Source organism: Lissotriton vulgaris, chromosome 1_1, assembly GCF_964263255.1.
Source record: "Lissotriton vulgaris chromosome 1_1, aLisVul1.2, whole genome shotgun sequence".
Classification (NCBI taxonomy): domain Eukaryota; kingdom Metazoa; phylum Chordata; class Amphibia; order Caudata; family Salamandridae; genus Lissotriton; species Lissotriton vulgaris.
In genome coordinates, this window is record NC_141685.1 from 475,914,411 (window position 1) to 476,337,059 (window position 422,649).

The 422,649-nt window shown below is 45.2% G+C and overlaps 1 protein-coding gene across 1 annotated transcript; it reads left to right on the plus strand.

Moving 5' to 3' along the window:
• Positions 1-63,510: 63,510 nt before the first annotated feature.
• LOC147747372 (methylcrotonoyl-CoA carboxylase beta chain, mitochondrial-like) lies at positions 63,511-363,439 on the plus strand. Its single transcript, XM_086953849.1, has 12 exons — positions 63,511-64,182; positions 118,719-118,918; positions 165,131-165,309; positions 179,537-179,617; positions 182,209-182,387; positions 229,539-229,731; positions 255,684-255,775; positions 267,862-268,018; positions 291,190-291,312; positions 305,459-305,610; positions 313,427-313,508; positions 358,414-363,439. The coding sequence occupies exons 1-12, from the start codon at positions 63,884-63,886 to the stop codon at positions 358,492-358,494; spliced, it is 1,818 nt and encodes a 605-aa protein (XP_086809975.1). The 5' UTR covers positions 63,511-63,883; the 3' UTR covers positions 358,495-363,439.
• The last annotated feature ends 59,210 nt before the right edge of the window (positions 363,440-422,649 follow it).

Here is a 422,649-nt window from a genome sequence, read left to right on the forward strand (position 1 = left end):
ATGCTGTTGAGAATGATACTGTACTTAAGGATGTTGTCTCTTTCATACAGAAAGGTTGGCCCAAGGAAAAATCCCTTTCCTCTGAGCTTCAAATTTATTGGAAAATCAATTCCGAACTTTCCTTGGAAAGTGGCAAAATTGTTAGGGGCAATAAATTCATTCCTCCCTCTGTTTACCGGGAAAAAATTATTGCTGATGCTCATTCTGGTCATCTGGGTGCCACTATCACCAAAAGAAATGTCAGGTCAAATTTCTGGTGGCCAAGAATGGATAATCAAATTGTAGATGCTATCAAACTTTGCACACGCTGTAACACCAGCGATAAAGTCCTTGTTTTAGAAGGTGTTTGTGATTCTGTTGTTCCTCCACCCAGCAGAGCTTGGCAAAAAATTGGCCTGGACTTTCTGGGTCCATTCCATGTTCTTCCCAACACTTCCAAGTATTTCTTGGTCCTCGTCGATCATCTCTCCAGGTGGGTTGAGGTTGAACCTATCAATATCCCCAATTCAAAGAGTGTTATTGATTGCCTGACTAAAATTTTTCTGAGGGAAGGTTGTCCAGAAGAAATCCTTACCGACAATGGAGTTCAGTTTATTTCCATGGAAATGAGTGTTTTTTTGAACAATTGTTGCATCAAACACACTAGAACTCCCTTGTATCACCCTCAGAGCAATGGCAAAACCGAGAGGTTCAATAGAGTTATTGTTGAATGTGTGCAGGCCGCCTTCAATTCCAATAACTGTATTTTCCAAGCTGTAAAAGATCTTGTATGGTCTTATAGAATTTCCCCACATGTTGCTACAGGCTTCTCCCCATTTGAGTTGATGAGAGGAAGGAAAGCTTCTTCCCAAGCTTTTCCCTTTTGGATGGTCAAAAGTCTCCACAAAGGTTGTGACTTGGAACTGGCATGGGATCGTGCCAACAAGAAATCTTCCAGTTCTCTGCCTTGTGACATGGAACATGTTAAGAGGTCTTTTCATAGTATTCATGCTGGTGACTGGGTTAAGATTAAGAACCCTGTCACTGTTAAAAAAGGCCTTTCAAAGTTCCTTGATTCTCAACAAGTTGTGGAAGTTCGCAAAAATGCTGTCAAATTGTCAAATGGAAATTGGTGGAGCACCTCCCGCGTTGCTAGAGATCCCTCTCGTGCTTCTCGTGCAACTGTTCCTACCCCCAATATCCATGTTGATAATGGTTTAAGGAAAAGCTCTAGGTTGATTGTTAAACCCAACAGATTTTGTGACTATGTATGATTTTCCATTCATTGTAGTTTTATCTTGTTTTTTTTTTAGAAAGGGGGGAGGTGTGTGGTGATCTGTATTATGCAATACTTGTTATTATGTAATACTTGTTGGAACTCCATGATGTCACCAGTGGGTTCTTCTTGTACTGTACATTCTCCTCCTGTGTTCCCTGTTTGGCAGTTGCAGCTGCCCTTCCTGTCCTTCATGCTGGACGGCTCTCTTCTCTCCTGAATAAACATCCTAACTGCAGCTCCTGTCTCAGTGCCATCTTTACACTTCCCCAGTGCTCAATCCACGGCCGTGCACATCTCAAAAGTTACAAATTAGCTTGAGCTACACTGACGTCAAACAGTGCTTTTTCCATGTGGATAGTGAGCAGCTATGCTTGGCCTAACTATAATAGCATATTGTCATGTAGTTCCTATAAATAATAAACAGGATCTGCACATTTAGACAACATACACTGTAGGATTGGTGTCAGACGAACTCTGATCAACCCCACCGGGTATGTTGGCCTTCTTGCACCAACTAGCTTACAGTGCTACTATACTTTCCTCTTACCAAGGAAGGAATAGTTCTTGGCAACCATCTAACTTGACAACCCTGATCCTTCAAGATTGTGGAAACAATATACTACCTTTCGCTCAGTCACTCGTGCTTACTTAGTCTGCCTCAGAGAGATACATCGAATAAAACATGCTGAGCGTCTTCAATAATCATTTTGTTGAGCAGTTGTTATTTTGGTGTAGAATAGATGTGCTGCAACAACCGTTAGACAGTATAAGATATAAATGATTAACAGTACAGGTAAAAGGATGGTATAGTTCTACCATCTTACTAAAATCATGAATACATTCAAGTATATATAACACACGACAAAAGATGCGTACTCCTACGATGCCTCCCTATCTAGATGTACCTAAGTGTACCTAGCATGGGTGTAGGTGTTAAGCCAAGAATTCCTCTAGGATTCAGTCAACCTCATTACCTGAAGTGAGACTATGAGACCCAGTCCTGGTCTCGAGCGGGACACCCTGCGGGGGATTTTATACCACTGCAAGCTGGAGTGTCTGCATGCAGGAACCTCAGCTTCTGTGGTCAGTGTGTCGGCCAGGACGTCTCGATCTCCTCTAACTATCTTAGCAAGATGTGATGTATATATAACCATAGGTCTCCCCAGGGGTCCTACCTTGCTGTATTACTGTGTCGGCCTAAGGATGGTGTTGGGCATGAACTTTGTACATTGATTTTACACAGGAGATGGCAGTCCTGCTATGCTTCCAAGAACCCTCATGCATAACGTATGAGATTTCGAACTAGGGAAAACCTGCGTTCTGAATGTAGTGTAATATCTAGGTAAAAGGTCAGTCCCTGTAAACCGTGACAATTGTAATGTAGGGAGAGAATATAGGTGAAGGGTAACATGTTTACAGAGGCCTATATTTCAGTGCCTATATGGAATATAACAATATATGTAGATATAATGTCAATGCTATATCTGCGGATACACGGAATGTTGAACTCATCCTGATTTGTGGTGCACTCTGCGTCACTTCCCTTCGCTCAGTACACCACCTCTCCACTGTCACTGTATCAACCTCTGTAAATTTGCATGTGCCCCACTCAGTGCTATAGATACCCGCTGTGCAAGCAGTGATCATTATCCATCATGGGCTTGTGTCCCCTTTGCCCCCCATTGAGCTACACAGCTGTACAAGAATGCCCAAAGATGCTCTCATCGCTCTTTCTGCCTCCTTGAAAAGATAGCCATTTATTACACAATGTTTGCCTTGTTAGCAGCAGCACAATTTCACAATTGTTGCCATGCCATCTTGCACCAAACGCCCATGTAATAACAGTGCAGTAGATGGCATTACCAGTACCAACCTGCAGTTATAGGGATCAGTGAGCGATTAATGCTCACAGATTTGGTTTTCCAGTGAATGCTACTCAGTCCAAGCACAGGCAAGCCTGCTGAACCAGAAATCACAAACACGTGGCCCTTCCTCCTTTTAAAAGAAGGTGATTTTTTTAATTTCAGGGATAAATGTTGAAAGGTTACTAAACCACTACTTCCACATCTACCCCTGTATAAACTACCATGGATCATTTCCCTACTTCCATGCAGTCTAAAAAGGAAGTTGTACTCTCTGCTCTGAAGGGTAAATGTGAGTCAACACGTCAGAAGCCACCTTTTTGGGATTCAGTGAAAGAAGTACAGAGCTTTTTGGAATTTGACAATTTTTATAGGCGTTACATTGATAACTGCACAGCCTTGTCATCACCCATCACAAAACTGTTAAAAAGGTGGTTACCTCTTGTTGGACTTCTGCTGCTGAAGAACCATTTACGAAATTGAAAGACGCTTTTGTCACTACAACCCCTATTGAAGCTTCCTGACTCATCCCAACCCTTCATAGTTGAGGCTGACGCATCCTAGGTAGCTATTAGGGGAGTTTTGTCCTAAAGTCATAAGGAAACAGGATATTTGCATCGTGTTGCCTTTTATTCTCATAAATTGAATTGAATCCTGCAGAACAAAAACTACTCTGTAGGAGATAGAGAGCTCCTTGCAATAAAACGTGCCTTTGGAGAATGGCGCCAATATCTGTTGATTTTGTGTTACAATTCCAAGCAGGTAAAAAACTTGGGAAAGCAGATGCCTTGTCCCGATTATGAAGAGGTGGAAACTACTTTTTGACCATCATCCTATTAAAGCCAGAGAACGTATCTTGGGGGCCTTATGTCCTGAAGAGAATTTTATTAATGAGGTGTTACAAGCATAGAAATGTAAGGACACTGAAGATCTACAACAGAAACATAATGGCGTGGGAGTTGAAAACCTTCTTTATATTCAAGGGGTTAGTCATTCCCACAACACCTTTACAACAACAAGCTTTAAAATGGTGCCAAACACACATGCTATCTGGGCATCAGGGTTAGAAGAAATCCCTAGAAATACTTAAAAGGTCCTTTTGGTGGCCCACCATGGCTGATGATATGAAACAGTACATTCAATGATATCATACATGTGCTCAATATAAGAGCTCCCACCAAGCTCCAACTGGTCTATTAACTCCAATGCCAACACCCCCTAGCCCATGGCATTCTATTTCCATGGACTTTATCGTTGAACTACCAAAGACCACCCAAGGTTTTTACAGTAACTCTGTTTGTAGTAGACATGTTAACTAAGAATTCTCACTTCATTACAATGAAAGCTCTGCCTACATTTTGTCACGTGGTTACTAGAGACATTATCGACATCTTTAAGTTAGCATGAGCCCGGTAGCCATTCTCACTTCATTACATTGAAAGCTCTGCCTACATCTTGTCACGTGGAGAAGTGTGGCTAAAGTGGTTGGAGCGGCAGACCCTGATGCAGAGATATGGCCCGGACCAGGGTTCAATTCCCCGCCTCGGCGGGTCTTGGGCTCAAATTTCCCCGGACCTGATCATTCTCGCCTCTGTGCCTATTCCAATCATGGAGTCCCACTCTGTAACTCTGGGCAATAGCTTGCTTAATCTCCACAATGGCCCCTCGAAGCGGGATGCCTGGCTTTCACCTTGGGGATGCCCAGTAATGGATTATCTCGCAGGGGAATAACAGGACGGGTTCCCTAAGCAAGCGCTGGGACGCTTTCGGGCAGCCATGCGCTCTACAAATCAAATTTCATTTCATTCCATTATCGACATCTTTAAGTTAGCATGAGCCCGGTAGCCATGAGGCTGCTTTTGCGCACGACACTGCGGTGCTGGTTCTCTTCATGTTCCTGGAGTTTAGTCTGAACATGGTGAGCAAGGTCGATAAACACTGACTCTTGTTATTCTGTTCTGGTTAGGTCCTAGCACTTAGACAAAACATACCAATGCAGCTGTTTCTGCTGGAGGATCGTACTTTGATATTATGAGGGTGCATGTTTGGAGAGGGACCTTTCCAGGGAGAAGAGCAACCCGCACCTGTGATGTAGAAATACGATCTATGGCCTGAAGTACGGGGTCTGGTGACAAAGCCTAGAGATCTTCTTTTATATAATAATGCTTCTGCTTACCAAGGGGAGGGTGATTAGGCCTTATAGTCCTTTACCCACTGTCTTTATAAAATGATGTCTCCCTTTATGATATATGGCCTTGCTGCAATGCTAACTGTACTGATATTATGTATTTTGCTGGTGGTGGTGGTTCGTATACTGCATTTTAGAGCACGATCGTGTATGCAGATGGGGCAAAGCAAACCCAGCATAAATACGGCTGGCACGGGCGGAAGAGCACTTCGCGCTCTAGTTGACATGCGCATGTCTTCGGCACTGCCCTTTCACTTACCTCTTGCTTCCGGGTCACCATACGTCGCAGTCAGCATTCCCTCGTCGTGCTGAAGTGCGGGGGCTCATCTTCCCTCTTTGATCCCATTTAGTTTCTCCTGTCTTGGCAGTAACACCTGGCTAAGTCTCTGAAAACCTGTGGAAAAAGAATGATAACAAAACTTCCAAGAATCAACGCTTACTAGCAAGTTGGTAACGTGCTCTGCGCAATAAACACTGTATGCTTTACTTATCTGATGTAATGCTCCACGGCGCTTGGGGATTCCATTATCTTATGCGCAATTCTAGAAAGCTATATAAAAAAAGAAACCAAAGGATTAGTTAATCCCGAAGTTTAGGAACAAATCCCTATTTTTTTAGCCCTGCACAGTTTTTGTGTATATTCCAGGTTTAACTTCTAGGAACATTTCCCTTTGGGCATACATTGTTTTTTGGTTTTGCTTTTGGTATGGATATTTGTTTTGAGCTTTTACTGATTCCATACTATGTCAACATTATAGCCTAGTTCATCTGATAGTTTCACTTCATATACACGTACTCTGCTCTAATTACATAAACACATAATTCTTCTCTCTTATTTACATAGATGGTAATCTGACCCTGCTTCTACCACCACCACTATAGAGAAGATTTTTAACAGATAGTTACTCACTGACTGTGAATACTTTTATAACAGGAGTACATGGTATATCAAAACCATATACATACACTAACACGTATACTCTTTTCTTTACATGCAGGAATCACATAGAAAGATCCTGAAGCTTACAATTCATCCGTTGGTGCGCTGTGGATGCGCGTCTTTACTCTTACTTGTTTTCCCCTCTGCCCCCATCTCACCATTTCTGGCTTTAACATTGTTCGGCAATCTTGGTGGGTGAGGGAAGTTGGGACCTTGCTTTGGAACTTGCATCTTGCCCCTGCAGAAACCTCAGGTGAGAATTACATTGAACTCTTACTAGCAGAACGAGCCATGCATTCACAAAAGCTGGTCTAGAGTTTGCTTCTTCTCATCCATTGCACCTAAAGCTTGGAACAACCTCTCACTTCATATCAGAACATCCTCATATCTTCTTGAATTCTGCAATAAGCTGAAGACTTAGCTCTTCAACTAAGTCCCTCCCGCCTTTGGGCTAGCCTCACACAACTGTGAAGTGTCTGTATACCCACAGGTGCTATACAAACACATACAACGTAACGCAGCTAGGCAGCTCTAAATGCACACATATGTAGGGTGTCCCAGAGTAAAATAGTGTGACACAGTGGGCCAAAAAAGAGTCCAGGAGAGGCTAAGGTTACAACGAGGAGGCCACAAGCACTGCCACATATGGCAAACAGCAGTCATAATCAGTACAAAATTACCTGAACATAACTTTGTAAAGAGAGAGGACCAAGCTGTGTCCCTTCTCTTCCTCTAGGGTGAGGGATGGAGGGCAAGTCCCAGGAAAAGGAAGAAACTCCTTGCCCAAAAAGAGAGTCAGGGAACAAAAGCAAGAAGCCAAACAAGAATTTACCATGCAATGGTTTCGCCTTTGGAAATGTTAGAGCTATTGGCATTGTAAATGACAAAATTTGTATTTATGTGTTGGTTTTGAAAACAGATAAATAAATGGCATTGTCATTTACAGTGCCATTAACTTAATCTATCGCAAATGTGAGACCTATTGTACCCTACGGACGAGCTCAGCAGACAGCAAATACTACCTCACACACACATCAAGAGCCACACACACACACCCAGAGCCACACACACACACACACAGAGCCATACACACACCCAGAGCCACACACACACACAGAGCCACACACACACCCAGAGCCCCCCACACACACACACACACACCCAGAGCCATATATATATATGTAAAGTAATTATCCAAATGTGGGCAATACAAGCACCTACGCTCAACAAGAGCTTTATCAAAGGGCTGGTTGGTGGTTGACCGTTTTGCATGAAGCACAAGAAATGTGCTTTATGGCTCACAGGCACTCATAAATGTCCTCTAAAGGGTCGACAGGCGCAAAGTTTCCTGGGAAGTAATGGAAGAGGAAAGGAAGAGAGGAAATGGCAGGATGAAGATTGAAGCGAGGGAAGGAAGAAAGGGTCAGGGAAGAATAAAAAGAGGAGACGTGAATAGAGAAAGAATGAGGGTGAACACAGTGGTATAAACTTGGAACACAGCTAAGTCTGGTGGCCAGATTTTGAGAAGCAAAAACTGGGACGCAAATACAATACCATATTCAGAACAACAACAGCTGCACTTTGTCCAAGGTAAAATTGCATGCATTGTCATTACTCTGCCATAAATATTTACTTGTGTTTATTGAACATGCATACATGAGCACAAACACAATCATAACTGTATAAATGTGTTCCCATCAATATAAATAAAGTGGTAGTACCATATCATATACTACGTCCTTTAATCACGTTACCGGTTTGCTTTTTCGTATCCTATCAGGCGGCGTTAGGACAGAAGGGCGCAAAGTTTTCAGAAGCTCTGTGCCTGGTTCGTTTACTGCCGCCGCATCAAAATACACAAGAAAGAAACAATCCTTGAATTCACAGTAGCAGGGCTGCTGCTAAACAGCAACAAAACAGAAGCGCAAGCTACAAGTTTTGGTGTTACAACCTGTTGCAGCGGGTATTGTGGGGCGAGGTGCTGACCGATGCCACAGTATTTTACTTTGGAATTATTGTGCATTACACAGCGGTGTTGATTCTTCTCCAGGCGGCTTTGTTCTAGACTGGTAACAAAGGGTGAGCAGTTAAGAAGATATGCGGCACAAACTTTCCTGTGAAATAATGGCCATGAGAGGGAATCAGGAGTGTGAAAGAGGGTGAGTGAAAGAGAGGGCGGGGGAAAAGAAGCAGAACATAACGAGTGAGACTTGGGAGACAGGAGGAAAGACAGGAAGAGAAGGCTAAAACGAAAATGACCCACATCATTAAAGGGGGAGAAAAGACACACGGCGAGAGCAGGATGTGAAGCAGTGAGGAGGACTGGTGGATTAGAAGTAGGGGTGAGAAGCAGTGATGAGGACTGGTGGATTAGAAGTAGGGATGAGAAGCAGTGGTGAGGACTGGTGGATTAGAAGTAGGGATGAGAAGCAGTGGTGAGGACTGGTGGATTAGAAGTAGGGATGAGAAGCAGCTGATGGCACGCTGCTCCTGAGGCGAAAAGCCGGGAGAGCGCTTCTTTTTAAAATTGTTTATCTGTGTGAAATTTGTGCTTTTAAATCTCACTCCACTTACTCTAAGCCTCCGTTAGTCAGAAGCGGACCCTCCGCTGACCAGAAACAGGCGCGCAAACGCTTGCCAGCGCCTCGGCCGATCGACAGGCCACGCCCCCTTTGGAGGCCATGCCCACTGCCCACAGCATAAAAAAGACGCTGAACACTAGTGGCTCCAGCTGATGACACGCTGCTCCTGAGGCGAAAAGCCGGGAGAGCGCTTCTTTTTAAAATTGTTTATCTGTGTGAAATTTGTGCTTTTAAATCTCACTCCACTTACTCTAAGCCTCTGTTAGTCAGAAGCGGACCCTCCGCTGACCAGAAACAGGCGCGCAAACGCTTGCCAGCGCCTCGGCCGATCGACAGGCCACGCCCCCTTTGGAGGCCACGCCCACCGCCCACAGCATAAAAGAGACGCTGAACACTAGCGGCTCCAGCTGATGACACGCTGCTCCTGAGGCGAAGAGCCGGGAGAGCGCTTCTTTTTAAAATTGTTTATCTGTGTGAAATTTGTGCTTTTAAATCTCACTCCACTTACTCTAAGCCTCTGTTAGTCAGAAGCGGACCCTCCGCTGACCAGAAACAGGCGCGCAAACGCTTGCCAGCGCCTCGGCCGATCGACAGGCCACGCCCCCTTTGGAGGCCACGCCCACCGCCCACAGCATAAAAAAGACGCTGAACACTAGTGGCTCCAGCTGATGACACGCTGCTCCTGAGGCGAAAAGCCGGGAGAGCGCTTCTTTTTAAAATTGTTTATCTGTGTGAAATTTGTGCTTTTAAATCTCACTCCACTTACTCTAAGCCTCTGTTAGTCAGAAGCGGACCCTCCGCTGACCAGAAACAGGCGCGCAAACGCTTGCCAGCGCCTCGGCCGATCGACAGGCCACGCCCCCTTTGGAGGCCACGCCCACCGCCCACAGCATAAAAGAGACGCTGAACACTAGCGGCTCCAGCTGATGACACGCTGCTCCTGAGGCGAAGAGCCGGGAGAGCGCTTCTTTTTAAAATTGTTTATCTGTGTGAAATTTGTGCTTTTAAATCTCACTCCACTTACTCTAAGCCTCTGTTAGTCAGAAGCGGACCCTCCGCTGACCAGAAACAGGCGCGCAAACGCTTGCCAGCGCCTCGGCCGATCGACAGGCCACGCCCCCTTTGGAGGCCACGCCCACCGCCCACAGCATAAAAGAGACGCTGAACACTAGCGGCTCCAGCTGATGACACGCTGCTCCTGAGGCGAAAAGCCGGGAGAGCGCTTCTTTTTAAAATTGTTTATCTGTGTGAAATTTGTGCTTTTAAATCTCACTCCACTTACTCTAAGCCTCTGTTAGTCAGAAGCGGACCCTCCGCTGACCAGAAACAGGCGCGCAAACGCTTGCCAACGCCTCGGCCGATCGACAGGCCATGCCCCCTTTGGAGGCCACGCCCACCGCCCATCAACGTACTATCCCATAAGTATGTGCCTCCCCAGGAAGCGCAGCGGACGAGCGCAGCGGGCGCGCCTAAGGAAAGCCCGTCTGCGCCCGTCCGCGACCGACCGAGGCCCGAGGCCACGCACCCTGCTCCTCGCACTCAATATTCCCACTCGCAACTCACTGCTCATCAAGGCAAGTGGTCTCTACCTGCCGCTGTCTTAGCTCGCATTTCTGATCTTGGACTACTAACTTCACATGATTCAGTCCACACCAACATCTTGTCCTCGCCCCTAAAGTCCAGTCCCTCTAATCCGCTCCAAGACGCCCGCCCCCCCACAGCAATAACTGCTATGTACTTAAATACGAGATCGGCAGTAAAACACCAGCTCGATCTTTTCACCCTACTGGAATCCCACAAACCTGATTTATTATTTCTCACCGAGACCTGGTTCTCGGACAGTTCTCTTCCCTCCCTGCTGGCGATACTCCCCCCGACCTACTATGCCATTCGAGCCGACCGCCCCTCGGGCAGGCCTGGTGGAGGGGTAGCCCTGATCGCCCGTAAGGAATTCACCTTCCACCCTCTAGTCTCCCCCTCCATGGGAATCTCAGACTGTTTAGTGGTTCGATCCCTTTCCTTTACTCCCCCTCTTACCTGTGTCCTTGTGTACCGACCCCCGTCTTCCCCTCAAACGTTCCTCCCCTGTTTTCAAGACCTAATGGCGACTTTGGCTGTTAATCACTCCTCCATTATTGTTCTGGGAGATTTTAACTTCTGGCCCTCCGACCTTGCGGAATGCGCCATGTCCAAGGAATTCTCAGACTCTCTTCAGTCGCTCAACTTTACATCAGTCGTCAATGTTCCCACACACAGGTTGGGACATATCCTGGACCAAATCTGGCAACGCGATTGCCCGGTCAGTTCTCTCTCCATCTCTCCATGTCCATGGTCAGATCACTCACTGATCACCTTATCCCTATCCCTCGTCCCACCAGCCAAGCCCGCTCCTGCGAGGAATGTCTGGGCGCGCTCATGGAATCGTGTCGACATTAAAGCCCTATCGACCCTCCTCTCTTCTTCCAGCCCCGACCTGACCGCGCTGCCCTCCTCTGGTCAGGCGGACGCTATTACCAACTGGCTGCGAGCCGGGTGCGATACCATCGCCCCTCTAAAACGCATTGCAACCAAACGCCCTAAAGATGCAAACCGTTGGTTCTCAGACGATCTAAAGATCCAAAAACTCACTCTCCGCCAAGCTGAACGACAATGGAGACAAAACTACTGCCCCATTGCCAAAACCCGGTACTCTGAACTCCTCACTCAGTATAAGAAAGCCATATTAGATACAAAGAAAAACTATTTCACCTCAAAAATCCAACTCGCGGAGAACCGGCCAAGAGAAATCTTTTCTATCGTCCAGGACCTCGCCTTTTCTGATAGAGCTTCGCTCAAACCATTACCCTCTCAAACACTATGCGACTCCCTTAATCACTTTTTCCTAGACAAAATCAGCAAAATTAAAATTAAAATTCCTCCTCCATCCCCGACCTTCACTGACCCCCGACGTCCTCCAGTCACCGCACAGCTAGATTCAATTCCCCCCCTATCGACCGACTCATTTCTCTCCATTCTTCCGTTGGTCAAGTCCGGCTCCCTGCTGGACCCCTGCCCTGCCTACATCTTAAAGCAGATCTACACCTTCTGCCCCTCATCACCTTTAGTGCTCCTCAATAGCTCACTGGCTCAGGGCATCGTTACCCCTGCACTCAAATCGGCAGTGATCGTACCGATCCTAAAAAAACCTGGAGCTGATCCTTCCGACCCAGCCAACTTCCGCCCAATCTCCCTCCTGCCTTTCCTGGCAAAGGTATCGGAACGACATGTGGTTAAAACATTGAGTGAGTTCGTGGAAAGCCATGGTGTTTTGGCCCCAAGACAGGCCGGCTTCCGCCCAGCCCACTCAACTGAGTCCGTCATAACATTGGTTCTGGATAACCTCCGACAAGGAATGGACACCAATCAACATCAGGCCCTGATCCTCTTAGATCTTTCCGCCGCATTCGACACCGTGGACCATACCATCTTACTTTCACGTGTCGAGGCGGCGGGAATCCGAGGAACAGCCCTACTATGGCTATCCTCCTTCTTGAGCGGCCGGACTCAGGCGGTTCGTCTGGGAGAGTTCTCTGCGGAATTTTTACCCATCCAGTGCGGTGTCCCCCAGGGTTCCTCTTTATCTCCCCTTTTATTTAATCTTTACATCGCCCCCCTTATTTTTGCTTTACAGCAGCTGGAGGTCTCTGTGTACAACTATGCAGATGACCTCCAACTCATTTTCCACCTTTCCTCTGCCCCTGAGTCTATGTCTAAGGTCCAGTCCATCATGACCTTCATCCAGGACTGGATGAATTTCAACCACCTGAAACTCAACCCCGATAAAACGGAGTTGGTGTTAACAGGTGGTTGCTCCAGTCCCTGGTCCTCCTCCTTCTGGCCCCCCTCATTAGGTCCCCCACCCACTCCCGTATCCTCTGTCAAAACTCTTGGTTTCAAAATCAATAACCAACTTTCCCTACACTCCCAAGTCTCTGCTGTGGTTTCCTCGGCCTTTCTCTCACTCAGGACTATCCGCAGAGTCTCACCATTTTTCGCCCCAGACGCGCTCAAACTAATTCTTCTGGCCATGGTGACATCTCGCCTAGATTATGGCAATGTCCTCTACCATGGCATGCCCGACTACCTGATGAGGCGTCTCCAGCTGGTTCAAAATCAGGCCGCTCTGCTGGTTTTTAACTTTCTAAATCACACCATGTAACTCCTCTCCTCTTTTCCCTCCACTGGCTCCCCGTCCGACAGCGCGTCTTATTCAAGCTCGGCTGCACCATTTTTAAAGCCAGGACAGACTCTGCCCCTTCCTTCATCAACTCGGCTATTCAAACCTACACTCCCGCACGAGACCTCCGATCCTCCTCCCACCACCTTCTCTTGGTTCCCCGCTTCAAACGTAAGAAGTGGGGTGGTTCCAAATTTGCAACCACGGGCCCAGCTTTTTGGAACTCTCTCCCATTGTCCTTCAGAACCTGCACCCAATACCCCCTCTTCCACAGAGACCTTAAGACCTTTCTCTTCACCCAAGCCTTTCCATCCTAAAGGCTCTCTTTTCTCCCTTTTTCGACTCGCCGAGTAGCTGTTGCCAGTGAGCGCCAAGAAACCGCCAGGTGTACGAGCGCTATACAAATCCCTTCAAATTCAAATTCAATTCAAATTCAGTGGTGAGGACTGGTGGATTAGAAGTAGGGATGAGGACTGGTGGATTAGAAGTAGGGGTGAGGACTGGTGGATTAGAAGTAGGGATGAGAAGCAGTGATGAGGACTGGTGGATTAGAAGTAGGGATGAGAAGCAGTGATGAGGACTGGTGGATTAGAAGTAGGGATGATAAGCAGTGGTGAGGACTGGTGGATTAGAAGTAGGGATGAGAAGCAGTGGTGAGGACTGGTGAATTCGAAGTAGGGATGTGAAGCAGTGTTGAGGACTGGTGAATTCGAAGTATGGATGTGAAGCAGTGTTGAGGACTGGTGGATTAGAAGTAGGGATGAGAAGCAGTGGTGAGGATAGGTTGATTAGAAGTAGGGATGAGGAGCAGCGGTGAGGACTGGTGGATTTGAAGTAGGGATGAAAAGCAGTGATGAGGACTGCTGGATTAGAAGTAGGGATGAGAAGCAGTGGTGAGGACTTATGGATTGGAAGTTGGGATGAGAACCGGTGGTGAAGGTTGATAGATGAGAAATAGGGATTAAAAGCAAAGATGATGCATGAGAACTAGGCATGAGAAGTAGGGATGAAAGATGAGTAGCAAGGATGAGAAGTAGGGGTGATGAGGAGAAGTAGCGATGAGAAGCAGGGGTTGATAGATAAGGAATAGGGATTAAAAGTAAAGATGATGCATGAGAAATAGGCATGAGAACTAAGGAAGAAGGATGTGACGTAGGGGAGATGAGGAGAAGTAGTGATGAGAAGCAGGGATGAGGGATGTTACATGAGAGGTAAGACTGAGAAGTCAGGATGCTGTCTGAGAAGTTCAAGAGCTATCCACACAGTGCAGGCCACAGTTCGAACACTTGTTTAAACATACCTAAGGCGACAAACAGCAGAGCTATCCAAAAGTTACGTAATTCCCAAAAAGCACAGCTACCCCTCCAGTTACACAAGTTCCAAGGCTCTTGATAGCAGTGTTCCTGCACTGCCTCAGATGCTCTACATTGTTCAAAGAAGATGTAGGTCACAGGCAGAGCCATGGCATCTCCCCAGGGCACCCCATTTGTCCTGCAGCACTTTATAGCAGGCACACCCCATCTCCGCACCGGACCCTTGGGGTGTTGAAGTAGCAAAACTAGAATTTGCTACTATAATTTAGCATAAACTGCGTCCACCAGTCACACATTTCAAGAGAAAAATTTGAGCAAAAAAACACAAGCACTGCAAACAGCAGCTGTTCACGTTCTGCTTGTGCGTATTCCCATGCCTTGCGCTTAATGTTTGCCACAAACAGCGTATCTGACGCAGGCATAATAGAGTAATTTATGGAATTTTACATAGCAAGCATAACACCAATTCATCCAAATTTATGCCGGCATAACATAAATGTTGCCTAGTATTAAATCGGGCAGAGAAATGAACAGGCCGAATTGGCCCTGGTGACTGATGTGCAGGGCTCAACCAAACAAGACAATTGAAATAGAGGGTTCCAGTATTTCAAGCCTCCCCACATCATCAGACAGGTTCGCCTCTGCTGCCTGTGGGGTACTTTATATGGTATAATCCTGTGCACCAGCTGCAAAGATCACACAGCATAACTTCTTTTTGCAGACTCAATTGAGCAATGAAGCTCAAGCAAACTCACTTTCATGCGATGAGAGTTGAGCTGTCCCTCTCACCTACACCTCAAGTCTCTGTTCACCTAGCCCTCTTTTAAAAAATGTTTATTTCACCAACACTTCGATACATAAACTGTAAACTGTGTGGTGGCTATTTTAAAGATAAGGTGGAGGGCGCCCCCTTCAAATTTAGCACTCACGAGTTATACAATTTCTTTAGGTATATGTACGATATTTGAGAGTAATATCTTATTGCGTGTATGCAAACTAAACTTCCATTCAGTGTGTTTTCTGCACCATAAAAATATGAACGAATGTTATCATTAAATTGTGAAGTAAAGTAATCGGGTTGCCGACGACTTCCATAATTTCTCGCCATGGCCTCGGGGTTTAGAACCAGGCACGATGCCGGGGGAGGGAATTCTCTGGTATGTGTCGAGGGGGGTGGCGAGCTGGCTATCCAACATTACGCAGCGCGTGAATCACTCTGGCATTGAATATACTTAGAAATGCTACCGATGCCCGCGCAAGGCTGAATACTTGTATTCATGAGAGAGCAAGAAGGGACTTCAGCCGAGAGGTTTTAAAAGGTCCAACCATTAAAAAAAAAATTATGACGGTTAAAAGACATGCATGCTCTTGTACGGCGCATATGACTCTTCGGATCGATGTACACAGTTTATACACGATTGGAAACAGAATTCTATTGTTAAGCATTAAAAAACTTGATTCACATTTTATAAACAACTGGCTATACTGATGTTTGCAACAAGTGCATTAATCCTCCAGTGACGAGAAAGGAAGAGTTCTCGATACCCTACATGTTACTAGACCCGCTGCCCGCGGGAGACTCGCGATTTTTAAAGGAAACAAGAGAGAGGTTCCGAAGCGATCCTCGCACCCGTGTCCCACTCGATGAGCACGGACTGCTTCTTTCGACGCGGTGGCAGGATCGGAGCTTGCTTTTTCGCCGGGGGGGTCGCTGCGGGGGGGGGGTGGGAAAGGCACGGACAGCGGGAGGGGGGGCGGGAAAGGCACGGACAGCGGGAGGGGGGGCGGAAACGGCAAGAAAGGCAAGAAAAAGCACTCACCTGGACTTCTTCCGGCGGCGGTCGGCCTCCAATGACAAAAAAAAAACCTTTCCCCCAAAAAAATAGGAACCGCCCACCGCCGCAATGACGGCAACAAAGGGTCTGGATGAGAAGAAATATCAGAAACGCCCACAAGTCGCCTCGCAGAATGACGGACGCCTCGGTCTTCCAATGGCTAGCCTCCATTTATGGAGCTAGCCAATGGAAGACTGAGGCGGGACTTTTGTCCATACTGGTAAACAAAAGTTTTCACCTGCGCGAAACCTAAAAAGGCACTCCCAGAGAAAAAGAGGAATCCCAGAGAGGAGGTCAGGCAGGGAAATAGAGAATCCTACCATCCCTATCAAAACACACATGTCACTATGGCAGGGACAAAGACAAAACTGTCTATATCCACCCTAAACACCCCTAAACGCAACCAAGCAGTTATGCGCAGGGGAAGCCAAATATGAGAGCTATTAAGGCAGACCTCAAAGCCCAGGCCCATAGCAAACAGAAACCATCCCCAGCATCAACGAGAAGAGCGAACGATTCCATAGAGCCCAGAGAGAGTGAGCAAACATCCATCCAGGTGTGCTCAAAAAGAGAAGTTCACTAGAAACCCAAAAAGAAAGGGGTGGATATTTTACCCACTGGAGCAGGACCACACTAAATACAGGTGATCCCCCTTGTATAGCCGTACATGACAAAACTCCCAATTTAGGCAAGAGACTCCTGATTTTTGTAGCAGAAAATGGAGGCTTTCTCTTACTTAAAACTTTGTGCATTTAAATGTAAGTCAATAGGGAACTTAATGTTACCTGATTTTGTTTTCTAAATCTCCTTCATTTCGGTCCCCATATGTTGGCTTCATATATGGCACAGCTGGTGACCTCTGCACCAACTAAAACCAAGCCACCCGGCTAGGCTGGGGGGAACCTAAGGTGCAACATGCCAGCCTGCTGAAGGAGAGTAATAATGGGATACACCTAAGAAACACACAGCTAACAAGCAGCTTAGAAAGAAGCATCCCGCTTCTGGCTGGCGACAGAAAGAACAGGGTGAAAAGGGACCGAGTGTCCTTGTGCAACCATGGGGGCAAACTAAAATACACAGTTGTTTTCTGGGGTGTTAAAGCAATTAAGTGGCTCCAGGTTGAAACTCAACCTTAGAATAAAGACTGGGATGAGGCATGTAGACTGGAGGCAATGAAGAGATGATTTTGTGAGTATAAGGCTGGAGAGAGGGCGAAAAAGTCACTTGTTTATGACTGTGTGTATTTTCATGATATCATCTGAGTCAGTTGCCACAGGATAATTTCCTCTGATTTGGGTATGTGATGTGATTTTCTGTCATGTTTAAACTCTCTGCCTTCCACTTTGACTGCTCCCATTCATGCATGCCCACTGCCCTACTCTCCAAGCCTATACCCGGCCTCCCAAAACTCAGTCATCTTGCTGGCTATCAGCTCTTTCTGTCCTCTTTTTAGTCATTCTGCTGTTGATTTACTCTGCCTTTCATGTCCTCTTTCCTTCCTGAACATTACACTTTTTCCGCTCTACCATATAAACCATCTACCTTGCCTTCCCTTTACAACTGCTGATCACTAATGCGAGATAGCCAACTGTCCTCTGTTTTTCCTTACACTTCTGGCATCTTCTCTACCCACCTCTTCCCGGTCTGCCCTCTACCATTCCTCTCCATTAACTTTTCTTCCATTCTTTTCCCTATCCCGCTGACTTCTTCTAGTTCATAGCAGAGGCTCCGGTTGACTTAACCCAATTTCTTTAATTATTTATTGGTAATTTTCACGACTCTGATTCTTTCTTCCTTGACCCAATGTATACTATTTGTGATTTGTCTGCACTTCCTGGCAGTCACCTTCCTTTCTCTCTAGTTAATAAAAACACACACTATGAGGACCTTCTCAGTATGTTACCCTTGATGGTAGCCATAAAACTGGGTCCAAGGTATCTAATGCAGCTCCTCCAAAGATTATTCAGTAAATCGGGCCAAGCAACATGTTTTTTCAAAGTGTCATAGCAAGGGTTACATGGGCCCTACCGCAAGCAAGGAAATTGCCCTCCCTTACCATTTGCTAGTGATAAAATACATGACTAATATTGATTGGTTCAATGAGCCCCTCAAGCTTTCGCGACTCGTGCTGAGGCACCACTCATATCTACGTCCCTGTAATATCATTTCCACTGACCTTATCAGCATACAACACATGAAGCTCATAAAATGTTTGCATGTTATGTGCATGCATTGAAACAGAAAAGTAGAACCTCTGAATCCACTGCAGGGCAGCACCAAAAGCATAGTCAACTGTAGTGGAGTAAGCGACATGACGCACACACACATGCATGCATCCTGACAACTGCCACCCTTCTACCCTCGCCCCAGGCATTGTGTCCTTGAGCCCTGTTTCAAATTAGTGACAAGGGGATAGGATTGTCAAGTTAACCTCAGTGTTTCAAATGAAAAGTGGAGAAGTTAAATTACTGTTGCTTGCGAGCAACAAGCCCAAGCAACGCATAGCAACCAGAAACAACTGGGTCCCCTCAGCAAATTGAAAAGTGTTAAACCCATCTTTACCTGACACTTCTGCATCACAATATCAGGCGGCCCAGTCAATGGCCAAAGGCACTGCACGAAAGCACCAAAGCAGTGCCACATTCAAGACACTGCAAGAGTGGCACCACAAGCAGCGAGGTGCTGCTCTTCACCATGTGTGCTGTCAGTTTTCCTTCAGACCATCTGCACAGGAACTGACATCACTGGATGTCCATTCATCCAAATACACATGAAGTCCCACCACTGGATTTCCTGTCATCCATCTGTACAGGAAGTGACATCACAGGATCACTCATCATCCATCTGCAAGGGAAGTGACATCACTGGATTTTCCCATCATCCATCTGCATAGTGAGGTTCCGTGAATTCTGAACCTGGGTCATCAAGGTCGTGGTTCTGTTACGATTTTGGTAACAGCGAACCGTAAACAGTGAGCTCAACAAGTATGAGTGTTTTCATCATGTTACACCGATGGATTCACTGTGTATTTGAAGATTTCGTTCTGAACCCTTGGGTTCTATTTTGTGCATGGCAGCCATCTTGTGGTTGCCCTCACATAGGCCGATGACTTTAGCTGACTTCTGTATGACCTGAGTGAACTGACCCTGTTGCCTGAAGCTGACCTTGTTAGACCAGTTCCTTGCCCAGTAGCTGATCAAGATTAAGGATCAGAGCACAGGAGATTGTAAAGTTTGGTATGCACATACACACCCCTTATCCTACTTCTCATCTGTTTCTGTTCCTTCTTTTTATGACCTGTTTACGATATGGGTTGTGGTCTTTTATTATGTGTTTGTCCAGCTTGTGTAAGAAGGAATGTTGTTTTTTCTTGCATGCTTGCAAAAGCTAGGACTGCCCCTTACTTTTGTGCTGAGTTTTGTAACCCTAAAGCATATAAAAGGCCTCACTTCTCTGTATTCCTCAGACTGCCTCATTCAGTTGCTAAGGCAGCTGGGTGACATAGCCTCACTTATTGAAAGTTTAATAAAGATGTCTTTTCATATTTCAGCTTCTGTGCCAAGTTCTTTATTGATATTAGTAAGACCCCTGAGAACGAAGATTTTTCAAGTTCTACAATAGGAAGTGACATCACTTGATTTCCCATCATCCAGCTGCACAGGAAGTGATGTCACTGGTTCCCTCACCCCCCAACTGTCTTTAAAAGAAGAAGACAAGCAAGAGCACTCATTTTCCATTGTCCATCTGCAGAAAAAGGGACATCACTGGATTTCCTATCATATATCTGTACAGGAAATGCCATCACTGGTTCCCTGCCAAAACTTTCTATATAGGAATCCAAGAAAGTGGACTAATTTCCCTTCATCCATCTGCAGAGGAAGTAACACTACTGGATTTCCCACCAGACATCTGTACAGGAGCCGACATCAATGTATTTCACAGTACAATTATCAAATGCCTCTTGAACCATGGATATTCGTTTTTATTTTACTTCACGGGTCTTTTATTAGTACCTATGAGTGTGTTCACTTTTATTGAACTTTGTTTACTTCATTTCATTTTTTATAAAAAAAGAGAAATTAAATGAAATGAAAAATTGCACTTATATAGCGCGTAACTACCCGGAGGCCTCGCAGCGCTTTAGACTGATTGCTTGTGGTGGGCTCAGGGTGGATCAACACGCTTTTGCGAACAAGTGCGTTTTTAAGGCCTTTCTGAAGGACATACGTTATTGTTCTCTCGGAGGGTGAGGGGGAGGGAGTTCCAAAGTTTGGCCGCGGTATGAGAAAAGGAGCGACCGCCCCAGCGAGCATTGTTAATTTTGGTTGTAGTTACAAGCTGTAGAGAACTAGAGCGCAAGGCTCTGGACGGTGCGTAAGGCGTAGCTATAGGGTGCCGAATTGCCGGGCCAGTGCGATGGAATGATTTATGCACAATGCACATGGCCTTAAACTGTACTCTGGCCGCTACTGGGAGCCAGTGAAGTTCTTTCAGAGCTTTCTTGGCTGACTGCCAGCGGGGAATGTTATACAGTAGTCGGGCGGCACAGTTTTGTATGACTTGGAGCCTGTGGGTCACTGCTGCCGGGGCTCCTATGTAAAGGGCATTCCCATAATTCAGGCGGGAGAGAATTAGGGCCTGGACCATGATCCTCCTAGCCTGGAATGGGAGCAAAGGGAGCACCTTGCGGAGCATTTTCATCAGCCCGATGCAAGTAGAGGCAGTTTTGGTGGCTTGGGCTGAAAAATCAAGCGCTTTGTCCAGCCAAATACTGAGGCTCTTAATCTGGGATTTGGGAGGGGGAGGCGGGCCAAGACATGGGGGCCAGATGGATGCTAGGGCAGACGGAGGAGGGTTGCCCAACAGCATGATGTCTGTTTTCTCCCCGTTGAGTTTAAGACAGGAAGATTGCATCCATCTGGCAACAGCCTCTAGACAGGGACCTAAGGTGGAAGACGATCCCTCGGAGTGGTCAAGAGAGACCACCAGTTGGGTATCGTCTGTGTAGGTAACAATACGCACACCAAAGGGATGGACTATCCTTTCTAGAGGTTCCATATAGGCGTTAAAAAGAGTGGGGCTCAGGGAGGAGCCCTGGGGCACCCCACAGCTAAGTGGATGCTTGGGGGAGACTGTCTCGCCCTCAAACACCTGGAAGAATCTATCATCCAGGAAGGAGGGTAGCCATTCCAGGGCCGCACCTGACACGCCCAAACCACTCAGTCGTTGTAATAGTGTGGCATGGTTAACCGTGTCGAACGCGGCGCTGAGGTCAAGTAATATGATGGCGGCCTTTCCTCCCTGGTCCAGCACAGCTCTGGCTTCTTCCGTCACCGCCAAAAGAGCAGTTTCAGTTCCGTGCTGAGGGCGGAACCCTGTCTGAAAGGCACGGAGCAGACTATTGGACTCTAAATAGTCCACTAAGATGTTATTAACGTGCCTCTCAAGCAGTTTACTCATCCATGGAAGTAAGGAGATGGGGCGATAGTTGGCCAAGTTGTTCTGGTCCAGTGTAGGCTTTTTCAATAAAGCTTTGACCATCGCACACTTCCAAGGAGGTGGAACGGATTTGGAAGTGATGGAAGCATTAAGGACATCCAGAATGACCGGACGAATGACGTCAATGACCTTAATGAGAGTCTGAGGGGGTGCTTGGTCATTAGGGGATCCCGAGGTGATCTTAGGGATCAACCTGTCTAATGTGGAGAGGTCGAGGAGTGGAAATTTGTTGAGCAGACAGGGGATAGGATGGTCGGAAGCTGTAGGGGAGATGAGTTCTATGCCATCATTACCAATGGTAAATGAGGGGTACACAGACAAAATATTGAGTTTTAAATTTCGATATACAATTATATCGAAGTTTAAATATCGATGGGACATAATATGGAAGGTAAGTAATATCGACAGTCTTAATATCGATATTCGTAATATCGAAGTTTTAAATATCGATGTCAATAATATCGAAGTAAATAATTTCGATGTTACTAATATCGATTTTTAAATAAATTTTGTGTATATTATATTGTATTTATTATGTTTTATTATTTATTTTTAATGTAATTTAATTAAATATTGCCTTTTAGTACTGTCGCGGGTTGTGGGTTTATAGGGGAATAGGGTGGGAAGTAATTTAATTATGTTAAAATAAATATTAATTAGTAGGAATTATTAATTAATTAATTGAGAATTTATTTTTAATTAATTTTAATTAATTGATTAATTGATAAATATGTTCTGTAGGGAGTTGTGGTTTTATAGGGGAATAGGGTGGGAAGTAATTTAATTATGTTTAATTAATTATTAATTAGTAGGAATTATTAATTAATTAATTGAGAATTATTTGTAAATAATTTTATTTAATTGATTAATTGATAAATATGTTCTGTAGCGGGTTATGGGTTTATAGGGGAATAGGGTGGGAAGTAATGTAATAATGTTTAAATAATTATTAATTAGTAGGAATCATACATTAATTAAAAATAATTGGTAATTATATTAAATTATTTTGGTAATTATTTTTAATTAATTGATAAATATGTTCTGTAGCGGGTTATGGGTTTATAGGGGAATAGGGTGGGAAGTAATTTCATTATGTAGAATTAATTATTAATTAGTAGGAAGCATACATTTATTTTTATTAATTGGTAAATAAATTTAATGAATTGGTAATTAATTTTACATAATTCATTAATTGATAGATGTAATTTATAAGTATGTAATTTAAGCCCCTACGCTATCCAACACTTTCCCTACTGTTGCACTCTCTGGAGTTGGAATAGTAATTGTTACCCCTACGATATCCAACACTTTCCCTACTGTTGCACTCTCTGGAGTTGGAATAGTAATTTTTAATCCTACGCTATCCAACACTTTCCCTACTGTTGCACTCTCTGGAGTTGGAATAGTAATTGTTACCCCACGCTATCCAACACTTTCCCTACTGTTGCACTCTCTGGAGTGGGAATAGTAATTTTTACCCCTATGCTATCCAACACTTTCCCTACTGTTGCACTCTCTGGAGTTGGAATAGTAATTGTTACCCCTACGCTATCCAACACTTTCCCTACTGTTGCACTCTCTGGAGTGGGAATAGTAATTTTTACCCCTACGCTATCCAACACTTTCCCTACTGTTGCACTCTCTGGAGTGGGAATAGTAATTTTTACCCCTACGCTATCCAACACTTTCCCTACTGTTGCACTCTCTGGAGTTGGAATAGTAATTGTTACCCCTACGCTATCCAACACTTTCCCTACTGTTGCCCTCTCTGGAGTTGGAATAGTAATTTTTAATCCTACGCTATCCAACACTTTCCCGACTGTTGCACTCTCTGGAGTTGGAATAGTAATTGTTACCCCTACGCTATCCAACACTTTCCCTACTGTTGCACTCTCTGGAGTGGGAATAGTAATTTTTACCCCTACGCTATCCAACACTTTCCCTACTGTTGCACCCTCTGGAGTTGGAATAGTAATTGTTACCCCTACGCTATCCAACACTTTCCCTACTGTTGCACTCTCTGGAGTTGGAATAGTAATTTTTAACCCTACGCTATCCAACACTTTCCCTACTGTTGCACTCTCTGGAGTGGGAATAGTAATTGTTACCGCTACGCTATCCAACACTTTCCCTACTGTCGCACTCTTGAGTGGGAATAGTAATTTTTACTCATACGCTATCTAAAATGTATTTTGCTTTTTTATTAGTATTATGTTGTTATTAATTGGTATTTATGTGAATATTTTATGTAAATAAATGTATTAGTAATTTATTACATTTTTATTTGTTTTTAAGTTATGACAATAATTAATTTAGTGTTAATATTAATGAAAAATATATTATGTATTATATATTTATTAATATTAATTTGTATTACATTATGTATTAATTTGAAATAATATTGTAAATTTTTAAATATGTTTATTAAATTTATAAGTATTATTTTGTTAGTATTACATTTTTATTATATTAAAAAAAACGATATTTTACAAAAAACAATATTTTTGTCATTCTATATTTTATTTTCGATATATTTGTACTTACCTTGTTAGGGATAGGATTCCTATATTTTTGACTTCGATATTTTTGTTCCGATATTTTTGTATATCGATATTTGTGTTATCGATATTTTGTCAGACATTCAAATGAGGAGTAGATGGCCTGGATTTTCTGGGAAAAAAAAGTGGCAAGATCGTTACAGCGGGTTTGTGCGCCATCTGATGATGGACTCTCGGGGGAGGGAGAGATTAAAGACTTAACTATTTTAAAAATTTCCTTAGGGGCGTTAGCGGCCAGATTAATTTTCGAATCATAAAAGTGGGATTGTGTAGCTTTTATTTCGTTTTTGTAGAGCTTTACGGCGGCTCTGTATTCAGCCTTCCTCTGTTGTGAGCGGTCCTGCCTCCAAGCTCTCTCCAGTTTGCGGCAGGTTTGCTTCATTATTCTAAGGGCAGGCGTGTACCACGGAGCGACTTTGGATCTTAGTATTGATTTCAAGGGGATCATGGGGAAGACTTGATCGAGAGTGCTGGAGATCCAATTATCAAAATTAATCGTGGCGGTATTGGGATTAGTGGACCTCTGGGGAGAAAGCCATCATACATTCATTTCTTCAAAGGACAGTACATTGTGACGCGTTGTTCATCATATCAGAACATGTATTTTTTACTTTTCTTTTGCGTTTGTTTCTCTTTAGACAAAACAATCATACATGCACAAAAAATATTTTTGGTTCAGCTGTTGCTGTGCCTAAAACTCAATATACAATGATAAATCAAAACATTTGCATATAATACACAAGACTTCCTCATGTGAAATTTGATAACCCTACTCTATTTTAAATTTATCGGGACCTATTGACTCGTACTTCCTCGATACTAAATTATTAAAGGGTCCAAAGGGTTGAGGTCAGAGAACACCTGTGAAAGTCCATGGCTAAGCCGCCTGGGTCCAGCTTAGACTAGGTGTCTTTAGTGACTTAGTTGTTCAGAACGGAGAAACTCTGCATCAGGGTGGGGAAGGGGGGGATGCATTTCGACCTTCGTGTAGGGACCGTGAGGATTTTCAGAAGGTCTTCCTCAGGGCAGTGGGGTTCTGTGTAGGACATTCTGCCTTCCTTTCGAGATGCAACCATGGACAGTCCCAAGCAGACATGGCGCCTTGGTAACAGGCAAAAGGGAAGAGGAGTGTGTCACTACAAACATTTTGAGTTTTAAGATGTGGTGCTATAGTGGAGGAGAAGGATGGCCTACAATGGGCAGATAACGAGAGCATGGACAGCCAGGCGATCTGGGGAACAGCTGCACTCCAGGTTCACCTTCACCAGAAGACTCCTCCAAGTCATGAGGCCACTTTTCATCAGCTAAAGCCTGGGATTTTTTTTTGGGGGGGGGGGGCAAATAAAAATATGGACTGGCCCAGCCCCCTGAGAATCCTCTCCCCATGGCTACAGCCATGGGACAGTGTATCCAATGGTGAATAACCGAAGAAAACTCCATCCTCGACCCCTCCCAATCCGGATTCCGCAGCAACCACAGCACCGAGACCGCTTTACTTGCTGCCACAGATGACATCCGCACCCTCTACGACCAAGGGCACGACACAGCCCTCATCCTACTCAACCTCTTGGCAGTGTTCGAGACCGTCTTCCACCGCACACTCACAGCCAGACTCCACGGCACCAGCATACAAGGTACAACCCTCGATTGGATCCGCTTGTTCCTCACCGGTAGACCCCAAAGAATCAGACTGCCACCCTTCCTCTCCAAACCCACGGAAATCAACTGTGGAGTACCCCAAGGATCATTGCTCAGCCTCACGCTCTTCAACATCTACAAGGTCCCTTTCACCGCTATCGTAAGACAGCACTGACCAAGCATAGTATCCTACTCCAACAACACCCAGCTCATCCTCTCCCTCACCAAGGACCAAGTCACCACCAGACTAAATTTCTAGGATGGAATGAAGGACGTCGCATACTGGATGAGCAGCAGCTGCCTGAAGCTCAACTCGGAGAAGACAGAGGTCCTCATCGTCGGACACACCCCCTCTGCATGGGACAACACCTGGGGCCATCCTCCCTCGGCAGCCCCCCCACCACCACGGACCACGCCCGAAACCTATGCATCATACTCGACTCCTCCCTCTCCATGACCCGTCAGGTCAAACGGCATCACCTTCAGCTTCTTCAACGCCCTCCGCAGCCTCCGAAAGACTTTCAAATGGATCTCCACGAATCAAGGAAGGCAGTTACCCACGCACTCATAACCAGCAGACTAGATTACGGAAACGCACTGTATGCCGGAATCAACAAGTCTCTACTCTGCAAACTCCAGACCATACAGAACACCGCAGCAAGACTCGTCCTCGACATCCCTAAACACCAACACATCACCCAACATCTGCGGAACCTACACTGGCTCCCCGTCGAGAAGAAAATCATTTTCAAGAAACTCACCCACACCTACAAATGCCTCCACAACACTGGCCCCCAATACCTCAATGAGAGAATCTCATTCCATGTACCCAAGAGAAACCTCTGATCACCGACCTCGCCCTCGCCGAAACCCCCTGCATTCGTAGAGCCAAGACAGGCGGAAGAACCTCACATACATTGCTGCAAGACCTGGAACGAGCTCCCGATTGACATCAGGTGCTCCAGAAGACACTTGAAGCCTGGCTCTTCGACTGGACGGAGCTGCAACCACCCCCTCCCCTCCTCCCCCCCAGCACCTTGGGACCCTCACTGGTGAGTGAGCGCTTACAATCCCCTGATTGATTAGACATAGATGCCATGTTTCCCAGGTCAAGGCCTGACTAGTTAGGCCTGTCCCAGTTTTTTCTTATAATTCTGGGACTTTTGAAGTCTTTTTTATGCCAGTATAAAACCAGAACTACAAATCACTGAATTCTAAGCAAACACCAGGACCGTACTAACTAGTCACCTAGGGACCTGGGAAACATGGCAGCTACGCCCTTGTACAGTCACGTCACGTTTGTGTGCCCTCCTTGGCTGCTACGTAATAATACCAGGCATGGGGTGCTGCTTGTGCGAGTGCCCATTTGTCAGGCAGGCCCCTTACTGTGTGAGCCCTTATGTCTACAGCACGCACTTAGGGACACATAGGTGGGAGAGAGTTTCAGGCACAAAATTGCCCAACAGCTAATGAAATTGAATGCGCCATAAAATGATGTGCACTCTATATCAATATCAAATGTCCAGAGCTAATCAAGTCCAGGTTGTTTATTTGCATCCTGCTGTTTGTAGTTCTAATTACAAAATGTGACTTTCAGAACCCAAGACCCAGAATGCCAACATTAAAATTGGTCTCCTTGGTTCATTCCTTTCTAGTTTCCTTTCTATTATTTTTGGAATTCAGAATGTGTTCTTTCAAATGTGATGAGCAGTTGTAGAAGAGTGCTGCAAGGTCTGGAGTCCAAGGTGTTTCTACTTTAAATAACCCTCTTACCTTATATTACAATGTACCCCGCATCTTCATTAATCCATGGACATCTACAGTGGCATCTCTAAGAGTTTTTAAAGGAGGCACACTGGGCCACAGATTAAACTGGTGGGGCAACACATACAAAGGATGATTGTGGAAACTGTGTGTCAGATGTCCCCGGCCTCAACTACTGTGTGCTCTGAGTAATATGGCCATGTACTCCTTCAACACTTGACTCACAGTGATAGAGTGGGTCAAGCCGTCCAAGGCTTCTAGGGGGTGTGGTAGACACAGGCGGCTGAATACAAAACTCCAAATACGTTCCGCAGCAGCAGTGCATGATTGTCCAGTTAAATACTTGCTTTTATGAAAGAAGGAGAATTTATATACCATACCAATACCAAGGAAAATAAGGCATTTGCAAACAGTATTCAAAGTCCCCTGAGGTTAGCGCTCTAATGTTTTAACAGGTGGGTTCCTGATTCCCATTCCCCCTCTAGCTAGAAGTAGTGGTTATTCCCCATTCACTTAGGCATTCAGGGTAAGCCCCACTAGTATTCGTTGTCTCAGGTCTCCTTCTCTGACTCATATTAACGTCAAAAGTGTTCTAGCGCCTAAGCCACTAGCCCATAAATCAGTCTTACTGACACCTGATTGGGCCTGCATGACTGGAGTTTCCGAGTGCACCCCCTTCGCAGGAGTGGAAGCTGCAGCGGATGTCTCCGGTGAGTGCTTCACAGGTGCCCTTAGATAGGCAGTGGTCGGCTGTCCTCAAGTTCATCACATAAGGTTCTGCAGAGACAGAGGCCAGGAGGTCCTACGTTTTCCTCCGAGGCTGGCACGTTTCTGGGGTTCCATCCCACAGGTGGAGGGTTGAAGGGTGGAGGGGTAGTCCAATGCTCCTGGATCTGGTCCTCAGTCGGGGCTTGGTGTTGCACAGGTCACCATGGCGGCCACCTTCTCTCGCCGATGGTCTTGACCAGACCACTCTCCTTACCCTTTTCAATTGCCCCACCCAGCATATTGGATCACCATCTTCCTCTCTTCATGGGCTACAGCCTGTTAGGCACAGCAGCAATCTTCTCCGTGGCCGCACCTGGCATACAGGATCACCAAACCTCATTTCGCACATGGGCTATGGGCCGACTGGCACAACAACAATCTTAACCTCTCTACAGGAATCCAATTGACAGAATCCCCACAGTACCTTGCTCCTTCCAAAGCACTCCTCTTCCTTACAGGGCACGCTTGTCTTGGGAAGCAAAAACAACAGTTAATGGACAGAATGCAGAACCATGTCATACATTCACCCCAGTACAGAGATCTGGGCCTACATCTATTGTTTGTTTGCTCACCATGCCATTCCAGTTTGAACCCAGCCATATGTAAATCAGTCTTGACCCTGTGCCCCATGGGAACAGTCTAGCCCGAACTGCCAAGCCAGGTCCTCCCTGGACTGGAAACAAGCATCCAAGGACTGGTTCTGGGCTTTCAGCCCTCATCAGCCTGGATAGCTTGAATCCATTGGCATGGAGAGCACGGGACTCTCGTCTGAGCATACCCGTCCCACTCGGGGTGACAAATGCAAAAACAATAGTTGATGGACATATTGCAGAACAATGTCATACATTCACCCCAGTACAGAGATCTGGGCCTAAATCCATCGTTTTTTTGCTCACCATGCCATTCCAGTTTGAACCCGGCCATATGCAAATCAGTCTTGACCCTATGCCCCATGGGAACAGTCCAGCCCGAACTTGGAAAGCAGACAGGAATTGGTGCTCCAGGCTGGTAGTGTTGCATTCCCTGTGTGATGCCCCCCTCACCTAGCTGAGAGACGCACAGGCCGTGGCCCCTGTCTGGTCTCAGGCATGGTCTTGCAGAGCATCTCCCCCTCACACAGTCCGACTGACTGCTTGACAGTCGACAATTTTTGGGGCCTCAAGTTCCCCTTCTACTTCTCCTCCTCGCACAGCTCAACTGGCTATTTACAAACAACAATTTTGGGGGCCTAAAGCTCTCCTTCTTCCAGTCGATTTCCTGACATCAAATGTGATGTAGAATCTGAGAGCCTGATTATGCCTTTGGCGATTCTACAACAAGAGTGAATCTATCGGATTTAACCATTAATTAATTATTTTGCCATAATATTGGCTCATACATAGCATAATAATGTAATGTTATGTTATTTTATTTATGTGTATTACGATTTTTTCTATAAAATGAAAATAACGAATGATGTACCACTTACGGAAGAGATATCCATTTTAAGATGGGGCTCATGAATTGCAATGTAATTTTCACGTTTGTCCGATGTCAATACATATAAATTGTTAGAGGACACGGAAATGGGCAATCAATTGCATGTTCCAAGATGGCGCGTCAGAACTGCAAAGTGGTCTGTGATTCCCAATATTGTCCCCTTTCTATGTCAATGAATTTCCTGATCACACAGGAAGTTGTAATGGTTTAGTATACTTAAATATATGGAAATGTTGCTAACGTACTGAATGTTGATGAAGGCGTAAGCCAGAACGCGTCTGTTGTACCGGTAACTCGCCTGATAAACCAGGTTACTTTCTTCCCACGCGAGTGCTACCTCTTTTTTTGAAGAAATTTGAGCCATATATATATATATATATATATATATATATATATATATATATATATATATATATATATATATATATATATATATATATATTTTCAATCGCGCTCGCTCCACCCGCAACTTCCAGCCGGATTCGCACAAGAAGACGAGGCAGACCCAACTTGGTGCTATTAGGTTTATTTTCTTAAAACGCCACCAAAATCCTCACGACGCGTTTCGGAAGATCCCTGCCTTGATCACATGACAACATAGTCGTGAAGCACACACCCTTTTAAAGTGCCAGTGCAGTTATAGACATAAAAGAAATATTTACATGTGCTGGGGTCTGTTTTTCTTTTTCAAATTGCATCAACATTTTAGTTTCTTAATAGCTGTAAAATACAATATGTAGCTTCTGTGTTATAAAGGTAGATAATACTTGTAAAATACATTGACAGCAACTAATTGTAAAATACAATTTGGTAGTTGTGCAGCATTTGAATAAAAAAAACGATTATATATATATATATATATATATATATATATATATATATATATATATATATATATATATATTACCTACTGGCGGTCGCCAGTAGGTATATATAGTTAGGATTTTTTCTCTATGGGATTTTTGAAAATTCTATGTCTAATAACTTTGGCGTTTGTGGACGGAATTGGCTGAAATTTTCAGGAAAATGGAACATTTTGTTTCTGAGCAGCCCCTGACAATTTGGGGGGGTTTCATCAAGGGGGGCCGAGAAAAAAGGGGGTCCCAAAACGCGTTTTTCCCATGTTAATTTCCATAGGGCGGTTGGCCTCACTTTTAGCTCGAACGGCTGAATGGATTTGCACGAAACTTGGCAAAATTGTAGGGACTGTTAGCCCGATGTGCCTTTGCTAGGTCTCAATATATGTGCTCCAGTGGATTTTGAGTAATTTAGGTTCAAAAAAAGATATATATCTGGGCGGAGCCTAACCACACATCTGATCTGATTGGCTGTCAGCACTTCATCCAAGAAGTGTTGGCAGCCATCTTGGGACCAATATACATGATAGCACCTCATTAAAAAGCATTGTAGTTAATAGAGGGTTTTAGGACTTTAGTTACATTATAAATCATTTGTTGATGGTACCATACTCGTTTTAGGAATTGTGGTGGGTTCTAAGGTGATTTTACCATGTGAAAAAACCTTCTGCTGTGATATCATGAATATTGTTTGAAAGAAAACTAATATCTCATGATTTTCCCACAGTGGTTTGGAAGGGGATCTATAAGCTAAACTGAAAGCATATTTTCTGTAAATTCACATTATCTTTCTCAGTCATGTGAAAATGAAGTCTGACATTCTCAGTAAAACATGTACATCCAACAAGGACAGAGACTGTCGGTTCCTTTGTGTTCTACTGCAGCCTCCTAGAGTGTTCTAAAGAACAACTAGAGCTCTTACAGTCCTACTTATTACAAAGGTATGGCACACCTGAAGCCATCTTGATTGGAATAAAGTGGTAACTCTTAAAACATTTAATTTAAAAAGAAACAACATGAGGGGGTATATTTTGCCATAGAAAGTATGATTAGTGCTGCAGAATGAAAAATTAGGGCACATTTTGAGTGACTTCTCAAATCCTTTTCTATTTCATTAAAACATTCTGACATGCAGTCTCCCAAAATGGCCACCAGAGACAAAAGAGCCCAATTGTAGCCCAAATATCACCCAGATGTAGCCTAAGTATAGCCCAATGACAGAATGTCCCAGAGTGTTCTAAAGAACAACTAGAGCGCTAACAGTCCTACTTATTACAAAGGTATAGCACACCTGGAGCCATCGTGATGGGAATAAAGTGGTAACTCTTAAAACATTTAATTTAAAAAGGAACAAAATGAGGGGGTATATTATGCAATAGAAGGTATTATTAGTGCTGCAGAAAGAAAAATTAGGGCACATTTTGAGTGACTTTTCAAATCCTCTTCTATTTCATTAAAAAATTCTGACATGCAGTCTCCAAAATGGCCACCAGAGACAAAAGAGCCCAAATGTAGCCCAAATATCACCCAGATGTAGCCCAAGTATAGCCCAATGACAGAATGTCCCAGAGTGTTCTAAAGAACAACTAGAGCGCTAACAGTCCTACTTATTACAAAGGTATGGCACACCTGAAGCCATCTTGATTGGAATAAAGTGGTAACTCTTAAAACATTTAATTTAAAAAGGAACAAAATGAGGGGGTATATTTTGCCATATGAATTATGATTAGTGCTGCAGAAAGAAAAATTAGGGCACATTTTGAGTGACTTCTCAAACCCTCTTCAATTTCATTAAAAAATTCTGACATACAGTCTCCCAAGATGGCCACCAGAGACAAAAGAGCCTAAATGTAGCCCAAATATCACCCAGATGTACCCCAAGTATAGCCCAATGACAGAATGTCCCAGAGTGTTCTAAAGAACAACTAGAGCGCTAACAGTCTTACTTATGACAAAAGTATGGCACACCAGAAGCCATCTTGATTGGAATGAAGTGGTAAGTCTAAAAACACTCAATTTAAAAAGGAACAACATGAGGGGGTTAATTTTGCCATAGAAAGTATGATTAGTGCTTCAGAAAGAAAAATTAGGGATCATTTTGAGTGACTTCTCAAATCCTCTTCTATTTCATTAAAAAAATTCTGACATGCAGACTGAAACATGCACTTTGAATACCAGCAGCAGACGTCCCTGGTGAGCAGTAGCTTTACTACAGTGATCTAATGTGCAACTAGAGTGCTAACATTCAGAATTTATGGCAAATGTGTGACACATCTGAATGCCTTCTTGATGGAACCAAAGTAAACAAGCATTGAAAATGCAATAGATCTCGCCCTCGTTTAAGTTAAAGCCATTCTGTTTGTAATGAGGTGGCTTTTTAGCTTTGCTTTTATTAATGTTTTTTCAACTTTCATGTAAATAACATGCATCTGTATGCATATAAGTATATGTATGCATGCATTTATGTTTGTATTTATATAGATATACAGATGATATATGTTTATATATGTATGTATATATATATATTCACTGAAAAAACCATAGGCTATAGACCATATATAGTTAGGAATTAGCATTTACAAAACCTTGAAAATTCACTGAAAAAACCATAGGTTATAGACCATATATAGTTAGGAATTAGCATTTACAAAACCTTGAAAATTCACTGAAAAAACCATAGGTTATAGACCATATATAGTTAGGAATTCGCATTTACAAAACCTTATTTTACTCACACAAAACCATTGAAATTCCATATATAGTTAGTTGCACTAACTATATATCGCGCACCCGCAATCCACTGCTGATGATGTCACATATTACATCATTCATGACATGGTCAGTGACATCACTGATGACATCACTGATGACATCTCAAATGACATCACTGATGACATCACTGATGACAAGATCCAGTGACTGTATGTTTCTGTAAAGTTAAAATATGTCTTACATATTGAAGAATGAGTGGATGTATAAGTGTCTGGATGAAGGATTTAGTAGGTGCATGACTGACTGTATGAGTGAGTGATTAAATGTGTCTCACTGAGTGCATGGGTTAGTGACTAAACTGTCTTAATTTGTGCATCATTATGTCTGTTGTTCTGAATACTGTTGCATGTGTTGATAAGTAGCTATATGAGTAACTATATGGGTTATTGATTGGTTGCCCAAGTATTTGTATGGGAGACTGAGTGTGTGTGTGGGTGGCTGGGAGGTGTATGACTCTGTGCATAGATGTGTGAGCAGTTGATTCACTAGATGTATGGTTTCAAAAGTGCATGTGGAAACAGCTGTATGGGCGGTTGACTGTGTGCTTGAGTGTATTGGTGAGTGAATGGATATCTCAGTGCTACATGTCAAAGTAAGTACATATGTAAAACACAGTACATGTGAGAGTTGACATATATAAATAACTGTGCATAGGAGCCAGTGAATGTGTGAGTGGCTGTATGGATCATTGTGAACTTGTATCAGGGATTGTATAAGAGAGTAAATATGTGTTAGTATATGTTTGAATAAGTAAAGTTTGTATAACTGTATAGTTGAGGAAATGGAGGTGTGATTGATTCTTTGCATGACTGACTAGGTGTGTGAGTAACTCCATGGATGAGTGACAGTCTGTGAGTGTCTGTTTACACTGATTGTATCTAAGGTTATATTAGAGTCTGAAGAGGTTCATCGTATTATCACATGAATGATATCATCAGTGATGTGATCAGTAATGTCAAATGAGATGTCATCAGTGATGTCATTTGAGATGTCATCAGTGATGTCATTTGAGATGTCATCAGTGATGTCATCAGTGATGTCACTGACCATGTCATGAATGATGTAATATGTGACATCATCAGCAGTGGATTGCGGGTGCGCGATATATAGTTAGTGCAACTAACTATATATGGAATTTCAATGGTTTTGTGTGAGTAAAATAAGGTTTTGTAAATGCGAATTCCTAACTATATATGGTCTATAACCTATGGTTTTTTCAGTGAATTTTCAAGGTTTTGTAAATGCTAATTCCTAACTATATATGGTCTATAACCTAAGGTTTTTTCAGTGAATATATATATATATATATATATATATATATATATATATATATATATATATATATATATATATATATATATATATATATATACACACACACCCACACATATATATTAAGCAAATATATGTGTGTGTGTATATATATATATATGAGAACACTGGATCCCTTCACTTTAGCTCTGCGTATGCGGACACTGCCTCCACGCCAACCACAGGAAGGAAGAGACGAACCACCGATCTGGCAGGCAAATAGTATTTTATTTTTTGCAGTTCACACAGCCATATTTCAGCGACGCGTTTCGGGCACGGATGCCCTTGCTCACGCTGCTATGCAAAGAATAAAGCAATCACAAGCCGTTTTTAAATGCATGTCACCTGTGTAGGTTACCACCCCCTGGTGGTAACTTCCTATACCACGTGATAAACATAAGTGTAGAGAGACTATCGCTGCTTGGGGATTATTACTCTCTAAGCACACTTAAAACAAATGTCAGGTTAAATCCATGATAAATAAATAAACAATGTTAGCGAATTGCACAAAATAACTGGTTAAATCCACATATATACAGAGTAATTCATTATTGTATCAGCATACATAGCGTGTAATATGCGAAAAAACCGTTATAAATATTGGGAATGGAAATCCAATAAGTGCAAACAGGCGTCAGGACCATAGTATAAGTGTGCAAAATATAGCAAAGTAGTTTTTAGCAGCAAATAGACCATAATAAAGTGCATATGTGACAAAAAAGTGCAAAAATAGTGATTGCGACGGAAGATGGACAACGTCTTATGGAAGTATATGTTAAGCCTCAAATACCACCAGGACAACGGAAGCCTAAGCAATAGATATAACTGTATTCAGAGCCCTGAATTAAAAAAAGGTCATAAATATATAAAGGCAATCGATGTCACAGAAGCTAAAAGAAGTATCAAAAGTGTAGAAAAAGTGTTAAAATAGTGTTAAAAAGCTGGTATCAAAATTTCTTATAAATATAGCAATATCTACAATCAATTAAGACAGAGCAAATAAACAATGTGCAACAAGCAATTATATAAAGTGCTATACACAGTGCAAGACTCAACACACCAATATCAAAGTAAGGAAAAATAGAATTGCATGAATGAGACATGGTGGGGAAATACACTCAAATTGCAGGGTACATAAATAGGGAACCTAACTTATGTACCGATAGTTAACCGGAGGACAAAGGTATGAGTGGCTGGGTAAGAGATGGATGTACCTAAATGATGGACATCACAAATAGGGAACCTAACTTGAGATATATATATATATTTTCTCCAAATGCTCTGCCCTTCAGTGACGCACTCCGCAGCAGGTAATTCAAATATTTATTGCTTTTAAAGGTCACATATTCATCCTCATTTATCACCTTTCGCCGACGCGTTTCAAAGCTGTCCGCTTCTTCCTCTGGGCGTGATGACTGGTGTGGAGTAGTGCTCCCCACGTGTGTTCAATCCCATTTATGCTTTGTAGCAGTTCCAGTGTGTTGGAATTGGGGGTTGCCCAAGTCTCAAAGGGGGTAGCATGGCATCAAGCGGGCAGGCCAAACTTCGAGGACATGTGAAGCATTCACGCAGTACCCTCAGTCAACACACCAGGCACACTACAAAAGAGGCAGGACACCAATTTGAGTTGGAAAATTAAGCAGTTTAGTATCTCCAACCTGCAAGGCAAAAAGGAAAAATACACTGGTAATCACAACAAGGCGCCAACTGGCGCCAGAGCCAAGTACATCCTGGGGAATTATTTACATGGGACAAAAAGGGTTGAGTCCAAAGTCCATGCTGTAATAAAAATGGTTGGTTAAGTGAACAGTAGACCTGGGGCCAATCTGGCGGGGCCAACTCAGGGTCTCATCCTTAGGGGTAGGCTGTAATTGCAAACTCTAATATTATGCATTAATACACTTTATGCGTTATTACGCCAAACCCCACCTCTGTAAGGGAAAACAGAACATCACAGAACCTTTAGTATTAGACAGGAGTACCTGTAATAAAACATCAGGTTTCTTCCCCCCTCCACCTAGGGAATTACACATCAGGCAGGGCCTACTCAGGCCTTCATCCTTGAGAGGTTGGCTGAAATTGTAAGTTGCATATTAGCATAACTACACCTCATGCGTGACAACGCCAACCCCACCCCTGTAAGGGAAAAACAACAACAAAGCATTACAGCACATACTAATCAGGAGCACCTGTAAGAAATCAGTACGGCAGGCTCATTAACCAGGGGCATAACAGGGGCCTGGAATAACTCTTCAGGCCAGCATAGGGGCACCACGGCACTAACAGGGCGCAAAAGCATACGATCACCCATCAGGTGTAAAACCACAGTATACCTAGGCCTCAATAACCTTAGTGTAGGCATAACATTTGCATAACCACCTTAGCAGGGTAATCAGTAGACCATAACACTAGGCGCAGTGGCGCATCACACCTGGACAGGTAACATGAAACGCTGCGTTACCCTAGGCAACCAGCATCCTGATCAGAAATGAACATGGCAAATAATCATTGCAGGGCACAGGGGTCAACAAGCCATTAACAACCAGGCTGAGTTACCCAGCCCTTCACTCTGCAGGGCCTGACACCTAGCTAGGGGTTAACTTGTCCCTCTACCAACCCCGGGGAGGTTTCAGTAATGTCCCAGCCCAGTCTAGAGGCTTAAAGAGGAGATCAATAGGGCCAATGAAGATCAGTACCGTTTCCAGGGGCGAGCACCGACCCTGTGCCCCGACCTCCACACAGTTTAATCCAAGCCCCACTCACCAGGCTCAATAGGTTCTGCGGGGCGTCCTTTGGGGTCTCCTCAGCAGGGGGGGACCAGGCACCGACAATATGCCTCGAGGCCCCCCTTTCCGCGGCGTCACTCGGGGCCCAGGGGTTCCAAAACGGCCTCTGGACGGCCACTCTCTCCTCACCCGGGCCTCCTTCTCTCAGAGGGGCCTGGGGCTTCAACACGATGTCTGGGCACCCGTGGGGGAAGCCTGCCTGGCTTTCCTCCCACGTTCCAAGGCTCCTTCAGACGGCTTCGTTGGAGGGGGCGGGGCTGGCACCGACAATGTGCCCCGGCCCCTCACTGAGGACCACAGACCGGCGGGGTGGCCTCCCGCTTCGGTCGCTCCAATTCGGGCTCCCTCCTCGGCACGGGGGCCCCGCACCAACACTTCACCTGGGTCCCCTTGCCTCACGGGGACCTAGGGCTTGGCGTCGCTCTCCTCGCTCTGGCGGGCCGGCACCGACAGCGTGCCCCGGCCCCGCCTTCTCCACCGGCCCCTCGCGTGGGGCACAGACCAGCGGGGTAGCCTCCCGCGACGGTCGCTTCTCTCGGGGCTCCCTCGTTGGCACGGGGGCCCTGCAACCAAACTTCACCCGGGTCCCCCTCCTACCTCACGGGGACCCGGGGCTTCGTATCTCCTTCTCCTGCCTTCCCAGCCGTCAGCCAATCCCTGCGCGGCCTCCGGGGTCACGGCCGCGCAGGCCAATCCGTGCGCGGCGGGGGCGGGCCGATGACGCGGCCGGGCCCCCGTCACGTGATAGGGGATCTGCCGGCCTCAGGGCCTAGCGCGGCCCTTTCTTCACCTCGGCGGCCCTCTCCTCACACCGGGGGCCGCCGCAACGATATTCACAACGGTGGGGGTCCCTGAAAGGCGGTGCCGGGCTGCGGTGGTGATTTTCACCAATTTACAACGGGCGCAAGGCAGCGCCAACACTCCTCGGGCTGCGGCGGTGAAATCGGCGGCAATAAGGGGTAGGCTCCCTTTTAATTAATTATTTTCAGGTAACAAGCGCGCCTCCTCAATCGGCGCTATTCACAGGATGCCAGTCTCCTCACGCAGAGCGCACGCCACAACGAGGGGTAAGCTCCCTCAGCGCTATCACTGGAAGGGGGCGCTTTTCTCGGAGGACAGCTCCTCCCTCAGCCCACACAGTCCTCAGAGCCAACAGCACTTCGGGGGCACAATCCTCCCCAGGCAGCTCCACAGGCAGCAACAGTCTTTAGACATCCAGCGCTTATGGGGTGATACGGCAGTTTACGCCTGTCAGCTGTCCACAGCCCTTCACCATAGGCACCTCACAGCCCAGCGCTTCCAAATTATAGCGCTTCTCACGGAGGGGGGGGGCGAACAGCTCCACAGCTAGCCCCAGGGGCACACTCCTCACCTCCTGGGGGGTTCAAGCCCACAGCATTCCTCCTCTTCTGGGCACCTCTTTCCCTCAGCGCTGGCGTAGTTCAAGGTCCCACGGCGTCAGGGACCTATGAAGAGTCCTCCCTTGTCAGGGGCCCATGGGGACAGCAGTGGGGGGGGTTTATAGGGGTGCAGGGCCCAGCTCACAGGCCCCTGTGGCGGTCGCACCTCACAGCAGGTCCCCCTCCCTTCCTTGTCCCAGCGCTGACTAAACCTCTGGTGACACTTTCCCCTATTTATACCCTCCTCCCAGGCAGTGCCAGGACCTTCTAGAATGTTGGCACATCTAGCCTAAACTGGTTCTAGGGGAGGGGGTGAGCACCCTGGGTGCCAGGCTTTCCCTCCAAAACTAGGGGTAGCTGGGTAATGTTATCTAGACAGCTGACCTATGTCAGTCCAGTGGCAAAACCCATGGCCATGGCATCCATTTTAAAAACAATACATTTCAGTCAGGTACATTTCCAAAATGGGGGTGCAGTTTTAAAATGGGGGATTTTACAAGTGCTCACATTATGTCAGGTAATTACATGTTTCAAAAGGGGTCTCACACCACTCATGGCCTATACAGGTTTAATCCCATGGGGGAGACATCCTAGGTAAGGGGGTCAAAAGCGAAAAATTTTGGGGGAAAAAGGCCAAGTCCAACACGACTCCCCCCCAGCCAAAAGCCAGGGTAGACCGATCAATGCCTTGATGGGCTTCCCTGCTTGGGGCGGAAAAAGGTGGACGCAGGCCTGCAACTACAGGAGCACCTGCAGTCTCTCCTCCACTCTGGAACCCAATGGTTCTCTTTCGCAACCCTCCCTTCACCAACAGAACCACCCCACTGGTGTTCCCTAGTGGGATGTCTCTCTTTCCTAGAGTGGGAGGCTCTAGCCTCAGGCTTGTGATACTCTGGAACCACTCTCTTCTCTCCAAATTTCCACTGGTCCACCCACCTGGGGTCTACACCCTCAGAATGACCAGCCCTTAGGGGCGAGGCTCCCCTCCCCCTACTTCTCCTCCTTGGGTTCCTCCATCTCCTACGCCTGGGGACACCCTCACACAACTCTCTCCCCAACCTGGAGTCGAAACTCACAGGCTGAACCGGTGACAGGGGCGAGTCCTCCCTCTCCCTGCACCCCCTCCCAGAATTCTGCACCCTCCTACCCGGAGAAGTACCCCTGGGAGTCACTTCCGGGGGGACTCTGGTTTCAGATGTCCCTCCCACCAGGGCAGGCAACTCCTGTCCCTGGCCACCCAACCCGGGATCTATGCCCTGTGGCTGAGCCGGTGACAGAGAAGAGACCTTCCTCCCTCTGCACCCCCTCCCAGAGTTCTGCACCCTCCCACTGGAAGTGGTACCCCTGGGAGTCAATTTGGTAGGGACCTGCTTTACAGGAACCCCACCCTCCAGGCCAGGCAACTCCTGAACCCGGAACCCCAGTCCAAGATCTAGACCCTGTGACTGGTCAGTCCCCCGAACCACTGGAGCTCTGATTAATGATGCTCCGGGTTCTCCTGACATAAGGGGATCCCTCCCTCGGGATGACACATCGGGGCAGCCTAGCCTCCCAAGCTGGGGTTCTCTTAAAGAACACTCCAGGCCTGGTGGCCGCAGCTGGGGCACCTTGGGACACCTCCCCGTCTCACTCCCTTCAGGATCACTCCCCCAGCCTTCCCAGACGCTCTGGCACTTACCCAGAGGTCTGCCTCCCGTGCAAGTTCCCTGGGGTCTGAGAACCCGCACTGCAACAGATGGTGACGCAGTCTTGGGAAACAACTCCTCAGCATGTGCTCCCGGATAACGGCATGGCACAGCCCTTCCCAATCCTCCACTGCTCTCCTCACCACCCAATCCTCCAGTACAGTCCAACACTCCTCCTCAAACTCTCCCCAGGACTGATGGGACAGCTTTCCCCTGCCCCTCAACACTAACCCGTCCTCCTCCTCCGGGGAATCAGGCACAGTCTCCTGGGCTTCGGGAGTGGGACACCTTGCACTGGACCTACACTCGCTGCCACCACTGGATCCCACCCACCTCGGTGAATCCAGACTCCTGAAACCACTCTCAGGGGACAAACTACCCACCTGAGCTGATCTCTCCCTGGCGAAAGCCCTCTCCGCCTCCGCCATCCTCTCCAGCGCTAGGACCCTTTCAGTCTCTAGTCGCTGCTCTTCTACCCTCAGCTGCGCTAAGCCCTCGGCATGCCTGAGCTTCGCCAGCGCCAGCTGATACTCCCTCTCTTCCCTCCTATCTACCCATTCTTCTGGGGACAGGGAAAGGGATGGGGCAGTGCCCCCGGGACTGGACCCAGTGCGAGACTCCCTATCTTCGGTGTCCTCCACAGCTACTGGCATCTCCGCCCTGTTAAACTCTTCCTCCTCCTCGGAATAACTACCTCCCAGGGTTCTGGATGGGGAGCCCTCTCTCTGGTCTCTAACCCACTGACCCTTCAACACCTCGGGGGGGTAGTCAGATAAGTCCCCATCAATCTCTAAGGGCTCTCCCCTCTTGAGGGCCTCATAGAGAAACAGGTTCCTCCTAATGTTCCCTACTGGGGGTATCCCTCTCTCCAGGAGGAAGTCTATCACCTCCTGTTCGGTGTATTCCATCAGTTCCACTTCCTGGTAAACCAACCCCATCGTGGCGAGGTACACCCGGGACACACCCTCCCAGTGGAACAAGGGGACACAATTCTGCTACAACACTTTTCAGGAGGAGGCAATCAAAAAAAACACAATAATCCCCACAACAAGGCTCAGATTACCTCCAAGCTCTATTTGCAGTGTAACCCGTGGCCGCTGTGGTACTGCGCAAACACAAGTCCTATCCCACCGCTCTGCCACCAAATGTTGGAATTGGGGGTTGCCCAAGTCTCAAAGGGGGTAGCATGGCATCAAGCGGGCAGGCCAAACTTCGAGGACATGTGAAGCATTCACGCAGTACCCTCAGTCAACACACCAGGCACACTACAAAAGAGGCAGGACACCAATTTGAGTTGGAAAATTAAGCAGTTTAGTATCTCCAACCTGCAAGGCAAAAAGGAAAAATACACTGGTAATCACAACAAGGCGCCAACTGGCGCCAGAGCCAAGTACATCCTGGGGAATTATTTACATGGGACAAAAAGGGTTGAGTCCAAAGTCCATGCTGTAATAAAAATGGTTGGTTAAGTGAACAGTAGACCTGGGGCCAATCTGGCGGGGCCAACTCAGGGTCTCATCCTTAGGGGTAGGCTGTAATTGCAAACTCTAATATTATGCATTAATACACTTTATGCGTTATTACGCCAAACCCCACCTCTGTAAGGGAAAACAGAACATCACAGAACCTTTAGTATTAGACAGGAGTACCTGTAATAAAACATCAGGTTTCTTCCCCCCTCCACCTAGGGAATTACACATCAGGCAGGGCCTACTCAGGCCTTCATCCTTGAGAGGTTGGCTGAAATTGTAAGTTGCATATTAGCATAACTACACCTCATGCGTGACAACGCCAACCCCACCCCTGTAAGGGAAAAACAACAACAAAGCATTACAGCACATACTAATCAGGAGCACCTGTAAGAAATCAGTACGGCAGGCTCATTAACCAGGGGCATAACAGGGGCCTGGAATAACTCTTCAGGCCAGCATAGGGGCACCACGGCACTAACAGGGCGCAAAAGCATACGATCACCCATCAGGTGTAAAACCACAGTATACCTAGGCCTCAATAACCTTAGTGTAGGCATAACATTTGCATAACCACCTTAGCAGGGTAATCAGTAGACCATAACACTAGGCGCAGTGGCGCATCACACCTGGACAGGTAACATGAAACGCTGCGTTACCCTAGGCAACCAGCATCCTGATCAGAAATGAACATGGCAAATAATCATTGCAGGGCACAGGGGTCAACAAGCCATTAACAACCAGGCTGAGTTACCCAGCCCTTCACTCTGCAGGGCCTGACACCTAGCTAGGGGTTAACTTGTCCCTCTACCAACCCCGGGGAGGTTTCAGTAATGTCCCAGCCCAGTCTAGAGGCTTAAAGAGGAGATCAATAGGGCCAATGAAGATCAGTACCGTTTCCAGGGGCGAGCACCGACCCTGTGCCCCGACCTCCACACAGTTTAATCCAAGCCCCACTCACCAGGCTCAATAGGTTCTGCGGGGCGTCCTTTGGGGTCTCCTCAGCAGGGGGGGACCAGGCACCGACAATATGCCTCGAGGCCCCCCTTTCCGCGGCGTCACTCGGGGCCCAGGGGTTCCAAAACGGCCTCTGGACGGCCACTCTCTCCTCACCCGGGCCTCCTTCTCTCAGAGGGGCCTGGGGCTTCAACACGATGTCTGGGCACCCGTGGGGGAAGCCTGCCTGGCTTTCCTCCCACGTTCCAAGGCTCCTTCAGACGGCTTCGTTGGAGGGGGCGGGGCTGGCACCGACAATGTGCCCCGGCCCCTCACTGAGGACCACAGACCGGCGGGGTGGCCTCCCGCTTCGGTCGCTCCAATTCGGGCTCCCTCCTCGGCACGGGGGCCCCGCACCAACACTTCACCTGGGTCCCCTTGCCTCACGGGGACCTAGGGCTTGGCGTCGCTCTCCTCGCTCTGGCGGGCCGGCACCGACAGCGTGCCCCGGCCCCGCCTTCTCCACCGGCCCCTCGCGTGGGGCACAGACCAGCGGGGTAGCCTCCCGCGACGGTCGCTTCTCTCGGGGCTCCCTCGTTGGCACGGGGGCCCTGCAACCAAACTTCACCCGGGTCCCCCTCCTACCTCACGGGGACCCGGGGCTTCGTATCTCCTTCTCCTGCCTTCCCAGCCGTCAGCCAATCCCTGCGCGGCCTCCGGGGTCACGGCCGCGCAGGTCAATCCGTGCGCGGCGGGGGCGGGCCGATGACGCGGCCGGGCCCCCGTCACGTGATAGGGGATCTGCCGGCCTCAGGGCCTAGCGCGGCCCTTTCTTCACCTCGGCGGCCCTCTCCTCACACCGGGGGCCGCCGCAACGATATTCACAACGGTGGGGGTCCCTGAAAGGCGGTGCCGGGCTGCGGTGGTGATTTTCACCAATTTACAACGGGCGCAAGGCAGCGCCAACACTCCTCGGGCTGCGGCGGTGAAATCGGCGGCAATAAGGGGTAGGCTCCCTTTTAATTAATTATTTTCAGGTAACAAGCGCGCCTCCTCAATCGGCGCTATTCACAGGATGCCAGTCTCCTCACGCAGAGCGCACGCCACAACGAGGGGTAAGCTCCCTCAGCGCTATCACTGGAAGGGGGCGCTTTTCTCGGAGGACAGCTCCTCCCTCAGCCCACACAGTCCTCAGAGCCAACAGCACTTCGGGGGCACAATCCTCCCCAGGCAGCTCCACAGGCAGCAACAGTCTTTAGACATCCAGCGCTTATGGGGTGATACGGCAGTTTACGCCTGTCAGCTGTCCACAGCCCTTCACCATAGGCACCTCACAGCCCAGCGCTTCCAAATTATAGCGCTTCTCACGGAGGGGGGGGGCGAACAGCTCCACAGCTAGCCCCAGGGGCACACTCCTCACCTCCTGGGGGGTTCAAGCCCACAGCATTCCTCCTCTTCTGGGCACCTCTTTCCCTCAGCGCTGGCGTAGTTCAAGGTCCCACGGCGTCAGGGACCTATGAAGAGTCCTCCCTTGTCAGGGGCCCATGGGGACAGCAGTGGGGGGGGTTTATAGGGGTGCAGGGCCCAGCTCACAGGCCCCTGTGGCGGTCGCACCTCACAGCAGGTCCCCCTCCCTTCCTTGTCCCAGCGCTGACTAAACCTCTGGTGACACTTTCCCCTATTTATACCCTCCTCCCAGGCAGTGCCAGGACCTTCTAGAATGTTGGCACATCTAGCCTAAACTGGTTCTAGGGGAGGGGGTGAGCACCCTGGGTGCCAGGCTTTCCCTCCAAAACTAGGGGTAGCTGGGTAATGTTATCTAGACAGCTGACCTATGTCAGTCCAGTGGCAAAACCCATGGCCATGGCATCCATTTTAAAAACAATACATTTCAGTCAGGTACATTTCCAAAATGGGGGTGCAGTTTTAAAATGGGGGATTTTACAAGTGCTCACATTATGTCAGGTAATTACATGTTTCAAAAGGGGTCTCACACCACTCATGGCCTATACAGGTTTAATCCCATGGGGGAGACATCCTAGGTAAGGGGGTCAAAAGCGAAAAATTTTGGGGGAAAAAGGCCAAGTCCAACACAGTGTCTCTTGGATTCGTAGTTGCTTCAGTAGCACAACCATCCAACGTGGAGTAACACAATGTATTTACCCACAGTAGGTCTCACAGTTCGTCATGAACATTCGTACTGAAGCAACTACGAATCCCAAGAGACACTGGAACTGCGGTGATAAATGAGGATGAATATGTGACCTTTAAAAGCAATAAATATTTGAATTACCTGCTGCGGAGTGCGTCAGTGAAGGGCAGAGCATTTGGAGAATATATATATATTTATATATATTCTCTCCTCCAGTGCCGGTTTGTGCACCTTGGGCTGTCGTGGAGCGGTCCTGGATAGGCCACCGACCGGCCTTCAACATGTACCAAAATTACCTCTTTTGTTCTGAAGTAAGCCAGGACACCCGGAATTTGTTTGCAGAAATGTATTCAGCAAGTGAAAAAGTGCGACGCGTTTCGCCAATAAGGCTTGCTCACGCTCGTCAAACAAACAATGACTGCCATTTTTAAAGTGCTCAAAACACACCCCCAATGTGCGCATATAGTCACCATGGTAATGCGGGCTGCCATCTTATACAAGTACTAAATATACATTCATTACGTACATAAAGCATAAATGTCATAATTGAACCTTGTGTCATATTTACAACCCATGTTAAAACGTCAAAATATAAAACGACGCAGATATAAGCAAAAAGTTTGCATGTTGTGCCTCATGTTACTAGATGTAAAAAACATGAAAATTAATTGTAAAACAAGCACATTTAGAGTATTGAATTCATTGATCAGATTCTCGTTATACCCAATGCTGAGGAGTTGTCTAAATGTCACAAATTAGATGTATATCGTGAATCGCGATCACGTGATCACAGTGTGCATAACATTTAGATCGTCATTGGATGTTCAGCTGTACGCCTATCATACGCATGTTTCCATTGGCTCTCGCTATTGGGATACAAAATGTAAACATGGTGACAGCTATGTTTGTATTGTGCACAAGTGAAGCCTGAGTGGGCTAAAAAGCTGTCATCGAGTCCCAATAATTCAGGTGAATCATGAACCATATAGTTCGGATCATAGCCCCAGTGGGCATGTATTATATCAAAATTGTTGCCAAAAGAGAATCGGCGCATAATTCCCAAAATATGTTTCCAATGTGTCCAAACATTATGCAACAAGTCCATGCCCAAGTGGGCAATTACAACTCCATACTGCAAAGGGCATTGACAAGGTAAGTATGTAAGGTTCAACAAGGTCACTTTTTAGCTGATTCATTGTATCCAGCAGATCCCCACATTGCCTGTGAAAAAATGATAATTAAACTGTTACAAATTAATTAAAACCATTTAAAAATACAGACAGCAAATGTGCCAGTAAATCAGATACATATAATTATTCTTCATACAAATGAACTGACAGTAGCTCACTGGTGTTAAGCCCTAATGGAGTCAAGCATTGGAATTCGATTATGTATTTGGACTCCAGCTTCCTCATAGAAAGTTCATAGTTTCCACCTCTTATACCTAGTTCAACACAATCAATGACCACCATACGTAATTTGGTCTCATCCTGCATGTGGTATTCAAAGAAATGTCTGGCGACCGGATATTGTCTGTTGAGATTCCGTATCGCTCAAAGATGTTACAATACCCTCTTTTTTGCCTCATGCTTCGTGCTGCCCACATACCACTTGTTGCATGGGCATATCAGTAAGTAGACGCTATATGGGGTATTGCAGGATAATCTCTTTCTGATGGTAAATTCCCTGGAAGTACCTGGTATCAATAGGTTCTTACAATCTGTGCTGTGTTTGCAAGCTTTACATTTCTTGCAGCACCTAAAGCCAGCATTAGTGGCATGTTCAGGTGGATCATTCTCTGTCACATAATTGTGACTGAGTTCATCCCGAAGGGATTTACCCTTCCTGAATGTAATTTGAGGGTTGTCACCTACATACTTCTTGAGATGTTCATCAGTGTTTAAAACATGCCAAGGTTTTTTAAACACCTTCCTTACATCCTGAGAATGTCCAGAGAAATTGGTAATAAATCTAATGATTTCAGATTGTGTCTGAGGTGGTTTAGGAGCTAGTAGTTCATCCCTAGATTTCTTGTGACTCCGTTCTACAGCTTTGGCAATTACTTTGTTACCATACCCTCTCTGCCTGAACCTCTGGCACATCACAGCTTCTTCTTTTTTATATCCATCTTGGGTACTGCAATTGCGCCTGGCGCGCAATAGTTCCCCATATGGGATACTGTAGACCAAACTTTTAGGATGGCAACTCGAAGCCCTCAAAAGACTATTCCCAGAGGTGGTTTTTCTGAAGAGTTTAGTGGTCAAAATGTTGTTTACCACTTCTACCTCCACATCTAGAAACTCCATCTTGGTCTTACTGATATGTTCTGTTAGAATTAGATTCAAGGTGTTAACATTCAGTTTGTCAATAAATCGTTTGGCCGAGTTCTCCTCGCCATTCCAAATGAAAAAAATATCGTCTATGTATCTCAGCCACAGGGACACATTGTTGAAGTCAGCCATCTCCCGGACAACCTGCTCCTCCCACCAGCCCATGAATAAATTTGCGTAGCTGGGGGCGAAGCAGGTTCCCATAGCTGTGCCCTGTGACTGATGATACATGGCGTCATTAAAGAAAAAGAAATTGTTAGTTAAACAGAAGTCAATCATAGACAGAAGCATTTGTGAGTGTAGTAACAATGAGATAGACCTGGTGTTCAGAAAGTGCCTCACTGCTTTCAAACCTTGTTCGTGTTGAATACTGGTGTAGAGGCTACTAACGTCTAAAGTAACCAGTGCGAAACTGTTCTCCCAGTGGATGCCATTGATGATACTCAGAAATTGGGTGGTATCCTTGACATATGATGGTAATGCCATGACAAAATTTCTCAAGTAGTGGTCAATATATTTGGAGGTGTGCTCGAGGAGGGAACCTATGGAGGACACAATGGGGCAGCCCGGAGGGTTACATTGGTCTTTGTGGAGTTTGGGGAGGAGGTACATTATTGGAATCTTGGGATGGGCACAGTATAGATATTGATATTCCTCCGTCTCTATCAACCCTTTGTCTTTCCATTCCAAAAGTAAATCTCTGAAAATGCCGGTGGACCTTAAAACATCATCTCTGTCACACCTACGGTAACAGGTTGTGTCCTGAAGTTGTCTCAGGCCTTCCTGAAGGTACTTGCATTTGTCTAGAACCACAACATTGCCTCCCTTATCGGATTGACGTATTACAATGTCTTTATCCGCTCTAAGGGATTCAATAGATAATTGTTGGGAATGAGATAGATTTTTGTTATTCTGTGATATTTTCTTATACCTCAATTTCAAAAGATCTTTCAATACACCCCTCTCAAACACATCAATTGCGTCACATTGGACTGCAGGTAAGAACACATTCTTAGGTTTAAATTTAGAACCAGGATTGTTATCTAGGTCAAAACCCCAGCTCTCCCACTCAGGTTCCTCTCTCATATTGACACCATCTTCATAAATTTCCTCCAATAGAAAAATGTCATCTACATCAAGGTTACTTAGTGTGTTAGTGACCACAGCAGCTGGTCTATCTTTGACTTTAGTACAAAACCATTTTTTCAGTTTCAGTTTATGTGACAGAGAATGATCCACCTGAACATGCCACTAATGCTGGCTTTAGGTGCTGCAAGAAATGTAAAGCTTGCAAACACAGCACAGATTGTAAGAACCTATTGATACCAGGTACTTCCAGGGAATTTACCATCAGAAAGAGATTATCCTGCAATACCCCATATAGCGTCTACTTACTGATATGCCCATGCAACAAGTGGTATGTGGGCAGCACGAAGCATGAGGCAAAAAAGAGGGTATTGGAACATCTTAGAGCGATACGGAATCTCAACAGACAATATCCGGTCGCCAGACATTTCTTTGAATACCACATGCAGGATGAGACCAAATTACGTATGGTGGCCATTGATTGTGTTGAACTAGGTATAAGAGGTGGAAACTATGAACTTTCTATGAGGAAGCTGGAGTCCAAATACATAATCGAATTCCAATGCTTGACTCCATTAGGGCTTAACACCAGTGAGGAACTGTCAGTTCATTTGTATGAAGAATAATTATATGTATCTGATTTACTAGCACATTTGCTGTCTGTATTTTTAAATGGTTTTAATTAATTTGTAACAGTTTAATTATCATTTTTTCACAGGCAATGTGGGGATCTGCTGGATACAATGAATCAGCTAAAAAGTGACCTTGTTGAACCTTACATACTTACCCTGTCAATGCCCTTTGCAGTATGGAGTTGTAATTGCCCACTTGGGCATGGACTTGTTGCATAATGTTTGGACACATTGGAAACATATTTTGGGAATTATGCGCCGATTCTCTTTTGGCAACTATTTTGATATAATATATGCCCACTGGGGCTATGATCCGAACTATATGGTTCATGATTTACCTGAATTATTGGGACTCGATGACAGCTTTTTAGCCCACTCGGGCTTCACTTGTATGTATGTATGTATGTATAAATTATTTTATAGCGCGCTCCGTTACTGGAGAGTATCCTGGCGCAGGTAAAGGAGAGGCAGACAATGAGACATACAAGAAAAACTTAACTTACACTCTTGAACAGATGTGTTTTCAAATGCTTTTTAAAAACAGCCACTGAGGACATAGATCGTAGCTGGAGGGGGAGAGCATTCCAGGCCCGGGCCCCGATCACTGAGATCGATTGGCCGCCAAGTCTTGCTCGTTTGAAGCGGGGAAGATACAATTTGTACAGGGTGGAGGATCTGAGGGTACGTGCAGGAGCATAGCTGGTAAATCTCTTCCTCAGATACAAGGGGCCTTGATCATGGGAAGCACGAAACGCAAGCACCAGTGATTTGAATAGAATGCGTTGAGCAACCGGAAGCCAGTGGAGCGTACGCATCTCAGAACGGACGCTCTTCCATCTCGGGATGTTAAGTAAGAGTCGGACTACCGCATTCTGGATAATTTGAAGGCGTTTTACCAAATAGGCCGGGATGCCACTGAACAATGCATTCGCATAATCCAGCCTAGCCAGTATAAGTGCTCTAGCAACCGTCTCCTTAGCATCCCTAGGGAGCAGAGGGAAAAATTTGCGGAGCATTTTTAGGGTAGCACAATACAAACATAGCTGTCACCATGTTTACATTTTGTATCCCAATAGCGAGAGCCAATGGAAACATGCGTATGATAGGCGTACAGCTGAACATCCAATGACGATCTAAATGTTATTCACACTGTGATCACGTGATCGCGATTCACGATATGCATCTAATTTGTGACATTTAGACAACTCCTCAGCATTGGGTATAACGAGAATCTGATCAATGAATTCAATACTCTAAATGTGCTTGTTTTACAATTAATTTTCATGTTTTTTACATCTAGTAACATGAGGCACAACATGCAAACTTTTTGCTTATATCTGCGTCGTTTTATATTTTGACGTTTTAACATGGGTTGTAAATATGACACAAGGTTCAATTATGACATTTATGCTTTATGTACGTAATGAATGTATAATTAGTACTTGTATAAGATGGCAGCCCGCATTACCATGGTGACTATATGCGCACATTGGGGATGTGTTTTGAGCACTTTAAAAATGGCCGTTGTTGTTTGTTTGACGAGCGTGAGCAAGCCTTATCGGCGAAACGCGTCGCACTTTTTCACTTGCTGAATAAATTTCTGCAAACAAATTCCGGGTGTCCTGGCTTACTTCAGAACAAAAGAGGTAATTTTGGTACATATTTTTATATATATATATATATATATATATATATATATATATATATATATATATATATATATATATATATATATATATATATATATATATATATATATATGAATATATGATTAATATAACTTTGCATTTGTGTTTGTCTATTCATACTATGCAACTATAACTATACACGCACATCAAGAAGAACCATCAGAAAGACTCTTTTGAAAACATGGCTCTATACACAATAGATAGAAAATGAGGTCGTGAGAGGTACGGATTCCCAGAGTTGCAGGAAGCTCTGATAGCGCGGGGACACACCAGTGGGTGTAACCAGGCGCTCTATAAATGTATACATAACATAACATATATAGGCCCATTTAGCGCCCAGTAGAGTAGCTAGTGTGCCGCGGACCCTAGTGCATAGTAGGAAATAAAATCCCTGGCTGCTATTTAAATTATATGAATACACCAAGACTCATGGTTTAATGGGCTCTGTAATGTAGTCCTGTTGGGCAGCCCCACAGTAGACGATGGGTAAGGGGTGGTTCCCCTAGACGTAATGTAATGGACTGGCCCGGCATACGTCCGGCCAGCATGAGTAAGGGTAAATAAATAGCCCGGAGACACTGGGCGTGGTTAAGTCTTGCACTGGCCACTAAACTATACGTGTCGTCAGGCTCGTGTGTTCGCACAACTAGACCTGAGCTGAGACACTACACTGGCGACAAGGCCGCCTCACATCTGCTGTGCCAGCCCCCTCCATCGTCACCCAGGAGCGATCCAGCCGTGTCTCCTGTGACCCTCACCTAACCACCCTGCCACGTGCCTGAGACCCATGCGGTGAGATACCTGCATCGGCTCCTGACGCCGCTCCCTGTGGCCACTCCTTGTGCTGCACTCACTCACTGGCACGTGCATGTACAAGATCTCCCAGGGCCCACCAGCACCGAGCCTGCCTCACCGCTGACTTCCAGCAGCCCCCGGCGTCTGGTAAGATCTATTCTGCCTGCTCCCAGCTGCCTTCCTCCCTGTGCCCTCGTCACCACGCGCCTCCTGCCGGGTGCCTGTCAGAGTGCCTACAGGCGTTTGAGGCCTGCCTTGCCGCATCCACCACGCCCCATGTGCCTCCACACGGTGCACATTTTCCTGCTGCCCAAACGATCAGCGCTGTGCTGTGGTTGCCTGAAGTTGTACTTGGATGCCCTCCTGTGGCAGTGTGCACCCATCTGTTGTACCTCCCCCACCTCAGCCACACGAACAGTGTTAAGGGCTCACCGCCTGCCCCACCTAACAGGGCCGCTCCTAGTCATGTGCCCTGCCTGCTGGTGTCCCACAGCTAGTGATCCACCACCCCGGCCGTGCCCGCTGGCTCGCCCACATGACGTCTCTGCTACATTTGGAGCCATTCACCGTCACAGGCCCTACACCCTCTCGGGCAGTACGCTGGAAGGCATGGGTCGAGAGCCTAGAAACATATTTCGACGCTGCAGACATTCCTGCTCCACGAAGAAGACCTATACTCCTTCATCTCGGAGGGACCGACATTCATAAAATATCTAAAACTGTACGTCAGACTCGGCCCCCAAGAAACCACACTACAATGGGCAAAGTCAACACGGTCTATTTCGAGCCTTTTGCTAACCCCGACTACGAGCGTTTCCTACTTCACCAGGTGCGACAACTGCAAGAGGAGTTGTAGATGTTTTCTAAGCGAGGCTGAAAGAGCTAGCGAGCACCTGCACCCTCCCAGACGACGAAGTCCGGGCCCAGTTCCTCCAGGGCTGCTTGTCCTCCGAGCTGCGCAAGCGTGTCCTGCAGGAGCATGTCGATGAGAGACATCTTAACACTTGGCCACTCCAAAGAATTGTGCAAGGCCCGGGCGGCACACATGGACGCAAAACCTGCCACCATTGTCAAGGAAGAACCGATGTGTGCTCTCCATACCGACAATTGAGAGCCGCAACAGAAAATCACCAGGCCGAAGACTCAAGTATCCCAACAGAGCTCACAAAATTGCCCCGGTGGGTGGTTTGGGGTTCCGTTACCCCACAAAGGGACCTGTCTCGCCCACGGCAAGACCTGCAGCGCGTGTGGGAAAGTGAACCATTTCTCCAGGGTATGCCAGTAGACCTAGAGGAGGAGGCAAAATGGCCCGCCACGGCGAGTTCGTGCAATTGAACCGCCCCCGATGGTCCCCCCGACAATGACATGGACGACGATGAGGCCGACGCTGCTACCGTCCACGTAGTCAGAATGCTGAATGCTCTATCAACCACTCTATCAACCACTCAACATGCCATGCCCATGTGTAAAGTCAATGTGCAGGAGCATGCTGTAGCTGCACTCATTGACACAGGAGCCACCATCAATCTTATGGCCGCCAGCGTCTACAGGAGGCTGCCCAACCCTCCAGCATTACGCACTACCAGAGTACAAATCTATGCTTTCGGTACCCCTCTCCACTCAAGCTGTGTGGCGTATTCCAAGCCAATCTGTCACATGAGGCTGCACACCAATAGGCCAAGGTCTACGTGTCGCAGGAAGAATCGGGATTTTTACTCAGCTGCTGCACTGTGCAGGATCTCAACCGATTCCACTTTGCATTCACCGTGCACACCAATGATCTGGACCACCTACTGCATGGTTTCGAAGCGCTATTTGAAGGAATTGGATGCCTGAAGGGCCCAGCGGTCCGACTGCATATCAACAAGTCTGTTGCCCCGATCGCCCTCCGCCATAGGAAGATTGCCTTCCACCTCCGCCCCAAAGTGGAAGCAGAGCTACGATTTCTGGAGATCATTAAATGGGTGAGGGGCCCCACCCCACGGTTGTCACCCATCGTCGTCGTGAAGAAACCGAAGCACCCGAAAGCGGTCCGCATCTGTGTGGATATGAGGGTCCTGAGCCTTGCCATGAAACGGGTGCGCCACCTGACTCCGACAGTAGACAACATAAACGGGAAGTTAGCTGGCTCCAAATGATTCTCGAAGATGGACCTTTGCTCAGGTTACCACCAGATCCCGCTCCACCCAGACTCTTGCCCCATCACCACCTTCTCCACCCATGCAGGGCTCTGCTGCTACACTCGCCTCAACTTTGGAATCTCCAGCGCAGTCGAAGTGTTCCAAAACATCGTCAAGAATGTCCTCCAGGGGCTGGAAGGAGTGATCAATGTGAGCGATGACATTCTGGTGCACGCACCCACACTGGAAGAACATCTCCTGTGTCTCCAAGTTGTATTCTCCCGCCTCTGAGACAGCGGACTCACCCTCCAAGGTGAAAAATGCTCTCTCAGCTGACACTACGCTGGTGTATTTCGGCCCCCGACATGAGTCCCAGTCGGTTGTGGATGCCAGTCCCATGGGCTTAGGAGCGGTCTTGGCGCAGCAGCAGACCTGTGGAGAATGGGCCCCATTTGCATACGCTAGCCGACCACAAGCCTCTCATCCCGCTGTTTCAAGGGTCATCATCGCGGCCTCCCCTGTGGATAGAAAAATGGGTGTTGCAGCTACAAGAATTCCAGTTCACCGTGGAATACAAACTTTGAACCAGGAATCCGGAGGACTTCCTATCCAGGCATGCCAGGCCTGTCACTGAGCCTGAAGCTGCTGAAGCCGCAGCTACAGAAGACTATGTGCGAATGATCACCGAACGGTCCAGAACACTCCCAATCTCGCTGGATTAAGTGATACAAGCCTCAAGAGAGGATGACTGCTTCCAGATTGCCATCCAGGCAATCACCTCAGGAGAATGGAAGCCGTTACAGAACCCGACACCATTCCACACAGAGGAGGCCCAAACCACCTTGAAGGCTCTGCATCAAGTGCACCAAGAGTGGTCCGTGTCCACAGATGGCTGACTCCTGAAAGGCCCACGCCTTGTCCTGCCAGAATGCCTGACTCACAAGGCAGCCCTCCTCGCACATGGAGCACACCAGGGAATTGTCAAGTCAAAGAACCGCCTCAGGAGCAAAGTCTGGTTCCCCGGCCTAGATAAACAGATCCGCAGACCGCGCCAGTGATCACCGAAGCAGACACCAGTGCCCCGCGGGAAAGAGCCAGTGCAGACTTTGGCAGCCTACCAGGAGAGAAGTACATGCTAGTAGTCGTGGATGACTTCTCACAATACCCTAAATTCGAAATCGTCTCCTCCACGTCAGTTGGAGAAGTCATTCCCAAGCTGGAGAAGATCATGGCCACCCATGGCCTGGTCGGAGAACTCCCGACGGACATCGGTACGCCATTCACCAGTGTTGAGCTACTCGAGTACCTGGCTTCCCACCGGATCAAGCACCGCCGCATAACCCCAAGGTGGCCCAAAACAAATAGAGAGGTAGAACGTCTGATGCGGACTTTGAACAAGACGATCCAAAAAGCCCTAGCCGATGACCACATCCTGGAACATACCAACGCGCCTTAGCTAGAACTAATTTTCTCTGAATATTTTTACCGGTACTTTTAACTTGCCCTTTGAGACTCTGACCTGGAAGGGCGACAACTGCCACACCTCTGACATGATCGTGAGACCGGCCATCTCACCCGGTTAAGCATGGCGATGACTCGTCATTTGATAATGTTGCAGATGAACCTAATACTGAGTGCATACTGACACTCTAGCCCTTATCTATGAGCTCGGCTACATTCGTGCTCCTTAATGGTATTGTCTTAACATACTGCACAAGTACTGACAGTCTATATTATTTCTGTCAGTATCTGATGCTGTATATGACCCCTGGGGACAACTGGTGAGATGGCTTCAGTTCTTACTATACTCAGTTACTCATGTTACTGCTTTTGCCGATGGTGGACGTAGCCCTTGTCGGGAAACACACTTCTCTACCTCTCCCCCGGCTAAGCTACATTGGCTTCAACCCTGATGTCTGACCCGCCGGGCACTGTTGACACGTATAAATTCTGACTGTGAGGTGAGTTTAATCACACTTTGATCTTGCTGGATGATCTAGGATTTTGTCCTGTATGAATGGTGCTGCGCACTATTGGTTTTAATACATTGATTTTAATTGCCCTTTAGATACTCATGCAAGGAGTATCCACTATTGGTCTTAGTCACATACTAGCTGCACATTCACTAGTATGTTACCTTGTCACTATGTACCCACGGTCACTTTGAGTTATGCATTCTGTCACTTACCTGTAGTAACGGCCTCTTTTGTCTCCCATTCCAGGCAGGAGCGGTTGTTCAACAGGTAGTACAATGTCTGTGCTTTTGGTAAACTGACACTTATATAGGTCACGTTTTTGTAGACAGTAGTACTGTTTCTTTTTAGGTCCTGAAGAATCGCTTGCCAATGAGCGTCTAGCGAGAAACATGTTGACCATATCTTTCACATCTTAGTACTGTTCCGTATGTGGAAACCTAAGTTCCAGCGAGAACAGACTATTCTTGTTTTTAACTGGGGCTAAGGACCACCTGAATAAAGTCGTTTTCTGGTACCTTCTGCTTCATTTTATCTTCACTTACACCGTCTACATTTTACTGGCCCCATACCCCCACTTCACCCATAGGCAGTTGGATTAAAAGATCTCTGCTAAAGAGCCACTCTTTGAGGTGTTGCCCATTGAGAATTGCACCGCCTACCCAACGAGGAGCATTGCCTATGATGAAGCATGACACCAGCAAGGGTGTGTGAAGCTTCTATATCCAGATAAACAAATTGAGGAGTACCATCATGGGAAGGTCAAACAATGAGATTCCTAATGTGGTGGTAGGTTGACAAAAGGAAAGAATTTATCCTTTTGTTAAAAACCCCTCACTCACCAGCCTAGTGGTGACATGCTTCATCATCGGGGTCCACCCTAGTGGCCTAGCGTCACTAGGGTGTGCTACGACACCTGAGTTACAGTGGAGCAGGTTGTGAATGTAAGTGCAGAAAAAATGTTAAAAATTGTCCTGATTTAACTTAAGATAAATTTTATTAACAAGTAACTGGACAATGTTAAAAAAGGTGGGGCGAGATACTGTGAGGGTATATTAAGGCCAAGAGTATCTCTTATATGTGTGGTGGTCTACATGTTTCAACCGTGATTGGGATATACCAGGTTTTCATCAGGCCCGGTTAGTCAGGGAACTGGACGGTCTATGCCCCCTAAAAGGCACACCCTATCCTCGTTCTCCGTGACCCAAAACAGCAAAAATTCGCTGTCTGGTGTATAAAGGAAGACTCTAACCGCAGTGGGTGAGTTCAAAAAAATCAAAAAGACCTGTGGAAAGGAAGAATAAAACAGACATCAGTCAGACGTGAACAGTGTTACATGCCTGTTACGTAGTGCAGTGTCGTGTCATTCGACTCTTCAGGCTTACTACCACTCTCATTAGAAGGAATGTTGTGAATTTGTTGGGTGAAATTATCACCATGTGACATGACCCGATGTGTGCTGTTTGTCTAGGTGATGCACGCATACATATCAAGCGGCAGCGTGATTGCTGCCGTTTTCTTTATATTTATTCAGGCTTACGTCCTGATCATGTCATTATGGTGTTGTGGTATCACAATCTCGCCATTCATTTATGGTGGTCGCGAATCAGAATTAAAATTGCGTAATTTATCTGTGGCAATACACTCGACACACTTGGGCTTACTTTACATACAACATAGACATATACAGACACATAGTGGTTGTAATTGCTTGGCTTACTACTATTCTGGAGTCTTATATCATCGGAGGGCGGGAGGGGGTATCCCCACTACTCAACCGATTTCTGTAAAAATATGGGTAGATTCGTTAGATGGCGAGTATTCTTTTAGGAACCGCCGAATTGCGCGGTAAAAGAAATTGGGTAGTTTTCAGTCTTTGTTCCTGTTAAGGGAAGCGTTTCTACTTACAGTTACTTCGTGGTGGAAATGCCGGTTACCTATGCTTGTCCTCCGCTGCCTTGCTACCCTACTACAAAGCCGGTCTGCCTCGTGTGTGACTAAGTAACAGCTAGGCTTCCGGGTTGGGCGGGGACTGCCATAGGTCACGCGGTTGTTGCTACAGCAACACGTGAGCGTCTCTATTCTACGGAAGCTGTTGATTGTCAAAAACAGGTTTGCTCGTTGCATACAGATTCCGCAGGTACTCATTTCAGAACAGTGGCCAAAGGAACATTGTCATTTAATCCCGTTTTATTTGTGGAAAGTCTGTAAATCCATCTTTGTTCCTTTTCAAAAAGCCGGTTTTACAAGTTTGGGCCTGGTTGAACCTGCTCAATGACTGTCCACCTCATGTCATTTGGGATATGATTTGCTGTCAGAAAGAGGTCTGTGATTTTGATGATATTCTTTTTGCAACGTATTGTGCTCCTGTGTTCACTTATTCGTTGTTTCACTTTTCGCGTTGTCATACCTATGTAAGGTTTTCCGCATACACATTTGATCAGATATACCACATTGGCACTGTTGCAATTGGTGTGAGCCCTTTGTTCCCAGATTTTGCCTTGCTCAAGGTTTAGGGTCTTGGTGTTCTCTGTGAGGTGGCATACGCTGCAGTCCCCACATTTTGAGTGTCCTGTCACCGGAGGTAGCCCCCATATTTGTGTTATGGTGGGATTTGTGTTGGTGGTTGTTGTTTTTGGTCTGGTGTAGACCAGGCTGTCTTTCAAGCTCTGTCCTTTTTTGTATGAGAATAGGGGTTTGTCCCACTTGAAGTTGCCTGTGTTAAGTATCGACCAGTTTTTGTTGATGCTTTTGCTCACTTGATTAGATAGTGCATTATAGGTGGTAACACAAGTTAGTGGTGTTTCTCCGGGTTCACTTGTTTTGTCTTCCAGCAGAGCGTCTCTGGGTTGATTTCTCGCTCTCTTCTGACATTTGTTTACAATTTTCGTAGGATAGCCTCGCTGCCTCAATTTTCTTGTGAGGTCCTCTGCTTGGTTCTTGTAGTCTGCGAGTTCACTGCAGTTTCTCCGAAGGCGGAGGTATTGTCCATAGGGAAGGTTTTCCCTGAGTGGACGCGGATGGAAACTCTCATATCTCAAGAGGTTATTTTTAGCTGTGGGCTTGAAGTGGGTTCTGGTTGTTAGGTGCTCATCTTCCCTACTGATCTCAATGTCCAAAAATACAATTTTGCCCTTGTTATGGCAATGTGTGAACCGTAGGTGTGGGTCACGTGTGTTTATCCATGTTATGAACTCAGCAAGTATTTCTGGTGGTCCTTCCCAGATTGCTAGGACATCATCGATATATCTGCGCCAAAACTTAATGTGAGTGGCGTAAGGGTTGTTGGCTGATAGGATATGTTTTTTCTCAAAGTCATAGACGTATAGCCCTGCTGCACTGTGGGCAAAAACACTCCCCATGGAAGTGCCCCCTTTTTGTAGGAATAATGATCCTTCATACTCAAAAAAGTTCCTTTTCAGCACGAGCATGGCACATTCCAGTATGAATTTCTTAGGTGTTTTGTGTTCCCATTCGGCTTCCTCCAATGTTGTTTTCAGTACTGTGATGGTGGCATCTTGAGGAATGCTCGTATAGAGACTCTCTATGTCAAAGGTTACAAGGATGGTATCTGTCTCCATCTTGATTTCTTTCAAAAGAATGAGGAGGCTTTTTGTATCCTTCAGGTATGTTGGGGTGCCTTGTACTATTGTTTTCAGGAAGAAATCACAGAACCTGGATAATGGTTCCAGTAGCGAGCCTATCCCTGAGACAATCGGTCTACCGGGGGGGCAATTTTGCCTTTGTGCATCTTGGGCACGATATAGAAATACGGGATTTTACCTTCCGCTTCGGTTTGGTCAGATAGGAGAGGTTGGTAGTTCCTGGTATCTCCTAGCAGTCTTCTGCATTCTATATCGTAGTTGACCTTGTCCATTATTACAAGGCCTTCGCCTTTGTTCGCCGGTTTTATTATGACGGTGCCGTCTGATCTGAGATTCGCTATGGCTTTGTTTTCTGCTCTGCTATTGTTATGGTATTGTTTGGTGACCGTCATTGATTCAATCTCGTTGAACACCGCTTGCTCGAAGGTGTTGATTTCGACAGGGATAGTATGAGGCGGTGGTACAAACGTGGACGCTAGGCCACTAGGGTGGACCCCGATGATGAAGCATGTCACCACTAGGCTGGTGAGTGAGGGGTTTTTAACAAAAGGATAAATTCTTTCCTTTTGTCAACCTACCAGCACATTAGGAATCTTGTTTTTTGACCTTCCCATGATGGTACTCCTCAATTTGTTTATCTAGTACTTCCACAGGGGAACAGGAGTATACACTCCGTTCACCTCCAGTGAACACGATCCCTTGCTCTCTCTCTTGTTAGCATATAGGCTCCTATATCCAACAAAATGGATACCCTGGGGTAGTTCTCCATTGAGCACTTTCCCCCCCTTGCACCCTAGTGACCTTTTGCCTTTCTGGGAACAGCCTAGTCTCCTCTTGTTTTGTCACATCCTGGAACAAGCACTGTACCAGTTTCTCCGAGTATACTGCCTCACCCCCACTGCACTACCGGCATCTCCCCGACCCGCCTGTGTTTCGGTCGGGTGGTGACAGACATCATCCGCACCATCCCTTGTGGGCAGAGTCCCCGAACCCTCCGAATCAATCACTGGCAAGGCGGACGAAGACCAACCATGAAGTGTCCCAGAGGACACATGCAAAGGAGATCCCAATCGCCGTCGGTGACTGAGTGCTTGTGCGGGACCGCCAACCCGGGGGAAAGTTCAGGTTGCCCTTTGAACTAAACCCATGGACGGTGACCGAAGTTAAAGGTACGATGGTGACCGCCTCCAGGGGACACGAAGGCGTAACCCGCAATGTATCCTTTTTCAAGAAAGTCCCAGAGGACGAAGCTGAAGAGTTTCTGTCAATCGACGAGCCAAGGACGGCTGAACCGGCCAGTCCTCACGATTCCCAGGAAGGAAACGGCCACCCCACAGCCGCGGGAGTTGACCAAAGCACCCCAGCTCCAGAGAAGGCCCAAGACAAGGAACTCAGAGGCGACCAGCCATCCCGAGACAGCGACAGCCCTCCAAAGCCTTCGCCGACACCCTCTGCTAGAAGCAGCCAGAGTGGATACTGCCTGCAGCCCTATCCCAAGCCGTCCCAGAAGTATCATGACTTTGTAGCCGGAAGCTTGTTTCCTTCCCAGTGTAAGAATTGGCTGTTGTAGTCTGGTCTGCCCTGTTCCCATGATGCACTGGGCCAGGGACAGACTAATTTGCATACAGCCAGGTTCTGAAACTGGGATGGTGCAATGAGCTAAAAAACGGTGTTGGATCTAGCCCTGATCTCTTGACTGGGTGAGAGTACTCTGCTTAATTCAGAGACTCTGTCCATCACCACCCCTTGTTGTAAATAATTTTGTCCACCCTAAGCGTGGAAGGGTATACTCAGATGTGAGTCCCTTGCTCATTGCACCATCAGGATTCAAGCAAGCCGGGCCGAAGACAGCTGTAATGCCAGAAACCGGTCCCCGGAAGCTTGTTTCCTTCCCAGTGTAAGAATTGGCTGTTGTAGTCTGGTCTGCCCTGTTCCCATGATGCACTGGGCCAGGGACAGACTAATTTGCATACAGCCAGGTTCTGAAACTGGGATGGTGCAATGAGCTAAAAACGGTGTTGGATCTAGCCCTGATCTCTTGACTGGGTGAGAGTACTCTGCTTAATTCAGAGACTCTGTCCATCACCACCCCTTGTTGTAAATTATTTTGTCCACCCTAAGCGTGGAAGGGTATACTCAGATGTGAGTCCCTTGCTCATTGCACCATCAGGATTCAAGCAAGCCGGGCCGAAGACGGCTGTAATGCCAGAAACCGGTCCCCGGAAGCTTGTTTCCTTCCCAGTGTAAGAATTGGCTGTTGTAGTCTGGTCTGCCCTGTTCCCATGATGCACTGGGCCAGGGACAGACTAATTTGCATACAGCCAGGTTCTGAAACTGGGATGGTGCAATGAGCTAAAAAACGGTGTTGGATCTAGCCCTGATCTCTTGACTGGGTGAGAGTACTCTGCCTAATTCAGAGACTCTGTCCATCACCACCCCTTGTTGTAAATAATTTTGTCCACCCTAAGCGTGGAAGGGTATACTCAGATGTGAGTCCCTTGCTCATTGCACCATCAGGATTCAAGCAAGCCGGGCCGAAGACGGCTGTAATGCCAGAAACCGGTCCCCGGAAGCTTGTTTCCTTCCCAGTGTAAGAATTGGCTGTTGTAGTCTGGTCTGCCCTGTTCCCATGATGCACTGGGCCAGGGACAGACTAATTTGCATACAGCCAGGTTCTGAAACTGGGATGGTGCAATGAGCTAAAAAACGGTGTTGGATCTAGCCCTGATCTCTTGACTGGGTGAGAGTACTCTGCTTAATTCAGAGACTCTGTCCATCACCACCCCTTGTTGTAAATAATGCTGTCGGCCTTCAGGCAGAAGATACGGTGGTGTCTGCAGACCAAGTTAGACTGTTCCATAAGTATCCAGTTTGTCATGGACTGATGTTTATAACTGTTCTGGTGCTCTCATTAGTTTGTCATTGTTTTGCTCTCCTGGTAAAGGAGGAATGTAATGTTGTCCTGTTGGGCAGCCCCACAGTACACAATGAGTAAGGGGTGGTTCCACAGCTAGACACCTAGACGTAATGTATTGGACTGGCCCGGCGTACGCCCAGCCAGCGTGTGTAAGCGTAAATAAATAGCCCGGAGACCCTAGGCGTGGTTAAGTTACGCACTGGCCACTAAACTATGCGTGTCTTCAGGTTCATTGTGTTCGCGCCACTAGGCCTGAGCTGCGACACTACAGGCTCCTTAGGAACTTTGAGCTCCAGTGCTGCTGCAACTGCTGTACTGATGGAAGCAACGGCTCTGGAGGGTCGGATGGGCTAGGTCACCCAGACCTCAACTCATTTACCTACCTGTAATGTGTCGGGAACTAAAGTGCTCCCTATAGTAGCAGAACAGTTGAGTCCTACTGAAACACTTCAAATAATTATCATTGAATAAATAAATGCAAACATTTCAAAAACTTTTCCCTGGCCCCATAGTAGGCACCACATTCATGTCAACATGTTTTACATGGTAAGAGCATAAATGCCAACATTTTAATAGAAGAAAGTGAATGAATGAATGAATGAAATGTAATTTATAACCGCGCAACTTAGCCCAATGGGCGTCAAGGCGGAAGATTTTAAAACAATAATCGGGAGATTGCATTTCCCCCATTGACTTCTATTGAAGGAGAGGGAATTTACATAGAAGAAAGAGCAAGAGACGCCAATATCCAAACCATTTTCGGCTGGAAAAAAATCGGGAGTCTTCGGGCTGAATCGGTTTTGTTGGCACTATAGTCAGCGTCTCCGGGATCCCGGGGCAATGATCAGTGGGCGGAGGCGTAGATGTAAACTCAACAGTTGTGGCATTCTGTAATAATCACCACAGGCACACAACTCTAGTTAGCTCAGCCTAGCCAGCTCACTGGGGGCGGGCCAACTAAAGGTCTATTACCACAAAGGGGCAAGGGCATGTCACGCCTGCAAAAAACAGATTTAATCGATTATGCCCGCCTGCAAAAAACAGATTTAATCGATTTAGTACTCGCGATTGTTATTCATCGCCGGGAAACTTCGACACTACAAGATGGCTGCCATCTGAGAGCTATTGGCCCTTTTCTCTGTCTATGAATCGCTTAGTTGCACTTTGACTAAAGGCTGGGTTTTTTTCCGTTTCACTTAGGAGTTGGGACGCTATCTTTACTTATGCTCAGTACCTTCATGGGCTTGGACTAAAGCGTTCCAAAAACGACTTAGCCACAGCGTTACAGTTTTTTGGCAGCCGCCCTTATCTTAATGGACAATCTAAGTCTGGCTGTATTATACAGTGTAACTGCCCATAAAGAAACGAATAAGTAAAGTGACCGATTTCTGTCCGTGCCACACAGCGATTGCATTTCCAGCTCCCTTGCAGACTACTACTGACCTTCCAGGGGAGAGTCACCAAGCTCCATGTTTCTCCAGCTGTGCAGAATACGAATAGCCGGTCCGTTGTGCAACAGTAAATCGAAATGCCTCGCCAGAGGAAGGGAGTCTGTAGGGGCTTTACATGAGCAAGAAACACACGTGAAAGAAGCAACCCTTGGCAGGTGTTGTTACAGCAGCAGCACTCTTCATGGGAGCACGTCAAGACCCAATACGAGGCACAAACACCACTCGAGCACTTTCCCTGTCTTAGATGGAAAACTCCAACCCATACACAGACATGTCTATGAAGCAAATATCAGGAACAGTGAACGATGCCAGCAAAGGTAAAATGACAATACTTGATTTTTATTATGTATAAGCACCCTAATGATCATTCCTTCAGGAACCCCAGAGACTCATTGTATCTGGGTCCAACTTCAGCGGACAATCGGGTATTTTCCTCTTGCTAGCTAACGTTTCATTCAAACGTACCAGAACATGTAAATCCAGCTTTGGCTAGCCTTTGTTAACGTGGTACTGAGTGTTTAATGACATTTATATTATCTCTGTTCTGCATTGTGTGAAGTAAGATCACAGCTGCAAAGAGTCTCCACGTCATTTGTGAAATCTTCATGCAGGTTCTCTCTTAATTTTTTTTAAAGTCACCATTACTGTATTCTGGGACTTGCAGGTTCACTTGTAACATACACACCATTGGGTGGGAGCATTTTGGCTACCTAAAATGTGAAAGTAAACCAGTTTACAATTACCCCCACCTTGCTGTTATGGTTGGAAAGAACCATTTAACTAAACTCACTATGGTGTGCAGAACATTTCATTAAACCGTTTCTGGTATACAAAATGTGCTTGTTATATTGGCCATATACAGGCCTAACCAGCTGGGAAAACAGTAATTGCCAATTAAGTCTCATCAAGACGTTATAACTTGTGCACTGCAGTCTATATTGTGGCATTTAACCCCTAATGAGGTGCTGAAGCGCTTTCTGCCAGGCAGCAGCCTGCTGTGGAACCCACTGTTTGTGATTAATCCAGTGTTATTGGTTGTTGTTCAGTTGCAGGGATTTGACTTTCAAATAATGAGAGGCTCTTTGATGTCAGCTTTGGGCAATTTTTAGAACTGTTACATAAACAAAAGGAATCCTACGTCGACGCACACCAGAGGTACTGGCCATAGTCAAGACAGCTAAGTACCTCACACTGCACTTCTTTTAACAGAACCAGCCCGGGGTTGTGAATACATTTTTTTTTCCTGTATACCCACGAGCCAGGTACTTTTTAAACCTTCACTATATCCCACCACTCACATTTAAATACCCCTATCACTTGCATCACACACACCACACATAGTCCAACTTTCAGTGCTCCCACGTAGCCGCAGGTCGCAGCACGCCGCATCCCGTTACAGGGGTGCGAAGACCCCAACGATGAAGCATGACACCAAGGGGCCTGTTGGTGTGTGAGGGTTATTTTACAACACACTGTGTGTCCCCACACCTGTGGTAGACACCCCTCCCTTTCTACTGTGAGTAGGATTCCTTTTGTTTATGTAACAGTGCCCGTGGAGTAAGAATCCTACCCCTGTACTCTACCTCCCTCCTATTGTTTTTTTGCAATTTTTAGAACTACTTTCTAGAGATTAAGGCAGACATGCAAGTGATTTTGATAAGTTTGTGCTCGGAGAGAGGAGGCACACAAAGGATGGAAGTGAACTAGAGGGCTATTTGAAAGAAAAAGGAGATGTGATAATCAGAAGTTTTAAGTAAAGATCAATATGTCTGCCAGATTTTGAAATTTAGAGGTTGCTTTTTGAGATAGCATGCAATCTGAAGACACAGAACTATAGAAAGAAACCGCATACTTTGTATGTAAAAGGTAGTGCTATATTAAGTACTGTTCATGGACACTAGAAACATACAAAACTCCATCCATTACTTGGCTTCCATCAATCCACTGCACCAGCAAAGACAGAGGACCAACTCAGGGGGTGGAAGCATAAAGTAATGCATAAGGAAATACGGAGAGCTTTAGGCTGTGTTCAAAGGTTGCAGTAACCTCAAGATCATGGCAGTGTGAAAAAATATATGGGTAAATAATGGAAATATTGAGAAGGGAATTTTCTAAATGCTGGAGTGGATGTCTGGTGCTGTTCATTCTCAAGTATAGCTCACAATATTAATTATAAAAGCAAGAGGGGTCCATTTTCATGTCCCTGGTTGTGGCACTGCTCAAGAGGAGGGCAAAAATGGGTTCCTCATCCAGCGGAAGTGTATTGCCTTCATTCCTGTGGCTGGAGGGCAGAGTTCCAGACACCAGGTGGAGGAGGATGATGACAAGGCTCTGTTTAGAAATTAAATGAAGGCTTGTTTAGTAAGGAGCTGCTGAATAAACATCCCGAAGTGCTGCTCGTTGGTAAATGATAATGTTGCAGAGAAGGAAAGAGACGGCACAACGTCTGTTGGCAATATAGTATAGAGTTTATCAAACACGTGCTGTAGGTCAGCGAGCTCAGTGGAACTGGAAACTGAACTCAACTACAACGTAACAAGCAATGTCTTAAATAGTGTGAAAAGCTCGATACATCACAACTTTCATTAGCATATCAAATCAGTGCTTGCTCAAGCACATCATTATCTCTGATAATTTCAGCAAAAAACAATAGTTTCTGCAAAAATAATCTAGCCACACATTTATGAAATGCGACTCAAGTGTACATGTTACTGATACAGTTTCAAGCTCCCTGCACTACCGGTGTGCCTGTGACTGTCTCGTACTTTGATCCCAAGCAATGCCCTACTCGTCTACTGTTCTGTAATGCCTAGCCTATCTACATATTTTCTCGTAGATGTCTTTGCACTGTGTGCCTTTGCATATTGTAACTTTCCATTTCTGCTGTGTTTACTAATTATATTTATCTATCCTACTAAACTTGTGTCTGCTTCAGCCACAGTCCCCCACTCGATTCTGGCTCTCTATTCTGCATTTGTAAACAACTTGGGACTATGCTTTTCCTTTGCCATGTACATTTCTAAACTTCTTTCTGCTTATGCTTGCATTGACATGAGTGGGCCTTCTTCTTTTTCTACTCCCCCTTTAGTTAAAATTTCAACTGTTTCCTCACTTCCCTTTTATTTGTAGACATTAGTGTGTATGTGTTCTCCTCAATGTCCTGCATTATCTTGAACTATCTAGTGGTGAACATTCCTCCCAACTTCTAACTAACCCTCTTACAGCATCCTATCGCTATCTGGAAAACACAGTACACCAATAGCACTATGGGAAGGAGAAGCAACAAGGCCTTAATTAGTTATGACATCCAGTATGGTACCCAACCAAACCACCCTGAGAACCATTCCTCGCCCCCCCCCCCTCCATGCACCACATCTTCTTTTGCAAGGTATGCAGAGTTTGTAAGGCCTCTGTTAACGTTCTATTGTCTGTGTCATTAGCTGGGATGTAAGTACAACAGGCACATACTCCCCCCTCCTTGGCCGTCCTTAAGTCCAGCACATACCCATGCTGCATGAACATCATTCTCTCATAACTCACAACTCTTCTTTGACTACATGAAACCATCTTCAGTGGCATTGATCGCTTTCATTAGTTCCAGTTGTTTATCTGCAGCTACCGTGCAATCTCTCTTGCTTGAACGAACAGAGGGATGCTCCTGAAAAACAGTTCAGCATCATTAAACAGCCTCTGCTCCTGCGGGACTTCTTCCGAGGCTGTAGTACCAAAATACTCTGTAGCTCTCTTCCTCCAATGATGGTTTAGCAAGGTCATTGGACGGCTCATGGGATGATCATGTAGTTTGGATATGTCCACTCCTGGGTGTGTGCACTGCAGTCAAAGAACAAAAACCACTCCAATCTAAAGGAAGTTGCATATACAGCCACTCTCCACAGTTCCATTAGTAGTTAATCAGGCTGGGGGTGCCCCATTGCATGTCAGGACTGTACAAAGTAGTGTTGCAATTGATGTTGTTCCCCACCGGCACCGTTATTTCTTTTGCAGAGCAGTACATAGTTAACTTATTTTATTCTTGAGGAGTCCATTCAGGCGCTCCACAATACCAAAACGTTGGGTGTGATAAACAGGTGACAGTTTGTTTTATTCCTAGGGCGGTGCAGATGTGTTGAAATACTGCATTAACAAAGTGGGGGCCCCTTATCAAAGCAAATCGCTGCTGGCACACCCCACCTAGGTATTACCTCTCTCATCGTAAAGTTGGCTGCTTCAATCCATCATGAGAATGGGCAATTAATTACTACATGATATCTGTAATTGTTACATCTTTCTATCATGTTGACAAAATCTAAGTGTAGATTTTTAAATGGACCTGTTGGGTGTGGTATTGTTGAGGTGATCACTTTTAATGTAGGGTTAGGGCTTTACTGTTGACATACTGTATATTCTGCTATGTACATAGTGATTATTTCAGATAGTTGTGAAATAAACCTATCTACCTGTGATGTTGCAAGTAGATACTCCTTTGCGTTGTGTGCTGGGAGATGTAGTTGGTCTAGAACCATGTACAACAAGGCTTGTGGCACTACTGGATTGCCTATGCTCTCTTGCCTGTAAAGGAAATCTGTTGGTGACTGTGTGCAGCCTCGCTGTTCCCACAGCTCCCTTTCATGAGGTAGTGCTTGTTCTTGCAATTCACACAAATGTAACTTTGCTGTCTCTGTATATGGGGGTGGTAATTCCATAGCATCCTGTTGCCTGCTTGTCATCATATCAAAAATGTGTTCATCATATGCATTTTAATTTGGGAATGCTTCTTTTGCAGCCCAGTCTGTCAGAGCATTACCCCTGGAGATACGGTCTTGCTGATTGGTGTGCGCTGCACACTTTATCACTGCAACTTTAGATTGAAGAGTTAGAGCTTTTATTAATTGTGCCAATAAATCTTTGTGCATCACAGAAGACCCATCAGATTTAAGAAATCCTCTCCTTTCCCATCTGCAAATGCTAGAATGTACAGTGGTGGTGACGTATCCTGAATCTGAGCAAATGGTGACCTCTACTCCCTCGGCTTGCTACAATGCTTCAATAATGACCACCAATTCTGCCGCCTGTGCTGAAAAATGAGAAGATAGTGACATCTGGCTAATAATTTGTCTGCTGATCCCTGATGTTCGGCTCTTAAAACTGCTGCTACTAAACATTTAATCCCAGTTTCCGGATCTATGAAAGAGGACCCATCATCAAAGAACACCATGCTCCTTAGGTTGGGATCTTCTCCCACCTTAATTCCTTCATCTGTTATGTAATTTGCACAGTCATGTACTTGTTCATCTTCAGTAAATGGGTATGCAGAGAATGTTGCTGAATTAACTGTGCGACAGCGGACCACTTGCAACAATGGTACTGAATGTATTACTTCGCACCCAGATGCCCTCTGAGTTTTGAAGTTGCTCTTGCTTCTTTGCAAGATAGCAAATAGCGCATGCTGTACATACACCGTTAAAGGTGATCCCATCACCATGGTGGTGCATTTCTGGACAGCAAATGCTGCTGTAACAAGCACTTGCTCACATGGGTTTCATGAAGGGATCTAGCAGCCCACTGTAGTAGACAATTGGTTTGTATCACACGGATGTCTTTTGAGTCAGTGATTCCATCATTGTCATTCCATGACAATGACTGAAGAAGTAGAATATTTTGCTGTAGTCAGGTATACCTAACACTGGAGCATTTGATATTGCTTTTTTAGCTCTTGACATGTTGTCTCTTTCATCAGTCCAATTCATTTTATTCTCATTGGTCTGGGACTCTTTTAGAGCAGTCAGAAGTGGTGCAGTCAAGGTGACATAATCAAGTAACCACTGTCTTACCAAATTGCAAAGTCCTAGGAACTTCTGTGTTTGTTTTGTGGTGGTGGGCTTGGGCATGTTTCTGATACTCTTTGCTCTGTCAGGTGTCACCCTCCTCCTGTCTTTGGATAGCATCTGTCCAAAATAATGAACCTTTGTCTGCACATATTGTAATTTGTCTTTGTCTGCTTTGTATCCTTTTTCTGCAAGCATACAAACTAGACCAATATTATCATATCTGCATATTTTTTCAGTTGGGCTACATACCAGAATGTCATCCACATACTGGAAAGGGTGCTTTTGCATTTTATGTTTGCTAAATCCTTTTTTTACAGTCCTGTTGAAGATATTTGGGTACTCACAATAGCCTTAAGGAAGCCTTTTATAGCAATACTGAGTTTGTATGTTTGTAAATCTTGTTAAATACTGACTATTTGTGTGTAATTGAATGCTAAAAAAACTGCATTATTCAAATCAATCACTGAAAAGTGGGTGGCATCCGTAGGAATGTTTGTCAATATGACTGATGGGCCTGGTACCACAGGAAATTCTGGTATTGCTATATCGTTCACGGGGCGGAAATCTTGAATCATCCTCCATGTTCCCTCCTTAGCTTTCTTGATCGAAAAAATCAGGGTGTTACAGGGTGATGTTCTCTCATATATTACTCCCTGCTTAATGAACATGTATTGTGGGAAAGATGCCTTCTTCCGCTTCTTTGAATAGGAGATACTGATGACCCTGGGCGGTATCGGCCCCAGGTTTCAGTGTTATTTTCACAGGCTCAACTCCTTTAATCAGTCCCTCGTCTTGTGGCTTCTTTGTTCACAGACTATCTGGTACCATTGCCAAATCCTTTTCTCTTATTGTACTATCTTGTCTCTCTTTTGGCACAGTCCTGCATTGCAGTTGCACTCTAATGGGAATATCCATTTCAAATACCACTGTTTCAGTTGATGGGCTGTCATCAAACATTTCTTCAACTTATAAGTCTTTCAATTTGACCCTTGGATCCGCAAATACTTCAAGGGCTGCTATTCCGAGCACCAAGTTAGGTTCTTCTATTGCATCCACAGGCCTTTCGGGAACAATTGTTCTTTTGGTAACCGCACTGTCTTCCCCAGTAGCGTTGGTGTATGCGCTATCAAAACATATTTGTCTCCCAAAAAGTCTCTGTGTTCACATGAATTGCTCTGACCTGTTGTCCCAAGTCCTCATGAGCTAAGAGTGACAACATCCTAACTGGTGTGATACCAGGTGTGTGGAATACCATTGACTCATGAGAGATGGTCATTTTGAGCTTACTCATTAGGTCTCTTCCGATAAGGTTGACCGGCGCCACTGGAGAGTATAACAAAGGTCCTTCACTTTGTTCATCTTCTAAAATCGTGCTCACTGATTCAGTAAAAGGAACCCTCATGACAGCCCCAGAAAACCCTTGTGTGTCCATTGACTTGTGAGAAAGTGGTAGTGTTCCTTCTCTAATGCACTATTTGGTGGTCCCAGTGTCGATTAGAAAACTATAGGAGGCGACCATCTATTGCTACCATCACATTGGGATCCTCCTCTGACCTGTGGATTACCGATAATATTGGACACATTATGGTTGTCTGTGGGCTCTTTCATTGAGTATAACTGTTGGTCGGTTTCCCTCTGGACATTTTGGGTTGCGCATAAAGGGATTGCCTCCTTGCACAGTTACTCCTCCCATCTGGACCTGGGTTGGTCCTCCTGTAGTAGTTATGACAACCTGGGTATGTTCTGTGGCATTTGCCCCTTTTGTGCAGTCTGACAGATGCAATCGCGCCCAGCTTTCACGCGCAGCGGTCGCGCCCCATGCGCGCCGAAGGTGCGCCAAAGGTAAGCCCGTCTACGCCCGTCCGCGCCTGGACCGCGCCCAGCGCCAGACCCCCTGGTCCCCGCAAACCGCACTCCTCCCGCACAACGTATGACGCCGCCACCCTCTTAGCCCTTAACCCCGGACGCACACCACAGTGCTACGAAGCTGCCCCAGGACGTACCCATGGTCCCTTTGCCTGCCACTCCTGCAAGTTCGCCTGCATCAAGACCCACACCAAATCCATGACCTCCAAACACAGCTCCGACTCTAACCACCTGAAGTGCATCCTGCTGAACACCCGCTCGGTTCACAGACACGCCACTGAACTCTGGGACCTACTCGACACTGCGTCACCGGACATTGCCTTCCTTATAGAAACCTGGATGAACGCATCATCGGCACCCGACATCACCATAGCCATCCCGGATGCTTACAAGATCATCCGAAATGACCGCACCAACCAAACAGGAGGAGGCATTGCCATCGTCCATAAGAACACCATCAGAATCACGACCAGCACCGACGATAACCTTGCAACCGCCGAACACCTCCACTTCCAGATCCACACCGACCCCAGGACCACACTTAGAGGCACCCTCATCTACAGACCACCAGGAACCCGTAAACAATTCAGCGAAGACTTCACTGATTTCATCAGCCCACATGCCCTCCCCTCCGAGAACTACATTCTACTGGGTGACCTCAACTTCCTCCTGGAAAAGAAAAAGAACTGCAACACCACCACCCTTCTGGACAACCTGGCCAATCTCGAACTCAAACAACTCGTTGACACCGCCACCCATGTAGCCGGACATACGCTCGACTCTATCTTCACCTCCTGCAAACACATCTCCTTCGATCACACCACAGCTCTCCATTGGACGGACCACAGCTGTGTTCACTCAGCTTCAAAACTACCACGATCCACAACCTATTCCTCGAAGAAACTGGAACAAAATCACCACCGACCAACTCCTCACATCGCTCAACCAAAACCCTCCCACCCTCTCATCGGACCCAAACGAAGCTGCCACCAAACTCAAACAATGGATCACTCACAACATTGACGAATGAGCACCCTTGAAAAACCACCAAACCAAACAGGGTAGCAAAAAGGCCCCCTGGTTTCAACGATGACCTTAAGAAATCCAAGAAACTATGCCGTACTCTCGAGAAAACATGGAGAAAAAACCCAACCACTGACAACCTGACCACCTTCAAGACAGCCACCCGCAAACACAACCAATTGATCCGATCCACCAAGAAATCAGCATTTAAGGATCGACTCGACAACAACGGCCATAACAGCAAGGAACTTTTCAACATCGTCAAAGAATTTACCAACCCCACTGCAGCCTCAAATGACATTACTCCCTCCCAAGACCTCTGCAATTCGTTATCCTCTTTCTTCTACAACAAAATCGCTGACATACATAACAGCTTTAAGAACATTTCGAAAGAACAGTCCACTCCACCCACCTCCGAACCTAAACCGCTCTCTAGCAACCTTAGCGCCTGGAACCCAATCACCACTGAAGACACCATCCGCCTAATGAACTCCATCCATTCAGGTTTGCCAACCGACCCCTGTCCCCACCACATCTTCAACAAAGCAGACTCCATCATCGCACCCCATCTCCGTGATGTCATCAACTGCTCCTTCAACTCTGCTACCTTCCCAGAAAGCTGGAAACACGCCGAACTCTGCGCTCTCCTGTAGAAACCCACAGCAGACCCCTCTGAACTTAAGAACTACCGCCCCATTTCCCTCCTCCCATTCCCTGCCAAAGTCATTGAGAAAGCCGTCAATAGCCAGCTCGCCCCCTTCCTTGAATCCAACAACTCCCTCGACTCCTCACAGTCCGGCTTTCGAGCCAAACACAGCACCGAAACCGCCCTCATTGCAGCGACAGACGACATCCGATCGCTACTGGACAACGGAGAAATAGTTGCCCTCATCCTACTCGACCTCTCCGCCGCCTTTGACACAGTCTGTCATAGCACCCTCATACAATGCCTCAGCAACGTCGGAATACAAGGAAAAGCCTTGGACTGGATCATCTCATTCCTCGCCGGGAGAACCCAGAGAGTCCGACTCCCCCCATTCAAATCAGAGGCCACCAAAGTCATCTGCGGAGTACCACAAGGATCATCACTCAGTCCCACCCTCTTCAACGTTTAGATGAGCCCCCTCGCATCCATCGCGCAACAACACAACCTCAACATCATCTCCTACGCTGACGACACCCAGCTGATCCTTTCCCTCACCAAAGACCCTAACACCGCCAAAACCAATCTTCATGAAGGCATGAAAGAAGTAGCCGAATGGATGAAAAAGAGCCGCCTAAAACTTAACTCAGACAAAACGGAAGTCCTCATCCTAGGGTCATCCCCCTCTGCCAGGGACGACTCATGGTGGCCATCGGCCCTGGGCACAGCATCGATACCCACAGACCACGCACGTAACCTAGGCTTCATCCTAGACTCCTCCCTCTCGATGACCAGACAAGTCAACGCCGTCTCATCCTCTTGCTTCAACGTACTTCGTATGCTCAAAAAAATCTTCCGTTGGATCCCCACAGAAACAAGAAAGACTGTCACCCACGCACTGGTCACTAGCCGACTGGACTATGGTAACACCCTCTACGCCGTAACCACAGCCAAATTACAGAAAAAACTCCAACGCATCCAAACTGCATCAGCCAGACTCATATTAGACATCCCTCGCCAAGCTCACATCACCGGCCACCTGAAAGACCTCCACTGGCTTCCCGTCAACAAGAGAATAACGTTCTGTCTCCTCACTCACGCACACAAGGCCCTCTACAAACTAGGACCCGATTGCCTCAACACACGACTGTCCTTCTACACACCCACCCGCCAACTAAGATCCTCCAATCAAGCCCTCGCCGCAGTTCCGCGCATCCACAGATCCACCATGGGAGGAAGATCTTTCTTCTACCTGGCGGCCAAGACCTGGAATTCTCTCCCCACTCACCTCCGCCTCACACAGAACCACATTTCCTTCAGAAAGGAACTTAAAACCTGGCTATTCGATAAATAATGCACCCCATCCCACAAGCGCCTTGAGACCCTCTGGGTGAGTAGTGCGCTATACAAATTCCTGAACTTGAACTTGAACTTGTGTTACTTGTTATTAGGTAGCCCATTGCATCTGTTGCAGCCTTTTCTTTCTCTGCGGATTCTGTCCTCTTATTATCCTTTTCTTGTTTTTGCTTGAAATAATTTATCATATGTGCTTGTATTTTTAGCCTTGGTTCTGCCTCCATTCCCACTACTCTGTCTAGTTTTAGTTGTAAATCTGTGAGTTGGTCCCTCTTCAATACGTTACAAAATAATGCATTCCGTCCAGTGTTTTCCCAGTTACATCCTAATTCCTGTAACAATTGTTTTGTCATTCTGATGAGGAATCCTGCAAAGTCTTCAGTTGGTTTTATGCTCTCTGCCATAAGGGATCCAATGTTTGGTCTGTCTGAGTATGTCCACCGTAGCGCATCCCAGACATATTAAAGGATGATCCCTCAAACTGTGTATTTATCAATGTTATTTGAGGGAACCCTGCTCTGATAAAAATGATATTTTCTTTGTCTTTGTTGGACTTGGCCCTTTTTGCAGGGTCATCCCTGAACTTTTTAGCACTGCTGTCCAGTGTAAAGTGTGTGTGCTCTCTGTGGTAAACATGGTAAGATTAGTCTACACCTGTTTGGCGTATTTAATTTACCTGTCAGTCCCTTGTAAAGTGGTATCTCAGATACCCAGGGCCAGTAAATTAAATGCTACTGGTGAGCTTGCAGCACTGCGTGTATCACCCACCAAGTAGCCTTTCAAACCTGTCTCAGGCCTCTGCCATTGCACGGCCTGTCCGCGCAGTTTACTGCCGCTGTAACATGGCACATAAAGTGGGTGCCACGTCTGTGACTCCCCTTTTACTACATGTCAGTCACCCCTAAGGTAGGCCTATGGGCAGGGTGCATTGTAAGTAAAAGTCAGGACATGTAAATTAATTGTATGTCCTGTCCTGGTAGTGACAAACATCCATTGGTTTCTCACTGCTATGAGGCTGCCCTCTCATAGGAATGCATTGGGGATTCCCTGGTAAGTGTTTCAGTGGTAATTTCTGATATGAGAGGAGCAGCGTGGTCAAGTTTGGTATGTTTGGAATAGTGATAATAAATGCTGCACAATGGTGGGCACATGGTGTGGTGCTGGGTGAGTCAGCGCAGGGGTGTGGAATTTAATAAAATATCTACTTGTCCATGAGGCAGGTTGCTTCATAAATCTACTTGTCATGTAACCAAATCCACTTGCCCCTTTGATGCCATGTAGTGCCGCGACAAATTATGTCAGCAATTCCATTATATAACATTCTCTGATATAGCCTATCTGATTATAACAGGTCTCCTACCATAGTAGTGTTTGAATACTTATGTTGCCACATTTCCGCACATCTACATACTGGGACTGAATGTAATGGTAAGCAATAGTTCCAGGGCTTTTTGAGTCTGTGCAAACCTACTAACTTGCATGTTTTAAGGTTTTCAACAACTCTTCTCAAATCTTTTCTCATAAGGAGAAATGTTGGAAACTTACTCCTGACGATGGCAGATGTAACATTCTTCCAGAATTGTGAAAAAAGTGGTTGGAGGCAAAGAGAACTTGCAAATACTCGGAAGTTGGCATGAGCAAATCTACATATGCATATTTGCTCATGCTATAATGCAGTTCTCAAATATTTTCTGAGAGTACTATTTCTTGTCCTACGTCTGTAAGTTCTTGGGAGTTCTCGAAAGCCGTATAGCATCACTCAATGCAAGGACAAATAACATGGGTGCACTTTTGAGACTTTCTTTAATAATAGGGCCCCTTATTTTATCTGGCTTTGATCGTGACCTTTTGTGTTTATTAAAATTCTGTCTCTCTCGCTGTATTGGCTGGCCTCACTGTGAGTGACCGCATTCTGCTCTTTCACAAGGAGTATATCGGCACACAAAGAAGTTTTGTTCAATGCCAGTAACCACTGTGGCTATGTGTGCTTTTTGAGACCAACACCAATTTTAGCTTTTTCCAATGTTTGTTATAATGGTGAGGGCTCGGCAGCTCCCAAACCAAAAAGGTTTTACAAAAATCATACCAAAATAAGTCACATTTTGACAAAACTAAAAAGCTGACCACCAATTACGGACCTAAAATAGCTTTTCCAATGCTTGTTTATTTTTGTTTTCCATAATCTTATTGAAACTGGTTTCACTGATTTTCCATTATGAATATTTTTGGGAAATATTAGCATGCATCATCACATGTTACTAAATGATGCTGCAAAGAAATGATACCTGAAATTTTACAGTAGTTTAGCAAAATGTATTTTTTTCTGCTTTCATTTTTTTAATGAACATTTTATTTTGAAAGCAAAGCATCGTCAATCTTGCTTTCAAGCTTCTGCAAATATATTTTTAATATATTTATTTTCTTTCTGTGTGCATCATCCATAGCCTCATATTGCTAAACTTTAAAAACGTGTATACACATTTGTATACTGGAACCACTGTCAGTAGTGCAGTCAAAGCTTACAAATTTACTTAGACCACTCACCCTAATAATAAAGGCTTTCAATTAATGAACCATAAATACAAGTTTGAAAAGCATTAATATAGAAAAAAATACTACCTTAACTGCAGAGAGTGCCCTTCCCTGATCCATAATGTGGTCCAACAAACTGGCAGCCAACGAGTTTGTGCTGCAGGGGTTTGGACCTACTTGTCCTAAGGACAAAATACACATGAAAACGTGTTGCCCTTGACCCCAAACAATATGTCCTGGGCGTCTGGCTATAGGAATTCCACATCCCTAGGCTGAATGGACCTGATCTGTATTCAATGTAGTGGGAGGAGTAGCCCCTGACCTTGAATAGGTCTATGCCTGGCTGGTACAATTCTGGCTCAGCCGCCCTGTGGTGTGTCTGGGGCTAAAGCTTAACCTGACAAAAGAGGGTGTGAGCACTGTATAGAAATTGCTTCAGTACCCCCCAGAACCAGTTGCGACTGGATCCCCAAGTCCTGTGGTAAAACAAAGACCTGGCTGATATAAATATTGGGGCAGTGACCCTCATGTCGGTGTGCTTACTTGTACCCGTTTTGAAGCCGAAGGACTGCTGGGTGTCAGGAGGAACCGCCGTGGGGCCCAGCTGCTAACCCCTGGGGGTCCCTACGTGCTGGCCTGCCTGTGCCCTCCTTTGCTCCAGGGAGCTTGGGACTTGGCACCTCTTCAGCGCTACATCTTTTTTGCCTGATCCCAAAGAGTGGGGTTCCAACTCTGCCTGGTGCCAAGGATGGGAGGAGCGCTTATGCCCTGCAGCGTGGGCTGTGCATACCTCCCTAAAGTGACCGGAGCCTCAGAGGGGGCCCACACCACCCGGGGCATGAGGAGTGCCCATGGGGTCTTTGTGCTCGACAGCGCTGTGCCGCAAAGTGTTCCGAGGAATCCTGGCGTGGGGATTCCCCTGTGCTGACTGGAGGTGGAGCGGGAGCCCAGTCCGCATTTTTGTTGCACTTGAGAGCCACCGCACCACGAACGGCGTCCAGGAAGCCAGGCAAGCTACCTGGTTGTGGCTGAGCCACGCACGACCGATCTATCAGGGTGAAGGTAGCTGCCGGAAGTCAGGCACGATTGTGCCTGGCGGTGGGAGGGCCCCCCACATCCTGGTGGGAGCCCACATCCCACTTGGAATGAAAAAGTGGCTTGACGTAGAGACTGCCCCGTGCTGAGGGACCCCTGTGAGCCTGCATTTAGAGGCGGAGCCCCGAGGGCTCTCCGGACCCCAGGAAAAGAGGACCGGAGCCTCGCAGGCTCCCGGCCGAAGTTCTGCTCATTGCCAGAGGAGAAGAAAGCCCCGGTGAGTTGGGCCTGTCCGAAGCACTGTGGGTACAGGGCCATACTTGCACCTACGCCGCCAGACCGCAGGTAGCTGCAACAAAAGGGGCCTTCCTTTGTGGCCCACAATAGAAGTCCCGGTGAGTGGGGCTCCCAAGGCACTGTTGGTGCCTAGAGTTTTTCACACAGCTCTACCTCCCGATCGCGGCAGCTGCAACGTTGGGGGAATTTTGGGTCTCAAGAGAGACCAGAGTGTGTTACACCCCTGCACCCCTATTTTTGGTACCGGCCTGTGGGGCCTGTACCCTGCTGCCTTGGCAGCTTAGAGCCCTGACTATTTGGACATAGGGCATGGCGGGGAAGTCCAAGACGGGCCAGAGGAAGGCCAGTTGGCCTGTGAGCACCTGGTGTGCTGGTAGGGCGCAAGGCCCTAATGTGATGATGTATAATGTTGTTGCTGCCTAATGTGATTACTCATAGTGTGTTTATGCCTTATGCCTAATGCTAATACCAGTAGTGACTTATTGTGTTATTTTCACTACTTGTGATTCAAATGGTTATGACAGTGGCAGATTGGACCTGCCCTGTATATAAGTCCCCTGTAAAGTATTGCCTAGTGCCAGGTGGCACAGTGTATATTTGTGATTATGATCTAATGTGTTTATGAGTAATACAAAGGCTATTTTCTATTTAACCTTGAGTGGAGTTTCTTTTGTGGTGTGCCTAGTGTGTCGCTGCTGTGTGTGTGTGTTGCGCAAACGCTTTACACATTGCCTCTGGGATAAGCCTGACTGCTCGTGCCAAGCTACTAAGGGGGTGAGCAGGGGTTATCTTCAGCGTGTAACTCCCTTGCCCTGACTAGAGTGGTGGTTTCTGCCTGGCTTAAGCGCATGCCCTAGCCAACCAGAAATCCCATTTCTAACTCCCCCACCAGAGAACTTAACAAGCTTTTAACCTCACCCAAGGTGAGGTTCACTCCAATAGTGTTTTTTTCAAAGCATCCTATCCATTTTCCCACTCCCTCAGACAGCGGAGGTAGTGCCCTCTTTATCCATTTGTGGCCAAGGTAAGTATGTGGGCACTTGCCTAACCTTGAAAATGAGGGGTAACTGAGTTATTGGTTGAGGATTTACTGGACTTGGGCCTAACGTTGGATCTGGTCTATTGCTTCCAATCACTTCAGTTGGTTTTTCTACAGCATACTCCTCCCAGACCAGGAGGCATTCTTGCATATAGGGGTAATTGAACTCTAGATTGCGTTGTCCCTGCCGTATACAATCTTTAGTAGTTACTAAGTCGACGGGTTGAAAAGACCCTTGTCAGGCCATAGCTATCCCCTTTATTTTTAGTTCAACTTGCCAATTAATCCAAGAACGGTTGGCAATAGTATGGTCTACGGTTAGTGTCCTGCTCATCTGCACCCATGTTAGGCCTTTCTTCCCACTCCCCTTCTGCCTCTGCAGCTTCCACTCTCAGAGTCTCTGCAGAAGTATCTCCCAGCCTAACAACATGTCCGATTGTCCATTGTCCTTGGAGGGTGGAAGGGCTGCTAGAGTATTCCGCCTGTCTGGCAGTGTGCTGCAATTCAATTTAGTCTGACTCTTTGGTCTGGTTCTGGACCAGCCCGAGGAGTTGTAGGGGTCGGGTCCGAAGTTGCCTTTTTTCCCCATGATTCTTGTTTCTCCTCTTTAGGTTCTCTCCCAGCATATGGAACTCTCTCCTGAGTAACCTACGATGCAACTCCTCCTTCACTTGCTTCAAAAGAGACCTGAAACGCCACCTCCTCAACAAATACTGGAACACATGAGCAATTCTTGAACTTGGTTCTATTAGTCTCTCTTTGACCCTGTTTAACAGTTGGCTGTCTACTTCTGTTTGCCTCTTGTGCCTAGAAGGTCGCTCTCTCGATTTGAGACTTGACCACAATCCGTATCTGCCCTCAGGGCTGAACGTTTGTTTTGTGTACACATTGTATTCCACCCGTATTGCCTAATATTTTTTATGTGTATTTATTGTTGTTCGGTTCTGGTTCTTGTTCTTGAACCTAATATTGTTGCACGTCATATACGTAGTGCCTGAATTATTGCCCTGCTCTTGATTCTGTAAAGGATACCTTCGGGTCTAGCCAACGCTATATAAAACTTATAAATAATAAATAAATAGGTACAATTCTGACGGCATCCTGGTACCCTACATTTTGCATATTGGGGTAAAGACCTTAAGACGGGGTTTCTCTGGGGACTGTGTTGTTGCTTCTTAGGGTGCTGTTGGTTTCACTTTCGTTTTTTGTATCACGGAATACCCGCCATATTAACAGGGTAGCTTCCCTTTACTTATTTTCTTTATTTTATACTTAGAGAGAATATAAGTCAATGTATTTTCAGTTATGTCTTCTTCTTACTTATTAACCTGCACTTGAAGTTTTTATTTTCATTTCAGTTGTTTTACTCAGGAGACTAGGGGGAACGCTGTGGGGTAGGACATTTGTGCAGGCACGGTGATTCCACACAAAAGTATGTGGAAAATGAGTTTTTTTTCCAGCTAAATTTGAGGTTTGCAGGTGATTCCGGGTAGGAAAAGGTTGGGGGATCCACGCAAGCTATACCTTGCTGGACTCCCCCCCGGGTATCATTTTAATCAGAAGAGCTTGGGGAATGCTGGGTGGTAGGAAATTTGTGTCAGCCGTTGATCCCACAACTTTCCCACACAGAAATTTGGTAAGAACTTGATTTTTTTCCCGTTAAATATGAGGTTCGCAGAGGATTCTGTGTAGGAAAACATTGGAGGATCTACGCAAGCCATACCTCCCTGTACTCCCCCGGGTGTCTAGTTTTAAAAATAAATGTGTGGGTTTCGTAGGTTTCCCTAGATGATCGCCGAGCCTGGAGCCAAAACCCCAGGTGACCCCCCTTGCATAACCATGTTGTTTTGTGATAGGTAATTTTGATGTCTCCGCAATACGTTTTGGGCCCTTGCCTGTCGCGGGTACTTGGGTCACCCACACAAGTTAGGTATCATTTTTATCTGGAGACCTGGGGGAACGCTAGGTAGTAGGAAATTTGTGTCAGCCGGTTATCTCACAACATTCCCACACAGAAATTTGAGAAAAAGTAATTTTTTACCAGCTAAGTTTGAGGTTTGCATGGGATTCTGGGTTGGAAAACGTTGGGGGATCCACACAAGCCATTCCTCCCTGGACTCTCCCAGGTGTCTAGTTTAAAAAAAATGTGTGGGTTTGGTAGGTTTCCCTAGTTGGCTGCCGAGCCCGGAGCCAAAACCCCAGGTGACCCCCCCACAACTTGCAAAAACCAGGTTGTTTTGTGATAGGTAATTTTGATGTCTCCTCAATATGTTTTGGGCCCTTGCCTGTCGCAGGTACTCTACCCACCCAAGCAAGTGAGGTACAATTTTTATCGGAAGGCCTGGGGGAATGTGGGGAGGGTTGAATTTTGTGGATCCACACAGATTCCAGAACTTTCCATCACAGAAATGTGAGGAAAATGTGTTTGTTTTGACAAAGATTGAGGTTTGCAGGGGATTCTGGGTAACAGAACCTGGTGAAAGCAACACAAGTCACCCACTCCTGGATTCCCCTGGGTGTCTAGCTTTCAAAAATGTATAGGTTTGCTAGGTTTCCTTAGGTGCCGGCAGAGCTAGGGTTCAAAATCTACAGCTAGGGACTTTTTCAAAAAAGGGTCAGTTTTCACTCAAAAATGTGGTGTGTCCACGTTGCGTTTTGGGCAGTTTACTTTCGCAGGCCCTAGGCCTACCCATATAAGTGAGGTACCTCCAGAATTGCCCTACCCCAGATCTGAGAGTTTTTTAAGTTATATTGAGGTGAAACTAGATTTGGCCTCATGGGGCTGAAAGTAGTGCTGGGGCCAAATGACGTACAGGACCGAGTTTTGACGGAGCATTGTTGTTGTTGTATCATGTTAGAGGTGCTGATCTATTTTCCCCCCAGAGGGGTGGGGATTTGGGGGGAACGGTTTGGTCTTATGGAGGTGTCCTTGCAATCTATACAACATATTGTTGAGATCAGATGATAATTGTCACCCTCTGGTGGTTATCTTCGATGTTCTTTATTTTTGTACCGAATAATGTATTGAAACATAGTAAAAAGATTTGGATAAAGAAAGTTTCTTTTATTTCGATTGTTGTGTTATTACCTCTGGGCTGACCAGTAAATGCATGTTAACCTTTATTAAGGTCAATTATGTGTTGACGGAAACAAAGAGGAGTGAGAGACAGATACATTTCAACTTTATAGTCCAAGAAGAATAGAAAATCAAAAAGGTGACATGCTTGAAGTAATTTAAGTCTTATATGTTACAATAATCATTTATTTGTTCATTGTTTGTTATTAAATATATTGTCATACACCCAAATACATTTTGTAGAGCGTTTGCTCCTATATCTGAACATTCACATCCATGTGTGGGTGGTGGAGGCTGTCTCTGTATATTGCTCAGTTCAGCACCTAGTAGCCTGATTTTGTAGTGGCATTATGCTTTGTTTAGGGATTTTGAGAAGCAATCTGAATTTTCGAAATGAAATATACTCCTGCATATCAATTCGATTTGTCTTTCAGTAATCTACGAGAATGAATGAATGCGATTCTTATATAGCGCAGACTGTCACCCTACGGGTATCCTGGCGCTTTAACCTGAAAAACAATGACCAGAGTGTAGATAGTCAGTTTAACACCATCTCCTGTTAAACCATAAAGCAAATGAAAACTGCTACCATGGTATACCATATAGAATACAGTAAAATAGTTAAGGAGTAGGGGAGGTGCTCAATGTGAATAAATTGCCCTTTCGCCCTCAGTAAGACCTTGCAAGAGTCCCTGTAGGAACTGGTGTGGAAACAGTGAAGTGATAATTGCCTATCACAGAGATGATGGAATGAGAAATTAACACATTCCTGCAGTGTTGTTGGAGAATTAGGTTCAGTATTAAGGCGGAAGTTTCCAAGAGTAAGTACTGGTATATCTTTGAGTGCTTCTGGTAGAGACAGTGGGGAAAAACTGCTTTTATCCAGTGTCAATTGTTAGTTTTTAAACAGTCATAAAAGCTCCTTGGAGCTTTGTCATAGGCGCTTAAGACTGTGACCCGTAAACGGGAGGAAAACTGGTGCTGTCACCCATTATTGGGACCAGGAATCTCCAGCTTACAGCATTCTAATTTGTGAACATGGTATTTACTTTTAATAGCAGGATGACCACTGTCTTTTAGTCTTGCACTGTGATTCCCGAGGCAGGTTGAGGCAATGATTTTCTACCAGTGTCTTGGTAAGTATAGTAACAAGCATTGAAAATGCAATAGGTCTCGCCTTTGATTAAATTAAAGCCATTTGCTTGGCTATAGAATACCATTAGCAAAGCAAATGGCTTTAACTTAATCAAAGGCGAGACCTATTGCATTTTTAATGCTTGTTTTGCAGGGCAGTGTGGAATACATTTTTCAGCTATCAGTATCAGTGCACGCTCCAGGACTGTGTGTTACATAAAGAGCGCTCTGCACGAACTGGGTATGCCAATTTTCAGGTGACTCCACTTTTTCACAATTGCTTCTTTAAAAAAATAAAACATCTTAAACATTCTGATGGCTAAAAAAGGTGAGAGGCTTTTAGTGATAATGGTTTCCATTTTCTGTAATCACAACTTCAAAAACATACCCCAAAGCTTTTCACATAACCTTTCGTCTGTGGTCATAACAGATGGCTCAACTTTACTGTGGAAAATAACAATATGGGACTGCAAATGTAAGCAGCGTACAGTGGGAGTGTTATGTTGTCAGAAAATATAGTTGCAAAAATGAATACTGATCATCTAAATAAAATAAATAGGTGAATACTGCGGTGCATCTGAGGCCAGTAAATATAGTTGTCCAAAGTAAACCAAAAACCTAAGGCTAAGGGCTAGCATGTGTCCAGAAACACATGACAAGGATAAAGCATGAACAGGCATATGTTACACCATAACAAAAGAGAGAAACTAAGAAGATAAAAAGCGCAGTGTGCAAACGGCATGGAAATTAGAACATGCATTCCACAAAGGATAGCTACTAACCGAACATACCTGAACATGAGACATGCAAGCAAACTGCGAATCATACGTGTAGGTCAGGCATCAGTATAGTGAGGTCACCAGATTCCTATCAAGGGTAGACATTGCAGACAGCTTCATGAGTAACAACAGCAATGCGGAAATCGAAAACAACTCCAAGAGTAACGCTGAAGTTTGCACATGTGACAAAAAGTACTGAGACATGGATCTTGTCATCTGGGAGTAGTTTTGTGTGCTGCTACAGCCGTTAGGAGCGTTGGGGGACTCCTGTTGTTTTGCCGTTATTTTTTAGAAGTGTATATAGTGCGGACTCGACCCAAAGGCATTCAAGAGTTTTACATGAAGGACACATTCATTGTGGGCAAGGGGAGATTAAGTAATCGCGTAGGACTACAGAGCCCGGCAAGCCGTTCGCATCTGTGACATGGTTACGTCATCCAGACTGTAACTGCGTAGTCAATAAGAGACGGCAATGGGAACTAAACAAACTGAATGTCCGTCACTCGAAAAAATCGGATACGCTTCTGTAGCATGATGGAAGAAGCTGTCATAAAGGCCATCTCGAAATGTTTATTGTAACGCTATTTTTAAAAACCGATACACAGAAAAAATTACAACAAGCAAGGTGATTTTTATCCAATACATTAAATGTCGATACATTTTTAGTATTTTTTTTTTTTAAAAGAGGATTCTGTCCATACAAGATTAGAAAAAGAAACAAAGAAAGTAATTATGACAAGCATGCCGACAGGCGCCCCATGCCACTAAATGATAGCAAGTCTCCCAGAGAGGACCACTTAACTGTAATTCACGAGCAGCACGTCTTCCGGAGACGAGCACTCAAATCGAATTAACGCGCACAAGCAGTTCATGAGAAGCGCGTTTGTAGTGTAGTTCCTAGTTTCCCACTACGCCCTGCGCATTGGAATAACATAAACAGTAGTATCGACGTAGAAGTGTGGATCTTCCAGGCCTCTACTGACTATGCTAAACTTAATTGGGTGTGTTACCAACTAGCTCAGAGGTCACTGGAAACTTTCTTCTCTGCATAGGAAGTGATCAGCTTCCCTGGCACAGACAAGAAGGGATTCAGTTTTCCAACAACCGTGCAACATGACAACTTTGCTCCTCAGATCAAGAGTCAATCTCTAGGGTCGTGTGAACAATAGACAGGTATTTCACTCAGTCAGGTTAGTGCAGTTTACTTTCACAATATGTAGAGAATAGAGAGACGGGCGTTTGTCAATAAAGGGTTAACATTTATTGAACAGTCTTTCTTCTCGTACAAGAGAAATGTATTGCCACAATTGCAAGACTTGTTATGATAAAAAGTACGTACAGTAAGATAAGTATTGCGAAATAATACTGTAAAAGCATTGATATGGTTTCTTAGCCATACAATGGTTTAAAAGTAATAAAACATATATACATTCATATATACATTAGGCTAAAATACTCAACTGGTGCTTCTAACTACGCCTACCCCAGTGTACCTGACCTAAGCCTAACACGTGGAAGGGGAGTAAGTAAGTAGCTTTAAGTTAAGTTGGTTTTGCCAAGGTTTGCTTCAAGAATTCTCACTAAAGCTTTAGTCAACACCATACCTCTGAATAGAATGATGGAGGTCTGGTATCTCCTTCAGGAGGCACTCGGTATCCCAGTCACCCGCGAGGGCAGACTAGAAACGCTGGAGCTGGATTTCTCAGCAGAAGAAAGACAGCGTCTCTCTTCAGCGCGTCGAGGAGGAGGAGGGGGGACAGCGTCCGCGGGCAGCTTGGCATCTGCTGGGCTCTTCGCAGAGGGACGGCTGTTCAGCTCCTAAGCTCACCACACCATCGTTCGCGCTTTAGCAGCGATAATGGTATCAGTAGCTTCACCAACAGCAGCGGGGCAGCAGCAGCATCAGCGTATTGCATACAGCATACAACAGCAATGGGACACCAGCTGCAGCAACAGGCTATTGCTTAAGGCAACGTTGGTAGTATTTATACCTGACAGGTGCCTGGTTTGAGGCAAGTTTGCTGGACATAAGACGTCAATTAAAGATGTCACTAGGAAGTGATAGCTATCAGTTGCTCATTAGAGTTCCATTACTAATCAAAACACAGCAAGCGGGGATTTCCAGGTTTGCTGAGTTTTTATCTTGTTGAAGAACTCGGAGTGTTAATCTAGGAATATCAGATAGTGACTTCTGCTCTGCCATTGCACTAATTGGTTGCAAAGGAAGTGGCAGAGAACTATTCTGGAATGTGGCTCTGTTCGTGCAGGGGTGGGGAAATCATATCGCCCGCCGCCCGAACCATGTTGATTTTTAACATGGGCAAGAAGATGTAATGTTTATTTTGCCCGACGGACATGCAGACTATAAATCGCGTACATGATACAGGCTGTGGACACTCTGAGGCTCACAGCCAATCGGAAAGGCTGGCGGGGAGCTGCAGACGTTTTTGAGGCCTCTGATTGGTTAGCAGCCCAAGACTGGGCTCTAGCCAGTGATTGGCTGGGGGACTGAAACTTCAGTCTCAATAAGCGGAGGTCGCAGCAATCGGGTGTCTTGCTTCCTCAAGATCAATGGGGTGGACGTGCAGAACCCTGCAGAAGCTGTCTCCATTTTAACAGAAGAGGATTGCACAAATATCTTGCCGATGGTGGTGTGACCTGGAACTGGGGTGAGGAGGCAGGGGGGCATTCATGTTGCAAGGCTAATGCCAAGTGAGCTCGCGGCATCAGGGGCGTAGGAATACAGTTAACTTTATCCTTGTTGCTCGCGAAGGAAAGAGGCAATGCAAACATCCTGCTGAGAGCTCAGTGGATTGCAGTCAAAATAACAGCATGACGGGACCGCCCAGTTAAGATTCCACAAGAGAAAACCGAGCGCTAACTTGGGGTTTGGTGCGGACTGATTTTTAAGTGGAGCTCACCAATGCAGCAATGCATATTATACTACATGTGGCGTTAAAGAATTGTACTGGGGGTTAATTACATTTAAAATTCCCGCCCTCAGTATAACCAAAGGATAGCATTAGAGCAAACGAGCAAAATGTTTGTTTTACCCTGCATTGCCTTTGAAAGCTGGTGGATTTTAAAAGTGGCGGGCGGATATATGATTTGTTTTAATTTTCTTTATAAGAGTGCGGCAGAAGCTGCTATCCGTTCCTGCAAAGTGCCTGATCGAAGTCGTCTACTTTTTGCCGGTGAACAGTGAGCTGCTGTGTGCTGTTATGTAAAGACAAAGAGATGTTGAAATTCCAGTGTCCCGAATCCGTCATTACCGCAGACACTCATTCATTGGTGGTCTAGAGTTTGCGCCTCACATTGCACACAATGTGACATGAGTTAACAGTATTAGTCTGATGCTCTCTCTTTAGTCTTATTTTTCTCTAATGCGCCCATGTTTCACGCTCTCTTTCCTGCTATTTTTCGGGAGCGTGTGCCCGTGTAACAACATAGTTAAATAACTGCTTGGTTTGTGAGTGCTTCATGCAGCCATATGCTGCAAGCGCCTCGGCCCGGTCTCTTTCCCCCCAAAGCCCCTCCTAAGATGTTTCTCGCACCTCATTACTTGCACTTTAACTGTATGGGTCAAACCACATCAGTTCAATCAGAGGACGCCTGGCACCCTCCCTCTTTGGCACATGACATGTTGCGAGTTCGGGGCACACATTGTCTGCTTTCTTCCAGGAAGCCACAAATAAAAGCATTTCCCACTAGTGCTCTAACGTCAGATGCAACTATTGTGTGTATTTACAAGCCACGACGGAACTGGTGGAATTTATAGAATTGAAAATCGGCCAATTACCCCCAACACTCACCTGGCACATAATTTCCTGCATGTTGGCTGCACAGGAGGCATGCAGAGTTTGGAAGAGACACCCCAGCACTCTGTAGTAGCGTGTCCATGAGCTCCCAGTCACGAATCGTATCGCAGCTGCCGAATTCCGGTACTTTATCATGTTGATATTTACTCCTTTCACTCTTGTAACCTGCGCTCCTTAGTTCTATACTGCTCTAAAACGACCCCTCTCTCGCTCCCTACTGCTCAGACTGTTTATGTCATAAACTAACTGAAAAATATCAACAAGAACTGCACATGAGTTCACAATCCACTAATGCCCGACTAACTACTAGTCCTTGCATTCTCTTCACAGACTCCACGCACACAATTCGGTTTTTGCTTAAGTACCTCCAGTTAGGGTGTTCCTGCTGTTATAAAAATGTTCTCTGTAATCCTTCCTGTTGCTCCAGGGAGTTAAGTTAGACTATATCAACTACTGAACATGCAATAAAGATACCAACAACTCCACACTTCCTTGCAATAATACACGCTCACATGTAGTAAGTCTCTCTGTGTCTCACTCTCGCTCTCTCTGTCTCTCTCTCTCTGTGTCTCTCTACATCAAACCTTCAAACTAGCATACTGGCTGTAGAGCCTTACGCAGGCACTTTGCAAACAGATCACCAAAGAAAAACTCAGCCTGCTGATCTAACCCACTGGGATCGAAGCAGAGGTGATGCAGGTGTCTCTTTACCTTGTATGTGGTAGCAGGTTCAAAAGCCAACCAAACTACCATACTCGTATCTATCTATGGCACGTAGGTTACAAACATATCACTGCAGCAAACTTTTGACCTCCTTGACAGTTCTTCTATCGGTAATGGAGGCTGTATTCAGAAAGTGTCACAGTTTGCCTGTGATATGATCAGATTTTCTCAAGATCTATTTAGGCAAAGAGCTCACAATTCTTGGTTATGTTAGAGGTACATGAAGAATGTGTAGACTGTTCTACCCCCTATTAACGCCTCTGACCACATGCACGGGCCAAAATCCCTCTCGATGTCTGAACTTGCCCTCCACATTCTTTTTTATTTGGACTGCAGAAATTTTTAGCGTTTCTCAGGGTCAAAACCCAGATTGATACTGGTTCAGTGTCACTACTAGGTGGCATTAAATCCTACAAGACAGGCCCCACGGATACAGAGCTGTTTCATTGAATGTGAGCAGAACTTGCCCCTTCCACCTCCGGTGACCAGAACCTCTTTCAGCAGAGACCCAGTGTGCAGGCATCTCACAGCTCAGCCTCTACCCCAGATAGTCAAGGGCTGACCCAGCTCTTTGATAGTTTCATGTTTTCTCTGGTAGAGTTCAGTGGCCTCCAAGACGGCTGCAGCGAACCTTGCACAGCCACCAGTGCATAGGGATGCATGTGTAGTCTGCACATGTGGGTGCCTGTGTCTAGGATGGTCTGTCAGAGATTCTTGCCTGTTGTACTAAATGTTCATGGTCAGGTCGGTGCATAAACTAATCGAGGTTTCATAATGTCTCATACTGCATTTCTCACTGATCAACATAGTTTTCATTTCAATTAAAGCTATCCAGTATTATACACGTAGTTACCTGGAGGTGAAAGACCACAAAAGGTAAAAAAATATTTCGTTTTTTTAGCCACTGCTTTGACCCTGCCCCCAGACTCACTCCAGCCTTGCACACTGTGCCTGCTACCACCACTGCACTCACACTGCCCTCTGAATACAGTATTCAGGTCTTGCTGCATGGGTGTGACATGAAATGTTGAGTGATTGCAGTTACTCACTAGTCCCTGTCACAGTGATGCTCAGCTCTCCACTTCTAGATTTACTGTCTTTTCTTAACACTCCTTCCCTGTGAAACTAATGCTTGCTTTTCAGCTGCGTGACTGCTACATGTCCTATACATCTGAAGGAGACAAACTCGAACATCCATTGCTGACCTGCAGCTCTTCAGGTTAGGGAAGCTTACTCTGCTGAAGCCATTACTAATTGCAATAGACAACCCTGTACAGCTACTGCCAGTGCTGCATATGGTCTTTGTGTGGGAGAAGAATGTGGAGATGTAGCAGTGAGTGCACAATAATATAATCACATCACACCTGCCTCTTGTGTATTGGATACTGTCTCAGTGAACCAGAGCGCATCTGCTACCTGATTTTGCTGCCCCATGAACCATTCGTAGCCTCTGCCAAGAAGTGCAGTTATTCTCATCCACACGTTTATCAGCGCATCACATCTGAGGATTTTTTTTAAGTTGGACAGCTATGAGATAGCTCTATAATGGAGAACACCCTTCTGTCCTACAGGTTCATTTTTCGACAGTCTGGACTGTACCAAAAACACTTCAAGAAATGCAGTCTGCCCTCTGCCTTTAGGTACTATTTCTCTACATATGAAAATGGGTTACGTGCAAAATAGTTGATAATTGGGTGCAGCGCACACTGACATATCTGTACACATGCTGTACAGTCAGCCAGAACAACAGTTGCATTTAAGAGTGCATGACCATGCACTGCATAATTGGACTTTCCCTTGAAATATATATTGCACAGTATGTTGCACGGATTGCAGTGCGGGGTCTCTCTGTGCAGACCTACCATAGTGATTTATGGAGTAGGTGGGACAAGCAGCTACCTTCCCAGGACAAGTAGATTTTTGTAACGTTTTGTCCTCTGGCCAAGTAGATTTTTGAAAAATTTCCACACCCCTGGTTCGTGTGAGGCCAGAGATGACTTTCTGAATATCGCACTTGAACGGTTATGCCAATATAGGGAATAAATGGATTTATAGCCGAATAGGGGCATAAGGTCGCAGTATCGATCAGGAACCTAGATAAACACTCAACACCCACTCCACGTTTTCATGTCCATCAAATTACTAAAACTAGAGCAATTAGATGCATGTGTAACATTGCCCACCCTAAAATACATAAATGCATTCGAAATAGGCGTATATTGTAATATGTGAAATTTAGGTACTGTACGTTTTTGAAGCATAGAAATCATTCAAAAATTATTGCATATGAAATCAATGAACGATTATGCAAAAAGAATTACACATGAAGCATCTCTGAAACAGAAGAAGGGCGAGATAAATCATCACATATAAATGCATTGCAATAAATGTGCTAGAAGTTGATGTAAGTTTGTTATGTCTCTAGATGTGGTTAGAAATAGAAGTTTGAAGCTTCTGTTCTCTAAGAATAGTTTTTACCTTAAGCAAAGAATTGTTCGTGCCAAAAAAGGTCAATATTAAAAAATTGTCCAATTCAAAAGAATTAATGTTTTAACGGGGAAATAGAGTTCCAACGCTTTTAGCAGTTTTTGTTGATCAAAACTGAAGGCCGAATTCAGAGTTCATGGGAACGCTGTGTGTCGGAAAGCTTCTCAAAAGTTATTGTTTCTGTACGGGTGAGAACATCGTATCAGACAGGCTCTCAAAGAATTGGTCTACAAAATCAGGTGACAGTTCAACCAAATTCGATAGTGCTGTATAGGTCTGAATGAAAGGAACCAGGTCATGTTTAGATCTCTCAGCCTGGCCAATCCGAGGACGTTAGTTATCCTATCCCGGTAGCGCATTGCTAGGATTGTCTCTTCCATTCCCATGGGAGCTATGTCTGAGCTTTGGCTTGCCATAACGAAGCAGGACGGACAACAATAATATCCCTGCTACAAGTCCCAAAAATAAGGGTATGCCGCCAAAAACAGAGTGTACAAAATTAGGAACGATTCCCAAAATTGCCTGAAAAGGTGTTAGTAGTCCCGTAAAAATAGTCTTAAATATGCCTGGGATGCCTCTGGCACTAGACATGTTAAGGAGTTGGCTAAGCATTCCTACGAAATGCACGGGGCAATTTGTTGATAAAAGTTCATGAACTTCAGTAGCTGTCCTTGCAACTAGAAGATCATACGTCTCTTTTGATGACGTTATGGGCACTGTTGTCTGCAAAAGCACAGACTTCATTTTGCTTAAAGTATCAATTCGTATAGAATAGAGATTCAGACGAGGCCAGATGGGAGTCACTGTGTCTGCAGGCCCACTCGGAAACAATGCTTGCATACAGCATTTGACCATGGATGTTACGCTTACTAGATAACTTTTCCCTGGCACAAGGCCACAACATCTGTGATCCGTTCTAAGAATGTAACTCCCGTTTGCAAGTTGCATAAAGACGGGCTCTATCTGAGTTGTAGGTGTGACTAGCTGGTGGCATGAAAGGTTGTTAGAATTTCCATCACATGCTCCGTGTAAATTAATACCCTGACACAAAAGTATACCGCTTAGTGTATGTTTACAATTTTCACCACTAAGAAATACATTTTTGTCGCTGTCACTATAGCAAGAATGTGTGTATGGTAATTTCCATTCTGATTTTACATATCCTTTACCCAATTGTTCATACTGGCCAGTAGGTATGCATTCAAGGCACTTTTTAAATCGGAAAGTTGTTATCGGAATAGTGATAATTCCGTGTATTATCCATTCAATGACAGGACTCTCTGACATTGTCAATGGTAATCTCTCAAGATTTTTCCAAATTAATACGATCAATTTCTCGTATTTTTTCTGCTGTTTCAATTTGTTTGACTTTCCAAGCCTCGTTGTAAGCAGCATAGATACTGGTCGCTATGAAACGCTTTTGACGCTGTTTGCGTGGTCCAAGAATGAAATCGCGCAAATCAGCACCATCTTTTAGTAAAGACAAGTGTTGCTTAATTTCAGCCAGTGTGGATGATGTTAGCCATTCGAGGCAGAGTTTCCCTACACTGTATGTCGTTATTATCCCTGGATGTTGTCTCTGGGAGTATCTCGGGTCTAGTCTGGTCATTTTTAACCCCTGTGTTTTATTCAGGAATCTATCTTGACAGCTGTTTGTGTCAGTAGGCCAGATTAACCACTTTTTCCAATCGGGATGTGTTCTGTTAAAATGTAAAATTTGTGATACGTCTATCTGCAGTTATATTTTCAGGTATTGGCTTTGGTATAGACGGTGTTTTAAGGTCTTTGATCTTAGCTAGGCCAAGACAGGATGTTTGGTGTATTGTGTCATTTAAAAACAACATTTGTTCTGGTATCATGCAGGTTCTAAATAGTGCTTCAAGGCCTTGTACCTGCCAATCTTTTGTACCCCAAATTGTTTTCGTTTCAATGTTATTTTTCCAATAATCAAAACCAAATGTCATCATTTTTTCATAAAATGCTTCTGAATATATCAATTTAGAATTTGTCAGCATTGTTTTCATTCCTGTTTTATCTAACAGTTTGTAATAAAACGTTTCTGCATTACTGGTGTTAAACCCTGAGAAGTATTTGAATTTCTCAAAAAATGCTTTAGAACTGCTTTTAGGTGGTGTAGCACAATGTTCCCATTGATTATACATAAAAACATTTCTAGGCTGTGCAGATTTATGCAAGTAATGATCACCATAATGTGTGTAGCAAAATAACTGCTCATAACTAGATGAACCTTGTAAATAATCATGATCTGTGAATCTAGCTGACATTACTAAATCAGACATCATGTCATTAATACTGTTAAAGTCCCAATCATCAGAGAATGTACTCGGTTTTACAAAGTCACTTAAGGAAACCTTCAGTTGATGAGGATACTTCAGGATTTCGACCGGACCATATATCTCATAATCAGTTTTCTCCCATACTACCCCACCAGGTATTGGAATTGCTGTGACATTTACTGTTGACAGTTCTCTTTTCTTCACGTGGGATGATCTGTGTGGTTTCAGGACTAGGTTGATGTTCTGACTTGCTGTGTCCATTGTACTGTATTTTCCCTCAATGAATTTTCCCAAACAAAGTACCATGATGAGCCAAAGCAGGAGGAAAAATACACCTAGACCGAACCAGAACTCTAACCATGGTGAAATAAGGTAGATTTCCTTCAGTTGATGAAAGAGTTCCGTTGCTTTTTCTTTAAAAGTCTTTTTTGTTTCTGGCATCACTTCGGGGTCGTTTTGATCTTCAGAGAAGTTGTCGAAGTTGATGAAATAACCAGAGGCAGTTCTGTCAATTGATGGGATTGTAGTTTCAATCTGTCTTTCGGTAGCATTTTCTGATGCCACATTAGTGTAGACTGGTGTTGTTTCTTGACGAACTGTTTCAATCTGTGTTTCAAGAGGCACGAGTTCCATGGCATTATTGCTTAGTCCTTCACCGTTCACTGCAGGCTGATCGAATGTGATTAGTCTTTCAGTTTGAACCTCTTGGATTGTTGCAAGTTTGGGTATTCTGTTGTTTCTTGGGAGTCCACTGGGCCTACTGTTGATTATAGGCCACATGCTTGTGGTTTTACCAGGTCGATGGACACGACTCTGTTCTCCTTTTTACCAGCAAGGGGCGGTAGTACTACTGATCTTGTTCCGGTGACTGCCAAGACAGGTACTGCTTTTCTGTAAGAAGGCCCAAATTCCTTCTTCACCGCGATCTTTTCTCTGACTAGATCCCCAATCTTTGGAATCCAGACAGGCCTTGCTGGGGCTGTTGCTTGTGGTGCCTCGTCAGTGGTAGATGGCTGTTGTTTTAACTTTATGTTGCTTAAGGATTTTCTTGTTTCATTCAGTTCCTGTAAAACAGCCAAACGATCTTTGATGTCAAAGTCTGTTGTTTTTTCTTGTACCACTGATATCTGACTATCGAGGTCCTGAATGTTCATTCTAATTCCGAACAATAGTTCGTATGGGCTGAAACCTTTTAGAGAATTTCTTGGCAAGTTATTAAGACTAGTCTGGACACTTATTAAATGTTTGACCCACCCAGCGCCTGAACCTAATACCTTTGCTGTTATAGATCGCTTTATGTCCCGGTTTTTTCTTTCAACCACACTATTCCCTTCGGGGTGCGACGGACAAGAATACCGCAACCCAATTCCCATGCTGGCCATGGCCTCCTTATAAGCTCGAGAGCTAAAAGCAGGACCCTGGTCAGAATGGAACGTGGTAATTGCGTATGTGCCGATAAAGACTTCCAAATCTTTTATAACCGTTCTAGCGTCAGCCGAGCGCTGGGGCCACATCCATATGAACCTCGTACAGGAATCCACTGCTACCATGATATATCTATAGTTGCCGTCCCTTTGTAGGGGACCACAGTGGTCCAGGTAAACACATGCAAATGGTTTATCCGAGATAAGAAGGGGTGTCTGCGCTGGTCGTTTTACTGTTGATACTTTTATCCTTTGGCATATGTCGCATTCTAATACATACTTTTTAGTTTGTATTCTCAAGCAAGGCCACCAATATCTCTGTTTTAATAGTGATATTGTTGCGGAAACGCCAGCGTGTGCAGAAGCAAGCCCTTCGTGTGCCGCTTTGATTAGTCCTAACCTGTGTTCCCTGTTTGGAATTACTCTATCCCCCACTCCAGGGATTCGAGCAAAATGAACATTATTCGTATCTGTTAAGTACAAGTACTTTTCAGGAAAGCCTTTTGGGAGTGTTTTCTTATCATTCTTTACTGACGCACTGACAGCTTGTAGAATATCGCTATCTATTTTTGTTTGTGACTGAGTAATCGCAGCTACGGAAGCCGTTTGCACAGCTGCCTTCGCGGCTTCATCAGCCAATGAATTCCCTGCAACGTGAACGCCATCACGTTGATGACTCAGAGTGTGTATCACGTGAGTCTTTTGTAGTTCTTTTTGCAAAAGAACTACCTGTTCCCAAAGTATTTTATGCTTTATTGTGCCACCTTTTGCATCTTTGAAACCGTTTTCCACCCAATTCTGCAAGTATTCATTATAAGATTGTACGCAATAAAAAGAATCGCACACTATTAGTGTGGGGAATTCGCGATCGGTATTTTCTAGCGCCATCTTAAATGCTACTAATTCAGCTCGTTGAGCCGAGCAATCTCCTAGAGATTGTGTTTTGGTGACCATTGGTCTAAATTTACCTTTGTGCCAGCGACCTTTAACAATCGCGCACGCAGCACTGTAAGCTTGCTTACCCCGACTGCGGGTTGTGCTGATCCGTCAGTATATATAATACTTCCGTATTCTTCGAGAGGCAGGATTTCAATTGGCAGAGGACATTCATATTCATATTGTAAAAATTCCTGTGTTTTTAAATTAGGATCAAATTCGTAAACTACGTCTGTTGGAGCAAGAGAATTAACCCACTGGATCCATCTCGGATGCAAAGACTTAGCATTAGGAATGCTTGCTTTAGTTACCGCTTCTAAAGCCGGTATAGGTGTTACGATTATTATTCGTTTACCTTGTGCTAGGGTCCTTTCTTTTGCTACAGCAGTCTGAACCGCAGTTAGAATTTTCTCCGTTGAACTGAATTTTATTTCAGCCTTTGTGTACAAATGTGATTTGTAAGCTATTGGTACCTTTTTCTCCCTCATTAGAGATTAGGTATGTGAATCCGCATCTTCCTGGGATGACTCGGATTACAAGATCACGTGTGTTGTCACGTGTATCTAATTTTGTTTTTGCTAACATGTCTGTTTGCAGTGATCTCAAAATTTCTGTGTGTTTTTGAGTCCAATTGATTTGTTTAAAATCAGGTTTAATTAGTTCGTAAAGAGGTTTAACCCTCTCTGCGTAATTTAGAATGTATGTTCTTCCGAAATTCAGAAAACCTAGAATGGATTGTAAATTCTTCAGGGTTTTTGGAGCTTGGAGTACAGCGCACTTCTCTAAGAAGTTGTCCGCTAGGCTTTTCCCTTCACTTGATAATTCGTACCCTAAAAATAGTACTGTCAGATGGGCAATTCGAGACTTTTTAAAGTTGAATTTGTAACCCTCTGCTGCGAACCCAAGTATAATGGTGTTCACTCTTTTCAAGTGAGTATCCAAGTCGTCGTCTGTGAGATAGATATCATCTACGTAAGATAATGCCTCATCATCATATATTTGTAGTAACTCTGTTACCCTAGCTGAGAATAGTCCTGGGCTGTTCTTGAACCCCTGTGGGAGTCGACAGAATTTTTTCTGCGACCCAAATGCAGAGAAAGTGGTCAAATATCTGCTTTCCGGTGCAATGTTTTGACAAAAGAAACCATTAGATATGTCTAATGTCGTTTTATATTTTTTCCTAACTATGTTATTCATTAGGGCTGCACTATGCAAGTTTTTTGTACTGCAAAAGTTTTGCAAGATGTATTAAGGTGTCTGTAGTCCAAAACTAGACGATATGAATTGTCTGGCTTGGAGACAGGAAACAAAGGATTGTTCATTTGAGAGATGCATGTTTCAATCACCCCTTGGTACTCAAGTTGATCTAAAATCTCCCTGACTTGTTTTTTAGCTTCTTGCTTAATGGGATACTGCCGTTGGGCAGTTGGTTCACTTTTTAATTGGATTTTGTGAGGAGTTGAGTCCTCATCCCATCCTACATGATTTTTATATAATGCAGGTGCCTGGGCTACTGCCCATTTCCTTGCATATGTATATTTTTTGTGAATCGGAATGTGATTCGAGAAGGCAGGCATAATCACTTCTTCGCCACGAGGGCACTCCCTGACAAACTCTGGGGGCCAATCTTTTTCAGCTAACAGAATATCATAGCCTTTTGAGAGCTTATCCCAAAATAGACCCTTTATTTTCCTAGTCTTATCACCCTCTATACGCAATGTTATTTCGTATATTTTATGGGGCTCGCTAAGTCTGGTGTCGGCAGTTTCAACCTGAATGTATTCATTCGTGTCCACTGTCTCCAGATGACTCATCAAGATCTTGCGCGCTATACTGATTTCTGCTGCACTGTCCAACATTGTCAATGCCCATTCCCCGTTTTTCAACTGTGTCCTCAGTATTCTCGGCATGGTTGATTACTCTAATACTGGCTACCTTCTTTTTCGGAAATTGAGATTTTTTACTCTGAGCAGGTTCCTTGTCTTTGGACTTGGTGTGCTCTCCTGGGTCTGACCGTCCTCTTCTTTCCGAATTCTGTGGAAAAGATCGAGAGGGTCGTGTATCAATACTTTGATATCTATCAGGTTTTTTCAGATTATCCCTATTTCTAAGGTTATATCTTTTCTCAGAGTGCTCCCTCTGGGGAGACTGGCGTTCTCGAGTCGGAGTTCTTTCCCTCCGTCGAGGAGACCTTCCTCTGGACTGGAAAACTTTTTCCTTGGGAGTGGATTGTTTATTTCCATCCCAGCTCTTTTTAGGAGTGTTTAAATTATTTTTAATAAATAATTTTACTAACTCTCTATATGCTTTTGTTAACTCTCCTATGTTAACTAAGAGTTCTTCTTTTGACATTTTTGCAATGTCAGGATGTCGTGTGTAGCCGGCTAGAACCGGCCAGGTTGCTCCTTGTCTACCTAGTGGACCGAGCCTGGTAATATGATCATTATGTTTTAGGGCGCCATTAAACCAGAGCAGGTGCTCTTGAAATTTAAGTGGAATTTCAATCTCCTCGAAAGGAGCGTACTCTTCCGGAGGTTCCTCTATTTTGTAATAGTGAAACTCTTTTGTTGTAGCGTTTGCCGCTGGAAAATTTATCCATGAATAGAATACCTCTGTCTGCCGATATTCGTGAGCCTCTATCACGAAAATTACTGTACCACCTTGAGGTGTCAGTCCGTTCTCTATAAGTTTTAAAGTTATAGATTTTCTTAAGTGGACCGGGATGATAATAGCATCCGGGTCTGTGTGTTCGGGACCCTGCTGAGTCGCATCTGCTGCGGCCCCAGTGCTTCCGTTTTCTCCTGGCATTGTATAAATGCAAGGTTTGCAGAGTTGGTCTCCAAGGAGACAAAGATTAGGTGCACAATATTTTGGAACACTGTATCCTTCAACGTTGAATAAACCAGAGCTTTACATAGGAATCTCTTCCTACTGAGTTCGGGCGGATTTTAACCTTTCACCCACTCCAGACGTCTATTGGAGTATTTACGGGAGAAAGGGGTCTGTGTGAAATATGCACGACTGAGTTACTCTAACGTCTTGCGTTAGTTTATCGCCTTACCAAACGTTGGGCGCCATGTAGTGTAGTTCCTAGTTTCCCACTAGGCCCTGCGCATTGGAATAACATAAACAGTAGTATCGACGTAGAAGTTCGGATCTTCCAGGCCTCTACTGACTATGCTAAACTTAATTGGGTGTGTTACCAACTAGCTCAGAGGTCACTGGAAACTTTCTTCTCTGCATAGGAAGTGATCAGCTTCACTGGCACAGACAAGAAGGGATTCAGTTTTCCAACTACCGTGCAACATGACAACTTTGCTCCTCAGATCAAGAGTCAATCTCTAGGGTCGTGTGAACAATAGATAGGTATTTCACTCAGTCAGGTTAGTGCAGTTTACTTTCACAATATGTAGAGAATAGAGAGACGGGCGTTTGTCAATAAAGGGTTAACATTTATTGAACAGTCTTTCTTCTCGTACAAGAGAAATGTATTGCCACAATTGCAAGACTTGTTATGATAAAAAGTACGTACAGTAAGATAAGTATTGCGAAATAATAATGTAAAAGCATTGATATGGTTTCTTAGCCATACAATGGTTTAAAAGTAATGCAACATATATACATTCATATATACATTAGGCTAAAATACTCAACTGGTGCTTCTAACTACGCCTACCCCAGTGTGCCTGACCTAAGCCTAACACGTGGAAGGGGAGTAAGTAAGTAGCTTTAAGTTAAGTTGGTTTTGCCAAGGTTTGCTTCAAGAATTCTCTTCTAAGGGTTTAGTCAACACCATACCTCTGAATAGAATGATGGAGGTCTGGTATCTCCTTCAGGAGGCACTCGGTATCCCAGTCACCCGCGAGGGCAGACTAGAAACGCTGGAGCTGGATTTCTCAGCAGAAGAAAGGCAGCGTCTCTCTTCAGCGCGTCGAGGAGGAGGAGGGGGGACAGCGTCCGCGGGCAGCTTGGCATCTGCTGGGCTCTTCGCAGAGGGACGGCTGTTCAGCTCCTAAGCTCACCACACCATCGTTCGCGCTTTAGCAGCGATAATGGTATCAGTAGCTTCACCAACAGCAGCGGGGCAGCAGCAGCATCAGCGTACTGCATACAGCATACAACAGCAATGGGACACCAGCTGCAGCAACAGGCTATTGCTTAAGGCAACGTTGGTAGTATTTATACCTGACCGGTGCCTGGTTTGACGCAAGTTTGCTGGACATAAGATGTCAATTAAAGATGTCACTAGGAAGTGATAGCTATCAGTTGCTCATTAGAGTTCCATTACTAATCAAAACACAGCAAGCGGGGATTTCCAGGTTTGCTGAGTTTTTATCTTGTTGAAGAACTCGGAGTGTTAATCTAGGAATATCAGATAGTGACTTCTGCTCTGTCATTGCACTAATTGGTTGCAAAGGAAGTGGCAGAGAACTATTCTGGAATGTGGCTCTGTTCGTGTGAGGCCAGAGATGACTTTCCAATCCAATCCAATCCAAAAATCTTTATTTCGGCCATTTAGACCATAAAAGATACATGCAAATACATACAACAATATTAAAATCCCCATTGGATGTAAACAAATACAAGTAACATTAAAAAAATCGAATAGATAAAATACATAAACAGGGAACAGCACAGTTCATGTCATGGAAATAGAATAGACAATATAATAAAAGGCATTTACCAACGGAAGCCATAGGTTACAGTGGGGCAATGGCAAGGACATTCATTCTATGTTGGTTTATCCTTAATCAACTTGGACCTAATACGCCACATGGCAAGGAGAAATTTTGAAACTGCAAAAACAATGTGGGGGGAGGGGTCAGATTTCAATATTCTGTAGGATGTCAAACAGTTCCTTATAGCCATGTTCCTGCATAAGGGCACCAACCAATATTTCCTTGGGGATTTATAGCTGGGGCAAAAAACCAGAACATGGATTTCCTCCTCATCGCACAGGTTGCAGCCGGGGCATAATTTATCCCCTCCATTGGTCCATTTACTAGTGAAGGATTTAATAGGTAGGGAGCCAAACCGCCACTGTATAAACAGCTTCCTTGCCATAATTGGATAAATAAAATCCAAAAAAGTTTCAAATTTGTAAGAGTTTTTGGATTGAGTAAAACAGTGAGTTAGGGTGCCGATGTTAAGTGCAGTCATGTGGGATGCAAGATTTTGTTCCTTGTATACTTCCACTAGTCTTTTCCTGGGGACCTTGTTACAACCAATTTCTGGAGTCACCCACAGCTCGTTAAAACCAAGCCTAAACAATTCTTTTTTAACAAAGGCTAGCCAGGGGATCTTGTCATTGTGGTTTAGGTTCATAACATGTACAAGATCTTGCCTATAGTGACTAAGCTCCTTTGTTGACCAGAGTCTATGCCAGAATCTTATGGGTTTGGATTTGAGATCCTCCCTGATGGAAGGTAAACCCAGGTCAAGACGTAAGGGAAGCAGGGGAGTTGCAGTTGGGAGGGCCAAAAGACGCCTCATAAAGCTATTTTCGGCACTTACCAACTCAGTTGCCGCTTGGTAGGTGGGACAAGCAGCTACCTTCCCAGGACAAGTAGATTTTTGTAACGTTTTGTCCTCTGGCCAAGTAGATTTTTGAAAAATGTCCACACCCCTGGTTCGTGTGAGGCCAGAGATGACTTTCTGAATATCGCACTTGAACGGTTATGCCAATATAGGGAATAAATGGATTTATAGCCGAATAGGGGCATAAGGTCGCAGTATCGATCAGGAACCTAGATAAACACGCAACAAGCAGTTCATGAGAAGCGCGTTCACACACCAGAATCTACGCGTGCCCCGGTCTGTCTCCCTTGGGAGGCATCACGCTGACAATAAGTCTCGCTGGCGAGACCTAAAAAGAAATGCATGAAAACACTATAGAAATAAATTAATCTTCGGAAAAACTGGCCATGCTGACTAATAAAAGCCTTGTGCTGAGCATGTAGCAGCTTTGTTGGATACCTACACCACAAGTGACCACCTAAAGGACACTTTATCTGATAACAAGTAGAACTGACCGCAAACTTTTAATGAGCCAGTCTGTGGACATTGGACCCTCCTTTAAACTCCATCCATGGCCCTGAACTTTACTCTGCAAATAACACTAAGTGCAAAAGAGTCATTTCTCTTGCAGCCCAGATCCCTTTAATATACTGGCTTGTCTTATTCAAAGATGGCTGGAGAACCAGAAATGTGTTGCCCGATATATTTCTAGCAACAATTTCTATTTATTTCTATTTAAACCATTTGTAAAGCGCACGCAGACCAAGGTTTCATGGCACTGATCAGAGTAGGGTGTGGACGGAGACTGAGTCATTTTGTTCATTCATGTGCCTGTGTAAACAACCAGGTCTTAAGATGTCTTCTGAACTGAAGTAACTCAGAACAGGACCGGATATAGAATGGCAGCGTATTCCAAAGTTGTGGCGCCAAAAATCCAAAGCGGCGGCCTCCGTAACGCTTTTTCTTAAACCTGGCACTCACTAGGAGGTTCTGATGTTTAGAGCGAAGCTCACTAGTGGGGTTGTGCTTAGTTATCAAGTCATTGATGAAAATAGGACTATAGCAGTTCAGGGACTTAAAAGTTAAGCAGGCAGTTTTAAAGGTTGATCGTTGAAGCAATGGGAGCCAATGCAGTTGTTTCAGTAAGGGTTTGGCCGATTGCCATTTAGGTAATTGGTGAATCAGTCTCGCAGCCTGGTTCTGAACCAGCTGGAGCCTTTTTACCTGGTACAGGGGGAGACCCAGGTAGATGGAATTAGCATAGTCCAGGTGCGACAGGACAAGTCCAATCACAACCTGGATCAATGCTGCCTGGGTAAGTAGATGATGGATCTTCTGGATCTTGCGTAACTGAAAAAAAACCACTTCGAGACCACTGATCCCACTTGAGTGTTTAGCGAAAGGTCGCGATCGATTTTAACTCCCAAACGTTTTACGGCTGCGGCCGGTTTAGGCAGAGGGCCAAGTTCTGTGGGCCAATAATAAGGGCCCCAGTGAATGTTGCTATCTCCTATCAACGGCACCTCCGTTTTCTCAGGATTTAATTTCAACAATGATATATTATTGTGTCAAGTGTGTGCATCACAACACTTGTTTTTCAGTTAAGTGAGGTGTTCATGTGTCAGTCAGCCATACTGCTGGGATGAAGGAGAATCAAATATGAAATGCACGTCTGATTGGCAGTTTGGATACATGTACGTGATGTGGTCCTATGGATTGCTAGGCCACTCTGGATTAGGGGTCATCTTCATAGCCATCTTGAAAGAGGGCATATGTGAGGCCCTCTGGCATATACCAGAGCCTTGCAATCTCTCCTTATTGCACCTTATTCTCAGTTGGTTGATCTTGGTGGCATTGCACAATCTGAGGTTTTCGATCTAAGGTGAAATGAATCTTTCTAGACTGTACTCAAATATAATTTGTTGTGGCTCATGAGTCACTAAAATTCATTCAAAGCAGCTCAGATGTTTCATGGGTTCAGGCATGTTATCTAGTTCTGAATCTTCTTTCAGTAGCCCATACTGTAGCAGCGCCCTTCCGATTTCACTCTGAGGTTTCAAGTGTAGTAACACGTACAGGCTTCTTAGTTTCATAAAATGGACGTTGGTTCTTTTTACTACAACTGTATTCTGATCTGTGAAGATACGATCACAGATTAACTAGATGTCAAACTTCATAAGTTTCCACTTTGGAGTTACGGCTACTCCCAGCTGTTGAGGCTATCTAAGCTGTTTGATGTTCAGCTTTGTTGCTTTGTCACAAGGTGTTTGACCTGGGTTCCTAGCAGGTAAGAAAGTTTGCTATCATTCAGTAGTAGGAATACACTAGAAAGTCTGATTTCCCCCTGAATTACAGGACCATCCATGTTTAGGTGGATGCATACATCATTTGGAACTACAGCCAAAATTTCATGATCAACTTCCCCAGGTACAGGTTGTTGATATTGAAAAACTGGAGTGACCTCAAAAATCCTTAGACTAAACTGCAGATTATATTCTTCACTGAAGAGGTTGTAGGACTTAGTCTCACCTGATGACTGTTTAAAATCCATGACCAAAGAGAATGCGTGAATCCTACGAGGTGTGCGAGATCTACTAATCTTGGGCTCAGAGTTCTATACTTTGCTACGTACATAATCACCTTCTGCTAAGTGAACTGATCCCACCACTAAAGCTGTTTTGGAGTAATAGTTCTCCAATTAAGTTCCTGTTAAATTGATAAGGCCATTGAGTTCAACCCGACGAAACCTCTGGCCATTTTCACACCCATTCCAAGAGGATGTCATTATTCACTGTCCCTTAAACTGTTGCCAAGTTGGGCTGTATCAGGGCTTTGTGCTGGCAATGCATTTTGTGAGGAGATTTTGCCCTATATCAACTGATTGATGCCCAGTTGAGAAAAGAAACTGGATTGTTGATCCTGAAAGAGTTTGTGTTATTCCGGAAAACTTCAAGTTGTTACTTGACCTCACATTTCATTCTCTTTCTTTAGTATATGCGGGTAGAAATGGGCAGCGGCCGGCCCTCTTGTTTCTATCAGGTTATATTATAAGCGAGTTTAAAAAAAAATTTGGAATAAATGGAGGCTAGCCATTGGAACAGAGATCTGTCCGTCGTGGCCGGACCAGATTCGTGGGCGTTCCCGAGATTTTTTCCATTTCCGCCTCTGCGATGTCGTCATTGCGGCCGTGGGCGGGGTTTATTTTTTTTTGTAGTCCGTTTGTTTTCTTCCCATTCCGCTGCCGACATCCGCTGGAAGAAGTCCAGGTGAGTGCCCGTTCCCGCCCCTCCCGCTGACCGTGCGCCGTTCCAGCCCCCGCCCTCCCGCTGTCCGTTCGCTAGCCGGGAAATAGTTATCGTGCGGTGGAGTCAGGCCTGGCGGCTTTGGAGTGCAAACGGGTTAGAGGCCATAGCGTAGCGTTTGGAGCACATGTTTATGGTGCCGGGAGCCTCGGGTTCGGGCCCCGGTGAAGCGATTTAATTGTAGAGATATTTTCCTATTTTCAGCAAGAATCAAAATATATGCTGAAAAAGGCAAGGTTAATTATCCAGAGTAAGAAGATGATAGGCGCTTGCTGTTTTTAAGTCATGGGTGAGAACATAAGCGGCGATATCGCGGGCAGAGCGAGGGTAGCGTTATTCGGTAGGTGGAGGGAGGGGCTTTTCGTTCCGACCCGCGTGGCGGGACGGGGTGCGAGTTGGCCTACGGGCTATAAGAGAGCGGTGTTCGAGTATTTAGCGATGAATGATTAAAAAAAAAAAAAAAAGAGGAAGCGCGGTCGCGGGAAGCCCGGGGTATGATACCGCCAGACTTGGGGAACAAGGATCGATCCTCGGCAACATCTCGTGATTCTGGGCAAATACCTTAATCTCCCTACCAAAATTATTGTGTTCGGGTGTAATGTAACTGGTACTCTGTAAAGCGTTATGGGACACCGGGTCCAGTTTGCACTATATGAATCAGCGTAGTTGGTAGAGCGGTTGACTGTGGTCTGGAAGACCTGGGTTTGCGCCAAAGGGCAGCGCAACAAGCGTATATATTTCCCCAGAGTCCGAAAGGATTATTGCTTTAAATTAGACTTTTAGTAAATGAAAGAAAGTACTACTATAATTTTATTCTAAAACGGGTAAACTATGTTAATTGTGTAATATTAGCAACAGAGGATATTAAGCGTGCTAAACTGCCGGTGCCAGCTCCTAGAGGTCGCGAGGTTCACTTCGGCCTTGCAGGTTTTACATTAGCGACCCGGGGCTCCTACTTGCTAAAACTGAAAGGACATAACGTATAGAGCCTCAGACACCCCGTGATCTGGGCCGAATAGCGGGGTAAATTCACGAGCAAGTCCTACCGATGTTTTAAAAAAAAAAGAAAAAAAAATATATTGTAATTGGATTTATGTAGCGCTTGCTGCCGCTGGCCAGGCGTCAAAGCGCTTTCTTTACGGCGAGTGGCACGTTATCAGGAACACAGCTCTGCTAATAGCACTAGTTCTTGTAACACTAGCCCAAGCAGAGGAAGGCATGTCAGAAGCACTTGGGGGCAGAGAGTCACGGAGCCCGGCCTGAATGCTCAGGAGCTACTGGTCTGGGGATATTTTTCGTTTTAGACTTTGTCTGCAATGGGGCAGTGTCGATCACAACAAGTCCGGTAATAGGGCATATTTTGGCACGTCAGGCGCTCGCCAGGATGGTGCGCCTGACAGATGGATCTGTGGTTGGTTGTAAAGGTTTAGAATGGATTAGGAGCTGTGTGCAGAGGTGTACAGCGGGGGTGTTGTGATGCATTACAGACTGTATCAGATACAGGTATAGCCACGTCAGCGCATGTTCTTCATTAAACTCATATGCACACTTCAACCAGGATAATTTAATGCAGTGCATCAGATACAGTGCCTATACTGATAGTAATTTGGAAAGGTTTGGCCACCAGAACAAAGAAGGTTTTTCAAAGGTGGGGTGTGCTTATAAATTGCTTTTTTATTTATAATGTCTAGGTCAAAGAAAAAGGGTATATTTGTATTCATCATATACAGTTGAACAGAAACAACATTTTTTGTAAACACAGGAGAAATTATGGACAAAAACCAGTGAAGCGTTAAAATCCAACATGCATACCAAATTCAGTCATATCACAATCATACCTTGCCATTCGTACACAAAACACATACAAATACACAACACAGCCAGATAAGAATATATAATCGTGTTGGGTATTAGGTCTGCTGCAATATGTACAGTTATATATACAATTTATACAGTGATTTTTACAGGTATAAATCAAATGGATCAACAGAATCAAATGCGAAATCAAAAAACAATATATACGACAGTTTATAACCGGTAATGTGACGGTATGTTCACACTACGGGAAGAACCAAAAAGGGAACAGACACTGGACATGAAGGGGCCTACGCGTTTCAAATCCCTATGGGTTGGGAGGGATTCTCATCAGGGCCAGGTAGCTCTAAAGAAAAAGAAGAAGAGAATTCTATTGTATACATCTGAAAAAACTTTATAAAATACCAAGAAACTCGAGTGCATGACCACCCAAGGTTCCTTCTGCTTACCACTATGGAGAATATCCGAGAGAGGGATAACACCTGTGTGACAACGAAAGACAAAGAAGACTACATAAGTATGGAAAAGTGTTTAGAGAAGACTTTTCGTGGCCGTCATCAGAAAAAACATTTACCTTAGATGTATGTGGTAGCCACGTTGTTGTAAGTTCAAGTTGAAAAAAATGGTGGCTAGATGAAGCTGGATGGCCTGAAAAAGAACGACGTCCATTTAGTGTGGTAAAGAGACGAGGTGTGGTGCTTATAGTCGGGCACTGGGTCAAGGTTCTTACCGGGGGATCGTGAATGTTCACGTCCAAGCACAGGATCGTGGATTGAAAGAGTCAGACCTCGTTGGTTTTCAGCCTCTAACGGGGAAGAAAAGTAAAGGCTTCTTAGGTCAGCGTTCAGGGTGTATATGAACAAGATTCTTTAGGTTGAACTGGTCAAGCTCTGGCTTACCGGTATAGAGCAATGGATGTTTCGAAAAATCACCGGCGTCTCCAACAGCACTAGTCTCTCGCACATGCGTGGAGTGTAGTACGGCTTGCAAGGCTTCTCTATATATAGTGCTTAATTGCGCATGCGTGAAGTCTTTTGGAAACGGTGACTTCTGTGTTACCTAAAGAAAAGCTTAATGATTGGCACAGGCAGAAAAGAAATGTCCCTCTTAGAGTTTGTATATCTCTGATATCTCGTTGAGTCCTCTAACTGCTGTGTCGAATTTAACAATTAAATAGGCTTCTCTTTTTGACAGTTTTTGATCCATGTCTCCTCCCCGTGGATCCTTTTCAACGCGAGAGATCACAGTCCATTTGATATCACTCATCAGATGTTTGCAACGTTTCCAGTGGTTAACCAATGGAGCAGTTTCAATCCCATTCTTTATCCTGGATTTGTGTTGAGTGATTCGAGTGCGGATTTCCTGATTGGTCTTCCCAATATAAAGAAGTCCACATGGACAGATGATGCCGTAGACTACATACTTGGTTCTGCAGTTGCTGAAACTATCAGGTTTCCATGAGATCCCATGATGTTGAAACAGGGATCCTTCGATGGTCAATTCGCAACAAAGGCACGTCCCACATTTGTGATGGCCTGTAATAGGTGACAATCCCATCATCTGTCTCAAGGACGGCTGTTTGTCTTTTTTTATTCCTGCTCTTATTACATGGTTGGCCACGCTGTTCTCTTTTTTGAAGGCGAACAGCGGGGGAACTTGCAGGCTAGCGTCCAAGTTTTTTACGAGATGCCAATTTTGAATGATGATTTTTTTAAGATTATTGGCGTTTGGGCAGTAGGTAGTTACACACACTTGCCTGTTGGAAATGGGTTTATTTTTCCTTTCGAGGAGACTGTCCCTCGTGGTCCATCTGGCCCTTTTCATGGAATTTCGGACTCGTTTTTTAGGGTAACCCCTGTTGCACAATTTGGAAACTAGATTTTCAGCATGAAATTTGTAGTCCTCGTTCAAGGAGCAATTTCTACGAATTCTAATTCGAACTAAAAAACGAGTCCGAAATTCCATGAAAAGGGCCAGATGGACCCCGAGGGACAGTCTCCTCGAAAGGAAAAATAAACCCATTTCCAACAGGCAAGTGTGTGTAACTACCTACTGCCCAAACGCCAATAATCTTAAAAAAATCATCATTCAAAATTGGCATCTCGTAAAAAACTTGGACGCTAGCCTGCAAGTTCCCCCGCTGTTCGCCTTCAAAAAAGAGAACAGCGTGGCCAACCATGTAATAAGAGCAGGAATAAAAAAAGACAAACAGCCATCCTTGAGACAGATGATGGGATTGTCACCTATTACAGGCCATCACAAATGTGGGACGTGCCTTTGTTGCGAATTGACCATCGAAGGATCCCTGTTTCAACATCATGGGATCTCATGGAAACCTGATAGTTTCAGCAACTGCAGAACCAAGTATGTAGTCTACGGCATCATCTGTCCGTGTAGACTTCTTTATATTGGGAAGACCAATCAGGAAATCCGCACTCGAATCACTCAACACAAATCCAGGATAAAGAATGGGATTGAAACTGCTCCATTGGTTAACCACTGGAAACGTTGCAAACATCTGATGAGTGATATCAAATGGACTGTGATCTCTCGCGTTGAAAAGGATCCACGGGGAGGAGACATGGATCAAAAACTGTCAAAAAGAGAAGCCTATTTAATCGTTAAATTCGACACAGCAGTTAGAGGACTCAACGAGATATCAGAGATATACAAACTCTAAGAGGGACATTTCTTTTCTGCCTGTGCCAATCATTAAGATTTCTTTAGGGAACACAGAAGTCACCGTTTCCAAAAGACTTCACGCATGCGCAATTAAGCACTATATATAGAGAAGCCTTGCAAGCCGTACTACACTCCACGCATGTGCGAGAGACTAGTGCTGTTGGAGACGCCGGTGATTTTTCGAAACATCCATTGCTCTATACCGGTAAGCCAGAGCTTGACCAGCTCAACCTAAAGAATCTTGTTCATATACACCCTGAACGCTGACCTAAGAAGCCTTTACTTTTCTTCCCTGTTAGAGGCTGAAAACCAAGAGGTCTGACTCTTTCAATCCACGATCCTGTGCTTGGACGTGAACATTCACGATCCCCCGGTAAGAACCTTGACCCAGTGCCCGACTATAAGCACCACACCTCGTCTCTTTACCACACTAAATGGACGTCGTTCTTTTTCAGGCCATCCAGCTTCATCTAGCCGCCATTTTTTTCAACTTGAACTTACAACAACGTGGCTACCACATACATCTAAGGTAAATGTTTTTTCTGATGACGGCCACGAAAAGTCTTCTCTAAACACTTTTCCATACTTATGTAGTCTTCTTTGTCTTTCGTTGTCACACAGGTGTTATCCCTCTCTCGGATATTCTCCATAGTGGTAAGCAGAAGGAACCTTGGGTGGTCATGCAATCGAGTTTCTTGGTATTTTATAAAGTTTTTTCAGATGTATACAATAGAATTCTCTTCTTCTTTTTCTTTAGAGCTACCTGGCCCTGATGAGAATCCCTCCCAACCCATAGGGATTTGAAACGCGTAGGCCCCTTCATGCCCAGTGTCTGCTCCCTTTTTGGTTCCTCCCGTAGTGTGAACATACCGTCACATTACCGGTTATAAACTGTCGTATACATTGTTTTTTGATTTAGCATTTGATTCTGTTGTTCCATTTGATTTATACCTGTAAAAATCACTGTATAAATTGTATATATAACTGTACATATTGCAGCAGACCTAATACCCAACACGATGATATAGTCTTATCTGGTCGTGTTGTGTATTTGTATGTGTTTTGTGTATGAATGGCAAGGTATGATTGTGATATGACTGAATTTGGTATGCATGTTGGATTTTAACGCTTCACTGGTTTTTGTCCATAATTTCTCCTGTGTTTACAAAAAATGTTGTTTCTGTTCAACTGTATATGATTAATACAAATATACCCTTTTTCTTTGACCTAGACATTATAAATAAAAAAGCAATTTATAAACACACCCCAGCTTTGAAAAACCTTCTTTGTTCTGGTGGCCAAACCTTTCCAAATTACTATCAGTATAGGCACTGGTTCTTTGTTGATTATAGATTGTGGCTCAGCCTTGCTGATTACGAGCCAATCCCAGTTGTTTTCAGGTGCATCAGATACAACAGAACTCCCCAGGGTTGGATTTACTGTTAATAATGTAAGCATTTATGTCATGTTAGAAAGAAGTAAACAGTTCTAAACATGCATTGAAATATTTTCCAGGAAGGCAAATGGTACAGCGATTATTTATGCTGGTTTATTCACTTACGTGTATACAAAGACATTTGAATACATTTCTTATACACAGGGGGGCACATAAAAATAGCTGTACAATGTGCTGGTAAAATGCTCTGTTATTTACACACAACAATTAAGTGACACATGTAATAGCCTATCTTTCTGTCGTCTTGGGCAAGATTCGATATTAAAGGTGCGTGTTTTATATACATGAAAAAGTCGGCAGCAGAAACTCGCTTTGGTGATGCTCTGCCGATTACCCGAAGTAACGACATCTTATGTGGGGCCAAGGGGTAACATCCATTTGGTCTTCTCTGCAGTTATGCAGCTGGGAAATGTTATCCAAACCCGTCTAACATTGTAACAATACAATTAACTATTGAGGTCGTCTGTCCTGGCCCTCTATTTACACAAAGCAGTTTTCCACAGTTAAATTGAATAAATGAAATGAAATTTCTACTGTCTAAGGAAATGTCCCTAGTCCCTGAGAATTAAATCTTTAAAAAAAACTCTAGACTCAGAGGGTCAGATATACTAATCGTTTTTATGGTCATAAGTCCGATTCTGTTAACTGTGGCAAATGTATTTCTGCTTTGAGTAAATTGCTAAAAATCTGTACATTTTTGCCATCTTCTAAAATGAGTTTACAACTCCATACTGAATTGCTTTTTGGGAGGGGTATGTTAAGGGTGTCCCTTGCAAATAGTGATTTGGTATGACCGGTATCAATGGTTTTCGGTCATAATTCCTTTGAAATGTCACTGACCCCCACTCAAGTTAGGATGGTAATTGATTTGCAAATAAGAAGGGGTCCTCTATGTGAATGTTGAAAAAAAATTCAGCTAGAGTAGGCTATGGTCCACTGGGCCACTTTCAGCTCTTAGTGAAACTTTAAAATATGCATAATACAGTTGTGTTTCCTTAAAGGAAAATTGTGTGCATTTAGTTTCTAAAAAAAAAAAAGTTTTTCCTTATATACAGTCACAGACATAGTAGTCTTCTGACCCTTGATCCTTGCAAGTTACCATCCCTTTGATGGTGGCCAGTCAGTGGGAGTCTCATTGTGCGATGTGCCTCATCAGTGTCAGAGTGCAACCCACTTTATTTTGGAATTTTGGGACCCGGCCTATGGGAAAAACATAGGTTGGATCGCAAAATTCAACATTGGCTGCCAATTGCGGCTAGTGAATGCGCAACCAGTGTTATAGTACATCTGGCCCTAAAACCATTTTGGGTGGGTTATTCTAGTTTTTTTTTCTCCTTATTTGGATTAATGGTGTTTTTTGCTTCCTAATATTTTGGAATTTCTTTTTTAGCGTATGAATTGTTTTGTATTATGTAATTGCCTGAGCCAAAGTAACGCTGAGTGTGAATCTGAAATTGATATGTCTTAAAAGCTTCTTTTGCTAGGTACTATTTGTAGGATGTAGGCGCTCTAATCTCATATGAGGGCTTTTTGTTTTGACATTTAAACTGCTGGTGTACGAATTAAGCCAGCAGCACCATATACGGAACACAACATGTGCTGAGACCAAAAGAAGATAACATTTTAGTCTTCAGGAAGTTATTATTGAACCTAAATGACTTGTCTGTAGTGTTGTGGTTACTAGAAGCCTCTAGTCATATCAACCTCCTGTTGGGCTACACTGTTTAGTGCACCTTAACACTCCAGAAAGTACAGTTTGATCTATCAGAAACTCCCCTTCAGCTTACCAGTCAAAGGAAGAATGCCCCTGCCACCTTCCAGCGGCTGGTGATCAGGGCACTGTCTGGACTGAATACTTTTAGTGCAGTATATCTTGATAATACTGTGGTCTTTAGCTCTACCTGACAGGAACACCTGGCCCATCTCAGAGAAGTACTCCCCGCAATAGGCAGATCTATCAAGGCCAGCAAGTGCCAGGTAGGGCAGGGGTCTGTAGTGTTCACAAAGTTGGTGGAGGACATGCACAGCATCCCCAGCCTACGATCCAAACAGTCATGGCTCCAGAAACCCTGACTCAGGTTAGAGCTTTCCTGGATCTGACTGGGTATTCCAGGTTTATTCATCAAGGGGTATGGTATTGTAGCCTTCACTAACTTCAAAGAAGCAGCCAAAGAAGATCGTAGGGACAGAGGAGTATCAGAGGGCATTTAACACCCTGAAAGATGCACTGTGTACAGTTCCTGAAATCAAGGCTTCTGATTTCAGCAAGGAGTTTGTTTTTCCAAACGGATAGTTCAGAACATGCTATTGCGGCTGAATTATCGGAGATAAATAAATGATGAGGGGCAGAATCAACCAGGTGCTTTATCAGCAGGCGACAACTCCTGAGAGAGCAGCATTGGAGTGCCATAGAGAGGGAAGCCTTTGCTGTGATTTATTCACTGAAGAAGCTGAGACCCTACTTGTTTGAGACTCACTTTAAGGTTCAAACTGGCCACAGGTATCTTAGATGGCTCATGTAAATGAGAGGGAAACCCCCCAAAGTGTTGAAGTGGCCCAACTCCCTTCAGGGTATGGATTTTACAGGAGCCAACCGACCTGGGACAGCCCATGCTAATGAAGATGGCCTTTCCAGGTTCTTCCACTTAAATGTTGAGAACTGCTATGGGAATAGCGGAGTTGCTCCTCACCTTTCATCATGTAACAAAATTACTCTTTTAGCATTATCACACCCCTTTTTGTTTTGGACTGATGCTGCTGTTTATTTGGCTTTGCACTGAGTTTCAGCTAACTAGGCCCCAGTGCAGAAGCACTAACACCTAAAACATGTCGAAATTTCCTATACTCCTAAGTGGCACATTTAACTTACCCATAAGTCCCTAATATATAGTACAAAGTTTACCCAGGGCCCGTAAGATAAATAACACATGTGGGCTGCATCACAAAAGCAACAGTGCAAATCATGACTGCCAGCCTGCCACCAGGAACCTGTATGTGCAGGTTTAAACTGCAAATTCGACCTGCCAAAATAGCCCTGTTTGACAAGACAAAACCATCCTTTTAAGTGTTAGTAAGTCATCCTAAGTAAGCCTTAATGCCTAATATGGCAGGTGGTTGTTATTTAAAAGTAGGACATGTATAAATGTAATGTAAAACATACCCTTACAGTGGCAAGGCCCCAAAAGGTAGTTTTAATGTAGCAGGGTTAGCTGTTCGATAGGAAAGCATACAGAGTTAATATTAAACTTAAATTAGGTTATCTCTGCCTAGGAACCAGAATATTTTTGAATATTATACAAATCCAATTCATTTGTAAAGTCAGATTTTAACTACATATTTGATAAAAGTTACATTTAAAATGCTTTTTTTGCCTGCCTAAAGCCTCTAGAAGCATATTTGCATGATCTTCCAGCTGTCACTCAGGAGCTGAATAGCTCCTAGATGATTGATTAGGCGTGACCTAGCTCCCAGAGCTGAGACAAAGGCCTTGGTTGTGAGGAGGTTATCTGTTCCCTTGACAAGATGACTAATAGAGCACTGCCAAGGAACCTAATTATCTTGATCGAGGCCTACCTCTGGGGCCGCTCCTTGCCTTTGTCCCCCCAGCTAGTCAGGCACCGGACCCAGTGGGAGCAGAGCTGCATTAAAAAATGGATTTGAGAGACCAATGAGGAGGGATTGCTTATTTCCCTGGCCATACCTTTAGGGTGGGCACAGGAACTCTCACAAGAAAAGAAAGGTCTGCCATCTTGAGTTTAGGTAGAGCGGGTCACTGAGGGATTATTTGCAACAGGGCACACAGAAACTGCTGCAAAGGCGGGGAGGGAGTGTTTTCCTTATTGGATAGGGAGGGTCCAAGAGTCATCCCCACCCACGGGCTAATGCCAGGCAGCAATTTGGCTTCCTCTTCAGAACACTACTGGACCCGTGGAAGACAGAAGAAGGACTGCACCTGCTATTGAGATTCGTGGGGGAACCTTATTGGTTGGATCTACTCCTACTAGTACTCAGGGCATAGTAGTGACCGTCAAGAGTCAGTTGGCTGACTTCCTGTTAAGCTACAGGAATACAAAAGGTGCAAGAAGCCCAGTTTCTTGGAAGAGCCCAGCTGACCGGTTTCAACTGGTCCTCTCCGGACCCACATCGTCGCTGCTGTTGGAGTGAGTCTTGGCTCCCAAGTGCTTTTCCTGAGGTCCTAGTGTCAGTGTACTCCTCCTGCCTAAACCTAAATCCTGGACTTAGAAACTATTTGCATGGAAAACGGAAGGTGCATTTCCGGTGTTCCTAACTTTGCTGCAGCTCCCGCTATATTCTCTCCACAGCAGAAAGTCTGATTCAGCAGTCACCCGATTATGTCAAACCGTCTTCGGCTACAGTCTTGTCCCACTGAGGAAATCTGACTTCTAGAAAAGAGTGTAAGCCCAAAGGTAGAACGCTTCACAGGGTCCGGTGCTGAGCAGCATCCAATCACGTCGACAACTTCCTGGGAGCAAAATTTAGATTTTCCTTCTCTGAGTTTCCCATCTTCATTATCTCCTTTATCAAGACCTTGTCCTTTGTCAACCCGTTGTCGTCGATGAGCCTGTCTTCGGATTCAGCCTCCAGCCTTGCCCTGTTGAGAAGTCTACCTCTTGGAAATTTTCTAAGAGTAAAGGTAACTTTCAGACCGGGGCAGATCCGACCTGTGTTTTCGACTAGCTCTCCATTGTGGTGGCCCCTTGTTCCGGTCAAGTAGAAATAGTTCCTTGTGGATGGCACTATGTGCTTTTTGGCACTGTTATTATTCCAAACTTAAAAGATTCATATCTCCAGGTCCCCTTATTGAATTCTTGTCGTTTTGGTGTCATTTTGTTCATGAAAATATGTTCTATTTATATACATTGGAGTGGAATTTTTATGTTGTATTTTTAGCATTTTAATTGCTTTGGTACTTTTAAATGCTCAGAGGTATGGTATATATATTGCTTGACCCCAGGACATATTTTCTGGCGTCCAGTACAACAGGTTTTAATGTTTATTTTGTCCTTGGGACAAGTCAACCCCCTACAGCACAAAGCCTTTGGTTGCCAGTTTACAGTAACACACTATATATCAGGGAAGGGGATTGTCTTCTGATAAGATAATATTTGTGTCCCTGTGTTAATAATGCCATTGTAACTTTTATTTATGGTTCATTAGTACAATGCCTTTATTATTGGTGGGCACTCAGAGGAAATGTAAGCTCTGACTGCCCTACTGACAGTGATTCCAGTATAAAAATGTGTTCACATGTTTGTAAAGTTTTATGCTCCCAGAATGCTCTCTGATCAGACACAAATATTCGCAGGAGTTTGAAAGCAAGATTGATGATTCTTTGCTGTCAAAATAAACTATTTACAAACAAAAGCAACCTGGAAAAAAATGTTTTGCTAAACTACTGTGACCATTTCTTTGAAGCATCAGTTAGTGAATGTGTTGCATAATAGTATTTTTAATAAATATTTATAATGGAAAATCAGTGTAACCAGTTTCAAGAACATTATGGAAATATGAAAATAAACCCGCATTGGCAAAGACAAAAGGTCTGACATTGGTTGTCAGCCTTTTGTTTTTGTCAATGCGTGTCTTGTTATGACATGGTGTTTGTAAAACATTATTGTTGTTGTATGAGCTGCCGGGCCCTTGCCATTATAACAAACATTGGCAAAATAAAAAAACATTGAGACGACAGTTCCTGACATTGAACAAAACTTTGTGTGCTGATATGCTTCTTGGGAAAGAGCATATCACTGTCACAGTGAAGCCAGCTGATAGAGAAAGGGATACACTTTCAATAAAAACAAAAGATCGTGGTTAGCACCAGACCGGATCAGATGCCTAATTCTTAATAAAAGTCACAAAGGTGCATAAATGGTATATGCCCTTGCGTTAGCGTAGATTTACAGCTTTCATTAATTCACACACATTTACTGAAGTAGGCTTGGAAATCATGTTCCCAGTAAATATTTGTGGAGAATATTTGTGAACTCCATTTTAGCATGAGCAAATATGCAAGTGTAGATTTGCGCATGCGAAAATCTGTTGAGCGTTTACACGTTTTCTTTCCCTCCAACTACTTTTTTACCAACCCTGGAAGAAGTTTTACTTCTGCCCTTGTCAAGGAGTAAATGTCCAGCCTTTCTCAGTATTGATCGAAGATTATAGAAGAGCTGGTGAAAACCACTAAAACATGCAAGGTAGTAGGTTTGTATAGACTCAATATGACATTCCAACCCTGTAACTATTGCTTACCGCTACCTCCAATCCACGTATACAGATCTGCGGAAAGGTGGCAAAATAAGGGCATTGATGGTATTCAGACTTTACTATAGTGTGAGCCCTGGCATAATCAGAGAAGCTATTATCAGAGCTCTTATGTAATGAAATTGTTGCCATGAGTTGTCACTGACTACATGACACCAAAGGGACAAGTGGATTTTGTTACAGGACAAGTAGATTTAAGAAGCAACCTGTCCCATGGACAAGTAGATATTTTATTAAGTTCCACACCTCTGATGCTTTACCCATTTTCTCAAGTTTCTGTCTAATTGTGCCATAGCTACTAGGGATTGAGCTCAGATTTAAACTACTGGACCTAACCAGAATAGTTACGTTATTACTTACGGGAGACTTCCATCCACCCCCAACTAATAATCCACTTTCTCAAATTACCTATGGCTTTCTTTCATAGCAAAAGCAATAAAGTGGCTGGAGGCATTCAAAAAAGTGTATTTATTTTAGAGTGGTACTGTACATCTTCTATGGCTACTGTTTTTACATGGAAGGCCAGTAGTACATTTGTCGGCATTCAAAGTGGGGAATTTAGATTCAGATACTTGCTATTAAGGAGTGTGTTTATAAAGTTGTGATCTGCATTACTTAGTTGATGAATCAAAGGTTCAAGTGGGACGACAAAGACTGGTAAACTACAAATGGGGAAAACTAAACAAAAAGCTCTTTAAAAAATATTTAAACCTTGCCACAGCCATGTACAAAGTATATGGATTTTTGTTTCCCAGTTGAATATGGTTCCTCTGTAAAAGAAATATAGTGATATCTGGAAATGTTGTCCTTAATCTGTTGGCAATGTAGTCCCAAAAGTAATAAAAGACAGCGTTCATTTTGCTTTGTGTGCACCTTGTTGCTCTGCTACTTTTCATCAACTGTGGCATCAGGATTCAGGGTAAATTTTATAGGGAGAAAATACCAATGAGGGTAAGCGATGTCACACCTTCTCTTTTACTGGCTGGGGAGCTGGTACCCCAAGATTTAGTGATGTACTTTTCTCTTCATTTTAAAGTTATTATAACTCCTATGGGCTTGCTAATTCATGAAATTATTGCGTATTCAAAATATATGGTCTTTAGAGTACAATAAAATAATTTGGTTCTATTGTACCTTGTCTACTAAGCTCATGCAACCTTTTATGGTCTGTATAGAAAGCATTGCAAATATTGCTGGTGTAAGCTGCCCATTGTGCCTCTTCATGGGCTGTGGGACCTAAATATTGGAATTGGAATCTTCTGACATAAATGTTGTGTCCTAAATACCATGTACAAAAATACCTCTCCATTTGATTTAATATTTGAAAATGTACACTCCATGGCACTTTATTTTTGTAAACAATATTTAGGACATGGTATTTGTCAGATATTTTTGTGTATGATAACATGCATTGATATTTGCACTCTGGCTGTCCTATATATGTGCTAACAAGCTACTTCCCAATAAATCTTAGCAAGTAAATGACTCCTTTCTGTCCTCTGACAGGTATTCAGAATTATATGAGACGGTCCTCAAAGGAGGAGGAGAACATGCGATTGCGCGTCACACACAGAGAAACAAAAAGCTGCTTGTTCGTGAGCGCTTGCGGATGATTCTGGATGACGACGAGCCTTTTCTTGAGCTGTCTCCTTTGGCTGGTCTAAGCTTACCGTATGGTGATATACCTTCGGCGGGATGTGTCACTGGTGAGTGTTTACTCGTTTTTTTTTCTAGTGTTTTACTACCTAATGTACACACGAGTCTCATTGAAAAATGTGTTCCAGCTTAAAATGTTTTTTTATTTTGTAAGTTTATGCTGCTTTTTTTTGCGCTTTTTTTTTACAGTGTAAAGATATGTTTTGCATTGTTTCTTTATTTCTTTATTTAATTTCTTGTATAGCGCGAGAATCGACCCCAGTCGGGGTATCTCCGCGCTTTGCTCGCCAGGATGGTGAGAGGTGGACTTTGCAGATGAGCTAGGGTTTTGGTAGTTGAACTAAGGCTAGTTATTCCTGTAGGAACAGGTTGGTTTTAAGGATTTTTCTAAAGGATAGATGGTTGGAGATTTGTCTGAGGCTGAAGGGAAGGTTATTCCACAGGGTCGGCCCCACAAGGGAGAGAGCGCGTCCGCCTTGTCTGGTCTTTTTAATGAGAGGGGGTTTTAATAGCAGTTGATTGCTTGAACGCAGAGAACGATCTGGTTTGTAAAGTTGTAACTTTTGGGTCAAATAACTGGGGCCATTTCCAAACAGACACTTATGGACGGTACAACAGATTTTAAATTTGACACGTTGCCGTATTGGGAGCCAATGAAGTTCTCTCAGTAAGGGCCTGGAAGGGGTTCTTGTGGGAGCGTTCAGAATCAATCTTGCCGCTGTATTCTGGACCACCTGTAGCCGATTTATGGCATCTTCGTTAGCTAATATCAGGAGCCCGTTACAATAGTCTAATTGACTTATCACCAGGGCCTGTACAAGGGTCTTTCTGTAGGTGTCAGGCAAGAGAGGAAAAACTCGCCTCAGCAGGCCAATGGTGCGGAAGCAAGCTCCAGCGATCACATTTGCGTGCTCCTTTAAGGTTAGATTTTGGTCTAGCTTCACACCCAGATTTTTAACAGTCAGTTTTGGGGAGGGCACTGGTCCTAGGTCCAGAGGCCACCAGTCGGGGGACCAGAGTATAGTAGCTTTCCCAAAGAGCATTACCTCCGTCTTCCCGACATTACATTGGAGGCAGTTGGAAGCCATCCAATTAGAAACAGCCCTCATACCTTCAGCAAAGTTTTCCCTAACAATAGAGTTAAGGGAGTGGAAGGGGTAGAGAAGTTGGGTGTCATCGGCGTAGGACACCGGTGTGAATCCATACTTCCTCACAATTTCAGCAAGGGGGGCCACGTACACATTGAACAACGTGGGGCTTAGGCATGAGCCCTGTGTCACCCCCTTCGTGAGCGCCCTTGAGATGGAACAGTAGGGCCCCAAGCTGACAGATTGTGGGCCAGCAAGGAGTCACCTTCATGCCTTTGTGCGTATTTCATCAGTGCCAAAGCTGCCATAACTGTTCTGGCAAGTTGAATGCCTGTCCTGGACATATGCCAGGCTGTGACATTGGCATTGATGCATACTTTCACAAAGCCACTACTGCCTTGTCAGCCAAATCTGTACAGAGAACCATTTTGCCTGCTTGGTCTTGCAAGACTTTCTGGTCTTGTTAAGACCCACAACCTTTTAATGATACTGCTATGGTATCCGTTTTAAAGGTGAGGAATCTGTAGGTAGAAGTATGCATCAGAAGAACAAGTTTGGTTTCTGATAGATACTCTGATCTAATCACAGATTCCTCACTACTCTTCCCTCCTCCCAGTTCCCTGGAGAGGATAACTGCAGAATGTAATAAGGTCCAAAGTTAGATTTTGGCACTCTGTAACCCACAGTTTGTTTACATTTATTTACACTCAAGGGCACGGAAGGAGAGCAATTAATAAACTGAAGTCAACATGTAGCGGTGGTGCCTATATGAAACCCCACACAGTCACTTCGGGGTATCAGATCGCCATAGAGCCACACTTTGCCTCGTTTTGCCGTGCAGGAGTCTTTGCTGGGTGAATTTTCCGGATTCACTCCGGAACCTGTGATTAGAATATCCACCAGCAAGAGCATTACCAAAGGTATGTAACTAGTTCTTCAGTACTGCAACCCAAAGAAATGATATCAAAGTAAAGTTGCAGAAAAGGCTTTCGCTGGCAGGATGTAGGCACAAGGAATCAATTGAGAGGTACCAGGTGCAGAACTGTCTATAAAAGCTTGTTTATGAATGAATGAATACTTCTAGAGCGCAACTGCTGCTTCAGAAGAAGCGTCCTAGCGCTTGTGTGAGTCAGGTAAGATCAGAAGGTTACGGCTCGCCAAACAGGACCGTTTTTAACTGTGCATTAAACAATCTTTTACTGGAAATGGTACGAAGGAAGGGTGGGAGAACATTGCAGAGAGCGGGAGACAGATCTCCAAAAGACCTTCCTCCTAATCTGACATTGCAGAATCTGGGTATACACATAAGGTTGTGGCTGGAAGAGCGAAGAGCCCTTAAGTGAGAATAGTGTTTACGCTTGTCTTGGATGAATGTGGTGGAGTTCTCTATCAGTGATCATAACCTTCTTGAATCCTAGATTTGATCGGTAGCCGGTGTAGTTCTTTAAGTCCCAATCTTACAGACTGATGCTTGGGGATATTCAGAATGAGCTTAGCTGCAGCATTTTATACTTGCTGCAGTCGAGACAGAAGGTTCTGGAGAAATACCAAGATCGAGTATTTTAGCATAATCCAACCTGGAAGTGATAAGTGCATGCATGTACAATCCCTTTGCAAGTGTCAAGGGGCAGGTAATTTAGTAGCTTTCTCAAGTATTTTAATAAAACAAACAAGGTGGCTGTAGTGTCCTTGACGTGGAGTTTGAAGGAAAGGGAAGTGTCCATCATAACTCCTATATTCCTGGCAGCCTTGGGGGGAGGGGGAAGGCTCTAAGTTATAAGGCCTGAGGTACAGTGTGTCAAGTGGGGAGGATGACCCAAACATAAAATTTCTTTTTTTTGGAATTGAGTTGTAAGCTTGTTATTCAGTCACTGCGTGATGGATGCAAGACAGCCCTGAAAGTTCCCAATTACATTGTCATTGAGCTGATGAAAAGTTAGCATAATTTGTGTATCGTCTGCATACAAGATTATGTGAATACCCCAACTTTGAGTAACTAAGGCTAATGGTGCCGGATAGATGCTGAAAATAGTTGGGCTTAGTGATGAACCCTGAGGAACACCGCAGCAAAAGCCCTAGACACTAAGGTAAAGGTAGAGAGGAAGACCACCTGTTGCCTGTATGCTTAGTAGGCATGAAGCCATTTCAGAGCGAGGCCTGTGAATATTGCCTGCTTTAACCTTTGTCTTGTGTGACACAGTGTCTAAGGCTGTGGAGTCATCAAATAGGATGACCACCGCCTTCTGCCCTGCTTCGAGGTTACGTCTGATGTATTCGGTGACTCCAAGAAGTGCTAGTTCCGTGCTGAAATCGCCACAGAAGCCTGACTGGGTAGGATGTAGAATTTCTTTCTTTTCTACATGTATTCCACATATCTTTTTCACCAAAACATACGGTAGAGCATAGGAGAGTTTCCTCTTCTGGTCCTCAAAACTCTTGTATTGTGTACCTCAAAAGATCAAGGGACAACTTAGTGGGATCAGCTTGTGCCCTTGGACTTCAGCTCTAAAACAAACATTGAGAATGATAGAATAGCATGCATAACAGGACTGGCTTCCTTTTTATAGGAGCATACCTCGCCTAAATGTTAAATATTAAATGTACCGGCATTTATAGAGCGCACAGCTACTTCCCTGAGGTAGTGTCCCGGCGCTGTACGTATACCGCTTAGGAACCCTTCCTGGTTTTCCCTGTGAGTGTCCACTCCTGGGCACCCCCTGGGTGAAACCAGGCATCCCAGCGCTTTTGGGGCCGTTGTGGAGATTAAGCAAGCTATTGCCCAGAGTTGCAGCGTGAGACCCATGATTAGAATAGGCACCATGGCGAGAATTATCAGGTCCGAGGAAATTGAGCCCAAGACCCGCCGAGGCGGGTATTGAACCCTGGCCCCGGGCCAGACCTCTACATCAGGGTCTGCCACTCTAACCATTTGAGCCACACTTCTCCACAAAGGCCTCCCGGTCCGTCCTCACTTTTTGCTCCTCGCCTATTTTTTAGGAATTAATCTCTCCTTTTTCTTACTAACTACATCCCAGTGAGTGACCAGAAGCTTCTTGAATTAATCTCATCATTGGAAATTACTTCAGGGTAAATTCCTTTCCATTATTTTTTGCTTACAGTGCATAATACAATGCAACCAACCATATGCAAATCAATTCGATTAAGATATCCAAATACACCAACCGGGAAATAACAGAGCTAAAAATGCTGACTCCTCAACCTCAGAATTAAGTTTAGCAATCGAAAGTGAATCCTAAAAGGACACTAGAAACAGGGGAGGTACACACGTCCCAGCAACCATCTCACTAGAAGAAGAGCTGATTTTTTTTGTGGAGGAGAGAAAACAAACACTCAGACCACGAGGACAACATAATCCACAAGGAAAAGCAATACCATCAAACGCCGCGAAAGGAGGATTTCAAATAACTGTTTTTCATCCAATTTTACATGCACAACTAAAACATATTAGCACAAGCAACTTTTTTAACCGGTGCGAGGGCATGGCCGCCGTTTTTTTTTTTTAAAATTTTTTTTTTAATTTTTTCCCTTTCCCCCTCTTTTTTTTCCTTTTTTTATTTCTTTCCCAACACCATTTTATTCTGTTCTATGAATCTCCTAGTTTTTCTTTTCTATTTCCTTATATAAGCGTCAATGGAGGGTCTATACCTTTTAACAGATTTTTAACAGAATCTTAAGTTAGCTATTAGTGAGCTTGTCAAAACTTGAAGGAGAAGGAAGCAAATAACTGCTAAAGACCAGGAAAATAGAATATGAAAAAGGCCCAGACTACTTAGCTGGCTCCGGCCCCCTACCCATGCTCAGCAGGAACTCATCTGCAGCCTGCACTGATCTTATGTTATGCATGGTGTTCTTGTACATAACTCTTAAGGCTGCCGGAAATACCAACTGAGCAACGGCCCCCTGGCTTCTGAAGACTTCCAACCTCTTGCCAAGCTCCCATTGTGTATCGAGTGTAATTCTGGATAAGTCCGATCTAATCTGAAAATTGAACCCCTTAGCGTTTACCACCTTCTGTTTCAGCGCAATGTTCAAAATAGTTTCTTTAACAGAGTAGGTGAGAAAATTAACCAAAACCTTTCTAGGTTTTACTCTCTGGGGATTCCTTCGGAAAGGCTCTCTGTGAATGCGCTGAATATCCGAGGCTATTTCCTGTTCGGTCAGTTCTAATCGCAGTGCATCCTTTAGCAGAGAGACCACAAATTGCTTGATGTCTGAACCCTCTTTCTCCTCTGGTATATTCAAAATACGCAGGTTATTCCTCCGGGCATGATTTTCTAAGATCTCTATCCTGTCAGACAGGCTCTGATTCTCTTGTCTAAGATTCACTAGTTCTGCTTTTGTAGCGCCCAAATTGATGTTCACTTCTCTAACAGAATCTTCCAGAGTTTCTGTCCTGGTGGTGAGGGCGCCAAGCTTACTATCCAGAGATTGACAAAAGCATCGGATATCAGCTTGATTTGATGCAGAGGTCTCAAAGCCCTTTTTAATGTCTGCGGCCAAAGTTGAAAACATTGCCTGAAAGGAAGCCTACAATGTGGTGACCAAATGAGTATTCGAGACATGAGTAGCGTCATTGGCAATGCCAGGGTCTCCCCAAGCCCTTGTATATGCCGTTGAACCTGCATCTTGAAAGACCGACTGCAAACTCAATCCAGGTGCAACACTAGGAGGGGCAAAAGGTAGAGGGGGGGCCAGTGGAGGAACCAGAACCAAGGAAGAAGGCACTGGCAACACCAAATCACTTGGCATATGACTATCCACTAGATCAACTTGACCTGTCTCTCCAGACATTGGGGAGAACCCTTGATCCAAGTTGCTGCCATTATCATTCTTACCCTTGTCATTGTTGGCAGTGTTGCTAACGTTATTACTTTTGACAGTGGCAGAGATGCTATTACCATTGGGCCCCTCCACACCTTCTAGTGTAAGATCAAAAATGGGAACGTCCGTGCTCACCGTGTCCTCCATGGGTATTCTTTCAACTTCGTTAGTGGCCATCTGTATTTCCGTGATAAGATCACCTACCTCCTGACTCTGTGAAGGGGGGGAGAGTTATTGCCCAACAGTACCAATTGAGGGACCACTTTAAAATAGGAACGCAGTGAGGGAGTTATTTTTGATGCGGTAGCAAAATTCTTCGATTTATCTTTTTTTGCTAACTTAGGAGTATACGCACGCTTCGCTTTAACCTGACCTGTTAAATACGTCGACAATTTTTTATTGTCAGTACCAGCACCAGTGTTAGTGTTAGCGCATGCAGGAGCCTTTGAGCACAAACCCCCCTCCTCAATATTAACACTAGTTGGATCCTTCACATCACTTGTATTTATGCTTGTACCAGCTTTAAAAGTGGAAGGTTTGACTTTAAATTCAGAGTTTTGGGAAAAAGACCCTTTTAGAGGCTCAATGACTTAGTTGTTGCTTTTTTTTTATCAGTAATTACACATTTCCCTTTTCCTCTCGTGCACCCTCTCCCCCTTCCTCTGCCTCTCCAGGTGGCCTCCCCGGTAGATACTGATACTGGTGTGCCTACAGATTTCGAACTTTCCACTTCACCCCCACTACTCCCCTCACCCCTGTTACCACCGGTATGTTTCTCGTTATTCTCGTTCTGGTGCCTGCGTTGACATCGCTGCTGGGCTTGAGGCTGCTCCTCCTCCAGAATCTCTCCCTCCTCACGCTGCTCCGCCTGTGCCGTTGCAGTAGCAGAACCACGCCGCCCGAGTAGAGCTCCTCGAATGCGGCGACCCCTCCTGAGCTCCAGGGCGGCCAGCGACCAGATCCACCCCGCTGAAAAAAGCGGGGATTTCTGCACCAGCCGATTTGCTGCTGCGGGACACACAGGCTCCTGTTCACACTCGCCCACTGCCACTGTCAACGCCGCTGCAGACGCTGTAGTCTTCAGAGTCTCCTCCCCAAATGTAAACACATAGGAATCGGCGGTATGGCGGGGAGTCGCCGCCGCCGTTCGACAAAAGAAGAAGAAGAAAAACTGCAACTTGTTTAAACCGCAGTCTCGCTGAGCGGAATAGTGGAATAGCGGAGCGCCATACCGTGACAGAGATACGCTGGTTAATCTCCAAAGAGGTATGCAATTAAGTCCCCGATATCAGAACATGCAGGAGCCCATACGCGGAGTACTGCCGCGGCTCAACCAGCCGCCGCCGCGAAAGGAGGATTTCAAATAACTATTTTTCATCCAACTAAAACATATTAGCACAAGCACCTTTTTTATGTATTGCACTATTACTCACCTATTGGTCATATGTTTACACTGATTGATATAATTGTTTACAATCAGGGGATTGTTAGAGTTCAAGATCAAACTGGTACTGTACATCATGCGAACTTTGCACAAGAAATAGGAATGTTTATGCAATTAGAATTTTGGTTTTATGAATTTTAAACCAATAGGAATTGTCATAACTTTAATACATCGTAGAATCCACAATTTGTATCTTTATGGGTACAGGGAAGGTTAGTATTAAACTAAGGTGTTTAAACCTGTATTTAAACCTGTATTTAAACCTGTATGACGAAGCACTCTTTCCTGTTTGATTAGAGAATAGCACTATTTCCAAACAGTAGTGTAAATACGCAAATTTTGCACATAACTTTCTTAAGAGTCTTAAAAAATATATAAATATCACTTTTAATGAGTTAAGCAGACTGTGTGGCGAATTTTTATATTGGTACGATTTACTTTCTAATATCAATATGCATTTCACCTACGATTGTGAATGAGAAAAATTGTGTTGACATACTCAAAATGACCAGCACGCTACGTTATGTGTGTTCATAAATGCACTGTCACTTTAATCACAGGGAGAAAGAGAAAAAAAGGTATAAAAAAGATCAGCTGACTATACAGCGCGTCATGTGATCAAGGCTCTGGGGAGCCAAAACACGTAATGGCCGGCATGCTGATGCGACAATAAAAAGACATTTGTGTGCACCTTATATGTGGTCTGTGCTCCATTCTTCAGGACTGAAGTGCCAATTCGAGTCTCCAACACCATAATTGATATACTAATGTTGCAGCGATACAACTCTGGTGTCTTTACAACGGAGCAAGAATATACAACTTGTATTCAACGATTTTAAGTTGTACCTGTTCTGTCTGTTCTCAATTGTGCTGGTCACTATTGAGTGTACTGTTTTATTGTGTTTTAGACTAGGGAACTAGATCAGTCAGCCCTATTATTGTGTTTTTAACTTATTCAAAATAAATGAATTTTTAATTTCCAATTTTTTTCTGGTGTATGTACATGTGACATTGTAAGGCTTGGTATTCCAAACCTATGCTCAGTTTGTCTCAAGGGAACTTTCTCACTTAGGTTAAATAACCCCAATTCACTTGGCTGACTCAAGGGGTACCTCTCTACTTTACCCACCACGAATATATATACAGCTCAAACCCCACTCGTAGACCAAGTGAAGAGACCGCACTCCATTGAGGGTGAAAAACTCAGTACTTTATTTACCAGGTTAAGTGAGCAGGACACGTTTCGGCTTTGCGCCCTTATCCAACTGAGAACAGCGACGGAGACTACGCTATACTTTTACATAGTAATGAGAAAAGTGCTTCCGGTGCAAAATTAATAATCAACGTCAAAAAATGGACTTTGAGCACAATATATCTCCGCCATCTTTGAATGGTAAAAAATATACTTTCAGTTTCTTTTTTACCACAATAATTGATTTAACGATATGCAATCAAATCAAATACTGAGAAATGCAATTCAAAATTAAAAGTTAGCTATCACGCTCTGGGTGATCCAAGGTTCACATATGTTAAAACAGTGTAACTCATTCTGCTTCATATGTAAAGACTAATATCATTGTTACACTTTAAACATTTGAGGTTATTGGAAACAGTAATTCATCATTCGTTACATTTTGTTCACCATTGGTGTTACCATTATCTCGCCCTGGATGGGCACTCAATTCATGATTCATGTATGCAGATCTAAATGATTTAACCTTCACTACGTCTAACTTCTAATGTTCAGTTGGCTGATGAATTGCCGTAGTTCTTGCCTGTACGGCTGTCAAACTACATTATTACTACCACAAAGTTACCGGGCCACAATTCATATTCACAGTTTGACTGATCAAAAAAATAAAAATAATACCATGTTAACAAGGCAACAGGGATAAATGTACATTACCTCTTAATAAATAGTTACACCACACATCAGTTACAGTACCAAGTGGCTCTAGCTCAGATGTATAACTTGCTCTTCTTCAGTATTGAGGCCTAACGGAGCCATTATTGCCGAAACGCGTTTGTCAAGCCATGGGACAAGAATAAAGTAATTTGATATGAAAAACTTGTGTGCGCCACAGTTTGTCGTTAGAGTGTTTTGGAGAGAATATATGTGTGTGTGTTTGTGTATATATATATATATATATATATATGTGTGTGTGTGTGTGTGTGTGTGTGTGTGTGTGTGTGTGTGTGTGTGTGTGTGCGTGTGTACGTGTGTGTGTATATACGTGTGTGTGTGTATATATATATATATATATATGTGTTTGTGTGTGTGTGTGTGTATATGGGTATATATATATATGTGTGTGTGTGTGGATATATAGATATATGTGTGTGTGTATATATGTCCTGAATTTTTTGCTCGCGCTGCAAAGATTGCCCGCACTCCAGCTAAATCCCAGCTTTTTAGGTCTCGGCTTGCGAAAGACTGCGCACATGACCAGCCGAGCAGGCGAGATTTAATGACATAGAGTATTTTCCACTAGCGAGGTTAAGCCCCACCCCTCTTTTCCATTGGCTGGTGTCACCGTTCATGCTAAACGGTGGCCAGCCATTGGAGAAGAGGTGCTAGTGATGTTCTTATTCTCTCTAAGCCCCGTCCTTTTCAGACTGGGCTGCTTCTTGACTCACTGCTGGCGTAAAAGGTTTCTTATCTTGTTTATGGGTCCAGATAGCCCCATAAAGAAGATAAGGAACCTTTTATGCCAGCAGCAAGTCAGGCTGAGTCCGTCCAAATGGGACGGCTCCGAAAGAGAAAAGTCGGCGTCGTGGCGAGCACGTTTCCTCACTCCTGCTTGTTGCATCTCTCTTAAAGTGAAGCATTTGTTTATTTACAGGTTTCCAGTTAATGAAACGCGTATCCCACGCGTGCTCCTGCAAAGACAGACATTCGCTCAAGGTGGGCACCTTGTGCGATTCCAAGCACTTCCCTCAGATGTCAAGGCCCCCCTCCGAAGCGGGGGCTTCGTCTTCAGCCTTTCTTACATTCAGAAAACGAGAGACCAAGACTAGGAATAGAGGGTTAGGACTGACCCCCGACTGAAGTGCCATGCTCCGTGTGTGACTGGACGTGGTCCAGAGAGGCTCAGGTCACATATCCAAGTGATATGTGACTCCGAGGCTGCCGTGTAAGTGTCCTTTGGCGTCCCTTGCACTCATTCTGACCCGCTGGTCACTGCACGAGGAGCTCTGGGCTGCACCCCACCCGCTCCCTTGGCCCTTCATGTACTTAAGGTGTAATTTATATCTGCGGAATTCAGCCGTCTCAGTCCTCCTCGCAACATTGCGCAGGGGTGTTGTCCCCCACCAATGTACGTGATCCATGAGCTGTGAGGCGGTACTTCCGTGTGCCGTAAACAACGCGCCTGTCAGAGCAGGCCAAGGCGAGAGAGCCTTGTGTGTTGACTACAAAGGCGCTGTGCACAAGCCCTGACCATGGCGGAAGGAGAAGCAGGTCCTAGAGTGAGAGGTCCTCACAGATGCCAGGATCTTCCCCCCTCTCACGCTCTTTGCTCAGACTGGATATCCTGTTTGGTAGATGTTTGTGTTTGGGAGACAAGCTCTCTTTCAGTCCAATCTCATCGGGGGCTGGGCCAGTAGCCAAATGGAGCTGGCGAGCGGGGCTCAGTAGAAGGCTTCTTGGCACCCAGGACTCGAGGGTTGTTTAGAGAGGGTCCCTCTGCTCCGACTCTTGGCTCTGACTGACCCCGGGCTCTGACTGGACTCGAACCCTGCACTCGGACACACAGTTTTTTTTGGTGTTTTTTTTAAGTTTCAAAAACCTTTATTAGTTGTATATAACATTAGGTACAGCTCGTTGCCCAAAACCGTATAACGGCTGGCATTGCTTTTGTGCAGTAGATAAGTAAGAAAGCAACAAAGGCAATATATGCAGACACAGCAAGTCGCCTACAACCACTTCGGGCCGGCCGCGTTTCATGAAACAATAGTCCAACAAATATCTGTGCTGGTTGGTAGGAACCATACATAAAAGAGTAGTAACGATGGAGATTCACATTTTGAGTCACATTGGTGCATTCAATATCCGCTCAAAGTTCAGCGCCACATAGTATACATTGCATCATAACATAGTACATACAACATTGTCGATCCTTGCGGTATCAAAGAAAAAGAAAAACATCAGAGAGCGTGCTTTGACCCATCCAATTCTCTCTCCTCTTTACATTCTCAATACAGTGCTAACTAGACAGTTTCAGCAGTGATATAAGCTCATGTGTGCGTCATTGGACGTCACCAACTTATAGTACTCTACATACAGGTCTTCATGAATGGCCATTCTCCTGGGGTCTCTGAAATGACTTGATGTACAGTGGATAGTAGTAGAATAAGTAGTTTATTCAAAGTAACAACCCCAGGGAAATCCAAGGACCAACTCTCTCAGTAACTGTGCATCTGTGGACTGCCCCCTGGATTCCACACTCTGGAATCCAGTGAGCACAGCGACCATAGAACATTACATCATTACTAAGATACAACATATCTCCCTTTCTATAAAAACAACAAAACAAACTACAAAACAAGAAACTAAAAAAACTAAAAGAAAACAAATATAGTATGATACAAACTTACATCCCGTATTGGGATGCCCAAATCATGAACCAATGTAATCCTTCATCCACACTGGTTTACACTTAGGCCTAGTAGATAAAGACACAGAAATGGGTACATCATCTCTTTTCTCAACAGATGTTTTTGGAGAATTGTCTACCTGACTACCAATTTGTTTGCATTCAAGATCATTACATCTTGTAATGCTTCTTACATTCCATTGTTTACCATCATCTAAATTCACTATATTACCAGTCACTTGAATAATTTTTTTTGGTTTAGACCATTTAGAGGAACCAGGTTTCCGATTTCCCATTAATTGTGAGCGTACCCAATCACCAACCTTAAATGCTCTAACACTACAATTGATTTTAGAATTATGACTTTGAACATATTTATTTTGATATTGTCGAACTTTAATTGCTAGGTTCTTACCATCAGTTACTTTTGGAATATTTCTAGACATCCATATGGGTTTGACTTTAGATCCAGCCACACGCCCCGTTAATAAGGAAAAAGGAGATATTCCCGTAGCTGTATGGGGAGTATTTCTATAACACCATAACATCTCCTTAACAGCATCTTTACAGTCATCATTATTGTTGCTGGCAAGTTGGATGCATTCCTTCAACACTCGGTTGAATCTTTCTATCAAACCATTTTCTCTTGGATTATATACAGAGGTAGTAATGTGTTTTACACCAACTTTGTTAAGATAAACAGAAAATTCCTCCGCTATAAATTGCGGACCATTATCTGATAGGATAGCACTTGGATAGCCCTCTCTACGAAAAATTCCTTCGCAAAATTCAATAATATTGGAGGCCTTGATATCCCTTACAAAAGCTACTTCAGGCCATTTAGAGTTAAAATCCATCAAGACAATTGCAAAAATATTTTCAATACCCTTAACATGAAATGGACCACAAATATCAATAGCAACTTTGTCCCAAGGCTTGTCAGGAAAAGGAGTTGCAGAAATAGTAGTTTCTTGGGATTTGTGAGATTTGTCACTAGACATACATGCTAGGCAATTCCTAACGCATCTGTCTATGTCTTTGTCCATTCCAACCCACCAAAAATCATTCCTAGCTCTCCTTTTCATGCTAGTCATTCCACTGTGTCCTTCATGTAATAAATTCAATAATTTGTCACGCAAAACTGCAGGTACAACTAATCTGTCACCTCTCCTAAGTATGCCATCATAAAAAGATAATTCCGGCCAAACCATCTTATAATCGGCCAAAATAGACTTGTCCAAAGATGATAGATCTACACCAACATGTAAGTTATTAATAATTTGTTGTAGCAAGGTGTCATCGGTCACAGCTTGAACCCATTCTTGTTCACTGAATGCATTGTTACAGGATTCCTCGATGCTGGCAATTAACCACTCATCATTATCCTCAGTAGTATCATCCTTGTCATAAGGCAAAGGAAGGCGTGATAAACAGTCTGCATTTATATTTTTATGACCGGGAACATAGTTTATTTGAAAATTATATCCCTGTAGTCTATATAACCATTTTGCTATTCTAGGCGTGGCTCTTGAAGCACCTTTGGTGGTAAAAATATCAATGAGAGGTCGGTGATCTGTTCTTAATTCAAATGAAGTTCCCCAAATGAAAGTTTTGAAATGGTCTACACCCCACCAACATGCTAAAGCCTCCTTTTCAATTACGGAATACGAAGGTTCAGCACCCTTAAGTGTGCGAGACGCAAACGCTATAATTCGTTCAACTCCATTGTGCTTTTGCATAAGAACAGCACCTAAACCATATGCACTAGAGTCCACAACAATTATAGAAGCATGATCAGGATCATAAGGTTTGAGAGCTACAGCTTTTGTGATATCACTTTTGATGTTTTCAAAAGCCTGTTGACACAAAGTTGACCATACAAAAGAAGTACCCTTTTTCATTAGCAATCTTAAATTATGCACTTTGTCAGCAAAGTTTGGGACAAATTTAGAGTAGTATTCTGCAAGTCCCAAAAATGATCATAACTGATCTTTATTAATGGGGTGAGGTGCTTTTTCAATGGCATCCAATAATTTCATCTTAGGTTTAACACCTTCATTGGAAATGGTATGTCCAAGATAACCAATTTGTTTCACCCCAAACTTGCATTTTTCACCACATACAGTCAGACCAGCATCTTGTAATTTCTGCAGCACACTGTGTACTGCTTTGTCGTGAGAAAATAGATCTTTCCCCCAAATAAGAACATCGTCTTGAAATATTCTCACATTCAATTCATCCTTCAAAATACTGCACATGACTCTCTGAAAAACTGAGGATGCAGATGCCAATCCAAATGGCATTCTGAGATACTGAAAAGCACCCTCAGGCGTAATGAAAGATGTTAAATGCCTAGAGTCAGCATGTAATTTGATTTGGTAGTATGCATTAGACAAATCAATTGATGAGAAATACATGGCATCCTTAATACTTGAAATCATTTCATTGATGTGTGGCAGAGGATATCTATCAACCCAAATATTTTTATCCAGATCTCTCAGGTCCACACACATCCTAATTTTTCCATTGGGTTTGCGAGCCAAAACGATGGGACTAAGCCAATCTGAGGCTTCAATAGGTTCTATTACTTTGGCATCTATTTAATTCTTCCTTCAAAGGATTTCGTAGGGCAAATGGTACATTCCTTACCTTATGAACAGATGGAATGTTGTCTGCTTTTAAAATGATCTTATGTTCAAATGTGACTAAACATCCTAGATCCTTGCTAAATAATTTGGGAAAGACAGATTCCCATCTTGAAGATGAATCTTCATTAGTTAATAATACTTGGTCAAGATAATCATTAGCCAACACTACCTGATCAGGATGATTTGGATTTAATACTAACCCCATCTTTTTAAGATCTTTCCAACTTAATAAAGCACGTCCCTGTTCAACAACATATACTTTAGTTGAACAAGACCTACCTTTGAAAGTTACTTTGGCATTAAAATAACCCAAGACAGGTAACTTAATGCCACAGTAACCTTTAGGTCGTGCATCAGAGGTTATTAAGGTGTCTTTGTTTCCATTTTCCCACATATTTTTATCAATAATAGTGTACGGCGAACATGAATCCGCCCAAAGCATCATGTACACTTCATTTATTAGCACTTCACATTTAGGCGGACAATAATCTTCAGAAATATCATTAACAAAATCATCCTGCAGCATCATTACTTCAATATCATTATCATTGCTGTCAATTTCATCATCATCACTGTCAACATGAGATTCCACAAGATTGACTGAACGTTTCCAATTGCTATTATCACCAGTTCTACACCATTTGGCAAAGTGACCAATTTTTTTGCATTTAATGCACGTAACCTTACTAGCAGGACATTTATTGAAGTCCGCAGTGTGTTTTTGACTACCACACCTAAAACACACTCTTTTGGTAAAACCAGATTTATTTTTAGAAAAATTAGGTTTAATCTCCTTGTTGTCACTTTTAGAGTCTGACTTTTTATAACCCGTAGTTAAAGCATTAACATTACCAGATTCATCTTTAGAACTTAACTCTTTAACATAATGGGAAGTATTCTCCATTTTTCTAGCAGTATCAAGTGTTTTCTGTAAAGATGGATTCTTGAGCTCAAGTAAACGTTCTTGAATTTTGATGTTTTTAATCCTATTTATAAATTGATCTCTAATAATTTCTTCATGTAAATCTTTGAATTTACATGTGATGGCTAGGGTTCTTAAACATGCCACATATTGTTGCACATTTTCACCAGCCAATTGTGCTCTAGAGAAAAATTTGTGTCTTTCAACTACAATGCTAGTTTTTACCCCATAATTTTCTTCTAAAGCTTTTAATGCATCAGAATATACATCTATGGATGTATCATTGGCGCTTGTTTCACTAGTTTCACTGCTTTCATCATTGTCAACAACAGTTGAAACAACACGATTTATTACAGGTAGAGTTTTTAAAACTTTTCTGCCCTCAACTCCCAAATTATGTTTTAATAATGCTAATTTCCTAGATGGCAAAAATACATCACCGCCAATTGCTTCTAAATAGGTCTCAAAAGATTCTGACCAATCCTCCCAATTCATTGACGGAGGACCAGGAGATTGCAAAAATTTGGGAGGAGCAATTACAGAAGATGAAACATCCATAATAATTACAAATGTAATATCAAACACACTTAATAAACAAGAGGAATAAATAAATTAACTAAAATAAATAATGTAGTCACCGTTGTCAAATTGGAATACAAAGTAATGAACTAAAATAAATAATGTAGTCACCGTTGTCAGAGTAGAATATATGCAGATAGATTGTAGACTGTTGTTGAGTTCTGCTAAACTGTTTTCGTTTTGTAATGTGCGTTGAATTCCCACAACTTCACCAAGGGAATGAAGAAATCTTTAACGTGTTTACAGTAACATCGTAAACGCGGCGCGTTTATAAGGAAATTGAAGCAGACGGGAGCAATGGCATTGAGTTGCCGTGGAGATCGGTGGCATCCGGTTGCTATGGAGATCTAAGATGGCCGCCGCCGTGTGTATTCAGCGTGGCGTAATGACGCGTGATGACACAGGTGTGCGTTGACGCGTGATGACGCTGGTGTGCGTTGGGAAACACTGCAATAATAGAGGAATAGAGTGCACGCGAAGAGGTTGAAAATCAACACTGCATCTTTCAAGTAGGTAGCAATGGCAGTTTGTTGAAGTCTTTAACGAGGCATCACGATTTAACGAACATAAATTAGATTCCAATTACGATGTTGCGCAAAAAAAATTATCATCATGCACACAATGCTTCTCAAAATCTGACAACGAAGGATTTCTCGAATGAGCTCCGAATTTAAACGCAAGATTAACAGTTTTTTTAAGTTAAGTTTTAAGAAGATGTATATAGAGAAAAAAAAAACGGTTTAAATATACATCAGATACCTTGAAAATCCATCAAAATGTTCAGCTTTAATCTGGGGTTGTTAGAAATCTTCAGTTGTAGGAAAATCTTCACTTCATCAATCGATGTTCTTCATAAATTCTTCATCAAGTCAGATTTCAATTCTTCAAATTCTTCAAATTGATCCCATCCTCGTGGCCACTGAAATGACTTGATGTACAGTGGATAGTAGTAGAATAAGTAGTTTATTCAAAGTAACAACCCCAGGGAAATCCAAGGACCAACTCTCTCAGTAACTGTGCATCTGTGGACTGCCCCCTGGATTCCACACTCTGGAATCCAGTGAGCACAGCGACCATAGAACATTACATCATTACTAAGATACAACAGTCTCGTCAGTAAATAGGACGTTAGTGGCAACCAAATGTCTCTAGGTCTGGAAGCGCTAGGCAGTAACTCGGCATAAATGGCAGATTGCTCCTGGCAATAAGCTACATTATTTAGCCAATCCTTACATTTGGGCGCTCTCCCCCTGCCCCATCTACAGGCTATCCGTCTCTTGGCCATCAAAAGTGCAAGGGCTATGTATCGACGATGTGCCAGGGGTACGTTTTTAACATAACTCAGTAATGCCAGCAGTGGTGTGGCCTCTATATACGTGTTAATCATTTGGTTCAAGGCTTCAAAAACATGTCCCCAATACTCTAGTATTCCCGGACAATTCCAGGCCAAATGCGCGACATCTATCACACCTATCCGAGTCGCAAAGGTGGTGTCTATGCATTCTAACCAGTGTATGGTACAGCCTGTGTAAATATTTGTAGTGTATAATTCGCAGCCTGCTGCTGTCCGATATTCGCTCAGTCTGCGAGCAGCAGTACTCCCATTGGTCCTCCATCAACTCAAATCCTAATTCTTCCCCCCATCGTGCACAGGATGCCGGAGGATCCTCCTCTCGCTGTGTGTGGACTGCTCGATATATTAAGGAAACTAAGCGCTTGGGTGCTGTTTGTTGTAGGAGCATCTGCAATGGTGCAAGCATCTGAGGTTCATTTGGAAAGTCAGAATTTAAAGACCGGATCCCTTGCCTGAGCCTTATGTACAGAAAGGTATCTAACGGAGTGCGCTGTACACCCTGCAAAACATTCTCCGAGTCTCGGAATTGTCCATTCTCATATAAGTCGCCCCAGGTTCTGAGTGACGTGCGTTCCTGAAATTTATGAAAAAGTGATTCTTGCATGAGGGGCATGTTTGGATGATATGCTAGTGGTAGTAGCGGGGAATAAAGCATAGGGGCCTCCAGAAGTTGCCCTATGCGTCTCCATGCCGTAATCATGGCATATACAGTGTTCTGCGTGCGCTCCCGGGCATTCAGAGCTGTATATAAGGCTCCCTCTATCGGAGTTGGTTGCACGAGCCAGTGTTCAGCTGCCAGTTGTGGCATATATTTGGGCTGTCGGATCCAGAAATATAAATAATGGGCCTGAGCACTTATGTAATAGAGTTCAAAGTCTGGAATGCCGAATCCGCCTGATGAGTAAGGCCTAGTCAGGACAGTCCACTTTAATCTAGCTTCTTTACCTCCCCATACCAGTCTAATCATTTCTGTTCTAAGAGATTGAAAAAAATGTCGGCCTGGATAGTACAGGATGTTTAAAAACAAATAAAGCAATTGGGGCAGTATCACCATTTTGATCAGCGACGCTCTACCTGCCATTGAGAGTGGAAGTGTTATCCACCGGCTCACCTTGTCTGTTACGCGAGTCAGCGCCACCTGATTATTGAGCCTCATGAGTTCCTCCTTATTTCTAGTAACGCCAATACCCAAATATCGTAGCTTGTCTTTGCACCATTCCAATGGGTAGGTTAGAGGAAAACGCACAACCGAATCTGTCAACGGAAAAAGGCAGGACTACCCCCAATTTATCTGGACATCCGACAGGTGACCAAATACAATGAACTCTCAAAGTAGTGCATTTAAGGTTGTTTTGGGGGTCTCTCGCATATAAAGTAATATCATCGGCATACATGGAAACCAATATATGTCTCGTGTTACATCGCAAGGCCATGTCATTGTGGTGCTGTCGCAGCCGTGCTGCTAGTGGTTCTGTCGCCAAAGCAAATAGCAATGGGGACAGAGGGCACCCCTGCCGAGTGCTCCTAGTAATCGAAAATCTTTGAGACATGTGCCCATTAATAAGTACCCTGGCTCCCGGCTGATGATACAATAAGCGGATCCAAGATAGGATCAGTGGCGGGAACACCATCCGGAGCATTATCCCAAAGACGTAATTCCATTCAATAGAGCCGAAAGCTTTAGTGGCTTCTAGAAAATTGCTGTCAAGGGCAATTCTGGGGAGACGTTAATCAAGATTTTAAAAAGAGTCCTCAGATTATGTGAAGTGGCCCTTCCGGGTAGAAACCCGGACTGATCCGGGAGAATCAAGTGCTCTAACAACAAGCTTAGTCGGGTGGCAATGAGCTTTGCCAAAATCTTGGCATCACAGTTGAGAAGAGAGAGCGGTCGATAAAACCCGCACAGGTGAGCTGGCTTGTCAGGCTTCAAAAGTGAAATAATGAGGGCTTCCCTCATAGACGGGGGTAGGGAACCTACCTCTAAAGATTCCTCATAGACTTCGCGCAGTATTGGGGCCGTCAGATCTACATAGGTCTTATAAAATTCTATTGGAATGCCATCCATTCCAGTGGCTTTCCCGGACTGCATGCTCATTATGGCCTCACGAACTTCGTCTAGCTCAAACTTAGCGCACAGGAACTTGCGGTGCACGTCACTCAGCCAGCCTAAAGTAACATCACCAAGGTAGGCACCTAATTTTAAGTCATGCCCCGGCAGTGGTATATAGAGCGGTGTAGTGCTTAGTAAAATCATTAAGTATGTTTGCTGTGTCCCAACAACGCGTCCCATCCGGCCTCTCCAATCCGTCCACGTAGTTAGAGTAGCGTGGCTTCCTTATCGTATCTGCCAAAGTTTTGTCCGGTCACTCCCCCTCTCCATACCGGCGGGCCTTCCAATGTTTGCCCCTAAATCGCGTCTCCCTATGCGCCTCTTCCGTGTACTTTGTAAGCTTGGTCCTAAATTCTCGCTGTGTATCACGATCTGGTGTGAGCATCAATTTTTTCTCCAGTGCCTTGAGCTCCCGTTCCAATCTACAGAGCATGTTAATGATATCTTGGAGCACGCCTATCCCTTTGGAAATGCAAAACCCCCTCAGCGTGACCTTAAATGCCTCCCAAATGATCTCAACGCTCTGTACCGTTCCTTTGTTTCGTGCAAAAAAATCTTGAACCTCTTCGTGCAATTACTCGTAAAAAACTGTGTCTAAGAGCATACTTGTGTTAAGTCGCCAAGCACTGCGCAGGGGATTAAAATCTGCTGAGGAGAGTGTGAGTTTAACTGGTGCGTGGTCGGAGTATGTCCTGGCTAAATGCTGTAATGTACAAATCGCAGGCCCTAGTCCCCGGGATATAATCCAGTAGTCAAGACTCGCCCATGATGCGGCATGCGCTGTAAAATGTGTGCACTCCCGTGTCTGGGGATGAATGTGTCTCCACGCATCTAGCAAGTGGTGGTCTACAATGATATCTTTTAGGACGGTGCTAGCCTTAGTGCGATAAAGTGGGGCAGGGTGTGACCTATCCAGATTCGGCGTCTGAGCAAACCGGTCCTTGGAAGCTTGATTCTGGTCTGGGAAAGACATGGCTTGGTAGTTCAGACTGGACTGTTCCCATGAGGCACAGGGTCAGAGCTGATTTGCATATAGCCAGTGTCTAACCCAGGGTGGTGTGGAGTGCAAAAAATGATGGATTTAGGCCCAGATCCTTGTACTGGGGTGAATGTATGACATTGTTCTACATTCTGTCCATCAACTGTGTTTTCTGCAATTTTCACCCCGAGTGTGCTGGGTATACTCAGACGTGAGTCCCAGGCTCTCCACACCACTGGAGTCAAGCTATCCAGGCTGATAAAGGCTGATAGCCAGAAACCGGTCCTTGGATGCTTGATTCCGGTCTGGGAAAGACATGGCTTGGTAGTTCGGACTGGACTGTTCCCATGAGACACAGGGTCAGAGCTGATTTGCATATAGCCAGTGTCTAACCCAGGGTGGTGTGGAGTGCAAAAAAATGATGGATTTAGGCCCGGATACTTGTACTGGGGTGAATGTATGACATTGTTCGACATTCTGTCCATCAACTGTGTTTTTTGCAATTTTCTATCCAGATTCGGGGCATAAGTAACATTAAAGTCTCCGCCCCATATGATGTGAATCGAGCCTATGTCTCTTATCGCACCCCACAAGGTGGTAAAAAAAGTCTGGGGCATCTACGTTTGGTCCATAGCAACATACCAAAGTGACTGACTCTAATCCGAGGCGTCCCCAAGCTAAGCAGTACCTCCCCTGATCATCCTGAGACGTCCCAGCCAGATGGAAGGGTACCTGTCTGTTAACCAGTATGGCAGTCCCTCTGGCGTAATTTGAATATGAGGAGAAAATTCTGTGTGCAGCCCATCGAGATGCAAATGCAGCGGCCCTCTGGGGCGTGAAGTGGGTTTCTTGCAACATTGCTATATGTACTTGGTGTCTGTCTAGATAAACCAGTACCTGCCGCTTCTTCCTTGGGTCACCTAGCACCCTGACGTTACACGTAATGACATTCAGTCGCGTCCCTACGTTGCTAGCCATATGCATCCATTACAAAATAGCCTATCCATGTCCTGTAGCGCTGTCGTCCTTGACATCATGTGAGCAACAATGTCTAGCGCGGTTTTACCTCTGCACCTACTGCGTGCATGTTTGCTGTGTATACAGTGATCTCAATGTCGTGTACCCCAACCACCCCTACAACATCCAACTCCTGTTGGATCCCTTCTCCTCCCAGTCCCTCTCACTGAAGCAACCCAAACATGCCAGTATCATACTCCCACCCACCCCACCTCCGTCCTTCTCCCAGCAAAAAACACAGCGCTGCCCCATCCAAACATATACGGCAAAATAGCCTGCAGGAACTCTCTTTAGGGGCCATCTCTAGGTGGCTACACAACAACCCTATGCCTTCAGAGCAGAACGTAGCCAGAGCTACAGCTCTGTCAGGCAAGAGGGTTCCCGGCGAGCTATTGTTAGACACCTCATGGTGCATTATTCAATAAGAACACATAACTGTTATTAGAGCTGCCTCCCAGCAAACCTAAGACAAATCACATGCACAGCAGTTCGTTACCAGGTCCGCGTTTGACAGGATTCTCATCCCCGTGCCCCATTGTCCGCTACTTCCATTGGGGACCTCCGTGGGTCCTCTGCTCCCGCTTAAGCTCTTCCCGCTTTCTTAAGTTGCTTGAGGAAATCTTCTACCTGCTGTGGCTTTGTGAAGAATCTCTGCTTGCCTTGATGCGTAACCCTCAACCGAGCCGGCTACAGGAGGGCGTAGTCAATCTGGCCCTTTCGCAATTTGGTCTTGACATCAATACATTTGCGTCTCTCCCCTTGAACCATAGGTGTGAAGTCAGGATAAATAGAGAAGGAGTTGCCATCATACGACAGAGTTTGTTTACTACGCGCAGCTCTCAGTGCCACATCTCGGTCTCTGTAATTTAGAAGCCTAGCCATTATGGGCCTCGGAGTGTCCCCAGGCTTGGGCCGGAGGCCCAGCGATCTGTGAGCTCTTTCCACAATAAATTGATTAGAAAAGGCTTCCGAGCCAATCGCTGTTAGAAGGAGCTTCTCCACGTAGTCTTCTATTCGTCCAGTGTTGGTCGTTTCAGGTATGCCTAAAATGCGAATGTTATTGCACCTACTGCATGCTTCCTTGTCTTCATTTTTTGCTGCGATGACCCTCAGCAAATTATCCATGCGGGAGAGCTGCGACGTATGTCTGGCAGTCGTGTCTTCTGAGTCCGAAATGCACTGTTCCGATTCCTTGAGCCTTTCGTCATGTCCATCCAATTTGTGAGCGATTGCATCCATCCGTGATAACATCCTGTCGACTTTGTCAACTATTGTAGCAAACCCTTCGCGGACATCGCGAAGGATGTCCTGTACCTCAGTAGATTGTCCAGCAATATCTTCTTGGGACCCACTACTTATAGCCTGTTCCTGACTGTCCTGCCCTGTGCGAGTGTTCCTTTTAACGGTATCAAAGGTAAGCTTTGGCTGCCTCGCGTCGGTTTTGCCCATTTTTGCCCCTGGATCTGTAATACACGCTTCACCGTGGGCTACTGGATTTTCACCGAGACCCCTGGTCCGACCTCCACAGCAGTGGGAGCAATGGCGTTTCGGTATGACACTGTCCTACAGTGCCCCAATATTACTGCACAAGCCCTTATCTCTGTGTTCGTAACTAGGGCCGGTATGACTCCACACTTTCTGCCACTTTTCAGGACTCCGCGCTTACCTCTCCCTCAGCGCGAGAGCGGGGGCTGCAGGTGTCGTGTCCTCTAAGATGGGTTTCCCCGACGGAGCTCTCTGCCTGGTGGGAGTTGGGGAAGATTCCGTCCTGTGCTCGGAGACTAGCAGCCCACGCGGCCGAGGCACCGCGTGTGCGGCCGCGGACTGCCGCAGATTCTCAGGCCTGCGCTCGGCTGCAGATTCTGAGGCCGGCGCTCGGCTGCATGCAGCTCCACAGGGTACCCTGGTCGATTTTTGACAGCTCTATCGTTTGAATGCCGTAAACATCACAGAGGAGGTCAATAAGAAGGATATATGCAGGATAAAAACCGCCGGGCGGCAAGAGCCTCACTTAAATGCGGCCATTTGCAAGTGCGCCACCAAGTGCCCCCCCCCCCCTCGGACACACAGTTCTACGGGGTCTGTGGCTGGTATCGACCTGACTACGATAAAGCTCTCACTGGTCCTTGCGGTGCTGCTGATGGCTTGTATATGCCTCAGCTGGGCGCACCAAGGTAAGCCCCCCTCCCCCTCCGACTGCGGTGAAGAGGTAGAGTTCGTAGCGCTGCATACCCGTGTGCGGAGTCACAGCGCTGTACACTGATCGCATGGCAGCGCTGTGATGAAGGAAGCGCTCCGTGTTTGGGGTGGGTGTAAATTGTGCGGAACACTTTAGGAGAGTGAGTGTTATTTTGTTATGTTACTGAGGCGGTCATTGTGGCTGTTATGGACACCCTGAGGAAGGGCGCCGACAATAACATCTCTCAAGCTCTTGTCCTATTGGACTTGTCGGCGGCCTTTGACACGGTTGATCTTGCAATATTGATCGACCGTGTCAACAGTGCCGGCATCCAGGGCGTAGCTCTCGATTGGGTCAGATCCTTCCTGGACAAGCGATCCCAGGCCGTACACTTGTCTACCTTCTCTGCTTCCTACTCCACCCTCACCTGCGGAGTCCCTCAGGGCTCTGCCCTATCCCCTTTGTTATTTAATTTGTACATGCAACCCCTAATAGCTTCCCTCCGCAAATCCTCTGCCACAATCTTTAATTATGCGGACGATTTGCAGTTAATATTCCCCATTGATACTTCCCTATCCTCCCGTACCAGCTTCCAAACCACCATGCTAGACATATCGGAATGGATGTATCACAGCCAGCTCAAATTAGAGCTTGTGCTGGTGGACTGGTCAGCCAACTCATGGAATGACAGCTTCTGGCCTTCATCACTAGGGCTTCCTCCTCGCCCCGTCAATTCTGTGAAGTCTTGGCGTAGTCATCTCTGGTGATCTATCCATGAGGCCTCAGATTAGTGCAGTGACATCATCCTGCTTCTTCCATCTGCGCAGGATACGTAAAATCAGTAGATTCCTCACCAGAGACGCACTTATCCTTGTCATCATGGCTCTTATATGTCTAGAATTGACTTTGCCAACACTCTATACGTAGGAATCCCCGCATACCATCTCCAAAGGTTGCAGCTGGTGCAAAATCAGGCAGCTCGCCTAGTATACCATCAGCCTAAACATCAGCACGTCTCGCCGCTGTTGCGGAGCCTGCATTGGCTCCCGGTGGCTAAACGTTGCACCTTCAAACTTGGCTGTATGATATTCAAAGCACTCTCCGACCAGGCGCCTGTCTTCATCTCCTCTAGTTTGAAGCGATACGTACCCACGAGAGACCTCCGCTCCACCTCACACAACCTTTTACTTACCCCGAAAATCAAACGTAAAAAACACGGTGGTCTCTGTTTTTTCTTTTCTGGCCCCCAAATTCTGGAACTCCCTCCCGCCCTCTTTCTGACACTGTCCTACCTACGACTTCTTCCGTAGGACGCTGAAGACGTTCCTCTTCCAGTCAGCATTCAAGTAACTCCTGCCCTTGCCCTCCGCATTTGTTATGAGCGCCATGAAACCCTCCGGTGACCGAGCGCGGTATAAATAATTTTAACATAACATAACATAACGTTATTTGTAGCGCTGCATGCCTGTGTGCGGAGTCACAGCGCTGTACACTGATCATATGGCAGCGCTGTGATGAGGGAAGCGCTCCGTGTTTGGGGTGGGTGTAAATTGTGCAGAACACTTCAGGAGAGTGAGTGTTATTTGCAGCGCTGCATGCCCGTGTGCGGAGTCACAGCGTTGTACACTAGTCGCATGGCAGCGCTGTGATGAGGGAAGCGCTCCGTGTTTAGGGTGGGTGTAAATTGTGAGTTGTGGGGACAACACGTCAGGAGAGTTTGTGTTATTTGTAGCGCTGCATGCCCGTGTGCGTAGTCACAGCGCTGTACACTGATCGCATGGCAGCACTGTGATGGAGAGAAGCGCTCTGTTTGGGGTAGGTGTGTATTGTTATTTGTACGGAACACTCATCTGGGTGATCAATGGCTCATTTGACCGAAGTGGGATCTGGGGCCCGAAGACCCGGCTCTGTGACCCCCAAAATCTTATATATATATATTTTTTTTTAAAAGACCTTTATTAACAGTAAAGCCAATGTTGCTACTTAAGCACATACGTACACACATTTCACGGTATACGCGAACCGCTGAGGCAGGATAACCAGATGATTTACACAGCCTTTTAGCCGGCATCCCGGAGGCCCGGCGGCGAGGTGGATTTGCACCAGTCCAGGAGTACAAACAGTAATATCAGCTTGAGGGCATTGTGATGTGCGTCGTGACAGCTAGCAATCCTCTGATGAGCGCTTGTGACTAAGGTCTTAGGAATAGGAAAAAGTCAAAAAACTTCAGAAACCCCCTACCCCAACTCCCCCCACCCTCCCATGAGTGTGCCTGTGGAATTACCTATGTACACTAGTGTGTGGAAGAGAAGTAGCGTGCCTAAAGTGTGCTCTACCGAATCCCCAACCCTGGAATGACTGTCCTCCCCGATGACTATCTAATCCCGTCTCCAACGATACCGTGAGCTACATGCCAACCCTGTCCAGCCTCCCTGCCCCCACCCTACCGCTCCCAAAGAAGTTACCCCGCGGCTACCCAGCCCCCTACTCCGATACATGGTCCTGAAGTTCCACCACCTCCGAGGTATCTGAGCTGTCTTCCTCCCCCTTCTGTAGGTATTCCTAATAGAGGCCCCAAAAGTTTTTCGGTCTGCTCCTGGGAGGGAGTAGGTCACTATATAGTTCAGTTTGAGTACTGCAGTAAAGTAAATCCCCGGCCCACCTTTTCTTGGTGGGGAGAGGCCCCCTCATCCAACAACTCGCCACCACTCTCCTGGCTATCAGCAATGCCATGTCGGCCAGATGACGCTGAGAAGGGGGGAGTAACTTAGAGTAGCCTAGTAGTGCTAATTCTGGCCTGCGAGGCAGTTCCTCTCCCAGTATCTGATCGAGCTCAGAGAAAACCTCCCCCCAAAAAGCCTGTATACCAGGGCAGTGCCATGCCATATGGAGAAAGTCGGCCACAGGTGCACGGCAGCGTTCACACTCCGCCGTGGGCCGGAGGCCATATCGGTGCAGTCGTTCAGGGGTGTAATACACCCGCTGTAGGAACTTAAAATGCACTAATCTGTGCCTGCCATTGAGGGAGATCTTGCGCGTACTGGAACAGCAGTATCGCCACATGCTGTCGTCGATGGGCGACTGTATATCTTCCTGCCATGCTTCCCTGGCTTTAGAATTGAGCAATTGTTGGTGCGCCACTCCCAACTTGTTGACGTGCGAGATTAGTTTAGCGGATGTCTTATTTTTAATGACATAGGTCAATTCAGGGACCTCCACCGGCTCCTCCACAGCCGGACCCAATGCCTCCCGGAATGCCGAGCGCAGCCTATGGAACTGAAATTTCTGGAGTAATGTGGGGCCCGATGATGTGGGGGTGAGTTGATCCCAAGTTTTCAGGGTGCCCTCAATAAACAGGTCCTCCATCCTCGTGATTCCCAGAGAACGAAGCGCCTCAATGACACCCTTCTCCCCTAGAGGGTCCAGCCAGAGTGCCCAGTCGATCGGCATCAGGGGGGAATATAAGATGGTACAGCCACGGGCGCGAGCCAGGGCATGCCAGGCATGGTTAGTCGACTTAAGGGAGTCCAATTGACCGACAGAGCGATCCACCGGGAGGCAGATCGTAGCCGGCAGGGGGAGCGGGTCCGCAAACAACCTCTCCAGGATCACGTGCGGCGTGCGTGCGTCTCCGTGAATCCATGAATGAAGGTGGGCTGCCTGCGCTATCCGGTAATAGCGTTCCATATCGGGAGCACCCAGACCCCCCATCTCACAGGGGAGAATCAGCGTCGCCCACTGTATCCTGGGCTGCCTGCCACCCCAAGCCAGTCGAATTAGAACTTGTGTGAGCCGCGTAAAAAAGGCCTTCGATAGGACCACCGGGATGTTTGTGAACAGAAACAGAAACCGTGGTAGCACAATCATTTTCATAATGGCAATCCTGCCTAGGAGAGATAGCGGGAGTTTGCTCCATGTGTCTACATCGTCGACTAGCTTATTGAAGGCCACACCGTAATTATCCCGGACCAGGACCTCCGGGTCAGTGTGCAGTCGTATGCCTAAGTACCTGACCGAGTCTGTGGACCACTTCAGGGGGTATTCCATTTCGAAGGGGTGTGTCACTGGGGTGAGAGGGAAGGCAATAGATTTATCCCAATTCACCCGAAGCCCTGAGAGTGCGCCAAAGCGGACCACTTCCCTCAGAACCGCAGACAAGTTCGACTCCGGGTTGCGGACGTACAGCAAAGTATCGTCGGCATACGTAGAGATGCCTATTTTGTAGGTGGGGAAGCTGATCCCCTCCAGGCTGTGGTACTCCCTGATAGCGCAGGCCAAAGGTTCCGCCACTAACGCGTACAGTAGAGGTGAGAGGGGGCAGCCCTGCCTGGTGCCCCTGCCGATATGAACCGGTTCCGACACTCTGTCTCCTAACTTCAGCCTGGCCTACGGCCGGTGGTACAAGGCGCCGATCATCTGTAGGAACGGTTCACCCAGGCCAAGTTTCCGGAGCACCCTGATCATATAAGGCCATTCCACCGAATCAAATGCCTTCTCCATATCTAGGAAAATCGCTAGTGCAGTATTTTCCTGTCGGACATGTTGCATCGTCCCCAGCACAGTACGTATATTGTACGTAAGGTTTCTGCTGGGGACAAACCCGGACTGTTCAGGCGCAACTAACTCGGGGACCAAGAGGGCCAGCCGGTTAGCCAGCACCTTAGCGTATATCTTGGCGTCCACGTTCAGTAAACTGAGAGGCCTGTATGAGCTGCAGAGTTCCGGAGGCTTCCCCGGTTTCAAAATAGTGACAAGCAAGGCCTCCCGCATAGTAAGGGGCATCTCACCGTCCTCGCAAATCGCGTCAAAGAGGGAGATCAGATGCGGGAGCAAGATATCTTTGAAGGCTTTGTAAAACCCCACAGTGAGTCCGTCTGAGCCCGGTGCGCTGCCCGCTCTCATGCCGGAGAGGGCTTCCAGGATCTCGTCCTCCTGTATGGGGGACATCAAAAATTCTCTGTCCGAGCTCGGCAGGTAGGGCATGGCGATGTGGCCGAGGTAATCGTCCATTTCGTCCTCAGCGCCCAGTGACCTGGACTTATAAAGTTCGGCGTAATAACGCCTGAAAGCGAGGAGGATTTGCTCCTCATCGGTGACCACTTCACCCTCCGGGGTGCGTAGTTCGTCAATCACTGGTGGGCGCCTAGAGCCTCTCACCATTCGGGCCAGAAGGGCGCCCGGTCTTTCCCCCTCCCCGTAGACCCGAGCGGTTGCGTATTTTCCCATGTAGAGAATCTCCCTGTCTGCCAGTGTCTGGTACTCCGACAGCAGGGGTTTGAGTCTCGAGTGGGTGTCGGGCCCAGGGTCCTGCAACTGCCGGTTCTCAAGATCCGCCAGCTGAGTCTCCAGTGCCGCCAACTCCCGTCTAATGGAGCGCAGTACACTTGAATGTTTGGACGTAGCCATGCCTCTTATGTAAACCTTGAACGTCTCCCATATTGTGAAAAAGTTGTCTACCGTGCCCAAATTAGTAGTGAAAAACTTGTCAATGTCTTCAGTCAAATCGCCCCGAAAGGCGTCGTCCAGCAGGGCAAAGGGAAGGAACCTCCAGGTGAAGGAGGGGATACCCTTCCTAGCGGTGGAGAGATGCAGCAGAATGGGGGAGTGGTCTGAGAGGGTACGCAGGAGTACTTCAAAGACACGAATGCTGCCCAGTACAGATGGCGATGCCAACCAATAGTCTATTCTGGTGTGGATATTATGATATGCCGAATAGTGTGTGAAGCCACCTTTCGTGGGGTGTATATACCTCCATACATCAATCAGGTCTAGCTTGATCAATTCCGCTTTCATGTAGGTGGCAGAGGCCACCGGTCTACGAGCTGGGCCAGCGGAGCGGTCCACAACGGGGTCAAAGACAAAGTTAAAATCACCTCCCCATAACATCCCAGGTTGTGCATGTGTCCTACAGTGTGCCGACAGGGCTGCATAGAAGTCTGGGTTATCGTAATTAGGGCCGTATACATTGACAGTCAACAAGTCAATCCCTTTACCCACGCACCTAGCGAGGACAAACCGACCCTCTGTGTCCGCCACTACTGGGACCAGTCTTAGTTGTGAGGTTGGGCTGACCCAGGTTAGCACCCCCGTGAGTGTGTTGTGAATCCCGCCGCCACTGTGTTTCCCACCAACCCACGGGACTTCAACATCCTACTATTGACGGGCAAGTGAGTTTCCTGAAGGAGGGCTAGGTCGACATGGTGTCTATGTAGGTAGCTAAGGACCTTCCTCAATTTGCGGTGATCGTTCAGGCCCCGGACATTCTAAGACATCATTTTCAGTGTGTGAGGGGCATGTGTAGCGTCACTCATTGCAGTATTAGACATAACAAGGACAGTAGATCGATCGTGCTGTCGGGGGTAGCAGCAGTGCCATACCCAGAGTCGGGGGCAACCACCTGCAGCACTTTATATCGAGTAAACTTCAGTAAATCGCACTGACGGCATGGTGCCGCTTCCACAAAAAGTCATTTCAGACCAAGCACAACTCCAATCAGCATCTCGCGCAATGCAACACAGAACTCCCCGCAACCAAGGAAACGAAAACCCCCTTCAGCAGCCCCCCTCAGATCAGCCTCCCACCCCCCTACCCACCCACAGCCGACCACCCCCAACCAGGTCAGACAGGCCCCTATTCCACCCCCCATCAACCCGAAATTAACAAATTCTAGAACGTTCTAAAACAGACTCCCAGGGGAGCCAAACAGCCAAAAGCACCGGGGCAGAGTACGCCTGCTGGGAACAGTACCTTCTACTGTTCTGTCGCACAAATCAAGTTCGTCCCGCAGGCCTGCCCCCGCTGGGTGCTCAGTGTCCTTGACAAATCACCCCAAAATGCCCCTCCATCCCACCGACCTCCCGAAAGGCATACCGCTGGCCAGCACAGCTCCACGTGTGACAATGCCCCCCTCCCCCCCGATAGTACGCAGCAACACAGGAACAGTCTGTCGGCCAGCACCGACTGAGAGTCCGCTGGTCTCATTCACTGTTTCGTCCCATTAGGACTGGCAATAACATGTCAACCCTCCCTTACCGCCCCCCGGGGGGGTGGTTCAGCGCCTCCGATTGAGGGACAGTCCCCTCCCCGTAGTGAAGAAAACAGCTTACACAACAGGTTCCCACTCAGTCCTGTTCCTCCATGTGAGATGCGGAGCCGGAGTCATCCTCATTGTTCTTCTGGGCTTCCTTGCGTTCCCTGGTCCATTCCTTCAGGGACTTCTGAAGGTCCCTTGGGTCCGTGAAGAAGTGGGAATGCCCCCCTTTGTTGATACGGAGCTTGGCGGGATATAGCATAGCGTAATCTAGGCCCAGGGTACGCAGCTGCTTCTTGTACGGTGCAAATTGTCGCCGTTCTTCCAGGACCTTAGCCGTGAAATCCGGGTAGAGGGAGATGTCCATGCCCTCGTGCTGCAGCTTGCCTTTGTCTCTCGCCAGGCGCAATGCAGTGTCCCTATCTCGATAATTGAAAAGCTTCGCGATGATGGGGCGAGGGGGCGTGCCTGGCTTCGGTTGCGGGCCTAATGTGCGGTGCGCTCTTTCAACAATGAACATAGGGGAAAAGGCCTCCTCTCCGAGCAAAACCTTCAAAAGTTTCTCGACATAAAGTTCCATTTTGCCGGTCTGGGTGGTTTCCACCACCCCCGTGATGCGGATATTAGATCTGCGCGACCGCGCCTCTAAATCCTCCGACTTGTCCTGAATGACCTGGAGGAGCCTGCCGAATTGTTTCCTGTCTTTGTCCCATTCGGTTTGCGCCTCCTCCGCCTCCGTGAGTCGCCGTTCCGCCATGTCCAGGCGCTCCGCATGTTTGTCAACCCGTTCCGCCATGCGGTCCATACGGTACGATAGAGCGTCTATTTTGGAACCCACAGATGCAATACTGTCCTGGATCCCTTTCTCCATGGCGGCGAGCATTTCACGCAGTTCTGTGCCCGCTGGGCTATTCGCCGTGGCCCCCTTCGGGGACGCCTCGGTAACCGGCGTCTCCGACCCTTTCGGCCGACGCCGATCGAAGGAGAGTTTGGCCTGCGCGGCGTCGTTCTTTCCCATGGCCGTCTTGATGTGAGGACAGACAAGAGAGCGGTGAAAACCTCGCACCACTCCACAGGGGGTCGAAGTGTTCAGGGAGGCGTACAGCTACCTCCGGCCGCCGGGACCGTTAGGCCTGGGTCGCCGACGTGATGGTCCCAAGTGGCGCCCGCAGGGGAGTATCTTCAGTGTTTCACAACTCCAGTGAAATCTCTACTCACCCCGACTGACTCCGCCACGGAAGCACCTTTCTTTAACTCATAGCACATATGAGGAGAGGGCCGTAAGTCCACCGGTATACACTATTCCTGCTGTGTGCTCGTTATTACTCCGCAGTTGTGGAGCCACCATGCAGTAGCACAAGATGTAGCTTCTGCGCCGCCGAGGGACCGCTTCCTGTGAGGGCAAATATCCGAAAAGGAGGGCGGCGTCCAGGGGGGAGAGGGCGCACCTGCGCCGGTCGTTCAAGTGTCGGGTCTCGACCCAGCAGGCCAATACTCCGGTCTCTGGTTTTCGCCGCAGCCGCACGTCAGGTGACGTCGCTCGGCCCGCCCTTCAGGATAGTCCGCGGCATCAGGCCCAGTCCGCGGCCGCTGAGGCGACGAAGCTCTCAGTTTCTCTCCACGCGGAGGTCGTAGCCCACCAGGGCCACCGAGCCTCTCACAGGTGACCAGAGGTCGCAGTAGGTGAAATAGGGCCAAATGTAGGAGTCTGGACACTTTGCAGGATAAGTTATCAGGATTTTGCAGGGGCTAAGGCGAGGAGCCGAAGGCTCACGCGTCCGCCATCCCCCCAAAATCTTATATTTATCAGTTTTCGCCAACTGCTAAGACCCCCATCGGGTCGCTGTCCGGAGTGCCCACCCAGTGGACTTGGCAATGGAAGAGGGGGGTCTTGTCGATTGGTCAATTCTCCCCCCACCCCCAAGCACACACCCACCCTCATGCCGCTGGCAGCCCCCGCCACGGCCGGGACAGTAGCAAGAGCTAAACTCGCTGTGCTATCTTTCCAAGATCTTGCATTGCAGAAATGTGCCCGGAGTGGCTGAGGTTGGTTGCGCAGTGTGGGGTTGTTTTGTGATACGTTCTAGGTTTGTCAGAGCTTGTGGTTGGTGCTGTCTGCGGTGGTTGTTTAGTGGAGTGTGGTTAATTGTGGCTGGTTCTTGTGATGTCTTGTGGGGTGTGAAGATTCTGGACATTGGTTGGTGCTTGGCAGGGTCTGTTGTGGTAACACGTCACATGGGACTATGTGGCAACGGGTCCTAAAACACGTGAGGAAACTATGCCCATCTACCCCTCCCCTTATTTTCACAGTAAAACACAAATACAATTTGGGTGAAGTGGGCAGCTCTGAGCCTCGGCTCTGTGTGTGTGGCTCTGTGTGTGTGTGTGCGTATGGCTCCGTGTGTGTGGCACTGTGTGTGTGGCTCTGTGTGTGTGTGTATGGCTCTGTGTGTGTGTGTGTGTGTGTGTGTGTGGGGGGGGCTCTGTGTGTGTGTGGCTGTGTGTGTGTGGCTCTGTGTGTGTGTGTGGCTCTGTGTGTGTGTAGGGGGTTCTGTGTATGTGTGTGTGTGTGGCTGTATGTGTGGCTCTGTGTGTGTATGTGTCTCTGTGTGTGTGTCTCTGTGTGTGTGTGTGTGTGTGTGTGTGTGTGCAAATGCAATAGGTCTCGCATTTGCAAGAGCTAAAGCTATTGGCATTGTAAATGACAATGCCATTATTTATCTGTTTTGTAAACCAACCTATTAATAAAAAGCTTGTAATTTACAATGCCAATGGCTCTAACGTTTGCAAAGGTGAGACTGTTGCATTGTATATGCTTGTTTATTTGTGCTGAAGCGTTTCAACCAAACGGTCTTTGTCAAAGCAATAGAAATAATATAGCAGTGTTGCCTATTTACTCTAGAGAGACACTGTTACAGCATACGTCAACACAGAAACAAGACTTGGGCAAGACAAATAATGCATACTTCTTAGTCAAAGGAAAAATGACTCCACTGGTCAAAATAAATCTTGTGCACATAGAAAAATACAACATAAGGTATGTGACCAAAATAAAAAGAAATATCTCTGAAGAACAAATTATAAAGAAAGATCATCATTGTAGCCATTGGTTATTCTACACTTCTTATGGTGCCCTGTGGATGATGGTGATGTCCTGGATGTAAGTCAAGTGACCAAAATAGGCACACACCTGTGATGTGGGCCTGACATAACCTTGTAACAACAAAGGAGCAAGCTTAGGGGTATAGAGGTTCAGTGACCAACGGAAGCAAGAATGCAACAGAGAGTGTAACACGTCATGCAATGACGTGTCCCAACAACCCAACACTCACTGATCCCTTAAAAATTCATCAGGTTCAAAGAAGCCAGACCTCAAGCCTGTGCAGGCACGTCCAGGGTTATATTGTCATAGAACTGCTTGGAAAACTAAGAAAATGGTGCAGTGAGTGTGAAAAACGCAACAAATGGGTTGGGATAAAGAGAGTGCCTGCTTTGCGGGCCTAGCAAAGAAGAGAACTAAAAATCATTCTCAAAATGGTAAAGGAAGTCCAAAGACTACAGACTATGAGGAGGAAAACAAAGAACAGGGTAAAAACAAAGAGAGGAAAGAAAGCGTCTACTACGAAGAATACTAAGAAACAGTAAGGGAAAGTGTGAAGAGACAAAAAAAGATGTGGGGATCAAGGATAAGGGCTGTGCCTCTCAAGGGAACCAGGGAAAGAGACAGAGCGAGAGGATCAGAGTTCTATCCAAAATGTACATTGAGCTCTGAATCCTGGTTGAGGCCACCCGTGTGTTTGCTCTTGAGACTAATGATGTATCGGGATTCAAGTCTTCTTAGTGCTCGTTCTCTATCGCCACCTCTTCTTTTGGCAGGAACCCTGTTAATTCCAAACAAGAACATTTTGAGACTCTCAGTGTCAGTAGGCCCATGCAAGGTGTTACAATATCTGGCCATAGGATATGTTATATTGTTGTTCCTGATGGCCCTGAGATGTTCCAGAACTCTCTTTTTGACAGGAAAAATCATACTCCCCACTTACCACAAACAGTATATATAAAATAAAAAATAAAAAATAAAAAAATATATATATATATATATATATATCTATCTATATCTATATCTATATCTATATCTATATCTATATATATATATATATATATATTACCTACTGGCGATAGCCAGTAGGTATATATAGTTAGGATTTTTTTCCTATGGGACTTTTGAAAATTCTATGTCTAATAACTTTGGCGTTTGTGGACGGAATCGGCTGAAATTTTCAGGAAAATGGCACATTTTGTTTCTGAGCAGCTCCTGAAAATTTGAGGGGGGTTCGTCAAGGGGGGGCCGAGAAAAAAGGGGGGTCCCAAAACGCGTTTTTCCCATGTTAATTTCCATAGGGCGGTTGGACTCACTTTTAGCCCGAACGGCTGAATGGATTTCCACGAAACTTGGCAAAATTGTAGGGACTGTTAGCCCGATGTGCCTTTGCTAGGTCTCAATATATGTGCTTCAGTGGATTTTGAGAAATTAACGTTTAAATCAAGATATATATCTGTAACAGCGCTCCGGGCAGCGCTCCGGTTCGCGAACTTTTCGCGTATCGGAACTTTGCGAAGCGAAGCTGATTGGCTCTCCGGTGTCTGTCAACATTCTAAACAGTCCGGTGCGGCCGCCATCTTGTCTCTCGGTAGGATCGAGAGACAAGAGGAGGCCAAAACAAAGGGGGAAATGAAGGAAAGGGGGCAAGGTAGACCCCTTCTGACCCCCTAGGATTGATGAGGGGGATATTATAGAGCCACGCCGGGCCCAAAAAAAAAAAAGAAAAAATCCGATTTTTTCGCCGTAGAGACGCGTCTTGGTTCGCGAACCGGGCAGCTAACCGGGCAGCTAACCGGGAAGCTAACCGTCAGTGTAACCCAAAAAAAAAAAAGAAAAAATCCGATTTTTTCGCCGTAGAGACGCGTCTTGGTTCGCGAACCGGGCAGCTAACCGGGAAGCTAACCGTCAGTGTAACCCAAAAAAAATCCGATTTTTTCGCCGTAGAGACGCGTCTTGGTTCGCGAACCGGGCAGCTAACCGGGCAGCTAACCGGGAAGCTAACCGGCAGTGTAACCCAAAAAAAAAAAAAAATCCGATTTTTTCGCCGTAGAGACGCGTCTTGGTACGCGAACCGGGCAGCTAACCGGGAAGCTAACCGGGAAGCTAACCGGCAGTGTAACGGGAGTCTGAGGAGTAGCTGATTGGCTGTCAATATTGTAAACAGTCCGGAGCGGCCGCCATCTTGTCTCTCGGTAGGATCGAGAGACAAGAGGAGGCCAAAACAAAGGGGGAAATGAAGGAAAGAGGGCAAGGTAGACCCCTTCTGACCCCCTAGGATTTATGAGGGGGATATTATAAAGCCACGTGGGGCCAAAAAAAAACAAACAAAAAAATCCGATTTTTTCGCCGTAGAGACGCGTCTTGGTACGCGAACTGGGCAGCTAACCGGGCAGCTACCGGGAAGCTAATCGGCAGTGTAACGGGAGTCTGAGGAGAAGCTGATTGGCTGTTATCATTGTAAACAGTCTGGAGCGGCCGCCATCTTGTCTCTCTGTGGGATTGAGAGACAAGAGGTGGAAAAAAAAAGGTGTAAATGAATGAAAGGGGTAAGGCAGACCCCTCCTGAACCCCTAGGATTGATGAGGGGGCTATTAAAGTTCCCTGGGGGGTGAAAAAAAAAAAATTGCGATTTTTCGCGGTAAAGGTGCTTCCTGGTACGTTAACCGGGCAGCTAACCGGCAGCGTAACGGGAGTCCGACATATTGTGTTTTTTGAACGTTTGTGATATGTGCACGTGTGGATTTTGTCTAATTAAGGTTAAAAAAATATATATATATCTTTAAGCGTGTTCTGGCGCGCTTACGTTTTGGGTTTGGTTTGCGCTGCAGAGACGATACGTCACGGTTATGCGATGCATCATGAGGCGTCTCACGGGCTACGTGATACGTCACTTAATAAAGAATATATTTTACAGCTATAGATATTAGCTTTTAAAAAACCAATGAAATTCACAGAAAAAACCATAGGTTATAGACCATATATAGTTAGGAATTTGCATTTACAAAACCTTGAAAATTCACTGAAAAAACCATAGGTTATAGACCATATATAGTTAGGGATTAGCATTTAAAAAACCTTATTTTATTTGCACAAAACCATTGAAATTCCATATATAGTTAGTTGCACTAACTATATATCGCGGACCCGCAATCCACTGCTAATGATGTCACATATTACATCATTCATGACATGGTCAGTGACATCACTGATGACATCACTGATGACATCTCAAATGACATCACTGATGACATCACTGATGACAACACCCAGTGACTGTATGTTTCTGTAAAGTTAAAATATGTCTTACATATTGAAGAATGAGTGGATGTATAAGTGTCTGGATGAAGGATTTAGTAGGTGCATGACTGACTGTATGAGAGAATGATTAAATGTGTCTCACTGAGTGCATGGGTTAGTGATTAAAGTGTCTTAATTTGGCAATCAATATTTATGTTCTTCTGTAAACTGCTGCATGTTTAAATCAGTAGCTATATCAGTAACTATATGGGTTATTGAATGGTTGCCCAAGTATTTGTATGGGAGACTGAGTGTGTGTGTGGGTGGCTGGGAGGTGTATAACTCTGTGCATAGATGTGTGAGCGGTTGATTCCCTAGGTGTATGGGTTCAAAAGTGCATGTAGAAACAGCTGTATGGACAGTTGACTGTGTGCATGAGTATATTGGTGAGTGAATGGATATCTCAGTTCTACGTGTCAAAGTAAGTACATATGTAAAACACACTCCATGTGAGAGTTGACATATATAAATAACTGAACATAAGAGTCAGTGAATGTGAGAGTGGCTGTATGAATCATTGTGAACTTGTATCAAGGATTGTATAAGAGAGTAAATATGTGTTAGTATATGTTTGAATAAGTAAGGTGTGTATAACTGTATAGTTAAGGAAATGGAGATGTGATTGATTCTTTGCATGACTGAATAGGTGTGTGAGTAACTCCATGGATGTGTGACAGTCTGTGAGTGCCTGTTTACACTGAGTGTATCAAAGGTTATATTAGAGTCTGAAGATGTATTATCACATAAATGATATCATCAGTGATGTAATCAGTAATGTCAAATGAGATGTCAGTGATGTCATCAGTGATGTCATTTGAGATGTCATCAGTGATGTCATCAGTGATGTCATTTGAGATGTCATCAGTGATGTCATCAGTGATGTCACTGACCATGTCATGAATGATGTAATATGTGACATCATTAGCAGTGGATTGCGGGTCCGCGATATATAGTTAGTGCAACTAACTATATATGGAATTTCAATGGTTTTGTGCAAATAAAATAAGGTTTTTTAAATGCTAATCCCTAACTATATATGGTCTATAACCTATGGTTTTTTCAGTGAATTTTCAAGGTTTTGTAAATGCAAATTCCTAACTATATATGGTCTATAACCTATGGTTTTTTCTGTGAATATATATATATATATATATATATATATATATATATATATATATATATATATATATATATCCTACCGCAACATTCTATTGGAGATAACTTTGGCGTCGATTGATGAATCTTCTTGAAATTTTCCAAACATTTGGCTAGCTCAGCTCCTTCCCTGAAAGTCTGGGGGTGATTGCTGAGGCTGAGAAAAAAAGGGGGTCCCAAAACGTGTTTTCCCCATGCAATTTCCCATAGGACCTTTAGCCACGGCTACAGCTCGAACTGCTGAACGGAATTGCACCAAATTTGGCAGAGAGGTAGTCCTCAGTTCTGACTTGTGCCATTCGCATATCTGGTGTCAATCTGTTCAGTAGTTTCTTTGAAAATTACTGTTAAAGTTATTTATATATCTATGGGCGCGAAGGATCTGCGGATTGTGCGAGGATTGGCCTTGTAGGATAAGCGCACCGTCCTGATCAAGCGCTCAATTCTAATTAGCTGTCAAGCGATTGTAAACATTCGAAATCAGAAACTGTTGACAGCCATTTTGTGCCTCTGTAGAAGCGAGGCTGAGGAAGTCATTGAAATATGTGTGGAGCGTGTGAAAAGGGGGCAGGGTAGACACACCCTGACCCCTAGGCCTGCTCAGGGGGTCACATAAGGACCCGTAGGGCCAGAAAAGTAAGATAGTATTTTTCTTTTTAAAAAAAAAAGTCGCGGGATGTGCGTAGGATCCACGCATTTCACCACCGAAAAAAAAGAAGCACGTATTTTTGAGATATACATCACGCTTATGTGTTTAGATGTTGGGTGGCTCTAAAAAGAGCCCTTGTGTTTGAGAGATTTTAGTACTTACAAGTAAGTACCGATGCAGAGTCTAAAGTTCATGAGAAAGACTATGTTCCCTTCATCTGTAAAATGTACAGCATCTCTCCTATAGATGCCATGCATATTGAAACACAGATTTTTGTGGTATATGAACACCATTCTATAATCTCAGAGAAAAGTAGAAACAGATTTATTCAAATTTTTTCCTAGGTTTCTCAATCTGTGGACAAAATAGAGTAGTTCAATTTCTGCCTTCGGCATATGTTAGAATAGACAAAGGGAGTTTGGGGGAAAAGTTAAATTGAAACAGAAAAGAAATGATTTGTTGTTTGACAACATTCTACACAGAAAACTAGGGTGCATGTTTCTGATTTTTAGAAGCATAATTCTTATTGGTTATCAGAACGTGATTGAAAATAACATTACGTAGGATAAGGTAGTATATTGAGTAGTTAAGCACACTTGCTGTTTTTTTTTTAGCAACATTGTGTGATGAACTTTTGCGTTCTTCGGGAACCAGTATTGCTTTTTTGCATGGGTAGATGCTAATTTGTATATGGAAATGCAATCTGCTTTGAATTTTGGAAGTGAGAATAGATTTCACTGCTCAATCTTTCAAAATGCAAACTATGTTTGCTATGGGAGGGCGGGAGTCATGAGAGTCCCGCTCTGTCAAAGCATACAGCAGTAAGTATAGCGGGGGTAGGCACCCTGGGACACTGCAGGAGCCAGTCGTAATAGTTTGCAGGGCCCTCGAGGGCACCAGGCGGAAGGCCACGCAGTCTGCCTCCCATAATACACAAATTCCCAGGGGTGGTGATTCCCGAAGCTTGAGGGGGGGTTATTGAGGCTCACAGACTTGTAATTTTGTAGGGGGGGTTGGATGCAAAAGTGGTGAAAGGGGTTGTAAATCTGGTGCACAGTGTTTTGTCTTACTTTGCTTTACTTTCTGTCATGTAGAGGATCCAGGGTAAATATAACTGTTTCTGTACAGCCAGTAACCCTACCCCCAAACGGCTTTCTGCCTGTTACTATAGTAACAGTTCATGGAACACTTACGTGAGCACAGAGGTCATAAGTTCACCACACTATGTTGCTAATGGCGTTGTACTTTTTATTCTTTTGAATTGGAACCGTAAGTTGTAGCTATACACTCTGGTAAAGATCTGGTAAACAACTAGCCTCAGAATTCTACTTCAAATTTTAAATATAATTTCTATTGTGGACTGCTACCCCCACAAAAAAAAGACGTATGTACTTTTTTAATTAACTTTTATTAAAAACAATAAATAGCTGGATGTATAACTAAATGATAAGAATACAATAAATAACTGGAACCATAACTTTAAAAAAACAATATAACAAACAGCATATAATATGGACTCCAATAGAAGTAATGTAGTTGATCCGCAAAACAGAAAAGAAAATTAGTGTTTAAACTTAGATCGATGCGACTAAATGAGGTCACACATTACAAGTCAAAGTATCACTTGACGATATTTTCTATTTTTTTAATATGTGCAGTGTACCTGATAGATTTCACTTATCTTATAGGCTTGCATTCAAACGGTGTCTATATGAAAGTGCCTAGTGTGTCATATTTATATCACAGATGAACAGGTCTTTAAAATTATTCACAGATGAGACGGAATTAGGTGAGAGATGAAGTCATTATGCAGGAAAATATTTTTTAGGGCTTATTTACAAAACTCTTCTGCCACTTTTGTGTTACTTTTCTCATGTTGAAAGTGATGCAAAAGTGGTGCAAGGAGTTTGTAATTAAGCTCTATTATTTCTAATGCATTTAATTGGAAGTATTGAATATTTAGGCCGCTCTGCTTTCCCTGTGTAAACACTGTGGCCAACAGAGTTCACAACTTGAACTCTGCTTTGGTTTGTTACTTGCCGGATATGCAAGACTGCTTTCAAGAGGAGACCCCAAAAAAGAGCACTGGTGTATGCGGAAGGACTTGGAGACTAAGAATCCGGTCAACTTTGGAAGGGAAGAGTTAAGGATATTGAGAGGGGCTCCTTCTGCTTCTTGAGAAGGCCCAAGTACCAGTGGAGCAACACCGTCAACCTCTACTGCACAGCCTAATATTCGTCTCCAATTTGGAACCCTTTAAGAGAAAAAGTAAGAAGGTTGGGAGCTCTGTATGCCATCCTAATACTTAATCATCCATTAGTTATACAGAGATCCACCCTGTATCAGACTTATCCAAACAAGTGTGAATTGGACATTATCTGATACCAAAACCCCTCAAGTACTTATATCTGTTACTTTTTAACTTCATCGACTACTCATATTGAGAGTATTCACCTTACCGTTATCCGTTAAAAATTTGTGAATCTCCATGGTTCAGACAACTAGTAAATGCCATATTTGAGACATCAGTGTAATCAGCTGGAAGAGGAAGATATACTTTTTCTCAACCTCGGCAATTTGCTGCTGATTTATGAAACATTCTGCAAACTGAAAAAAAGAGTTAAAAATGTATATGTTGTACATATGTCCAAGATTAATTTTATTGTACATAAAACATTTTTCTCAATAGGATTGGGGTTGAAAAGCAATCATCAGAGGTTATATTTGGCAAGCAAAATTGGAAATAGCATTGCATTATACAAATGTTATGTTATGGAGAGCAGTCAGTGGATCTGGTATGTCGAGTGGTTGACCACCATCTGGTATAGTGCATGGGCAGGAATAAACAGCCTGTGGCGACCAGTACGTCTCATGGTTGAGATATCTGTATACTGAGATAGAACAGGGGACAAATCAAGTTTAAGGTTATTAAAAAACTTGGAGAGCGTTATAAAATACAACATTGGTCAATCGATTACAAGTGAACTGCAAGGGGAGGAAGCAGCACGTGGCGCACTACTTACAAAATTAAAGGCGGCAGGATTAAGTGATTTGCCTAGAAATATCACCTACCAAGGTAAGATATTGGAGGTATAAGAGCTGGAAACCATGCTAAAATACACTATTGCCGAAAAGCATTATGGGGCACGTGACGCACTACTTACACGAGAAAAACTACATCGCATTAAGTTGAAGAGCACATGGCACACTGCCACGGGAACAACCACGTGGCGCTTGCCAAATTAAAGATACTTGGCAGGATGAAGTGATTTGCACAGAACTAAGGATAGCAAATCAAGTTTAACGTTATTAAAAAACATGGAGAGCGTGCTAAAATACAACATTGGCCAATCGATTACATGTGCACTGCATGGGGAGGAAGCAGCACGTGGCGCACTAGTTACAAAATTGAAGGCTGCAAGATTAAGTGATTTGCTCAGAAACAAAAGTTACGAAGTCAACTGTAACAATATAAAAAAGTAAAATAAAATGAAATACGTTGGGGGTACATAGCCAGACGGTGGGAGGTATTGTGCGCATACTTAATATTAACACGGATGCGCTACCACAAACGTGCATGCGCAAAGTGAAGGCAACTCCTAGGTGGTACATACACAGATGGACTTCGGATGTCAATAGAATACCGTCTCCTGCAGGAGGCGGGGAGCCGGTATGACAGTGAGGGAATTGAAGACCCTTGCACGGTCCCCAATGGTGACGGCCATAATACATTTTTAAAAAAGGCTGTCCCCAGGGAATGGGGTCCCCGGTACCTTGAAGTGGCTTCAGTAGGGGGGCTATGCTGCCCTTTTCCATAAAATAATAATATATAATTAGCCATGCCCCGGGGGGTGGGGACCTCCGTGCCCGGAATTGACCACAGGAGGCAGGCCACGTGGCCCCATTCCCATTTAAAAAAAAAATGAATACGGATACTCCGCTTATTGTCATCGTACCATAAGCGCAGCCTTCCGATCAGGCGCTGAATACTAATTGGCTGTCAAGTGCTTGTCAACATTCGAAACTTGAAACTCTTGGCAGCCATTTTATGCCTCGGTAGAAGGGAGGCTGAAGAAGCGTGTCAAATGTGAGTTTATAACGTGAAAATGGGGAGGGTAGACACACCCTGACCCTTTAGGTCTGCTCAGGTGGTTCCACAAGGACCCCTTTGGTCCCAAATTATTATTTTTTGGGGGTAAATTAGCGGTGTGCGCGTATGAGCCGCGCATTCTAGCAATATTTAAAAAAAAAAAAGAGACTTGGGCTTCCGCGCGTCTTTGGTAATTTGCATTCTTTCAACTGTTTAGAGGTGATGCAGCATCCATCCCTGAGTAAGAAAAAGTAATAATAACACTATTTACCTGCTAAGTGAATTTCCTTTCATAGGCTTACATTGATTGGTTTCAGTTGCAAATTCTTTTTTAATTAAGTGTGCAGTTTTCGAACTTTAAAATATTCACCTTAAGTCATCCGAAGAACGAATTCCGATTTATTCATTTGTTATCAGGAGAGAAACTAGTGCTTCATCTTTTAGCCCAGCACTGACCCTGAAAAGTAGTTCCAAGCATACTTATAAGTAACTTGTATTTCCTTCCATAGCAATCCCATTCCTATAAAAGAAAAATGAATACATTTAGTTTTGCGGTTCAGGCTCTAGGGGATTAGGTCCAGGGCCCAAAAAAAATAAAAAGAAGGGGGGCCACATAATGTAATGTAATTTAAAAAAAATAAAATATCTTAAAATAAATAGTTTAAAAAAAATAAGTAAATCAGTATCAATAAAATAAATATAAGAATAAATATATTTAAAAATTGTCATTTACAAAACCTTTAAAAGTCACTGAAAAAAACATAGGTTTCAGACATGTTATAGTTAGGAATTCGTATTTAAAAAACTTTTGAAATTCACTGAAAAAACCATAGGTTTCAGACATGTTATAGTTAGGAATTAGCATTTTTTAAAAACTCAGAAATTCACTGAAAAAACCCACAGATTTCAGGGGTGTTATAGTTAGTTCGACATTTCACTCTTACAAAACCATTGAAATTCCCCCGTTATAGTTAGTTGTACTAACTATAACTCACGCACACGCAATCCACTGCTGATGATGTCACATATTACATCATTCATGACATGGTCAGTGACATCACTGATGACATCTCAAATGACATCACTGATGACATCATCCATGTGACAAACTGATACACCTCATCATACAGTAGCATAAATTTTCAACACTCATTATTAAATATGAAGTACCATATTTGAAACCATTGACACACCAGTACACTTTTCTAAAAACCCACTCAGTGATTCCTAAATCTACACACACATCTAAACACTTACCTATAGATTCACTCATAAATGCTAACAAAGATCAATAGAACACTATTAAATATACTTATACACCTACATCAACATTACAAACCAGCACATATCCTATTCACTTATGCAGACATCCTACTCACTTATGCAAATAATTGATTATACTTATATTTACTAAGCTACTCACTTACACAAACACCACTTTTTTTTATTCATATATATAGTAACTCATACTTAGTGTGTTATACAAATCACTATTACAACTATACAGTTATCCATATCTCACACATACAATCACTGAGTCTTATTTATATACTTATTTATATACAACAATTGTCACATACACTGCCTTTTGTATTTTTAGTTTGTTGGACATACATCATTGAGAAATATATTTTACTCATCACCACACCCATAAAGAGATTCACTCACCCAAACAACTGTTTCCACATTCAGTCTTAACCTCTTACACCTACTAAATCAACTATTTACACATCTTTCGACAGTCACACACGTCCCACCCAACCACACACACATTCATTCACGATCCCATACAAATACTCACTTAACTAATTAATAACTAATGTAGACTTTCACATACCTAGTAACCAACTTATGTAGTAATTTACACAACAAGAGATAGTGATACAGGTATTCACAAAGTTATTCACTATCCCATATATTTAGTAAGACACTTTAAATTTGTCACTTAGACACTCAATCACTTTGCTACTAAATCCTCCCTTCAGACACATCTACATCCACTCAGTGTTCAAGGCAGATTTATATATATATATATAAAATACTTATTTAAATATCGAAGCAAACCACATTCACTGGATCGTGTGATCAGTGATGTCATCATTGATGTCATTTGAAATGTCATCAGTGATGTCACTGACCATGTCATGAATGATGTAATATGTGACCTCATCAGCAGTGGATAGCGTGCGCGTGAGTTATAGTTAGTACAAGTAACTATAACAGAGGAATTTCAATGGTTTTGTAAGAGTGAAATGTCCAACTAACTATAAAACCCCTGAAACCTGTGTTTTTTCAGTGAATATATATATATACATACATTACTCAACATGAAAATTTTGTAATAAAGTCCCTAATTACGATGCCGGTCGGACAAGCATCCGACCGGCATTGCATCGGAATGGAAACCGACCGACAAGCAGTCTGCGGTTCCATCCGACGAATTTGGATGCAACTACCTATAAGCCAGTAGTAAACATCCATTTACCTAATGCGGTTTGTGCAGCAGGCAAAAAAGGGTCGCTGCACAACCCGCATTCGGAAAATGGATGTTTGCAAACATCCATGCATCATATGGCAGCCACCACGTGGTGCATGCCACAAGGTGCATGGATGTTTTGGGGTGGGGGGGCACCAGTGGTGCCCCCCAGGCCTCTTAGCGGAGGCCACGGAGGGACGGGGCCCTGCTAGGGGCACCCAAAGCCTGTTTCCGTCCGCTGGGCCGACGGGCTCCTTGAGCCCATCGCACATCAGCAGTTGGTCTCTCCACGTGCTGCCTCTGACCGCCGCATCATAATGGGGCAGGCGGAAAGCAAGGGCAGATGTCGGTCGGATCGCAACCAACAGGCAAGTCGTTTGCGATCCGACCGAGATCGTAAGCAGTCCCGATGTTGTTAACAGCAAATTGTACATTAATTTGTTGTGCACCACATACATTCAGAGAAATGCAACATACTGATGGACAGAAAGAGAAACAGCGATAGGAGAGGTCCTCCATTTTCCCAGTTAATGCTGAGGTAAATTTAATAATTTAAAGCAGTGATCCAGTGTGTTCTTGTGACCACCTGAAGAAAACTCCCATGCTGCCATACTAAAATCAACCAAACTGCAGAATATCCTCGGATGATTTGTTTATCTGTGATGCTGTCAATTTGTAATCTTCTGCGCTTATCTTCCTTCTTAGGAGTTGGAAAAATATGTGGAGTGTGGTGTCTGTTAACTGCTAATGACGCAACGGTAAAAGGAGGAACCTTGTATCCAATTTCAGTGAAGAAATTTCTTAGAGCTCAAGATATAGCCATGCAGAATTGCCTTCCTTCAGTATACTTGGTTGACAGCGCAGGAGCATTTCTTCCTCTTCAGGTAACATGCACAGCACATACTATGTTGGAAAAATGCTTAGTGTGATCTTGTTTTAATCTGGTTGTATACTCTGAAGAGCACACCTTTTTCCATACAGCAGAAATGTACTGAGTACGTTGCCATACTGATGTCATACCTGCATGACATCAAAAGCATTTTAGTAGCATACAGTAATATGTTGTCAATACATGGGCCATTTAGTTAATGTACTAAGATGGTAAATGTGGGTTCCCTCAGTAAAGACACATTTTTAATATTTCTCATTAGAGTGTACATTCTCACCTACAGTATCACTTTACCTAGGTAAATAAAGTTCGACTGTTCAAAGATGTGAAACACTTCATGAGTGCTTTTTTTTTTAGCAAAGTCTAAAATAGTGTTTCTCTTACATGCATGCAAAAAATAAATTCAGCTCAGCTTCTTAACTGGAGGGAGACCTGGATTTGCCCACCATTCCCATTATATAGTGACCTCCTTGGGCTTTTGTGGCAAACATTCATCACCATCCAGTATGCAGTTTACTACCTCAATGTGTCTTAGAATATTATTTGTCTGTCTGGATAGATAAACCGTGAGAAGAAAAGTCTGAGGTACAGTGATCTCTGTTATAGGAAATCCAGTGGGTCAAAGATTGTCTCTTTCGCTGAGATTGGAGTTTTTGGGGGGTGGGCAGAATGCCCCACCCTGCTCGGATCTTCAGGCGGGTGTTAGGGTCAGATAGCAATAGGGCTAAGTGATTGGCCGGTGGGCAGGGTTTTAGGACATACAGTGGCATTGCATGTGGTCCTGGGTGTGCCATTTCAGTTACCAGACACGCCGGCTGGTTAGGGACACTTTGTCTTTTACATTCCGTCAGTTTCATTAATTCAGACAGTTAAAATGTCCTTGAGTGAAAGCATAAGGCAGGCCTTCCTCATGCTGGAGCAAGGAGGCTGGCTGGTTGCTGGTACCGGGGGGCCCTGCAGCAAGCGGGGTGCCCCGTGCTACGAGGCTGCGGAGGAGGTTGACTGGGTTTGCAGCGGCTGTGCTGGCCTGCTCCCGCATGAAACCCAAGCAAAAGCACTTAGGGTAAGCGGTAAGCGTGAAGTGGAAAATGGCCACATCAAGCACGGCAGGCCTGCCATCACGGGCCAAACTGCTTACCAAGTAGAGCAGCTGCCCGGGCAGGTCATGCCTTCGGCGTACAATTGAGGCTGGTGGGGTGGCGGGAAGCTTAAGTGTGCCCTCACGAAGCCTGGTTGCCCCCACGCTCCCCGCCTGCTGCCTGCCTCCTACCTGCTGCCTGCCTGCTAACGCCGCTCCGATCCGGCGCCCCAGCCGCCGCAGGGCCGCTCGAACTCGGCTCCCCGGCGCCCCAGCCGCCGCAGGGCCGCCCGCCTAGATTTTCGCGCCGGTTCTTGCCGCGACCCCGCCCCCCCGCCTGCCGATTGGCCCACGCGCTCCCCGCCTCCCAGCGGACCCTCCCTCCCGGCTCCCTTCTTATGACGCCCCCGGAGCGACCGCGCGCAGCGGGAGCACCGACTGAGCGCCGAAGGTGCGCCAAAGGTAAGCCCGTCTGCGCCCGTCCGCGCCTGGACCGCGCCCGAACCCCCACCGACGGAAGACGACCCGACTGTCCTACAACGCCACCGAACTTATCGCACTCAACACCGGCGGGATCCCTGGATGCTACCGAGCCACTCCGAGGCGCACCCACGGACCCTTCAGCTACCACGCCTGCAAGTTCACCTGCATCCGGACCTGCCCCGCACCAGCACCCGCCAAGCCGAACACCAGCAGCAACCACCTCAAGTGCATCCTGCTCAACACCCGCTCCGTCCACAGGCACGCCATCGAACTCTGGAACCTCCTCGACACCACAGCTCCTGACGTCGCCTTCCTCACGGAAACCTGGATGAACGACTCCTCAGCACCCGACATCGCAATCGCCATCCCAGAGGGATACAAGATCACCCGAAGAGACCGCGTCAAACAGACGGGAGGAGGCATCGCCATCATCCACAGGGACACCATCCACATCACGACCAACACCGACGACACCCTGAAAACCGCCGAACACCTACACTTCCAGATCCGCACCGACCCGAAGACCACCCTCAGAGGCACCCTGATCTACTGACCCCCGGGACCACGCACACAATTCAGCGAGGACATCGCCGACTTCGTCAGCCCGCATGCTCTCCCCTCCGCTGACTACATCCTCCTGGGGGACCTCAACTTAAACCTGGAGAACAACAACGACCGCAACACCATCACCCTGCTCGACAACCTCGCCAACCTCGGACTCAAGCAGCTGGTGTCCACCCCCACCCACCTCGCCGGACACACACTCGACGCCGTCTTCTCATCCAGCAAAGACATCGCCTTCAGCCACGCCACTGGACTCCACTGGACGGACCACAGCTGCGTCCACTTCACCTTCAGAAAAACGACGCTCCACCACCACCAGCAACCGGTTGCTCGAAGAAGCTGGAACAAGATCACAGCCGACCAGCTCGCCGCTTCCCTGAGCCAGCACCCCCCCCGCCAGCTCAGCGAACCCCAGCCAGGCCACCGACAACCTGATCCCGCCTCCCAGCTGACCCTCCCACACACGAAGAACAGACTCTCCCCAGCCCGTACCTAGCTGTGACCACCGGGATTCCTTCCTGAACGGTCGCTCCCCCCACGCTCTCCTGCTAGATTCACTGATTGACTACACCTGCATCGCAGCTGAAGCCCTGTGCACCCGAGCATTCCTGACCGCGCCTGGTATCGTTGACATTGAAAGATTAATCGCGCTTTTAAGCTCTTGCTCGCGCTGCGCTGTGAGAACGTAATTTCACTTAATTGATTTGTGCTTTGTTGCACTTTGAATTGCCTGCTTCACGCTTTGTGCCTCACTGTCTGCGAAGCTAACCGCGTTTATCAAAGCTTCTGCATTAGCGCTTGGAAGCTGATTGTCGCTTGGCGCTTTCTGAAACCTGATTGTAAAATTTTGGTTGGCGCTCTGTGTATTTATAACTTACACTTCATTGCTGTAGTGTGCAACGTTAGTACTTTTGTTAGTGGCGCTTTGGCAGAGGTATTCAGCAGGAGTTGAGAGCCTTTGGCTGCCTGTTGACGAGCATTGTGCTGTGCCCTGCTTTTACTTTCATTTTTGCCCTCCATTTTGTGTTTTCCTCTCCCCTGACCTGCCTCTCTGATCCCGCCTCCCAGCTGACCCTCCAACGCTCCGCCCCCTCCACCATCCTTTTAAGCCAGATGGTACCACGCGCAGCGTCCACGCGCTACGGCCGCGCCGAAGGTGCGCCAAAGGTAAGCCCGTCTACGCCCGTCCGCGCCTGGACCGCGCCCAGCTCCATACCCCCTGGCCCCTGTCACGCCCACCCCTCCCACATTACCTACGATGCCACCACCCTCCTAGCCCTTAACCCCGACCACTCCCCCAACTGCGTCCAAGTCGCTCCTGGACAAACCCACGGACCTTTCTCATGCAACTCCTGCAAATTCAACGGCACCGACAACAACTCCGCTACGATCACACCACAGATATCCGACCCCAACCACCTACAATGCATCCTGCTCAACACCCGATCGGTCCACAGGCACGCCATTGACCTCTGGAATCTACTAGACACCATCTCTCCGGACGTCGCCTTCCTAACAGAAACATGGATGAACGCCTCTTCTGCCCCAGTCATCACCATTGCCATCCCAGAAGATTACAAGATCATACGCAAGGACCGTACCGGCCACACAGGAGGAGGTATCGCTATCATCCATAAGAAATCCATCCGCATCTCAACCAGCTCAGACGTCAATCTCGCCAACTCTGAACACCTTCACTTCCAGATCCACATCGACCCCAAGACCACACTCAGAGGCACCCTCCTTTACCTCCAGGACCCCGCGCACAATTTAGTGAGGACATCACGGACTTCATCACTCCACACGCGCTCCCCTCCAAAGATTACATCCTTCTGGGAGACCTCAACTTTCACCTTGAAAAGAACAACGACCGCAACTCCACCACCCTTTTGGACAACCTCGCCAACCTCGGACTTAAACAACTGGTCACTTCCCCCACCCACATCGCAGGTCACACACTCGACCCTATCTTCACCTCCAGCAAACATGTCTCCTTCAGCCACACCACGGCTCTCCTTTGGACTGACCACAGCTGCGTTCACTTCACCTACAACAAGCCCAAACCCGACAACCACCCCCAACCAACTCTGCAAAGAAACTGGAACAAAATCACCACCGACCAGATCTCCTCATCGCTTCTTCTAAACCCCCCAGCCCACTCCTCTAATCCCGACCAAGCCGCCACCAACCTCACCCTATGGTTATCCAACAGCGCCAACATCCTAGCACCACTGAAAAAACGACAAAACAAACTCGGCAGCAAGAAGGCCTCCTGGTTCAACGATGATCTTAAGAAATCCAAGAAACTCTGCCGCTCCCTTGAGAAGGCCTGGAAAAAAGATCCAACCACCAGCACCAAGGAAGCCTTCAAAAACGCCACCCGCTTACACCACCAACTGATCCGAAAAGCCAAGAAAGCCGCTTTCAAGGACCGACTAGATAACAACGCCCACAACAGCAAAGAACTATTCAATATCGTCAAGGAATTCACCAATCCCACGGCCAACTCCAACGACATCACCCCCTCCCAAGCCCTCTGCAACTCCCTAGCCTCATTCTTCCACAACAAAATCGCAGACATCCACAACAGCTTCGACAACCAACCCGAAGACCAACCCACCCAACCCCTAGCAGGACCCCCACCTCCCTTGAACACCCTCAACGACTGGAACCCAATCTCCACTGAGGACACCATCCGCCTGATGAACTCCATCCACTCAGGATCCCCAACCGACCCATGCCCTCACCACATCTTCAACAAAGCAGACTCCATCATAGCACCACACCTCCGAGATGTCATCAACTGCTCCTTCAACTCCGCCACCTTCCCGGAAAGCTGGAAACATGCCGAACTCAGCGCCCTCCTGAAGAAACCCACAGCTGACCCCACCGAACTCAAAAACTACCGCCCCATCTCGCTCCTTCCATTCCCGGCCAAAGTCATCGAGAAAGCGGTCAACAACCAGCTCGCCGCCTTCCTTGAAACTAACAAATCCCTCGACTCCTCACAATCCGGCTTCCGAGCCAAACGCAGCACTGAAACCGCCCTCATCGCAGCAATAGACGACATTCGAACTCTCCTGGACAATGGAGACACAGTCGCCCTCATCCTCCTTGACCTCTCCGCAGCCTTCGACACAGTCTGCCATAGTACCCTTCTACAGCGCCTCAAAAACATCGGAATACAAGGAAAAGCATTGGAATGGATCACCTCATTCCTCACCGGAAGAACCCAGAGAGTCTGCCTCCCACCATTCATCTCAGAGGCCACTGAAGTCATCTGCGGCGTACCCCAAGGATCCTCACTCAGTCCCACCCTCTTCAACGTATACATGAGCCCCCTCGCGGCCATCGCACGCCAACACAACCTCAACATCATCTCCTACGCGGATGACACTCAACTGATCCTTTCACTCACCAATGACCCTAGCACCGCCAAAACTAACCTACACGAAGGAATGAAAGAAGTAGCCGAATGGATGAAACACAGCCGTCTGAAACTGAACTCAGATAAAACAGAAGTCCTTATCTTAGGCACCTCCCCCTCTGCCTGGGACGACTCTTGGTGGCCAGAAGCCCTTGGAAAAGCACCCATCCCGACGGACCACGCACGGAACCTGGGCGTCATCCTGGATTCCTCACTTTCAATGGATAGACAAGTCAACGCCGTCTCTTCATCCTGCTTCAACATTCTTCGCATGCTCAAAAAAACATTTCGTTGGATCCCCACCGAAACTAGGAAAACGGTCACCCACGCTCTGGTCACGAGCCGACTGGACTACGGAAACACCCTCTACGCCGGTACTACCGCTAAACTCCAGAAAAAACTCCAACGAATCCAGAACGCTTCAGCCAGGCTCATATTAGACATCCCGCGCAAAGAACACATCTCTGGTCACCTGAAAAACCTCCACTGGCTCCCCGTCAATAAGAGGATCAATTTCCGGCTCCTAAACCACGCACACAAAGCACTCTACGAAATCGGACCAGAATGCCTCAACACACGACTGTCCTTCTACACCCTCTCACGCCAGCTACGATCATCCAATCAAGCCCTGGCCACTGTACCTCGCATCAACAAAACCACCATGGGAGGTAGATCCTTCTCCTACCTGGCAGCTAACACCTGGAACTCACTTCCCACTCACCTTCGCCTTACTCAGAACCACCTAGCATTCAGAAAGCAACTTAAAACGTGGATATTTGACCAGTAATTCCCCACCCCTCTTCAAGCGCCTTGAGACCCTCTGGGTATGTAGCGCGCTATATAAATTTTCTGACTTGACTTGACAACCTCACGAAGTGGATCAACAACTGCGCGGACGAACTCGCCCCACTGAGGACCCCGCCCAGCAGACCCGGCAGCAAGAAGGCCCCATGGTTCACCGACGAACTCAAGAGCTCCAAGAAGAACTGCCGAGCCCTCGAGAAAGCCTGGAGAAGGGAACCAACACCGGACAACATGACCGCCCTCAAGCTTGCCACCCAGAAGCACCACCAACTGATCCGCGCCACCAAGAAAACTGCATTCAAGGACCGGCTGGACAACAACGCACACAATTGCAAGGAACTCTTCAACATCGTCAAAGAGCTCTCCAACCCCAACGCCGGAAACAACGACATCACCCCATCGCAAGACCTCTGCAATTCCCTCGCCTCCTATTTCCACAACAAGATCGCAGACATACACAACAGCTTCAGCACTCAACCGACGCACGCCACAACCGAACCACCACCCCCCACCACCACCCTCCGCGCCTGGACTCCGATCAGCACCGAAGACACCATCCGCATGATGAACTCCATCCACTCCGGATCTCCGACCGGCCCCTGCCCTCACCACGTCTTCAACAAGGCCGACGCTGTCATCGCACCCCACCTGCGGGACATCATCAACACCTCCTTCGACACCGCCACCTTCCCGGAGAGCTGGAAGCACGCCGAACTCAGCGCCCTACTAAAGAAACCTACAGCGGACCCCACCGAACTCAAGAATTACCGCCCCATCTCGCTCCTCCCGTTCCCAGCCAAAGTCATCGAGAAGACCGTCATCAAACAGCTGGCCGCCTTCCTCGAGACTAATGGATTCCTCGACCCCTCACAGTCTGGCTTCCGAGCCAACCACAGCACCGAGACCGCCCTCATCGCTGCCACCGATGACATCCGAGCCCTGATGGACAACGGAGAAACAGCGGCCCTCATCCTCCTAGACCTCTCCGCGGCATTCGACACTGTCTGCCACTGCACCCTAGTGCAGCGCCTCAGCAACGTCGGAATCCAGGAGAAGGCACTGGAATGGATCATCTCCTTCCTCGACGGAAGAACACAGAGAGTCCGTCTACCACCGTACAAGTCAGAGGCCACCGAAGTCATCTGCGGCGTCCCTCAAGGATCCTCACTGAGCCCCACCCTCTTCAACGTCTACATGAGCCCCCTCGCGGCCATCGCACGCCAACACAACCTCAACATCATCTCCTACGCTGACAACACCCAGCGGATCCTCTCCCTGACCAACGACGCCGCCAGAGCCAACCTTCACGAAGGGATGAAAGACGTAGCCGAGTGGATGACGACCAGCCGCCGGAAACTGAACTCAGACAAGACGGAAGTCCTCATCCTGGGTTCCTCGCCCTCCGCCTGGGTCGACTCCTGGTGGCCCCCTGCCCTGGGCAGCGCACCCAAACCGACAGACCACGCACGCAACCTGGGCTTCATCTTGGACTCCTCCCTCACCATGACCAGACAAGTCAACGCCGTCTCCTCGTCATGCTTCAACATCCTGCGCATGCTACGGAAGATCTTCCGGTGGATCCCCACCGAGACCAGGAAGACGGTCACCCAGGCCCTCATCACCAGCCGACTGGACTACGGCAACGCCCTCTACGCCGGAACCACCGCCAAGCTCCAGATGAGACTCCAGCGGATCCAGAACGCCTCAGCCAGACTCATCCTCGACATCCCACGACACAGCCACATCTCCGGACATCTGAGAGACCAGCATTGGCTCCCCGTCAACAAAAGAATCACCTTCCGCCTCCTCACCCACGCACACAAAGCCCTACCCGATCAAGGCCCGAGCTACCTCAACAAACGCATCAACTTCTACGCTCCCAAACGACATCTCCGATCAGCCAGCCACGCCCTCGCCGCCGTCCCCCGCATCCGAAGAACGACAACAGGAGGAAGGTCCTTCTCCTACCTGGCCGCCAAGACCTGGAACTCCCTCCCTCCCGACCTGCGCCTGACCCAAGACCACCTCTCCTTCAGGAAGAAGCTCAAGACCTGGCTATTCGAGCAGTAGCAGCACTCCCCTCCCCCCCCCCCCCCCCCCCCCCCCCCCTCCCCAAGCGCCTTGAGACCCTCCGGGTAAGTAGTGCGCTCTATAAATGTCTGTGATTGATTGATTGATCGAAGCGCGTTAATGAGGCCCGGAGGCTGGAGCCATAAGGTGTCGGCGCTTTAGCGCTGATGTGTTGGTGAGACAGGGAGCATCATAGATTGGCCAGAGGCCATACGAGGAGCCAGTACGTGTGGAGCACTTACCTGCTGCATGTTGTGGCTGGCAGGCCAGAGAGTGCGGTGACGCCTCTCTGCCACGAAAGGGCAGTGCTCATGATGTCAGGAGGTAGGGTTTTTGATTCACAAGGCCGGGCGTTGGACTGGTCTAGTCAGCGCTGGCAGGCCTGACTGAGTAGAGAATGTAGGTGTCCAATGAGAGGCAGTGTGAGGAGCCCAAGCAGGGCTCGGGCAGAGGAGTGTGTGGCTGGCCTGGCTCGCCTTAAGGGAAGCGAATCTGCTTTGCTAGCACCTGCTTGGCAGGACATGGAGGGAGTCTATGTGCCTGGGAATAGGCCTGGGGATGCCGTTGAGCAGAAACTGTTTATTACCGCAGCAGGGGTGGGAACCCTTTTGTTGGCCCGGAGAAGGATTTGATGGTAGCTCCTGAAAGCAGGCAGGGGGGGGGGGATTGAGCGCATCCTACCTGTGGGTTGGGGAGAGGGGGACCAGTTGGGGGAGTGCTGTGAGGTGGGTATGGTTGCCTGAGACACCTCCTAGCGAGCCAGAGCAGGTAGGTCAGGGCCAGTTTTGTGCTAACCATGTGAGTGAGGTAGGGTCGGTGAAGATGTCACTACAGCCGGGAACATCTGGTGCGACCTGGCAGCCCTAGCCCGAAGACAGAGCTTGTGTCTTAGTGGCGTCTCTGGGACCACATTGTACCGCATATAAGAGCGGCAAGAATGCGGATCTGCATCCGCGTTGCCTGAACAGAATTCCTTTCAATAACTTTATAATGACCAATTTGGAGATGGTGTTGCGGATGAAGGTGTAGTGCCTGGTACAAGTGGCGTTACATCGGAAAAAAACAAGGGAGACCCTACTCTCAGGAAACCAGAGCATACAATAGATTTTGAAAACAGCGATTCTTGTGGACAATGTGAAAATATTCTATAATATGTAGGCACAATGGCAAAATAAAACTGAAGTAGAATGCCGAAGAAGAAACTTTATACAGAACACAATACCTTTTGAGCCATACTGAGCTCTGTTGCTCTACGTAAGGCTGTGGCCTCCTTATCCTGTGTGAGTCTGAGGACATTCTCCCTGTATCCCGGTGGAGCAAACTGTTGAAGGAGGTAAGAGAAGGGCGGATGGGAGGGTCTGTTTGAGGACTGATCATTGGTCAGCCTTACGGTATAGCTGATTGAGGTGTTCCTCAAGAAGGAGCCAGGTTTGTTTCGGTTGATTCAACATTTGTCATGGCAGGAGGCCTGTCATTCAATGATTTCATCCCGGAGGCATGCACTATAGTGCACTATGCCTCCGTAGACACAGCCATACAGCTGGTGAACTGGTATGGCCTAGGCACATTGATGGCAAAATGCGATGTTAAATCAGCTTTTCATTTGCTTCCAGTTCACTCGGATGATTATAAGTTGTTGAGCATGCTGTTTGTGGGCCACTTTATTGTGGTCAAAGCATTGCCAATTGGCGATTTAATTTTCCATTCATTGCTTGAGATTTTTAGTTCCTGTTTGCACAAGTTTGTTTACTTGTGGGGAAGGAGGTCGTGACGCAATAGCTGGATGCTTTTGTTTATGGGTGCCCTAGCGTCACCTGATGTCTGAAAGGTTTGTTGTTGTTTCAAGAGTTGATGCAAGATGTTTGGGACCCCTTGGCACAGGAGAAGACTGTAGGGCCGATGCAGGTGATTACTTTTTTGGGCACTCAACTGGAATCCACAAACATGGAGATTAGATTGCCTCAGGACAAGAAGTGGAAGTGTTTGGACAGGATGTTGGTGAAGCCGAAGGTTCATGTGAAAGATATTAAGGTACTCCTAGGCCATCTAAAATTTGCTTGCAGGGCAGTGAGGGCAGGCAGAACTTTGCACTTGGGGCTGTCGCTGGCAGGGACATCACTTCCAAACCACAGGGTTCTTCTCGAGGATGGGCTGAAGGAGCAGTTGCGAGTTTGTAGAGTGTTTTTGAAATAATGCAATGGGATCCCATGGCTGGAATAGGGGAGCAGGTGGAGTGGCCGGTCAAACTTTTCTCGGAGGCAGCTGATGGTCACAGTTTTTGCATTTTCTGGTAAGGTCGGTGGTGTGCAGAGAAGTGGCAGAAAAGTGAAATCACGGGGGACGGTGCATAGCTTTTCTGGAGGAAGATCTGTGGGCTTGTACCATGGGCCGACTAGAGGAATCAGCGATGGCAGTTCATTTGTGGTCCGTAGGCAAGATCACCCGCAGAGCGTACAGGTTCTCATGGGAGGAATTCTTGCAGTCTGGGGTGGTGAGACGGAGTGGCGTCGAGTGAGTAGTGCCCAGACGAAATAAGGTGATACATTTCATTATGTCTTTAAATGAGAAGGGTTTGTCGGCTATCACCATAGCGGGTAAGTTAGCTGGGGTAGCTTTCTATGGGAAGCTGTTAGGGTGGTATGAGCAATCGGCAGGGGCAGATTTTGAAGGGATGGGCAAGTTAGCGGGACAATGGGGAAAGATGCAGCACCCTGTAACACTTGGCATTTTGAAGGAGATTACATTTATGCTACAGCACATTTGCATGGATGATTTTGAGACGCTGCGTTTTTCGATGTTCATGGTGTGATTGTTCTTTGGGGTTTTTCGGGTCATGGGGGTAGTCTGTTCAAAGGCTAAGATGTGAGGGCCCAAAAGGAGGATGTGAGATGGATTGGATCCCGCTGTGGTGCAAATGTGGCTTCCCAGGTTTAAGACCGACTGGTCAGGCAGGGGCACGTGTATTACATTTAGGGCTTACCCAGAAGTGTGAGTCTGCCCATGTGCATTGTGGATGGTGTTGCTGAGACAAGGTGCAGTGAAATTTTTAGGCACCCGGATGGGCCAAGTTTACAGCATCACAGGTGTTGGTGGTATTGAGAGAGGCTGTGAGTATGTTGGGATACTAGGCTCAGGGGTTTGGTGCGCATTCATTCCGGATTGGGATGGCGAAGGAAGCAGAACGCAAGGGGTGGAGGGCTGCAGAGATCTAGGTGGAGTGGGGAGATGGAGGTCAGATTGTTACCAGCACTATTTGAGATTGGGTTAGGTTTTTTAGGATATACATTAATATTGCTGTTTTACATCCTAGGTTGCATTGCAGGCCCAGGGCGAGGACTATAGAGGTGTGGATATATGGGCATTCCTTTGTCAAATGGGCGGCCTGGAATGTGGAAACCAGGAGAGGTGGAAAACAGCTTGGATGTCTCAACACAGTGGTTCAGCTGAAGTGATTTGGCTAGGGGGCATGCACTGGTATAAGTTATTGCCTAAGTTAATTTTGATGACGAAGGGATGCCCCTACCCAGACATTTTGCTCCTGTATTTGGGCGAGAATGGCTTACTGCAGATGAAAGGACTAGCACTCTTAAAGAGTATCAAGGCTGACTTGCAGGAGATCAAAAGTTTATGGGATGGTATCACCATATTGTGGACTGAGTTCTTACTGAGGAGGGCTTGGAGAGGGGCGATCAAACCAGGTGCCATTGACAGGACAAGACGGAAAGGGAACAGGGAGCTCAAACAGTTTTGCAAATCTGGAAATGTGGACATAGAATATAAAACAGTAGAGTTTTTTCCTTGCGATGGGATGATTGGTTTTTGGGGTTGAGTTATTCCTGATGCTGGTGAGAAATGTATTGGCAGGGCTGTTGCACGTTAGTGGGGATGTGGCAAATTTTCAGCAGGCGAGGGGGGAACAGAAATATTCTGGAGGTTTTTCTGCAGGCAGTTGGTTACACAAGTTGAAGGTTATTGCAAGAAATGTTGGTCATGTTGAGACCCACTTAAGGGGAAGGGTGAGGGGGTTCTGAATGCAATATGAAGGCAACAGTGGTGTATGCCTGATAGTTGGATGCAGGGAGTTTGAGTGAGGAGAGTTGGGATTGGGCTTTTGGTTTTGTTTAAAGGGTTACTTAGGGAAGGAGGATGGATAGGTATTAAGATGTGTAGTGAGGCCAGGTTTTGATGGTTAGTATGTAAGGCATAGCGCAGTTGAATGTACTTGGGAATTGTGCATCTGTTTCATTAAAGCTGTCTTTTTTCACACTATTTTGTTGTCTGTTCTTGCGGGTGCCCTTCCAAGTTGTTTTTTTTGGTGGGGGGGGGGGGGGGGGGAGGGGGGGGGGGGGGGGGTTGGTCAGAATACAGTACCTCCCCAGAATATTTGGGCGGGTTGCAGGGACCGAGGGCAAAGGGACTAAGCGGTTGGCCGGTGGGTACTTGGGTGGAATTTTGGACAAATAGTGCATTACATATGGCCCTGGGTGCCATTTTAGTTAACAGGCACAATTACAGGTTGGAGACGTTTTTTTTATTTTTATTATTATGTTTCTTATATAGCGCCTGAATCGACCCCCGAAGGGGTATCTCCGCGCTTGCCTTGGGAACCCGTCCTGGCTTTTCCCTGTGAGATAGCCCCTACAGGGCATCCCCAAGGTGAAAGCCAGGCATCCCGCCGCGGGGGGCCGTTGTGGAGATTAAGCAAGCTTAATGCCCAGAGTTGCAGAGTGTGAACCCATGATTAGGTCAGGCACCGAAGCGAGAATTATCGAGTCCATGGACATTTGAGCTCAAGACCCTGCCGCGTCGGGAATTGAACCCTGGTCCCGGGTCTGACCTCTGCTTCAGGGTCTGCCTGCTCTAACCAGTGAGCCACGCTTCTTTGTCTTTTCATCACACATGCAACCACCCACCCTCCCTCCCTAGTTTCAGATGTTTGGGGGTTTTGGTGGTTGAATTGTTTTTAAAAAAATCTTTTGGGGTGGTTTTTAGTCGGTTAATGATGGATTTTGCAGGCTTTTAAATGAACCAGATGCCCAAGGATAGGTTGAATTGTTGGTTGTTGCTGATGCTGAGCGGGTGATTTGGCTGTTGGTTACACAGGTTAAAAGTTATTGAAAGAAACGTTGGTCATGCTGAGACCCAGTCGGGGATATGTGGGGTTGGGGGGGATCTAAATGCAATAAGAAGGCAATAGTGGTGTATATTACGATGGTTGGACATGGGAAGTTTGAGCGAGAAGAGTTGTGATTGGGCTTTTGATTTTGTGCTGGGTTACTTAAGGGAGGGAGCGCAGGATAGATAGGTATTAAGATGTATAGTGAGGACTGGTTTTGATGGTTAGTATGTATGGCGTAGCGCCAAGGTTTCTGTATTGCCAGGCTTGTGCACCTGTTTCATTAAAGCAGCCTTTTCCACACTACCTCATTGTCTGTTCTTGGATGCGTCTTCCCGCTCAAATTACAGAGGATCAGGTATTTCCGGGTAGACGTCAATCAGGACATTTGCAGGTCCTCGGTTATGGCACCCCCTCAAGTAGCACGATCCAAGCAAAGTTTACCTTGTGGTACCTCACTGTAGGTGAAGTTTATCATTCAATTCTTTAATTCTATTGTTCAAATGCGTTGCTGTGTTGTCACATTGATTGATTGGTGTATTCATTTGTTTTGGGAGTTTTGCACCACGCTCCGTGCCCTCGCTCTTGATCCCTTACAGCAACTGTCTTTCTTTACTCGAACGTTCTTCTAGGAAACAGCTTTTAAATATATGTATTTTCTTGTCTCTTACTTTTTTCAGTCTGAGCTGTTTCCAGACCAGTTCCACGGCGGAAGAACATTCTACAACGAGGCAATAATGTCTTCTAAGAAAATACCTCAGGTATTCTTAATCAGTGGATGTGTGCAGTGAGAAATGTTTGTGTTTAAATTTGGTTTAATACAGTTGGAAAAATCTGTTTCCTTTTCAAAGAAAATTAAAGTTTGTTTTTTCCAAAATGTATTGACTTTTTAAATATTTTTTTTATTATTTTCGAGCATTATTTGCAAGCCCTTTGCTCCGTTCTTGTTCTATAGCCGCGAGCTTTCAGCCACCTTATTTCAGGTTCTTATTTTGATTTATTTTTTCTGTAGCGATGCGCTACCTTTGCAGGCGTTAGTAAGATTTACCAGTAACATTTGTTTTTTATGATGCAACAATTACCCGATCTTTCATTTTTTGAAATTGGCATTGTCCTCTCAAAATATCATTAAATGTGTACATTTATGTTCTTAACCTAGAATGGGACAAATAATGACCTCTTCTTTTCAAATGTTGATGCGGTTCAGTATGGGTGATCCAGCAGGCTCACTCCTTCCCTGAATGGGTCAGTAAGGTCAGAGACCTGTGCATCACGCGCTTTCAACTGGAAGATTGTGGTTTCGCGGCTAGTGCAGAGAAGGGCTTGTTATCCGCACTTTTCTTTGAAGTGGGTTGTATTTGAGCGCATCAAGACCCAAAGGTGTCCGCTTATACTGTACTCTCCGCATAGATTGAGAAAAGTGGGCTCATCATGGACTGTGCCGATTGTTATTGGAGCTCAGAGTCGGTTATTTGTGAGTTGTTTTGCCTACATTAACCGATACAGAAGGTATAAGGTACTACCCCTGACCGTTACATCGCCTCCACTAACCCATTTGGGAGACATTGTATTGTTTTAGGTGAGTTAGCAGCGTGTAAGGGATGTTTAATTTAAATACAGTTAGTGAAAGTTTATGAACTGCATTAAAGAAGAGAAAGCTGTTGGCAAAGCCAGTAGATCTGGCATTAATGTGTTAACACATGCTGTGCAAGCCAGACCGCAAACAAAAGTCAGTGTTTCTTGAAGGATCCACTAACTTTAATTGTATAGTTTAAAAGGCTCGCTTGCCTTTTTATATAAACCTGCTTTTGTTTCTATTTTAAATGGTTGGACAGCAAAGGAGCCTTCATTACAGTCCTCCTTGAGCTTCTTTGTCATGGATGGAAGGTAAGGACTTCAGTGATGACTCCCTTCCTACTTTATCTTGTTTTTTCATTGAAACAAAAAGAGGAAAGTAATGAAGGCAAGCAAGTCTTCAGTGTAGCTCTTCTCTCCTTCCTATGAATCAAAAAATAATAAAATCCCCTGTCCTGGCTACACATATGAGAAGCATCCCGGAGGTAAGAGAGGGTGGTGTTGGGTAAGGCACACATAGGGGAATCTAAGGATGAAAGGCAGGTACGAGAGGGTGACCGGGCAAAGGAACAATGAATGCGCACAGAGAAGACAGATTTTTTAGGAAATGATATAAGAGAGGTGCAAGAAGGAGAGACGTGAGGGAATACGGGCTAACAGTCCAATGAAGGAGGGTTAGGAGGGTACAGAATAGGAACCAGGACGAAGCCAGCAAAAACAGACCAAGAGCTATAGTTGTCAAATAGTACCTCCTGCAGTTCAATCAAGCACTGATGCAGAAGTGAAAGAATGCACTCAAACAGGCAATAACTTTAGATTAGGGATGAATACTCCACTGGGTGGAGTGAAGAATGATAACAAAGTCTCAACCCCATGGCTGAAAGGAGCTGTTTGAAGAGAGCCTGTGGTTTCATGGGTCGTATCCAAAGCCCACTTTATAGTAAGCAGTGAATCTGTTGGCACTTTCACTTTCAAAATCCAGACCTATGTTGAGGAGGCGATGCCGTGCTCCGGTGACGAAATAGCTGTCAATAATGTAACTGTCCCTGCATAGTGGTCAATATACATTCATATACAAAATACATTTGTATCTTAGCTCTTCCTCCTTTTGCATTCCAAAGAGACATTGATCTTGGCTGTTCATGGTGTGGACGTTTCACTTAAATATCTTCTAAAACAGATCACTCAACTGCATACTTTCTGGTATTTGGGCACTCCTTTGTGCTTTCAGAAAAAAAGCTGCAAAAAAACAGAACCTCTATGGCTGTTATGTTGTGTTTCAAATTAAATGTTGTAGAGGGGTAGTGCCAGACTTCTACGATGCACTGCATCGTACAAGCGGTATTCGTACAAGCGCCTTGAGACCCTTGCGGGTGAGTAGTGCGCCATACAAGTATCAATTTACTGCAGTTAAAATATTTTGATTGAAACAATAATGTATATATCGCCCGATAGAGGTATTGAATTGCATAGGCACAGTTCCAGGCCTTATTACTTTCAGGCAGAGCATGTCAGTTGTAATACTAGTTAGATCTTAAAAGTTGGTAAAATCCTCACACTCCACTTCATACAAGATCATATTGAGTTGGATATCATTGGCATTTATATGCTAGGTGATCTCCTGCCCAGCTAGATCACACAGTGATCTCCATTAAACATCAGTAAACATTGAATCTGACCAGGGCACATCATCACTGTGAGGACATAAGCAAATCATTTGTTGTTTCTAGCAGTTACTTCAGTGGTTACTCTTATTAATTCTTCTTATCATCCCAAGGTGGCAGTGGTTTGTGGCTCTTGTACAGCTGGTGGTGCGTATTTGCCAACCATGGCAGAAGAGACTGTCATCGTAGACAAAATTGGAACAATATTTCTGGCTGGACCCCCTTTGGTTAAGGCTGCCACTGGAGAAGAAGTATCTGCTGAAAACCTGGGAGGTGCAGCGCTTCATGCTAGGTATGTATTCAGTTTTTTTTTAACTTTCTCGGTTCATTAAATCGTTGTAATCTGATAATGCATCCTATACGATGCTCCTCCTTGTTACTCTGGCATATATATTGTGTTGTTTGTTTTGAAGGCAGGGAACAGTGCAGTTCAAAATATTTTCCAATTGGAAATCCATTTTACTTTATTACAGGGGTTTGTACACAAAACTGTGCAATACTGTTCATAATTCAATTTTGAACCGCAGCAGATATATAAACGTAATGTGTTATGCTGATACCAGAATTAACTTAAATACATTTTTTATTTGACACTCGCACTTTCCTTCTGTGCTCAGGTTTTTGGTTTCCATCGTGGATAAGAATTGTCTTGTATTGTTCTTGGGCCCTCTTTCAAGTGACCCCTAATTTCCGATTTGATTTGTAACGGGAATTACTTACTAAACTGGAATTATCCTCCAAACAGGTAATCATGTGTGTCAGCCAAAAAAATTACTTTTTTGCCACCCAGAAGTTTCCCTAAATATTGAACATTTGTAGGAAAAAACGGCCATTTGCGGCAACATTTTCATCTGTAACTTTTTGTCACGATGGCCGATTAACAAAAGCAATGTACTATTACGTCCGCTTGAACCTACTGGTTACGGAGATATATAGGGTTTGTAGGTTCTCCAAAAACCCAAGGTACCCAGTGATAAGATGTGTGGCCAAGCACTCACCTGAAATCCAGGACCGTCTGCAGGGGCGATGAGTAATTCTCCAACCCTCCCATAACACCTCTCAACGCTACTGAGGACAACAGGAGACCTGGCAGGTGTCCCAGGGAGGAAGGGGATTAGACCAAGAAGAAAGAGAAGACACAGCTCCGCTCCGCCGACTTGGACCAGCCAAGATCCTTGATCTGACTTGCAGATCCATCTTTTATCTTCTTTACCTTTTAAAAAGGGATTAATGTTATAAACCAGTCTTATAAGAAAAGTATGACCTTTAGTTTCAGATTTAAGTCTATCTCATTACCTCTATTTTGGATTGGTAATTCTCTGTTTTTTTGGGAACAGTATAAATTATTGTTTCTTCCATTGAAATCCCTTTAGCTTACACAAATAGTCACAATAAAGTTGATAATTGGTGCAGAAAATAAGGAAACAAATATCTATGAAGATATGCACACTTCCTGCTTAAACCTAAATATATGTTTTTATGTTGAACTATCTCACCTGTATTTCACATGTGATATTATCAGGATAAAACCAATGCACTGATACTTCTCAAGCACATACAAAAATATGTAGAGCCAGCACCTGCTTTCAATTTCTTCATTTTTAAACTTGCATTCTCAATATGTACAATAAGTAAGAAACAGAATTATGGGCTTTAAACGTAAGAAAACACAAAGGCAAAGCTTAAAGTGTTCACTTAGCTGACTTGACTATTTCAATGTCCTGCACTTGACTGTAACGTTGGAGCCGGCTTGACAACTTGATTGTAGTCTTGACAAGCGTAGATGAAGTTCCGTCCAAGAAACTCGTTCTCCAAGCGAAGGACTTCTGATGACGTGAAGAATTCAGGAATCTCCTTCAAACGACACGGTGCGGCTGGGAAGGTAAACTAAGCCAATCGCTATGTCATGGGGGTGTGGCTATTTATAGCCAAGGAGCAGAGTGTTGTCCAGGGCTTTGTTCCAGCATCATAAGCAACGTTTACTATGACACATGGACACGTGCTCGGTTTACGGAACTGCTTTGAACCGTGAACAGAAATTGAGCGTTTCCTTGATGACCAGGAAGCCTAGTCAATGCGAGTGATTCAAGAACGCATCGGCTTGGTTTTCAATTATATAAAAATAGAAATAAAACACAAGGATATCATTAAAGGTATGATCAGTCCTGAAACCATACATAGGTGAAAAAGCATTGGTAAAATAAAAACGTTGCAGCATGATTTAAGGGGTAGTCATGGGAGGTAACAGTGTAACATAATTTAATAAGGAACCATGGGGATGTTGGCAAATCAAGCAGACCATTACACCAGCTGAGGAATTCCTGACACCCAGAGCCAACAACTGAGCTACACCATAGAATGCTTTTTTTATTGAGCATCGAGTATAGACCAATTCATATGGTGAAATATGTAGAGTGATACAAAAGGGGATGATGGACGAAGCGCTTGAGCAAATCAAACACTCACCCCTAGTCAACTGATCTGGGTTTAATCCATCACCATTCTTTAGCTCACTCAGCCACCCCAGTTCAGACATGGCCATATGCAAATCAGTCTGACCCTGTGCCTCATGGGAACAGTCCAGCCCGAACTGCCAAGCCATGTCTTCCCTGGACCGGAAACCAGCATCCTGGGACCGGTTTCGGATTCATAATCCTCATCAGCCAGGCTATCTTGAATCCAGTGGCCAAGTGAGCAAGGGACTCACGTCTGAGCATACCCTGCCAACTTAGGGCGAACAAAGCGATACAAAGGGGATTATGGACGGAGCGCTTGAGCAAATCAAACACTCACCCCCAGTCAACTGATCTGGGTATAAACCATCACCATTCTTTAGCTTATATGTAGAGTGAAAAGAGTATATCCAGGAAACCTATGTAGTTCTGAAATGTACAGAAGATATGGTGTTTAGGAGCAGTGCCTATTTTTACATCTCGGAACTTGTGGGTAGCCATACTACTGTATGATTTAGAGGGTTTGTTTCAAAATGTCTTCTTTCTTATACACTGGTTTACATATGAAAGACCTAAATCCAGCAAAATCTAATTTGTAATAATACATTTTCTACTATTCTATGCTCGGACAAGTCTTGCAATGAAAATGCTGCTTCACTTTTGTGGTTAAGCCAAGTTCCCGCGGCAGGAAACCGCCCAAAATTTAACATGTATAGATCACATTTTTACACTCAAAACTAACCCTTTATTTACAAAGTGTGGTATCTGTAGATTTTGGACCCTAGCTGTATTCGACGTCGAGAGCAGTGCAATACTTCTATGATCCAGCCCATAATTTGAACCTGAGTGCCAGGAGATGGAGGGCGAGGCATATTGGGAGGGGTCTGAGGACCCTCTGGCACAGGAGTGCCAGTCTTTTCAGGACTGGGCAGGTGAACTAGGGGATTGCAGTGGTTTGGACACTTCGCCTGACACTGGATTTGTCTCCCCTCCTACCGTGGCTACGGAGGAGGGGGCTGCCTATAGTGTGGTGTTGACAAGGGCATCCAAGGCCTTGTCTCTTGAGCTCCCCGTCGAGGCTGTGAGGACTAACCTCCTCACTGAGGTCCTCAAACCGCAGGCAAGCTCTTCGGGGCCTCTACTGCCGTTCAATGAGGCCTTAACTGATGCTCTGTTTGGCACTTGGTCCAGGCCCGCTACAGGTCCCCATGTAGGGAGGAACATGACCAGACGCCACCGCCCGGCCCCGGGCGACCCTTGTTTTCTGTCCACCCACCCCACCCCCGAGAGCCTGGTTATCCAGGCCTCTAATTCCCAGACCGCATTCCCGACAGCTCCCCCTGATCGGAAATCGAAAAGGTATGAACAGTACGGAAAAAAGATGTTCTCCTCACTTAGTTTGGGGTTGCGGTCGGTCAACACCATTTGCCTTTTGGGCCGTTATACCCACTCTCTGTGGGACACGGTCGCAGACGTGCTGCAACAATGCCCGGAGGAGGCCTGGGTTAAACTCGCCCAAGCCCTTGCGGAGGGTCGAGATGCGGCACGGTATTCTATTCGATGTGAGCTGGATACCACGGACTTGCTAGGCAGGGCGATTGCAACGACGGTGGCGGTTCGCCGCCACGCCTGGCTGAGGTCCGCAAATTTTTCGGCCGATGTCCAGAACACCCTTATGGACATGCCGTTTGTTTGCCGTCGCCTCTTTGGCGACAAGGCAGACAGTGAGCTTGAGCGCTTTAAGGACTCCAGGGCTACGGCCAAGTCATTGGGCCTGTCGGCCCGCGCCAGCAAACTGCTGCCTTTCGGGGCCAAGGAAGGGGCACCCCCAAACGTCCTGCCAGCCACGGGCCGCATACTAGCATCCAGCGTGGGGCTGGACGTGGTAACCGCCGTGGCGGTGCCAGGGGACAACGGCGAGGCCAGTCCACATCCACCCCCGCAGCATCCGCCTCAAAGCCTTCCTAGTCTGAGCTTTCAGGCCCATTTAACGCCGGTGGGGGGCAGGGTTCGCCATCACTTCATCCACTGGCGGGACATCACATCGGACAGGTGAGTGCTGCAAATCGTCCAAAGGGGCTACTCCCTCCCCTTCGAGGCAACACCTCCAGCCATGCCACCGCAATACAACCGCGTGTCGGGGGATCACTTGAAACTTCTGCACGAGGAAGTTGCGGCCCTCTCGGCCAAGGGGACCATCGACCGTGTTCCTGGGCCAGAAGTAGGGTGTGATTGTTACTCCCACTACTACTCATGGTTCCCAAGAAGGGCAAAGGGGGCCTACGCCCTATCTTGGACCTGCGGAACGCCAACGGCTTCCTCCGGAAAGGAGAAGTTCACGATGCTGACCCTGGCTCAGGTCTTTGCTGCCCTGGACCCGGGAGACCGGATGGTAGCTTTGGACTTGCAGGACGCTTATTTTCACATCCCCGTCCTGCCGGCCCACCGGCGCTACCTGCGGTTCACGGTAGGCCTCGAGCACTTTCAGTTTACCGTACTCTCCTTCGGACATACCAGCGCCCCTCGGGTGTTCACGAAAGTGATGGCGGTGGTCACAGCTTATCTGCGCAGATTAGGGGTGTCAGTCTTCCCCTATCTCGACGACTAGTTGTTGAAGGCGGGCTCACCCCAGACTGTGGTCAGCCATCTCCAGACTACGGCTGACCTCCTGCACCTGCTGGGGTTCTCCATCAATGTGCCGAAGTCACACCTTTGCCCCTCTCAGAAGCTCCTCTTCATCGGAGCGGTTCTAGACTCAGCGCAGTTTCGGGTTTATCCCCCCGAACAGCGGGTTCGGGATATTCATCTCTGATTCCGATCTTTCAGCCTTTATCCCGAGTCTCAGTCAGGTTGACACTGCGGCTTCTGGGGCTGATTGCCTCCTGCATCCTCTGGTGCATCCCTCCAGGTGGTGGATGCGGGCTCTGCAGTGGGACCTGAGGTTTCAGTGGGCCCAGCATCAGAGCAATTTGTCCGACCATTTCTTGATCTTGGAGGGCACTGCAAGGCAGTTGCAGTGGTGGCCCACGGACCGCGATTGGGTCAGCGTCAGATCCCTCTCCCTACCCAAACTAGCATACGTAGTTGTGATGGACGCGTCCCGCCTGGGCTGGGGGGGCCACATGGGAGAGGCGGAGATCAGAAGCCTCTGTTCTTTGGCGGAGTCCCATCTCCACATCAACCTTCTGGAGCTGCGGGCGATCCGGCTTGCACTAAAAGCATTCCTCCCCTCTGTCCGGGGGAGTGTAGTGCAGGTGTCGGTGCATGATGGATCACGAATGGCGTCTGAAATCCGGAAACATGGCGCAAGGTCTCTTTCAGTAGTGGGGAGAGCCTTTGTTAGATCTGTTCGCCACAGAAGAGAACGCGCAATGTCAGTTCTGCGCGTTGGATTTTCCAAGGCGGCACTCGCTCGGAGATGCTTTTCGTCTCGAGCGGAGCTGCGGTCTGTTGTACGCCTTTCCGCCTATACCACTTCTGCACAGAGTGCTGAAGAAGATCAGGCGCGACCGGGCCCAAGTCAACCTTGGGGCTCCGGACTGGGCACGAAGATACTGGTATCCCGAGCCACTCAGCATGTCAGTCGATCCCCCAATTCGTCTGCCTCTTCAGGAGGACCTTCTGTCGCAGCAGCAGGGGACGGTCCTCCACCCAAACCTGTCCAGCCTCCACCGCCATGCGTGGAGATTTAGCGGAGACAGTTGAAGCCATTTGACTTGCCTTCTGAAGTCTGCGATGTGATTCTGGCAGCCAGGCATCCCTCCACAAAATCGGTATAGGCCTGCAGGTGGAACAAATTTGTTGCATTGTGCACAGCAAAGGCTGTGGATCCACTCTCTGCCCCCCTTTCTGAGGTTCTCCTCTTTCTTCTTTCTCTTGCCATGGGCACTCTTAAGGGCTACCTCTCTGCCATTTCCGCCTTCTTAAGGTTCCCTGATCAGCCTTCTCTTTTCAAGTCCCCAGTTGTAAATAGGTTCTTGAAGGGCATCACTCATATGTTTCCCCCTGTGCCTTTCGTGATGCCTCAGTGGGATTTGAATCTTGTTCTGACGTATCTGATGTGCGCTCCCTTTGAGCCACTTCATAACTGTCCTCTTCATCTCCTTACTCTTAAGACTGCATTCCTGGTTGCCATCACTTCTGCCAGGAGAGTGAGTGAGCTCCAGGCTCTTTCTTCACAACCTCCTTTCCTTTCTGTCCATCCGGACAAAGTTGTGTTGCGGACGCGACCCTCTTTCCTGCCCAAGGTAGTCACACTCTTCCACATCGGGCAGTCCATCACCTTGCCCACCTTCTTTCCGCCTCCGCATCCCTCGAAAGAGGAAGAGAGGCTCCACCGTCTGGACCCAAAACGTGCGCTCTCATTCTATCTGGATTGCACACTCCAGTTCCGGGTGGATGACCAACTCTTTGTTGGTTACGTGGGCGCTAAGAAGGGATGGGCGGTGCACAAACAGACCATTTCTTGATGGGTCATTTTGTGCATCAAGGCTTGTTATTCACTGGCTAAAAAGAAGCCTCCTGTGGGGCTGCGTGCCCATTCCACTCGGGCCACAGCGGCTACTACTGCCCTGGGTCAGGGAGTCCCCTCGCAGGACATCTGTCCGGCAGCTATGTGGGCCTCGCTGCACACGTTCGCAAGACACTACTGCCTGGACGGCCAAGTCTGGAGAGATGGCTTTTTCAGCCGTTCCGTTCTCCAGGACTTTCTGGCGTGATTATTGGTTCGCAAACCCACCATTGGGGTTGGTATTGCTGGGGTATCTTTTCTAAGGTAAGGAATCTAATACTAACCTGTTTTTTTCGGATGCACAAGTTACTTACCTTCGGTAACGATATATCTGTAAGAAACAGTAGTTAGTATTAGATTCCTTACCGCCCCACCCATCCTCCCCGTTCTGCGAACCGATATCTAGGGTTAAGGTCATCCCTTTTCAGGGCCCTAGTTTCATGGCACCAGTGTTGGTTTTTATCATGACTCTGCATTTCTGGCACGGAAAAGCTGTGTATAAGAACTGACGTCAGCGCGCGAGAGTGACGTCTAAGTACTCCGGCGACGTCAACCCGGCGCCGACGATGGACGCGGAGCCACAGACGACGCCTAGCGGCTCGCAGGGGTACTGCTACGCAAAAGTTTCCGGATCCAGACTGACGCCTGGGGATATTCTAAGGTAAGGAATCTAATACTAACTACTATTTCTTACAGATATATCGTTACCGATGGTAAGTAACTTGTGCGATACTGCACCACATCATAACACAGAGCTGTCATCGATATAAAGCGAAACGCTAAAGGCAGTGACCACATAGTACGATGCAAAAAGCTGAACGTAACAATGACCAAGTGTGAGAAACTGATCAATTACTCTCTGGCAGGAAGGAGAATGATGATCTTCAACCTCAGACCAGGAAGGATGACCCAATTGCGAGCACACGGGTGGTGCTTGCAGAAGTTACAGGTCCGAAAGAACAGCAGCTGTTGTGCAGCTGTGTTGCTAAAACCTCCACTGGCATTTGACACCGCTAGAATGCAGAATATTGGCACCACATGGACTGCATGGATCGACTAGTTCGATGATTTTATAGATGCCTTAGAAGAAATAGATAAGAAAATCATTAAGTATTTAAAGAACCTTGCCTTTGACAGAGTAAATGAAGAGTTCAATCCGATGACGAATTTTGATTATGAAAGGTACATTTTCAGTCAAGTGAGACTGCAATCTGGTGAAACGATGGATGCGTTTGTTGATAGACTTTACATGCTTATCAAATACTGTAAGTTTAATGAAGAAGAAGACATACATCTCAGAGTCATCGATTGGTGTCTTTCAGGGTCTTTCAAAAGACGCATGTTGAGAGAGAGACGCTCCGTTTAGAGACAATACTAATGGCTGCAAGGGCCGATGAAAGAGCAGGTCGACATGCTGCAGATATGGAAGCTGAAATAACGACAAATGAATCTGCATTGGTCATGAAAAACCGAGCACAAGGTTGTTGCGCGCAAGTGGACGTCTTCAAAGAAGACAAGGTTGTGTTTCTGATATGGGTTTTCATTTCTCGATAATGGCAAATGTTCAGCCATAGTAGAGACATGCAAAGGTTGCGAAAAAAAACCACTTCATAATGGTTTGCGAAAGAGAAACCAAATACTTCACAGCCAGAGGAGAAAATTGACACAAGAAGGTTACAGAAGTATTCTCGCCATGCCCACAAGGCCAAAAGGCAACATATGTTATGGCAAGTAGAAAGTAGACAAAGTTGATCGTTGCCAAGTTCCTTGTACAAAGACTCGTCAACTTCATTATCAAACACCTGTGAAGAAGATGGAGGTGCGATGATAATATCGACCAAGGAACCACAGGCACACGTAGGCAGGCTGCTTGGAAGGAGGAACAAAAGGTGTAGGCAGACCACCAAATAAAACATCCAAATCCAAATTCATTTGGACATTGCCCCAAGATTAAAATAAAGGTTAAAGGTTGCCCCATAATCTTTTTCATAGACAGTGGTGCATCGATTAACATTATGGCAGTCGAAAAGTTCAACAGCATGTCTACTGTGCCATGCCTAAATCCTTCAAACAGAAAGTTATATGTGTGGGCTGCTTCTAAACCATTGAAGAGCCAAGGGTCATTCACAGCGGCAATGTGCCATAAAGCTGTATCGGTGCAAGGGCCAATTCACTTTCTTTGAGGAACTTCACTGTGCGTGCCTATTCAGTTTTGCCACTGCTGCTGACATGGGACTTTTATCTCTCCATTGCAGCCTCCACACTCAGTCTGAAGTTGCGAGTCAGTTTCTGTTGTTGTTTCATGTCCCAGGCAGACTCTAAACAATTAAAGTGCGACTTCACATTAAAGAGAACTTTCGCCCTGTTGTCCAGCGTCACCGTAGAGTTTTTCACTGCAGAGAAATAACTAGAAATGCTGTTGAATCATGACATCATTGAGTGCTCCACCGGTCCTACGCCAAGGGTTTAGTCCATAGTGGTGGTGCCAAAAAGGGACAGTGGAGGTGCAGTGTCCTTCTTTGTTGATATTCACTAGGCCAGCAAAGTAATCGAGAGAGAAAGAAATCCTGGTCCACACATAGCGGACATGATCATGCAACTGAACGGTGCCAAAGTCTTCTCCTGTCTTGACCTAAACAAGGGATACCATCAACTCGAGTAAGAAGAGAAGTGCATGTACATTACTACTTTTTCAACTCCTGTTTGTTTGTTTAGATACAAAAGATTGAGTTTTGGAGTGTTGTCAGCTGCAGAAATATTTCAGGATGTTATACTGCGAATAATTCAACCCGTCACACATGCTTTTAATTAGTAATGACATACTGGTATTCGGAGAAATGCAAAAGGAGCATGACAAGGCCCTTTTACAGATGTGCCAGTTACTTGATGATGCAGGTCTCACTCTGAATGCATCAAAGTGTGAGTTTCACAAAACCAAGCTTAAATTATTTGGACACATATTCTTTGATGGGAGAATGACTACTGAGCCAGATAAAGTGAAAGCACTGTCAGCTACATGCCCCCCACAAGAGTTCACCTTTCTGCTATCCGTCCTAGGCATGGCCATTTATTGCTGAAGATACATTTGTGACATAGCTACTGTGAGTGCCCCATTGAGAGACTTGACAAAATAAAACTTCCTGTTCCAATGGTCTGCTGAATGTGATCAAAGCTTAAAAAGAATAAAACATGCAATTGAGAATGCAACCAAGATGGCCTACTTTTGACCCCAAGTCACAGGCTGAGATCATAGTAGATCCGAGCCCGGTGGGTTTGGGGGGCAATCCTTACTCAACATAATGGTCATCCAAATGCTCAGAGACACATTGTGGCCCATGCCAGTTGCAGACGATTTGACACAGGATGTGCGTATTCTCAGCTGAAGAAGGAGAGTCTGGCTGTAGTGTGGGCCTGCAAACATTTTCATGGGTTTCTATACAGGAAATGTTTCACTATCATTACAGACCAACAAGTGCTACTCACTATTTTTGGAAACTTGAAAGCCAAGATGCTCATCACATTGAGAGGTAGGGATTGCGACTGTCCGAGTAAGACTATTCAATTTTACCCAAGCTGTGTAAAGATCAGAACGCTTCTGATGGCTTCTCATGAGTATCGCTACATTGTCGCAGTTCGGTATCCAAAACAGCGGAGGAGTACATTAACTTATTTGTGAGGTCTAATACACTATGAGCCCTATCAGTTGGAAGATTATTGCTGCTACTAATGCTAAAAAGAACATACTTATCCCCAAATACATCATTAAACTCAATCGTGGGAGAAAAACGCTCATCCATTTGCTGATGATGTTGAGTTTCAAAAATTCAAAAATGTATGGGATAAACTGTCCTTGACCAGAGAAGACATTCTCTTGAGAGATTTGAGAATCGTCATACTTAAGAGCCTAAGACAGCAGGTCTTTGATCTAGCCCATGAACAACATTGTGGCATTGTAGCCACCAAGAGAGCCCTAAGAGACTGAGTGTGGTTCCCGTGCTTAGAAGAGCGAGTCGAGAGGGAACTAAAAGAGTCCCTTCTTTGCAATTTGTCTTACCATCAAAGTGACGCAGCATCCGTTGACCATGTTTGAACTTCCTGCACAGGCACTTTGGGCCCTTAGGAAACGGACATAATCTCATTGTAGTCATTGATGAGTATTCACGCTTTCCTTTAGTAGATGAGTCATGATCAACAGCCCATGACAAGGTCTTCGAGCGGCTGGATGACAGCTTTGCAGCATTGGGTATCCCGCCATTCTCAAATCTGACAATGGTCTGTTGTTCAGTAGCAAAGAATTAAAGGAGTGTCTAGTCAGACTATATGTCAAGCATCCAAAGTGTACACCTCAGTGGCCCCAAGCTAATGCTTTTGTGGAATGATTCGTGGGTACTCTCAAATGGGTAATTCAGTGAGCTTCGATGGAGGGGGATAGAGTTCAACAAAGCCCAGTGCCAGGCCCCCATGCTTATCATGCAACCCCTCACTCCACAACTGGTGGGAGTCCTGCCAATTTGCTATTTGGGAAAGCCATCTGACCCAAACTGCCACAGTGCACAGTAGACAGATCATTGAATGCTGATAAGGTTCGTGTCACAGATACTTCTTGAAAGTGCAAAATTAAAACATATGCCAATCGGTGTCCTGGTCAAGCAGAAATGAAAGCGGAAAACAGACACTCTATTTGCTGAGAGTTGTGAGATGTAAAGGACACATTGTGACTGTGCTTCGTCAGGGAAAGTCCATCACATGGAATTCGTCACACTTTAAGCACCTACCTTGATGATCGTCCGCTCCTGCAATTCTAAACCAAGCAATCCCACCTAACAGTTCAGATAAAGCATCAGAACCTGTGCCATTGGTGCTTGGTCAGAGTGCCCCTCAACCACCTCATACCACTCGATCTGGCCGACTACTGTGAGGGCCTTGACAAGTTAACGAAGAAATATAATGTGTCTGTTGCTTATACTTTTTATTTAATAATGGGGGTGTTGTGCAACTATGTGTGCTAGGACCCTTGCGGTTGTGGGCGGACTCAACAGAGGAATTATGCAACTTGCTGAGAGGTGTTCAGGTGTGGTTATTAACGGTTATGCAGTAATTAGAGTGCAGTGTGTGACTGTGGGCTGAGGAATTAAGATGTCTGTTACAGACCTCAGTGTGTGGCGTTTTCATTTGCATGCTCCCGGGCTTGGAGGACCATACACCCACCAGAACTATAACACTAACTGAGCGCCTTCATATGTATTATAGACTGCCCCAGGCCTGGACGTATCCTCAGGATCGAACAAATGCTCTATGGGGTCCACCTCTCAACCGCCCCAAGTCTGGATACAATATATACGCAGACTAAAGGGTGGTTAAGCGGGGGAAGGAAAGGATGGGGACAGCAGGGAGGGAGTCCTGTAACGAGATACAAAAGAAGAGGTCAGACCTAACCATCAAAACTACAAATGACTATCTCTTACTATCCCTCTGTACCCATTCTCCTACTGACCTGTAAAGGAAAATACACAATCCGATGCACAGTGGGGTTGAGCTTGTCTCTCCTAATTTCACATAGATGTCTGTGAAAATGCACCTGTGATGATGGGGAGCACTCATAAGGCTCAATCACGACATTCTGTCGTAGACCCCCACTGTAATAATGAAATAGAAAACAAGTGCAAAATTGTGAGCAGCAGCAGTGATCCAATTAAAGTCATCCAATAGTGTCGCAAGCCAGATATTCCTTGAGGCATTCAGATCACCAGAACATCCAGCACACATACCACAAACGAGGGTAGTTACGTCACTCACCCTACTACACAGCAATGTTTATAAATGGTTCCCAATACAGTCAATATCAAAAGAGAGTGCTATCAGGACTTCCTTCACATGAACTCTCGAATTAGAGAAGTTCTCCAACGCAAGGAAATCGTAGCACCTTCCTGTTAATGTAAAAATGAGCAAGTAACCACCAGTACCCTTAGAACAGCAGGGAACACTGGCGTGATTTTAGAAATGCTGAGTAAAGCCAGTAGTTCAAGAGAACACCCAAAAAACGTCCGTGTTCACTGAGGATTCAATAATGCATCCAAAAGAAAGGGAATGGAAAGCGGTGCCCAGGGCACCCTTAACCGACCAGGAATCAAGGCAGGAACGTCAGCAACAGAGATTCTGCGAGGCGGAATAATCGGCATCGTCTTCCTCCCGCTTGCCCGATTTCATTCTGTTCCTCATCACGTGGGACGCGTCAGCGATGTGACGTCCGACGCGAGGCGTCACCACGAGGCTGCTGGGAATTGTAGTTTCCGATCAGCGCGGACCTGTGCGAGCACCATCGCCGTGTACCCTGACATAGACTGACTTGAAGTATTTTTGCATGTATTAGTTCCAGAGTGCCTTATTGAAGGTCCCAAGATTCCACTGTTTCAAGGGAACTTTCCTCAGGCGACTTTTGTCCTGATGAGACCCAAAGACAAACTACAGGTCAAATAGTCGACATCCCCTCCCTAAGTTGCTTTCAAAAGATGTATGGTTCGCCAGGAGATCCCATTTATGAACAGAGAGGCTCTCCTCATATGTTTGCTTGATATAAAATCATATTCAATCTTGGAACATGTTCACTGTCTTGTTCTAGATTGTTGTTTACTTATTAGTAGCTCGCTGTCTGAGCACTGTGTTGTCTGCTCTAATTTTGATACATACTTAAATGTATATTGTCATGATACTAAAAATGTGAAAATCATTATCATGCAAGAAACTGTTTCCTATATCCTTTTTCAATAACATTGATTTTGGTACAAGTTACTAATTGAGTTTGCACACTTTCAAAGCAAGTTGATGTTTTGGTGAAGGAGTCCCACGGGACATTTGTTTGACTTATTACAATTACTCTGTTTCTCGTGGTCAGTCAGGGTGGTTCTTGTGTTTTATACAAAAGTTCAACACATAAGTTCCCTAAAAAGCACTTCAAATCTAGTCAAGACTTTACATTTTTGCCACTCAGGCTTACTCCTTGACAACGTGGCTTATGATCCATCCATCATTACGTGCAGTGTGGGGACTATAATGTACTTGTTAATCAGTGAACATAATACCTACCACGTTCTGACAGCAGATAAAGATTCTGAGCAGACCATAATCTAGTCAATTATTTCCTCAAGTAGAGGAGCAACATTTATACAACTGCTTGCCTAGTGAAGTAGTGGCCCATGGAAGGGTAGGTATCCATGTGCAGCCATTGAAAGGTTTACCTTATGGCAGCTCCACCTCAGTCAATTTCCCAATGCTTCACTTTTGTATGTTACAATATAAAGCAGGAGAAAAACATAGGGCTGGTTGAGATAGGCATGAGGAACAGTAAACATGACTCTCCTTTCTCTCCTTACTTAGAGTAGGCTCTACAATAATGACATGGTCCAGTTTTTTTTAGCTGTTTCACAAATTCAATCTGCAAAGTGTTGATCCTGCAGCCTTCCCATTTCCTCTAGAGCATATGAAGTGGAGGCTGCTGCGTCTGTAGCAGTAAGACTTTTAATGGCGGTCATCTGAAAGTCAAGGAAAGACATGACTCTTCCTGTGCTGGTATGGCGATAAACAACATACTCATTGTATGTTGCCATCTGGATTAGGTAGGTAAACAGTTTCTTATATCATGTGCACGTTTTACTACTCGCATAATATTCATTTTATTTATTTATTTATTTTTATTTATTTATGTCATTTATAGAGCGCTTGAATCACCCCGGTTGGGGTATCTCCGCGCTGTGGACGTGTAGAGGTAATGATTTGGACATTAGAAGAGCGAGGGTTTGAGTTTTTTTCCTAAAGGACAAGTAGTTAGTACATTTGACGGATGTCCAAAGGTAGTTGGTTCCAGAGTTGCGGGGCTAAGAAGGAGAACGCTTTGCCTCCTAATCTTTATAACAAAATGGGGTTGCCAGGGCTCGAATTTCATACAAAGCTGCTCTTTATTTAGCAGTTCTGGGCCTCCGTTTCGTGGATTCCGGAGGCTCTTGTATTAATTCATACAATACTATACATTTCAACTCATTTGCATTTTTCACAACCGTCAGAGGTTTTCACCGACCTTGACAATTAAAATAGTTGATACAAACAACAGTCTTGTAAATGATACTCAATGCAGACATAAATGATAACATTCAATAACAGTTAAACAAGTGGCAATTATAGTGATAAAACAACTCAATATGGTACACCTGTACTTATTTCTGTGCAAATCATAATGTACCAAGTGAAGGAAACATAACACAAATGGGCCTTTAGGTTTTCTCAGTTCCCGAGTTATTTTTAACTTATGTCACTTGTTTAACTGTTATTGAATGTTATCATTTATGTCACTTGTTTAACTGTTATTGAATGTTATCATTTATGTCTACATTGAGTATCATTTACAAGACTGTTGTTTGTATCAACTATTTTAATTGTCACGGTCGGTGAAAACCTCTGACGTTTGTGAAAAATGCAAATGAGTTGAAATGTATAGTATTGTATGAATTAATACAAGAGCCTTCGGAATCCACGAAACGGAGGCCCAGAACTGCTAAATAAAGAGCAGCTTTGTATGAAATTCGAGCCCTGACAACCCCATTTTGTTATAATGATTAATTGTCCAGCCAGGACCCGTAGGACAAACCCCCCCCCAGTGTTAAAAATTGCCTCCTAATCTGGCATGTTTTATGCATGGGACAGTGAGAAGGCCTTTGCCTTTTGAGCGGAGGGTACGCGAAGGTGTGTCTGTGATCAGTTTGTCCGTCAGATATTTTAATCCCATATGGTTTAGGCTTTTGAGCAGCATACCGCAAATGTTGAATTTAATTATTTTGCGTATGGGCAGGGTAACCAGTGTAGTTTGCGGAGAAGGGGGAGTGAAGGGAGTTTGGTGAGGTGCATTGGTTACTAGGCGGGCTGCTGTATTCTGGACCACTAGGACACAGGCTGCTCAGGAAAGTTTCCTTGGCAGAGATCAGTAGGGCATTACTGAAATCTAGTTGGCTGAGTACCAAAGCGTGTACCAGGGTTTTACGTGTGAAAGGGGGTAGGAAATTAAATACCTTGCGGTGCAGGCCGAGTGCATGAAAGCATGCCTGTTTCGTTGGGATTATATGCTCATCCAGGTTGAGTTTGCTATCTATTGGGACCCACACGTTCTTGACCACTGACTTGGGGGATGGTGCAGGGCCCAGTTCCACTGACCACCAACTAGGTGACCAGCTAGTAACTGCAACTTTAAATAGCATTATTTCTGTTTTTCCTGCGTTTAACTGCAGGAAGTTGTTCCTCATCCAGGATGTTATGGTTTTCATCCACTCTGCGAAGATGCTTTTGATGTTAGGGGTGTCTCTGTCGAAAGACAGGAGGAGCGGAGTGTCATCCGCATAGGAAATGGGGGTAATCCCGATGTTTCTTAGGTGTGCTGCAAGCGGGGCGACATATACGTTGAATAGTAAGGGGCTGAAGAACCTTGTCATTCTTCTCCACTCCGCCCATGTAATCAAGTATACTGGTGGGCTTGTGATCTTGGCCATCTGACCCCAAACCGTGACGGGGGAAGTGCTCTCATCATGAATTGTAGTGAGCACTTACACATCACACTTATCATAGAACTTGTGTGAGTAGTTGGTTGGAACACAATGCAGTGCTCTGGGATTTCTGGGCCTTCTTACAAACAAGCTCCTGCGGGAATCCTTTGTGGCGGCAACAAACTGTACCCATGCCACAGTGCTAGCTTTTTAACCCATTCACTGCGGCGGCTATTCCGCCGCAGTGCTAAGGGGGCGGGGCGGAAGAGCGGCGGGCGCATGCTGGTGACGGAACCGCTCCGTCACCAGCGTCGGTTACACTGTGCTTATGACGGAGCGGTTCCGTCATGGCCCCTCCCGCTCAATAGAACGCCCAGCGTTGGCGCGGAATTCGCGCAGGCGCGTCGGGCGGGCCATGACGGAATCGCTCCGTCATCAGCACAGAGCCATCGCGGCTGATGGCGGAGCGGTTCCGTCATCAGCAGGGGAGGGGTTAAAGCTTGCTGAACAGCTCTACTCCTGTGTAGAAATTGTTCATATGAGGTTATAATCTTTGTGAAGGCCTGGCTGGACAACCTCCTATACAGTCTTTCCTGTGACTCTTAGCGTAGGAGAGCAGTCTACATGGTTTAGAGTGGAGTCGTTCCCTGTACACCAGGGGTCTCCAACCGGTCGATCGCGAGCTACCTGTAGCTCGCCGACCCTTTGGGAGTAGCTCACGCTGCTATCTAATTATTGAGACGTCATTTAGGTATTTTATTTTGTAACCCTTCATTCTCTTTGAAAGCTATCAGCCCTTGCCCGCCCTCACACAAACCAGCTGCTCTGATTGGCTGAAGTCAGCTTAGCTGGGGTGGGGCGGGCTGAAGAATGTGATGTTCTTCCTCTTAGTCTGCGCCACCTTTCTTTTCAAGCTGGCACCGCGCTTCGCATTTACTTTCCGTTTGGGCCTCCCGGAGCAGATGTGAGGTAAGTGGGCCCCTGACTGAGCATTTGCAGGATCAGTAAAAGCGACTCACTGCATGCAACGCCCTTTCATTTTAATGTTGGCTGCCACTGCGCTTTAGATCTACCTTCGGTAATAAAGCGCAGTGGCAGGCAATGTTAAAATTAAAACTCCTTTCAGGAACTGGGCCGATACCGCTGTGGCAGCCTGTGTTAAAATGCAATGTTCTTGTTTGCACTAATCCGCTTTCACTGACTTTACCACGCTTTCATTTCCCTTGCATAGTATTCAGTGAAAGCGGCTCAGTGCATGCAAGTAACTTTGATTTTAACATCGGCTGCCACTGTGCTTTACATCTGTATTAAGGAATAAAGTGCGTGGCAACCAACGTTAACATCAAAGTTCCTTGCAGGCACTGACTGTTACCACGGTGCCAGACAATGTTAAGTCCTAAGTGTTTGCCTGCACTGAACAGCTTTCATAGTCCTGTAAAGGCATATGTATAGCGCTGCGTAGTAATAGCGAAGGATTAACAATACAGTAGGGACAAGGTTAATGTTTAAAGATAAAGAAGGATATCACCTAAGGAGTGTGAGGTCTTGCTCTAGCTGTCATCTGGGCTCCTCTCTCGTCTGTGCCTTAGCTCGTCTTAGATCCTCTCCTGCACTCTTGGACACACATCTGCGCTGATCACTCTGCACTGGATTCCTCTGCCCCACGAACTCTCTCCACCCTCCAGCTTCAGCCTAATTGTTTTTGCCGCTCTGATAACCGTTCGCTCCACTAGCTTCTTCACTCTGTCTGATTATCTCTGTTCCAATGTCCAATTCACTCCAGCTGCTCACAACTCCTTCTGATAAGTAACTGCTTCTGACTGCTTCCTTCAGTTCCAAACATTATCTCACTTCTCTCTCTTCAAAACACCATCTGCTCACAACTGCTTCTGGTTTCTCTCTCTGGTTCCAGCTCACTGACTGTCTGTCTGTCTTCTCTCTGCTCCAAGCATCCACTGTATCTTCTTCTCTGCTCCAACTCAACTCCAACTGCTACTAACTCTCTCTGTTCCAATCATCGACTGAACTCCTTCCAACTCAAACTCTTTCTGACTGACTCCGCCTCTGCACTTCACTAATATGGAATGCTGTCTCCTCATGGAAAGTTCCAGCCAGCAGCCTCCTCCCACCGATTCCATGTACCAGGCTCCTTGAGCTAGACGCAGCCACAGTGACCAGCTGCTTGTTTCGTCTAGAGACGTGAGCCCAGTGACACTTCCTGATTAGATTCAGCTCTGGCCGGTTCTCTCTAGTTCGCTTAGGGCGAACAACACCTTATAACTAAAACATCACCTTTACCCTGAAAGCATCTCAGTTCTGCAGGGACAGAAAGCAAAATGGAGTCTCTCTAGTTCTGGGTCTTGTAGGCCTGAGAAGGATGAAATAACACTTAGCTCTGTCAGAGTACCTACACAAACCATACCAATATGTAATATAACGTCAGGACTACAGGATCCACCCTCTACTATAGGCAGGATGATGAAAGGACACATAATTATGCCAGAGCCAATAGGCAATAGATGGATTAGAGTCAAGAATAAGGGATCTATCATCATATAAAGCAGCTATCCTCTAGTTTATGCTGCTAGGTCTGGAAAAAGGCCTTAAAAGGACCAACACAAAGCAAGAATAGAGATTCAAGATGTTAGCAAGCTTAAAGTCACCAGCACTCAGAAATAGAGCCAAAAACCATGTCAGTACAGGTACCAGACCACGGAGGAGGCGCAGCCGGAGACGGCGCGCAGGTGCCCGGGAGGATGAGAGTGTGGAGAGTAACCGAGTCACAGTAAGAGAAGATGGATCCCTACATATGGACGAACCGGCGGAGTTGCACCCTGCGTCTCCTGAGGAGATCCTGGTACCTGATACATTACTGCCGTCTGAGGAGGAGATATCTCCGACCGGTGCAACGGTCCCGGAGACGATTGGAGCGCAGGGGCAGCAGCAGCCGGATGGCTTGTCCTGAAGTGCAGCCTGGCTCCTGACTCTTTTCTAAAAACCCTGGACAAGAGGCTGGACACTGCCTGGACAGTAAGAGGGCTCTGATGGGAGAGGGGTCACTGCCTAAATGCTGAGACCTGGAATTGCGTGACGCAGGGGGGGAGGGCGGGGGAAGGGTTCAGGGTCGGGGAACAGTACTAACATTGAGGTGGAGTTTTTTTTTTGTTGGTCCTGGAGGGCGGCCTGGGGGGGGGAGTCGGGTTGGGGGGGGTGTTTTTTGGGAGGGATTTCACTGTTTGGGGATTTGGGAATGCTGTGTACGTCCTGGCACCGGCAGGGGAAGGGCATATTAGCGTCTTTATTTGTTGCAGTAATATTGCTCGTGGGTGGGGGGTGGAGGGGGATTCTAGACCCTGTCATGGGCACTTTCCTGTCTCCAGCAACCATCAAAGCGGTGCCGGCTCGCATCCAAAAGAAATACAAGCCGGCTACCTCGGACCCGGTCTTTGTTAAGACTGATCCTCCTGCAGACTCTGTGATAGTAGCCGCGACCCGAAAGACACCTGCGGTCCTACCTCTTCGGTTCCCCCGGATAAGGACAGCAGATCCCAGGACTCATGGGGTCGTAAGGTCTGCAGTTCAGCGGCTTCTGCTTTAAAGGTCTCCAGCGTGGCGGTGCTTTTAGGCCGGTATGACAGAGCTTTGTGGGATTCTTTGGAGTGCTTTAAGACCAATCTACCAAAGGAAGATCAAAAGGACTTTGGCGAAATAGTGACTGAATGATCTCTGGTGGCAAACCAGATGATTAGCACAGCAGCGGACGGCGCAGTGTTATTAGTGCATTCTTACGCGCATGGAATATTCGCTAGGAGATCATCCTGGTTGAAATTGACAGGACTCAAACTGGATGCGCAGCACAGAATCTTGAACCTCCCTTTTTCTGGTTCCTCGCTCTTTGGCACACATGCTGATGAAGAGATGAGTAGAATGAAAACCAAGCTGGACACAGTCAAGGCAGTCTGTTTGGAGAAGAAGGAGTTCAAACGCCGGTACAGACCCAACCAGCGCAAGGGGCCCCAACAGAGGGTTCAAACCCCTCAGTGGTCCCAGAATAAGACCCAGGGCAAGACCCAGTATCAGGGGAGAAAGTCCAACAGAGGTAGAGGTGGTCACCAGCAGCAATCCGCTACCACAGCGAGAGGAGGGAAGTCATGAACGATGGCTTCCTCTGGCACCGTTGTCCACTCCAGTGGGATGAAGTGCTTCAAAACATCTGGCAGAGTGGTGCAGCATCACAAAAGATCGTTTGGTGCTGAATATAATGCGTAATGTATACGCACTACGTTTCCGTGCGCTCCCAAAAGACATACCTCCGAAAAAATATCGACCACACCAGCTGCAGCTGCTTCGAAAGGAGGTGAAGGCTCTTCTTCAAAAACAAGCTATAGAAGAAGTTCCTCCCTCTCAAAGAGGAAGAGGTGTTTACTCCAGGTATTTTCTTGTCCCCAAAAAAAGATCAGGAGCACAAGTTTCGTCCCATCCTAGACCTTCGTCTCCTGAACAAGGTCATAGTCAAGGAGAAGTTTTGCATGCTGGCCCTTCACCAAATATGTCCACACCTAAAAGAAGGAGATTGGATGTGTTCAGTGGACCTCCAAGAAGCTTACTTCCATATTCCGATTGCGCAACGTCATCGCAAATACCTGCGGTTTGTGGTCGGCCACAAACACTACCAGTACAAAGACCTCCCCTTCGGACTCAAGTCGGCTCCACGAGTCTTCACCAAGTGCATGGCAGTGGTGTCAGCCTTCCTGCACAGAGAAGGTCTCTTCGTCTATCCATACTTGGAAGACTGGCTTCTGAAGGGACCATCCCCGCTGCAAGTGCGAAAAGACTTCCAAGTCTGTCTACGGCACTTACACAATCTCGGCCTCCATGTCAACATGGAGAAGTCAGTGCAACAACCCACTCAGACCATCCACTACCTGGGCTCCGTTCTGGACACAAGCTTGGGAAGAGCGTTTCCTTCAGAGGAGAGACTTTCTTCGATGCAACAGAAGTGCAAGTCTCTTCTCCAAGCACGCAATCCAAAGGTCCGACAGGTGGAGTCCCTGCTGGGATCGATGGCGTCCTGCATTTTTCTCATCCCCAATGCCAGGTTGAGAATGCGCCCGTTACAACAAGCGTTGGAGGACCTGTGGGATCCATCGACAGGTCGCTGGGAAGATCGGCCTCTCCCAGGCAGCGAGAAACTCCATCAGGTGGTGGACTCCACTTCAGAATCTGTTGGTGGGAGTTCCTTTTCACCAGCCCATTCCAGTGCAGTCGGTGGTGACCGACACCTCTCTGCAAGGCTAGGGAGCACACATGGGGTGCCTCCAAATACACGGGCAGTGGTCAGTAAAAGAACAATCCTACCACATCAACATGCTGGAGCTACGAGCAGTCCACCTGGCTCTGAAGGCTTTCCTTCTTGCAACCGTATCCAGCTCGGCCTTGGTCCAGACCGAAAACACGACCACCATGTTCTATCTCAACAAACAGGGTGGTACACGGTTGCACCATCTCTCCTTGGAAGCCCAAGCGATTTGGCACTGGCTGTTTGCCCGGAACCTCTTGTGGTGGCAGTGCACCTTCCAGGAGAGAAAAACATCAAGGCAGACGCACTCAGCAGGCACTTCGAAGATCAAACAGACTGGGTGCTACACGACGAGGTAGTGGCAGACATTTTCCATCGTTGGGGTCGTCCAACAATAGATTTGTTCGCAGACGACGAAAACAAAAAATGCCACTTTCGCGTCCAGATTCCACCTTCCAGTGACAAGGGGGAATGCGATTTTGATGGATTGGTCAGGGACATTTGCCTACGCCTTTCCTCCCCTGCCTCTGATCCCGAAGGTTGTATCCAAGCTCATCAGATCCAACATGCAGAAGATCCTGATAGCTCCAGACTTGGCATGTCAGTGTGTGGGCGTGGGAGGAGATGGGCGCGGTAACAGTAACAGTCTGCAGACCAGAGGATTTCTTCAAACTGGGTTTTATTTTTAAAGTTCGCCGGGTTCGAAAGGTGAGCCTCTCTCTTGCAAAGTTTATACTGTCCGTGGTGGCGGTTCTGTCTGGCCGATGCAGCTCCTGGTGGATTTCTTCTCCTCCCGCTCGGGTACGCTGTCTCCGGACCGTAAGGAAAAAGAGACCAAGAGAGGGAAGCCGTTAGTACGCCGTCTGATACCGGCTAGCCCGATTTGGGACCTAGTGGTTGTGAGGGAGCACCTGTGTTTATACAAGAAGAACGTGCTCGTGTTCGGGAAAGAGGATTGGCGTGAGGAACGAGGGATGGGTAAGGTAGGGTGAAGGGTATGGGAAAGAACACGGGAAAGTCAGACACAGGGGTATTTACAATAATTACAAAGGGGCGCTCTTTTTCCCCACCCAGGCTGCCCAACGCCGCCGTACCTGAGAAAGCCACACTCCTCCCTCGGGAGTGTGGCACGGCGGTTCACAGGGTCGTTGGCCTCCTGGCTCTCCTCCGTTCTCGTTTCTCCCGTCTTCTCCTCGCTTTTCCTTCGGTTCCTTTTCTCCGCTTCCTTCTCCAACCTCCGGGGTGATGTCACACCTTGCATACAGGACTTCCTGCCCTTTCACCAATCTTGAGCCTCTGGCGTCAACAGGGGGCGGAGTCTCGTCTTGGTCGTCACACGCCCAGTTAAAGGCGCCGGAGTCATATTCATCGTCCTGTTCAAGAAGGCTTTCCCATTCTGCCCTCGGAGAGTCAGTCTGTAGGGAAGGAGGGGAGTTAGGGTCAGGGGTCCACCAGTCCTCAAGTCCTCCCGCCCGACCCTGTTACACTCCACCCCCCCCTGGATTCTCCCGATCGGGGAGAACCGGTACCCTCGACAAATAGTCTGCATTGCTATGGTCTGACCCCTTCTTGTGCACTATTTTAAAGGAAAACGGTTGGAGGAAAAGAAACAATCTAAGAACTTTGGAGTTCTGGGACATATTTGTCTGCATCCATTGCAGGGGCGCATGATCCGAGTGTAGTGTGAAGGTTCTCCCCTCCAGGTAGTATCGTAATTTGTCCAGCGGATAGCCAAGCACTCTTTTTCGACCGTTGGGTATTTGCGTTCCCTAGGGTGGAGTTTTCGACTTATGTAGAGGATGGTGCGTTCTAACCCGTCCTACCCCTCCTGGGATAGTACAGCCCCCACCCCTGTATCTGAGGTGTCTGTTGCTAGAGTGAATGGTTTCTCGAAATTTGGGGGTATCAGCACCGTACTGGATGTGATGGCTCTCTTTAGGTCATCAAAACCCTTCTGGCTTCTTCAGGTGGGGGTTTTGCTAGGTCGAGTTTAACGTTCTTCTTGAGGAGGTCTGTCAAGGGAGCGGCTACGTTTGCGAAGTTCATAATGAACCGCCTGTAATAGCCGATAAGACCTAAGAAGGCCCTTAGTTCTTTCTTGTTAGAGGGAAAGGGGGAGTTAGTTATGGCTCTTATTTTCTCCTCCTGGGGGGCAATCACCCCCTCCCCCAACATAAACCCCAGGTATTTTACTTTGGGATATGCGACCCTTGACTTTTTGGAGTTAACATGGAGACCTGCTTTTTGTAAGGCAGTGAGGATTTTGTCTAGGTGTTCCAGGTGTTCCTCCCAGGTCAGGCTGAAGATGACTATGTCATCGAGGTACACTGAACTGTACTCGGTGTGGGAGGCTAACACTGTGTTCATCAATCGCTGAAATGTTGCCGGGGCTCCGTGTAGCCCAAATGGTAGCACGTTGAACTCGAACAAGCCATCGTCAGTGGCGAATGCTGTTTTGTGCCTGTCTTTTTCCCGCAGTGGCACCTGCCAGTAACCTTTGATCAGGTCTAGGGTCGTGATGAATCTGGCTTCTCCTATTCTCTCTATAAGCTCGTCCACTCGGGGTATAGGGAAGGCATCGAAGGAGGATATTGCGTTTAAATCTCGAAAGTCCATACAAAACCGGGTGGACCCATCCGGCTTTGGGACCATCACTATGGGCGAAGCCCAGTTACTTTGTGATGGTCGTATGACTCCGAGCTTAAGCATGTCCCTGACTTCTCTCTTAACATCTGCTCTCTTAGCAGCTGGAATACGGTAGGCCCTCTGCTTGACCACCTTGCCCTTTTCTGTCTCTATGCAGTGTTCTGCTAAGTGGGTGCAACCTGGAGTATCCGAGAACATAGGGGAAAACCGTTGCAGCCATTGTATGAGGTACCTTTGCTCGGTCGCCGTCAGCTCTGGGTTAATGGGAAGTTGATATAAAGTAGTGCCTTCGTCTCGGGAAGGCAACACTAGGTGGGCAGTTTTAGGAGGGGGACCTATCCATTTTTTTAATAGATTGATGTGGAAGGTCTGCTACCGGGTGGGAGCGACCTGTACTCGGTAGGTCGTTTTGCCTATGGTCTCCACGATCTTGTAAGGCCCCTTCCACTCACTCCTGAACTTTTGTGTGGAAGAGGGTAGAAGTACCAAGGCCCAGTCACCCTTGTTCAACGCCCTCCATTTCTTACCCTTGGCATAGTATTGTTTCTGTTTGTCCTGGGTCCTCTCCAGGTAGGAGTAGGCTAGATCTCTCAGCTTACCTAACCTGGATTTTAATTGTTTGGTATACTCCAATAGGGATCTTTGATCGCCCGCCTCTTCCCTTTCCCAAGCTTCCTTGGGGATTTCCAGGAGTGATCTGGGCTGTCGCCCATATAGGAGTTCAAAAGGAGAGAACCCTAGGCTGCTCTGTACTTGCACCCGTAGAACATAAAGGGCTAAGGGCAACAACTTGTTCCAGTCTTTGTTTTCGGCGGTTAACATCTTCTTGAGTGTGGTTTTAAGTGTACGGTTATATCTTTCAACCAGTCCATCTGTCTGGGGATGATAGGCCGATGTACGGATGTGCCGGAGATCTAGCATTTCACATACTTCTGCCATCATTTTGGAGACAAAGGGTCCCCTGATCCGTGAGGATCTCCCTTGGGAATCCCACCCTAGAGAACAACTCGATCAGTTTTTCTGCCACATTCTTGGTAGTCGGGGTACTGAGGGCAAAAGCTTCAGGGAATCTGGTGTTATAGTCTACTATGACTAAGGCGTAGGTATGTCCCCTGGTTGTACGGGGAAGAAGACCAATAAGGTTCATTCCTACCCTTTCAAAGGGGTTGCCTATGATGGGTAAAGGCTGGAGGGGTACCGCTGGTGGTCTGCTCATATTCTTTTTTTTGCAGACCTCACATTGTTTACAGTAGGTTTCCGCTGCCTTTTATATACCGGGACAAAAGAAGAGTCTTACAATGTTTTGAAGGGTCTTCTCGGCACCGCTGTGCTCTGCTGTCAGATGAGTGTGGGCATAGAAAAGTATTTGGTCCCTGAAGTCTTTTGGAACGACAAGTTGTGGGCGTTTGCCTGCCTCACCTTCCCTATACAACAGGTCATTTTCGATCTTGAACCTGGGATATCCTTGGGTTGGTGTTGTCTGTGCAATATGGGCTACCTCCCAGGCGTTCATAAGGGTTGGGTCATTGGCCTGCTCAAACTTGAATCCCCAATCTAACTCCCAGGGTTCTGATGTTAAATAGGCTCCCAGGGGCTGTCCTTTCATCTCTCTCCTGAAAAGGGTAAGGAAATCAGGGTTGTCTACCCCTATTATCAGGTCCTCGGGTAGGGATTCCACTACTCCCACTTTTACTGAACATGGTTCCCTGCCTAGAGGCCGTATGGTGAGGTGGGCTACTGGGTAGGGTTTCACGTCTCCGTGTACACATCTGATGTACACCAAGACGTTGGGACCTAACTGGGAAGGAAGGACAAGTCTTTTCTGTATCACCGACTGTCTACATCCAGAGTCCAAAAGGGCTTTCACACATTTACTGTTGACATAAACTCTTACGTAAAAGTATGGTCCATCTCCGCCGTATATATCACGGCTTTTGGAATATAGCCAACCTCCATACGTTCTTCTGTTGTTCTTTTTCGGGGGCACAGTCGGGCGATGTGGCCCCACTCCCCACACTCAAAACACTGTGGTCCCCTTGTGGCGGGTATCTCGTATCTAGTCGGTCGAGTCCTCATGGTTTCAGGGACTGGCTTGCTCTTCTTTTCCTGTTTCGCTACCCCTGGGGAGGCTTTGGTTCCCTTGTCGGTTTCCCATGGGAATGTTCGTGGCATTGCTCGGTTGTAATTGGAGGCCATTTCAATGGCTTGTTCGGCTGTTATGCCTGAATGCTGCTTTAGCCATCGCTGGGTGCCGTAGGGTAGGGCCTCCATGAATTGTTCCAGGTAGATGCTGGACATTATTTCGTCTTTACTTCGGTTCTCTGGCCTCAACCATTTGTCGGCGGCCATTTTCAGTCTCAGTTACAGAGTCTTAGGATTTTCCCCAGCAATCCCCTTTTCCTTCCTGAACCTGATTCTATAGGCTTCGGCGTCTAGCCCCAAATGGTCTAGTATCACAGCCTTGATTGTCAGATAGGGGGTCGTTCCTACATGGTTGGCAACTTGGTATGCCGCTTGGGCTTCTCCTGACAAGAGGGGGGCTAGAAAGAAGGGCCACTTCTCTTCCGGCCACCAGCAGGCCCTGGCCGCCCTTTCAAAATTGGTGAGGAAGGCATCGGGGTCTTCACCAGGAACGTATTTTTGCAGTGGTGTACCAGAGGGATGTGGTCCAATACTTCTTCTTTCTGTTGGCATCGGAGCACCGGGGCTCTGCATTACTTTTTGTAAGCCCTCCATCTGGGCGGCGATAGTGTTCTTGAACATGTCCCGGTCAGCATCGGCGATCAAGATCTGCTGGCTGATGGCCCACTCCAGCTTCTGTTGCCCCTCTATCAGTTGCTGTATCACCTGCTCCATTGCTGTGTCCTGCAGGGAAGGGGCGGATCCCACTTCTGACACCAATGTGGGCGTGGGAGGGAAGGAGATGGGCGCGGTAACAGTAACAGTCTGCAGACCAGAGGATTTCTTCAAACTGGGTTTTATTTTTGAAGTTCGCCGGGTTCGAAAGGTGAGTCTCTCTCTTGCAAAGTTTATATTGTCCGTGGTGGTGGTTCTGTCTGGCCGATGCAGCTCCTGGCAGATTTCTTCTCCTCCCGCTCGGGTACGCTGTCTCCGGACCGTAAGGAAAAAGAGACCAACAGAGGGAAGCCGTTAGTACGCCGTCTGATACCGGCTAGCCCGATTTGGGACCTAGTGGTTGAGAGGGAGCACCCGTGTTTATACAAGAAGAACGTGCTCGTGTTCAGGGAGGAGGATTGGTGTGAGGAACGAGGGAAGGGTAAGGTAGGGTGAAGGGTATGAGAAAGAACACGGGAAAGTCACACACAGGGGTATTTACAATAATTACAAAGGGGCGCTCTTTTTCTCCACCCAGGCTGCCCAACACCGCCATACCTGAGAAAGCCACACTCCTCCCTCGGGAGTGTGGCACGGCTGTTCATGGAGTCGTTGGCCTCCTGGCTCTCCTCCGTTCTCGTTTCTCCCGTCCTCTCCTCGCTTTTCCTTCGGTTCCTCTTCTCCGCTTCCTTCTCCAACCTCCGGGGTGATGTCACACCTCGCATACAGGACTTCCTGCCCTTTCACCAATCTGGAGCCTCCGACGTCAACAGGGGGCGGAGTCTCGTCTTGGTCGTCACACGTCCAGTTAAAGGCGCCGGAGTCATATTCATCGTCCTGTTCAAGAAGGCTTTCCCATTCTGCCCTCGGAGAGTCAGTCTGTAGGGAAGGAGGGGAGTTAGGGTCAGGGGTCCACCAGTCCTCAAGTCCTCCCGCCCCGACCCTGTTACACTGTGGTGGTACCCGGACCTTCTTCATCTCTTGGTACTTCCACACAGGAGACTGCCTTGCAGGCCTCTCCTGCTGACCAAGATGGGCGGGAGGATTCTCCATCCCAACCTTCCCTCGCTGAACTTAACAGCATGGCTCCTGAGGTCCTGCAATACAGACATTTGAAATTGCCTCCTGATTGCATGCTCATTTTAAAAGAGGCTAAGCGACCCTCCACAAGAGCGTCATATGCGTTTAAGTGGAAGAGGTTTTTTCTCTGGTGTAGAGAGCATCACCATGACCCTACGAAGGGGCAGGAAGATGTTATTCTTCCATATCTTCTTTATTTAGCAAGATCTGGGTTGAAATATGCTTCTTTCAGGGTGCATTTCTCTGCCATTACAGCGTATAGGAAGTCGCCTACCCAGCCCTCATTTTTTCAAATGCAGATGGTCAAGGAAAGTCTATCCCCCTTTGCGGAACCCTTTACCTCCATGAGAATTAAACCTAGTGTTATCTAAGTTGATGGGCCCTCCATTTGAGCCCATCCAAAGAGCCTCCTTGCAGCATCTGTCATGGAAAGACGCTTTTCTGGTAGCAATAACATCCGCGCGCAGAGTAAGCGAGATCCAAGCGCTGTGTACAAAAGAGCCTTACACCACAACAGAGTAGTCTTGAGGGCGCATCCGTCTTTCCTCCCGAAGGTGGTGTCCGATTTTCACATTAATCAGTCCATCTCCCTTCCATATTTTTCCCCAAACCCTACGACCCCGGCTGAGCGGTTGTTGCATTCCTTGGACCTCAAAATGGTGCTTAAATTTTACTTAGAGAGTACCAAGGGTATAAGGAAAACAAACCAGTTATTTGTCAATTATGGTGTCATGAGAACAGGCTTCCCAGCAGCTAAGAGATCCATTTCTAGATGGATATTATCCTGCATTAACTTAGCTTATCAACTGGCGAAAAGGCCCTTACTGGTGTCGCCTAAAGCGCATTCCACTAAGGGGACGGCGGCCACAGTGGCATTCTTACATGATGTTCCCATGTCAGAGATTTGCAAGGCTGCAACCTGGAGATCGGTTCATACCTTTACAAGGCACTACTGTCTAGAATCCGATTCTTACTCCTTTGCCACAGGGGGATGAGGTGAGGCTCGCTACTCTATTCTAATGCTTATGACTATTGATGAGGATCCCCTGGAAGAGAAGGATTAGTTACTTACCTGTAATCCTAGTTCTCTTCCAGGGGTATCCTCGTCAAATTAAGGGTGTCTCCTCCACAGTGGGGAACACCTTTATGTTTTTAGGTCCCCTCACACACCAACAGGCCCCTTGGTGTCATGCTTCATCATCGGGGTCATCGTACCCCTCTACGGGGTACGGCGTGCTGCGACCTACGGAGACGGGGGAGCACTTGTTAGACTATGTGTGGTGTTGGTGAGGGGGTATTGTGAATAAATGTGAGTGTATTGTGGGGTTTGGGAAATAGTGATAGTTAAAAAGAACCTGGCTCGTGAGGTGACTAAAAATTATTTAATAAGCCCCCGGGCTGGTGCTGTTAAAAATGAGGGTGGGAGGTCACTACGCTGACAATGTGCGTTACCTCCTTTTTGTGTGCGTCGACATGTTTCGGTGCCAGAAGCACCTTCTTCAGGATGGGGTGCACAAATCCCCACCTTACTCGCGTTTCTAACTAATACCAGAATTTTCTAATAAAAGTGAGGAAAAATTACAGTGCAGGTAAAAGTAATGTACCTAGCAAAAAAAGACGTTGTCTATTGATCAACCTGTAAAGGAAAGAAGACAAAACATTTTTTTCTGGTGGTCTCTCTCTCCATATCCATAGGTACAATGTCCAGTGGTTACAGGTGACATACTATAGCTATATTCCAGTGCTTATAGTGGGAAAAAATATTTTACAAAAAACACACTAGACTCACTGACACACAACATAGAGCACACACACTTAATGAGGACATTTTTGATCAGATGTTTTCAAATCATTTCCTGATTGTAACACTATTGTTGGTAAAGAGGGAAAGGACAAAGTTTGTGTTATATCCCTGTAAAGTGAGGAGGAAAAATGTCAATTTCATGCCATTACATATTTACAACATACTGTTTTGGAGTTGTAGATAAACCTCATGAGCCAAAACGTCAGGATCTGGTGTGCTAACTAGCACCTGTTTGAGAAAGAAAGGCATATTCAGGCCTTGGTTTAACTTACATTCATGTAGTGGTGGCAGTGCTCACAATCATCAGACCTTTCTACTCACGATTTCTACGAGGAAATACCTCCCAATCGATCCCTACGTGGCTCCGGTGATAATGCCAGAAGGAATTTTGAAACCGGGGTTTTATACCTTTTCCCGGGTTGGAGTTAATTGCATGACTAAGGTTTCCTTATGGCCATATATGGTCATTGTCGGTTTTAGTTAATTAATTGCATGATTGTGGTTTCCTTATGGCCATATATGGTCATTGTCAGTTTTAGTTAGTTAATTGCATGATTGTGGTTTCCTTATGGCCATATATGGTCATTGTTGGTTCTTTGCTCGTGGTCATTGTTTTCTCGCGTCTTTCCTTCGCGCATGCGTCCATGTGGTGTGTTTTGTCATGCTGCGCATGCGCTGTTATGGGTGTCTTTGTTACCCATTATGCGCATGCGCTATCCTGCGCTTGTCTCATATCTCATGATGGTTAGTTATGGCAATACGAATGATGTTTTTCCTCCTAACGGACACAATGTGCATGGCGTTTCGTTGGAAAAAGCGCCCACTTTTTTCATAATACTGCGTTTCATTGTTTGCTTGTTTTCTTTTGCCAAGGGGCAGAGAATACATATTACCAGGATGAGTGGATATATATTCTAAGGATGAATGAAAGATGCAGACCCCCGGGCATATTATGGTTCGTCTGGTAGATGCTCATGTGGGGAAAGTCTGGAAATTTTCATGAGACACTCTGTTTACATAAATTGTATTTACGCCGCGTTGAAGAGGACATTCATCAGGGCATCATCTAAGTTAACTGACCCCAGGGGATATTGTCATTTAGACCTGTAGTGTTAGTCCCCAGTCTAAAAACCCATCTCTACTCTTTCTCAAAGAGTCCTTGTTCAGATGGGAGTTGTTCAACTACTGTCCACCTGATGTCATTCACACAATGTCCATTCTCAATGAAATGTGTGGCCATTTTTGTTGTCGTCTTCTTACAACGGATATTGCTCTTATGTTCCCCGATTCGTGTTTTCACTGGTCTTTTTCTCATGCCAATATACTCCAAATTGCAAGGGCAGGTTATCATATAAATGACATTTTTGCTGTTGCAGTTGGTTAGTTTCCGTTGTGCCCACCTCGTTCCGTTAGTAAAAGTTAGATTCTTACTTTTCTGAGTCAGGTGACAGCTCGCACAGTTACCACATGGGTAGTGGCCTCCCAGTCCTTGTGGATGGAGTTGTGGCATTTGTTGCAGTTTTGGGCGTGTGTGCAGTAGCATGTCCATGAGATTTTTGCCTCGTTTGTGGGCAAATAAGGGTTTCTCAATGTTTAGTTTGCCACTTGTCAGGATGCCCCAGTGTTTATTCAGAAGTTTGGAAACCTCATTGGTTTGGGGGCTGTAGGTAGTTACGCAGATGGGTCTGGCTGGTGCCTGATTGCTCTGGGGTTTGTTTTCCAGTAGTGCCTCCCGATGGTTATTTCTCACCCTTTTCATCGCGTTGTTGATGACCTTCTCTGGGTACTGTCTTCTCTGCAATTTGATTTTTAAATCCTTTGCTTGTGCCTTGTAGTCCTGGATTTGTGTGCAATTACGTCTCAGGCGTAGGAACTGACCATACGGCAAATTGATGCGTAAGTGCCGTGGATGAAAGCTGTCATAGCGAAGGAGACAGTTCTTTGCCGTTGGTTTAAAGTGGGTATTGGTATGTAGTTTCCCGTCTTTTGGGAAGATGTTAAGATCCAGGAACACCAATGTTTCTCTTGACACTGTATGAGTGAACTTTAAGAAATGGTTCTGCTGGTTTAACCAAACCATAAACTCAGATGCAGATTCTTGGTCCCCATGCCATATCACAAGCACATCATCGATGTACCTTCTCCATGTGTGTATGTGATGTCTGTATGGGTTGTCGGTATGTAGGATTTTTGTGCTCTCCATGTGGCGGACATACAGGCCCGCCAGGCTCGGCGCGAAAGTGGCGTTGGAGGTAGAGGGTCCCTTCATACTCAAAAAAGTTTCTCGTTAATGCAAGTGTGATGTACTCCATTACCACACCTCTCGGTGTTTGGTATTTCCAGTCGGTACTGTATAAAACTTCTTCTATGATAGCCAAGGTTTCACCGTGAGGGAGGCTCATGTAGAGGCTCTCCACGTCCAGGCTAAGAAGTAGTTGTTTTTCTGGATCAAAAGTCAGTTCTTGTAAAAGCTGGAGGACTGCTTTTATGTCCTTCAGGTATGTGTTCGTCCCCTGGACTAAGGGGCGCAAGAAGGCATCAGAAAATTTTGACAGGGGCTCAAGGATGGAGCCTATCCCCGAGACGATGGGTCTGCCTGGTGGATTTTCCAGTCTCTTGTGAATTTTCGGGATGCAGTAGAAATACGGTGTTTTTGGTGTCTTCTGGGCTAGAAATTCAGCTTCTTTCTTTGACAACCAATTATGAGCCGGGGCTTCCTCCACCATAGCTCCAATGGTAATTCTAATGTATTCTGTCGGGTCTTCGTTTAGGATGGTATAATTCCGTTGATCCGACAGTAGCCTAAGGCATTCCTTTCTATAGGCTGTTGTTGTCTGGATTATCACAGCTCCCCCTTTGTCCGCTGGCTTGATTGTTATGTCTTGGTTGTTAGCCAGGTCACGAATGGCTTCGTGTTCATAATAATCGTCTCGGGGATAGGCTCCATCCTTGAGCCCCTATTTTGGGACTACTGGTAGGGCTAGGGCCTTTTATGGACGTAGATATCAGGGTTTTAGAACTGATTGGGTGCTAGGACTAGGGCTAAGATTGGCTGTAAGTTCCTGGTCTCCTATTCGTTCTAGATTTTAGGGCTAATGTTGTGATTGGATAGTGTTAGGGCTAGGGTTCCTATTGGCTGAAGGGGTCATCTGATTACTAGGGCTATAAAAAAGGTCTGGGTTAGGGCGTCTCAGCCCGGGCGTCGAGGTTAAGGGCAGAGAGGACAAGTGCAGTTGCCTGTTTTAGCCTGTTCAGGGCAGAGAGGACAAGGGAAGTTGCCTGTTTGAGCCTGTTCGAGACTGGTTGGGACTAGGGCCAGAAATGCTGCCCTTTTCTCATTTGCAAAACCAACAGTTGATGGCCAGAATGCAGAACAATGCCATACATTCACCCCAGTACAGAGATCTGGGCCTAAATCCATCGTTTTTTTGCACTCCACACCACCCCAGTTCAGACATGGCCATATGCAAATCGGCCTTGACCTTGTGCCTCATGGGAACAGTCCAGCCCGAACTGCCAAGCCATGTCTTCCCGGGACCGGAATCAAGCATCCTAGGACCGGTTTCTGGCTATCAGCCGTCTTCAGCCAGGATAGCTTGACTCCAGTTTCTCATTTAGCAATACCCAGACCACACCATCCACATCCACAAACAGAGCAACACGCTCACACCAAATGTACACCACTCACAACACTATGCACAGATTAATGTACCAGCATGCACAACAAATCACATCTACACACCCTACTATCCTAACTACCACACATATCCACCATCACCTACAAACAGTACACAACTCTATCCTATACCACTAACCAATACACTCATCACTAACACAACGCCAATCAACACCATATATAACTTCATCCCATTCAGACACACTCTCCCTGCTGTAATTTCACCTAACAGACCACCTTTTATCACTAACAAACAAATAATCATCCTTCCATCAGTTGTCCAACAAACACCCTCCTCTCCCTTCTACCATAATAACACTAACGAACAACACACACACTGCACACCACCACACTCTGTAACTCTTGCAACAAACCAGTCTAAGATAAAAACTCTCACCTCTACTTCATTCTCTCCTACACACATCATACGCTCTACTCATAAACACATCACCACCCCCTCTACGTCACAACCTCCTCTCACAAACAATACTACACAACCAAATCCATTGCATAAAACATATACATCAGCACCCTTTTTCACTACTCCTCAAAAGCAAAACATATCACACAAACCAGCACAACAAGATCTTCAAAGCCCAACACCTCATAATACTTACCATCACAAAATACAAACATATACCCACCTTTCAAACCACACAAAGGAACAAACTCCATTGCCAAGCTTTCACTCTTCCACCACACCTAACACAGATACAGCAATACAGCACCTCTCTTCTAACCGCCTCTCATCCATTGGACAATTAGAACATTACTACATGACCCACATGCTGCACCACCTCCCCTAACTCATACACCTTCCACCTTAAACATACGCAAAGAATATAAGCAACATGCCACAACTCACAACTTTGCTTCCCCATGTCTACTTCACAACAATGGTACACCACAAAAGCAATACAGCACTCCAACTCACTCTCAAACACCATCTCAAACACATACACATGCAGACCCATCAAGATGCCTTCTTAGCATGCTGGATGAGGAACACGATACAGAACAGCTACACGATTGCTATCCTAATACAGCTAATACTAGCTCTAAAAACACACCTGCTACAAACCCACACAGTACTGATCACTCTTCTACCTCTTCAGAAAACTACTCAAGATTTGGCTCTTCCCCACATTAGCACCATACATAAACAGAAATTTACAGGATACCCCTCTGCATACAACCATTTTTTTCACTATAGATATGTACCTATCTTGGTGTATTACTTTGTATAAACATGTAAAATAATGATGCTGTTGAGAGAAAAAAAAATAATAATAAATAATAATAAATAAATAAAAATCATCTTTGGTCTGCCATGTACATACTTCCAATGTGCATCTATGTACCTTCCTTGTACCTGGATATGTGTCTGTTACTTTTCTCCTGAAAAAGCATATCCAATGCACTACCCTATTCTCATCCTGTGCCACTATCAATATCTTTAATCTACATATACTTACATCCTTTATGTATCTATATACTTTCAATGTAATTATGGATCTATATATTTATCACTTTCTTCTAATTTAGCATTTCCAATGCACTAACCTATTTCTCAGCCTATACTTCACTCAATATATTTTCTAGTCCAACCTTCTGACTCATCTCAAACTTCTACTACTCCTTCCAACCCTATTTCTTATCCTATACATCTATCAATATATCCTCTACATCCACACACTCATTTATCCCAAACCCCATACCTCTACTATGATTGCCAAAATAACGCTTTCTAGACTCTCTCCTACTCTACCCCTCCTTGCATCATCTGACAACTCTTTTACTATACCGATCTCCTAAAACAAACCTTTCTAAACTCTTCCCTCTGAGTCCTCCCCTCCAAAACTCCTTTTTACTCATCCAAAAGTCTCCTTCTACTGCTAAGACGTAAAAGAAAAGAAAAAAAAATCCTTCACTCTTTTATCCCTCCACTTTCAATCGGCTGACCTCTCCGTATTTGTGAGCCTTTTATCTCGAATCAGGCCTCCCTGCTGCCGCCGTGTCCGGGTTTCCAGTCGTACGACTCGAGGTCGGCCCTCCATGACTCCAAGGAAGCAAGAAGCAGCTTTTCTGAATTCATCAAAACTACTGCCAACCCGCGATTTGAAATTGAAGGGGCATTAATTTACTATTGCCTGCCAATGGGATAAAAACAGCCAAACAAACAGCATTAAGGTGGCTCCCCGTGTCCATTGTGAATGACCCTGAGTCAAAGTAAGAAACAACAGACCAATTTGTAAAGCAGCATTGAAACCTGCATGACATCTTGAGGATTGTTATTCAAGGTGCCTAAAGACTCCATCAAGATTTGAAACAATTGCACAAAGTCAATTTGTCCTGAAGAAGGTGACTCCATTTCAAATCACCGAAACGCCGCGTCAACTGTTTTTGACTTCTTTGTATTATCACTTGATTGATTTTTATGTTTATATACATTAGAGTATTATGATACTTTTTAACATATTTTAGATTGTAACCCTAAAGGGAGGTACCTAATAAATTTTGTTATATATATTTTTAACATATTTCTAATTTTTATTCATGAGTTTCCCTGTCCTGTATATTAATCGATGATCTTTTTCTGAGTTAGATTCTGCACACACAAAGCCATGTATTTATGTGGTCTATCCCTCTTGTATACCTTGTTTTATTAATCATCTTGGGATTTTTCCCACACAAAAGCACAGGGTTTAACTTTATGCACTGTCCACTCCCCTCCCTGTGGAAAATACCAGGGGAACCTTCCAAACACTTTTTGAAGTTGAATTGCGACAGTACTGAGGCTGTGTGTTTTTTTCGGTGACAGTGGAGAGCTTTGAGGTGTCATCTTTCCAGGCGACAGAGATTGTCCAAGACCATTGAATAGCCAAAAAAAATAAAACCTAGAGGTTGTAAGGTTCATGTTACTCTGTAGCTGGTGTCCCAAGTGGAAATGCTTCCCATGTGCTCCTTAGGGATTGGTATTGGTGATTTTTCTCATTTCTTCATGCTTTGTATTATGCCAGCTTTCTCCACTTGGGACTCTTATCATGTTTGTCCCATCATCTACAAGATGTCCATAATGTATTGGATTGCGTCCTATCAGACATTAATTAAGTTAATTCCTGCGACTTTATTACACATAAGTGCCCCGGGCAGTGCATTCTATGCAATAGGGCACACTTTCCCTTTGTGCGCCCCCTGTACCTGTTTTAAAGTGAGCCCGGCACAAAACAGAGAAAGTGTGCCCTATACATATTAGTATTTAACAACGAGGGGTGGTGATGGACAAAGTCTCTGAATTAAGCAGAATACTCTCACCCAGTCAAGAGATCAGGGCTAGATCCAACACCGTTTTTTAGCTCACTGCACCATCCCAGCTCAGAACCTGGCTATATGCAAATTAGTCTGTTCCTGTCCCAGTGCATGATGGGAACAGGGCAAACCAAACTACCAAGCCAATTCTTACACTGGGAAGGAAACAAGCTTCCGGGGACCGGTTTCTGGCATTTCAGCTGTCGTCGGCCCGGCTTGCTTGAATCCTGATGGTGCAATGAGCAAGGGACTCACATCTGAGTATACCCTTCCACGCTTATGGTGGACAAAATATTTAACAACAAGGGGTGGTGATGGACAGAGTCTCTGAATTAAGCAGAATACTCTCACCCAGTCAAGAGATCAGGGCTAGATCCAACACATTTTTTTAGCTCACTGCACCATCCCAGCTCAGAACCTGGCTATATGCAAATTAGTCTGTTCCTGTCCCAGTGCATGATGGGAACAGGGCAAACCAAACTACCAAGCCAATTCTTACACTGGGAAGGAAACAAGCTTCCGGGGACCGGTTTCTGGCATTTCAGCCGTCGTCGGCCCGGCTTGCTTGAATCCTGATGGTGCAATGAGCAAGGGACTCACATCTGAGTAAACTATACATATTAGGGCCCCTGCACTGTCTGCCTCGGGTTCAATTTACTTAGTACAAGGTGCTTTGTGTAGCTCAATAGGCTTTGCACAACATTTTTTTTGCAGTTCCTTTAGGACATCCTGAAAGAATGTGTTCCTTCACTTTCGCTCAATTCACCATTCCTCTTCTTGTTTTCAAAGAAAGCAAAGAGTATTTCAGTATCTCTTCTTAGTAACATACGCCTGCTTCGCCTGCTTTGTTGTGTACTGCTGTGTAATAACCTATTTTCCTAGTAATTGTTCCCGTTCACCTTTTCTGTTGCTCACCATGATTTTGTTACTTACAAAACTTGGGGTAATCCACACCTTTCAGAGTGGCCATTCTGAACACTGACTTCTGTCTGGTGCGATGTACTATGTCACTCACCTTCTTAGTTGCTCTGGGATTTCATTGGCAACATGAGTGTACTTTCTAAATGATTGCTGTTATTTTCAGTTTTATTTGGATGATGTTATGTAACTTCAGTCCCAAAACATAATGTGAAAATATGTATCCAATTTGTCAGTCGTATTATGTAACCTGTGGAAATTCTTAGTCTTCCTTCCATATAGAGAGAATAGCCTTCCTCTGTGAAAGAGCAGCCATAGGAGGCAGGCATCTGCTGGACTTGAAAGAAGTTCAGTTCAGGATTCTGTGGCCAACAATAATCAACTGTGTGTACTTGGAGCTGAGGAGACTTTGGAATCTCCTTACCACAATAGTGGGGTGGGAAATGTGAACCTGGACTGCTACATATTCCAAACTCAACTGATTCACACCAATAATTTGCAAGGGTACCAGAATGGAGAAACCACCCCAAGTATTGCAGATACACCCTTCTCCCCAAGAACAAATCCCTGACACTCATTATCAGGCAGCGCCTTCACAGAATGTATTGTGAATATTTTTACTATTATTTGTCATTCTATATAAGCAAAGAACAGGTCTTTGAGCTGCATTTATCTGGGGGCTGAGCCTGTTTTGCAAATACTTAAATGACTAGATCCGTTTATGATCTAGGTGTTCTTGTGTCCTTAGAATTGAACAGTTTCAAAAGCATTAGTAGAGTCTCATCCAAAAACATTAATATACCTCAGCCAGAATACTACTATCTCTGGATGCTCTGCATCTTTGTCTCTGTGTAACGGTCTTTTTGTTGAGTCTACAGGTCTTGTGATTTGTCGGGACTCTTTCCCCCATAATATATTCTGTATTCACCTGTTCGTTGCTTTTATCCTATTTGCGTATTGTCTGGTATATATGAGTCTTATACACCTTGTCTCATATCCTCAAACATTTCTCTGAAATTACATTACATTACATACAGATACAGGAAGTATAATGTTTGTGTTCTTGTGATAACAGTTGTGTCAAAAATTATGTTGGCTCTTCTGTTGGCAAGACGATAGTGCTTGCACAATTTAAGATGGCACTCTTTGTTTGCACAATATGTTTTATCAAATAATGAAGTTCCCTTATTACTCGAATCCTACTATCTGCATCTTTCTAGACAGAGTTGGGATGACTTCCTCATAAGGAAAAGCCTTCAAGGTATCCTGAAGAGCACATTTACTGATAAAGAACTCATTAAATAGGTAACATTCTAGAAGTTCTTGTCTTTAAACTATTCTCAAAAGCCACATCCTCAAAAATGTCATGTCAGTTTGGTCTTCAGTCTTGATTGCTTGGGTTCTCATGACCTAGTTAGTTGAATGTGCATTGACTTAATCTCTGCTTCCTCAATACTGGTATCTTTTTTTAATAAACTCACAATGAGTCCTTGAATAGGCACAGAATGTATTTTAATAACTAGGTGTTTCATGGCCACTATTAGCCTTCTATTTATTTGAATCTTGTTAACATTGAATCTTTATTTGTAAATGTCTAAGGCAGGGTTTTTTATTTTTTTTATTTTTATACCTCATATCGCGAAAGAGTAGATAAAAGGGAGTTTGAGAGAATTGACGGTTCTTCCAAAATGTTGCCTTCACTGTCCCATCGCTTTCCAGCTGTAACTTGAAACCAGTCAATGTACTCCGATTTACCTTTATCCTGCACAATAATTCCAACGTTCCTGAGATGAGCTAGCTATATAGCTACTCGGCAAAGTTCCGATCTTGCCTGGAAATTATTGTCTCCGCTTTAATCATTGGTAAACAAAAAGAAAAAGAAAAAAGAACAAGAACAAGAAAGGAAAGGAAAAGGAAACAGAAAAAGGAAAAATAGAAAAAAACACTTAAGCGGGAGAAGAAAAGAACTGGAAAGAAAAGAGAAGAGAGACAGAGGAATCTATGTTATTAATTAGGGGTGGTAAAGTTTTCCCATATCGCCCAGAACAACGACCTTTCGGTGCGTTTCCCTTTTCTGTCTAGTCTACACATTTTAATAGCAGAATTCAGCCAATCCTCATGTGTCGGTGCTACTGATTTCACCCAATTTATGCAAATCTCTCTTCTTGCTAGCAATATCAGAACATATATTAGGCTTTCTTGAAGTTTACTTAGCCTTAAGACATCTGTTTGAATCCCGAAAATAATGAAAGGCGTACTTACAGTTATTGGTGTTTCCACTACAGCCGATAATGTCTTACCAATCTCTTGCCAATAACCCATAAGGGCCGGTCATCGATGAAACATATGAATGTCATCCGCCTTATCTTCACCACATTTACTGAATGCTTTTACTGTTGCACCTTTAAACTTCGATAATCTTTTTGGTGTCCAATACGCTCTATGAATTGAAAGCAGATGATTTCTTTTTAAAGCTGCCGATTTCACACAAGCCCAACATTTTTCCGAAGATTTTATCCAAATCACTTCCAAATCAATCTCTTCATTGGGAAACTCTTTTCTCCATATTTTGTCTGATATTGTTAAGTCTTCATCTCCAGCCTCGATTAACGCCCAATACCATTTCGATACCTCTTTTTTTATTATGGCTTCTTTTAGCATTTCTTCTTCAAGGTTACCCTTATCTGTTGCTTCTTTTGGTATGGTATTAGCCCAGCTATTCAATTGGTAGTATTTAAACTTCGAAACCTTCCCTTCCATTATTGTGTGTAGATGTTCCCAAGATATTAAGGAGTTTTCAAACAGAAATTGTCTGAGTGGTCTAGATAATGCGTCATTTAAGCACTCCGGTGTTCCAGGTGAGTCCCATATTGGGGCCATATTACTATAATATGGGATCTTCACTACGTTTCTAATTTGAGTCCACAATTTGACCGCATTATTTAGAATCTTCAGTTTTACTTTCTTAAAAAATTTCGGATGGCCGAATTTGAAAATAAAATGATCTTCTCCATTTGTAAGATGTTGTAGGAAATTTGGGTATACACAGTGTTTTCTTAGCAGGGTTCTGAAGTTTTTAAACTGAAAGGCTCTAAAATATTCAAACACGTCTGGGCTTGCTATGCCGCCTTGTTCTTTTCTTCTCCTGAGTTTATTCCAGGCTATCCTTGTGCTTTTCTCCGACCAAATAAAGCTGGATATTTCTCCTTGTATTTTTTTTTAGAGCTACTTTTTTAAACTCCCAACGGAATGGCATTGAAAAGATACGTAAATTTAGGGATGATTGTCATTTTGACTGCGTTTGATTTACCCAAAAAGTTTAATGGTAAGCCGGACCAGATTTTAAAAAGTCTTCTCATTTCTCTTACTACTATATTTAAATTTAGTTGTGGTATTTTCTTCTGGTCTTTGGTTAGTGTGATTCCCAGATATTTTATTTTATTCTTTGAGAAAGCTGGCATTAGGTTGCTATTCCAACTCATTGCTTCTGTTTTGCTATTATTTATCAAGTATCCTGAGACCTTACCGAAATTGGTCATTGTTTCCTTAATTGCCTTTTCTGAAAGGTTATAGTTATCCGTGAACACCTTGAGGTCGTCTGCATATAGTGCCACTTTCTTTGACCAGTTCCGGTATTTGAATGGTGTTATTTGTCTATGATTTCTGATAGCACAAGCCAGTGGTTCAATGTATAAATTGAAAAGCAGTGGAGACAAGGGGCAACCTTGCCTTGTGCCCCTCTGAATAGTAATATTGCCTGTCTGATTTCCATTCACTATTATTTTTGCTCTGGGGCTCATATAGATTTCCTTCACCATGTGACTAAACTTACTTCCTAGATTGTTTTTTTTTATGATGTTATTTAGAAAAGCCCAATTCACACGATCAAAGGCTTTCGCCGCATCGTACGTAATAACTGTAAGAGGTAATTGTTCTAAAATAGCTACATCAATCGCAGCTAATAATTCGTGTGTAATTTCTTGGATTTGTCTGCCTTTTATGAAACCCTTCTGATCCCGATCAATTAGTTTAGGCATTACTTTTGATAGTCTTTTTGCTAATACGTTCATGAACAATTTATAATCACAGTTAAGTAGTGATATTGGTCTATAGGACTCACACAACTTTGGATTTTTCCCTGGTTTTAATATTAGGCTTATAGTTGCGTCATTCCATGAATCGAGGATCTTTTCACAAATCCATGTAGATCTTGTTCATGATCTCTGTCAAGTAGGCAATTAACGGTTCTTTTAAAGCTATGTAAAATTCGTTAGGAAGTGCGTCGGGACCAGCAGCTTTCCCCCTTTTTAAACTATTTATAGCAGTTCTCACTTCCTCTGTTGTTATTTCGCTATTCAAAAAATCCACTTCCTCTTCAGTCAATTTTAGCAAAGGTATACCCTCTAGATAGTTCTCGATGTTTTCTTCCGTGGGGTTTGTGTCTTTTTTATATATCGTTGAGAAAAAATCTAGAAACTCTTGTCTTATAGAGACATCCTCCACACATAATGCTGATTGATCTTTAGTATATACACTTAAAATGGTATTTCTTGTCTGGTACGTTTTCAGTTTCCATGCTAACATCTTTCCGCAGCCTTCCCCATACTCATAATTAGCCAATTTACTGTTCTCCCATTTCTCTTGAACAATATTCTCTAGATAGTCTGTCAGGTCTTCTTTTAACTTACGATTCTTCTCTCTTAGCCTTTCTCTTAACTCCGAAGATATCCCATCACTTAGCTGTACTTCTGTTTCTTTGATTTCTACTTCTAATTTTTTAATATCTAACTTTCTTCACTTATTTTTGTGGGCTCCCAAACTGAGTAGATTGCCTCTAATTACCGCTTTGTATGCGTCCCATATTACTCTTTTAGGGGTTCCCATATCATTATCTGCAAAGTAATTAACGGTGGTTGTTAAAAGTTCATTCATCATATCTTCCACCATTAATATCGAGCGGTCCAATGTCCATCTAGTCGGAGTTGGAATTTGTGGTATTAGGAGCTTTAGTAGTACTGCTGAATGATCCGATAAATGTGCCGGTTGGTGCTCAATGCTTTTAACCTTATCCCGAAGTAAGTTATTTATTAGGAAGAAGTCTATTCTGGATTTATGCCCAAGCTTCTTATTGTGGAAAGTAAAGGGGTAGATTTTCTCTCCCTTTTGCTTCCACATGTCATCCAGATTCAAGTCTTTTTTTGTATATTCCCAGCCACTCCCTCATCTTTGGTGAGTTCATTTGTTTAGAGGGAGGCAATCTATTTACTTTCGGGTCTAGAATGACATTATAATCCCCTCCTACGATTATCGGGGCTGGAGATGTCAGCAGTTCTGAATATAGTTTCTTGAGATTAACAGAATCATCAATATTTGGGCCATAATATCCTGCAATCGTAAATGTGGATCCCTCGATCCTGATTTTGGCCACTGCTCATCTACCCTTACTATCCACTGCCTCAGACTCCAGTTTTGCATTCAGGGATTTTTTTATGATGATAGCAACCCCTTTTATGTTACAGTCTTGTGTTGTATGGATACTTGAGCCTACCATTTGAGACCATTCCGATTTCACCAAATGGGTTTCTTGGAGAATAATAATCTCGCTTTCAGCTTCTTTCAGATATTCCAGAATTCTTCTTCTTCTTTTGGGAGTTCTAAGTCCATTGACATTCCATGAGAGTATTTTTACCATCTTTTCTCCTGCCATTCCGTATTAAGTACCATCTTATTTTGAAAATAAAATCGAAAGAACCATCTGGTCCCCATCAAATACCTATTGTTTACCAATTTTGAGGTTATTTTTTGATTTTTTCCCCCTATTTTGCTCCCCACCCTCGTGCTAATATATCTTACATAATTAGTGTACAGTATGAAACTAGAGTCCCACCCTGAGGAAGCCTCCCTTTTCTTCTTTCAGGTGGTTTTCCACCCGTTTTCGGACTCCATTTCACCAGTTATCTCTCTTCTTGAACATTTGTTGTACCTGCGTTTCCCCTTCTTTTTACGCTCTTTGTTCGTAGGGATTTAATCCTTTCTTTGTAATGCTGACGGATATCCATAAACTTTACTCCTTATTAATCTTATCTATTTCGATTTGATCTTTTATTTGTTGAATAAGGTTTTCTACCTCTTTTGGTTCCCTTAGGTTATACATTTTGTTTCTTCACATTATTCGCAAAGCTGCTGGAAATTTTAATTGAACATTTGCTCCCAAACTTTTTAATTCCTGCATATATTGGCCCAGTTCCCATTGCCTGTCCTGTGTGGCTTTGCATATATCCGATCTGACTCGGAACGACCAATTATCCTTATTGATGATTCCGATTTTTAATCCTTCATTTAGATTTTTTTCTTTCAAAGCATATGACCTAAAGTTCACCAAGAATTTTCTCGGGGCTTTTCTCTCCTTACTTTTCCTGAACGGATCCCTGTGGACTCGCTGAATGTCTGCTGCCAAGTCACGATCTTTTGCCCAGGGGAAGAATTCCTCTAATAAGGATATAACATACGTCTTGATATCCGACCCCTCCAAATTTTCAGGAATGTTCAGCAGTCTAAGGTTGTTTCTCCTTCCCTGATTCTCTAGGGGTTCCAGGGGTTCCAGTTTCTCTTTAATCGCCCTCTCACTGTCTTTTAGCTGTCGTATTTCCTTTTGGTTTGTGACCACTTTTTTAGATAAGGAGCCAAGTTCATTTTCTACAGCCGTTACTCTTACTCCTAATTCGTTTAATTTCTGGTCTAAATTTTCAACTACCTCTTGAATCTTTGTTTGATTTCCTTCAGATATCGAGAATTTTTCTCATTTCCCCCAGAATTTTGTCCATCAGTTTGTCCATACAGATCTCCATTACCCGCTCCATTTTGCTTGTATCTCTCTGGTCTTTATCCTGCTGTAAATGTCTAAGGCAGGGTTGTAGAACAACAGGTTTAAATGGCTCTGGGGAGAAATACAGCCGAGTCAGCTGAGCTTTCTTCTCTTTCTTGCTTAATATCTTCTCTTGCAGGCATGTCTAATTTGTTGAATATTTTTTATGTTAGAATGCCTATTTAAGATATTCTTCTTTAAATTGCACACTTATATTGTTAAAAGCTAAAGTGTGTTTGCTGGGCCATTCATTATATTGTTTTTGTTACAAAGATGAATGGGAGCTGAATTCTAAGTGTGGCCCCGGTCCAGTGCTATTTTAGCTGGGTAGATTTCAGGTGTGGCAGAAGGTGCCTCTTGAATGAAACCACAAGGGTTCTCATCTCAGTTAATCATTGCCAAGAGGTAAATATCCTCGCTTGAGAAAGAACAGATTTAAAACAAGGAAGGTATTTGATGGAAAAGCCTTAAGTGTATCATTTGATATTATGTTTCCACTGTGAAGTGGCAATAATGAGTAAAAATAAACTACATACCCCTCTGTAGAAACAATGAACTGTAGTGAAAAGAAAAGGCTTTCATTTTCCCTCCTTGGAATATGCATGTGAGTGCTCATATCTTTAAGAGATTGTTGAGCTGCTTGGTGTGCTCACCTGTGTTGGAAGTAATGGTATAAATATGTACAACAGGCAGATGTAATTAACACAGCCTAACCATGGCAGAGGAGATAGTTTGAGCTGGAGTTGTGGGGGGGTGGGGGGGTGTTTGGGGAGTGCAGATTGCAGAGAATTTTGGCCTCTGCCCTGACATAGCCCCACCCATATGACTAGGTAGGTCCCAGCTGGACCTTGCACAACCTGAGACTGAGCGGAGCCAGTTGAGGCATTCATGTATAGCTGTGACAAAGCGGAAGGAGGACCATTGGTGTAAGCCAGTAGTGATCTCCTGCAGCCTGCTAATGGTGGTGTGAGGGCCCTTGCAAAGACTTGGTTATGGGATGGGAGGGCAGTAGAACAGGACAGATGCTGTGAGAATCTTAGCAGGGGTTTAGACTATGACTCACTATGGCTTACATCTATATTGAACAGAGCCAAATAACCACAAAATATGTGCCAGAACAATCCCGATGATAGGTCGACCTCAAGCTTCTTACTGTCCCCCTTACCAAGTACAAATCTTAGAGTGACAGGATGTTTTCCATCATTTGACCCAAACTTTGGCTCAAAATTTAATTTCATACCAGCAAGGAGCAAAGTCAAAACTTTTCCTAAAGCATTAAAAGCATGGGTTTCTGGTAAATTTATTCTTCATGATAAGTGATTGCTCTTTGTGGCAGCAAGATACAGTTTAGTAATTTCTCATGTGCGTGTAAGTAATTAAATAAGTGAATTAAATCTTGGATGACTCTTTCAAAATCTTGCCCAGTGGGTTTTCAGTGAAGCATCAGCGTGCTGTGAGACATACTTGGGGAGCTTGCACTGAGCAGGGTCAATTCAGTCATGATTTTCTTTCTTCAATGGAAAACGTATGGCCGACTTTGAAGTTATTGAACCAGGTTTGAGTCGGCTGGAGGCCCAAGCATCCTGTGATCTGGGCAAATCACTTAATCTCACTGTGTCTACAAATGAATGTGTCCATCTGTAATGTAACTGTTGCTCATGTAAAGCGCTCTGATCCCTTCAGGTAGAGTTCACACTATATAAAACTGCAAACAAAAACAGCATAATGTCACCTGAAAGACCTTGAGGAAGAGCGACATCTTAGGGATTGGTTGGAGATAAAGTTGATAAAATGAGTAATTGAGAAGCAATACATTTAGTTTGAAAGGCTTAGAGGAGGCAGACAGTAGTGTGGGTTCTGCACAGAAATTTTGTAAGATGTACCACAACCTCTCTAACTGCTATGTCTTCAAAAGTATTAAATTTGCAGATAGTTAGTAAGGGATAATTTTCCAGCTACCAACGCTTTGAACACACTCAGAAAGATAAGAGGTAGGATACACTTGAGCAATCAAAAGAGGAGATATAACCTTTAGTACGAAAAGGGACATGGAACTTCAGGTTCTCTTTTTCTTAGGACAGCGAGAGAGCTACAAATCCAAAATTTATCTAGATTTGTTTGGTCTGTGTGAGGATAACTTTGTGTTTGCAAGCTAAATTCTATCAACCAGCTAAACCAAATTATCAAGTACTATGAAGAGATTCATTATTCTGTCTTTGTCCTGGTCCATAAAAAGAGACCCATAAAACTTTGCTTTCAGCAGAGTTGAAAGTCTTGTATATTAAAGTATGACGGCATACCTAGCATAGTTAGGGAAGGGCAACACTAGTTTGCTTGATTGGTTGGAAACCTACGTTACTGCAACGCAAGGTTTCAGAAGTCTGAAAGCTTTCTCTGTTCTCTTCTATCACTTATATTTAACATGAGTGAAACAGTTTAATTATTCTTGTATTAAAGTTCCATTTTGTGTTTACTGAAAGAGAGGCTTGAATTCTAGTAATTGATTTTTTTTTCTTTTCTTTAGAGTGAGTGGCTGTGTTGATCACTTTATGCCATCTGAGAAGGAAGCATACAGTTGTCTTCGAAACATTATTTCAACATTAAATATTGAAGCAACTCCTGAAGAAACGAGGGACTACGACAATCCGCTGTATGATGCACAAGAACTGTTAGGGCTTGCACCACGGAACTTTAATTATACTTTAAACATTAAGCTGGTAAGTACTAATGTTGAGCTTTGTTGCTTTTTATCCCTCAAATGATGTATATATCCTAAATGCTCTATGTGATGTCTGTTATTTGCATTCTCTGAAAATTTTATTGTATTGTAATTGCATTTATATAGCGCTTACTACCCCTGACGAGGCGTCAAAGCACTTTTTCGGCAAGTAGCTCGCTACTCTGGGACCCATAGAGGATTAGTGTTGAATTAGTATAGAGAAACATGCAAGTACATTTTAAGTGGTGGATAGGTTAGTCAGTTATTTGGATTTGGAATGATAGCTGAAGGATAGAGGAGGACAAAGGTTTGTATTAATATAGCGCTTGTTGACGTACGCTTTTCTAGAAGCCTACAAAGGGTTAGTGGTGAATTAATACGGAGAAATATGAAGTAATTTCAGTGGTGGATATTAGTCAGTTACTTGAAGTGAGAAGGATAGCGGAGGGAAAAAAGGGGAAGAAAGATTTTCATTCATATAGCACTTCTTACCCCTGATGGGTGTTGAAGGATTAATGTTGAAAATTAGTATAGTAAAAAATATGAAGTAATTTGAGTAGTGGATATGTTATTCAGTTATTTGGGTAGTATATTAGTGTAGTTTAATATGGAATTTGAGAAGTGAACATGTTAGTCTGTAAATTATGATTGAAAAGAATAGTGGAGGGATAAAAGAGTGAAGGATTTATTTATTTATGATTATTATTATTTTTAGGTCTTAGCAGTAGGAGGAGACTTTTGGATGAGTAAAAAGGAGTTTTGGACGGGAGGTCTCAGAGGGAAGAGTTTAGAAAGGTTTGTTTTAGGGGATCTGAATAGTAAAAGAGGTGTCAGATGAAGCAAGGAGGGCTAGAGTAAGAGAGAGTCTAGAAAGGGTTACCTTGGCAATCATAGTAGAGGTATGGGGTTTGGGATAAATGAGAGTGGATGTAGAAGATATATTGATAGATGTATAGATATGAAATAGGGTAGTGCATTGGAAGGAGTAGTAGAAGAAGTTTGAGATGAGTCAGAAGGTTGGGCTAGAAGATATATTGAGCGAAGTATAGGCTGAGAAATAGGGTAGTGCATTGGAAATGCTAAATTAGAAGAAAGTGATAAATAAATAGATCCATAATTACATTGAAAGTATATAGATATATAAAGGAGGTGAGTATATGTAGATTAAAGATATTGATAGAGGCACAGGATGGGAAATAGGGTAGTGCATTGGATATGTTTTTTCAGGAGAAAAGTAACAGACACACAGATCCAAGTACATGGAAGGTACACTGATGCACAAATGAAGTATGTACATGTAGACCAAAGATGATTTTTATTTATTTATTAATATTATTTTTTCTATCAACAACATAATTATTTTACATGTTTATACAAAGTAATACACAAAGATAGGTACTATCTATAGTAAAAACAAATGCTTGTATACAGAGGGATATGCTGTAAATTTCTGTTTGCGTATGGTGCTTATTTGGGGAAGTTTTCTGAAGATAAGGTGGTTGTCGGTGGACCTTATGTTGGGGGGTAAAGAGTTCCTTAGTTTGGCTGCTTGAACAGAGAAGGATGTGCCACCCATAGTTTTGTTTTTGAAAGGCATGGGCGAGATGATAGAACCTTGAGTGAAACCTGCTTTTCTGGAGTACGGTTTGGCGAGAAAGGTGGGGTATAGATGACATTAGGTCTGTTTCGAAGGTAGGACCCGATCAAGTCTAGAGCAGTTCCCTCTATGCCGGCTTCATAGAGTCTTTGTTTCAGAGTGTCATGGTCAACCGTGTCAAAGGCAGCTGAGAGGTCCAAGAGGTGTAGCGCAGCAACCCCGTTGCGGTCAACTGTATTCTTCAGGTCATCCCAGATGGCAAGGAGGGCAGATTCAGTGCCTCTTCCTGGACAGAATCCTGTTTGCTTCATGCTTCTGTGTGGTCTTAGGAAGCTTTTCCCACTGCTGTCAGCTCAAGTAAAATCTGAAATGCAGCATTATTCTAAGCAGGCTAATTGGCATTAAACAGACCTCTTAGATCATCTGCAACTGATGCAATTAAAGGAACTACACTGACTACCTCTGAAACAGAGAATAGACTTTAAGTATATGTGAATCATCTTCAAGGCCCTTCAGGCATGTGCCGTATGCCCTTACAATGGAGCCTAAAGAGATCTACTCCAAGGAGATGCCTCGGTTCACCACCAACGAACCTCCTATGTGAAACTCGATGCCGTAAGACCAGAGAAGCAAAATACACACAATTGATGGACAGAATACAGAACAAATCAAAAGATTCACCCCAGTTAAGAGATCTGGGTTAAATACATTATTCTTTTGCTCACCATGCCACCCCAGTTTAGACCTGGCCATATGTAAATCAGTCTTAACCCTGTGCCTCATGGGAACAGTCCAGCCAGAACTGCCAAGCCAGGTCCTCCGTGGCGTGGACCAGAAACCAGCATCCTAGCAGTTCGGGCTGGACTGTTCCCATTGGGCGCAGGTTAAAGAATGATTTGCATTTGGCTGGGACCAAACTGGAATGGCATGGTGAGCAAAAACAATGGATTTAGGCCCAGGTCTCTGTACTGGGGTGAATATAGGACTTTGTTCTGCATTTTGTTAATCAATTGTTCTTTTTGCATTTGTCACCCCGAGTGGGGCAGGTATGCCCAGACGTGGGTCCTGTGCTTTCCATGCCACTGAAGTGAAGCTATCCTGGCTGATGAGGGCTGAAAGCCCGAAACCGGTCCTAGGATCCTTGTTTCCAGTCCAGGGAGGACCTGGCCTGGCAGTTCTGGCTGGACTGTTCACATTGGGCGCAGGGCCAAGACTGATTTGCATTTGGCTGGGTCCAAACTGGAATCGCATGGTGAGCAAAAAAACGATGGATTTAGGCCCAGATCTCTGTACTGGGGTGAACGTAGGACATTGATCCAGTGGGACACCAACCTGCGGACAAGTATAATTAAATCACACACATTCGGGCCCATAAACCACTCTCACTTAGAGTATCCGGGTGATGGAAAAACCTGCTGGGAATCAATTTAGGGCTTCTCTGTATGTTCGTTTACCTAAAGAATTTGAACCTATTTATTTACTAAGCCCTTCCTTACTCCTGGATCTATTAGTTGAGTTACTGTTGGTAATTAACAACATTAAAGCATTTACCTATTTTATTTCATTGAATAACCACAGACTCCGTTTAAGTTTAAATTTTTATCTAAAATATTTTAGTGAATTGAGTAAAAATTACAGTGTTAACTCCATTATTCTCAAAAGGTAAGATCCAGTTGCTTAAATTAGTCTATAGATTTTAATGACGAGAGAAAAGGCCCATTGACACGATACAATTCTATTTACCTAGGATGGTGTGAGATCAGACCCCTCTGGCCAAGAGTTTGGACCCCACAAATTAACAGGTAACAAGTTCAGGACAGGACAGGTCACCTCTTCTGGATTCAACACCAACATCAAACCCCTCTCAGATACTAGTTTCCCTGCTCGATTATCTTCCGCACCTCGTTTGAAGTTCCCTCGCCTCCTCGGTTCTCTTCCGCACTCTTGTTCCTAAATTTTATTTGTAAAATTCTAAGTCTGCCTTTGAGTAAATCGATAAGCAATCGGACCACATCTCTATCTCTCAGCGTTCTGGCAACGATTAGCTTATTTCATTTAGCTAACTATCCCAATTATACCTTCTGGTGGCATGTTCCACCCCCAAATGTTTCAAACTTGTGTAAGATGTGTATTCTTATTGGAGAATCCACGGGAATGATCCTCACACTATACTAAATTCACTACTTTTCTAAAGAGCATTGTCTTATGTTCCCGTCCATTTAATTTGTTTCACCCAAGCTTTATTCCCACCCGTTTTTCAAATTAAAATTAAACATTGTATAACATTTATACATTTGTAAATTGAGTCTTTAGGATGTTCCATCATTTTCTGCCAATGAGAAAAGATCGTCGTTGACTTGAGATCACGACTCCAGGTTTGCTGTCTACTGCGACTGCCCGTGTTACCCACGTGGGTTTTAAGTCTTGTCTCTCAATTTAGGCCCAATTACGAACTAACCGAGAAGTCAAAAAGACAAGATGTTAGATTCAAATAAAATGGTTTCACTGTATTTCACCTATGTCTGTTCTAATCCCATTTAATCAAAATAATTATTTATACATTAGCACACATAAAACACAGTTTAGTTTTAAGCAGAGCAGATGCTTAGCATGTGAGTTCTGAAGCGGCCATTTTGTACGTTAGTGCGCAGAAGCAAAGCTTTCCCTCCAAGCGTTATGACATCATGCAATTGGCGCATGCAAAATTAGCTTCAGGCATTTTTAGCAGCCATTTTAGTCTCATTCAGTTACTTGTTAGCACATAGGCAAGCTTCCCCTGCTTCTAGATTGTGTACGAAATTTGTGTAAATTAGTATAACAAACATTTATTAATACTTTATTATGATTATATGATAGGATTCATCCAGCAAGTTGCTTATATGCACATCCTTGCTCCATCAACATTGTTCTGCATTCTGTTCATTAATTGTTCTTTTTCCGTAATACCAGACAAGGCACTGGAGCCTTTACAGTTAAAGCAGCCCAATTCTGGAACAAGTTACCAGTCACTCTCGGATCATCAACTGATCTACTTCATTTTGGGAAGGTCTTGAAGACCTGGCTCTTTCCCAAGTGCCCATGTGGCCTTCTTGTGCTCAATTTTACAGCTGGTATGTTCAGATGAAGGCTCTCAGTGCCAGGATACCTGTACGGTGACATTTTGCACGTTATAAATGCTATAAATAAAATAAACCTGCTGATTATTTTGAGGCGGCATTACGTGGTCAGTTGTTCCTGTTCCTCTTCCAGCAGCGCACAGGCCTGCATGTCTATTTAACTTGCTTCTGACTGCGGCTAGACCATGCGAAAATTGGTAAGCACATTGGATTTACTTTAAGGACTTGAGGTAGTTCATTATGAAGCCTGGCTTCCTCACACGTAGTTTTTGAACTTTGGGAGTACCACATCCACGAGCCATCTCACAAGTGCCAACAGACGTTCTGCCCCCAGCTTCACAGTCAAATGCATTTGTTCTTTCGCGAACGTAGTCTTGAAGAAAAAGACGCCAGTCTATGGGCTTTTCTATCGTACAAATTGTCGTTCGACCCATTTAGACAACATTGACTACTTTTGCTATGTAAACTTGTGTTGTTGAAAAAAATTAGGAGCCTTTAACTTTCTGCAGAGAAACTTTATATGTTGGTTATTTATTGAATTTTATATTCATTCATTAATGCAGTCAGTTGCACCTCATCTACATTTGTGCTACTTTGGGGGCATGTATCATGCCATGGGAAGATAGGCAAGAAGCTTTTGAGACCTTTTTAGAGGCCTCAGGTGGGGATGTAATTGTTGCAAAAAAGAAAATTGGCTATGTTAAAGCACAGATTCGGTGTGGAGAGTAGAAACGTATTAAAAACCTTGCCAGGTTTTGCAATGCTTAGTGAAGGAGGGGACAGTGAGCTAGATATGGATGAAGAACAGTGAGTGTTGCTGCAGAATGACAAATTGATTTCTCTAGCACAATTACTAGGTGAGACAATTGAACAATATGTGGCGGTATTTCGAACGTTAGCTGCAACATGCAAATTTAAGGATTTACATGAAGAAATATTTGTGATCAAATACTTAACCACACCTCAAATATGAGAATATCAGAGAAGTTATTGGGTTTGAAAGAACTATCTTTTGAAAAATCTATAATGGTATCTAAACACATTGAAAAGTCCTCATGTCATATGTGGAAGATTTGAAGGTGGGGGAAGGGGTGTGTAGAAAAAAAGCAGAACCCATGCAAACTACGTTACAGTTGGTGGACAAGTCCTAATGTAACAGGATTGGTAAATTGAGAAATGTTCCAGAATGTAACAAAAGATATTCGGTATGGGGCACAAAGTATGTTGCCACTTCTGGCAATTGTACTGCTGCAAAAGCGAAACGTTGCAGATGTAAAAAATTATCGAACATTTTTCAAGGGTGTGAGTAGGAAACTTTGGATTTTAAAAGTTGTGTGAATATGTTACGAGAGAGCGAGAATTAGGAAGAGGGATGCCAAGATTCACTAGAATCAGAGGATAGCTTGGAAGTATTGGTAGTGTGTGATATATCAGGAGAAAAATAAATGTTGGAGTTGAGCCATATCGTCCTACAAAATGTTGGAAGTGAGTGGTATGGAAATTGACAAGTTGCGGACTCTTTTTTTCACTGTATAAAGGGACTTGGAGTGGTTTGGGAAAGAGAAAGTTATTAGAAATGGATGTTAAACTGTATGGATGCTGTAGAGTGAAATTACTGATTATTGGGTGCATCAAAACAGTATTACGTTTTAAAGGAATGTGTACCCTCGGTCGGGTTTACTTGCTAGAGAAATGAAGAATTATTTTGGGATAGCGTGAACAAGCATTAGGAATTGTGTTGAATCACAATAGGTGTGAGCAAGTTTTGATGTTATGTCATGAAGAATCTCAAAGTGGGTGTGAGAGTTTCCAAGATAATTTGGACGAGATCTCTGGTGTCTTCAAAAGTTTATGCATAAAATAATCTTGAGAAAGAGGCCACTGCGATAGTGCACAAAGTGTATAATGTACCGCTTGCCTTAAAGGGAGAGAGAATTAAACAGGTTGTTAAAGAATAATATTATTGAACTGATAGAATCTTTGGAATGGCTGAGACGTGTGGGCATTGCCCACAAACCTTCCTCTTTATGCAAATACTCAATGAATACAAGAATCAACACAAATGGAACTCCCTTCGCATTGAACCCACTCCCGTCGCTGCCGTTCCAGCAATCTACATGTGCTACATCAGCAGTGAATCTAATGACGGGCACCATTGCCATTCTTATGTGTATCAGCCCATATAGGTTAGAGCTTCTTCGTCTAAATGATGCTGTATAGGGCGGGTGGGTTCCAGCACAATTCCACTGAAATCTACCCATGTCTGTCACACTTTTGCATGCTTCTGCAGGCAGCCTCTGTTACTATACACTGTTATTTCCAAATCCATGCAGTAGTCCATCCCCTTCCTCCACTCTGGCGGAGAAGAAGGAGTTGTGTCCTTCCACCCCTTCTCTATGTCTTGTTTGGTGAGGGTCAACACCCCAAAAAGCAGTGTCAGTTTGTATCGATTACCAACCCACACACCGTTGATATGTAGCAGGATAGGTTTGGTGTCAATTGGGATGGTCCAACCCAAAATTCGACCCAAGCAACATTTCACTCCCTGTTAAAATGGTACCAATACATGACACTCGCACAATGTGTGCAGGAATGTCTCCTCCATGTTCGCATAGCAGAGGCAAGCAGAGGAGGCAATGAACCCAATCTTCCATAAGCAATGAGGTGTACCCTGTGAAGGTATTTAAGTTGTATCAGTCTAAGCCTGGCTGAAGCTCTAAGTGCTCCACTATCTTCTGTCCAGTCCTCGTCCCCAATGTCTCCCAAGATCTCCTCCCACAGATAAGGGAATGTGGCTGATTGGTTGAAGAGGAGAGTCTGATAGATCTTAATGACCTTATGGAACTCCTGGCCTCCTAAAAGTCGTTTCTCTTTCAGAGGGTTACATTTTGGGAGATTGATCAGAGCTGTTGCATGCAAGGCCAATGCATTGCGAAACTGCAGATATCGACTGTGATGGAGCTCATATTCAATTTTCAGAGTCTAGCACTGCTCAGAACAACACCTAGAGTGGATATCCCTATCAAGTCCCACTTCCGAAATCCATCACTGGATCAAGGTTGCGCTCCGAAGCCACCTCTGCATTTGGAGACACGAACATGCTCAGGTAATCAAAACTCACTGTGTCAATTCACAGCATAGCTGCCCAATCAAAGTTCTGGGGGTATGCATTTGCCAGAAAAAAAATTATTTGGATATGTTTATGGAGAGACCCAAAGTATCTTCAAAGAAATGTAGAATTTGGAAGATGCTGATCCCGTATGTTCGGGGTCTGTTAAGAAGCAAAGAATATCATCAGCGTACAACGCTATTCTGTCCGAAGCCCTATCTCCCCACTCAAACCTATGTACTTGAGCATCCATTCCTGCTCATACAGCCAGTGGCTCCATGGTGATAGCAAACAGCAGAGGAGATGGGGGGGGGGAATCCTTGCCTCGCCACCCCTGTATTGGAAATTAGTCTGATCGGGCTACATTCACACGTACCATCGATACTACGTCCGTGTATAATAATTTGACAAATGAGAGAAACTTCGGGTCAAAATATAGGCAGCGGAGGAGGTCAAACAAATAGTTCCAACTCACTGAGTCAAACTCTTTGTCGATGTCAGCGAGGAGAACCAAAGCTGACCACCCCTTCACCCCGAGCTGCCTGCCAAATCTTTCATAGACATTTGATATTGTGCCAGGTGACCCTAAGAGATATGAACCCAGCTTGTTCAGGCTGTACTAAGATATAGATTGACTGCAATAAATGGTCTGCCAGTTCTTTCGCCAGTATTTTCACTTCTAAGTTCAAGAGAGAGATCGCGCGATATGAGGAATTGTACCTCTGTTGGCCGACTAGGCTTAAGATTCACCACTATCTCCGCATGCCGCCAATCCGAGGGCAGAGATGAGTGATCAGCAGTCGAGTGGATAACCAACATGTGTTCTGGGAGTTTAGGCATTCATGATATAAAAAATTCACCTGGAAAGTCATTAGGCCACAGAGATTTCCCTGAGCTCAGCCGCATCGAGGCTGATGATAGCTCTTCCAACCTGTGGTCATCATCTAATGATGCACCGTCCGCAGGGGTAAGAGTCCTGAGGGGAAGATCGGCTACAAATGCCTGTATCTGCTCCTGTGATAGAGCATCCATCTGGGCGTATAGCCCTCAATGTAGGTTGCAATGCTACAAACCACCTCTCTAGGATCCGTATATAAAGAACTGGTTAGGCCGCAGTAGGGGGATTGACGTGGACTGTCTGGAATTTTGACACAGTCTATGCAACATTTTACTGAACTTGTACTCCATTGGTATATGCGTCTTTCTGCCGCTTGCCATGACTTTTTGGCCTCCTGCAGCATAGTTTACTGATATATTTGCTGCAGGTCCATCTGTCCAGTACTCTGTTTATTCTGTCCGTCTAAGTTATGATGTGAGATTCCAAGTTGGCAAGGGTCCGCGTTCTACGCAGTCTCTCCCCAGCGGTGTAGCTAATATCCACGCTCACAGGGTACCTTTATTGGCTTTCCAAAGTGTTACTGGGGATTCCACAGAGCCTGCATTATGGGTGAAGTAGATTTCCCTCGACTGCTTTATGTGTTTTTTTAATAATTTGCATCTTGTAGGGTTCGAAGGGCAATAAGCGTCCCCGGAAGTCAGTGACATCCCGCTGAATTCAGAGAACGATCGGAGAATGGTCTGAGAACCCCATGCTAGTATGTTGGTGTCAACAATCCTATGTGCATTTGTACTTGGTATAAGGAAATAGTCTAGGCATGAGAACGAGCCGTGTGCTTGGGAAAGAAAAGAGTAGTCTCTCTTAGAGAGATGGTAGATTCTCCAGACTTCCACTAAGCCCAGTGCAGTGACAAAGGGTAACATGCAGGTGCTCCCAGTGCCTGGGGCGTTCAATGCGGTCGCCATCGATCAATAGAGCTATCCATGATGCCATTCTAATTTCCCCCATCACTGTGAGTCCCTCCGGAAATTCCCCCCAGATCCCAGTGATTAAATCCTGGAAGGACTTGCTTTGAGGAGAAAGGGCGTAGACATTGGGGGGAGAGAGGGGTTCCCCATAAAAACATCTAGTCGCAGCTATGTATCTGTCCTTCGATCTACCTACATCTTAGCAAGTTGGAAGGGAGCACAACCTGGAGTGTAATACTTGTATGTAGCCAAACCAAGTCAGACCCGGGACCTTGGTAAATATGAAATGAGTCTCCTGCAGAAACAATCCATCAACTTTTAGTCTCTAGGCATACTCGTAGAACCGCACCTCATTTAATTTTATCTAATAATCCGTTCATGTTCCAGGACACCAGGTGCAGCTGTTCGACTATGTTTACTGCAGGGTTACTACTCAAGGTATATTTGGGTGGAAAAGGGGAACTATCAGCAGCAGGGCTGTGAGTGATACGCGGTGGGTCAACAGATTATGAACATCATCTTCCCAACTCCCCCACGTCATATTTCTAAAACATGAAGAGTCCGTTGCGGGGCCACAACGGGGAACCCCACAGGGCCTGCCCCAATAATAACCCATAACACCAGTGGTCTATTACCACTCTTTAAGCCACAGTGGAGACCCCCCCAACCCTCAGGTTCAATACAGTCCCCTCAACAGGAAGGTATACAGCATGAAAGTTTAAATGCTCCTCTCCCATGGCTGCACACTCTTTAGAATCTTGCTTCGTAACAGGGCCCGTAGTAGTGCTACAGGGTCTCATTCAGCCCTGTCATGTGACTTGGTTAGGCCCTGGAAGAAACACTGATATTTTACATGTACACTTTTCTTAAGTTGCCTTCTTTTCAACAGTTACTTTTGACACATTTACTTGCATGATAGTGCAGGATTTGTTTCTCTGAAAATACATTGCTTAAAATCGCACTGCTCCACAAGAGGAAGATCCTTCTCTTGCCTCTCCACCTCAGGCAATCCCCGGCGCTAAACCAATTCAGGAAGGATCTCAAGACCTGGCTCTTCTACTAAACCCCAGCGCCCAGACAGATCAGCAGCCCCCGCGCCTTGAGACCCTCACAGGTGAGTTGCTGCCCTATACAAACCCTGACTGATTGAAAATTCCACTTCATAAGTACTCCATCACGACACCTTGAATATTTAGTACAAGGCCTGAACACAAACTGTGCAAGTGTTGTTGTTTGTTATTTGTCCATGAGGCGACATGGCTATCCCAAAGACAATAAACAATGTCAGCACAGCTGGAGCATCGACACAGAAGCATTGATAATGGTATTAGAAATACACACATATTTCCGTGCTCAAATTAGAGGAGCACTCTGCTGTCATTGCGAGGTCGGAGTCCCATCCCAGCTGATTCCTGTTTGCCATCTGTCAGGAGGGATGTCCAACTTGGGACCAAACCAGGAACCTACATACCTTGCCTTCAGGTAATGGGGAGTTCGATCATCCAGTAGGGGAATTTTGGCAGAACATCCACCCTAGTTAACTAGGTAAGGGAGTGCATAGTAGGATTACAGCATACCCACTACTTGTATGCCAGCATATATACACCATATTAGCACGATTGTGAAATTGTTCATTCTTTTCACTGTCCTTATGTTGCTAATCACTTTTATCTTCTTCTGTCTATTGATCATTGTAGCGCATATACTTTATGCAAGAATCACAATGGTTCAATAAATATTGAAAAACGCCCCTTTATGTATTTCTTGTGTAGCTGTCTAAGTGAGCACGATTGACTGAGCAAAACGTTTCTAGATCTGTTCCACGATTCCTTGGGGAGTCAAGGTTGTCATGTTCTGAGGTTGCCCAAAGCATTTGTTACCTTAATAGTTTTAGGGGTACATATGGTGGCACTTTGAGCTAGCTGGTATATAGGCCAAGATATCCTGAGGGGGTGCATAGAATCAGTCTGGCGACATCCCAACGTTATTGTTGTCCAACAAAGAAACAGTTCCTACAAAGAAAGAGGAATTCTGTGACCACTCTGGCAAGGATCAGCTGATCGCTCGCAGCATCAAGCAAGAAACATAATTGCGGATAGGGGGCAGTCGCCTGGTCCGCCTCAACCGCAGTCAGCCTAGTCGGGGCACAGGGTTGGGGGTTGATCTCATAGAGTATTTCTCCAGGGCTAACGTGATCTATTGCTTCTCTTAGCCGGGGTTCTTGAGGATCGGTCGGGCCCCTCCCCTTGAGTCTATTCTCAGAGGAGTATGCGGTTTGAGGTGAACTCTTTCATCTGCTTAATGGAAAAACTCTTCCAGTGTCTCAAAAAAGAGAGTTTGGCAGCAAAGGATCACCTTCTGCTTGGTAGGGAAAAGCAACATGTATTGAATATTTAGGTTTCAAAGTTGTTTTTTAGCTGGTATAAAGGATTGCGGCTGTTGCTGCACCAACCTTATGAAATCAGGAAACATCACTATAGCTTGGGATTTAAGCATGACTTTATCATGCACCTGGGCGTGCTTAAGGATCCTATCTCTGTCTGTGTATTTCAAGAGATTTGTAATGACAGGATGAGGCTTGGCTCCAGGTGTAGGGTGTTACACCAGGTCCCTGTGGGCGCATTGAATGACAAAGCAGGAGGACAGACCGTCTGGGGGCATAAAAGATCTGAGCCACTGGTCCAAGAAGCGCTCCGGGAAAGTACCCTCACATTCCTCTGGAAATCCCACGAATCGTAGATTGTTTTGACGGGCTCGGCCTTCAGCATCTTAGACTCTTCTTATCATATCGGTGGTTGCGGTAGTGAGCTGCGTCACTGTCAGCTGGAGAGTGAACAGAGTCTTCCACCCAACACTTGGGTTTCCGCCTCTGTGATCCATTTGACGGCCTTCCGTAGGTCCTGATGAGGCAGTGTGACATTGCTCCCCCAGGCCAATCTTGGCATCCAGCACTCTTGATTTGGGGGATGGCTGCCACAAGGACAGAATTATCCGGGAATTGTCCTCCCTGCCCATCCTCCCCCGGAGCCTGGGCCACACCACCACAGTGAGCAAATGTATCTAGGGTGCTCTTCTTACCTCCCGAGGAGCCTTATCTTTAGCCATATTCAGAGCATCAGTGCAAGTCTTCCAACCTGGGCCATTTCAGAGATGCGTCGCCACCTCCAACCCTCCTGCCCCTCACTAGAGTCCAACAAGTGAGGCAGCATGAGCAGTCAGCCCGCCAATTCTGGCCTCCGAATGAAATAGTGTTCACCAGGAACGAGGTTGGGGGAGGAGGAAGAGAGGACACCAGAGCCAGCCAGTACATTGCCAAAATGCCCTCCAGTCTCACCTCAGTCACACATTCCCTGTCAGAGGCTCCAGAGGTTCAAGCAGTCCGATAAAGGCAACTCCCTCCAATATTCCTCCACCCTCAGGGGAATCGCGGGCGGCAGGAAGAGGGTCCTCAACATTCAGGCAAAATGCAGAGAGGGCTCTCAAGACCTTGTTCCTCCAAGCCTGGGACTGTTGCTCTATCAAGCTTCTCGCCCCTCCTCTAGCAGCCCTTGCCCCCATAGGGGCTGATTCACGGTTGATAGTAGTGGCAAAGGGGTGTTGGGGGCACAGCCTGTCTCCTTGGGGTGTGGATTGGTCATCTTCGCTGCGGCCCATGAGCAGCTCCCTCGCCGGCCAGACTACATCGACGAAGAAAGCCCGGCAAAAGCCGCCACAGCACTTGGCGCCATGGCTGACACCGCTGTCCAGGGACGGGCTATGTCATGCCCCCTCCACTCTTCTGCCATGTGGCACTCCCGAAAGAGTCCTAGCAGGGCTCCGTTAGCACGGACCCAGGGCCCCCCCGCACAGCTGCATTGCTCCAGCGGCCGTGGCTCCTTCCTCCTGAGTCCCGGGCTTGGAAGCACTCGCTTATATAATCTTATTTTATCTGTCAGATGATTTCAGATGTTCTGCATATTAATATATTCTTGTGGCAACTTTATGTATTATCTTATAATGTTATGCCATATTAAGGAAAGGGATGTTTTGTGTTTTATAATGTAGCTTGCTAGATGGCTAAGAATAGAATGCAGAGTGTGAGAGATAGACTGAAAAGAGCTATCCCAAGACAGTTGGAGTACAGTGCTTGCTCGGTTTGGTCACAATGTTTTTACTTGAAATAGACACCTTTATGCCTCAATAAACCTGGTGTTTTATTGGAGAAATTTCCTTTTCTGTGGCTTTTTAACAGTTTTTTAAAAAATTATTTTTTATTGATTTTTTACACTTACATGCCACAACAATCAATTGACATGTACTTACTGAGATACAAAGTGTAGTACCACATTTGGTATCAACTTATTCATGTGAAACTAGCAAGGTTCAGCTTGTGTCATACAAGGTTACTTTGCACAACCGCATTAAAATTCATTACATTATGTGACAAATGCCGAGACATTACATCAAGGTGTTAAAATTCCTTCCTCCCAGATATGTGATATGCTCAACGGGGAAAAAGTTTCTACTAATCAATGTTTAGTGACATCTTGGTAGGGCAGTCGCGACTCTAACAAAGAAATGCAATTCTTTTTGTGGATTCAGGAGAGCCTATTTACAGTGTGAATATCTGAGTGAGTGTCTGCCTTGGGGAGCCGGAATTTTGTTGACAGAGCCAGGTGGTGAATGAGGCCGATATATCTTTTGAATCGGAATCCAAATGGCAATGGTTCCCAGAAAGTGGATAACTGTTCTTGGCAAAATGTGACGTCTCTCAGCCAAGTTTTAGTGCCTGGTGCAGGCCGCCTGCCCCATTGTATATCCACTCGGCGCTTAGCTAGTAGGACCAGCATGGCAGTTAGCTGCCAAATAGCAGGTGGGTCATCCTTTACATAGCCCCAAAGGACTACTAGTGGAGCAACTCGCGGGTAGATCCAGGCCACATGCAGGAATGAGGCCTGAGATGCCCTGGGAGAAATGTCTTTTTAAAACGTACGTTGTATCATTTAACTACATTAAAAGTTTGAAAGAACAAAGTGTTTATACAGAAACAGCATCCGCGTATAAAAACATTTGACAATAAATACATGTCAGAAGGTGGTTTATTAGTAGGTGCAATTAGGTACCCACACTTAGAAATAACATTCCAATCACAAATAAGGTCCAGTCAGGTAAATTTATCCTTGCTCAACTCTTCGTAGCTGTGCTGCGAGCAGACAGGTTTAGCTATGGAGACAGGCATGTAAAGCATTTAAAAACACCGATTTATTAAATAAGTAAGACACAACACACAATAAAAATACAATGTCAATTTATACAAATAGGTAATATTTTTATGATTAAAATGAAATTAATGTAACAAAAATTCAATATAGCGAACCAGAGATATGAATTTTAAAGATTAAATACTTTCTAGTGCCTAAAAGCCATAAGCGCCTACTTGGGGCATCTGGTCGCGATTAACAGGGACAAAGTCAAAGTTTCAGGTAAGATACAATGAGCGGTAGGGCCCAGTCAAGTTTTTAACTTCTGGCATAGTCACTTTTTTGGAGCTTTTTCACTTGACGTCGAGAGGGTCTCCTTGCCAGGCTTGCCGTTGGACAACAGCAGCTTGGCTCGGCACGTTGCCACGGTCATCTCTTGGAAGTCTTGTTGACAATGAAAAGCTCTGGAGCTTCAGTGGGGCAACCCTGGGACTCGGGCCGTATCACGGTTTGGCGTCGCCAGCTTGACTCAACGACTGGTTGGTCAAATTATGGCGCTTTACGGCAAAAATTCTTCCAAATTATTCCACAATTCTGGATTGTCTTCCAGCTCTTCCATATTTATCCAGGCTTCTGGACTGTACGCAGGGGGCGCACCCCTGACCAATGGGGTGCAGGGTGCCACCCTCAATAGTGGCCACTTCCCCTTTAGTGTGGCAGATTATTACCCCAGAAAGTGCTGTTCCTTGTAATCCAAAATGGATAAAATCTCTCCTGGAGTTTAAGGTTTGGCTACCTCAACCTACAGATGTGGCTAACATTCTCATTCCGGCCCTGCTCCTAATTCAGTTATTGATGCTCCCATCTGGCTTTGGGTACAGGAAGTGGTGGTGGGCCTGGTTCCTGCCTAACTGTCATTTACTCTTTGATGATCAGTTTGTCTATCCAGTCCCCTTCCTGCCTTTTGCGTCACAGCAAAAACAAAAGATACCAGATGAGAATCTAGTGGTCCCGGTGCACTGCTGCCGGTCACTCAAATTGAGTGTACTAAATTAAACATTGACGTCAATCAAATTTCAAAACATTATCATTATCATTCCAATTTAAACAAGGAAACAATTTCAAGCATTGAAACAGAAGTAATCCTTTTGAAAAAAGTCTTTTATGCAAGTTCAAATGGTTCAAATTGCAGATCCAAAGCGTGCAATCCAAGAAAGTTCATGTTGAGTTTCAAATAATAAATCCCAATGCATTTCGGGCAAAAACAACACGCCCTTCGTCTGGGGAATCTGTACAAAATGACATGTACGTGTCAGGCAATCATTTTTATAATCGTATTTACAAAGGCAACAGATAAAGTGACAATAGACCCGCGTTTAGAGAACGGAAAAACTGAGAAATGAGGGAAAGGTACTTGGAGGTGATCAAGTCGTGGTTCCAGAACTTAAAGTGAAGAAAAGTGATTAGGTCATAGACAAAATGGAAAGAAAGAGGAACGTAGACGGTACCAGTTGGATTATAATATAATGGTGAAGTGGGACATGCATGAAAGGTTCAGACAATGCCAATGAGCCCCAGACGGGAGATTAGAAAACAAACATGCGTGTTGTGACGACGTGAAAGTGAGAGTTGTGATAAAAGATTGAAAAATGCCTGAATTCTTACCAGGATACTCAGCGTGATGTGAAATCACATGGTGGACTGCTAAATCAGTGTAAACCATGGAACTAAGAGAGAAACGGTGTTTTAGAACGCTAAATAGCGAGATGAGTCTAAAAGAAAATGCATGAAGAGAGACTGCTTACCGGGTAAATAGTTATAGCCACGAATAGTGAAGGAGGGATCAGGTCGATCTATAAGAAAAAATACGGGCTAAAGTGTCCGGTGGTATGTGAAAGGGCTAAGAAATATTGAAAAGAATCTCAGGTTGAAACTCACCACCAAAGTCGATAAGCGGTGCTTCAGGGTTCCGAGCGCCAAAAGTCAGCGTGTGAGATGCGGGAAACGCGGAAGTATAGCGTTCATAGATTCAATAGAAATAGAAAGGGGACTACGTAAACGTGAGAAGGGAAAAGCGATAGCGGCCATATTGAGTTAGTATCGTGAACGATGTGAAGAGATAAAGGGGTATACATTTGATGCCACTGGAGGATGTTGCCAGCAATGTGATTACAGAAGTACAAACATAAACATACAAAATGCAATATGAATTCTCAGTAAAACAGATTGAGCTTCCATAATGAACAAAATGTAAAACAACACAGGAAGCTGATAAACAGTAATCAGAAAAGGTTACAACAGGTACAGTGTAACTGAATTCATCATGAGTACAATGAATGGATAATAATGTAGATGATCAAATATATAGTTACAGAAAGCAAGCCAGTACAAATTTGTCATTGAGACCTTTTGGTGTAAGGGTTTGCATAAACCAGATCCAATGGCTTTCACGTTGTGATAAAAATGTACTGTTATCACGATCTGGACGCTGTTCAATTATCTCAAGAACACCACATTTGAGTTGTAAAATGTTATGTCTGAGTGTACACCAATGTTGAGCTAAAGGGGAACTGATGGTGTTGGTTCGAATACGACTCTTGTGTTCGGTAATACGAGTGCGTAAAGCTCTATCAGTCTTTCCTATATAAAAAAGGTCACATGGACATTTTATAAAGTAGACTAAATGTTGACTAGTGCAGGTGGCATTGAAATTAAGGTGAATGGGTTTTCCAGATCTTGGGTGGTGAATCATTTTACCTGTGATAATGTTGTTACAGTTGGAACAATTCATACAGGTCATCATGCCTCTGTAGGATTTGGTGGGTGAGGCCGATGGTACGTTGAGAATCTCTTTTAAGTTGCGTGCTCGTTTGTAGGCAATCTCACACGCTGACTTTTGGCGCTCGGAACCCTGAAGCACCACTTTCGACTTTGGTGGTGAGTTTCAACCTGAGGTTCTTTTCAATATTTCTTAGCCCTTTCACATACCACCCGACACTTTAGCCCGTATTTTTTCTTATAGATCGACCTGATCCCTCCTTCACTATTCGTGGCTATAACTATTTACCCGGTAAGCAGTCTCTCTTCATGCATTTTCTTTTAGACTCATCTCGCTATTTAGCGTTCTAAAACACCTTTTCTCTCTTAGTTCCACGATTTACACTGATTTAGCAGTCCACCATGTGATTTCACATCACGCTGAGTATCCTGGTAAGAATTCAGGCATTTTTCAATCTTTTATCACAACTCTCACTTTCACGTCGTCACAACACGCATGTTTGTTTTCTAATCTCACATCTGGGGCTCATTGGCATTTTCTGAACCTTTCATGCATGTCCCACTTCACCATTATATTATAATCCAACTGGTACCGTCTACGTTCCTCTTTCTTTCCATTTTGTCTATGACCTAATCACTTTTCTTTACTTTAAGTTCTGGAACCACGACTTGATCACCTCCAAGTACCTTTCCCTCATTTCTCCGTTTTTCCGTTCTCTAAACGCGGGGCTATTGTCACTTTGTCTGTTGCCTTTGCAAATACGATTATAAAAATGATTGCCTGACACGTACATGTCATTTTGTACAGATTCCCCTGACGAAGGGCGTGTTGTTTTTGCCCGAAATGCATAGGGATTTATTATTTGAAACTCAACATGAACTTTCTTGGATTGCACGCTTTGGATCTGCAATTTGAACCATTTGAACTTGCATAAAATACTTTTTTCAAAAGGATTACTTCTGCTTCAATGCTTGAAATTGTTTCCTTGTTTAAATTGGAATGATAATGATAATGTTTTGAAATTTGATTGACGTCAATGTTTAATTTAGTACACTCAATTTGAGTGACCGGCAGCAGTGCACCGGGACCACTAGATTCTCATCTGGTATCTTTTGTTTTGACTCACAATAGGCCTGCAGAGCCTAATATCCTGCTGCACGCATAGTTTACTTCTTGTATCAACATAGTTGAATTGTTAACTATTTAGAATTGTGTTTACCGAGTGCAAGACGGTTGCCACTTCGCTTCTTTTGCGTCACAGCAGCAGATCTCCTCCCACCAGATATCTCCTTTGTCTCAGCTCAGGCTGCGTCACACCTAATCAAGAGTGCTTGGCTCAGCCTGTCAAGGGTTGGCCAATCAGAAGAGGCAGCTACTGGGCTGATTTCACGCATATCAGAAAAACAAGTTCTACAGCTTATTTGCTGTAATAGTTATAATAAATCTGACCTTGGAAAGTTGCTGGATTTATTGCAACTACCGTTTCCATACTTTGAAATATTATTTTAGCTCACTCCTGTCAATAGTTAGACTTTGTTAATGTAAACGAGGTCTTCCAATGTTAGCATGTGGAGCTAATTTACTGCAATGGGGAAAAACGAACATAGTAGTTTTTACCTCACCAGGGCTTCTAAAACATATTTTGTAATGTCTTTGCTTATTTTATCAAGGCATCCTTCCATTGGAGCACCTAGGGTAGACCTTAGGGGTGACTTATATGTAAAAATAGGTTGTTTAAGACTTTTGATGTACCTTTTATTCCAAAGTCGAATTTGGACATAGTTTTGTTTTTAAAATCGCATGCAAGGCAGGACTGGCTTTTAAAAAGACAGCGGGCACCACAGCGGTGCACACATAGGTGCATTAAATCTGCTGGGCCCCCAAACCTACATGCCTTACCATATATCCAAAAAAATTGCAGGTAGGTTGTCTATACCAGTTGTAATTATACCTAAGTGCCATGTGCCTTTTACACAGAGCACAGGCCTTGGGTCCGTTTAGCAAAGTCCAGGGCACAATCTGTGTCAGAAAACAAGCATCTAGTAGTCATAATTGGGGCAAAAAGTCCTGGTCTCTCAGAATTCAAAACACCGATTGTAAGATCGTGACAGTGCTGGCATAAAGCTTCTGTTTAATCACACTGACCAGTGTTTTTCTGATGGGGAAGAAGCACAAGAGGGACACAGGGACAAGGAATGCGTGTGGGAAGAGAAGTGTACTCGTGGGGGAACTAGCTGCCATAAGGGAGAGAGCAAGCACAGTGTAGTGTGTAAGGGGTTGGACATAAGAGGGAGAAAGCATACAAACACATGCATTCTAATGAATACCTAGCCTAAAAGGAAAAAATAGTTCCTTAAAATTGAGCCATGGAAGAACCCAAGTCAGCCAGTCAAGAAGATGGTAAAGCCACTATGCTAAATGGGAGGGAAAAACACACGATGGAGAAGACAAGCCATTAAATAAAAACCACCAAATCAGAGTGACAATAAAGCCTACCAGTGGTAAGCAACTGGCGGGCCGTACGCCCACTGTAAGTTCACAATTGGTCTTTTGCAAGCTGTCTTGTAGTCTTGACATAAATGAAACCTTAAAATCTCACATTTGTCCCAACATACAGCTCCAGGAAGAGTGTTTAAAAAAAAGTTTGGACCATCTTGAATTCCTTCGATAATACACTGCCCAGACCTTAAGAAGAAGCAAAAACACTTTGAGGTCATGTGGTTAGGGAAAATTGGGAAACAAATCGTTCACTATAGTTTGCAAAATAGTGGGGGATCCCGGACAATCAAAGGCACTTCATTTGTGATTCCTGTAGGACTCGTGCCTGTATCATGGATATTTTTTTATTGTTTTTATGGTAGTGCATCTCATTTAGAGAACGTAAAACATTGTAACATTATTTATGTTAAGTATCATGTATGTTATACCTGTTTGCATCTAGGCTAGCAGTCTGTAGTGACGTGGAAGAGTTGGCAGCAATCTTGAACCAAGTCACTCACCACTGTGCACTATTCCTGGATTTCTGTATACTTGTTTTATTGATAGATTACTGTACCCTTGGGGGTTGTATTACACAAAGGTCACACTGTCCTAGTCTGTAATTGTGTATGCTAGGCGCAGACCTGAATAGTGTGCCCTATTAGCACAAATTCCAAAGTGCACTGAGGTGCTTAAAAAAGGGTGCAAACGCCCATTGTGCCCCGGCCCCTAGTGTTAGTTGTGTTATCTAACATATCTTCTCCAGTTAGTAATAAGTAATATAGAGTCCATTCTTATATCATATACAGTTACACATGCTTGTGCTAGTATTGTGTCTGTTGGGTATGACCGTTCCCTGTTAATGTTCTCCATTCCAATAAAAATATATTTATTAATCTGAACAGGTCAATCTAATGCACATTTCCTCTATGAATGCCTACTCTCCTATACCTTAATTACATTCTGCTACCGAGGATGGGTCGGTTTTCATCCAGCATACAAGTGACAATGTTTTGCTTCCAATAGTGTACATGTGGCAGCTTTTTTCCCCTTAATCTGGTGGAGTGACATACCCAGCAGGCATCTATTGGGTTCCATCTTAAAACCTTTTGTGTAGTGTTTATCTTTTTGTAATAGCCCTCCAATATTGGATGATTTATTTACATGTGCATGAGCTTTGTCCCAGTCTACATTCAGTGTTTCTTGTCCAAAATCATGTCCCATTTATCCTTCGCAAATAGAGTTCTTTGGGTGCATCTTCACTAACCAATAATAAATAGTGTGGTTGCGGCCTTTCTTGATGATTGCAGACTTAGATGTGCAGTCGGTGTATTAGATTTATCTGTTGCTGATGGAACGAGGTGCCATCTATAAGAATCTACCAGATTGTAAATAATGGCCGCAGCCCACATTTTTTAAAGTATTGCTACCCTCCTGAAAAGTCATAAATCTATTGTCTCTCTACTCTTCGTAGCTCTCCATCCCCCATATAGACATATAGATGTCCCTTTCTTCTTGTGTACATTTTTGAAAAGACCAAATGGGACCTGTGTGTTGTACAGTGTTATTGTAACAGATGTCCTCATCGTCCTTTTCTATACTTGTCAACTGTAACAGGATCTGGGAGGAGTCATGCCTATGTTCTGTGCCAGACAGCTGCTTATGAAGATCTCTTGTTAGTCCTGACTCAAAGAAGAGAGCCCTATCTAGAGCAGAATCCTTGGTTAGCCAACCAGCAATAATGCTTACGGATGCATAATCATGGTGCTTTTTAGCACTTCTCTTTATCTTCGTTCCACCGTTGCTTTGCCACTTTCAGCCAGCTGCACCTTCAAACTCATAGTAGAGTGTTCATTAGTCTGTCCAGTTTCTTCCTCATCAATCTGAGATTTCGATTATTGAAGCACTGACACAAATTAAAGTACCAGTAGTACAGCCATTTTCAGTGGTGCTGCTCTGCGAGCCAGCAACGGTGGCTCATTATTCCAAATTCACCCATTTCCAAAGGTCCGTCACAAGTTTGGACTTGCTAAACTCCTGCTCTTTTTTCTGTACATGCTGCCTGAATGCCCGGGTACTGGAAACTTCACCTCCCCATCTCAGTGCCACATTCCATTGTAATGTATTCAGTAGTCAATGGCTTGTACCCAGCAAGATCAGTAGTGATTTCTCAGGATTGATCTTCAACCCAGATAAGTGCTTAATCTTTCCAGAGTTTCCGTCGCCATCTCATATATAATTGCATGTTGTTACTGTTTTATACCTCACCACATAAGTCCTTCTGAGCAGACAACCTCATGGTTCAGTGGCTAGCTCAAAAAGCAGTAGTTACAACGGGCATCCTTGATTTGGTTCTCCTCTCCAAGTGCACTGCTCTAAAATGATTGTGTTTATCCTCAACCTGGCTGTTGTCCGTCCCCGTCCAGTAAATGTATCCAACATATAAATGCGTGGCTGAAGTTCATCTGTCTAAATGCCTTAAAGTAATATCCCACAAAAACTGTCAGATGCCTTCTCAGCATCTAAAGAGGCCTGAGGAAACAGAAATTTTTAGGTAGTCAGTGTGTCCCCCCCCTCGCACCCTATCCATGTACCTATGCCCCATGTATGTCCCTGTTATCATGTTATTCCCTTCCCGTGCTTGTTCTCATAATGCCCCTGCATTCCCGTCTAATATCAGCATGTCAGTTATTAGGCCTTCCGTGTATGTAATGTTAATTCCGCACTGAGGCCTACGTTTCCAATGCATTTACATGGTACACTTTTAAATATCGCGAAGCACACGTTTTTGTGGCTCAGCCGAGCAAGGCCCTGAATTCAGGCTCCGAGCCTCTTCTGTCTCTGAAAGCTGCAGTTTAGGTATGCATACCTGACCTCTACCTTACTCCCTGCCCAGCCGAGCGGTGCCCGGCCTGGCCTGCCTGCCAAGACGGTATTTTGCCTACAGTTATCTGCTCAGCCTCCGCAAAAACACATTCCAGTCTAGTGAAATAGGTAAACATATTTCCGCCTGCAGAGCATAGGGCCTAGCCTTCCTGTCTCCATGCAAGTGATTTACTGAACCCGTTGCCATAGTATGCCCATGGCCCCGCGCAATGCACGAAGAAATATATGCACCCACTAGCATTTAATGATGAACGGCCTCTGCTCGAGAGACCTTTACTTCAGACAATACATCCTCCAAACACAAGATATTAGATATGCCAAAGGTGCAGGTCGTTCTGACATCCCAGACTCCCGGCTCCTCTACTAGTGCTAAAGTAAACCCCCCAGCTCTCCCCAGTTACACGTCAATCTCACGTCATGTTCAGTTGCGCGCACATGTAGGGCAAAGGTTTCTGCTGACCCTGCAGACTTTCTCTATGCATCCACCCACCTATGACACTTCTATGACTCATCAAGTGCACACCTACGTGTACGCCTCCTTACACGCCTTCTTTTACGCCCATATGTTCTTATCTCTCTCTCTTCTCACTTGTTACGCCTACTGTATTCGTTGCAATTGTATGGTTTCACTATATATAATGTGTGATGTTAATAAAACGATAGATATCCCTTCCTGAACCTTAGTGGTGATGGAACCCGATTCTCAGTGACTCGAGTCATCTTAATTAAAGCCCGTATGACTCAGATACCACGGACTCTGCCTCTCGTTTTATGAGCTATTCTTATTGTTATTAATGTATGGAAAAATAGTCCCGGTAATTTTATTTACCACAGGCCACCACTGGGTCTTCTTTGACATCAACACTTCCACCCATTAAATGAACACGTCCGTCTATTATGCCTGGTAAGCTCTCTCTGATTTTGTGTATTCGTTTTGGCCATTATTTTCCCCAATATTTTAGCTTCTGTCTTATCCATGCATGATGGATGGTACCCTTTATATTCTAACGGGTCTTTATGTGGCTTAGGTGCTTTAAATAATATGGGATTCCCATTGAAAGCGGTTGCAGATACATTTAATATGAAAGCATTGCAACATGAGGAAAAAGACTTATCACTTTGAATATTACACTAGTTGTTACCCTGATTGTAGTCTGTGCTTGATGGTGTTTTCCAGAAATATCTATGTTTTAGCAGGCAGTATAGCAAAAGAATGTCCGCTATCTTCAGCACAAGAATCAAACCCATTGCTTAACAGAAAATGCCCCCTTTGTACATCATTTCTTGGTGTCTGCATGTTCATCAGAGGAACATGTATTATAGTATTGTCAATAATTAAATTCAATAATTGATAAAAAGAAGTGTTATTTTCTAACATTAAGGGTTGGGTTCCTTTAAGGCTGGGATCCATATGTAAAGTAAGGGTTTTGAAATTGGTTTTCCAACACTTTCAGTGATTGGGAGCCACATTCTGGGATTCTTTCCACTTCGGTTAAGCTATGGGTTTCATCTGTAATTTGATCATGGTGATCATTGAGTCTTGTTTTGTCCAGTCTCCTTCCTTTAGGGTTGTCAATTTCGTTTAGCATTTTCTTTGTTTTCCTTTGAATCGATAGTGTATTTTGGCACGCTGGATTGTTCCCATTCACTTGTTCTTAAATGTTTCCATAGCAATAGTTACATTTGAGTGTAATTATTGACATATACACAAAATGTAATATATGCCATGTATGCTGTTTGTACCTAAAAATTCAATAGTAAAAAGGAAAATTAAATGTGGTGTGCTTGGTGTTTCCCTTCAAGGTTGACCATACATATGATATTGAGTTATTAGTTCATAAAACATATAGAACTATAGATGGGTAGCTATCATTAACAGTTGTTTTTCACCAAAGGGTTCCATGTGACATCAGACATCATAAGAGCAAATCTCAGATTCTCTATACCATTTGAAATCTTGAGGTTGAAAGTTTCTGTTGATAACTAATAATAATAATAATAATAATAATCCAATCTACATTTGTAAAGCGCACAATCACCCGTAAGGGTCTCTAGGCACTGGTGGCCATTGGGAAAATTAAGCAAGCTATTGCCCAGAGTCACATGGTGGTGGGCTAATCTGCCGTGGGTGCCGGGGATCGAGCCGTGATCCCCAGATTCCGGAGTCAGTCGCCCTAGCCGCGGCGCCACGCCTCTCTCTCTACACCCTCTACAACTTTGTTTTGCCGGCCCTGCATAGGCACCCCTCAGAGGGGAGCCTCACAGTAAGTGCTGCTCTGCTCTCTCTCCTGACAGTCTTGAACTTCCCATTCTATCACACATTGTTAAGAAGTATCTTAGCATTTTTATATTTTCACCACTCTTTACCTTCCCTTTCAATACAGTTAAATTGGCAGCTCCCTCATCCTCCCTTGGCCGCCTCTCCTACGTCCACTTCCCCCGATTATGATTAATTTTAATGCCTTACGGTTCGCCATTACACCTCAGTTTGACCTTTCCTCCTTGAGGGCTTGGCTTCCAGTTACTTAGAAAGAAATAGCTGAGAACATAGTGCATGATCTCAGCCGCTCTGTCAGAGCATGGAAGAGCACACTTTCCTGTGAGGCATCACCGGGGTGGAAAAGGAATCTACTCTGCTGTTGCATTAATGCAGTGAATAATTGGATTTGAATATCTGGCATTAACAATATTAGCTTCTTAAGGAAGCCCATCACAAGAGTTCTTCTATAAATTGCTTCACAAGAATGGTAAACAATGTCTCTGCTTCCGTAGACTTGTGTCTATCTAAGGAGAACATAATCCAGACAAGTTTAGAAGATCATGAGAGCAATGGAATGCACCTTATCATGAGTCTGGGTCTTTAATGGTATTTTCAAACAATAGCATGCATAATTGTATTGCATCACTTTGATCACTGTTGGAAGACAGCAAAATAAAACAAATTATTCTAAATGCTTACGGTTTTTCGGAAAATTCTGAAAGTAATCTATGTTTTGTAGATTCTGAGTCGTCTGGTAGATGGCAGCAAATTCCAGGAGTTCAAAGCGGAATATGGAACATCATTGGTAACAGGATTTTCACATTTAGAAGGGTAAGATTAAAGTAAGTTTGCCTTCCACAATTTTGTGACTCAGGAAAACTGTTTGGTACATATTTTAGAGAGTCTTTGTAGCAAAGCAGAGGCTGTACTGGAGTGCACATGAGCCATGCGCTACCGACTAGTTAGTATGCGTAAGTTAAGTATGTGCCTCATTTTGCAACATCGTCAAAGTTCATGTTTCTTGGGCCATTAAAGTTGCTTTTCCCAGAGCCTGTGAGCAAAGGTTATCTGTTTAGTTGTTGGTCTATTACTTTTGAATGACCTGCCAAACATCCATGTTGGGTGTCTTAGGTGCTTAAAGCTGCTTCACAACTTCCAGTGTTATTACGCAGCAGACCCCGGAGCTGTTGCTTTTATTTTTATTGTTTTCACAGGTTTTTCAATTAGAAATCCTGTACTAAAGCAGTATAACCCTGGCTGTAGTTCCTTCCTCATGAGGATGTTTCCTCCAACTGCAACCCCTCTTTCCACCTTTTACTGTGTTCTTCATCCAAATCAACAAAGGGCCGTACACACAAGATACATTTGGATCGCCTAACCATATTTCTTTCAGATGTGAGTTTAGTCTCATCCTTCCCATGTGGAGTTGTTTTCACTTCTGTTAGATGTTTGTGATTCTTCAGTCAAATAAATGCAAAGCCCTCAGGCTAGTCGGACAATTTACATCTCTGTTACCTTTGCCCATGTAGAGGAACAGAGGATGCCAAACAGTCAGGTGCCAGGTGGCTTTGTAAGACTCTCTAGGACTCCCAAACCTTCACAAATGCATAGGGCTAGAGCCCGGTTTCCATTGCCTTTCTAGGTCAATTTGGGCAATAAGTAACTGAAAAAATTAGCTTGCATTCCCTAAAGTTATATCCTCCCACTTGTCTGGGCGAAGGCCCGAATGGAACAATTTGTTCACCGGTGATTCAAAAACCTCAGTTAATTTTCCGGCTTCCAGTAGGTTTGAATTATGGGGCAGATGTAGAACAGTGTCCCTGTCTAAATGGCACATCCTTTATCAAGCATACCTCATTCCTGGGAACAGTTGCTTGAACTTTTCGGGCGTCAAGTACCATTCTGTCTTTATTTTCAATGTGCATTCTAAAAAGCAGCGAAGATGAACGGGAACGAAGAAAAACGGCCATGGTTTTCGAGTGCTTCGTGGCGGTTGTTGAAACAGCTGCCTGCCAAAGGTGTCGCAACAAAAGTTTGGGATAACCAATATTTGGACAATTTTTGATCTCCTGCCCCGTTTTAGTTCATATCTAGATATGTTCTGAGAAAGAGGAAAGCGTCTTATGCGATAAATAGCAAGTTTTGAAAATAATTCTCTCTTTTACTGGCAGCCGGTGCAGTACCAATAAGTCTGGAGTGGCCTGACCAAATCGTCTCGGACAAGATGTGTGAGTACTCAAGTGATGGAGCCAGAAACAAATGCTTGGGTACCTCCTTTTGCCCACACGTTTTGGATAAGTTCTCACCACAAGCTTTCGGAGTACAGATTGTGATGATTTACAGCATTTTGTGTAGTTTTTACTTTTTACAGTAGTTTTTTTCAGTAGGAAGTCTGTCTCTGGGATTGCGGTTAATGAGCAGCTGGTGGGGCACTGCAGGAGAGTGCACAAACAGCACTGAAATCCCTCCCTGTTCCTGTGGGATGCTGCAAGGGGAAGGGCTACAAGTGCAAACAGTCGAACGCAGAATAGACTAAAAACAATGTGCTAATGTAATGTAAACCGATGAAGGATAAATCCCTTTCTATTGTGTTGGGAATCCCTACATGTAAGATGGAGACCAAGTACATGTGATCACGTGGCTGCCATCTTAAAAGAGGCGATACCATCACAATATAGCTCATCAGTCAAGCTGTTTCATTTTGTATGCTGGCTTCTGCTGTTTTTTTCTCAAAGGTGACTGCTTTGAGGTGGAACCACTACATGTAAGCTTTTCTTAGAACTGTGCGGAGCTGTATACTCTGAGCCATAGCCTCATGGGAGATCTTTCATCTGCCCTCAGTAGACCAAATACAGCAGCTTTTTCCCATGTTGGCAGGGAGAGGAGGTGAACTCCATAATAGATTGAGATTGAGGGGTCTCTCCATTGGTGCAGGAGCATGCATGTTCTGAGATAGAACCACCATCCGAAGACTTTGGCTGCCCCTGTGTGAGCTGCTGTCTCCTCCTGGGGATGGGGCATTGCTGCAACTCTGTTAAAATTATACAGGGAGGGACAGAGACCGAGAGGGTGGGGACGTAAATTTGCGCAGACTCAAAGGTCACAAATACTCTCAGCAGCCAGGCACATGCATGGGGTTTAGTGCAGAATGTGGTCAACGGAAGGAGCAAGATAACCGATTTGGGGAATTTAAATCATGCCGCTCATTGTGTTTTATAGACATGGATATGCATCAAACAGAACACTTGCGGGGAAGCTCAAACTTATAGAATTATGATGTGTTCTAGTAAAATATGATTAAGCCTAGTGATCTGAGCTGAGATTTTTTAATCCCTAATTTTGCACTTTTCTTGAAGGCGATTAGAAACTTATTTTCCCTTCATTTTCACAGTGTCTGTCTTCTTTTGATGCACCCTAGATTCTTATGATACCATGTGATTATTTACCGAAAACTGAACTAGATACAATGCAAAGGATCTAAAATAGACAAATTCATCCCCGCTGTAGCTCAATTGGATTTTGCACATTGTTGGCGGTTTTTATACCAGATGGACCAATTGATGGATCAGGGCTATTTGAGTCTTTTAAGATGAGTGTCCTAAACACAAATGACAGAAAACCCCAGAGGATCCCACACTGGAAAATCTACTCAAGAAATTCGAAATGAATAAGGTTTCAAGGTGCGAACCTGGTTCCTATAGCCTGCCTGCACTCCTTCACGGTTGGCCTGAATTTGGGACCTTTTCCCAGTCTAGCCCAACCAGACACTCACAGTTGGTGCTTTCTGCTTCTTGGCACTACTTTTACGTTAACCTTTGAAATTGCACATCTCCAGTTCTACAGATTGGGTGTTTGTCATTTTGGTATCCTTTTATTTATTACATTCTACCCAGTTTTTTTAATTTGTGTGGAATATCTCATGTGTTTTTGATTACACTGTATTGCTGTTTGTGTGCTGCATAAATACTTTATACAATGTCTCTAAGTTAAGCCTGACTGCTTTGATGCCATGCTACCAGAGGGTTAAGATAAGGTTAATTTAGTGGCTTTTGATGTTCACTCTGACATGGGCTATGGTTGTTGCTTGTAAAGGATCATCACTCCTCGCCCCTTAACCAAACACTCATTTTCCTGCAATCACCTTCAGCTCCCACCTCAGTTCTGTTTTTCGGCTTGCTGGTTTCGGCTTGGAAACGACTTATAAAAGCATTTTGTTCCTCTGAGAAATGTCACATTCTTTTTGTCAGTGACATTGGCTTTGTTTCTTAGTTCTCGTTTTCTCTCTACAGTGAGTGGTTCTTGCCATTGTTTCATCACATCCAGCTGTCTTTTTTGTGCCAAATGTTTTGAAGCCTTCATCTGCTGCATTAGACAGTTGCGTGTGGCATCTCCCCTCTGGTTTTGCCACTTGCCTAGAAAGCATCTATGGAGTAAACTGTTGTAATTTCTTTGAGGAATTCACCTAAGGCCTGTCCATGCTGTTCTCAATCATTTACTGCAGATTTGAAAGGGTTCATTACCACAGAACAACCTGTCCTTGTTAAGAACAGGAAGAAGGCAGATAGCTGTCAAAGGGGCCTGGTCCCAGACCTGGATAGTTGTTGATACAATAATGTGGCACTAGTCTGCATTTTGCACCCTAATTTCAGGAAATTCCACTATCCTTTCAGAAGGGGCTTACTTATTCTTCAGTACTTTCAGGATCAGAAGTCAGCTACTTTTGTTTGCCTAGAACCCCATTGTCACGTGTGCCTTGGGCATCAAATTGCTGAATAAGTGCGTTCAAGGCATGAGCACCACATGATTTTCAGTAGTTTGCAACTGTAGTTGAGGTCACAAGCCTTAGATACATTTCTTTGCGACTCACAAAGAGGAAGCGAGTCTCTTATATGGCTGCTATATAACCCTATATAACAGTTCCATATCCACCTCTTCATCCGCTCATGCTGCACTGGTATAGTAATCTCTCATATATGCTTAACAATAGGCTACATTTTCACGTTATTAATCCTAGCACGCTCATCAAGAGGGAATGGTATTATGCGACAGTGCATACAATTGTGCTAATATAGCATTAAAGCAATATTATGTTGAGTGGGCATGGCTTCTTCTAGAGTGTATTGGTGGACCATGATATTGGAAGAGGTGTGGCGCCACGGCTAGGGCGAACGACTCCGGAATCTGGGGATCACAGTTCGATCCCCGGCACCGGCGGCAGATTAGCCCAGCACTATGTGACTCAGGGCAATAGCTTGCTTAATCTTCCCGACGACCCCCAGCGCCTAGAGACCCTTACGGGTGATTGTGCGCTTTACAAATGTGGATTATTAGTACTAATAGAAAGGCTATGATCTGGAAAAGTGCATTCTTGTAAGAAAGTATTGGGAGAGATGGACTCTTCATATCAGACCATTAAAGAAAGTGGCAGGTGACTTAGTGTTGGTAAATGTTTGCAACAGAGTTTTCCTTGGTTATTCACTCAGTTGCCCTATGAAGAATTCTTAATATGTTTCTAATGCTATTTTGATTGTCTCCTGTGTCTTTGTGTCACAGGTTGTAATATAAGGATGTGATGGTGATGCGTTTCCAAAAAATGTATGTAGCAGGAGGGATTTTTCAATTCAAATGTGGTGGATCACCTGTCTCTGAACCAGGTCTGATGTCTTCAAAATTTTAATTCAGAAAATCTTGTGGGTTTTCAGGTTCCCAGCATTCTCATTAGGCTATATTACAATTCCTGCTTTACAGTATCAGATCCAGAAATAGTCTTTTTTTACATTGCTTCTATACAATTGTCAAAATCACCTGTTAAGAGAAGATGGTCAATCTAAAATTGCTGGAACACAATGGAGGCAATCAGAATTCAGCATTATTTAAAAAAATATGTTTGGCTTAAAATGTTTTACAGAGCAGTAGACCAAGCCATGTGTTATGACATTTTCAAGCTAATGTAATAAAAAGTGTGGCAATTCTCATTAAGACTCAAAGGTGCCAGACAGTCTGTAGCCTCGATGGCAAGTTAAGGGAAATGGAACACTTGGCATGGAAGTGGCATGCACTGATGTATACGAATGGAACTGAATCGACTGTGTGGTTGTTTCTTTGGTATATAGAAAGGATTTAATGGAAGCAACCAGTCTCCTTGAAAAATGGATTCAGACACTTCTGATGTCTCCTTCTAACCACACCTAGAATTGCAGAAAGTTCACAAAACCGACGTGAAGACTCTAAGGAATGGGCATTTTCGAAGACCCTTAATCATTAGCCTCAACTACGGATTTCTTGATGGTTGTCTTTAAATATAGTTGAGGTGGATTTGTATGTGGGGGGTTATTGTTGTTTATGGCACCTGTTAATATGCTGAAATGTCATGCTTCTGAGGCTGTATGTGTAAGATACTTTTGCAGCAAGCTGTTCTTGATGATACAGCACCAAAATGGTCAGCACTTAAATTACTTTTGACCTGTATATTCAGAAACTGGCGCTTCCATCATCTATCTGTTTGTCATGAGCCATTTCCACATGGGGTGTTATGATGCACATGGTGTTGTTATTGTTTTCTTTATTGTCGCATTATATTCTACAACTTTCCCCTTAGGGGTACTTAAGTGTGAGACAGCCCAGTTCTCAGGTTGTTAACCATTTCAGACAGTTTTCATGAATCAAATTTTAAATGTGAGTCTACATTTATTTCCATTGATATAATGAGTATCTCTTTGTCTGAGGGCCTCAGTATAGGACATTAGTTAGAGGAACGAATCGGATAAGCTTTGGAAACGGATTGTTAAAAGGGGGAATCCAGGTTACCACGGGGTACAGTGCAATTTCAATTTAAGGAAAGAGCAGGTGGATCAGGAGTGAAATTGTGTGTTTGTGTACCCAGTATAGACCCTACCAGTTGACGACTGGATCCACAGCAACATGAGCTGTGCGAGCCAAACCGAGTTGTGAGCAAAGATTTATCACATGCAAGGAGACCAGTGAAACGTGTCTTTTCTACAGATGCGAATGGATACTTTCTGGTACTCTCTCAATAAGACTACATATTCTCTTTTGCCTGATGTAGAATGCCCATCCTCCCTCTCCAGCATGATTAGTTGTTGGTTGACAGGCAGCTTACTTCCATTGATGTTAAGCCAGGTTAAAATAGGGATTAAAACTGTAATACTTTGATGGTTCCAAATAAGGGAACACCCACAGCTTTAAGTATTTAGGTATTTAAATGCTTGGCCAATAACATTGTAAGTGACAAGCACTTTTCTGTGAAAGGTACCTTCAACATGTTTGAAATTGCTCATTTTATGCAGAAATTAGAGAATTCTAAAACCAAAGTTTCCTCTGACCGATAGAATGCATTCCTAAATTGTTGCGTGGAAGGTTTTAGACTCCGACAATAATCTCAAACAAGTAACCTTAGAGTCTAAGGAAAAGCTAAAATAGTAGGCTATTAGCATGAAAAATTAGGCTAGATTTAGAACCCTTATTGCCCGGTCTTTTCACCCAGGTTGCTGTTGATGAGACCCAGGAAGATATTAATGAGGATCTCATATACCTGTTAACCTTAGCTCCCCAACCAAATAAAGATGGTGCACTAGTGGATGCACAGGTGGATTAGTGCAGGCAGGACCAGGGCAGTTAATTGCGTAGGCTGCATAGTGAGCAATATCACAACAAGAAGCTGACACTGCAACACCTTATTTACTATCTCTTTCTATAGTGTGCGTCCCACCTCCTTGGCCTGAAACTAGTGATCAGCACGAACATTCACATTGTCTTTCTATTACACATGACACTCTCAGACAAACGATACCAGAGCACAAAGGGAGAGAGAGCTAGTAGAAGGGATCCCTTTGTAAGCTCAATTGAAGAGGACAGTTACCCCGTACTAGATGATATCACAACTTTGTTTCTCTTGTGTCAGTACCTGGGTAGAGGGTAAGGTTCAAAGGTGATGGTCTTCGTCCCTAGCTTTGTCACCCACTAGCCTCCAACTGGCAGTGTGAAAGGGACATGAGTGTATCTGGGAAAAGGGAGGTGGAAGGGCCAAGGAACATAAGGGGATAGGTTTACTATGCCTAAAACACCTCCTGTTTCAGCTGTGACCAGTTGGTTCACTGGGGGAGAGGCTGTCCTAACTGTCCTTCGGCATTAGGTGGAAACCCTGAACAGACTATTTTCCTTCCCTCCGCAGCAGTTCCCTCAATACTAGGACAACCTGAGAGGAAATGATTGATCCATTAACACCTTAGTCCCCATAAATTAGAAATTGTAGTGTAGCCAGTGAGTTTCTAATGGACAGCCTACCCTTGTGTTATTAATACTAGTGTCAGCTGATCAGCTTTCAAACTTTGATTTCTCCTTTCCTCTTTTAGGCTTGAAAATTGATGCAGTTGGCCTTTCAAAGCAAAGAGTAGCTCAAGTGTTTCCTGCCCCATTACAGTATCCTTGGTTTTAATTTCTGATCAACATGCCTTTCTGTACTGCCCCTTATCACGTGTTAATCTCTTAGGTTGTTGTCTCCTATGAAGGTTAAAACTATACTGTGTATTGTACGCCTGATGGTGTTTACTTAGATGTGCCTAAAAAAATGGTTTCGAGATCTTGCTTGATTAAACTTCCTCCTTTGCAACTACTAAAACCTCAACTTTTTCCCAAAATGTACTTCAAATTTAAAACATGCTTTCGCTCCCTTTTAATCCAGTCATGTAAGTGAAATAGTCTGTATCCTCCCTGCATAGCCTGTCAAGATTCCCCCAAACCCACAGCGTAAATACCAGTAGCGGCTACTCTGCTAAGGTGGAGGAGCATCGCCCTTACTGCTTTTTTGCAGTGAAACACAGAGAATATAAAATAATGATAACTTGTGTTATGATCATATTATTTTCTCCTACTTCCACCCCCACCCACAGCTTTGCGTGAGGGGGCAGGAGCAGGGGGGAGTGGTAGCACCCGCCTAAAGTGCTCAATGACTGCTTGGACGGCCCTCTTGGGCCGCCCAAAACAAATTTATGCACTTTGCATGTTCTCCATGCAGGCTGCATTACAGCCTATGTGGAAAACATGCTTAGGCCTCCAGTCAGCATCTGAGCGCCGAAACATGGTGCTCAGACCAATCACAATGCTGCTAAGGCAGCGTTGTGATTGACTGACTGGGAGCCTGGGTGTGCTTCATGTGGCCAAGCGAGGGAGGACTACGAAGGAGAGACGCAGCGAGAAAGTAAGTTTAAAAAATGTTATGTCATTTTTTTATAGTTGCGTACCTCCACCTCACCCATCGTCCTGCCCCCGTCCTCCTACCTCCGATCCGTGCCGGCTGCCGCTGGTAAATACCCTTGTATTCCCTACTATCCCCTCTGAGCTGAAACTATGCAAGTAATTTGCCATGTTATTCTGCTTATTCGACCTAGATATTCTCTTTCCCACTTGCAGGATAAGGATCCTTTCCTGCTGAACAAGAAACCCAGTGTGGAGGGGTAGTTATGTGTATGTGCAGTGTGATGTGGAAGGTTAAGGGTGGAATTTGGAGTATGATGTGGGAGAATAGAATGTGGAGAGGGGAGTTGACGGTTGGAATCCAGTATGATTGCATTTCCGGGGCTGCTACTGGTGTTATCATCTTTATTTGAGATAAATGCTGGGGAAACCTATCCCCTCTTCCTGTGCTTTTGTATAAGAACTCTGTCTTAATACACAGGAAATAAATATACCTCTTAAACAAAGAAGTGTTTGCTAGTTTTTCAGTTCTGAATCTTGCAACCATTTTGTCCTGTGTACTGCCTACCACCACACATTTCACTGTGGTCGATTTGTGTTCTGTTTTGTCTTCTGTTCAAATATTCCCTAACATCCAAATTGTGTTTATGTTGAAACTGAAGCACCTAGATTGTATTAGAATTCCAGAGGGGTGCACAAAGTCACCCTGCATTGCTTCGCCCACCCAGCTCCCCTGGCATGCCCTGCTCGCCGTTGCTCCCTGTCACATAGTGACTCTAAGTTGCTACCTCAATCTGCATCCCTTCTTCTTCCCAGCCAGACCCGAGTTAGACCTGTCATCCTTACTGTGGTCTTCCCCCAAACATTTTGTCTGCTAACCTCCTCTTTTTGCTGTATCTTTCTGTTGGCCTTAGGACCCTGAGAGCACTTTACCACTGCTTACCAGTGCTAAAGTGCATGTGCTTATCCCCTATCATGGTAACATTGGTGTATATACAGTTTACATATTTATTTTGCTTGCAAGTCCCTTGTACAGTGGTATACAATATACCCAGGGTCTGTATCTAAATGCTACTAGTAGGCCTTCATCACTGATTGTGCCAACCATTCAAGTAGCCTTTGAAACCTGTCTCAGGCCTCCCATAGTACGGCCTGTGTATGCAGTGTACTGCCACTTCGACGTGGCATTTAAAACCACTGATCAAGCCTTAAACTCCCCTTTTATCACACATAAGTCACCCCTAAGGTAGACCCTAGGTAAGGGCAGGGTGCTGTGTAAGTAAAAGGTAGGACATGTACTGGTAAGTTTTGCCTGCCCTGGTAGTAACAAACACCCCAATTAATTTTCCACTAGTGTGAGGCCTATTCCTCTCAAATTCAAGCATTGTGAGGCAAGCATTGGGAATTCCTTGATGCACTTTTAAGATGTAATTCCTGATTAGGATGGAGTAGCTGCATTTGTTTCATATCTTTGGAATGGTAACGATAAATCCCCTTTACTAGTAAAGTTGGATTTAACATTACTATTCTAGAAATGACACTTTTAGAAGTGGACATTTCTCTGCTCTTACTGCTCTATGTGCCTTCCAGCCTTTCTCCAAAACACGCCTGGGGTGGGTGACAGCTACACTTTGTGCATTTTCTCTAGACTGTGACAATCACAGGAAGGGTGGGTGTGACAGAGGACTCATCTGCATTCTGATTGCTCTTTCTGTGCAGGAAGAGCGAGGAGCAACTGACACACCTGAGTAGGCAGTGTCCTGTGTCCCATGCAATGGGCTGATTACCCCCTACTGATCAACTTGAGCCAGGGCTGAGAAGAGTCTTCAAGGGTCTGCTTTGAAGTCACCCCCCACTTCAAAGGCACAACTGGGTACAAGTACTGGGGCTCTGACCGTACCAAGACAGTACACTACAGGACCTGTGAAGAACTCTGCTAAGAGTAAAGACTGCTTTGCTACAAGGATTGCCACTCTGCTTGACTGCTGCTCTGGAAGAACTGCTTTTCTGCTTTGCTGTGCTGCCCTGCTCTGTCTGCTGAGGACAAGGACATAACCCATCTCACTTGAACCCAGAGTGACTCCACAGGCTTGCTGACTTGCACCCTGTTCTGCAGTCTTGGGGCCGTCAAAGATTTCCTTTAACCCTGCAACAGCCCCTGGACTCTGCTGTCTGTGAGTCCTGCCCTGCCAAGTGGTGTCCATCAAGTCCTATGCCCTTCAAATGTGATTTCTGCTGTATAGAGGCATGAAAATCGACGCAGTGACGACTGTGCACCGATTCGGACCGACACATTGCCCTTCGACACAGGAGCCGACTGACGACATTGTTTCGATGGACTGCATAGCTTGGTGACGACGGACAGAGCTGCTCAACTATGACCCAGCATCTGCATCATAAAGGGTTCGTTGACGAAGCCTTCATCGCCTGCGTTGATCGGAACAGACGCATCTTCGAAGTCATCAAAGGTACTGTTTCAGGGGGACCTGCATGAGTCCTGTAGCTGGCCTGCCTCCCATCTGTCGGCCTGAACTTTGGATTTACCCCAAATCCAGCACAACCAAATAACCCCTAAGCACTATTTGCTTCTAAGCATTACTTTTTTATTTAATCTGTAAAAAATTGGAACTCAGGTTATACTTATTGGAATTTAGTCATGTTTTACTCATAAAAATATCTATTTTTCTAACCCTGTGTGGAGTATTTTTGTGATGTTTTCATTGTGTTACTGTGTGTGTGTTGCACAAATACTTTACACGTTGCCTCTTTAGATACGCCTGACTGCTCTGTGCCAAGCTACGAGAGGGTGAGCACAGCTTACCATTTAGTGTGGGTTAGCTCACCATGACTGGAGTCGTGGTTCCTGCTTGGACAGGGTGCATACCTCTGCCAACTAGAAATCTCAGTTCTACCAGCCTGGAAGCTGCAGTTTCCTCTTTTGTATACCCCACTCCAACATGGGCATCCTCAATCATGGAGTGAAATGGCCACTGCAGCATCATGACTCGTGCCTTCTGTTGTGCGTGCATATCCGTCATCATGCTTTAGATGGACATTTTGGCTTTTTTGTGCTTTTCTTGCCAATGCTCTTCAACATCTGCAATACTTTTTTTTTTTTGGTCTGTTTTGATGATACTGTTCTGCATTGGCAACATGCAGTGGTAAAACTAAAAGATCAGCTAATGTCTTTCAAAGGTGAGACCTATTGTCTTTGCCAATATATGTTACCTTAGTGATGAACAAGGTGCAGTGGCCCTAAGGCTATTACCGTCCGGCTCAAAGGTGACTCTGTCTATGAAGGAACGCAGGGCAGGAGCAGTGTGTTCATCCTAGGCAAAAATAAAATGGCAGCCTGCCTTATATGCATGTTATGTTGGTGTGAGTTCTGGATTTATTTTTATTTGCCCCTGACTGTCTCTTCCAAGGAGATGGTGGCATAGTGGGCTTTGGCGGATCAGCAGGATGCTCCTAATCATCGTCATGACTATAACACCATTTATCAAAAAAACAGACTTTCATATTTGCTATCGGGAAGCTTAAAGGTGTGCATCATTTATATGAGCTTTTGATATAAAAATCAAACATTATTCAGTTGATTTGCAAGTACTAACATGCAGTTCACCAGATGTCATAAATTGCTTTTTTAAGTGGTGAACCGTTTGCACGTGATCATTTAAGTCGGTTCTTTATATTTTCTTTCTTAGTCAGCTTGTTGGGATAGTAGCTAACAATGGAGAACTCACACATGATGCATCTTTGAAAGGAAGCCATTTTGTACAGCTATGCAACCAGAGAAACATTCCCATTTTGTTTCTTCAGAACACTTCTTCTCATCCATCACTCATGTCCCATCTTTCACAGGTATAGTGACAAAAGACCACATGTAAGCTTGAAAAATATATTTTTTTGTTCAATGCTAATTTAAAAATATTTGCAATGTTCTGTTCCCTGCAAAATCAATTTGATAGGCAATAGATGTTTGGTACTAGCTGTCATACCACCTTATACTTGAATGGGTCTAAAATAGGACAGTGTTTGTTCAGAAACAGAGGTTTCTAAAGAAATATTATACATCTACATAAACGAGGCACTGTAAATTTGTTCTACTGTCCAAGCAAGTGTTTATGCTCTCCTTCTATGTAGTATAGGTGGGCAAAATATTCCACCTCTAGCTTAGACTCTGCTAATCATCTAGCTACCAGAGTTAAGGTGGATGCAACAATAGGCATGTACACCAGAAAAACTTGTACTGTGTATCAGAAATGTTCTTAAACATCACGAAGAGAAGAGGGCCCAGCAGCAGAAAATCTAGCAATATTTAGAGTGAGGGGTATTTAAAAGAATGAATGAAAACCATGATTAAAAGATACTTTAAGCAACTGCAGACCAGTTAAGACCAGACATAGCACCAAACGAGCCATTTAGAGTCAAAGGTGACCTCAGCCCGAGATCCCTTCAGCCTATAAATACTGAATTTTTCAATCAATCAATCATAGACATTTATAGAGCGCACTACCTACCCGTAGGGTCTCGAGGCGCTGGGGGGGGGGGGGGGGGGGGCCGTTACTGCTCGAACAGCCAGGTCTTGAGCTTCTTCCTGAAGGAGAGGTGGTCTTGGGTCAGGCGCAGGTCGGCAGGGAGGGAGTTCCAGGTCTTGGCGGCCAGGTAGGAGAAGGACCTTCCTCCTGTGGTGGCTCTGCGGATGCGTGGGACGGCGGCGAGGGCGCGGCTGGCAGATCGGAGGTGGCGTTTGGGAGCGTAGAAGTTGATTCGGTTGTTGAGGTAGCTCGGGCCTTGATCGTGTAGGGCTTTGTGTGCGTGGGTGAGGAGCCGGAAGGTGATTCTTTTGTTGACGGGGAGCCAGTGCAGGTCTCTCAGGTGTCCGGAGATGTGGCTGTTCCGTGGGATGTCTGAATTTTTAAGGCTTTAGTCTACAAATCTTGCTTTAGGAAATATTTTCAAACTATTATAATTTAATGCCCGGCTACGGTATGATTGCTAGCATTTAGAGAGTAAAACCAATAGGTATGGAGGAGCTCTGAATGGATCTAAGAAGTCAGAGCACCCATAGGCTCCTGTAAAGCTCTTTAGTCGCCTGTGTGTCCTGGAGCTAGCAGGCAAATAGGACTTGGCCACCTTGGTAGAAAAAGTCAGAAGTAGAACCCATGAATGGGTGGAGCCTTCCCCAGTTTGACTGTGATCCTCCTTCCAGAAAGCTGCCGCAGTCTAAAGAACTGTATTTGTGAGGAGTAGCAACCATGCAGTACCATTCCAGAAAGAAGCAAGATGAACTTCTAACCTTTTTTTAAGTGAGACGTCTTCCACTACTACCTGGCTATGGGGAAGAGTTACAGTTGGCAGGCAGGCCGTAGGTGTTGTGAAATCCCCAGCTCCATTGACTCCACCTCACATCATAGAGTCGACTTGGTGGAATTCCTCAGATATGTGGCAAAAGGAGTATGTGGGAGGCTGACACCTCTAAGTGATATTGATTGTTTCAACCATTGTGTAAGGGGCTATTCCAGACTAAAATGCTACTAATCATACTAAACGAGACCTGAGATGAACCCCCAAATCTGATAAAGCTTTTCAGCATATAACAAGGTTTCCCTAAATGACTATGGGTTGAAGCCGGTCAGAGAATGTTAAAACCTTTGGTGCTGAATGTGGGGTTTTGTACTAGAGATCATGCCACATCTCTGCTGCATCTGGCAATCCACCTATCTGACAAGCAGAGACATTTAGCCTTTTGCGGAACTTCTTTGTGTTGCACTGTTTGTCATAACTCATGGAAAGGGGCAGAGGATTTGTGCCATTAAGGTGCATCACCACCTGGGCTGAAGAAGGAACAAGTGGAAACAATTAATTGAGGCCAAAGCTCCTTTAGCTATAAGTATTTGGCCAGTGGGTTTCCAGTCTTCAACTGCTCCTCTTCCAGTGATCACTGTAGGGGATGTGGAGACCATCTGACGGGACTTCCAGGTGAATGGACCTTAAGAGAGGTTTGTTTGAACTACATAGGTAAGTTCATTTCATGCCATGTCCTTGGAGAATGCTAGGGTTTTGGTGGCGGGCGACTTCAACTACTGGCCCTCAGACCCCCAGGAATCCTCCCTCTCCTGTGAGTTCACTGACTCACTGCTTGGTTTAAATTTCTCCAAACACATCTTCGCAGCCACACACAATAAAGGCCACACATTAGATCAGATCTGGTCCACTAACCTTGACATCCCCTCTCCCTTGGTCTATCCTTGCCCCTGGTCTGATCACTTCTTTATTTCCTTCCCCTTGCATTTACTCTTGCCTACCCGTCCTCCGATCCCCCATAACCTTCAGGTTCGAAATTGGAAACAGGCTGACATTCCCCATTTCCACTCTATTCTTGCCTCATCATCTCTCCCTGACTATTCTGATTTGGACTCCCAAGCCACCTCTCTTGATCAATGGCTGTCCTCTGCCTGTGATGTCGTTGCCCCCATCAAAACTGTTAAGTCCAAACGCCCCCACGACGCTCAGCGCTGGTTTACCTCCACTCTTAAGGCGGACAAACTCCGCCTTAGACAGGCCGAGCGCCGTTGGCGGCGGAATTATGACCCTTTACTCCAAGTCACGTATTCTGATTTATTAAAGGCTTACAAACGGTCGATCATTTCGGCCAAATTATCTTATTTTTCTCAGAAGGTCTTGACCTCGGCATCTAAGACCAAAGAAATTTTTTCTATTGTAGCTGAGCTCTCCCTTCCTGATCGGGTCACCCCTCAGCCCCTTCCCTCACAAGCCCTGTGTAACTCTCTCAACTCTTTTTTTTTCCGACAAAATCTCCGCGATTAAAAATAACATTCCCCTCACTACTCTGTCTCATGATTCTGTTCTCCCCCCCGAATCCCCACTCGTTATCTAAATTTCCCCCCATCTCCCTGGATACTTTTCTCTCATTGCTTCAGACTGTGAGCTACGGCTCGCCTAACGATTGCTGCCCTACGTCCATCTTAAGAGCTGCCTTCGCGGCTTGCCCCGGCCCCCCTCTTGATCTCTTAAACCAATCTCTTCTATCAGGCTCTGTCCCTAATGCTTTTAAAAGCGCTGTGGTGGTTCCCATTTTAAAAAAACCGGGCCTTGACCCCTCCACGTTGGCCAACTACCGCCCCATCTCCCTCCTCCCTTACTTAGGAAAGGTCTTAGAGACATATGTCACCCGCTGCCTCAGTGCCTTTATCGAGGAAACTCATTTCCTCGACGACCGACAGGCTGGGTTTAGACACGCCCATTCCACTGAGGCAGTTGTGGTGGCAGTTATGGACACACTGAAACAGGGAGCTGACAGGAATTTGTCCCAGGCCCTTGTACTCTTAGACCTCTCAGCCGCTTTCGACACGGTCGACCATGGTATCTTGGTCGACCGTGTCAGAAATGCTGGCATTTCTGGCTTGGCCCTGTCATGGGTGGTATCTTTTCTTCATTTTCGTTTTCAATCTGTCCGGCTTTCTTCCTTCTCTGCCCCTCTATCCTCTCTTTCCTGTGGTGTCCTCCAGGGCTCTGCTTTGTCCCCGCTTCTGTTCAATCTTTATATGCAGCCCCTTCTTGTCTCCCTTCGTCAGTTTTCACTTATTGCTTTTAACTATGCAGATGATCTGCAGCTTATTTTTCCTCTTAATTCTTCTCCCTCCTCCTGTTCTAATTTTCAAAACGCCATGCTCTTCATCTATGAGTGGATGAACCTTAGTCAACTTAAGCTCAACCCCAGTAAAACGGAGCTGGTGGTGACCGGTGGTTCTCTTACTCCCTGGTCTCCCAACTTCTGGCCTGTAGCTTTGGGTTCCCCTCCCTGTTAAGTGAACACAGTGAAGAGCTTGGGGGTCACTATTTCTAGTGACCTCTCAATGCGGCCTCACATCAACACCGTCACTTCGGCTTGTTTTTTCCATCTCCACCGAATCGGGAAGATTCGCAGGTTTCTATCTCAAGAGGCCCTTATTCTTGTTATCCTTGCCCTCATCACCTCACGTCTAGATTATGCCAACTGTCTATACGTGGGGGTCCCTGCCTGCCATCTTTCCCGACTCCAACTGGTCCAGAATCAGGCTGCCAGACTAATTTTTCGGCAGCCTAAACATCAGCATGTCACCCCTTTGCTGAAAACTTTACACTGGCTCCCAGTTGCACAGCGGTGTGTTTTTAAAATGGCCTGCACCATTTTCAAATCCCTGTTTTCATGCGCTCCTGCCTTTATTTCTTCCTGCTTACTCGCCTATGTCCCCTCCCGTCACCTCAGATCCTCGGCTCATAACCTTCTGATCACCCCTAGGTTTAACCGCAAGAAACATGGAGGAGCTTGCTTCTCCTTCCTTGCTCTGGCTACCTGGAATTCCCTCCCTCTTGCCATTCGTTTGTCTACCGATTATCGTTGCTTTCGAAATTCTCTAAAAACTTACCTGTTCCGTCTGGCGCATGGCTAGCGGCCCTGCCCCTGAATATTCTCCTCCCACCCGGTCTCGAGCGCCAAGAAACTAATTGGTGTATGTGCGCGGTACCAAATCCTTTTTAATAATAATAATAATAATAGAATAAGCTCTAAAGAGGCGTAACCAACAACTAGTGGAACAGCAATAAAGGGCATAAAATAGATCAAAGAGAAATAATGTTCATGTTCATGTTATTTCCTGGTTGCAGGGCACACAGAATAGTGTCAGTTTGTAATTGACAATCTGGGCAAAGCTTCTCTTGAAACAGATTCAACACAGATTTTTTTTACCTAGCTGCACAATGATCTTCCTCAGTATGTTCTAGCTTGCATCCATTACTGGACTGTCAACTAAAACATAATTTGTAAGTAAAGAGGGGAGCTTCTGTTAATTATTATCAAGTATGGAGTTTTCAAGACTTTTGCTTGGCTTCACTACATCTGAGCCATGATCTGAAAACTCTGGATCCATTTCTAATAGGCGTGGACACCTCTCCCGATTAATTTTTAGATTGAAGAATAAAACGCAATTTGTAAAACCTTACAGCAGTGAAAAACATCCAAGCTGTATCAAAAGTTTAGATCTTGACTTAACCCTTTCGATGCTAATGACGGAACGGTTCCGTCATGAGCATCGGTTGAGCTGTGCTCATGACGGAACCGTTCCGTCATGACCACACCCATTAACATTAGGGGTCAGCACCAGGTGGTAAATCGTACCGCACTGATGTGGTTAAGTTGCATGCCAATGAAAACTACACATCATTGGTGTCAGAAAGTGGGCCTTTAATTCAGGGAAGGGGTACCCTCACCAACCTAATAATCATACCCTGTTTATGTTAAAAGACAGTTGTTATAGCATCTCTGCTCAAGTTCATGTAGCTGTGGTACAAGCATTAGGCAGTTCCTCAGAGAGAAGTGTATTAAGTTTAAGCAGTACCAACAATACTGAGGTCAAGATAACACAATAAAATTCCCAAACCAGTTTAGAAAAAATAGAGAAAAACATTAATAATATTAGTCTGATAGGGCAAACTGGAGATGAGAATTTTAAGTTTTTTAGGCAAAAGCGTCCAGAAAAAGTAAAGCATGAATTGAAATGATCAGTTTGTGGTTTATCAGTGGTCAGTTATGTCAAGCAGATCACGCCACTTACGTTGTTTACCTTTGGACTTAATATGCAATTAGGTTTCCATAGTTTTTGAGAGGGGCAAGGTCCAAGACTGAAGCAAGAAGGGTCCCTCTAAGGCAGATACGTCATTGAGCTTGCACTAAAGCCAATGGTTGTGGTGCCAAAAGCTCAAAATGAGACAAAGCTGGGGTCACTATGTGCTGGGATAAATTTGTCTCCTCACATCTATCCAGGATTTTATCTACAGCCTTAGGCATGAATTTGATTCTCACACACAAGTAACCGTTTACATGAGGTTCCATTGATCCAGAATGCATTGCGGAAAAATGTTCAGAAAGAGACAAACCTGGTATTCTTGCCCTTATATGGGGCACCTCCCCTGGGAAGCATCAGCACTTTGTCCTGGTTCTTGGAAGGTGGAAATAAGGGCTAAAGACCTCTTCTCCATCATGCGAGAATTTTTCAAACCTGACAGCGAAACAACAGACGCCCCACCATCTCAAGGCCTCTGCAACAGATTCAGCTTCTTCTTTCACCTCAAGATCAAGACACTTTATGACAACTTCGATGATCAAGACCTCTGCACCGTCTCAACTCCCACCCCCAACGACGCCATCCAACAGACCCTACTCACCTGGACCCTGCTCACAATAGACCATGTAAAGCATCCACTTTGGAGCACCCTCAGACCCCTATCCGCCCCACATCTTCCACAAGGCCGTCATAGCCTTTGCACCCGAACTATGTCAAACAATCAACTGCTCTGCTCCATCGAGACTGCCTCATACCCTGACGACTGGAAGCACACCGAAGTCAACCCCCTCCTCAAGAAACCCACCACAGATCCGACTGACCTCAAGAACTTCAGGCCCATCTCGCAGCCCATTCGCAGCCATGTCATAAAAAAGGCCCTCAACACCCAGCTATTATACTTCATCGAAGCCAACAATGTCCTAGACATCTCCCAATCCGGATTCCACAGCACTCAGACCACCCTCCTCGCAGCCACTGATGACATCCGTGCCCTCAGCGGCCCTCATCCACCTGCACCTATCAGCATCCCTCAACACCATCTCCCACCTCACATTAGCCAGCAGACTCCACGACGCCGGCATCCGAGGAAAGCCCTAGACTAGATACGATCATTACTCACATGCAGATCCCAGAGTCAGACTCCCACCCTACTTCTCAGAACCGACAAAGACCAGATGCAGAGTACCTCAAAGATCCTCCCTCAGCCCCACCCTCTTCAACAACAACATGGCCTCCCTCGCTACCATCATCATAAATCACGGGCTCAACATCATCTCCTATGCCGATGACACCCATCTCATCCTCTCCCTCACCAATGAACCTTACACCACCAGGCACAACTTCCAAGAAGGGATAAAAGCTGTTGCATCCTGGATGAAGAACCGCTGCCCGAAACTCAACTCTGGAAAAACAGAAGTTCTCATACTCGGCTCCACCCCCTCAGCTTGGGACGACACCTGGTGGCCCCTGCCCTTGGAAACTTACCCACCCCGACTGACCATGCACTTAACCTATGCATCATACTGGACTCATCGCTCACTATGAACCTCCAGATCAACGCCGTCTCCTCAGCCTGCTTAAACACACTCTGCAAAGCATTCAAATAGATCCCCCACAAATCCAGAAAAACAGTCATGCATGCCCTCATCAACAGCAGACTAGACTACGGCAACCCCGTCTATGCCAGAATCAGCAAACAAAATCCTCTCTGAAAACTCCAGACCATCCAGAACGCCGCAGCCAGACTAACCCTAAACTACCCCAGGCACAACCACATCACCCAACACCTCCGGGATCTACATTGGCTCCCTGTCGAAAGAAGGATCACTTTCAAGCTGCTTACTCACGCGTACAAGGCCCTCCACAACATCGGAACACAATACCTCAACAACAAGCTCTCCTTCTATGCCCCCAAGACAAACCTCCATTCAGCCAACCTCTCCCTGGCCACCATCCCACCCTACCTCAGGAACAGAGCGGGTGGAAAGTCCATCCCCTACCTCGCAGCCAAGCCCTGGAAAGCCCTCCCTCTCCACCTCTGGCAAAGCCCTACACTTCTCTAGTTCAGGAAGGACCTCAAGACCTGGGTCTTCAGATTACCCCAACGGAACTGCATATCCCCCATCCCCGTCCCCGAGCGCCTTGAGACCCTAATGGGTGAGTAGTGCCGGAGCCCTGGGGAGCTGCCTGGCTGTCTTGATTCTGGACTCCTGTTGCTCTCCTCGGCGATCGCGTTTCGGACAACCTGGTGATTAAGTGGCAAAGTGCCGGAGAGCTGGAGCACTAAGGGAGTTTTTCCTCTGCTTCACCCCCATTTTGGCCACACGTATTGAGACTGCAGACACACCCGGTGTTAAGAACAGTGAGAAGAAAACAAGTTCTTTATTTCATTAACACCAGCACAGGGACACAAGTAATGAACACAACACCCGGCTCTTCAAAGCCGATCCCCCGGGGAGCTGCTGACTGCCTCGCCCCTCTGATTTTGCATTTGTTGAGCTGTGGCAAAATTGCTCTATTGCCTCCAGCCATTTTGGACCTTCTCCCCCCAAAATGGCAGCTCCTGATAGTCTCCACACAAAGAGGACTGCTGCCTGAAAACAAACAAAGACCCTTAACTGGACCCTAACCAGGCTTGTTCCTCAAACAGTTGCAACAGAAAGAGGACTGCACCACCACTACAAACTAGGGCCTTTCTCTCTCGCTCAGGTGTCGGCCATCTTGCAGTGGCACTGACCGACTGTATCTACCTTCAAAAAACCTGAAAGATCCTCAAAATAAATAAATAAAGCTGGTTCTCAATCCAGCCAAGCTGCCATCTCCGTAAAAGTTTCACAGTCCTAATGACCATGGTCATAATGACTGCTGCTTACTGATCCAGGTCTCCCGGAGTGTGCCCAACCCTAGCCAACATGGTTGGTCCTGGTCTGACCGCCTCCGAGTCAAACCCATACACCCTGGTTTACCCCCCCCCCCCAAACTCTCAAAAGCCGCTACAAAAGCCTTCAAACCCCTCAGATTGAAAAACCATCTTGAGTCACTGATCTCGGACCTAAGCTTCTCTGCGGACAAAGGCACTATCATTAACAACCTCATTTTCTATTCCAGAAGAATCCACTCTTGGCGCAATACCATCTCGCTACTCCTCAATGTACTCTCAATTAGCAACCATTCCCTACGGACTAAGCTCACAATAGTGCCCTCAGCAACCCTGCGAGCCGACCTCACTATCACCCTCTACAAAAGCGGCATTGTATTGATCCAAGCCTCAACCAAAAACCTTAATAAATTTGCAGATCTCTTCACCACCCTTCGTAACCATGTACACGACACTGGGAAGATGACCAACACCCAGCCTGACGTTAATCTGACCCCCCTGCCCAACACGACTAACTTCCCCCAAGGCACATCTCTAAGAGTCTCCAACGCTGTTACTCCCAGCTGTCCCAACTCATCTACCGGCCTGGTTGTAGGGAAGACGACCAACTCCCGTCCTGGTGATCCTCCGACCCTCTTGTCCAACATGACTAACTTCCCACAAGGCACCTCTCTAAGAGACTCCAACTCTGTTCCTCCTAACCCCCCCAGCACACCTACCGGCCTTGCTAAGACGTCCACCACGAGACCTCGGGTCTCCTCACCGCTCTCTTCCCCCTTGGTCCCTACTGTTTCCAACACAGCACACCCTGATCCCTGCAGTCTTCCTACCAGCCTCCCCAACGCAATTGACCCGAGACCCTTGATCCCCTCCCCTCACGCTCCCCACTCTGACTCCACGGTCTCCAACACAGCACACCCTAACCCCCTCAGCCCTCCTACCACCCTCCCAAACGAAATCGACCCGGGACCCTTGGTCTCCTCCATTCATGCTCCCCACTCTGACTCTAAGACCAGTACGCCTCCAATTACTCTTGCGGATGCAGGTCTAGCTAGCCCCGCTAACACTCAATCCACCCCTTCTAAGAACCCTAACACAGTCCACCCTAACCCTCCCACCCCCCCTCCACAGATATCCACACTCTGCACTCCAGAGCCACTTAAATAATTCAGAGCATTCACTTCTCCATCCTGGATCTAACGAACCTCCTTCACCTCGCCGAACTCTCCCTCATCAGCCTCAAGCCTCAGCTGAATTCCTCTTCCCCTCCTATCCCAGAGCACCCCAAACACCCACTACCGACATCCTTGCGGCACTTTTGCCCTCATAAGCACCCTAACTGCCTATTGGAGGAGGAAACCCTTGACCTCGCCCTCTCCTACAACCTTTTCCTCATCATTACAAAGCCGCTAGACCTCACTGAAAAGGAAATCCATGACATTCTCCAGGACCATAATGCAGCCTCAATAACTCCTTGTCTATCAGACGTGAGTGCTGCACACCCCATCTGCACGGTCGCTATCAACCCCTGCAGATCAGCTCCCCTCTGCAACAGAAGGGTGATCAGAAGCAATCTAGTGCCTGTACACCTGTCTGCCCCGACTCCCGACACCACCTCCCTCCCCTCCCTGACTGGTCTCTTAATTAACTGGCGATCGACAGTAAAGCATGCCACCGATATCGCTGCCCTCATTCTGAACAACAACTCCGACTTAGCTATTCTAATAGAATCATGGCTCAATGATTCCTCATCCCCATGCCTTGACCTCTTAGTCCCACCCAACTTTAACATTACTAGGCTAGACCAACCACATAACAAGAAAGGTGGCGGCATCGCCTGCATCTATCGCTCTAACCTCTTGTCACTGAGCTTCTGGCGGACACTACCGATGCCTGTGAATATATTGCCCTCTCAATCTGCAGTAACACCACCCATCTATGCAACCTGCACATCTTTTACCACCCCCTAGACATGAAAGACCCCTTCACTGACCACCTCAAGGAAATTATCACAGCTAAGAGCTCCCTCAACACCAAATACATTTTCCTCAGAGATGTCAACCTGCACTGGAATGATCTCAAGGATCCTCATGTCAACGCCATTAAAGACCTCCTGGCCGACGAAGCCCTGACCCAAGCTTGCTCACTCCCAACACTCTCAAAAGGGGCCACTCTTGACTGGATCATCTCTAAGGAGGCAACCGTCAAGCTTATCTCTATAGACCCCTGTGACTGGTCTGACCACCACGCCATCACCTTCCTTCTACCTGGCACCCACAAGATAAGAACACCACAACCGGTGCATCCTAAACGCTGGGTAAGAGACACCACGAACCTGGACCACAAGGACTTGAGATCCGCTGCAAATCCGACCTCCCCCCTCCCCCCACATATCACATTGGTCAGTGACCTCAATAATCTCTACTCTACAACAATGTCAAACATTCTGAATGACCTAGCCCCTCTTAAACTAAAAAGAACTCAGGTCAAAGATAGAAACCCTTGGTTCACGGGGTCCCTCAATAACGAGAGGAGATCCCTCCGACAAGCCGAAAGAATCTGGAAACAGCACCCCTCAGCCGCTCACCTAAAACTTCTCCGACAGGACAGAAATACATACAACAAGAACATCCTCAACTCAGAGCGGAACTAGGAAATACCCAGAACAGACCACTCAAACTCTTTGAGCTGGTCAATCATCAATCGAACAAACTGACCAAAACAGTGAAAGAAAACCCCAAGTCTCTCATCTCATCTGAGGAATTCTCCTCGTTTTTCGCAAACAAAATCAAAACCCTAGGTAACAAACTTAGTGCTGCCTCACTATCTCTACCGACCCGTGACCTTCCCCCTCCTCCCCCCCTGCCTCCACAGTCCTCACCTAAGAATCTAGCACATGGGACCAACTTCTCACTCTACGACGAAGAGTCTGTCGCCAAAATCCTTTCCACTGTAAATCCAAACAACCATTTCAACGACCCGCTCCCTTCTAACTGTCTTGCGACCGCTGCCCAATCCATTATTCCTACCTGGACTGCGATAATCATCGCCTCTCTCCGGTAGTGATCAATCCCGGACTCTCTGAAAACGGGTCAAGTCCTCCCCATTCTGAAAAAGCTGTCGCTGGATCCAGCCTCCCCAGACCATTTCAGACCAATATCCAACATTCCTCTCTTAGCTAAAGTGTTGGAGAAGTGTGTGCAACTGCAGCTAAGTCACCACATCAACAACTTCCATCTACTCAATGACTGCCAATCTGGTTTCCGACCTGGACACAGCACTGAAACCACCATGCTCCACATCGTCGATGATGCCCTACAAGCCCTTGACCAAGACAAAACCTGTCTCTTAATCCTCCTAGATCTATCCTCGGCCTTCGACACGGTCAACCATGAGATGCTACTCGAATGCCTCAAACTTAGGAAGGGATTAGATTGCACTGTCCTCGACTAGTTTAGTTCCTACCTCCAAAACAGATCTCAGAGATTCCTTATCAACGGCAAACTGTCCGCTCTCTCCTTGGTCATGGTGGCAGTCCCTCAAGGATCAACTTTGTCCCCCACCCTTTTCAACCTCTATTTAGAACCCCTTGCCGAGGTCCTTCGCACTGCAAATATCTCCTACCATATGTACGCAGACGACACTCAGATCTACATAAAAATCTCATCTCTTGAGGAGATCCTCACCTTGAATGAGGCCCTGATGTTGACCGTCCAATGGCTCTCCTCCAACCAACTCAAACTCAATGCAAAAAAAACTGAGTTCCTCTTAATTTCCCCACCTAAAAGCAACTCTGAGATCCAGACATGGATTAATGCTATCACAGCCTTAAACTGCCCCCCAACCATTGTGGACCCGGCCAAATCTCTGTGTATCACCTTGGACTATAACCTAAACATGCGATACCACATCAACTCAATGGCCAAATCTGCCAGATTCCACCTGAGCTACCTATGGAAATTGAAACCATTTCTTGACGCTCCCGATCTAAAACTTGCAGTTCAATCACTAATTATTTCTAGGCTGGAATATGGCTGCTCCACCCTTTCTGGTTTACCCAAGATCTCCCTAGCACCCTTAAAAGCCTGCTGCAGTGCAGCTGCCAGACTACTTACCGGCACAAGGAATTTTGATCACATCACCCCTCATCTGAAATCGTTGAACTGGCTTCCTCTCGAGGCTAGGATTCATCTCAAGCTGGCATGCATCATGCACAAGGCCCTACACTCAAATTCCCCTGCGTATCTTGCACAGAAACTTGTGATATCCGGAGGAAGCAGAAACTCACGATTGGCCAGTGCCCTCCTACTCCAGCCTGCACGCTTTCGGGGAAAAAAAACTTTTAATCGGGCGTTCGCTGGGGCTGCACCAAGAATATGGAACTCCTTCCCACCCGCCATCAGAAGAATCCCCTCTCTGGCACGCTTCAAAAAAGAGGCCAAATCCTTCCCCATGGATAAATTCCTTGACTAAACCCATTTCACAACCACCCCATAGACTACTGCCTCCATCCTGCGACCTCGCCCCACCAGGAAACCGGAGTCCATCATCAACAATCGTAATATTGACTATCCTTGTATCCTCCCATCCCTCTTGTATCCAGCAACCCCTCCCCCCTAATTTACACTTCTCTTGTGTTATCCTCCCTATTGTTTGACTCTGTGACTCTGTAAAGCGCTCTGATACCCTAACAGGTCAAGTTCGCGCTCTATAAAACACTAAAATAAACAAATAAATAAAATAAACCCCTGATTAATTGATTGCCTCAAAATTCAGGGCTTATTTCTGATCTCTGTACAACCAGGAGCTGGTGTGAGGATCGGAATTACGAGTTGTTTGAAATCTGTCACAGCCTCACAGTTTTTTCGTGATACTTTCAGCAGGGCAATCCTAGCAACATTTGTCATGGGAAAATGTCTGGAATGTTTTCTTAAAACATACAGAATTCAATGTGCTAAATACCAATTCTGCATTTTATGCCTCATTTTCAAGTTGATAATGCAGAATAGGAGGTATTGACCACATACAATAACTCAACCAGGTTTGGCAAATACCTCACCCTATTCTGCCCATACTTGTAATGAGGGCTATAGTCTTTCTTTTTTCTAATTGCTGGGAACGTTCTTGTTTGTCACTCCTGCAGCTCTCTTGTCCTCAGGAAAAGGTTCCTTCTAGGCAGCAGGTCTCTCTCTCTCGCTAGATCTCTCTCTCGAATCCTTGAGGCCTTTTCTTCCAACAGAGTTGTCTGTACTCTAAATGTTGTCTTCCCAAGTCCAGTATCATCCTGTGCACTCAAAATTGACTGAAGAATTTCAAACACCCTGTCCTGACTATTCTCTTGCACTGTGCCCCCCTCCTTTTTAGCACCTTCTCTTTGTTTTATTGTGCAAAATTCACAGACTTCAGAGGTTCTCCCCCTTCCTCCATCTTGAGGGGCACGGGTTCTCCCCTGTCACTCGTCTGGGATGTTCAAAAGCTAGATTTGAATCATGCTGTGCTTGGAGCCAGATATTCTAGGTTGGAGCAGTTCCTGACCGTTTCATTTGGCAACACTAAGTCAAATACATTGTTACCAACTGTTCCTGTCCTCCTCCCAGATAGCCATTCTCTGATAAGTGGCCACTTGTTGATAACACCATTTGCTACTTGCAGAAGAGTCATTAACTCCCAGCTATAAATGATTATTGTGCATCTGGAATAGGTCTAAGAGTAGGGTGACCACATTTTAAGAACCAAAACCTGGTTGGCGTCCGATATACAAGTAGTACAAAATGCTGACACTGACCTTAGACATTGACAAACTGCAAATGACTACCTACAGATACAGAGGAAAGACTTTCCTGGCTCCCCTCACCAAACCTATACGGAAAACGAGACTTTCAGAGGTTGTGCACTTTACTCCAGTTTAAAAAGTGTACACTATTCAAGAAAAGAGAACGAGGATCTCAAGTTGTTATATGCCGCACATATCATCTCATTGAGTCCACTTTACTTTGCGTTTTGGAACTCATAGTCCTGTATTTATCTTGGCATAGCAAGACTAGAAGTTACAGTAAGACAATCCAAAAGACACAACCAAATAAGCTTTACTTATGTTTCTACAAGGGGAGGAGAAGATTGGGAAATTAGGCATGCCCCTTTTCCAATTTAGTATATAGAATTGCACAACGTGTCAAACTCCCTCCCCTATGCTGAGTCTTAACTTCATGCTGGTGAGCTGGGGCTTTGGCAGCTGTGCTACTTCAGTGCTGATTTTCCCCTCATTAAAACCTTCTGTGCTGCACATAGGATGCAAGGAAGTGCAGCAGGCGACACATTATGGCGCTGAACAGTTGCTATTGATATGATGAGAGAGGAAGGAAATTTGAGCATCCAAATATTTTTTAAGGAATGTACACTTTTACCCAACCCTCTCTCAAAAACCAAGACATGTTATCAAATCATCAACAAGTGTTGGATGCTGTGACAGTAATTAAAAAACTGGGACTCTCTGGGATACACCTGGGATGTCCGCTCATCCTAGCGAGAGGCAAACTGGTTTCTCTCAGATAGCACAGAGAACACTTGCCTCTACTTCAACCACTGCATTCGACTTTTGTCAACTAAGTGAAAAATGGCCTCGAATAATTTCTCTAGCAATTTTGCCAAGTCGAAGGTATTAAAGAAGTATTTTATTCCAATCTAGACATATTCCTAGTAAATATAGGTTTACTGAAGGTAACACTACCTTGAAGGCTGCCTTTGGACAAGTGTTCACTGTTGGGCATTTTACTCCAAGCATGCAGTATGCCAAATGCCTAAATATAACATTGTTTGAAAAGGGCCTTCTCTGAAGGGTCACCCCAAACTTTTTGCCTTCCTCTTCCTCTTTTTATGACCTACTTTTTGCTCGTTTTAGAACAGTGCGCTTTTTACCACTGCTAGCCTGTGCTAATGTGCTTGTGCTGTCTTCCCTAAACATGGTAATATTGGTTTAACTCCAAATGGCATGTTTCATTTAGTTTTAGGACTCTAGTAAAGTGCACAACATGTGCCCTGGGCCTGTAAATTAAATGTTACCCGTGAGACTGCAGCACTGAGTGTGCCACCCACATGAGTAGCCCTTAACCATGTCTCAGGCCTGCCACAGCAGAGCCTGTGTGTGCAGTTTACTGCCACTTCAACATGGCATTTACAAAATACTTGTCAAGCGTTAAACTCCCCTTTTCTTACACGTAAGTCACCCCTAAGGTTGGTTCTAGCTAGCCCATAGGGTAGGGTGCTGTATAAGTAAAAGATAGAACATGTACTTTTAAGTTTTACATGTTCTGGTAGTGACAAAAACTACATTTATTTGTCACTACTGAGAGACCTGCTTCTTTCATAGGCCAACATTAAAAATTCCTTCAAATACCTTTAAGCTAGAATTCCTGATTAGAAAGGAGTAGCTGCATCATGTTGCATATCTTTGAAATGGTAAAGATAAATCCTTTTTACTGGTAAAGTTGGATTTAACATGGCTAATTTAGAAATGCTGCTTTTAGAAAGTGGACATTTCTCTGCCCTTACTTCTCTGTGTGCTTTGCAGCCTTTCTTCAATTCACATCAGGGCTGGGTGACAGCTACAGCTTGTGTATTCCCTCCAGACAGCCACAAACACAGGAAGGCTAGGTGTGGCTGAATACACATCTGCATTCTGATTTCCCATTCTGGGCAGAAAGAAAAGAAGTAGGTAACATTTGCACTTTAATAGATAGTGGCCTGACCCCACACAAAAGACTGATTACACCCCATAGATAGCCTAGGGACATGACTGGGGTGATTGGGATACGTGTGCTCTTCAAAGACACTTGTTGAAGTCTCCCCCACTTCAAAGGCACATTTGGGTATATGTTCTGGGTCTCTGACTCCACCAAATCAGACACTTCTGGATCTGCAACTGATTCTCTATCAGAAGAACTGCTGTGCTGCTCTTAGGACTCCTTACTGGACTGCTGACCTGAAAGGCCTACTTTTTTCTTGTTCTTCCCTTCTGCCTGCTGCTCTCTATCTCTGCTGAAGGAGAGCTGAACTCTGTTTCTACATCCTAGTGTGCTCCAAGGGCTTGTTGGCTTGCTTCCTGAGACTCTGGTATATCAAAGTCTTGAGCCTGGTTCACTGGAAGTGGATCCAGATTCTTGCATCATGGAAATAGATGTACCTCCTGTCTACGTGTAGCAGAACCGGCACATCAAACCAATTGAGGGAGTAGTATCTGTGCATCACTCGCGGAACCAGCCCATCAACTCGATAGCCCCAACACAGCAGAACCCCGCATTTCCACCTCAGCAGCTTAGAGGGATCTACGCATCCCCTTGACTGTGTGGAGAAACCCGGTGCGGCTCGGCGGCTGAACTGACACATTGCCACCACTGTGAATTTGGCATCTACACATCACTCTACTGCACCCCGCATCTTGCTAAGGTACTTAACTCAACAGGGCCTGCGTTTGTCCTGTAGCCAGCTTGCGCTCCATCGCAGACAGCCCGAGCCTTTGATTTTGCCATGGTCCAGCGAGACCTCAAGTGACCCTTAAAGCGGTATTTGCTTCTAAGCGCTACAACTCGTTTTATTCTTCAAATCACATCTCAACCTGTGCATATTGGATTTTTGTCGTTTTGGTCTTGTTTTATTTATAATACTTTATTTTTCTAACCTGTTGTGGAGTCTTTTGTGCTGTTTTCACTGTTACTGTACGAGGTATTGCACACCTATTTCACACATTGCCTTCCAATTTAAGCCTGCCTGCTCTGTGCCAAGCTACCAGATGGTGAGCACAGGATAATTTAGGTTGTGTTGTGACTTACCCTGACTCAGATTGTGGCCCCTACTTGGACAGTGCGTATTGTCTGCCTACAAGAGACCCAGTTTCTACCAAATATATTATATTACAAATCACCCAGCATATATTAAAAGCACCCAGTAATGGTGCAGTAGGCCACAATACTTTTGTGGAGAGTCTGACTACCAACAAAATAAAATAAAGTCCAGACAGAGTTGAAAAATCTGGAGTAACCATGCAGAAAAGTCGCACACATGAAATGTTGCTTTTAATTGACTCTGAGATTAGGCCATCCCCAATATTTTACTGAACCATCTACCTTGCGAGAGGTATGTAGGAAAGATCTAAAAAAAGGCCTAAGGATGTTGGACTAGTCGCGGCTGACTGCTGAAAATTGTGAAACCCACAGTACAAGATAATCAACTTATAATAAGTGTTTTTACCCTTAAACCATATTTAACATTTGTACAAGGAGGTTATGATAGATTTTTATTAACAAGATTCAGGTTGGGAACACTGCCCAGAATCGGTTATGATAGATTTTTATTAACAAGATTAAGGTTGGGAACACTGCCCAGAATCGTTAGTTTTCCCACCATGAATGATTGGTCACGAACAATGGTTTTATGTCCCTGTGACAATTCCTCTAAACAATCTACCATCCATGTTGTCTTTTTCTGCAGATTTTATTGTCAGATTAGGAAAGTGTGGATTATCCCTATTCTGAAATCTATGGGAATCAGACAGTGCTGCCCAGCGTTCATTGCCCTGCAGTCTTTGGATAACGTGCATGTGATATGGAGAGTTGCTATGTTTTAAAACAAAGTGGTTAGTCTCAGGAAATCTATTGTTAATTAACTTATTTTCTTAGCGTTCTCTTGTCATATTTTAAATGTCTTACGTGCTATGATTTTATCTTGCTTTTTTTGTCAAACCTCTTTTTATTGGCATTTCGTAAAAAGTCACAGTTTGATGTTGCAAGATGCTCAGCGCAGTGAGCGGCCACAATAACACAATAATGAAAGAACTGGGCTATGGGAAAAGGCAAGGCATATGTCCACGTCAACTTCTCGCATGATATTGCTAACAGATAAGTACAGATTCTAGCAATGGAAGACCTGGATCAAATCGCATAGCTTAGTATTTTTAAAAGGACACCAGCCCAATCCACCTTTCTTTTGTGACGGTATGCGTTTGTGTCCGGCTAACGGGAAGGAATGCAGCAAAAAGATCAAACTCCCTAACTAACAAGAACAAGAAACTAAAATAGAGAAAAAAGAAAAACGAACCCCACTCCTCCCCCCTCAGGGCGGTGGTGGCGGCATGGTTCTCAACATGTATAGAGTCGGAGTCGGTGAGTCATTGGTGGGCTAAAATTGGAAGAGGTGCATTTCTCTAATAGACAGAGGGCAGACAGCCAGGGGCAGACCACGTGATAGAAATGTGACCAGGGGGCCCCACTTGTACTCCAAGTTTTTATAGTCCTTTCTAAAAATGTCAGACAGTCGTTCGAGGCTGAGAAGTCTCTTAAGTCGGGAGTTCCACAGGGATATTGCAGGGGGCTCCCTTCTCTTCCAGGCCACCGCTATAGCCAACTTGGCTGCTCTAATACTCATCCACATGATAGCTTTATCAGCCCTATTTTGGTGTTCTAGCGTCGGATCTCTAAGGCCCAGTAGACATTCTGCAATAGTGTCCGGGATGGGATAGCCTAACATTTCTTTGATGTGTGCTAAAATTTCTTCCCAGAATGGGGGTATGGTAGGGCAATCCCACCATATGTGTCGGAAGTCGCCTAAGAGTCCGCAGCCCCTCCAGCACCTGTCAGAAGTGTGGGGGAAGATCGTCTTAAGCTTGGCTGGATGTAGGTACCAGTCCATCATGGTCTTGAAGTGGGCTTCTCCCAATCCTATGGAATGGTTAAAAGACTTAATATCATACCATAGCTCTGTCCATTCCTTATCTGATACATCCCATAGGGCAGGGGTCTCCAAACCGGTCCTGGAGGGCCGGATCAATGCCAAATTTTTAAAATAACTACATGTATCTCAATGGGGATATCCAAAAAATCTGGCATGGATCCGGCCCTCCAGGACCGGTTTGGAGACCCCTGCCATAGGGGATTGTGCTGTGGAAAGTAAGCGGTTGTACAGAAAAGATATCACTCCCTTCATGGAGTCTGTGTTTAGGACAAAGGACTCGAACTTCGTTAGGGGACACGTGGCAGCTTCGTGTATGAGGGGGGTGAGGGCCCAATGTCACAATTTACCTTGCTTTTTATCCAACTTTTACATTTGATGGGCATTAATAATTAATTAAATCTGTGTGTATATATATATATATATATATATATGATTTCTATTCTAATACTGTCTTCTTGGAACGCTTTTATGATTGTATTGTGCAACAATCGAATAAAGCTGGTCTTTGACTTTGAGATTATCTTTGTTTGAGTAAGTTGAGACGCTTTGCACGCAATACTTCAATACATGGATGTGGCACTGCCGCTGCAATCATGGATCGCAGCAGGCACAATCCCATAGCAAAATCTTACATGTATGTACTTCTTACATATTTCTTCCCTTTCCATAGAAGAATCAAGCAGTAATACTCCGTGTTCCTCTCATATTTGCTCTTTTGTATTTAGAAGATAGCAGCTCGAACCATCATTTACACTACATATCTCATAAATCATTTGTTTTAGAACTACACACAAACTCGTGAAAATCTATCCATTCAAATGTAGACTCGTCAATTGCACCACACCAGCATTTTATCCCTGGCTTTTTCTTTGGGCTGTAGTTGCTTGTTTCTATTTTAAGACTTTCCCATGCATCTGACGTATGAAACAGTCCATACCAGAAGCAGAGAATAATCAACATTTATAACATTGTTTTTTACCCTTATGTATTAGAATGTACAGGAAGTCATTATTATATATGCATTCACAATATATATAGAGTTCAAACAATACTATAAACTCCAGTTTGTATGCCGAGTGTGATACTCCTTGCCTCCCTCTTCTTATTGGAACTGAAAAGATTCTGGGAGGAAGGATTATGGTTGCCTACAGCTATGGACCACTAAAGATGCAATATCAATCTAATGCTTAAATTAGAAAACCATGTGGGTTTGAATACTTTTGTCTGTTCAAAATGCTTAAATCTATCTGACACAAACCTGGACATTCACCAGAAGACCTCCCCTTTTTTGTGACCTGATTCTCCCTGCATTCTGCACAAGTTTAACGTTTATAGTCCTTTTGGCTGCCAATATTTCTTGTCGAAAGCAATAGGAGAGTGAAAATATTAAAGCTACAATTGAACTGGCAACCCTAATGCTGTTCTTTGTAATATAACATACCATGGCATGCCATACCATACATATTTACATAATAATAAAACCCTTGAGACTCGAAATTGCGTTCATGTCCCTCCTAATAATTAAGCCACTGGATATAGGTTGGTCTTTAGACAGAATTTAAATTGGATGAAGCTGTGAATCAATGAACACGAATTAAAAAGTTTCATAATTGGGCTGCATAGTTTTCTAACCCATCTTTTGAAGTAGACAGTGCCTTCTTCGGGGCAACTTTCTTCCTAATCTGAAATGTTAGGTAGGACAATACCAACAAATGTTAGCTGTTAGCATTGTTCAGTCCTAACACCATGTAAGAATCAGTGAATGAGGATTATGGTATGGAATGCAATCCTAGACTGGGCATGCAGCCAGTATAGGCGTGGAATGGGATGTGGGGTGGCTGGATGTTATTAAACCTCTGTAACAACATGACGGGTGCTTCCGCGTTTAAGGCATCTCCGTAGTTACACTTGGAACAGACAGTGACTCTCGAGCTGTTCCATGTAAAAAAAAAACACACATGGTGCAGCTTGCCTAAGGTCCGAATCTGATGATAGCAACTTGATGATATGGTGTTCACTTAGTCTATCATGGAGTGTTGTGGATCAAACGTGAAGCCCAAACATTTTGTCTTCATAGTTGCCTGGATTACTTATCTTTTATTGAGAAAGATTTCAATCTGAGGTCAGGATTATGGACAATGTGATCTGAGATACTAAATAATTTTTCATTCACTAAAGAAACTCACTATTAACTCTTAACCCTAAAAATCATATGGGTGATAATGATTTGTGGCAACATAAGGGCCCACTGTCGCCTATATTTGAACATTAGGAATCTGAAAACCAAGCCGAACCATAAATGGAAACACAAATTCAGCTGGATACTAGGTAAATTTACACATGTATCATGATTCATATGGTTAAATGCATTTCATTAGCGTCAAATATATCAGTACCCGGATAAAGAGACAGAAAGTCTTCTCCTTCATGAATATATTCAAAGCTGCTATCGAAGAAATTCATTTGTGAAATAAAGAATTGATGGCTATAAAATGCAGGTGGGTTGATGAAGGTGTTAAGGACAGGACTTCTGTAGAGAGAGGTCTATGTACTGATAATGGTAGTCAGTGGTTCAAAATGCAGTCATTACGATGACAGCAATAGTAACATTAATGGCATAATTAAAAAAATAATTCAATGACAAACATATCATTAGGTAATTGACGTGATCCAAATACATTTTAGAAAGCAATTATGGATTAAAATCTCATTGAGATTCGGTGAATCCCTATGCTCTTAATTTACCTCCTACTCCAAGCTTTGCAAGTAACATGAGAATTGACTACCTGGGTGTCATGAAAAACATAATCACTCGCATGACTAATGCAGAAATCAGTGCTGTACCCATTGTCTGTATGTGCTTCCGTAGCCATTACATTCAACCATTCCCTTTACAAAGTTACAGACATTCAATAAAGAATAAAGACTTATATTGGTGGCTGTCTTATCGGCAGCTGTGATGGTGTGGTGGTGGTGGTAGTGGTAGTGACAGGGTATTGGTGTTCGTGGTTCCAAAGTATTGATGATGGTTTGGTATGCTGGTTCCGCTCAACTACCAACGTATTATAATTTATTACTTGCTATCACATCAGGACAGCCTGACGATGTGGCAAATGAAAATCAATTCGGAGGACATGTTAGGATCAGTCTGTCACTTGAGTCTTGACAAAAGCATTACAAATGTGTGCTGTGGTAAAAAAAACAAAATTATTTTCGTATTCGTGGCATATAAGAGATAGGGAATTGAATGTGACAAAAAGTGTGATGGTGGAACGCACTTTTCAGATGTAAAATAGTCCCTCGTATGTTGCAGTAATGCCAGTGTCGCCACGGTGCAGATGGCAGAATGATGCACCAGACAGTGAATAGCATAACAATGAGACCAAAATACTCATCTAGGCTGATAAAACATATGGTTGACATTGTCTCAAGCAAATGGTTTAAAGAGGTTGATGCAAACAAGCCAATGGTTTCAATGTCTGAATTGAAGGCCGCTCTATGTATATTGGAAGCATAGGTCTTGCAGATTGCTGGACTGCCATACCAGAGCTATAAAAGGGATAAGAGGCAATACTTCCTGTTTCACGTCCTGGATAGAGATCTGGCTACCTCAGAATGGTTCCTGATTGGTCCGGTACTGGTAGTTATTGCCCGCTAAGGAAGCATTCAGTTTGGTTGTCCATATCTGAACATTTGAATCCAAGTTCTAATACCTGCTACTATATTAGGGATTCTCAATGAATTATGAGAATATTTAGCTAAGGTTAGAAAAGATGCTAAAAATGTACCTGTTATTGTCATTTCAGGCTGAAGAACAAAGTAACAGATTAAAGGCGCAGGCCTCCATGATGGCAGCTGTTGCCTGTGCTTCTGTACCAAAGATAACGCTGGTTATTGGTGGTTGCTTTGGAGGCGAAAGCTACGCTATGGTAAGTTTTGCATGTCATTATCTGCCAGTAAAAATGCATGAATTACTACATGCACCATGTGTCGGATGTTCTCTGAAACAGAATGTATGTGAACTGCCTTTATGTTGAAATATTTGAATGAACAGGTTCTTTCTGTAATGCACATGATACAAATTATATGACGTTGGATTAAAATTGATCTTTTTTTAAATTCCCCCACAGTGGATGCACTGAAATCTATTGCTCAGTGCACCTCATTGTGTAGAAGAGTGATTTACTGCAGGTAAACAAAAAGCCAATGGTTACCAAATAAAGTAGGAGGCACAATAAAACACAAAAACGCCAGAGACACATGAAAGACACCAGTGAGGAGGGATCAATAGCATCAAAGAACAGTGAACTCCAAGAAGGACCGCGACTGTATGCATCCGAAGTTGGAAGCAAATGTAAACATATAACGTAGATGTCCCTACTCCTCCTGTGGTGGCTCAGAGAGGATTCACATTCAAGCGTTCTTCTTGAAATATATGTTGAGATTTTCATGTTTTTGACTTTGTGACTAGAGGCATGATTGTAGGTATCAACGTTTAATCCAACCAGGCCTTGTACATTGTTCGCTCAATGTCTTCAGCAGTTGGAAGTAAATAATAAGTGTCTGGTTAGAAAAGATGATTTTGGACTAGTTATAGTCAGTGGTTGGGGTATTTCCTGAAAAGGACAGTTGTACGATTTTTATGGAACATCGTATGGAGCAGAACTAACCTTACCCTAATTTAGATGATATTGAGTTCCAGATTGTTGGAACTCCCGAACCACCTCACCAGAAAGATTTTCTTAAAGTTCGTTCTATTCAGAAGCACGGGATATCCAGGTGGAGTTATATGTAGTGGCACGTGCCTCCAGACTAAACAAGATAGTTTGCGAAGTGTTTGAGAGTTGGTGGTGGATGTATGAATGGATAGATGGGTGGGTGGAGGGATGAGTTAGGCAAGAGAAACATCCTGCATCATTGAGCAAGCAGTTCAGCGGGGTACAAACATGGATGATGAGATAATGGCATTGAATACCAGTTAGCAAATGTGTGTTAAGCTTTAAATTGTATTGTATTTAGGCTTTTATCATCCACAGCTACTGCTAGGGGAGTTTGAGTTGGGATTACAGTTTGCATTTTGGGTGGCTAGTCAACAATGTTCGTCCATAGTCCACTACTGATAATGAGTCTGTTTCAGGTTATGTTTACCAGGAGATTAACTTCACATTGTGCTCCATGCTCTGTATTTTTGGTGTAATATGAGATGCAAATTGCTGTAAACTAGAAATACTAAGTGAAATTATGGTGTGCTTGTTTGTTACTTCAAAGCATAGTTGCTTTTTCGATGCATGTTGGTGATCTCTTACCAACGTCTTTCTGTTCCGTGCTTCCAGTTGTCATATAGATGCTGGTAAGCACAGAGAACGTATTGAGCCTTTAGATATACCATATGGCAGCAGCATGAGGAGGTCCTCTATTTTTCCATTTTACAAGCCAGATGTGGTTATGAAGCAATGATGATGTTTCATTCAGTACTTGGGTGTAAATTCTTTTTAGGTAAAACTCTCAAGAAAACTGGGATAATAAGTAACCACTCTGGATCTTTGACTGGTAGGTGCAAGCGGAACTGGTTTTTCATTAACTTGAGGGGTGTCTATGAGTAGTTTACTCTTTGGCTATCTGACTGTGATTGTGTTAATCAAAAATGAGAGAACAGTAATATGATAGTAATTGGTAAGTCCTTAAGGGTGTGTGGGAAGTTTTCCCAGGTAGATGGTACTACTTCTTTGCTGATTTGGATTTCCCTTTCTTGCAGTGCTGCATTGATTAATCAATAAGAGGAAACATTGTTATGCCTGTGTGTTATTTAGTAACCAGGGTCCAGGTGTTTCCTCATTGTAGCCATGATGTGCGATGCATTGGGATACAATATCTGCTCTGTAGACAAGGACATTTTAAATGCCCCTTGTTCTGCTATGATTAAGCCAGAATAATACTGCTAATGTATTTGACCACGAGGACAGGTGCCCTAGCAATGCAGAGTGCATCAGACTTTTATTTTACCACCGACAATACCAGAAACTCCATCAGCTGTATTATCAACAGTAATATCAACGCCACTAATGCCATTCCCACAATTGTTTTCGACACTGTCATCAGTACCACACAGTGCAAATGCTGCTTCCACACGCAATACCAATAATACCACCAATACCACTAATACCACCACCATCAGCAATTTCTCACTACCAATACCACCCCCAGTACCACATTATTATCACCAATAATATCACCAATACACCCACAAATAACACCACCAGTACCACCAATAACAATTCAAAAACCGCTCCAAAGTTTTCCACCAATACCACACCACCAGCAGTTCTACCACCACCTCTACCAAGAATTGGCCAAACCTTTACATCTGGCTTTAAACTATTGCTGGATAGAAATATTATTTCAGCCTGCTTTCGTCTGCATGCATTGCCACATTAAAACCAGACATACAGGCTCCCCCAATAGTTGTTTTTTGTGCTTTTAGGCGAATAGGCACGTTATTCTCTCAAGAATGTGGTCTCAAGCAGCTGCTCAAAGATCCAAAAGCTGGCCACACTCTCGACTTTTGACCCAATTTAGAGTTAGTTTTGTGCAAATAATATTTTGCTTGTGGCAGATTTAGTACCTCTGCCACGATTATGGTGGAAAGTAGTCTGCCCCAACAGCTTAGCATGGATATATCCCATTGGTTAACCAGCGACAATGTCAATTTTCTTGTCAGAATTACAGTAAGTGAGCAAATCTCCTAGGTGTTCCTCTTATAGGGCTCTCGTTTGTTACTTTCCTCTGCTCTTTTTCCATATCTGAGATTTGGGGATTTTACTATATCAATGTCTTCACGCCGTCACATTTTTAGGTCGAGCAGACCTAACCCTCAATGCGTGAGCATTGAGGTGTCTGCTTCAGACCTATTGTGGCCCGTTAGTGAGAATGCTGGAAAAAGGTACACCAATCTGTTACGAGCTCGCAGTTTTCACCGCGGGAGCGCGCGTCTGATCCGCGCATGCGCAGAGTCCCCGCGCATGCGCAGAGTAACTCACAGCCCTTGCACAGACGCAGGCAGGCAGCCCCCACCCCTCTGCATGCATGCACACACAGGCGAGCGCATGCACACGCAGGCACACAGACACTCGCTCACACACACACACACACACCCCCCTCCCCCACAGTCACACGCACGCACACAAAGCCCGCCCGCACTCGCGCGCGCACATGCTTTCCCCCGCCTCCCCCCTCCCCCGCTCAGCAACCCACTCACCGGCTTCCTTCGTGCGGCGGCTCTCCTCAGCTGCAGGGCCCGGCAGCAGGACTCTTCTTCCCTCCTTCGGCACCGGGGCGCAGGGTAGGCTCCTGCCTGCTCCGGTGCTCCAAACACGGCGGCTCCGTCCAATCGCGGCTCTTCCGTGGGAGGCGGGGTAGGCTCCCGCCCTCCTACTTCCTGTTTCCTGTTGTCGCGCCGGCCTGCCTGACTTCCTGGTCGCAGGCCGGCAGAGTGACGGAAGGCGGTGACTTGCGGTATTTATTTACCGTACTGGATGCAGGGTTGTCTGAGAAATGTTGCCTCAAAGCACGTCTTGTTTAATCTATAGGAGTGTATATATAGTAAAATGACGGCCACAGTGGACATGTATGGGTTTGATTTTAAGCGAAGTACGTGAAGGGGAATTTACGTTGACCATGTCAATGCCTTAGTGCTAAAATAAATTGCGGCGGGAATGTTCAAATGTGCTTTATTTTTTCCTGCCTGTAATGTTTTACATCTCAGCTATGCAAACAGATAATCTTTCCATCTTTTCTCTATACTTCTCCCTTCTAGTCTTTTCTCTCCGATGTTTACCTATGCCCTCTTCACCATCCTTTGTCTACCGTGTCTCCTCACTCCTTTTTGCTGCATTTTGTGATGTTACTTGCTGGTTTGCTGCTGTTCTCCTGTTACGTGCATTTCTTGAGGCGCTGTTTTTCCCTTGTTAAATGTGTTTCTCCAGACTAGGGTTTCTCGGTTTGCTTATTTAGTGCTCTGATGTTTTGCGGCCACAGTGGACATGTATGGGGTTTGATTTTAAGCGAAGTACGTGAAGGGGAATTTACGTTGACCATGTCAATGCCTTAGTGCTAAAATAAATTGCGGCGGGAATGTTCAAATGTGCTTTATTTTTTCCTGCCTGTAATGTTTTACATCTCAGCTATGCAAACAGATAATCTTTCCATCTTTTCTCTATACTTCTCCCTTCTAGTCTTTTCTCTCCGATGTTTACCTATGCCCTCTTCACCATCCTTTGTCTACCGTGTCTCCTCACTCCTTTTTGCTGCATTTTGTGATGTTACTTGCTGGTTTGCTGCTGTTCTCCTGTTACGTGCATTTCTTGAGGCGCTGTTTTTCCCTTGTTAAATGTGTTTCTCCAGACTAGGGTTTCTCGGTTTGCTTATTTAGTGCTCTGACATCCCCTTGGGTAGAGTAGCACTATAAAAATGTTTAAAAAACGTAGAAATCTAGCCACAATGTGTAGTTGGAGCGAGATGTAGTCTTTACATGGTTGTTTATGGAACCAGCAGGTGTGTTTGTGTGAACAGCATGGCTAGAGTGACAGTGAGTGCAGAGTGACAGTGAGTGCAGAGTGACAGTGAGTGCAGAGTGCGTGCAGAAACAGTGAGTGCAGAGTGACAGTGAGTGCAGAGTGAGTGCAGTGACAGTGAGTGCAGAGTGACAGTGAGTGCAGAGTGACAGTGCGTGCAGAGTGACAGTGCGTGCAGAGTGACAGTGCGTGCAGAGTGCGTGCAGAGTGACAGTAAGTGCAGAGTGACAGTGAGTGCACAGTGAGTGCAGAGTGACAGTGAGTGCAGAGTGAGTGCAGTGACAGTGAGTGCAGAGTGACAGTGAGTGCAGAGTGACAGTGAGTGCAGAGTGACAGTGAGTGCCGAGTGACAGTGCGTGCAGAGTGACAGTGCGTGCAGAGTGACAGTGCGTGCAGAGTGACAGTGAGTGCAGAGTGCGTGCAGAGTGACAGTAAGTGCAGAGTGCGTGCAGAGTGACAGTAAGTGCAGAGTGCGTGCAGAGTGACAGTGCGTGCAGAGTGACAGTGCGTGCAGAGTGACAGTGCGTGCAGAGTGACAGTGCGTGCAGAGTGACAGTGCGTGCAGAGTGACAGTGCGTGCAGAGTGACAGTGAGTGCAGAGTGACAGTGAGTGCAGAGTGACAGTGAGTGCAGAGTGCGTGCAGAAACAGTGAGTGCAGAGTCAGAGTGAGTGCAGAGTGACAGTGAGTACAGAGTGAGTGCAGTGACAGTGCGTGCAGAGTGACAGTGCGTGCAGAGTGACAGTAAGTGCAGAGTGACAGTAAGTGCAGAGTGACAGTGAGTGCAGAGTGACAGTGCGTGCAGAGTGACAGTGCGTGCAGAGTGACAGTGCGTGCAGAGTGACAGTGCGTGCAGAGTGACAGTGCGTGCAGAGTGACAGTGCGTGCAGAGTGACAGTGCGTGCAGAGTGACAGTGAGTGCAGAGTGACAGTGCGTGCAAAGTGACAGTGAGTGCAGAGTGCGTGCAGAGTGACAGTGAGTGCAGAGTGCGTGCATAGTGACAGTGAGTGCAGAGTGAATGCAGAGTGACAGTGAGTGCAGAATGACAGTGAGTGCAGAGTGACAGTGAGTGCAGAGTGCGTGCAGAAACAGTGAGTGCAGAGTGCGTGCAGAGTGACAGTGAGTGCAGGGTGAGTGCAGAGTGAGTGCAGAGTGACAGTGAGTGCAGAGTGACAGTGAGTGCAGAGTGACAGTGAGTGCAGAGTGACAGTGAGTGCAGAGTGACAGTGAGTGCAGAGTGACAGTGAGTGCAGAGTGCGTGCAGAGTGACAGTGCGTGCAGAGTGACAGTGCGTGCAGAGTGACAGTGCGTGCAGAGTGACAGTGAGTGCAGAGTGACAGTGAGTGCAGAGTGCGTGCAGAGTGACAGTGCGTGCAGAGTGACAGTGCGTGCAGAGTGACAGTGCGTGCAGAGTGACAGTGCGTGCAGAGTGCGTGCAGAGTGACAGTGAGTGCAGAGTGACAGTGAGTGCAGAGTGACAGTGAGTGCAGAGTGACAGTGCGTGCAGAGTGACAGTGCGTGCAGAGTGACAGTGCGTGCAGAGTGACAGTGCGTGCAGAGTGCGTGCAGAGTGACAGTGCGTGCAGAGTGACAGTGCGTGCAGAGTGACAGTGCGTGCAGAGTGACAGTGCGTGCAGAGTGACAGTGCGTGCAGAGTGACAGTGAGTGCAGAGTGACAGTGAGTACAGTCACTCAGCACCACCACATTATCACTCAGAACCACCACAGCACAAATATGTTCTCTCAATGTTTCAAGCTTTATTACAAATGTCACAAAAAGATGTTCATATTTCACTTCTGTTCTTGGATTTCGTTACAATAAAATACACTGAACATAATCTTCACAAAAGTTATTTACAAAAGTTTAAGCTATTGCCATTATAAATTACAATCACTTTTATTAAGTATTAAAAAAAATTAAAAGCCATTGTTATTTGTAATATCAATACATCTAAGTCACGTAAATACAAATGTTGCATTACAAATGCTATAGGTGTCACATTTGCGAAAGTTATAACTATTGGCATTGTAAATGACAAAGCTATTAATTTAGCTATTTTCAAAACCAACACATAAATGAACATTTGGTGAATTTCCATTAAAATATTTGACTTTTTTACTAAGATATTATTATACTTTTTTTATGCAAAGAAAATTTAGATACTGCATAAATAACTTTAATAAAAGATATTTTATATGTAGCTTTTTATGTAAAAACATAACTATAGCATAAAGCAAAAAACAATTGCCATTTACAATGCTAATAGCTCAAACTTAAATAATGCGAGACCTATTGCATTGCAAATGCTTGTTCTGTGATGTTGTCACTACTTTTCAGTCAAAGCTGTTGTATATCCGGTAGAGATAGAATGGCAGAATTCCAACTGATTGTAACTCCATTGTGGCTTTTCCATTTCTGTTGTCCTTTATCGAGCCTTTTGTTTCCTCTACCAGTATCGAAATAACAAACTTAACACAGTGTACCCGCAGTGTACACTCCCAATTGTGGTTACATCACTTGCTAATCACAACACATTTGATCTGTTTGAGACATCACTCACCAAGCAAAAGCAGCAGCCTATGTTACACTGTTTAGGCTGCTAAAGAATGAACACAAGGCACCTCACAATATCTGTGTATCCATTTAAACAAGTGTCAGCAAGATGGCTCCATGAGTTAAACAGCTTCCGCAAACAACTGCAGTGCATTGTTTAGCATAGTGCCATGGTCAGATCTTACTTTCATCGGTCCTCTATTGTGAGACCTATTATTTTCACTCTTAAGAGACAACAGTACATAGGAAACTGACTGTAATGTATAATAAATCAAAATGTTTTGCAGGAAACTCCATCTCAACAGCCAGCACCAATATCTGTCTGTTCTGGTTTTCTAGAGGGCGCGATTGCACAAAAAGCGTACTCTGGCGCTTTGTTAGACTGACAGTAAGCAGTATTGAATAGAGAGTGGATGCTACGACAGATGTTCAAAAGTCAAGTTTTAATTTTGTTTCTGAAATCTAAATGGTAAGATATGCTCCGGAGATGAGGTTGGAAGGAATTTTAGTGTTTTTCTGTTTGAAAAAAAAGGAGCGTCAGGCGCTTTGAACTATTATTAGAGAGGCCTGTTGGGTCAGGTTTTGTGAAAGAGAGATTGGTGAAGAGATCTTTATCTCATGGGAAGAGTTCTGAGATGAGATGAAACAGATTGATGACTGGGAAGCTTACGAAAGGGCAAGTTGCTGTAGCATTTTGAACAACCTGGAGCCGGGAAATCAAGTAAGAGCTACCTTCAGTGCAATGCAGACAAAACTGAGATTCTATTGGTTGCAAACGCCAAAAGCATTTGGACCAACTTTAGCTGACCGCAGGACATTCTTCCTCTTCATCCCCCAGTGACAAGTAGCAAAGAATCTAGGACTAAATTATATGATAAGCTATCTATGGACACCCAGATTAGGTCAGTACCTGGACCTGTTTTGGTTTGCTGTGATCAATAAGGACATTTTTGGACCTCTTACCAGCTGATGATCGTAGAACAGTAGCCCATGCTTTGATAACATCTAGGCTGGACCACTCAAACTACCTTTATATTGGTGTGCCCGATTATAAGATCAGGAAACTGCAGATAGGCCCAAAATAAGCCGCTTTGCTGTGTTTTGGACTATCGAGGAGAAATGTAGTTTTGACTCAGTTTAGGGAACTGCATCGGTTACCCATCAAGAAGATACTTTTGTTCAAATCTTTAACTATCATCCATTGTAGCTGGCTTCTAGAACCGTGGCCCTAGGCACCTGATTGGAAAATCCTCCTAGAAATCTTTGCTCTGCTACAATCTGCAGGTCATGAGCGTGTTGTCCTGTCTGGTTGGGCGGGCACTCTTTTTCGGTACTGGCAGGCAGGCGTTGGAGCGAACGTCCAAACTCTTTTTAATCTCTCCAGGATGAGGCCCGTTTTAGGCAAGAAATAAACCCACTTATTTTTGTTGGACTGATTGTGAGCCGCATATGGACTCTAGTGGGACAATGCCAGGTCACTCCATTGGAGTAGCTGCACTCTTTATAAATTTGCTCCATTCAATAATTTAGGGAGATCAAAATAAAGAGAGTTTTCATGGTCGAGGTGAAAAATAATCTGTCCTTGGACGACGGTCTTACATGGTGTATGTGGTAGAAGAGGGTGGATTTTCAGTTTTTAGGTCTCGCATCTCCGAGGCATCAAGAAATCTATATGTTGGCTGAAAGTCCACCTATTGCCCTGTTCTTTCTCCTGCCGCTTGCCATTTGTTGAATGTTAGCACAGCTCCTGTTTGCTGGCTTTTTACTGGTTCTCGATCTGTAACTGACTTCCGTTTAGTCCGGAAGCAGCGGGCCTAACTACTGTTTTTGTTCGCCAAATCGCACTCTTTTTTTGTCTCTGCATTCTTGCCTGATGTAAACAAGGCAGCGCCTCAAGGCGCATGCGCAAGGCTGCATCAGGTGCCGGTGTGCGCGAGGGGCGGGCAGTGCATGCTGCTTGTTAAAGTTACCAGACAACTACCTTTTGCAACATGGCTGCCTCATCCTCGTTTTAAGACTTGTGGCCTGCCTAAAAGTAACTATAACAGGAACAAAAGAATGAAATAGAAATGCATACTTCGATAAATACAACACATGTTAGTCTAATGCCCAATGGTATTAAACATATATATTAGAATGTTTATTTCCGAACGCCTGACATAAAAGCCTTATTTTTTCCACTGCATGTGGTTTTTTTTTCCCATGTGACTGTTAGTGTTTGCACTACCTGAACTAAAACTTCATTTAAACTGTGTTTTTTCAGTGGACATTTGTTAGTATTGGTGTCTAAATTTGGTACTTTAGGATTCCAGATATTGTGTATGGTGCAGCATGTTGGGTATTATCTAAAATCTGATCATGCTCTTAATCCATGACTTTCACACGAATTTGCAAGACAAAGAAAATAACTCATTATTCCACCTGGGCTACATTACATTTCATCTTTTTCAGTTTGTTGTTTCCTGCTGCATGCAGACAAAACCCCTTCCATGTAATTAATTTGGAATGTTTAAGGAAGCCAGAACCAAATTGGCATTTGTTTAAATTCCTACAAGCAACACAGAGCATGCTTGTGTCAGTAGTACATCCAGTACATGCACTTCAAGTCTCACTCATTCTTCTATACAGTGTCCACATCCTGTGAACACACATCATTTCTGCCTAGTACTGCGTGCTTGAAGCGCACACTTTCTGTTCCCTCAGGATTATTTATAGCATGTTGTGTTATTTTGCCTTTCTAAAAGGTTTATAAGGAAGTGTGATAGAGGTGTTTATAGAAAGTCTGAAATCATTTCCTGTTCTTATTTATTGTGGTCACTCTCAGCATGAGTTATGACTTGTGTACGTACCTAAACTGTCGTTCATTGTATTATATTGGAACTATAATAACATTTTCACAGTTTTTTTTAAAACATATGAATAATAGGTTATAAGCTATGTTAGCAGTAACTTTATCAAACTTCTTAAAGTAAATTGTGTTTTTTAAATATTAAATACTTACCTCTCCGATATTTTTGTATTCCACTACGCCCAGCACTGCACACAGTGAAAAGCCCTGTAAACTGCTTTCACCCATGTTCAGACGAGGTTGCCTTCAGTGCCTGGCAAGCAGCCATGGCCTGAAATACACCTAGGTCCTCATGCCTTCAACTAAGCTGTGTGCAGCTTGCATTGTAGTCTCAGAGTGCAAGCCAGTCTGGCACCAGCCTCCATGCCACTTGCCCCATTCTTGCCTCCAAACCTGCTTCGCTCAGTATGCGGGTTCACCTTCACCAGCCCTCATTGTAAGTCCTCTAGAGAGTGCTGCAGCTCTGGTCAATGAGGTAATTCCTCATTATAAGTCCTCTAGGCAGTGCTGCAGCTGTGTCTCTGTTCATACATCCACTACTCCCCAAACCAAAACACATGGGTAAAAGACATTGCCATTTACAGTGCCAATAGCTTTAACTCTACCAAGCATTTGCAGTGCAATAGGTCTCGCATTTGCGAGAGTTTGAGCTATTATCATTGAAAATGACAATGCTTTTTATTTATGTGCTTCTCATAAGCAGAGACTATAAGTTCAAAGTGGGTGTTTACGCACCGCTTGCAAGTTTTCAAAACACATAAATAAAAAGCATTGTCATTTAAAATGCCAATAGCTCAAACTCTTGCAAATGCGAGACCAATTGCATTACAAATGCTTGTTACCAGATATAAGTTTGGTTGCAAATTTCATGTCCTCTTTCTTGTCATTATTTAGCTTGAGACAGTTGGGTTTTATCCACCCTGCTACTGGGGTCATGCAGAATGATTGAACGAGCAAAGCAAGAGGAGTGATTTAGATATTGATTAGGGTGACATTGAGTAGAGGAAAGAGGGGAGAGGTAAAAGGAGAAAGAAAGAATGAATGTGTTTCCTCTGTAAAAAGGAGAAAAGCCAGTTGTGGGCAACTTGATCTGTGAAAGCGACAAGTGAGTGAGAATCCTCCTGCAGCAGAACATTTTGGTGACATATTCTATTTCGAGTGGCAGTTAGTTCAGGCAATGGAAAAAGCCTAGATGATGGTGTACTGTTTGCCCAGTGTCTAGGTGTTGATGTAGCGACGGTACAAGGACGACATGATGGAAGAGGCCATCTTCAGCATTGGGAGACACCCGACGTAGGCTGCAATCCCCACCAAAGCCTGCCTTGTGTGGAAGCTAGTGCCTTCATTTACTAGGGATTCCTTCCTTCTCATTAGTATTCAGTGCATTGTATGACTGCTCAATTTTATCATAACATTAATTGAATTAAATTAAAAGGAAATACAAATGACGTTATATAAAATACTGTAATATAAAATACTGTAAACACCATCATTTAATTAAAACGTTTACAAACTATTCTGAGTTAGTAATAAAGTACTGAAGAACAATCAAAGTTTGAAACCAACTTCCCAGACCTATTCTTTTTTAGAAAATTGTTTTACAGCAGCGCTTCATCTATTATTTGTATGAAGTTGAACAAAGTTATAGATATTGATCATGCACCTTTGCGAGTAACCTGAATTTCTCGGGCGTGTTCTCAGCCTTGGACATTAAGTTACAAATAACAGCAAAGTTAGTAAACTGCTACAAGAGCATTATAGACAGAGCATCACATAAGTTAATGACAAAAACATCAAGCAATACAGTGCAAATAATTGCTGTGCAGGGACCTTCCTTGTGAATGGAAGTCCCCTCCAGTCTACAGTGGTGACACACCAGCACAAAGAATGTGTGCCCTTCTTGTAAACTAGCAAACCTAGCTAACCATGTGGGTGGTCCGTGCTTTGTAAGAATCTATAAATTGCCATTGGTGAAAGTCTTCAGTTATATAAACTTCAGAAGATTGCGTTGGGCTTATTCTCTTTTTGCATACTTCATTGCCTTTTATATTAAATTATTTATAAGACTTTTGTATATCTGTGTGCAGCCACAAATACAACATGAAATATTTTTGTCAGCAATGTTTTAAACATGTGCATAGAAATTTGAAGAAATTGGCTAGTAAAATGATAGTGTTGCCTAGGGTATTATACGTGCTGCAACACATGCCTATGCATGCACCGCACTCTTGTTTCCATAGGCGGGACGAGTTGTTATGGTTGCTATATTGGGGAAAGGGAAAGCAAATATACACCTAGATACTCGTAACCTCCTGTGGGAAGGAGGGGCATGCCGGCTTCGAACTTTAGAACCTACTATCAAGCCACACAAGTACAGTATGTGGTTCCATGGTTCGATATTACAGAGAGTGATCTGGTATGTCACATTATGCCGAAGATTGTGCAACCGACTCAATTGTTGGCACTTCCGCCCCGAGAGGGTACATGGGGTTACCGGCTCATCTCAGAACTGGTCTCAAGGTGTGGAGTACTGTCAACAAAGTTCAAGGGAATGATTACATATATCTGTCACAGTTGATCCTATGGAGTACAGCACCGGAATTCGTGCAGACTGATGATGGGGCTGGGGCGGTGTACTCCCAGAATAGGTGTACTTTGTGAGGATGGAAGGTTTCATGGATTTACTCCCTTATGCAGCAAATGGAAGCTTGAAAATAAATATGTTTTGTTTTAAACCGAATTTGCAGCGGCCACACAGATAGTGTGGCCATCCTTTCCCCGCTAGCCTGGTGTACATGCTGTCAATCAATCAGCCATGCAGGATGAGGGAAAATTGATTTCAACGCTATGTTTTGCTCCTGCCTCGCAGAAATCAGAAACTGGACATGCTCGAGTCACACTTGAAAGAGATCTAAGAGAGAACTGGGGAAACGAATATAGGGGGACATTTTCAGCAGTTGTGAAAAAAAGACATTTGTAACATTAAATTCAAACTTGTGAATTATGTGAATTCACGGGGTATATGTTACACCGCAAATGTTATGTCAAATAATCCTAGTGTAAAAAGGAGCCAGTTAACTTCATGCAAAAGTGGTGGGAACAGTGAGTTTCTGGATGAAAGTGGTTGAAAACTTTTGTAGATTTCTGGGTATAAAATTACAAACATCAGCACAAAATGTGCCTACTGAGACTTGTACCTAGCTCTAAACACACCAAGGTGGTTTAATAGGTTGTGGTCAAAACATACATGACGAGTATCATACGGATACGCCGGGTGGAAATGAGTCGAAGAGTTATAAAAATGTAATTGATGGATTATTGTTATTAGTCATGACTGTAATACATGTAAAATATGCTACACACCATATGTGACTTGCAATGTTATGATGATGCATCAATGGTGTTGGTTCTTCTGGGAGGGTATGGAAGGGCAAAAGGGGATCAGTTGAGTGTGGCTAATAATTAAAAAACCAATTAAGAAATGGGAAAAAATTATTAGGAATTAGGTTTCTCTGGTTGGGCAAAATCAGAAACGCCAGTTAATTCTGTTGTGTTCGGCTGCAGTCCTGGTGATCACCTATGCCAGTAACAGAGGGTTGTGTCTTACAAGTTTGTGTGAACATTTTGAGCACAGGTTCTTCTACCTGTGGACACCATAAGCACAGGAAAGCCTGCTTGTGTTTGAGACTGCAGCAATGGTACATGATACAATCCTCGGGTCATTTTGAGTGTTTTCCTGTGTCTGTGTCAATAATAACCCAAAACATTACAAAAGAAATGAAATATCATTGCAGTTTATTATCTTGGATTTGCAGCCAGATATGCATGCAGTGTTTTTTACACTATTGGATAGTTCTGCTTGTGCTGCATAATCGAAAATCAGCTTCACTTTCAAATATAAGGCAAAATAATTAACATTTTAGAAATGTATTTTCGGTGTAAATGCTACTGAATGTATTTCTTTGAAATGCACAAAATCTTTGAAGCGGAAAAAGTTAATCTAATTCAGTAAAGCGTAAGATAAGCAGCAAATGCCAACTGCGTGTAAATTAACTCTACTAAACGTAAAAAATGATATAACACGATTTCTTCACTTTCTTTAGTGTGGTAGATCCTTTGAGCCAAACTTTTTGTTCTTGTGGCCAAACGCAAGAACCGCCATTATGGATTCGAGAGTTGTAGTAGATGTGCAAGTACAGACAGAAGAAGATGGCAGCTTCGCAGATGACTCACAGCTAAAGCGTTTGAAGAAAATGTAAGTTTTTAAAGAATGTGCTGTCTAATATTTGAGAATATGTTTCTGCTTTCTCCGTAGATTTTTGAGCTGCATTTCAAACGGCGAAACCTGCTGATGACATGCATTCTTCATAAGCAACTTTCCACTCACATACTTTGTATGAAATATGTGTTTGAATGAATTAGTAAATCACAGGAAAGGTATCAAATGGCGCAGATACTGCACGGTCCCGAAAGTTATCGCATAAGAGGACAGGGAGGAAGGAATAGAAATCTTACGCAGATTACAAAGTGGCTCATTACTTGTGAATAACGACATTTTGAATTGATAATCTTTGCTTGGATGGATTTGCTGCGATTACAGTGATCAAAGCCAAGTTCGCACCATTGCCGTTGTTTTATGGACACTAAAGTCGTTTTTTCGGGCTTAGCAAAGTCTGAACTGAACACGAGAGCAATTGCTGCTGCACCAGGACAGTTGTACAAGTTACTGAGCAGACTTGAAAAATGTGCTTTAAACGGATAGAATGCTCTATAGTATCAAATACTTCTGAAGGCGGCAGAACCCCACCCCTACGAGGGGGTGACTGATTCTTATACCTCTGGGGCTGCTGCTGAACCGATGTTATATTGAAATGACACCAGTCTGCAGGCTCAGATGTAGAATTGTAGTCCAGGACAGAGCTCAGTAAGGATTTGAGTAACCCTGGGCGTAGTACTACCCTACGCTCGCGGGGCGTGCGTAGTTTGCGTTACTATACATTACGTGAATTGGACGAATTGCTGTGAAAGATGCACAAGCGGCCATGCTGTTCTCCAGTGGCTTGCGCAGTTGTCCACTAGAAGTTCGGATGATGTACTTAACGTCTCTTCCAGTCTGCTGTACATGTGACGTTCACTTCCTGCTGTGCAGAGGAGAAAGCCTAGGGTGCTCATTAGCACATTGCAGGCTGTGCCAAAAGCCATCCACCACAGGCAGGCTTATCCATTTAACTCCCATAACAACGAGACTCCTGCTTAAGATTTCCCCAGCACCCAAAATGAACAAGGCCTTCTTAAATAATATTCTCCAAAGTAGATGATATATGTACATAACTCTGTAAATATAGTGTTATCTTGCTACATTTTCTGCTCTCGTATTCCCATCTGAAATTTTGATTTATCTAGTTATCAGCATACATATTCAATGGGCACATGTGCCTCTGGTACTAAATGCTGACTTCTCATTGTAATGCTACCTCGGTTTTTAATAGGGCTGTAAATAACATTGTTTGTGTGTACTCCGCCCACGCCTGCCAAACCTTGGCATTCTTCTGTGGACAACCTCGTGCGCTACACACCACTATCTCTAAGGCCATGCAGTGATCCATCCCCACTCCGCCAAGAAGGGGTATTTGTGGCTTTCCATTCCCTCACTATGTCTTGTGTGGCAAGGACCAGTCACAGAAAGAACAGCATTAGTTTATACCAATTACCACCTAGTATACCTTTAATATGTACGAGGGTAGGTTTGTGGTTTATTGTGACAGTTCAGCCCAGGGCCTCTCCCAGGCAGGATGTCACCCCATGCCAGAACGAATCCAAGGCAGGACAGCCTCCCACAGTATGTAGGAATGTCTCCTCTGTGTTACCACGGCGCGGAGGCAAATGGAGGCGGTAATAACCCCCATCTTCCACTGGCAATGACGCATAAGGTATGTCCTGTGGAGGTATTAGGCTGTGTCAGCCTTGGCCAGGGCGCAATAGCTGCTGCTCTAGGTGCTCCTCTTACCTCAGTCCAATCCTCATCGTCATTTTCGCTCAGATCAGTTTCCTATGTCCTTCGGAGGGCAGGGAATGTGTCTGATTAGTTAGAGGTGAGAGTCTAGTATATGTTAGCGACCTTATGGATCCCAGGTCTCCTGAGATAAGCGTACCATCTGGCGGATTAAATTCAGAAAGGGCATTCAGGGCTGCTTTTGGCTGCCATGCATCCTCAGTATTAATAATGCAGCTTTACTTTTAAGTAATATGTTCAATAGTGGCTATTTTTATGTTATTAGGTATTTATAATTATTATTATAGAGGCTTTTGTAACGCGCTCTGCTACTAAATAGTATAGTATCCTGGCGCGGAGAAAAAAAGAAGGGGACAGATCACCGTAAATGCAAAAGAGGGACAGCCATTAGGCATTGGTGTTAAAGAGGTAGGTTTTTAAGCCTTTCCTGAATGCCATGTCTTTATGATTCAGGTTTGAATGTGGAAGGTGAATGCGTCTTAAGTTTACAAAAACTGTGCAGCGCAATTTGTATATGGTAACAGGAAAGTACGTTAAGTATTATTTCATTGTTTTTTTCTCTGAAATTTAAATCCAGAATTAGACAATCGGTTTGAACTTAACAGGAAAGGCAAATGTAGGATGCGTTTTTCTTTAAGGATGTAAATTATTAGGCTTAGGGCGATGGCTACTCCCTTCTTTATGAGAGCTGCTACTGAACTCCCACAAGGCCGAACACTCTGACTACCCACTAACCCCCAAAATAAAAACAATTTATGCATGAAACATCTGGCTCAGTTTTAGCACTTTGACACAAACAGCAAAGCCCTACTTAGTGAAACTCCATGTAATTCATGTATGCACCGATTATCCAGACAACAATACGATTAAGAACTTAAGAGGAGTTATGAGGCCACAGGAAAGCACTAGTAAACATTATTTAATGTTATTCTGTGCAAAATAAAAACATGTAGGCGATTAAAGGTATTTTCAATGCATTTATCTTAGACCTAGATGCACTTTATGGCTGAACCGCACATGAAGAGGGTTGGGTAAAACATAGTAGTGTGTTTTGCTGAAAGTGTTCACTCAGCAATATTGCTTGAATTTGAATCTCTTAAGCGTCCCAGTCATGGAATCAGTCGCAAGAAATGGCAGTGGGAATCTACTAGGCAGGCAACAGCTTGCTCTGCTTTAAACACCTTCTGTCCTCCAGAATGAGGTGGAACGTCCCTCAGAGGCAAGAAAGAGAGTGTCCAGTACTAACTGGTTTACCTCGGTTCTTGCAATCTGGAAGCTGCTTCATCCTTTATTAACTTTCCCACCCAGTCCCGGGGTTGGGGGGGTCCACAGGGGCCAGTGAGCTTCTAGATCATCAGGAGATTGCCTTTGTATGTCCTCGGCAGAATCTTGGAGCAGACATTCAAGGGAGAGCTTCAGATAGAGCTGCAGACCACTCTTACCACTGCATAAGTTAAGAGGTCCTCAGTAGCTTGCAAGGGAGTCTTCTTTTTGCTTTGGTTCTAGGATGATTTTCTCATCGTGTCTGTTAGAAATGGGATCTCTGGTTGGCTGGTTGGCTAAGGCTTGGAACAAAGCCAGGCAGAGACCACCACTCTAGTCAGGGCAAGGGAGTTACACGCCAAGATAACCCCTGCTCACCACGGCCGGACTGAGACCACAACCGGCCCTGGCAAAGTGCTCGGCCGGCCCCTTTCCCTCCCCACTTCGGGGGGGTGTTGGAGGTGCCGCCAAGCTCCTTGCCGGGGACGGTTTTTGGCCGATTTTGGTACAGAGACGATTTTGTAGCTATGCAGCAAAAACGGCCCTGTAACAAAACCAGCTCCCAGGGGCCCAAAACCAGCCCCCATCTGTGCGGCGCACCGAGGGATTGCCCGGTGCCCGCTATGGCCAGTCTGGCCCTGCTGCTCACGCCCTTTGCAACTTGGCACGAGCAGTCAGGCTTATCCCGGAGGCAATGTGTAAAGCGTTTGCGCAACACACACACAGCAGCAACACACTAGGCACACCACAAAAAGTAACTCCACACAAGGTTATATATAAAAATAGCCTTTGTATTACCATAAACACATTAGATCCTAATCACACAGATACACTGTGCCAACTGGCACTGGGCAGTATTTACAGGGGATTATTTATACATGACCGAGCCACGCGGGCCACTGTCAGAATCAGCACTTAGAATAACTGTAGCACAAAAAAACAATTGTAGGACACAACCAGTACCACTGGTAAAAGGTAGGTGCACACTACGCAAACCTAATCACCTTAGGCATAGATCACGCAGGAAAACATAAACTCACTAGCATAAACTATACTAGGCAAAACAACCTCCTAATCATGAAAACATAGTTAGAGGTATTACAGGCATAAAGGCATTGCACATTACGCATAAATCACATTAGGCAATTATCATCACAAACCCAAATCACCAATCACCTTGTGCAGAATCACAGTAGGTACTGACCCCAGGCCAACTGGCCTTCCGTGGGGCTCAAACGCCCTTTGTCCAACAGTGTCAGGGCAGGCTGCACAGACAGCCAAAGAAGAGTGTGCAAGAGTTTAGGGCCTAAACGTGGCAGCCGGCACAAAGTGCTGCGCAGCTGTGCAGGCCAAGGTGGGGGCTAAGGACTCCGTCTCCTTCCTGATTCAAAAGACCTGTCCCCCTAAAATGAAATGCCTAAACAGCGCATCTGCCCACTACTTGCTGGGAAGCTGAAAAACTGAGCCTTGGCACCAGCGTGCCTCCTGGCCCCCACTGGGGCTCCTTAATCAACCAATGCCCCCACGTTGCAGCTGCCCACTGACAAAATCGGGGCAGCTGTGAAGATTCGCAGTCTCTGGCACTCACAGTGCCTGTGGGGCCCTACTCAGAGATTTGTGGCTTACAAATTAAACTGTCCCCCTTCATGAGGCACGAGGGCGCATCCGCCACCAAAGAGGACACAGCCCTGAACTATGGCCCTCACTACATGGGCAATCCCCAGGGACAGGAAGAACGGGCACAAGTAGGCGGGGGCCCCAGTCTGGGGCTCCTCTAGCAAAAATCACACTGGTGTTGGTCTTCCTGGTCGCGCTAGGCAGCGGCCCGGGGGGAAAGCTCTCTCGAGGCTCGGGCCCGGCGGTGAAACGTGGGGTGGGCACCCGCTCTCACTCAAAAATGCAAACCTGGGCAAAGTCGCCGGGTGGGCACCCGCGCAGGAAATAAGTAAGCAGGCATAATGCAGGGTAGGCACCTGCTAGTAAACGCAAAAATAAGTGGGGTGGGCACCCGCCCTGAAGGGGCCATAGGGGGAATCTCTACGCTGGGGATTCCCTCTTACAGGGCCACAAAGAAAAGGAGCACAGCGCTCCCAGGGGCATTCAGGCAGCGCGCTCCTCGGGAAAACAAAAGCACCTCTCAGGATGACAAACCAAGCGCTCCCAGGTGCTACAAAGTCTCAAGTCCAGGGAAAGTCTTAGAAGGAATGCAGGAGGGCAAAGGCTGGGTCCAGGGGCCAGCTCACAGGGCCCTCCAGCAGGGAGGTAGTCCCCAGTGGCGGTTCCTCCTGGCGCCCTGCAGCAGCAGGCCTCCCCTCAAGATAGGGTCCAGAGAACCTCTTGCATGGGGTCACAGCCCCTTTTTATACACACATTTTCTTTGTCTGGAGCTGTAGGGCAAGGGGAGAACCAGTGACAACTGGTTCTTGAGCACTTCGTTTTGCTCCGCCCCTCTCCCCATTCACAGGACACGCTCGGGACATCAGACGCACCACAGGGGGCGGAGCCAGCATTGTGGAGGGAAGGCACAACCCTATTCAGGTCCCAGGTGCAACTCCTCCCTCCCATCCCCATGCAGATCTCCCTATTCACGACCGGGCAGACCCATCCTGACTCCTGGAGCCAGGCACACCAGCCAGCTCCTGTCAATCACAAGCCAGACAGTCAATTCACATTCACTTCACACAGACATGCCAACTTCTGGAAGTGGCACTTCTTCACTAGTTAATCGATATCCAAAAAGGGGACACTGTTCCTAGTGCAGGGTGCAAAAGTCACCAATGCATGAAGGTGCAAAAAGTCACCTAAAAATAAAACAAAAACATACAAAAGAGAGAAACAGAATCCCTAGGTAAGGAGACTCACAGAAAACAGGGAAACCATTTTGTGTCCTCTGTTGCCCTCACACACCTCGAAAGGTGTCATGCTTCATCATCGGGCAGTTGCTCCTCGTAGGGCCGGCGCTGCAATTCCCTACGGATCCCCCGAAGGGTCTCTTTGTCGGAGATCTTTTATAGGACTGCCGGATGGTGCATGTGGGTGTGTAGGGTGGTGGGTCAATAAAGGGTAAAAAGTGACGTGCAAGTGTAGTGTGAAATTCATAATGGGTAACCATGCAGCGAATATTTTAGATAGTCTACCCTGAGCAGATTTAGCTGCTAGATAAAATCTAGCCCCAGTGGCATACTATGCCCGGGTCTAGAAAAACATAGGTCAACATGTTTCGCGCCTGCGTCGCCATAAGGGTCGTTGGCGCTTCGTCAGGACCAGAATTATAAAATGTGAAGTGCACGTGAAAGACAAATTTAAAATACCCTCATAATCAATCAGGGCTGGCAGTAACCTGTATACCCAACATCTGGCTACAGCTGCATGTTGTATCCGCTCCTGATTAGTACCTCGCTATACTGAGGAAAAACATCCGCTGGCGACAGGCAATGGACTCACCCAATCTCCCAAGTTAATAAATCGGGTGCCGCCTCCTCCACACCTACCCCATCATTGTGTCACATTAAATCTGCGCACACCGTCGCACAGCATTTAATCTCACGAGTTCACACATACCAAACTCACCCCTGCACTCCTCTTACACCAGGAATTACCATGGACACACATATCCCCCATGCATTCCTAAGGGAGGGCAGGCCAATCTCACCACACGCATTCAGACTGCGCACGCACTTTACACTGGGACACAGTGGTAAAGTGCGCAGAAGCCAAAAGCAACAAACACCAGGTCGCATTTAAAAGCAAAAAGTTTAGGGGTGAACCTGCCAAAAGGGCCAAGTCCAACAGTGTGGGTTGGGAAGTGCATGTTAATGTCTACACCAGTATGGCTTTGATGATAAAGCCCTCGTTTTTCCAAATAAAATTCCCAGGCTTTTTGCCATCAGTTCTGCAGAAAACTGATGCAGTTTCTGACCTGGGCATATAGTTTATGGCAACCAAACTATTATACCAGAGTTCCATTCATGCAAATCCAAAATGGCGATATCCTGCCTCAGCTTTTGTAAGCTTTTTCCTGCCTTCCAACTCCCACTTCAGCCACTGGCCTCTTCTGGACCACTTGGTACATTCCTTATGTTGTTTCAGATTCCACTGTGTCTGGAGTGACCTGTTCTATGAATGTGAAATGTGTTATTGAGGTATATTCAGGCAGTGATATCCATGCTCGTAGGGCTCAGTGGCCGCCCCTCTGCCATCCTTTGGATTGTTTGTATAGTCATTGGAAGCAACAGTTAGAAATCATAGGACAACTGAGATAAAGCAAACGCAATATATATTTAACGTTCCAAAACACTTGCAATGATAATGTAGGATAGAAATTTATAGTTCGATTTTTCAGCCAAGACAACTATGAACTTCGAATGTGGTTTTGATAGCTCTTTCTAGTGACATCTAACAGATGGTAGGAGGTGAATTCATAGAAAAACGAAATCATTGAAAGCGTATTGGAGGAAACCAAGTCATGGAAAATTTTATTTAAGCAGTAACTAAATCGTCGAAGATTTGTGGAAACATTTTAATGGAAATACATTCAAATCGAAAATGTAGAAGAGCATTTAAATGAAAACACAGTTTAATCAAAACTATGCTACAAACAGTGTTTAGTGTCGTTAATGATTTATTGAATTTTAAACAAGGAAGCAACAGTTGTAAAATGTTTATTTTTAAATAATGCACTATAAATAGAACCCTGGAACAATTGATTGTAAAACCAGCACAAAGGTAAAAGTTCACATGTATACTTAGGTTTTCATATGTGTGGGAAATAAAGATGGGCATTTTGTTTTGTTAGGTTGGAAGATGAAAGCACAGCCTTCTACTCATCTTCAAGACTTTGGGATGATGGAGTAATTCTACCTCAGGACACCAGGCGAGTACGTTTCACTTAAATTTACTATTTAAAGATGGTAAAGTTCTCTCATGGTGTTTCGTTCTTCATGGGCATATTTTGTAAACTGGATTCATAGACTTAGGTTTGAATGAGGACCAACATAAGCCAGGAGGAAAATATGGTGTCCCAGACCATGGTGAGAGACGCCCCCTATAGGATTTCGGGCAGCGCTAAGTGGAGTTGAAAGTAATGGTTACGTTTGGAAACTCTGCTAATAAAGAAACATTTAGGACTACCGCTGGCATTTTAGGAAGTCCGTGTCAACCCTGAGGCGCTGCATCTCTGACTCTGCCCTTTGGTGTCTTCTCTGCTGTTAAGAATTATATGGAACGCCGAAACTGCCTGCAGCATGGATTACCTATCCACATTGTATTTTCATCCTGAGCTTGGGCTCATCTATGCTTTGTGACGAGCCCATGAGTGTTCCGTCGCCTGAGTTCTAGAAAATTGCTGAAACATAAAACAATCCTTGCGTTGTGTGGCAAGGTCACTTATAAGTCCCTTGCTAAAAACAAATGTATTCAAATAAGGCACGTTTCCAGAGAATTCAACTTTCCACTTCAGTTTCTTTTTAGTAGGAAAAGTGAAGGCATTTGCAAAAATTCTGTCTTTTTTTCAGTGAAATGGAACATTCCTAAAGATCGAGTCATTGCAGTGTAGCATATATTTCAGTTATCGTTGTTGAATGTGTGGTTAGTGAAGTATGATCGACATTTCAGTCTCCTATTGTGTCAAGTATGCTAGGTCTTCTTCAGGACTTAATGTAGTTAATAATATATTTGAAGGATCCCTAATAAGGTAACCAAAGATAAAGGAAACAAAAAATTAAAAGTATGCCTGGACAGAACATACTTTAAGATGATGGTATTGCACAGCCACTGTGAAAGCACACATTTGGCATGGCACTCACTAAAGGCCAATTAAGACCATACAGCAGAGCAGTGGTGCAGCAGTGCAAACCTCCGGGCCACCACTCCACTGAAGGTCGCCGCCGCCTGCCAGATCACTACTTTTCAATGATCTGGTAGTGTGTCAGTCCCCCCTGTGGTGCCCTTTAAAAGGCAGTGGTGCCTTTTAAATAGGCACTGCAATGGGAACACCTCAGAAGGTTCCTGCATGGCGTGGGCTCGTAAGTCCATGCTGTGCAGGAACCTATGTGCATGCACATGTTATGCCCCCCCACCTGTGTGCATCCACATATGTATGAGGCACGCTGTTTAAAGCCTGGCTGTGTTGAAACTCGTAATATGCTTGGCGGGACCGTGACCATGCATATTGTAGCATCTGATTGCTGCTCCTATGCCAGGGAATAGCATATCTCTGGCAGAGCTGGAGGTCCAAGTGCGATCAGACTGCCCGAGTCCTAATCGGGAAGTTGAACTGCCAGTGGAGTAGTGGCTGGATCTGCCACAATCGCACTACCACAAGTCTGGCGGTCTGAGTCCGCCAGACTTGTAATCTGGCACTAAAAGTGGTGAGTCACACACTCCATGGAATGTTCCATGTTTTGAAAGTGAAGAAACGTATCTGTCTCAGTTTATTTCTGTGTTGAATTGTGTGCAACTAACATATGGGATAGACGTGTGTTTTTTTGCTCTTTTAGGAACCCCTTGAGACTCACTTGTGTATTATATATCTCATGTTTTCAAAACAGACAAATTGTTTGTAATATTATAACTGGTATGGCTTAGTTCTCATTTATTGTATTCTTCAAATATTTCTGTAAAGATTCCTCTGTTATTAATTCTCCGAACTTCCCTCCCTGCATCTACAGGATGCCTACTTTCATGTATGTTCAAACCATAGGCAATATTTGAGATTCTCTGTAGCAGCACTTTCATTCCAAAGCACTCCCTGCCTGAAATCTGTCCCCCCAGATATTCACTGAGTGTCTGACCCTCATGGATGCCTTTCTTTGGCGACACAACCACTGGTTATTTCCATACCAGAACACTTGTCTAGTAAAAGCACCTTTGGAAGAGAAAACCTATACACCCCCACCACCACAAATGCTTTTGTCAACCTGTTGCTTTTCTTAGTCCTTGGGATCAGTATGGAAACATGTACACAGCTTGTTTCTGAGAGTAGTCCTAAACAAACAGTACAGCAATGAGTTTCCATCAGTGTAGCCCATCCCAAAACTGTAGTTGATGGCTGCATACATCTGCAGATGCCATACATTACCAGTTAGGACCTAAAATTAATTGCTGGGCCTTGGCTCACCTTGCATTGGACTCAATCTATTCTGCCGACTGTGGATGAGAACGATCCAATAGAAACTCTAACTCCATTGGCAATAGGGGACAAGCTTGTGGGATATTGTGCCACACCAGCTGCTCCTTGCCCGATTATCTTCCATTGGCATTAAGGGCCTGGTTTGGGAGTGGGTCAAATCTTTTCTGGATGCCCGTTCGCAGCAGGTCTGCATGGCTCCTTGTTCTTCCTCTGTCAGGAACCTCTGTACGGGGGTGCCTCAGTGATCCAAATTGAGCCCCCTGCTTTTTAATATATACTTAACCCCGTTGGTTTATCTGGCTGAGGAGCTTGGAGCAAAAATTATAGCATATGCGACGACACCCAGTTGTTATTTACCTTTAGGGGCTCGGATCTGGACACTAACTTCGCCCAGACGTGCCTAGCGTCTGTATTTCGCTGGCTTGCCAGGCCTCTTTGAAGTGCAATGAGGATAAATCTAAGGTCCTCTTGTACGGCCAATTTCCCCCGGCCTTCAGACAATCTCTGTGGCCACCGGATTTCCCTTGCCCTAATTCGGATGGAGGCCCGGCAAAAAATCTAGGAGTGTGGTTTAGTGAGGATCTTCGGTTTGCTAACCATGTTAAAAAATTGACTGTGGTCTGCTTTGGCAACCTCAAGGCCCTTAGAAAGATCTTTCCTCTTCTCCCTAGAGAGGCCAAAGAGACTGTTGCCCGTGCTCTGATTCTTTCCCGTCTTGATTATGCCAATGCTCTGTTCATTGGCATTCCTGGGTATTTGCTTAAAAAACTGCAAATTATACAGAATGCTGCTGCCAGACTCCTTTTAAACGTCTCTAGGAGATCTAGTGCTCAGCTCAGATTGTGTCTGATCTGCACTGGCTGCCTGTGGCCCAGCGAGTACAATTTAAAGTCCTCACCCTTGCACACAGGACCCTCCATAGCCATGGACCTCTGTATCTCAGGAAGCGTTTCGCTCTGTATATGCCCAATCGTTCTCTGCGGTCTGCCTCTTTACGTCGGATTGTAATTCCGTGTTTCCGCAGAGTCCGTTTTGGAGGCCAGTCGCTCTCTGTCAAAACAGCAGCGGCCTGGAATTCGCTCCCAGTGGACCTTCAGCTTACTCAAGACTTCCTACTCTTTAAAAAAACGTCTAAAGACCCACCTGTTCAGTCGGCTCACCTAAATGGTTTCCATCTGTCTACCCCAGCTCACTCCCGTGCCAGGAGACTCCAGAGTATTAGTGTGTGCTACCAGTTCTTTATAACATAACATAATGTTGTGAGAGTCACTTGTTACCTCAAACAATCAATTATGTGGCAGAGTTTTAAAACAAAAACCTCAACATAGGCTTCCTTTTTCAACCTGTGACAGACATCGCGATTGAAGGGTGGAGGGACACGCATACAGAAGCAATCCACGAAGAGACGTCCTTTCATTGTAAGATCTTGGATTTGCAGGTCATTCAGTTAGGTCTAAAGCATTTGTAAAACGACTAGCAAACCATGCTTTTCTAATCAGAACTCGGTTTTGGAACAAGCAAAACTTCGCAGCTACACAAAAACTTGCAATGAACTGCTTTCAAACAAGATTAAACCAACACAGAAGCGCATAGTGTTGGTGTAAAAAATGTCAACAATTAGTGGTCCTTTCAAAAAAATCATCAAACAACACTGCCCTATTTTGGCACTGGAACTGGATTTCAAACAATTCTTTGTAGAAAACCCTATCTTTGCCTATCTGAGGGGGAAAAACTTAGGAGAGATTCTGACAACTAACAAGGAGAATACCCAACAAATCAAACAAAAAGGGACAGTCCCTTTCTAAAACTGCAACAATTGTCATATCATTCAAGGTCCTTCTGTGACATATGCCAGAAAGGGCACCAAGATCAATTTGAAAGCTTCAGCAACTCGTGACACCATGAATGTGGTCTATCTGTTAAAATGCCCGTATGGCAAAGTATACGTTGGAAGAACTGAGAGAAAAATTTAAATAAGTATCAACAAACCTAAAAGCAACATTAGAACAAAGAATATCAAATATGTTGTAGCTAGCCATTTCCTTGAACAAAACCACAACATAAGTGAACTGAAATTTCTAGTCTTAGAAGTTGTAGAATACAAAAATGAGGGCAAAAATATCAATAACTATCTATTACGAAGAGAGCACTTTTGGATCTTGACGCATTCGAACCGCATGGAATGAATGACAGAATGGAATTCCAATGTTATTTGTGATATTTCATCTCTGATGATTGACTGCATAAAATTCTGTTTTATTTGACCTTGATTGTTGACATCAAATTCGGCGAAAATCTTTCGTCTACCACTTTTTCTAGCATATACTTTTTGTGTATTTGTTTCATTTTGAATCACCACTAGTTTATGTATGTTTCGCATACACATGCTTTAACCAGGTGCTTTTTCAACAATCCAAAATGGCCACCGTGAACTCTACAAACTAAGAGTCAGCATGCAAACCCTTCTTTTCTTTTTTAGACCCCATTAGTTTTAGCAATCCTTCACTGATGTTTTTTCTAATGGGTTTAAATATTGCGTTCATCTAACTTTTGGTTTACCACTGCATGGAGGAAGCCATTACATACTAAGCTTGTGAGTTGGTTTTGAGTCATGCTTGTTATATGTGCGGTTTAAATTTGTATCTGTGTTTGCGGTTTAGTGAATTCACTGCATGGAGAGTTGCACGTTGTAGGAAGGTACCTCCTGACTATGGTTGCCCCCAACTTTTTGCCCTGTGTTTTAGCTGGTTTTGGACATAGTCGACCTGGGACCCTGCCAATCAGGACCCCAGGCCTACTGCTCTCTCTTTAAAATGGATTCCATGTACCCTAGGTACATTTCCAATTGGTACTGGGCCACCCTATCAGACCCCGTAACTCAGGGCATGGGTGTACCCAGGGCTGCCAGGGGCTGCAGCATGTATTGTGCCACCCCTGGCTGGCCTCCTAAATTTGACACAACTGGCTGCATGACCGCTGGGGCAAAGTCGTGTAATCACCCTTTGCTGTAGGTGTAGTATACCTATACCTAACCCTAAAATGGACACACAGATTCCTATCAGTCACTCCTATGGCAGGCCTTGACAATCCTGAAGGCAGAGTGCTTGGAATCGTGTGAGATGGTGCTCTGGCATGAGCTGAGCCTGTCTGCAGCTTGCGGAACCAAGTCCTAATAGCTGTTCCATGATATCGCATACCATATACTCTTAAGTGCATTATAATCCTCGCGGTTAAATGCTAACTTTGGTATTGCTTTATCAAAACATGTCGAGTAAGGTGTCATACGAATTGGAATACTAACCCCTCGCCAATTCTGGCGACGGGGTTAGCATTCCACCCTTCTAGAGGGACACGACATGTATGTAACTGTGAACCCCGGTTAAAGTTAAGCGAAGCCTCAGCTCCACAAAATGGATGCTGCCACCACAGACACGAGTCTGACCCCCTGCAGCTGGGAGTCCTCCCAGTGAGGGGAGCCTGGACAAAGGGTTTCCTGTCAGGGGCGGTGCTAGCACCGTCCCAGACATGGTTTTGTGTATCCTGGGTAGGCAGGGCTTTTCAGGAAGGTGACTGCTGAGTGGCACCCCGGTGCTCACTACGCATAGGCCGGTCTAAACCAGTTCCAGGGGCACACCAGCCCCTGGCCTGGGGGAAGTCCGGCATGGCAGAGGGGTGTAACCACCCCCCTCCTAGTCCCACCCATAGGCAGGACCTAGTCACCGGGTCAGCCCCTTTTTTTAGTATAAAGATGGGAGCGGGCCCCCTGTTCAAATTAGATCATCTTTGGAATCAAGACACGACTTTCTTCGAAAGGACTTCAAGATTTCTTCTTCAAGATTCTCCCTTGTGGCTAAGGAGTAGTCACCCTGCATCAAGCGGGCACCATCCTAAAGAACACTGCGGTCTGCTGCAAGTCCTTCATCACGAATCCGACGACCCAGCTCGACGAGACCCGGCTTCCCTGGCACCTCTGACCTCTACTCACCTCTACAGCAAAGCTGAGAACCGTGAGTGCGACGAGACCTCGAGGGACCGACGATCGCCAAGACTGCACGACATCTTTACTACAAGCCCACCGTGTCCTCCACGGGTGAGTGCTTTGGGGTCCGAGAAGCCCCAACCCTGCGCAGCTCCAGCACCCAAGATCAGCCTCCCTGCATCTCCACGATCGGCGTGGGGCCCTTCTGCTGTTTGCTGTGCACCGCGTTGTTTGGCTACTAGCCGGCTGGCTTGTGGCCTTCTGAACGACGCCCGACGACAACTCTTCTGCTGGTCTGGTTGCTCCAGGCTGGCCCTTGCTTCCTTTTCCAAGAGAGGCACCCCGGACCCTCCTGGTCCACTCCAGACGCCATTTTAGGTCCACCGCGTGGGCTTGAATTTGCCAAGGCTTTGTTGCCCAATCCTGGGTCCAGCGACGCCGACAGCTTCTATCTTCGTGGGACAGCTCGATCCTCCATCCTGGTCGCCGACAACGCCTCCTGGTCCGTGAGATCCCCGAGCACAGCGTCACCCACTCACCTAGTCGAGGTGGCTACCATCCGGTGCCCTCCTGGTGCCCACTGACTACTGGCTAGTAGTCTCGAACTTGGTCCCCTCTGCTTTCAGGTGTCATCCATCTTCAAGATCCAGGCTTGGATCCGACTGAACTTTCTTCACTGGTCACCGGCCAGCATCTTTTCTTCCGGCTCCTGGTCCGTCTACGAGGATTCCCGACGTCTTTTCAGACCTATGCAGCTGCAGCCCCTGGGCTAGGTAACTTCGGCATTTCGGTGCCCCAGCATAGCCTCACTATTTAAGGGTCAGGATCCACTTTCGTTTTCTCCCTACCAGGTCGGGTTCGCCCGAGAACACTAACTTTGCAATTTCTAGCTACCATAGACTTTGTCCCGCATCTCGCGTGAGAGTGCACACACTGCACCCGAGTCCCCTGGGTCTCCTAGAAGTAATCTAACGATTCTATAGTCAAGTCCTAGCGATTCCAAAGCCTATTAGTACTGTACTTACCTGCTAGTAATTTCGCATTCCACTTTCAGAGTATATGGTTTTCCGTGCCCCTCGGGCATTTGTATATACTGTGCTAACTTAAGTATTTTTGTAAGAGTTTTGGTTTGTGCTTAGTACCCTGTCCTCATAAAGAGTACAGGGCTGTTGTGATTCTTAATAAATAACTGTTTATTTTCATAACACTTGTGTGGTGTCCTTTCACTTGGTATTCAAGGGGTATATGTGTGGTAAACAGCTGGCTTAACACGCCCTCTCGAGTCTTTAGCCTTAGACTGCTCGTATCCACGCTACTAGGATAGCTGGTCTATAAGGTTGACTTACAACCAATCATCAATAAGGGTTGCTGGACTGATACATAGTGTTCACTAGAATAGTGACCACTGCATATCAGGCCACCTTCTCACACACGTGTTCTGGTTAATATGTGTAGACGCTTGTGGTTGCATTACTTTTAATAGATAGTTTTCTGTGTCATGATCATCGTGTTCTGATCGCCATGGGAGCTTAATGGTTATTCGCACATTCAATCACCATGTTTCACTGCTAGAAACCGCATGCATTATTTTGATAGAACTCTAAATTGATTATAATTTGTCTTTGGATCTCTTTAAATCATCATATTGGAGTATCACAACAGTTGGTTCTTTCAGCCACGCTACACTGGCGCATGTTGGTACTTTTTACCGTATGATATCACCACAGGGTGTTTTCACAGCACAAATTGCAAAAAGGATGGTTTCCTCACTATGTGATATTCTTTTTGCATTATAGATTTGTCCCCTGACGAAGGGCTGAGTGCCCCAAATGCATCGGGATGGGCTTGAATTAAGAGGAGGATAATTACGATGTACAATTGTTTGTTTGGATTCATCGTTATCAGTTTAACCTAAAGAGCATATATAATTTCTTTCATGAACACTGTATAACCCCATTACATATTCAACCATAAATTGTGAAGGAACTTTTTGTTGAGTTATAAAGTGTTGAATAACCCTTTTAAGGGTTTTAGCTTGTGCTAGGGGGACTGACCCTATTCAGGGTACACAATTGGATGCTTTGGACATTTGACACTCCAGATCGGAGAGCGATTCCCCAGGAGCACATCATAAAAAGGCAAACCTTACTTACAATTTATTGTACACACAGGTTGTACGTGTTCATCACAGTTCTCGTAGCTAATCAGAACTTGCAACATGACGTGCATGTATTTTATCACCAAGCAAGGTAGTATGAGATCCCATACTCTGTTGGAGTAGGCACACTTATTATGAGACTGGACAATAGCGAACAGATTAGTATATCTACAGATACCTACCAGGGATTCAAAATGAACAGGCAAATGCCCATGGATGGTCTCTGTCGGACTGCCATTGGTGGAAACTTCACCACCAGCAATGGAAACATGTTTTCAAGAGGTGGGGTAACCTCACTCTAGACCAGTTCCCTACTCTGCAGAACAAACAAATCTGTGCCCATTCTTCACAAGCAGGTACTGGCAAATGGGCTCCAAGGGCAGAGCTTTCTTAATGGCAAGGTCAAACACCTTTACATATGCCCTTTCGCTGTTCCCCCTCGTTCCGAGGGTATTGCAGAAGGCCAAGACACAGGCATGTTTTCTGACATGGATCGCCATAGCATGGCCATGCCAATTTCGGAACACCAACCTAGTCTGATGCCTCTGAATCACCACTGAAAATTAACCTTCAGGAATGATGGGCAAGTCCTCTACATCATGAACTGTAGTCACTGAACCTTGCAACATGATTTGTAACCATCTGGAATGTGGTTATTTGGGCACCTTAGTAATGTGCAAGCATGTGCGCCTGGTTTGATGAAGACATACAAAAAATATTGGAAGCATTTCTGCCTATAGTGCAATAATAATAATGGACTGAATCCTCTTTCTATATAGCTCCACAAAATTGTGGCAGACCTTCACAACTTTGCTAAGGAAGGCCTAATGTTTTCATATGTTAGAGTCCATCTGGTTGCAATATTAGGTTTAAGAAGGTCCGTGAGACTCCATCCTTTTCTAAGCAGGGCATTGCCCACTAGCTCTCATCTTTCATTACTTTCTGCCACTAAAAAGAAAAGCATTTACATGTAGCTAGGATGAAGACGGATTCTAACAGAAGCCTGTTAGCGACAGATACACTCTATATGGAAGTGCTGCTTCCAGTCATCTGCCAAGCAGCTGCATAGAAAAGCAGGCACACATTCAAGAAGCGCTGCTTTCCACTGCATGTTGAATTGACTTCTTGTCTAGAACATTATCTCTATCTGATAGGAACATAGGTACAAAAAAGTAATTGCGTAAGTTCACACGAAGAAGAAGATGTCACCCACGTTCTGTGTTTGAGAAGGAAAAAAATATATATGTATATATTGGAAGTCAGAGCGTACATATTATGAGAGTTCCACTCTCTCATTTAGTAGCACCCGCCCAAGAAGAGTTCTAGAAGTGCTTGGTGGAGCTTGGAGCTGTTTGGTATAAAGACACTGCCAGAACCGCTGCAAGAGTGCATGGAGGCACAGAGGTCTCCGTCAATGAAATTCGAAAATTATCCAAATCTCTGGGATACATAATTGGACCAATCCCTGCGGGTAGATATTTGAGGATGAGAAGCTGCCTTGCGGTTTGGGTGATGGGCAAAGGAGACTGATAATACGAACTAATGTGTAGAGCTGCAGATTGAAGGAGGAGATAGCCCATTCAGGGCTGAGGCTCATGAAAAAACTTTGAAAATACATGCAAGATAGCGCCCGGAATAGCATAGTGAATCACTAACCCTCCTCTCCTCTCTCTAGACCGGAACTGACACGGTAATTGAACATCACATAAAAGAGAGTCTAGAGGGAACACGTCTTGCATTCGTACGAGCATTGAAAAAGGTAACCGCCGAAACACGTCTGCTCTTGGAATGAAATTCATGAATCCTGAAACCGCGTGAGTGCTCATCTTTCTTTTGGAAGTCGGAATGAATGAATGAATGAATAAATAAATAAATATATATATATATATATATATATATATATATATATATATATATATATATATATATATATATATATATATCCAGAAGGTGCCCCCCCCCCAATTCTGAATCAAAATATTGTCAGACATTGCTAGCCTTAATGCTGAAGAACTGTAACACGCCCTTTGGAGGAATGGGCAAAAGCTCAAGCGTGTGAGACTGGGGAAAATATTTTTTTCATTTCTACTGCCTGTTCTCTTCATCTTTTCCAGCACAGCTTCTTCAACCCCATGGACACCTTGTCAGATAACGCCTTGTTACCATTGCTGTGCTAAAGGAGTGCACCCCCCCAAAAAAAGAGACAATGCATCATAAAGTAACTTCATGAACTAGGAAAATGCCCACAGCCATTTGACTATGTGCACTTATTTTATTTATTTATTTATAAAGTTTTATATAGCGCGGACTAGATCCCGAAGGATATCAGAGTGCTTTACAGTTATAGGGAAGGTAACAATCAGATCATGAGTCAAACATGGGTAGTAAAATAATCATAAGATCAGTATTTCATGCATAACAATTCAAATATAAATCCTGAGAGGACAAAGGGGGCTATATGATGTAGCCTGGTGATATAGGGGTAGTGAGTGAATAATCATAAACATGAATAATAGTCAACTATATAGTAAAATCTAAACATGAATTATATGGGGCTTCTACTAAGCATTGAATCAAGTGGTAAGCAACTAATAGAACATTTACAATCCTGGGTGCGCGCACGAAGGGGAAGAAAATGTAACAATGGTTTGAAGGGAGCAAAACACACAATCATGTACAGGGAAAATAAACACTACAAAGTAATCATATACAGGGGTGAATCATATTATACAATGTCCGACGCCTTTCGGGCGGAAAATAAAGTACAAGCAAGGTATGTATATTGTCCCTCCTATTAAGGTAAGGACTTCTTCATGAGGAATTTCTTTGCTTCCATTTTAAAAGCGGCTTTGGAAGAGATTCTCTGAATTTCGGATGGAAGAGAGTTCCAGATTTTAGGGGCAGATCCTGAGAAAGCTCGGTGGCAAGTTCTTTTTTGCGGAAGGTCCATGGTTTCAGGAGGAGGGAATTTGCACTCCTTGACGATCTACCTCCTCCAGACAGTTCTAGTTTTTGTGTGAGGTATGTAGGGGTTTTGAAGTGGAGGGCTTTGTGTGAAAGGCAGGCAATCTTCAGATGAATTCTAGCTTCATAGGGTAGCCAATTTAGTGATTTTAGAACCGGAGAGATGTGTGTTTTACGCTTGGTGCCCATGATCAATCTGGCCGCTGCTTTCAGAGAGGCCTTTAGAGGGGCCAAAGAGTATTTAAGGAGTTCACATAGCGTGGCACTGCCATAGTCAAGTCTCGGTAGGACAAGCGCTTGGACCACTTGTTTGAAATCTGCTTGCGGTAGCAAAGGTTTCAGATTCCTGAGTGTTCTTAGAAGGTCGTTAGTTCCCTTGCACATGTTGCTGATGTGAGACTTCATATTCAGCTGCTTGTCCATAGTAATTCCTAGGGATTTAGCTGAATCGATGATACGGGGGGACCAGTTGAAGGCGGTTAGTTGGTTCATCCATAGGTCGATATTAGGAGTATATTTCAGAGGAGAAATGAGGAGGAATTCTGTTTTGGAGGTGTTTAGCAGGATGTGGTTCTTAGTCAACCAGTTTTGGGTAGTCAGGAGGGTAGAATTGAGTGAGGTGATGTACTCCAGAGGGGAGGTTTTCAAATAAAGTTGGGTATCTTCTGTATACATGTGAATCTAATGTCCAAGGAATTTAGAACGTTAGCTAATGGTTTCAGGAACAGATTGAAGAGAATGGGAGATAAAGAGGATCCTTGGGGAACACCCATGCTGACAGGGGATGACTGGGAGAGTGTGTGGTTCGCTTTAACTCTTTGGGTTCTGTGTTGCAGGAAGGACCCAAACCAAAGCAGCACCTGACCTGAGAGGCCCATCCTATGTTCCAGAATGAATAGGAGGTTTTCATGATTAACAGTGTCAAATGCGGAGGAGAGGTAGAGTAGGATAAGGAGGCAGGATTAATTTCGATAAAGCATTGTTAATTTTTTATTTTGAAAGTTTTATAGAGCGCGAACAAGATCCTCACAGAGATCTGAGCGCTTTACACACATATGGGATATAAAGACAAAGAATAATTAAGAACGGTTAGACGGACTTCTGTCCCCGTCCTGCTAGAAAAGCCTCAAAACTACTAACCCTTACACATTTTTGTGCCTTTTATTTCTTTCCCGTAAAAATGATATTAGTTTCCACAGGTATGTTTTAACCTCATCAGAGCTTCGAACGTTCAGTGCCCAGTGCTGAGCGTTCGAAGAACGAATGCTGGCCCGACGGCCAACGGTCGTGCGCAGCACTGGGGAGGTAGTGCTCGTGACGACCGTTGGCCGACGGCAGCAGTTAAGGGGTTAAATATTGCAACAGTTAGCTTTCTTTGAAGCAGCCAACAATATTATCTATATTTTCACTTGATATTACTCAAAGCTTGTTGGATCGAGCGTGTGCCAGCGCGCATGTGCTGCTCTGCGAAACTTCTTATATTCGCTCAGCTAAGGAGTAGCAACTAGAAGCCCCCCTACTCCCCCCCGTGTTTGCCATTGGCTTGTGTCATTGTCTGTCCTAAATGCTGGCTTCTGATTAGTAAACCAGCTTGTTAGTCCCTCCTTAGTACCGCCTCCCTTCATTTGTCACCTCCCATGGTGACTGGCCCCTTTACTTCGTATGTTACACGGAATGTAATATTTTTTGACTGTAGGCACTATTTTCTTTAAGGAGGATCTCCTCCGCTGGCACTATGTTATGTTATGTTATGTTAATAACTTTTATTCGGCGCACAGCTGCCCCAGCGAAGGGGCGTCCTAGCGCCTGATCAAGTACCACAACACAACAGGTCAGAGCTGAAAAGAAAGGGATTCAATTAGCAGAGGCAAACAGATGGGTTTTAATAGCGCGTCTAAAAAGAGTCAAGCTATTTAGGGCGAGAATATGGACAGGAAGGGAATTCCATAATCCAACCGCCAAAACACGAAAGGAGCGTCCTCCCATCCTACTCAGTCTGAACCTAGGCTTAATCGCCAGATGGTGAGATTCAGACCTGAGAGACCGCGTGGGGACATAGGGAGAGATAAGGCCCGCAAGGGCAGGAGGAGAGGAAAGCTTCAAAATCTTAAATGTCAGACAGAGAGCCTTAAATTTGATTCTCTGTCTGACCGGTAACCAGTGAAGGGAGGTCAGGACAGTAGAGACAGAACACCGTCTCAGAAGGCCGACAATGGCCCGTGCAGCAGCGTTCTGCACCCTCTGAAGCCTAGTAGCCTCGGCCTGATTAACTCCAAGCAGCAGAGCACTCCCGTAATCCAGCCGGGAAAGGATAGATGCCTGAACCACCAGTTGCCGAGTGGGAGGGTCGAAGAATTTGAGGACAGGTCTCAGTCCTCGCAGAATACCAAAGCAGGTAGCTGCTGTCTTCTTTGTGTGGCTGGTAAAAGAGAGGTTAGGATCCAGCCAAACCCCCAGGTTCTTAACTTCGGCAGCTGGGATGGGGGACACCCCCAATTCAGGAGGCCACCACTACATGCTTTGGTGCCTTCTTTAGCCCCCCCCTCTCCTCTTCCTGTTGTCTGCGCATTCAAAAACCATTCACCCTGTTTGTCCGTGCCTCCTCCCCCCTCCCGTTGTCCGTGATGCCAACTATTTACAATGCAATAGGTCTCGCGTAAATGCGAGACCTATTGCATTGTAAATGCAGTTTTTTAATTCCACTTAAAGCCCTGTCTGAGACAACTACTATCATTAATGACTTTCTCTTACTAAAGGCAGCACATGGGCTCCCGCGTTCACTTTAACCCAGGCGCCCAGCATTATCTCACCCTCATCCCTTTTAGTAACTATTATTGAATTTCTGCCTGAGGGGAAGGAGGCTGCAAAGGTTGCGGTGAGCAGCGCTTTCCCACACCTGGGACACGCTGCCTGGGCTCTCATAGGGCATGCCTAGGCTGCCAGCAGTCGGCAAATGTTTGGACAGCCGAGACAAACAACAGAGAGATTTATTCCCCTGCCCACTTGATCTGGGGCCACGGTACGGTGTGTGCCTGCCCGTGCATTCGCGTGTGTGGCTTCAGGGGTTGAATTAAATGCTTCCATAGCCCACCCCTGTGATTGAAAGGAAAAACAGAAAACTTCAGGTTTTATTTTCAAGCGATTTTTGTCTGCCTCCATTCCCTTCCTCCCTCGCTTTTCGCTCCTTTCCCTCACCTCCATCTCAGGTGCCACCATTCTCTCTCTCTGGCCATTCCTTGCTCCCTCTTAACGTCCTACTCCACACTTCTTCACTCTCCCTCTCCCCTCAGACTCTCCCTCTCTTCCCCCTACCCCACGTCCTTTGCTGGGTGTCGCCCAGCACGCTGCCGCTGTCTTAGCTCGCAGCCCCTGGCAGACACATTCTGACCTGTTCTAGCGGCTGCTGCAGGGGTACACAGGGCCAGCACCGAGAAAGATGAACAAAGGCTGTAATGAACAGCTGTCAATAGATGGTGCTGCCCTGCTTGCTTTAACACTGCAGCAGCTGTGTCGGGATTACACAGCACAGGTGCAGTATTTATTCCACCCCGTGAGATGTATGTAAGCATGCATTCGGTGCATGTGCTATATATGAGGACACAGGTGACAGGGGTCTCGTGGCCTGCTGTCCGCGTGAGGGTGGTCCTACCGAGACAGACTTACAGGCACCGTTCAGACTCTCATCAAACTGTAAACACATATATCCGCCCTGTATCCCTTCCTCTGCCCCATGGCTCCCAAAAATCTCTTTGGTTCTCGCACTGTTCTCCCCCCACCCCCAGTGGCCTAAGTGCCACCCTTTAACAGATGGCGTCTGCCACACATACTCGCTGGTTTTCGCTAATGCTGTAAATATGTGAGAAGATTTTCCTTACTATGTGAAGTTTTTGCAAGCTTTGCAATCTCAGTGAACGTCACAAAGTTTGCAGAATTTTGCCCAAGAAAAAAAAACACAAAGAGAGGGTGTAAAACTCAAGACAAAATCCACTCTTCGCTAACGAATTACATTTAAAAACTGTTTTTGGAGATCGTCCTAAACAAGTTTCAGATCCTCATTCTAAAGGCTGCTCAAAACCCACTTCTGCTAGCCCCCTGCCCTTGCGAGTGTGTCAGCTGTATATGTAAGGAGACCTCTCAAACATCCCTGCACATTTATTTATAAAAGTTTTATATATTGCTATCTAGACCCGTAGGTATCAGAGCGCTTTACATACACAAAGGAAAAGAAAGATTGCATAACATCGCAGAACATGAGGATGCATATAGTTATAAGAAAATACATAATACTTGTGTATCCAGTGAGGGGAGAGAGACGCATGGGGTTGACACAGTCAGAGAACCACCATCCTTGAAGGTCAAAGTGAGGGGGGAGTCCATTATGTTATTGGTGTCTAGGATGGTTGACTTGGACGGAAAAGTATTGGTTGAGGAGGAGTTTCAGGTCCTTTTTGAAGCATGAGAAGAAGGGGTTGCATCTGAGGTCAATCTGGAGTACGTTCCACATCCTGGGTACGTTGCCAGAGAAGGACCGGCACTAGGTCGTTTTCTTTTTCAGTTTTGGAGGGATGAGAAAAAGTGAGTTGGTGCTTCTCATAGTTCTGGATTTTCCTTCTTTTACTACTTTGCTGTTTAGGTAGTTTGGGGATTGGGTGTGAAGGGCCTTGTGTGTGATGCAGGCCAGTTGGTAAATACATCTACCTTCCATGGGAAGCCAGTTGAGTGTGTTGAGGGTTGGTGACATGTGTTCAAATCGTTTTACACCAGTGATGAGTCGGGCTGCCATGTTAAGGACTGTCCTTAGTGGGGCTAGGTGAGCTTTTGGTGACCCTGTTAGGGTGGCGTTTCCATAGTCCAGTTTAGAAAGGACTAGGGATTGTACAATTGTCTTGAGATCATCTTGAGGAATGAAAGGTTTAATTTTCTTGAGGTGTTTTAGAGAGTAAAGGACACTTTTTGCAGAGTTCTTGATGTGGTCCTTCATTGACAAGTTCTTGTCCAGGGTAATGCCTAGTGACTTTACTGAGTCAGATAGGACAAGGGAGCAGTTTAGTATATCAAGCTCCTTGAGCCAGTCTTGACATGGTTGGTGGTTACTTTTTGGGGAGAACAGTATTAGTTCAGTTTTGTCTGGGTTCAGTCTTAAGTGGTTTGCGTTACACCAGGTTTGGATCTTGGTCAGCGTGCCATTGAGGTGACGGACGTCGCTGGGTGATTTGATTTTGTAGTATATTTGTGTGTTGTCTGCATAAAGGTGGTATTCATTCTAAGGGGCAGGGCAATTTTCTTACTGCTTTGGTGAATAGTATAGCAAAAGTAGTCCCAAACGCCTATAAAAAATGGAGTACTCTCTGCATCCTCATGGCAAAAGTAAACAAGCATTTGCAATGCAGTAGGTCTCCCAATTGCAAGATTGTAGCCTATTGGCATTGTAAATGACAAAGCCATTTATTGATGTTTAAAAAACCAGCAATAATAAAAGGCATTGTTATTTACAATACTAACAGGTCAACGTTTCTAAAATGTGAGACCTATTGCATTGCAAATGCTTGTTTTTACATTTGAAACTTACATTTGTAATACCAAGTTCTGACCAAGAGAGGTAGGATGATAACATTCTTTTGTTTTAAGTGGAAAAAATATAAGACTCAGTAATCCACTAGGTAATGGGCCATCACTAACACCTTTTGTCATTTATATACTGGCTGGGAGTAGGTATCAAAAGCGCGGGGGCCCCTAATATTCCTCAGACTTCTCTCCTCCACCATTGCTGATAATCACTGCTAGAACGTGGGGTCTCTAGTTGGCAGAGGTAGGTACCACTGTCCAAATAGGGACCCTTGATTCTAGTCAGGGTAAGGAGGAAACCCTCTGAGTAGCTTGGCACGAGCAGTCTAGGCTAACCAGAGGCAATGTGTAAAGTTTTTGTACCAACACTCGCAGTAACACAGTGAAAACACCACAAACTGACTCCACAACAGTTAAAAAAAATAAAGATATTTAATCTAAACTACACAAGACCAAAACGACAAAAATTCAACATACTCAGTTCAAGAATATGGTTTCAAAAGAGTTCTTAAGGTTGCGATAGAAATTCTTCAGGTTGCGTTAAAATAATCCACAGATGCGTGAACAGTTCACAGTTGTGTCACGTGTACCAACAGTACAAACATTTAGGACTATGGGTAGGGTACTTAAATAACTCAAGTAGTCAATACGCTATCAATAGGTAGCTTTAGTGGCGATGATACCATCAGCGTTTCTTTAGTCACTGTTGGCTGTAGTGGTGTGAATTCACTGCAATCTACAATGGAATGTATTATATCCCTCGGTAGAATCAGACAGAGAGACGCCGGGTCTTTTCAAAGGTCGACTTACTTGTGAGCGCTGCCGCAGCCGCGGTCTGTAACTCAAAAGTGTCTTGCTGTTACAAGTCGGAGAGGCATGCTACTTCCGTGTTTGAATCATCCCGTTGTCTAGTCACGTGGGTGACTGACATAGAGGACAAACTACTCTATAACTCGAGCCAGTGCGTAAATGAGTATTTGTCATGTAGCCCAACATTTAAAGCTGCAATAAGCACAACCATGCGATTCTTGTATTAAGAGCAGGGAACCATTAGATATTAACAGGATTGTTTAAAAATGGTTGACAATGACTTTACCATTGTTCACAGATCACAATAGAACACGAGCATGTACTAAGCACCGAATAAGTACTAATTTCCAATATTCAGTCTACATTAGCAGCAATTTGGAAACAACGTGCACCTCTCAAGCATGGGGGTGTAGACGTCAATTACAATAGATGAAAAGACCCATTGAAACATGATTATGAAGGCAAATGAATACACAGTTATTATCAGACGTGCACCTCGCAAACATGGGGGTGTAAACGTCATGTCCATGTATTAGTGGACTAACCTGTAAAGGTATAAAGTCATTTCAGCTGTATGCATTCAGAAATACTCACACAGGTCATTGTCCCAATACTGCCATTTGGGCATAGCGGCTGTCAGTTTCGTTCAGACCATTGGCAATAGAATCAAAAGTAGTCATCCATTTCAATTCTCGGGTATTGAGTACTGTGGACAGATTCCCACCCCTCTTGCCCAAAGTTATCCTCTCTATAACTAACCATTTAAAATCTTGAGGGACATGGCTCATTCTTTGGCAGTGTTCAACCAAAGGGTCTCCTGGTACAGCACAGCGTATCCTACTGGCATGCTGTAAAATCCTTTGTTTAATCTTTTGTTGGGTCTGCCCAACATAAATTTTGTCACACGGGCACAAAAGGATATATATAACATTGGCAGTGTTACAATTGGTGTACGATTTCAAAGGAAAGGTTCGATTCTTATATGTGAACTCTTTTGTTTGTAATGTAGACATACATGCAATGCATGCGCCACATTTATAATGTCCAATGATCGGAGGGAGGTTCCACAGGGAGGTTATTGTGGGCTGTTCCGGTGAATCCAAGAAGGAATGTACCACTGTATCTCGGATATTCTTGGCTCTTTTGAAAGAATTTAATGGTAGATCTTTCTGTTTGATATCCGCTACTAGTGACCAATTTTTATTAATGATCTTTTTGATGTCATTGGACCTCGTTGAGAAAGTTGTAACGCAGATCATGCGTTCTGAATTGGTCCTCTCTTTTTTATCAGCATTCAGGAGAATATCACGCGGATTGTACCATGCCCGTTTACGGGCTCTTTTCACCAGTCGTCCTGGATATCCTCGGGCAACTAGCCGCTCCAACAGATCCTGAGATTCCTGCATATAATCCTCCTTCTTGGAACAATTTCTTCTGATCCGTAGGAACTGACCCACGGGCAGATTGTCTTTTAATCCTCTTGGATGGTGGCTCTCGTATTGTAACAGGGAGTTCCTCTCCATGGGTTTTCTGTACAGTGTCGTTAGTAAATGTCCATTTTCCACGTAGATAGTAATATCCAGAAATGGAATCCGACTGTTACTAGACTCCATAGTAAATTGTATGTGTGGATTACGTTGATTTAACCACAGATGAAAATTATTCAAATCCTCCAGTTGGTCATCCCGCACGCATAGGACATCATCAATATATCTAACCCAAACCGCCAATTTGGCATGGAATGGGTTAGTATCTGAAAAAATAAACTTTTGCTCAAATGAGTCCCTAAAAATTATCGCTAGGTTTGGGGCAAAGGTAGCCCCCATAGCGACTCCCTTTGTTTGTAGGTAGAAGTCCCCCTGAAAAACAAAGACATTTCTCATCATGGCTAGCTTCAACAGCTCTACAATGAAATCAGTTGGTACTGGTACAGGTGCTGGGCGTTGGTCTAGAACATCCCGGATGACTTCTAGGGCTTCAAGTTGGGGGATACTAGTGTATAATGACACTATATCACAGGTGACTAATAGCTGTCGAGTACAGTCAAAAGGACGTTGATCCACTAAATTGATGGTTTCGGTGGTATCCCGAAGGTATGCCTGGGTCCTGACAGCTATCGGTTTTAGAAAAAAGTCTATGTACTTGCATAGGGGCTCAAGCATAGAGCCACAGCCCGAAACGATAGGGCGACCCGGAGGGTTGTTCGCATCCTTATGTACTTTTGGTAAAGTATATATCGTGGCCAACCTTGGATCTCGTTGATTCAAAAACTTAAATTCTAGATCTGACAGAAAACCTTCATCAAGGCCTCGCTGTGTCACCTGAAGTATATCTGTAGCTAAATCACAGGAAGGATCTTTAGGCAACTTTTTATAGCTTATACCATCGGAGAGTTAACGATCTATCTCATCCTTATACTTGGTTAGATCTTGGATCACAATCGCTCCCCCTTTGTCGGCGGGTTTTATTACCAACTTTGAGTTCTTATTGAGGGCGTTCAATGCGGTCTTTTCAGCTTTGCTCAGATTGAATCTCGTGAATTTTCGAAGTCCAAAAAGTTGGCTGAGGACCTGTACTTCCACATTGGTAAGCTCCTGTTGGGAAATATTGATCACCGGGTTGGTAACCACTTGTGTGTTGGTATCCTCATTCTGGTTGTTATGAGCTCCTTGGGCCCTTGGAGGATTGTTTACCATCGGTAGGTGTTTCTCCTGGTTGAGATTTCTCCATGTGTTTCCAGACGGAAAGTCACCTGTTTCTGCGCCTTGCCTCTGCCTCCACTCCAGTTGTTGGGATTCTGTCCCTGTGCCTGTCCGCGAGTCCAATTGTTGCCACGGCCGCGGGGCGGTCTCCACTGCCCACGGCCTTGATCTAAAAAATGAGGTGGACATTGAGGTGGGATTGGAGGAGGGTATTGTTGGTATCCAAAATCCTGTTGTTGGTTACTATATGGTGCACTCGTATTTGCTTCGCCTTCACTCCCAGAACTAAATGAGGAGTCAAAAAACTTAGTGTAATTACGTCTGCCACGAAAGGTGCGACGTCCACGATTGGTAAACCGGCCTTGGTTATCCTGTTTGAAGTAATCAGGTTGTAAATAGGGATAAACAGTCTTTTTATCGAATGTACGCAGATCTTGACTCCTGTATTTTAAATTACTCAACTGTACTGATTAGACTCCATCCTGTTCCCCTTTAGTCGGCTGCATCAATTGCTGACTTCGCGGAAGTTGCTCTTCAGATTCCATGGATTCGGTGCCGGCTGGCCCGATTTTCAATGAACAACTGGAGTGGAGGCAGAGGCAAGGTGCAGAAACAGGTGACTTTCCGTCCGGAAACACATGGAGAAATCTCAACCAGGAGAAACACCTACCGATGGTAAACAATCCTCCAAGGGCCCAAGGAGGGCCCAAGGAGCTCATAACAACCAGAATGAGGATAACAACACACAAGTGGTTACCAACCCGGTGATCAATATTTCCCAACAGGAGCTTACCAATGTGGAAGTACAGGTCCTCAGCCGTGGACTTTCATATGTCCCCACATCTTTACCCAATAAATTCCAACTAAAGACGGAGTTGGTTAGATTTTTTCGTAAAATCCGTTTGAGATATTATTTCAGGAATCAACCAATTCAACAACGTTCCTTCTCCACCACAGGACTCAGACCACCCTCCACTTTTTTTCCCCAACTTATGCAATGAGCCATAACATTTTGGCTTTTGGGGATTTAGTGACCAAAGAAGTGGACCAACTTTTTGGACTTCGAAAGTTCACGAGATTCAATCTGAGCGAAGCTGAAAAGACCGCATTGAACGCCCTCAATAAGAACTCAAAGTTGATAATAAAACCCGCCGACAAAGGGGGAGCGATTGTGATCCAAGATCTAACCAAGTATAAGGATGAGATAGATCGTCAACTCTCCGATGGTATAAGCTATAAAAAGTTGCCTAAAGATCCTTCCCATGATTTAGCTACAGATATACTTCAGGTGACACAGCGAGGCCTTGATGAAGGTTTTCTGTCAGATCTAGAATTTAAGTTTTTGAATCAACGAGATCCAAGGTTGGCCACGATATATACATTACCAAAAGTACATAAGGATGCGAACAACCCTCAGAGTCGCCCTATCGTTGCGGGCTGTGGCTCTATGCTTGAGCCCCTTTGCAAGTACATAGACTTTTTTCTAAAACCGATAGCTGTCAGGACCCAGGCATACCTTCGGGATACCACCGAAACCATCAATTTAGTGGATCAACGTCCTTTTGACTGTACTCGACAGCTATTAGTCACCTGTGATATAGTGTCATTATACACTAGTATCCCCCAACTTGAAGCCCTAGAAGTCATCCGGGATGTTCTAGACCAACGCCCAGCACCTGTACCAGTACCAACTGATTTCCTTGTAGAGCTGTTGAAGCTAGCCATGATGAGAAATTTCTTTGTTTTTCAGGGGGACTTCTACCTACAAACAAAGGGAGTCGCTATGGGGGCTACCTTTGCCCCAAACCTAGCGATAATTTTTAGGGACTCATTTGAGCAAAAGTTTATTTTTTCAGATACTAACCCATTCCATGCCAAATTGGCGGGTTGGGTTAGATATATTGATGATGATCTGTGCGTGTGGGATGGCCAACTTGAAGATTTGAATAATTTTCATCTGTGGTTAAATCAACGTAATCCACACATACAATTTACTATGGAGTCTAGTAACAGTCGGATTCCATTTCTGGATATTACTATCTACGTGGAAAATGGACATTTACTAACGACACTGTACAGAAAACCCATGGAGAGGAACTCCCTGTTACAATACGAGAGCCACCATCCAAGAGGATTAAAAGACAGTCTGCCCGTGGGTCAGTTCCTACGGATCAGAAGAAATTGTTCCAAGAAGGAGGATTATATGCAGGAATCTCAGGATCTGTCGGAGCGGCTAGTGGCCCGAGGATATCCAGGACGACTGGTGAAAAGAGCCCGTAAACGGGCATGGTACAATCCGCGTGATATTCTCCTGAATGCTGATAAACAAGAGAGGACCAATCCAGAACGCATGATCTGCGTTACAACTTTCTCGACGAGGTCCAATGACATCAAAAAGATCATTAATAAAAATTGGTCACTAGTAGCGGATGATATCAAACAGAAAGATCTACCATTACATTCTTTCAAAAGAGCCAAGAATATCCGAGATACAGTGGTACATTCCTTCTTGGATTCACCGGAACAGCCCACTATAACCTCCCTGTGGAACCTCCTCCTATCATTGGACATTATAAATGTGGCACATGCATTGCATGTATGTCTACATTACAAACAAAAGAGTTCACATATAAGAATCGAACCTTTCCTTTGAAATCGTACACCAATTGTAACACTGCCAATGTTATATATATCCTTTTGTGCCCGTGTGACAAAATTTATGTTGGGCAGACCCAACAAAAGATTAAACAAAGGATTTTACAGCATGCCAGTAGGATACGCTGTGCTGTACCAGGAGACCCTTTGGTTGAACACTGCCAAAGAATGAGCCATGTCCCTCAAGATTTTAAATGGTTAGTTATAGAGAGGATAACTTTGGGCAAGAGGGGTGGGAATCTGTCCACAGTACTCAATACCCGAGAATTAAAATGGATGACTACTTTTGATTCTATTGCCAATGGTCTGAACGAAACTGACAGCCGCTATGCCCAAATGGCAGTATTGGGACAATGACCTGTGTGAGTATTTCTGAATGCATACAGCTGAAATGACTTTATACCTTTACAGGTTAGTCCACTAATACATGGACATGACGTTTACACCCCCATGTTTGCGAGGTGCACGTCTGATAATAACTGTGTATTCATTTGCCTTCATAATCATGTTTCAATGGGTCTTTTCATCTATTGTAATTGACGTCTACACCCCCATGCTTGAGAGGTGCACGTTGTTTCCAAATTGCTGCTAATGTAGACTGAATATTGGAAATTAGTACTTATTCGGTGCTTAGTACATGCTCATGTTCTATTGTGATCTGTGAACAATGGTAAAGTCATTGTCAACCATTTTTAAACAATACTGTTAATATCTAATGGTTCCCTGCTCTTAATACGAGAATCGCATGGTTGTGCTTATTGCAGCTTTAAATGTTGGGCTACATGACAAATACTCATTTACGCACTGGCTCGAGTTATAGAGTAGTGTGTCCTCTATGTCAGTCACCCACGTGACTAGGCGACGGGATGATTCAAACACGGAAGTAGCCTGCCTCTCCGACTCGTAACAGCGAGACACTTTTGAGTTACAGACCGCGGCTGCGGCAAAGCTCACAAGTAAGTCGACCTTTGAAAAGACCCGGCGTCTCTCTGTCTGATTCTACCGCGGGATATAATACATATTATTGATGCATGCTTCGTTCCATTGTAGATTGCAGTGAATTCACACCACTACAGCCTTCAGTGACTAAAGAATCGCTGATGGTATCATCGCCACTAAAGCTACCTATTGATAGCGTATTGACTACTTGAGTTATGTAAGTACCCTACCCACGCCCCATAGTCCTAAATGTTTTTCTCGACTGGCGAGCGTCTTAATAATACTGACACTCGCTCCTTTTACTTAAAGCTTGCAGGGACTATGATATATTGCTGATTGAATTTCCATCACCATCGGCCATCATACCGGTACTAAACATAGGATACCTGTGAGTACCTGACTAGTGATTAGGAGGCTATTTTGGTTCTGATTTAATTAAATTAATTTAATTCAATTCAATCTATGGGAAATAACCCTTCCCTTTTCCCTCTAGTGCCAGCTGAGGAAGCCCTTACTGCCTCATTAATCAACCAACTAGGAAGGCCGGACATTTAGTCCAATTAACTGAGGAAAATATGTAAGTGATAACTCACTTTTCACTCTTGACTCCTGTATTTTAAATTACTCAACTGTACTGATTAGACTCCATCTTGTTCCCCTTTAGTCGGCTGCATCAATTGCTGACTTCGCGGAAGTTGCTCTTCAGATTCCATGGATTCGGTGCCGGCTGGCCCGATTTTCAATGGTAAACTTTAAACCCTCCACCTTTTAATAACGACCTAAATCTGATAATTAATTTATGTCTTGGAATTTATTGAAATATAATTTTTATTTCATAGAATTATCTTCCCCAAAATTCTTCTCGTCCTGATGAAGACCCCATTGTAAGGGTTCAAGTTAACCTTCCATGTAGGGGTCGAAACGTCGACGGCTCTACTTACCTCATCATCCGGCACTATCCAAGATTAAGAGATTCATAATTGTGACCGTAGAATGATTTCTTCATTTGTTTCTTGTATGATATTGGCTTGAATAAGTAACAGACTTTTCTATAAGTGACAATGAATGTTTTGTATTTGAATATATAATTGACTTCTTTTTTTCAATCACTTTACTATTTTCATTTCACACATCACTCCCTTTCCTTTTTCCTTATTTGGGGCTATAATGTTTTTACACTGCTAAATTGCATTGAACATATAGCACATTGTGATGTAATGACAATGTTGACTTTATTAAATATGATATACTTGAAATTCAATTGATTCAGTATTCTACGTACCTTTTGCGTTACGTTCCGTCTCTGGGACCCTTTCTATTCTGTATTGTTTAGCACCCAGGTCCCAGTGACTTTCTGGGTAAACCCCCCCTTGGTAACACAGCAGGAGGTGGAGCCAGCATTGTGGCAGGCAGGCACAGCCCTATTCAGGCCCAGGTGCTAACTCCTCCAACCACTCAGGTTGCAAATGCAGTCATTCAGCCTAGGGCTGACTCAGCCAGCCTCCTGAGTAATCCCCAGCCCCTGTCACTCTCAAACCAGACAGTCAATACACAAACAGGCCAAGGCACACAGAAGGGTCACACAAGAGAACAGCAACTTTCTAAAAGTGCTGTTCTCAAACACATGATTTAAAAACAACCTTTCCTAAAAGATGTGCTATTAAATTCTGAGTTCAGGGATATTAGATACTTATGTCCTATATAGTTCCTATGGGAAGAAATGCTGGAAGCCACTGTAGCCAGCATCCCCCATGTTAATCTATGGAGCAAGATAGCCTTACAATAGTGAAAAACGAAAATGGCTGTAATTCACTACCAGAGCATGTAACCTGCACTAGTACATGCTCTACCTTTTACATACACTGCACCCTGCCCAGGGGGGTACCTTGGGCCTTCCATAGGGGTGAACAATGTGCACAAAAAGGGAAGGGTTAGGCCTGGTCACTGGGGACACTGACCAGGAGAACATGGCAGTTCCTAGACTGCACACAGGCACTGCAGTGGCAGGCCCGAGACACCATTTTAAGGCTACTCATGTGGGTGGCACAATCAGTGCTGCAGGCCCATTAGTAGCATTTGTCATCACCAGCCCTGGCACACCCAGTGCACTTTACTAGGGACTTCGTGGTGATACAAATATGCCAATCATGTATATCCAATCATGATAAGAATTTACCTAGGCAGCACTTACACTCTGGCACTGATCAGCAGTGGCAGAGTGTCCAAAGCATCTAAACCAGCAAAAACTAAATCAAGCGCAGCATAAAAAATACTGGAGGTAGAGGTAAAAAGATAGGGGGAAACTACGCCAAAGATGCCAGGTCTAACACGTGTCCCCTCCAGCTGAAAGTGGAGAGAACTACCCACCCTCTTGGGGGTTCTCATCACTAAGGCGGAAAAACCTGGACAGACCATCAGCGTTGGCGTGCTCTGTACCAGGGCGGTGTTCCACCGTAAAGTCCATTCCCTGTAGGGAGATGGACCACCTCAACAGTTTTGGGTTCTCACCCCTCATCTGCATTAACCATCTGAGGGGCCTGTGGTCGGTCTGAACACGGAAGTGAGTCCCAAACAGGTATTGCCTCAGCTTCTTCAGAGCCCAGACCACAGCAAAAGCTTCCCTTTCAATCGCACTCCACCTCCGTTCCTTGGGGAGTAGCCTCCTACTAATGAAAGCTACGGGCTGGTCTCCATTCTCCTCAGTGACTTGTGAGAGTACTGCTCCCACACCATGTTCTGAAGCGTCTGTCTGTACTATGAACTCACTGGAAAAGTCAGGTGCCTTGAGCACCAGTGCTGTGCACATGGCAGTTTTTAGGGTTTCAAAAGCAGTTTGGCAGGCTTCGGTCCAGTTCACTTTCTTGGGCTGCTTTCTAGAAGTCAGCTCTGTCAAGGGGGCAACGATGGTGGCATATCCCTTGACAAACCGTCTGTAATACCCGGTGAGACCTAAAAAGGCTCTCACCTCTGTCTGGGTTTTGGAGGGCTCCCAAGCCAGAATGGTATCAATCTTTGCCTGTAGGGGCGCCACCTGGCCGCTCCCCACCTGGTCTCCCAAATACACCACAGATCCCTGCCCTATCTGGCACTTGCTGGCCTTGATAGTGAGGCCTGCCTTTTGCAGAGCCTTCAACACTTCACAGAGGTGTTGCTAGTGTTCCTCCCACGTGAAGCTGAACACAGCATTGTAATCCAGCTATGCGGCGCTGAATTCCTCCAGCCCAGACAGTACCTGGTTAACCAGTCTCTGGAACGTGGCAGGGGCATTCTTCAAACCAAAGGGCATGACTCGGAACTGGAAGTGCCCCTCTGGCGTTGAGAATGCAGACCTCGCTTTGGCCCCATCAGTTAAGGCAATCTGCCAGTACCCAGAGGTCAAATCAAAGGTACTGAGGTACTGGGCAGCTCCTAACCGATCCACAAGCTCACCAGCTCTGGGGATGGGGTGTGCGTCAGTCTTCATGACCGCATTGAGCCCACGGTAGTCCACGCAAAACCTGAGTTCTGGAGTGGCACCTGGCGCAGCAGCTTTGGGTACCAAGACCACTGGGCTAGCCCAGGGGCTGCTGGAGGGCTCAATCACCCCTAGCGCCAACATCTTGGAAACTTCTTCCTTGATGCTGGCCCTGACCTTGTCAGCTACCCTGTAAAATTTCTGTTTCACAGGCAGACTATCATTTTTGAAAGTAGGGGACCCCTATATATTAGTAATAGTATACTTGCTATACATAGGGAAGTAAATCAGATTGGAAACGGTCTATAGCCAAGTAAATTCAAAACTCATAAAAACTGTATGATATTCATTATGATATGTATATTTGTCAATACCCAGTGATTAAGTGAAAAAGTCACCCAACAAACCAATTTAGAAAAAGGTTATTTCATTTATTTATTATAAAGCTTTTTCAAAAAAAATTTTTTTATCTTTTGTTAGTGTTCTTGTTATTTATAAAATTCTTTTTTTCATATTATTATATAGCAGTTAATAGTTGATAAATCCCATACATGAATTATTAAAACAGTTATAAACAGACAGTGAATGGAAATAGAACAAGTAGTGTTAGCAATACGGCAAGATGGTTCACAACGCGCGTTTCGGCCAATGTATCCTTCCTCAGGTGGCCGTGTATTGCTGTAAACAAAGGTATCCAGACCTTGATATGCAAACTAGAAAAGGGTATTTATTTTATTCGCCAGCTCTCGATTATAACATTGGATGTAACACAAGTGGTCTTCAGATAGCTATGATTTTCTAATAGTCGCGTTTTCTAGGTTTATGTCATAATTTCGCAACCGTGGTTAAGAATCTGCCGAAATGTTTGTAAGTAGCCGTCCCGATGTTGAAATTGGTGTCCCGATATTGCTCTGTCTTTGTAGCATATAATTCTTAGGATATCGTCTTTTATCACTGATGGCATCTATATGTTTATATTATACTCGTCGTAATCTTTTCTTATGATGGAGGTGCTCTAGGCGGTCTATTTTTGAGTCGGCCGAGAGGCTCGATTCCGTAATAAAAGATCGGTTTCTTGAACGTTTTGTAATTGTAGGATCTGGTCGAGAGCCTCTCGGTATTCGGCTTTCAGAGCCACATCGCGGCGGATCCGGCGTGGTGCGTGACTGATAGCTGGATACCGTATCCAGCTATCAGTCACGCACCACGCCGGATCCGCCGCGATGTGGCTCTGAAAGCCGAATACCGAGAGGCTCTCGACCAGATCCTACAATTACAAAACGTTCAAGAAACCGATCTTTTATTACGGAATCGAGCCTCTCGGCCGACTCAAAAATAGACCGCCTAGAGCACCTCCATCATAAGAAAAGATTACGACGAGTATAATATAAACATATAGATGCCATCAGTGATAAAAGACGATATCCTAAGAATTATATGCTACAAAGACGAGAGCAATATCGGGACACCAATTTCAACATCGGGACGGCTACTTACAAACATTTCGGCAGATTCTTAACCACGGTTGCGAAATTATGACATAAACCTAGAAAACGCGACTATTAGAAAATCATAGCTATCTGAAGACCACTTGTGTTACATCCAATGTTATAATCGAGAGCTGGCGAATAAAATAAATACCCTTTTCTAGTTTGCATATCAAGGTCTGGATACCTTTGTTTACAGCAATACACGGCCACCCGAGGAAGGATACATTGGCCGAAACGCGCGTTGTGAACCATCTTGCCGTATTGCTAACACTACTTGTTCTATTTTCATTCACTGTCTGTTTATAACTGTTTTAATAATTCATGTATGGGATTTATCAACTATTAACTGCCATGTAATAATATGAAAAAAAGAATTTTATAAATAACAAGAACACTAACAAAAGATAAAAAAACATTTTTTTGAAAAAGCTTTATAATAAATAAATGAAATAACCTTTTTCTAAATTGGTTTGTTGGGTGACTTTTTCACTTAATCACTGGGTATTGACAAATATACATATCATAATGAATATCATACAGTTTTTATGAGTTTTGAATTTACTTAGCTATAGACCGTTTCCAATCTCACAGGCAGACTATCTCCAGTGTCCACATCATGGACGCACCGATTGGTGACACCTGGGGTCAGGGAGAACAGAGAGGAGAACTGACCCAACACCTGGCGACAGTCTCTTTGCTGTTCTGGGGTCAGGGTGGGCGAGAGGACCTCACCATCCACTGACCCATCTCGCTCCTTAACTGCCAGGAGGTCAGGGAGAGGATCACTATCCTCTTCCCTTCCTGCATCTGTAGCCATGAGCATAGTCACTTCAGACCTCTCAAAGTGTGGTTTGAGGCGGTTCACATGCAAGACTCTCAGGGGTTGCCTGGGGGTCCTCAGGTTAACCAGGTAGGTTACCTCACTTTTCCTTTCCACCACCTCATATGGCCCAGTCCACCTGTCTTGGAGCGCACAAGGCTCCACTGGCGCCATCACCCACACTTTCTGCCCAGTTTGAAATTCGACCAGAGTGGTATTCTGGTTGTATCATCTTTTCATTTCTTCCTGGCTAGCTTCCAGGTTCTCCTGAGCGAGCTTCCTGAAGCGTTGTGTCTGGTTGCGAATGGCCAGCACATAGCTGAACACATCCTGGGGGGTTTTCCCACAGGATTTCTCCCACCCCTCCTTCACCAGTGTGAGAGGTCCTCTAACAGGGTGGCCATACAGGAGCTAAAAGGGACTGAATCCTAAGGACTTCTGAGGCACCTCCCTGTAGGCAAACAACAGGCATGGTAACGAGACGTCCCACTTCCGTCTCATGGGCTCCGCTAGGCCCATAATCATACTTTTTAGGGTCCGGTTGAACCTTTCAACCAACCCATTTCCTTGAGGGTGGTAAGGAGTGGTGAACTTATAAGTTACCCCACACTCCTCCCACAGAGACTTCATGTACTTAGAGAAGAAGTTGGTACCCCGGTCGGAGACCACTTCTCTGGGGAACCCCACACTGGAAAAGATCCCCATCAATGCACGGCCCACCACGGGTGCTGTGATAGTCCTGAGAGAGACTGCTTCCGGGTACCGGGTGGCATGGTCCACCAAGACCAGGATGAACCTGTTGCCTAAGGCAGTCTTGGGGTCCAGGGGCCCTACTATGTCTATGCCAACCCGCTCGAAAGGGGTGCTCACCACTGGGACGGGTTGAAGGGGTGCCTTCAACTTCATTCCAGTCTTGCCACTGGCTTGACAGGTTTGGCAAGATCTGCAAAAGGAACCAACGTGCTTTCTCATCTGGGGCCAGTGGAAGTGGGTGACAAGCCGGTTTAGGGTCTTGTCTTGCCCCAGATGTCCTGCAAGAGGCATGTCATGAGCCAGACCCATTAGGAAGTTTCTGAAGCGCTCGGGTACCACCAGCACACGGGCTGCACCGGGCTCAGCAAACCTAGGCTCGCTATATTGTAGGTCATCTTCCCAGTAGATAAAGTGATCTCTGGACGCTCCACCTGCTGCCTGGTCTGCCCCCTGTTGCCGCAGACCAACGAGGGAAGGGCATTCTTTCTGCACCCGGCAGAATTCCTCCCTGGAGGGACCACCTTCTTGCTGCCAATGGGTCAGCTCAGGTAGGTCGCCCAGTTCGGCCACCTGTTCCCCTGTAGGTTCCAGGGCATCCCCCTCAGGTTCTGCTCCTTCCTGGACCGTGGGAACTGCTGGGGCGGGTTTCCCGCGCCCCTTGCCTCTTCCTCTCCTAGCAGGTCTCTGGGCCACTGTTTCAGGCTCCAGCTCCGCTGAATCACCCTTACTGGCTGCCATAGCACGCGTGGTCACACAGATCCACGCAGGCAAACCCAGCATCTCCAAATGAGTTCTGTGTTCTACATCTTTCCATGGGGAACTCTCCAGGTCGTTACCTAACAGATAGTCTACAGGCAAGGCATCACTGACAACTACTTCGAAAAGACCAGAGACTCCCCCCCCCTCCCCCCCCCCCCATTCAAAGGGAACACGCGCCAGCTTGCAGAGGCGCACTGAGCTGTCAGCTGCCACTACAGGGCGGAGTACATCAGGGATGATTTGCTCTTCAGACACCCACTGACACCTCACGGATGTCACGCTGGCTCCTCTGTCTCTCAGAGCCTCAAACTCCCTCCCATTGATGGTCACCTTCTGCCCATACTTCTTAGTGTTAGAGGGCGGTAAGGTTTCCTGGACCATCTCTTGGTCTCCTAGAGAGACAAGGGTCATAACTGCTAGCTCCCCCCAGTCACTAGAAACCAAATCCCCTCCCAAAGCTACACTTGCTAACGCTGGGGCGGGAGCACCAGTTGGTGCTGGCGTCTTCTTGGGACATTTTGGAGCAATGTGGCCCACCTCATTACAGTGATAGCAGGTAGGGGGACCTTGGTTATCTCTTCTGTCTCTAATGTCCCGCCTGCCCTTAGGGGGCCATGGCTGTCTAGGTTTGGGGGATTGGGATTCCCTTCCCTGGGAACTATTTTGGGGCCCTTGCGAGAACTCCTTTTGGTTACCCTTGTCCCCCCCACTCTTCTGCTGGAGACCCTGCCCACCTCTGGCTGTGGTACCCACAATTCCTCTATGGACCTTGTTACTGATCCAGCAGTCCGCCTCCTTAGCAAGCTCAATGGGGTCGGTCAGCTTGCTGTCTAAAAGATGCTGGCGCAGCTCTGGAACACAAAGACTACTCAAGTGCTCCCAACTGATTAAATGCAACAACCCCTTAAAATCAGTTACTTTACTGCCCTTCATCCAACCTTCCAGTGCACGTGAGTACTGATTCACACATTCCATCCAAGTCTCAGACTCTCTCTTCTTAGAGTTTCTAAACTGCAGTCTATACTGCTCTGGAGTAAGGCCATACCTGAGGCATAAGACCTCCTTCATATTGGGGTAGGTCATAAATGTAAATGTAAATGTGTGTGTCTTGTAAAGCGCACTGCTACCCGGAGGTGTCCTGGCGCTATAGACCGCTGGGGAACCCGTCCTGGCTTTCCCTGTGAGATGTTCCCTCCTGGGTATCTCCAAGGTGAAACCAGGCATCCCCGGCGTTTGTGGGGGGCCGTTGTGGAGATGAGGCAAGCTAATGCCCAGAGTTGCCGAGTGTAACCCCTGGTTAGAGTAGGCACCGAGGCGAGAATTATCGAGTCCGCTGACCCTGGTTCACGACCCTGCCGCGTCGGGAATTGAACCCTGGTCCCGGGCCGTCCTCTGCTTCCGGGTCTGCCGCCTCTAACCAGTGAGCCACACCACTCCACTCTAAGGGCTCTAGAGCACTCCTCCCAGAAGCCTCAAAATGTTTCCACAGGCCCGCCCCCAATACTGATCAGGCACACCAATCATCTTCATTGCAATTTCATACGAAGTGAACCAGGCATACATGTCCTCACTCCTATGGTAATTCTGTACCAGGTGTTTGGAAATATATATTTTACCCCCATGCACTGGCTGCGTTCTGCCACCATTTGAACTGGCATCCACCTCCTTGGCTTTAAGATCTAGTTCTCTCAGGCTCAACTCATGAGCCAAAAGCAATTTATTTTCCTCTAGGGCATGGGCCTCTTTCTTGTCTTCCGCTGCCCTTTCTTTCTCCAACTCCAATTGCCTCATTTTCATTTTCATGACTTCCAAGTCATATTCTCTCACTCTCTGATTTTCTTGTAACTCTTCTGGGGTGAGGCCCCTACCGGAGTGGTTGCTGCCAGCTCCTGAGCCTACTCTGCCCACTGGCAGATCTGTGACTTGAAAACCATTTTCTCCATTCACATCATCATTTCCCTCTTGTGCCTCCCAATGGGCCTTCAAGATTCTCTGCAGCTCCTCCTTTCTGTAGGCGCACTTTATGGGGCACTCAAACTCAAGGCAGAATTTCCTAAGTTGCTCAACTTTGTATGAATACAAATCTCCAATGGCAAACTCCAATTCTACTTCTGCCCCCTCACTGAGTGCCTTTCCTTTCGCAGACATGATGCTTTGAAGGGTTACTCAAAAGTAGAATCAAAAGCCAGTAGAATGTGGTGGCGTAGTGGTCTGCACTCACTAGTGATGTACGCCAATTACTGTGGGTCTAGTACCAATACAAGTTCAAATCCGCACCGCTGACCAACAATGTTAGAACTGGGGGTCTCTAGTTGGCAGAGGTAGGTACCACTGTCCAAATAGGGACCCTTTATTCTAGTCCGGGTAAGGAGGAAACCCTCTGAGATAACCCCTGCTCACCCTCTAGGTAGCTTGGCACGAGCAGTCTAGGCTAACCAGAGGCAATGTGTAAAGTATTTGTACCAACACTCACAGTAACACAGTGAAAACACCACAAACTGACTCCACAACAGTTTAGAAAAATAAAGGTATTTAATCTAAACTACACAAGACCAAAACGACAAAAATCCAACATACACAGTTCAAGAATATGGTTTCAAAAGAATTCTTAAGGTTGCGATAGAAGTTCTTCAGGTTGCGTTAAAATCCACAGATGCGTGAAAAGTTCACAGTTGCGTCACGTTTACTCACAGTACCTTTTAGTTGCGACAAAGTTCCACAAGCAGAAGCTGGTGCGGTGGAAAACAAGCAATGCGTTGCTCCTGAGACCTTTGGGAGGCGATGTGGAGATTCCTTCAAGACAGGGGACACAGCACAACAGCAAAGTCCTTCCCCTCTCCTTGGCAGCAAAGCAACAGGTCAGTCCAGCAGAGCAACAGCAGGACAGTCTTCCTTCTTCAGATTCAGCTTTCTCCTTGGCAGAGGTTCCTTCTTGATTCCAGGATGATCTAATTTTCTGTTGTCAGGGGTCCTGTACTTATACCCCTAAATGTCTTTGTTCTCTTTGTGCATGTGGGCCCTGAGCTCGGTCTGAACCAGTTCTGGGTGTTTCCTGAGTACTTTGTTTTCCTGGCTTCTCCTTTCCTTTCACAGGGAGGGGCAGGGTCGTCAGCCGCCCAGCAGGAGGTGGAGCCAGCATTGTGGCAGGCAGGCACAGCCCTTTTCAGGCTCAGGTGCTAACGCCTCCCACCACTCGGTTGCAAATGCAGTCATTCAGCCTAGGGCTGACTCAGCCAGCCTCCTGGGGAATCCCCAGCCCCTGTCACTCTCAAACCAGACAGTCAATACACAAACAGGCCAAGGCACTCAGAAGGGTCAGACAAGAGAACAGCAACTTTCTAAAAGTGCTGTTATCAATTAATGACAGGATTTAAAAACAACCTTTCCTAAAAGATGTGTGTAGGAAGGTGGCTACCTGACTATGGTTACCCCAGATTTTTTGCCTTGTGTTTAGCTGGTTTTCGACTTAGTTGGCCTGGTTCCCTGCTAATCAGGGCCCCAGGCTATCTGCTCTCTCTGTAAAACGGATTCCATGTACCCTAGGTGCATAACTAGATTGGCTTGGGTCACCTTATCAGCCCCTGTACAGAGCACTATAGGTGCCCAGGGCATAGGTGCATCCAAGGCCTACCAGGGGCTGCAGCATATCTTTTGCCACCCCTGGCTGGCTATCTAAAATTGACACAACTGGCTGATCACTCAGCTGGGGCAAGGTGGTGTAATCACCCCTTGCTTAGATATAGTATGCCTATATCTAAACCTATCTGGACACATATAAACCTGTGAGCCACTCCTATGGCAGGCCTTAACAATCCTGAAGGCAGAGTGCGTGGTTTAATGTGAGATGGTGCTCTAGCATGAGCTGAGCCTGTTTGCAGCTGTCGGGACCAATTCCCTTAGCTGTTCCGGGATAATGCCAAACCATATACTATTAAGTGCATTATAATCCTCGCGGTTATATGTCAACTTTGGTTTGGCTTTATCAAAACATGTCGTGTAAGGTGTCATACGATTTGGAATACTACCCCCTCGCCAGTCCTGGCGACGGGGGTAGCATTCCACCCCTCTAGAGGGGACGACATGTTACTTTTGCTAAAACGCGGTTGATTTTTAAAAGAGCCTCAGATCCACAAAATGGATGCTTCTGCCACAGACACATGTCTGACCTCCTGCTGCTGACCGAAACTCAGCAGAGGAGGCCTGGACAAAGGATTTCCTGTCACAGGGAGGTGTGACACCACCCCAGACAGGAGATAGTGGATTGTAGCAGGGAGGTTTGAATGAAACCAGACAGTGCCTGGGGAGCACAAGGCTTCCCCTTGCATAATCCGGTCAAACCAGTTCTGGGGCAGCCCAGCCCCAGCTCCAGTGAGACCTGGACAAAGGAAAGGGGGTGTAACCACCCCCCTTCCTGGTCCCACCCATAGGGGAGGGACCTAGCAGGAGATCCACCCCTCAGATTGGAATAAGAGTGAGAGCAGTGCTAATGCAACTCAGATCATCCTGAAGAAACATAAGAAATGAATTCTGGACCCTTCGACTTTCTACTCAACGCAGAAGACTGAAGAATCTCCCTTGTGGTCAAGGAGTGACCACCCTGTGCAAACAGGCAACATCCAGCCCTCGACCCTTGCTTTGTTGCAGTTCCCGCCGGAACTCGAGCGACAGAGATCGACGAGATCAAGCTTGCCTGCCTTCTCCCAGCCCGATCCACAGTCCCTGCAGAGCTGAGACAAGTGGAGGCGACCGGAAGCGTGGGGCACGCCATCTTGAAAAGGCCACGAGACGCTGACCGTGCAGCCCACGAGTGATCCTCGAAGCTGTGCACCGGGGTCTGAGAAGCCCCCACCCCGAGCTACACTTGCACCAAAGCTACCCCCTCCACACTCGACGAGTGCTGCGTGGGGCCCTTCTGCTTGTTTTGGCTCGACGCGTTGGCCCGGTCACTTGCCAGTTGGCTTGTGGCCCCTGTGCCGACGAAACTTGAAATACGACTTGCTTTTCTGGTTGCTCCAGATCTGCACCAGCTCCTGTGAAAAGGAGCCCCCACTCTGACCCTCCTGGTTCGAGTGATAAGCAATCTCCCGGTTCCGCGTGGATTGCTTTTGCCAAGTGCTGTTTGCTGCAATCTTGAAGCCGACGGTGCTGACGGCGAGAGCCTACGTGGGACAGATCGTGACCCGCTCCTGGACGTCGCAGATGCCCCAGAGCCCACGTGACAGCGGAGAGAAGCCTATCGACAACCACCTGATTGCGCCCGACATTGCCTGGTTCCGTCCTGGTTCCACCCTGGTCACTGCTGAGTGACCCAGACTCTGTCCCCTCTGCTTTCAGGTACTTTTCTACTTCGATCCACCCTTGGATCGCACCGGACACTTCTGCTTCACATCGCCTGCAGCTGCAACAGCTCCAAGCACCAAGAGCCTGCGTGTCAAAACCCGACGCCACTTCGACCCTGTGCACCCACGGCCTGTGGGTGAGGTAACATTGCAACGCCAGTGTTCCCACACTGGTACACACCTCTAGGGTCTGTGTCTTGAGTTTGGTTCCTCTAGGTTCAGCGGAAGTATCTTTTAACTCACTTTATGTAACTTTTACGCACCATTGACATTGCATTGGTGCGAGCCGCACTTTCCGTGCTGCACCCGTCTCCTGTGGGCTACTCCCGACTTCAGCATTGCTAGTCCTGACTGCTCCCAGCGAATCTCTAGGCCCTAGGCCTAACCATTGTTCGATAAGTGTTCCTTATACCACTTTTTTAGTATATGGTCTGAGTGGCCACCCGCCCTCATCCATAATTGTGCAACTTTATATGTTTTACTGTGCTTTTGATTTAACGCTTGTGCCCCTTTCCTCATAAAGAGTACTGGGGAGTAATTTAGAAATAAATACATATATTTTTATAATATATACTTGTGTGGTGTCCTTTCATTTGATTACAGGATTGTATGTGGTAAAACAGCTCGCTTAACACGACCTCTTAAGTTAAGCCTTTAAGGCTGCTTAGTCCATGCTACCTCTAGGATAGCTTGTCTAACAAGGTTGACTTACAACCAGACATCTTTGGAGCTTGTTTGGACTGTTACCAAGTGGTTCCAGAATTGGAAACACTACCTAACAGGCCAACTTCTCACATTGGTGTGCAGCGGTGCGGATTTGAGCTTGCTGTTTGTTTTACCATTGCAATCTTTACATCAAATTGAAAGATCACATCAAGTACCTTAGGTACATATAAATCAAAAGCTTAGCATATTAAGTTCTACTGAACTTAGTAGTTGTAGATTAAAGGGATTAGCACACCCTGACTACAACTCACTAGCAAGGTACAGTAGGAAAACACTTAGTGTAGGTAAGTGCATCACTTACACCTCACTAGCAGTCATGTCTGATACAGGTAGAGCCTCAGGCTCTGCTCCTGTAATAGTTGATCCTATAGGGGCAACATCCAGATATGACAACCTTAGCCACAAAGACCTGAGTGCCTTGTGCACAGCCAGGGGGCTAAAAAGGGGCAGAGGCCCTACCATTCCTTCCCTAATAGCTATCCTGGAAAAGGATGACTTAGATAAGGTGAGTCAGACTCCCTTAAAATCAGGTGAAGGGATACACTCCCCTGAGAATGAGAATCTTCCAGATGAAGAAGAGGAGGAGGAAGAGGAAGGCTCAGATTTAGAAGAGCCTGAAGATCAGGATCAGAGGGTGACCCAGGTACAGGTTGCCAGGCTTAACCAGGCCAACCTAGACCTACATGAGAATGGAGAGGGCCAGCACCACTCCAGATCTCATAACCAAATTCTCCCAGGTAACAGGAGGGTGAGATCTCAATTAGGGGATTCTCATCTTTCTAGTGCCTCAAGAGAATCTCAGAGAGGGATGACTCCCTCCCAGAGGAAAGAGCATAGGGCCAGAATGAGGGCTGTCCAACTCCAGATAGAGAGGGAGGAGGTAGCTCTGGCTCAAGCTAAGCTTACCTTGGCTCAAGCTAAACTTACCTTGGCAAGGGAGCAGAAATTAAGTGGCTTAGATGCCACTGGTGGCAGCAAAATTCCTAAAGAGAAACCCAGGTCCTATGATAGTAGAAACCTGACAAAGATTGTGCCCCCCTATCAGGAAGGGGATGACATCCACAAATGGATGACTGCTCTTGAGAGAGCCTGCATGGTACAGCAGGTTCCTGAGGAACAGTGGGCAGCAATCTTATGGTACTCCTTTTCAGAGAAAGGGAGAGATAGGCTCCTCACTGTCAGACATGAGGATGCCAGCAATTACATAGTCCTGAAGAGTGTTCTAATAGATGGGTTTGGCTTAACCACTGAACAGTACAGGTTAAAGTTCAGAGACACCCAGAAGACACAGACTCAGGACTGGACTGATTTTGTTGATTGTGCAACTAAGGCTCTGGAGGGTTGGCTAAATGGCAGCAAAGTACATGACTTCACAGGATTGTATAATTTGATTATGAGGGAGCAGATCCTAAGTAATTGTCTGAACCAGCTCTTACACCAGCACCTGATGGACTCAGATTTGACCTCTCCCCAAGAATTGGGAAAGAGGGCAGATAAATGGGTCAGAACCAGGATTAGGCCTAAGAATCAGGACAGTAACCAGAAGAAGGAGTCTACCAAGCCTCAAGATAAGGGTGGGGATAAAAGTAAAGAAAAGACTTCCCCAGGGCCCCAAAACTCCAAGAATGGGGGTGGGTCCCAAGACACTTCATCAACTGAGAAAAAGCCTTATTGTCATGCCTGTAAACAGGTTGGGCATTACAAAACAGACAGCTGTTGTCCCAAGAATGGCAATAAAGAAAACATACCTCCAAAGCCAGCTCCAACACCTCCTGTTACTGCCAGCAGTAATCCCCCAGGAAGTGGGAGCACACCCAGGAATCTGGGTGGGTTTACTTTTGGAGCCCAGGGGGACCCTGGCCTATCCAGGTCCCCATCCCCAAATGATCTTGTTTATGAGACTGGCATGGGGTTTGCCAACTTCTCTGTTTGCCCAAATACCTTGAGCAAATATAGACAAGAACCCATCATCAATGGTTTGAAAGTTGAAGCTTTCAGAGACACAGGGGCTAGCATCACCATGGTGGCTGACTGTATAGTCCCCTCTAAGCAACTTTTACCTGGTGCCAGATACCAGGTAACAAACATTGATGGCATCCAAACAAATCATCCCATGGCAGTAGTAAGTCTCAGCTGGGGAGGTGTCATTGGCCCAAAGAGAGTGGCAGTGTCACCAAACTTGCCTGTAGACTGTCTACTGGGTAATGATTTGGAAATCTCAGCCTGGGCTGAGGTTGAACAGGAAATCTATTCTAGAATGGTAAACTCCAATGGAAAGGTTAGTGGGGCTGTACTGGCTATAGCCCCAATTCAAGATGTCCTTCCTGAAAGGGTTGGTAGGGCTGAGCAACTCTCTGCCCCATCTTTACCAGAAGCTCTTCCAAAACAGAATAGCAAAGCTGTTATGATAACAGCAGAAACCCAAACTGAGTCTCCTCCTGAAAAGGTTGGTGGGGCTGTGATGGCCACAGCCCAAACTCAAACAGATATGTGTGTTGTGAAGCCTGAAATGATGGATCACTCCACCCAAACTGAGAGCATGGAGGAGGAAGAGAAATCTCCCCCTCACCAGACAGTAGGACAGGATCAGCCTCCTCAGGGAACTGATCTTACCCCTGATGAAGGAACTGCCCCAGAGGTTGTTAGGCCTGGCCTGACAGAGCCTCTGATGGCAGTGGACCCTTCTCAGGTGGGATCCAGTCTGGAGCAGGTAACCTGCCCCTCTCTACCTTGCCTTAGTCAGCCCAGGGCTGCAGAGGACAAGAAGGACAGTGAGACCCAGAGGGCCCCCTGTCAAATAAAGCACCCCCATCAACAGATTAGGGGCACCAAAACTAGTAGCCCTAGTGAGGTGAAAACTTTAAAAACTCCTGAGGGAGCCCCCTTAAAAGTAGTTAGGGACCTCCCACAGATGGATTCTGTTGGGCACAGCCAAACCTGGGACCCAAAGGGCCCAAACCTGAACTGTCCCTCCAGCAAGCCAAACAGAGGGACCCAGCCTCCAGCTTTAGGTAGCCAGAGGTTGACCCTGAGAGCACAGTGCAACTCAGTTGAAGAGAGAAGGGCACACATGGTGGAAGATAATTGGAGGAAGCTGAGTCCTAAATTAGTGGAACCTCACTTCAAAACTCCATATCCAAACCAGCCTTCTAACTTGCAAAGACACACCCAAGGTAGTGATTCCCTATGGTGGAGACCCTCTGATACCCCAAGGGTGAGGGACTGCTTAGTGGACCATGAGACAGGGGGGTACCCATGCTAGTGCAGGTACTTCCTTATATGGCCACTCAGGCAATAAAGGCTTACCTGGACAAGGATAGCCTTATCTCCTTTCGTTTGGGGGGGGTTGTGTAGGAAGGTGGCTACCTGACTATGGTTACCCCAGATTTTTTGCCTTGTGTTTAGCTGGTTTTCGACTTAGTTGGCCTGGTTCCCTGCTAATCAGGGCCCCAGGCTATCTGCTCTCTCTGTAAAATGGATTCCATGTACCCTAGGTGCATAACTAGATTGGCTTGGGTCACCTTATCAGCCCCTGTACAGAGCACTATAGGTGCCCAGGGCATAGGTGCATCCAAGGCCTACCAGGGGCTGCAGCATATCTTTTGCCACCCCTGGCTGGCTATCTAAAATTGACACAACTGGCTGATCACTCAGCTGGGGCAAGGTGGTGTAATCACCCCTTGCTTAGATATAGTATGCCTATATCTAAACCTATCTGGACACATATAAACCTGTGAGCCACTCCTATGGCAGGCCTTAACAATCCTGAAGGCAGAGTGCGTGGTTTAATGTGAGATGGTGCTCTAGCATGAGCTGAGCCTGTCTGCAGCTGTCGGGACCAATTCCCTTAGCTGTTCCGGGATAATGCCAAACCATATACTATTAAGTGCATTATAATCCTCGCGGTTATATGTCAACTTTGGTTTGGCTTTATCAAAACATGTCGTGTAAGGTGTCATACTATTTGGAATACTACCCCCTCGCCAGTCCTGGCGACGGGGGTAGCATTCCACCCCTCTAGAGGGGACGACATGTTACTTTTGCTAAAACGCGGTTGATTTTTAAAAGAGCCTCAGATGCACAAAATGGATGCTTCTGCCACAGACACATGTCTTACCTCCTGCTGCTGACCGAAACTCAGCAGAGGAGGCCTGGACAAAGGATTTCCTGTCACAGGGAGGTGTGACACCACCCCAGACAGGAGATAGTGGATTGTAGCAGGGAGGTTTGAATGAAACCAGACAGTGCCTGGGGAGCACAAGGCTTTCCCTTGCATAATCCGGTCAAACCAGTTCTGGGGCAGCCCAGCCCCAGCTCCAGTGAGACCTGGACAAAGGAAAGGGGGTGTAACCACCCCCCTTCCTGGTCCCACCCATAGGGGAGGGACCTAGCAGGAGATCCACCCCTCAGATTGGAATAAGAGTGGGAGCAGTGCTAATGCAACTCAGATCATCCTGAAGAAACATAAGAAACGAATTCTGGACCCTTCGACTTTCTACTCAACGCAGAAGACTGAAGAATCTCCCTTGTGGTCAAGGAGTGACCACCCTGTGCAAACAGGCAACATCCAGCCCTCGACCCTTGCTTTGTTGCAGTTCCCGCCGGAACTCGAGCGACAGAGATCGACGAGATCAAGCTTGCCTGCCTTCTCCCAGCCCGATCCACAGTCCCTGCAGAGCTGAGACCAGTGGAGGCGACCGGAAGCGTGGGGCACGCCATCTTGAAAAGGCCACGAGACGCTGACCGTGCAGCCCACGAGTGATCCTCGAAGCTGTGCACCGGGATCTGAGAAGCCCCCACCCCGAGCTACACTTGCACCAAAGCTACCCCCTCCACACTCGACGAGTGCTGCGTGGGGCCCTTCTGCTTGTTTTGGCTCGACGCGTTGGCCCGGTCACTTGCCAGCTGGCTTGTGGCCCCTGTGCCGACGAAACTTGAAATACGACTTGCTTTTCTGGTTGCTCCAGATCTGCACCAGCTCCTGTGAAAAGGAGCCCCCACTCTGACCCTCCTGGTTCGAGTGATAAGCAATCTCCCGGTTCCGCGTGGATTGCTTTTGCCAAGTGCTGTTTGCTGCAATCTTGAAGCCGACGGTGCTGACGGCGAGAGCCTACGTGGGACAGATCGTGACCCGCTCCTGGACGTCGCAGATGCCCCTGAGCCCACGTGACAGCGGAGAGAAGCCTATCGACAACCACCTGATTGCGCCCGACATTGCCTGGTTCCGTCCTGGTTCCACCCTGGTCACTGCTGAGTGACCCAGACTCTGTCCCCTCTGCTTTCAGGTACTTTTCTACTTCGATCCACCCTTGGATCGCACCGGACACTTCTGCTTCACATCGCCTGCAGCTGCAACAGCTCCAAGCACCAAGAGCCTGCGTGTCAAAACCCGACGCCACTTCGACCCTGTGCACCCACGGCCTGTGGGTGAGGTAACATTGCAACGCCAGTGTTCCCACACTGGTACACACCTCTAGGGTCTGTGTCTTGAGTTTGGTTCCTCTAGGTTCAGCGGAAGTATCTTTTAACTCACTTTATGTAACTTTTACGCACCATTGACATTGCATTGGTGCGAGCCGCACTTTCCGTGCTGCACCCGTCTCCTGTGGGCTACTCCCGACTTCAGCATTGCTAGTCCTGACTGCTCCCAGCGAATCTCTAGGCCCTAGGCCTAACCATTGTTCGATAAGTGTTCCCTATACCACTGTTTTAGTATATGGTCTGAGTGGCCACCCGCCCTCATCCATAATTGTGCAACTTTATATGTTTTACTGTGCTTTTGATTTAACGCTTGTGCCCCTTTCCTCATAAAGAGTACTGGGGAGTAATTTAGAAATAAATACATATATTTTTATAATATATACTTGTGTGGTGTCCTTTCATTTGATTACAGGATTGTATGTGGTAAAACAGCTCGCTTAACACGACCTCTTAAGTTAAGCCTTTAAGGCTGCTTAGTCCATGCTACCTCTAGGATAGCTTGTCTAACAAGGTTGACTTACAACCAGACATCTTTGGAGCTTGTTTGGACTGTTACCAAGTGGTTCCAGAATTGGAAACACTACCTAACAGGCCAACTTCTCACAATGTGTTATTAAATTCTGAGTTCAGGGATACTAGATACTTATGTCCTATATTGTTCCTATGGGAAGAAATGCTGGAAGCCACTGTAGCCAGCATCCCCCATGTTAATCTATGGAGCAAGATAGCCTTACAATAGTGAAAAACGAAAATGGCTGTAATTCACTACCAGAGCATGTAACCTGCACTAGTACATGCTATACCTTTTACATACACTGCACCCTGCCCAGGGGGGTACCTTGGGCCTTCCATAGGGGTGACCAATGTGCACAAAAAGGGAAGGGTTAGGCCTGGGCAGTGGGGACACTGACCAGGAGGACATGGCAGTTCCTAGACTGCACACAGGCACTGCAGTGGCAGGCCCGAGACACCATTTTAGGGCTACTCATGTGGGTGGCACAATCAGTGCTGCAGGCCCACTAGTAGCATTTGTCATCACCAGCCCTGGCACATCCAGTGCTCTTTACTAGGGACTTCGTGGTGATACAAATATGCCAATCATGTACATCCAATCATGATAACAATTTACCTAGGGAGCACTTACACTCTGGCACTGATCAGCAGTGGCAGAGTGTCCAAAGCATCTAAACCAGCAAAAACGAAATCCAGCACAGCATCAAAAATACAGGAGATAGAGGTAAAAAGATGGGGGGAAACCACGCCAAAGATGCCAGGTCTAACAATCACACTATGGATACTTTTACACATTAGTAAGGCCTGGCTGACCAGAAGAGTATGTTTGCAAATCATGTGTTTGATTGCATTTTTAAAAGGGGTAACATAATTTAACTGCAATATTTAAATATGCAATTGCAATGTTTAAACATTGCCAATTTATTAGAATAGTGTGAAAAATTCAATGTGTGCCCTGATTATGTATTATCTTACCCTGGGGAGAGTGGGAAGGGGTGCAGCTTTAAAAAGATTAAAGATCACTTCTTTAAGGGGAGTTTCGGTTTGTCTTTGTGAAGCCTTCTGGTGTACAGAGAACACCTACCGTCTTTGCTTCTCACTATGCAGTGTTTACCCTGCCACCGGAATTCCCTGCTGCTTGAACAGAAAAATATGTTTTAACCTATTAGTGGGATCGTTTGTTCAACAAACACAACACAAGTAGATTTAAGGAAATGTAAAGAAGCAGGTAGTAAATCTTATTCCCATATAATGTTCTGTTCAATAGAGCTTAGAACATGTTATTTAACAGTTACTACTTCATTGAAGTTTGCATAATTCTTAATGTGTAGCTTTCCATAATCGTGTGTTCTACCGGATAATGGCACAGATGTATATCTGTTTTGTAATCCTGTGCTTGTAGGATTACAAGTTACTGCAAATACATGCACTTTACTTCTGTCGGCATACAATGGCTGTCTATCTATGTATCTTTCTTGTGTATATGAGCCTCAATATCAAATTTGTGCAAAAATTCTCACCTGATTTTATTTTGTGTTTTCCATAGATAATATCCCAGTGTTTAAGAATTATTAAACAGAAGAACCAACCTTCTGGTGTACAAGGAACTTCAATGATGAGAATGTAATCCCAAATTGTATCAGGACTGATTGTATTTTTTAATCAGAAATTTCATGTTCGAATTTGCGGAAAATGTTGAACCTTTGTTCTCTTGTCATATCTTTTCTGCAAAGTCTTTGTTTTCCTTTGAAAATGAAAGCATACGGCTCAAGCCAAAAATGTTGTTTCTGCGTGTTTCGGTTGCGCCTAGAAAATACATGAATGATGCGTACCTATTGTTTGTACACACAGAGGTGTGATTTGTGAATCTGGTACATATACAAAGTAAATGCACATTGATCAGTTTTACAAATGAGCAGTGCCTAGTGGTATCCCAGTAATATCGAAGTGCTAATAAGTGGTTTCAGTTACTGAAGTGTTTATGCGTTTGCAAAGCCAGTGAATCAGACTTTATAAGGCCACTGTTGGAAAGTGGGTGATTAGTAGTGCTAAATATGCACCCATCACTGGCAATAAGGCCACTTACACAGTATAGGGCGCGGAATAGGTCTCAGTATATTATTCCCAATGCTCAACCCAGGGTAGCTTGGTTGCAAGCAGTCTGGCTTAGGTTAGGAGACAGGTATGTAAAGTATTTAAAAACATCAATTCAGTAAATAATTAAGACACAACACATAATAGAAATTCAACACCACTTTATAAAAATAAGAAATATTTTTATCTTTAGAATGACACCAAAAGGACAAATAAAACAATGTAGGGAGCCAGAGATATGAATTCTTAAAGATTTAACACTATATAGCACTTAGAAACCTATGGAGCCACTCTGGGATATCTGGTCATGCTTGACCGGGACAAAGTCAAAGTTTCAGGCCGACTGTGAGGGAGCCCTGCTCGGATGCAACTCGCAGTAGCCCTCAGTCAGAATTTTATTTTGTGACTTAGAAACTTTTCTGGAGCTTTTTCTGCAGATGTCCCTCAATGCCATTCACCAGTCTGGATTCGGTGAGGGTTCATCAGCTTGCTACCCAGGGAGTTTCTGGTCAAACTCTGGAAGTCTGACTCCCAGAGCTTGTCAGCGATACAAACCAGCAGGTCAGGCTGGCTTGCTGTTGAAGGTGGCCGACTTGGCTCTCACGGTTGAGTCAGTCTGCTTATGGAGCTTTCATCCTAAGTTGCTCCAAACTTCTGGAACGTCTTCCTGAAGTTCCCCTTCAGGGTCCAATGTGTCCAAAACACAATCCAAGGGTCTGGAATCTCCAAGATTGTCCTTGAAAGGGTGGGACCATTATTCTCACAATATACCTGGACAAAACCCTTACAAATCCTCGGGACGCACTCCAGGCAGGGGATTCTTGCTGGTGATGGTTCAAGTGAGCTCTGGTAACCTGTAGCTTGCAGGGAGTCCACTCTTTATTCCTTTTGAAGCAAGGTACATCCAAAGGGCTGTAGTTCCAGATATCGCAGCAGGCGCTGTCAGTCAGGATGCAGGACCTGATGGTAAAAATCAAGTTTTCAGCTCTGCAAGCCTCCTTCTTCTTCTCTTAGTTTCAGGTAGCAGTTCTCAGAGGCTCTGCACCTCTCACATATTTATTCAGTGTTCTCTGGAGACATACAGGAGGGCACCCTGTCCAATAAGGTGCAGGGCAAGACCCCAAGGTATGACATAATCTTCTCCCATACGGAGCAAGAACTAGTTAAACCAACATCCAGAATGGCTCATTTCCATAGCTCTCCTCCCCATTCATCTGCGAATTCCTCCCTTACGTCTGCTATCTGGCTGGGTCAGAGGGGCTGGTGGGTAGATGGACCTCGTTCAAGATGTTTGGGGCAGCGGCCAGGGCGACTGGCTCCGGATCCTGGGCTCACAGTTCGATCCCCCAGTGCCCACGGCAGTCCAGCCCAGCACCATGTGACTCTGGGCAATAGCTCGCTTAATCTTTCCCACAGCCCCAAGGGCCGGGAAAACCTCTCCGGAGGTAGCTGTTCGCTTTACAAATACAGGACATTTACATTTGACTACCATTCCCTGCCTATCCTATTTATTTTTTGCAGCTTCATGCTTTACGACCCCTCCCCCTGTTCTGGCATTCCTATGTTGCAGAGCACTCTCCAACAGATAGCCTCTCTCTGGGTGAGCCCCTTATCACTTCAGCAAAGCAGCCTGGCTAATCCTATTAACTCTGACCAATCAGGGAAGACCACAGGGAGGCTACATTTTAGCTTACAGACCAGAACGTTTTACACCTTATTTTCTGTATGCTTTAGGATAAATTAAATAGTGGCATATTGTTGGATTTATCAATACCATTCTCCTAAGTCCTTGAATGATATTTTTCAAGGACTGTGAGCCAATTCCTAGCAATAGTTATGCATTCATAAACTATTGCCATGTTATCCCATGGGGCAAGGCATCTACTAATGGGGAAAGAGCAATGTGCAATTTCTCCATCATCAGGGCATATAAACCATCTTTTATGAAGGCCCTACTTATAGTTACATGACCCCCCCCCCCTTAGGACACCTAGGGGAGACTTCAGGGGTCATGAATAGGCAAATATTGTGTAAATCCTCACTCCACAGTTCTTCTAGCACCAAAGTTGATTTTGGTACGCACCTTACTACAATAGGGAAAGGGAAATGTGCAGTTTCTCCATCCCCAGGGAATATAAATATATTTTATAAGGGCTCTCATAATTATATGACACCCTACGCCTAGGGCACCTAGGGGTACCTAATATGCCAAGGTGTTGTAGATTATCACTTTTTAAGTGCCCCTACTGCCTAGGTTGAGCTTGGGCACAAGTTACTTTTAAAAACAGTGCTGCAACACAGGGCTGCTTTTAAAATGACCTCAGGCGCTCTACAGTGCACACATGCAAGTGCAGAAGGGGCTGCTGGCCTCTAACCTACCATGCCCTATTATATACTAGAGACTTATTGATAGTTTTAATCCTTCTGCTCTAATATCTACTAGAGACTTATAAGGCATGTCATGCCAATGGTAAGTGTACCCTAATATATAGTGTACCTTATTGGGTGTGTTCGTTTCAACAGAACAGTGGTTGCTTTCAACATAGCACTGGACCTGCCCAGCAGAGCTTAGGGCAATCTGAGTCAGAAGCACACCATCCTGGCGTCTCAAATTGGGCAAAATGTGGGGTGATACTGCAAACAGGTCCTAATTTCTAACAGCCATAAAACACATTTTCTCAGTGTACAAAAAAGCCTAGTTACGAGTGCCCTCAATTTAGGGTGGTAACTGATTTGCAAAAGGGCAATCTGTTCCCATGGCTATTGTGCCAGACAGCCTCAGAGGGAGTCGACAGTGGTCCTGAGAATCCATTGCATGCTGCCTTGATATCTTCCCATACAAGAAACTTTTTTTTAAACAGTACCTACCTCACTTTGTAATATATACGGGCTACTTTAATAATAATAAAAAAATGTTCACCATTTCGGAAAGCAAATGCAGAGTGATCTGCTGTCCCTTGCATGCTACTAGCTTTGTGTTTGCAGCCATTTACAGGAAAGTGTCAAATTCGACCTAACTCATTAATATTCTTTAGGTACCTTGTTTTGTTGGCTCCTGTGAATGAGTAACCATCCTGCAAGTTTCTCAGGTCCATGCCTGGTGTGCTACTCCAGTTCAAGTTTTTTCCTTGAATTCTGTGACATGTAGTCATGCTAATTCCCTTATAAAACAGGACTACATGCCCTAAACAAAAAACAAACAAAAAAACAGGACTGAAGCAGCACATCACACATGAACCTATCTTGGCAGCTATGTAATCATTTCAGATACAATCTGTAAATACAGAGGTTGCATTGTAATTTACATCCCTGTTCGAAATGTAGTCGGTTAACGATTAAAGCATCTCTGACTTGCAAATGTGATACTACATTAGGCCCTAGATAAGAACTTCCAAAGTAGTAACTGGTTATCTTCCAGAAGTCCTGAAATAAATGTACTACATGTATTCAGTGCCGAACTTACACCCAGTGAGCCAGTAGGTGGGGCAGTAAAATTCTACGTTCTCTGCAAGGTTTTCAGAACTTACAGGAATGGGGCATGTATGGGAACATCATGTATTTTAGTGGAAATAAATGCAAGTAGAAACTAATTTCTTAAGGAGGAGTTTTCCTAACCTACTAAGGGCGCAATTACGATCTCGCTAGGAAAGCCCTCCGTACGGCTTGGGGATGGAGGGCTTTTCGAACGGAACGTTCTCCGTGAGTCCGAATGAGTGAGTACGATGCATCCATATGCTTACGGACTCGGTTCGCTCTGACTTCCATTGAATTCTATGGGAGCCTGTGTACCGATGCGTACACAGGCTCCCATAGCAAAAAGAAGTGGGTGGTTAAAAGCGTTCACCCTGTGGCGGGCACACCATGGCGGCTGTCCGAATCGTACTTGCTCGGTCGGAATCTGGCTCCATTGTGCGGTACGATTCGGCTACAAGCAAGTCGTATGGACAGGATCGGACTCCGGAAACGATTTGGTCGATGTGTACGTGATACTCGCATCGTACTTGGTCGTTCGGACCTGTGTACGATTCGGTTGGAAACCAGGGCTACGAATCGTATCTGGGAAAGCCAAATCCGATTCAGAGGCCTTCCGAACTACATCGTAATCAGGCCCTAAATGTTTGATATATGCAAATGTGTGCATTATGCACATCTATGTAATTAATAAACAGGTGATTTCCGAGTGTGAGAAATACTCCCATTACAAAACAACAGAAGATAGGTGTCACAACAAATAGTTCCTAATCAATTAATGTGAGACAATTCATTATAATACGCTTTAGGTTTGTGTATCTAATCAATTCTTTGTAGTGTATTATGCGTTTATTCATGCAAAAGTGGAAATTTAAAAAGAAACCATGTACACTTAACTGGCTGCTCTTGAGAAATATGGGTATTTGCTAAATACAGTTTATTTTGTGACTTTTAAATGTTGGCATACTTTTCATAATTTCTATTAAATACATCCCAAATTATAAAAAGTAATCGACTTGACTCACATATTTTAAACTGCTTTAGATTTTGTTACAGACATCTTTGCTTGCTAAGTGCAAAACAATTAACGCATTAGTAATGTTCAATTATAGTTTGGCTTTGAAGGTTAGACAGCTCATCCTGGCTGCTCATCCTGGCTGCTGAGATCCTCATTTGTCATTTGGTTAATCACAATGTTCTCATGCTGGATCATTTCCTGGCCCTTCTGTTTTGATGCCCATGCTTACATCTTTCTGTCTCTGGTTTCCGCTCTTTCATATAGTTTCAACTGAGGTCAGTGGTAGAATGTGTGTGTGATGTACAATGCATTTTTGCAGTCGGAAACAGACTGATTTGCAGAATCATGCCTTTTGCGACCACAAAAATGCTTTTTGAAATATGCAAAAGCACAAATTGTGTTACGGTAACGTTACCAAATTGCAGTTTGTTTTAGCAATACAGTATTTGGGAGGGGCATGTTTAGGGTGTCCTTTCCAAATACCAAATCGGTATGGTATGTATTACTGTTTTGCGACCGAAGTCTGCTTCAAATACAGTAATATTTTACAACCAGTTTAAAGGTGGTAACCCAATCACAAAGGGCCCCCTTTGAGAATGTCAAGAAAATATTTTTAGAGCAGGCAGTGGTCCCACGGCTAGCTTCCTGCTTTTTAAAAATGAAACGTCAAAGTTCAAATATATATATTTTTTTTACGCATCCCGTTTTCCTTTGAGGAAAACGGGCTGCATTAACAAAACAAGTAAAAAAGAGTCTGCTTCATTAAAAAGCAATCAAAGACATGGTGGGCTGCTGACTCCAGCAGGCTTCCATCCCTGTGATGGCTGCGATTCCTAATGGGTAGCAAATTGCGACTTACTTCATTAATATTTATGAGGTAGGTTGATTTTTGACTTGCTAGCAATCGTTATTTCAAAGTGGTATGTTTTCTTACATCAGGAATTTCGATTTCCTAATTGCGATTCGGTAAAAATCGCAATTAGGAAATCCCAATTCTAGATTTTTGTACATCTGGCCTCAAGTTGATTGGGGTGGATTTCTTTCCTTGTGCTATCTTCAGATTCGTTAATGAAGCATTTATTTGGTTTTATATATTTTTATTTTTATTTGTGATTGACATGTAAAGATTAGGAAGTGACTAGAAAATACTTTATTATAACCCAATTCTACTTCGTTTTGATTTGTACATTTTTTTTCGTGGTGCATAAACAGATATGAACAAAATGTACATCACTACCTACCTATACCCAGATACTCGCCTGGATACACTTGTGGGTGATAGGGTGCCTTACAAGTACAAATAACAGATTGTACAGAAACAAGAATTAGATGTTGAAGTATATTTATTTAAAGAGGCATTAAAACACCATTGAGTTATTTTAGGTGTTCAGTACAGATGTGAAATATTAATTTTAAGAGTTACATGCTCTTAAACCCAAGTAGTTTCCAAATGGCACAATATGACATCACAGTGATGTTAAGTAAGTCAATTATGATGCCACCAATGGCCCCTATAATATGACTTGTAAAATGTAATATTGACTGTGCATCTCAAATTATTCAGCTAACATTTCAATTAAGGAAAGTCCTGTAAGACCCTCTGTACTGATTGCCTAGCTCAGTGATGTGCAACATGGATTTCGGCCCTTACATAGCACAGAGTCTGCTATGATATCTTCCACCGAAGAGATATGTGTCCAACTAGACAGTGGAGGAAAAACTATATTGATCCTGCATGAATTCTCAGCCGCGTTTGACACGGTGAACCACCAAATACTCATCCATCGCCTGTCTGAAATTGGAGTCATAGGATACTCAGATCCTACCTTACTGTCAAGGAACAAACAATAGTTATGGGATAACATAAATCTCACCCCTACGCTTTGCCGTGTGGGGTGCACTAGGGATCCTCATTATCGCCAACTTTGTTAAATGTGTATGTCACTCTATTGGCAAAACTCATATGCTCTCATGGCTTCACAACCAGTTGCTACTCTGACGATCCGCAAATAGTTGTGACTCTATCTTCAAAGCCTGAGGATCTGGCAACTAAATATAACAACTGTATGGCCCACATTATCAGGTGGATGCAAGTAAATTGCTTGAAGTCCCCGGGAGCTTGTTTCCTTCCCAGTGTAAGAATTGGCTTTTGTAGTTTGGTTTGCCCTGTTCCCATCATGCACTGGGACAGGAACAGACTAATTTGCATACAGCCAGGTTCTGAAACTGGGATGGTGCAGTGAGCTAAAAAACGGTGTTGGATCTAGCCCTGATCTCTTGACTGGGTGAGAGCTTTCTGTTTAATTCAGAGACTCTGTCCCTCACCACCCCTTGTTGTAAATATTTTTGTCCACCCTAAGCGTGGAAGGGTATTCTCAGATGTGAGACCCTTGCTCATTGCACCATCAGGATTCAAGCAAACCGGGCCGAAGACGGCTGTAATGCCAGAAACCGGTCCCCGGGAGCTTGTTTCCTTCCCAGTGTAAGAATTGGCTTTTGTAGTTTGGTTTGCCCTGTTCCCATCATGCACTGGGACAGGAACAGACTAATTTGCATACAGCCAGGTTCTGAAACTGGGATGGTGCAGTGAGCTAAAAAACGGTGTTGGATCTAGCCCTGATCTCTTGACTGGGTGAGAGCTTTCTGTTTAATTCAGAGACTCTGTCCCTCACCACCCCTTGTTGTAAATATTTTTGTCCACCCTAAGCGTGGAAGGGTTTTCTCAGATGTGAGACCCTTGCTCATTGCACCATCAGGATTCAAGCAAACCGGGCCGAAGACGGCTGTAATGCCAGAAACCGGTCCCCGGGAGCTTGTTTCCTTCCCAGTGTAAGAATTGGCTTTTGTAGTTTGGTTTGCCCTGTTCCCATCATGCACTGGGACAGGAACAGACTAATTTACATACAGCCAGGTTCTGAAACTGGGATGGTGCAGTGAGCTAAAAAACGGTGTTGGATCTAGACCTGATCTCTTGACTGGGTGAGAGCTTTCTGTTTAATTCAGAGACACTGTCCCTCACCACCCCTTGTTGTAAATATTTTTGTCCACCCTAAGCGTGGAAGGGTATTCTCAGATGTGAGACCCTTGCTCATTGCACCATCAGGATTCAAGCAAACCGGGCCGAAGACGGCTGTAATGCCAGAAACCGGTCCCCGGGAGCTTGTTTCCTTCCCAGTGTAAGAATTGGCTTTTGTAGTTTGGTTTGCCCTGTTCCCATCATGCACTGGGACAGGAACAGACTAATTTGCATACAGCCAGGTTCTGAAACTGGGATGGTGCAGTGAGCTAAAAAACGGTGTTGGATCTAGCCCTGATCTCTTGACTGGGTGAGAGCTTTCTGTTTAATTCAGAGACTCTGTCCCTCACCACCCCTTGTTGTAAATATTTTTGTCCACCCTAAGCGTGGAAGGGTATTCTCAGATGTGAGACCCTTGCTCATTGCACCATCAGGATTCAAGCAAACCGGGCCGAAGACGGCTGTAATGCCAGAAACCGGTCCCCGGGAGCTTGTTTCCTTCCCAGTGTAAGAATTGGCTTTTGTAGTTTGGTTTGCCCTGTTCCCATCATGCACTGGGACAGGAACAGACTAATTTGCATACAGCCAGGTTCTGAAACTGGGATGGTGCAGTGAGCTAAAAAACGGTGTTGGATCTAGCCCTGATCTCTTGACTGGGTGAGAGCTTTCTGTTTAATTCAGAGACACTGTCCCTCACCACCCCTTGTTGTAAATATTTTTGTCCACCCTAAGCGTGGAAGGGTATTCTCAGATGTGAGACCCTTGCTCATTGCACCATCAGGATTCAAGCAAACCGGGCCGAAGACGGCTGTAATGCCAGAAACCGGTCCCCGGGAGCTTGTTTCCTTCCCAGTGTAAGAATTGGCTTTTGTAGTTTGGTTTGCCCTGTTCCCATCATGCACTGGGACAGGAACAGACTAATTTGCATACAGCCAGGTTCTGAAACTGGGATGGTGCAGTGAGCTAAAAAACGGTGTTGGATCTAGCCCTGATCTCTTGACTGGGTGAGAGCTTTCTGTTTAATTCAGAGACTCTGTCCCTCACCACCCCTTGTTGTAAATATGAAGTTAAATACCTACAAAACCGAAGTTGTACTGTTTGGTAGGGACATCTCTTTTTGGAACTCCGCCTGATGGCTGGAAGCAGCCGGACCTTGCCCTTTACTAGTAAAAAAAGGTAAAAAAACCCAAGTAGTTTCCAAATGGCACAATATGACATCACAGTGATGTTAAGTAAGTCAATTATGATGCCACCAATGGCCCCTATAATATGACTTGTAAAATGTAATATTGACTGTGCATCTCAAATTATTCAGCTAACATTTCAATTAAGGAAAGTCCTGTAAGACCCTCTGTACTGATTGCCTAGCTCAGTGATGTGCAACATGGATTTCGGCCCTTACATAGCACAGAGTCTGCTATGATATCTTCCACCGAAGAGATATGTGTCCAACTAGACAGTGGAGGAAAAACTATATTGATCCTGCATGAATTCTCAGCCGCGTTTGACACGGTGAACCACCAAATACTCATCCATCGCCTGTCTGAAATTGGAGTCATAGGATACTCAGATCCTACCTTACTGTCAAGGAACAAACAATAGTTATGGGATAACATAAATCTCACCCCTACGCTTTGCCGTGTGGGGTGCACTAGGGATCCTCATTATCGCCAACTTTGTTAAATGTGTATGTCACTCTATTGGCAAAACTCATATGCTCTCATGGCTTCACAACCAGTTGCTACTCTGACGATCCGCAAATAGTTGTGACTCTATCTTCAAAGCCTGAGGATCTGGCAACTAAATATAACAACTGTATGGCCCACATTATCAGGTGGATGCAAGTAAATTGCTTGAAGTCCCCGGGAGCTTGTTTCCTTCCCAGTGTAAGAATTGGCTTTTGTAGTTTGGTTTGCCCTGTTCCCATCATGCACTGGGACAGGAACAGACTAATTTGCATACAGCCAGGTTCTGAAACTGGGATGGTGCAGTGAGCTAAAAAACGGTGTTGGATCTAGCCCTGATCTCTTGACTGGGTGAGAGCTTTCTGTTTAATTCAGAGACTCTGTCCCTCACCACCCCTTGTTGTAAATATTTTTGTCCACCCTAAGCGTGGAAGGGTATTCTCAGATGTGAGACCCTTGCTCATTGCACCATCAGGATTCAAGCAAACCGGGCCGAAGACTGCTGTAATGCCAGAAACCGGTCCCCGGGAGCTTGTTTCCTTCCCAGTGTAAGAATTGGCTTTTGTAGTTTGGTTTGCCCTGTTCCCATCATGCACTGGGACAGGAACAGACTAATTTGCATACAGCCAGGTTCTGAAACTGGGATGGTGCAGTGAGCTAAAAAACGGTGTTGGATCTAGCCCTGATCTCTTGACTGGGTGAGAGCTTTCTGTTTAATTCAGAGACTCTGTCCCTCACCACCCCTTGTTGTAAATATTTTTGTCCACCCTAAGCGTGGAAGGGTATTCTCAGATGTGAGACCCTTGCTCATTGCACCATCAGGATTCAAGCAAACCGGGCCGAAGACGGCTGTAATGCCAGAAACCGGTCCCCGGGAGCTTGTTTCCTTCCCAGTGTAAGAATTGGCTTTTGTAGTTTGGTTTGCCCTGTTCCCATCATGCACTGGGACAGGAACAGACTAATTTGCATACAGCCAGGTTCTGAAACTGGGATGGTGCAGTGAGCTAAAAAACGGTGTTGGATCTAGCCCTGATCTCTTGACTGGGTGAGAGCTTTCTGTTTAATTCAGAGACTCTGTCCCTCACCACCCCTTGTTGTAAATATTTTTGTCCACCCTAAGCGTGGAAGGGTATTCTCAGATGTGAGACCCTTGCTCATTGCACCATCAGGATTCAAGCAAACCGGGCCGAAGACGGCTGTAATGCCAGAAACCGGTCCCCGGGAGCTTGTTTCCTTCCCAGTGTAAGAATTGGCTTTTGTAGTTTGGTTTGCCCTGTTCCCATCATGCACTGGGACAGGAACAGACTAATTTGCATTCAGCCAGGTTCTGAAACTGGGATGGTGCAGTGAGCTAAAAAACGGTGTTGGATCTAGCCCTGATCTCTTGACTGGGTGAGAGCTTTCTGTTTAATTCAGAGACTCTGTCCCTCACCACCCCTTGTTGTAAATATTTTTGTCCACCCTAAGCGTGGAATGGTTTTCTCAGATGTGAGACCCTTGCTCATTGCACCATCAGGATTCAAGCAAACCGGGCCGAAGACGGCTGTAATGCCAGAAACCGGTCCCCGGGAGCTTGTTTCCTTCCCAGTGTAAGAATTGGCTTTTGTAGTTTGGTTTGCCCTGTTCCCATCATGCACTGGGACAGGAACAGACTAATTTACATACAGCCAGGTTCTGAAACTGGGATGGTGCAGTGAGCTAAAAAACGGTGTTGGATCTAGACCTGATCTCTTGACTGGGTGAGAGCTTTCTGTTTAATTCAGAGACACTGTCCCTCACCACCCCTTGTTGTAAATATTTTTGTCCACCCTAAGCGTGGAAGGGTATTCTCAGATGTGAGACCCTTGCTCATTGCACCATCAGGATTCAAGCAAACCGGGCCGAAGACGGCTGTAATGCCAGAAACCGGTCCCCGGGAGCTTGTTTCCTTCCCAGTGTAAGAATTGGCTTTTGTAGTTTGGTTTGCCCTGTTCCCATCATGCACTGGGACAGGAACAGACTAATTTGCATACAGCCAGGTTCTGAAACTGGGATGGTGCAGTGAGCTAAAAAACGGTGTTGGATCTAGCCCTGATCTCTTGACTGGGTGAGAGCTTTCTGTTTAATTCAGAGACTCTGTCCCTCACCACCCCTTGTTGTAAATATTTTTGTCCACCCTAAGCGTGGAAGGGTATTCTCAGATGTGAGACCCTTGCTCATTGCACCATCAGGATTCAAGCAAACCGGGCCGAAGACGGCTGTAATGCCAGAAACCGGTCCCCGGGAGCTTGTTTCCTTCCCAGTGTAAGAATTGGCTTTTGTAGTTTGGTTTGCCCTGTTCCCATCATGCACTGGGACAGGAACAGACTAATTTGCATACAGCCAGGTTCTGAAACTGGGATGGTGCAGTGAGCTAAAAAACGGTGTTGGATCTAGCCCTGATCTCTTGACTGGGTGAGAGCTTTCTGTTTAATTCAGAGACACTGTCCCTCACCACCCCTTGTTGTAAATATTTTTGTCCACCCTAAGCGTGGAAGGGTATTCTCAGATGTGAGACCCTTGCTCATTGCACCATCAGGATTCAAGCAAACCGGGCCGAAGACGGCTGTAATGCCAGAAACCGGTCCCCGGGAGCTTGTTTCCTTCCCAGTGTAAGAATTGGCTTTTGTAGTTTGGTTTGCCCTGTTCCCATCATGCACTGGGACAGGAACAGACTAATTTGCATACAGCCAGGTTCTGAAACTGGGATGGTGCAGTGAGCTAAAAAACGGTGTTGGATCTAGCCCTGATCTCTTGACTGGGTGAGAGCTTTCTGTTTAATTCAGAGACTCTGTCCCTCACCACCCCTTGTTGTAAATATGAAGTTAAATACCTACAAAACCGAAGTTGTACTGTTTGGTAGGGACATCTCTTTTTGGAACTCCGCCTGATGGCTGGAAGCAGCCGGACCTTGCCCTTTACTAGTAAAAAAAGGTAAAAAAACCCAAGTAGTTTCCAAATGGCACAATATGACATCACAGTGATGTTAAGTAAGTCAATTATGATGCCACCAATGGCCCCTATAATATGACTTGTAAAATGTAATATTGACTGTGCATCTCAAATTATTCAGCTAACATTTCAATTAAGGAAAGTCCTGTAAGACCCTCTGTACTGATTGCCTAGCTCAGTGATGTGCAACATGGATTTCGGCCCTTACATAGCACAGAGTCTGCTATGATATCTTCCACCGAAGAGATATGTGTCCAACTAGACAGTGGAGGAAAAACTATATTGATCCTGCATGAATTCTCAGCCGCGTTTGACACGGTGAACCACCAAATACTCATCCATCGCCTGTCTGAAATTGGAGTCATAGGATACTCAGATCCTACCTTACTGTCAAGGAACAAACAATAGTTATGGGATAACATAAATCTCACCCCTACGCTTTGCCGTGTGGGGTGCACTAGGGATCCTCATTATCGCCAACTTTGTTAAATGTGTATGTCACTCTATTGGCAAAACTCATATGCTCTCATGGCTTCACAACCAGTTGCTACTCTGACGATCCGCAAATAGTTGTGACTCTATCTTCAAAGCCTGAGGATCTGGCAACTAAATATAACAACTGTATGGCCCACATTATCAGGTGGATGCAAGTAAATTGCTTGAAGTCCCCGGGAGCTTGTTTCCTTCCCAGTGTAAGAATTGGCTTTTGTAGTTTGGTTTGCCCTGTTCCCATCATGCACTGGGACAGGAACAGACTAATTTGCATACAGCCAGGTTCTGAAACTGGGATGGTGCAGTGAGCTAAAAAACGGTGTTGGATCTAGCCCTGATCTCTTGACTGGGTGAGAGCTTTCTGTTTAATTCAGAGACTCTGTCCCTCACCACCCCTTGTTGTAAATATTTTTGTCCACCCTAAGCGTGGAAGGGTATTCTCAGATGTGAGACCCTTGCTCATTGCACCATCAGGATTCAAGCAAACCGGGCCGAAGACGGCTGTAATGCCAGAAACCGGTCCCCGGGAGCTTGTTTCCTTCCCAGTGTAAGAATTGGCTTTTGTAGTTTGGTTTGCCCTGTTCCCATCATGCACTGGGACAGGAACAGACTAATTTGCATACAGCCAGGTTCTGAAACTGGGATGGTGCAGTGAGCTAAAAAACGGTGTTGGATCTAGCCCTGATCTCTTGACTGGGTGAGAGCTTTCTGTTTAATTCAGAGACTCTGTCCCTCACCACCCCTTGTTGTAAATATTTTTGTCCACCCTAAGCGTGGAAGGGTATTCTCAGATGTGAGACCCTTGCTCATTGCACCATCAGGATTCAAGCAAACCGGGCCGAAGACGGCTGTAATGCCAGAAACCGGTCCCCGGGAGCTTGTTTCCTTCCCAGTGTAAGAATTGGCTTTTGTAGTTTGGTTTGCCCTGTTCCCATCATGCACTGGGACAGGAACAGACTAATTTGCATACAGCCAGGTTCTGAAACTGGGATGGTGCAGTGAGCTAAAAAACGGTGTTGGATCTAGCCCTGATCTCTTGACTGGGTGAGAGCTTTCTGTTTAATTCAGAGACTCTGTCCCTCACCACCCCTTGTTGTAAATATTTTTGTCCACCCTAAGCGTGGAAGGGTATTCTCAGATGTGAGACCCTTGCTCATTGCACCATCAGGATTCAAGCAAACCGGGCCGAAGACGGCTGTAATGCCAGAAACCGGTCCCCGGGAGCTTGTTTCCTTCCCAGTGTAAGAATTGGCTTTTGTAGTTTGGTTTGCCCTGTTCCCATCATGCACTGGGACAGGAACAGACTAATTTGCATACAGCCAGGTTCTGAAACTGGGATGGTGCAGTGAGCTAAAAAACGGCGTTGGATCTAGCCCTGATCTCTTGACTGGGTGAGAGCTTTCTGTTTAATTCAGAGACTCTGTCCCTCACCACCCCTTGTTGTAAATATTTTTGTCCACCCTAAGCGTGGAAGGGTTTTCTCAGATGTGAGACCCTTGCTCATTGCACCATCAGGATTCAAGCAAACCGGGCCGAAGACGGCTGTAATGCCAGAAACCGGTCCCCGGGAGCTTGTTTCCTTCCCAGTGTAAGAATTGGCTTTTGTAGTTTGGTTTGCCCTGTTCCCATCATGCACTGGGACAGGAACAGACTAATTTGCATACAGCCAGGTTCTGAAACTGGGATGGTGCAGTGAGCTAAAAAACGGTGTTGGATCTAGCCCTGATCTCTTGACTGGGTGAGAGCTTTCTGTTTAATTCAGAGACTCTGTCCCTCACCACCCCTTGTTGTAAATATTTTTGTCCACCCTAAGCGTGGAAGGGTATTCTCAGATGTGAGACCCTTGCTCATTGCACCATCAGGATTCAAGCAAACCGGGCCGAAGACGGCTGTAATGCCAGAAACCGGTCCCCGGGAGCTTGTTTCCTTCCCAGTGTAAGAATTGGCTTTTGTAGTTTGGTTTGCCCTGTTCCCATCATGCACAGGGACAGGAACAGACTAATTTGCATACAGCCAGGTTCTGAAACTGGGATGGTGCAGTGAGCTAAAAAACGGCGTTGGATCTAGCCCTGATCTCTTGACTGGGTGAGAGCTTTCTGTTTAATTCAGAGACTCTGTCCCTCACCACCCCTTGTTGTAAATATGAAGTTAAATACCTACAAAACCGAAGTTGTACTGTTTGGTAGGGACATCTCTTTTTGGAACTCCGCCTGATGGCTGGAAGCAGCCGGACCTTGCCCTTTACTAGTAAAAAAAGGTAAAAAAACCTTGGCATCATTATAGATGATCATTTATCACTATCTGATCAGGTAAATAACATCACTTCATGGTGTTTCTTCACGTTGGAGATTCTACAATTTTTTTTACCATTCATCCCTAAGGAGCTCAAGAAAATAGTTATTGTTGCTCTGGTGTTATCTAAAATTGATTACTGTAATGCTCTCTACGTAGGAGCAAACAAGAATTATGCGCAAGCTGCAAACAATACAAAATGCAGCAGCTCGATTGCTGATTAAGATTCCCAAATTCAGTTCTGTAACTCCAAGCATTCAGGACCTTCACTGGCTGCCAGTTCAGGCAAGGATACAACTCAAGTCAATGTGTATTGTGCATAAGATATTGCACGGGACTGGGCCTGCCTACCTTAGTAAGCATATCATATGGCACATCCGACAAGGAAACCTAAGGTCATCGCTGGCCTCTCTACTTGTGCTTCTCTGAGTGAAGACCGTTAAATGGGGTGGCAGAAGTTTCATCTACCTGGCCTCCAAATTATGGAACACACTGCCCATCAGACTCAGAAACCAAACCAATAGACAAGTATTTAGGAAATTAATAAAAACATGTCTCTCTGCGTCAAAACAATAGTTTCTCCCCATTGCTCACTTGTATAAATTAATGACAGCTAGCGCTAAGACGCCTCGGCATACATGCTTTACAAAATCTGCATTTCATTTAATTTTATGTGGCACAGTGATGACACTATGTAACCTTATGTTAGATCAGTATGGAGTATAACAGCTAGACTAGGGTGAGGTCGCAACTCTTCACAACTGAAGAGCAAAAACATAAAAACATTTCCTCTGTGCATAATATCACTAAAGTGACAATAGACAAGCAGTTAAGAGATTATGCTACTGCAGTCAAAATGCATTATAATACCAGCATATCCTTATGGGTCAGGCTATGAACTTCAACAGAATAATAGTCCGACACCTAGAAACACTTTCACTGCAATATACAAATAGACAAGTCTCTGTACTGAACAACATCAAACAGCTGATTCACCTTCAAATTACTAACCACCAGATGTCAGGCTCCCATTCTAAAATATCTTCCATATCATTATGCTTACGCAATTCGTAAAATGTTTGTAAATGCCCAAAGAATCAGTTTCATCTTGAATTTTAGGTTATCTTTTCTTGCTCACACCAAATTCAAAGCTTTGATTTCCCACACTTGACCTGGTAGATCTGGTGCCAAACAAAAGTTAATTTGCTTACCTAAAGGGAATTCACATGGCATCCAGGACTTCTACAAATGCCCGCTGTAAAATCTTCTACATATATGTTGGGGAAAGTCAACCTTTTCAACAGTGTGTTCAAGTGTTTGCATACATTTGTTCTAGTGTGCTCTGTGGATGTTGCAGTTATGTTCAAGGTTTGTTAGACTGAATCCCTAAGCCATTTATACATGTTTTAGGGAACGTCTTGTAGGGACGGGCTAGAGGTCTATTTAGAAACATGGTTTAAAGATCATCACCTCAATAATGAGTGACATAATCAACATCTTTTATTATTCATAAAGCGCTTGATACATGCTATAAGTATTATTTTATGAAGACTCATGCCTTTAAATCAATGTTAACAGATCATCTTCCCCTGCTCAAGAGTTTATCATCTGTCCTTTCAAAACTGAACTGGGAGCAGCACTAAGTTTACGCCTCTTTTGCCCCCCTAGCATATGTAAAGTCAGAAGCTCACGGAGGAACCACAAGCACTAGATTGGTGTCTTGAAATATTGCTACAATCAGCGTCTACTGATGTCTAAATTAGTATGTTATTCTAAGGCTAATGTAAACAACAGTAGTGACCACCATTTTAGAATTCACATAAAATGGTTAAAATTTTGACAAAACCCAACAACAAATTAGTCTACATAACCTGTGAAGCAGGTGTGCCCCATTTCTGTGCCCTATCAACAGTGCATATTACTACCATGCCGTTGAGTCTAAGGTGGCAACTCCACAATAGTAGCCAATTTCCTGGGCTCCTTACCCGTTAATGGCATGAGGAGCCAAAACAATGGCTTTTAGCCCAGATCTTTGTCCTGGGGTGAATGTATGACATTGTTCTGCATTCTGTCTACCAATTGTTCTTTTTACACAAGCTATTTTTAGGGCCTACTCACCTGGTGAGCTGAAAATCCTCTAACTTCAGTCACAGAAAGAAAAGTAAATGTAGGAAGACAAACTGACTCTTGACCTCTGTCTCTGAAAACCAAGCAAATGTGACAAGATAACAAGATTTAAAGGCATCTTTATTGCTCACAAAGTGAATGAGCAATAAAGATGCCTTTAAATGTATTTTTCATTCTGTGACTGTATTTAGAGAATTTTGTAAAGTAAACTGTGTGATAATCGCATTTAGACCAGTTCAAGGGTCACATACATTACAGTTAGGTTGAGTATATTTTTCAAGTTACTAGACCTGCAGGTCTAGTAAAACATTTTGGATTTTTCAACCCCTTTTTCATTTAGTAGTAATTCTTTTTATTCAAAGCAAATACACCGACTAGTGCTTGTGGAGGCACAGGCCGAACAGTGACAATACAGTTGCTGCGCCATTGCCAATGCGAGTTCCTTGCGAAGCATATTAAACACAACATGCCGCCTACAACCCAGCTGGGCCGGCCGCTTTTGAAAGACTGAGAATCAGTCGGTCTCTGTAACAATGCATACATTGTACGAAAAACCCCAACTACCCCCTCCCCCACCCTACCCCCCAACTTCCCCCTTGTCCGCTGAGTAAGAAGAAAGGAAACACTAAAGAAACCAGTAGCAGTGGCTAGGGCACCATGGAGGAAACCCTATTTCTGGGATGTCTTTCTGCGGGGCTTTGTCTTGATCTCTGAGAGTGGTGTGTCAGCAAGATGCAACAATCGCAGGTAACAGGGACAGCTCAATTCCCTGAACTCTCCCGTAAGAAGGGTCAAAAATGGCCGCCAGAGGTCTGCAAATTCGTCCCCTCTGCCCGCCGTGGTCAGAGACAACTTCTCCTTTCCTAGAATAGTCCAAAGTCTGTGCAGCCAGCCCAGTTGCACAGGAGGTTGAGGATCTCTCCAACGGGCCACAATGTTTTGCACAGCTGCCCCTAGAGCAAGCGCTATTATCCTCCCTCTCATAGACTTTAGGGGGTACATCAATGCGTTGGGTAGACCCAGTAACACATAGGCAGGAAATCGGGGGAGCTGGGTGTCTAAATGCATGTCTATCAGGTCTAGGATAGTGGTCCAATATTGCTGCAGCCGCTCACAACTCCACAGCAGGTGCTCCAGTGTGCCTAACTCTCCGCAACCTCTCCAGCAGCGGTCACTGACCTAGGGGGGTCCCAGCGGTGTATGCGTTCCGGGGTGTGATACCAGTAGATGGCCACCTTTGTGAGTGTCTCAGTGAGACCTGTGTGATAGACCGAATGCCGGGCCCTATGGTAGATCCCCTCCCATTCTTTGCACGAGAGCTGCCTTCCTAGGTCATTTTCCCATCTAGACTGCCCCGCGTTATAAGTGTATATGTTAGTGAGAAGCAGGTGTTGGTATATGTCCGAGAGCAGTTTCTTCTCCGACGTGCGTGTCAGTAGCCATTTTTCATAGGGTGTAAGAAAGCGCTGCGCTCCCGGTTTGATCGACGGATGTAGGACCCAATGCCGAACCTGCAGATAGGGAATACGATCTGCTTCTGGTACGGGTACGCTATAGGTCTCCTTCACCTTCTGGAAAGGAAGGATGCCCTGAAGGTCAAACATGTGGCCTACCTCCCGGCAAGGCGTAGCTCTCCAAGCTGCGAATGCCTGTGTATCCAGGCCTGGAGTAAAATCCGGGTTGTCGAATATTGGCGTTAGCGGGAGGGAAAGGAAGTGAGATCTCTCCGGACCGCCACTTTGTCCCACACTTCCATGACCGTACCAGTGATATACGACGCGTATAGGTTAGGTGGCCTGTGGCGCCGCGGCAGGAAGGGAACACCCTGGAGGGTATGGCCCGCCACCGCCTGGTCTTGAAAAAGCCAGTGTTTGCTGGACTCTAGCTGGTACAACTCTACAAGTGTGCGTAGCTGTGCTGCTTGAAAGTACAGGGTAAGGTCGGGCAGCCCTACTCCCCCATGTGCAGGGGGGAGCGTTGCGATCAGGTGCTTAAAGCGGGGGCGGCGACCGTTCCATACAAAACGTGTCAGATCAGCTTGCGTTTTCTGGAGCCATCCCGCTGGTGGGCGCAGCGGGAGAGTCTGGAAGACGTAGAGGACCTGTGGGAGCAGCGTCATCTTAATAGCCGCAATACGGCCCAGCCAGGATAGTGTGAGGTGCTTCCATTTCCTAAGAGTCTCGGTAAGGCGTGTGCTGAGTGTGGCATAGTTGACCTCTGCTGTAGCCCGTATCGTGGGCGCTAGTAAGACTCCCAGGTAGGGAACAGTAGAAGTAGACCATCGCAAGTAAAATTCTGCCTTGGCTTCCGCCAACACCTCTGGGGGGCAGGGACACATTCAGCGCCTCTGACTTATCCACATTAATTTTAAAGCCTGAGGCCAGGGCAAAAGTATGCAGCTCGATAAAGAGCGCCCACAGGGATTGCATCGGGTCCATGAGGGAGAGCAGAATGTCATCCGCATATAGACTGATTTTGTGTGTGTCTCCACCAAAGGGGATGCCCTGGATGAGTCGGTGCTGTCTAATTCACTGTGCCAATGGCTCCATATAGAGCGCGAATAATAGGGGGGAGAGCGGGCAGCCCTGTCTGGTCCCTCTGCCAATCGGGAAACGTGGTGAGGTGTGGCCATTCACCCGGACCGTAGCGTTTGGTTGCCTATAGCAGTTGAAGATGCGGTTTCGAAGAGTGTCCCCAAAGCCAAATCGTTGTAGCGCCAGGTCTAGATAGGGCCAGTGCACCCGATCAAACGCTTTCTCAGCATCTAGGGTGAGGAGCATGCAGCCCGGCCTTGCTCGTGATCCGGCCTCGATCAGGTGGAGGACGCGTTTGGTGTTATCACTTGTCTGCCTTTGAGGGATGAAGCCAGCCTGGTCCGGGTCTACCAGCTGTTGCATATAGGGAGCCAGTCGGCCGGCTATGATACTTGTATAGAGTTTGAGGTCGATATTTAATAAGGATATTGGCCTGTAGGAACCGCATCTAGTTGGGTCTCTACCGGGTTTGGGTATCACCGAGATTGCAGCTTCTAGCAGCTCCGGAGGGATGGCTCCCGGCTGATAAAAGGTATTGAACAGATCTCGCAGTAGGGGGGCCCCTTGCGGGCAGAATTTCTTATAGAAAGTCGCGGGGTAGCCGTCTGGGCCCGGTGATTTCCCTAATTTGAGTCGGGAGATTGCCGAGATGAGATCCTCCAGGACAATGGGCCGATCGAGGAACTTTGCCTGTGCCTCGTTCAGGGACGGGAGGGTCGCCCCATCCAGATAATCGCTGCCAGCTTGCAGATCTAGATTGTCTGCGTCATACAAGTCAGCATAGAAGCCTCCGAACGCTGCGGCTATGGCCGCATCCTCTGTAATCGGGTCACCTCTGTTAGGTTGGATAGTCCGAATGTGTTGCCTCTGGCGCTGCTCTCGCAGCTTGCTTGCCAACAATTTCCCACATCGGTCTCCCCCGGTGTAGTAGGCATGTTTCAGGCGCAAGGCTTGAGGTAATATGAATTTTTGGTCAGTTATGTCCCCTATCGTAGACCCCACCGGCTCCATGTACGTGCTTCTAGTACATGTAAGTTCCCTCCACTTCTAGCTATGAAGACGCAAATATATTTGCGTCCAACGTCAACATGTCCTCTTTCAGATCCACCATGAATGGGTCTGATATTCCGTTCCTAAGTGTGCCTTGCCAACGTCTTTATGTGGTGCACTTTCATGTTTTTAGCTCTGGCGAGTTAGGACCTGATTTCTGCCATCGAGCCTTTTCCTTCCCTCTGTCTCTGTCAGCCGCAGTTTGCTGCTTCCTGACCCTTGACTTACTCCCTGTGCAGCGAGCTGTGCCAGGCTCAGCCTGCCCTTCCTGCCAAGACCGAATTCAACCTTCAAGTTATCTGCTCCGCTCCTCGAAAAATACATTCCTGTCTGTAGTTTACGAAAACATCCTTCCCAGCTGCAGAGCAAAGGGCCCGGCCTCACTGTCTCCATGCAAGTAATTCATAGCCTCCGTTACCATGGTAGGCCCATGGCCCCCTTGCTTTACACGTAGACACGCAGTCGCATATGCACGCATTAGCAGTCAGTATAGAATAGCCTCTGCCCAAGAGACCTTTCCTTCTAGATAATACAGTTCCTCAAACACTAGATATTAGATATGATTTGGGATTAGGTTGTTCTGACACTCCAGACTTCTGTCTCCACATGTAGGGCTAAATGTCAAGTCCCCTTCACCCTCCAGTTACACGTCAATCATACGTCATGCTGCTGCGCGCGCATCTCTGCCACATGTTCTTGCTGACTCTGCAGGATCCTTCTAGGGATCCACCCACTTATGACACCTTCATGTTACGTTTCTAGCACACACCTCCGTGTACGCCCTAGTGCACGCCTCCTATTACGTATTTCTGCTCTTATCTCGTTTCTCTCAGCTGTTACGCCTTCTGCATTCAATATTACTGTATGAAATGACTATATATATGACCCACTGTTAATAATTCATTGTACATGTCCATTGCAATTCCTACCCTGAACCCTCGTGGCGATGGGTCATGTTACCATTGGCTCGAGTCAATTCCAACCAATTCCTTTTTAAGGAATAAACCCCACTTTAAACCTCAGATACCACGGATTCTGCCTTCTTATTTTGACTGAGTTATTCTTATTGAACTTTACCGCATAAATTAAGTATAGGTAATTAAAATTTACCACATAATTGGCGCCCGACCAGGACTGGTCCCTTTCCCCACTCGCCGGTGATGTAAGTCCAGCTTTTGCCCCCCTTCTACAGCCGTGATGGACTTCAGAGTGCACGCAGCGGGACTTCCCGCTTACTCCCTCAGGCCCACGAGGAGGACGGACTGCGACCAGGCATCCACACGAGGCGGTGAGGAATGCGGATCATCCCAACCAGAGCCCAAGCCATGAGAGAGCAAGGTCCGAGGTATCCAGAGGCCCACCTGTTCCGAAGCGCATGCGTAGTGCTTAGCAGCAGCCAGACGTCGTAGCAGTCCAGTCCAGTCCAGTCCAGTGTCGAGTTTCCGAGGCCTTCAGTTTTGCTTCCCGGTGAGTACCGTTGCTGGGGACGCATCTAGACGGGTGCATTAATTTGTGTCCGGTCAAGACGGGTCTGGGTACACAGATCCGGTCTGTACTGTTTTAGCAGTGCATCTGTACTGTTTAGCAGTGCATCCAGTAATTATAGTCTTTCAAGGTTTCCAGTATTGTGTTGTACGATGTACTAGATAGTATCTGTTCAAAATGTTTTAATGTATCTTAATGTCGTGGTATGAAAGATGGTTTGAAATATATTACTGTGTTTACTGTGTTTATTGTGTTCACGTTCTTGTAAGTACAAATATGCCACTGTTTTTAAAGTTATGTCAGATAGGGACCAGGAAAGGAATATTAGCATGGGCTAGATGCCATATTGTTTTTAGACTTTAGATTACACGATGGATTTAGAGGAGAAGTACAGACAGAAAGATGCCATTAAGTTATGGCGCAAAGAGTCACATAGGAGAACAGAGAAAGAAATTCATCAAGCAGAGAGAACTAGACAAGGTCAAGGCAGAACAGGCTGATAGAGAAAGAAATGCCGTTGTTACTGGTCCTCTCAGAAGAACTAGCTGAAGTGACCCCCTCAGAAACATCCCGTAGGTCACGAACGCCACCACCTGTACCCTTTAGAGTATGCAGAAAGAAGCATTTCCCCACTGTATATACGATCCAGAACCAGGAAAGGGCTCAATGCTCGTGATTTCACTAAGACTAGGAAGATTTGTGGAGTTTCTTGTACATAGCTCCTTGTAAATATGGCTTGTGAGGAGCATATTCTCATTTAGACTTGTTGTGTTCCTTGTGCATTGCGCCTTGTAAAATATGCCTTGTGAATAGCGTGTCATTTTTGGACTTGTTGACTTCCTTGTAAATATGGCTTGTGAATAGCGCCATGTGGATATGGCTTGTACAGAGCATGATATTATTGCGTTAGTCAGGAGAGAGCTGGATCTCTTTCAACTGCTTGGCTAACTCATTGGTTAACTGGTTCTGCCTATGTGCTTTGACAGCATGGTAACATCTTGCATGGAGAACAGAAAGCAGTGTTCATTTAACTTTTTATTTTGAAATGCGTCCACGAATTTGTGTGGGTTTGCCTTGGAACACATGATTTTATGTGTTTTTCCGGAGGTCGGAATGTTATAAATCAACCAGTTGGATTGTGATAAGGGTTTCCAGCTGTGGATGGCACACAAGCCAGTGTTTTAGAATTAGTGTGTTCGGTTGTGGAGAAGAAAATATACAACAGACCCATCATGGAATGTGCTTTTAAATTAGTGAAATGCACGTGTGTGCTTTTATAGAAAATAATATTATAGAAGATATATATGGATATTTTCCTACTGCAAGCTGAATTTTTTCAAAATGTAAATGTTTCTGACATGCAGCAGACCAGAGTGTGACCGTTATCACACTCACTCAGTTAGGAAAAATGACTGTTTGAAAATTAATGAAACTAGGCCCTTTTAATAGGTAGAATAGAAAGGCTTGCACACTAAATTTTGACTTCTTTGTTATACAACACAAACCTTTTTAAACATGCTGCCTGATATATGTTCACCAGCTTTTGAAAATAGGATTTATTATGTCTGATTCAAAGGTCAGTTAGACTGTAATGCTCACACAGGAGGTTTCAGATAAAACATTTAGTGGAGAAATTTCAATTGATATGTGCAGAGAAATATTAAACCCAACAGGCCATGATAATTCGTTTTTTCAGAATCAAATTGCCCCCCTTTTTGTGTGTTAATCTGCATACTAAATAAATGCCCATGTTTCAAATGTCTTGCCTTCTAGCTGCATTAGTTAGACAAAAGTGTCTTTTTTAGAAAGTGGAGCTTTTAAGTAACAGTACTTTATAACAGAATTATTTTAAAATACTAGCCTGTGACTGTGTTACAGATTAATTTGCTTTTTATCACGTTTTAAATTTGCTCTAGTTAAGTTAGAGAATACTGATTCTGACGTGAGAACAGTTATGTTTAGAGTTCCAAGGAATGTGTTTTTTGACCTTGGATTTCCCTCTTGAAGCACCTAGCAGTGCCTGTCTTGTTATTATTGGCTATGTTCCAATTTCGTTCCGCGCAAGAAATGCTTATGTAAAGGGAGGGCTAAAATCCTCCAACTGACTCAGGCTCCCTTCGCATGAAGATAAAGGGATCCTTGCATATGCAGAATGTATTGACAGACGCTTGGCCCTTGGAGTAATATAGATACAGAAGGCCTAAGTGAGCTTCCCTGACTGGAGATTAGAGATGCTTAGACAGAATAATTGGCAGGAAGTGTTGCTCTTGCAATGAGATCAGCATTTGGCAGTGATTCAAAATTACATCGCACTGTAGCTTGGCTTCTACTTGGATCAGATTCAAATTCTGAAGCACGAACATCTTTCTAGAGGGAGGGGCTGTTTCTCAAAGGAGTATGGAGTAGCAAAGGCCCCACCCAGCCCTTCTGTCCATGCAAAAATAATTTGGATTTTATTCAAATACATTTAGAAAATACATTTATAGAACATATGGTCATACTATTCCCAAGATTTAGAAAGGACAGAGCTTTTTGAAAAGAGGTACCATTACTGACAAAAACATGACAGTCAGGGATCCTTCACAAGATGTACTCGACATACAGACATATGCCACTTCAGGTGAAATAAAGAAATGGACTGAACAAGGAGGGGTCCAGACTGACCAGGGTTGGATGACTAAAGGCAAAGCTACATGGTTTCGTCCAGATTCCATGGTACAAGTAATCATAAACACAAACACATAGTCCAGCACACTTGGGAGAGAAGGCAATGCTAGACAGTTTACAGAATATCTGGTTTAACAAGCACCTGCGTGCAGCAGCGAAGCAGAAAGTACGTACCTGTATGATCTGTTGCCAGTTCAATCCAGGTAAAGGCATTCCGGTGGAACAAGGTGGATTCCATCCTCCTGACCACCCTTTTGAGTTCCTTCAGATGGATTATATCCAAATGGACAAATTAGTGTGTGCACTAACTAGATGGACAGAAGCGTACCCAGTCCCAGATTATACTACAGCAGGCCTTCTAGAAAGCCATAATCAGACACTTAAGACGAGATTAGGGGTACGCCTATGCCTAAAATAAAATATCTGATGTTGACAATAACATGCTGACAGATTACCTGGCTTCCTTGATGTCTGCACTACTCTCTCTTCATTCACAGGTTGCCGCCGCCTTCCCTGACAACACCCAAGTCCAGGAGCCTGCCATAGTCCCTGGAGATGTTATCTATGAGCGGAACTTTTGACAGATCAAGCCCCCTTGAGCCGCATTGGAAGACACCGAGGATTGTGCTACACACCACGAGGACTGCTATCAAGATCGTAGGACGTAAAGGATGGCAATTCTATGGACAATTTGGAACTTTAATTTTGACCACAAATGACAATGACCCCAGTGACTCAAAACCCCCTTTTCTAGAAAAACTCTGCATCAGGAGTATTAATCCAAGTTACGGTCTAGTAAGTCAGACAGTTTAATTGTTTAAGTCCCTCTCGGGTGAATCGGTTAGATAGGTTCCTGACATGTATTAGACCATAGACCCAAATAGCAGTAGACAGAGAGATAAGAGAGAGACGTACTGCAAATCCCTTCGCAGTCGATTTATAATAACTCTGATTATTATCTTCCTTTGATTCCATGTTTTCTTTCCTCCTATTACCTCACATGTACACTTTTCTTTTAACAACACTGCAGAGCACACATTTAGTGATCTGCCACCTCATGAAGCACTGCGCAACAATTCTTTCATTCGTATGTTGCACCATTCTCATCAGACCAGCAATGCAACAGATTGCTGGGTATGTGGCCAACTCCCGCCTTATCAGAAAACGAAGGGAGTTCTGCCCTTCTTCCCTTTTCCGTTCTCCCACAATGGTTCGTGCGGAGCATGGTTTGCTTTAATGACATCACTAGATAACAAGTCCATAGGTAACCAGAATGACTGGATACATGGAAACCTGAATAAAGTAATGAATGAAGTATGTTTCCCAGACAAAGACGGGCTCCCTCAAAGGAAGGGGACCGACCTAGAAAATGAAGAGTACAGGCAAGGAAATGCTTCCCTCAATTTTATAATACTGAATGTTCAGCCCAAGCAAAATACAGGACCACAATCTATTTCAGTCCTACCAGCAAAAGGTGATTTGTGAGTTAGAAAGAAAGGATCAGTACATATGGGACACAGTGAATGTAATACTGTAGTAGAGTTTAATGACCAAGGAAAGTCCATTTTCAAAGCATCACGCCATACCTGTTTCATTTGCGGTCAGACAGCCTATGTACATCTGCCCTCAGACTGGGGTGGAACATGTTATATAGCTTTCCTTCTGCCCCCTATCTTTCTAGCCCCATCCCATTATCATCGAGATTCACGACTAGTACATGTCAGACACAAGAGGGAGATAAATTCCCCAGTTATTGATCAGACTGAGACAGCTTGGGAGCAATATACAGATTTCAACAAAGGATTCTTTTTCTTCATAGGTCCCGTCCAAAACAGTAAACTCATACGCAGGTTAACAAGAACTCTGGAAGCAGTAGTAAATGAGACTGCATCTGCCCTGGCTAACTTGACCCAGGAGCAGTCTGCCATGAGACTGTCTCTGTCTGCAGTGTGACCCAGCGATTTGCAGCTTGTCTGTCACTGCCTGTATTCCCCATCCACGTAAACAAAGGATCAAGGATGAACAAATGATACTGTATGATCAAATATACGGTCTCATGAATATAGATGTATCCTGAAGGGTAATGTAGGGGCCAAGGAGGGAATGAGGTAAATGAAATTTTATTTGACCTATTGTGTCCCCTACGTCTACCCCCACGTTTAATGTATGTGCATGACATCCATGCATTTTCCCTCTATGGCCGAAATGATGACGCCTCTGTGTTTACATTTGCGTCCAACGTTAACATGTCAGTTACCAGGCCCTCCATGAAAGAAAGGATAATTCTGCTTTTAAGCCTATGTTGCCAATGTCTTTACATGGCACATGGTAAAATATCGAGAAGCACCCATTTTGAGGCTCCACAGGGCCAGGACACAAATCCAGGCCTCAAGCCTCCTGAAACACTCTGAAAGCTGCAGCCCCGCCTTTCCCTTATTTCCTGCTCAGCCGAGAGGTGCCCGGCGCAGCCTGGCCTGCCAAGACAGTGTTATGCCTACAGTTATCTGTTCAGCTCCGCGGATCCACATTCCTAGCTAACGAACAGGATAAACATATCCTGCCTGCAGAAGATAGAGTCCAGTCTTTCTGTCTCCATGCAAGTGATTTACTGAACCAGTTTCCATAGAAGATCCATAGCCCCACGCAATACATAAAGAAATATATGCATACACCAGCCTTTAGTGATGAGCAGCCTTTGCCCTGATGGCCTTTAAATCAAGCAACATGTACTCCAAACATAAGATACCAGATAATGCCAAAGATACAGGTCGCTCTGACATCCCAGACACTCCTCCTAGTGCTAGAAGTCAGCCCCCGCAGCTTCCCCTAGTCACACGTCAATTACACGTCATGACCAAGTTGCACACAAGTAGGGCAAGGTTCCAGCTGGCCATGCAACCCCCTCCATGTATCCACCCACTTATGACACCTCCATGACATCTCAAGTGTACGCCCTCATGCACGCTCACATGCTCTTATCTCTTTCTCCTGCTCCGCCTGGAGTCCTCCTCTTTTCTCTATGTACGAGAATAATGTATAAATAAAGGACTCTGTGAATAAACGTTAGAAGACCCTTCCTGAACCTTAGTGGTGATGGAACAGATTCTCCGCTAACCCGGGTTATTGTAAATAAAGCCCCTTTGAATCAGGACACCACGGACTCTGCCTCTCATTTAATGCATGAGCTTTCCTTTAAGTATAGAAATTATGAAAGGGTAATATTTATTTACCTTCAACGTCACTGCCGAACATTCTTTTAGCGAACTACCCCCACATGAACTCTCTTACAGACTTGCGCTGCGCAACAACACATTCATTAGTATGTTACATCATTCCCATCAGACCAGCAATGCTACTAATTGTTGGATATGTGGTCGACTCCCCCCCTATCAGAAATACAAGGGAGTTCTACCTCTTTTTCCGTACCCGTTCACACATAATGGTTCCTGCGGGGCATGGTTTAGTTTACTTAATTCCTTAGATTCTGATTCTGTTGTTTACCAGAGTAACTGGGTATGGGGAAACCTGAACATTGTTTTGCATAAAGTCTGTTTCCCTGACAAGGAGGGTCTCCCCAAAAGGACAGGAACCGATCTAGAAAATGAAGTATATGGATTAGGTAACTTTACACTTAACCTCATGATTCTGAATGTTGAATCCGAAACAGAACCAGTCCTGCCCGCCATGTCCGTACTTCCAGTCAAAGGTGAATTGTGTGTCAGAAAGAATGGTTCAGTACACCTGGGTCATAGTAAATGTACTACTGTGATCGAATTCAGTGATAAGGGCAAGTCCACCTTTAAAGCTTCACGTCATTCCTATTTTGTTTGTGGTCATACAGCCTATATACGCTTACCTCCAGATTGGGATGGCACCTGTTACATTGCATTCCTTCTGCCACCTGTTTTTCTAGCCCCTCCTGATTACCATAGAAACACCCATCTAGAACACAATAGACCCCAGAGAGATCTCCCGATTGTCGACTATACTGAAACGGCATGGGAGCAATACACAGATTTCAATAAAGGTTTCTTTCCCTATCTAGGTGCCGTCTTTAATAGTAAACTGATACAGAAATTAACTAGAACTCTTGAAGCAGTAGTGAATGAAACTACTTCCGCTCTAGGTAACTTAACAGAGGAGCAGTCTGCTATGCGGATTGTTGTTCTTCAAAATCGTCTCGTCCTTGACGTCATCCTGGCCGATAGGGGCGGAGCTTGTAAGGTCATCGGGTCGAGCTGCTGTGTTTTCATTCCAGAAAACGCGCCAACAGTATATAGAGCCATAACTCGCCTTCATAAAATTGCAAGTCTGATACATCAGAATCCAGGCACCTGGACTTGGTCCGGTTTGTTCTGGACCACGTTGTCAGCCTGGGGATGGAAAGTCCTATCCTTCATAGGTATTGGCCTCCTCATAATGTTCAGTTGTTGCCTATGTTTGCAATGTGGGCCAGCGATTTGCGGCTTGTGCGCCACATCATGTATTCCTCATTCAAGTTCCCATTCGAAACGCCATAAGAAGAAAGAAGAGCAAATGATGTTACATGAACAGATTGATAGGTTAATGAGGATTGAAATATCATGAAGGGTCCGTAGGGGACAAGGAGGGAATGAGGTAATATGAATTTTTGGTCAGTTATGTCCCCTATCGTAGACCCCACCGGCTCCATGTACGTGCTTCTAGTACATGTAAGTTCCCTCCACTTCTAGCTATGAAGACGCAAATATATTTGCGTCCAACGTCAACATGTCCTCTTTCAGATCCACCATGAATGGGTCTGATATTCCGTTCCTAAGTGTGCCTTGCCAACGTCTTTATGTGGTGCACTTTCATGTTTTTAGCTCTGGCGAGTTAGGACCTGATTTCTGCCATCGAGCCTTTTCCTTCCCTCTGTCTCTGTCAGCCGCAGTTTGCTGCTTCCTGACCCTTGACTTACTCCCTGTGCGGCGAGCTGTGCCAGGCTCAGCCTGCCCTTCCTGCCAAGACCGAATTCAACCTTCAAGTTATCTGCTCCGCTCCTCGAAAAATACATTCCTGTCTGTAGTTTACGAAAACATCCTTCCCAGCTGCAGAGCAAAGGGCCCGGCCTCACTGTCTCCATGCAAGTAATTCATAGCCTCCGTTACCATGGTAGGCCCATGGCCCCCTTGCTTTACACGTAGACACGCAGTCGCATATGCACGCATTAGCAGTCAGTATAGAATAGCCTCTGCCCAAGAGACCTTTCCTTCTAGATAATACAGTTCCTCAAACACTAGATATTAGATATGATTTGGGATTAGGTTGTTCTGACACTCCAGACTTCTGTCTCCACATGTAGGGCTAAATGTCAAGTCCCCTTCACCCTCCAGTTACACGTCAATCATACGTCATGCTGCTGCGCGCGCATCTCTGCCACATGTTCTTGCTGACTCTGCAGGATCCTTCTAGGGATCCACCCACTTATGACACCTTCATGTGACGTTTCTAGCACACACCTCCGTGTACGCCCTAGTGCACGCCTCCTATTACGTATTTCTGCTCTTATCTCGTTTCTCTCAGCTGTTACGCCTTCTGCATTCAATATTACTGTATGAAATGACTATATATATGAACCACTGTTAATAAATCATTGTACATGTCCATTGCAATTCCTACCCTGAACCCTCGTGGCGATGGGTCATGTTACCATTGGCTCGAGTCAATTCCAACCAATTCCTTTTTAAGGAATAAACCCCACTTTAAACCTCAGATACCACGGATTCTGCCTTCTTATTTTGACTGAGTTATTCTTATTGAACTTTACCGCATAAATTAAGTATAGGTAATTAAAATTTACCACAGGCTGCAAACTCCGCTACATCCTGATCTAGGGCCGCTAACATCTTCCTCTCTGTGCACAGTTGGCGCCAGGCCCTGGCTGCCCCTGTGCGCTGGTGCATCTGCTCTAGCTCTGCTACCCTTTGCGTAAGTTCGGCCCTCTTCTGTGCGCGCTCCCTATTGTTGGCCGCGGCCACCGAGATATATTCGGCCCACAGGACGGCTTTAAGCGTAGCCCATTGAATGGCTTTGGAGGTGTCGCCGTTGGCATTATGAGCGAGGAAGTGGCCAATGGCTGTTATCTTCTCAGTCGTGGCAGGGTTTTGCAATAGGCCATCGCGCAGGTGCCAGTGTCGTTGCGGACCGGGAGTGTCTGGTACCAGGAAGGACCCCACTACTGGGGAGTGATCCGACAGCGAGGCCGGGAGGATCTCAACATCCCGCGCGCGCACCGCCAGCTGGGTAGAGCATAAGAAATAGTCTAGCCGCGCGTAGGACTTATGGGCTGCTGAATAGTGCGTGTAGGCTGTAGCTCGGGGATGGGAGAGTCTCCACAGGTCAACCAAACCTAAATCTGCAAGATGTGTGTACCCCGCCGTGGAAAGTGCTCCGACCTGACCGAAGCGCTGGTTAGAGCGGTCTGCAGTGTTGTGAAATACTAGGTTGAGATCTCCCCCTATCAGTAAGTGTGGGTGCGTGTTGGCTGTGGCCGCTTCTAGTGCTGAGTGTAGGTATTGTTCCTGTCCATCATTAGGTGCGAATGTGTAGCCTATCAACAATGTCTGCCCCGCCACCAGGAAACGATGGACCAATAGCCTGCCCTTAATCTCTGCTTCTTTTTGCAACACCAGTCCCCTGAAGGATCTTGCTACTAGGATCGCCACCCCAGCCACTTTCTTGGATGCCGATGAGAAGAACTGCTCTGGGAAGAAGCGGGTTTTAAGCCTATGGTGATCTTTGGGCAGTAGGTGTGTCTCCTGCAATAGGCAGATGTCCTCTCGTGAGTTCTTCAGAAAAGAGAGAATCGCCCTGCGCTTGTTCGGGCTATTAAGCCCCCTCACATTCAGTGAGAGAACGGTCAAGGGTTGACTCATCCCAGGCATGCAACAGGGGCAGGCGCGCTATGTGTGTGAGCTGTCAGTGCAATAGGGAAAAAGGGAAAAAGGAAAAACGGTTCCTCTCAGCACTAGTGGACAAGGAGGTCCCTCCCCCCACCCTACCCCAACCCCTAACCCCAAAGAAGGGTCCCTCCCGGCAACCCCAACTGTGCCTCCCCCCATCCCTTTCCCAGTCCCACCCACTGCCCCCTCCCCCCGATCCCAACCAATGAAACCCAAGTAAAATTCATAGTCCCAGGTCGGTCTATTATAGAGTAAACCTGTAGAGTAACCAAAGTCAAAATAGACCCAAACCTGTGGAGTCAAAAATAGATGGGGAATGTGGCATCAGCGACCCTCGTGGCCCCCTACCCCCCCCCCCTCTTTATCGTGGCTGCCAATGTATGCCCCCTCTGTTGCTGTCTTAAGAAGGCCCTGAGGTGTCTTTTGCCACTTCCTGGACTGCCGCTGCATGTTCTTTGGCAATTGTCTGATCCGGGCGTGCACGCGACTTAGGTTGTCGCCGTCGTCGAACTTTCTGCCAGCCATCTCGTCGGGTCTGTGACTGATTCTCTTGTGACGACTCCGTATTGGCGTCGTCGCTGTGGTCTTGATCTGGCATCTCGAGCCCTAGTAGGGCGCAGGTGTCCTGGAGGGAGCGCATCTGGTGAAGGGCTCCGTTACCTGCTGTGCCTCAATTTCGTGGCCGTGTCCGTGATTCTATGCTCGTGCCGGTCTCCAGGCCGCGGGGATGGGCCAACCGGAACCTGGTCACCCCTCCGGTCGTTGCGGGAGTGGTCGTCGCGGGCCCAGGGGTCGCGTCTTCCGTGATCCTCACCCGCACCGCCTCCTCTGGTCTGAGATTTGCAGCCTCTCTTTCCACTGTGGCTGGGCCTATCGCCTCCGTCCCCTTTCCTCTGATAGACTCCTGATTCTCTCCACCACGATTGCGCCGTCTGCCTTCGGCCCTCCGGCTCCTCCACGGTCGCTAGCCACCACCACTAGACCCCTTGTATGTCTTGCCTCGCACCTTCACGCCCCTGCTGGTTGTGGGGCCTTCCGCTAAGGCCCGGGTTGGGGGTCCAAGACCGGCCTTAAACTCCTGATATCCCCACTGGCTTCCTCTGTACGGTCCCGTCTTACCGGTCTGCGTCCGGGTGGACCAAGTCTCGATGTCGGGTCTGTAGTTCCCACCTCTTCACCAAGCGGGTCCCCGCGTGTGACGCCGTGCTCCGCCCGCTGACTAGAGCCTGCACCTCCGGGTGGTTGCTGTGCGTGATGGGTCGTTTGACTGTTGCCCCAGTGGTTGGGATCTCGTGTCTCACTGTCGCTGGCTGGTGCCTTCGGCTTCTCGTGGGCTCGAGTGTTTCTCCGGGTCCGTGTCCCTAGGACCCGGCTCTCGGGCCCCGCTCAGGTAGGGTGTCCAGCAGCACCCGGGGTGCTCATCGGCTCAAGCGCTCCGCCGATTCTCGCCCCCGTGTGTCCCAAGGGTGTCTCCAGTCTTGGGGGTCACTGGGGCCGGACTCGCGTTAGCTGCAGTAGAGCTGCCAGGTGGGGGCTCCCTCCGCAGGGGCGAGCTGCTTCCTGTGCTGCTTCGGTCCGGTCTAGGGATTGCTCTGAGTCCTCGGAGGGAGGGGGGGGCCCGCCTCCCTCTTCGGGGGTCTTCCTGGGGGTGCAAACTGCCTCCGTCGTGTAGCCTACCCCCACTGCGTTGCGCTGCCCCGCGTAGGCCTGGGCTTCTCCGTTCAGGACGTGCCGGCCAATCACCGCCAGCTGCTCCGCACCGGGCCGATCCTCTGCCCCCTTGGTCTCACCAGAGGCTGTGTGGTTTCGTGCAATGGGGCCGACCGCTCCCTCGTTCTAAGTTCCCCCTGGTCTGCCCGGCTCTCTTAGGCCCTGACCGGGCCCTCGGGTTCCTCGCCTCCGGTCCGTCCGGTCGCCCTCCGCCGAGAGTTCCGCGATTCCAGCCAAGGCTCTTATCCCGGGGTCACTTCAGGCGTCGCATGGTCCCTCTCGGGGAGCTGACCCTGCACCAGCTCTGCCTACACCAGCCCGCTAGGCCCCGACCGGGCCCTCGATTCTTAAGCTCCCGGCCCGTCTGGTCACTCACCGCCGGGAGCTCCATGGGTCTGCTCGAGTCTCTTCTCTCCAGTTCCTTATGGGGGCCATGTGGTTGCTCTCGGCGGGCTAACTCCTCCTCCGCTCCGCCATTACCCAGCCGCATAGGCCCAGACCCGGCCCTCGATTTTCGCGCTCTCGGCGCATCTGATTCCCAGCCGCCGGGAGCTCAGCGTGCTAGGCCAGCCCCTTACTCTCTCGGTGTCTCCGGAGGCTGGGGGGTGCGTGGCGTCCCCCGATAGGGTCTCCCGCCGTCAAACGCCTCCCCGCCTGGTCCGCGTAGGCCCAGCCCGGGGCCTCGATTTGGCGCCCTCCGCACCTCTCGCTCGGGGCCTCACCCGGGCGGGACGATTCTCCGGCTTCCCGGGCTTTCAGGTGATGCCGCCGGCCCCCCAACCGCGTCGGGGGTGCTTGTGGCTTTTGTGGACAGCAGGGCCCCTCGAAGGTCGGCGTTTGGGGGCAATTCGCTGTGTTTATAGGTGCTTAAGGGGAATTAGGGCAGGGAGCCACGCAGACCTGCGTCCGTTCAGATCGCCATCTTGGTCACGCCCCCCTCTTTTTCATTTAGCCATTCTTTCTTGCATCTATCTATCCACCCTTCCATTCTTTTACAGATCCATCCTTTCACCTTACCTACCTTCCATTCTTCCATCCATCCCTCACCCTTTAGTATGGACAACTTTTGTCCCCTCAATCCAAATATTTCACCCTTCCTTTCACCTCTCCCATTTTTTTTTCATTCTGCCTCTTACTTATATCCATTTATACATATATATATATATTGCTTTTGGCCTTCTTTCTCCTCCCTCATCTGCCCATATCTTACTCTTCTCCTTATGTTTTCTTTCTTTATGTTGCTCTTCTGTTCGCACTTTTTTGGTTCACTGTCTGTGTTAGAAATGGGGGTCTCTAGTTGGTGATGGTTTGCATCGTTTTCCAAGTAGGGACCCTTCTTCCTGGTCAGGGTAAGGGAGATACACTTCTAAAATAACCCATGCTCACCCCCCTTGGTAGCTTCGCACGAGTAGACAGGCTTATCTCAGAGGCAGTGTGTAAAGCATTTGTGAACACATACAGTAATACTACAAATGGACACCACACTAGTTTAGAAAAGTAAGTAATCTTTATCTAAACCAAAACAAGATCAAAAACGACAAAACAGTAATAAAAATATGACTTTCAAATGATAGAAATAGGTCATTTCAAATTAACTTGCAGATACAACACTTTTCACACAAAGTACCTTGAATGTGTCGCGCTCACAAACAAGAAGGGTCACAGGGAAGGTGATGCGTGGTTCCTTCCCCTCAGGGAAGGTGATGCGTTGGTTCCTTGCTCCGGGGGAGGTGATGCGTCAGTTCCTAACTGCTGCGCAGGGGAATTGATGCGTCGGTTTCTTACTGCATGGGGGGGTGAGGCGTTGGTTTCTTACTTCTTCCCCCAACGATGCAACAGACTTGGAGCGACGATCTGGGACGATGCATGGATGCTTGCAGCCGGACAGCAGGCTTAAGTCTGAATTGGTCCGGTGATCTCGGTCTTCAGAGACCGGTGCACTCGATGTGGCGTGCATCGATTTCTCGAGCGGCGATACAGGTACTGGTGCGTCGTGCTTCTCGTCGTTGCGTTTGCTATTCCAGCTCTCAACAGCCAGAACAACCTCCAAAGGCCCAGAACAGCTACAGGCACCTCTTGGCAGGTCAGACCTCCCAGCAAGGAAGTTCAGGGGAGCTGTGGGTGAAGTCTTTTTGTCCCTGATACTTCAGAACAGGTAGCAAACTCTTCTTCAAGCCCTTAGATCTTCCTCAAGCAGGAGACCCAGCAAACAACAAAGTCCATATCGCTTTCCTTGGCAGAAAGTAGTCACTGCAGGCCAACCCCAGACAGCAAACAGCGCAGGGGCACTATTCCTCCTCAGTTTCTCCAGCTCTTTTCCTTGGCAAAGGTTCCTCTTGATTTCCAGAAGTGATCTAAAAGTCAAGGGTCTGGGCCCCTCTTTTTTAATACAAAATCTTTTGTTCTCTGTGGCAGAGAAGCTCTTAACCCAGCCAAAACCAGTTATGTCCTCTCTGGTGCAGCTTCCTGGCAGGAGGTGGAGACAGCATTGTCCTTGGCAGACCAGGCCCATTCAGGCGTGAAAGAAATCTCCTCCCCCCTATTCAGCCCAGCCCTGGCTCACACTGGAAAGGCAGGACACACCTCAACACCCCCGTGGCTTTCTGAACAGACTGTACATCCCCAGCCCCTTGCACTCCAAAGCCAGACAGTCAATACACAACCCAGCTGAGGCACACTGGATGGTTAGACAAGTAAATACCTACTTTCTAAAAGTGGTATTTTCAAACCTAGAATGTAAAAATCACCCACACTAAAAGATGCATCTAAACATTCTGAGTTCAGGCATATCAATCTTTAACTTCCTATCTTGTTCCCACGGGCAGTTATGCTCATAAGATGTTATGGGAAAAATCCCTATTCTATCCTATGGGGACAGATAGCCTTACAATAGTGAAAAACAAAATGTGCAGTATTTCACTATCCGGACATGCCACACACATCAGGGCTTGTCCTACCTTTCAAATACACTGTACCCTGCCCACAGGGATACCTTGGGCCTACCTCAGGGGTGACTAATATGTAAGAAAAGGGAAGGTTAGGGCCTGGCAAGTGGCTGCACTTGCCAGGTCAACATGGCAGTACTATACTGCACACAGGTACCACAATGGCAGGCTTGAGACCTTTTTACAAGGCTGCTTGTCTAGGTGGCACAATCAGTTCTGCAGGCCTACTAGCAGCATTTGGTTTACAGGCCCTGGGCACACACGGTGCACTGTACTAGGGACTTAACAGTAAACCAAATAGACCAATGATGGAAACACCAATCCATAACAACAATTTACAAAGGGAGCACTTGAACTTTGGCACTGAACAGCATTGGCAAAGTGCCCTGAGCATCTAGACCAGAGTGTAATTTAAGTGTTTTAGATTGGACATGTAGACAGAAGAGGCTTATAAAGAAGCAATACATGTTTTGTGATACTGCTTACTGACTCTGTGGTTCCAGTTGCAGTCCCCGGTCATTAGCTGCTAGAGTTGGAGATTGAGGGGTTACAATGCCACTGGTACGCCCCCTCACTCAGTCAGCTACCTCTTTTTACTCATGAGTGCTTCTGAAAAAAGTGAAATCTGTTATATAAAACTAATATGCCATACTACTCCAGTTTATCCAGTTGATTCTGCAGTCCCTCTGGTGCACAGTCTAAAAAAAGCGAATGTGTCTGCATTTATAAAGACATTTAAATGTGAGTTCATGATTTTGTTTATGGGGGGAAAACACATTGAAATTTTGGACAGGTCATTATTTGTTGGGATTTGTCTTGACAGCTTGCCATCATTATATTGTTAGACTGAGGTCCAGTTTCTATTATGAAAAGGTTTCAATAAGTCCAACAAATTGTTACTTTTACCCAATTCATCCATATTTACCTATAAATAGTCAAATTCCACAGTGTTAAACTCCACCTGAAAGTCAACAAAACATGTATATAAACTTCCATTATTGCAAGTCTTACATGCAACATACCCCAAAGTGAGTGTTTGCTGACAAGTACTTAGTCCACAATGAAATCCATAATTCTTCCAAAGTAATTCCATTTTAAATGGCCACTTCCTCATTTAGCAATTGAAGTAAGAATGTAAAAGATATTCCTGATGCAGTGTCTAGTAGAGTTAGCAGTCGATAGCAGGTAGGGACATTTTAATGCCCTCTTTTAAACAGTGTCTTGATCAAGGAAACATTCCAAGTGTAAGACAATTTGACACCGAAAAACATTCTTTGCAGTCTGTTTTCTTTAATACTGCTATTTGATGATGCAAGATCTGTCCCTGATAAAGATTTAACTATTGGTTTTCCTCGCACACACGATTTATATTTTGGAAAAGAAGCATCTGGGATTAGGCAAAAACCAACCAATGCTAGCAATTTATATCATCCCCTCTCATAATCTTGCACGCAAATTAGGTCCCATTAAAGCAAAAACATTGCGAAATGTATTTCTTGTCATTTTAATGTGTTTCTCAAGATGCCCCAAGGAGTATCTATGATTTGCTCAAGATATGTGTTTATTACAGTAATCCCATCTCTGTTTGAATAGTTGCACTTCATAGTCAAAGGAGAAATGTACGACTAATGTAGAATTTAATTTACGAGGTTGGTTAGCTTATAGTTTTTGCATTAACTTTAGCAGAAAAGGTTATGCCCTCTGATGGGCTGCCAACTTAGCTAGTCTGGGATATTGTAAGAAAGAAAGCCATCCAAGGCATGCAATTCCAGTAGTAGCAAGTTTTATGGACCACACTTATCTAGTCTTTAGGTATCTAGTGACATATCATTTTTCCTCGCTAATGGCTGATCGTATTTTTTCCATTCATTTATCTTACAAACTTCATCGTCTAATGCGGCCATTTTATGCTCATTAGATATGCATCTCCTTTTGTTAGTATTTGTAGACAGAAAAATCAAGTCTTCAAAAATGCATAGTCCTGAAGATTCCAGCTCCAATCTAGACCTCTTGACCAATTCAATTAAGTGAGTTGATTAAAAGTTAATATGGGTTACTTTCCTACCTGAACAGTTTTAATAAAGCTACCAGTATAAATATCAGATGATTTACGCCTATTAGAAGATGCATTAGACATACATTTGACAGGAACAAACTGCTATTCAAAACTGCCCCTCCTATCAATTGCTCATCAGTTCATTGTATCTATGCAGTGCCAGTGTCATGTTGCATGCCATAGAATTTATAGGTAACATATTTGAACTTTTGCCTTCAAAATCATTATTCACATGAGATACTTTTCCTTGTGAGTTAAACTGCTCTGCCTTGGGCAAATCTTCTGCATCTTCCCATACCAAAATAAAAGCAATTTCACTATTAAGTAGCAGAAGGGGACAGGTGTTAAGTAAATTAAATCTGTTCTTTTCTATCTCTTGAGAATTCTATGACTCTTTATTCTCCTTTTCCATAAGCCCTTTTTCCTATAGCATTTTACATATTCTGTCATTACATCTACCATGTTTTTGTAAAGCTCTGTTCAAATTTTCAATATAGCCTACACTTGTAGAAAATACTCTTTAAGTCTCTAGAAACTGATTAACTGTTAGTGCCTTCTTTTTCTCGTGGATACTACTTTTGCCTCTTTTTTTTTATAGAATATCTGACTTGATATTATTCCATTATGCCTTTGTGATATAAATTATGTGTAGCCTTGCTCAACAAAATTACATCATTCTGACTTATTTATTGTTTCTTGGGTAATAGATTCTGTTATGTTATGTTATGTTATGTTATGTTATGTTATTTTGGCTCTTTTATAGCGCAGGGCTACTCCATGGAGTGTCCCGGCGCTTTGACAAAGACCCGAAGGAGAGACAATCCAGGGCAAATGCAGAGCTGCAGAAATAATTACTGGGTAAAAAGCCATGTCTTCAGTTCCTTCCTGAAAACCAGTAGATTGCTGATTTTCCTAAGGGAGACGGGCAAGGAGTTCCAGCATCGTGGTGCCAAGTATCGAGAAGAGCGGCCTCCAATTCTAGCCCGTTTGATGGGAGGAACAGAAGCCATTGCCAAAGAAGCCGATCTCAGAGTTCTTGAGGGCCGATAAAAGGCAAGACGCCTTCTGATGTATCTAGCCCCTGCAAGATGAAGTGCCTTAAAGGCGAGAGTCAGCGCCTTAAAAGTAATCCGTCTCGCGACAGGGAGCCAGTGAAGCCTTTTAAGCAGCTCCGATGCACTCGCTCTTCGATGAAGGCCGAAAATGGCCCTTGCAGCGGAGTTCTGCACTAGCTGAAGGCGCGCATGGAGAAATTTTGGCAATCCCTGATAGAGCACATTCGCATAATCTAGGCCGGAGCCTATCAAAGCCTGTACTGTGGTCTTTCTGTGCTCCAGGGACAAGATCGGAAGGAATTTCCTTAGCATTTTTAAAATGCCAAAGCATTTCCCTGTGAGCTCGCGAATCTGAGGCCCAAAGGAAAGGCCATCATTAATCTGGAAGCCAAGATTCTTCGCCTTGGAAGAAGCATCTGCCGGAGGGTACATGTCAGGAGGCCACCAGGCCTTCCATCTCGGATCAGGAGAGCAGCCAAAGAAAAGCAATTACGATTTATCGGAATTACATTTTAGACTGCACTGTTTAAACCAGTCAAAGACCGCTCCCAGACAGTCCCTGATCTGCATACCATCAAAGTCAGAGCCCTTAGTGCAGGTGAAAAGGAGCTGGGTGTCATCAGCGTAGGATACGATCTGGGCACCGAACGACTCCGCCACTGCCGCCAGAGGGGCCATGTAGATATTAAAAAGGGTGGGGCTCAAGATAGAGCCCTGAGGCACCCCCACCTCCAATGGCGGCATGTCGGCAGAGAAAGGTGGCGCCCAGACCGTTTGCGGGAGGCCGGCCAAGAATGACTCGAACCACTTCAACACCACTCCACGCAATCCGATCTCCCAGAGTCTTAAAAGGAGACCCTCATGGGGAACGGTGTCGAAGGCCGCCGACAAATCCAGCATAACTAATATGGCCTTTTCACCTAAATCCAGAACTTCCCGGATTGCATCAGTAACTTCAAGGAGTGCGGTCTCCGTACTCATGTTGGTGCAAAAACCTGACTGAGTATCGTGAAGGATGTCGTTATCGTGAAGGGAGATCGGCCTATAGGTAGCATGGATTAGATGGTCCAAATTGGGCTTCTTGACAAGCGGCAGGATCAAGGCATGCTTCCAGGCCTGGGGAACCACCCCTGTGCTTAAAGACATGTTGAGCACCGGATTAAACAAGGAGTTTAAGGCTGGTGCTACTTTTCCAAGGCATTTAGCGGACAGGGATCATGCGGGGAGCCAGACTTGAGCTGGGTGAGAAGGTCAAGAGAGGCAGGTAGAGACAGAGGGGGACACTCAGAAAGAGAGGGGCCTTCCACTACAAAGGATGGAAAACCTAGAGAGCCTGTGCTCAGATACAGATACTGAACTCAAAGGGGAAAAAGTATCTTGAATAGCTTTAATTTTAGAGGTGAAAAGTTGATGGACCCATGCTTCCGTGTGGGAGTGGGAGGGCAATATCGAGGTAGGGGAGATCAAATCTTTTACAATGCGGAACATTTCTTTACTCTTATTCGCCGCGTCCTCAATTCTTTTGTCATAATAAGCTTTTTTCCCAGCCATAATATGGCGGTGATAGAGCTTAGTGAGTTCCCTATATTTATTTTTGTCACTGGGATCATACATGCGGCGGCAGGCCCTTTCAGCTTTTTTACACTCTCGGCGCAGCTCACCAAGAAAAGGAGTGTGTGGTGTCCAGATGTAGAATTAAGTAGTCAGGAGCACAGTTGACAAAAGAGCAAGCTTTAATTATAACCTCAGCCACAGGTCTAACTTTCAACTGACACAGGAACTTCCATGTATTCCAGAATCTCACACGAGATCGGAATACACGGAGAAGGATGTTCCAGTACATTAAAGGTACAGATAAAGGAATGAATGTACACCATCACACATCTCCCTTCTAAACAAAAGCATTAAATGATAAACTTAACAAAAAGAAACATAAGGGAGAAAAGACTCACAATGAATAATCCCTTAAATAAACAGGTGGTCTACGTACCCTTTGACTTCTGAGGGAAGATGAAGATAAATTAGAACCATTGACAAAATGGGAAGAAGATGGATGATGTAAATCTTGTGCAGGAATTCTTGACCTAACCACAACTACTCTACTCCTATTCCATATCCTCCCATCCTCCGTTTTAATAGCATTCCTAAAAACTTTCACCACAGTTCTTACATCAGTATACTTCGACCAGGATCTACAACCAACAGGAGCTTTTATTCTCACAAGATCACCCACTAAAATCTTCTGCACATCCACACATTTTCTTTTATCATAATACCGCTTTCTTTCATCCAGTTTCCTTTCTTCCTTACAACGCCACTCACCAATCCCATTATCCACCAAACCCTTGTTAACTTTCATTCACCCAGGACACAACCAAGTGTTGGGAGCCCTCCCTTTAAACAACTCAAATGGAGATCTCCCAGTTGTTGAATGTGGTGCAAAGCGATAAGCATTAATTCTCTCTTGAAGAACAGACTTCCAGTTCAACCCTGATGATCTAGCTAACTGTATAGCCTCTTTCAGTGTTTTATTGACTCTCTCAACTGCCCCATTCGACTCAGGATGATACAACGAACATCTCTTATGTAACACACCACACTTTCTCAAGAGCTCCTCAAACACCCTCGAACAAAATTGTGGCCCATTATCCGAAAGAAGACTATTAGGAAAACTCTCCTTCCTAAAAAGTGCATCCAGAAACTTAATCACCTCCTCCGAGGTAATCTCCCTAACAGCAGAGACCTCAATCCACCTCGAATACAAATCCATTAACACCAAAAGATAAGGCGTATCACTTACACCTGACAAAGGACCAACTATATCTATTGCCAATTCATCCCAAGGATGTCTTGGTAACAATCTCTTCACCATGGGCATCTGCTTCGTCTTTAAGATCTTATCAGTAGCACAGCACTCTGGACAATCCCTCACTAATCTCTCAATCTCTAGGTCCATTTCAGGCCACCAAAACCGCATTCGTAGATTTTCCTTTGTTTTAACAATACCAAGATGTCCTGAATGTGCATGATTCAATAACTTCTTTCTAATACCCAAAGGTGGAACCATTTTTGTACCACGAGTCAAAAAAACACCATTCGTTGAAAGCTCATCAGAAACTAATATCCAAGGCTTCTCCAAGCGTGAATTACTACTCAGTGACCGCATTACTTTTTTAATCTCCTCGTCCTTCTCCAACTCATCTCTCCACTCTTTCTCTTCAATTGCCCCCTCCGTAATCTCACATACACTTATACAATCATCACACTCACCAAAATCATCTTCGTCATCAAAATTTTCCTTACCTACCATCCTCGACAAACAATCCGCCGATTTATTTGACACACCCGGAATGTAATCAACAACAAAGTCAAACTCTTGTAGAGAAACTACCTATCTCCTAATCCTTGACGAAATTGCATCCAAGCCCTTTTTATCAAAAATCTCTTTCAAAGGTTTATGATCCGAAAAAATAAATATCTTCGTGCCCCAAATCAAATTCTTCAACTTCCTCAAAGCCCAGTAAATAGCGAGAGACTCTTTTTCTATAACAGAATAATTCAATTCTGATCCTCTTAAACGCCTTGATGAACAACAAATCAGGAAGTCTTTACCATTTCTTTTTTGAACCAGGACAGCACCAAGTCCTTTCTCACTCGCATCTGTAAATAAAATTGTAGGCAAACCCGGTACAAATGCCTGAAGAGAGGGTGCTTTATTCAACTCACACTTAATGCAATCAAATTCCCTTTTACAGTCATCCGTCCATACAAACTCAACATTCTTAGAGGTCAAACTTCTCAAACACTGAGTTTTATCTGCAAAATTACAAATGAATTTACCATAAAACTCTACCATGCCAAGAAAGGATATTAATTCTTCCTTGTTCTCTGGTTCCTTTACCTTGTTAATAGTATCCACTAACTCCTTTTTGGGATAAATTCCTTCCCCAGTTATTCTATGTCCCAAGTAATTTACTTCTTGTACACCAAACTTACATTTACTTCTCTTGAGCGTCATGCCCGCATCCTCCAAACGTTTCAGAACCGCACACACACGACTATAATGTTCCTGAACACTGTTCCCATAAATCAGTAAGTCATCCTGATAGCATCTCACTCCAGTCATCCCTCTCAAAATTCTAGCCATTATCCTTTGAAATACAGATGCCGCAGACACGAGCCCAAAAGGCATCCTTTTATACCTATAAGTGCCCATGGGAGTGATAAATGCTGTCAGATCCTGAGAAGACTCATCCAACTCCACCTGATGATAAGCGGAAGCCAGATCCAGAGTAGTGAAAAACTTGGCCCCCTCCAACGTACTCACCATCTCATCAATATTTGGTAGAGGAAATCTATCCACTACCACCTCTTTATTTAACGATCTCAGGTCAATACAAAGCCTAATCTCACCAGTTGTTTTTTTAACGACAACCACTGGAGCTAACCATTCAGTAGCTTCCACCTGCTCAATCACTCCACTCTTCAACAACTTATCTATTTCCTCCTTCACTTTGTCTTGCTCCATCAGGGGAATTCTTCTTACTTTCGCTATTACAGGAACAGCATTCTCCCTCAATCTAATGTGATGTTTATACCCCTTCAAACATCCTAATCCTTCCTTGAAAACCTTTGGGAATTTTCCTGCTAATTCTCCTCCCAGATCCACTTCACCCTCTTTCATTTCATTTACTTCTACTTTTTGAATCTGAACCTGGGGATTAGCATTCGGATTCAAGCTCACTCCAAGTTGACCCTGATGCACCCAGCCCAGTAATGTATCACCCTTCTTTGCAACATAAATCTTACCAACTATAATCTTACTCCCAAGTTCTATCTCAGCCATAAAACATCCAAGTATCTTAATTGGTTTATCACCATATCCAAGTGGTCTCAAATCAGATCTCATCAGTTTTACTTTTCCCGCAAAATGTGTTTTAAACAACTCCTCATCAATCAATGTTATGCGAGAACACGAATCAAACTTAAAGTTTATCATTACATTTTCCACTTTTACTAAATGCGATGGATGATCAGCCACTTGACATTTTATTTCAAAAGTAATTGTTCTAACTTGTGGCTGACTCCATCTCTTCTTTGTTATTTCAGGCCTAAACACTTTGGTTCTACAAAATTTGGCATAGTGACCTTTCTTCCCACACGAGTTACACACAATCCTCAATGCAGGACATATTAATGAATTCGCCAAGTGACCTATTTGTCCACATCTAAAACAGGCAAATTTGTTACTTTGCCATGCAAACAAATTCTGACTTGCAAGATTAGATCCTGTATTTTCCTTCTCAAGACTATTTGAAGTCTCATTTTTCTTCACTTGACAAACCACATCTTCTACTTTTGTCTCTTCTTTTTTCTCATTTAAAGATCCTTTTTCTTTCTCCTTCTTCAACTCACCAACACACTTAGTCATATGTTCTACTTCTTTTGCTATCACTAACACTTCCTCAAGGGGCGGTTCGTCCTTCAACCATAGTTCCTTTCTGATGTCATCATGTGCGCACCTCAGTACAAATTGATCCCTAATCCGTTCATCTAGAGTCCGACCAAAATTACATGAAGAGGCCAGCTTTCTCAATGAGGAAACATATTCTTCAACTGTCTCATCCTTTTTTTTGCTCTCTCAATCCAAAATGATATCGTTCCATAATGGTACTGACCCTTGGCAGATAATGTTTATCAAGTTGTGCAATTGCAATTTCATATTCATTCAAATTCCGTTGTTCTCCAGCCAACAAGTCAGGTAGATGTTCCAAAACGTCTTGACCTTCTCCCCCTAAACAATGAAGGAGAAGAGCTAATTTCCTTTCCACACTCAAATTAGTTCCGCACACCCTTGCATAGTTAGCAAATATTTTCTTCCATTTTTTCCATTTAATATTCGGTTCTCCTGGAGTCGTTAAAAAAAAAAGCAGGCTGAGTTACATTCTGCGTTTTTATATATATATATATATATATATGTTCTCTTTTAATATATATATTAAATGTTTCTCTCCTTTTCTCTTTTAACTAGAAATACTTTCTTTATATATAAACATTCCTTTAGACCTTCCTCCAGTCTTTTCTCCTTCGATTCTATTTTTTTTTTTGACCCAATAAATTCCTATTGCATCACAATCTCTCTTGTCTTCTTTTTTTTCTTGTTCTTTTTTTTTTTTTATATTCTGACGTCACAACGTTGTTATTTAGAGTTCCCTAAGCTTCCCTTCTTTATTCCACAATTGAACAATGGGGTTTACAATCTTTGTGATGTAATATCAAGTCCCCGATCCCTGTCCTATGGTCTGACCACTTTTTAATAAATTTTATTATTTCTCCTGTCATCACTACCTCCCCCAGACCGTTGGAAGGCCCTAGAGGGACTGCTAGGGCTTTTCACCGGGTCTCCCCTGAAATGCTGGCATCTGCACTCTCCATGCACCCTTGTCAACTGTCTGGTAGTTTAGAGGAAGATCTGGATCTGCTGCATAGGTGGCTAGTGGATAGATTTGAGGAGTCAGCTCCCATGTCTATTCCTAGAAAATCCTGCAACCGCGCCTCAGCACCGTGGTTCACTCTGTGATGGTGTACATTCATTCTTTTATCTGTACCTTTAATGTACTGGAACATCCTTCTCCGTGTATTCCGATCTCGTGTGAGATTCTGGAATACATGGAAGTTCCTGTGTCAGTTGAAAGTTAGACCTGTGGCTGAGGTTATAATTAAAGCTTGCTCTTTTGTCAACTGTGCTCCTGACTACTTAATTCTACATCTGGACACCACATTATTTGGCGACGATCGGGTGAACCCTACCTCAACACAGGCGGAAAAGAAGAACGACGCTCCTGCTCCTCCAGCGGCTGTTTTTTTTAAAAGGAAGCGGTCTTCCCAGCGGCGGAAAAAGGAAAAGAAAAGAAAGTGCGGTGAGGAGTTTGGTGGGGAGCTTAAATCGAAAGTGTGTTGGTCAGGATTTAATTTTTTTTAAAAAGGAACGTTTGATTCTCGCGCTGAGTCTCGCGAAAAGAAGGAGACTCGTGAACATCTGACACTGAGCTGCGCGTCGGAAGCGCTGCGTTCCAGGCGTCTTACGTAAAGCTACGTCTGCGTTTCAAATGTCACAAGTGCAGCGTTTAGAGACTTCTAGCTGCAGATTTCTTACCTTTGAATAGATACCCGAGCCATACTTCCTGGCGGTGGGCTGCAGACAAATTACTAAACTAAAAAGTCCTGCAGGACTGAACAGGCGAAATGCCCATCCCTGCGGACCTGACTGTCCAGGCAGTAGTGTTTAGCAAATGTGTGCATTGAAGCCCACATTGCAGCCTGGCAGATGTCCAGGACTGGTACTCCATGAGCCAACATCGTAGTCGCAGCCTTTTCTCTGTTGGAATTGGCTTGAAAGACTACAGTAGGCGGCCTCTTAGCCAGGACACAGCAGATCTTGATATAGATTACGACCCACTGCTAAAATAGTTTCTGCACTGCACGACCTTTTTTAGCTCCTACATACACCATGAAGAGTAGGTAGTCCATCCAGAACTCTTTTATGTGTTCATGGTAGAACGAGAATGCTCTTTTTGGGTACAGACGATGGAGACGCTCCTCTTCCTTAGAGGGATGCAGAGGAGCATAAAAAGTGGTCAGTAAGACCACTGACCCAAATGGAATGGTGTCACTACTATAAGAAGCACCACCTTATCTGGGAATGTCATTAGATAGGGCGGCTTGAATGATGAAGCCTACAGCTCACTCACCTTCTGGGCAGATGATATTGCCACTAGAAATGCTGTTTTGATGGTAAGCAACCTGAGGGGGCAATTATGTAGAGGCTCAAAGGGAGCGCACATGAGGTAAGTGAGAACAAGGTTCAGAACTTACTGAGGCATAAAGAAGGGCGTAAGAGGAAACAGTTGTACAAGCCCTTTCAGGAACCTGTTTACAGTAGGGGACTTAAATAAAGAGGGTTGGTCAGGCAGCCGCAGACAGATGACGTTTGAGAGTTCTCAAAGCAGAGCCTTGCTGGGCAAGGGTAAGAATAAATCGAATAATAGAAGGAAGAGGGTCAGTAGACTTTCCTGTGCAATATTTTAAAAGATTTTTCCAACAGCAGACGTATACCATCTCGGTGGAGGGCCACCTGGCCGCCAAGATAGCTTCTGACTTTCCTCCTGAAGTCTGTAAGGTTATCAACTGTTGTGCTCAATCTCCGCGCTAGTAGGCAGAGAGTTGACAGGTTCAGGTGAAGGACCCTCCCCGATTGCTGCAAAAGAAGATCCTCCTGAATGGGCAGCCTGATCAGAGTATCGATGCTCAGTCGAAGAAGCTTGGGATATCAGACTCGCTGTGGCCAGACCAGAGCCACAAGAACGACTTAGACCCAGTCGTTCTTGATCTTTTTGAGAACTCTGGGTAGAAGTGGTATGGGCGAAAAGTTATACAGAAGTCCTAAGTTACATTTGCGAAAAAAGCGTTGCCGAGTGATAGCAGCCTTGGCAACTCCAACACACAAAACATGTGTTCTGTTAGGCAGTAAACAGATCTAACCAAGGTTCTCCACAATGTTGAAAGCGACCTTGTGCCACCTTCAGCTAGAGATGCCATTCTTGATCCACTAGGCATTGACGGCTGAGTTTTTCTGCCCTGGCGTTCAGGGAACCTGCCAGATGTTGAACCACTAGGGATATGCCCTCCTGTTCCAACCATGTCCAGAGGTGCTTGGCCTCTTGACAAAGGATCCACTACCCCACACCGCCTTGCTTGTAGTACCACAGAGGTCATGTTGTCCGTGAACACTTGCACAAACTTTCCCTTGTTAGAGGGAAGAAATGCTTTCAATGCCAATCGGATGCTCCGGAGCTCAACAAGTTGATGTGAGCCTTGACTCCGCCAGAGGCCAGAGTCCTCTGATCTCCACCTCTTCCAGATGGCTGCCTCATCCCAGGAGTGATGCATCTGTCACTACTTTGAGATGTGGTTGGGAAGGGAGAGGGGTCTGCCTCTGACCCAATCATGGTTCGTTAACCACCACTGCAGGTCCTCTGACGTTCCCTCGGATATCTGGATCATGTCGGAGAATTTCTCCTGATGCTGTTCCCACTGGAAATTCAGGTCCCACTGCAGAACCTGCATACCCCATCTGACATGATTTACTAACACAATGCAGGAAGCCATGAGTCCCAGCAGCCTCAGAGTCAGTCTCACCAAACTCCTGGATTGAGGCTGGAATATCGGTATCATAACCTGAATATCATGAACTTTCTGCTCAGGAGGATAACCCCGAAATTGCTCTGTGTCTAGAACAGCTCAGATGAACGGGAGAGTCTGAGAAGGAGTCAAGCGTGACTTTGGCACGTTTATAGTGAACCCCCAACAAATGCAGGAGGTCAGCTGTAGTCTTGAGGTGGAAACGACTGTCTGGGGCATGGTAGGGGAAGACTGGAACCCCTAGCCTGCGAAAATGAGCTGCTACCACTGCCATCACCTTGGTGAACACATGAGGAACGATGGTAAGGCCAAAGGGTGGCAGTGTGAACTGAAAAGTGCTTGTGGCATACCTTACACCGCAGGTACCGTCTGTGGGTGGGCAGATTGGGAATGTGAAAATACATATCCTGCAAGGCCAACGCTGCCTAATGCAGACAAGATCTGAGCCATTGTGAGCATCCTGAATTTCACCTTTTTGAGGAAGAGATTGACGGTCTGAAGGTCTAGAATAGGACAAAGACCCTTTTTTTTGGTGTATTTAGAAAGTAGCGGGAATACCAACCACTGCTTACTTATGAAATCTGAACCCTATCTATAGCCCCCCTTGGCTAGGAGAGCTGTAACTTCCTCTATGAGTAAGACAAGCTGATCCTCTGCCAGCCGTTCCTGAGATGGCGGTAAAGGAGGAGGAAAAGATAAAAAAGGGAGGGAGTAACCATCCCAAATGATTTGCAGGACCCATTTGTCCGATGTTATGGACTGGCAGTGAAGGAGATGATGTTGAATTCTTCCTTCAACAGGACACCCATGGTCTTTCTGAACCAAACTAGGATGGCTTAGAGCCTGCAGCTTCCATGGGGTTGGTGGCTACCATTCCCATGAGGTCGAAATGCACCGCATCCACTTCCTCTCACTATTTGAGAAGTTTGAGCAAGACGGTGGCTGGGGTATGGATGACACGTTGAAACCCTTTCCATTGCTGCGAAAGGCAGACTGGGAAGAAGGTGTCACTGAGAGGCCCAACGTCCTGGCCGTAGCCCGGGAATCCTTGAAGCACTCCAGCGCTGAGTCTACCTTCTCTCCAGAGAAATGAGTCTCATTGAAGGGAATGTCCATAAGGTTGGCCTAGACATCTCCCGAGAAGCCATATGTTCTTAGTCAGGTGTGGTGCTGCAAGGCCACCGTCAACTAAAACCGCTGTACCCAGCGAGTCAGTTGTATCTAGACCACACCTAAAGGTGAACGTTGCTGCATTACTCTCATCTTTCACTGCCTGGGAGAGCATATTCCTGGCCTCCTCTGGGAACCGTTTCCCAAAGGGTATGTGAGAAACGGCCCAAAAAGCATGCAGTGTTCACCGACCGCAATGCCAGGCTGACAGAAGAAAACATCTTCCTAAGTGCGTCCAGCCTCTTGGATTCCCTATCCGGGGGAGCAGAAGGGAATGCGCCATGAGACGTCGAGGCCTGTACCACCAAGCTCTCAGGGGTAGGATGTTTATTTATTTCACTTCTATAGCGCTACAGCTACCCAACAAAGGGTTTCCCGGCGCTGATGATTCAGTGCATTCAGAAAATCAGATTTTTTAGATGTTAAACAGCCAGGTTTTTAAGGCCTTCCTGAATTTCAAGTGATTAGTTTCCTGCCTAAGGGTCAAAGGAAGAGTGTTCCAGAGGGAGGGTCCGAGATATGAAAAAGATTTGCCGCCCATTCTCGCCAGCCTGATTTTGGGAATCACAAATTGGTTGGCTGTAGCTGAACGAAGGGTGCGGGATGGACGGTAGGGATGAATAAGGTTTTGTAGGTATTTGGGTGCCTTATTGATTGAAATCCTGTGCATAAGACATAAGGATTTAAATTTTACCCGGTTCTCGATTTTCAGCCAGTGCAATTCGCGGATATACTTGGTGGTAGGTGTGGAGATGGGAATTTTCCACAGCAATCTTGCGGCAGCATTTTGCACCGTCTGTAGTCGTCGGGTTATGGCCTTGTTGGCCCCTAGATAAAGCACGTTGGCGTAATCGAGCCTGGAGGTTATCAAAGCATTGATGACCGATTTTGGGGTATTTTTGGGCAACATCCAACAGATTTTCTTCAACCACTTTAGAATCTGTTGCCTGATGAAACCTGGATCGCCAAGTGATCCAAGGCGTGTGCTATAGTCCTGTTCAAGGGCCCCTGTGCTAGGCTTGGACCACCGACATCCGTCTCATTAAAGGGCAAAAGGGGTTCAGATGAGGAAGCCCACAGCTAAAGCACTTCAGCCAAGAGATTAGTCTTGACCTGCACTAAGGGCAGCTCCAGGCCAAGGACCTCTACTGCCGTCATGACCACCATTGCATAAGAAGCTCCCTCCTCTGTAGCCAGAGTAGGTGGAGCGGACATACCAGAATCTGGAGAGGTGTACAGTCCAAGGCCTCTGCAAGCTCCTCATACCAGTCAAAATCTTCACCAAGAGAGGGAGGTGCCAGCCCCCTGACCAAGTCCCACTTTCAGCTGCAAGGTTGGCGGGAAATTTAGTAAGCAGGGGAGATGTGTGCCTTCTCAGCCAGGACTACCCCTAAGGTGTCCTGGGCTGAAATTACCCCCTCCTTTGAAAATCCAACATATTGATTTGGAGGATTTTAGCCAATAGAGTAGGGGTATGTTCCTCCCCAGAGGGAGTGGATATACAAAGGGTGTTGTCACCCTAAAGGTAAGTTGCCGATTGGCTACTACCTTCTGACCCCTGTAACGCCCCAGAAACTAGTATTTAGGGGCACCCCTGAACCTTAATCCTTAGTTTCTGATGACCTACAAAGGAAGAGGACATCCCTGACCCATTCAACAGAAGAAGACTGAAGACACCCACTGACTAGACCCCAGCCCTACTGACCTGTCTGCAGCCCGAGAAGATCTGTGGAAAAACAGCAACTTGTCCTGCAATCCAGCAAACTCTTAGAGCCTCCAAAATGACTGCTGGCTTCAACAAAGACCAAAACTCTAGAGAACAGAAGCCCTGTTCACCAAGACACTCCAAGAAAGGCCTCTGGGACCTGCGGACCGCAAAACCCTGCTTCCAGATCCACCACTGCGCCCAACGCCTCCGACCAGAGTCCAAGTGGCCCACAACACCCAGCGGCCCACCAGTCCCAGTGACGTTCCCCAGTGATTCAAAGCCCGAGTCCATCATTGGCTGACCCCTCCTGGACTCCAGGATATTGTCTGCAGCCTCAACACGTAGGTCCCCCTAACGGCTACGGCTCTGATAAGGCTTTTCCGATGTCAATGGTGACCCCTGCAGCCCCTAGGCCTTGCTGTGCCCAACCAACAGTATCCTGTGTCCCTCAACATCTGTACTTGCCTCCAAGTCACTGGTTTCCGTTGTCCAGCTTTCTGGTCCGAGCCTTGTTTGATTCTGTCGTCCCCCATTGATTTGTATAGGGTGCCCAACACTGTGTTGGCACTCTGCACCCAGCCACACCCCCGTGCTGCAGAAGGTGTATGTTTGGTGCAGCCTAGTGGCCCCCCAGTGCTCGTCTCAGCTTCGGAGGTTGACCTCCAACTCCGCTTTACTTACTTGTAAGTTGCACGACTTTGAGTGCCCCAGTGTCCATTGGTTAACATTGGGCTAACTTGAACCTTGCCCTGTACTGACCTAAAATCCTGAAGACCGGGATTGTACATAAAGTCCTTACCTTTGAATTGCATTCTTGTTTTCCTTCAATAGGACAATATTGCTCAATTGAAATAATGCACTAAGTGCACATTGTTCTGCATTGCAAAGTATTGCTATTTCTAAAACGGTGTCTACCATGCTGAAGTGAAGTCTTGCCTTAAGCATTCATTTTCTGCATTGAAAAGTATTGCCAATTTGAAAACTGTACTTACCTGCAACTAAGTTCCTTTGGTGCTAGTGATAAAGTAAGTCTCGGATGTAGTCATTGAGTGTGTGTAATCATTTCATGCCTGTATGTGTACAACAAACGTTTAGCACTGCCCTCTGATGAGCCTAACTGCCACAAAAGAGAGCATTAGTATTATATACTTTAGCCTCTGAAGAATCCACTAGACTCTTTGCACACTATACCTTACTTCGGTATAGTAAATACAGAACCAGCTTCCTACAGCCGCCTGTGCACCTAGTGGAAACAGCACGGTTTGCCCTCATTATTCCTAAAACTGAAAGCTCCAGAATTTTTTTTAAATATTGTAGGAGCAGAGGTAAGCACTTGTGAAGAGCAGTAAGATAAGAGTGTGTTGTCTGCATAGAGAGACACCAAATGATTCACATCCCCCACTCGGATACCCCACTCCAACATTTTCTATGTAATTTGGATCACTAGTGGTTCAAGCGCTATGGTGGAAAGTAAAGGCGAGAGAGGGCAGCACTGTTGCGTACCTCTATCCACCACCCTTGAGTCAGAGCACACGCAACCAACCTTCACCCTAGCCATTGGTGCAGTATACAACGTTCGTTCCCATTACCAATATTGCGCACCAAAACTCATTACTTCCAATTCACACATCAAATGATGCTAGTCCACTGAATTAAATGTCTTATCCATTTCAATAGAAACCACTGCCAATTCCTCTCCCCTCCCCTCCACTTCATGTATTACATGCAACAGCCAGCTCATGTTCATGGTATTTATGCCCTATAATAAAACCACACTGATCCACATGGGCCAAGTGTGAGATCACTGGCCGCAGCCTAAAAGCGAATAACTTATAGAGAATCTTCATGTCCTTGTTAATCATTATGAGCGATTGATAGGCAGATGGGTCCGAGGCCACTGCACCTGGCTTCAACACCATAGAAATAAAACACTTGCGCATGGATGGGACAAAGCACTATGATCCCGGGCCTCTTGATAAAACTCAGCAGGGAAGCCAGCACTCCCGGCATCTTCCTCCCCAGAAGGGACGCAACAGCTGTCCTAACCTCCTCTAAAGTGAGGTCTGCATTCAACTCCTGGGCTGCCACAACCCCAAACTGCGGAACCAGCAAACCTTGAAAAAATCAACAATACTTTCTGGATCTGGCCGCCGTGGGCAGGTATGTACCTGTTCCAAGTGATTCCTAAGGGTCTATACATATACATAACTCCCCTAAGGGGTCAACAGATGCAAAATAGGGTCACTTGGTGTCTCCCAACATAGCACCCAGGCACAAGCCACCCAGAGCTGTCCCCGTACCGATATAACAACTGACAGTAAGACTTCAGGGTATAACTCTCAAGCCGATCTCTGACAGATGCCACCTGGCGCTGAATCCCCATCTTATCCCATCAACCATCCACATCATATGGGGAGAGCACCTGAAGCTATGCTAGAGGTCCCTCCTTCTGAAGAAGCTCAGCCTGTAATGCCCGGCACACCCCACATGAAAGGCACACACAAATGTCCCTGTCCCTGCAAGAAAGCCTAATTGACCTCAAAATAATCAGGGCACCTGCCCACTGGATCCTGCAGTATCTCTGGAGGAAACCTCCAGGTGAGCATGCTCAGAGAGACAACAGGACAGATGAATCACCTCTATTACTTTCGGGGCCAAATGGGTAGACAATAAGATACGATCAAGCCTGATAAATGTACCATGAATCGGAGAGAAGCAGGTAAACTCACGCTTCACGGATGGGACTCCCTCCAAACGTCACACTAACCCAAGTGGCCTATAACCTCTCGCAGTGTGGACGTCATCTTAGGCTTGGTGTGTGCCAGGGGAGACTGTCCATAATGCAGTTGAAGTCTCCCATCAACATCAAACTGGTGCCAGCCACTGGGGAGACCACATCCAGCACTATGAAATAAAAGGACTCATCATCCGTATTAGGCCCATAGGAATTGACAAAAACCACTTCAACAACATGCCACCCACCCTGCAATAGCAGATACTGCCCCTCCACATCCGTCTCCATCTAGGTCAAGTCAAACGGCACACCAGGGGGGAACCAAATCAGCACCCCCAGAAAAAGACTGAATAATTGGCAAAATACATCTGACCCCTCTATTTCTTATCCAGTTTCATGGCTTCATTGTCAGTATGGTGGGTTTCCTGTGGAAATGCTGTGCCAACACGGTCATATGGTCACTTTTTAGGCCCAGGTAGGTACACCACCATTTTACATGCTCACAAAGTTGTCATCTTTTCTTGAAAATAGACGTTTGACACACATTTGTTTCCGTGCCTGTGCAGCATAATATTCTCTGAAATGGCATTGCTTACATTTACACTTCTTCATAGGCATATTATCGAGTGCCATGAAGATTCTGTACAAGGACTAAGGTTCTTCTGTTACCACAATTTCCTTCTTAAGTCAGGGTTGCATTGTTTTGAGGTTGCACATTTGACCTGTTAACTTGTGAAGTTGGGGGTACAGATGGTGCACTGTGCGCTAGCAGGATTAAGGCCAACATATATTGATGATGTGCGTAGAATCTGTCTTGCACAGGTTTGATGTTCATGTAGTCCAACAAACACAGTTTTACTGAGATAGTATGAATCATATGTCATGGCTTCACCAATGTTATAGCTTGGACTCATATAATGAATCGCCTGCATAGTTTTCTGTTGTGTACCCAAAGCCCCTAACCACCAACTTACTGGAGACGTCCGTGGTGTTAGGGAAAAATCCTCCTCAGCTGAGTAGGGAACCCTTATGAAATGACTGTAGGTTGCTCAAGCTTGAACTTTGAAAAAGGATCACCCCACTGAGGTACCCACTTTGAATTCCTCATATTCCAATTCTAATGCAGCACCATTTACCATACTGTGAACTGCAGACATATAATCACACAGATGTTACAGTAAAATGGGTTCCCCCTCACGGAAGGAGACGTGACCTTCATGGTAGAGGACCGCAAAGCGCACAGGACAGAGGTATTTTCATGCTTACACGGTGACTGCAGTTCCTAACAACTACACAACTTATGAAGCGCTAGAAATATCATTAATATTTCATGAACACCAAAATTGGTTTGGTGGCACCCTACCACATATAAGAAATGATGTTAGACCTGGTCCCCTCAGCAATGAGGGCGCAACATGGCCAGTCTTAGCCGATTACACACCGTACCCAGATATAGCAAATCTGACAGCAGCAGAGCTAAGTGCACTGTACACAGGTTTAGTAATAATTTATAGATATTTGACACAATATGCGACGAGAGCAATGACAAAAAACCCAGCAGGGAATGTTCAATCTGCACAACTACAATTGGCTATGCCTAGAATTAGTCCAGTGACCATCAATGCAGTCATGGTTAAGGTTTCCCATCAGATGGGCAGAGATTCCATTCTGGATTTCAAAAATAAAAATCATGTAGCAGTGCTTCCTCATTCGGGACCCCAAGAAAAACAGAATTCTTCCAAAATGATTTCCAATGTAGATGGCTCCACCAGTGCAACACTGAGCCACTTGGGGCACAGTCTTTGCTGAAGTATACACCAGAACACACGGTACACCCTCATTAGCTGTTTTGCAAGGGATGCTTAATCAAATTCAAAATAATTACTGGGTAGCCCCTGCCCTGGATTCAGGGATAAAATTTATGGGCAATTTTAGTACGAGGATAGATGGAGACATCATGACAGCTGTCAACGCTGCACGCGATGGCACCTTCTTGCCAAAAGGCTTTCCAACAAAATACTCCTACCAGTTAAGTGCACATAACATTCCATTTGCTTATATTCCTGTAGTGGGGGATACAGTAATGCATAGTTAAGATCATAAATTAGGACTGATCCTACCAGCATATGAGCGTCTAGCATCTGCTTGCGGAAGGGTGGTGACTACAATTTCACTATTGCAGCAATGTGACATCTGCAGCAGATGATAGATTTCACCATAGCCCACCCACCACAGATCCCTCTATTGATCTCTGAAAAGCATCTGGCTTGTGTCTATTTGGACCACTGTGGTCCCTTACACTCAGACGGGTCTTACAAGTGCATCATGGTTGCAGTGGATTCCTGCTCTTGATTCCTATCGATGTGGTCACAGTGATCTGCTGGCGCTCTAACTGTTCTAAGGGACTTGGAAGTCTGTTTCAGGACATATGAAGTAGCTACATTCCATTCGGGCCAGTGTCTGGCGTTTGCCCAGAGACTATGGAAAATATTGGCTGTGACTGTGCAGTACTCCTCCCACTATCATCCTGATGGAAATGTGTACTAGGTTCAGGTCGCAGTTGGGTTCACCACCTGTATTGGGTCCAGAGAGCCTTACATAATCTTCCTAGAAGTTCCTTGGGTGGTCAGAGTTCCTATGAGATCCTGTTCGGGTTTAAGGTGTGGGTTCCAGACCTTGACACTCCCACGACAGGGGTGAAATAAACACCTTTTGATATTTGTGAACGTTTTAATGTTTTACAGGACCTGAACAAGTTCAGAGAAGCTCAGAACAACACCCAAAAGAAACGTTCCGCTACTGGTGAAGTGAAGGAAGCACCATCAACTCCTGGTTGGATTCCAAAGATCAGTGATCTAGTCAGGGAAATAATAGTGGACAAGAAGGAATTCGGGCCATCCTGTATCTGTCTTGCTGAAGGTACGAGAACTGTACTTTTACCACCCCTTGTTGGTAGCAAACACGAGATTTGTGTCGATCAGTCTCATCAAACCAAATCATGTTGCTAGTTCTACGTAGTAGGCCCTGGGGCCTCCTCTCACTACCCTACAGGAAGTCCTGTTATAAGCTTTGACCGACTATGAAGCTTCTTTACCCCGGCAGGGGACAGGTAACAAGAAGAAGTGATACTTCAGTGTTAGATCAAGAAATGCCATACGATCATCATGTCCGGAAACATAGATTTCAGTTTACAAGCAGACAAGGATGGTGTCTACTGCAACGTATCACCATTAGAGTCATTTACCGGTTTTACACAGCTACACGAGGCTCCTAAATTTGTACAAACAGACTCCGGCTAATTTCTCGACTTTGATGAGTTTTCTTCGGATTCTTCAGACCCAGATCCACCTCCACAAAGGGGACCACATGAATTTTACATGTGGCTCGAAAAGACATACTTTATCCCTCGATGGATATATATTTGGATTATGATTTTGTTACTTTTCCTCTTCCTTTGGATTGGTTTTGTGACAGTCTTTTTCTTGCTTCTGAGCAGACACTATCTCCCAGAATTCTCTGCTGTTGAACTGGTAAATGAGGTTTTGAAACCCCATTCTTCATCACACAAAGTGCAGAGACCTTTCCCTGGTGAACATTTCTGTTGTTCCAGTTCCCAATGGAATTGTTTGGGATAAGGTATCATAGGATATATTAGGACTGACTGAAACTTTACAAATACCTTCTGTATTTTGTATATCATGTTTGCAGACGACACCCTGCTGCTGTCAAAATCCCCTATAGGAATTCAACGTGTCTTGGACGGGTTCCTACAGTTCTGTTTAGACCGAGGACTTGAAATCAATCCCGTTCCTTCTGGTACCCCTGCGCTATTTTAACTTCACATACTGTCTACTACCCGTTCTGGCCCCTCACCCACACTTCACCTAAGGGCAGTTGGATTAAAAGATCTCCACTAAAGAGCCCCTCTTTGAGGTGTTGCCAGTTGGGTATTGCACCGCCCACCCAACGAGGAGCATTGCCCATGATGAAGCATGACACCTGCAAGGATGTGTGAGGCCAATATATCCAACAAAATGGATACCCACAGGTGGGTTACCTATTAACCCCCTACACATATCCACTCCCTGTTGACCTGTATTCTAAACTCAGGAACAGCCCAGTCCCCTCCTTGGTACCAGTTATCTGAGGGCCCACGCTGCGGTCTGGACCTTCCACTCTTCGCTTGAGTGGTAATTCAGCCCTCTGGATCCACAAAGATCCCCCTCCCCCCCTTTTGTATACAACTTTATTTAGAGCATGCCTTATACCACACCAACTTATTTTCCTGAAGAAAACTTCAGCAAACGTCCTGTCTCGGCTTGGCGTAGATAAATGATTTCATAACACTAAATCTTCTCACATTTTCATGTTTTGAGAATTGGCAACAGTTCTCAAATTACACAAAGGAAACCTTAGACAGCATGCTTAGGAAAGGGACATATAGTTCCTCATGTTCTGATCAGAAGGAATGGTTTGTGTGGCTGTTACACACTAACGGATGTCAGGCACGTTTTCTTGACAACATGAAAGGGTTTCAAATAAGTAGGCCAGACTCACGTTACGTGCAGACACAACATGCAGAAGTAGTGACAACATGCAGCATTGGGAATTTGTGCCTGTAGTGGCTTAAACATTCAAAGTTGTCTGTGGTGAAACAGCACTTGTCCCTTCTTTCTGATGACATAGGTCTACAGGAATGTTTACTAGGTCCTGGAAACTACTTTAAAAGGGCTTTCTATATACAATGAAGTATGGTAAGTTTCACAGCAGGAAGCTGCTGAGAGACTTCATGAGATTGACATAGCAAATTTGGAAAACGCTCTAGCTGTAGTAGACAATGGTATGACCACCTTATCTACTATGATATATTCTTTGGGTAAAATTATGTCATCTGCTGTCAACATCATATAGAGTGACATGTCTCTTATGCAACATAGGCAATCGCTGCTTAGGTCTATTATGCTACGAAGTTGGATTGGTTGCGTCGTATGGAAATATCTATATGCCAGTAGATTGTTATTACCAAAGAATCTAACTAAAGAACAGACCACTACGGTTGGGAAAGATGCGACTTACACACACATAAAAGTTGGAAAAGTTTTCATTCACTATTGTAGAAATCTCATCCGCAGATTGGTTAATACACTGGTTTATTTCTCTGCCAATCTCAATGTTTTACTTTAAGTACTGCTGGTAGCACCATCAAGTGGGCATATATGAAGCGCAAGGAGAGGGGTTTCACATACAGATGCAGGAATAGTGACAATTAGATTTTTCTTAGCAGTACAGACAGAGAATACTCTAGGCCATCCTCTAGTTTGCAGGATGGTAACATTCCGTGGTGCATGTAATGCATCCAAGGCAAACTTGAGTTATCTGAAGGATTCTCCAGCTGCTGTGATTCATCCGCAATTCAGATTGCTTTCCAAAGGTAGCTATTTCATGTTGAAGGATCAAGGCTTCTGTGGGATGAGGCCAGGAATTGCCTATCTGGTGACTATTTCTTTGGTCGTGACCTGTTTTACACAAGTACTGTTTCTACCTGCCCGTATAGTTAGGGATGCGACAGATTGGCCTCGGATTAAGGTTTCCTCTGGAAACTTTGATGCTTTGAGAAGACTGAAATCCTCTTTGTTTCAGAAGCACATGGCCTTAACATCTGTAAGAAAGATGTCTGATCTTCGAGTTGCAAGGTCTTCCTCCGAGATACTTTTGTTACTCAGCACCAATTCCCCACACCATTTGGCGGGGGGCTAGTGCACAGTTTTTTTTAACATTTCCAATAGTGTAGGGGTAGTGCACCTTTCTAAAACAGTTGGCTTAGGGTTGGTTAGCACCTTCCATACTGTCTTGTGAGTTATTCTATCTTTTATACACGCTTGGAAGCTTACTGCTGGTCCAGTACCTGCTTGTCGGGACACTGATTTTATTTTATCTGCTCCGCATTGGATGTTCTGTTACGCTGCCAAATGGAGATGGCACTGCCACACATACGCCTGTGTACTGAGAGAATGATAGTCTTTTTGCGCATCCTTGCTCCAAGAACTAAAGAGCGACTGGTTGTTGTCCTTTTGGCCTGTCTGGCTACACTGTGTGCAACCCGTATTCCGCTGTTTACTGTGCACTTTTGAGTGTGCTCTGAACATATGCTTGGGAATGTAACCGGTTCAATCTACTGACATAGAACTGCCGCTCGGTCCCCCGAAGCCCTACTTGTACCGCTGCCCTTCACTATTACGGTTGATTTAAAATGCATATTATGAGCCTTCCCGGGATGCTTCAGCTCCTGGTGATTTGGATCCTTGCTCATTCTCTGCCGATTCATTGCTGGCCGTTCCTCCTTCTGGTGACTGCTGAGGGGGTTAAATTTGATCATGTTTGCTCTATGCACCTGGTACGATGGGTGCCACCGGGAACACAGTCTGCGGTTGCTGGCAACAGAAATGTTTTGCCTACTCCCCGGAACATTTAAACAATCTGGCAGGTTCGGTGGTGCAGATTTGTTTAATTCAGCCTGGTTTTGAACTTTTTCTAACTTCCTATAAATTTTAATTTTTCATTAATTTTTTATTTTGAATTACTGCAATTCAGCTTTCAGTATGCTTTTATTATTAAAGAGCGCTATGGTTTTTAAGATTTTAGGTTTTCATGACTATTTTTTCTTGGCATGTATTTCAGGAAGATTTTAGTCGCCCTACGTCCAAGGAGTGGGTATCATGTGTTCATATTAGGCCCGAGTAAGTACACTGCCATTTTACATGCTCACGATTTAAAGTTGCAATTTTTTCTTTACAGTAACATCTAACACACAATTGTTTTTATACCTGTGTATATCTGGAATCGCTCTGCTTACATTTACACTTATTCATAGTGTTTTGAACATTCTGTACAAGGACTAAGTTCACTGTTCAAAATGCTCTTCTTTTTGTCCGCTGGGTGACAGAGCTATTACAAAAGAATCAACAATAGCGGCCTGACTGGGTTTCTGCATCATTACATAAGTGAAGTTTATTATATAAACAACATCACTCCTTTGTTAGACGGAGGAGCACTTCGCTGACACTGCTGAGGTTGCACCATGCCAAAATTTCAGCCTAGCTGATTCCTGTTTACCTCCTGCGAGGGATGATACTCAGCTCTCCACCAAGACATGCTCCCTGATGACACTTACCCACAAGTAACTGGGGACATGAATCACACTACAGGGATTTTCATGCACCCTAAGCACACTAGGATAGGCAGTGCTAGGTAGGAGCACAAAATATAACAGTACTCATGTGAGAGCATATACTCTATGTAAAAGCACAATGTTTGAATTGTTCATTTTCTTTACTGTTCTTGTGATGCTGATTACTTTTCTTTGTTACCTTCTATTAATAATTGCAGAACACATATTTTACCCAAAAATCATATTGCTTCAATAAATATTGAAACTCCATTTTGTGTATTTCTTGTGGATCTCTTTGGGTATGCATGAGTTACCAAACGGAAGGCTTCTAGATCTGTTTCCATGATTTCCTTGGAGTCAGGGTTGTCATGTTCTGCGGTTGCACGTTCCACCTGTTACCTTGCCAGGTTAGGGGTACAGATGGTGCACTGTGAGGTAGCAGGACTTACGCCATTGTATCCTGAAGGTGTGTGTAGAATCAGTCTTGCACAGTTTTGATGTTTATGTTGTCCAACAAATGCAGTTATGCTGAGAAAGTATGAACCTATGCAGCTTGAGGAGAAATAATGCCCAATAGTGTTTTTTTTGTAGGAACCCACATGTGCCAAGAAAGAAGCTTACACTTGCTCAGGACAGCCATCAAATCTGAACCCCAAGTTACCAATCCACTTACACCTCACATGTCAAGATGGCATTGAACCTCTAAACCTAAACTAAGAACACTCTCACAGAATCCCCCACACCTCCGGACAAGTAGCATTAAACAAGAACCACACACAAGTCCAAAGTGATCATGTGCTAGGATGTGCATCATCGCTTCCCTCAAACACCCTACCCCACACAGGTCGTCCCTCCCCCAACTGCATACATGAAACAATTAAAACAATTATTAATGATGATGCCCAGGAATGTGACCACGTGAACATCCTCCTAGTCAATGAAGAGCAGCCACAGATCTTACAGACACACTCTACCTCCCAACTCTCCCCCCAATAAGAGGAGACATCTAGAAACTGTTGCATAACACTCACGAGGAGGTAACTAACCACCCTCTTCAGTCACGCACCACACTTCAACCTACACACTGAAAAACACCATTGTGGCAATCCATGGCACGCCCAGCACAACATTTACAAACGACACACAGTCTTCCACATTGCGGTGCATTCCCTCTAAGGAAACTGCACAACCAAGCTGGCCTCTCCCTAAAAACGAGGCCCAACCCTCTGGTCTTAGTGTCAGGAACAATGTCACCAGTGTTTGCTGAAGTATTCAAATCCTCATCATCTTTGGAGGATGCTTCCTCACGGGATCCCAACTCATTCTGCAGTTCTGTCACCACTGCTTCCATAGTGCCATCATCACAGATTACCACATACCACTCTCCACAGACTGTGATGCCCTCCCAGCCCAATATTGTCTGCGCCCACACCACCTACCATTGTAATGGAATGGTTCTACTTCACTCCGAGGACGGCTACTGGGTGTTCCTGCCATGTCCAGTCACGACCAGGCATCTTCCAGACGCTCAAAGAAGTGAGACTTTCCTACATCAAAGACTAAGTTTAGCAAGGTAAAGAAGCATATACCTGAGGCTCATAGTGTGGAGCTGCTTCCTGACCGTCAGGAGTGTTTTCCGGCGATCCTGCACCTTTTCGGTACAGTCGGGATAAATTGTAATGTTCCTGCCCTCATGCTAGGGGTGTTGCTGCTTCTCTACCTGCAGGCACTATAACATCCCTGTCTCTGTAGTTCAACAAGTTCAGATGAGCAATAAGTGTCCTTGTGAAAGCACCCAGGTGAAAGGTCAGGGCTCTATGAACCCGTTCTTTAACAAATGTGTTAGACAACCCCGTGGCCCACAGTTCGATTCTCACTCACTGTTCCTGGAACTGCTCTTCTGACAGCTCTTCTGCCTGCTCTGAAAAGCCCTGCAGGCGTATGTTGTTAGTCTTTGAGCACCCTTCAGCATCTTCAACTAGGTACTTTAGGGTGCCAGTGGGGTCCATGTGGCAACCAATTTGACACAGAAAATGTGTTGAATTGCTCCAGCTTCTCGATTTATTTCCACGGAAATCATGGATGCACTTCATTTCATTGCACTCTCACCCATGTATGTAAAAGGAGGTGGGGACCAGGAGCTGTATTTAAACAGGTCCTGCACACTAGCTCCAGGGTAGGACTGTATAACAAAAAGGTGTGCTGTTCCTA

What these genes read in the sequence shown, in the direction of transcription:
- LOC147747372 (XM_086953849.1), top strand. Translation starts at nt 63,884, where the DNA reads ATGTTTCTCCAGCTGTGCAGAATACGAATAGCCGGTCCGTTGTGCAAC. An exon ending in CTTCTAAGAAAATACCTCAG is followed by an intron (nt 179,618 to 182,208) that starts GTATTCTTAATC and finishes TATCATCCCAAG; the next exon opens with GTGGCAGTGGTTTGTGGCTC. An exon ending in GGATTTTCACATTTAGAAGG is followed by an intron (nt 255,776 to 267,861) that starts GTAAGATTAAAG and finishes TTTCTTTCTTAG; the next exon opens with TCAGCTTGTTGGGATAGTAG.